The following is a 427504-nucleotide window of genomic DNA, read 5'->3' as shown; positions in this document are numbered from 1 at the left end:
TTGTTTAAGCATAATCTGAATTGAGTATAGACTGTTCTCAGATTGAGTGTTTGGCATTTTAAATAAAACTGTTTATTCACATAATATAGAACACCTATTTGGTCACAGTATTTCGTAATATGTACATCTAATCAAAGGTAGAATTTAAATAAAGCTGTGCATGTAAAACATCTGATAGATATGTCAATTGTTGAATTTGATATAATATAAAAAATTTACGTAAAATTTATTTTTATCCCGGAGATGACTTTGCCAAGACGTTTGTACAAAATATCTTTTTAACAATAAAATCTGTAAAAAGATCCTTTGGAAGCAAAGAATGCAACCAAGAAGAATAATAGCAGACTCGGTTTGGTTTGGATATGGATAATCCGTTTTTTGGTCAATTGGTGGGTACTATTTATCCTAGGGAGCTTCAGTTAATTAAAACTAACAATTCGGATACTGATGCTTCATTTTTAGATTTGCATCTCTCTATTTATGACAATATTATACATTCCAAAATTTATGACAAGAGAGATGATTTTAATATTAGTATTGTAAATTTTCCCCATTTGGATGGGGATGTACCTCAGGCTACATCTTATGGGGTATATATTTCTCAATTAATTCGGTTTGCTAGAGCGTGTAGTCATGTCAAACATTTCAATGAACGTAATCAATATATTACAAGTAAACTTCTTCAGCAAGGCTACCGTTATTACAAAATGCGTAAATATTTTGCTAAATTTTACTATCGTAATTCTGATTTAGTTTTAAAATTCAATAGTAATTTAAAGACACTTCTGCGAGAAGGTATTTCTAAACCCGTTTTTTATGGGGTGTGGTTTACAAACTTCGTAAGATCTTGGGTCATGGTAATTTTCCAAATGTATTTGGTAAAATTATAAAACGTTTTATAAAAAGATGTAACGACCCAACTGTTTTGAGACATACCGCATGTTAAGTGTTCAACCCGTTTACAGTTGGACACTACGCTTCCCTCTTTGATTGTGTCTGACGGAAGAGGGGGAGGACTCTATGATGAGCAGTTTTTAAATCCTACCAGGACTGAACTGTTTTGATATCTGTCTTCTGGCCTGTTTCGTCGGGCCCTTAAGGGTGTTTCTCTTGTTGCTCTGTCTTCTGCAAAGGCATTGAGTACATACGTTTTTGGTTCTAAAGGTTTGCTTTTTATATATTTATACACGAGCATTTTTGTGTTTTACATGCCATGCCTTTTTGTTTCCATTACGTGTGTTAGAGATTCACCTTGAGGGGATAACTTTTATTTACACTGTCCCGTGTCTTTGGAACATGGTGGGGGTAAGAGTGAGGTTGGGTGCGCACCGTAAACCGGTTTACGCTCCCCAGTGGTGTTTTTGCCACTGACCGTTCCAAGGCAGTGCCCCACTGTGTTCCTTTGTTTGTTCGTTTTGTCCTTATGTGTTGGCTTTGTGTGTGTGCGCGTGTATGTGTATGCGTGTGTGTGTGCGCGTGGTGTACGCGTTTGCGTGCTGTGGGTTTCGTTTTGGGGAGGCTGCGTTTTTGGTACGTTGCATTCCCTGTTTGATATTTGTCTTTGTTTTTTTTTTGATTGAGTCTGTTCATGAGAGGTAATGTAATGTGCAACACCTCTCACGCCCTTTAGCACACACATGTCTATAAATGTAACTGAAAAGCTATAAATCAGCCAAAAATAAATGGTGTGCTGTGTTCTTACGTCTCGGTGATGCAATCTATTCTGAGCACTTTAGTTAATATACAATAAATTGCCTTATCACCTAAAATTCATTTTAGGATCATCTTCAATAGCTCATATGGAAAGATAAACGTTTGATAAAAATGACAGAAAATGATATGGTACTTTAACATGCGTTAATCAAATATAAATTAGCTTTGTCTATCTTAGCACTGCAAAATATAATACTTCTCTTATTTTCCGATAGATTCAGACAGATATATAAAATGGATAACAGACAGTCTGGAATGAAAATAAACATCGTAATAAACACCAGTTACAACTATTCTTTGTCTTAGCTTGGTTGTACCCCATGCTTCTTAAGGGTCTTTTCACAGACTTTATTATCTATGACAACAGCAGTCTTTCAGTGCCGTGTGGCGGTAATATCTTAAATAGTTTATTGCAAAACAAACTGCTCAGTGGTCGCCTGAATTATGTAGGCACTGTAACTAAAAATACAAACTTCAAGTAGGAACTATCTATTTTAAATATATGTATAGCTAACTGCATCAAAGTATGTAGACTAAAAAAATATTTCAGATATCATTTTCGGAGAAAGAGTTATTTGAGCTGAAAAAAATGATCCCGGGTAAAATATTTGGAAAAGCTGGAGACGACTCCGCTATGACTTTACAGCTTAGGTAGCTATTGACCTAGTACTCAATACAAACTATGCACTTTTTCATGTAATGATGGTAAAACCAAATAATCGTAAAATGGCGACAATCTTTGCCACTCATTGTTTAGCAAACGCTGGCAATAATCTAGAGGAAAATTGATGTTTATGCAACAACCTTTGCATTTATTATTTTGTGTGATTATTTAGTTTTATACTCGTATCATCCAATAATATTGTTGTGGAAGTTGATACTGTAGCAGTAAAGGGAAGTATTATTGTGCCGGAGTTTACCATCTGACTAAAGCATTTGAATAGATAACTTTGTTAAGAAATATAATGACCCTGTTTGACACATTGTTTACCCAAACTGTTGACTATGACGTGCATTTCACAGTGTTTTCTGTATGTTTTCTCTTGCAGTGATGTAATGCTGCAGTAGGATGTTCAAAATTTGACCGACCACAAACGTTACATGTTCCATTGCCCGAATATGAAACTATTTTTTGACTGTGATGCAAAATCATATTGTCTGGATTTCTATTATAACCATGAATTAGCTATATTCGTGATAATGTTTCAGTTGATTTTCAAGCTATGGACAATCCAACGTCCATGGTCGATCATGATTTAAATATGCTGTTAAATTGCTAGAACATTTTCCCCGGTTGTGTTTTAATCATAGATAAACAATAGATTGAAATTTATAAAACCCATTGGAAAATGTAATAATATTGTAGAAAATTTATCAGAAAAATATGTTGTGTTGTAAAGGATAAAGTATAAAACAGAATTTTAAGTATTCATTTAAAATTTTCTAAAATGTATTCCCATGGGAAAGTAGCGTTCCCTTTTGAAGCAGTTTTGAAGGGAAGTTTGTTTTCTACAGGAAATGTCCATATCCCTGCGGTAAAATGCCGTTTTCAAAGGACAATCTGTTTTTCTTTACAATTTATAATTTGTTTTTCTTTGCCCCTGCTATTTAGGTGAAACAAAGTAAGAATTAAAAGTATGGAATAGATAACTTTATCAAGCCCTTTATTTTGATGCATCAACCCTTTGTTTTTAAGTACGGAAGTACTTATTATTTTTGCAGCTTCTCTGCGTTGCAGAAAAAAATGGCGGTTATTTCCTGTGAAAATGATTCAGATTCCAATAACAGGGGTTTATCTGAAATTAACATAAAAGGTACTTGCAAAACATTGAATTTATGTCCTACAAATATGATTAATAAAATCTTTAAAAAGATCCTTTGAAAGTAAAGAATGCAAACAAGAAGAATAATAGCAGACTCGGTTTGATTGAGTCTGTTCATGAGAGGTAATGAAATGTGCAACACCTCTCAAGCACCCTAGCACGGGCTTAAGCGGAACTCTATTACACATATGTTGAATGGACTCTATGATCCCAAAGGACCAGAAAATATTACAACACTGAATCCAAGTACGGGGAGGCTTTTTACAGCCGCCACACGGCACCTAAAGATTGCTGTTGTGATAGTTATTAAAATCTGTAAAATTTTTGAAGACCGAGCAGAAAAGATGCAGGCCCGTTTTTACTTAGTAGGTTCATAGCGAAAGGACACCTCCCACCCAAACATCCCTTGGAGGTATTCTATTACATAGATATTGATTGTACTACATGATCCCAAAGAACGGGAAAATATAAAAGATCCAAACGCGGCACTTAAGGTTAACTGTTATGATAGATAAAAAACTTTCGGAAAATTCATTGAACTGTAGGATCTGAATTTGGACATGGATATTGAAACAATGAAAATGACATTTATTGACAAGTGTTCTCAGTTTATTGGGCTGTTTTATTTTTATTTTGAAGTGTACAATGAAATGGAAAAAATATCTTACATAGTTCACGTACTTTTAACAGTGTCACTATAAAGACTATTTTTACCGAGTAATGAAATCTTGATATGTTCTATTTTTGTTCTTCTAGTATTTGCATGTAGTATAGATCAAAAGAAACTTTAATTAGATCTATCCTATGTAATTAGGATAACATACCAACCAGAAGATATCATTGCACTAATTTGTCGACATTTTACTGCAAGAGGTTAGTAAATTATCCTATTTAGGTCCTGTACAAAAATTTCTCTTACAACTTTAGTTTTACAACTGATCAACCATAAAGCATTGTACTGAGAGAGCCACGCACCGAGATTTATTTTTTCCAGTTATTTGTCGCCGGAAACAATTAGCAGATCTTAAGCCCTTCAGCCAAATAAATAGAAAAAGAAAGAAAGAAACGATAAAGACAGCCGACTTTAAGCGAATTTGAGTGAGATTATTGGGTAAGTAAATATTTTAATTCTCCTGTAATATTTCTTATGATATCTAGGACTTTGTAAAATGTTCCGGCTATTAAATGCATACAAATTGTATAAGAACAGAAATACAGAAGTAAAACGTGTACCCGTAATGACAATGTTCAGGCTTATAGTTTTGAATGAGGATGAAAAAAGTGATAAATATAATGTTGATTTGTGTTTTTTTTCTATAAATTGGGAGAATTATATCAAAGATAACGTACGTTCATTTGATATTTTGTCAGTTGCTTGATATTGTAATCATAAAAAATATACCATAAATACGAAAGTTATGACATTTTACTACAATTTCGGAAACCAAGCTCAATAATATATTTATAGTATTTACTTTGAAAGGAAACATAAAGTCGTAGTGACTGTCGCTAAAATCCTCATATCCATATTGCTTATTACGTAAAGGTTGTGTATGTTTCTTTAGAAATTAAAAGTGACTTGAAGATTATTTGTAAACAGAGTTAAGCAAACAGGTCACGCAACAAGATTTTCCTCTGTCAGATTTATGATTTTTGTTATCTACTGTTGATGGGATGTCGATCTTACCATAAACAATATACGCATTAACAAATAGAATAGAAAGCGACTCGGAGTTGTACTCTGTTGTTGGATATTACTATACCCCAAGTCTGTGGTAAGCGCAAGCGGATTATTTTATTATTCTCGATAATTTTATAATTTAACTTCAACAATTATAATTATAATTGTCTTATAGTAAAATGACAACATTAATAATTATAAACATCACTGTACGTAAAACTAAAGTTTTAATCATTTGCAGAAACGGTAGGTAATTTGTGATTTATATACTTTTCAATATTTAAAAAAATATGTTCTAGGTAATATTATATTATTTAATGTTATCTCCACTTTTTTACCTATCTACATGTTTATTATATGACCGAAAAAGTAATATTGTAGACTGAACAGGAACAGAGGATACATAAAAGAAGCAATTACACCGAAAGATGAATGTATTCATTTTTTATTATTTTCTTTGTTTATATCAGCAATTTAAAACAAATAGTGTTATTTAATATGTACACAATTTTGTATGTAATTACATTTTCTTGTACCAGAAAAGCTTAATCATTTCGTGTCAAGTCGTGTTTCTAAAATGTTGTTTGGTATCGTATTAGACCAAAATGTAGGTTTGTCTGCATTAAATCGTTTATCGTTGTTTTCGTTTTGTGAAACAATTAATCGTTCAAAAGGCAGGTCGATGACTCATAACAATTATACACCGATATTTTCACCGACGTAGTTAAAACGGGTAAGATATGATTAGATAACTGTTTAGATTTCCTCAGGAAATTAAGAAAATATTTACTATTTATTGTTTACATTCCCAGACATTTGCTTTGGCTTGAATTTAGATAGACTATTTGCTTTTAGACTTAAGATTTTCTGCATTGTACTTGCAACGCAATTATGTCTAAACTTGAGTCAGATGTATTCGTTTGAAAATGTGATTGCATAAGTATCACTTTTTTTTTTGTACTAACACTATTTATCTTCATTTCGCTGTAGAGTAGACGTTTTTGATCAAATGTGACAATGGTGTGATTTTTTTTCATGATAACCACTTAAGATTATCACCTCTTGAAAATGCAATGTTTGTATCTACAAAGTGGTTTCAAGTGAGTGAAATAAGATTTGTGTCTAGAATATACTCGCATATCGTTTAGATGATTGAGTATGTAGATTGTCAAATTGAAAATCAACTGAAGCAATTTCCCCCTACCGTTTACTTTTCTTTCATTACCAAGTTTCTTCATGGAAATTATGTATATATCTGCATCTAGATGTACCCACGTCGTAAGGCCTGTTTTCAGTAGGAATTATTGGTAATTTATATGCATCTTAGATATGATGTAAGCTACTCAGGAATTTTCATGTAAAGGTTGACATAAATTGTTGCATACTTTACATTTGTATGTTTTAATTGAACGATTAGCGTTCGACAAGCCTGGTAAAGCAAGTGAAAGAAACGTTTTCATCATTCAAACCTGGACAATTAGAACATGTTACTTATTTATTTAAATATGATTTATTACATTTAACTATAGTGCTCTCATTATGTTACAAATTGATATCCGCACTTTTAATTTCGTCCTTGATGATATTATCTTGAGCTTTTAAACTAGTAATATCCTTATTATATACATAGAAAAAAATCGGCTTCTTTTTTCACAAGTGAATATGAACAAAAATCCGTGTTGAACTATATTGAGACCAGATTACATGCTGATAATGGTTTTGTTTTATATTTTTCATCCTTGTTGCTTCTTCGGCTTATTTCCTCTGTAAATTTGATTTGATTTTATAAAAAATACAAATATTGCCATCCCAATGAAATACACAAAAAATAAAGTTGAGGACATAGTCTTATGTGGTACTTCTATCAAGTGGATTTTGTGATATTTCCCCCTATAATGTAAAACACCAAAGCCGAGTTGTTTTTCGCATGGCAGACGATACTCGTAGATTCTGTGCGCAAAAGACATTACTAGTATATGTTTTTGAAAAATATAATCTAGCGGCATCGATGTTTAGATACAGCGTATAGCATGGAATGTTCTTGCACTGGCAAAGAATCAAGAAGGTCATTTTAATATCCTGATAATAATCATCTTCTAAAGCCAGACAAGTTGTTATGCCAAAATATGTTAACTCGGTAACAAGTCACGTTCCGTATTAGTTAGCAGTTTGCATTTACTTGCCTATGCAACAGGTTCGCTAAAATGTAATGTGTGTAAATGATGTGGGTCATGCATTTTACATCGTATTCTGGTTATGCATGATTCTTTCAAATAAAAAGGATACTTTTAGATGTTTGAAAATGAACACAGTTGTGTACTGTTTTGTAGTCTTTTTGAGTATTCTGAATTTAGCGATTGTTTATAAAATGAGAATTACATTATCATAAGTACATTTATCACATGTTTGACGTCGCGAGAGTGAAATAAAGCCGTTAGAATCTATATAAATTTGATAATACACTAGACTACGTGTAATAAAGCTTTGACGTCAACGTCGTTTGTAGTATAAGAAACGTTGGTCAAACTGACTTGTTTATAATAGTTGAAGGAAGAAGATTTTTATGTGAGCAGGAAAAACTAACATGTGATAAAAAGAATATTACATTTGTGACTTTCCATACTGAATTTGTTAAACTCGTTCAATAAAATTGATAAAATGAAATGCGGAAAAGCCTCGCATTTTATTATCTTATTCAACTCGTTTAATAAGTTCAGTATGAAAAGACACTAATGTATTGCTCCTTCGCTATTTGGTATACGTCTTTGCCGATATGTACAAATTGGAGATTGATGAATAGCTAAATGAAATTACTTATGTAAGACAAAAAACATGCAATATAAATTTAAATTGATTTTAGAAAACAGTATGATATTAATTATGTTACATTATAAGACCATTAATCCTACTGTTTAGAGCATTTAATTTTATGTTCTTAAACTATTCTAAGCATACTTATTTTTGCTTTTAGGGGACTTCAGTGTAAAATGTCACGCAAAATTTGAATATTGCATAGGCGTAGGAGCAGGATGGGGGGGGGGGGGGGCAGCGGGGGCCAGGCCCCCCAAAGCTAGGATATTTTGGAAAAGAGATATAAATTGCAGTCTAATATAACATTTACTTAGCATCATATAATTCTTTTCAACCTGATTTCTGATTTGCATTTGACCTTCCCTTGTATTCTGACTAAAAATGTCTCTTTCCGTAGTGTGAATACTGAAATCTGTACACACCACGCCAAGAAACGTTTACATTTTATAAAAATAATATATCATTGAGCGCAATCACTACAGTTCCGGTTTGAGCATCTGCAAAATCAATGTAGGCCTAACTATGAAGCCTGTTTACGCATGTAAACGTTATGTATTTTTTTGTTTTTCATTGTCCATTCAAGGGAAATGATATTTCCACAACTTTATACCACAATTAGACAAATGCAGTGCTAATTGGTTGTATGTCCAGGGCTTCAACAGAAGAATGTAAAAAAATGGCACACTAAATTAGAACAATACATAATATGACTGATTATGACAGTTCAGTGCCTAGTCGTATGTGTATCATCAGAATAACTCAATGATTGCTAAAACATAAAGGTTTAAGGGGCCTATGGCCCAATTAATCCCTGTACAAGGCTTTGAGGCTTTGTCACGAATAATGCACTGAGGATACCTTGCCGCTAAACACCCCCCCCCCCCACAAACCGCCGGTCGAAAAGGTTTGCCCCCCCCCCCCCCCCAAAGTTAAACTCGCTTCTACGCCCATGTATTGAATCAAGAGAAGTGTTGTTATATGATTCTTAAACGATTGATCTAGATAAAAATGTTTGAAAAACAACTAAAAGGTCGTACATCACGAATGATGTTTATCCTTGTTAAAACTATTAACACGCCTTCTTTCTGTAGAGTATTCTCAGCATTTGATAATGTTAAAAACAGATGTGAGTGAAATAGTACTTGTTTTGAGCTAAGACGTTCTTGGTGAATAAACTTGATGTTACTAACCTTTTAAAACACACCCGTGGCTAATTTACCAGTCTGACAGTTCCAAGGCAGTGCCCAACTGTGTTTTGCTTTAATCCTTGTTATCTGTACATGTTTATGATTTACTTTGTAAATTTTATGCGTATTTTCAGCATGTACATATTCATCATGTTCATACATATACTGTTTTAGTGTGTGTGTTGGTGGTGGTGGGGTGGGGGGGGGGGGGGGGGAGGGGTATGGCTGCATTCTTTGAATGTGTCTGTTCCTACAGAAGCTTTATAGAAGTAAAGTTTCATGATTTACACGCGATAGGTGTACATTTACTTACATTTCAACTAACATTTTACGCTGACATAATTTAACAGTATCATTTCATAATCCATGTGTTCGTGTTACTACTTTATTTCCATCTTAAAACTACTTTTTGGCATTGAATGGTAAAACCTTATTTAACATATTGCATAAAAAATGCACGAGTGTATAAAAGCAGTTTCTTCGAAATTGTTATTATAAATCAACTGAAGAATACATGTCTAATTATCAAATTTTGATCTGATTCACATATAAAACTCAATTATCAGTTTTGAGACAACATGTAAACTGAGCAGCCAACAGTGCTCAGTGTGCTCTTCTGTTATTTGTCGAAGAAATGATGTAGCATTAGCTTTGTAGCAGTATTTCTAGAGAACGATTATGGGTTATTAATCATATTTTCTTTTAAGAAAAATAATACCGTCAAGAAATTACAAGGTAGGTTTAACAGGCGTTGCTATACTGGTTAAAGAATATTGCTGATTGAAATACAACATTACATGACATTGCCGTTTCTCTTGCCTAGTTTATACTCATTTGCAGGGACTTGTACTACATGTATCAAGATATAAACGTGTCATGTATTTTCATTTTACCTTGACAGCGGATGTATATTCAGTCAATAAATCATTTCGTGTAGCACCGTTTCAAGTTTAGACGACAAGCTTTTTACTATACCCCAATAACTTTTTTTTTTTTTTGCAATATGCGTTTGTCTTTTTGTAAATGCAGAATAATCTTTAATATTTTCATTTATGTACATTTTGTATCGTTATTGAACTGCCTGTCTAAAAAGACATTAAGTTAAATTTGAAATTTATACTATGTGAAAAAAAGTGCAAAGGAAAGCACTTTAGGAAAGGAGAACTTGGAAGTCCCTAAAGGAATGTAATCAGTTTCTGTCAGATTTACAACTTTTTTTATTGCGCAGTGATATGTGTTGCGAGGGGCGTAACCATTAGCCATGACAAAACATATCATTTATTGTTCCCATTAGACAAACACTAAAACAGACTATAAGCCATAGAAATAAATAACTCTCTACATTTAATAGGCTAGCTAGTTCAACATCCTTCTTAAGAGAGATCTCTATCAACAAAAGAAATAAAGACATGTCAGAACATGACATGTGCTTCTTTGATGATCTTAAGTGTTCAGTAACTTTGATGGCATGTGCCACTTATAATGTTCAATAACTGTGTAACTTTTTCTCCTTAATTTCGTAAAGACTGACCGAGAGGATCTCTGAGGATGCTTGTTACGCTGTGATTTGAATACTGATAGACAGATGAAATTATTCAAGTGAGGTACTGCCCAGTTGCCTTCCCCTGAATGGTAAAATGTGTTAATATGTCAGTGTATGCATTGTCACACACCTGTAGATAAGGTTTCTTCAAACACTAAAATTGACTCTATACATTACGTAAACTTAAGTCAACATTATTTAGACTAATCGCATTATCATAAAAATTGAATTAAGAAATAATATATCTCATCCAGTGGTTTGTCGTTCAGATGCGAAGGAATTATATCACGAGGGGGCAGCCCGAGTGTTATAATAATACGCATATGAACGACAAACAATGAATTTATTCAAGAGCAAATCATTTAATGAGATATATTACTTCGATTCTAACACGTTACCAAAGATTTTTAAGTATATCCTTGACGAAGTGCATCAAATATTTAACTGTTTATTGTTCATTTCTTTTCTAACGCACCGCTATGCCATTTGACGCTATGACGTAATAACTGTGACGTCAGAACAGTGAATTGTTGTAAAATAATACACAAATTTCAGCTTTCTTTGTTGAATAGGAAAATGAATATGGTCGTGTTAAAATTCAGTAAAATCAGTTACATTGTATTTTTTTGTCCCAATAACGAGGTTCAATTGTAGGATGTTCCTTGACTTTGGTAATGGATAGAAACCACACAATAAATGAACTTTCAACTAAATAAATCTGTGGAAATCTGTAGAATATGTTTTAGCTTAAATACTGTTGACATATCTATTGTCTTGGATAGGTTTACAAGCTATTTGACGTTTTTTTTTTTACTTCACAGATTGCAAACTATATAATAAGTAATGCATATAGTTTTGATATATGTTCTGTACTTCAGAAGACCTGTTTTTATATTTATTAATGCCAACTTTCTGGTAAACTTGCACAAATTTCGCGCAAATTATGAATCTAAGCCTGCATGCTAAAATGTTAAAATATCAAATAATAGCTTGATATTGTTTATATAAAAATAACGCGTACAAGAAGACGACAAGACAACTGCAAGAAACGGCTTAACTGCGTTTAAATGTTTGAAGAAACCAGAGATACCAAGCTAACAGAGCGTTGAAAGAGGTTGAGTTTATTCGTGTTTAAACTATTGAAATGCTTGTCATTTTTCCATTATATGATGATAGTAAAATCAGAAGTGGAGAGAAAGAAACGCAATTTCAAAAGATGAACTGTCACCTATGGATTTTTTCCAGTAAATCTAGTTTCACAAATTGCACGAAATTTGTGCAAATACGCCAAACAGTCAAATTAATTCAGTTTTTTTTTCTTTGCGAGGGTCCAGGACCCTTCAATAAATAAGTAATGAGGAAGGTCATTATTTCAAACATCAAAATATAGAAAAACGCATACAGGGAAAAAATTAAGAGATGTTAGCAAAGTATTTAGTTACGTTTTTCCATAATTATGTGTGTAATATATGCTTTCACTTTGTGCTTTACTATTTACTGAAAGTCAAACTATTCTTTAAACAAGTACAGAAACGTATGGGAAACACAAAAATATATGTCATTAAGCTTTATCAAGAGTGATGAAGATATGCTAAGCCTGAGTGCATAGAGCTTTGTAACATCGTAACTTTGAGCTTATTATCGGTGAGATCATCATAAATTCTTTTATGATTATTCATTAACTGAAAACACGCAAGACCGCTTTAAATTGCTACAAATGTCTGTGTGTAGTCGCTAGTCTGTTTTAGGCTATAGTACTATGAAAAATTGAAACAAAGCAGTCTTAAAAAGGATATTTATGTACATTTTTTACATGCATTGTTTTATAAATTTGAATGGGTTTCTTTGTTAGGTTTAGATTCACACCAATATTATCATAGTCGGCAATAATTCTACCACAATGCGTGCACGAACGCACTGAATGTACACTGTTAAACATATGTTTAAACGGAACCCTAAGTTTTTAATCCCTATATTGTACACTCAATACGTGCGTACATCCAATAGGGACAATTTAATGATGGCGATATCATCAAGGTCATATGGCGAATTTTCCAGCCTGTGGTGATGGAGCAAGACCCGAGGTTCCCCATCAGATACAATATCAGACAAAAAAACAACAACACGAGACTTATGTAGAACCACCGACCTTCCGTAAGCAAGCTGGATGGCGTCCTCACATGAAGAATTCTATACCCCAAGTAAGGTTTCGTACACTATAAGCATTGTCAATGAAATCTGTGAAAAGATCCTTTTGCATAGAACGCGACCAGGTAACATAAGACAGAGATAGAACGACATTAAATAAACTCTAGAAATTGATTTCTAAGTCCTTCAAATAACCAAAAATGATTTTACAAATGTAAAAATTTTTGAAAGTTTATGTTTATACCAATTACTGAAGTTTTAATATTTAATTTAAATTTGTAACCACAAAGAATGAAATTTCGTGCCTTAGGCAAGTACTCACAAGACGTTACTTCCCGTGCAATTACAAAACTGAGTGGAAAATGAAAAGGGTTTAACACACCATATCATATTGTTTATTTACAACAAAGACGTTAAGGATATATTCATATGTTTGTGCTTTAGATGTTTGTCAGCTTATTTATGGTAAGAAAAAGAAACAAGAACACTTTTAATAAGTCAATTATAAAATGAAATATCACTTTTTAAGTGACGATAATACAGTTTTGCTTGTATAAAATGTCTTATTTATGACATATGTAGTAAAACCAGACAGGAAGGATAAGCAATGATGCAATTAAAATTATCTTTATTTCCTATGCCTACATAATAGCATACGTTTAAGTCTGTTTATTAGATGTAATGGAATGTGCAACACCCCTAACATTTAACTTACAGTAGGAAATCTACAAAATAAAAAAAGTAATGATTAAAAGACAATAAATCAAAGATACTTGATTTAACAGATTACCCCTGGGTATTTAAAGACAGTTTTCACATACAGTGCAGACATCTCTGTCGAAAAATTGCATGCTGCAGACGAAAACATGAAAAGCGAATTAGCACACTGTAGATAATTGATTCCACTGTAAAGTAGTTTATTCTTGAATCTTTACTAAAAACTGTTGCTTGTGTACACGGTAATGAGTGATTTCACGTGACTTTTTACCGGTATGCGATTGACTTGTCGCATTTATGGAATGCCGTTATTGAAATATAGCTGGCACTATATATGATATATAGACAAATGTTTGTGATCTGAATTCCTCATTCATTATTTCATATAATTTATTCAAACTTTCAACAGTGATCAATATTGATACCTTGTTGTGCATAAAGGTTTTTGTGTTAATTGCTCTTCAATTTCCTGGATTATGGTCCTGTGTTGTCAAATAAGTCCAGGTGAAGGCATGAATCACATTTGTGAAAGCTCTAGTAAAGAATTTCAATAGTCAAGGAATGTGACCAGTTAAGCTATAAGTTATGTTATATATGAAAGGGAAATATATAGTTATTTTTGCTCAAAACAATAACTTTCAGAATTAAGAAATACATAGTTCATAGATCTACTTGTAAATCATGTTGAATGGAGTAATATTTCCTACATTAAAGCGTAATTGTATAATAATAATTATAATAAAACAAGTACGTTATTCACCCATCAGTTTCTGGTCTGTATAACTTCTGGCCGCAGGAAATCTTTCGACTTGTTTTTATTTTTGAACAGAAAGACCCACATAGGAGGGTGTCAATAGCGCATTGCTTAGCAAGTTTGAGTACAACGTCCGCGGTCCTTGTTCGATTCCCGGTCGCGGCTGATATCCCGACAAATGTTAAATGCTTGGAGATTTACTTTATTGATACTGTTTCCAGCAGTATCGGCTAACTTCTGGGGAGGTAAATACATGTGGGCTCGGCTGGAAATAAGTCGTTCCGTCCATTCCAGGTTGGGACTTTCGTCGACTATCCACGTTAAATAAGAAACTTTACCTTATTTCAATTTGATACTGTTGTATAGAAACTTAAATTAATATAGAATTAAAATAATTTCATACTGGTTTTCTCGAGACACCGCTTTTTATCGTAAGAAAGCATGTATGTTTACCTCAATGATGGTCAAGGAAAACGGGGTTTTGTACTATTCTCTGCGTAAATGTAGCATATCTGCATCCAGAAAGTTCAGGAACGAAACCGTACATTATTTTACCCGAAAATCATATACAGTCTAGTTATTTGAACTACTGTTGGCTATAAAGTAACAAGTTGTTTCTATTTTTAAAATGGAAACAAAGTTAGAATCATGAGGCCATAAGCCGGCACTGACAGAAGCCCGCAATAAATGGGACAGCCATGGCCAATGCCCAAGTAGATTCCAGACAGTGGCAGAAATCGAATGGTGAGTGGTTTGTATGTGTTTGTTGATGACGGCATGCTTCAAAATAACTGGTATCTGCAAGATGTTGGAATTTTTTAGCCTTCAAGCGCTGGTGCAAATAAAATATGTGATAGCTTAATATAAAAGTTATCACTTTTGGTGTGGCAAATATATTTTTCAATGCTAATCACAGTGGAAATGCAAGTTGCAGTTCTAATACAAGTCTTTTGAGAAATATGTATCGGAATGTACTGTTTTAATATAACACGACAAGATAGGCTAAAACTACATTAAGAAATTTTGACAGTGTGTTTATATGCATTATGTACGACTGTTGTAGCTAATACCTATTTATAAAGTTTACTTTAGTTAACTTGTCACGCTATACGTTAGGGAAGTTACGGTGAAAAAACTGTTAAAGAGGTGGCGCTCACATGATGAACAATATATACAGCCTTCCTCAAAGTAGTTCACAAGCGCCGAGGTACTAATTTATTAACAATTTGTATTACCGTAAAACATAAACTAACTCAAATAAAGTTACCTATTTCATATCTCAACTCTGTTTCAAATTTTATGAATAGAAAAATTCCGCTTCATTTTTAATAATTGTCAGTAGAAACTCGATGAATATCTCCTCTTTTGCAAATCTTTTTATTTATAAGGATACAGACAATCCCTTCTTCAGTATTCTCGTTTTCTTCCTTTCATGTTTCCTAATACTGCATACTTCCATAGCCAACATTGCTCTTGTTCTTTTCATGTAAATCAGAAAAGTCTGTTAGTATCGTCCCTTTTCTCTCTTGGTTTTAAGAACTTAAGAGTAGACTACTCCACTGTCATTAAACAACTGAAACATACCTTTGGGCCTGTATAAACAATCTGTAAAATAAACATGGTCCTTTAGATTTTTTGCACTGATCTTAGAAACATTTTATGACAATACGAAACATCTATTATATACATTTTTCGGGTAGAAGGAACTTTGCAGTTTAAAACTAAATGGCACTAACAGACTCCCAGGAACCATTGAGAACAGCAAACACAGCCAGAGCCACACACCGAAAAGTAAGCTAAGAACAAATAGGAACTGTAATGGAAAAAGTACTCGTCTTAAATTAACAATTTGGAAGGTTGCTTCTCATACCAATAAACAAGTAGATTTTAGTTATGTAAAATATATATAAAAATAAATGGAGTCAGTGGAAAGACGAAATAAAAAAGCTTGGGTATAAAATATAGTGTGGGGATGAGGGGGTACAGTATTCATAACATATAAGAATTAATAGGACAAAACGCAAGCCGAAAAAAGGACAACGCCTTGGGATTGTCAGTTACATACGTTAAGGACACTTGGGGTTTAAACGCATTGGGACATGCCATCCTCAGACTTACCATATTTTCAATTATTTAGAGAAGACAGTGTAAATAAGAATTCTCTGCTGAGATCAGCTTAAACATTAGGACAGAATTCCAGAATGTATAAAGTTAAATATGTAAATAGTGTCAGACCGAGGTATCAGTACACCGATATCTAGGATATGAGCATCACGAAATCTTATCATCTTCAAGTCAACTGTATTACCCTTGAATCAATCGTATAACGGTGTATATACTTCAATGTTGACTCAGAACAGCTGGAAACTGTTACTGATAAAATCAATATATATGAGAAAATGAATGTAATGAACAAAATCAGACAATCCATTAGACGGCTTAGAATTGAAGTTGGTGTGTTGGGTACTACCTGACAGGTTTTTTATGTACACAAAAATGATAGAACAAATGTATTGTTTCTTTTAATGAGTCGTTTCTTTGCACAGACCGCAGCAACAAAACAATATGTCTGCTTTTGTCCTTTAATTGTCGTGATCTTAATGCAGCGTGACAGAACGAGAAACTACACTTAAGCCCACGCTGATAACGACGTCCCGAACTGTCGTCTTTTCGGTCCGTAAGTGCGGCGTAGAGGAGATAGAACGAGACAAGGGGAGGAAAAAGAACAGCAAATGTGGAGAACCCATTGTCATGATTGTGGTTTGCGCAAAATAATAACAAAAATTGTTTTGTCGCTCTGGCGATAGGGATGACACAGCGATACAGCTGAAAAAAATCTGTTGCCTCCACCAAAACAAGGACTGTTTTTTATTTTTTCTCGTGTAATTTAGCTGTCGGTCCGAACAAAAAATTAGAGCGACAGAATGATAAAATACAAGATTTCGTTTTGTCGTTGTCAGAAAAAAACATACATATGGGTAACAACCAGAAAGTATTATATTATATTATTATATTAATTATTATTATATATTATTATTATTATTATTATTATTATTATAGTGATATTCATTTGTCTGCTTATTTATTTAAAGTATTGAATTTAGCAGGGAAATTCAGTTTGTACCATAGGTAACCAGCGCACGATAAAATCGTGAGTTTAACCAAGTGAGTAGCTAAGGAATGTCATTGACGAGAAATACTACTATAATCAGTAAAGGGTCACGGGGAAAGTGTTCAATGTTGGGAGTATTGAACTTTATGAACGAGTAGATATTATATATCTGTACAAACAAAAAGTAGTAAATGTATAGTACTACATGTGTTAAACTGTGATTAACTTGAACAACTGGGATTCATACACACGAAATTCTACTGAACGTGCTTCATTATATAGGAGATTTTAAGTATTTTTGAATCCTTACTGTTCATAAGTTGGTTGTATTTAATGATGTTAGGATTTCTGTAAAAATGTACTGGGATGAGCTGGATTCTTTTAACTCTGATGCGATTACAAACGAGTAAATAGTGAAATTCGTCGGCTAATTCTCTGGAGCATGAGGAACATTTCTTATCATTGTATGGAACATTTGACCAGCGACCTGTCTAAATAGGAATTTTTGATTTGCAGAACGATACTTAAAATCGGTAAGTACAGATGCTTAGGTAATAATGTTAGGTAGTCCTTACAAGCGTGTTGATCTTTAAAAAGGGGGTAAAGCTTACCCTTATTAGATGCTTGCATTTTACTATGCCAATCCGAAAGGAACTGGTCAATTAATGTTTGCTTTACTAACAGGCGAATGTTGTTGCAAGATAGACTTGCTTGATTCAAAATATACCTATTTCCAGTTATATCAAAAATATTTCTAACATAACTAAACCATTTAAAATTGCGTGTGCTATTTAACATAATATTGTAGACAATTCTGGAATACTTATTAGAGTCATCTATAACTAGTTTATTCCAATATTTGATACTTTTTGTGCGAACTAAAATGTCAATCGGATATCTGCCCAACTCGCCATATGAAATATAAGCAGGGGTACTTTTGCGTTAATTAGTGATTTTACGTAGAAATTCTAGGTGTACCTTTTATATATCACTTGAGTTTTCTATACCCCATACTTCGCAAGAAAATGTCAGTATTGGTACTATCGTGTTGTCTAATAATAATTTTAATCGAAGATCTATTGGTAAATTCAGATTATAGATACGTCTGTAAAAAAGATGCATTGCTTATCTAGCTTGTGTGATTAGATGCATTCTAGCTTTATTAAATTTACCAGTTGGGCTAAAAACAACACCCAAATATCTATACTGATCAACAATATCTATATCAGTTCCATTTAACATAAATGACATATTCCGCGTACCGCGTTTGTTAGAACAAAAAATCACGGCCTTTGTTTTATCTGTATTAATTTTGAGTTTCCACATTTGACAGTACGTATTAAAATCGTTCAGGCATTTTTGAAATTCATCTGGGCTATCAGCTATTAAGACAGTATCGTCCGCAAAAAAGGAGAACGAAGATGCCAACTTTAATGTTTCAATAAGAATATTGCTCACTATAGACGCTGTGTCTTCTTCAACGACCTCAAGACAACCGGAAAATAACAAATTAGTTTCCCTTTGACGGGCCTCTAACAACTTTAGTCTCTGATCCGCGACTTCCTGTGCCGCACTATTTAAGTATGCATACGACTCAATGTTATCTATTCTACACTGCATAAGGTTCAATCGCAACATACCCTCCAACAGCACATTTAACTTTTCGTCCGTCGGCAACTGTTTCAAAACGTCTATATCCTGGTCTAAATAATCTAGAGGCGGGTTTGACACCACCCCACCCACTGAGCCGGTAGAATGGCGGCGAGCACGCTTATTTCTCTGTATTGGCTTATAATCATCGGATAACACAGAATATTTACCCGTAAATGCTGCAAATGCCATTTTGTGCACTTGTAGCCATGATAAACTGTTACTAATAAACTTCAAATACATTTTTTACGAATTTGGTTTGCCACGTCTACGAAAACACGTCCGACATGTTGGATACCCATAAATCTAAAACGAACTTCAAACATTGTGACAGTTATAATTCCTAATAGTGTAAAAATGACAGACACTAAGAAAATACAAAGCAACAGAAGTTTGCAACAAGTTTTTTTTATAGAAAGTTTACATAGATTGTTTATAAAAAAAAAAGAAAAACGTTGAAAATAAAAGTTTGCACATACATGTACTTATATGATTATGGGAGGTTACTCATGTATCAACACACATTGTTATGTTGACTCATAAGGTTTTGTTGGGATTTTATAGGCATCTTATCATTTCAACATGGTCTTACAAAAAGTGATATGACAAAATGACATATCTGACTTGACTAAAGTTGACAAAATATTGCAATTATTTGATTTTAATTTAAATTTGTCTTAACAATCATTCGGTCTACTGTTACTGATTTCTAAAACCCCGCACAGTTAAAAGTTTCGAATTAACTGAGCAAGCGACTAAAAAGACCTTTCTTAATAAAGTCACAGGTGATTTTTGCTTTCAAAACCGTTACCTTCAAGCGTAAAAATGAATTGATCGGACGGCTAAGATGCCTATAAAATTAAAATATTTCTTGGTATAATATTATTAAAATGTATCCAAGCAACGGACACTTGCCATTTATAAGACTGAAAACAGTCAGAACATTGATGTAACGTTATCGGTAATTTGTTTTTAGAATTATTGGATATATTTCAATATATCAAGAAAGTTTGAAATATCATTTATAAATTGTATTTCAAAATTTAAAATATTACTTATCAATTGCATTTCAACTATCTATTTGCCGCAAGTTACTTGTCCTTTTTAGCTCGACTATTCGAAGAATAAGTAGAGCTATCCTACTCACCACGGCGTCGGCGTCGGTGTTGGCGTCGGCGTCGGTGTCGGCGTCACACCCTGGTTAAGTTTTTCGTACCAGTCCACATTTTGACAAAGTCTTTTGAGATAAAGCTTTGAAACTTTCAACACTTGTTTACCATCACCATGTCCAGTTATAGGCAAGAGTACATAACTCTGTCAAGCATTTTGACTGAATTATGGCCCCTTTTGACTTAGAAATCTTGGTTAAGTTTTTCGTACCAGTTCATATTTTGACAGTCTTTTGAGATAAAGCTTTGAAACTTTCAACACTTGTTTACCATCACCATGTCCAGTTGTAGGCAAGAGTACATAACTCCATCAAGCATTTTGGTAGAATTATTGCCCCTTTTTGACTTAGAATTCTTGGTTAAGTTTTTCGTACCAGTCTACATTTTGACAAAGTCTTTTGAGATAAAGCTTTGAAACTTTCAACACTTGTTTACCATCACCAGGTCCAGTTGTAGGCAAAAGTACATAACTCCATCAAGAATTTTGGCTGAATTATGGCCCCTTCTGAGTTAGAAATCTTGGTTAAGTTTTTCGTACCAGTTTATATTTTGTGTAAAGTGTTTGACAAATGGCTTTGGAACTTTTATATCTTGTTCAGTATTATAGTCTCTATCAATAGGCAAGAGTACATAACTCTGTCATCTTTTTTGGCTGAATTATGGCCCTTTTGAACTTGGAAATTGGTTCTGTTTTGGTATATGTCCATGTTTTGTCAAGACTATAAAATTATTTTGACATATGGCTTTTAAACTTTAAACATTTGTTTATCATTATGATTTCCATCTGTAGGCAAGAGTACATAACTCTGACAACTATTTTGGCTGAATTATGGCCCTTTTTCCGACTTCGAAATTTTTGTCAAAACTATTTGAACTGTGGCTTTGAAACTTTTAACACTAGTATATCAACATGATTTCCATCTGTAGGCAAGTGTACATAACTCTGTCAACTATTTTGACTGAATTATGACCCTTTTTGGACTTGGAAGTTAGATAAATTTTTCATACAAGTCCATATTTTGCCTAACATATAACTTAATAACATATTTGCCATCATGGCCACACATTGCCATTTAGTGCAAGACTAATCGAATTTCACAAATACAGGAACATTTTTTGCTGAATCCATTTTTTTCTTTTGTCTGAAAATCTATGGAAATATTTTGACCCCATTCTCCAATCAATTCTTCGAATAGTCGAGCGCGCTGTCATCCGACAGTTCTTGTTTTATGATCCTATATGCATGAACATGATAAAATCAAAGCCTTGAGATGTCTGGTGGTTGCGGGTTTTGCTAGAGTTATTTTCATTTTAAATGCCAATCTATAAATATACATGTATAAGAAACAAATACTAATGTGCCTCATATCTAAGATAAACTCTGCCTGACCTTACATGAACAGCTGGAAGTCAGTGATGTAACCATGGGCTGGAATACCTAATCATTGACAGATCTTATATAATCTAAATGGCCAGTGTGAATGGATAGAGGATGAATAAGAACTGCTTGATCATGGATAATTCATCCGCATTGTTCATGAATGGGACTACTTTGTGTAGCACATGAACAAATTCCTTTGGATGTGATTTGGAATCAAATAAAGATGCTACATGATTGTCAGAAATACACTTAACTTTGGTAGCGGGATAAACCCGCAACCAAAAACTAATAAAAGTGAATAGATATTAGATATAAAATACATTTTGTTATAAATGTTGCAAATTTAGACAGCATTTTTGATGCTAATACAAATAATTTAACAAACGCAGCAGATGAAAAAAATGCAAAACATGATAAGACTTTGAATGACTTTCTTTTAAGTTTATATACCAGATTCGTTAAACGATGTTTTTCCTCTTGATAGAAACAGTTCGTCCAAAAAAGTCATTATGACAACACATAAATACTTCAAAAAGAAACAGCTGGTAAGTTATCAAACACTACTACACGGAACAGAAAAAATAGCACATATCGTTTAATTGAACGCTCTTTAATATATTTCCCCCTTAGAATGATAATTAGCAAGCAAACATATATATTTGTCTGCTGAAACATCAATAATATGTTTATATGTGAAACAATTTTTGCATGATAATGCAAGACATCATTAGTTTTAACTGAAGAAAGCTCGGTAAACTATTGCTTCTTGTGCAATAAGTATAAAATCATAGTGTTATCAAATTTTAAAACTGAATTGCTTTCGTTCAACAGAAAATGTTAGGTACTATCAAAATTTAAATGTAACACTATGAAGAATCGGTTAGAATTTCTGATTTTATGCTTAAAAAACTTAATAATAGTGTTTTACCATAAAGACAAATATAATGGTATTTACATGTGATACGCAACGAAGTTGATACAGATGTGATTCTATGAAGTTATATTACTATATCGTCATCATAAGCAAAGTTGTATCCTTGTAATTTCTGTTCCTGCAGTGATCTCTACCATACCGGACAAAGAAGTGGAATGTTTAAAATTAATTGCAATTTCAAATACCCATCAGCGGTAATAAAGTAAAGCCAAATTCCTCCACGAACAAATTAAGGAAAATAAAAATGCAAGAGCTGTTTGATATAAAGTATACGGAAGCGTCCTCGGGGGTTGCGATAATAATATTTATAAACGGTTGTATGGAAATTCTTCATGCAATAAATATTTATATTTGTGTTAGTTAAGTCATTGTATAGGATAAAACCGAAAAAAATAAAATCATTTTGCAGAACCTTGATTCATAAATAAAAGCCTTTATCAGATATTTGTAAAATTCGGAAGTTATGAGAGAAATCGTTTGGTCAAAGATTTGAGAAAAAGTCATTCAAAAGTGGACATCAGTACGATTTAAAGGATGTTTTATTTTAACTATTTCTACGCGGCGTATTCTAGAATAAAGCGGACGGAAAAATACTGGTAAATTGTAATCGTTCACTACTTCCTCCGAAATTTTGGTCATATAAACTTCTATAAAAGGACAATAGAGTGATGTCTTAAGCGAAATTATTATAGGCAACACATGATTTACCGATGTGGTCAAAATGGAGACTTTTTCTAAACAAACCAACTTTACATGTTATGTTTTCTTAGCTAGGTGCAATCGGTTAATTGCGTTGTATCTAATCGCCCACGAAATACATCAAATGATGAGACGTAATTTGTGACGCAATGCGTGACATTGTGTTTTTTTTTTTTACGAATGGTCTTCCAATAAGTAAGAAGGACAGAAGTAAGCGATAAAAGGTTTAATCTATATTGTCTAACCATGAAACGAAAACTTTATATGACGCTATTCATGCCCATAGCAAAAAAGCTTTATAACACGTATTAGAAAATGGTACAGTAGATAGTAACCGCTACTGACTGGATGGACAAGCACTAAAGGACGTCGTCCCTGACCGCTTAAAACGTTCAATGAACTGACCGGCATGGGCCGCTGGTAAACCATTAGAAAAATAGTTTATAGTTAATCTTTCATTTGTAAATGTCATCCGGCTACTGAAAAAAATCTCAGCTTGAGAAGGTTGAACCCAGAGCACATAAACAAGGAACAGAAGAAAATCTGCGTTAATGCCACTAAACAGTTCTGAAAAAAGAGCACAAATCTGAATCAGATATTTTCAATGTATTAAAGATAATAGGTAAGGGTAGATCTCTCGGAAGCACAGAGCACCAAAAATACAGCCCCAGAGCCACTCATTTACATAGTAGGCCCAACAAAAAGAAGCTGTAATGGAAAAATATTTCAGACGGGTTGCTTCAAACATCCAAGAAGTACATATTAATATAAGCTAAATATTAATGAAGGGGATTAAGTCTGTTCTAAAGAAATATGTATCAGTTGGGTTATTTTTAAAAACACTAACAATCCTTCAATCCTTGTCTGCTAAATAAATTATGGTATTTGGTATAAGCATCTACAAAACTAACGTCATATATTAAAACCTTAAATTTACCTGATTCTGTCTAACAAGAGTTCTACAATTGGCCTTTATCTTAATGGGTGCATTTACTTCAAGTTTCCTATGGTAATGCATTTTATGTAATTACATATGCAAATAGAATTCCAAACTCCTGTCTTGAACAGACTTACATATTTTTTATCGCGTAATTTTGATTTACCCTAGCAGTTTCAGGCAATATCGTAATTTGATTTTTATAGACATAAGCAAATTTTGATAAATATGCACATTAACCAAAACATAACGTTTTGTCTTAATTTTGCATGTTGAATAATGTAAGAAAATAACCAAAAACAGACTATTTCTGTCCATTGCTTTGGTAACTTCTACAGACGCACGTAGTGAGGTATGATGCGAGATATTAGAGAGTTTGAGATTTCAACTTTCGCCTTCCCCTTCAATGTCTCTTGCGAAGTTAACGTATGAAGTTGAAGTTCGATAAAAATTCCTTGAGATTTCAAACATTAGAATGAAAAAAAAATGTGAACAATGTAAAAACTCGTTAGTGTTGCTCCAAACATTTAGGTTTTATATAAAATTATGTCAGTATAGTCAGTATACAATGCACGATTGTAAATCATACATGAGAGGAAATAAAAATGATTATTACATACCTAAAATTATTTTCCACTGGGTTTCAGTGGACCGCGATCGTGCAATATTTTTCCATATCATGACGTTGAACGCTTTCATTTCGGAATAGTCCCAATCCGTGAGTCTAGTTACCTCCCCTGACGGTCCGTCCATTGCAGATCTCGTTTCTTTAGATTTTTGTTGCTATTGTGTGTTTGTTTAATTTGTAATTTATGCAACATTTTGTTTACTTTTACACTTTGATTAATCTGACCTATTAGATATTGGCACGTAGTAATTTATCAGACTGAAATGAAATTAAAGTTATAATTACGTCATGAGTTGGACTAATATATGACGTGGAATGTTTTCTTAACTTTGTAATGGAAATAATCGCGTGACGTCCATGGCATCCACGCCCACGTTGCGACAACAAGTTGACGTCATTTTCGCGGAAAATATTAATGCGCGTCAGTTTGATTTGTTTATTGCGTTTACGGAGATTTTTTTCCGTATTTTTTCCTGTCTTTCGTGACAGAACGATAATTTAGATATAAATTAATCATTTGATAGTGGATATGTAATAAAAAAGGTTATCAATTTTGTATGTAGATATATGCACTCATTCTTTCGCGGACAATATTGCGCGACTTTAGGAGAACCGCTGCAGAACTCGTGCATATATCCACATACATATAAAGTTAATAACCTATAATGATCATATCAACGTGATAATGACACTCTGTATGACTCTGTATAATGCCAAACTCTCTGACAGCACAATATGATTTTAATATACTATTTTATAAGTAAAACATCTGCGGATCCAGGAATTTTGGCTACAGGGACACCAACATTAAAGAGGGGGTCCCCCATTTCAGGGCGGGGGAAGGGGAGGGGGGTGTGGTGTAACACCGAGTTTCAAGACCGACTTTCTATGTAAAATGTAAGAATCAAAGGGGGAATTAACCCACAATGTCCCTCTGCCAGGCTCTGGTTCCGTGCATTTAAAGAATGGAGTTATCCCATATGGCTAACAGGAAACGTCTCTCCTCATGATATCATAGATCTGAAATTGTCTGATACTTCAGAAGAATTTCCGCCTTACTAGTACCATTTTATGTTTATAATGAAAACGCAATTGTCGTATTAAGTGTCCGACAGAAACAGATTGATTTTATTTGGATGTGAAAATAAAATGTTCCACCAAATGATATTCGCGCGTAATTATATAGTTTTCAAGTAAAATGACTGTCATGCCATGTGGGTCCATCCAGATTTCAGTCTTTGATGCCGAGTATGTGGACAGAGTAGATGTAAAAGGAATGAAGTTTCGACTTTCGTGATATCACATCTTCGGACGTTCAAAACTTCACTTCATACGACAAAAAGGCCCATCTGGTATAGTCGATACCGCCTGTGGACACAAATATGCCGTGGAAGTTAAAGTTTGAACAAAATCTCAAAGTTTCTCAAAATCAGTTGATAACTTCATACTTCCAAGTTCAATTCAATCTATTTAGTTAAAATCATTAGCCATACAAAACTTTATTATTCTTATACCTATTGATAGTGTTCCGCATCAAATTTAGTCTAATTATATATATGGATAATCAAATAACTTAATAAGCAGAAATCCTGAAACTAAGCTTTTTATTTCGCATAGTAATAAAGAGAAGTCTTAGGCTTACGTGATATTACATGGACAACTTTAGTAGCAAAGTGTGATATAAATAAAATACACGCATATCGGTGACGTTTTACCCAAAATATATATGAGAGACGTTGAAGGGAAGGCGAAGTTTGAAATCTCAAACTCTCTATTAATTAGGTGGACGGATAGCTCAGTGGTTTGCACACTGGCCTTCCAATCCTGAAGTCGGGGGATTCGATCCCCGGCAGCTACTCGGGAATTTTCAGAAACGCTTTTCAGTGTTTCCCACCCAACTAGAGGTTTACTGGTCAGGAACCCAAGTAATCCTTGCGTGTATCAGTGCTATACACTGGGCACGTTGAAGAACCAGGCTGTCTATTCGCAACGAGCTAGGCTAAGTTAGCCGGACAAGCCTGTATCTGATTTCTGATCTCTCTGTCGTGGGGGCTTTGTCTCACTCTGTCCCTCTGATCAGATCGCTCTGTGTCTGTACTAGTAGAGGATGAATTATGCGCCCTGTTTGGCTGCATTTGAATTATGTAAAGCGCCTTTGAACGTGAAATTGATCATGAAAAGGGCGCTATATAAATCTTGAATAATAATAATAATAATTAATTACGAAGCTATTTTTCAGATGAAATTCAAAATTGAACAGAGTATAATGGCATTCCATTTAGCTAATATGATACACACTAGAAATATAAAACTGATTTATTGATAAAACTTTTATATTTCTCACGCTAAGTATGGATTTTGTTTTATAAAAAAGGCATATGTACTGTAGGAACATCTTGGTCGCATGATCATACTATTAACATGTATTTTCTTTTTTTAGTTTTTTATTCGGGGCGCCGATAGAATTAATCAAAGTGTACCTGGTTAGAGAGCGTAATTATTGAAATCATTAATATAAGTACCCAGGTAATGTTTCTACAGCTTGTAAATGAGACATAAATGAGGAAAAAAGTTATTATTTGCCCTAATATAGTTCATACGTGTCACAATCATTGACTAATAAGCTTTTAGATATGGTTATTATCTTAAAAGTAACATAAAGATGATCTTCAGTTCAGGAATGATAATTGGACTTGTATGCCTGGAAGGAATTTGTAGCTAAATATGGACTATTAAGACTTGTATTATAGGAAAAAAGAAACATTTTAAATATTGACTGTCATGGCTTGTATAAAAGGAGAATGAAACGTTCGAATTAAGCAGACATGTGACGTAATTAATGTATTTGATTATTGAATATTCAATATATATATTGTACTAGTTCAGTTCGCAGACGAATGATCTGTATTACTTGATGAACACTTTTAAGATGAAAGCCACGAAATGGAAAGGACCTGTATAAACATGCCTCTGTCATGTTTTAAACATCACATTAATTTTTATAAATGTCAAGTTATTAAAACTTTTTAAAAATTCATTTAGAGAACATATTGACAGATCTAGAAGTGCAGCAAACAAGATATTGCCATGGATACATGTGTGGTCTTGAATGATGACGTAAGCTATTTGCCGCTTTTATTTTTATAGTTGATATGTGTACATTCTCTTCTACAGCTTATCACTTGAGCCATTTTTGATCAAACAGTTATAAATATCATAACAACGCAACCTATCAAACTCGCAATCTTTCGCCAATGGACAAGCCGTTTTTTTTTCGGGTCAATTTGTCAATGTACAAGACCATGTATTTCAGGACATACCCAGTTAATTCCGAAATGCCACAGTGCTGTTCTAATCTGTTTTTAAAAGTAATTGATATGCAGAGACTTATCTAGCCTCGATCTGGCATATCTGATACAGAACAGAGGATGAGATCTTTTGGGAATATGAAAAATGATTTCATTGTATGCCAGCAGAAAATCAGATTAGATAATGTCAATATGTGATAAAATGTATGATTATGTTCGTAACAAGATGCCTTATTAATGTTTTAATTCTGCATAATAAACCCTAGTAACTTACACCAACTGATATTTCTTTTTTTAAAGTCAAATATGATGCAGAGAACGTTAACAGGCTAACATTTTCTAAAACAAATATGGATTGTTTCAACTACGTTTTTATGTATACTGCTAAGTAAAGGAACTATCATAAGATACATCGTATTTGTCTAATGTACTGAAAGCACTAGAAGTAATCAGTGACAAATATGTACTTGTCACGCTCAAGTATTTTCTGCAGAAAAGAAGCAATATATGAATGACTTTCGATGATTTATATAACCTTAGCTGTTTGTATTATGGTATCAATGTGTTATTACTGTTTATGATGGTCTATTGTGGATCACATGTTTATTAGCAGCAAAAGTTAGAATAACATGAACGTTTTCAAATGACAAAAAACAGATATTCATAACAAATACAACTGTATCTCAATATCTTTAATTCCAAGGGACCGAGCGTTTCACTAAGATACCCGTAATTCGAAAACGATATTTTGTGCACATGTGGAAGGGCACTTTGAGATAACCGGAATTTTGAGATCAGCAAGTTTGAGATTTGTACAATTGTTACATTGTAAATCTGATACAAAGCAAGATATAAAGAGGCAAGTATGTGAAGAAAAAGATATAGAACAATCAAGTTTAAACAATATTTAAAATTATGAATTCAGTTAAGTACATATCTCATTATAGGTGCAGGTTTAAATGCATTTTTGATGTATAAAGCGATATTTAGATAACTCCTTTACATTCTCATTACTAATCGTATAACTATGCATTTCTTATAACTATTTCATGTGTAAAGGGGAATCCATTCAGACACATTCAGCTTAACGTACGTGTTTATTTATGTAAAAATCCAAAGCAGAGTCATTCGCTCTTATGTTTTTTATACCAGACCTATCTATCAGTGGAGTTTCCTGTTACTGAAAGGTGATTAGTTTCTTTCACAGATAATACGGGGCTATCACATATAGAATTATATGATTCTATACGTACAAGCTTATTCTTTGTCACTTCGCCGTTGTTGTATGAGAAATTGCAATATAACATTTGTGTATTTATCATTCCTCATGAGTTGAATTTCTTTTTCTGGCTCGTCCCTCTTATGTAATGGAATGCTGTCGGATGAAACAAGAGATCTTAAACCATAGTCAGCTTCGCTTGAATCCTCGAGGGAAATGTGTGGCATCTCATCGTTGTTACGTAAAGGTTTCTCGATTGCATTTATGTTTCTATAATACTGGAAAAGCCACTTGAAGCTTGTTCTTGAAAAAACGAACCGTATTTATTTCTGTTTTCTGTGATGTGTTTCTTACTATAAACAGTAAGCATATAGGAAACAAATCAACATAAACAATTGATTTCCCTCTGTCGGATATAACTATACATAGAGCATTTGGTGAGTGGCTTATCTATTTTTGTCAGGCTTTAATTACCTCTAATTAATTCTCTAAATTCTTCACCACATTTTTCGTTACTTTTTGTCTATTTTACAAGACTGAGTCATCATGTGTGGCTATTTTTTCTCGGAAACATTCTGGTTAATGGAAAGTTTTAAAGATTTTATCGCCTTATAGTTTTACAAATTAAAAGTCAGTGAAACCTTATGTGTGGTTTTTTTGTTTGTTTTTTTTGTTTGTTTGTTTTTTTAAATATTGAACAAACAAAACTTAATATTCGGTTTCAGAATGATTGAACAATTTTACAAGTAAGTATTTTGTGTTTGACAAAAATAAAATCATTTTAGTACTGTTATTTGAACTAATATCTCTTGATATGTGGCAAGTGGCCCTAGCAGTATCCCAGATAAGTCAGTTGAGAGATATTATCCATCTTGGAACTGAAACTCTGCCGATGTGTTTGCATTACACCAATACTCGTTTTAATTTGCTTATGATTAATGGAATGTTTTATCTTTTCTTACACTGTTATAACCCTGACGTAGGGATATTTGTAGACACAGAGATGTAGACATAAAAATATAATGTATCGTTATATATTTCATTAAAATGATATGGTGTTTACCTATTTTGTTGAAGTAAACATCACGATCATGATTAATCTATTGGGATTACTGTAAGATGACCTTTGTAACATTTCCATACAATGCTTGCTAATTTGTTTTATTTGGTAAATAATGCAATAATATAAATAATAATATAATATGTTTATAATATTTAATTGCAGCTTTGAAGAATTTAAAATGCAGTATTGCCTATGATAATTATAATATAAAATAAAATTGTTACAAAATTACTTGGCGAAGTCGTTTCAAGATAGATATATTTAATTCGTTTATCATATGTTCGTGTATCATAGTACTGTATCAGTCTGGATCAATTAAGCAAGAAGTAATTGAGGTTATCTATCTTAATTATAAAATTTTATTCTGTATATTTAGTCAAAGACGCATCTCGTTTACATTTGTACACTATTGTTATTTTTATCGATTTGAATCAACTTAGTTTTTCAATTTCATTGAACGAAGTGCTGTTGTTTAAATTGATACAACACATTTTATTTTAATGCTACTTGAAACAGATCGGTCAGCTACCTTCAGCAACAATGTTCTATTAACTGATTTAAATGCTAAACAGAGGCTAGTTGCACCCTTAACTTGTTCTCTAATATGGATAATACATAATGCATTTGCTGTTCAGATGTTCTGTTCTTACTCATTCTTTCTAATTGTGCAAGCTGAGAATTTAAAAAAAAATCTGGTCAGCAGGTAAGCTTTATATTTACTAGATGGTTCTGCTAGTACATAATATTCGTCTGTGAATCTCATTTCATGTATGGGGAAACACTGCACCGATAAAATTAACGGTATATGTGTTAGATCAGCGTTTTCAGCAGTAATCATATCGTCGGCAATAATTCATAACATTTTCATTTGTTTCTTTTTTAGAAGTTAACACAAACTGCATTACTCTGTCTGAATTTTAAATTTGTCAGGGTTTTTAATTTTCTTTGAAACTGAAGGCACTTTCACTAATATAGTATAGTATAGTTTATTTTACTCTAAGGTTTTGATGAAACAGTTGCCTCTATTTCTTTGTCTTGTATTTTGGTAGTGTCACCTCTCCCGCCCCCATTTTTATTTTGTTTTACTTGCAATCAAATTACATTTTGTCAAACGGATATGTGAAGCGCTCCGGCTGCTACATGTTCTATTACAGTTTATTTCTGGGTGGCGGGCCTCGCGCTGTGTGGTTCTGGTTGTGTTTGTTTTAGTAAAGGTTTCAATGAACTCTCTGCTTACTGTTCAGTAATTCGCTCAACATTCATTGTTCGAGAAAATAGAAGGGAATATACAGAAGTAGAAGAACAGATGTTGGAGTAATTTTTCTTCATTTTTAATAAGTGTTGGTTGATTTTGTCATTTCATTTATTTCTCTTCTTTTTTTACGCTTTCTGTTTATCACGAACTATTTATAATAGAATACAATACTGTAAATATAATGAAAATTAAACTAAAGCCTTCAAGTTGGATGACTCGACAATTTGTATCTATCAGTTTTAACACAGTTATATATTGATCTTATATTATTGTCGTACAAAATTCATTTCACTCCGCAATACCTCATATACATTGAGCACTTCAAATAGTAGGGGTATAATATAGTTTGTACAAGATTTGTACTTTATACAACAGGACAAAAGCGGATAAACGATATACATGTATACTAAAATCAAGTCAAAACTTGAACATCTTGCTGCAACTTTCCTTTTCTAAATCTTCAATTTCAGCTGGAAATATCCAGCGATACGGTTGTTTTTGCTTAGCACTAAGTAGTAAGTACTTAAATGCCGGTTATCTTTTGCACTTGAAGGTACTAAAATGTCCGTTTAGTGTTTGTTTCTTTTTAAACAAAATTATTTAAGACAACATTATAACTTTGATTATTTGGCGAAGAAGACCATTAACCGTTTCAAAGTGCATTTTAGTCATTTCAAATATTTAAGGCATCACTCTTTCCCGTAATTTGAAATAAAATAAGGTAAAGGTATTTCAGTTATTAACCATAGATCTTTCTTATGATTTTAATAATTAGATCTAAGTATATGATGAAAATGAAATTAAAAATGAGTGAGTGTTAAAAAGTGATAAATTATCATGGTATTTGCATCAATATTTTGCAAGAAGTTAAATGAAATTAAAAAGCAATGAAATAAAGTAGTTCTGTATTTTGTAGTCATTAACAGTAGCTTGTTACAATTTGTGTACATGCACCATGCAAATTGAAATTTATTTTAACAGAGTGCATTAAATGCAAAGTGCATGAAACACTATCTAGTCGCCGTTGATTGGCCACTCATTTGTGTGTACATACTCTATTCTGTCACTTCTAAGTAAAATAATTATGTATTATTTTTGTAACTGTAATGAGAAAACCTGTTATGTAAGCTATAGAAAAATCATTTAGAAGCTAGAAACCCAGCCAAGGTAAATAATGCAATTCCAGAAGAGACACAAAAATGATTACATAACAATGTATGCATAATTTCACGTCGGTGACTTATAAATCAGTTCCCAAAATATTTGCTTTGCTGCAGTATTTCTATCTGGACATGAAAAAATGTTCACACATTTTGGCAATCACAAAGTTCTGCCAATTCATTGCATTTCTAGTAGTTTACCCACAGGATTTCTCAAGACAAGAGATCCAGTAGGAAAACGCACGTTTAAAGAAACACGGTAGGGATGTATGTGTACATTCAGCAAGAGCACGGATAAGAGGTTGATATAGAGCTAGAAGTTCAGTGAAATCGAAGAATCTGCAGTGAACTATCTGAATGAAGAAACACTATTTAATAAACAGTGGTTGCAGAGAAAAAAGCTGAGAGACAAACCAAAAGCAGTTAAAACTTCATGACAGTTAAATAGAGAATATAAGGTTACTGTCTTATAAATTTAAATTTATTAAGTGAGTCGGAGAAAATATAAAAGTCGAGGCTCTACAGTAACCTAATGTTCTATTTATCCTACCTTCTGATCTAAAATCATTTAATTAAATTCAAAATTTACACCCAACTTGATCTGAGTCTGCCTTGCATAGAAATCTAAAACTAATACGCCGAACAATTATACAAATAGGTCCTTTAAATCAAAAACATTTATAAAATAAGAGCTGAAAAACAAAGGCTAACCTTGTTTAGCTTTGTGCCCGATCTCTCTGTTCTGCTGAACATTAATGAATAATGAATGGATAATTTTAATTTGCTACCAAGTGGAATTTTGTCCGAAGTTCAGTTGCATGCCGAATTACCTATCCTCACCAAGCAAACGATAGACGTGACTTATACACACGCCATAACGCTTGACAGAACAAATAGGCAACCCGTCTCCTCGTTTATTTTATTTAATAACACTCCCTTCCTGATGCAATATATTCCTAGATTGAAGCGCAGAAAGCTAAAATCCTGAACAAACGCTATACATGATTCACTTTCCGTTTCTCCAAGCGTTTCCTTTATAAAAACTTTTTGTAGTAATTGCAAATACGGTATGCATACACTATACATTTGTACCGTGGTCTCACATACCTAATAAAAGCGCATTTATAAAAATAATTGCATAAATATTTCTTTATGCAGTTATTCTCAAAAACAAGATGGCGCCGTTTTAAGAGAAAATCCAAAAAGTAGTCCGCCAAGCTTTATCAAATCACTGACCAGATAAAGCAAAATTTATCTGACCCCTTGATGTTTGCCTTTATTTTGCATGAAGGTAGGATAAATTCAGGTCATTATCCTTGAATACCTTGTGGCCAAGTAATAACGTACATCACAAACACTCTTCAAATTCAAATAGCGGTCATTATATAATGATGTATTTAAAAGACATTCAACGTCTTGAAGCGCCAAGGAGAACTGAACTTAAGACAGGCGACAATTTAAGGGTTTTGATAGCTATACCTATCACAATTTACTTCAAAATGCAGAGTTTTATACGTCAGAATTTTAAATAGAAAATACACCAATGCTTATGTTCCGCTGAAATGAATATTTGAGCATTCACAGTATAAATGTTAATAGCAATGTAGGTATAAGATTTTTCTGTTTACTTCACATTTAACAGTCATTTTGAAAAGACACATGTAGGAATACTACAACTTCGAAAGCAGTGGCAGTTTCAGCTTTCACGAAAAATCAATTTACGATATTTATTTAGTTTTTCATACTTGAATTCATTATAGTGACTTGCAAATATAGGTGTTTGTTTTGTAATGCACATTCCTTTGGACATATGTTTGTAAAGAATAGAAGTTTGAAGGCGTTCAAAGACACACTACCTATAAAATTTTATAGAGGATAGTCAGATTATATTAGATTTCAAAATCAAGACAGAAAAATATTGAGCAAAGTATGCTTGTATGTTCTTCCATAATTATAAGTATAGAATCAACAATAAGTTTTCTTCTTTTTTGATAGAAAAGTTCAGACTTCTTATTTCAGTTACATTTGCTCATATCACACAAACACCTACTTAGTTTATAGGACAACTCAAATAACTATGTCGTTTCTGCTAGATGTGCTGAGAACAATGTAAACCACGCAGAGCCGAAACAATTCTTTTTTGCATAAACCTTTAGTGTAAACTTTGATGATATAACCATTTTGTCAAAACATTTTCTTTGCAGTTGTAAATCTGGAACATGAATCTATGATGATTAAACCTCTATTAATCACAGATACTGGATTTAACAGATTGCCCTTAGGTATTTAAAGACAGGTTTTCCATGCATTGCTAACATCTTTATTGCCAAAATGTTTGCTGCAGACGAAAGAATAAGAGCTAATTACCACTCAGTAGACAAATTATTCCAAACTGCAACGTAATTTTATAACGATTTTTAATTGGAGAAACAAATTTATGCTTACTGATTGATAATTCAAATGCAGGCATATGCGTTTTTCTTACTTTTCCCTGTTTAATAAACTGAAGCTTGAAACACTATAAAAGCATGCGGCGGTTAAACAGTTTGATTCAATAAGATAATGAAAATGAACTGATTTGCTATTGCAATGCGTATTTAGATGACTTTTATTATTCACCTAGACAATTCTAAAATAAACACCTGTGAGATAAATAACTGGCATATTATAATGTCTTTCACATAGCGTATTCTTTTATCATTAGAAATTTCTTTTGTTATGATAAGATGAAACAAAAATGTATTCCATATTTCTTTAGACCTCAGTCAGATAGTTTTGTACACCTTTCGACGACGATTTCCTCCCTATAGTATTAGTAAACATCAAAATACAGTTGAAACTCGGTGTCTCGAACTCCGAGGGATCGAGCAATTTTACTTTGAGTTAACCGGAATTCGACTTAAAATAATATTGCATGCATGTGTTTCCGGGACTTGAAAAATCTTCGAGATAGACGTAATTTTGAGTTAAACGAGTTCGAGATTCCGAGTTTCAACAGAACATGAATACAGAATAAAGGAAGCTGTGAAATTGAAGTTTAATTAAACGCATGCTGTAGTATGGTGAGGTAAATTGTATTGCAAATTTTCTTTTCCAAATTTAAATATACCACACAAAATATATTTTAACCCAGCGGAAATAGCAACTTATATAATACAGCCAAAACCAAAATTTTGACCCACTTATAATTAGAAAAATCTTCAAAATGTGAAAGTTAAATAACAGTTCTTAACTTGAATTATTTAAAAGTCCAATATCTCCTGGTTGGTTCTGAAAAATTTCTACCACAACATTGATAGCGTTTAAACAATATCGAATGTTGATACATATGTCCATTTACTCTTGTTACGGAGGGTAGATTTTAGTGAACATCTATATTTTTAGACATAAAGAAATTAAACATTACCACAGTTACTTAATGAAAAGAAACTCTCTAATGCAACATGTTTGAAAAACACATCCGATACACAATCCAATCAATATGACATTATCTACCGTCAACACCGAGAGAGAGAGAAAAGATATATGACTAACAATTTTAAGCTGTATTCTTAAAACAAAAATTTGAAATTTTATATTTGTTATATTTATAAAATTGAACGTTGTATAGAAGAAAAGGATAGCCCTCTGTCAATTTAAAATGTCCTTAACACCACACAAAAAGTTGCGATATGTTATGTATAGCACAATGCTGGAATGGCGATTCTAAATACATACAACGTCGTTACGGAAGTGATAAAATTTACAACGAAATGAAAACATAAACCTAAAGATTTTTTTTTTCATCTGACTTGGAAACAGGGCTGTTATATTTCAATCTTCTCAGATCGTTCAGCACGACTTTTATGTCATGTTATTGGTACCGTCCATGAACAGGCTCAACCAAACCGAGCCTGCAACATTTTCGTTTTTGTCGTGTTAAGCGACCTGTGAAGTTTCCACTTTTCTCTATTCTATTTGAAACTTTATCAAATGTCTTACACCGTTGATTAAAACAACAAAACAAGTAGTCGACATATTACAGTACTTCCGGGCAGAGGTAAAGTATTAGAAACCTGTCACCTAACATAAATTCAAAAACAGCACATTTCGTTTAAGAAGCTTCCCTTGAAACAGTACATTTCCAACAGTTACCTCCATAAGACTAAACAGAAACTAAACTAACTTACCAAATATGGCATTTATACAAAATCTGTGCATACAGCTTGTAACGAAAGTGATAATACGTTACGGAAACTGTGTTACACACATAGTCAGGCCTATATTAAAACTGTTGTGTGTAACAGATTACTGAGCATAATATAAAATGTCAGGGTTCTTTAGAAACAGTTCAAACGATAAAGCCCTCTCCTTATGCAGGGTTTCTATCCTTCTACGATCACCGCCAAAGAACCTCGAACACCTCGCACATTTCTTGATTTTCCTGTCTTTTCTTAATAATCAATTACTATGTACGTGTCTGATTTCCGTTATCTTTTTTAGATCTTTGACGAACGGGAGTTTGCATTTGTTACTATTTTTCCCTGATTCAGTAAGGAAATTAATCAGAACATTATCTCGAGCAATGTCATCATACAACGCAGTGATCCAGCTGTCCCTTCTCGCACACAGATTTCTGTGATTTGTCAGCAACAGTCGAATTTCTTCGAAACTTTTCTGATATCAGTGCGTTTTTCTTCCATTCTCTGAACAATTCCAACTCACTTTATAGTGTTAATAAACGTTTCCTTACTGACATTTTCTGTCATTTAGTTTGTCACATCAATGTTTCGGACGTTCAACATTCGACAGTTTCTATTGGATAATAAAATCTGTAAAGATCCTTTGAAAGCAAAGAATGCAGTCAAGCAGAAAAATAGCAGACTCGGTTTGATTGAGTCTGTTCAAATCATTTTAAGTTATGTGTGCCTCTATATCTTCTCTGCACATGGAATAAAAATAGTCAAATTTTTCAAATAAAAAGGAATTTCAGAGAAACCTAATTACAAATAAGTCTAAGAATATCTTATTTCAACTACATAAAATAACAAAATTTCTATGTAACCTCCGTAACATAATATCTTCTTCGTAACAGAATAAAACAAGTGGTCGTCAAAAGCACAAGTTTTGAAAACAAAATATATATATAAAGTTTTAAGTATTACATCATGACAAGGACATTACTGGGACCGGAAGAAGTCCTATCGGGCGCAGTAACTAAACAAGGACAACATCAATTCAGTCAGACAAACTATCTCACCTCCGTAACAGTATTGTGGGGAAAAATCAAGTTCTGTATCACTTTTCTACGGAGAAAGTAGTCAGAAAAATATATATTTCTTGAATCTGAGTCAGCTTTGTCATGCTCTTTCGCCAAACTTTCATGTATGAAATTTGAATGTCGCACTGGAATTTACGAACACGTTATCTCTTCTGTAACGGACATGTTTGAAGAGGCATATTTATTGCAGCACTGTATGTTATGCATTGTTTCACGTTCAATTCAAATTGGAAAGGCAGAGAAAACACATACTAACACCGTAAAACCTAATCACATGCACATCATGTATTAGAATTATTCTTTTATATATATTTATAAACTTACTTCATTTACTTGAAATACTATTCCGTCAATAATTTTCAAATTACACTTAAACGTCTGTGCAGATTAGCCCCTGCCTCCTTCGAGTGGCACATGTGAAAAACTTTTTTGAGTTTTACGCATTTCAGTAGGCAGTTGAAAACCGCTAAGATGTTATGTTATGGAAGGGATAAGTTACGGAAGAGATAAAATCATTTGAATATTTGATAACCCTTCGATACCTTGATGGTGTGTACTGAAAACAACCCTTCATACTGATGCATTCAAGGTATATGATACAGACATAGAGGGAAAACACCATTGTGATCACAAATATTTGAAGAAGCCCCCGTTATGGAGGAGAAATTTTAAATCGCGACAAAATATAGATGAACTGGAAACAATTATATCAGAAATATTTACTCGTCAGAAAGTAACTAGGGAGTTATTTTAATAAAGAACAATCATTTGACGACAGTTTGTATCACTTTTGTCACATCTTTGCCTGTTTAAAAACAGTTTGTAAATACATTAGTTCATGTTACGGTAGGTGAGTCTGTTTTTGGTGACAGTAATATGTATGACCGTGATGAATGCATTCTGTGCTTATACCATTTGAAATGTCCTTCCGCAATTACATTGAACCTTCTTTCAAAATACTGCATGTAGGTTTGGTGCACAGATGTACTCTTCTGCTTTTAACAGAGTTATTATTTGGTTCAGTATACTTGGCGGTATAGTAGAAATGAGCATAATGCTTATATTTTACATCCTACTGCACATAGAAAGTAGAAAAATAGATCGACTGAAGGTAAATCATATACCATTGCTAATGTAAGACACTCTTTTCAATGTAATTTATTCATCATGTGCTTGTAATAGATGAACAAGAATACAGGCGACAAGGAATTTTCTAATGTGGGTAAAATTTTTGGTTTTGACTGAATAGTTATCTGATATAACTGTTTTAAATAACAATTCAACTCACATCAGGTGATAATGACTTTTTCCAATGTCACATCATGAAATTTTACTAAACATATACATTATGTTTCGAGTTTCTGAATCATGTTTGAGAGCGACAATGATACGGGTTCAAAAATTCATAAACAGCTTTATAAGGCTCGTTTCTTGGAAATTCTAGTTTGTGTTTTGTGCAGATCATTTGAATAAATATCTGTATCAATATTTAGGTAATTCAGGCCTTCCATAGTTATGATCCGGGATATTAGAACGAAAATTTCGTGAAAGCGCTTATATATGAGGATAAATGGGCATGCATTTGAGTACGCTCGAGGAATGGTACTGCTAGAAAAACTACTAGGATTTTGTGTAGTTTTGATTAACCACTATTCCCGTATTGTGATTTTAATTGTTCCTGTTTGTAGTCTATGTTCTTGAAAACGTTGAGCTATTCAGACCAAATTGATATTTAATGAGAAAAATGTCTGATTCAAGTACAAGTTGTATAATCACAAAAAGATCAATTTATTACAAAGTTTGATATCTATCTCACAGGGTAATAATTGTATAATAACAAAATCACAAGTGAGCTTTCATACGGAGGGCAGTACGATTGCAACTCCAATTCATATGTTAACTGAGGAAAACTCAGCTTTAAAAGAAGACAGATTGAAATGAAATGTACTCAGCTTAGTAATATCAAAACCGAAGGAGGCAATGGTCGTATTTAGTCTCAGACACATTACATGTTTAGTGCTCAGCCCTTTAACACTTTTTTTCACTACGAATAACTTTTTAATGTACTATGGCGTACTCTAAATGGTATGCCTTTTGGCGCTGCGGCTTCCACAATGTCACTGATTTCAAACATGTACGGTTCTATTGGTTCTAATTGTTATACCTTTAGATGAACATATTTATGTTTTACAATTTGTGCTTGTAATTGCTACTACGGTTGTAAGGGATTCATATAGCGGGGAGTAATCTTGTTAACATTGCTTTGTTAAACAGGAACATGGTAGCAATTAAAGAGTGGTGTTTCATGCCTGGAAACTAGTTTACATTATTAAGTAGTGTTTTCCAGGCCGTGCCAATCGTGTTTTTGTCTATTTGTTATTTTTATGTATTTATTATTGCATCAGTTTGTGTTTATGTGTTTAGTTGCGCGTGTGTATATATTGTATATAAAACTATTATCGTGCAGAGCACTGTTCGTTCGGGTGTTTCTGAGTTCGTTGAATAGGCAATACCTGTTGAACTTTCATCCAGATATATTTTCAAAAGTTTAAATTCAATTTAGATAGCATGAGTATGATAAACTACTATGAATTTGTCCAAAGGCTTACAATCCTAAAATGGTTGGTACAAGTACAAATTTATGTTATATTCCTTTTGACAGCATCAATGCAAGTGCTCGGCGATATATGACCATTTTGTGTCGATTCGCCGTAAAACACAACTCACTCACTCACTCAATGCAAGTGTATGACAAAAATTATTTTCGTTCGATGATGCTGATTGAAAATATTTCTTAATGGTTTAGTGTTGTTATATTTTCTGGTCCTCTGAGATATGGTGCTAGGAGGCGTGAGATGTTTTGCACATTTCATTACCTCTAATGAACAGACTCAATCAAACCTAGTCTGCTATTTTTCTGCTTGGTTGCATTATATGCTTCCAAAAAATCTTATTACAGATTTTATTAGTTTCAAAAAATAGTCATAAAAATTATTTTGAAAGAGAAATTTTTAAAAGCCTATCTTCTAGCGTTTATAACTGTAACATTTTAATTTGACATTTGAATGCGATAATTGAAATAATACCTAGATATTATTAATTGAACTGATATGTTCAGCTTATATGTAAATAAATTTCAATGTTTTTTTTTCTGTAATAACAACGCAACTGTGAAGAACATGAAAAAGAACCAAAATCTAAATGAAATGTATTGTGATTTATCGGTCTTTTATGCTATAGTGATAATACAAGATATACAGTGACTAACAAATAGTTCAAATATGGTTTTAGTTAATATTATACGTTTTATATAAATACAACAACATATTCCCATCAGATACTTGTATCTTGTCATCGGATGGATCGCTGCTTTAAAACAATGCAGAAGTCAAACTATGAGCTGCCGCTAAATGTGACGCACCATGACATTTTGGGTCCAAATTCGGCGTTACGTCATTTGAGAAAACATCGATTAAAGTTACGTCACAAAAAAAATGGTGGACGTTACCACGTGTTCGCGGCAATTAATGCATTTCTTGTTTTCAATAATACTCTACCTTGCCACAAGAAAAAAATGAAGTGACATTTATAAACATTTCCATGTTTTGCAATTCCGTTTCTTTAAAATTTTTAAATGATTGATAATTTATCGCCCTTTGAATCGACACGCCATTTGTAAACATGGAAGGTCGCGGAGAAAATGAAACTACCAAAAACAATTATTTGATGATTTATTTCGATTGTATAAAGAATGACAGTTAGCGAATCTCAAGGTAAGTAAGTATTCATGCGATATGTAGTGTTAAAAATATTATTTGAGTTCATATCGACAGTTTTGTCCGATATATTTTCCAAAAATAGCCCGGATTTGACACTAATGACAGATTCGAGGTAGATTTAGTGCAGTTCACATTTTATTTACAAGTGTCAATATATTGTAGACTATATTTTATTTACTGAATCTGCCATGAATTCAACTTTTTTTAAATCGGTTTTGACTCTTACTCAGTAGAATCTGTATGCAAGACAATTACAAGAAGACCTTGTGACTCTGGTGCCAGACAAAATTACAACAGTCAGTCAAAATGTTTAGTTACATATTAAAGTTAAAGCCCTGATCATTTTATAAATATATCCATGCCATGAAAGTGACTGATTAAGAATAGTTGAAACATATCTATTGTCAGCTTCAACCACTAATTTCTTACATGCAATGTCAAATCAGTCCATACATAATACTTCTACAAGGCATAAATATTGTTTTTACTTGGAAAGAGACAGTTTTTTCCAAAGCTTTTCATGTTAAATTTGCATACTGTTCACTTGGCCATTATTTCTGGATTCCTCACCATTTTGTACTGTTCTTGGCAAGTGACTAAAAATCACTTAGTAAAATAAATAAACTTTAGATACATTCTGTTTTGAAAGCCTTGCCAGGAATTCAAACCTATTACTCTTTTTATAGAAGTCTTTGTGCTAAATAAGTACTGAGCTAACTGCCCAGGGCATTTTTATCTCACATTTCAGCCTTTTTCAGTATTTTTTTTCATTTTACAGATCAACCACTGAGGATTGTTTGGCTTGATGCAATGACCTTAAACAGTGAAATGATGTTCCAGGAAGGTCTATACACAACAAGCTGGATTTTATGGGGGTTTGTAAATTTCTTCATACATTTTTACACTTACTATACTGCTATTCTAAGAAAGATAAAGACATTAAAGTAGCATAAACATAAATGATCTATTTCATTCATAACATTTTAAGAGAAATGATTTTGATTATAGACCCATTCAACAAATATGTGTAATATATTAAGAAGTGAATAAGTAATGACATACAATAATTGAATATATCATGTATGTATTTTTTCATATTTTCAAAATTATTTTTACAGTATTTGTGTTTACATTAAGTTTGATTGCATGAATTGTATGTCTAGTCTGTAGGAATCTTAGCTAGTTTATGTATTCTTGAAAAGCTACAGTCTTATATTCTGTAACCTTATACTAATCTTATTAAAATGAAGTTCTAATGTTGATGAATTTTTGTTTTGCAGAGATGAAAGAACTATGAATATGTAAATGGGAATGAAACAAAAGGAATTAATATGTTCTACTGATCATCCAGCTGAAATCATGCCTGTGGAATAGAGTGCATGTCACAAATACTGATATGAGCAAATAACTCCATATTGCACAAATAATGTCATGTTTCCTGCCCTCATGACCTGAAAAAGTTAAAAATTCTAGTTCAAATTACAAATGTGTTTCAAGAAAAAGTAAAACTTAGTCAACTGTGAGAAATATTGGGTAAAAGTAGTGTTTTGATGTCATGACAGCTGTGAAGTTGTTTGAGAAGCACTATCTTAATTGTTCTAACAATACAGAATTTAACATAAATTTTCCAAAACTGCATGCATGAAATACTAAGACATGTGTGTTGAATGAATCCTAGTTGTTTCAAAACTACAACATGTGTGACATTAAAGCACAACCTTTGGAGGAAACATTTTTACAATAAAAACTGCCTTGCCAGTGTGAGTGTAGGAAGGATTTTTCCTGAAATGGCAGAAAACTACCAATATAGCAGAAAATATTTGTTACTGGCTGAATATAGTATATTTTATTTCAAGAATTAATCATGTTAATCCATGGTTATAATTGTGTTAAAAGATATTTTTACATGACATGACCTTTGCAGAAATAGCTATTTTTTTGCAAAACATTGTGAGTAGCCATGGTAACACAAATTCGACTTAAATTTAGATTTGTTTGATTATGTAGACAGCATGTGTCTTCTTTCTATTCTGCTAATCAGACTATGTTCTGCAAGAAAATATCTTTTATGTGTAACCATCAACAAAACATGTCATAACACAAATCTGTCATAAAATGGCAGAGCTGTAATGCAGGTAGGCATATCAGGAAAATATGTAGTTCTGAAAGACAAGTTATATTTCATAAAATGATGTTTGTTTTTTATAAATGATCATAATTGACCATTTGTGGTGTAAAACAAATGTATACTGAACAGATGCTAAATGAATGTTCTGATTCTTTCTGGAAAATTTACAAAAAAAACCCCTACTATTTTAAGAAAATAGTGTATTGTTGCCATGGTAACATTAATTTAACTTTTAAATTATTTTTGATATCATCATATGTAAACAACATCTTTCTTGTTTATATGTTATATATGTTAAGCTGTATTATGTTAGTGAATATATTTTCATATGTAATAATTGCATCAACAAAGCACTATGTTATTACACAAGCCTGCCTTAAAATGGCAATGGTTGTAACTGAGAGAGGTGTATCTGAAAATTATATATTTCTCAAACCATATTACATTAATTTTCACGGAATGATGTCTACTCTCTTACTTTTAAATAAGAAAACAGACAGCTTTTGATGTAAATATATGGAAAAACACTTCCAATATTCAATTTATTACAAAGAAATTGCCAAAAATGTTAGTATTTTTGTAAGAAAATACCACATTGTTGCCATGGTAATGTTAGTATTTTTGTAAGAAAATACCACATCGTTGCCATGGTAATGATTCACTGATCAGTAATCTAAGTCTTTTGAAATTTTAGCAAACTCACAGTTGATAATAACAGTCTAATAATTATATTTTCTTGCCTGATATTCTTTCTTACTGTTTAATAGATAAAGTATCTATAATAATAAGATTAATGTCCTAGTTTTTGGGATGTTGTCTAATTTGATATCAAATAAATTCTGTATCTTGTTCAAAAGAATGTCATAAAACAGTTGTCTGTAAACTGTTAGCAAACTAGAAAAAGTTAATTGTGTATTTATTTCACATTCTATGTAATTTATTGCCAGATTCATCAAAAAACTGTTAAAAAAGAGGTTAAACAACAGTGTTGCTATAGAAACGATTTTTAGAACATAAATATTTTTATACTATATGAAAGAAAGAGACAAAAAGAAATACATTCCATTAATTGCATGTTGCTTTTGTTATTTTATCATGTTTTTTATCTTGATATTATTTAAATATGGTGTCATTATTAAGATATACTGCCTCAATTTTGATACAGTTAGACAAAAACATGGTGTCCGAAAAGTGGTAATATCTCCATGACAACAACTGATTTTTGTTGTCAAATTGAAGATTTTTACTTAGAACGGGTCAGTCTGTCAGATTAGCCCAAAACCCCATTTTTGACCAAAATTGCATTTGGACCCAATATCTCATGCTCTGTCACAAATGTGAATAAAAATGAGAAGTTTCTTTAGCGACTCAAGACAGGTGTTATTTTGCGTGATAGTTCTGAGTCAATATTTTATACGTACTTGAAGAGTTTGATTAGACTGAATAAATAATACAAACTGTGATTAAAGTGCTTATTGGTAAAATCGTCTAAAGCATCCTTTTGTATTATTTTATCACATGTTTCTCCGAAAATAAAAACGTAAAGAGAGAATATTTGGAAGCATTGAGCATAGTAAACATAATTATACATAACAAAGAAAGTCAACAGCAGATGCAAACTTTTGTAGTAGACTGGTTGCATCGATTATCCATCGACAAGGACATTTCAATTATATGAAGTATATTAAAATTATGGGAACTTTCGAAATTCGAATCATAAATTGCTTATCTAGAACATTTTTATCTCCTTAAGTATGAAATATTTCAAACTGTTCAATTCAGTTTTCTTTTTATTTTAGAATGTGAAAGATATAGGAAAAATTTCAATGATATTTTTTAAGACCGTGATTAAGATTTCCATAGGGTAGTATGTAAATAAAATACTTCAAAAGTGGCGTAGCCATGACAGGAATATGGAATATTTTATGCCATAGCATAGGGAACCTGGGTAGAACCAGCCAGCTGGATGGCTTCCTCACACCATATTCTACCAATAATTGAAGATATAAGATCAATTCAAAGGCGTATTGCTTTATCTGCAACAGAAATTTATGTAGGACACAATGCACTTGTTATATAGTTTTAATCAACTGCTTTACTGTGTAATTATACTACTTCGGGAATAAAGTAAAAATGTCCACGTCGTTCGAAGCACAACGTACACTATTTAAAGCATCCATATATTGCTTATATTTACAATCAGTTAAAAGTTTCGGGTATTTCAGTCGAACAGCCCTTTCCTGTTGGATCGTTGTCAATGGTTTAACTTCCATTCCTAACTATATGGAGATTTAAACAAAGTGATTTGATAATGATGTAATCAGAAGAGGGTAAAGAGAGCAAACAGTTCAGGAGAAAAACTGTCAGATTAAAAGGGAGTCAATTTGTCTGTAAGGTAAATCTTCATGGATTTCGTGCAAATCATCAATCAAGATACAAAAGTAACGTTTGAGAGATCATATGCATGTTGTCCTAATTATTAGTCTGTAAAGGCCAAGTCAAATGGCTGTATTTATGAATTTCTTATTCAAAACACACTCAATTTCCTGATACTTTATATTTCTTCGCAGCAACCTACAGAAATTGAAAAAATCAGACATCCAATGCACGTCAGAATGTGTTACATTTGTGTTTCTTTTACAACAATATACGTTCGATAAGTCAATCCTACTTTATTTTAAGAATACATAGTTAATTCGAGCAGAGTTTCACTGTGTTAAATAATGAAATTCGTTGATCTGAGAATGCAATATATTCAATGTAGAAAAGAAAGGTTGTTATATGTCTGCTCTTTCTTCTTAAATATTGTTTCTTGTGTTCTTTACCTATTGAATGCAAGGTCAGTCCTGCCAAAATCCATACTTGAAAGCTTATCAGCGTAAAAAGTTATTTCTGTAGTGTAGTAACAACAATATGACATTACTGTCGGTCACTCACACGGCGTCAAACATGTGATACACTTTTAGTATCAATTGCAGACTTTTTTATTTACTGCACTAAATATAACCGCAAATGTCTCTATTTCATTTATTATTCCCCAACGAACAACATTGACATATTTTATATACATGACAAATAGAGGAAATGAATAAACGTAATATGAATAATAACCAATTGGGCGATCTCTGAATGTGAAGATGAAACATACAAAATGATATGTTACTTATGTTTAAAGTAGTTTTGCAAATTACGCAATTTTATTTTCCCGAGATTTATCAAATTCCGAGGAAAAAGCCTTTTTATAAACTTTCTCGGTCAAATAATTAATTTGATTTTTATCGTAAAATAAACAGTGTCCGTATGAGTCTTTGACATTTCTGTTGCAAGTAATCTGTTAGAGTAAAAGATCAAATTCGTGTATTGATCTTCTGTACCAAAATGTCAACGTTCGCTCTGTTGTTAGTTTCTAGTAAATACGTGATGATATGATTAAGAGGTGCGTCCAAAAGATTCTGTTTTTTTAAATTCTATTGGCGTCATCTACACACTGCTTAATAATTTATTTAGCAAATAGCCTTTAAAACTGACTATCTTCTATAACTTTAACGTTTAGAATTTAAAGCTTGTCAGTTCTTGTATTTTTGGTCTAAAGAATAAAGAATTAAATTTTGCCTATTAAAGGAAAAAGTTTAGTCTATTAATATTAAACTATAAATTGTATTCACCATTTTGTTTACGTTGCCACGGAAACAAAATGTCTGCCATTTTTTGATAAAATATAGAGACGTTCATAACTTTCTCATTTTTAAATAAACATTCTTTCACAGCATTAAATGGTATCAAAAGACGTAACAGACCAAATGAACACAAGAAAAAAATAAAATTAAAATGCACAGTAGCTTGATTTTTGAGCTCTCTGGTTATTGTTTCTAACGAAAAGTACATAAATGATACATTTTACCAAGGGAAAATCGTACTGATTGGACATTAAAATATAATTCCAAATAACAAATGTATGATATTTGCCTCTTAGCCATTTAAATAGAGCGTAATAGTAATCATAGTTACTATGTAATAATATTATTTCATATTTACTTACATGCGCCTCATTTCCCCTGAAAAGGTTATCAAAATAATCTCTAGTTTCAAAAATTAAAAAATGTACTTCCGTTATTTAAATTTTATTTATATGTAGATTTCCGTTTTTAAGATGCAAAATATTTATTATATCTATTATTTTTATCAAACAATACTTGAAATAACTCAGAAGTGTCAAGGTTACAATTGAAAAAGGTTTCTTTCATGTCTTTAGATACTATTTCATCTTTATTTCTCAATATTTAACCAAGAAGTATTCTAATAAATCATGTTTATATCTCGTTCCTTGATATATGAGAAATTGTTAATGCTGAGCTAAATTGCATCCTTGAAACTCTTAGCAATCTGTCTGTGTGTTGTAATAACATTAAATAATCGGTTATCACGTAAACAAAAAATCCCTCAGTGTTAGTTAGGTGAACTACAATCATGTTTATCATTTTGTTCGTTTACGTGCAAGGTTGTTTGATTCCATGATAGGCACTTCTTAAAGCCCATTACACTATGTCTTCGGTACTGTTTCCTTTTGCCCTTATAAGTGTTTTCTTCTCTGTGTGTGCGTGTGTGTTTTTTGTTGTTTCTTTTTTTGTTTTTGCCTTCTTGCAAATGCATCGAGGGTATTCGTGCAAAAGTTTATGTTTTACTTAATATATATTTTTACACTATCATAAATTAATTGAACGTGTCGCGCAATTTATCACCATAACGTGTGTAAAGGATTCATTTGGCGGGGAAAACGTTTATCCGTGCAGTGCATAACAGTGATTAAGAGTTGGGGTTTGTATGTACTATCGGTTTAAAGAGGCACCACAAAATAACTGTATTCTTTTGTATTTCCATGATGGTAATTATACATAATTTACATGAAAAATATGAGATATACAAGAATTTAGTTTCAAAATTGACAGTGACATATATTAGGCCAAGACAATATGTTTCAAGTCTTGTAACAGCTCGTAAATCCATCTTTGTTTGTTCATTGATCGAATGCAGGCCGAAATACAATTGAATTAATGATCTTTTTTAATTTACTATTAAAAGTTGTTTGCAGGGGCTCATCATTAAATCGATTTATAATTATGTTGTCAAAACATGTTTGTAAATCTGGAACATGAAAGGAATAATTAATATAAGACAATAAATCACACATACTTGATAGAACAGATACATGTAGGTATCTCAACCTCAAGGTTTTCATACAATGCCGACATCGTTATTGTTAAAAGGCGCACCGCTGAATGAAAAAGAATAACAATGTTTTTTTTCCACACTGTAGATGATTTATTCCAATTGCATCGTTGTATTAATTGAAAAAGCACATTTATTTGTACTAATATATATGACACATACATTCTTGGTAGTTCTCTTACATGTGAAACAATACAGCTTACACATTTCGTAGACATTAGTTATTATATATTTTTGAAGAAAGCTATGGTTTCAAATTTTGACAAAGTTCAGTAAGTGGATGCAATGAAACAAGTGCACTATTTAATAATGTAAGAAATAAAGAAATGAAACAGTATAGATTGGAGAGGTTTGAACGAAATGAAATAATTTAATATAAATACAAGTTTTAAGGACTTTCAAGGTAAAATAACCGTTTGTTAGTTTCATTTTGACGTTTGGGTTTGTTATAACACCACATTGACGACAGTCTTTTTGAAATCCATAGTAAAGAAAAATTGACAAGTCATTATGGCCGTTATTATTTCTGATCCTTCGGCATCATAGAGAACATGTAATGTATAACAGTTCCTCTTTAGCCAGTGAAAAATGGCATGAGGAGGATATTTCTATATCATTTTCTTTTGAATTTGTATCATGCAGAAATATCATTACCTATTGTCTGCCATAAGATTGATTTCAATAGCTGTTATAGGAATGTATTTATTTATGTCTGCATAAAGTATTTCCTTATAAAGTATTCAATTTGAACTCGCAAATGTGTTACCAGTAGTAAATGTCTATTCATATGCAACGTTTTTGTTTGGGTAAGCCAATTAAGTGACATAATCAGGCAACATTATTATGAAGAAAGGGTCTTTATAACAAATCAAATCACATTTATAGATAAGTATATAAACTGTTGACACATGTTGCATCGACAGATTGCAATAGTACAAAAACATCTCATATTCAGTTAGAAGAAAATATTATTTAAGAATGCTCTCTCCTTTATTTAGATTATATGTCTGAAACAATTTGAAATAGAATTATGGATAGCAAATTTTATATAGTACTTCAGTGTTATTTTCTTGATGACGGAAAACAAATGATAGAGTAAAAACATGCATAAAAAGACAGATATTATCACATTTTGTTAGATATGCTGTCTTCAATGTTATTACGTTGAATGTAATATTGCATGTTATATAGAGATTTGTTTTCAGTTTCACCTCTTGATATCTTATAATTTGAAACTGCTCTTTACCTATCAGAGAAAGTGTAGTTTTTTTATAATTACGATGTTGAGAGATATTTGTAGACCAATTTAACAGGTGTACTGCATTATTAACAAGTTTTATCTCAACTGAAATCCTCATGATATCTCTGAAGAAAGATAGAAACATCCCAACTGTTCCTATGATATTTTGTTAAAGATAGGTTTGCTCTTCAATCCAATGACTATTCTCTGATTTAAAGAATAATAAATTGATTGAATGTGAATAGCAGATTGATAAGTCCGTTCTTTGTTTCGTAATAGTTACAGTATTATTTAATTTTCTTTATATGTATCTACTATCGTTCCAAGGCGATATCTCTATTTATAAATTGCATTTTGTCCTTACAGTCTTATATGATTTTTTATTTATGTAGTTTAAATTTTGATGATGTTACATTCTCTCCCTCATAAATTGCTTTCATTATAAATGCAATGTGTTTTAGTATTATTGCATGGTGCTGCGCTCAGTATGATTGATAAGTATGATTTCTTATATATTAGTAAACCTTTCCTACTAAGGTATTAAGCCGTAACGTAAAACATTTTGTTAATGGTGCATGCCGCTGCTTAAAACGCTAACCGTTAGCTACTCGTATTAGACAGCAAATGTGTAGCTGTTTAAAGAGTTGTTCCCTTTACACAGATGGTTTCTAGCGGTATCCTTTGGAAAACTATGAAAAGGGTATGTATGTGCATGCGGGATTCATTCACTGCAAATACTGAAACATTTCATTTCGAAATGGGACTATTGGCTTTTAGACCATACTTGGTGGTTCTATACAGAGGTTGTCCTTAGCGCGTATCTGCCGAAAATAAAAATTGGAAGGTGAATTACTTTCGAGATGTTACTCTAAAAATTTTGCCCTACAAATATATACAATGTAGCTGTCAATCAAGTAATTCCAATAATGGTTCAACGAGAGCTTTTTTAAATGAAATTAATTACTTATTGTCTTTTTATTAAAAATACCATGTAATAAAAGGTTAAGATATAAAACTCTTATGGTATCATATATATCATGACCTTGATTCAAATTTCGGGTATTCCACAACAGATATTATTGTTTGTCACAGACTTCGAGAAATATCTCTTATGGCGCCTCAGCTAAGATATGCATGTAAATGATAATGACTCGCATGCTGCCTATTACTATTGTAACTATGTATTTAATGCGGCTGGATCTTTTAAGCAGTTTCTCTTTGTAGATTTTGTAAATTCTTTACGTTGTATGGTTGTATTTGTTCATAGGGATTCTACTCATACTTAAATTTGACTAGTATTGTAACTTAACATTTCATACACAATTGGTGGCTCGATGAATTTCTATAATGACGAGTAAAGTAATGGGAATTACGTTTTGTCACTTGTAGGTAAATAATGGATCTTCCATTACGTTACGCCAGAAATTTCGTCCTTGTACTGCATGAAGCTTATACAGAGCAATTTAAATGAATGGAAATGAATGTCTAGAGGTATTGAACAGTATTACTATGTTGTTATTACGACCTTATGTCATAAGGTTAGTATTATCAAAATCTGTAACGCAGACTGACCCAGTGTAATACTATCCAAACTAGAAACGCCATTGAAACAAAAATATGACTTGTTCTGCAATGCATTGATAGATGTTTTGAAACTTAAGTTCAATATAGTATGCATATATACACCTATACTTTTGGACATGGACCTGTTATACTTTCTGCCTGCATATATACACCTAAACTTTTGGACATAGAATTGTTATACTTTCTGCCTGCATGTATACACCTAAACTTTTGGACATGGAACTTATACTTTCTGCCTGCATATTAGAATGGCCCCCGTCCCTATGTTTGTTCTTATTTACATATTTATGTTTATTCATTAAGAGGGAAGTAACTCCAGCAGGTTGTTTCTACATTGACATTTTTTATTGCCCCTGGCTCCGAACATAGGGACTGGTGAAAGTTGGCTTACAGTTTCTCACAAATTTGTGAGACAAATTCCCATTAATTTCTTTTAGTGATAATCAGCTGCTATCTCTGTGACATGTTATCTAAGGGTTTCATGTGCTAGCCACTATTTAATGAGCCGAAGCTAATTTACCGGTTTATGGCCTGCCCTCAGCTTGTAATGGCTTATCAGGTAACAGGAAATCAATGTGCTTTCATACAAAAGGGATGCATATTTAACAGAGGATTTGTCTTCTATTTTCAAAAATTAGATCATTATAAACTACACCTTTAATAGAGAAATGGGTGAAGCTATACTTAAAGGTCTAAAAAATTAAAAATAATTATGAACAAATAAGACCAAACCAAGAGCATGTTGTAAAAGGGTATTTAAAAGGAAATGATGTTTTATTCTGGCAGTGGCAAAAGCTTAACTTTTGAAATTCCCCCATTGGCATTTCATTTTTTCCATAATGACAGCACATATTAATACCCATGTACAATTACTGTTGTGTCACCTCTTGTGGCTCTTGTGAAATTAAAAAAGGAGGTGTAAAGGCAGTGTATTTACAGGATATATACAAAGGAAAAAATGAAGTAATATATATATAACAGTTACATAAATGCAAAGCTGATATAATATTTGCTAGTCCAGAGTCACTGATCTGTCAAACAGGGCCCTTAAAGCAATGTTCAGGGATGAAGCACACTTCACAAAGAAGTTTAAATGAAATTATTTATATCATTTTGTCACAAAGTTTAGCTGAATTGAATAAGTACATACACAAAACTAACATTTATTGCTATTACTCTCTTATAAACTTAAAATTCATATAAAGACAGTTTTGTGTAAGTCCTATCTCTATTAAAAGACACAAAACGATCGCCAAATTTCTCGTATATTCTGTTTTATGTAAGCATATTTAGTGTAGTTCAACTGCCCCGGCGAAATGGAATTCATGAAATCATGAATTTTTCATCACCATTATGAATTATTCATGAACTGTTCTGGACCACTTCTTAATCTGACTTCATGAAATTTTATGCATGAAGTGTCATTTGATCTACTTCATAAAGATACATGTATCAAGCATTATTGACAGATTCATGAAATCCTTGAAATATTCATGAACTTGTTTAAGAATGAATCAAGATTTTTTCACGAATGTCAAAATACCTATAGAATTCAAGAAAAATTCTTGAAAAAAAATGATGAACATTTTATGAGCAGTTTAAGAATATTAAATTCTTAAAACATTCTTGATTAGTTCTTAAGAACAAGTCATCTATGATTCATTGAAAGTGCTAAATTTCAAAACTTTTTTCTAGTTCAGTACCAGTTCTTGAACTCAATTAGGAGTTTCTGAACTGTTCATTCATTAAACATAAAACTTACGTTTTCCTTTTACAATAAATGAATAAGTTCATGAACAGTTCATGAATGTTCATGAACATTAAATTCAAAATGTCACATGAACAGTTTTGTTGCATGCTGGGAAATATTTTGCACGTGATTCAGCAATTTTTGAGAAGTTTGTGCAGCAAATGAGAAGGAAATATTTATCATACTACAGTAAGGAATGGTTTAAAAGGAACATTAGTATACTGAATATCAAATAAGTAATTATGTTGTTGTCATAAATTGTTCATTTTAAAAAATATAAAATCCTTTTAAAATGTCACATGTTTTCACGACCCTGAAACAAAGCTAGTATCTAATCTGAATGCCAGTCTTGAGATTAAAGTAAATTATACATTTTTGTATTTTATACAGCAATAATTATTGCTTACTTCTTATTATGCTCCCAATCCCACTCTAGTTTACTGTTTGATTCAACATGTCATTTGTTGAGGGTGGAAAATGTCATTGTCTCAGTGACTCAGCAGAGACTAAAACAATCTCTAGCCACTAACTGAACAACTCTTAAACTAACCTACAGGAATTTTTCTTGTATCAAGCTATACTGATATTGTTTAAAGAATTCCATTACATGCAGATCTCTCAGGTTTCATAGTGCTACACTCCTACCAGGTTACCTTGACAAGTCCATGAAACTTGTTTTTGTTTTTTTTACAAAAATTGTTCATGAATAAATATTCATAAAAGTCAAAATTTATGTTTCATGAATTTCAATACATTATCTCGGCTCTTAATAACAAGTGCATGGACACTACTTAATTGGTACAGGTATTATTTAGTAACTGAAAATATGATTACTGTATCATTTTAGGCAAAGAAGTCCTTTTATAATGTTTTGTATTGTTCATGAAATATTCAAGAAAAGCACAAAATGTCTTCATGAAGTTATCAGAATATTTATTCTTGAAGTGGTCATGGAAAAAACATGAAGTGCAAGTGAGACATTGAAATAAAGAACAAAATAATGCATGAATTCTTCATGAAGTATTTTTTTCAGGAATATTTTCATGAATTCTTCATGAATATTAATAAATACAAACATCATGAATTCTTCATGAACACAGGCTATGTCTAATTTCATGCATTTTTAATGCTTTAACGACTTCATGAATCTGTTTTCATGAGCTGCTGATGCATTTGTATCATTTGCACTTCATGAAGTCTCCTCATGAAGAAGTCATGAATGCTTCATGAGTACTTCATGAAGTATGAATAAACATTTGACAGGGGTGGTTACAAAAGGCATCCATGAGCATAATACAGATTTTGTTCTTTTAAATTGGACTCCAATCAAATGAAAATAAAAGTCTTTTCCAAAAGAAAATCAGAAAAATGCGTTTTCTGAAAATTTGCAAGAATTAACTTCCAAGTGTTTCATAAACATGTATGTGTATCATACAATGATAATACATAATGACAAATCAGAGTGAACTCATTATAAATATTATAAATAAAGATATAAATGAATGAAAAAGTCAGAAATGTAGAGCAACATAACAAACTACATGACGGAGAATCACATAAAATGTCACCCCTATTTAACATACAAGTAATGAATTTATACACGGAGGTTGTGCCACGTGTCGAAGACAGACCCTTCCCACCAAAAAGTAGTTTTACTAAATGACATTGGACATTTTGTGCTCGACTATTCAAAGAATAGTCTAACTATTCTACTCACCCTGGCGTCGGCGTCACACCTTGGTTAAAGTTTTGCATGCAAATACGTACAGCTATCATTTAAAGGCATATAACTTTGAAACTTTTTTTCTCTTTTTCTACGTTAATCACCAACCTCACTGGGTCAAGTTCCATAACTCTGGCATGTATTTTAAGCAAATTATGTCCCCTTTTGGACTTAGAAAATCCTGGTTAAAGTTTTACAAGTTACTATCTCCAAAACTAATGCAAATATTGAATTGAAACTTTACCTGTGTCGTCGGGGTTATAAAACTAGTTGATAGTATCAAGTCTCATAACTCTGACCTGCATTTTGGCCAAATTATGCCCCCTTTTAAAAGAACCTGGTTAAAGTTTTGCGTGCAAGTACATACAGCAATTACTAAAAGGCATATAGCTTTTAAACTTTTTTTTCTTTTTCTAGATCAAATACCAACCTCACTGGGTCAAGTCCCTTAACCTGACATGTATTTTGGGCAAACTATTCCCCCTTTTGGACTGAGAAAATCCTGGTTAACGTTTTACATGCAAGCTACTATCTCAAAAACTAATGCAGATATTGAATTGAAACTTCACATGTGTCTTCGGGGTTATAAAATTAGCTGATAGCATCAAGTTCCATAGCTCTGACCTGCATTTTAGCCAAATTATGCCTCCTTTTGGACTTAGAAAATCCTGGTTAAAGTTTTGCATACAAGTACATACAGCTATTACATAAAGGCATATATGTTTAAAACTTATTTTTTATTTTTCTAGATCATTAACAAACCTCACTGGGTCAAGTCCCATAACTCAAATTATGCCCCCCTTTAGATTTAGAAAAGTCTGGTTAAAGTTTTGCGTGCAAAATACTATCTGCAGAATAAATGCAGATATTAAATTGAAACTTCACATGTGCCTTCCGGGTTATAAAAATAGTTCATTGTATCACGTCCCATAACTTTGACATGCATTTTGGTCAAATTATGTCCCTTTTGAACATAAATTTTCTGGTTAAAGTTTTGCATGCAAGTTACTATCTGCAGAATAACTGCAGATATTAAATTGAAACTTCACATGTGCCTTCCGGGTTATAAAACTAGTTCATTGTATCAATCCCATAACTTTGACATGCAGTTTGGTCATGTCCCGTTTTTGAACATAAAACGTCTGGTTAAAGTTTTGCATGCAAGTAAATATCTCCAAAACTGATGCAGATACAGGATTGAAACTCTAAATATATTTTAACATTTAGGGTAACATTTTCCTGCTTCTGGGACAATACTTTGAATAGCCGAGCATTGGCTGTCTTACGGGCAGCTCTTGCTATTTCAGTTATTTGTTTATTTAAATATTTTCACAATTTTCCAATGTATGCCCCATATAAATGTACATTTAAAAAAAAAAACTATAGGATATGCAACGTGCAAGTCATACGTAGTCGAGTCATTAGCACAATTTCTACAGCAAATTTCGCTGTACTCATCTTCCGAAATAGCAATACCCAAACTCGCTCAATTATGTACCACAAGTCTGTTTTTTCCTTGACCATGAAACAAGTGCTGTCTTTCTTTTCCGTTTTCTTTCATTTCTGCACATAGAATACATTTGAATTTGTTTTGATATAAAGGGTTAATTTTACCATAACACTTTCTTTAGGTGGAGATTCCCAAATTAACAATTAATAAAACCTTAAATTTATAAAAAAGATCCTGAGTTTATGTTAATTCCAACTAATTATCCACATATAATATTTTCACACTTACATTTACTACTAAACTGTTGAATCAGGAAGGGGCTCAATATTATACTTTTCCAGAAAATAACAACATCTTGGATGTTTTCTCAAATGACCCTTATCAAATTGGTAAGGAGAACTTGTCATTAGGTAGGATAGTTAACTGCCTTACAATTGATAGGGTTCTCAGTAGTTAACAGTTTACAGGGGTAATCAAGGCTTACATTTGCCAACTTTCACCAGGCTGTATGGTTCAGCCATCAGATAAAATGTGCTATTTTAGAGGCTTAAGATTTTCTTATTTTGCTTGCAGTATTTATATAAAAAAATAACCATGCAGCCAGGGAGCCAGGCTACCTGCATATATACACCTAAACTCATTGGACATGGAACTGTTTTACTTTCTGCCTGCATATATACACCTTTACTTTTGGACATGGAACTGATATACTTTCTGCCCGCATATATACACCTAAACGCATACGACATGGAACTGTTTTACTTTCTGCCTGCATATATACACCTAAACGTTTGGACATGGAACTGATATACTTTCTGCCTGAATATATACACCTGAACTCATTGGACATGGAACTGTTTTACTTTCTGCATGCATATATACACCTAAACGTTTGGACATGGAACTGATATACTTTCTGCCGCAATATACACCTAACCATAGACATGGAACTGTTTTACTTTCTGCCTGCATATATACACCTAAAACTTTGGACATGGAACTGATATACTTTCTGCCTGATATATACACCTGAACGTTTGGACATGGAAACTGTTTTACTTTCTGCATGCATATATACACCTATACTTTTGGACATAGGAACTTTTTACTGTCTGCCTGCATATATACACCTAACCGTTTGGACATGGAACTGTTTTACTTTCTGCCTGCATATATACACCTATACTTTTGGACATGGAACTGTTTTACTTTCTGCCTGCATATATACACCTATACTTTTGGACATGGAACTGTTAAAATTTCTGCCTGCATATATACACCTATACTTTTGGACATGGAACTGTTATACTTTCTGCCTGCATATATACACCTATACTTTTTGACATGGAACTGTTTTACTTTCTGCCTGCATATATACACCTATTCTTTTGGACATGGAACTGTTATACTTTCTGCCTGCATATATACACCTAAACTCATTGGACATGGAACTGTTATACTTTCTGCCTGCATATATACACCTAAACGTTTGGTCATGGAACTGTTACACCTTCTGCCTGCATATATACACCTAACTCATTGGACATGGAACTGTTATACTTTCTGCCTGCATATATACACCTATCTTTGGACATGGAACTGTTATACTTTCTGCCTGCATATATACACCTAAACTCATTGGACATGGAACTGTTATACTTTCTGCCTGCATATATACACCTAAACGTTTGGTCATGGAACTGTTACACCTTCTGCCTGCATATATATACACCTAAACTCATTGGACATGGAACTGTTATACTTTCTGCCTGCATATATACACCTAAACTCATTGGACATGGAACTGTTTTATTTTCTGCCTGCATATATACACCTATACTTTTGGACATGGAACTGTTATACTTTCTGCCCGCATATATACACCTATACTTTTGGACATGGAACTGTTTTATTTTCTGCATGCATGTATACACCTAAACTTTTGGACATGGAACTGTTATACTTTCTGCCTGCATATATACACTAAAACTCATTGTACATGGAATTGTTATACATTCTGCCTGCATATATACACCTAAACTCATTGGACATGAAACTGTTTTACTTTCTGCCTGCATATATACACCTATACTTTTGGACATGGAACTGTTATACTTTCTGCCTGCATATATACACCTAAACTCATTGGACATGGAACTGTTTTATTTTCTGCCTGCATATATACACCTATACTTTTGGACATGGAACTGTTATACTTTCTGCCTGCATATATACACCTAAACGTTTGGACATGGAACTGTTATACTTTCTGCCTGCATATATACACCTAAACTTTTGGACATGGAACTGTTATACTTTCTGCCTGCATATATACACTAAAACTCATTGGACATGGAACTGTTATACATTCTGCCTGCATATATACACCTAAACTCATTGGACATGAAACTGTTTTACTTTCTGCCTGCATATATACACCTATACTTTTGGACATGGAACTGTTATACTTTCTGCCTGCATATATACACCTATACTTTTGGACATGGAACTGTTATACTTTCTGCCTGCATATATACACCTATACTTTTGGACATGGAACTGTTATACTTTCTGCCTGCATATATACACCTAATACTTTTGGACATGGAACTGTTATACTTTCTGCCTGCATATATACACAAATATACATTTTGATGAAGTTCGCGCATATATACACCTAAACTTTGGACATGGAACTGTTTTACTTTCTGCCTGCATATATAACCTATACTTTTGGACATGGAACTGTTATACTTTCTGCCTGCATATATACACCTATACTTTTGGACATGGAACTGTTATACTTTCTGCCTGCATATATACACCTATACTTTTGGACATGGAACTGTTATACTTTCTGCCTGCATATATATACACCTAATCTTTTGGACATGGAACTGTTATACTTTCTGCCTGCATATATACACCTATACTTTTGGACATGGAAGTGCGCGCATATATACACCTAAACTTTTGGACATGGAACTGTTTTACTTTCTGCCTGCATATATACACCTATACCCTTGGACACGGAACTGTTTTACTTTCTGCCTGCATATATGCACCTAAACTCATTGAACATGGAACTGTTATACTTTCTGCCTGCATATATACAACTATTCTTTTGGACATGGAACTGTTATACTTTCTGACTGCATATATACACCTATACTTTTGGACATGGAACTGTTAAAATTTCTGCTCCTTTCGTATCACGGAGAACATTCAATTTTGTTATAAAAGAATTCTCTTTATAAATTATAAAAGAATTGGTCGGTGCTGGTGGGGACTGATAACCGTTACAATTTCATTACCCATCATGAACACTCAAACCAAGTCTGCTATTATTTTGCTAGGTTGCGTTCCATACTTCTGAAGTATCTCGTGGAATTTACTAAATAAAATTCAAAGCCAAGACTACTTTGCAAAAGTATATACTCTAGTCGCTTATATTTTGCGATATGATCGTGTTTGGTAAGTACTGTCGAAATACATGTAAACATATTTTAGACAGATTTCATAGTGCACTTTGAAAGTTACTTGATGGCGTTTCAAGATTTTGGAATTTAGGTGGTTAAATGATGTTTCTGATTTATCATCTTACACTTACACAAACAACAAAATACTTTATATAATTTTCAATTTGCATTTTGACAGTTTAAGACAGATTGTTTGATATAAGAGACCATTAGAGGGATGAAAAAAAAACAAACAATGAACTTAAACATGATACGTGCATCAGTGTGATCATTAAGTATGTTATAGAAATTTCTCGATAATTACTTCTTAAATTTAATGGTCACTTTAAGTTAGAATCCTAAACCATCTTGAAGACAGCTACACATTAGTAATCGGTTGAGCTAGGGCCGAAGAGTTAATAAAAATGAAGAACAATAGCAATTGGGTCACGATGGCCCTATATAGCTCATAAGCGTTTCACAGGTCAGCGATCCGCAATTCACACGGGTATCTATATATCAGTTTCGTAGCTGCACTTAACAAATATATGATAAGTATCAGTTGATATTTTTATTCGACTGGTACCTAAACATATAAACTTATTCAATCTAGAATGATTCTTAAAAGTTTCTTGTTGATGGAATTATGAAGAATTATGTCTGCCTTGTTTGTCCATTGTCAGTTTATGATGGGTTAATGAATGATATTTGGTAATTGTTACATTTGATGTCTTCAAAGGGGCCAGCGAGTCAGCGTTTATCTTTTCGACATACAACAATTGTTAGCTGACTTTAGAATTTCTAAAAAATTTGGAACTTTGAGAGTTTAGAAAAATGTATTTGATCTATGTTACAAGTATTAAGCAAAGAAATGCATTGTCAAGATTTAGATGTTCTGCTCATAGATAAGCTATTTAAGAAGGTCGATTTAGAAATGTAGGTAGAAACCTTAGACCTTTACAAAATGCAATATGAGTGTTGTTGAATCAGAGTACATTTGATATGGCTGTATTACTCCGAACTGTGAACTTTGCATTTACCTATAAACTGTTATACATGACCAAAGTAGATTACGTTTAGGAATATAATGAAATTTTCCAAGAAAACTGGTCTGATTAAATTAGCCAGATTTATATATCTTGCAACAGTTAAGAGAGATTCTGTAAATTTTAACTCTTGATAGTTTTAATATGTAAACTCGTAATTCTTGTTTTATCAGTGTATGTTTGTTCTCATACCATACCTATGTCATACTTTTCTATATGTGTGTTTGTATTTACGTTAGTCTTAAACCGCCAAATATGTGACTTGGCGATGGACATGTATATGTTTAAGTCAATTTACTTTTGACTTTGACTTGACTTGACCTTTTTGATATTGGTGTGCTTTCGAACATACTTAATCTAATATCTCTATCTTAATTCAAGACTGTTGCAATAGCTTTAAAATAGCTTTATTTTTTAATGTGTTAGTAGGCAAAACATTTCCTGATAATAGGAAAGAATGTACGTATTTTATTTAGTCTCAATCCATCTTTTTTTTTCTCAGGTTAGGTTGTATACATCAATTAAAATAGCACATACATATCTTTAAATATCTGGATTAATTGTGATTACTCTTTCATGAATGTTCTTCATTACCAAGTTAACCGATACGAAATTTGAAGAGAAATATATAATTGAAACCGTAAACAGAGAAAGTTAAAGTTCGCACATTTATTGGTGAAATAAGTCTGCCAGCCTTCTTTTCATCTCGCTCCAGAACATCAAACCATAATCTCTGACTTTAATTATTCATTGATAGCTTTGCTCGGAATTTACTGCAATTCTGTTATAAACAGAATTATACAATTCCTTACATATACACGTTGTGGACCTTCTAAACGAAGTGTTATGCACTTAACCCCGCAAATCAGACAACGTGAAATCATAGAGAAAAGACACATATCAGAGGTAAAATTTATTTGTTGCCATGAAACTGTCATGCTATTACATTTCGGTGGCATAGCATGTTTCATATGAAAAAAACAACAACAAAAACATTTGTACCCTGAAGGGAAAGTTGAAAAAATTCAATTGTTTTTCAATATCACTGTCTAATGATATTTTCAAAGTAACAGTGTTTTTTATGAGTAAATAAGAGACACATTGACCTATAGTTTCAAACCTTCAACAAACTTTTAAGGCAAAAGACGACCCACCGCTAACTCCTTAATCACTATTTTACTGAAATGAGCGGAATAATAACTGGATTCAAAAGATACACCTCCTGGTAATTCTCACAATTTTGAGATATATATAGCTAGTAAAGACATCAATATGTATCTCGTTGACAAATTACCCTGTGGATAACGCTATGAACAATTTAAGCCAGTACAACATTATTTAATGGGTTAATTTTGTCTGAATGTGTGTGGTTATATAGGTTGCATTTTGGATCATTGCAGTTGGTTGGTTAATTCGAAGCAAAAATGAAGCGCTTAGTCTGCCAACACTTGATTAATTAATATTTACAGTAATGTTTAATCAAATTTCTTCCTTGAAGACAAAAGATGAAATATACAGGGACCAGAGATATACACATAGAAAATCAATTCACACTGTAACAGAAGGCTTTTGTTAACAAGGAATTCCACATTCCGAGATAACAATATGTGCTTTGGAAGAATAACTCTCAACCATCGATATCAATCTTGGTTTGATTGATTCAGCCTGTCTGTGAGAGGTGACGAAAGTTTAACTCCCCTTATGCTCCCTAGGACTGGCTAGTAAATATTATATACCTTTATGTAATATATGTGACATATACACAAATATGCATAGCACAAAACTAAAGAAATAGACAAGTCAATGAACAATGTTAAGATGACAAGAGACTGTATAGCCACAGACACTTGGGGTTCGGACCCACACACACCCCATTCTCCTCCGCCCCTGGTTAAGTTTAGCCAATATTTTTTTAGCATTTTGAGTAAGATGACGATCATAAAACGCATTTTGTAACATTTAAGCGTGGTTTTAAAAAATGTTTTTTTACCATTAATGCTCTTAATATTACAAGATTTGAAACAAAGCACGGACAATGGGAACACTTGCTTGCGCTGAACCCGCGCTTTGTGTAGCACAGGTCATAAACCGGGCACCAAAATTAATACTCTTATGACAATGTTAAACCAGATCATCACTTCTTTATGTAAACAAACCTCGTGTAACACGTGTTGAAGCGATAATCCGGTATAATGTAGTCGAAACGATATTAATTTTGGTACCCGGCAACGATACGCGCAGTACAAAGCAGGGATCAATTCGCAAGGAAGTGTTCCATAGAATTTAGATTGATTGATTTATATTATTTATTGATTTCTCGTCGGAAAACAACAGACAGTTGTCGGGACCGGTGTCATTTGACAGAATGGTAACAGACCCGTCGGTTGATACAAGTGATTTATTGGTAGGGGTTCATTTAAAAGTTTAATTGGCTATTGTTTCCCTAGTGTCCGTGCGTTGTTTCAAATCTTGTAATATTGAGAGCATTGATGGTAAAAATACATTTTTTATAAAACACGCTGAAATGTCACAAAAAGCGTTTTATGATCGTCATCTATGCTCAATACATGGTAAAATGCTAAACAATACTGGCTAAATTTAACCAGGGGCGGAGGAGAGTGGGGTGTGTAGGGGTCCGAATCTCAAGTGTCTGTGTGTATAGCTGATTTAACTGTGTCGCTGATTACATATAATATATTTTAGAATAGATTACATTTCCATATTGTATGTTTGAATACCAAACGAATGCATTCACACTATATTTAAAAATAGTGTACATATTAAATGTATGGTTGAAGATATAGTTTAAGTTTCAATATATTTGTAACTTTTCTGCGTCTAGAAAGGGACTTATCCCGCGCACCATCTTAACCTTCATTAAAACTAATCAATATTTAGCCTATAACATTTTTTTTCCACATTACTGCTTTTTTTTTTGGAATTTCATAACAATCTGAAGACAAAGCCATTTATAAACTTAATATAACCGAATAAGTTCGGGTTATTGATTTTTTCCAGTCATTTTTTGGTAAAATCACCAAACTATATACATGAACTGCTATTTAGACACATCGAATGTTTAGTATTCAACCCTGTTGATATACAGTTATATTTCTTATAGTTTTTATTACATATTTACACCAGCATATTTGTAATTTATCTTGCTTTCCCTTTACGTCCGTAGGGGGATTCATCTGACAAGGATATCTTTTATTATACCCCCACCAAACATGTTTGAGGGGGGTATATAGGAGTCAGTTTTGTCGCGTCTGTCGCGTCCCGTCCCGTCCCGTCCCGAAATCTATTATCTCAGTTATTACCAAATGGATTTGATTCAAACTTAAAATACATGTTCCACCTTATCACCCACATCATGTAACACAAGGTGCATAACTCTTGACACCAAGTTTTCATGAATTATGTCCCCTTTTACTTAGAATTTAAGGTTAATTTTGTTGTATTTTCACTATATCTCAGTTATTACTAAATGGATTAGATTCAAACTTAAAATAGATGTTCCACCTCATCACCCACATCATGTTACATAAGGTACATAACTCTGACACCATTTTTCTATGAATTATGACCCTTTTTACTTAGAATTTAAGGTTGATTTTTATGTATTTTCACTATATCTCATTTACAACTGAATGGATTTGATTCAAACTTAAAATAGATGTTCGACCTCATCACCCACATCATGTGCCCACATCATGTGACACAAGGTGCATAACTCTGACACCAAGTTTTCATGAATTATGTCCCCTTTTACTTAGAATTTAAGGTTAATTTTGTTGTATTTTCACTATATCTCAGTTATTACTAGATGGATTTGATTCAAACTTAAAATAGTTGTTCCACCTAATGACCCAGATGATGTGACATAAGGTGCTTAACTCTGACATAAATTTTTTATGAATTATGTCCCCTTTTACTTTAAATTTAAGGTTGATTTTGATGTATTTTCACTATATCTCAATTATTACAAAAATGGATTTGATTCAAACTTAAAATAGATATTCCACCTCATCACCCACATCATGTGACACAAGGTGCATAACTCTGACACCAATTTTTCATGAATTATGCCCCTTTTTACTTAGAATTTAAGGTTAATTTTGATGTATTTTCACTATATCTCAATTACTACTGAATGGATTTGATTCAAACTTAAAATAGATGTTCCACCTCATCACCCACATCATGTGACACAAGGTGCATAACTCTGGCACTATTTTTCTTGAATTGTGTCCCCTTTTACCTAGAATTTAAGGTTAATTTTGATGTATTTTCACTATATCTCATTCTGATTGGCTTAGAGCCAAAGGGAAGTAACCTTTTTTAACCTTTGTACTGAGTTTCTTCCCCTTAAATTCCAGGAATTAGTCTATTTTTAGAAATCCTTTTTTTAGATTTTCAATATTTTAGGTATTCTTCTAACTTTTTTATTATAAGTCCTATGTAAAAAGTAAAAACATTTTTCCGTGGTAACATGGGTCGGTAAGACACCTTTTTGTATTCACTTTTAGTGTATCTCTAATATTAGAGATTTAATATATTTACTAGTATTACTATACTAGTATTATACTAGTATTACTTATATGTGGAAGCTCAGGATGAAGTACTCCAAAGTATTTTTAAGATTCCTTATGGTTGCCATTCTTCTGTGACAAGACCATATGGTGGGGGTATGAGTCACTCCTGTGACAGTTCTAGTTTACACTGTTCTGTAACATTAAGAAATCTAAAGGTTGGGGTTTCTCCGCAATTAACCAGTTGGTGTTTTGCAACTGACCATTCAAAAGCAATACATACTTGATGACATTTACATGTGAAGAAAACAGCTGGAAATGTTCTTTAAATATCAACACAGACCTGCGAGATAAATGGTGGTAAGCATTACGTTAATTGGCAGTCAGACAATATACTCTAAACGACTGCTGCTTTGATTTACACAAGGAAATCATGTTGCCAGTATTTGGTTTATTTGATTGAATGTGCTTCTTTTCAAGACAGAGTGATAGCTGATGTTGCATCAAAGAGGAATGGGAGGCTTCTTATTTGGATGTTGTATGATGTTTAAATTACATGGTTTATATTACATATATTTAAATTACATGACTTGCAATATTAAAAGATTAAATGTGAAACCAAAGATTGTGAAAACTCATATTAGTAAATAGATGTACAATATTGCATGGAAATAAGCCAGCCCGTCTAACAAAATCAAATGAACTGCTTGGATATAGGATCTCCTATAAAATTCGATAAAACATACATCTGTCCGCAGACATTCGGAACGTAAGAGCCTTAAACCACGTCCAACTTATATCTTAATAAAGGACCACTATGAGTATAGACACTACAAGCATGTGTTAGTAATTATAGAATTAATGACGGGGTAAATCAATATAAATAAAGTAAGATTATTTAAGATATTGTAAAAGCACTGACGCATGTAAGCTTATTTTAGAAAACTTTCGAGAAGTTACCCACAGCTAATGCTGATAGTGCTGCCAGGGGCATTGCACATATATATTTTAACTTTGGCATCATTGAAATATGGATTTTATTTCCCAAGATACATTTTTCCATAGCTCTCAATATTTCTTCCGGAAGTGTTTAATAAAAGATATTGATTTTTCGTTCATTTACCTGCAGCTACACATGTGAATAGTGCCTTGACATTATCAACTACCGACAACATCAAATGTTCAAGTTCAAGCAGTTTTAGAATTCAATTTATCAGAATCTAATGCGCAGATGTACTCCTTGGTAAAAATGTTGGCTGTATAACATTTAACACGATAACAAACAGCCTAAACCGTTACTTGAGAGATTGGTATTGGTATCCGCTTTGCGATATATTACAAATGGTAGCAATTAAACTACTAATAAAAATTAAACACTATTGCCTTATAACAAGTATATTTATACAATTCGAATTAGCAGGGTGTGTTGAATTAAACTCTGCCTAGGACAATGGACTTGTTTCATATGTCTGTGATACATCGTTTCAAATAATCATCGGTACATTGGTAACTATGATTTATTATTAGTGCTTCAGCTTTGTGAAGAAGAATAATAAACTAACGTTACCCAATAAAATTGCTTAAATTAGCATATTTATTCATTTGTTGAACTAACAGTTGAATAATTTACTTCGTGTATGTTTAGCCTGCGATTACTCGAACGTATTCATAAATGTTTATTTAGATTTCATGCGACGAACAGGAATATTCAATCGATTAAATTATTAAGCCATTGAGCAAGACTATAATCATGAAAGATCAGTTATCCTTACATAAACTTCTCTAAATGGAGATTCAAGCCAAACTGAAATCGTTGTTACTCAACTATAACAATTTATTTCATATTCAATAAATAACAAAAATAAAAAACTTTTTAATGGACAGAATGCTGTAAAATAGTGGTGAGTGGCTTTTGCTGTGTTTACTTTCAGGAAATCTACCCACACCTTGAAAAGTTTTACTATACCTAAATAGCTGAAATAAGAATAAAATATCTTCCAAACTTTGTTATTGAAACATTATACAATATAATATGTATTGCTACAACAAACGTATTTTGGATAAATTGTTTTCTTTTACAAAATGAAAGAACATAAAACAGATAATGTGTTTTCTTTCTTACCAAATGAATAACATAAGAACAGACATCTATTTCTTTCAAAGGAAATTAATTGTATTTGTTTGACTGAAGGGTTTACATAAAATGCAGGAGGTGATACAAAATTAGTTTGAAGTGTTCAATCACCTCTAGAAGACAGAGATAATTAGATCATAACAGCTGCGCACCTTCAGTTTTGTATTTAAACAGAAACAAGTAATAACTTTATGCAATACATCAAAAGATGCCGCATTATTTTAATGATGTCAAAGTTAATGGTACCGCTAAGGTAGCCAGCAGACATGTACTGAACCATCAGATACTCAACATTTATCGTGTCTAGATAAAATCTGGATATGTCTGCCAACATTATTAAAAATAACAAGCGGAATGTTATTTGTTTCACTAAAATGCTTGTTCTGTACATGAATTCATTAAACAGTGTTATTGAAATCGGTATTTAAGCGGTCGAGAATATTCTTGTCAGCACATCATGTCTCAGGCTATCTGATGAAATACGTTATATTTTACAATGTCTAGGTGAAAATTTAGGCCTGCTACTAACAATATTCATAAAACCACAGGAGTACTAGCTAAGCTGATACCAGGCAAACTGCAGTGCGAAAGGTAACTGAATATTTTGACGTGATTTTGTGCGAGTGCAAAACACATTAATCAACATCTATTTGAAATATCGTTGCACTATTAATACTACTTTTAAAATGTAAAATGTGACAATACAGTTACATGAACAATTGCATATTGTATGGAGAAAGTGCCCTGTTCAAAGTTGTCCAAAACATGAGCGAATATAACACAATTAGTCGGAACATTGCGTTAGGTCTGTTTAGACTGTGATTTAGACTAGAATATATGGACAGCAGATTCAGTACAATGTTACGAAACACTCTAGAATATTGCGGTGTTTGACCTAAAATCTATTGAAATACGGCTTAGACAGACCGACCCATTTTACGTATGTAATTTAGTTACACCAAAGATATATAAAGCAGGTTTTTCTTTACATTATTCAATACAACAACTACTAAGCTATTCTATGTTGCTTAGGAGTGCACATATATTTAAGAAAAATTATTCATTCCATTTATAAACAGGGTACATTAAAAAATTCAGCCGTTTTATATGCAGTATTTTTTCGTAACTACATATCATATATTTAATGCGCTTTTGATTTTATTCATTATCAAACAACGTTGCAACATGAAAGACATCTTGAACATAGTCCTCATAATTAGGCAAGCTTCAAAGGGTGTTTATAGATATGATGTTAACATGTCCGCCTTAGGGAGATTCTGTTCATAGAACGTACACGAAATATCACACTACTTACACACTGTTGGATATTCAACCTTGTTTTCTTACATTTCTACGCTGGCAGATGATCTGTGAAATGTTGGTAATGACTACCTAAACAGGTTTTTCTCTTCTTTGAAATATCACATTTGTTAATTATCATATAATTCAAACGTTCTACGGGCAACAGTGTGAAAAACATGTATTATTAAAAAGTAAAACCAATTAGAACTTGACAAGGACACACTTGTGATCTTGACATATGTCGTTATCTATCAGCCGATGCTGATGATGTAGATATATAGACTTTCTCTTATACAGTATCACCTATAATCGTGAGCCATAAAGCGAATAATATTTCAGTCCCCTCCACGACGAACTTGAGTTTAACCAGTTCCAGCTGTCAAACTCCATTGCCTTTGATGGACGGCCAATTTATGGGGGTTTTTTTCGGTAAATGTTCAAAAGTATGTTAGACCGAAAATAACATGCAAATGTTTCACAGACTAGCGACATTTTGGTTGACGTATGTGTTTTCAAGCAGTTGTTTTTTTTTTTTTATAAATTTATCTAAGATGATAAAAGCAGATGCACTGCTGACAAAACCATTTCTGGCAATGAATCTAATATGTAAACAGAAACTGAAACCAATTTGATTAAACACCTATTTCTATACAATGACTATTGACTCACCTGCTGTTATCGCATTTCAAACAATTAACAAACAGTTTAAACAAAGTCTCTAAAATACATTGTCTTAAGTGTAATATGTCTGATACTACAGTGTAATATGTCTGATACAGAATTACAGAATATAACGCAAGTGCAAAAATATATACTAAATATCTGGAGGCATGCATTTACGTTCCTATCGTCATAAGTTTGTTTATAAACAGTTATTTCAGTGTAATCATAATGTCTTATTCATGTGTTAACATTTAACATTTAAACAAACGCTGAAAAGTTTTCTTAGATGAAAATGGCGTTTTGCTTTTAATCTTGCATTCATATTGAAAAGAAACGTTATTGATTTTATTGATTCCTTGACATTGTTGGTCGGCATGGGCAAAACGAAGATAAATTAGCATACTAACGGTCGATGAAAAGCAATAGAAAGAATACACTAGAGTTACCCTTTAATTTCCATATAGCAATTCCAAATGTACTAGTCTTAGACATTTTTCTATTGTTGAAATCTTAAAATAACACTGGTTTTAGATTCCTATGCATATCAGTTATTTGTAATATTAATTGATTGCTCTTGTGGTCCATTGACAAGTATGTCCAGTTGGGAGTCAAATAGCCAATGGCAACGCAGCATTTGGAGACTGGTCTCCACGATCAGTTGCTTTACGAATACACGAATGCTACTAGCAAGTACGGATAAAATTATTAACAATGCTTCAAAAGTGTTAGTAATCAAAATATTGAGGTGAATAGTTTTACCAGTACTGAAAACTTAGCCTTTTTAAATGAACTGTATGGCTTTTATTTGTTACGTGTTGCATTTTTATAGTTTCTAAAGCTTCTATTAAATTTGCTACCGCAAATATCTAATCCATAAGTTTCTGTCATTTATCTTTGTAAATTAAGGTTTAAGCATTTCTTTCCTGACATAAATGCCAGTAGTGTTTATATTTCTCCTTACAAATGCCACGATGATGTGTAACAACCGCATTGGTAGACGTTGTTTTCCTTCAGCAAATTCGTAAATGAACATGTCTTTCATTGTTTTTCCTATATTTCTTTATCATTCATAATTTCAGAATAATATACGTTTGAATAACTACATATTTATTAAGTGGTAGCTAGCACACTGTACTCACCGGAAAACTGATGTATCATTCAAGTATTTAGGCTCCGTCCAATTCAATATACATAGATAAAGGATGCATATCTGATGCTGCTAGTAACTTTTCTTGTAAATATTTCATTCCTGTAATTATGGTTTCAGTGATTTTAAGTTTAAAGAGAAATAACTTCATAATGAGAAATTGCAAGTTAATATATTAGGAATATTACTATTTCATTTAAATAATTATGAGACAATGTGTATTGCGATGCTTGATGTGCTTTTGTTAAAAAATGGTTTTATAAAAGTAAGATAGCGTTACATTTTTTGATATAATGTTTCGATTTGTTTCTATGTTTTTTCGGACACTTCCAAAAACAAATGAGCATGACAAATCATTATCCAGCCGGAACGACGTACGCCGCAGAAGTGTCATTGCCTTTTGGCCATTTATATGGAAACCGCATATCTTTAAACTACTAAACTAGTGCAAATTTGCATAGTTTTCTTGATAGAATGGGTATTTAATAATTTGGAACTGGTAGAATGTAACTGAAATAAGATTAGACACACCAAAAACAGTAATTATTGAATGATATATCGGCGACATATTTTCGCTTTTGCGAATCTTGCATGTCAAACGAATATTGTACACACTTTCTCAGAAGTTGTTTCTCCGTATGAACCAGTTACTCTGTAAAAGGTGGAACTGCTTATTGCTAAACGAATTTTCTTTATTATCAACACACTGTTAAAGTATCGTTTGTATTGTCATTGGAACGTTTGATTACTTACATAGTCTAGATTATTTTTTAAATGACTGTAATCAAATCAGGCATGCATCTGGCGAAAAGTACTATCATTTTAGACTTCAGATTGCTAAAAATGATATTAGATGGACCTTTATATGCAATGTACATGTTTAAAGCCATGTGAGCGTTTTTACAGATATCCTTACGAGATAATCATAATACATTGTTATTTGAATTGTGCTAACATAATAATTATGTCTTTAATTGTTTTGTTTGTTACAGTAGTGGAAATTTATTCAGATTTGTTTAAATTGCCTTTCTCTTGTTTGCACAAGAAAAGTGATTATCTTTGCGGTTTCCTGCAGGCTGCTGAAATATTTATTTCTTTCATAGATAACAGAGCTATCAGATAAAACTGAAGGTGGTTCTGTCAGAACAACTGCCTTGTCCGCAATCAGTATTACGTGATACGTTGTTCTTCTCGTTACTGAATTTCAGTTTCAGTTTTTTACGTCTAATTCTTGGTAATCTGTTGTATTTAATATAGAGCTGTCAGATTAATTTCAAATGTAAATCTTCAATCTTAATCGACTTTGCTTACATTTACATATCACTATGTACGGATTTATAGTTATATCATTCACAGTGTATTTCAAAATTATTTTATTTGATAATGTGCTATATTTCTGTTATAAAGTATGTTTTTCTTTTGTAAATTTATTTTGAAAATACATTTCGTATGGCAGCTTCTTGGAATAACTTGCGACCTAGCATGAATGTCTTGCTCATTAACAAAACGAACGTTTAAATAATATAAGAACTAACACATTGTTTTTTAGACAAACATTGAAATTAACATGTTTCTTTTTTACATTTGTTAATATGGAAAGGTAATAACGCTGAAACGTCTGAATGAAATACTTATCAATCAATGATAATAAACAGTATTAATCACCAAGTTATAGCCCGCCGGCTTAGCTCAATAGGGATAGCACAGATCTACGGATTGCGGGTTCGTAAGTTCGAGCCCTGGGCGAGGCGTATGTTCTCCGTGACAATTTGATAAAAGACATTGTTCTCTGAAATAATTCATCTTCCAAATCGGATTCATATCTGGAAGTTGGCAGTTCCCTGCGGAGAACAGGTTTGTACTGGTACAGAATCCAGGAACACTGGTTAGGTTAACTGCCCGCCGTTGCATAACTGAAATACTGTTGAAAATGGCGTTAAACCCAGAACAAACAAACATCACCAAGATAACGCAATCCATATTTTAATTCTCATATAAAGCATATACGACATAGTTATATACTTTACGCATACATTAAACATTGGCAGTAGACGGAGCTCAGGAATGCAAGTGTGATAAGTGTTTTATCGTGCTTGTTTATCATTGTGGAGGTTCTATCTCGTATATGTCGAATATAAACATACACACGTAGAAACTGAATTGTTATTGTACCCCCCGACAACAAAATTGTAAGGGTGGGTGGGGGGTATACTGGTTTCAGGTTGTCTGTCTGTCCGTAGACACAATCTTGTGCGCACCATCTCTCCTCATCCCCTTGACACAATTTAATGAAACTTCACACAAGTGATCAGTAACAACAGTAGTTGTGCATGGGGCATGTAAGGTTTTTTCAGAAAAAAATTGTTACGGGACTTTGTTTTTTGTTACTATACTATATACATAGACACAATATTATGCGCACCATCTCTCCTCATCCCCTTGACACAATTTAATGAAACTTCACACAAGTGATCAGTAACAAGAGTAATTTTGCATGGGGCATGTTAGGTTCTTTCAGAAAAAAAAATGCAGAGTTACAGGACTTTGTTTTTTGTTAATATACTATATACATAGACACAATCTTGTGTGCACCATCTCTCCTCACCCCCTTGACACAATTTAATGAAACTTCACACAAGTGATCAGTAACAACAGTAGTTGTGCATGGGGCATGTTAAGTTACTATTCTATATACATAGACACAATCTTGTGTGCACCATCTCTCCTCGTCCCCTTGACACAATTTAATGAAACTTCACACAAGTGATCAGTAACAACAGTAGTTGTGCATGGGTCATATTAGGTTCTTTCAACAACAAAAATTGCAGAGTTATGGGACTTTGTTTCTTGTAAACATACTATGTTCATACAGTGTGCATATGCAATCTTGTGCGCGCTTAATCTTCCGAACCCTTGCACACAATTTAATGAAACTTCACACAAGTGATCAGTACCAACCCTAGTTGTGCATGGTGCATGTTACGTTCTTTTAGATAAATATTCTGCATAGTTATGGGACTTTGTTTTTGTTACTATACTGTATACATACAGTCTATATACATACAGTCCACACAATTATGCAATCTTGTGTGCGCCAAATTGCAATGTACTGTGTCAGTGCATGCGGGGGATACATTCATCACCTTTAGTGATAGTTCTAGTTGTATTTATTATGTTTGTCAGTTGTTAATTGAAATATGAAGGTTGGTTATATCTGAAAATGTCATTGTTTCATTTGGATCAGTGAATCCAGTAAATGGCCCTGTATAAGCCGGTGCTAATGGGAGATGAGACGGAGATAAGGAATTTTGTACGTTCCACACCTTTCCTAAACCGACTTTATTGAACCGATTGTTATTTGTTTTCTTTAATGCGTTCTTGGTTGCGTTCTGTACTTCCAAAAGAGCGCCTCAAAATTTCATGCTAGATAATTAATTTCACTGTTTCGGAACTAAATTTGAATTCAGCAGAATGTGAATACAGTTACGCTATGTCTCCTCAAAATAAGCCTTTACAAAACATACACAAAGATGTTGATATTAAATAGTTAATATAATATAAAGATATACGCATAAAATGTATATATAACTGATCTGGAAATATCCAAGAAATACTTTTCTGTTTTTATGTAGTTATGTTTTTATGACTTATGTATTGTTGCGTAATGTGCATGCCGCTACGTTGGTAAATATGTGTACCTGTGCGCTAAAAGTAGTGTAAAACACAATCTACATTATATCAAATAACATTTGTTATATTTTAATATGTTTTAGTAGATTTTTGAAACAATATTGTGAAATCCAATGTGTATTTTCAACTGGTGAAGAAAATAAAATATATTTTTCAAATAAGACCAGTAAAATATGGTAAAAATCGTTTAACTTACATGATATAAGAAAATATATGTCAATCTTTTACATGATATTAGAAAATATATGTCAATCTTACACTGAAACAAACAAATATAATCCTGATATTCCTATTCAATGATAATGTTATACTTCATACAATTCTGTTAGTTTAAAAATATTTTTCAACACACATGAGCATCGTTATTTGAAACACCTCTGCTAGCTGTTTTATATTCTAGACGGATATATTAAAACATTACTTTTTTATTTAATTAATAAGCTGAACGAGGTTGAACAGTGTATATCAACTTCATTTTTTTTTGTTCAGTGCTATGGAAAATTAATACAAAAACAGCATACAGACAGATAAAACAGCATACAAGCAACTAAAACATATGGCTTATTCACATGAATATAGTAACTGTTTCTTGTAGGATTGGTTTTAATATGACGAATTTTATAAACACAGATGTATCACAAACAGATTTGTTATGTCCATTACGATAATGTTTACTAAGTGAAAACTAGATGCCAACTCAATATCATAAAATTGACAGCTGTAGCATAGAATGCTCTTGATCTGGAAAAGAATCAAGATGGTCTTGTTAATGTGCATCTTTTAAAACCCGACAAGTTCTACAGTCAAAATATGTATACATGTAAGAAGCTGAAGAGTGCGGGTTGGCCCCAGTTTACTAATTTAAAATCCTAAGTTTGCTTTTGCCACCACTGACCGCTACGAGACGATGCCCTGTTGCGTTTCCTTTTCATTGATGTTTGTTACTTTTATGCTTTTATTATTGTATCAGTTGCGTTTATTTTAGGGGTTGCTTATACACTACGTTGATATACATTTACATGTGCCCCTGTTTCTATGTAGAGTGTAAGGTAGGTGACAGAATTCCTTGAATGTGGCTTATCCTGCTGGGCTTCTGTCCTTTTTATCAAATTTCACATGCAGTCTTTTATACAGATGGAATTATTTGTTTAAGTAACATGCACTAACCGTTATCATGTCATCGGAAATTGTAAGAAAATCTTATGAATTTAGAAATCGTTATTTGGTAAAGCAAAACATGACTCTGTCGATAAACTGGCATTGGCTACATATTTTCAAAACTTGAAAAAGGTACTCGAATAGGTTCAGCTAATATTGATTTCTTAGGGAGTCTCCCTTTACTCTTGTTCAGTACTCCTCTTTAAATATGGTTTATTATGACATATAATGCTTACTTCTTTTTGAATCTCTGAAATCACGTTAGTGTCAAGGGGGAAGCAGAACTGCCATATTCACTGTCGAAAGTTTTGATAAGAGACTAACGCGATCTGAAAATAAAAGTTCCAATGGGTGATAATTAGTCGGTTTGTTCAGACTGTTTGTCGCTAGCTGTTTATTAAAGATAAGAGAAATAGCAAGTTCAATAAATTTATATCACACAAACTCAATGCTATATAGCGTTAATGTGGCAAAACACAACTGGGCAGCTCATTCTTACGCACTAACCCTTCCTCTTGAGGTACATGTGAGAAAGTGACAAACTAAATGTTGCTTTTATTTCATTGCGCAGGCACTTCATCCTTGTACTGTTTATTCAGTACAATTTAGAATAAAACTGTTTTATCATAATAAGGCAAGTTGAAGCCGCATTAAATATAAACCCTACAATATTATATATAGTATACACACCTATGCAATACAAACTTGCATATAAAAAGACACAGAAAGGTAGAATATTTAGACAATGCCACGGAAACAAACACAGTAAAGTTTGGCATTACTTTCTCTGGCAAAACACAACTGTGGAGATAATCCAATTCTAAACAACGCACTTTTCGTTTTTAAAATGTATTATTTCAGCTGTTTACATCCTGCAAATTGACTGTTTTGCTAAGCATTAAATCAATAAATAAAAACGATTTAAGACATTTTAGATTCCACTTTGAAAAGTGTTTATTGTAGACGTAATAGTTATGGCATGTCGTCTCGATCGTTTAGGAATGTTAATAGCTGAATTAAGTTCTTGATTTATCTCATGACACTGATGGGAAATTTTGTAGGTTAAAACACTTGTATTTCATTTTAGACAACATAATGACATTAAACATCTTATCAGAACTACTATTAGCACTGTCATACAAAATATCAACATTTCAGTAAAATAATAATTCGCTCCACCAAAGCTTAACTTAATTCCATAACTTAAAATAGTTTTTTCTTGACTGGATGAAATAAAAGGCATATTATTACATTTGTATGTTAGGGCACTTTTTATACAGATTGTGATAATGATAAATCAGGGCAAGTTATGAATGTGAATAAAAATATGCTGCTTAGATGGGTGACATAATACGTGCAATGAACTTGTATCCGCTAATTTCTTCAGGTTTGTGTCGTTATATGTATGAAAACCATTTTTCTTTTGAATGGTCTCTTAAATTTCTAAACACATAAAATAAAAGTTGTAATAGAATATTGATTATACATGTAGGGAAAATAAAGGACAACAGCGTCTTCCTAACTGGTTTTTTAACATGTCTTGTCGCTACGGAAGATCTCTATTATCTGAACGTATTATCGCATCTTATATACTGTTCACCGTTATAACGAACCATATATTTGTCTCCATCGCAATTGCTTTGCTAAATGGGTAAAACCTTATTTCGCTGCACATGTATGGGCACATATGTATTTTTAAGATAGATGTCACGCACGGAAATCTTTATAAAATGCTGTCATTATTTTTAAGTTTAAAAGGACGAGAGTATGTACTGTGATTGTTGCTGTAGATACTACTCAGTATGACATTTATTGGGATAAAGTAAAAGCGGCAAGATGAAATAGAGACAATTAGTCCATCGACAAAGTATCAAATTACAAAATGCCTTGATAGTAATCATGGAATCATGATTTGTATACGATAACAGTGTTTTAATTGCCTCTTAGACAAAAGCACGCTGTAAATTCAAAGGGCATTATGTATCAAGACATCAAGTTTTATGTAGTCATTGGAAAAAGGGACATAAAGGTGGTAGTTTTTTAATTTCAATCTGAAAATCACATACTTTAGCTTTTTAAAATTCTTGCTTTCATCATCAAAGGAAAAAATCTCTTAAACGCAATGAATAGATTTATATGGAACAACAATATATCAAACAAAATGGTCATTATATACCAGCAGTGCTGGTATCTTTATTTCTCAAAATTTAATGAGACCTGTTGATAGAATACAAACTAGAACAAAACCTGAAACAACCTAAATTGCAGCGGATAGTACATCAGAAATCAAAGTTCATTCTGTTCATTATATATTTATAAATCTGAATAACACTTGAATATTGAATATTCTGAGAAAAACATCAATTTTTGTTCTCTTTCACATTCATAAATGAAAAATAGCTCGTGACTTGACAAATCTAAATTATGAAATGTAAATACTACATGTGTTTCGTTTGTTCTTAAAAATCATAAAGATACTGCTTGTTATAAATGTTCCATTAGTCGAACAACGGCTTCGACAAAACAGTTATTAATTTCGCTCTATTCTAAAAAATTATGTACAGCTTCAATTTCTAAGGCAACTATAATAGTCTTTTGATATTCTTTAAAGCAATGTGTAACATGTCAATATCATTTAATGTTGTTTTGTTTGCTTCGGAGATATTGGAAAGGCAAAAATTACAATAGTGCTGTCCATAAAGAACGAATTAAATCCGTTTCTTTCTCGTTTAAAAATTCACAAGTAATTTTTACAAGAGGTCTCAAGTAAGACTCAGAACGTTTTCTAATTAACAATAGAATGGAAAAAAAAGATGAATCTTCAGATATCTGGATTTTTTTCGACTGTTCTTTCTCAATCGTGTAAGTAATGAACGACGAACGATTTCGGGTTTAACAATACGGAAAACGTTGCGAAACATTTAATTGAAATTGTAATTAGAGGAAATTAGATTTCAATCTTTTGTTATTGTTATTTGTTTGCCTTCAACTAAAACTAGAACACGAACTGGTATTTTCCGTTATTAAAATGGCCCTAGAGTATTTTTCAGATTGCCTTTCCTCAGAATTTACTGAAATTTTATTTATAAAACATGGATGGTAAAACCTTTAGTATTTTCATGTGGTGACACTTTTCTAGAATTAGAATATTGCACTTTCCCGCGCAAATGAGAATCAACACGCCATATTTAAAGACGTCTATACAACATATTCAAGCAGATACGTGACTCATCCATGAACAAGACACACCACCATTGACGCCGCGTCCACCAAAGATGTTTACGACACCAAATGATGCGATTTCTCCGAAGTTCTGGTGTTAACATATCGCCTAATAGCTACGTAGCCCAGTTTCATGAAAGCGGCGACGTATAGCTGACTCATTGACACGTTGTCCATTGACACTTGCAGTCTATCAAGCACTGTACTGCAGTGCAAAACCTGTTACGCAATTGCGAAAGCATAATAATACCGGTCCTGTTGACGTGACATGATTCCGTGCTCTGTCACTTACAGACCCGGTTGCACTGTGCCATTCGACGAGATTTCTAATTGTTCGGTGTGTGCAATTCATTCGAAGTGCCACCTCCCCATATGACATACCACCATCGATCATGCCAACGGCTTGGTTACGTTGAACGTCATTCAAACGTGCCATTTCAGTCAGTTGTAAGCAATAACTATGGCGTTTTTCTGTAATACTCTTACACTGATTGATAACACATAAAAAACTTTGTACTGAACTCTTGTGCTACAGTTATTCACGGAAAGGCACATTTTGTGCAACATGAGCAAGCCAATATATAATCCATATATTTAACCTATATATCATCCAGTGTTGAACATAAAACCAGTTTATACCATTTAAATTTCAAGCTCGATTGCTTAGGCCAAAATAAAAGAAATTTCAGAATGGGTACTTTCTTATGACGGCGAGTATATATGCTTTTTTAATTTACAATTCAGAACGTTTCTAATGAGTAATGAGGCACTTTTGTCTCTACCAATATCTTTTAAACTTATTTATTATCACTTCTGAAGTCTAAAACACCTTTAGAAAGATAGGAGCCTAAATCAGTTACAGCAAAATCGATTTATGCAATCCCATAATTTATCACAACCCATTTTGAAAATGTTGCAAAATACGAAATAATATTTTAATTGAAAATATTTTTACGTTAACACTTTCAGTTTTACGTTAATTGGAGTATTTCACAGAGCATTTATTGAACGAGACATGCGAGATGATTTTTCCCACAAGAACTACAGCAAATTGATCCCGATAAATCAAAATATTTCTGAAGGTGAATACTAACTCATCAAAAGATGAATTAAATGAAGACTTGCGTATGTCAGAGATACCTTCTATATCGAAATATGAATTTACAAAATAAAAAAAAATATGGAGAGAATTGCCATTGTTACCCCAAGCTTTAAATGACAAACTTTTATAAAATGGATATGAAGGTGTAAATACTTACTTTTCTCAAACATATGTTCAAAACTTTAATTTCTTTCAATCTTTAAAAAAATGGCGCTACTGCACGCTTTATATTTCGATCTCTTCAGATTGTTCAGCACGACATTTGTTGTGTTTAATTTTTCAGCTTGAATATTTCGGCCTTGGTGGTTCGAATACTCCCACTTTAAAAAGCTTTGGGTATTGTTTAATCACCCCTTGGATATGGTGCCTGCTCTTTAATTTTGTCTTTTGGAAGTTTCTGTGATATGCAGGCTCCATATCCATAGATCCCGTCTCTAACTTCCAGTTTGTTTAGTTCTACCCATTGTTTTCTCGTTTAGGTCACAGCCGTTATTTTATCTGGGGACCATACGCCGCTTTTCATGGGTTTGCACTCTGAGCATCATTGAAGGTTCCATGTGCACCGCCGAATGAATACATTTGCGGATGTCGCTTGATTATATTCTGGTGCTTATAACACGTTTAAATGCCGAGTTCTACTCAACCCAGGGCTGGAGGGCGTTGACGGTGGCTTGCACTTTCACAACCGTTCATGAACAGGCTCGATCAAACCAAGGCTGCACCATTTTCGTTTATGTCAAGTTGGGCGCCCTGTGGTTTTCCACTTTTTTATTTTATGTATCACTGCGTAAAAATTCTATTAACTTATCTGCCCATGAACAGAGTCAATCAAACCGAGTCTGCAATTTTCACTGTTTGCCTTGTTCTCGGTGCTTCCGAGGGATCTACTTTCCAGATTTTATCTACAAGCTTCAGTACGTGTGGTTTGTAAGATGCGGCCGTAAAATGAATCAAATTATAAGATGGCATAAATCTATTTCATTTAAGTTTTTACAATATTAAGATTTATTTGTCTTAACGTATGCAAAATATTCAGATGACATTAAAGATATTTGCAAAGTGTTGCGTTACAAAATGTCGTAAGTGTATTTTCCTACCGGTTGTATATAACTAAGCACAACATTTTATATCTTCAGTCTCTTTCAACGCAGAGGTGCATTAGTAACTGTGAGTTTAATATTACAGTTTTTGCATTTTGAATTGGTAGTAGCTTTTACATGTTCGTAAAATGCACATTAGAAAATGTTACATACACGAAAAAAGCAGTTTACAAATGTGATATACAATTATTGTTAATAATCTATTAATATAAAAACAAGTACTGCTTAGACAGTCATCCAGGTGTGAAACATATATATGGCCCAGGAATATTAGCTTAATCATTTAATAGCCAATTAGTCAAGTTGTAATGAATACTTGTTTTCTTTTGTTTTGTTTTTAGGGAATGGGACGGAGAGGGGAACAGTTTATTTTACATTGAAAGTTAAACTACATTCGCATTGTTTACTTGATAGAATGGTTTTCAAGTATTTGGATATTGGTGTAACATTACTGATTTAAAAGAATCTCGGAAGTGCATGTCAAACTTATATTTACACAGAGGGAACATGTATACACACTTTCCCCTGAATTGTTTCTAAATTCCAGCCTGTTACTCTTTAAAAAGTTGAACAGCTTACACGAATTGCATTATCAACTTACTGTAGACGTGTCATATTTATTGACATCGGACTTTATGGCTAGTTGCATACTCTAAATTATTGTTTGAAATAAATGCATGCTGTATAATCAAAAGGACATATGGCTTCATATGATGTTTTTCTGTCCTTTCAGAATTCAGTTTTTAGTAAAACATTTTATCGTGGCGAAGCTTTAAAATGAAGATGTAATATATAAAGTAATTTGAACGCTTATACACTCATAATATAGCTGCTTTACAAATTAGGTTTATAAATATTGTGTGTCTTCAATTGTTTTGTATGCTTCAGTAGTGAAGATTTATTCAGATTAATGTTTACGTTCATCGATTTTTATAATTATCAACCTTTCTTTGGATCGCATAGGAGAAGTGTTTATCAGTCCTGTTTCCTGCTGCCTTTACATAGGTAATGAAGAAATATCAGATAAAACTTAAGATGGTTCCAATGGTGCAGAAGTCTTGCTCGCAGCCATTTATCGCATGTTATTTATGAGGAAATGATTTCTTCTTTTTTATATCGTATTTCCGTTTTATTAAATTAGTTTTTCCGCAGAAGCAGAATTTCTGTTACGCGTGTGTTCGTCATTTGCAACGGAGTAATATCAGAATTACTTAATAAGTAAATCTTTAATCTTACTTAGCTTCGCTTACGTTACCATATCTCTTTTCTCGTTGTTTGTCTATTGCGCGAAGGCATCTCGTTGTGTTTATGTATCTAAAGTAATAAAAGACGACATTAAGCTTGTTCACGACTGAATTAAATCGTATATGTCACGCAAAGAGAGACTTACTGTAGGGATTTTGTGATTTTCTTTTTCCTGTGATGTGATTCTTACCATAAGCTGTAAGCCACCTAAAAAGAAATAACTTCAAAGTGATTTTAATTAATTTATATTTTTGTCACTGGATATTACAATACCTGTAAATACTTCGGTAAGTGATTTTATTTTTGTTAAAAAGTTTATTGATAATTTTAGTCTGTGTTTGATTCTCCAAATCAATGAAAAAATTCCGCTACATTCGGCATTATTTTGCAAGATCCAGACATAGATATATACACCATTTTAAACTCAGTAGGTACTTTCTGGATTTAATAATGTCAATTTATGGATAAAATTATGGTTTCTTCACTGTGAAATTGTAATCTGTGTAAAGTTTTGGGAGTTAATTTTGAATGTTTCAAAACTTTACAGGGAAATGTGTTTATGTTAGATGTTACATAAAGTTGATCAACAAACCTAGATAAAATTGAAATTTAAAAGTGTGTGTGTTTCCAAAACATCTGATTAGTTTTAAAGTATAAGGTCAGTTGGAAAAATAAAAAGATTTTGATTTTATAATTGCTTTTAATGTAAAATTCCGCCATCTTTTAATATTTGATTCAGTCATAGCCCATATAATTACAGCATTGACATATCATTCAGCAGTGAAATATTATTTTTTTTTATGTGCTATTATGCTAAATTTCCTTTTTGTATTTTTTTAAGTTTATCATAAACGTATAATTTTAGATAGCAGCATCTCTGATTTTTTTTGCCACCTAGCAATGGGGTAATTTTGAAGAAATTAAAGTTTTATATTTTAAACATGAATGTCTTGCTAAGCAACAAAAAGAACGAGATATCCGTTCTAATAATTTAATGGCTGTTTAACACAATGCTGTCAGACAAACATGCATTAGAGTGGTACATATTTCAGATTTGGCATTTCTTTTGAAATGGCGCAAGTACCTCTTAAAATAAAATGAAAAAATATTGTCGGTTTCTAGTATATGTTCATTTATGCTTTTTACCAAAATTTTTACTTAAGGTATAATTATGTGAAAGCGGTGTCTCCGATAAAAATGAAGTGAATGTTTTATATTGTTAGTATAATAGATAGATTAAGTCCGTTTTGTATATGGAGAATACACTTTACAGCGATATGTACTTGACATTTAAGGAAATACGCATGCTTTTTCTCTGTAACATTATCTGCAGTATCAAGAAGAAACAAAACAAACTAGGGTTTCATTAAGCTTAACCTCGCGTATATTGTCCCTTTTAAAACAAATAAAAATTGGCGATAAGAAATCAAACGCAGAAATACAAACAATCAACAATTCACAATTTTTTTCCCAATCGTAACAAGACTTGTAGCTTCAAAGGCCAGCCGTTTTTTAAACTGCAAAGCTTTTACGAAGTTGGGTTATACATACACTACTTTTGACAATAGAAAATAAAAATATTTTGTGATTTTCCGACAGTGCTATATTCAGAAAGTCTGACACATTTTTTTTTAATCCCCCGCCGTGGCGGAGGGGTTATAGGAATGGTCTGCGTCCGTCCTTCCGTCCTTGACAAAATCGTGTCCGGTCCATATCTCCTAAAGCCCTTGAAGGATTTTCATGAAACTTAAGGTCAAATGACCACCTCATCAAGACGATGTGCAGAACCCATGAGTCAGTCTTGTCGGTGCAAGGTCAAGGTCACAACTCAAGGTCAAAGGTTTGAGCCTGCTATTTCGTGTCCGCTCTATATCTTCTAAACTCCTTAAAGGAATTTTATAAAACTTGGGTCAAATGATTACCTCATCAGAACGATGTGCAGATATTATGAGACAACCATGCCAGCTCAAGGTCAAGGTCACAACTAAGGGTCGAAGGTTTAAGCCTTCCATTTGGTGTCCACTCTGTATCTCCTTAACCCCTTGAAGGATTTTCATCAAACTTGGGTCAAATGATCACCTAATTAAGAACTCATGAGTCAGCCATGTCAACTCAAGGTCAAGGTCACAACTGAAGGTCAAAGGTTTCAGCTCTGTATATCCTAAACCCCTTGAAGGATTTTCATGAAACTTTGGTCAAATGATCACCTGATCAAGACGTTGTGCAGAATTCATGAGTCAGCCATGTCAGTTCAAGGTCAAGGTCACAGCTAAAATCAAAGGTTTACACTTTCACTATCCATAGCAGTGGCGGGGGATTTAGCTGTCTTTCAGACTGCCTTGTTTAAATTTACAATACGTCGAAGCAAAGTGCTCCAGTATTAATAAGTCCGTTTGTATGACGGATTATGAATACGATGCAAAATTAGCATGTAGATACTTCCTTAGTTTGGATATTAAATAAAAGAAAGGCTAATCAGATTTTGTACGGAGTGTGTTTGTATTGATTTCACGAGCACTGGTTCAAACACTTAGACTTAAAAATAATAGACACTTGCATTATTTATTGAAGGATCCTCGTATGTCTGCACCATTGTAATAGATAGCATTAATTAATATTAATCTTTAATATAATGTAAGCCATATTGTAATTCTCGTATAAAGGATAAAGGATATTGTTGTATATTATACGCATAAATAAAACATTGGCAGTAGACAAGGCCCAGGAATGCAAGTATAAAATATGATCTTTATTGTGCAAGTTCTTGATTAAATAAAGCTTCTGTCTAGTATAAATCGAATGTAAAACACATATAGAGACTGAATTGTTATCCTATTTATTTCATGTCTGTCAGGTGTTTATTGAAATTGAAAGGATTATTATTCTTGAAATTCATTGTTTCCTTGGATTAGTGAGTGAAGTCAAGATTCATGTCAATACATAGCTACAATAATATAAAGATAAACCCAGATCCTGAAATATCATAGACATATTTCCCACTTTCCGTGTTAAAACAATTGTTATTCCGTGACTGTATGTAACATTTCTTAATGTGCATTACAAAAAGTTTGTAAAGCGGTTTACATGTATGCCACACTCATTAGAAATACATTAAATAAGAATATTTCTTTATTTTTAATATTTTTGGCTGTGAATTATAAAAATAAAAAATAATATTTTTCTGAATTTCAAAATATATTTTTCACCGATACGGAATTACAAGACATATAGAATTCGGTAAAGATTATTGAAAAACAAATAGTTGAATCTTACACTGACGGAAACAAATACAGTTTTGTATCTTGTTATCTCAATATATGTGATATTACTAAACTGAACACAATTCTGTTTGTTTATACATTTCATATCATTCAAGATCGTAAAGAAATTTAAAAAATATAGATAAAATTAAAACATTATTTTTGATGTTGATCTTCATTTGAAAGACATTTACTACCCTTTCTACGTTTAAGACAGACATATAACAAAGAACTTTTCCACCGATAAATAAGGTAAACGAGGTTGAGCAATTTATATTTATTGGCTTTCCCTGTCTTGTTTTTTTTGTACCAACTTAATTGTGTGTGTGTGTATTGTCATAAAGGGAACAACATTTAATAGTCCCGATGGAAAACTAATATAAAAAAGCTTACAAAGATCTAATAGCCTACAGAAAACATATGGCGTTTTTTACATGAATCTGTACAACTTTTCCTTGTAGGTTTGGATTTAATATGATGGGTTTTATAAACACAGATGTATCACAAACATATTTGTTATTTCTATTACGGTTATGTTTACCAGATTCCAAATCCACAATTTTAGATTGTCGACACATCGTGATATATGTATGTGTAACATATAACGATAGTTATCTGGCAAAAATTCAAGATGGTCTTGCTTATCTTTTAAAGCCAAACAAGTTGTACAGTCAAAATATGAAGCATGACATTCGAAAATAATTGAATATCGTGCAAAAACGATATAATGGACATACGACATTCGAACTTTGACTTTTACAGGAAACTTTGAATGTAGTCCAGTGCACATCATTCGACATTCGACATAAAATTTATTGCCGTGCAGAAAACAACATTGGACACAAGACATTCAAACTAGTCTTTTATAGAAGACTTTGAATGTCTATCAGTGCGCGACATACTACATCCAACATTCGAAAAAATAAATGTTTGCGCGCTTGGGAATATTCTGAAGTAAGCATTATTTTCCTATTGTGTCAAAACGTTTGAACTTTGACTTTTACAAAATACTTTAAATGTCGTCAGTTTGCGACATTCGACATACGACATGAAGAAAAAACTAAATGTTGCGCAGAAAACAACAAGGAACTAACGACATTCAAACTCTGTCCTCTATAGGAAACTTTATTAATGCAATACACTGTTCACTGCCCGAGGAACAACGCCAATGGGTAAAATAATCTTCCGCTGTACAACTCAAGGCAAACTTGTTTTGACGGTGGATATCAGGATGAAAAATGTGTAGTAAAATTTAATGCAGTCAATAACTTTTAGTTCTATAAGAACGAAATAATGAATTTTGATGTGATAATGGTAAAATCGGAAATTGGTGAAATAAGACAATACATGTAGATTTGTAAAGAGTATTTGATAGTCATTTTGAATCATAATTTGTTGGCATTATGTATACCACCACATCGTGGGGGTGGGGGGGGTGGGCAAATTATACCAAAGTTTTAGATTTCTATACAGCATAACCACTCAGGAAATTCAAAGTGCATAATGCAACATCAACATCAAGACATGCTCTGTCACATAGTTAAATAAAGAAAAAAAGATTCAGTTTGTAAAAACACTTTCGTAAGATATTTGAAATAACTCCTTTTATTATAAATAATAGACTCACTCGAGCCTTTTGTAATTATCAAAATTGCGAGTGATGAATACAATTGTATAAAAAATTAATATTAATCAAAATTGTCATTATAAATCGTTTGAGTATGTATATCGAACCTTTTGTTATAATCAAAGTTTTGACTAGTTATGTATATATCTGTATGTATTTAAAATTTATTGTGACAATAATGAGAAAACATTAGATACATTACACACAAAGCATGCTTATACCTGAAGCGCACATTGTGGACTTGTGGACATTGTGATTGCTCTCATGGTTTCATTGCTGATGTATTTAAATGATTAGAGACAACGTATATATCTGTACGTCTAAACCAAATACGCTGGATATTATGCAACTTAATTAATATGTAAAGCTCAAGGAAAGCACAGTACGTCGTTAGCTACGATTTATATTCTTGAATGAATCGTGATTAATATCAGTTGTTGAGATCGTGATTATTAATTAACTATAAACTACAAACCACCAAACACATATTGATGAGAGTGCACGACTAGCTGCATTACTGTTTAATGTTCCTCAGCAATATATTCTGGAAAATAGATCTGAACAAAACATACATCTGCAGAATACATTAAACAGTGAGATTGTTTATCAACATATTATTAAAGCATGCTCTTTCCTGTCGGTGATTAAATAGCAATAAATCACAGACTTACTCTAAAATATGGTCTTTGTTGGCATCTTATTCATAGAAATACACATTGCTGACAAATTAAAAAAAAATGTCATTTGTGTCGTATGCCAAAATTATCAATCAGATCAAGATTCATCCCTTCAACGTATTCTTCTTGCACAAAGACACACTGTTTGGAGTATTGCTATCCGTTGAGACATTGCAAATTGCAGAATCAAGGGCCCTTTATGTGGCATACCATTTACAGACATTTTCAAGTTAAACAATACGGTAATTGTAGAGTAACAGAAAATTCTGATGTTTAATAGAGACATCTGAATAGCTCAATACTAGCTTTAATCTGGTAAATTTCCACAACACGGTTTGAATTTCTTCACACAACGTATACTTCTCCTCATAAAAAGCTATTTTGAAAGGAAAAAGGCACGATTAACAAAAATAATTGTACTTCATGTTTGCCCATAATTCTAGGCATTACCGATGTTTAATAAAAGGTTTGCTGAGGAAAATAACACTTTCTTTTCTTGACAAATGCGCGCACAAAATGTAAAGTAAAAGTAGCGTTGAGCAACCCCAATGCAGCGAAAGCCACACATCGCAAAATCACTTTATTACATGTTTTTTATTGTGCATTAAACGTTATTAATGAAAGCTGTTTAGACAATTCAATTAGTTTCAAGTATGAAAACAACACTAAAACTCGGAATTCATTAACTGTAAGACTAATTACATGATTGGATACGCTTTCAGTTTAATCAGCGATTCTGACAAGGCTAGATTCATTTTCCTTTTAAACAAAGAAGGCTGAAAAATTGTGTGTTATTATTCAAGAATTCATTTTCTGACGTCACAATTATTACATTATACCGTCAAACGGCGTAGCGGTGCGCTGGGGAAAAACAACAGAAAACAGGTAACAATTTAATGGATGTCGTCAAGGGTGCACTTTAAAGTCCTTGGTAACATGTTAGAATCAAAATAATGTATCTTATTTAGTGATTTGCTCTTGAGTAAAGTCATTGTTTTTCGTTCAGATGCTTATTATAATATCATTCGGGCTGCGCCCTCGTGAGATAATTACTTCGCATCTGAACTCCAAACAATGATTTTATTCAGCGACAAATTACTAAATGAGATATATTTTTAAGTAACTAGTTAATATTTGCAGGTAACAACGACATACATTGACAATATATCGTTTACTTCTAGTACAGAAAAGAAAACAAATATTCAGCTTCCCTATAATAGCCAGCAATGTTATTGCCCATATTGATGATTTCAAAAAAAAAAAAATCAAAATGTTTCTTTTGCTTTGTTTTCTTTTTTAAATAATGACAACAATGACTAAGGTGAATGGTCATGCATCATTGTTTTAGATTTTACAAAACAGTTTCGCATGCAATGCTGATATCCTTATTTCAAAAATGAATAGTGTTGATGAGAAAACAAACGACAACAAAACCTGAAAACAACATTTTCCAAATTTCAGTTGATAATAAATCAGGTTTTTAATTTCGAGACAAAGTTCATTTGTTCATTCGATTTACGAATTAGGATAACACATAAATATCGAATATTCTAAGATACCGATCAATGTGCTAATATATCTGCATGTATAAAAACACATAGCTAGACAAATTCCAGTTGTGAAATAGACTTTCAACAGGCCCGGATCCAGAAATATTTGACTGGATGTGGGTGTGGGGAAATTTAGGAAAATATTAATATGACTGTTTGTTTAATTGCATGGTAATAGAAGCTGAATAAAACGTAGATTATGTAATATAATGTTGCTGCCAAGAGTAGGTTCTTTTGTTTTGGATGCAGTAAATATAGCAAATCATTATTTACTGCTACAACTGATATCTCAAGAAACTACAGATTATTTAAACACATATCAATTTAAGCAAAAGTGAGTAAGTAACACTTCCAAAACAAACGAGGGCTAAACGCCTTCAGGTAGTAGTTTATACATCAAAATAAGTATTAAACAAGCATGTCATTTAGTACAAAAGACGGCGGCGATTAACTGGTAGACGTACACATTACGCGCGGAAGTTTAATAAATTAAGATTTTCCGCAAATTCAAAATAACTACTGATGGATGTCATTCCCAAGAAGTAGGTCAGTAAGGAAGGTCAGACACATAGCACTGAACACGCCGCGGCTCAATGACAAAAGTTTAAATCCCTTATACCTAATATCATACAAAAGCGGTATTTATAAAATTCGACACGTAGCGGATTGACGTAAATAGTTCCTTTTCTTTTTTAGTCATTATTAACAACTGCTCCTCAGTTTGTTTCTTTTTTAACCAGGTTTTCAACGAAAACCTGAGTTATTAGATTGGGGTAGATGTCGGTCGGGCGGGCGGCGGCGGCGGCGGTGGCGTCAAACTGGTGTTTCCGGTCAATAACTTTTGTTTTGGTAAAGATATTTGAATAAAACTTGGTATGTATGTAGCTTAAATCAAGACAAAGGCTGGAATTGATTTTGGGGTTTCTGGGGTCAATGTTAATGTCACTGTTACTTAAAATAGAAAAAGGGTTTCCGGTCAATAACTTTTGTTTCGGTAAAGATATTTAAATAAAACATGGTATGTATGTAGCTTATATCAAGACAAAGGCTGGGATTGATTTTGGGGTTTCTGGGGTCAAGGTCAAGGTCACTGTTACTTAAAATAGAAAAAGGGTTTCCGGTCAATAACTTAACTTAGAAATGAGCTATCATGATGAAACTTGGTGTATAGAAAACTTATATAAAGTTGTAGCTTGGGATTGATTTTTGGGTTTCTGGGATCAAGGTCAAAGTCATTGTTACTAAAAATAGGGTTAGGGTTAGGTTAGGGTTAGGGTTAACATATCTTCTACATGCATGTAGGGACTTTGATGAAAGTTGGCACAATTGTTCACCATCATGAGACGGATTGTCATGCGCAAGAACCAGGTCCCTAGGTCTAAGGTCAAGGTCACACTTAGAGGTCAAAGGATAAAAGAATGAAAACTTTGTTCGGAGCATATCTTCTTCATGCATAGAGGGATTTTGATGTAACTTGGCACAATTATACACCATCATGAGACGAAGTGTCTTGCGCAGTTCTCTTCTTTAGAATTACTTCCCTTTGTTGTTACTATAAATAGCTTATATTGTAACTTTTTCATTACTAGACGTAGGGAAAAATCGAGACCACTTTTCTGTAGTACAAAATGCATGTTACATCCAATTTTGAGGTGTATTTTGACCAATCTCTACCTGGTAAGGATTTCTGTGTGGACTTACAATTTTTTATTTTTTTTTTTTTTTTTTTTTTTTTTTTTTTTTTTTTTTTTATGTTTTAAGATTAACTTCCCTTAGTTTTTACTATAAATAACTAATATTGTAACTTTTTTATAATTGATTGACCGTAGGGAAAAACCAAGACCACTTTTCTGTGGTACAACATAGTTGTTACTTTCTAATTTTAGGTGTATTTTAAGGTATCTCTACCTGGTATGGAGTTTTTTTGTGGACTTAGAAAAACAAAAGAATTACAATGATTACTAAACAACCACAAAATTAAAATTACATCTGCAAATACAGGTGCTAGAGTAAAGAAATTTGCTGTGACGGGCGTATATTGTGACATTCTGGCACTCTTGTTTATTCTTATGAAAAGTGTTGAAAACCTGGTTTCGTGGCATTGCCGCGTTTCTTGTTTAAAATGTTTATATTTCTGTAATAACTAGTTTTTATCTGTGATAATTATCTTATAATTCTTATATTAGAATGGCTATGTACCAATTTGTAATCATATATTTATTTTATGCTTATTGGTGAAATACTGGAAAATAGCAGTGAGATATAAATCGATATCACTCACAGTGCCGAACTTCTTTTTTTTCCAGATAAATTATCTCCCTTGAAATATTTTCTTTAATTACCTCCCTTTGCTGCCTTTAAAATTACTGGATTAATTTTCAAGCCATACATGAGTCATGAACTGCTAGACAATCCTATATAGAACAGGCTAGCTATAATTAAATTTGCAAAAGAAATAATGTTACCTTTGTCAGCTTGGTTGCTAGGCCTTGCCATTCATGTAGCTACAGATATGTGTGTGTTTCCTCTACTTTTTTCCATTGGTTCACTATCGTGTGGTAGATTTTACTGGCGACAGCACATTTAGTTGGTTGTTGTCTTAGTTAATTATCACAAGACATCAACTCAACCTTACGTAATATTCCAGCATTTTCGCCGAAGTACTTTCCCACTCCAAGCCCAGCCAGTTGTGTTCCAACTTCCATCCATTTTGCTATGCTATGCAGCTCATAGATCAATATTTCCTAGCTATTTCTATTGAATCTATGATGATATTTAATTCTGCAGCTTGATTTCCAAGGACTTACGCATATTCCACAGTTGTTTAGATTTTTCGTGTTGTTGTTTTTAATCTGACCTTCAGCGTTTGTTTTGGTAAACAAAGCAAGCTTCTGGTTATTCAACGAACTGACGGATTGACCCGAAAAGTTTTAAATATGCTTCTACTTAACTACCGGCATTTGTCAATGTCTCTGTTAGCCGCGGACTGTGTATTTTTTACACAAAATATTTAAATACAGCTTTTGTTTTTAAAAACAAAATGGCGTCGTGTTGATTTAATGAACCTAATCACCAATATTCGATATTAATGTGCCTAAGTGTCCATGGTAATTTAGCGGATGTATCATATGTAACACGGTAGCTTAAATAAATCCGAATTTCGTCATGAAATATTGGATTTATATGAACATTTATGCACGTAATAAACAGAAAATTTGTTGATCTTCACAAACTAGCATAAAATAAAAAGAAAATTTGTTTGTTTGCAGTGAGATATCGAAATATATCATCACCGATAAGGGAGACAATTCTGATATTTTCACTCAGGCTCCAGCTCCGCCTTCGTGAAAATATTCAATTGTCTCCCTTATCGGTGATGATATATTTCGATATCTGTCTGCAAACAAACAAATATCCTCTTTGTTTTAATATTTTGTACATAGAAGAGACTGGAATAAAGAATAAACCTAGATAGTTCAAACGGTACAACCAAACCAATTTATCTGCTCCGAAACTGTTGCTATTTGTTTGTATTTTGATCAAATTAATTGCACAGTTAACTTTTCCTAAATGCTGTTTTGACAGGAACAAAGCTGTTAGCATTACTCTGCAGCATTTTCTTTCTAAACAGTCATTTAGAGCTTAATGTTCTTAGGGAGCAATTACACATATTTTTATATTGTTTACAGTATTTTGTATTATGTTAGCATTGTAAGATACCGTTACAACAATGTTTTGCGTAGAATTAATAGGAAAGGCAAAAATTAAAGCAGTGCTGTCTAACAAGAATGAACAAAATTCGTATAATACTGGTTTAATGTCTACAAAAAGTATTGTCTAAAACAAAATTCACTGTTTTTTTTCTCAAATCAGATTCGAAACGGCTGCTATGACAGAATAAAAAAAAGAGGTTAATCTTCAGAAATCTGGGATAGTTGTACTGTTCCTTCTTAATCAAGTTGCAAATATTTCGAGTTTTACAATACGAAAAGGGTAAGGAAACAAATATAATTGAAATTGTAAATAGAGGAAATTAGATTTTTGCTCTGTTTGCCGTCTACTCTAATTAAAACACATGAAACGTTCTTTCCTGTAATTAAAATTTTGACTCAAGTATTCAGCTTGCATTTCCTCTGAACTAACGAAAACATTTCCTGTATCATTACATGGCCACACCTTCACAGATCAGTGTAATGCACTTGCTTTGAGACATCATACGAAAACGGCGTCATTCAAAGATAAAATAGAGTTAAAGAGAGCCCGCCCGCTTAGCTCAGTAGGTAGAGCGTTGGTCTACAGATCGCGAGGTCGTGAGTTCGATCCTCGGGTGTGGCGAACGTTCTCCGTGACTATTTGATAAACGACATTGTGTCTGAAATCATTAGTCCTCCACCTCTGATTCATGTGGGGAAGTTGGCAGTTATTTGCGGAGAACAGGTTTGTACTGGTACAGAATCCAAGAACACTGGTTAGGTTAACTGTCCGCTGTTACATGACTGAAATACTGTTGAAAAACGGCGTTTTAAACCCTAAACAGTTAAAGAGAAATGATTAGAGTTTTATTTAGAATAGAGTTTATTCTATTTTAGATGAGTATTATTTCGAATAATTTAGATATACAATTTTGCATCAAAGTAAATGCACTCGGCTACCATTAAAAGTAGCGTGTCTACACGTGATCTTGCCAATTGAAATAATTACAATGAAAGTCAATCACCTTACGAGATGTTGTAAACAAATAGAGGTTTTGTTTGTTTTGGGTCGATTGACAAAGACTTCCACCTTTACCAATAGAACAACAAGTATGGCATTGAAAACAATTTATACATTTTATCATTAATTACAAAAACAGTGTGAGGTGTGATGCACATTTCATTACAATTAATGAGCAAACCGAGTCTGGCATTATTAAGCTTGGTTTTCTTCCAAAGTATAGATTTTATTTTTTGGAGCAGTCATCCTTTGATAATCATGTAAGCACGTTTGATGAAAAAGAACAGTTGAAAATTAACAGTATTCTATCATTGTTTCTAAACCACGAATTAGCTTTTTGTCTGACAACCAGTTTCGAAAGTAGAAATATTTAAGATGCTTGAATAATATACAGTATATTTTATATAAAAATATCTTGGACATTCTGGAAAAGTATACATATATATGTTTTTGAAACTACAGTCCCTTTTTCACCTGAAATTGGTAGGTATTAGCCAAGGTTTATGAGATATGTAAGAATTTAGTTTTGTCATATGAAATGTAAGCTTTGCAAAGACAAGTTTAGAAGTTGCCTGACGTATGCAAATTTTACAGTCATAAAATTTTGAATTTAATGTTACTTGTACGAAATGTTCCATTTCTAATGTGTAGATAGATAATTTATTTATTTGATAAGATTTTCAGTTTTGGTTTTAGACCCTAATAAATTGATTTAACAATTATCGTTTGTTTTAGAGCATACATATAAAATATATGTGGACAGAATCATCTACGTTTGGAATCTTATACATGATTGTAATGCATGTAAATCAAACAAGCAGTCAAACATCTAAATGCTACTCGGTCTAATTCAAGTGGTCAATACCAGATAACTTGATACATGACCAGATCGTGTTTTTTGACTAGAGTTGCAAAATGGCAAGTTGTATATATTTACGACAGTTCTGTTTCTTTAAGAATGATGCAATCATCTTGAGTACGAGACGGTATATGTTTTCAAAATTAATTTTAGATGTAACGCTTAAATATTTTATGTTTTCGTGACTTTGTAATCACGTTACGAATCTCACATCTCTCATCAGCTTATAAACAGAACGAATAAAAGCATAACGAATCCCCTACATCGGCCATATTTCTCAAGAAAATATAAGATAAACGGTATGGGGATAAAGACAGATTTCCCGGAAGCACAGCGAACATCTTAAGGTCAAAAGAAATAGAATATCACTTCAATTCTTAAGAATTCCTCTCTAATTTATGTGGTGGCAGATATCGCTTTTTTTCACGGAAAGCCATCGCATAGTGAAGCAACTAAAACTGAACTGATACTTCTAACGCTTATCAATATCAGAATTCTGTGAGAGAGCACCTTTATAAACTATCTGTATTATGGTGAAAACTTGCAGATCGAAATTTGATTAGTCACATTAAATCATAATAATTTAAACAGTTTATCTGCAAAGTCTTTTATCACCTTTCTCATGAAATGTATTTCCGTCTGTTTACTTTTTATCAGTCTATGCAATAAGATTAAAAGTCTTTTTTTAAGAACATGTTTTATATATTCTCTGATTTGTAACATTTCACACATTTCGTAGCCGATTTTGAATAACAGATTTTTCGTACCCTACATTCCGCAATATTTCATCAAGAAGTATCAAATAGAATGTGTTTACATCTATTTCATTAATACAAAGCAACTCTACTTCTGATCGGAACCCATTAAGCTAAGATTGATAATTCATTTACAAAATATAATGTAGAAATGGAATTCGTCAAAAGTTTTTGCAGGATGATGACAAGATATGAAATAAAACATAAATGTTCAATCAATTCCTCAGGAAACTAATTAATTTGCAGTATTGATAAGAGTACAACAGGTGTAACATTTATATTTTACTTATCAAAATGTAATCTCGTTCATTCACGAATGGATGCAGTACTAGTGTAGTAGTAGTGTTTCTTTTCCGTTAAAATAGAAATTTATCTCTGAAAAAGATTATGTTTATAGTATCTACATGTAGCACGATTCGTTCAAACTTGCAACGTGTACAGCAGTGGCATATTATACATGTTTGTGTGATTAAATACCACTTAAAACATGTGGCTGCCACCTTTAGCCGTAAACAAAGCTATGCCATAATGCAGGAATTTTACATTGAAGTTAGACAATACCATATGTATAAAAACTACATTTTTGTTTTCTGTTTGGATATTCGGAACAAAATATTGCCTTCTATTTAAGAAATAATTTATAGCAAAAGTGTGCTTTAGCACTACTTTATGCACGATGGGTGGTTATACATCTGGCGTAATAATTTCACGAGGGCGCATATCACCACCCGAGTGTATAAATAATGTTGAAACACGCTTGTGCTATAAACTATTTCGATTCTAATATGCCCTAATCTTGGTCGCAACAAAAACTTTGTCGTCACCGCACGTTAATGTGACGTCATTCTAGCGTAAGAGTGTTTTAACAGAGACAAGCATATTAGAATTAAAAGTTGTCTTCATTCTACTAGATTGTAATCAGCAAATGCATATGTTCCAATTAAACTTGTGTGGTGCTCCACGTTCTCTCCAATTTCGGTGATGTTTACCATAATATTGTACAAAGCTCTGAAGTAAGGTAAATATTCTTCTAGATATGAACAACATAAATAAGTTATATATTTTGTAATATTTCATCAGAAATACTTAAGATAAGTCATGTGATTCTTTTTTAACAGTTTTACGAATATTTATCAGTGTTCAAGAAATCAGTTCATTGGTAAAGATTTATGTAAAGGATATATGACGAAACTCATCCAATCTTTCCGAAACACCTCAACGCCCAGGACCGTCATTTGAGGCTTATATCTTACCTAAAACAGTGTTTCTTTATGATAAAATCAATAGAGAAGTTATTTCAAATTCATGAATTAGTTCTGTTTTGATCTGTCAGCACATTTGATAACAGTTGTTCATGATTATGAAGTACTCTGTAGTCCATCATGTCCATTTTACACTTTTCTCCTAATGCACGACTGCGCTTTTCTCGTGTTTCTCGCCTTCGTAATACTGGACTCTCGTTAGTCCGTAATTCTTGTGGTGCTAAAAGATGTGATATCTCGCGTGTACGAAGTACTGAAATAGAACATACCAGTACGAGGTCCAAAACATGGTAACAGAATTAAGGTTCATATAAGTACAGTTCGATTAATAGGTCATACGTTTCAAACTAAAATTTCTCTACTAACAAAATGACCTTTCAGCATTTTGATTATGTTTTGTTTCAGCTTGAACTCAAGTTTTTCTTATACAAGAGACACTAAAATATGGAACCCTGAGTTAAGGTTACAAAACGCAATCTTTAATGTTTACCAAAACGAACTGTACTATCTTATTTGTAGATTTTCTGTTCTTTTCAAATAGGCAGTCTGATCAAATACTCCAGACCCAATTTGATACATATTGAGTGCTAAAAAGATTATCAATAGGAACATGAAAAATTCACATTTTACGGAACGTAGGACAAGATATCAGTAAGTGTCAGTATTTATGTACCATTTTGTATCGTTTAGAAGGAATGTTATTGATAAAAGATCAAAAGATAAAAATGTAATAAAACGCATATTCAATTAGATTCCAGTTTCGCCAGGGAATGCTGGCAAAATAAGAGTACAGACAGTTTACGTTTTTTTTTTTTCGAAACATATGTCGAAAGAGTTTCGATTGAAATAATGCGGATGTTACAATGGTTATGTTTGGAAAAATGGGTAAGGAGGAACTAGGATAGTCTTTTAAATATTTAAATCATCCTTGATTGTTTTTGAAAGGTATAGTTAGAAATTGTCTGACATTCCACAGAATATATATATGTATGTTTCCATCCCTTCATCGGTATTTTGTCTCGGAATTTCTATGAAATTTTAATAATATAGAAGAAAATAGTAATCTTCTGAACTTTTTCCAGCATTCTTTCTAAACCTCCCCGGACGTATCTACTAGAATATCTGACTCATCCAACAATAATAATAAAGAGCGTTTAGTTGACTGGCTCGGCCTGTTATTTTAAATTAAACATTTAATCTGTACTTTTAAACAAACAGGATGGTATATGACTAATGCTACACATTCGCAGTACTTTAAAGTACAGTTTGCATGCGTTTACATGAACATTCCGGTTTCTGTATTAATGTCACAAAAGTAGCGTTATTCGCGTACATCTGATTTTTTCCCACCATAGGTTGATAAATTCGGAATTGTGAATTGTGACTTGACAAATATTGGAATATGTATGAAGAAGTAACTATCCATCCAGTCAATATAACTTTGTGACTGAAATACTGTTATAGGATGTTAAACATAAAACATTCTTGAATGAATGGTTCATTTGAGTTTCAGTAAACGGTAGTGCCGTTCTCCATCATTTACCTTTGATGTTAATGCAATCAGCTGTAATCGGTTCGTTCAATAAATGAGCTGCATGACCAATACGCTCCCCGCCCCCGCCCCACTCGTTGTGAAATACAGATACTTTTACCACGAGGTTAACTGCAGTGCAGCTTTTCAGGCTCTGAATTAATGTAGGGAGCGGTCGAGTACTAACATATTTTTTAAACCGAAACGAACAATATTATTCAAGTTAGGTTGTTGCTCTTAGAAGGTGTTGTTTATGGATTGAGAATACGTTGAAGCATGCAAAGAATGCCATTCTTTTATTTAAAATGTTTTCTTTTCGATTAGCTCGGTATTGATAAGGCAAACAAAACTGTTTCATGAAGTTGTTTTTTAATACTGCTCACACTTTTGTACTTCCAGTATTGTGTTGTTAATATTAGACTGCTTTCAATGGGTTACAGTAATGCATTTGTCATGTGGAAGTCAATTACTGATAAATACTGGATTACACGAGTAAAAGTGATATCGTTTACATATGCACTCATTTCTCCTACAGAACTGAGGCAGTCCAATTATATTGAAATTACAGAACTGCAAATACAACGGAATGACGTCACAATTTTTTTTATATGAAACTTTGTTTTATTATACTGTTGGTTTGACATAGAAAAGTAGCATGAGTAGGTTTTCTATAGATTTTCTACACGCATTTTCTTACGAAAATGTGTTAATTCTCGACAGAATGTATATAATAAGAGTGTTCAGAACAAATATTTAAAATGTTATCTTTAAGGTCTGTGTGGTACATCTGAAACATCAAACAGACTATTTCTTCTCATTATTTAGCAACAATCAATCTTGCTTTAAAAGATAAAATCGAATTTATTCAGTCATAGCTCCGACCATAACGGATCTAATCAATGTAGAAATAATCAACAATGAATTCCCGAAATGCCTCAAGACAGCTTAAGTATTTCCTTTCATAAAGCTGGTAATACATCTGATCCAAATAATTGCAGACCTATTTCTGTACTGTCTACTATTTCAAAGATATTTGAAAGACATGTCACTAAACACTTATTTGTTTATCTCAACAAATATAACCTGATACAGACATCGCAGTCAGGTTTCAGACAAAACCATTCCTGTCAAACTGCGTATTTAAACTCATAGATAATTGGCTCACAAACATAAATAACGGAGAGATAATTGGTGCTATATTCTTTGATTTAAGAAAGGCGTTCGATCTAGTCGATCATGAAATTTTAATTGAAAAATTGAATTATTATCATATAAGTCATAATTCATTGCTTATTTTCAAATCTTATTTAGAAGAACGGTTTCAATATGTCGTTGCTAATAACGAAATGTCAAATAAAAATTAAGTTCAATCAGGGGTTCCTCAAGGCTCTGTATTAGGACCTGTACTTTTCTTACTTTTTATAAATGACTGATTTACATCTCTGTATTTATGACAATATTATACATACCAAAATTTATGACAAGAGGGATGATTTTAACTTAAGTATTGTAAATTTCCCCCATTTGGATGGGGATGTACCTCAGGCTACATCTTATGGGGTATATATTTCTCAATTAATTCGGTTTGCCAGAGCGTGTAGTCATGTCAAGCATTTCAATGAACGTAATCTATATATTACAAGTAAACTTCTTCAGCAAGACTACCGTTATTAGGTATTTCTAAACCCGTTTTTTATGGGGATGTGGTTTACAAACTTCGTTAGATCTTGGGTCATGGTAATTTTCCAAATGTATTTGGTAAAATTATAAAACGTTTTATTAAAAGAGGTTACGACCCAACTGTTTTGAGACATACCGCATGTTTAGTGTTCAACCCGTTTACAGTTGGACACTACGCTTCCCTCTTTGATTGTGTCTGACGGAAGAGGGGGAGGACTCTATGATAAGCAGTTTTTAAATCCTACCAGGACTGAACTGTTTTGATATCTGTCTTCTGGCCTGTTTCGTAGGGCCCTTAAGGGTGTTTCTCTTGTTGCTCTGTCTTCTGAAAAGGCATTGAGTACATACGTTTTTGGTTCTAAAGGTTTGCTTTTTATATTTTTATACACGAGCATTTTTGAGTTTTACTTTCCATGCCTTTTTGTTTCCATTACGTGTGTTAGAGATTCACCTGGAGGGGATTACTTTTATTTGCACTGTCCCGTGTCTTTGGAACATGGTGGGGGTAAGAGTGAGGTTGGGTGCGCACCATAAACCGGTTTAAGCTCTGACCGTTCCAAGGCGGTGCCCCACTGTGTTCCTTTGTTTGTTCGTTTTGTCCTCTTGTGTAGGTTTTGTGTGTTTGCGCGTGTATGTGTGTGTGTTCCTTTGTTTGTTCGTTTTGTCCTCGTGTGTTGGCTTTGTGTGTGTGCACGTGTATGTGTGTTTATGGTGTGCACGTCTGCGTGCTGTAGGTTTCGTTTTGGGGAGGCTGCGATTTTGGTACGTGGCATTCCCTGTTTGATATTTGTCTTTGTTTTTTTACCACTTTTTATGAATAGTTGTGATACAGATATGTTTACTGACGACACAACGATACACACCCATAATAAAGACCATGCGATAGTCGCAACAAACTTACAAAATAGTGCTCATGAATTCAATAAATGGTGCAGTGAAAACGATATGGCGGTTAATGTAGAAAAATCTTCAGTCATGAGTTTAGGTACTGTACAAAAAAAAATCCACAATAACACCACAGATAGAAATTTTATATGATGATAAAATATTACCTCATGTAGAAACTCAAAAATTGTTAGGAATCTATATTGACAACAACTTAACTTGGAATAAACAGACAGATCAACTGTGAATCAATGTTTCACGTGAAATAAAAATACTCAAATTACTCTCTACATATGTTCCAAGAGAATCTTTAACTGTATATTATAATTCATACATTCTTCCTCTATTTGATTATGGTTGTGTTGTTTGGGGTGGTACTTCTGCCTACAACATACACAGACTGTCCAGACTTCAAAAACGTGCTGCTACGATAATCCTTAAAGCTGACATTATGACACCCTCGGCGGACATGTTCAGGGACTTGGGGTGGCTGTCAATCACTAAATGAGTGACCTATCACACATGTCTTTTAACTTATAAATCACTTAATAATATGACACCGCAATACATTAATAAAATTGATCACAAATGATTTCTTTTCTAACAATAGAACCTTAAGATCGGTCACAAATGAACATCTCAAAGTTCCTAGATCTAAAACAGCATTATATGATAGGTCATTCTCGGTTGGTAGGCCCAGGATGTGGAATGGACTCCCCTACGAAATCAGAAATCGCAAAACTCTAAGTCACTTTAAAACAAAGCACCTTAAACTGTATCTTTTAAATGAAACTATGTAAACAATCTCGCTTTTATTCAATTAATTCAAACTTAATTTACATATTTCCATACTTACTGGTACAGGCTCCATGGGTATTGTAACATCGTGGGGCAGTGTGTAGTATTGTTTCTTTAAAAAAATAAATAAAAAAATTAGTGATGGCACCATTAACCAGGGGGTTTGAACCTCTATATGCAGCCCGTCTGGGCGAACCATGTAAGGCTTTCAGCACTGGTATTGGCAATAGGGGTAAGATAGCCTCAGGGGAAGGGTGCTGTTATGGTCGTTCGTTTCCTTATTTCCTGATTTGTGCATTCCATTTCTCTGACCACCACAATCCACAATATCATTCATAGGTGTAAACTGTTCATTCTTCGCACTCGTGAGTTCTCAGACATTGTAAGTTTCACGAAAAACATTCTTACATACATTTATAAAGATATATATTCATTGTTCATAACAAATCTTCTCTTGATGTTTTTGTTTTTGTTTTTTTTTAACTTACTTTACTTGTGGCACTGATTTCATTTTATTCCCTTATTATCTAATTAGTTATGTATAATTCATATGACAATTTTGTCCAAAAAAAATTTTTCTTCTTATTTGTTTTCGTTTTTTCTTTCTTATTCATTTTTATCTCCCTTTATGTCTTATCAATAAGTGTAACAGCCTTGCAATGTTCGCATTTTTATATCAAGTGTTATTATGTTTACTGTAGTCTATATCTGTTAAATGTAATCCAACGCTTTCCCGTATTTTTCTCACAAAAGAGTTTTTGGGTTTAAGTGCGCGGATACAAATAACAATTATTCTTTCACCACTTGTTTTATCTTATCTTAATCTCTGTTCATTGTACTACATACTGTTTATGCCACTAAGAATTAATTTGTTCATAATACATTATTTTTATTCATGTCTTTCAATTCACTGTATATATTAGGATGATTTTTTACATTATTATGTTAGAGGACCATATGTGGCAATAGCCAAATATGTTATCCTCTTTAAATAAAGTTATTATTATCATTATTATTATAACAAGATGCAAATCATGCTTCGTCATACCAGATTGTCGTAATTGTGTAATAGTATTAAGTATATTAAACTTAGAACCTTTTTCAGTACGCATGTTGTTAGAGTGATCTTTGAGACATGGTGTGTGAATTGTAGGGGACTTATTTTCGCGGAATCCAGTGGTTTGTAAAGTAAAGAAACTAGATCCGAATAAAAAAATAAAACGTATCCTTACTTGACATAAAAATGTTGTAATCTTGAAATTATATTACCAAGTCATGGAAGTCTGTGCCAACACATTAAAATATCTATCCGGAAAATACCAACTGTTTTCAACCAGAGTTGAGTTATACATCAAATTGTTGTTCAATACATGTTGTACGAAAACTATTCGTATATATATTTCATCTATAAGAAGAAAGAAGATAAACACAGTGCATCTTTACGGGCTTATCAGTCATTTAAGACAGACTTGTTTGCAATATCAAAGTAAATAACTTAAAACTATGACTTAAGGCACTTAAAATGAGCATTTTAGGACACAATGACCGACAACTAGAGAATATCGGACAAAATAATCTGAAAAGACTTTATTTATGATATGAAACGTAGGAAGCAATTATCGTATTCTCTTTGACTGGGGTTAATGTACATCTTGTGAAGAGAAAAAGAGCTAATATTTCATCAAGACATGCCAGGAGAGTTTCCGATTTGGAAACAAGTGGTAGATTTTTCTATTGCCATATAATTATCTATTTCCAGTGCCTAAGATGTAATTTATAGTTTTGTTATCTTTTATCAATAACATCCTTTATGTTTTGATTTTTTATCAATAACATTCGTTCTAAACGATACAAAGTGGTACATAAATACTGACACTTACTGATATCTTGTCCTACATTATGATATCCTTTCACTACAGCTTTTGTTTTTGCTATGATCCCTATCATCTCGAGTAGTCAGTGTTTAGTGAAGAGATAATATTTGAAACATATATCAGAACGAGTACATGCCCTTCTCATATATCAAGGAAGATATAATAAGGCGGTCGCAGAAATAGTTATGAAATTATCTCTAACGTTTCAAGTGCGAATAAGATAAGGCAAGTGTTTAGTTCTTTAAAGTTGTTTTCATGATATATTTAGTTAGTTCGACACGTCTAACCCTAATCCTAACCGCAAGCTATTACGTAAACTCATTTTCAAAATTTTATTTTAGAAAAATTTCTATTGCGAAAATGCCATCAAAATTGCGATTTTGCCATAGTCTCCTTAATATTTTGAAAACTTCAGTGAGGTCCAACTCCTTCAATGTAATGTAACAAAACATCAAGCCACTACGCTATGTTTTTATTTGCCCAATTTTCTTGGTAATTTCTGAAATTTTGAAAAAATAGGGCTTAAATTTTGCGATTTGAAAAAATCGAAAGTGAGGACTACCTTGTGTCATTTAGGAATGCTTATTAAAATGAAATTAACTAAGTTGTATATATGTTATTTTATCGTATTTTTTTCTGATTTTAGTTTTATGTCTATTGAGTGTGTTAATGATAAAATGAATAGGCTGCTGAAGGAAACTGTTTGGATGCACAAATTTGGTACTGTGTATCCACAGGGCCTCAATTCAAAGACTATGTATAAGATACAACAACTCATTTGACATTGTATTATTTACTCCAAATAACTATTTCAGCTGTTTAATGCATATGTTACAAGCATTTCAGTTATTACTGGTACTTTTATATTGTTTGCTTTTAATGGCAGTCCTTATCAGTAGTATTATTGAATCTTATTGATCCTGACTTGCTGTTGTAGACATACTTTTGCGCACACTATTTAATTATTGATTTGTTTTTAAGTTTTCTTTTTCACTGTGAAATTATATTAATTTTTATTTATTTATTTTTTTTTTTGGTAAAAATACATAAAATTATATATGGTATTAATTTACATTAATACTGTTCTTAAAACTATAGGTTCTGTTGCTTTTTTCTGCATTATATATATAATTCATACGTAATATATATATATGTCATGTTAACTGACGTCATGACGTCATGCACATGTTTGTATACATTGATACATTGTATGTTTGCCTGAAGAAGTATCTTAATACGAAACGCGTTGCAACAAACTTGAGGTGTCTTCTTTCTTTAACCATAATATGTTATTTTAGTCATTTAATAATGGATAAGAGAGTAAAGCAAGCCACTGGACAGTACCTTGCTATATGGAAAAAATGTTTATTACATATGTCAATATGTCAATAAATGTAAAATCGTAATCGCGTTAAAACCATCTTTTAAATTAACAATAACAATAATGAAATCGCAAAAAAAATGTGAATAATTGTTTAATGATATATGTTGTCATTAAAATTTTATAATGTAAATGTCAGGATGATCCAGAAGCTATGATTACCGATAAGTACTATGTTCCAAAGCAATTTTAGGTTATACCGAAACATGGCAAACGTGAAAGAAATTAGCACATCAAGAAGACATACACGTACATTATCTAATAGGAGATAATATTTTGTCTTAATTGTTCGTGTTAATTTCATTTTTTATGCGTGGTGATCTTTTTAATCACAAATTAAATGAGGATGATTGTAGGGCTATACCCATACTTTTCTTTTGATATCACGTGACTAAATATCTAAAAAAAAAAGCTGGAATAAACTTGTTAAAAGAGTAGTTTAGAGGCCTTCTTTAACAGTGGGAATATTTTTACAAAACTGTGGTTAGGAACATTATGGAAAAAACTGTGGATTTTTATGATAAAAAGGTATTTAAAGTTCAAGATCTGATCTGAGCTGATGAATGGCGGACATTTTATTATGCCAAAACAAAAAGGTAAACAAAAGCATAGTGGCAGTTTAGAACACGAAATAAACATGAATCAAAACAATACGGCGTCAGGTACACAAACACAGACACAAATACAAAACAAAAATACATGTGTTGATGCTACTACAGACATTTTAGGCCAGTCTAGGGAAATTTTATATGGTCAACAAATAGTACAACAATCGCAAAATATGTATGGGAATAATCAACACCAAGTTATAGTGCATAGTGGTTTACAAAATGCTACAACTATTACTCCAAATGTTCCGTTGAATCCGTATGGTCAATTGTATAGCAATGGGCCATATAGTGCGCTCAGCACGGATGACAGTAACATGGTCCCGCCGTGGGCACAAAATATGTGTCAACAGTAAGGTCAAATTCAAGCACAATTAGACAATCAAAATAAAAGGTGGCAGACTATTGAGATGCAATTCATTGGTCAAAATGATAGAATGACCAACATTGAAAATCAGATGACCCAGTTAACTAGTATTAAGACAAATATTTCACGCAATAATGAACAGACAGAGTGTATAAAACATGAAATAAAGGCACTGAACGCAAAAGTAACAGAGTATGATAGCGCAATACATCAATATAGTGAGATATGTGATGACGTCATAAGAATGAATTCAAAAATGGATCATGGTATAAAGGGTCTACAAAAACATATAGAGTCACTCGAAACAAAAATCTCAGATATGAATTTAGAACATGAACAAACAAGAGAACGGTTAATTGATTTACAGTGGCGGAGCATGAATGAAAATTTGATATTTGGTGGAATAGCAGAAGCCAAAGATTTTCGCCAAAATGGTGAGGACTGTGAACAGGTTATTAGAGAATTTCTTCAAAAAGAAATGGATGTCGAAATGGAAATTAAATTTGATAGAGCACACCGATTAGGTAGATATAAATTTGACCAAAAGTACCCTAGAGCTATTATAGTTAAGTTTTCTAATTTCAAAGACAAAGAGTATGTTAAAATGCGCGCACCTACAAAACTGATTGGAACTAAGTTTTGGGTAAATGAGCAGTTTCCTAGAGAAATAGAAAATGCCAGGAAGCCATTGCTCGAAATACGGAAATTGGCACGACAAAATGAGTTTGTTAAAACACGCCATGAAGAGATGCGAAGATATAAAAAACAACAACATCCACGAAGACAAAACAGAGAATACGCGAATGCATCACGGCCAGACAGTTATAAATACCAACAGACACAACAAACAAATGCACACGACAGACAGTCACAATGGAAAACAGTGGATAAGGACAGGTATACACATGACAATATGGACTGTTGTGATAGACGCCAGGAGGGTCTAGCACTTAGAAACATTTTTGGCCCCTTGAGTGATAATACTTTAGCACAAGAAACACCAGATGGAAAAAATAACTTAAATTCAGGTAAAAGAAACGCACGGTCGCCGCTTGATGCTGAACTGACATTTAAAAAGCAGCGAGAAAACGGCCCAGAAAAATGACACAGTTTCTATTCCGTCAGACGATGAGTCAGCTCATTCAATAAATCAGCTATCCACTAACAATGAAACTGGTCAGTGGTCAGACAGCGCACGGGATTCTTATGCCAGCGATGTCAAAAAATTGACGATACTGACAATATTTCTGTACCCGGATTTTCTGTGTTTTTACACAATAGAAAGAAACTGTCCAGGTATAAATCTTGCGGAATCGCCTTATTTGTGAAAAATCAGTACGCACCTTTTGTAGTTGCAGGTCATGTAAGATCTAGCAATCTGGTATTGTTCTTTAAAATTTCTCATGCATGTTTTGGTGAATCAGACATCAAATGCGGAGTTATATATATTCCGCCATACGGATCAAGATATGCTAATGAAGATCCATACACTGAGTTACAAAATGAATTGTTTAGATATTGTTTAAAAGATGAAAATATATTGTTGTTTGGAGATTACAACTCTAGATGTAGCGATAGACATGATTTCGTAACAGTTGACAGTTTTTTTTTATCTAATCTTGCGGAATTTGATGAATTGTACTTTGAAGAGACAGTTATTTTTAAAATATTTGAATTATTTCATATCCCTTTAAATAGAAAATCAGCTGATACCTCATTAAATGGCTATGGGTATCAAATGTTAGATTTTTGTAAAGGTAATAATCTGTTTATTTTAAACGGCAGAATAGAGCCAGACTACACCAATCCTAAAACTACATGTAGAAATGCAAGTGTTGTTGATTATTTTTTATCAACTTCTCATGTCTTTAAGCATATTCAGGAATTGGAGGTTTTTGATTTCTCTGATTTATTTTCTGATGTCCATTGCGCAGAAGCAGTATCACTAAAATGTAAAGATGACATAGATAGTCATGTTACAAATGTAAATAACAATGCTAATGATATAAGTATGGAACCTATTACAAAACTATGGGACTTTGATAAATCTGAGTTATTTATTGAAAATTTAGATATCTTAAAAATTGCTGAAATAGAAATTCAAATAGAAAATTTGGCATATAATAGTATTATTTCTACAGATGACTTAAATGATATTGTTACAGAAATAGGGAAAGTCTTTGATAACAGTTCTAGACAGTCATTTGGAACATTGAATGTCATGAACAATAAGCCAAATAAAATGAAAAATGTAATTAATACTAACCCTTGGTTTGATGCTTCATGTAGAAATGCTAGAAATGTTTATCACAAAACTAGAAAAGCGTATAATATGTATAAAACGGAATATTGTAGAAAGCTTCTTAAAACAGTCAGTAAAAAATATAAAAAAATCGATGCATTACGCATTATACCCATGAAAGAATGGAAAATCTAAAGGCATTAAAATCTAGCAATTCGAAACTTTATTGGAAAATTATAAATCTTAAAGGTCAGGTAGCAGAAACAAGTGCAAGTCTAAATAACTTTTTTGAGTTTTATAGTAATCTGAATACAGAGGACTCAGGGGACTGATGGTCCGTTTATTACTGAACAAAATGACCTTTTAACAGAAGAGATTAATTCGGCAATTACTGAAGATGAAATATTAAAAGCTATTAAATCTCTTAAAAATAGCAAAGCTCCAGGTATTGACAATATTGTAAATGAACAGATCAAAGCATCTTCTAACATTATGCTTCCATTATATTGTAAATTGTTTAATCTTGTATTTGATACTGGAGTAATTCCAGAATCTTGGACTATTGGTATAGTTGAACCAATATATAAAAATAAAGGTGACCCTTGCTTAGCTGAAAATTATAGGCCTATATAACTTTTGAGTTGTTTTGGAAAACTATTCACATGTATCTCGAATAATAGATTAAATTCGTATGCTGAAAATGTACGACTAATAAAATCTTCACAGGCAGGTTTTAGACAATCTCACTCAACTTGTGGTAATTTATTTATACTTAAAAGCTTGATAGATATTGTACAGTCTAGTAAAAAGAAATTGTATTGTTGTTTTGTAGATTTCAAACAGGCATTTGACTCTGTTTGGAGGAATGGCTTGTGGTATAAATTGCAACGGGAAAAGATAAATGGAAAATGTTTTAATGTCATACATAACTTATATAGAAATATTTAGTCGAAGGTGGTAACCAATGAAGGCTGTACAAACTTTTTCTATTGTAATGTCGGTGTGAGACAAGGCGAAAATTTGTCACCGTTTTTATTTAGTATATTCTTAAATGACTTAAATTGTCTGTGTGAAAGAAATGTTGAGGGATTTAGCAAAACTTTAAATGCCAAAAATTTACATATATACTTGAAATTATTGATTCTTTTATATGAAGATGACACTGTGATATTTGCGGAATCTGAAAACGATTTACAAAATGCCTTAAATGTTTTTAAATCATATTGTGACCAGTGGAAACTGAAAATGAATGTTTATAAAACAAAAATACTTATTTTTGGTAAAGGTAGAACCAGACGAAATTTGAATATTTATATTGGAAACAGTCAGGTAGAAATCGTCAAGGGTTACAAGTACCTTGGCATTTATCTAAAAATTAAACCGCTTAAGGACATCGGACATTATGCTAGGGATTTTGCCCTAAGTTCAATGCTATTTCTTGACTTCAGTAGCTGATAGTTTTATATAACAGCTTCAAATACTGATAAATAAGTTATATTCCTATCAAACAGTCACAAAGAATAGTTTTATTTTATATTTGTTTTCTAAAAATTCGAACAGTTTGTAACTAAGGGTCATATTTTTGAAAAATTTAAAATGTGTATTTTTAGCTAAAATAAGCATTGGTATTTAAGGTATGTCTACTATGAAATATTTTAACACAATAAATAAACTGATACCATGCAGATTATCAGTTTTATTGACATTTTTTGGAAATAAACGAAACGGAAAAAATTAAAATGGAACAAAACATTTGGTCCCTAACTGTACTTCAGTTATTCCACCCGAGTGCCCATGATAACACTGAAGCATTGATCATATCCTATTGTTTGTTTTCTATACATCTATTGCTATACTGTATTTATACACATGTACAATACTGACCGGGCATTATGTGCAGGATTATTATTGAATACACGCAGTGGTGTAGCTGGCCAAACATTGGCGTAGTTGGCTTTTTTCAGTTGAAACGGAGGGGTGCAGGAGACTGCCTATTCCACTGCGGGTTCAGGGATGCCTTATTTTTAGCATTTTATATCAGTGGAACTTCACTAGCTAGTATCAACATTTATATAGATATTCTTGGGGTGTCTGTGTTAGTTCTTTGAGGTCCTTACTAGTATTTCGGTTGGCTTCGAAATAAGTTTCAGACGTGTGAGTGAATTAATGTTAATTCTGGGGGTGTCAGTGTTAGTTATGGGCGAGTCAGTATTAGTTCTATGGGTGTCAGTGTAAGTTCTGGAAGCAATTAGGTTAGTTAATGAGATGGTGTCTGGTGTAGTTCTGTTAGGGTATAGGATGCTGGATCGAATAAAAACAAATGTTGCTCTTAAAATGCATTCTAGGTTCGCTTCAACTGTGTCCTACAAAAGGTAAAATAATTGCACCTAAGTGGCACTATTCCCATAGAAGTTTGTCTGTATTTCTTTGTCATGTTTACGTTGAAGACACATATGTAATATGTCGAAGCCACTTGCTTGGTTCTTGACTTATGACAGATGCAGTTGTCTCAATCCTGATAACACTCAATCGACGGACTTAGACTGTCAAGAGGTAACAAATCTGATTGAAAAATTCATAAGATATACTTATAAGGATCTGTCTGCTCTCTAGCTTCACTTTCTATGTCCCCTATTTATTTAGTTCAGTGTTTTCTGTGCTTGAAATATTTACAAAAATGAATAAAGCTGTATATATGTAAGGTTTAGGAAACACATGCAATAAGTGTCAAATATTTATGTAAACATTTATTTGCTGACGCCCTGTAGATAGTTTTTTTCAATTTTAAACACTTTCCCACCTGTGACCAAGTGCCATTTTTGCAGCATACTTATATAATAATTATTTACAAAGGCATGTGAACTATTTTGTTGAGTCACTGGTGGGAAAGATGTTTAAAACGTAAAAATGATTTATGTTCATATTTTAATAGAAAAGAGTATGAGAAATGTCTACAAAGTCTTCTTTTTTGTTCATAAACTTGTAAAATGAAGTCGCATTTATCAAGAAATGGTCTTCACCTATCATAACTATGCAATTTCAGAAGTCTATCCCTATGTCACATTTTCCTTAATTGGATAGGCAATCTGAATAGGAAAATGTCCGAGGTTCTTTTGTCATATGAACTGCAAATAGATCTCTTTAATAAGATGGTAAATCCAGTATTACTGTATGGTTGTGAAATTTGGGGTTTTGGAAATGTTGATTGTATTGAAAAAGTTCAGTTGAAATTTTACAAATATATTTTTAAACTTAAGAAGTCAACACCGTCATATATGATACATGGTGAACTTGGTATCTTTCCAGTATGTATTGTATCTATAGAAGATATATGTCGTTTTGGACAAAACTTATTAAATGTTCTAATGAAAATACTGAAAAATTATCTTGTAAAGTTTACAGAATGATATATGAAATGAATGTTTCAGGTACTATAAGGTCCCAGTGGATCGACAATATTAAATATTTATTATATTCATCCGGATTTTCGGGTGTATGGTATAGTCAGAGTTTTTTAAATGACAAATGGTTGATTGAGTCAATTTGTAAAATATGTAGAGACAACTTTATACAAAAATGGAATTCTGATTTACAAATTACATCAAGCACTAATATTTACAAAGCTATTAAAACTAATTTTCATAGAAGCGCTTACATCAATCTTTTGTCATCTAGACGTAGTCTATCGATTATGCTTTTTTACTAGAAACCATAGATTACCTGTGGAAATGGGAAGATGGCAGGGAATACCATCTTTTGAAAGAAAATGTACTTTTTGTAATAATGATGTAGGAGATGAATTTCACTATCTTTTTATTTGCCGAAAATTTGTTAATGAAAGAAAAAAGTATTTGAAACGTTATTTCTAAGTTAATCCGAACTTTTTCAAATCGGAAGAATTGTTTTCTAGCACAAATATTACTGTACTGAACAAATTAAGTATATTTGTCGATGTAATTATTAAGAACTTTTTACGCTAATGTATTCATTGGAACATTGGTAGAACACATACATTATCACCATTTGATATGCTTTGTAGTATCACATACATTTATCAGACTGCTATATATATTATGTTTGTCGTTCTCCATTGAACTGCAATTTGTTAATATGATATGCCGCCATAATCCACTGTATAACTATGAAAATGATGCTTATCTTGTTTACTTGATGTAAATAGTTTGAAAGTATAGTATTTCATATGTAAATAACTGCTGCCTCTACACGTTAAGACGTCAGTGAAATAATGATGTCAGTATTTAGATTTTTTTCAGAAGATCTAAAACGCTTTAAACTCAAAATATAATAACAATACATCATAAATATGAAGATTTGATGAAGCTGATCCTCAAATACAGACCAAACTGTATAATTTAGGGAACAATATTAATAAGTGTTTCGTATATTTCATATGCTGAACAAGAAAGTTTCTTATAAAAGTAGGTTAACAAACTGAAAGAGCAATTGATAAACAACGTAAGGCGATTAGGAAATAGGGCACACAATAGTTCAATCTTTTACAAATATATTTTAAATGGACATATTTCATACGAACCCAAACCATTGAAAATATAACTGAGAGCAATTATATGAAATACTAATCATATAATAAAGCAGCATTTTGTAAGTTGATATTTTTACGTGTATTTAATAAAAGTACACTTAGTCTAAATTCCATATAAATGAAGTACGGAATTTAAATTGCGTGACTAACGCTTTTAGCTCACCTGTCACAAAGTGACAAGGTGAGCTTTTGTGATCGCGCGGTGTCCGTCGTCCGTCGTCCGTTCGTCCGTGCGTCCGTGCGTGCGTCCGTAAACTTTTGCTTGTGACCATTCTAGAGGTCACATTTTTCATAGGATCTTTTTGAAAGATGGTCAGAATGTTTATCTTGATGATATCTAGGTCAAGTTCGAAACTGGGTTACGTGCCATCAAAAACTAGGTCAGTAGGTCTAAAAATAGAAAAACCTTGTGACCTCTCTAGAGGCCATATATTTTACAAGATCTTCATGAAAATTGGTCAGAACGTTCATCTTGATGATATCTAGGTCAAGTTTGAAACTGGGTCACGTTTCATCAAAAACTAGGTCAGTAGGTCAAATAATAGAAAAACCTTGTGACCTCTATAAAGGCCACAGTTTTCATGGGATTTGTATGAAAGTTGGTCTGAATGTTCATCTTGATGATATCTAGGTCAAGTTTGAAACTGGGTCACGTGCCGTCAAAACCTAGGTCAGTAGGTCTAAAAATAGAAAAACCTTGTGACCTCTCTAGAGGTCATACATTTCATTAGATCTTCATAAAAATTGGTCAGAATGTTCACCTTGATGATATCTAGGTCAAATTCGAAAGAAGGTCACGTGCCATGAAAAACTAGGACAGTAGGTCAAATAATAGAAAAACCTTGTGACCTCTCTAGAGACCACATTTTTCATGGGATCTGTATGAAAAATTGTTTGAATGTTCATCTTGATGATATCTAGGCCAGTTTTGAAAGTGGATCTCGTGCAGTCAAAAACTAGGTCAGTAGGTCAAATAATAGAAAAACCTTGTGACCTCTCTAAAGGCCATATTTTTCATGGGATCTGTATGAAAGTTGGTCTGAATGTTCATCTTGATGATATCTAGGTCAAGTTTGAAACAGGGTCATGTGCAGTCAAAAACTAGGTCAGTAGGTCTAAAAATAGAAAAACCTTGTGACCTCTGTAGAGGCCATACTTCTGAATGGATTTCCATAAAAAATAGTCAGAATGTTTACATTGATAATATCTAGGTCAAGTTTGAAACTGGGTCACGTGCCTTAAAAAACTAGGTCAGTAGATCAAATAATATAAAAACCTTGTGATCTCTCTAGAGGCCATACTTTTCATGGGATCTGTATGAAAGTTGGTCTGAATGTTTATCTTGATGATATCTAGGTCAAGTTTGAAACTGGGTCAACTGCAGTCAAAAACTAGGTCAGTAGGTCTAAAATTATTAAAATCTTTTGACCTCTCTAGAGGCCATATTTTATTGATCTGAATGTTCACCTTGATGATATCTAGGTCAGTTTCGAAACTGGATCATGTGCGATCAAAAACTAAGCCAGTAGGTATAAAAATAGAAAAACCTTGTGACCTCTCTAGAGGCCATATTTTTCACGAGATCTTCATGAAAATTAGTGAGAATGTTCACCTTGATGATATCAAGGTAAAGTTCAAAACAGGGTCACGTACCTTTGAAAACTAGGTCAATAGGTCAAATTATAGAAAAACCTTGTGACCTCTCTAGAGACCATATTTTTCAATGGATCTTCTTGAAAATTGGTCAGAATTTTATCTTGATAACATCTAGGTCAAGTTCAAAACTGGGTCACATGAGCTCAAAAACTAGGTCACTATGTCAAATAATAGAAAAAACGACGTCATACTCAAAACTGGGTCATGTGGGAAGAGGTGAGCGATTCAGGACCATCATGGTCCTCTTGTTTGAGACTTATTGTGCCCCCATGAGTGGTGGGGGCATATAGATTTGCTCTTGTCCGTGCGTCCGTCCATGCGTGCGTGCGTGCGTGCGTCCGTCCGTCCGTCCGTCCGTCCGAAGATCGTGACGCGCCTAGCTCAAAAAGTGTTTGATATAAATTGATGAAACCTTGCATGAGTCTTTATCATGATATAAGCTTGCACACCTTTTACTTTTCGTCTGGCTCCGCCGCCTATTTTTAGAGTTATGGCCCCTGAAATAGTCAAAAATGCACATTTTTACCTTGTGACACGCCTAGCTCAAAAAGTATTTGATATAAATTGATGAAACCTTGCATTAGTCTTTATCATGATATGAACTTACGAACCTACTATTTTTCATCTGGCTCCACCCCCTATTTTTAGAGTTATGGCCCCTGAAATAGTAAAAAATGCACATTTTCACCTTGTGACACGCCTAACTCAAAAAATATTTGATATAAATTGATGAAACCTTGCATTAGTCTTTATCATAATATGAACTTGTGCACTTACTATTTTTCATCAGGCTCCGCTCCCTATTTTTAGAGTTATGGCCCCTGAAATAGTCAAAAATGCACATTTTCACCTTGTGACACGCCTAACTCAAAAAGAATTTGATATAGATCCATAAAACCTTGCATGAGGCTTAATCATGATATGAACTTGCGCACCTACTATTTTTGATATGGGTCCGCGCCCTATTTTTAGAGTTATGGCCCCTGAAATAGTCAAAAATGCAATTTTCACCTTGTGACACCCCTAGCTCAGAAAATATTTGATATAAATTGATGAAATCTTGCATGAGTCTTTATCATGATACGAACTTTCCCACCTACTATTTTTCATCTGAGTCCGCTGCGTATTTTTATACCTGATATAGTAAACAAAATGCACATTTTCACCTAATTATGTGCATCACTCAGAAAATATGTAATGTAAATTCATGAAACCTTGCTTGAGCCTTTATCATAATGTGACCTTGCACACTTGGCATTCTTCTTGAGAATTGTAGCATTTATTACAGAGTTATGGCCCATGAAATAGCCAAAATAGTGGATTTTTTGTTTCTGATGCTCATAGATCAAAAAGTATATGGTATAGAATAATGAATCCTTCTCATATTTTTTTTGAGGCTATACCCCATTAAGATTGCAAACATTTGAACTATTTCACCTTATTTGTGACACATGTACTAGTGGGGGCACACTCTGTGTCCTAAAGAGACATTCTAGTTTTTATACATGCATTAACTAAGGTAATGTCACCTGACATACAATTTCAGTTGCATTCATTTTATATATTTCGAAGAATTTAACATATAGGAAAGCGTATAGCTTAACAATTTTCACTTCTTGAAAATAACAGGAAAACAAATGATGTGCTTTTTACAGAAAATTTGTAGACAGGAGTTCGTCAAAAAATGCGATATCATGTTCCTGAAAATGCAAACTAATTGGCAGGAATGATACGATTACAACAGCTGCGCGCCTGTGGGTTATATCAAAATAGACTTAAAAATTGACATGGACCATGTCACTGATTATGGATTATTTGTCACATTATGTGGAATCTTTCAATACGTAGTCAGATGATCAGTGAATTTAATTTTAAAGTACTTACAATGGAAAAGAAAGGAGCAATGCCTGCATAAATTTGTCTATGTCTGGTTCAGAACATAATATTTGCCTACCGTCAAATAAGTTGTACGTTTAGCGAAACACTTGACAATCAAGAGGTACAGACAATAAGAACTTGACAGATTCACATCTGTGATTTTGACCAATACCATAAGCCATAAGACACAGTGTAATTTGTTAGATGTTCTACATTACTCTTCTGCAATATCTCTTACCCTTATAAAGTGATAATGCCTTCGAAGAGTGGAGACGGTTACCGGTCAATAACGATATAGTCACACGTCAGGCAGTGGATGATTCCTGATGTTTGGGGGTTACTAGTTAACATTAATGTACTGGGTCATGATGCGTTTGAGATTTATTGAACATCCCTAATACGTCCGACAGACAATCAAAAGGATAGCATTATGTGTTTTGTTTGAAATTTATCTGAAAGTTAACCAAATGCAGCGTTGAAGAGTGGACTATGTATGTTTGTTCTCAACTGTCAGATTTCTAATATATAAGTTTCCTTTTTTACCAGTGGAAGTATCTCCAACAGGTTCTTTTTATATCGAAATTGTTATTGCCCCTGGTTCCTAATATTGTATGGTTTAGCTTTCAGATAAAAATGTGCTATTTAAGAGGCTTAAAATTAACTTATAAAGTGTTTGCAGTATCTATAAAAATAGCTATGGCCAAGGAGCCAGGCTAATACTAGAGTACTATTAGACATATTATGAATAGGTCAACGAATCGAACATGTCTAATACAGAACAGAAAAACATGACTGCAACAAGATGTGAATGGGCCTCCGACTTGGAAGCACTTGTCCCCCACCGATTTCGGTTCGAGTCTCACTCGAGGCGTTGAATTTTCATGTGAGGAAGCTATCAAGCTGGCTTACGGAAGGTCGTTGGTTCTAACCAGGTGCCCGCCCGTGATGATAAACTACACGGAGGGGTACCTGGGGTTTTTCTTCACCATCAAAGCTGGAAAGTCGCCATATGACCTGTTATGTCGGTGAGACAACAAAGCAGGATGTGAAAATATCTAGAAGCAATTGCTGACGTTGTTTTTATGCCCCCGAAGGGAGGCATATAGATTTTGAACCGTCTGTCGGTCTGTCAGTCTGTCAGTCTGTCGTAATTTTCGTGTCCGGTCCATATCTTTGTCATCGATGGATGGATTTTCAAATAACTTGGCATGAATGTGTACCACAGTAAGACGACGTGTCGCGCGCAAGACCCAAGTCCGTAGCTCAAAGGTCAAGGTCACACTTAGACGTTAAATGTCATTTTTCATGATAGTGCATTCGTGTCCGGTCCATATCTTTGTCATCCATGGATGGATATTCAAATAACTTGGCATGAATGTGTACCACAGTAAGACGACGTGTCGCGCGCAAGACCCAGGTCCGTAGGTCAAAGGTCAAGGTCACACTTAGACGTTAAGGTCATTTCAGATAGTGCATTCTGTCCGTCCATACTTGTATCATGTGATTCAAACATGGATGAATGTGTACAACGTAGACATGTCCGCGCAGACCAGTCCGTATCAAAGTCAGGTCCACTTAGACGTAAGTCATTTCTGATAGTCATTATGGTTCGTCTATTTTCATCAGCATGGATTTTAAAATTATTTGGGCATGAATGTGTACCACAGTAAGACGACGTGTCGCGCGCAAGATCCAGGATCATAGGTCAAAGGTCCTAAACTCTAACATCGGCCATAACTATTCATTCAAAGTGCCATCGGGGGCATGTGTCATTCTATGGAGACAGCTCTTGTTGTCATATATTTACATTCAGATATCACATTCAGAGTAGGTTATTATGATATTATGTACTCAACAAACAATGTTTCTAACATCACACCACACCTATTACTTTAGTGTTGTTATCTCTGTAAAAAAAAAGATCGCTGGACAAATTTCAATGAACATCGGACAGAATGTTAAATAAACGTTTTAAGTCTACGTCTCATGGTTAACATTTTACATTCCCTGAACGCTTTTCATTGGAGGTAGATTTGAGGTATGGTTTTTCTGTCTTGTCAAACAGAGACAGAGTATAACTATTACGTTGTTAAACATTCTATTCAAAAGGGTTTATACGCATATATCAGAAATTTAATTAAGACGTCAAAGATTTGCATATATATCTGCATAAATTTACTAGAATTACAAATTTGTAAAGTTGTTATTACCTCTATGTCCCGTTTTGCATGCACAATCATATTAGATTATTAATGAAATAATAATGAAGCTACAAGCAATTTTCTTATCATTGTCTTTTGGTTTAATCTTGTCAAAATATCAAGATATCTATTAATGAAAATATAAATATAAGAAAAAAAAAATATGACGCCTTTTCTTACTTTCAAGTTAAAAGTTTAAAGTTTTATAAAACTGATTCTATATCAAAGATACCCTGTAGCTTTAAGCTCCTAAAACCAATGTCATTCAGACCAAAGCCTTATGGGTATTGCTTTTGCTTTTCTAAAATCTAATCTTAGAGTCAAATATGGTAGGTATCTGTTCATATATTTAGTTGCTAAAATTATAAATATTTGTGTAGTATGAATGTTTCTCAGGTAACAATAAGCTATCAAACATACTTTAAATGGTGCTATAAGTACAAATTAAAGTTTTGTTCACTGTCGTTGTGCAGTTATGATATTTAGAAAATTATTCCTCTGTGCGAAACCAAATTTTTGTATTCTTTATTCCATAGAGACTTAATTTCTACTTCTTCCTCGTCCATCGTACGTAATGGAAACCTACCAAGTAAATCTGAAACCATACTTAGCTTCAGTACGATAAGCATGACAAGTCTATTATAGCTCTAGTCCGGTTGTCATTACTCAAAGTCTAAAAGTCTACGTCTAATAGCCTGCGTTTATTGGTTTGAAAATGAGGAAAACTGATGTAAATCATGTTAATAAATGAAATTCTCTGAACATTTATATTTGCCAGTCAGTTTTACAAATGTTGCGATTTCATGCTGTGATGTGTGTCCTACCTTAAAAAGTAAGCATTTAGAAAAACGTCGAAACCAACCAAATATATAACAGCTCTGGTTTGCTTTCTGATAGTAGATAATACTATATCCGAAGTTTTTTGTTTTTAGTAAGTGACATTTTTATTTTTCGGTAAGGTACACCGATGATTGAAGTTCTGTTTAGTTTAAGTCAATGAATATATACATTCCATTAAATCTGAGAACAGATATACACATGTGTACCTAAATGCAAAATATTTAGTCATGTTTTTTATATATACATAACGGACATTTTTAATCTTATCTCAGTTTAAAATTGTTTATACAGTAAAAAAGAGGACTATTAAAGGCGTATTTTAGCATATACAATGTATTTAAAACCATATCAATACGTCATGCAGAGTGCTTCACCCAGGTCATAAGGTCCAAGGTCAAGATCACAATTTAGAGATCAAAGATCATAAAGCTTAAATTTGTACATGTGTTCGCTCCATGTATTTTAAACCACTGGAAAGATGTTCATTAACTAAGTATCAAATAATAACCAAATTAAGACCAACACATGCCCTTGTACAATACAGGTCACTACACCGAATGTCATGATGATAATATTTTACTTACACCATATCATAGCAGCGTCCGGGGTATTTATTGGATTTAGTGATGCCTCTTGTTTAGAGATTTGCGCTATGTAAAGAGATACAAAAGAGATTGCTTTTGAAAAGAAAAAATACAATCTATTTTCGACAAGCCAGCAGCTTGTTTTTACTACCCAGTATTAGGGAAGATTTAGCATTAGCTACGGTAACTAATGTCATTTATTGTTCCCCGTCGACAATCACAAATCTTTCAAATGAACAAAAAGTAATAACTCTAGGCTTAATGGGTTAGTTAACCACTGCTGTTTTCTTTTGAGGAACGATTTCTGTCATCACGTTAGATGTATTGACATGGCAGAAGATGTCATGTGCAACAATTTAGTTTGACTACTTCTTCTAATGAGTTGTCTATCACAGCCATGGTTGAAACCTCAAAATTGAACTATATAATAAAATGAGGAATTACTAAGCTAAATTTTTCAAATGTTTGTCTATGCTCGAGACAAACCTCATTGGTGCCTATATTTTTTTTCAGCCTTTAAAGCTGAGGAATCTCCATATTCCTTAGACTGTATCGGTATGAGTAAAGTCTGAAAGCCGAAATAAAAACTAGACTTATTCATTTTCAGAAATATATATAATTAAACTTGAATTACTGAAGATGTGATTACCACGAATAATTGGTACATTTACATTCACGATCGTGCTTCAGTTTGGTAACTCGTAATGAAATAATGCAGACAATGAATATAGACACTTTTGACTCAGAGAATGGAATTACGTTATACTTTGAATAAAATGTCAATTATAATATCGTTTAGCTTGGATGTGTTGTTTAAGTGAAGAAGAAAATGAATGCTGAATAAATTAAAAATAGGAAATGTCATATGAAATGTTTCCATGTAAGTCTTAATGCACAAATTGCGCGAAACATTTGAAAAGTAGGAATAACACCATAGGTGCTATAGAACCGCACTGATGAATTACCTCTATGCAGTCGTTTGGACTTTGTAAAAGTCAGTTCATATAAAAGAAATTTTGAAAGGCCATTGATAGATATTGAACAAAGTATATTTTTCCCAAATGATGATTAGGTTTATAGAATTAACTTTAATTTCGTGCTTTATTGATATATTCCTTTTCTTGTTAGTGTCTCATATCTACGGTGGCATAGAGGGGACATAGGAAATATTTTATTTATCACGTGCGCACGTGATAGCTAGGCCACCGTACATATCTGTATTAATTTACAAGAAGCAAGCACCGGTATAGTTTCTGGGGAAAGCCTGGCAAAGTATTTATTGATGTTCTTCATCGAGAAATGTGACAAAAGATAATAAAAAGTGCGTAGAATTGTAAATATACTTCAATCACAAAACTAACTATACATTTTTTTCAGCATGAAGGAAGCTAATGGATAGTAAATAGAATCTATAAGAAGATATATTTTTGAAGCTTTTAAGACCAAAAGACAAACGACTGTTTTATTGAGTCTGATAACACGATGTTATGAAATGTACACCCTCGAACCCAAATAAACATACTATCTATTAGATTGTGTGTTGCCAAAAGCATTTATGATTATTAAAGCACAATGATTCCTTCTCGTCTACCATTAGCAAAATGAATAAAATATATAAACAGCCTATTCCGTTTTTGTACAGACATATCATTTCATTACCGTATTCTCACGCCTGTAGGAAATATGCATTTATCTTTCCAGTTAAAGTTTACGGTACATATTACGTTGCGATTAGAGAGGTAATTAGTTCCTGTTTTCATTCTTTCAGTACGCGTTATAACACTAAAGGTGTCAGCGTTGCATGGGAATCCTGTTCTCAATTACCTTAGGGTTATTTGTTAAATCATATATCTGAGATTAATAGTCGTTTAATCATCATACCTTTCTTCAAATAGATTTACCACTGCAAGGAAAATGTTTTGACAAATTGCTAATATCATGAAAATTGCACTACAGATGTACGTTCTATTGGTCACATGTCTACTTGTTTTTTCCCTTTGTTTTGTAACACAGTTAATTATGAATTATTCTTCATAAAGGAATATATTCATTAACAGCTGTTTTAACGTCAAGTAACCAGTAACCTTTAGGTATACTAGTTTGAATCTTTGTTATTTGATGACAAAATGGACAGTACCGTTTCTTAGTTTACGGTTATATTCATGCGTTTTCTTCTAACATTTTTAGCTTCAAAATTTGTTAAAAGAGTACAAGAGTTTATTCTAGAGAAGCTTTACTGACACAAATAAACCGGCTTTCTTATTGTACGTTTTCGGAAATTCCTGATGGGAAATCCCTCCTGTCAGTGTGTTTGTATTGCATGATAATTAAAAAGCACATTTGTAGTAAGAGCACTTGTCATGGTTCTCAGCAACATTCATTAAAACATCATTTTAACTTGTCAAAGATGGAACTGACTGTCAATGTGTTTACTATCTTTGCTTCTTTTTCAGAAGCGATATCTGTTAAAATGCTTAAAAGAGTAAATATATAAAATATTTATTTTCTATTACTTTAAACGCTGCATTTTCTATTTTATTTTATCAAGACTGGTCAAATTACAAAACAAGCTATTACATTGCTCGGTCAAATTATTAATTTGTCTGTTACCATTAATGTCAATGTTTGACATTTCTATGGATATTAATCTATTTTAATCGAAGATCATCTTCAATAGTGTAATGGTCTTAAAACATGCAAGGCTGTTGCTTTCGTGAGACAATTTAGAGATAGAAATTTGATAATACATAAGTGCTTCTAAACGGCATTGACACAAATGTACATATCAATTATACAGAACATTACTTCTTTGATTAATATAATTTAGAATACAAATAGAATACAAGCAAATGTGCCATTGAAAATGTATGATATCCTTTTCTGACAACATGTACACTAGATTTAGACATGTAACAAATTAAATTTGCCTAATGAGAACTTGCCTGAATTATACAGATGATTGTTTTATAATTATTTGTATTGTGTAAAATGTTACCGATTATTATTATTATAAGGGGGAAAAACACACTGTAATTGTTTTTATCTATTTCTTACAAATATAATGTATTAAGATGTACCTTGTTGATGAATAAAACATGGAGTATTCCTTCTGTTATATCTTTGGACAGTCGATTTGTGGGTTGCTCGATTAACAACTTATTCCATTTTTAAAAAAAGATGAATATCAACAAATCAAAGAACGAAATAATTGTTATACATGGAAATTGAACAGCAGCTAAAGCATGCTATTCTACGAAACGAATGTTAACTTACTGAAATGAAGAGTTGAGCGCGAAACTGTTGTAACCTTGTAAATCTAAAGAACAAGATACAATAGCTTCACGCTCGTTTTGATGCATTTGCAATAATGTCCCGGTGCTAAAATTTTACATTTAATTTACCAGGTAAAATATTATTTTCAGTAATTTTAATAACCGTTTATTCTTATTTATTTACAAATGGACTGCTTCTTTGTCTGCATCTTGAAATTTTACAAATCCTGAGCTGGTGTATTTAAATTATTATTATCATAGAAAATGTTGACAAAAGACAAATGGAAATTATAGAAATAAAGCATACACTTGGCCTCTATAGTCATAAGATGAAAAATAAACTGGAGCTAGAAATAGTGTTATAACATACTCATTTAAAAACTCCATTTAGTTTCAATACAACCTGAATCGTCAATATTTTTCCACATTTACGTTCATATTTCATATCGGGTGCGTGACGTCATATGTGACGTCAGATTCATTTCAATTACACTCAGGCTTAATAACAAATTTTAATCATTTACATAACAATTTTAAATGTAGATGTTTATGTAATAAAAAGATCATTAGATTTGCATCGAAAATTATGCACTCGTTCTGTCGCGGAGTAATATTGCGCTCCTAAAGTCGCGCAATATTTCCGCTGCAAAACTCATGCATATTTCTCGATACAAATCTAATAACCTATAATTATTGCCGCTTTAGCCTCATAACTTAATTATTCTTTAAGTTAAAGAAGGTACTGCTAGACAACATATTGTAAAACACTGCTGCTGTGATAAATACGAGTCTTGTTCACTGTCGTTGCGCAATTATAATATTCAGAAGACTACTTCGTCTTTGCGAAACCAAATTTATGTATTCTTTATTCCATAGAGACTTAATTTCTACTTCTTCCTCGTCCATCATACGTAATGGAAACCTACCAAGTAAATCTGAAACCAAAGTTAGCTTCGGTACGATCAGCATGACAAGTCTATTATAGCTCTAGTCCGGTTGTCATTACTCAAAGTCTAAACGTCTACGTCTCATAGCTTGCGTTTATTGGTTTGAAAATGAGGAAAACTGATGTAAATTATAATGATAAATGAAATTCTCTGAACATTTATTTTTGCCAGTAAGTTTTACAAATGTTGTGATTTCTTGCTGTGATGTGTGTCCTACCTTAAAAAGTTACCGTTTAGAAATACTTCGAAACCAACCAAATATATAGCAGCTCTGGTTTGCTTTCTGATACTTCGAAACAAACCAAATATATAGCAGCTCTGATTTGCTTTCTGAGACCGGCGATATATGACCATTTTGTGTCGATTCGCCGTAAAACACAACTCACTTGCTTTCTGATAGTAGATAATACTATATCCGAAGTTTTACTTTTTGGTTAGTTACACCGATGTTTGAAGTTATGTTTAATTTAATATACACATTCCATTAAATTTGAGTACAGATATACACATGTGTGCCTAAGTGCAAACTATTTATAGTCATGTTTTTTTAAATATACATAACGCACATTTTTAATGTTATCTCAGTATAAATTAACTTATACAATGAAAAAGAGGACTATTAAAGGTGTATATAAGCATATATTTAAAATTTAATATTTAAGTTTGTACATGTGTCCGCCCCATGTCTTTTAAACCACTGGAAAGATGTTCATTAACTAAGTATAAAATATTAACCAAATTAAGACCACTTGCCCTTGTACAACCCAGGTCACTACGCCGAATGTCATACTTAGCCCGTATCGTAGCAACGCCCGGCGTATTTATTGGATTTAGTGATGCCTCTTTGTTTAGAGATTTGCGCTATGCGAAGAGATACGAAATAAATTCCTTTTGAAAGGTTCGACAAGTCAGTAGCTTGTTTTTACTACTCAGTGTTAGGGGAGATTTAGCATTAGCTACGGTAACTAATGTCATTTATTGTTCCCCGTCGATAATCACATATCTTCAAATGAACAAAAAGTAATAATGCTAGGCTGAATGGGTTAGTTAACCACTGCTGTTTTCTTTTGAGGGACGATTTCTGCCATCACGTTAGATGTATTGACATGGCAGAAGATGTCATGTGCCACTTCGGGTTTTTAACAATTTAATTTGACTACTTCTTCTAATGAGTTGCTTACCACAGCCATGGTATGATCCTCAAAATTGAATTATATAACAAAATGAGGATTTACTAAGCTGATTTTTTGGAAGTTTGAAAATTTCCAAATGTTTGTCTATGCTTGAGACAAACCTCATTGGTGCCTATATTCTTTTTCAGCCTTTAACACTGAGAAGTCTCCATATTCCTTTATCGGTATGGGTAAAGTCCGAAAACCAAAAAAAAACAACTAGACTTACCCAGTTTCAGGAAAAAAAAAAATTTAATTACCATTTACATCCACGATCTTGCTTCAGTTGGGTTACTCATATATATAATGCAGACAATGAATATTGACACATTCGACTCAGATAATAAAATTACGTTATACTTTGAATAAAATATCAATTATAATATCTTTTGTCTTGAATGTGTTGTTTAAGGGAAGAAGAAAATGAATGTTATAAGTAAATAAAGTTGAAATACGAAATGTCATATGAAATGTTTCCTAGTAAGTATCAATGCACAAAGTGCGCGAAACATTCCAAAAGTAGGAATAACATCATAGATGCTATAGAACCGCACTGATGAATTAACGCTATGCAGTTGTTTGAACATTGTAAAAGTCAGTTCATATAAAAGGCCATTGATAGATATTAAACAAAGTATACAAAGTATGTTTTTCCAAAATGATGATTGGGTGTATAGAATTAACTTTAATTTCGTGCTTTATTGATGGAAAAGATATATAATTTTTTGTTAGTGTCTCATATATGTAATCGTTTACAAGAAGCAAGCACCGGTATAGTTTCTGGGCAAAGCCTGGCAAAGTATTTATTGATGTTCTTCATCAAACATTTTTGAGAATATATAATATTAAGTGCATAGAATTGTATATACTTCAATCACAAAGCATCATAAATGTGAGCATTTAATATTATCTAAAATTCTTCAGTATTCAAATGCAAACTGAGCCGCTTTTAATGCATGATTTCAATTGAATTTGAATGAATGTTTATAGATGTTTTGAGGAAAAATGTAAACCCTACAGACCCAACACAATTTTTAGGGTACATCTGTAGTTCAATTTGCATGATATTAGCAATCTATCTATTCGGAGAACGATATGGTGATTAAACGACAATTAGTCTCAGATATTTGATTTAACAGGTAACCCTAAGGTATTTGTAAACAGGATTTCCATGTAACGCTGACATCTTTATTGTAAAAAATGTACTGAAAGAAGAAAAACAGGAACTAATTACCTCTCTGTTTAAATGATTCAAATTGCAACGTAGTATGTATCGTAAATTCTAACTGGAAAGACAAATGCATATTTATTACAGGCGATGAAATGATATTTCTGTAACAAAACACAATAAGCTGTATATATAGTTTGTTCATTTCGCTAAGGTCAGACGAGAAGGAATTATTGTGCTTTAATAATTATATGCTTTTTTGCTGTCTTGTAATCACAATAAATCGTGAATAACTCTTCATAAAGGAATATATTCATTAACAGCTGTTTTAACGTCAAGTAACCAGTGACCTTTAGGTATACTAGTTTGAATCTTTGTTATTTGATGACAAAATGGACAGTACCGTTTCTTAGTTTACGGTTATATTCATGCGTTTTCTTCTAACTTTGATAGCTTCGAAATCTGTTAAAAGAGTACAAGAGTTTATTCTAGAGAAGCTTTAGTGACACAAATAAACCGGCTTTCTTATTATACGTTTTCGGAAATTCCTGATGGGAAATCCCTTCTGTCAGTGTGTTTGTATCGCATGATAATTAAAAAACACATTTGTAGTAAGAAAACTTGTCATGGTTGAAATTTGTTGTTCTCGGCAACATTCATTAAAACATCATTTTAACTTGACATATATGGAACTGACTGTCAACGTGTTTGTTTACTGTCTTTGCTTCCTTTTCAGAAGCGATATCTGTTAAAATGCTTAAAAGAGTAAATAAACAAAATATTCGTTTTCTATTACTTTAAACGCTGCATTTTCCGTTTCATTTTCTCAAGACTGGTCAAATTACAAAACAAGCTATTACATTTCTCGGTCAAATTATTAATATGTCTGTTACCATTACTGTCAGTGTTTGACATTTCTATGGATATTAATCTATTTTAGTCGAAGTTCATCTTCAACAGTCTAATGGTCTTAAAACATGCAAGGCTGTTGCTTTTGTGAGACAATTAAGAGACAGAAATTGGATAATACATAAGTGCTTCTAAATGGCATTCATACAAATGCACATATCACCTCTCATTTACAAATAATACAGAGCATTACTTCTTTGATTAATATAATTTAGAATACAAAAGAAATACGTACAAACAAATGTGACATTGATAAAGTATTATATCCTTTTCTGACAACATGCACACTAGACGTTATAACGATTTAGATATGTAACAAATTGAATGTGCCTAATGAGAACTTGCCTGAATTATACGGCTGATAGCTTTATAATTATTTGCAGTGTTTTGTAAAATGTTACCGATTATTATTATTATAAGGAAATAAAACACTGTAATTGTTTTTGTCTTTGACAAATATAATGTATTAAGTTGTACCTTGTTGATGAATAAAACATGGAGCATTCCTTCTGACAGTGTTATATCTTTGGACACTCGATGTGTGGGTTACTCGATTAACAACTTATTCCATTTTTTTTTTTGTAAAAATAAATATCACCAAAGCAAAGAACGAAATAGTTGTTATACATGAAAATTGAACAGCATATGTAACCGTTATTCTACAAAACGAATGTTAACTTACTGAAATGAAGAGTTGAGCGCGAAACTAATATAAAGAGCAACATACAACAGCTTCGCACTCGTTTTGATGCATTTGCAATAATGTCCCGGTGCTAAAATTTTACATTTAATTTACCAGGTAAAATATTGTTTTGAGTAATTTTAAAAACTGTTTATTCTTATTTATTTACAAATGGACTTCTTCTTTGTCTGCATATTAAAATTTTACAAATCCTGAGCTGGTGTATTTAAATTATTATCATCACAGAAAATGTTGACAAAAGACAAATGGGAAATAAAGCATAGAAATGGCATATATAGTCATGCGATAAAAAATAAACTGGAGCCTAAATATAGTGTAATTGCCGCTTTAGCCTCATAACATATTTTTTAAGTTAAAGAATGTACTGCAAGACAACAAATTGTAAAACACTGCTGCTGTGATAAATACGAGGATTTATAATTTTCTTATATTTTCTTTCAGAAATGTCCTTCTTTTGATGACAGTACAATAGCAGATTTGATATTAAAGAGAGATATTTAGTTTCAAGATTGGAATAGTGTTAATTCGATATTAGGTAAGTAATATTTGATTGTCGAACTGTAGAAACTTGTTAGAATTTAATGGATCATGTAACGTGAATTAGAATATTCAAACAAAATGGGGAGTGTCTGTATTTCTGAATCACTCGGAAAACATTGTTGGAATTACTTTACAGCATTGGCAATATCATCCCGTGAAAGCTGTTCGAGGGTATAAAACATTCCGCACTTTCACATTTTCAGTGGTAAAATGTGAATGTGCAAAACCTGAATTAAATTTTTGTCATGATAATAATGATTGAGGAAGCAACAGTTTCTATTAAAAATGGAAAGTTTACATTTGATATTTAAAAATAAAAGATGTTTATATATGGTTCGTTTCATATTTAAATTGCTTACTTGAGGTTACAATGACATACCGACAATAAATGATAATTTGTCACGCAAAAAGACACTCAAAATTATAGTGTTGTACGGCAATACAATCAGAGCTAAAAGCGATAGACAGTTTCAAAAGTACTAGTAGCTGCAAATATGAATTAACGACTCTGTAGAGGTAACAGGCACAGTAGTCGATAAAACACAGAGGAGTCTGAGCCGGTATACATGCTATTTTCGCTGAGTTTAGACAGCACTACATCTATGATGTTCATTGTTCCAAACTTAGAAAAGAAAAGATGCAAATGTTTCACATGCTTAAATTTAAAAGTTTGTCATACAAACATTTTTACACCCGAATTAACAATGGTAATATTGCGTCTACCTCTATTCATTAAAAATACCAATACATGCACGTGTCACTTGCTCAGTGCGAGCTCTCTATCACTGTTCTGGCTGTGCTGAGTCATGGCAAAGAATTTACAGAAAATATTGCTGGCACGACGTCTGTCTGATAGCATGAACCATTCGGTTTAATACATGTTTGTTTTATCAAAGTTTGAAATTTTGCTGTCACTTTTGTGTATATTGGCTTCAAATTATAAAATTGCTTTGTTTCCATACAGCAGGAATGGGAGTGGGTACTTACAAGTGCTTCACCTTTCTGATTTTATGTTAAAATAATGAACAATTATGTTATGCAATAAATGACAAATTAAAATGTATTCCATGATAGCATTCAACGTAAGACATGTTCCCTTTAGTTATCTTATGCAAGGTGTACATTTGTACACTACATTTATGTCGTAAATGAACTTTTGCTTTACGACCTTGAGACAGTAAAAAGTTATTTCAGTACCAGCAGATGCCATTCCCAGAAATTAGCAGGGATATGGTACAGACTTTGAAGAAAAAGTTTACGATATTAAAGATAAGAAAATAGACATTAAATGTGCTAATGTATAATTTTGTGATGTTGCTTAAATGCTTTTCATTACATGATTTGGGGTTCGTTTTCGTAAATATTTTAGTTTCTTTATGTTATTTAATAAATTAGAAATAAAATACAGTCGAAACTCGGTATCTCAAACTCGCTTACCTCGAAATTCCGAAGAAATTTTCAAGTCCCGTCAAATTTCCTTCTTTGTATATGTAATTCAACTCCGGTTACGTCAAAATTTGACTTACCGAGACTTCGGATGTGTCGAAATGGTTTTTCAGTCCCGTCAATAAAATTCAAGTGCATTGTAAACTCGGTAACTCGAAGTGAGAAAAATATGCGATAAAATTTCACACATATCATTGTGAATGTGGTTGGTACACATGTCTATGTTTATTGCCTTACCAGAAAGCCATGATGCCGACATATCAAAGGTGCGGCGAATATCAAAGTGTGATGATGTCATAGTTATTTGCACGTGCCATAATGATAATTGTTTGATGTAAACATTAGATTTCTTTAATCAGAGGTCATTTGATTTTGAGACGTTATGAAAATTGCTTTTAATTTAAACTAATGAATAAAATTAGTTAGAACAGTTGGGATCTTTAATAAGGATTAATTAGAGGTAATCGCGATGAGACTGTATAAAAAATAACTTCTTTGGAGAAAGCATCATTCGTTCAAAATGTCAGATCGAAATGCTATCAATCCTTTGGGAAGAAAATATAAAATGTACTTTAAATTTATAATTATTTTGTGTTGCGTTTTAAAAGATTTATTGCAAGATATACTATATTTATAGTGTGTCTAATAGCTGGATATTAAAAAAGGTCATCATTCGTCAATATACGCCCTTCCTCATAACTCGAATTTCGGTTATCTCGAAATAAAAAGCATGGTCCCTTGGAATTCGAGATACCGAATTTCGACTGTACTATTTCGTCGGACAAAGCCTCAGTTATTTCGATTTTACTTCGATCGCAGAACACCTTACCTTGAGAGTACGATATCTTATCTTGAGCGTTCTTGATAATTTAATCTGGAAAAAAATAAGTGCGAATCCTACATGTATCACCATAAAAAAGTTTTCAGATGTTATACAAATTTAAACAGAACTATCTTAACGTTTTCATTCTATTTGATGTTGTACAGACAATCTCTCAAAACGTGGAAGATAACTTATCAGTTCTAAAAGAAAGCGGGGGATATACTTTTTATTGCGGTTATCCTATTCTATCTAGAATCATGTGTGTTTCATATATTTCATACCGTAACTACGAAAACTTCGTATAAAAAGATGCATGAGCTGTCATTAAGTGCATCTTGATGTAAAGCTTAACGTACCATTTTTCTATTATAATAAAACGTTTAATGTTTATATATTATCTAATAAAGTTCATCAAAATGTTAACATTTCTGGTTTGATAATGATGTGGCAGTATACGTAATACGGCTATTAATCCCAACCTGTACGGTAATTATGTATTTTTCATTTAAACAAACTAAAATATACAGCTATCAGACGATCCGAGAAACAACGTAAACATTTCATTACTATTGGGTTTTTGCATGTCCATTTATTACAAATCGCACATATTGCTTTATTGTCGCATTGAAGAAACACTTTTTATTAGCAAAAAATAAAATAAAAATAAAAAAAATGGGAGCCCATCGGAGGTCGGATGGTTCAAAATTATTTCCAATTTTTATCGGCATCTGTGACATTTGTTCAGATCAAGGTGTGTGTATATGAATCTCCACGCTGCAGTTTTGCAATGTTGACCGGTATTACCGGCCGGCCATCAGTCATCGACGTGAACCCATTAAAGACATTAATGAAATGTAACCACCACATTATTACTAATTTTATTTCACACTTTACATTTTGTTCTCTGCTGAGCACTTTTTCAGACTGCTGTTCACTCGGAAATGTGTAAGCTTATGGAATATTTCACCGTAGAACACTGTTTTTTAGATCTAAAAAGTTTTCCTGCTCAGACTTTGGTGCTTAGTGATTTTACTTGAGATAAAATATTTGCTCTAATATAGTACTCATTACGCATGATGTTTCAACAAGCAACCTTATTGTCATAGACATTAATACCAAAGTTATACCTACATCTAAGATATTTTTGCATTGGTATGTCGACATTTTTGTACTTTACGGCAAATTTCAATTCATTGAATGACTGGATAAGATGTTTTAATGTTTGTTGGCATTCATCATAAGCTTTTGAAAAGATAAAAGGTGACCAAGGTAACTTACTGTTGTTTTATAACCTACCTTTACCATATTTTTCTTTACAGAATGTGTTATTTAGTATTCGCGAAACACCGAAAGGCAAGCGTTGATCTTTCATATAGTGAAATGACTGTCACCTATAAAACACCATTTAAAATCTGTGGCCTTGAAATTTGATTGTTTATTAATATTAGTAATATTGGCGCCTTCTCATTCATCCATGAAAATCCTTATCTATGGATGACAATCTTCTGTTCGCAGTACAAGCGCTCCAAATCGTTCGCTCCTGTTCTAGACATATCTTTTAGTATTTTCTTACTTTTTTCTGAGAGGAAGAGTGAACTGGAAACAGCTTTTTAGGATTTTGCCAATACAAGTTTAGGGTCAATGTAATGCACTGGTATGTTTGGAGTATTCTGGTTCTGACTGGCAATTAAATGTTTTTTGTAAGCAGCAAATTGTCAGGTATCAATCTGCTCCATCAAGAAATGTCTCATTCTTTGACTTACTAGGCAATGTAGGTATATTTGCAGCGCTTCCATTTCATTTGTTAACTTTCTCCATTACAAGCTTGATTGACCTTAAGTAATTCAGCTGATTTAGACCCATCACTTCGGCGGGCGTTATGGTCTCTTTCCTCGTGTGTTCTTCCTCGCGGCTGCATTGGATTAAGTTTCTCTGTAATCTAAGGGTGTTAGGCAGAGTGATTAGATGTCAGTACGTCTGAACAGTAATAGACTGGGCTAGTTCAAACGGTGGCTACAATAACGCCTTTTTAACATTTTTCAGAAAATGTTATGAACATTCATCGCTTGTTTATGAAACTGACAACATGCGGCAATATTTAATGTCATATTGTTTTCGCGTTGGTCTACCCGCTGTTTTATCCTTTACAACCCTTTATTTCCTTATTTGTGAAACTGTCAAACTGTTAGAGACATGTGTACGATATACATCTCTCTAATTAGCTTGTATTTGAAAGTAATGAAAGTAATTTAGTGCTCTTGTATACATTAGATCCGCACAGTGGATAATTATTTATTTATTTATAGAAGTACTGACATGGTTTTCCTACACCTGTTTCCGAGGTATCTGAGTTATTGAATGATTAATAGATCGCCATTTAAACGTATTCTATATTTTTGCACGAATTTGTATTTAGATACGTTTCTTTTCTTAGAAGTATCATCATGAAAATCGATATTCATTTTCTTTTGTTAGAGATATTTGTATTTCTGAAAATAATTCGAATTTGATAGAAACTTATATATAAATCAGTGCCTGAAAATGCACACTAATTGGCAGGCATGATTAGATTGCCACAGCTTCACCGTCGGTTTTATATCAAAACATTCAAAATATGCAGGCTGAGTGACATTTATTATATAATTGATTACGGAATATTGATCACATTACTTTGAATACTGCAATGCAATGACAAATGAAGTATAATATTTGACAATTTATGTGTCATTTTAAACCTAGGAAATGTAGTTTGGATTCTTAGATAACCTCATTTCTTTCTTTCTTTTGGATGAAAGTCGAAAATATTCAGGCTGGAACGGACTGTACTAAATATACTGTCAACTATCAATATGAAGCAGAAACCACGAACAAATGCTAATCTATGCTATCTTTACAGTGATGTCCAAAGAGGCATCATTGTTTTACTGCAGTTTGTCGACATCCGATAATTCAGTATAGTGACATGGTTCTGTCAAATAGAAATTATAACGGTCAAGCGTGCTTCTTCAGTAAACACGCTTTATTCAAATTGAAAGCATGCAATCGTTGGTGTGATTTCAATGTTGCTAGTTCCCCAGGGTGGTATATTTAAGTGGCCGCAGTAATGTATGTTACATTTTATAATACCATTCGTAATGTAATACTGATTTTATATATGTTTACCTATTGTTGGGCGGACCTTTTGCAACAAGAGCGCATGCGCAGTAAAATGAAAGACATCCGGTTAAACGTCAGGTTAACGTTGTTGTACATTCGTCTGCATAAAGGGCGACCTTTTCCGTGATACAGAATGTGCAGTCTTACATCTTTCACACACACAAAAACAACATAAAATAACTGGCATCAATCAAAAACTCCTTTGAAAATCAGAAATTAAAATTTCAGCAAAACATTCGGTTATTTCTAAAACTCTTCTTTTCACATGGTAGATCTAGTAATTAAGATCGAATCAACATGACATACGATTTTTTTTAATGTTATGGATTTCTTATTTTACGGAAAGAAACCACATAATTATATTTGTGGTAAGCTACTGTGAAAAATGTAAATGTAAGAAATTTGGACATCTGGCAAATCATCTAAGTGTCGCTAGTGTATGATGCAAACTACATCGATGTAGGTATAGATTGATTTATAGTTTCTAAAAAAAAGTCCGATAAGATACGAATATATGAAATGTGTTACACCTGTTACGAATCAAATAGTGTTTATAATGTTTATGTTTAAAGGGCAACCACGTTTGATCTTCTATATTCCATTATTAAAGGGGCATTCATCCATTTCTTTCAGAATTTGGGTAGTCATTTCAGTTTCAAGTGATTTATAGTATAACAGCACCAGCGTTGTTTGAAAAGTTTTTGGAAAACTACCTTATGTCTTAGTTTGTTTAATGGTATATATTATACTCGTGAAATATGTACTCAAATAACACTTTACGAGCTCAGTTGCATTTATTGTAGGCTATGTTGTCAATATATGAATCTTACGATATAAGGATTAAATTGTATCGATTTTTTATGGTCTATTGCTGATTCTTTGATTATTTTGATTTTTTTTTTCATTTTGTAATAAATGCAGGTTGCCGGATTGTCACATAATTGAAAAAAAATATGCATTTTGAAAATGTTACCATGAAAATCAATGTTTTGTATATATAAGTAGAAAAGTAAAACATCGCCTGTAAACGCTTGTGATTGTGAATGTAACATCGCTGGTGTGATTCCTGATGTGTTAATTCCAGAAGGAATTACATAAAGCTTGCACATTCTAGATTGATTCCTTGATAAATGGCGTTTATATCTCTGTATATATTCTGTAATAGCAGATAGCAGGTAAAGTTTTTATCAAAAAAAATATCACCAGTGGCGATGTACAAAATGTCACGAACTTTATACGGAAATCCGGTCGTGTCTTCATAGTTCATACTTCACATTCCATATTTCACAGTTCGTACTTGGTGTAGCATGACTGTGAAATATAAAGGTTGTTAGAAGGTTTTAGAAGTCACGTATGGACAATACAAGTGCTGATGCTGCTAATACTAAACACACATTGTTAACGATTTCAAAACATTCAGTACCATGCTATTAATAATATATTATTCTATTTAATGTGAAAGGTCATTCCGGAAATTTTAGATACAAGATGTATATGTCTTTAGCATCTATTACAGTATACGTAATTATGTAACGTCTCTAGAAATTCCGGCAACTATTTGATATATATATATATTCCTTAGGGCATACGAACTGTCTTTTCCATACGTACTGAATCAAGTTTCCTCCTTGAATAATTGATATACGACTAACCCTACAGAAGATGTCTTATACTTAATCAGGACATGTTATATTACGCAATATTGCATGAGGGTTTAGTGATTTGCTTATAACGTCTTGTAATTAGCGGAAAGTCAAGTTAATACGTCCCGTCCCTGAATAAAGGTCTACTGAGCAGAACAAGTAAATTCCAATCACCGAAGTTCTGTTTCTTGTAAAATAATGTACGGTTGTACTTATTCAGTTTTGTTTCTTTATAGACGATCATTGAGAACAGATATTAGCAGATAATGACACATGCGAGTTTGTGTATTTACTTAAAAATAAAATCATGCATATATTGAGATATGGCCTCAGTAATGTTTATATTTTATTCAAAAATATTAGCCCCTTCTCTCCAATTCCAGGTTGGAAACACTGCTACTTGAAATTACAAGTTAAAGGCAATTATAGATTAAAGCCCAGCAAGTCATACTATAAAGTAATACCGAAGTGCAAGCCAGAAAGGGATACAACTGCTGTCAGACTTTTATCGAAATATTCACAAATGCTAACGTCCCTTTACGTTATAAATGCTGTTTTTTTTTTTAATATCTTGTAATAATTATTGCAGTTCTTTAATCTTCAACAACAATTACAACATTTTACGTTTATTTCTGTCAAGCTCATGTGACTAAGGGACATCACGAGTTCTAGTAAATACAATGATCTGGTAATGTACATGGGGGTAGTGTATACTTCCATATGGGTGCAAGATCTTACATACGTTCACAGAATCGCGCTATGTCAAAGCAAATGGTTAAAGTTATAAACGTGTTCCATAAATCCTACGTAGGAGTTAACAGTAGTCGCTTGCTTTCCTACTTCGACAGGTAACCATTTGTTTCCTTTCCTAAAACGAAATACAGAAGTTCTTGAAGTAAAGTCGGGTATTTTTCAAAATGCATTTACTTTGTAAAGTCTGTAGTTTTTGCAAATGGTATATATTTCATTATATTTTGAAGCTCTATTTCTAAAACAAAATCAGTATTGGTAATAGAATCTATTAAAACTTTTTAAGTAGTTCATCAAATCAAAACGCTTCCAAAGAAATGTGTGTACTAATATATAATCTGTGGTGGTAAATCCATACACATGTTTCGCAACTACGTATCAACACCATCACAACTGATGCTGATCAAAGAATAAACCATACCAGATTACACTGTCTCCGGCACTTCCTGTCCATAGTTACCGTTATCGTGTTCAGTATCTGTTGTGGAATTGGAATAAGCTTTAACTGAAGTCTTATTTGTCGCAATTGTTGTACCATACGTTGATTGATTTATCTTGAAGCTTCATGTTTCCTTATGATCGAATGATTGGTTTTCATTGGAAACTTCTCCCGGGATGTTGACAAGTGGAAAAGTTGTTCCTGTATGAAAGTCTGCCGTTTGACGTAGTGAATATAATTAAGATAGCCGGACAGGGACATTACCAAAACCTGAGCGACTTCCGTTGGCAAATTGGGCATCGTACGCTGACGTATGCTGTGTGATTTTGATTTAAGAGAATCCGAGATTCGTTTCAACACATTCGTTATTCGAGGTTCCTTGAGAATTTCATACCAGTCTGGGAAGAAATTAAGAGTAACACGGACATGCAGGATACAGTAGCTTTACATTGTCTTTGTCAAATTCTCCCCGTTTTCTCTTAAATTCAGGCAATAGTGCTTTTCTAGCGTCACTATTGTCTCTGCGATAATCCCTAGAAAAAAAACGATTTGGATCTTAAGACGTGGGGCACAATCAGTCTTAACGATAGTATATATTAGTAAAATTAAACACAATATCTTACTAAACTGCACATTCGATGCCTATACTGCACCACTCTAGTCACAAACTGCACAGTTCTATTTCAACATTGTACGGTTCAGGTTCTGTGCCTACACTGTACAGTTGTATGACTAAACTGAACTAATGTTTCTTTTACACTTTTAATTGCACCATTCATGCATGTACATTTGGAGAATTTCGAACTTGTTTCAACTGCCCCGTTATACATGACGTGTATTATTTGCTTTTGAAATGTTTTATGTGTGAACAATAGTGAGGTCTCAAAGACAGTCCTTTTTAACGGTCCTTCTTATGACGTTACACCTTTTATTAATAACCTGATAAAACTGAGGATGGAGCTGGATAATAAAAAGCCCAGCTTTATTTGACAGTTCAGTATATAAAATTCAGTATATGAAATGTTTCCTTCAGTTACAAGAACATAAAGCTAAGCATCATTTCATATCAAAGTATTTACAGTCCCATTCCGACTGCGTTCTTTTTCTTGTGATACTATGATAAATGTTTAAGAGAAAGGGGTTGCATTAAGGTTTAGCAGTATATCACAAAACAACAGATTTTTTTAACGAATGAAAATCATCTTGACATTCAACTTAACTGTCCAATACATGTTTTACTGTTCTGTCCCACAGAGTTGGATACTTAAAATATTCTTAATGAGTTGTCCCCTTTTAAATAAGAATGCCATTTGTAAAGAAAAAATGTAAACAATTGTCAAAAACGATGTTTACCTAGTTATGTAAAGTTTAAACACTCGTACGATGTTGTGAATGCATCAAAACGAAGACGTGAAGCAGCTTTTAAAAAAATGTGAGTTTTTAAAGGCGCTGAACTGTCCAGAAGTGTGGCTCCATCATGCAGTCCCTTTCCAGAATTCAATACATATATCAATAAATTGACAATGGTTTTGTAGAATAATATAAATGTTTTATACGCTGTTAAATTTTCAAGTAAAACAATGCTTTCTTTCTATGATTTGATGACGTTCGAACTTTTTTCTCTGCAACATGGATCTATACCTTAAAAGAAACACAATATGTATATAAAATAAAGATTCACAAGAAACAGATAGAAATCTTATTAAGAGCACTCGTGTCCACGACATCTTATTTGTGTTCGACATCGTATCTCGAGCGCAGGACATTTTTTCCCCGATCATACGATATCTTACTCAAACGCTCGACGTCTATTTTCAGTTGCATGAAATATTATCTAGATCACACGACACGTTGTCACGAGCGCAATACATCATATTTCGATCACATGACATGTTAAAGATATATCCGGCACTCGAGATATTTTAATTTAAAAAAAAAATCACTGTATACATCTAATGTCGTATTTTGCAGTTAAATGAAATATTGATCAATGTGTATTGCAGTTAAATGAAATATTGATCAATGTTTTGCAGCTGTATTCATAACAACGTGTGTATTCATCTTTCAGTTCTGCAATAACTTAAGAGCATGTTTCTATGTAGGGGTCGCATCCTTTTATTTTATTATCGGTTAGAACATAGGAAAAGTAAACTAAAAGAAGCTCATTTAGTTAAGTTCAAACTGATCAGTTTAACCCAAAATAATGGCATATTTTCAAACCTAAATCTAGTAAACAAAGTACTGTGATTTGCTTGTTTATATCATGGGTCAGACAACGTCAATTTGCAAACGTTTATGTTTGCTCATATCCGTCTGCATAAATAAAGTCGCCATCACATAATGCGCATTTAGCACGCAATTATGGACCGTTATAAGTATTTTAAAGATACGCCAACAATATCAGCAATGAGCACAGTCGACATAAAGCCTCAAAGGATTTTCAAATGTCCCGGCTTATATACCTAAATGGAAATAAGAAGGGACATTCTGTTATTCATATATAAACTCAAAATCAAATGGGACTTTGTTCTCCGTTTCTCGTTCATTTTGAGTGGGCTGTAACGACTTGGATATTGCACGCCTAATTGTTTTCCGGAGAGACATTGATGCGATGGTCTGTGTTGGATCATTTTTACATACTCTGGTAGTTAAATAAGCAGCAACTTAAATTGCAGCAGAATTTAGACTTACACTTTAATCTTTTAAAAATGCTTTAAAAAGTGAATTTTGCATTTCATATCAGTGTAATTTCTATATAGGTAGTCGTGTGATTAATATATTCAACAACAAAACACAGAAGAGGCTCATTGCTGTGTATATGTATTTTCTACTTTTTCCCGTGTATTATTTCTTGTGACAAACACCTTGTGATGGTTCAGATAAAGTCTTGTAACGGTACTGCATTTTAATTTTCTTTCAGATTGTTTTCGGAGTTACCCTTATATTATTTTGAAAAGTATATTATGTGTGTTGCTTTATCAAAACGATAGGCATGTAAGACTGTATTTTACTTTTCATGAAGTAAGTGTATAAAAGGAAACGTTTTTGTCTTCAATATACAGTTTTTATCCATTTATCCATTTGTTAAAATCTGTATTGCATTGCATTGATGTTTAGAATGCTTTAAACTGTTGTATCATTTACCTTTGTTATTATATTCTAATGATCCTGTCTTTTTGTCACTAATTAAAAACAATTATAATTATATTACTATATTCTTTTCGTTTTTGTTTTGTCGTTGGGTTCTGTTGTGACTTGCTCTAGATGTGGTCCCAGAGGTTCAACATCTGCACAAGACATTTATTATGGTGTTTTTTAAACATTTTCATTTATTACTTGTACATTTTGTCTATTAATGCATATGATGAATTAATGAATCAATTACGTAAATGTCCCTTAAAGCGAGACAATTGTGCTGTATGTAGAGGACAATATATTCCGCTTTCGCGTCAATAGATTTTATGAAGTAAGAACATTTAATTATGTAACTAAACAAGATTTAGGCATGTTGGTCCAGCATAGGTGATTTTTTATCATCAGACAGACATGATGCTAAATTACTAGACAGCAATTTTCCTGGAAAATATATTATGTGATAAGTTGTTTAACATAGCCTGAAGGGAAGTAACTCGTGCTCTTACAAAAGCAAATATATAAGGCAGTGTTTATTTCCCTGGGTGTAAATGTAAGAAAAGAATTAGTGTTAGATATGAATATTAACGGTTTGAGCCTTGAGTGTCGATGTGTTAGGATTATTACATTTTAATCCCCTACCCCTAACTTCAATATGTTTGATACAGACCAATAGTCGAGATTGAAGAACTCTTCCGGCTGCCTTGCAGTTGGTTGTTTTACTAAATGCCTTCATAGTGACACCTGAGTTTTTTTACTGTGCCAATTAGTCATATGGATGTAGATGTAGCTCTTTTTGTGATATATGTAATGTACTTGTTCACAGACTATTGTTTCATGAATGCATTTGAATACAGTTCGCAGCTCATTAATTACATGTAACTTTCAAATAGGTTCATTTTGTTTCGAAGACGAAACTGAGCTGACACATATTCTTATCTAAAGGTTTGTGCTATGTGTATGCGTATACATAATCTATTCCATTCTCGTAATTAATAGTAGCCTGGCTCCCTGGCTGCATGGTTATATGTTATATAAATACTGCAAGCAAAATAAGAAAATCTTAAGCCTCTAAAATAGCACATTTTATCTGATGGCTGAACCATACACCTATGTTCGGAGCCAGGGGCAATAAAAATGTCAGTGTAGAAACAACCTGCTGGAGTTACTTCCCTCTTAATGAATAAACTTATATATATGTGAATAAGAACAAACATAGGGACGGGAGTCAGTCTAAATTAATAGGTGCGACTGACTTTTCTCTCCAAGAGTGAGCTGTATATAGCATAGCTTAATTTACCATTGTCCATGTACATATATCAAACAATATTCAAGTCAGTATGTGACAAGCATTTTAAATGAAACAATGATTTTTCAGAATCTGTTTAATGACATGTATTTTTATCGTTGCATTTTTAGGGAGCCTTTAAATGGTGCATCAGTTAGCGTTAAGGATACAGTTTCTACTGAGTCTCAGGTTTTTTTAATATAATTTGATACTTCCTTCATTGATTGTCAAATGTATTCTATTACTTAGAGTCCACACACAACACTTATATGTCTACGCTATTGTCGTAGGAGCAGTTATTTCTATTTATGTTGTCAGTTGTTTATCTCGTTATGGCTTTCCAAAGATTCAATTGCCGAACAAGACATTTAGTACGTTATTGATGGTTGACGTGAGACAATTTTACTTAGTTGTTTGTCTGGGTATGTTATGATGCAGTCGAAATCAATTATAGCAATGTTTCTGAAAATACACGAGATCCATTTGTATTAAGAGATTTGCGTACAAATAAATGCATTTTTATGTAGAAAAATAAGTGAATGTCAACATTTAATGATTCTAATAAATATGAATTTAGAAACAGTTGTCTCGGCGAGGTCAATTTGTTTTTTGATTTTGCAGTCTAAATGTCAGTATTTTTTTTAAAATGGGATAGGTTTTGATGACAGCCTTTACTAGAAAAATAGCAATATTTCGGTCAACTATTTAAGGTTGGTTAATCCTATACAGATACAAATATAAAATGAAATGTTTATTTACCTAGTGTATAGCGCTCATCGTCATAATTTCTTTCCTAAAATAGAAAATTGTCTTGAGAAGTACTGACTTCAAAATGAAAAGACAGTTTGACGTTCCAGAAATCGCTGCGTTTTGCAATGAACCTTAGCGCCAAAGAAGGTAAGTTGTTGACATGTATTTCACTGTTAACATTTGTTAACTCCTTTATTCCACTAGCGGTCCTGCATTAACAAGATCATGTTGCCAGCATGCTTGAAGCTACAATCTTTGGTTCTACTAGATGACTGCACTGCTTGCAATAAGCTCTATGTAGTATATAGGTTTTGCCTCAATCATTAAAATAGTACAATGGTGACATAAGCAGCCAGTGTATAAAAATTTATCTAATACAGCGTTAGTTCTTGTAGCCTAGAGGGAGTTATCTGTTCCCTCTGGATCATGAAACCTATTTAATGTTAGCTCTAATGGGGCGTCAGATGTTGTGCATTTGTCTATGCAGAAATGAAAAGCCTGATTGCATTGTGTACTTCCAAAAAAAAGGTCTTGCTTACAAGATATAATATTCACGGTGTATTACATTATGCAATTGCTATAAACGAATTTATTTTATTTACAGTAGTATTGAAGCAATAGCATAATGAAATTGTGCGAAATACGCCAGTTTGTTTTGAAATCTAAAAATGCGATTCGCCGGTTTATTCCCGTACATTTTGTACATTTTTATACATAAAAGCACTGAATGAGAGGAGGTTAACCTTGAAAGAGTATTGTAATGACAGCTGGAAACAATTTACAAATCTTTATTCTATTTTTGGATTCTGCTTTTCATTTCTGCATAGACAAATCCCAGAGGTAATTTGTCAGGCGAAGCTTGCAAGTAATCAGGTGCCAATCATTTGGCCATGATTTCTGTAAACACAGATAAGTCACGATCTTTTGTTTTTTCTTAGCGTCTTTACTACTGCTCCCATTAGGCTGTCTGATTTTTTTTAAATGTCTACGTAATTTGAAATGATTGGCAAGCTGTTAACGAGATTTTCCATATTCATTGGTGTAGAAACACCCTATGCACGTGTGGGTACCTGGAAAGAACCATCGCAAGCGAGCGGGACTGGTCTTTCTGACTGGCAATTGGACTGAAACAATTGGCCATAGAAATGTTGTTTGAAGGCATCATTGTCAACATCGTTTCCATTTCAATCGTGATTGAAAAAAGTTGAAACAAATCGGTCATTTACAAATCACGAATCTAATGTGCTCTGTATTACAAAACCCTTTACTCCACGTTCAATTTCAAAATTTGTTGTCATTTTCTAATTATATTAAACAAATAATGAATACAACGTGGTTTAGCCAGTTCTAGTCTGATGAATCATAAAATTATACGTGAAAACTAGGACACTGATCCTGGACCAGTAGACCCGCGCTCCAAAAAGCAATCAACCGAACCCAGAAGTCCGATATCATTGTATGTTTATGTATTTACCCCAAATTACATGTACGCAGTAAAACAATTACACACGAAAGAAAAGAGAACATTATGGAACCATGTGGAGAACCTCCATAAATTGGTCAGGTGTATATGCCGCAAAAATGTAATTATGCACAAAACCACAGATGAATGCTTTACAAACGTTATGATAAGAAAACGCACAAATTCATTCGACTCATCTAAACTCAATATTTAGCGGATGTTAGTTAGTTCAAACACAAGAAGATAGGCCTCCGTGGTCCAGTGGTTAAGGTCGCTGACTTCTAATCACTTGCCCCTCACCCATGTGGGTTTGAGCCCCACTCGGAGCGTTGAATTCTTCATGTGAGGAAGCCATCCAGCTGGCTTACGGAGGGTCGGTGGTTCTACCTAGGTGCCTACCGTGATGAAATAATGCACGGAGGGGCACCTGGGGTCTTCCGCCACCATCAACGCTGGAAAGTCTCCATAAGACCTATAATTGTGTCGGTGCGACGTTAAAACCAACAAAAACAAATCAAAAACAAGAAACTATTTTGAATATCCATTTAAAATCATAATATATTTAACTGAGGTCTTTTCGTTAAAATTGCTTACATCGTGCAAGTTAAATAATCGGCGAAACATACACTATCCAAATAAAGCTATTTCTGGAAGGCATAGTTGGTCGCGACTATAAATAAACGTACATAGTATATTGATGCAATCACTAAAGTATAATTTATTTAACATATTTAACCAAAGAAATTATGTGAAATAGAGTTTGACACGGTTGGTTTCACTTTATAATTTTGATCTTTGAAATAAAGACCTGTAAGTAAGTATAATATTTTATATATAAAGGGCAAAATAAACAGCGCGATTAGTTTTGCATTTTAGCTTGTTATATCTAAAGCAATAAAATGTGATTATTGAATGAAAATTATGATAGATTTCATTTTGAAAATAATGTTTAGAGCTTCCTACACAATCTATTATGCTGTTATTACATGTACTTGTAATTTTATACATTTAAGATGCAAATATATGAGTAAAATATTGCTTAAGCTAATTCTAAATATGGAAATGTAAAATGATATGAAAATGAGATCCAAAATATTGTATTAAACATTAGGAATATTATAAGTTGAAAGCTGGATAATAGTTATAGAAATAATAAATAGGAAAGTTCAGAAATGGAATCAAATGTACATGTAGAAGTCAGAATTGAATGCTGTATTTTTAGCTTAGTGTTAAAGTAGGTAAATAATTTTTGTACAGAAATGTTATTATTTACTGTACAGATATTGTTAATACATTTAACAATGAATCATGTCAACTTGATAGTATCATGTCATTTTGATAACCCGTTGTTGTCAAATGGCGGACATTACTTATCACCGGGAGTTTAATTAGACCAGCAAATCGGATAACATTGGTTACATATTACCGTTGATAACACTGCTATACAGCCAAACGTATTTTTTACAAGAGCTTAGAATTGTAAAGGTTTCAAATCTGGATAGTGATGCACCCAAAGCTACTTATATATATTTCTCATTAACATTTAAATCGGTTTGCCAGAGCGTATTTTCGTGGGACATAATTAATTACTTCAGCTATAAAATACGTAAATTATCTTGCTAAATTTTACTTTTATGATTCAGATTTGGGGCGTATGTTCTGCGTGACGATTTGTTAAAAGACGTCTTGTCTGAAATCATTCGTCATCCACCTCTTATTTATGTAGGGATGTTGGCAGTTACTTGCGGAGAACAGTTTGTACTGGTACAGAATTCAGGAACGCTGGTTAGGTTAACTGCACACCGTTATTACCTGAAATGCTGTTGAAAAACGGCATTAAACACAAAACAAAGAATCAAATCAGAATTGTGTTTCAGATATTCTTTTAGTTACTTAAAGACACTTGTCAAAACAGAATATCAGATTCCGACTTTTTATTGTAAATAGATGTAGTTTACAAAGTTCGTAATATTTTGAGTCATGGCAATTTTTCAGTTATGTGTTGGTGATAGGCGTTTTATTTAAAAGAGTTATTACCGGACAGAATGAAGCGTGCCTCGGCTTGAAGCTACGCTTTGTTTCTTGTTTTTGTCTGACAGAGCAGGTAAATGACTCCCAGATAGACAGAAAAGAAATAAACTGTTTTGATATCTGTCTTTTTGTCTGTTTGGTTGCGCCGTTAGTGATGTTTCTCTTGATGCTCTGTCCGCTTAAAAGACAATTACAGGTATTAATGATTCTTTAGCATTATAAATTTTTGAGGATATTTTTATATTTATCTGTTACCGTACTGTAAACCGGTTTATTGTTTATTGGACCTTTCAAAGAAAATTTCCTTCAGTGTATTTGTTCGTTTCATCCTCATTGTTAAAATGCTCATAATGTACAATCATGTACATATTTTAAGACATATTACTAAAGGATTGGGTTTTGAGAAGGCTGCATGCTTTCTTCGGAATATTTATGCTTGATCTTTATAAGTCTGAAAGTCTAAGGTTTGGTTTTTGCTAATTTATACAGTCTGAAAACACACGGTCCTCTTTCTCGCTCATCAAAGTAATCAGTGATGAGATAACAAATCAAATCAATTGTGTAAATAGATCTTCTGTTGGGATGATAGCCCTTATCAATAGAGCTTTTTACAAAGATCTGCTTCATTTCCATATCTGTTCTTAAACGACACAATTATATTGTGGAAACATTTAAAGACTTACATATGAAAGCGAGGATTTAACAGTTGCCTCAGTAATGTACATTCGTTTTCACGTCTTTATATTTTTGTTTCATTACACCAGATACATGTACCAAATATACGTGTATTAATATAATAAAAAATTTCAAACAGTTATCAGTATAGATTCATTTCTTTGGAGTATAAAACAATAATCCTCTATTTTCATGTTTGACTTAACAAAAGGAAACTTGCTGTGACAAATTCTACGATGCTACCAATATTAAATTTTAATATTATGTAACCGTGTACTATACTCTGCAGAAAATGAGAGACAATCCAAAATCTTGTTAACTTCTTTTCGTCAGTTCTATATGTGTACTTCTTGGATATAAGTGTCCAGGCGTAATGGGAGAACTTACTGAGGTACGTGTATTTTATCTAACTGACCATGCACCCAAGTCGATACGATTAAAAGGGACCTTTTGTTAATTTTTTGATAAGAACATAAAAATGTTGTTAAGGAAGTTTGTCATTTCTACCATTAGCTTGATTTTGTTGTTGTTGTGTATTTGTTAAATTGTACAGTATTTTATGATGCAACGTACTTCTTTTAGCCCTAGGTAGCCAGTTATTTACAGGTATCAGTTATCGACAAACTAATACGTTTTTCTCCATTTACGTCTTAAGAATTAATAATAAATTTGTTTGTAGACGTACAAGTAATAGCTGTCAGAAATCCTCTGGCCTCGTTTGCAGACGAACAGTCAACAGAAAACAGGATATTTTCTTACGTCTAGCAATAGGCTAAATGGCATAACGCATTAACACATTGTCCATTGTAAGCAATATTTTCCTAAACGATTTTAATCGCAAATGAATATCGAGTGTAGCTTTTAAAAAATAAATCCACAGTTCTTTTTCCTTATTGGACATCAAATTGCTTTTCAAGGTTTGATGAGTCACATGCCCCTGAGTCATGTGCCCGATCTTAAAATCAAGACTCTTATCTATTTGATAGTACTAATTAACTTTTTTCTTTTGTGTTTTATTAACAATAGGAACTAATGTAAACTGTTCAGATATTTTTCAACTTGTTTCTCAACGTTTTAATTTACTGAACTTAGCCTTAATGTTTCATTGATCAGTTGTTTGCAACTGGTTGTAAGTGATAACTATTTTATTACAGAAGACTTAAATCATAAAGACCATATTTAATCCCTTGAGTTAATTTATTATATTGCAGACAATTGGTCCAAAACATACAATATTGTTATCATTAATGAATAGCAATTCTGCAACGGGCCTACAGTCACAATATATGGGTCATGCATTTTTGTCATCATACTGATTTACAAAGACAGCAGTAAAGACAGAACACCAAGTAACAAAACATTAATTTATTGTGCCTAAATTCTGGCATATTTTCAAACGCTAGTATGCATAACAAAATAATATCATTTTATAAAACGGGTCAGACAACATCATTCTGAAGACTGAATTTAGTCGCTATTATAGGCACGCAATTATGGACTGTTATTATATACAATATGTGATTTTGATCAAATGTGAAAGTGATCAACAAGGATTTTCAGATGTCCCAGATAATATATGAAAGTGGTAAGATATGAGGATATTTAGGTATACACAGTGGGGCACCGCCCAAGACACACATACACGCATGCAAATAGCAAACAAGCAAGAAACAAAACACAACGGGGCACTTCAATGGTGCAATGGAGGATGGGGGGGGGGGGGGGAGGGGGGTGGGAGCGAGGGAAAACGAGCGAATAAGAACGCTAAGAACAAACAATACTTACCGTATTTTCAACAAGCTAGACAAGCTAGTGTAAATAAAATAATTCCCCACTGAACAACGAGCTGCGTTCAATAAACGCTTGATGCCCCCAGTGGCATCCTTATTGCTAGATTTTGCACCTAAGTCAAAAACGAGGTCAAGGTCAAGGTCAAACTGAGGTCAGGTAATGTTTGAAGATGAGGAATGGTCACAGTTTACATCTGTATTAGTATCAATTCATTCTAGTAAGGGGTATTGATGCTAGACGAAACGGTCCCATTTGGTTAACCAAGAGATGGCCCATATAAAGCAACCTAAGTCCAAAATGATGTCAAGGTCAAGGTCAAACTGAGGTCAGGTGATGTCTGAAGATTATGAATGGTCACAGGTTACATCTGCATTAGTATCAAGTCATTCTAGTAAGGGGTAGACGAAACGGTCCCATTTGGTAAACCTCGTACGGACGGACGAACGAATGGACGGACGGACGGACAAGACAATCACTATATGCCTCCCGCATCAGTAGATGCTGGGGGCATAAAAAGGCGCAAACATTATAGTAGCAAAATTCCAGATCACATAAAGTAAAACATACAAACGTGATAACTTAAGGAATGATTACACCAATGTACTCAACAACTTGTCTAATGTCCGTCTTAGAAAACATAAGCACTATAACAGTTCAGTGTCAATGTTTTGCGTCTTAGGTGAACTCAATTTTGTTATTGTCTTGTCTTGGTTAATTTCCCATTTGCCTATTGTTCTGTTATGACTTATAGCTATAGCGGTGTATGACCTTGTATTAATTGTCTGGATGTCATCTTTTCTAATGAGCTAAAACAATGGCAGTTAACTTTACTAGGAAACGTTATAACAATAATTTATTTATCTCTTTATTGGAAAAAAACACAGCTGTATTTTCCATATGAATTGACCTGGCATTCATGAATATTCCGTATGTTTCCGTAAATTAATTGTCGGTGTTCGGACCAAAATAACGATTTAGCTATTGGAAAACCAATAATACACATTTCTAAACATCATCATGCCGCATGTGCAGATATAGCTATGCGAACAAAGAGTTCAGTTTCCATTTTCAGGGTCAAGGGTTTGAGTTCTCTGTCTGACCATACATTTTTGTCGAGCCCGCTTGCGGTGAGCTCGATATAGTCGTCACTTTTGGCGGGTCGGTGTATGTGCGTGTGTGCGTCCGTCTGTTTTTATTCGGACCATAACTTTGACATTCATGGACCAATCTTGTTTATATTTGGCATGAATGTTTACCTTAAAGAGAAAGAGTGTCATTCGCAAACCCAATGTTCCTATCTCAAAGGTCAAGGTCACAGTTGGAGGTCAAATGTCAAATTGAAGTTTGTCCGGAGCATTTCTTCTTCATGCATATTGGAATCTTGTTTATATTTTGCGTGAATGTTCACCTCAATGAGAAGGAGTGTCATGCGCAAATCCCATGTTCCTATCTCAAAGGTTAAGGTCACAGTTGGAGGTCAAAGGTCAAGTTGAAGTTTGTCCGGAGCATTTCTTCTTCATGCATGGTGGGATTTTGATGTAACTTGGCATGAATGTTCACCATTATGAGACTGAGTGTCGTGCGCAAGAACCAAATCACCGGGTCTAAGGTCAAGGTCACACCTAAAGGCCAAATGTGCTGGCCGTGGGCATGCAGAATGTATTTCTAGTTTTCTATTTCATTTGTAAACATAATAGACGGGAAAATTGTCATATTTATCATGATTTATTGTTCAATTGTTAAAAGAAATACTCTACTCTTCAAAAGTTTTCTACGTACAGTATATCGTTCTAAAAATGTCGACTAAAATCTTTAGGACCGGACAAGTGTTCGTTCATTAAACGAATAATTCGAGTGTCAATACTTACGGACAGTACTCTATTTTCTGGCCTGAATTTTACGGATTCTTATTTAGAATCTCAAGAAAATGACTTGCTTGATTTAGCACAAGTCCATGTACATTTACATATGCGACTGCATTTAAATCTATATGTGACAAGCATTTATAAGGAAAATAGTGATTTTTCAAAAATAGGACCCCTGTTGATCATTTGTGCATTCTTACTAAAGGCATTTAGGATGCCTTGAAATGGTGCATCATTTAGTTGCTTAACATCACTTCTTATCTACATTTGTCATTAAATAAACAGTATGACTTAGTGTTCACACAACATTCTAATATCTCTATGTTAACCTACTGCGTCGCAGAAACAATTATTTCTGATATAGGGTTGAGTTGTTTTTCTCGTTATGTCTTAGGCAGCGGTCATACAAGAGGTAGCAAAACAACTCAACTTCATTGATGAATGGCGTTGTTTTGACATATTTGTATTATGTAAAACTACATCTACTGATCCGATTAAGATTTTAAATATATCGGTCCAAGCTATATGAATCAAACATAAAAAGTCCAACAATGGTAATAAGTCGGAGTGTAAATAGTTTACTGTTTTGTTTATGTTTTGACACTTGGATTGTCATATATCGGTTATATGGGATTGTTTTTAAAAAGTTGAAGCAAAGGTGTAAGATAGGGGTTGAAAATTCGAACCTACATATTATGGTGGTCACCTATTTCATCCGACAGCAAATTCTTAAAATTACAAAAAAAAAAAAATAAATCTTTTGGAAATTCGAACCAGAAAATAATTATTTATTTTTTGTTATTATGTCAATCTTTAATTTGAAAATGCAGCGAATTTCCATTAAGAGCAAGGGTTGAGGCATATTTAACCTAATGTTTCTGAACATTAAGTTTTAAAATCACACTTTCTACCCAAATTTTACATAAAAATAAAACATTACCTGAAAATGTTTTTGCTGAATGAAGAATAATTAACATATTATTATAAAACCTAATTTTTCTCACATTCTACCTGTTTATAAATCACATGCCAAATGTCTAGTAATTTTTATTTCCAGATTTTCCCCTTACAATTGAGTTATTTTACGATTGCAGTGGGGACACGTATTAACAAACGGTGTAATAATCATTTATTCTAGGATGAAATTTCAAAAACAACAACATACCGATTTTTCAATCCTTTACTTATTAGAAATTTGTAAAAGTTTTCACAAAGCTTCAAATAATTAGCATCTTAGAAACATAATATAATGTTTTCAATTTTTTATAAAGATTAAAGAGATATGGAGCATACTTGGTCATGTCAGCCCTTGCTAGAGCCGTGAAGTCTCGCGCTGGGAAGCGACCGAAGGCATATTTTTAAAACTTATTTTCCTAACCTTATTGCACTGTAAACAAATATCCAGTATACCAAGGTACCCCTTTAGTACTTTAATCCGTGCACTCTTTATACCATATGTATCCAATAAACCTTATACGTTACCAGTACCATCGTATAATAACCCTGTACTATATTAAACCATAACCATATACGGTTACCAAGTACCCTATTTGTACCAGATATTAGTACACCCTTGTACCATATCAAACCGGTAAACCATATAACCCGGTACCTTATTTTTACAAATAATTGTACACCGTTGTACCATGTTAAACCGATAAGCCAAATTGCCAGGTACCCTATTTGTACCAAATATAATAGTACTCCATTGTACCATATTAAACCGGTAAATCGTATAGCCAGGTACCCTATTTGTACCAAATAATGGTACACCGTTGTACCATATTAAACCGATAAACCAAAAAGCCAGGTACCCTATTTGTACCAATAACCATTAGCGCAACAATGCTTACAGTCGAGAAAACAAACCTATGCAAAAGAGGGAGTCATTGTAAGAACGCCTAGCCCTTTTCGCTCTCTGTCAAGTTCCTACAAGCTCACAAAAAAACTGTAGTCACAACGACTGTAATTTAGACCACATGGGCTTTCAGCCTCCTAAGATAACTACTGTGGTAGGCCGAGACACCCACGGGGATGCAAAAAGATTGTTATTAAATTAGCGATAGATATAATATGCCCCCGATCGCGTCCCAGCGAAAGAATTTTCCGCTTACATAACAATAATAATAATAATAATTATGTAGCAAAATATACTTAATGAAAAATACAAATTCACTAATATATAAAACATAGTAATAAAACACAAGTTCGAACCATATTATCATGTCTTTTCCTTTCAAAGGAACTTTCAAAATAAACATTGTCATTTATGAGTTCCGGTTGTTTTATATTTACAAATTAACTCACACAGAAGATGTACAGAACCATTTTGGCTTTCAGCCTCCACAGATAACTACTGTAGTAGGCCTGCCATGGTGATATTAGAAACTGTTCTTGTAACTCAAAAGACTTTAATTAACACTGAAGATTGCTAATTACGACTTATATATATAAGCACATGCACGTCTGAGACAGTTTCGATGACGATTTCTAAAGTACAGAATTTTCAAAATAGCCATTGTTGCTTATAAAGTCTGACTGTACTTCTTTACGTACAAACTCACGAACCACGTTGGCTTTCAGCCTCCACAGATAACTAATGTAGTAAGCGTAAATATCATGATGATATGAGAAACTGTCATATAAACTTAAATGACCTATCAACACTGAAAATTGCGAATTATGAATTTTAAAAAGTTAGTAAATGCACGCCTGAGACACAGATCCGATGATGATATCAAAAGTATATAAACTCATTCTGGAGATATCGGCAGATAACAAACGTTGAACAGTTTATCTGGTTAAACTTCTTAATGGAAAAGCCATATCACTTTACGTTATACGGGTGGCTCACTCTTTCAGACAATGCTTCCGTGATTGTGTATATTTGTAGCTTGATTTCAGCATCAGCATTGCTCCAGTCTGATCGTTACCACCAGTATATACCAGCTGTGCCTCAGGTCGGTGAACAAACACATTGCAGACTGAAAATACAGAGTAAACTGGGCGGCAGACAGTGAAATTGAACAGATGTTTCATAGAATAAATGAAAGTTGCGTTAAGAAAAACAGCAGTAAGTCTTCATAAATCAGACCAGGCTTAAATCATACAAGGGAGCGGTGGGTGGGGTTTTTAAATGTTGTACGACGCTGAATTTGCGGACTGAAAGATAGAACGTGGCGGTCACGTGACTTTTATACTAGGCGAAGTTACGAACGATCTCGCGAGAATTACCATGGTTACACTACGCGGCGTCTTGCAACGCTAATTTCCGGTAGATATCTAACCCAAGATAAGCAAGAACTTTACACCATAATAAACAAGATTAATATCTAAAATTAATCTCTCTTATTCTAGGATGAAATTTCAAAAACAACAACATACCGATTTTTCAATCCTTTACTTATTATAAATTTGTAAAAGTTTTCACAAAGCTTCAAATAATTAGCATTTTAGAAACATAATATATTGTTTTCAATTTTTTATAAAGATTAAAGAGATATGGAGCATACTTGGTCATGTCAGCTTTTGCTAGAGCCGTGAAGTCTCGCGCTGGGAAGCGACCGAGGGCATATTTTTAAAACTTATTTTACTAACCTTATTGCACTGTGAACAAATATCCAGTATACCAAAGTAGCCCTTTAGTACCTTTAAACCAGTGGCACTCCTTAGTACCATAATGTATCCAAATAAACCATATACGGTTACCAGGTACCCTATTTGTACCTAATAATAGTACCCTTGTACCATATTAAACCATAAACCATATACGGTTACAAAGTACCCTATTTGTACCAAATATTAGTACACCCTTGTACCATATTAAACCGGTAAACCATATAACCCGGTACCTTATTTGTACCAAATAATTGTACACCGTTGTACCATGTTAAACCGATAAGGCAAATCGCCAGGTACCCTATTTGTACAAAATATAATAGTACACCATTGTACCATATTAAACCGGTAAATCGTATAGCCAGGTACCCTATTTGTACCAAATAATGGTACACCGTTGTACCATATTAAACCGATAAACCAAATAGCCAGGTACCCTATTTGTACCAATAGCCATTAGTGCAACAATGCTTACATTTGAGAAAACAAACCTATGCAAAAGAGGGAGTCATTGTAAGAACGCCTTGCCCTTTTCCCTCTCTGGCAAGTTCCTACAAGCTCACAAAAAACTGTAGTCACAACGACTGTAATATAGACCACATGGGCTTTCAGCCTCCTAAGATAACTACTGTGGTAGGCCGAGACACCCACGGGGATGCAAAAAGATTGTTATTAAATTAGCGACAGATATAATATGCCCCCGATCGCGTCCCAGCGAAAGAATTTTCCGCCACGAAATAAACCTTTATTTCCCCCAAAATTCTTACGCGTTGTATGTCTCAAGACATTCCTGAAGAGCCTTACCCTATGTCAGACAAATGAATACCGTCGGATCGAAAAAAGCCTTTAGTTTTCACATCTATATCGACTCTGAGATTTTTTACGGACAGTTTCCTACCTAGCTGGTTTACTCGTTTTCTTTTAGTTTCTATACTCTTAATTTCATTGTCTGGAACACCTCAATTTAATCTCTGAATTATGTCAACCCACATCGTTACTGCGTTTGAAAACGCCCTCTTTATATAATCAAAGGAGTCCTGCATAATTTTAATTTAATAATGCCCAGTGAGGTATCGAGTCCCCAATGACCCAAATGTCTGTAAAATTGCATATATAATTAATAACGTACTATGAAGTTGATGAAACTATGACGTACCTAACCTAGGTTATGTAAATTTATAACTGTAAACTTACTATCGATCTACAGTAAAATAATGTTTCAAACAGGCATCGCATCCAGTCTGATAAATAAAAGCGAGTGGCTTTACACTATTTCATTATATAGAACATCACCTGTGAGGACTTGGAAGACATCGTGTTCAATATATGTACTACGGCCTGGTTATCACAGTGAAACCGTATCTTCTTATTTCGTAGCTGCCCGCCCCAAATACAAATAGCTGTAACAATTGGGAAAAGCTCTAATACGGTTATGTCCCTTGTTAAACCATTACTGTGCCATGCAACAGGCCATCTTGCGTGACACCAATGTCCCTTAAACCAGATACCAAAACCAATGCCCCCAGAGCTGTCTGTGTACAATTGTTCGTCATCGTTGGATTACCAAAACCGATCATGAAAGACTGAAATTTCGTTACAGTTTCTGAAAAATCTAAAAAACAAAGAAAAATATCAAACAGGGAATGCCACGCACCAAAAACGTAGCCTCCTCAAAACGAAACCCCCAGCACGCAGACGCGTGCACCATACACACATACACACACACACACACGCGCGCACACACACGCGCGCACACACACACACACACACACACACACACACACCCAAAGCCAACACATAAGGACAAAACGAACAACACATACGCACACAAAGCCAACAAATAAGACGAAACGAACAAACAAAGGAACACAGTGGGGCACCACCTTGGAACGGTCAGTGGCGAAAACACCACTGGGGAGCTTAAACCGGTTAATGGTGCACCTAACCTCACTCCTACCCCCACCATGTTCCAAAGACAAAGGACAGTGTAAATAAAAGTAATCCCCTCCAGGTGAATCTCTTACACACGTAATGGAAACAAAAAGGCATGGCTTGTAAAACACAAAGATGCTCGTGTATAAAAATATAAAAAACAAACCTTAAGAACCAAAAACGTATGTACTCAATGCCTTTTCAGAAGACAGAGCAACAAGAGAAACACCCTTAAGGGCCCGACGAAACAGGCCAGAAGACAAATATCAAAACAGTTCAGTCCTGGTAGGATTTAAAAACTGCTTATCATAGAGTCCTCCCCCTCTTCCGTCAGACACAATCAAAGAGGGAAGCGTAGTGTCCAACTGTAAACGGGTTGAACACTAAACATGTGGTATGTCTCAAAACAGTTGGGTCGTAACCTCTTTTAATAAAACGTTTGATAATCTTTCCAAATACATTTGGAAAATTACCGTGACCCAAGATCTTACGAAGTTTGTAAACCACATCCCCATAAAAAACGGGTTTAGAAATACCTTCTCGCAGAAGTGTCTTTAAATTACTATTGAATTTTAAAACTAAATCAGAATTACGATTATAAAATTTAGAAAATATTTACGCAATTTGTAATAACGGTAGCCTTGCTGAAGAAGTTTACCTGTAATATATTGATTACGTTCATTGAAATGCTTGACATGACTACACGCTCTGGCAAACCGAATTAATTGAGAAATATATACCCCATAAGATGTAGCCTGAGGTACATCCCTATCCAAATGGGGAAAATTTACAATACTAAAATTAAAATCATCCCTCTTGTCATAAATTTTGGTATGTATAAAATTGTCATAAACAGAGGGATGTTAATCTAAAAATGAAGCATCAGTATCCGAATTGTTAGTTTTAATTAACTGAAGCTCCCTAGGATAAATAGTACCCACCAATTGACCAAAAAACGGATTATCCATATTAAGAATATCATCTAGATAGCGTGATGTATTATTAAATGCCGTTATAATATCTGCCTGCGTATCTGCAGAGAGGCCCAACATAAAGTCTCTTTCATAACAATATAAAAACAAATCTGCGACAAGGGGTGCACAGTTTGTTCCCGTGGGAATACCAACAACTTGTCTAAAAACTGCATTCCCAAACCTGATGTAAATGTTGTTCAATAAAAATGAAAGGGCTTTACAAACTTCGTCACAGGTCCACATTGTATAATGTTTATTAATATTGTTAGTAAAAAAAGCTTTATCAAAATTGCAAGCAATAAATGTAGCATTCTCTCTGGCAAAAGGCTTTTGAATTAGGGCAGTTAATTTGTCATTTATTAAGTTATGTGGTAAAGTGGTATACAAAGTAGAAAAATCGTATGTACCGACTGTAGATACCTTGTAATTATTAATTTTCAACTTATCCAGGATTTCACCAGAATTTTTAATCGACCAAAATAAGTGTTTACCAGAGTTCTCGTATACTTTATCGCAGTATCTTTCCACGTGGGCTTTCACAGCAGTTAGACATGATGTTAATAGTTTTGAAATATTTGTAGTTGTACAAGAGCTTGAATTAGCGATGGAGCGAGCTTTATATGGCTGTTTATGCAATTTAGGAATCCAATACATGGTCGGTAGTTTAATTTGGTGATCGTCTATACGAACTTTTAAATTTGAAACTTCAGTGATGTGATCAGTAATCAACTTATTTTCAACAGAAGGACTCAATGTATAAGTGTTATTGCTATTTAGTTCGTTTTGTAAAACATTAATATAATGTAGGCGTCAAATGATGATAATATTGTTGGCCGCCTTGTCTGCTGGAACTAAGACATACTTAGAATGAAATTCTTGGATTTCCCTTTTCAAATGTCTTAAAGTAAACTTGGGTTTTGGTGGAAGTAGGTGTTCATTAGTTTGATAAAATTTTATTCGAGAATCAACAATGTCAAAAATATTACGTTTCCAAGACGTTAATGCATTGGGATCAGCGTTCTCACGACGACACCATTTAACACAGAAGGTTTCGATGGATTCTGCAATCTGACCACGACAAGCATTAAAATCAATAGTTGAAGAAATTCTATATTTAGGTCCTTTAAAGAATAAATTACGAATACGCTTGTCCTTAACAATATCAAAATTACCAGTGATGACATGACCTGCATCTGAATAGCAAGCCACATTTCCAAATCTAATTTTATTCCCTTGTTCAGTCGGACATGATGGAATGGGCGCTTAACGTCACAAGTTGAATTAATAAGAAGTTGGCAAAATGGTCTTCCAACAACTATCGCGCGACAGCAAAAATTTAATGATCCTATAAGCGACTGCATTTCTCTAAGAGTAACGGAATTCTTTGACAAAATGAATTTAATTTTTTGAATGACGTCATCAATTTTTACGATCGGTATTCGGATCTCCATTTTATCCGAATCAGGTTCTAAGCCGAAGAAAACAATGACCTTCCGTTTTTTCGTCTGCCAATGGAACGCCTAGCTCTTTCATGATTGTTTCGAATAATAGCATTAGGCTTTTACAAGACTCGTACCCTTTCTCCCCGCCAAGGAAGTCATCAAGGTAATGTATAAGACGTCCTGAATTCAATTTTGATTTAATGCAAAATGCTAGAAAAGTAGAAAATTTCTCAAACAAACTAGGCGAAATGCTACAGCCAAATGGTAAACACTTATCAAAATAATTTTTTTCCATGCAATAAAATCCTAAAAGTTCGAAATCGTCGGGATGAATCGGAAGTAATCGAAATGCACTTTTATGTCCATTTTAAATAAATAACAGTTTCTACCCAGGTCTTGTATAATACGAATCGCTTCGTCGAATTCTGTGTATTTAACAGAGCATATTTTCGGATCTATAAATTCATTGATTGATAATCCCTCAGAATATGACAGGTGATGTATAAGCCTGTATTCGCCCGGACTTTTCTTTGGAACCAAGCCAATTGGTGAAATCTGCATGTTTTTAAATGGGCTAACGGTAAATGGACTGGCAACTCGGCCTGCGTCTACCTCTTTTTGTATTTTTGTTGTGCTAATTCAGGCTGTTGTTTTACGGACTTCAGTTTTTTGATACACGAGCTTGACGCGGGCCCGAATAGTTCAATCTGAAACTGTGCTTAAAACCGTTTAATAAAATATTTGTATCATGCGACTCGTACTTACTAAGCCAAATTTCTAAAGACTGGATATTTATAGGTGAATGTGCTACTTTAAAATGGACATCATGGCCAGGTAAGTTATTACTTTCTGTTTGAACACCTTGAGCCGCGATACTGATTGAATTCACGCCCTCGAAAAAAGTTTTTTCGATCAATTTGTTGAAAATTACCCCCTGTGTTTTCTGGCAATGAGAACGTCTCTCCATTGTTATGTTTTGTACCGGTAAAACAGTTCATCAAGCTATGTGAACGGCCACAATGATAACACGCGTGCCGAAACTTGCAGTATGACAAGTTACACGTGCCTTTATTAAAAGGAATACATATGTCTGCTGGCTTTTGATTTATCTGGCTTTGCCTTGTAGGCTCGTATATGGACGGCATTAACCGCGACCATAATTCATGATTAATGATAGCCCATGACGAAGGCATGCTAGCTTGACGCAGACGAAATTGCTCGTAATACATTTTCCAAAATTTTTCCCCATGACGAGATGTGCATTCCCGTATTACATAGAAATAATGAAGGATTTCGTGAATTTTGTTTGGGTATGCCGTTAGATAGACAAAATAAAAATGATAAAAGCATCGGACCAGCGTTCAATATTTCCGATGTCATCTTTACACTCTTTAGGCCGACAAGTAATTGTACCATCATGAGAAAACTGCAAAGTACTTCTCGAGGAAAATTCTGAAAGTTCCACCTCACCCTTAAGAAGTAATGCCATGTTGATATATTCACCCCCGCGTATTTTCTGTTTTATGCTTGAGGGAACATGAATAGCGATATCATCTTGCGCTAAGCGTGTCATGTCATAATTTTGAAAAACGAATTTGCATAATTCAATGAATTGTTAAAATGCACTAACGGTTCATTACTACCTAACATTGTATAATTGTCGGTAGCGTTAGCATAACAATTTGAGCCATCATTTTGATTTACAACGTTCGCGTTTTGCGCGGTCAATGCCCGACATTCACCTTGAGTGTTGTTTTGTTTTGAGTCAGTATTATTACTACTTGAAAATAAATTATTAGACTCAAAATCGTTATTGAAAGTTTGAGTTTCTCTACTTTGAATGCCATGTACAACCTCAGAATCTCGAATTATCTGTTCAAAATCAATAATTGGTGTATTTTGCCTACCTCTGTCCGGACATGTGCCGTCGTCAATTGCCGGCCTTGCTCGTTTAGCCTCGGCTGCCCTTGTTGTCGGGCCACGTTTATCTGTGTGCCTTCTTTTCACACCCCTTCCACGACCTGGCATGCTAAAATTGCTGACTTAATTTACTCAGATTTTTTAAATGTTGTACGACGCTGAATTTGCGGACTGAAAGATAGAACGTGGCGGTCACGTGACTTTTATACTAGGCGAAGTTACGAACGATCTCGCGAGAATTACCATGGTTACACTACGCGGCGTCTTGCAACGCTAATTTCCGGTAGATGTCTAACCCAAGATAAGCAAGAAATTTACACCATAATAAACTAGATTAATATCTAAAATTAATCTCTCTTATTATAAGTTTTCTGTTCATGAAAATGTAATTGGTGGTCAGCTAAAGATATAAACTTAACCTAACTTAAATTATAAAAAAATAGCGTATAGTGCTTTAAATGAAAATTTAAATAAGTAACTTAAAGCATTACCAACACATTGTAATCACTTTACATGCATTGCTTCATACAATGTATAAAAATGACAAAATCTCATTATTACTGGTAAAACGGAATAATACAATTCATATATACTTGTTAATGTTACGGAAAAGGTGCACAGGGGAAATCGAAGCAAACAATATATTTCTAGAATATGTTCTTATCAAGTAAAATTCTTTTAACTAAATAACATTCACTAGTGAACATTAACGCTAGTTAGTAAACTTTAGCTCATAAGAAGCATGTGTTTTATTTTTCACTTGAATACAGGCCCCTTTGGGAAAAAATGAAATAATGAATTTTAAACTGTCCAATACTTCAAGTATAATGCTAAATTACCATATAATCCCAACTTTTTGTTTACATATTGCTTGAAATATAGAACAGCCCCCAAAAAATACAGTAACGCCAAGGTAACTGATAAATGTAAAAAAAAAGTTAAAACATTAAAGGTCTTAGAAAAACATTAGAACTTTAGAAATATAATTTGTAGTTATCAAATTGCAGTGTTCAACATTTAATTTATTTACAGATAAATCCGTTGATTTTGTATTGAATATCCTGGAAATTAGTAGACTCAGTGCTACTGTTAGTTCCGTCCGTTTGGATGATTGAGTTCGTTTAATGTTTTGAATAATAAAGTTCGGCTTAGGCCAGTGCCTAGCACATTTCATTATACACGAGCCTGCTGTTGAAGTCTATATTTCCAAAGGTCCCTTTTTTATACATTTCAGTTCTAATGTAGCTTTACATGCCAATACTATAAACAACGACATTTTATTTATTGTTTAGGCAGTAATATCATGTAACTGTGTAAAACAAAACTTCTCAGACAATTCTAAATAAAAACACCAAATGACAGGAGGTTAACCTTTTAAGCATTTTGCATTGACAGTTGGAAGCGCAATTTGCATATTTTCATTCTAGTTTTAATTGTTTTGCTTTCCATTTTGTACAGACAAATCCAAGAGGCAATCTGCATGGCGGTGCTTTTAAGTAATCACTTGTCAATCATTTAGTAATGATTGTAATACATACAGATAAGTCACGTTGTTTCTGCTGATTCAAGCTTCTGTACTTCTGATTACATTGGAAAACTCTGCTTGAATTGAAATAATTTACATGCTGCGGGTGTTGTACTTCTCGTGAAAAGACTCAGTCAAACCGTGTCTACTAAACTGTTGTTGGTTTCTAAGTGATCTTTGCACAGATTTTATTTATATTCACAACAGCAGTTTTTAATTGCCAGCTACAATATTGCTGGTTGTTTTCTTTGCTGCCAAAGGATCTTTTCAAAGATCTAAAAAGATAAATAAAATGTTTTGTCACTGTATTTCGCAGGAAATAAAACTTCATAGTAATATGCCGTCAGTGTGTTCCTCTAATGGTGCTATAAAGTACTCAGCATTGGAGTAAATTTAAATTTTAAACCGTAACACATACCACAGGCAATAACATTGTAATAATTGTATCCTTTACAACATTGCGTTTGACTAAAGTTATTGCTGTTCTCTTGTTAAAAATTTGATTGATAATTTCTTGACATATATCTAAACTTCATATCAAACACGAAAGGTTTTGGGTTTTTTGTTTTGCTTGGATATATGTTTTTAAAGATTATTGTTTAATGTTTTTTCCAAATTTCAACGTTGTGATGACTCATTCTGGCTTATGTGAAACTAAACAGAACATTGTTTTATTTTTTTATCAATAAACTCTCAAGAAGAATGCAAAATATGCAGATTTACGATGACCGGCATATAATCTTTGCATGATATCTTTGTTGTAAATGAAAGTACGGATATCACAAAAAAAATGTTGGCTTCAGTGCTGAAAATGCAGTTTTTCATTTTTCTGAGTCGTTTTGCATAATCAATATCTTATCTATTTTATTATTTACTTCTTTTGTAATTTAACGTTTAACTTGGTGAATAAATGCAGTGTGTACAGTGATTATATATGCTTGTAACATATATCATTATTTTTCGTTTTTATAGGAAAATAGTAAATTGAACAAACCTTCAATATATCTATCAAGTCCTAATAAAACCTCAATCCTGAAAAATTCGACCCAGAACGAGAAACTGTGGAACCAATGTATATTAAGTATAGTTGTCGTGTGTGTATTTCTGTGGATCTATTTCTTCAAAGGCTTAAGTGTTAACCACCGAAAATGCCCGGAGATATGAACGCCCCTTATGTCATATTTTGTGCCAAAATATGATTCCTTACCTACTTTGACCGAGACTGTGTGTGATGTTGTGTTAAAACACTGAAAAATGTAGCTTTTATACCTGATGTAATAATATCTCGTACATAGGGAGAATATGTAAATTGTGTAAGTGAAAATCATAAATCGCTCTAAATGAGATAAACCTCCTTTTTTGTCGATATTGCATTAAAGTTCAAATTGGTTACTTGAAATGGTAACCACACAAATAAACTGCATGTTTTTTTTTCAACAACTTCTTCTGCATTTGTCATTGTACACAAACTAGTAGGATGAACATCCAGTAGGAAAACATGCTTCAGAAACGCTACTCCCTTCAAACCGTAACCGTACAGAAGTGTATGGGTGGATATGAATATGATTAGTACATATACTGTAACAAAAGTATAAAGACAAAGCAAAACATATATGTGTATAAACAACCACAACTCCAGAACTTTAAAAAAGAACTATTCCGCTGGTTTGCAAACAGTTTAGTGTTTTAGTTACGCATATAAGTGAAAACATCTATTCCGTATTGCCTTAACGTACTCGTAAAATACAGCTATAATGGTTTGATTTTATGGCATTACTCGTGTTAGTTAACTTGCTGTAGGAAACTTTCCCCGTTAAGGAGACACGATTAACGTTTTGTTAACAAAATGGTCTTACTATTATTGTCCTTGACACAGTTTTTTCTCTACAGCATCAACATGGTGAAAAATCTGGTATAAAATATGAATGAAATTATGGGGCATAAGCATCAGTCAATAATCGGGATAAACCAGACCCATGGCTGCAAACCAGTATTCAGTTTTGATGGTTAAACAAGAACGTGAAATCAGGAAAAGAACATAATTTAAGAAAACAAAAGAAAATAAAAAGGTACTGAAAATGAGCACGTGGTTTCTTAAATAGACATATATATTATGCTTACATATTCCATAGGATACAGATTTAAAACAAGATGTGCTTTATTACAGGAGATGGCTACAAATTTTAATCTAGTGAGTATTAAAACAAATTTATACCGATTTGAAAATAGTACGTCCATCTGTATGAGTCTGTAGTTTCCTCTAAGACGAATGCAAATGCTGAGCTGATTTTTATGAAGTATTTGTTCAATTAAACCTTGGGAAAACAATCAGGTAAAATTAATGAGAAAATCCTGGAAGGTGCAAATTGATGAAATTTCGAAAGAAGTAGTTTGGTAATGTCTTCATCGGATTTCAAAAAGAACGAAAAACTAAGCATACAGGTAAAGTCATGTTAACTAAAAACGGATAGTTATATCTAGATTTTGTATAAAGAAAATAGAAACAAATAGTCCTGTTAGGACGATTGTCCAGTACATTTTATACTTGCATATATCATGGCGATATGCCTGCGCACAAATCAATTTCGTTTACTAAATATTTGTCAGAAGGCTACTGTCATAATTACAACATATAGACCCTTGTGTCTCCTTTACTTTTTCCCCAAAATTGAAACAAACATACGTTAAGGGTTGCTCTCTTTTATCTGTGGGAGCAGTTGGATCTGCCATTTCTCAGAAATTTTCAAGATACTCTAAGACCTCTTGCAAAGGCATTGACAAGCTTGAAACAATGCATTTCGGTATTTTCTTTTCCGTTTTCGTTAATTTAAGTTTAAGTTGTCATTAAATGGTATACCTCAAGTTTTATTTTTCGAAATTTAGATTATACTTTCATTTGTAAGTACAAATAACTTTGAGAAAAACATGGGTGCGTGAATTTTGGAATGTACTAATTTGTTAAATCTCATATCAAGTCTTCGAATTAAGTGGTATTGGAACTTTCTACGGCTTCTGTGAACGTTAACGAGACCTTTCGGTCAGTCATTGTTCAAGTTTGATTACGGTCCATCCGCCCTTTCAGACCTTTCGGATAACAGGAAAAATTTTGTACTCGCCCTTCCGGCTGTGCCGGTATCTCCGTCTCGATTGGCTTTTATGTCTGCTTAAATCTCAGTATCCTCAGGGATTGATACTTACCATACACTAATTGTAGTTTTTAAACCGTCATAACGTTTTAACCCAAAGGTTTGCTCCTTATTCTTCAGTTTTTGAATGGAAGCTATTAGCTCAGTATGTACTTATGGGATAGATTGAAACTTCACTCATCTGTGCAATGCAGTGGCCTGATATGCAAGAAGTGCACGGACTATATGATTCTATTTATTGAGAAAGGATTTTCCTCTTCGGCTCACCGGGTTTCGAGTTTTCACTAGTGTACTGGAACCAAACTTTTAAATATGCAAGCGCCTCTGACCTCTGATGGCTTCTTTATTTTCATCTGCAAATGCTGCCAAAGAATGCAGAATTATAGTCAGCATAATCTTGACATGATATTATCGTAATAGATAAAAGATATGAAAAATAACGAATGTTGCTGATTGTTAAATTGTTTAAAATTTTGTTTTTCTATCAAACCATAACTGTTCATTTATCATTCACATCACTTACATTACAGTTTAACCGCCTCGGTAGCCTAGTGGTAGAGCGTCCGCTTCGAGTGCGGGAGGTCGTGGGTTCGATCCCCGGCCGCGTCATACCAAAGACGAAAAAATGGTACTAATAGCTTCCTCGCTTGCCGCTCAGCATTAAGAGGATAGTGCTAGGACTGGTCAGCCCGGTGTCAGTATAATGTGGGTGGGGTATCATGTCACGCGTCTACGGCGTGATATTCCAGTGAGGCAGCCCTATTAAGTTGGGCATTGTGCTCACTGCTACAAGTAGACACTGTCGTTTATATGACTGAAAAATTGTTGAAAAAGACGTTAAACCCGAACACACACACACATCACATTTTATTTTAATGTAATATTCTATTTAGGTTACAGTCACAGAGGGATAGAAATTGATTTTTCATATTAGCGTTGATGCAATATTTACACATATGTTTTTTCTTTTATAATGCACAGTTGTTACCGTGGATAAAGATCTGGCTGTATATAATTCAGAGTAGCGATATAGGAGTAACGAAATGATTGTTTATCTTGAGAAAGCGCCATACTAAGAATCAATAATATTTTACTTAGTTTTTCTCGTTGTAATGAATGCTTACAAATTCCAGATCTTATATGGCATTTGTTGCAAACATAAGTTGTTTACATAAAAAGCATATAGCACCGCCATAATGCTGGAGAAGTGTAAAAATACTCCCATCGATTTCCGAATTAACAAGAAATTGTAACAGATTTACCAACGTCCCCCGCCTAGGAACATTTTGTCTCAAAACATTGACAGCAAATTCAACATTCACCTGAAAGTAAGGGGCAACATACTAAAATTGTCTATCAGTCAGTGACCTTTGTTGTTTAATGAAAGGTTGCAAACTAAACTAAAAGTTTCACTTCCAGTCAAAATTATTTCATACGACCCCTTACCACCCAACCACCATTTTCTGTATTTTGATATATTTATAATGTACTTGTTGTTGGATTTTTGAAGCAACCCGTCTACAATATTCTTCCGTTTCAACTTCTTTTGTTGTGGGCCTACTTTGCGAGGCTTTGCTCTATGGTTGTGTTTTGGGTGCTCTGTTCTTCCGGGAAATCTACCCTTAACTTTTAATTTTCGTAGATGTATGGTATTTACGATCACTTCGCATTAGTATCAAACAAAAAAAGACTATATTTAAAACATATAATATTTTTTTTCTGCAAATGCAGTTAAAAGTCAGCTGTGATATAATTTTAAAAACAGTATGCACCATTGTTGCAATTTTTGCAGCAGTATTCCGTACAAAGTCTTACGAAAGTCCAGTGGTGACTACATTTTCTACTTTCTCTTCACACTTCAGAGTTCAGGCTTCGCACGTCTTAGAACACTGAAACGTGCTGTGTAGTAAAATATAATTCACAGTTCGCAGTTCATATTTCATACCTGTTACTTCACAGTGTATACAACACGGTTAACATTTCATACTCCACAGTTCCTTCTTCACACATCTCATTTCGTTTGATATAATTTACTGAAGTAATAAAAGGATTCAGTTGTAAGTATGACTTAGTAAACCAAATAGTTGTTATTTTTCTATAGTTTACTTTTCAACTGAAACAGTTAGTAATTATATGATATGATAACTACATTTAACTATATACAATATTATTTGTAACAAGCAGGGAGTGATAATTTAAAGAGGCCTCTGATTCCAACAATATCGTCTCTGACATAGTTACGAATGACACGATGTGTAAACAAAGAAAACTTAGTGTGGAAAATATGGATCGAAAATTTATTGTTCATACATCTATCAATTTAAGTAATCTATACAGCTTCTTGAAGATATAATTCTTCCTTCTAAAGAGAAGAATGTTATGGTTGACTAACACTTGACTGAGCATTTAATGGATAACTGCACAAATCTCGTACACAATACCAAGACAAAACGTCGCCGACCTGACTGATCTGTACGTCGATGGTTCGAATTGGTAGGTTGGAAAATGCCGTTTTATTGCTTTTAGTTTGTTGAAGTGTCTTATTGTCGTGTCTTCTTCCTGCCAATACGATATCACAGCAGTTTGTATATTAGGCATGTTGTCGCGTCCTCGACGTGTCAGAAATCAGCTATTATACATTATGAAAATGTTGGCATATAAGCAGACAAGTAAGGTACAAGAATACAATGATCAAATTATTAAAAGGAAATGCGTACATGTCAGTTCCTGGTTATTAAATACAAATAAGAGAACAGAGTAAAAAAACAACTCACTAATCGCAAAATAAAGCTTTAAAAAACATATAATAATATACATTTATAAAAACTACACTATTCAATCATTATTTAATACGCATGATAGAATCTATACTAACATATTAAATCAAACGTCTTTCGCCGGCAGCATGCTTTTTGAAGAAAAAAATGATAATATGTTTTGTTAGATAAAAAGGTCATTTCGTACAAAAACGGATGCAAACAGTATCACTAGAGACAGGGAAACTATCAGTTGTTTTATATAACTCTGTCGTACAGTATCACCTATTAGTTGTTTTGGCATTTGCCCGATAATTCCTAATATCTAATGGATACATAATCGTTGATAACAGACTATACCGAAGCAAACATGCACAGAGAATTCAAAATAGAAATAAATATATTTTCAAGCATGCATGCTATGGAATTACTCTATCTTGATATATAAAATGATTATATCTTATGATAAATTATTACTTTCTTGAAAGTGACAGTGCCTAAATACAAATAAAAGATGGAACAAACAGTGTTTAAAACCTGAATTGTATTTAGTGGTTAAAAGTAAACTGCTTTTGTACGTAATAAATTTCAGGAAAAATGGCAAATCATATTTATTTTTAAAACTCAGACATAGTTATTGGATTACTATTATTAAATAAGTCTGAGATATTTAATTTCCTATAAGACCGAAGACGTGTTGCAATGTGTTCGACGTTGATAGAAGATGGGGCTTTCAATCTTAGTCTGGTAAGTCTTGTTGGTTTATTAAAACCTTTTTCCATATTTCATATTGTAGGTAATTGTTTATAAACGCAGTAGATAGTTGTGTCTACTTAATTTAGTCAAATGCTAAATTCCATGAAGATCTTTCCAAGTCTTGCATCGAGAAAGGACTTAGGATTTTCTTTTGAGATGATTGGTATTTGAACATGGGATCGTGCGTGATAAGGGGCAACAACAATTTCAATGCAACTAGAAAACTATGATTTTTTTATCGCCAGATATTTTATTTTCGGATTTATACAATAGAGTTAAAGAGCTTCCATTATTTCATTATTAATATTGCCGCTCATATATCATTTGCTCATTACTGCCGTGAGTTCAAAACCACTCTTGATATGTAGAATCAGTTCAGGTGAGAAAGTTATACGATATTTTACGAGGTAAAAGTGTACAGTCTCAGTTACTGTTAGAGAGTAGATTATTAAAGTTTAGGGATTAGGGAAATTATAAATAATTAAAAATCTGTAGAAAATGGCAGTTTTTTGTTTTTCTGTTTTTGGAGGGGGGAGGGGAGATGTCATATGGCGAATTTTCAGCCGTTTTTCAGTGAGATTTCTCAGGCATGAGTCGGTCCCTAAGTAGAAACACTATCCTTGCATAAGCCAGTCGGATGGTATCCTTACATGAAAACGTCTACAACCCGAGCGAGATTTTGAACCCTTAGCGATGACGGTCAAGTATTTTTTCGTGTCCCCGACCTAATGATACATAATGACAACTTCGGAAAAGGGCATAAGATCTAACTTAAACAACAATCATCCCAAAACCACTAGCATCTTGCTGAAATAAATAATGAATCGCACTTGCAGCAAGACGCCTTCATTAAGTGGTTGTCATTATATCAACCACAACATTATCGAACTAACATCGTTAGTTTTATAACGTAGTAAAACATGAAATACTAATGTTGTAATACAACAGTAATAAAATATGGATGTATTTATGTTGCATCTGAGACGTAAAACACCAATCAATAATCAGGTAGAACTGAATAAGATACAATGTGCACATTGCAAATACGTTCGGGTCAAACGGGAAAAAATTAACAACATAAGATTAATTAAAGTTATTCAGGTAAACTGACGTTAACAAATAACGTTAATGTTGAGATGGACACTTCTGCAAGAAATTTGAACAACATTAAACCATGAAAATGAAAAGTTGTTGTACAGGAAAATTTAACAGAAAATAAAACTTGCGTATTATTTAGCAAAACAATTGACTTTTTATATGTCTGAAATTTCACCTTTATATAACTTCGTTTAAATGCATTTTCAATAATGTCTCAGTCTTTGAATGCCTTTATAACTTACACGACTTTTGCAAATTTTAAACATATTTCGTTACAAATGTCTATTTAAGTTAAAGACAACTTTTTAAAAATATCTTCGTGAAAAGTTAATTTTGCGATTTATATTCTCGTTTTATGGAAGAATCATGTCGATTTCATTATATTCATTTTCTTTACGACAGTGTTTCCATGAGATTTAATTACAAATGGAAATCTGTGAAAAATTGCGTATGCCGAACACTTAGAACTTGTATTTTTATTTTCAATATTGAGGCTGGAACATTGCAAACGCATACACATGTACATGTTTTACCTTTACTATTATATTAATTCTCTGTTCCATCCGGAAATGTGACGTTCATAAAGTCCTTTTCCAAAGTCTATGCCATATGTCAAGAGAATGACAATTCTATAGCAGCAAAATAAATATGTTTTATTTGCTGTTCAGTTTCCATCTTAAACGCAGCTTTTATAGATGTTGTTTTTTCTGAGAATTTTCTTCCATGTAAACCTGGACAGACACATTACTTGTTTACCTTGAGGATATTAAACAATACTTTGTCAAGTATAATAAACTTGACTTCAAAAACAAATTAGATATAAAACATTGAATGATCACAGTTCAGCTTTCAGTCTGCATTTTATAAGACCTGATGTTGCCAGAACTATTACTTTAAAAGTACTTGCATCATTGATATGCTGACTTTTCTTTGGATTTATCGTAACTCGTTTAACGAACAAGATAGATTATGTTTATACAGCAGTTTTTCATATATAAACAAAAACATTGATACGATCAACTCCGTCTTCCATATAAAACAAACAAAGTCAATTACTATGTTCTGTGTTTGCAACTAACGTAAAGAGAAATGTTTTGTTTGTTTGATATTGTTTTGTTGGGTTAACGTCGCACCGACACAATTACAGGTCATATGGCGACTTTCCAGCCTTGATGGTGGAGGAAGACCCCCAGCTATCACTCCGTGCATTATTTTATCACGGGCAGGCACATGGGTAGAATCACCGACCTTCCGTAAAAGAGAAATGTGGCTGCAGTCTGAGATATTACTATATGCCTCATAAGAAATGCATAGTGTAACATATTTTATAACAAAAAGTGCCATTGATGTGCAGTTTCTTGTTTATTAACTTTCTTAATGTATTATAATACGTCAAAACTATGTTAAATGTATTTTAACCAATAGCCTGTAAATTTCTAAAATGGACTGGTCCATCATTTAATCTGGTCAGTACCAAGTATTATTTGGATGGGTGTTCACCGAAAATTTACTGACTGAATAGCGAACTGTGCAGACCATGATAAGACTACACGGACGTGCAGGCTGATCTTGGTCTGCACTGGTCGCAAAGGCAAAATCACTTGCCGCTAGCAAGCTAAAAGTTAATGTTTATTTTTTCTGTCACCGGACAAAAGCATTAGCTGATTCCAAATGTACCAATCTGTCAGATTCTATTTGCAGCATTTTCGTGCTTTTTGGTATTGCATGTTAATTTTCAGCAGGAGCATCTTTTTAGACTGAAACAGTGACTTATAAAATAAATGTCATCCATTCATTATCATGGCATTACCTTTACTATCGTATCCTTAGCAAAAGGTATACTTTTCTCCTAAGTCGAATGTTTATACATTTAAACATTGCGACTACAACATATGTTAGTAGAAAACACATGCGAGATTAGAAGACGGTGTGGATATATTGACTACTGTAGGATATAATATTATGACACTTCCGGTTCATAGACATTTTGATAAAGGGTCTCATTAAAACAAGGTTAAATGTGTTACAACTGTATCGATGTCCAAAGGACTCATGCTTTCCCTTTCTCTCTCACTTTTACTCACTCCCTCTCAGTAACAATTATGGGTAACATCTGTTGACAATCTTATTAAGTAGAACAATTAACTAATTTAAGCAGACTGCTTTCCCTGTATACAATTCAATGAAATCTTATTTCAGGTAAAAGGCGCTTAAAAATCATTAATCTGTCATACAAAGTGATGCTTGCAATTTAACCAGTGGCTCTGTCAGCAGGACATCTGCCTATGATATATTACATTCTTTGTAAGTTATTGTAATTTACGGAAATTTAATTCGTTGTAAGTTAAGTTGTTCCAACGATAAACATTTTCGCATTATTTAAAGCATCATTATATGATGTTGTCTTTTCGAAGCTGGCAACTGACACGACCTTGGCACATTGTAAAGATACCTGTGGTTTAATAATAGTATTATTGTTGCCAGAGAGTATAACAAAGTGTGTATTAATGGTTCTTCAATCGGTTGAGACAATGTCGAAATTTCCCGTGGCAATTCCATTATTACGAGTTTGTTTTATAATACTTTGTCTCCACCAATTCAGCCATTGTCCCAAAATGGCGAGAGTAAAAGTGTTAAGCTATATGTTGTACTGCCGTCAAGCGACGTTCAAGCGACGTGCAATACTGCAAACCAATGTTATTCCTCTTGCAACCTGCAAACTTGCAAGCATTGAGCGTTTAAACAATATTAGATTGTATTAGTCTTGCTAAAGACGTACTTAAACATGAAACAATTAACTATTGCACAATGTGATCATTATTTTGATCAGTTAAGAATGAAACGACAGCTGTACTTCTCATAGGTGTATAGAGATGAATTATTCCTGTACTGAGAACAAAAGATAACCTATTGTCTTCTTTAAAGAACATATGATCTCAACTTGACAACAGATCATTGCAAACTGAGTGCTATCGAACCTTTCTGTGCATTACAAACTTCCATTGTCCTTTAGCTTGCAAAATAAAACTACTGAGTTTATGTTTTAGTGATATTACCAAGTATAATGCGCAAGCTAACGCGAGTAAGAGAAGTAATACTAAAAGTGTATAATGTCATTATTGAGGGTCTTTCTTTCTTCGAAAAGATTTAGTTAGTGATGAATGTTCTTCCACATGCTATGTCTTCTAGTAAATATTAAATGTTGATGCCATAATGTTTGAACTTGCATAACAAATATCCCTATACATATGGAGTACTAGTATTTAATATGATTTTCAAACTCAAAATTGTCCTTCGCTACATGGATACAATCTAATCTTTAACAATATTAATGACAACTTAAACCTCATATGGAATCCTGTATTTATAAACAATAGTTACATTGAAGTTAACTTAAGGTATATATGAAAATACGAAGTCAGGTACCAGATTCTAATTCGTTAAATGAATGACACATATGTCTTGATGATAAAAGCGTACATGTCGAACTTTTCATGGTTAGTATCTACATTTTTGTCTGTATTTTTTATTTAATATTCTGTTTAATGTGTTATTACAAAAGTAATGAACAAATAATACGCAATATGAGTAAGTTTATATTACTTCTGTGTTGCGGACTTAAAGAGATTTTCATGAACATAAATGCAGTATGCCATTATGTATAAAAGATAATATGTAAGGGTAGATTTCCCGGAAGCACAGAACACCCAAAACACCCAAAACACAGCCATAAAACCATGTATCGCAAAGTAGGCCCACAACAAAAAGAAGCTATTATGGAAAAATATTGTAGACGGGTTGCTTCAAAAATCCAACAATAAGTACATTATAAATATATGCAAAATACAGAAAAATGAGGGTAGGGTGATAAGGGGTAGATAAAAGGGTCGGATATACGGGGAAGGTGGAGCACAAACCTAAAGACATAACGCTATATCCACACCATTTAAATTTTGGGTTGGGCGCGTGAAGTGTAAACCCTGTTCATGTGTGCATGCGTCCGTCCGTGTATTAGTCGTTTCTGGCTTATAACGTTATTTTGGTCCATTGGGTTTTGCTGTAGCATGGCACAAATGACCACCATAACAAGAGGATCTGTCGCGCATAATAACCATACCCTAACCTTCAGTGACAAATGTTTTATTCATGGATGAATTTTCAAATTCAAATAACTTGGCACAGATATTCACCATTACAAGACGTGTTACGTTTAGGACCAATACCCGTATCTTAATTGTCAAGGCCGATGTCCAAGACTTTAGGTCGTCTTTCCTGTCCGCACAATAAAATTTTAATTCATGCAAGAATAATAAAATAACTTGGCACAAGCATTTACTAGAATATGACGACGTGTCACTTTCAAGACCTATAACTTTAAGGTCAGTGTCACACCTTGTGTTCAAAGATTTTACCTGATGTTTCTTATCCAGTCTATAACTTTGTATGAGTGGATGGATATTCAAATGTCTTAGCACAACATTCACAATAAAAACACAACTTGTAACGTTCAAGACCAGTACCCTACATTAAAGTACAAGGGCACACTTTGAGATAAATGTTTTTATACAATTTGTTATACAGTCGATACCTTTTATATAAAGGGTATGCAGATAAATTTTAACAAACTTTTACCATAAAAATGGGATTCAAATCGTTCAAAGATGAAATAACTATTAAAGATATTTTTTCAATCCTTAAGCTCAGTATACTTGCTCCTTTTTGTATCCTTACATTAAAATGGGGATTTGTGTGGGAAGGGGTTCGCATCCTCTTCCTATGGACATATTTCTACTGTTTTTTTTTATTTCCGTTGATATTTATGCGAGTATTTCGTTTTAAGATGTTAAAGTGCCAACAAAAACAAAAATATTAATCCTGTAGACGCTGTGCAATGGATGTATCTCGCGATTTTTGAAATTAACTATATCATGCAATATTACATAATTATACTAATTTTATCAACATGTATTTATCGGCTTTAACCACATATAAATGAATTATTTAAAGGTAAGCGTGTACTATTGCGTGTAAATCACGTATTTATTTAGAAACCAAATGTGTATTGTACTATTTATTTGAACTGTCAAAACATGTTCCCAGCTTTCATTATATTCTATCCACGGCTATATAAGATTAACACGAAAGCCAGAAACATGTTTTGACAGTTCAAATAAATAGTACAATACATATGAACTGTACAAAAGAATAACAACAAAAAAAAAATATTGTGCCAGGTTTTTCCATTGCATTGAAATCAACCAAATCAGATTGACAAATGTTGTAGCACATGAGCTGTATAGTAGTCTGTGTGCATGCGAGTATCGTTAATGCGTGTCACTACCAGGGGCGCTCGGCGGGATAGTCGGAAGGAAATTTGTCAGTGATCGTATTGGCGGAGGATAATTTAGCATGTATACTGGAATCTGACTGGTAGTGGTGGTCGTGCTAGTTGATTAGCAGGATGGTCGCCTTTCTGGACGAGCGACCATTGCATTTTAGAATAAATTATTCCGTTCTTTGAAAAATCTGTCTTATTAGCGAGATGGTCTTAATTCTGGGATGGTCATAAGTAGGAATTCCACTATAATATTATACCGCTTCGGGATAAAAGGTTTTTAAAGAAAGAAATTCATTAGAGTATTTGTAATATAAAGATAAGCTAATGTTTGCTATTGATATTGTAACAATAGTCTTTCTCCTTGTAACAGTTACGCCATCTGTTGACAAGTCTAATTAAGCGAAACTATGAAGTTATTTAAATCGATTGCATTTCTGAAAACAATTTAACGATTTCAATTAAAGGGGGATTCATAACGAATGTCGCATAAATCTACCATACAAAGTGATGCAAACTATATCAAAATAGATATTGACTATGTCAGTTTCGCATTATTATTGTATTAAGGTAGCAATTAATAGCACAACAAATACAAGCATTATTTTCAGCCGTACATAATATTGAATGGCGAAATATAAAAAACAAAACGATTATCTTTATAATGTCTATATTTCTAAAACAACTGGATGTCTTAAATGTGAAATAAGAATTTTAAGTGAGCATCGTGTTTTAGAATAATATTTAGGTCTTGGACTACGGCTCGTGTATTTATTATGAAATGTGAAACCGGATGTATTTTAACTCAAGGACGTCTAAGAAAAAGCTATTTTAGAGACACATAGTTTCTTGTAAGGCGTTAAGGTGATGACAATGTTTTCGGCGATGGACAAAGACCAGGCTTTCAATGTCAGTCTGGTAAGTCTTTTATAAGTAAACATGATACTGTTCTGTCCTGAGTACAGCAGATTTAAAGCACACATGCTAATGTATGGTTCGTTATTCTGTGGTCCTTTTCATTTACAAGTATTTTTAATAGGTATGGCTATTTCAATTCTACTTTATAAATCATTACTCTTAAACCAATATGTAGAAACAAGGAGAAGAGGACTTCTAAAGATATTTTTGTAGTTTAAAAATTAGGATTTGTCCTTTTTACTGCCCATGATCTGATACGTAGAAAACGACAAACTCATTATTTCATGAAAAATGTATTTCATAAAATAGTATGTGAAGGTAAGCTGGGCAACGAAACATTTACTCTTACTGAAAATGTAGCAGTTTGTACTTTTGAACAGTTCTTTAACTATCATATTGAAAATAAATAAATGCTACATTTTATGTAAGAGTCTCAACAATTTGTATGCCCGCAGAAATGTGTTAGACAATCAATATTACTAAATACAATGACAAAGAAATTTTACATTTCATGTTAAGTATAGAACACGTAGTTTTAATACAGGACCCAATGTATGTCCAAAACTCAAGAAGCTTTGGCAGAAAGTCTGTCCTGCTTCTTCAAATTTGAAAAGTATATAATTTACCATGTGATAGCAGTGGTCCATGTAGGAGGTAACAAACACGTTAAATGAATCTTGTTGATACTGTGATGCACATTTAGAGGTTTGCTCATTTCAAGGATTTAAATTAATAACATATTTTCTTCCTCTGATCATTAGCGTCAATAAATGACATTGCCTGTGTAGGCGCTTGCTACGTCAAGATTTTCGTAATGTTATACATTTGACATTTAAAAATGTTGTTTGCCGAAAATATAGCCAGCTTTATTTTTTCAAAATATGACAAAAGGTTTATACCTATATTAGCTTATGTGCTGACTAAGATATTCTGAATGTTCGGAGGAATTTGATAAAAGTGAAAAATATGTAAATTAGAAATATAATATATACATGTATCAACTGTATTATTTGGATTTTAACAGCAAATATAATCTAGCCCTTGGTTATTGTATCAGGTTGAAATCATCTGCGTGTGCATATCTAGCATTTGAATATATTTAGAACCAAATCTAGTTTAGTTCAGTTTTACTTTCCTTTGACTTGATTTATGTAAAAGATTCAAGTTTTATTCAGTCGACATATTACAGGCTGTAACTAATGTTATTCTATATCTATTTTATCTATCCAATCTCGAACGTTCATTTGCAACACGTGACCGCACAATATATTACGGTATTTGGACGCACGTGCGTACAAAAATCTTGTATTTTCTGTATTCGGACGCATGTGCGTGCCAAAAATTCTGTATTTTCTATATTTGGACAGTCCCATGTTAAACATACGATAAAGCCCGAAACACGTGAAAATGTTCCGAATGTAAATCGGATGTAGTAGGCGCTCTATGTACAAAGTTTGATTATGCGTTGTGTTTGTTTACAACACACAAAAACGATTCAAGTGATGGTAATGCTATCTGATTTAGAACAAGTTTCAGAAGAAGAACAGGTTTTCCCAAATAGAAATTATATAGATCTAGATCTATACAGATATAATTGGAAGAAAATCTTATTGATTGGAAAAATCTATTATTTTGTCACAGGTTGAGAACATTTTGAATGGCAGAGGCTAGGGGTCTGGCAACCGGACCTCTAGACAACCCGTACAGGAAAACTGCAAATTTAGACTTGTCCGTTCTCTAAATCCAACATTTTTCATCCGATCTTCACCAAACTTGCTGTCAATGTTTGTGGGCATAATATCTCGGCGTAATATGTGAACATCCGTGGCAGCGGGAGGGCGGTCGGCATCCAAAGCATGTCCGCTCTTTAATTCAGTTTTCATCGGATCTTCACTAAACTTATTTGTGGGCATAATATCTCAGCCAAGTATTGTAACCACCCAAATCGCCAAATAGCTGTTGTAGGGAGGTTGCACCTTATAATCCAATTAATACTGATACGCAGAAAAACAACATTCAATGAAAAACGTATATTACGTATGAAGTGAAATAAATATAGAATGAAAAAGGCTATTTAGGGCCTAACATTGTTCTGCATAATATATATTTGCACTCATACTAAGCTGGGAAAATACAGAAAAGGCAGGAATACAATGTTCAGTGAAACATTTTTAATTTAAACTAAGATAAAATAGATATAGAATAAAAAGGTTACTTAACATTGTACTGTACAATACGAGATATATTTGGACTCGTACCAAGCTGAGAAAACCATATTGGACGAGCCGCTAGGCGACATCCAATATGGTTTTCTCAGCTGGATACTCGTCCAAATATATCTCCGTATTGTACAGAACAATGTTAAATAACCTAATAGTATCTTAATTAAACATGTATGCATGATTGTGATATTTATATTTCTTATCAATTCAATACAAGTTATGTTTCATTGACATGGTACAGTGTATAAATAATGTTGTTGTTTGTTGGGGTTTTTTTGTCAATTAATTATAAAATACACTCTTTCTGGCTGTGATTGCTGTGCTTCGTACATCCGGGAAATCTTCTCAAACCTTTTGTTTTTTAGAATTCCGCAGCTTATTTTGTAGTGTTTTTGTCAGTAGATGTCAATGTCAATGGCCTGATATCTGAAACAAGGTCATAACATTAAATGATATACACATTACATTTCTTATAGTGATGCAAGTTTTCGCAGGGATTTCGAAATACAGTCAACTTTCAATCAGACAACAACAAAATGAATTTCACAACAGTCTGCAAACCTTCGATTCTGCAAATAATTTATTAAACCCCTGCTTATAAAAATGTACCAAGGACACATGGACAATGCTAGTCTGCACGAATCTGTCACTGAAAATTTACTGACTGAATAGCGAACAGGCAGACCATAATCAGTCTACACGGACTTGGTCTGCACTGGTCGCAAAGGCAGAATCATTTGCCGCCAGTAGGCTGAAGGTTAAAAGCGGGACGATGAAATCGACTTTTCCTCTTCAAATTTTTTTTTTCTATTTTATACTGGTATCGTATTATGTAACATATTAATCTAATGTGTCTCATGAGTTAGCATCACTTTTATATTACCCAGCATAGCCATTGGCACTTAAATGCTCAACAGTGGTAACAGATTAGACTCAACAGTCCTCCAAAAGGGTTGACCTTACGTCGTTTTATCCTGCGTAAGACCGGGCCTACGGTCTTTACTACCAATAATTTGCTGCACTAGCTAATATAGATATCCGTGGCTATATTTCACTAGAATATTTTATGTTAAGATATTAACTTCACATGCAGAAAATCCTCATCAAATATATTTAACTTTACTAGATTTATAAATTAATAGTGTATGTAGAGCTACATGCATAATCAAATGTCATGCTGTAACAGTCCAGTCGGATTGTTTAAACATTTCCAGTTTTTTAGTGGTGGTACACATTTATACTGTGTTCTGCCATATATGTATGAATTATGTACTACTAGTATTTGTAACCTAATGCATAGTACTGTTAATAGACATAAACTTGTTAATTCTATGTTTACATATTAAACTGTCTTAAGTATTTGCTCATTTTTTTTAAAATATGAAATTTGGAACTACATGTAGTATATCTTTAAGAAAAAAGTATTGCAACTTCCTTGATAGCACGGATGTTGTCTAGATACACTTGTTTACAGTATGTACTCGTAGCACACGTCTTGGTTAGGTATTATCATTTCTTTGAAAACCATGTTTGAAAAACCTAAACAAAATCATCAATACATTGCCTTGTTTATAACAATCTGTCAAAGAACCTCAGCAAATAGACAATGTTATCTAAGGAAATTCTATTTAAGTAGGCGCGATGGACACTATGATTTTGTTCAACTGGGTACTACTTTCTTCTCTAAAAGCTATTTAAATGTTTCATGTAACAAATGTTGTATATCAAAAACAAATCGAAAGTGCACTTGAATTTCCCCTCCACTTACTGTTTTGATCTTTGGATAAAAACTGGAAAAAACACGTCAAATGACATGTAAGAAAGTGTATTTGAGACGAGCGGATAAACCTGTGTACAAAAAGTCTAAACATTATGATGTTCTTACAAAAAGCCAACTTGTCCCGATACATTTAATAGTAGGAATTTCCACGTAAAACACCGGTTTTCAAATAGTACATGAAGAAATGGGCCTTTCACTACATAATTATTGAATACAATTCTTAACAATAGTTAATGAGATACCTATTGGTTCTTGTCAGTTAAATACCTTTTCCGTGTGTAATTGCTCATCAAATGTATTCTCACGCTGTGATCATGTACAAACAGGTCTCTAATTAACTGACTTTAGCTGTATATCAACTTCAGAACAGTAGTGAATGTGAACAGTCTCATATAATAGAACTTTGTCAAGTGAATACGTTTCTGATTTCAACATCAAATGGAATGTGCGAATAAACCACCACAAAATGTTTAGCAGTGGCTCTGTTGCATTAAGGCCGCTGGCTTCGAATCACTAACCCTGAATATGTATGTCCGAGCTCCATTTTGGTCGCCTTGTGATGAAGCCATCAAAAAGTTATTTGATTAAAAGTCGGTGTCAAAAGCTAATTATTGGTATCTTATAATAACAACAACAACTTTAAGAATGTACTATCACCAAAGTAGATTCATTTTATTTTACAGCTAGTGAAGTCACCCATTCTGAATATATATGTTAGCGCTTAGTCATTAAGAAATTTTCTGTCACAAATACCGCAACTGTTACAGCTATTCGTCTATAAAAGTGGGAGTGTTCATAACTATTAGTCTTAAATCAAACGATTCAATAGTTAATATGCTAATATGATAATTATTTTGGGAAAAACATATAAACACTTTTGTGCGAAAAGCTAACGTTAGAGTTTCACGATGAGCAAAGATCCGGATCAGCCTGCACACCATACTGTTCATTTATTAATTCAGTACTTTTTCAGATCCGACTGCACGGATGTTTACTGGTCGCTAAATCCTAACGTTGGTTTTTGCACAGCTGCGCTAAATCATTTCTATATTTTAAATGTCGCAATTGTCAATACAGAAATGATGATTTGAATTTGTTGTTAATTTGTTTTCTCTAAATAATGATTTCAACTTAAGCTTTATGCATTTAGGGTAACACATTATTTATTATATATATAACATGTCTGAAATATGAACCTGTTTACATCAGGGTTAATGAAACAAAGGACACAGCAGAAAAGAATTATTAGAACATGTAGGTATCTTGTTACGCATTGTTTATCAAAACACACCATCTCCACCGTCCGCCGTGCTAAAAGGTAATATGACATCGCTTTTATACAAACACTAACTTTCATGAGATTATTTCTTCAATTTATAACATTAAACAACAGTTGTGTTGCCATTTGGTCATTCTTTTGCTCGGCAATAGATCATTCTCGGTCAAAAGCACATTGAAGAATTCGGTTGAATATGCCCTGGCACACCCGAGGGCTACAGTTAATTCATTAAATGTTACAATCTTGGATAATTTAATAATTCTAATAACATAATGGAAAAAAAACATTGTTCAAGTACATTTAAATTTCAAAATAATCCATGTGCTTTTTAACATCAAACATATTTTTCAACATTGACTTTCTTGTAACTGATATAAATAAACGACGTAAAAGAAATAGAAGGTCATAGGTGTAACTTAAGGCTTTTATGACCTGTGTATTTCTGGAAACTGCATTCAAAGAGTAAATGCTTGAAATCAGTCATTTGTATAAGACCCTATTTATGGAACCAAAAAAAGGACATTTTGTTGTAATGAAAAGGTTTGCTACTTAGACCCATTCTAGTCACTGAGAAATATATACTGAATACAAAATTAGTATTTGCTTTTTTAAATGCATATATATGCTATTTGATATATAATGGTACCACATACGAACTTTCAATATGTACACAGGCGTACCTGCAACAGCTTAATATAGCGGCCGAGTATCAGCTTTTTAGTATTGAAATGTAATTGCAATATGGCTAGAAATCAAACGTTCGTGTTAAAGATGTGTAGCCGGATGGTAAACAATTAATAGATATAATTGATGATCTAACAAACTATCACACTGGAATTTCCCTAGACTGTCGAAAGTGACGTCACCAATGCCATTGATAATAACATAAACATGTCATGTATAAATAGCATGCATAAACTGTAGTACAAAAATCATGATAAAGTAGGATACGAGGAAAACAAAAGTTCAATATGCGAATGAAATAGTTTCTACTTTTGCAATCGCCGTTTACGTAGAACGTTATACATGTAGTATATTTGTAATAATTAAAATACTGAAAGATTTTCAATGCAGAAACGGAAATGCCCGGTAAATATTTTCCTACTGCGCTATTTTGTATGTGTATGTTGGCAGCATACAGTATTTTACATATGACAACATTAAATTAAGTAGATTTAATTGCGGGGTGGGGGTGAAATGTTGGATTGAAATACCTTGACACAAAAGATCACCATATTAATACGACGTGTAGCATGAAAAATCCGTGTCCTTATTTTAAAGGTCAAGGTCATACTTGCGTTTGCTTACCCTCCTTGGAAAGTTTTGTACAAAAATACAAAAGTTAAAGACCGGACCTAAACAATAAAGCAAAATCGTTGATCATTTGTGACCTTGCCTCTAGGTTAGAACTTTCGACCTTAAACGCAACACATCTCTAGAAATGGTAAATGTTTATTCCAAGTTGTAAAGTGGATATCCATCCATTCATAAAAATGTGATACACCAAACACGAAACATTATACTTTTAGTTCTAAATGTGACATAGACCTTAAAAGGTACAGACTTTGAATATGACACTTTATCTTGTTATGTTGAATGTTTGTACCATGATATTTAATTATTCATGCATGCATGAAAAGTTTTGGAGCAGTAAAAGGACATTGACCTTTGAGCTAGGAGTCTTGATATTGCACGCTACACGTCAACTTATGTGGTAGTCATTATGCAATGGTATTTTGATATCCAGGAATGCATTAATTTCTAGAGACGAGAAAATTAATGACTTGGCAATTTAGAACTTCCGTGACCTTTGAGCTAGGAGTATTGATATTGCACACGACAATCAATCTTGTAATGGAAAAAATGTGCCAAGTTGCCAAGTGTTTGAATAACCATGCGTGCATAAAAAGTTACAAAAAGGACAATAAACTTTAAATATTTTACAACTAAGAGTGACCTTGTCCTTCGAGCGAGCGGCACACCGTCTTGTTATTTGTTATGGCGGTTATTTCAAGTTATTTCAAAATCCATCAGTGTACAACAAAGGTAGAGCAAACGCAATATTGTGCACACACGGACTCGCGCTAAAACGCGTCCATACACGTACAGATGTTACACTATATGCGCTACACCCATTCAAACTTACTCTAGTTATTTTCTCTTCCCGTCGAATCATTAGTAGATCAAATTTACCTGCACCGGTTCGCGGGACCACATTTCAATGTGGTGGAGATTCACTTTTGAACACACATTGAATACAAAACACATTTGACAATTTACTATTTCTTTTAATTTTAAATCATTCTCAGAATACTAACAATTTTCTTTCCAAATAATGAATACAAATAATATATAATTTCAAACGCACCTTTTCCGAGATAAAATTGACTATAATACTTCCATATAATTTCTTGTGTGAATGTAAAAATACTGCCGTAAAAACCCGTGTATTTATAATAAAGTATCCCGCCAAAAATGAAAATGCACAATAAAAGTGTAGAAATCGTGAAATACGTGAATTTTTCCCGCCTTTTATGAAGTCATAATAGGAGCAAAGAAATATAATAAAACTTAAATAATATGAGGAGTAAAGAGATCGAAGATAGAAGAATTTTCTGAGGAGCAAAGAATTACTTATTAACATCTAAGTATAGCTATAATTAGTTTTATCGAAAAATCACATGTTTAGGTGATCAAAAATAACGTTTCCTTAAACAAATATTGTGATTTATAAACAATTTCATATAAATATAAACAAAATATACAAAAACATCGTGTATTCCACGACACTCCTGCCACGGAGGAAGATTCATAGTGTTCATGATTATAAACAAGAGAAATACAATCCTTTAAATCCTCATTTCAGTTTTCTGTGTAGAACCACACATCATCCTTATGATCACTATTGCTATGCTGTTGTCAACATCTCTTTTCAGTTTCGTCATCAGTCACTGTACTATCATCCTTAACATTTTCATTCTTTTTATCTTCAATCATTTTACCATCATCGTCATCTTTTATCCGATATTTTTTTTTTATTTTCATCTCTAACTGAATTATTTTCGTCTTCAACAATGACCACTTTTATCATCACTTTTAATACTATCATTGAATATGTAGCACAGAACTTCAAAACTCAACTGCCTTTATACAAACTCACAAAGAATAACACTTTCTTTGAATATATAAAACACAACTGTCAAATTAAACTGTCTTTATACAAGCTCACAAAGAATAACACTATTTTTGAATATATACACACAAAACAAATAGGTCATCAACTCATATTTAGTTCCTTTAATTCCTTCTGAAAAACAAAACTCAACAACCTTTACACAAAGCACAAGGAATAAAATTATCATTAAATATATAATACACACAGCATGAACCATTCAGTCATGCTTAGTTCTTTTAATTTTAATAAAATCCAGACATGAATGTAATCATAAATCTAAAACTGCCATCGAATCTAACACCACAAATATTTCATTTTACTGAATAAATTCCTCTTACAGGAATTTACTTTAATCACTATTTAACAGGTCCTTGATCCTTCGTTTTGCAAGATCTGCAGCTTTACGTACCACACGTCTACTTTGATCTTTTGTCGGTTGAATATGAATGTTTCCTCTTTGATCCTCTGTCGATGTCTTCACTTCAGATTCTCTCTGGCTGTAACACTCAATTCGGTAAAGTAAATTCAAAGGTCTACCAAGAACTTTCCCGGAAGTTATTTTCACTTTTGCAGATCTGATCTGCTCATCCCGACTTTGAAGAAACTCACATATGCGTCCCATTCTCCAAACACCGCGAGGCAAGTCATCTTTTATCAGAACCACATCTCCAACTTGAGCACTATAATGTGACTGTTTGTTCGTTGACTAATTCTGACTGCATACATTCACGAAGGTTTGTCAGATACTCTTCTCTCCAGATCCTCCAGAATTCGTTTAAGACACGTTGCCCCTTTTTTCCATATTGTCAGAAGTTTAACACTTGTGTTTTTATACGGTGAATAGTCAGAATCAGTGTCTTCTTTGGTTGTTTCTGGAATACCAATTTTCGGGTTCAAACTCAGAAAATGATTTGGTGTAAGTGTAATGTTTAAGTTAATGGCATCGTTGACATACACCAATGGTCTTGAATTTGCTGTTGCTTCAACTTCCTTCAACAGTGTTTGTAACTGAATTAAAGTGAGCAGTTTATGACCTAAAGATTTACGAAGCGATCTTTTTACAACTTCTACCAATCTTTCATATGCTCCTCCCATCCAAGGAGCCAATCTACAATGAATTTCCATTTGATTCTGGAATTGGCAACATAGGACTGCACTTCATCATTTTGGCAAACACGTCTCCAAATAGTTTTTATTGTTTCACTTGCAGCCTTGAATTGAGAGGCATTATCACTAAGAATTTCTGTCGGTGTACCTCTTTGAGATACAAATGGTTTGAAACAAAATAGGAATTCCTCTGCAGACATGTCTTGTAAGAGTTCCATATGAATAGCTCTAGTTACCAGGCAAGTGACTAGGCACACCCATGTCTTCCTTGGTCCATCCTTTGTTTTTATTTGGAGTGGTCCGAAATAATCAAGTCCAATTTTCGAAGAAAGAAGTGACTCCTGTACTCTAGAAGATGGCAAAGGCGCAAACGCCGGCATCTTGTATGGTCCGCCTTCAAAGTAACGACAAGTTCTACACTTTCGTAACACAGATTTCACCATGGAACGTCCTTGAGGAATTCAGAATCTGAATCGCACCTGAGAAAGTGTCTGCGAAAAACCACTATGAAAGTTTTATTTATGAATCTTTTCAATAATCAAGAGCGTAAACCATTAACATTTTGGGAGTAAGATCGGTTGTCTTGCTCCTTCCGTCAATCCTGAATTTTTTAATCTGCCTCTACTCCTAAGAATTCCTTCATCATCGATGAAAAGTCCTAGCTGTCTCTAGAGAGTTGCCATTTTCTTATTATATATTCCAGTCAAAGTTTCATTGAAATTTTTCTTCTGTAAATACACGATCTACATTTTCTCCGAAACTTCCAATTCTTTAGACGTCAATGAACCACTTTCACATTGTTGTATCTTGATTTTCTTTATGAATCGTAAAGCGAAGGCAGTTGTACGAATCAATTTATCAAGAGAAGAGAACTTTGTACTTTCTATCCCAAAAGGAGCACATATATTGTCACGGATACGGTCTTTATCTATTGTATTTGAAATTAACACATTTTCCTCGTCATGAAAAACGGTCTCTATATTTCCAGAATTACTTTTCACAACCCTTGTACTTTCCATCTCTGTATCCGAATCTTCAGTATCATTATTCACTATTTCAGAGGACATCTCGAGGCTTTCTGTTAGCCATTCTGGACCATTCAACCAAAGTTTGTTGTCGTACAAATCAGTTATAGTCGCTCCTCTCGTTGCAATGTCCGCTGGGTTTTCCTTTGAATTCACATAGCTAATCCTAGTTGCGTCATATGACTTGATCTCTTTGATTCGGTTATTAACGGACATAGGTAATGATTTATTTGTTTTCAACCATCCTATCACACATTGTGAATCCGTCCAAATATATGATCCATTAATTTCCAGTTAGTTTCAATTGCTCATGTACACATTTCAAACACCTCACACCTATTAAGACACCCATTAATTCTAGCCGTGGTACTGACATCGTTTTAACGGGTGCTACACGTGATTTGGCAAACACAAGATCAACTTTCACATCGCTACTACTCTTCTGATAAAGGTAGACAGTAGTTGCATACGACTTCAGAGATGCGTCACAAAAACACAGTAAAGTGTATGTAATATGCTCCTCATGTTTCATGGACAAGCATCTTTGGAATGAAAACTTTGAGATCTTACTCACGTCTGACCTTATTTCTGACCATGTTTCTTTTATTTCTTCATCTTCTATCACATCATCCCATGAAAGCTTTTGTTTCCAAAGATCTTGTAACAATAGTGTTACTTTGAGCAGTGTAGGAGAAATCATTCCTAATGGATCAAACACTGATGCAATCACCTTGAGAATCAATCTCTTTGTCAAGCCATTGTTTTCATTTACTATGTTAGGTTGTTTTATTGAAAATGTATCCAACTGATGATTCCAAGTATGACCAAGAACACTGGTTTCTTTCATTTCAGCCCGATCTTGCAAGGCTATTGAATTATTCACTTTATCATTGTTTGATAGCCATGCCCTTAGATTCATGGAAGCATCATTGAATATTTCCTTTGACTTCAAATAGAGGTCAATAGCGTCAGTTTCTGTTTTTCTCCAGTCACAGCGTTGTCAACATAGATGTCATTTGGCTAGCTATTTCTGTGTCATATTTTTCCAAATGGCTTTCTACTGTGGCACCCAGTAGGAAGAGGCTTCAAATCACGCCGAATGGTACACGACAGAATCTATATTCTTGTATATTTTCCGTCTCAGTAGTTGGATTTTCACATGATTTCAACCAGAGAAATCTAGTCACATTACGTTCACTTTCTTGTAAGCCTATGTGAAGGAATGCCTTTTCTATGTCTGCTATGATAGCTATATTATGTAGGCGAAATCTCATCAAAAGTCCACATAAATCATGGAGCAGTACTGGTCCTCGATACAAGCATTCATTTAAACTGTTGTATTCTGGTTTACATTTAGAAGAAGTATCGTAAACTATGCGTACTTTTGTTGACTTTTGAGGATTCATCACTGCATGATGTGGTATATAGTGTATCCTATCACCTTTGGTATCATTTACTTCCTCTATAATTCCTTTCCTTAGTTGCTCCTGAATAACAGAATCATACTTTTCCAACAGTTCTGGTTTATTTCTTGACCTTTTAACACACGATTTGAATCGCCCATACGACAGTTCTTTATTCACTGGCAACACTTCTTTCCCTTCCTTCCAAGGCCTAGTAACGTAATATCTTCCGTTTTCAATTGTAAATTCTTTCATGATCTCTTTATCCTCAGATGTAACTTTGTTATCCACAACAGCTATAGCTTCAATGTTCCAAAGGTCTTCGAATTCCGGTTTCGTAGGAATCGAACTATCAATACTTTGAAAACCTTGTGTTTTAGTTCCACTGTTCCCGTATGTTAAAATCAACATATTTTTTTCGCTTCCTGTTTCATCACAATTTTCGTCTGTTCTTCCTGTAAGTAACCAACCTAACTTAGATCCAAGCAGGTATAATCCAGGCTGAATTTCTATTCTTTGTGACAATACAATATCAAGATAGAAGTCGTTGCCTATCAGTAACTCAATACTTGAATATTCACTCCCTTTTGGAATAGTATCTGCTAAATCTACACTGTGAATTATGTCTTTGACGCCATCTTTTCTCAACACGCTTATTTGTCTCCTTTGTATAGTTCCACTTATGACAGGAACAATACTTGCAGTTATGTTCATATGTTCTCCATTTTTCAATTTGAGACGTAACGTTGTTCATTGTGTGCGAACTCTTTTTATGTCTTTGCTCCCAAATGTCACCAACTTTATTTCTTCTTCCTTTTCTTTCTTTAAGTTTATTTTCTCTGCTAGTTTTTCCGTAATATATGTCCTTTGTGAGCCACAATCTAATAGGATTCTCACATCAGCACATTTGTTGTTATGAGGACTCACGATCTCCGCCTTAGCAGTTTGCATCAGAACCATTTCTCCCGAGGATATCATTACATTTTCTTCTGATATATTAGCTGCCTCGGTAGAGTCGATTCCTTCAGCTTCTTCAATTTTGTTTTGTGTTGTTTCTCCTGATACATTTGCTGTTTCTCTCCTCACTGGACCTTTAAACATTTTTGGACAGAGACTCCGATGATGTACATTTGATTTGTCACAGTAAACACAGATTCTACTACTTTTACAGTCAGAAGACGTGTGCCCTTCCCTTAAACATCTAAAACAACATCCATTTAGTTTTGATTTTCTTTCATCAATGGTTTTGTATTTAACACATTCATCACTCAAGTGATTCTTGTTGCAATATCTACATGTCCTAGCAGACTGAAACGAAGAACCATCTTTTTCATTTTCAACTTATACTCCTCCTGAATGGTTTGACGTGGACGGTCCTTTATAACCACTGAAATTACTCAAAGGTTTACTTTTTGGAGGTCTTGATTTATTTACATATTGAACTGAGTCACCTTGAGGTTTTGGTTTGTCAGATTTTTCCCTTGAAACTATGTACTGACGGAGCAGATCGCGCAAATTTTGAATAGATCACTTATTGTCAGCATCTTTCTGTAGTTCAAGTTGAAGAAGAACTTCATTGGGAAGCTTGCTCCTTATCATAGACACGGAAACGTGTTGTTCTAAATTTTCATGCATCACTTCTAAACTTCTTAAATGACGTTCAATCTTGTCAAAAAAGAATCTCAATCCTTCTGTAGTATTCTTCGGTGGTATGACATTCATGATACCCTTGTAGTGTAAATCAATTATATCTTGTTGGTCGCCAAATCTTTCGCGAAGAATCTGAATTGCTACACTATAATTCTCGTTTGATAATGTCAAACCAATAATAGCACTTCTGGCTTCACCCACTAACTTTCCCTTTAAATAATTGAACTTATCTACAGGTGAAAGTATATCATTTTTGTGTATGGCACTTTCAAAGGAATCCCAGAATTCAGTCCATTGAAGTCGATTTCCATTTTTGGTGATTTCACCGTGTTTGCACTTTTAATCTTCAAATTATATTGTTTTTCGAAAAACTGTTGTTGCACCTCCATTTGCTCCTCATTCCTCTTTTGTTGTTTTTCAAAAAAATCTTGTTGCATCTTCATTTGAAGTTCACACATTTTTTGTATTACAGTATCTGCTCCTTTTTTTACCTCTGGTTTCGATTCTTCATTTTGTTTCGTAATGTCCCTTTGAACGCTTTCAATTTTATACACAACACTCATTGCTTTATCCTGCAAGACTGAATCATTGTCTATCACTGTTTGTAAGAATTCACTATCACTATCTCCGATGGCTAGTGCAATTTTTTCAGACTGAATAGCCGGCTTTTCCATGTAAGCATTGATCTTTAACTTGCATTCCTGTAATTTGTGTTCTAATTCAGTATGTTCCTCGCTTACCATGAATTCTGATCTAGATACCATTAGGTACTCTCCATTTTCTATCTCTTTATTCACAAAATTATAAAAACGTATCCGTACACCTTTTAAATATGACAAATTAGTATCTCCCATAATGAATTATTCACACCTGTATTCCACTTAATGAAATAGAATTGATATAAACTATATCATAATAAAAATGTACTCACATTTCCTTATTATTTCTCACTAAACAGTTTTCAAATTTCGTATCCGTTCTCCCTGTTTCCTTCTCACAACTAGAGGTCATCATTCTTTCCGCTTCCAGAATTTTACATCACTTGCATTTTTTCAATACACTGAGTGACTTTACACAAACACAATTCCAAATTTATAACACGTGACTGTTTTCCATATTGCACACGACATTTCCGTATCTTCACAATAGACAGGACTTTCAATTTTTCACTTTCAGACTTTCACAAAACGAGATTAAAATCCAAACAGAATATGATGTTCCATGTTACAGAATTGCACAAAGTTTCCAACATCATCTTCGACACAGATTTATCCCTTTGAATCACGTTTAAAATTTTCCCTTTTGAAACACTTTTTATCCGGTTCGCGGGACCATTTCAATGTGGTGGAGATTCACTTTTGAACACACATTGAATACAAAACACATTTGACAATTTACTATTTCTTTTAATTTTAAATCATTCTCAGAATACTAACAATTTTCTTTCCAAATAATGAATACAAATAATATATAATTTCAAACGCACCTTTTCCGAGATAAAATTGACTATAATACTTCCATATAATTTCTTGTGTGAATCTAAAAATACTGCCGTAAAAACCCGTGTACTTATAATAAAGTATCTCACCAAAAATGAAAATGCACAATAAAAGTGTAGAAATCGTGAAATACGTGAATTTTTCCCGCCTTTTATGAAGTCATAAGAGGAGCAAAGAAATATAATAAAACTTAAATAATATGAGGAGTAAAGAGATCGAAGATAGAAGAATTTTCTGAGGAGCAAAGAATTACTTGTTAACATCTAAGTATAGCTATAATTAGTTTAGGTGATCAAAAATAACGTTTTCTTAAACAAATATTGTGATTTATAAACAATTTCATATAAATGAAAACAAAATATAGAAAAACATCGTGTATTCCACGACACCTGTCTTCATTTCATTTTTCAAGGATTAGTCTTTTTCGACAGGATTGACTGGGAAAGACACATTTACACAAATATGCTATTTACACAACAAGAACGGTAGGAGATTTCCCGAAAAGAATCTGTAAAATCTTTACAGATCAGACAAACAAACCGGGTGTTTAGTTGCGCTCTACACTGTTTTTAGGATTATATTAGTACTATAGACGGCTACTTTGTGACATAAAGTACATTGGAATTAGTATTTGGTATCATCCATGAACTTCTTCGGACATAAGCTATGTAATGCAATATGTGATAGATATAATAGACAAATTTTGTTCAATGACTTGTCTTCATTTTTCTTGAAGTCATTCTTCAAATGCAATGTAATGAACATGATTATTGTTCACAGTGCCGTGTTGACTATTGAGTCATCAGTTATAGAATGAACTTGTTTTTCAAATAACCTTACCACATCCGTGAATTGCTGTTGCACAAAATTAATTACTCGAGGCAATTGAGCCAAACAAAACTAAGATAAATATGTTCTAAAATTGACTGTTTAACAAAATAAGCAGATTATATACATGTAGCCCATTATGTTTTACGTGAATTCCGTTGATAACATTACCAGAAAAGTCTTACAGTAAAGAGTGATTTTGTTAAACGGAATATATACTAGTAGCACTAACAAGCTTTAATCTGAAGCAGAATACATAAATTCTCAGACAATTCGCTATCTTACGTGACATGCTGCAACACAGATGCTGATAAACAAGTCATTGCGATAGGTAGCTAATTAACGAGTTTGCTTTACAACTAGACAATAATCAAGAATTGTCAAGATTTCCTGATCGTTGACAGGCGATGTTGATTGATTACTATCATAACAATGGACATACGTGTGTAGGCAGATGCCACTTTATTAGCAATGAAATACAATTAGAAAAAAATCAAAATAATTCTGGAATACTTTGATTCAGTGTGAAAGTGTTTCGAAATCGATTTTAGTTTATACTAATTTGTTTTAGCTCGATTGAAATGAAAGCTTTGAGCTTATTGGAACCACTCTGGGTCCGCTTCTCGGAAAATCCAGTACTGGTGTCATATGAGAAGCATCGCCGTGACCCCAGTCGGGCCCGTACCCACGACCCCTGGACTGAGCGGCCGACACCTTATCCACTAGACCACTGCTCCCCATTGAACGTAGTATAATCATTTTGAATAATATAGGTAACTGATTATGTCGTTACACACTGCCAAACTTCTGAACTCATATTTACTTTAAAACTGTCAACATTAGATTGACAGTTCACATACTAGTCTTGTGTAGGAAGCGCAATTTATACAGGAATAAGTGAACCAGAAATCAAAATGCACACAAAGAGCAGAATAACAAATAGTGTTTTGTTATATATAATTATGCAAAACATACATGTTTTAACAACATGTGAACAAACATTATCTTTTAGGCAAAAGCTTCACATAAATTATTCTCTTGAAAACAAATGTTCATCTGAAATGTGTAGAACACATTCGATTCCCTTTTCTTAGTTACAGATCAGCTCATGCGGAAAACTCACTTTCCGTTTTTCGTCGAAGGAAAAGTCTTGTATAGCGAGGAATTCCTCCGAGTACTGCCTTATTCGACTCAGAGTACCGATTGTTATAGTTTTATTACTTTAGCGGAATTTCGTCGAGTCACTCTGAGAAATTACTTGAGGGAACTCCGAGTCGAAATTATACAGGTAACACTATAATGATTTCAGGTATTTTATGGCCATTGCACGCGACTCCGAGTCTGTAATAAACAACTAATCTGTCATTTCGAGTGACGCGAGATGATTTCACGAAACTCCAAGGCAGTATTCCCTTACCTTGATGGATCATTTTTATATAATTAGCTTGTTCTTTTTACTGTTTAAAATTTGTGAATTTTGATATTGATATAGTTTCTGAACATACAAATTTGATTAACCAGCATATTTATGTAAAATGGATTCATTTGTTAATCATGTAAAATTAAATAAACTTTCAAATGACCGCCGTTAAAGAAAAAGCCATTTGTTAAAATTTGATTTTGAAATAATTTCTAACAGCACTTTAAATATGTAAAATGCACTAAATTAAGCATAATCTGTAACTACATAAACTTTAAAATAACACCCGCTAAAAAGTTAATTGTTAAGTATGATATTGAAATACTTTCTGACTATGCTATCCAGATAAGAAATAAATCATGTAAAATGGACTAAATCTAAGAATTATATAAAACTAAACAAACTTCAAATAACTGGCGTTAAAGATTATTGATCTGTTAAATATCATATCGAAATAGTTTCTGACAGTGCAAATTAAATTCAGAAACAGATTAATGTTAAACTGAACTAAATTAAGAACTATATAAAGCTATATAAACTTGAAGATGATAGAAGAATAGGGATATTTTTATTGAAAAATATGGGGAAATGATTAATTTTCATTATGAAATATGAATCTTCTTTCATTTATTCATTTGGAAGGAATTATAAAAAAGGATAATAGTTCCTGCCGTATCCACTAAAACGTCATAAAATGTTATAATTGAACAGAAAAATCTGGTTTATTTTAATCTTGAATAGAAAGATACTATTATAACTATTCATGAATTACTTTGTTGTGTTTTTTATGTGTGTGTGTGTGTGTGTGTGTGTGTGTGTGTGTGTGTGTTTGATTTTTCTTCGCGTATCACTACGTAAAACATAATTATCTTGCTGCATGAGTTCTGAAGTGGAAATGTGACGGTGAAAAGAATTACAAATGTCCTGTTTAAATGTTTATAACGAAATTACGGATCACTTTGTATCCCTTTTGATTCTCTTTTGATACATTTTGTCATTTTTGTTCTTAAGAATAATTCGTTCAGTATAATAGTACAAATGTAGATGATCGATTACCTTACTTGTGACACTTGTCAGATTGAGAGGCCAAATAAGCCAGTCCTATATTGAGAATTAAGTTTATCAATTTTCTTCCTGACACTCCTACATAATCTTGTCATTCTTTCAGAATCTAAATGATACAAACAGCGTTCAAATATTGGTGCAATGTATGACCAGGAACAAAATATATGTGAAGTGTTTGATATATTTAAGGTTTTAAAGAAACTACAAAATTAAACAATGATGGTGGATAGAAGCTGCCGAAATCAAATGAGAGTGACCATCTAGTAAATCTTTGTATAGATATTATATTCTGGACTACACTTATTACTGAACTGAACTGGAATCCGCTAACGTAACTACAAGATAAAGTGTGAACGATGTTGAATACATGTATATTGGATGCGTTCGTGACAAGGCTAAATGTAGCATTTGCATGGGAATGTTATTATTTTAAAGCAATAATTTATTTAAAAACCTGCAATATTGCAATATAGTTTCAAGTTTTATAAACAATAATATAATATCTCTAACGTTCTAGTACTTCCAGGATGCTAAATTGCTTTAAATATAGTAAAATGCTGTAATTGTGAACATCGTGCATGCATTTTGACTCACCAGTAGTATAATACAGGGGATACATCATGTTTCCAACATTCATCCATTGACAGATAATTTGCTGAGCTTTGAGTAAGATATCTTTCTTGAATATCGAAAATCTTTGTATATTGTTTTGTTGAACCGTAAATTTCACAAAAACACGAATTCTTCACACGTGTTTTCACACGTGTTAAGAATTCGTGTGAATTCTTCACACACTTGTTTCAAATATGCTCGAAAATATCACAAATGAGAAATGTGACATATACGTTTTTACTTTAAAAGAGGTATAGATCCGAAACGTAAATTTCATAAGTTTGTGACATAATCTTATGAATTTTTGTGAAATATTTGCAAAATGTGTGAAGAATTCGTTTCTATGAAAATTACCGTTCAATGACGCTTCAGTCGATTTATGAAAGTCTTCGACTGAAATAACAAATCCGACAAATCGCAATTTCCAGACACAAAAATAAATTGTTTCCATTTATCAAATGAGATAAGTTTTGTTCTTGAACGTTTTACTTTTAAGTTTTATGTTTTATTTCTCGTAAGTATTGTGGGAATGCTATTTTTTGTTACAGTCGGGCTATTAAAAGTTGTTTATGACTATGATATATTAATAAACCCTGAATTGTTAGAAGAAATGTGTTTTTGTCTGTGTTTGAGACCAAGTATCATGTCAAAAGTCTTGAGTTGTAATTATTAGAATGATATTTGTATATATCTTTTGTATCTAACTAAAATATAAAGTATTAGTTTGATATTGCAATGGCTACTGAATGATAAATATACAAATCATTTTCATAGTTACTACATTAATAGAAATGTAAATTATATGTATTAGACAATTTTCATCTCAATCACAGTTGGTTTACCAAACATAATTAGCCCAATACATTACCTTAGCTGAGTATATGATGTTTGACAGACTGACGCTAGATATCATTTTATCAAAATGGACGTCCATCTTTTTTTTTAGTTTTATTCCATCCTAAGAAAGATTTCTATGGTGGTTTGATGTTAATCGTGTAGGTAAGGAATCTATTTGGGAAGAAATATTCTCTCGCTTGGTGGTGTTTAAGCTAAGCATAAATCAGTACACGATCTATTAAACAAGCAATAAATATAATTCAAGTTTGAGAAGACTTCTAATTGGATCCATGATAAATAGAACAAGAATATTTCTCTATTATCAGTTTATCAGACAGTGTGCTGGCACGATTTTATTTCGTGATTAAATGTTTGCAGTTGTCAAGTCAGTGTAAGTCATTTATTTCCGATATTTTATTGTTTTTAGATTTTTTCTCCGAGAAGAATATGTTAATTTTGCTTTATGCTCATATTGTGTGTCATCTCCATTTCATTTAATTCATCTTTGAAAGCAGAATAGCTGATTTGATGCTTAAAAAAATTGGCGTTTTCAGCAATATAGTTATGCGGATATAACAGAATAATTTTATCCGGCTCGTCTCGACGTCCGCTGCAGTGCATTTCCTTTTAAGTTCGTATCTCTGCATATGTCTAATAACATCTAATATATAAATCTGAAACGAAACCTGTATCAAAAGGTCAGCGTAAGAGAATCGCAAATTGCTATGTTGTTCTGTAAAAAGGAGGGCTATGACTTTTTATGCTTCCAAATGATTTTAGTCTAGATCTAGCCCGCCCGCTTATCTCAGTAGGGAGAGCGCAGATCTACTAATCGAGGGGTCTCGAGTTCGATCCCGGGCTTAATGCTGCAGACAGGTACTAACTATTATTGGCAATAAAAGTGTGATTCGATGGGAAATCAAGACAGTTTGTAAATAAATTATAACGTGTGTAAATCGCTTTTTCTAAATAACTAGCAAAATAAGCATTCGACAAGTGTTTCATTTTTTGTGATATATTTTTCAATTGCAGTTTTTTATAATTGAAATTTGAACTTGAAGCTTTATTCAGGCCGCTAATAATTGCAATATAATACCTAAGCGCTTAATCAGTTCTTTATCTGTCATGACATGCTGTAATAGAGATGTTTATAAACAAATCACTGTGATACGTATCTAATTAACTTGTTTACTTTACAACTAGAAAATAATCTGGAATTGTCAAGATTTCCTTATCAATGACAAGCGTTGTTAATTGATCACTACCTTACAGGAGATGCAGACAGGACTAACATTATTGGCAATAAAGTGTGATTCGAAGAAACAAGACAATTCTGGAAACAGAGGATTACGTTAGCACAATTTGAATGTTTACTTTTGATTTCGTGCTGCCTTTAGGTTGCAATGAAAGACTACATCATAATAAACAATCATGGTATTTTAGGGATGATTAACAGTTAGAATTTATAAGCATAAACTCCTAAAATAAATATATATTTTAGTCTGCCAACGGTTTAAATGAAAGCTCAGTCAAAATCTACAAAAATGGTAGCAATTGACACTTTATCATAACACGATAAACAAAGTTTTATATTTGTATAACATGTATGATTGGAGATACGTTACTTCGGCAAATAAATATGAAATGCTATAACTGCATTATTATTTTATAGATCCATTTTACTATTTTAATACAATTTCTATACTCACTTTGCTTGTTCCTGTCAGATCTTTGTTCTTGTTTCTAAGATTGTTCTATGTCTATAAACTGGATGCGCTGCCGTGAAGTAAAACCATATTTTAGACTAATCATATGGAAACTGCCAAGACATATCTTTGTAATAAGGGTAAAAACCCTTTCTTAACAACACACCAGCAAAAGTTATCAATACATCAGCGAATGAATTATTATCACCTCTTTCTTGTGTAGCAAAATCGCTTAGGCCCATAGGTTCAACTCAGAAGAAGTAGCAAAGTTTTTAATGCAATTATATTTGTTTTATACAGCCTCCAGGAGCACGCCTTTCTTTTGATGATTGCTGCAGTATTATGCAAATGAACTTTCCATAATTTCTGTAATATTGCTCCTAAAACTAAGAAACAATACTTTGTCATTTGTCATTAATTCCACCATATCTTGATTTTGATGATTCATATTTTTGAGTGTTTACTAGACGTTGTTATCTGGTTGATATAATTACTATTACGATATTACTGTCATACTATTGCCTTTAAATATGTTTTTGGCAATTGAATATTTAAACAAAAAATGCAGTAAATGTTTATCACAGTTAAATAGGATGGCTAAATATAACTTTTTGAAATTGCTTACAGCTGTCTTAACTTCTTGAATTGTCTACCAAACTTCCTGTGGAGTTTAATCGAAAAAAAAGATAAATTATCCCATAATGACTTAACAGGAATAGATATATAATTCCCAAATGACTTTCTGTTTGCAATATAGTTAACTTAAACGTTATCATCGGAACAGCAAGCGTAAATCATCCACCAATGAGATACTTAATTACCTGTCGTCCTGTCTGATGTGAAGTCCTCCCAAATACACATACTTACTGAGAAACGAAGCGGAACATTGTTCTAAAATTGAAAATTCTTTTTTATATTGTTTAACTGTATTTATAATAATATTCATATTGAAGATCTACGCGTATAAATGTTTTGAGATTCATATTTTTGTCAATTCTTTTTTAAGCTCGAGTTTAAAGCAAAAAAAAAAAACTGTAATACCTAAAAACAATCAATTAATTTTATAGACTTTGAGATGTTACCGCAACATACTTTTACATAAATCATTTTTGTGTATGTGAGCTTGGTTAATATGAAAACTAAAATTTGTTCACTGGCTTGAATGCTCTGGACAAGTTGCTTAGGCGAGAATTCATTATCACGCGGTGGCCTGACATTATACTTGTCAAACGTTTTAATGAGGTCATATTCATTAACTGATATTATTTGCATAATGCTTACATTTCGCTTAAATATTAACCAGACTTAGTCTAGAGAATGCATAATAAGAACAGACAAAATTACTTCGGATGACGTCATGTGACTTAGACATTGGGACTAGCGTTTACTTTGTCCAAAGAAAAATGATTCTATATATCAATTTGAAAACCTAGAGGTGCTAATCAAATTTTGATGATATGTGAAGAAATTAGAGAATTTTTTTATTGTTATTGAACACTCCTCGTACATGCGAGTTCTTTTATCTCTTATAGCTAGATTTTGCGTTTTCTTTAAGTAAATGAGCCTATATTTTGAAACGAAATGAAAAAAAAAATCGAGGATGGATAGATGCTGTGCTGTTCATGTCAATATCTTGTCAGGTAGTAATTAACGGAGAGAATGAAAAGATATTTAACCTGATGGTATTTATCAGGATTGCTGAATACGAAGTTTCAGGATATAACTAGAACAGTTAATATTGCTGTTTTATGAAATCCAAGAAAAATATCTAAGGAGACCGATTTACCCATAAACTTTGCCTTTGATAATATCTTATAGACGTTGTTATATATTTCGCAAAATTTAATTATACGATGTGCATCTTGAGGCATGTATCTTCAATCATATTTCAAAAACTTCTAATTGCTAACATGTGGTTAGTTTTAAACTTTGTTTGCATCAGCTTATCTCCAGTTTTTTACAGAATGTTTCATCCAAGTGTTTTTGTTTCATAATTTATGTACAAAGCAAATCAACAAAGACTGTTTAATAGTTTGCATTTTTTTCCAGTTATAATAATCTGCTTACATGAACATGTTTTCTTTTTGCTAACTAAGATAAACTTAACCCCTAACCCCTCTACAGTTAATCGCTACGCTTTCCTATTTGATGGAGCGTTGACTAATAAAGTGTAAGACTCCTTGACCTTTTCTCCTAAATCCTACATAAAACGTACGGTGTGGAGCGGAATTTTGCTTTGCAGCTTTCTTAGTTCGTGCCCTTAAAAGTTAGGCTCTTGGTGCTCTGACTTCGGACAAATTGTTGAGTACATTGGTGTAATTATACTTACGATTTACCATAATTTTATACTTTACTAAATATGATCTGGTTTTTTTCACTAACGTTAGAGCCTTTCTCAGCGGGGAATGATTTTATTTACATTGTGATTTCTAACTTGTTGAAAATAGGGTAAGTGCGAGGTTAGCATGCCTTAAACGCGTTTAAACCCTAAGTTTCCTTTATATATATTACTGACCGTTCCAAGGCCAACTTGTTTTCTGTCCGTCTTGTATTTTGTGTTGCGTATGTTGTCCTGTTTGTTGTTAGCGTTTCTTTTCTCTCTCCTCATTCCCCCTATCGCCCCCTCCCATCCGTTTCCCTTTCATTTGCGCTCCCTTGCTTTCGCATCCCCTCTCCTGTTACTAAGAGTAAATTGTAAGATTTCGTCTCCTTCTTAATTTTGGCTGCCGGAATCCTTAGGCGGTGCCCGATTGTTGTTCTTTTTGCTGCTTATGTGTGTGCGTGTGTGTGCTTGTGCGTCTGTGTGTCTTGGACGGTGCCCTACCGTGTTATTATATCTTACTTGTTTATCAATGTAAGTTCGTTTTGTGTGTGTTTGTCTTTTGTACGTAAGTGTCAGCGCTGCTGTGGTTTACGTTGTAGGGTAACTGTGATTAAGGAACGTAGCATTCCCTTTTGAACATTCATCCTTGTTCCCCTTTCCCCTTCAACCCCCATCCCCCTTTTCTACCCACTACCCATTTTCTATATTTTGCATAAAATTAAAATGTACATGTTGGATTCTTGAAGCAACCCGTCTATAATATTTTCCGTTCCAGCTTCTTTTTGTTGTGGGCCTACTTTGCAAAGTTTTGGCTCTGGGGCTGTGTTTGTGGTGCTCTGTGCTTTCGAGAAATCTACCCTTACCTATTATCTTTTTTCCAAGAGTTTTAAGAATACATGAGCACAAATGCAATCTGTTTTTTCTTTTTTGTGTCTTTAAATGATTTCGAAAATGGATAAATTTGCATGAGAACGTATATCAAAAATGTCTTGATAAATAAAAATCATAACTAACTGACATCTATTGAAAACATGAACAGTTTCTAAATATCACCCACGCTATGGGGTATTTTGGGTGGTGTGTAATTAAATGATGTTAGCATTTTCGTCAAGTGTTCAAAAGTAAATTAACTTAAACTAAACCGTTTTTAATAACAAGTAAATAAATATATCAATGAATATATATATGAATAAAATGACAATTTTGATTGAACGTTCTGATTTGCAGGTAAAATAAACTGCTTGGATATTACAAGAGGACCAAATATGTCGGTACTGTAGGAACAGTGTTTAGCCATTTCAATGTATAATGTGATTGGCTAAGATGAAACGTTATTGTAAAATGTGGTTTTGTGAAACAGTCTTGATTCATTTTACAAAAGACATTAAGGTTATTATTATGTGTTCTGAACGACTTTGATAGAGATGTAGTAAATCAACTTGAAGCTTAAAAAGCATTTGATAATTAAAAATCCAACCATAATTTGAACGTACAGCTAAATCAATGCTTGTCATTTCGTGCAATACCCTGATACCTCTACCAATCGCTTTACATTTCCGGCAGAGAATACATTAAGAATTATTCTTGATAACAAAACATCAAACAAAAAGTAGGAGGTATATAATAAAAGGGTCATTATAACAGTGGTTAGAGTTGGGATTTTGTATTTGGCTCTCGTGGATTTGCAAGGTTCGATCACACTTGGATCTTTCCATATTGTCAGACGGATTGATGCATTGAAACATGCACAAATTCAAGGATACAACAGGGAAAATCACGTTCCAAAACTGTAGCCTCCGAAAATCGCAACCCATTTACAAGACCAACGTACACGCTAACACACAAATCAAATACAAGATGATATTCGAAACGGCCAGTGGCAGAAACACCACTGGGGAGCTTAAACCGAGTTATGATGCACCTTTCCTCCCTCTTATTCCTCCATGTTCCGATGTCACAGGACAGTTTAAATAAAACGTATCATCACTAGGTGAATCCATAACATACGCATGGGTAACATATACATGTTATATAACTTGTGTTTTTATATATAAAGCGATCCTTAAGAACCAAAAACGCATGTACTCAAAGTATTTGCAGATCGAAACACCCTTAAGGGCCAGAAAACAGAAATCAAAATACTTCAGTCCCGGTGGGATTTAAAAACTACCTATTATATAGTCACCCGCCTACTCAATCAGACACAATCAACGGGGAAAGCGTAGCGTCCAACTAAAAAGAATTGAGCAATAAAACATGCGGTGTGTCTCAAACCAGTTGGGTCATAACCTCTTTTAATAAAACGTTTTTAACTTTACTTAATACAATTTGAAAGTTGCTAAGTCGTCAGAAGGGCTGTTCATAACCCTCCCAAAATTTTAAATTGAATATATATAATTATAAGGAATTATGTGTAACGTGTCTATAAGATATCAGTATAGTTGTTGGCAATGTGCATATCACACATATTATATTCTTTCCAATAAGATGATATAAACAAAGGCTGCCAAGAGGCGTAGAGCATTTATTAAACTACCAATTCCCCTAATGTAAAAAGTATATATCGAAGAAATACAGAAGATATTTGTTGAGTTAAGTAAAAGATTGAACTTTCTTTCACTGAATTACACCAGCTGCAATTCTAATAGCTCAACAGTCGAAAATTTACAATCATGTGTTAACGAGAGAAAGTTAAATTAATCTTACGTAAGCAGCAAACACGTTTACTTAAAACATAATGTCATTCAGTGATGTTAAATAGAATTTAAGTAAACCTCAGTATTTATCAGTGACACATTTTTTTAAAAAAGAATGTTGCGGATAATCTTAATAAACTCTCTGAAAAACAAGGTTTAATACGATAAAATTATTCATTAGTATGCCACAATAAACCACAGCAATGTTCAAAATGAATTGGCAAATGTATAACAAGATCCTCTTAAAGGATAGAACAAAACCAAACAATATGATTGCAGACACAGTTTGATCAAAAATTTTTCATGAGAGATAGTGAAACGTATGGTCCGTGGGCCAAGGCCAAAAAAATTGAAAGTCGTAACCCAGAAATTAGGCAAAGGTTGAGCTATACCATGATGTTATACTATCATTCAAGAAACATTTAAGGGTGGATGTCGGTCTGAGCGACATGTCAGTAAAATTTAATGACGATTTTAAAAACGTTGGTGTCTAATAAATATAATTTAGCATTGCATAGGGATATCGCTGATTTGGATGGTAAAAAGAGACATTTATGCGACATTTCTTATAACAAATCTTATCTTTAAATGCCTGAAATAATCAATAATTTCTTTTGGTTGTCAAAGAATGCTTACGCTATGTATTATATACTGAATAAAATGTAAAAAGTAAGGGTTGATGTACCCCACCCACCACATTAGTACATATACTTATGTGGGAAATCTTTAGGACTTTTAATCCTTTATAAAGGAACAGAATCCTAAACAGTAAAGAAAACAAAATGAATGAATAATTAACTAAAAATTCAGACACCTTTGCACCTTTGCACTTTAATGTCAGTGGCTAAACCTATGGTTTGTGTTTCATTTCTGGGCGAATTGCATACTGACAGACCTATTCTTTGTTAGTGCAGTAGAAATGATGAAAGCATTGCAAAAAGTAATACGACCGCAAAAGTTTTATGGAAGTTCCGTATGGGGAACATCAAAATGGAAGCAGATCCAGCAATATAAGTCTTTATTCAAGATGACAGCTATTTCAAATTAACCAAAATTATTATACATATGAGTTAATGCCACCAAGTTTTTATATTTTGATGACTTTAATTCTCTTCTATGCTAGCTTAGGTCTTCGTAGTTGTCATTATGTACGTAGAAATTAACCCAAATTTAAGTTTGTTAAACTACCAACAAAACAGGTTATTTAGTTACACAGACTATTCAAATTAAGACGGCCACCACTTTCCAAATTTCAAATAACTGCATTAAATTTGATCAAACATGCACATATGAAAGAGGCGTAGCTCTTTAAAAGTCAAAACTATAACCTGAATCACCTGATATTGATTGAAACATGTTACAGAGGATTTTACCGCTCACAAAATGACCACCTGAAATCGGTTACATGTCAAATATTGATGAGCTACTACTGCTTAAATATTCAGTATTATAAAACAAACCAAATAAGTTTTCAAGGATTGAAGTTTGGTTATCCAGATCAATCTAATAAAAATACTGGCTTGTCATTTTCAGACTGGCCGCCAGAAATAAGTTTGCAAACATACATATGGATAAGATCTAAGTAATCATTGCTGTAATAGAAATTAAAATAATTTCAATTGGAAACTACGTTACCAATACGATCTACTTCTCTTGTTTTAATCAAGATGGCGCCATTTTCAAAATGCATACCGTAAAAGACATTGCAATAATATGATTTAAATACTGTTTTTATTCTAAACATGTTACTCTCAATTTTCATTCAAAGGATTTTGAATGTAGCTAAAATGTAATATAATTTGTATCAGAATGGCTGCCTGATAGATGTTACATGTACAGCGTATCCTAGTAGAATAACGAGAAAACATTTAAACATTTTTTTAAAAATATTTAAAAGGATTTATAAAGTTTATGTTTCAATGCAAATTGCATTTTTCTGTTAAAATTCAGCTAAATATGTACGACCTCTTTTTGAAGAACAAAGCCCTATCTGATCACACAAACGGAAATTAGCATATACAGTTCTAAACCTATCAAAGCAATTTAAGATACATATATACTGATGTACCTTTTGGTTGTGCTTGAACGTTTTATCTGTTTTATTTGAAATAGAAATTGTCAGATATATCATAATGCCAAATCCCGTTAATATCATTCAACAAAATCCTTCCAATGCGTATTCCTCTGAATTAGTGCCAAAGTATTATGAATACATCTGTAGTAATGCATTTGCTTGACATAATGAACAGGTAGTCAAGAGCTTCGCAGCTATAAATTGAGCAAGTCCTGGAGTCAAGAAGTCGTGTATCGTATCTGGTTTTTTTTTGGTTGTATGAGTAATAATTATTGGTATTGTTGTAATTAATATTTAACATAACGTATACTTCAATTCCTTTTAGGATGTAGCTTAATGATTTTACTACGGAATAATTCACTTAACATACAAGAGTTTTTACAGATACATGTATGTCATAAAGATATCAATACGTTTTCCAAACAAATAGTGCAGACTCTGTAAGTATGTACATATGCATCTATGCGTGTATGATGAACTTATTCTGATACTGATACCGAAAAGGGACTTCTCGCAACCTCTCATATAAAAAATTAGAGTATATTTCTGTCATATGGTGTACATAGGTGTTATATATAATGTGTCCTCTTGTGTAGTTCTGAAACATACGTTACCGAAATTAGATTAAGTAGTTACTAGACTTAATGGTTGAAACACAGTTTCATACCGAGGTAATCTATATGTAACAGTTGAAATACACCAATTTTTGAACGAACTAGTTTGTTTGTATTTGTTAATAGTTTTGAAAGTAGAATATTGAATTTTAGTAAGAACTTAGAACTGACAATAATGATATCACAACCACGATATGAACAAGGAGTCTTATCTATGTTTTCGTTAAGAGAATGTAATATGAATTCGTAGTTCAGTAATTCCGCCTCTCAGTATAAGTGATATTTGAAAATCACCATTATCAAAGAAACAGAACTATTTTAAAAAGCATGTTTTACCAAAAGTGTCATTTGTTTCACTACATGTACCCATGTTGTACTGTATATGTATGATGCTCCATAAGTTCAAAATGTACCGTGTTTATTTACATCAGGAATTACATCAGCAACTTTGAACACATAATGCATATAAACCGATAATTTCAGTAATGAATACAATCTTACCTTCCATAAATATCAAAACAACGCATTAAAAATATAAAATCCTCTGTCTTGAAACCACCTAAGTCCATCGAAACCCCAAAACTATATCCTAGCTTTAATGTTACTTAATGTTCTGTGTAATCTTGGTAACGTATGTTTCATAATATATGATTCATTTCATCTTTGTAATGCTGTAAAAACTGACTGAGTAGGTGCTTTGCAATGCCAGTAAGCATGATTTATGTATTAGCCTGGAATAATAACATACGACAAATAAAATTGAATAGGTGACCTTTAAAACCTAGGTAGAGAGGAGTGGATAAGGTGCCGGCTGCTCAATCCAGGGGTTGTGGGTTCGAGCCCCACTGGGTTCACGACCATGACCTCTCATATGGCACCAGTATTGGTTTTTCCAGGAAGCGGACTCAATAGTGGTTTCAAACAGCTTGACGTTTTTATTTCAATCGAGCTAAAACAAATTAGTATAAACTAAAACCTAGGTAACGTATATTTGATTCTTAGATACCCTCACGTTCTGTATTTATTTTGAATGAAAGTCAAAATATTCAGACTGCGTACATACTGTAACCAAGTCTACTGTTAATTATCAATATGCTATCTTTTGAAGCAGAAGCCATAAAAATTGCTATTAAATCTATGAAATCTTTACAGTGATACTGAAAGAGGCACCGTTGTTTTACTGTAGTTTGTCGACATCCTATAATTGAGAATAGTAACAGGGTTAAGTCCAACAAAATTATATGTTATTATATGTTCAGTAAACATAGTTTATTTCAACTAAAAGCATAAAAAAGCAATTGTTGGAGTATTTTCAATGTTGCTAATTCTTCAAGGTGGAAAATTTGAGTGGCGACTGTTACGTATGTTACATTTTAAAGTATCTTTATCAAATAAAGGTCAACATTATACATGTAAGCTTACTTTGACATCTAAAATAGGAGAAAACTATTGTTACCCAAAATCTTTCTGAATAAAACACAAATAGGCTTGATTTATTGAGTAACAGCATGTGATTTATATGTATTACATTTGCATGCATGTTGTCTATAACCTAAACTGACTGCAATATTTTATATTTTCTCATGAAAATATATAAAATTGTTAATCTCAACACAATTATTTGATGATGTCTTATTAAAAAATACAGTAATTTTGATACTTTAAAGAGTTATTTAAAATGGCAAAAATGTAGCTCGGGTGGGTGGGGTATTTTAACCCCTAAATTTCGGTAGAAATCGTCAAAATTTGGAAAAAATTGTTACAGTGAATCTTTAATTGATTTAGAACAGTTACATAAGCAAAACTCTATTATCTGAAAGTCAGTATTGAAACAATCTATTAAGAATTCGTGTGTAGCCAACAATACTTTCAAAGAGAGAGAATTCCGCATTTTTCATACACAACGTTTACTAAAATGAGTATAATTTTCATTTGACATACGGTAGAAAGCGACATCCGGTCTTAAACTATCCCGGAATGAATGTATTAATGGCTGAAGTGGATGAACCTTTGCCTAATTTCTGGGTTACGAAATCGAAAAATTAGAGGACTTACAGAAACTGGCCCACAGACCAGTACAACACCTCACAAGCCCCCTAGCAATTGTTTATATGAAACTCTAAAATATTGAGTGGTCCTCTCACATTATGAGATACATCATTTTTGTGACAGGATTACCTTACTTATTTCTTATAAGATATCAATCAGGTAATAAAAAATCATTTTCACTTTTATTATGATTGCTTTAGTTCTCCGAAATAACAAAAATATAGAAAGTGTAAAAAAAAATAAAATCTGGAAAGTAGATCCCTCGGAAGCACCGAAAACAATGCAAACAGTGAAAATTGCAGACTCGGTTTGATTGAGTCTGTTCATGAGCAAGCCAATTGTCCAATAATTACGTGAACCCTAGTTCACGGTCGAAATACTAGGATTAACGATCGATAAACTAGGATTTTCGAACGTAAAACTCGGTTTTTCGAATACTAACCCATATTTTCGAGCGAAAACTTAGGATAACGCTGTGAACTATAGTTCACGCTCGTAAATGTAGATTCACGATTGTAAACCCCAGTTCACGGTCGTAAACATAGGTTCAAGTTCGTAAACTATGTTTTACGAGCGTGAACCGGGGTTTACGAGCGTAAACATAGGATAACAATCGTAAACATAGGATAACGACCGAAACTCATAGTTCAATCGAGAAACCTAGTGTATCAACCATGGTTTACGGTCGATATATTAGGATTATAGAATCAACAATGAATTTCGGGCGTGAACATGGGTTTACGGACATGAACCTATGTTTACGGACGCGAACCTATGTTTACGACCGTGAACCGTAGTTTACGGACCTGAACCTATATTTTCGGGCGTGAACCTATGTTTACGAACGTGAACTTGGGTTTACGAGCGTGAACTTAGGTTTACGTTCGATAAACCAGGTTTTTCAAACGTAAAACCAGGTTTTTCAAATACTAACCTATTTTTTCGAGCGAAAACATAGGATAACATCGTAAACCATAGTTCACGCTCGTAAACATAGGTTCACGTTCGTAAACCCAAGTTTACGGTCTTAAACATAGAATAACGACCGAAATTCATAGTTCAATCGAGAAACCAAGTTTATCTACGTAAACCATGGTTTACGACTGATATACTAGGATTATGAAATCAGCTCTAAATTTCGGCCGTAAAACTTTGTTTACTGTCGTGAACCTATATTTACGAGCGTGAACCTAGGTTTACGGCCGTGAACTACAGTTTTACCTTCGTAAAACTGTGTTTATCGATTTGCAATTATATGGCAAGCCAATTGTCCAATAATTACGTGAACCCTAGTTCACGGTAAAAAACTAGGATAAACGATCGATAAACTAGGTTTTTCGAACGTAAAACTAGGTTTTTCGAATACTAACCTATATTTACGAGCGAAAACATAGGATAACGCCGTGAACCATAGTTCACGCTCGTAAATGTAGGTTCACGATTGTAAACCCCAGTTCACGGTCGTAAACATAGGTTCACGTTCGTAAACTATGGTTTACGGGCGTGAACCGGGGTTTACGAGCGTAAACATAGGATAACGACCGGAATTCATAGTTCAATCGAGAAACCTAGTTTATCAAACGTAAACCATGGTTTACGGTCGATATATTAGGATTATAGAATCAACAATGAATTTCGGGCGTGAACATGCGTTTACGGACATGAACCTATGTTTACGACCGTGAACCATAGTATACGGACCTGAACCTATATTTTCGAGCGTGAACCTATGTTTACGAACGTGAACTTGGGTTTACGAGCGTGAACTTAGGTTTACGTTCGATAAACCAGGTTTTTCAAATACTAGCCTTTTTTAAGAGCGAAAACATAGGATAACATCGTAAACGATAGTTTACGCTCGTAAACGTAGGTTCACGTTCGTAAACCCAATTTTACGGTCGTAAACATAGGATAACGACCGAAATTCATAGTTCAATCGAGAAACCTAGTTTATCGAACGTAAATCTGGGTTCACGAGCGTAAACTATGGTTTACGCCCGGTACCTGATGTTTTCATTCGAAAATATAGGTTAGTATTTGAAAAACCTAGTTTTACGTTCGAAAAACATAGTTTATCGATCGTTAATCCTAGTTTTTCGACCGTGAACTGGGGTTCACGTAATTATTGGACAACTGGCTTGCCATAAACGTTAGAAAATGATATTATGTAAACACAGTTAGTTAAAAAGCTGTATAAATATTGTCAGGATTCTCTTGTCAATTTAGGGTGAATGTCATACTCCATGCTAGAGAACCAGACGTTACTGAGACATTTAATTGACAAAACAATAATTAAGCCCGGTGCTTTCTTGTCTGAAAACAACGTATTTACAGCTTCTTATTCTAGGAATTATTGATCTAAGTGTGGATGGATAATTATTTAGTAACACAGTTAGACAATAAACACTTGTTCAATATTTGGCAGATGCTGTAAACATTTCATAATTGATAGAAAACGATATCTGAAATAAAAAGGAACATTATGTCATGTGCGAATGCGTTTTCATTGCGTAACCATTCTGTACAGTTGAATGATTTAAAATTTTCTCAGTTTGAACAAAATAGAAATATATTCTTACAGTCATACAGAATTTACCGTAAGCAAGTTTTAGGAACACGTTTCTTATTTTAAAATGTTTATACGATTTTATCACGCGATTTAGTGATGAAAATGGAATTGTTTCTAACGATACTACTTAAACTTTAACACAAGTTATCACTGTAATAGTTTGAAATCGTTTGATGCAAAAATGTGATTGTGTCATATATTCTTTCCAGTTGGAATAGGAAACAATTTAACAGATCTACTAGTATGTCTGAAAAGGATACATATTGACTATATTATATTACCATCAAAAAGGTTTTTAAATGTTTATTCTTGCATCAGTATATTTGAACGAACAGTTAATAAATAGTGACATGCTTTAAAAAGATACACACACCAATGAAAACAGGACATATATTAATTCATGTTATAAGCTATTGCTGGATGTAACCTGTTGAGAAGTTACAATGACGAAGAATAGAGCTTTCCTGATAGACTTGGTAGGTTTATTTCTTTAAATTTAACAAACTATTTTGTACCGACTGCAGCAAGTTCTTGTTTTATTTCAGCTTGAGTATCATTATATCACCTTGGCATTGCATCATCGTCTTACAGCGTAAATTCGATTTGTTTTAGTTATGTGCGTTATATTAGAAAAAAATTTAAACGCAGGACAAAATTTAAGGTTCAAGTCTTCAATGCCAGTTCTTTTTAACATAGCTTTATTCCATGACAATTGACAATTAGATCATATATATGAATTTACGTTTGATTTAAAGTCAGTGTATGGTACTTTTGAACTAAACTGTAGTAAAGAAAATGATTATTTTAGTTTAATATCAGCATCCTCAAAACAGCTGGATATCAAAGCTTTTATAAAAACAGAATTGTAAGAATGTTTCTGTCATGGTCTAAAATATACTTCGGTGACTTCTGATACTTTTACATGAAATGGCTGAATGATTGTTCCTTAAGTACAAAAGACAACCAATAGATGAATGTAAAGATATTCACAATGGACCACCAAAAGAATAGTTTAAATACAATTTGTATTATAAAACAATTAAGGGTTCATAATGAAAACGACTTTTAAGGTAATGTTTATTCGTTTTGTTAAAGAATACATATAGACCAGCTGCTGTAATAAAAGTAAAGCCTTCAGTCTGAAGTTTAGAAATATGTATATAGCCTGTGATACGGGGACATCTCAGTGACGTTTATTTGAATTAACATGAAATTAATTGCATATTAAAAAGTGCAGTGATGAAAGAAATATCGAAATTTAATGGTTGTGATGTTATGGAAACAAATAAATTATTTGATTAGCATGGGAATGTAAAAAATACAAAATTCTTGCGCAGAGCGATATGAAATATCAAAAAATTTACAGCCTCGTTCATGTTCTTGTAACCCCAGATTAATGCTATATCAGACAGATGCATTTTATATGTATAATGGATATTTGTAATCGAGCATATCTATACACGTATTGAAATTGTACCTGTAATTTAAAAGAAACTCACGCAATTTTGAGAAAAAATGATTATGATATACCTTTACCTGAAACAAAACTAAAAGTAGATCGACATTTTCGAATATAAAAGATGAATGATTGGTTTGCTATGCTTATATTTCTGTGAATAGCTTGTCTAGTCCACGAACGTACCAAGTCCTACAAAAATTGTATTTAAGTCAGATGATCATCACCCCGATTGCTGAATGATCCTGATGTATAACTTAAATAGAGTATGATTAAAAAAAAGACAGGAATGTTATTGAACTTTAAGGAGATAATTATATAGAGGATTATTTGTTTGTTTTAGTCAAATTTTGACGATATCTGGCATAGTTTAGTAGTTATTTGGAGTCAGCAGCCTTATAAGCATTTCGTCAAAAATGAATCGTTTTACTAGCAATACATTATATTTTAACGAATAAATTTCAGGTAGCACAAAGTTGAAAGAGCGCGAACCTTTAGTTCGAGACTCAGCAGTACATGTATGCATGCGAACCTTACTAGGATACATAGATACATGAATACACCAAAAGATAAGTAGAGAAAACTTTGAGGAAATAAACAGACATAGGAACATAGTTGAGCACTGGCTTGAACGGTCAGTGGTGTGCACCCGGTTATGCTCTTTACAAAGATGCAGTGAATATTATTTTCAATGGAATCACTTAGTGTAAAACAAATCAAGATCTGACTTTTGTGCAATAAACTACATTTGCAAAGCGCTCTTGTTTGAATAAAAATTGAGGAAACTTTGCTAATATGTAGAAATGTTTTATTTTTTTTCATATAAAGCTTTCTGTACGATGGAACAATTTTTATAGTCCAGAGTTAATGTTTCTAGGTTCAGATTGAGTACACCCTAAGTATTTGATGCGCTGGCTTTCAGACAAAACGGCAAAATTAAATCATTATTTTCTCATGTCAATGTTCGGCGCTATGTATGTTTTGTTTGGAGAGAAAATTTAATTGAGACATTTAATTAACAAAACAGTGATAAAACATTATTCTGAACTTTCTTGACTGACAACATAGTATTTACAACTTCGTACTTGAGTAAATGTTGATCCAAGTGTTAATGTATTTTGTAGTAAACACTTGTCACTCATTGCTATTGGTTCGAAACTTCGCTTCGGGTGTAGAATTCTTCCGGTTGGTGATTCAATCCAGGTGCCAGTAGGTGCCTGAAAAAAATGCACGGAAGGACACTTGGGGTCTTTTTCCAGCGTTAGAGCTAGTAAGTCGCTATATGACATTCAATGTATCAAGATGAGGGCAAGCTAATTGAAGTTAAAGCCATCTTAAATTTTTTATTATTTTTTTCCTTTCATATACATCATACAGACCATAATAATAACGTTTACATAATACATATACAATGTTACCAACATGTATGTGTATATTGCTATTATTTCATTTTTATAAGTTGATGTTCATGTTCTATCATTTGTTTAATGTACATAAAGAAATTTCATTTGAAATCTCGCATCAATCTCACATCAACCTCTCAAAGACACTTACTCATACAAACAACCTCCCACCCAATCATACACGCACTCACACATATCCATGTATACATATGTGCTATCAGCATAGTGTTTCATATCTACGTTTTGTATCCATCTGTCATTGTCTAATCTACAAGTTTTAGGAGGAGTTTTACATTATGCAGTTGTTTGTAGAGGGAATCCATGCAATTTATTGTAATATTCATTTAATTTGTCATGTTGTAACGTTATTAACTTTTCCGTTCCCAATCTTATCTTTAAATAGTTTAATAATGTTCTAAATTTGTGACAGTTTTATTTATTTTATTTTGTAAATAAAATACTTTGCTGTTAAATTGAATAAAATCTGGAAAGTAGATCCCTCGGAAGCACAGAGAACAAGGCAAGCCATCTTAGTTATTGCCAGAAAAAATAGCACTAATATCACCATTCTCATATCATTGTAAGGCGTTATGTTTGATTTAGTGGAGAAAACGCAAGAAGCCAGTGAGACACTTACTTAACAATAAGTTGATAAAGCACGATTGAGAACTTTCTTGACTGACAATAACATATTTACAGCTTCTTATTCATAAACATTGATCTTAGTGGTTATATATCAATATTCAGTTATAACTTCTTGTTAAATATTGATGTTATAACTATGAATTAGTGAACAATAGGGTCAATTCGTTTCATATTTGCGGCGTATATTTTGAGTTTCATGTAATTTATAGGAATCAAAAACCAAACACTGTGTAAAGTTTCAGTCAAAGTACATTGTGTGTAACTGTAGATATTTTCTAGATATTAAAAATGCTTTGAAGCGTAGAAGGCATCCAACCAAACTTTCCGAAGACTCGTATTGACTGAGGTAATGAAAACTACAACATTTCTCACGAACCCAATGTCTGTATTAACAGTATATGAAATACACTACCAGTCATAGTAAGGCATAGTACAAACACTGTATCCAAGTACATCCTGATATGAGTTTAAGACTTAGAGTACTTTGTTTTGTTTGGTTTAACGTCGCACCGACGCAATAATAGGTCATATGGCGACTTTCCAGCTTTGATGGATGGAGGAAGATACCAGGTGCCCCTCCGTGCATTTTTTTTATCATGGGCGGACACCTTTTGTTTGTTTGTTTGTTTTGGGTTTAACGCCGTTTTTCAACAGTATTTCAGTCATGTAACGGCGGGCAGTTAACCTAACCAGTGTTCCTGGATTCTGTACCAGTACAAACCTGTTCTCCGCAAGTAACTGCCAACTTCCCCACATTAATCAGAGGTGGAGGACTAATGATTTCAGACACAATGTCGTTTAACAAATAGTCACGGAGAATATACGCCCCGCCCGAGAATCGAACTCACGGTCACGCGATCCGTAGACCAACGCTCTTACCTACTGAGCTAAGCGGGCGGGGCGGACACCTGGGTAGAACCACCGACCTTCCGTAAGCGCGCTGGATGGCTTCCTCACATGACGAATTCAACGCCCAAGTGAGGCTCAAGCCCATATTGATGTGGAGCAAGTGATTTAAAGTCAGGGACTTTAACCACTGGGCCACGGAGGCCCCTAGAGTACTTTGTGGGTAATCTACTGGTAAGAAAAGTGCAGTGTTTCCATGGAGTGGCTCAAATTATGTGTTGATCCATTTGTTGACTTTGATAGATACATAAATACTTCGCTCTTACCGTCAAGAAAGTCTGTAATTTCTCTTAATGTGCAAGAATTAGTTTATGCACTCACTTATATTTTCCCCATATTGAACCAATGGCATATTGATTCCGGATACGACTAAATGTAGATTTTGAGAAAAAAGTACCCCTAATTATTTAGTCATTGAAAACTAGCGTCAGGAGTTGTAATTTCTCACCTTGGGTAGTGCAACCAAACATATGTATTAAACACATTAATATACGCCAGAGCCGGGCCGGGAAGTGATTATCGAATTCATAATGGCCATTATTCATTCCGGGCCGGCTCTGGCGTGCATTAACCTCTTAATATTGTAGATGCAGTTTGTTTATAGATTTATCAGGATAATAATAAATTTCAGTGTCAGTGTATGCAGTAGAATCAATTTGCTGAAATAGTAATCTATTACATGTTGACAGAACTAATTAATTTGTTCTCATTGTTCAAACAGAAACAATAAAAAGACAATAAGACAATTAGATACCGTTTATTTGATTCTTACGTTTGGCCTTAAACGAGGGGATTGTTTGGTTACTGAAACCAGACACTCGAATCTTGTGACCGTCTCTGGTGTAGCTGAAATTAAACCAAAGCAAGAGATGAATGCCAGTGTTTTTCTGTAACAATTAATACAAACATTTCGTACCATTTTTAAGAACCCACCTCAGGATTCAGAGACCTTGTTTATTGTTAAATCAACATTACTCCTGGTCCTAGTATATAAATTCTAAAACTGAAATCATGTCCAGAATTGCTAATCTTCATCAACTTTACCAAGGCAGGGGCACCTACAGAAATTTTGATAAAATATTAAAACAATTCAATTTATTTTGAAACAAAGTCAAACTTTCTAAATACCACACGATTAACTTTTTAGAATATCATATAGTATATTATTACATGTAGCATTCTCAACAATTATCTAAAGATATAAATAAAGCTATGTTACCAAAGCGCCGAATCTAACAGAAATGTCTGTTTATGCATGACGATGGATTCGTCGTTTGAATGTCTGAAGATTATATATGAATATGATAAGATTATTGTTTATTTACAAATACCAGACGTATGATATTTGGTTACCGTGCATTAAACAATTTAACATTTGAATTTATGTCTATTTTAAGAGATTGTTTACGTTCCAATTTCCTGCTAAAATAATAGACAAGAGGGCCATGATGGCCCTATATCGCTCACCTGTTATCATTGCACTTGAGGACAAGACGGTCATTAGAAAAAAAATCTAAGTGCATAGTACAGTAACAAGAAAGGGAAGAAATTTAACCAAAAAGAAAAAAAAATCTTACAAGGTACAGATATGTCAAAATACACATAAAAATTGGAGGTACCATCAATGTTGTACCACAGAAAAGTGGTCTCAGTTTTTCCCTACGGCCAATAATAAAAAAGTTACTAAAAATAAGCTATTTATTGTAACGTTAAAGGGAAGTAATTTAAAAAAAAAATTATTGTAAGTGAACAAAAGAAGGATCTGCCAAATAAACCTGTTGACATAAATGAAATTTCAGATCAGTATCTTCATTAGTTACGGATATATACCCATTTTAATTTGAAATAAAGGGGAGGTAATGAAATTTCAAATAAGTCTTATAAGTACTTACTGATATAAATCCATTTTGATTACAATCAGGGGAGGTAATCAGATATAAAATAACTCTGAACCTACGCTTGGATCTGATTTGTCATGGAGTCCAAGAATTATTGTTGTTGAAGTTATTTTGGAAGTTTGTATCAAATAAAACCATAAATGAAGTCTCTACATGGCTGCAAAAGCCAAAATAGCCAATTTTGGACCTTTAAGGGGCCATAACTCTGGAATCAATGATTAAATCTGGCCAGTTCAAGAAAGGAACCAAGATCTTGTGGTGATACAAGTTGTGTGCAAGGTTGGTTAAAATCGAATCATAAATGAAGCTGCTATTGTGCAGACAAGGTCAAAATAGGTAATTTTGGCCCTTTCAGGGGCCATAACTCTGGAACCCATTATTGGATCTGGCCAGTTCAACTAAGAAATCAAGATCTTATGGTGACACAAGTTTTGTGCAAGTTTGATTAAATTCAAATCATAAATGAAGCTGCTATTGTGCAGACAAGGCCAAAATAGCTAATTCTGGCCCTTTCAGGGGCCATAACTCTGGAACCCATAAAGGAATCTGGCCAGTTCAAGAAAGGAAATAAGATCTTATGGTGATACAAGTTGTGTGCAAGTTTGGTTAAAATCAAATCATAAATGAAGCTGCTATTGTGCAGACAAGGTCAAAATAGCTAATTCTGGCCCTTCCAGGGGCCATAACTCTGGAACCCTTAAGGGAATCTGGCCAGTTCAAGAAAGGAAGTAAGACCTTATGGTGATACAAGTTGTGTGCGAGGTTGGTAAAAATCAAATCCTAAATAAAGCTGCTATTGTGCAGACAATGTCAAAATAGCTAATTTTGGCCATTTCAGGGGCCATAACTCTGGAACCCATAATGGGATCTGGTCAGTTCAAGAAAGGAACCGAGATCTTATTGTGATACAAGTTGTGTGCAAGTTTGGTTAAAATAAAGTCATAAACGAAACCACTATCGTGCAGACACGAAATTGTTGACGCACGGACGCACAGACGACGGACGAAGAGTGATCACAAAAGCCCACCTTGTCACTATGTGACAGGTGAGCTAAAAATGTGGATGCATCACGAGAGGATCGGCACTACAGTCACAGCAATAATTTTAAGGTTGATTTCTGTCGGCATTTGAAAGAGAACCAAGAAAATTTCGATGTTGACATGACTTATCGGTTAGTGTTGCTAGTGTGTTGGTCTTCTGGTGCCCATTTCATAAATGTACATAAATTCCATCCTAAGTTTTGTCCTAAGTATAAACTTTTATAACACATTCATTTTAAAGGATATAACTACTATCCTTTTATAAAAAAAAGGTGTCGTTAATTCGATTTTAGGACACATCTATCTTATTTTGTTCGTCTCAAATTCTGAGAATAGCCAAAGAATTTTAAATGTATCTTTTCAAATTGATGTTCGTGAAACACTAGACTTCGAACTAATAACTATTGTATCTGCATACATTTTCTAATCTAAGTCATTCGTCACTGTAACAGCAAAACGTTTACACTATAAATTCAAATTGATACTAAGAAAATGTTTATCACTTACTCTAAACATTCTGATTCTGTTCATTTCATTATATGAATTAAAATCCAGCCAAGAGATGATGAAACACCCTAGCAATTCTGATAAATATCAATGATATAACTTCAGATGGAATCTGATTTTTCTTAGTTTGGTTTACTACTTTAATGCAGCCATACTGTCAAAATAAGTTAATATAGTGACAATGATATGACGGAAATAAATTGTTTAATTATAAAAACCAGACACCAGAATCTTGTTACATTTTCTGGTGTAGTGAAAACGAATCTGATAACAAATGAAGCCAGTTTCAGACATTCGTAATTGTATCGTGCTTCCCTTAGGAACATTTTTATTTGTATTCTGTCAGACTTGATTGACATGGATGCACCAGTCGTCTGGTTTGGTTAGTGTTTGTCTGCCTGCTCGTAGTGTTGTTCAAGATCCGCTATTAATATGTTAATAAATGTCAATTGTTAAGCAAGTTTTGCAGTGAAAGTTGTTTTCTGTTTTTACGTCTCTTAAAATTGTTAATTTTAGATCATAGCAAGGGTAAAACAACTTACCTTTATTCATTCTATACCATCAATCGTCGTTGAGATGAATGATATGCACGCAGTCTTTCATGTTCTATGTTGTAAGTCAATTTTAAGACCAGCATGAAATGATAACAGGCATATTATTGTAATTGGATGCAACAGAGCTGCGCATGTGACGAGTAACAGAACACTTTAAGAATATCTAATTTCTTTGTTTGATTTCTTTCTGCGAAAAGGAAACCAAAAAGATACTGTTTCTGTGATGTTTTGAAAACTGCACTGTTATGTGTATTTCACTGAAACTGGAAGATTTACTTCAGGCACTGCAATGCAGGATTTTATATAACCATGACTTTTCAATATAAGAAGATATTCTATAATAATTGTCTTAAAAAAAGGATCATTTGCTTGATTTTTGGCTACACTTAATTGAGAAACACAGATTACAATTTAGTTTTCTGAACATGGGGACATCCCAATGTTTGTGACATTTCTGTGTACAGATTTTTCCTTAATGTGTATTTCAACTTCTCAAAGTTGTGTTTTACATATTATTTTTCATTTGTTATACAGGTCCATGTTCTTTAAGATTATGAGATATTCGTCAAAAAGTAAAGAGATCCGCAAACTTAAAGTAAATCTTACAACAATTTTTAGATTTATGCATTGTGTCGACATCTTAAATCATATTTGATCTGTAAAAAGGATATTTTACCAATTAAAACAACAATTGCCACTTATTTCTGATCCATATGCCAGATCCGGTCTTTATTCTATATTTTATGGATATATGATGTAACGCCATCACTTCTGGGTTTTTCATACGTGCAGAACTACTTAAAGTCAAGCAAGAAATTTTTTTTATGTAATTATCTATAACAATCACAATAACGTAAGCTTATTTCAAATTGTTTCATGTTTAACCATTATGATATACGAATATATAGATGGAATGTTGTGCACATAGGATAAGGTGATGCATTATATTAAAATATTATTCAAGGGTGTTTACTAACATCTATCGTTACATACTTGTTTCTATATAGCTATTCCCGTTAAGTTACGAGGTACCGGAAACGTCATTTTTGTTTCCATATGCTGACGCCTGAATTTCATATCGGGCGTAATTTTATGTGTGTCGTTGCATTAATGCTTTTATTTAGTTCTGTATTGTCAATCTTATTCAGACTATTGAACAAATTTATAATATTTACATTAAAGTTATACGTGTGTAAATATGTAATAAGAAAGTTATTATCTTTGCTTCGGGAAATATGCACTTGTAATATTTCAGCTGCAGAACTCGCACAAAGCTTATAACCTATAATTACCGACAGATCGGTATTGGTTTTGTTAGGTTATGTATCAGTGTTATATATAATTTAAGCTCGTGCACTGTGAAACATTGAGCGAATTGCTTATCGGTCCATTCATAGAATATAATTGTCATTTTACTCTCCCGATTCCTTCAGCTGAGCTAAAGAACAGTTACGGACAGAATGATGACCAATAGAGGGTACAAGTACGAAAATTGCTGCAAGATGCAGCAAAAGGAAACTCTGTGCCAAACAAAGCAGTGTACGTAGTACTGATAGAACAGGAGATGATATAACGATACTTGTGACTTTGTTGTAGAGCCTAGGGAAACAGACAGTCTGATGGGGTTTCATGAATGTTGGAGAAAAAAATATTGCCTTTGTAGTTTGAGCAGGATTTTTATTGTTGTATTTAGTGACCTAACTATTGACTAATCATGACCCATATGCGAAACTGACCTCTAGGTTTCGGTATATGGAATGAAATGTATTGTATACACAAGGTTGTTCTTAAATTCAGACTTACGTAGCTTTGCAGCCGAAATGACCGAGTTTCAAACTTAGCTCACATTATTCTGATAAATGTCTAATCTGGAATAAATGATGAGGAAAGACTAAGATGTACAATAAATGAAACGCAACAAACATCATTTTATTCCACCTAGGAGCGCGGAACTCACAGTTTAAAAGGAACAAGAAAATTATAACCCAAGTATATGTTGACGATTACGTTGGTGTATTTACGTAGAGGGTATTGCCGTTGTTGTTGTTGTTTTCACATCCTCCTCTGAATATGCAGCAATGAATACTGACTAAACAGTTCACTACTACAAACATCTTTACCAGTTTATACAGTCAAATACTGATCAACTGGCATTTTTGACAAACGGTCAATGTTGAATTTCGGTTGGAATAAAAGGTCTATAACCCCTATCATATGAAATAAATGCGGCAAATAACAATGACTACTATACAATCTTTAAAAAAGCTGACCTTCTTTCTGGCGCATTGATCAGACTGAAAACGACAAGTAATGGCTGACACAAATTGCTTTCATTTCTCCTCTTGGATTCCTTTCCTATTTCTTTTCTTCTAGTGAAACTTATTTTTCGCGTTTGTGGTATTTAATCTGATGCAATTATGGGTGAGATCAGACATTAAAAACGAAATTTTGCAAATCGAAACGAAAAAACTCGTCATTTATGACATGGATTGCACACTGCACTCACAAAAAGCCATACTAAATACTTCGCGCCTGTGTGCGCGGAGACTAAAACGGCTTCTGGCAGCTGCTTCGTTTCTGTCAGTTTACGTTATTGTTTTATCTCACTAATATCGCTTTCACGTTACACATTTTAATCAGCTGATACTACACAATATTGCAGACTTTTAATTAGACAGCATTTTTTCAGAATACTTGATAGGACATTAGCCAGTTGCAACTAATAGATACATCAGGCATATGCTTAAATCATTTTTTTACGAAAATGCCAACTTCATACATGGGAAATGTTATTTCTTTATTATTTCTGTTTCGTATATGTAATTGAAGCCCCGCAACTCCAAATAGACAATACATAAATTGTAAGTCATTTGTCGATGTCTTTAACAATATATACAAAAGATATTTTTGCACATGTCATAGTAAATTACAGTATCATTTAAGATTTTTTTCTGTCATAATAGCATGGATAACATGGACTCTTAGAAGCCTCTTTACGAACTTTAAACACGGCCAATGTTTTTATAACAAAATAACAATCACTATTACGCAGTTTATAACCTTAGTTTACCGTTAATCCTATGTATCGACTTATTGAAAAACGAACGCACTTCGGAAGAATGTAAAAAGAAAACCTAATTGTAGAATCGGTTTTATTTAGTCATGAGATATGGAAAATATAAGAAGTATAATAACAACACATGGTGAATAAATGCAGCCGCTACACTGATACTGTAAATTGTATATAGAAACATTTATTTGTATAGAACACCATGCACTCAGAAATATAAAAAGACAATTATAGTATAGTACTAGTATTCTAGTAGTTTATTTACGATTTGTTTCAATGTAAACGAGACAATTAGTCTAAAACCAGAATCTTATAGTAACTGCTTCTGCTTCTGTTGACTTTAATCTGATAATTAGAGGTAATGCTAGAGACAGACTGGAATCCTACAATCAATTGTTTGGTCATCACGTTTTATTTATAGTTGATTTACACCAGCCATAAAATGCACAATGACCTGTGTTTAGGTTAAACCACAAAAACTCATTTACACAGATTATGAACTTGTTTAGATCAGAAACACTAAAAAACTTCTTGTTCCATCCCTTCGAAAGTTACCGGATTTCACTATGTCATAAATGTCTAGATACTTCGTCTTTCATCATGTTTCCTGTTAAATCATTTATCTTGCACGTAGATTAATTGATCCTACAACAAACAGCTGGCTGAGTAACAAATATGTCAATTCCTTTATTTTACGATGATTTAACTGTTTAACTTCCAAATCAAGATTTAAACGTCCGTGTATCCCATACAGAGTTACTCCGCTTTTACGGCTAACTTTTGTCAAACTTCATGAGCCTCAACTTAAGTAGAATGAAATCGGCAAGAAAACACTAAATTTACTCTCGGAAACGATACTATCGCTTGAGCTAATATTATAAATAATCTGACTTGATTCAATTACGCTAGAAGTGTGGCAGCCATTTTGTTTTAATCAAAATTCATATCTGAAATATACTAGCAGGATATGGAATATATCCTGTCTCCACGTGACATCTATTGACCAATAGAAATGCAAGAAACTTGTAGGAGGCAAGATAAAATAATAATATCTGTCATGTGTTTACGAATCGGATAGAAATATCCGTCCCGAGGGCACCTGCGCATTGGGCGGTAATGAGGCTTGCAGAATTACCGCCCATGCGCAGGTGGCCAAGGGACGGATATTTCCATCCAATTCGTAAACACATGACTGATATTTTTTCTTGCATATCGTATACATTTTAGCATTTCATTTTGGCAGATTATTTTTCTTGCATACTGTATTTTTACAAAAGGTAGAAATACTTTCTTCTAAGCACTCTTTCTTATAGGAGAGAATGAACACAAAGCGCAGGAAATTAACGTCCGTAAGCAGAAGTGACGTCATGATGTTTTGCGTTACGCACAATAACAAAGTTCCACATTAGTTTGATCGTTTATAGCGTAACGTTATGTTTTATCGATAAACTAACGTATTTTGAATGGGAAATATACTATAACGAAATAAGGAATTAAGAGAAACTATCAAGGTACCTGCTTTTTTCGTATTTTACATAAACAATATATTATCAGTGCATGAACCACTAGTTGTCATTAACAGCACGAGAGTCAATTGGCATGGGAGCGGGGGTGGGGGGGTGGGACGGGGGGGGGGGGGCAGATGGGTTTTGCCGGCATGGGTAAAATCACCGGAAACGCCAGTCCGGTGTGCAAGAATTTTTCATCCACCTGTGGAACTCAAACTGATTTAATCTTTAATCTCAATCAAAATAGATATTAAATGATTAATTTAAATGAATCGATACATATTGAAAAGGCAAAAATATTTTTTTCTTGAAAATGTTCACCATAATTAATAAACAACCACCACTGGTACTGTAACCGAAAATGCAAATCGTATTTTGTTGGAAGGTTCAACCGTTGTTTGATTTCCTGTAGATTATTATATGAATATAATGAAAGAATTATTGGATTTTATCAAGACCACACGATATGTTTGATTTACGTATCCGGAACTTATCCGACTTATTAATTACCCTCAAGAGATTTTTCACATTACAGCTTGAAACTAAAATAACAGACAGTCTTAGTGCATTTCGGAATGATCAATACCCTATTCCATGCAATAAATTTGGTGTACCATGTGCTTTTCCAGGAATGATTTTCGATGTGGTCATTAAATATCAGTTTTATTGCGTATGGGACTCCAGGATTGTTTTACATCTGAGAAAGTATTTTAAGATTCCTTATTGTTCTTTGTCCCGTTATGATAACTTCTACGTTGTACATTTATCGTGTTACCTACAAACGTTATTAATATATAGTAAAAATCAAATGAATGTATAAAATGAAATCACTTTGAAATTATTGGTTTTATAATGAATGCGATTTGACTGTTAACATCGAATAGCTTTTGTGCTCTTCCAAACTTTAATAAAAGATGTATTTCAATGTTATGTTTGATTCATGCTCATGTAATAGTGTCCTGCTAGATTCAAGATTCATATGTTAACAAATCACTTGTAGGCAGTAGAAATAAAGATAAAAACTCTTACTTAGATCAAATTGACAAATGCTCTGGGGAAATTTTGTCATTTTCTGAGATAAAATTTATCAACAAATAGACATTTTTAGGTTAAAACCCCTACAATTTCGCAAGGTGAAATATGTTGCCAAGAGAATCAACTTAAATCCCAACGGACTGACCAATTGTGGTAATAATCTATTTCTGTCTTAGCGGTTCGTCTACAAGAAGAATATATCTAATCATATTTTTGCGTAACAGGAAATTATTTTCATATTGCAAATATGCAATTACAGAAAAATCGAGCCTTTACTTTTAGATATGCAAGGGTTTAAGGTTGTATTTTAGTGACTGCCTGACATGTCATAAAAAGGATCAGGATCATCGCTTTATTTAGCAATTGTTAGATATGCACGGTGACAAAGCGGTAGTAAGACATGTTTCTTTAAGGCACCGCTGTTATATCAGCATCGAAAAATGCTGTCTTACACGTATTAACATGCAGAGCGAGACATTTTGCTAAAACACGTGACTTGTAATGAAGGTAAGCAGATGAACATCTTCAATCATTTCTACAGTGTTGCCAAATTTTCAATTATATATATTGTATATTGCATGGTATGCTTCCGAACGTTAAAATGTTTGAAATGAAATGTTTCGGTACTTTAGCTTTAATACAACTGTAATTAATATTATACGAAGTGAAAGCAATTAACCACCATTCGTCCTTTAGCATAAATTATCATTAAGTATGGTGGAATTCACGCAGGTTTTTATGTTTCATTTCATAATTCCAAGTCAAAGGTAATCAGCTAAAAAGTTAACAGAAATACCAAATTTAGTTACAGAATTTTTCTGCCAGATGTAAAGACATATTCGTGTCGTCTACATTGTACAATACGATGACATTTAAGTGTTATGAATTGTAATTTTATATTGAAATCTTTACCTCTCATTAATAGACTTAATCAAACCGAGTATGTTCTGCTTGGTTGCATTGTTTGCTCTCAAAGGATCTTTTTACATTTTTTTATTTGCTAAAATAGAAAAAGTCGTTGACTTAAATCACTTGTTCATCACCAATTTGGTCCCAGTTTCACTCGGGTCGTTGAGTTCTTCATGTGAGGAAACAATACAGCTGGCTTACGGAAGGTCGGTGGTTTTACCTAGGCACCCGTCCTGATGAAATGATGTACGGAAGGGCACCTGGGGTCAAAGCTGGAAAGTCACCAAATGACCTTTAATTGCGTCGATGCGAAGATAAACCAAACAAAAGCAAAAAAAAAAAAAAACAAAAAAAAAAAACAACAGAAAAGTTAAGTTTTTTTTTTGCGTTAATACATGTTATTATAAATTTCGATGAGTTTCTGGTATGTCATACGAGTAATCAGGACTGTTTAACCAAATATACACGAACACTATGACAAAGCAGAAGCAAGACATACCTGAAGGGTTTACAAAATCCACATCAACTAAAGTATCCCTCAAATATCGATAGTCCCTTTTACAAGTTTGACATTTATCCAAGAGGAGCTTCTTAAAGATAATGTTTCTTTTGACATAAAAGTGGAAGATGCGATATGTACATACTTATAGTTCCAAAGCATGTTTTATCAAATACGCAATTATTTGGCTTAAAAAGAAGATTGTTTACAGTCCAATATCTTTATTAAATGTATGAGCGGCATGTACTTTATGTGGGGCAAGTTTTGTCCGCGACAAATCAGACCTGTATGAAAAAAATAACAAATTTAGTGTTTACTCTAAACCCTTGAAACTGTTATTAGAATAAAAAAAAACAGAAGTGATATCAAAAATAGTTGCACTTAAAAACGTGAGTAGATCTGCTGGATGTATTTATACTAAACATATACAATGTATAAGTAAATACATTTTGAAGCAAAGGCTATAAAACTGCTGAATCAGTTATTTGTAATGATGCATAATATATATCAGCATTCTTTACAAATACTTAAAACAAAGACAAGCTTTGTAACGAAAACGGTGAATAGAACACTATTGTCAGTTATTGTCTGAAGATGCTACCGTAGTTTGATTGCCTGAAGATAATAATTAGAACAAATTACAGTATTGTAAATTTAGAAATACCAGACGTATGATATTTGGTTTAAATGCACGAAACAGTTAAACAATTTATTTACTCTGAGAGAGTGTTTACGTTTCATTTTGCTGCTAAAGTAATAGACAATTTGGATGCATTGCTAAGGGACCAAAACCATAGTTACCTCGATATTTCCAAAGAACCATTTGTCTGACATGTTCTTCAGATGCACTCATTACAAATCAAATATTGTTTTCTGTCTGGACGTCCTGGCATGCATTAAAGTAGTAGCATGCTGGGAGTATAAACAACCATGTCATATACATGCTGAAATGTATGTTGTAATTTAAGCTGATGGTAATTGTTATTTTCCATGCTGTATTTTAAGAATGAAATGAAGGAATTTTTGATACTATACATACATTGATAAGCAAAGTGCATGTATCCAGTGACGGTATTGATACACATACTACTTTAAACTTAGATAAGCAAGTGCCCAACGGTAGTCATTCTACCGAGTTGGCGTTCATTTCACTCGTTGACAATTCTATATCTTGGCATTATTTATCTTTGCATTCTCAGTATGCTTCCGAAGGTTGACAAAAGTCATTATTTATTTTCCTCATCTTTGCAACAAAAAGTTTTTGTTTTATCATTCTTAGATTTGATTGTAAATTTCATATACAGATATTCATTATAAATTATAAGTATAAAACCTCTGACAATAATTTGTATTATATCATCATTCGTCATGAAGATAACTTTCACGCAGGACTGAATATTTCCTTTTACATGTATAAGCCCATGACAAAGGAAACCATCATAAAAATTAAAAGATTGACCATACCAATTGTTGTAACTGTATTCGTTTTCCTCTCAAATGTAAAAATATATGCGTGTTGTCTAGAATACGATACAATTATAGATTGCATTAATTTCATTGAATTACATTAAATTATTAACTTATTAAAACCATGCTGAAACAGAAATCTCTTACTTTTGCTTTCTGCGTTCATGGCTTTCATTATACATTTTGCTTAGAGTCTTGCTTGTCATGCATGATATCTTACCTTATCTTTTAGAACTGTGCGTATGTCGAGAAACCAAACTAATTTGATGAATACAAATTTTTTTGTGTGTTTGCTTCATTTCTAAGCTCTTAAGGAAGTTGTTTTTATAACTTTTGAACTAAGCACTAATTTAAACTGAACCTAAAAGGTTAAGAAAACCAAATATTTTATAATAAGGAATAGCAACTGCAAGAACATCGTTGATGCGACTGACTTTTTCAAATTATATGGGTTATTTAATGCTTCATTTTTCAGAACATAAAAAGAAGTAACTTAACTCAAGACAGAAAATATAATGGATGTGCATACGGTATACAATATACTGTAATATATGACATTCAAAACAAAAATTCCAGAAAATAGACATTCTTCAAGGATGCTTCTCTATATCTAAAATCCATTCTCACTGCTTTTGTTACTTTTCAATACCAGATACATATTTGTTTCGATGTAACGGAAACGTTTTCCAAAAGTTTTGCAATATCGGAATGTATTTCAACTTATGACAATTGCTTCAACGCTGTCGACTCCGGCAACTTTTGATGTGGATATTTCAACATTTGCTTTTACGTTGCAGTTGGAAATCAGTCAATACAACACCATATTGCATACATTTAACTTAACTTTGTCTGAAGGTTTTATTAGGCATTAACCAGTGACAACTAATAGCTTTTATGATATATTTCTATGCAACTAAAGTGATTTCTGATATAAATTATATTCAATGCAAGTCAGCTGATGTCCTTAACATTGGCATGTCAGGTATCTGTTTTAGTATTTAGCATTGCATATTTAGATAATTTAAGAATGAATTGCATGTCGTAATCGCATGAAAAGCCTTTTAACGTACAACAGCACGGCTCATAATTGTATACCTATATAAATTACCCACACCATATACCTTACTTTACCATGGATCCAGTGAAGATACTAATCCCTTTTATGTTTTAAGACTTTAAAACGTATAAATCTTCAGATAAAGGCGGTTGTTTCTAACGTCGCGTCATACTGTTTCCACAAAATATTTTTAAATCCTGTATCCTATGACGATTTAATTTATGTAACCAAGGGCTGTCGGACAAACATTGTGACTATGGAAATCGTTTTATCGTTATATTTGCGGATGAATATATGAAACAGAATCCTTTTGATGTGCACAGTTCAGCCAAGCAAAATGATATCGGTCTGATTTGACTTCATCTATACCTTATTTAAGCTCAGCATCAGCCTTTTCAGTGTAAATTACTCCCAACAATGGTAACTAATACTTGTTACAAATTGACTTTTTTACAACAGCGAGCTTCCAGAAATAATTGAAAGACAATCAAATTGTTGATTGTATTTTTTGTTTATTTCTGTTTGTTTTGGCAGTAAACAAGGCAATTAATGTATTGAAGAAACCAGTCACCGGAACCTTGTTACTGTTTCTGGTGCTTATAATTACAAGTTAAGTTAATTTCAGAAATGCCTCAGTGTATTGTTCTAATGCTGGCACTGTGTTTCGTTTCATTCACAGTTACAGAGAACAAAAGATACACTCAGCAAAACTTCTAACCAGCCACATTGGTTTGCATATCTTTAGAGAAAACAAATGTACACAGCGTTGCAGTATCTTTACATCTTTTAAAACATTCTTCGTTAAATTATTCGAAAACATTCATTAGAAACAAACGGGTACTTACTTCAATAAAATAACCCAAACAACAAAGTCATAAATTTGGTAGCACAACAGTTAAGTTATTAAAAACGTCTAAGGATTTTGCGCCTACTACAAGAAGAAACAGCTACGCATTGCGAGACTTAAGGTAGTTGTGCGCGGGAAAACGTAGAATAAAGCCTGGATTAGGAAAAAGAAAATGAAAATCAGTTTACGAATTAATGATAATAAAATTTTATAAAAATGGCATTGTTACTATCTTTCTTAAGTTAAAATATCAAACCCGATATTAAAACATCAAACCCGTTAAATAATTCAAACTAATGTCTCAAAATTAGCTTGAAATAGGCGGCTCACTTAAAGACACATCTGACAGTTTCCTATATGTATATAGGTAAAAATTTTCCTACGGACAGAATTTCTTTAATCTTTAAAATCATAGGTACCGGTGCTTGATCTTGAATTATCTGCCCTTGAAAATAGAATTTTTAATTATTTTCATACTTTCAAGGGCAGACAATTCATGACCAAGGCTGGGTACCTATGATTTGCTTTATTTTATATATCTGTTTTGATTTGATTCTCTGTCAGTAAACACAGTTTAAAAAAGAAATTCTATCCGTAAGAAAATCTTGCCCAATGTCAATATAGACACAGTGGTAATTTTCCATGACTATGAACATGACAAAATGATACCTCAAACTCCTGGTCTTTTCCATGGACCGAATTTCTTTAGATTTTGTGTACTGAATGCAAATGATGACTTAAACAGAAATATAAATTAAATTGCACAGTTTCCTAGCCTTAATTTTCAATTATCTGTCTTTGAAAATTGGATTTTTTAGTATTTTCTGATTTTCAAGGGCAGATAATTCAAGATCAAGCACCCGTACCTTTGATTTTAAATACATATTTCCGTTTTAAACTTGATTCTCAGTCAGTACACAAAGCCTAAAGAAAATCTGTCCATAGGATAATTTTTGCCTATATATAATATATATAGGAACTGTCAGATGTGTCTTTAAATCATGGAGGAATATCTCAAAATTCAGCTAACTGACTATACATTTTGTTTTACCATATTATAGGTCATACGTTTATTTACAATTGTGAAAAGTTTCATTAAAATCTACACTGTAGAACAAATTCTTACGAAGATTTTTCCATAGCCTCCCATTATGAAAAATTGCGTGAGGTCTAAATTTTTCAAATTAGTTTAGCAAAAATTCAAGCACACGACCCTATCTTTTTTATTTGCTGAATTTACTTAGTATAGTGTGGAGTTTTGAAAAATCGACTTTCTGTAGATAATTATAAGAATATAAGAATCTAATTATGATGAAAATAATGCTTGCGACATTAAATATTTGACCTACGAATACGGAACGATTCAAGTTCTAATTACACATAATTACCCTCAGCTAAAATAAGAGACAAGCTGTTGCATGACAAGGGAGGACTAATACTGTAGTCGAGGCTATAAATCCAGATAAATTTTGTTTCTGTGGTGTGAATGAATTTCCGATGCAAATATTACTTATCAGGTTTTATTTGCTTGTCTTGGTAATTATTTGTGTTTCTGTATACTGGCACGAGTCGCTTCAAAAAGTGGCAAATGAAACGAAACTATGTTCTGTAAAATTTCAGTCTGAATAAGTACCACCAAGTACCTCTCAAGATTTACTAGGTGCATCGCCAGAGATCTAACTTTAATTTGATAATAAGTTATATTTTCGTCACCAGAAAATTAGTTTTGTAAAATATTTACGATGACAAAATAATCATAGGATCAAGGTCAAGGTCAAATATGGATTTGTTGATACTTTGACTTTTATTTCGACTACTGGAAAAGTAATCGGGACTTTTTTTCACCCAACCTTAGCGTGGCCGTTGAATTTAGTTTAAAGGTTAATGGCAAGTTTTTTTCAAATTTGTGGTCACGTTTTGAGATAATATTAGTTTAAGTGTTATGGCACACGCCTCAGTTCCATTATAGTTTAAATTTTTATCTCATAATGTTCATGCAACTCTCGATTTCCTAGTATTTTTCTATTTCTTTGCTTTGTTTCTTTTCAGACTTTTCCTGTCGTTTGCCCGCTCTTCCTCTGTATTCTGCTGGTTTTCTTTTTCAGGATACAGCCTCATTATCCAAGCTCATGACTGTTTGTGTTTTCCCATGTCCATTATTATTTTCAAAGTTCTGTGGACTACTTCCTGTAATTTTCTTCTAATTTTCATTGCAATTGATTAGCTGTAAATAGAAGGGAATTCATGCCATAGAACTTCTATTACATTATATTATTTCGTGTCCGTAGACTTTCTCAAGCAAAAATTTAAAAAAAGCAACCTTCTTGATATGAATAAAATCTGAAAAGTAGATCCCTCGGAAGCATCGAAAACAAGGCAAACAGTGAAAATTGCAGACTCGGTTTGATTGAGTCTGTTGATGAGCAGTAATGGAAAATGCAACACTGCCCACGCCTCCTAGCACCTGCTTAAGCCATCAAATGTTGTCATACAAAATGGCTTTAGACCAACTGGGAACCATACGCCGCTTTTTTAAATTGCTCTCTGTATATCATCGAATGTTCCATGTGCACTGCCGTGTGAACAAATCTGCGGATGTCTCTAAACTATGTCTTTGTACTTGAAACAAATGAAAATGTTCAGTTGTAATCAACCTGGGTATAGGCGAGTAGCTTGCATTTTTCTCTATCGTCAATAAACAGGCTCCGTCAAACATCGTCTGTTGTTGTGCGACCTGTGGATTTCCACTTTTTAAAACGCCTGACCAAAACTGTTTGAAGGGATTTTGTAAACCTGTAATTTTGTCTGCGACACGTTTGTAGCATCAGAAATGTTGTATTTTGGACGTCCTCAAATAATTTATTTGAATAAACCCCCGACCGTACCTAAATAACTGAAATAACTGAAGTTATCTTATGTACTGTAAGTTACAAATGATAGCAATTAAAATTTTAACATTAAAAAGTATGTGTACGGATTAGACTGTCAAGGAACAATTTTTGATGGGCAATATTTAGAATTATGTAATTCTTCACTGATCTAGTGTTCTTACACTTTTTGCCAATACTAGTATTTTATCTAAAAGAGAAAACAAAAACATAAAAGAAGTTTGCGTGTAAATAAAAACTTTAAAGAACACCTTTCTTTCAGAGGAATGTATATTCTGCCTTAATTTGGAAACATCCACATACGGTGGTATACATAGAACTATCAATAATACACCGAGTACAGTTCTCTAAAAAGAGACGTATCGTCCTCAGTAAAAATAATGGAATAGCCTTAAATGAGAAAACAACGGGCAGATGTAAACTAAGGCTGTGCAGCCGGCATATCATGGAAACTGTCTTAGGACAAGTTTAAAAGTGCACCACATCCGTATCCAGAGAGTGGTCTTCCACTACCGTCCATGAACAGGTTCAATTAAACCGAGCCTGCAACACTTTCGTTTATGTCGTGTTGGGCGACCTGTGGTTTTCTATTTTTTCATTTTGTCAATATGCAGAACTATGAAAGCGTGTGTATTAGAACCACCCGAGGTGAAATATTCAAGATGTAAAACTAAACGGTACAAGTAACGCAACATCAAGATCGTGCTGAACGATCTGAGAAGACTGGAATGTAACAAATCCGATCGAATGTACGTGAAATCATTTTTACTACCGCCACATGGCACAATGTTGCTGTGTGTGAGCCTTTCCAAGGCCGGTAGTGGAAATGCATGCTATCGTCCACGCCCTCTAGTAAAACGCAATATTTACACATGTTATAAGTACTACAAAACAAACGTAGATGTGTTCATACGGCGGTGTACATTGAACCTTAAATAATGCACTAATGTGCATTTCCATGAAAATCGGCGTATGGTCCCGAGTAGCCCTGAAGGAGAAAGCAATGGGCAGAACTAAATAAACTGAAGGATTCGAGTTGCAGTCTGCATATCATATCGCAGAAAAAAAACAAACTATAAAGGAGGTGTCATATCCAAATGGTGATTAAACAATACCAAAACTTAAAGCGGGTGTATCTGAACCAACCAAGCGGAAATTTTGAAGCTGAAAAAACTACACAGTTCCATTAAAACGATATAAATGTCATGCTGAGTGACCTGAAAATATCGAAATACAACTGTTGCAACACTAATTGAATGTATGGGGAGGTGTTTTACGACTGTCACACGACATAAACAGCGTTTTGTTTTTGTTTAAAAGAAATGAAATGAAAAAGGAACAGTGGAAACGCCACGGGTCGCCACATACGACAATAAAGAAAATGTTGCATGCCCGATTGAGACAACCTACAGAATATCGGAGTTCTAACTTCTTTTATCATCTTTATATCTTAGTTTTGGTTATTACTTTTCTGCAAAATAAAATGAATAAAGTGACATCACAATAAACAAAAGGTAAAGCCGTTAACGTGATTGTGTTAAATTTGTAAACATGAAATATCTATCTAACAATTCTTTTTTCATTCTCTCAGACTTTATTGTAATAAATGCTTCAATTTCTTGTTCTTGATTGCATGTCTGCTTATAAGTTGTTGCAGACAAACGATCAAATTGGAAACAGATAATTAATTTTGTTCTGCATGTTTGACTTGAAAGGCAAATGTTTTGTAGAATTATTGCATGCAATTAGAAATTTCATATTAATGCCAAATGATAAATATCTAATTACCTTCCATCTTTGTTAAGATGAATTCAGAGACCAACGGACCGAGCTTCTAAATAGCATTAAACATTTCGATGGTAAAAATATTACTTGAATCCATTTGTTATGGCAAAATCAATGAAGGAAATCACTAAAGCTTCCTTTTGACAGTAATTGCTACTTCGTGCATGGCATAGAAATTGTGCAAAAGCTTTCCAAGCATAGACAGTTTAGGATCAGTATGCAGCTTAAACAAACCATTCATATAAGTCCTATATGTAGACGATTCACATGTTTTATCGACATTTTTAGTTATCATATATCGCTCAGTTCCTACAGTAATAGTGCAAGTACTAAATCGTTATATTCTTGTCTTGTAAGGCTGTGTCTTTGTCGAGAAATAAAACTAATTTTGCAGGTAAAACGTGTTCGCTTGTTTTTGCTGTATGTAGTTGCTATTTTTGTTTTGTTTTTTATTTTGTTTGTTCTTTTCTTTTGTAAACAAAAATGCAAAAAGAAGTTGTTTCTTTATTTGTTCAGAAAGTACATTGTTGCATGTAATAGAACTGCATACAAAGGACAAAGAAACTAAATATTCCATATTTATGGGCATTGAATGGCAGTAGCTTTCTTATTCTTGCATACCGGAAAGGGGGTTTCTTGTGATTTAACCGGTAATGGAAAACTTCATCTAATAACCTGGGGTTTAAGATGATTTTACTGCATTAAATGACGTATAAATCTACATCTATGTAAAAGATTTATACAGCAATTTATATTTTATTGCTTAAAACGAAAAACACCAAGTACATTGATAGTTCCTCTTTATTCTTTATAGTATATTTCTCAATTCAAAAACGTTGTGAAAATACATAACGTTACGCTGCAAATGGTGAAACAAAAACCTAGTCATCGTTATTTGTCTTTGAAACTTCGTGATGTCTTTCCCGTTTGCGGACATTGATTTCCCCCGATTTGAATATGCTACTGCAAGAAAAAAGTGCTATAAAGTAAGTCATTTGTTTGAGCTTATTGTGCCCTCAATGAGTGGTTGGGAGCATATAGATTTGGTCTTGTCCGTGCGTCCGTTCGTCCGTCCGAAGTTCGTGACGCACCTACCTTAAAAAGTATTTGATATAAATTAATGAAACCTTGCATGAGTCTTTATCATGATATGAACTTGTGCACCTCCTATTTTTCGTCTGGCTCCGCCCCCTACTTTTAGAGTTATGGCCCCTGAAATAGTCAAAAATGCATATTTTCACCTTGTGACACGACTAGCTCAAAAATAATTTGATATAGATTCATGACACCTTGCATGAGTCTTAATCATGCTATGAACTTGCGCACCTTTTCATTTTCGTCTGCCCCTTATTTTCAGAGTTATGGCCCCTGAAATAGGCAAAAATGCCCATTTTCACCTTGTGACGTGCCTAGCTCAAATAGTATTTCATATAAATTGATTAAACCTTGCATGAGTCTTTATCATGATATGAACATGTGCACCTCCTACTGTTTTGTTTGGCTCCGCCCCTATTTTCAGAGTTATGGTAAAACATAGTGTTGAAACTGGAGATTTTGGCGGTATAAAAGAAAGTGTAATCATATCCGGATATAATAGTTTGGGTAAATATCGAGCTGTGTTATGAAATTTAAACATTAAAGTAACAGACATGATAGATATTATTGTAACAGAAATGATTCTAGAATTTATTTTTTTAATACATACATAGAATCAATATCAGACTTATATTCTAGTGCTGAGGCATGACCTGAAAGTAAAAATATGAAGTGACAGTCATTCATACTTTGAATATTGTAATACTAAAAAGAATCTAGAGGTAATATTTAGAAATTGAAACATAAAATTTTCAGTTAGAAATCGCAAAAAGGCTGTATCAAGGGTCTGCATTTTCAAAATTTCCTTGTGGTGATACCCCAAACCCTAATTGCAGGAGGGGGTATTCTCCCACACCCTCCCCCCATATTGCCACTTTACAGTTTGATACATTTGCCCTTTTACCACCTGCCACAATGCCAATTTCAAAATCTGACTGCAGTTCAAAGCGGGAAGGAACACCGCTCCCCAAACCCACCCTGCTACCGACCACGTAAAAATGGCTCAAACATTTTTTCAGCCCAGTCTGGGCCTGTCTGTCTACATGAATCAAAACGGATAATTGAAAGTACATAGACTTGGGGACTACTGACATGGTTTTGAAGGGGTTAACAGGTCTGAACTGCATTTATTAATATTGGTTATCTTTTCCGAAATTGGTAGCTAGTCCGAGTAACTTCTCTTAGTTTCGAATGCGCAATTTTCCTGTCAGTGTAAACATTCATGACACTATATATTGACACTCAGCAACATTTACATATCTTTAAACGCAGAAGTAAGTGTACTTTAAATTCACATCCCTTATAATATGATTGAACAATACCTAGCGTGTGACACGGTTATTGCCAGGCCCCTTATCTGTAAAATATCTGAACAGTTCTTTCGTCCATCCGTTACAAATTGTATGTGGCAATCCGCGCTATAAAATTTCAATATATAAATTTTCATATTCAAATTTTATCATGTGTGAATATATACCAGCCGATAATTGCCTGTTTTGGTAATGCCGGAGGCAAATGTTTACTGGAAAAATATTTATAGTCATGGGCAGTATTTTAGTGTCACCTGTCAAATTGTAGTTTGTACTTTCAACATTTTTATTTTTGCGAACCACTCTTCAATTTTAGAGAAATATATTGGGTTTAAATACTTGTATAATGTCAATCAAAGTTTTACTAGGCATCGATTGAATGTCCATTTCATCTATTGTAACAAAATCTCTGTTCAGTTGGGGAAAAAAAACTAAAACCAAACTGAAACTGGTAGACTATACTACCAGTACATCAATCATTAGCCGACTCTCAGGCCCTTCAGGCCTTTGATTTGTCTGTCTCTGCCCCTTATTTTCAGAGTTAAGGCCCCTGAAATAGTCAAAAATGCACATTTTCACCTTGTGATGTGCCTAGCTCAAAACGTATTTCATATAAATTGATTAAACCTTGCATGAGTCTTTATCATGATATGAACCTGTGCACCTCCTACTGTTTTGTTTGGATCCGCCCCTATTTTCAGAGTTATGGCCCCTAAAATAGTCAAAAATGCACATTTTCACCTTTTGACGCACCTAGCTCAGAAAGTATTTAATATAAATGATTGAAAACTAGCACAAGTCTTTATCATGATATAAACTTGTACACCTCTTATATTTTGCCCGGCTCCACCCCCTATTTTAAAAGTTACGGCCCCTGAAATAGTAAAAATATGCACATTTTTACCTACGTATGTGCCTAGCTCAAAAAGTATTTAATGTAAATTGATGAAACCTTGCTTGAGTATTTATCATGATGTGACCTTTCACACTTGGCATCCTTCTTGAGAATCTTTGCGCTTATTACAGAGTAATGGTCCTAAAAATAGCCAAAATAGTGGATTTTTGGTTTGTGATGCTCATAGCTCCAAAATATTTGGCCTAGAATAATGAATCCTTTTCACAAAATGTTTGCTTAGGCTAAACCCCATTAACACTGCAAACAGTTGAATTATTGCCCCTTATTTGTGACAAATGTACCAATGGCGGACACACCCTGTGTCCTACAGACACATTCTAGTTTTTACTATTATCTTTATTGTTGAATATGGCATGCAAGAAAAAGATCACTGGTTGTAGATGTGAATGGGAATATCCGGCACTCGGGTAACTGTTTATGCGGTAACTCGACAGAGCCTCGTTACAGCCTAAACTGTTACACTCCAACCAGTAAAAGAATCTTATATTATACTGGAGCGTAAAGATAAATAAGATATTAAATTTCTTTTGCATTAAGACATCGTATTCTTGATTTATCTTTTTATTAAATCGGATACATACATGTGTGTTACTATTAAAAAGAACGATTTTAGTTTCTTTATTTACATTCTTATATTACTAAAAATATACAACCGAGGAACAGTAAAGACGTAATACCATATCGACTTACGTGTTTATGCTTATTTCGGTCACAAACGCCCGTAAATAGTCTGCTGATGACAGTATTATCTGTAACTTATTATAACGAAACTAATAATAGAATATTTGGAACATTCGTTAATCTTACTATAGGTAAATCGTACTTCATACCTCTACTACTACACCAATAAGCAGACACCAAGCAAAACAGTGACAAGCTTGAATTAACTTAGTATGTGCAACAGACTCAGAGATAATGAAATGCGCAACACCCCTCTTGTCTCCAGCGACTGCTTAAGCGGATTTCGATTATGAGGAAATGTTGTGTGGATTCTATGATTCTATGCAGACAATATTGACAATATTGCAACACTAAGTCTAAGTTCACGGATACTGTTGAGGGCCACCTCGCGGCCTGTAAAGACGACTGTTATGACAGTTAATAAAGTCTGTAAGAATATCGTTTGTAAGCAAGAAACGATATCAAGCAGTAGTAAAAGACTCGGTTTAATTGAATCTTATTAGCATTTAAGTGAAAATGAAGTCGCTACTTATCTTATCATTCAGTTCTGCTATACTTGTGATTGGATGTGTTCTGTACTAGCAAAAGATCTGCTGGTCTATTTGAATATTGGCAATCATAAAGACACGGCACGTTTTATTAATTCAAGTTTTAATAAGTTTTTCTTCAACAACATTTTATGCTCATGTTCATGTGATAGGTCTGTCAGTTCATATGTTTAGAAAACAACAAACTTGATATCCTTATCACTGCCATTTCAATCTTGCTCACAAAACTATTGGAATATAAGAATATATCCGCTGCAAGGCGAGATAACTACATCATTCTAAACTCATAATACCTTAATAGCCGCTGAAGAGTAATCTACTTTGGATTTTGTTTAAATACAAATACCAGTATAAAACTATTAATTGCATGAATTGTTTAAGACAACACACAGTTGTTTTCTAATATGAGAAAATGTTACCTGTAATATGATAAAGATATATTCCATGTAATTTTGTATATTATTTTTCCGTGAAAAAATGAACATGCCAATAATTTCTATTTCCAAAGTGACGAGTTAGTGAATGACGGGTAGACAGAGGAATTATGTGTAATGAAAAATGCGGTGTACCAACTTAAATACATATGTATATATTAAAATGAAACGTTTTAATTACCACAAGAGTGTGCGTTAAGGTTCAGGAGAAAATTCCAAATAGACTTATTTACCAGTGAAGGTAGTATTTCGTGAGATGTGTCTGTAATTTTTCTTGTATGGGTGACATCAAAACCTTTAAAATATCTGCATCACAAACGGTAATGGTATGAGATGCTTCGAATACCTTTTATTTAAACGAAAGATATAAAAGGTCAAAAGTATGTAAAAGCAGGAAAGGAATGAATAAGTTAAGCGAGTGCAGTGGAGTATCAATAAGAGGAAATATAAAGCGGGTTAAAAGGAAGTAACGACCCCGACATTGAAATATTTATGACATATATAACGAAACGGACAAAAGTAAGTTAAAAATAGTGGAATCGCCTTTGAATGGTCAGTAACCTACATAAAGAAAATTAGGTGTTTAAACGCGTTTGTAGCATGCCGCCACAAGCTTAATCTACTTTAGAACAGTTACACAAGACAATGTGGATGAATAATTCCCACTGCGATAAGTTTTAGCATAAGTAACTACGTACCAGATTGTATATATGCAGATCGTATTAATCGGTATTACATTCAAAGACTTAAAAAAAGTCTCATCCATGTATGGGAATTATTACATATTCACTTATTATAATTCATTAAATCTGATCCGATATGATGGATTCTTTTGTGATATTTGAAGCGTGACCGTTGTCACCTGTACAAATTGCACAGTGCGTATATGCGAAAAAGAATAATGTTATTACATGCTGAAGTTAAGATAACAAATTCATAAACATTATTTGTGTGTACATTTCCCGACTTTTATTAATTTAGAGATCTATTTACTTAACTCAGTATTGACTCTTTTTCTTCTCGAAAGTGGTCATTTATTTTATTTTACATTGAAACGCTATAAAGAGAAAATATCAATCACCAATCAATTATATCTCTATGGATAAATCATCGAAATTATACTGGACATGCTGCACGTTTGATACCATCACTTGAACATTTTAAATTACGTCAACGTCACCAACGTTAGCGTACTGTAACGTAGAAATCAAGCTATCCTTTTATAACTGAACAAACTTGGGTTAAGTCTAAAACGGATATGCGGCGACTACAACCGAATCTCTTTATATCTAAATAAAACGAATATGAGCCTCATAAGTGGTAGTCACGCTTAGGTTAGCACAGAAAGATATCACCTTAATGCCCTCGTTTATCATACATATTTCATAAGTATATGCATTGTGAAAATCTTCACATATCAAATTTTGTTCCGTTATATTTTTTTTTTTTGGCTACGTTAATGATATAGTTTGGCATGACTTCTAAAAAGGCCATTTAAATGTAGTTCTAGGGTTGTTTGAACTAGGCGTGATATATCTTGGATTAAATCAAGTATTCGCGCATGTCTGCACTTTAGAATGTCAGTTGGATCGTGAAATTAGCATTGCAGGCATGTTGCATGTGAGAGGCGTGAAATATGGCACAGGCAGTAGATGAATTGTTTGATTCAGTTACATTCTTTTCCTGAAGGAATCAATAATCTATTTTTGAATTTTATTAAGCTTAATATCTAAAATAAAGATAGAAAAAGCGTTATCTAACTTAAAACAACAATATGAATTCAAAATGGCATACAAGCCGATTTTGAGAAGCTGAGGAAAATGCAAAAGACTGCTTAATATGCTACTTAAGAAACACCTGCAAAGAATAATTGACAGGTTGTTATTTATGTTTCTACCAGTATGCATTTTACCCTGTATCTCTCTTATTTATATTCCTTGCATACTTTCATCCGACGTCATTTAGACTGATGTGATTCTTTCGCGCTTTAAATCATTTTAACTGATAAATATTAAACGCCCCATGCACTGTCTGTTTGTTTATATTTCAAGGTTTTGGTATCACATCTAAGTTTCTGCGAGCTTGCTTGTCTGCTCCTCCTATGTGGTTAATTTCATATTAGTGAAATAATCTCAGTTAACATGCACTACATGAGCATCTGTGCATTTTTCCTTTCCATCAGATATAAGATTTCTGGAAGATTTAGAGTTGAAATTTCAACAAACCATCAAATCTATCGTTGTTTTGGTTTGAAAGACATCTGAAGAACTATCATTCCTCCACAGGGAAAGTTTTTCATCTGAATAAATCAAGGTTTGTTTTACGTGCAAAGATTCACGTCATTCAAAAAAATCATGTAAGAAAAAGTGGTTAAGTAGAACAACAGTAGTTTTCGCACCAAGACAAGTTTTTTAATCATTAATATAAGGAAAATGTAATCACAACATTTAATAGTCACGTAATGCAACAATTAGATTAATTTGTTTTTCAGTTTCGTATGGAAATAAATGTGTTTTTGAGAAATAGATAAGCACAGCAAGACATCTCCAATAGTAGTACTAAAATGTTAAGACTTTAGACACTTGCTCGGTCATTATGGCATGCCAAACCTTGTTAAAATGTTAACTTTATGATAGTATTATTTTATATTCGTTACTGTTATTAAATGTTTTGTACTGCAATCTATGTCATTGTTGGTCATTATATTTTGATATTCTTACTGTATGTGTGTTATTTATATTAAGTGTTACGTTGTTCTTATCATTCATATTGTTTATCTTGTATGTGTTTATTGTATATTCTGTTTTGTTTTTTTTGTTGTCTTTTGTATGTTCAATACATTTGTATTTCATTATTGCTACTGTATGTTTGTTATTGCTATTCAGTATTTGTTATTCACATTGTGAATTTCTCGTTCATATTCTATAATTTTGTGATTGTTATTTTCTATTTTGTCATTTTTATTAGATATTTTGATCTTGTTTTTGTATGTTTACATGCAGATAATGGTCAATGGCTAAATGTATGCAGCAGGCTAGGAAAAATGGCTTTTTACCCACTTCAGAAAACTATTGACCGAAATGAAACTGAGACTATATTATACCGACCACTTTAAAGGCCATCCACAAGCCAGTGACACACATTGCACCACATAAACTTCTTAAAGTGATAAACATTTGCAATACTTTTAAGACCAATGAAATTTACGGAAACACATATTGTTTTTATAATAAGTTCAGTGATAAAAAAGCAAGAGTTTATTCTTATCATAAAATAAATGCTGAGTAAATTCATAAAACGAAGACAAGACGAATGACGATAGTAATTTCTTTATTTTAGTGCGTAGCTCATATTTATTTCTTCAGCTGTCGAATTAGTCATCTTTTCATTTACCGTCTAGTAATCAGCTTCTTATAAAGAAAAACTTATTTGCATATAAGATATTAAGGCAATTTAAAGCATCGGCGCTTTTTAATTTTATCTCTCATTTACATTTCTAAAAACTGACTCTCTTTTTTCATACATCACTAAAACGGCAACTGCTTTCATAAAAAGACTTTGCATGACTTAAAAATATAATCAAAATTTGCTTTTCATTTTGGCTTATTATGTATCTGTTTATCTCAAGTGTGCATGCATTTTAGTGCTGTGAAACATTTAGCAGCGCAGCTATGTTGTCATAAGGGAGACTTGTTCATTCATGATATTCAGACGAAAAGGAACAAAAACTGCCTGGGAAGTTTCCAGACAAAGGCTGGTACGTGCCGTTTTTCGTGCCTGCGAGATGCGAACATTGACCCTAAAAATGCATAAGCAGTCATAGTAAGACTATTAGGTCAGCAGTAGCGTGCAGACCTTTCGAAGATATACCAAGAATTAAAGTTTTGGCCCTGTAATGACATTCGGCAATTTCCATGTGTTTACTCAGAAGAAGAAAAAAGAGCTAAGCATGCACATAACTTTCCGTAAAAACCGGAACATGCCGATATGCCGTTTGTCCTCAGGGGTCAATTACCTTAAGATTAATCAATTATTTGAAAGAATATGCAACTAAATTTTCGCGAAGCCCTGAAGTGTATGAGTTTGACCCTCGGCCATTAGTATATGTATACTGTAACATTTATAACAATAAATGTTTCCGCACTTATGTAACTACTACACCAGTAGTGTTATTCATTTTCCATGTCTGAAAGTTTCATTTTTATTTTTCCATTTCTGAATATTTTTGTTCTCTTAAGGTTTTTATGTCTATATTGTATATAATTTACAATTATATGTCAGAATATTGAATATTACTTTTAGATTTATATATTTTTATTATTTCTATAGGGGCGTCCGTGGCCGAGTGGTTAAGGTCGCTGACTTCAAATCACTTGCCCCTCATCGATGTGGGTTCAAGCCTCACTCGGCGCGTTGAATTCTTCATGTGAGGAAGCCATCCAGCTGGCTTACGGAAGGTCGTAGGTTCTACCCGGGTGCCCGCCCGTGATGAAATAATGCACGGAGGGGCACCCGGTCTCTTCCTCCACCACTAAAGCTGGAAAGTCGCCATATGACCTTTTAAGTGTCGGTGCGACGTTAAATCCAACAACAAAAATTTATATCTATAACAAAACACAATAGAAGTGTACAAAAATATGCTTACGTATAGTACATTAGTAATATTTTAATGAATCTATATGCTGTCTTGTTATCAGAAATAAATAATAGAAAAAAATCACTGATATACATGTGTATATTTTTAGTAAAAAAATGAATGTTAATGTTTTGTCGGGAGAATGAATTCAAGGAAATTTGGGAGATTTAGATTCTATATCCGTCATTTTTTTTTGTCTTATATTTGACAGGTAAGGTCGAGAGAAACTAGGAGAATTAAAAACCACATGCAAACTGATTGCTAGATTATTTGAAGTTTAATGAATTATGTCTATCCCACATAGTAATTGATATGTATAAGAAAATTCTTTTGGCTACAGGTGTGAAAACAATTCAAACTATAACATATATACAGAGTATAAAAGAACATAAATGTTCAAATGGATAGGCTAATAATCTGTAGGTGTTGAGACTGATTCCATATCAATAACAGTAATGCACGAGAAAATCATTATTACGTACACAAGTATTTGTTTGTTTGTTTTGGGTTTAACGCCGTTTTTCAACAGTATTTCAGTCATGTAACGGCGGGCAGTTAACCTAACCAGTGTTCCTGGATTCTGTACCAGTACAAACCTGTTCTCCGCAAGTAACTGCCAACTTCCCCACATGAACCAGAGGTGGAGGACTAATGATTTCAGACACAATGTCGTTTATCAAATAGTCCCGGAGAACATACGCCCCGCCCGAGGATCGAACTCACGACCCCGCGATCCGTAGACCAACGCTTTTACCTTCTGAGCTAAGCGGGCGGGCTACCAAAAATATTTGTAGTAACTTATACGTTCAACGTTCTCGAACAAACATATCATTTCTATAAGAAGGAACGAGCTATGTGATTCTTTTGCACTTAGTATTTGTTTTGTTTGATACATTTACAGATAAAACTCCAAAACGCCTCTCTCTGTGCATTTGTTTTTATTTCAAATGTTTAGGTATCAAAGCTAAGTTCTTACAGATATTCTTGACTGCTCCTCCTATATGATTCAATTCAGATTAGTGAACTTTATCTAAGCAAGCTTGCACTTAAAGAGAATCTGTGTAGTTTTTGTTTCCATTTGATATAAAGTAATGATAGAATTCAACAGATCATCAAAACTAGCGTTGTTTCAGTTTGAAAGACCAGGACTCAGAAATGTTTCAATTTGTCCACTAATGTGCCAGTTACTACCGTAGGTGAAAAATCTGTGCACTACAGGGCGCTGGGTACTAGAGTAAAACAAAATCTTCAATGTCATTATATCATGGCAGTGTCTTTCATAACTTTGATAGACATTTAAACCAAGAATCCGTTCAGTCATTCAAAGTGTGAATGGTTTCTTTAACATTTGCCATAGTTAGAGATACAGATTTCCGTATTAGCGATGATATCTGTAAAATGAAAATGAAATTGAAAAATCTTTTTCATTGGTTATTGTTTGCTTTAACTGGATTGATTTAAAGCTGTGTTTCAAGACTGTTTATGTTACTGTAGACTGAGTTATTTTCCGCGCACTTTTATTTTGCTATTTACTACAGTTGGAGACAATGAATCGAAGTATTCACGCGCGGATGCACTGATCGCAAATATGAGTGTATATAAAAACATTCGTCTGTTCGTTAGCACGTTAGAACTGTCAGTTCGTTAGTACGTGATTCCACTAGTGTACTAATTTGTTCTCCGCGTGTATTTGAAATTATGTGTGGTTCTGTGGTGTCACATGCAATATGTATAATAGTTACGGCGGAATTAGCATGTAGTTTGTACACAATGTCAGTATCAGATGCGATGTTTTGAATACAGAAATATTAAAATTATAGGTACGTTAATGCACCAAAGAGCTCATTGTTTTGCACTTCCGTTTACAATTTGTTACTCTGTCTTGTTAGTAAATGATATAAAGTACCGAATAGTCTTAATATTTGCACCGTCTTCTCAGTAAATGATTAAATTATAGTGCTGAGAATTGTCAGTAAATGGCTTACAGCATAGTTCAATGGTAAATCTACTAAAGCCTCGTCAATAAATGATATAATTCAAAATGTTAAGAATTGTCAATAAATGACTTCCAGTGCTGTGCAGTGGTAAATCCGTAACAAGCTTTTAAGTAAATGATTTGCAATCTCTTGTACTACTGACTTATCAGTTTATGTCTCCCAGTGCTTGGTAGTGGATCAGTTTCTGAATTTTAATGTAACTGCTAAATATGTTGCATTATCTGCAGGCAGAGTACTTGGTGGTATGCCTGTATATGTTTTAAACATTATTTGACTCGATGGTGTGGTCCGTCATTGGATATGGAGCTGCTTAGGGTACCAATCATTTTCTTGTATTGATTCAGTACTAAATAGGGCAATATGTTTGTTTCTTTGTGTATCGAAATTAGACCCATTAACTGCTGTAGCTGGCGGTATGTGATGGCGACCCACACCAGTATGAGACAACTAAATACTGGTATAGAGTTTGTAATATGTCGATAACACGAATAAACCGTTGAACCTTCGATTACCGAAACTGGAATATATGAAAGACCAGAGATCAATGAAAGGCTTTGGTCATTTTGTAAGGAAAATGTCATCATGAAATGTCAATTAATATTATATACTGGCCTTAGACAAGAATTATTCAGAAATGTATCTTCTATGGGAGCAGAATTTAGGTATTACTCTGAAAATGAAAAGTTTTTATTTATTTTTACAAATATAACTCTTGTTCGTTTTACAGCCAAAATCAGTTTTCTTATTTTAAGGAGAAGATACGAAAATATATATAAAAAATATAAAGTAGTTAATAAATGTACAAACAATACTCGTATTTTAAATAAAATATTTGTTTTATTTTAATGCAGAATGTCAGTGTTAACCACTCAAATTCATGCAAAATAAGACTGTTTCAAACTTTTAAATGACACTTTTTAAAGGGGAATATTCAACATCTGACAATGTTTATATTTATAAAGCGTTTAATATAAAATATAAACTGAAAAAAATGAAACTCCGACTATAAACAAAAAAGATATGGCAATTTAGATATTGTCAATTTAATGAAACGGCAGCCATTTTTTGGGCACAGTGACATCATCGTTCTTCCCTTATATAGGCATTACCAAATATGGTATTTATTGCAAAATTATGTAAAATACAATTAAACATGGAGCTTAAATTTAAAATATACACTTATACACACACACAAGGGTTCATAATTATATTATGGTCCACAAAATATGATTCTGTAAGTTGTTATTCACTGATTTTCCATATATGGTAATGCCAATAGAAGGAAAGAATGATGCCCGAAATGGCTGCCATTTCATTAGATAGGTAGTACTCAAATGCCTATTACTTTGTTTTGTTTGTTGTCCAATTTTGAGTGTTAATGTTTCAACTATTTCGTCTCAATAAGAAAAGCTGCGAAATGTTGCATATTCCCCTTTAATTTCTAGATTTTAGATAATTTTGATAGAATTTTAAGTAATAATAATAATAGTAAAACTGATTAAATTTTAAAGTTATGTCTGGTCATTTATAATAGAAGTTAATTTTGTTTGTAGCAGTCTCTTATAAATCATATTATATATGAATGACATTGTACATTGTATATGATGTTTATGATTTATGTTGTATATTAACGTATAGTGAAGAGACCATAATAAAGAATAAAGAGTGGTAAATCTACCATGGAATTTTTCGTACCCGGGTTACAGTGGTTGGATTAAGATTTACATACAAGCCATTTTGCTTGGGACTGACTTCAAATGCAGAGTATTTTAAGTACTTTACCGTCTTACCAGTAAATGACGAAAAGGCAGGTATGCCGTATATTCTTCCCGCCCTTACTAATAAATGCCTGTATGTATGGCAGATTAGTAAATCTTTATTGCAAATGTCAATAAAGGGGCCTAAATATCAATCTCCTACTTCCGGTTTCCTTTTATTCAATTTCAATATATGCAATTTTAATGGACACTCCGACTCAGTTTTTTTAATTTTTTTGTACGACCGTCTGATATGTTGTGTGTCGTTTTTCACGTCTTTTCACGTGCCTGCTTCAATCATGTAGCATTTTAATGAAATTTATATTTTAGCGGCGTTACGTCTGTTTTACTTTTCTATTACAGTCATTTTACGGTATCTGTATGCAATTGAAACAATTTGTAATGTGTAGTTGTTTTTCTTTAATAGGCCCAATGCCTCCAGATATTCTTTTATATTTGACTTTGACTACTAAAACGACTTGAAATCAGAAACTTATTTCTGACATGTAAGTCCCGGTCAAATAATAGAGGACATAGCAGGCACATCTACTAAGACATTTCGGATATGTTATTGAAACCATTGGCATAATATATTCCATCGAAATATTAATCTCAATTTTATATATCAAACGTATGAAAAATAGGAATGGTATATGAAAAACCAAGTTGCCATATGACTTGACTGAGTTGGTGTTAAACAGCCTAAGACGTCAAAAATTGAAAATGTTGCAGGCTTAGTTTGAGTCTGTTAACGGAAGGTTGTCAAAATGCTTGTTAGCTCTGCCCGCAGATTGAGCAGAACTCAAAATTTGGACATGATACAAGTACCAAGAAATAGTTTAGAGACATTCAGAGATGTGTATATATGGCGGTATACACTTAATCCGATCAGCAAACAAATAAACATTAAGAAGGTTAATGTTGCAATATAGAATGTCTCTTCCTTAAACTTTTAAACTTTCTGTACTTCTATTAAAGAAAATAATGCACATGTCAGTTTGGCTCCATCTGGCTTTCGCTGTTGATATAGTAGTCCGTTATGTGACATTTAAAAGTTAGATGCATTATTGTCTTTTTTATTTGGATCAGAAAAACAACAATTCCAATAACTGGTTGACCTGACTGTCGTTGTGTAGTATGTAAGAAAATATTCTCAATTTCTCTACGTCTTTTTGTGATTCTTTTCTCCTTTTATTTTTATATAATTCCATAATATGTCTTAGTATCCTTAAACATATTTCCCTCCTCACCCGCTCCCAGTTATCGCACCTCACCAGCTCTAACCCCCGAAAATACAATTTGGTTACATTGCTTTGCCATTTTCATGACTCTTCCTCTTTCAGTTTTAATTTACCCTACTCCCACCTACATTACACACAACCAGTTTACTGCATCTATTGTTTTCTTCATTTGACATTCCAGCTCTCCGTCCGTCCGACAGCATATGCAATATTATTAATAGATTAAGCAATATTATTAATAGATTAAACCGTATTCACTTAGTTTTGTTATGCTCATATGGTACTCTGTTTAGATAAGGCATATGTACATCTGTTTCACACACCACTGCGGTCACCACTATTACTCAAGTGAAAAACGCTTATAGTGTTTTTTATGTTTTTACCTTATATTTTAAGGCAAATAGTAATACAAATTGCCTTTACTAATATGAATGATGTTAGTCATAGATATATACAACTGTACTAATAAACGTTTGATCAAATTAGTTCTGCAAAATTAGGCTATCTCTAAGACGAATAATTTATTAAAGTTTATATCATATTTATATTTTATGACATATGTAAGTATCTAGAGTCTGATCAACACAATCAGTACTAGTAGTTAATACGAGGGTTTTTTTTATCATCTAAGCCCATGGGTAGCACAGACTTTAACCAATTATATGCGGAGGAATTTGCGTTGTGATCAGAATGTTATTATCTATTTTAATTGTGCCATCCCCTTCTAAAATGGGTTGCACATGTTGGTCCGTCTGTCGTTCGATAGGCACTTTGTTCTCTGATGATCAAAACAACAATGTTTTAGTCGTCAGAAGTAGTCAGCTGTAAAGTTCATTGGACGTGCACATGAAATGACTCCTATTATTTTGAGAGTCAAGGTCAAGACAGTGTTTAAAATGTTTCCGATCAATGTCTGGAGAGCACTTGGTCCTACCGTAACAAACATTCGTACGATTACTCTTATGTTTTGTGGTCAGTAAGTCAAAGGTCAAAGACACAGTGACTTTGATAGTGAAAATGATTTCTGAGAAATAATTGGACAAACATTAGCATTAGTTCTGAAATTTATTTGGATGATTTTCTGTGATCAGAGAGAGATTATCCTATTAAAAATGTAATATAAAGGTAATTCAAAGGTCAACTTTGAAACCCTAGACAGTTTCTAGTGAATAAGTAGTGAATAATTTTGCCTATGATGAATGCGTATGGTCATTAAATGATTCCTACAGATTTTGAAATATTTGGTTGAGGAACCAGGTCACAGCTAACGTTCGAATAAAAATGTTTTGATCAATGCTTATACCTAAATCCATAAAAATCATTTGGTTATCGTTTGTTGTCAGAAAATGGCTCGCACAGTACTCGGGCCCGCTGTCTCTATGTCATGATCGTCTGTGGGCAAGATTCATTAGATAAGAGTTCAAGGTCATAACATACGTGAGACTGCAATAAGTAACCTCCTACAGCACATCATATGCTGTGGGGCTTATGTGTATAGGTCCTGTTTCCTTCAATCTTATAGTTTTAAGAATCTTTTGGAAATAAAAGTCATTCCCAGTTATCCGACACAGTAGTAGGTTAATTCAGTTAACGGTCGTTAAACGTAGAATTCCTAGTCTTATAATGCATAAGCACTGTTTTACAGTTAGTATTACCATATCAACACGGCAATTTTATGTTTTGGAAGTGTCATAAATGCATCTTTATCACATTTTTATGCATTTTACTGAGTTTTAACAATTGACATTATTTTCTAATTTCATGCAGTCTTCGTAAAATACACCATTTTGGTTTAGATTAGATAATCACAAAGATATTGGTGTTACCGTGTTACGTTATTGTTGGTGTTATCGTTTTTATGCTTTTCCTGATCGTAATTAGAGATAATACCTTGAAAGTTGCAACATTTTATCGTCATTTGGAATCAGAAAGTAGAAGAAGAACAATAACCGTAATATTATACTGCATTTTTCCCTAACTAATATCCATAACTCTGTATATTGATTAATTCAAGGGTTTTGGGGCTTTTTTCTTTTAACTTATCTTGCGACAAATACCTTATAATTAAGAGCAATAACCTAAGGCTAGGGATAGGTTAGTGTTGCAAAATGGATGGACTATATCAGAAAATGTTTATTTATTATTTGTCCTCAGATCTGCTTCTCTCTAATGGTGTTTAAGTAGCAGCCACTCGCCGGTACACGTTAGAATTTTGTTTTGATTTGTTTTAGATTTTCGAAAACTAGAGTAGTTTTGTCCCCGTGGTTTTGGGTGATACAGAGTCAAAAGTTAGTCATCGTAGCAAAATGCGTGTATTGTTATTTATCTTATGATAGAATGCGGTTTATTGCACTCATATTAATAAATTACATTCTTCTTTTGTTGCAGCTATATCATACTAAACACATATTCTTAGTTATAAACAAGCTTTAGCCTAAGTTTTGTAAATTATACAAGCTTATGGTACCATGATGTGTATTGTAGAAGCAGAGATAATGTGTTAATTTAAAAATTAAAAGGCAATTCAAATATACATTTATATGACTAATACAAAATACTCAAATTACTTACGGCTGAGTGTACGGTTTTAAGGTTGCAAACGATTTTTGTGTTTCTATCCTTGCTGATAGCTCGAAATCGGAAAGTATAAAAACGAAGTAGTTACGGTAATGAAAAAAGATTTCGATAAAGATTACAGCATAAAAGAGGAGTGGAAAACGATTTTTGATTGTGGTTTTTAAAAAAGTGGAAGCAATGAGTAAACAGAAGGTACTTATACACTTTTCTATTACAATTCATAAAATATTTGTCTAATAATCATTAAGCTTTAAAGTAAAAGGAAGTGAAATTGTCAATATCAGTGATGTTATTCGACTAATGGTTTAAAAAATTTAAAAACAGTTTGAAAGCTCTGGATATTTTCTTGAGTTTAAATTTAATGTTTTCCATTTGTTTAAACATTACGTATAATAAAGGATGTAACAAAGGCCATTTGGAAATTATCTCCAATTCTTATATCAGTCATATGGGAAGTCAGTATGATATACCTTGTACAGATTCTTTTACTCTACAACGCACCGGTCGAAAATTACAATAATTCTATATCTAACGGAAGTGTATTCTCAAAGCTGTTAAAGGAGTGTAGCGCATCTTTCAAATGGGTTGAACCTGTGTTTTTCCTTATAAGTTTTTGATTTTATCACGCATTTGAGGCTGACTTGAAAGTTTGCATGAAGTCAAATATATAATTTCAGAAACTACATACCTCAATTAAAAAGTATCTTTTAACATGTACGACAAACTTGTATCATAGCTATTCGATCAAGAATGAAATGATATGTTGCACTTCAGACTGTGCTTCAGGCATTTTTTAAACTTTGAATATTTAAACCCTTCCACATCGGTTTTGTTATTTTCGGTTGATAGGAGTAATGTTTTAAATATGTCATATCTTTCACCATTAGAAATACCTTAATACATCAAAAATATTTCATACGATTATATAATATGATATCGTAAGTTTTTTATCCTACTCTATTGTTGAAATACAATACAGGTTTTAAATCCATTATGACATTTTTACATCAAATGATGTCTGCTATTAATATGAATATAAAATATGACATATAAAGCGGATATCCTTTGGATGCATAGGATTGTACTTTTTTTACTTAAGAATATTTAGTAGAATATATTAACATGATATATTAGATATTATAGCGACTATGATATGAAATTTGTGGTAAGATAAAATACTGTGTTGATAGCGTTTGTTTATACCTTCGACAATTTTTAATATAGGTAGAGAGTGTAGGGATTGTTTGGTAATTCTGACAAATACATTTCCAAGGCAGTGCTCTACAGTGTTCCTTTACTTGTTTTGTCAATCTATGTATATTTGTAAAATACACCATACATTCACTGCTACAGGGTTATGTTTTAAGGGGACTGCGTGCGAGGAATGTTATTTTTCTGTTTGATTTGTAGCCTTGTTTTATATTGTTCTTAATGAAGGTGGACAGTGAAACTGATTGTATAGCAAGGCCCATCAATGTGGTTTTGTCAGCTACTTAGCCATATTATATAAGTTTTGTTTGATTCAATTTATGTTGTGTATTTTTACTATTAGATTAGAATAACGGATTGTTTGATTATACTAGGTTCAAATTGATATATGTTGACATTTTAATAATGGTCTCGCTAAAGCTCGGTGTCGCACTTGGGTTTGGAAAATGATAAATTACAATATTTATCAAATCTGTGGATCAGCGCTAAAAATAAAGAAACCGATAACGGTCACCATGGACACTAGCAAATTTATATGGCCGCAATGGAGCAAAATTAAGCTAGAGTGATAAACTGATAACGAAACGCAAACTCTTTGATAATACTGGACTGTTATGGCTCAGATGGTCATAAATTAAAAAACATCCGTTTGATAATCGCAACTGTTCTATATCTTTAATAGCTCTTTTTCACAGTCTGTTTATTCCAGAACAGATGTGTAGTAAAGATATATAATAGATTCTCAGATACAACGTCAGTCTTACAGACATACAACAGATTGTTAGACACCACTATTAATATTTAGTTGGTGAAGAAAATATTTTGATACTGTAAGTTTGTAAGTAATTTTATTTCAGTCCGAAATATAATATTATGTATTCATACTTTATACATTACAAACAACTTTTACTTTATGATAGAAATATTATAATATTTGACTACGAAGTTGTTATTGACTTTAAAAGATACTGATATTTCCTTGAGAAATTTATGAATCATGTAATCATTTGTATGACCGATATATATAACACTTGAATATTTTACCATTGGCCACTCCGATATAGAAAATCTAAAATGACAGTACAGTTATGAACATTTTGACTCTTCTAAACACCAGTACTTTATTATAACTTGTTTTTCTTCATTTTATTATTACGTTTAGTAGTAGTAATATCAACATTATTTTTTCACTGGACGAAACCATTGTATTATCGATATTTATTTTTTAAATCGTATTGAAAAATGGGTTTGGTTAAACAGTTCTTTATAATTAAGAAACCTCTAATACCGCTTACTGGGCTATTGGATACCCTCAAGAATAAAATAATATGTTGAACTTGAGACTGTGCTTCAAACATTTTTTAAACTTTGATAACAGCTGTGCTAATTACTTTACAATCAACAGCTATTATATAATCACTAATAAGCTACACTAAGAACATACTTGAAGAATGACATTTAGTGACGCTTGTAGAGCAGTAGATTTTAGTCTAAACGATATTTATTTTTAGACAAAATACACATAACATGTCACTACAACAAAGTTTTACAGTTCCAAATACATGGATTGAAAAACACTCTAGTGACACAACTGATGAGAGTTAAAAGGTTAAAAGGGTATCATTTGGGCCTCGTTTCAAGAAGCAATTGGCATTTGACTGCAACATGAAAAAACTACACATACTGTATTTATTATTATTATTATTATCATTATTATTATTATTATTATCATTATTTTATTAAAGCATATATTTAATTCTCTTTTCATGCCCAAATACACTTTTAAATGTTCTTAACAGAACACAATTTAAAAATGTGCTTTTTAAATTATTAGATTATCAAGACATGAATATAATACCACAACAAGACATGAATATAATTCCACAAAATGTTTAAATACATTACCAAACAAGAAAATTGTCAGAATTATATAAGTATAAAGAATAAATAAATTTTATGATATAATACTGTTCTACGATTATTGAGAAATGAATTATTCCGTTTGTGAAATGTTTAACAAAACAGTTGGTTTTAATAGTATTTTAAAAGCAGCCAGCGTATCAGCTGCCCTGATTTTGGCGGGAAATGAGGTCCAAAATTTTAGGACAATTGCGACAGAGTATGTGCTTCGGACGGCGTCTACAATGGTTGTTTGCTCTCAAACTAATTCACATCCTATTCAACAGAACTTGATTAAACCAAGTTACAAGGACATGAAATCACATAAATTATTCTTGGAGTAAAATTGAAATAATTGTTCATCAGTTAACTCTGTTTGTCTGAACCCCTTAATGGTGTTTCAATACTTTTTGTAACTATACAGAACGTGTTAAAATGTGTCTATTAGTGTCGGCTGTGTACCTTGAATTTAGGCGGCATAGAAATGTATTGTTATTTTAGCTTTTAGAGGATACTGCAACAGTTTAAATAATTTTCCAAACGGAAGAACCTGACAAAAATTCCGGCCGTATTTGATTCTTTATAAAAATCTGTTTTCAATGTAATAAGCTATATATTTGTCAAGGCCATTGGTCCTCCTGACATAAATCCTACAACGAATGGTAGAAATTATGAGCACAATTTGTCAAAATAAGTTGCGTTTCTTGCTTATTAAGATCTTCTAGACTTAACTGAAAACAATAACTTACGTTTTTCAATAATATAGACATAATATGTTTAACTGAATCTGTTCAGTTCGAGGTCATGTGCAACACATATTACCTTCTTATCCACTCCCTCACTCTTTGGGCAGATTTAAGTGTCACATAATGATATCAGATTGACTCCATGTTTCAATAACTTATAATAGTATAAACACTAATTAATCGCAAATATTTTGATGCTAAATAATCAACATTAACATTAACAGTTTTTCTTTAGCTAGACAAATTCAGTGTGTGGGTGTGGGGGATTACAAACATTTCCAAATCTTTACAAATATTTTCTACTTCCATAACGAAATGACATTTCCCCAAATTTCAACTAATTATCTTGATATCATTTTATAGACCCTATAAAAATACACAGTAAGTGCATTCTTGGTGAAGAAAAGTGTGGAAAACAACTAAGCAAAAATAAATTGGCCAATATACATTGAAAAATTCTAACTGGGAGTAAAGAATAACTTACTATGGCTCATATATCCTCACTAAACTTCAGTTCTTTAATTGCATTCATAGCAAAAACTATACGGACATTCTTTCAGACGGATGGAAGCACAGTGTTCTCATAATCACAAAAATTGTTATTTCGTGTTTTATCTCGGATACGCTTAAGTTTGCGGGGATGTCTGCACTCTATGTCGGTAGTTTTTGTTCGCGAGGCTAGCACTGCAGACATGCTGTCATGAGTAAGGGAAATTCACATTGATTCTTAGATTATCAGACGTTCTGATTAAAATTTGGCACGAGCAAAATTACGATAGAACGATTGATACGTGCATACGGTCATGACCCCAAAATGCTGAGAATATTGTCGATAAAATACACGGAATACGTATGCGTTTTGCATTATAGTTTGCTGTACTGCATTATAGAATGGGATAAGTCCAGCTTCGTTGAATGGTGAATTTGGACTAGATTTTGTTTTCTTCTTAAATTCTATTACTATATTCCTTGTGACAGTGACTAGATTGAGTTCTGAATTAAGCAAATTAGGTTTTCTCATTGAAAACAAAACCTTTATCTATTTGAAAAAATCTGTGTTCATAGGTAATGACCTTTGTCCACGTTTTCTGTTGTTCTATCTTGTCTATGTAGTTCTTACTTTCATGCCTGTTACGTACACAAACAGACAAACACACTACTTTCAGGTTATGCTTGAAGGATGAAACATGTTTGCGATATAAGAGGGAAATAGAGCTAAACTGACACAATTTAGATATGTATACCGGTACCGTATGCAGTTATTAGCTGCATTCATAAAAAAAGATTTTTCCATAATGTCTCTAAATGTCATTCAAGAGTCATTTTATGATTTAAACACTAGTCGTGTTGTATCTCGAATACGCTTAAGTCTGCGTGCATGTCTGCACTCTACGACGGTAGTAGTTTTTGTTCTCGAGTTTAGTACTGCAGACATGCTGTCATGAGTAAGGGAAATTCGTTCACATTGATTCTTAGATTACCGACGTTCTGATTAATTTGGCACGGGCGATAGAACGATTGATACGTGCATACGGTCATGACTCCAAAATGCTGAGAACATTGTCGATAAAATACACGGAATACGCATGCGTTTTTGTATAATAGTTTGTTGTACTATATGGCTAGCTTTGTGGATAGGTGAATTTGTATTAATTTTGTATGCTTCTTAAATTGTCTTTCTATTTTTCTTGTGACAATGACTAGATTGAGTTCTGAATTAAGCAACTTAGGTTTCTGCGCTCTTTTACTTTCAAATTACTGAGTAATCTGATCTAGCACAGATAAAATCACTTTGTCTTTTACACGTCAACAAAGTTACTATATTTTGTCTTAGGACTAAAACCATATAAACTATCCGGAGGCATTATATGTTTTAGCATTGATTTTCGTTGTTCTTCTCTCCAGTCTGCTTCTATGGTCAATCTAAACTTCAATTTAAGATTGTAATACTATGTTAGGTTTGTGTTAGGAACCAGTGTTCTGTTCACAGGAAGTAACTAATGAAGCTATTCAAATTTTGTATAATTATGTCCCTTTCCTTCTTAAAACATAGATAATCAGAGCCAAGAAAAATTGGTCAGTGTATAAGTGAAATAAAAAAATCAATAAAAACACCGTCTGGTTGGTAGCCAGACTGTATCACATTGCAATAATATACTAACTCTTTATTACCTCTGTTTGCATGCAAGTCGTCTGTGTAATCAAATATATATCAAATATAAATCATTTCCTTAGAATGTCAGTCCAAGAATGGAGTAAAAAGGCATTTAGACTGAAAAAATATGTTTTATTATTTATATGGTGAATAATCTAGGAAATGCGTATATCTAGTTTAAAAACAGAAATTATGATCTGAAAAAGTTTTGACTCTCAACAACTATTAACATTTTATTTTATGCTAACTAATGGAATACTGTATTCTATCACTTAAATATTTTTATATCTCGTCACACTGTGAAAATATGAAATCTTTATTTTCACATTGTGAGAGATGTAGCTCCGCCTCCTCATACATTGTGTATGAATTTTAAATTATTTGCTTTAAAAATGATGAGAATTGTAGTCGCACTTTGTTCTTTATAGTATATTTCTCGATTCAAATTAGTTTACTTAATGAGAATTTCATAACGTTATGCAGCGAAGAATAAAATAAAATGGAACTGTATGTTGTGTGCGTCTTTCTAACGTCACAACACGTCTGACGTCTTGCCTGTTTACGTGCGTCTGTTTCCCGCGCTGAGATTAAAAATTGTTGCAAAATGCACATCTCAACGTAATTGAGCAAAAAAAAAAAAGAAAATTTGTTTGTTTTTCGTGAATATTGAATATATCTCACCTCGAAGTGAGAAAATGTTTACATTTTCACTCGCGCTACGCGCTCGTGAAAATATTTAAAATTTTCTCACTTCTCAGTGAGATATATTCCATATTCACTCTAAACAAACAAATATCCTCTATATATTTATGTTGTGACAGATTTAATAAAAAAAAAACTAATTAAAATCTTATAAATTTTCAAACTGATTGCAAGATCATTTGAGGTTATCTGTGTATGCCCATCAAATCCTTTGTTTGGTAAAAGTAAGATAGTTATATATTCTCTCTTAAAATACTAGAGATTTTGGTTGAGCAGAAGTAAGAATAAAAATAGTGTGTACTGTTAATTCTAGAAGACACAAATACAAAAAATATTGTTGGAAATGTTGTCTTGGTCTCAATGATTGATTTGGTTTGCGTGCAGTTTTATTATTACTATTTAATCTAGAATATCTCGACTTTAAATATCTCATCCTTGGTTGGTTTCTTCAAAATTTTACATACATTTTACATATGTATCAAACATGGAAGTTAATATTTAAACAATCAAGTGATAATGTATACAATTTCAAAAGCCTCTAAGATCATGGTTTACTTAAGTTTATACTTCACATTGATAATTTTGCAAACAAATTATTTTGTCCAAAGGAGCATACTTTTACGGTTAAGATCTTACGCAGTTCTAATAGGACCTTATTTTAAGTGAACCAGTTATTGTGATTTAGTCCCTTTCTTTATCGGAAATATTTGAACAAGTGAATTAGCCCCTATACCATAAGAATGTTAACTGGTTATTTTACCTAGAAGTGTGTACAAGCTCCTTGATTAAACATGTATGAATGAGTTTCTTTAAGAAAATGTGTTAACGAGCACCTTAGAATCATAAGAGAAAATCACCTTTACCATGTAAGTGTGAACGAGGTACTTTACAAAAATAGTATAAATGAGTTTCTTTACTAAGCAAGTGTTAACGAGTCCATTTATGTGAGTGATTCACTTGACCAAACATGTGTTAACGCGTGCCTTAACTATAACAGTCTGAACGAGTCCCAATTCAAAACAAAAGTGAAACAATCCTTTTACCAAGTAAGTGTGACCGAGTCCTTCATATTAAGAAGTGTAAATGAGTCCGTTTATTTTCTTTAAACAAATATGAATAAGGATCTTTGCCAAACACGTGTACACAAGTCCTTTTACAAGTCAGTTGGAAACATAAAAGTGTGAACTAGTTGCATTTTCAAACAAATCTAAATAAGTAATTTTACCATATAAGTATGAACCAGACTTTTTACAAAAGAATGTGTACCCAATTCTCATTCTTAAACAAGTACCTTAACAAGTCCCTTTTCAAAAAATATAAATAATCATTATAACCAAACAAGTTATGACAAATCCCCTTACCAAAAACATAATAAATTTATCCTTTAACAAACTATGTGCGAATGTGTCCTTCAACAAAATAAGTGAGAGAGAGTCCCTTTTCCAAACAAGTGTAAACAAGTCAATTTTCAAAACACGTGTAAGGAGAACCTTTATAAAACAAGGTTAAACATGTCTCTTTACCAAACATGTATAAAACTGACCTTTTACAAACAAGTTGAAGTTAAGTATTTGTTTACTAAACAAGTGTTAGAGTGATTCCTTATCCAAGATAAATGTATGAAGGAGTCACCAAATTAAACAAGTGTGAAAAATTCCCTTGGACAGAATGATACACCGAGGATGTATTCTGCCAAAGAATAATGTTCAGGAACGTGACGGTGCAGCTTCTACAAAAGAGGTGATAGATGGTTATGTTAATTTGTATGATTGCATAAAGTAAGCATTTTACGCTCTACGATGCTTATTTCAATATTTTGCATAAGAAAGTAATTTATTTTCAGTAATTTGTTTTCACCAGACGGAATTTAGACTGTAAAAATCATCGAAGTAATCTTTTTTCTAGGTAGGAACGGGCGATATGATTCCATCGTGCCTTTGCGTGTTTGTGTAAGATCTATCTTACTGATAAACATTAAAAGACCCACTGTGCGTTTGATTATATTTCGAAGTTTTTTGGTATCACATCTTAACTATTGCAAGTTTCCTTGTCTACCCCTCCTATGTGCTTAATTTCAAATAAGTGTATTTATCTGAGCTAACACATTAAATGAGCATTTATGCAGTTTTTCTTTCTATTAAATAAAGTATTTCTAAAAGATTTATAGTTTAATTTTTAACAAACTATAACAACATTCATTGTTTAATTTTAAAGTCGCCTTTTCTCTTGGGAAATGCATTTATAAGCATGTTTTAAGTTTCGAATTACGTGCATTTGTCATGTAATTCACAAAAATATAATTTGCTTGTAGAGAAATTATACGTACTGCCTTTCATAGAGTGCTTGAGTGCAGCATTGATTTTCGAACCAAGTCAACTTTGTTTTGTCATGAATATAAGGAAATCTGTAACCAAACCTTTTGGCTAAGTAATTTCAAATAACAATCAAACAGTTCATTTGCTGAAATGTACAGTTTCATTTTTTACAAATAAATGTGTTTCGAAATAATAATCAAATGAAGAAATTTTTATTTTAAGAATTTAGAAATGTTAACATTCTTACTTAAGCATCTAGAGTTTCAGTGAAACATCTGCTCGTCTCCAGCTGAACTAATGCCTGGGTGGGTATGAGGCGTCTTTTTTCAAACATATTTTCAAACATATTACAAGTTGACTTAAATTGAGTTGTCATGACATAAAACCTCATCCTTCTTTTACAAAATGATAAACCTACAGTGGAAATTCCAATGAAAATGTAACATTCTATCATATTTTGCTAACACTGTCGTAAAAAATCAAGTAAAGTGTTTTCTTTTACGGGTCTCTTTTACGTTACACATACTATAAAACGGCTTGTTATTCAGATTGATGAAATTATTATGAAAAGTGCTCACATTATTATGATAATTTTGGGGAAATGTTTAATCAAGCTATTTTGTTGTTGTATGCTGCAATAAACATGTTGGTCCGAGAGCTCACGGACTTTTATTGCAACAAATGAGGCCAAAAGAAGTTTATACTTTTTTGGAAACAGTATTTCACATCCTCCATGAAAACCCATTTCTTAAGTGTCAAGGCCGTGTCTATCTATATTTTGTTCAGTTATGTTTGTGATAGAGGAGGTAAAACTCACTTGTAAAAATATTAGGGGGTAGGGTAAAGTTTACGTCTACAAGTTGCTTCACTGTTTAATTACAGTAACTATCTTATTGTCAATAAATGTATAATTGCCAAATTATGACAGCAATAAGAAATTCATCAAAAAGGACTGAATGGCAAACTGGATATTCAAGGTCAAAGGTCAGATTTTTGTTAAAATCACAAAAATTGGCATATTTGAAATTTACTTTTATTCTTAAAAAATAGTTCGTTATCATAAGTCACTCATCTTTATTTATGTAATGTGTATATATCAGCCAAAAACAGAAATGCAAATTTTATTACAAAAAGTCAAGGTCAACCATGATAATTAAAGGTCAAAGTTCATTTTCATGCAAAAATGTGAAAATTATTACCTTAACCTTTTGTAATCTGTTTAATATGTCTTCACATTATTAGTCACTGAAGTTAATTCGTTTTAATGTTTGTATGTCAGGCAAAGTCAGCAGTGCAGGTGTAACCCAAAAACTGCCAAGAGTAAAGCCATTATCAAAGGTCAGAGGTCAAATTTGTGTGGAAACATTGCACGAATAGCTTCCTGTTTGAAATATAACAGATATGCTTTAATCATTATAAGAAATTGCTCGTGGTTTATTTTAATGTATGTATGTCTCACAATGTCAGTAATAAAGATAACGTCTAAAGTCAGACAAGTTCAAATGTACTATTAAGGGTCAAAGGTCACTTTCAAGTAAAAGAATGAAAATATAGCTCTACAACTTTTCTCTTTGTTGACAATATCCTGTCGATCTAGTCAATGATATCTGTTCATTTTAATATAATTATAAATATTAGGCGCTGTCTGGTATGCACATATAATTTCAAAACATTCAAGTTCAACCATAATATCAAAGGTCAAAAAGAGAGTAAAATGTTGCAATAATATCACCTGTTTGTAATAATTTTTATTGTTTAAATGTATTTGTTTTGTCATTTCAGTAACTGATTGTTGTTGATTTTACTGTATATATGTCAGACGATGTCATGGAAGAGAAAATAAGTCAAAGTCAAACCTGGTATTAAAGGTCAGGGGTCGTTTTTGTGTAAAAGATCAAAATGTAGCATACTTACTCATTACTTTGTTAAATATAGTTTTTTGTTATAATTCACTGTTAGAAATTTATTTTAATGTATACATGCCAAGCAAGGTCAGCAATGTAGGTTTTGTCCTAATAAGTCAAAGCCAGTCCTTTTTATCAAAGGTCAAAGGTCAAATTTGTGTGAAAATTCAGAAAAACAGCACTTCTGCAATGATTTTTCTTTATTGTTTTAGGGTATTTTTGTCAATACTAGTAACTGATCATTATTCATTTTAAAGTATATATAACAGGTGATAACATTTTTCCTTTATTATGAAAAATTAGTCAATGTCAAACCTGACATTAAAAGTCAAAGGAGAGGGTCTTCTAGAAACTTGCCATTATGAAAAAATGGCTTGAACAAGTTGGGGAGCAAATGAAAATATCATACGGCAAGCCTACACAGACACAGAACGGCACATAGCAGAGTACGCATCCACCTCTTGGGTAACTGCTTCCATAACCGGTAAAGATAAACTAGACAACGTTCAAAATTCAGGCCTGAGGATAAATCTTTGAGCAATGTAAACAACTCCAATAAAAGAAATGAAAAAGACATTCAACCTTGAACCATTACAGACAAGACGAGAGTACAAAGCCCTTGTACAGGCAGAAAGGCAAAGAGACTACCATCACACCCACACCATTCAAAACTCGAGAGGAGAACCAAGAACAGACTGAAACGACAGAGTCTCAACCATATCGTCAAAGGACTGCAGAAAGGAAAAACAGAAGCACTGGACACAGAGGCAGAGCCGCTTGTGCCCGATGAATGGGTTCCTAGACAATATGCTCCAAAGGTCAGATTGGAGGTGCCAGGAGTAGAAGAAAAGGGAAAACAACATCAGGCTCGCCAACAATCTTTTACGCTAGAAATGATCAATGACCGCTATCCAGCATACTCTTGGATCCAAGCATATACCGATAGATCAGTGGAAAAAGCAGTCCAGAATGCTGGGAGAGGTGCTTACATCAAATTATCTCACACAATCTCATCCAGTCGGCAAGAGATTCTCGAACTTTAGAGCCGAGACGCAAGCTCCATTTCGGCCACACTCCAACTGTATGAGCGAGGAGAAAAGGGACAAAATATTGTTTTCCTAACAGACTCCAAGTGAGCTCTTCAGGCTCTCTCAGCAGTACCATCAGACATCTTAACGAGACAGCTGCTGGAAATGTAGGCATAGCCGAAAATGAAGCCGCGGACGAACTTTGCAAAGGAAGCAACCAATAAATACAGTCCCGAACCTCCATCTTCATACACAGAATCTCAGATTCTGCTGAAAGATAGATTTGCGTCAGACTAGAAGAACATAAGTGATGGAGGCTACCTGCCCAGTAATGACAGTCTGCACAAGCTAATCAGAGACAGCCAAACAATTATCCTCCGTCAGCGCACTGGACACTGTGGCCTGAGAAAACATATGAAAAAGCAAGGAGTTGCAAAGACACCAAAATCCCAGTGCGGATCAGAGGAACAAATACCATTCCACATCCTGCAGAGCGGTTTCTATCTGGAAGAAGTACACCAGAAGGTTTGGCCAACAGACATCTCATATGAGACCAAGCTGTGGGGAGATGCCAGCGACCTGAAGAACCGGTGCAGTTCACTGCCGCATCTAGTGTCAAAGCCATGCCTTTCTATATTTTGTTCTGGAAATTTGATGTAGGCACCACTCCCAGCATTCTGAACTGCTTTTTCTACTGATCCATCTGTATATGCTTGGATCCAAGAGTGTGCTGGATAGCGGTCATTGATCATTTCTAGCGCAAGAGATTGTTGGTGAGTCTGATGTTGTTTTCCCTTTTTTTCTACTCCTGGCACCACCTATCTGATCTTTGGAGCACATTGTCTAGGAACCCATTCATCTGGCACAAGCGGCTCTGCCTCTCTGTCTAGTGCTTCTGTTTTTCCTTTCTGCAGTCCTTTGACGATATGGTTGATACTCTGTCGTTTCAGTCTGTTCTTGGTTCTGCTCTCGAGTTTTGAGTGGAGTGGGTGTGATGGTAGTCTCTTTGCCTTCTCTGCCTGCACAAGGGCTTTCTACTCTCATCTTATCTCTAATGGCTCAAGGTTGGCTGTCTTTGTCATTTCTTTTATTGGAGTTCTTTATCCTCAGGCCTAAATTTCGAACCTTGTCCAGTTTTTCTTTACTGGGTCTAGAAGCAGTTACCCATGAGGTGGATGCGTGCTATGCTATGGGCCGTACGGTGCCTGTGTAGACTTACCGTAGGATCTTTTCATTAGCTCCCCAACTTGTTCAAGCCTTTTTTTGATAATGGCGAGTTTTTTGAAGACCCTCTCCTTTGACTTTTTATGTCAGGTTTGACCTTGACTAATTTTTCATAATCAAGGAAGAATGATATCTTCTGTTATATATACATAAATGTACTTTAAAATGAATAATGATCAGTTATTAGTGTTGACAAAAATACCTGAAACAATAAAGAAAAATCATTGCAAAAATGCTGTTTTGGCGAATTTTCACACAAATTTGACCTTTAACCTTTGATAAAAGGGTTGGCTTTGACGTTTTAGGAAAAACCTACATAGCTGACCTTGTTTGACATATATACATTAAAATAACTTGCTAAAAGTGAATTACAAGAAAAAGCTATTTTTAAACAAAAAAATGAGTAAGTATGCTACATTTTGATCTTTTACACAAAAATGACACCTGACCTTTAATACCAGGTTTGACCTTGACATACTTTCTCTTCCATGACATCGTCTGACATATAAACAGTAAAATAAATAACGACCAGTTACTGAAATGACAAAACAAATACTTTTAAACAATAAAAATATTACAAATAGGTGATATTATTGCAACATTTACTCACTTTTTGACCTTTGACCTTTCATATTATGGTTGAACTTGAATGTTTTGAAATTATATGTGCATACCAGACATCGCCTTACATTTACATATTAAAATGAACTGATATCATTGACTAATATCGACAAGATCTTGTTAACAAGGAGAAAAGTTAAAGAGCTATTTTTTTTTCATTTTTTTACTCGAAAATGACCTTTGACCCTTAATAGTACATTTAAACTTGTCTGACTTTAGACGACTGACATTGTGAGACATATGTATATTAAAATAAATCACGAGCAGTTACTTATAATGATTAAAACATATCTGTTATATTTAAAACAGGAGTCTTTTCATGCGATTTTACACAAAAAAAATGACCTTTGACCTTTGATATAAGCTGTACTCTTGGCATTTTTGGGGTTAAATCTGCACTGCTGACTTTGCCTGACATATAAACATTAAAACGAATTAACTTCAGTGTCTAATAATGTGAAAACATTAAACTGATTAGGAAAAAATAAGGTAATAATTTTCACATTTTTGCATGAAAATGAACTTTGACCTTCAATTATCATGGTTGACCTTGACTTTTTGCAATAAAATTTGCATTTCTGAGTTTGGCTGATATATACGCATTACATAAATAAAGATGAGTGACTTATGATAACGAACTATTTTTTAAGAATAAAAATAAATTTCAAATGTGCCAAATTTTGTGATTTTTACATAAATCTGACCTTTGACCTTGAATATCCAGTTTGACCTTCAGTCCTTTTTGATGAATTTCTTATTGCTGTCATTGTTGGACATATATACATTTACTGACAATCAGATAGTTACTGTAATTAATCAGTGAAAAAAATGGTAGACGTAAACTTTACCCTACACCCTAATAATTTTACAAGTGAGTTTACCTCCCCTATCACAAACGTAAGGGAACAAAATATAGATAGGCACGGCTTTGACACTTAAGAAATGGGTTTTCATGGAGGATATGAAATACTATTTCCAAAAATGTATAAACTTCTTTTGGTCTCAATTGTTGCAATAAAAGTCCGTGAGCTCTCGGACCATGTATGGCATTTTCTTATACACCCGAAGTTATTTTAATCTAAAATACTGACAGTTTCACCATTAAAAAGTAAATTTGCACTGATACTCTCCATTGAGTGTCTACTGTGCAGTTCATTCAGAGTGAATTTTGGTATCGTTGTTGTTATTATGTCTCCCACCACACATTTGTGTGGGAGACATATTGATTTACTCCAGTCTGTGTGTGTGTCTGTCACAAAGCTTGTCCGCACTCTAAGTCAAACATTTCTCATCCGATTTTCACCAAACTTAAACAAAATGTTCTTGAACATAAGACATCGGCCAAGTTCGCTATGTAACCAAATCGGTCTAGGCGTCTTGGAGTTATGGCCCTTGAATTACCAAACATCGGCCGTTTTACTCTTGCCCGCACTCTAATTCAAACACTTCTCATCCAATCTTCACCAAACTTGAACAAAATGTGTTTGACCATAAGACCTCGGCCAAGTTCGATAACTAGCTAAATGGGACTAGGCACTTTGGAGTTACGGCCCTTGAATTATCGAAAAATCTGCCTTTTTACTCTTGTCCGCACTCTAAGTCGAACATTTCTCATCCGATCATCACCAAACTTGAAAAAAATGTGTTTGACTATGAGACCTCGGCCAAGTTGAATAACTAGCCAAATCGGTCCAGGCATTTTGGAGTTATGGCCCTTGAATTACTGAAACATCCACCTTTTTACTCTTGTCCGCTCTTTAAATCGAACATTTCTCATCCGATCTTCACTAAACTTGAACAAAATGTGTTTGGCCATAAGGCCTTAGCCAGGTTCTATAACTAGCAAAATCCGCTAAGGCACTTTTGATTTATGGCCCTTGAAATACTGATTGGATCCACTCATCCAGACCATCTAATTGGATCCACTCGTCTAAACCATCTAGAAAAACTAAACATTTTTCATAGGGGCAGATGTGGGAGACATGCGCTTTCCTTAAAAGCATCTCTAGTTTGGATATGAAATACATAACGTATTTAAAACACTATCATTTGACATCATTCAATCGTTATATATAACATAGTTCCGCTTACGCTTGGTGAAGAGTGTAGTTAGTTATATCATTACCTCAATCAAACCGAATCAGTTATTGTTCCTTGACGGTGAGGATCCTCTTATAGACGACGGTCACCAACTTTTTCATGCTGAAAGTCTTCCAATGTCCATCGTCTTACGTATACTAGAGGTCCGATTAAGCCATAAGTAAGTTAAAATGTGGGAGATGTGTGGCTCATTCTAGTTTGTTATTTTATTGTTATTTTTTTTTTGTTTGCAAACATGCTTGCAAATAACTTTCTAATAGATTTCAGTTATTACTTTTGAAATTCTAAATCATTAAAGCGACATTATTTCAACGAAAGGGTTTTGCATGATCTTACCAACATGTAATCCAAATGTTATGTAACATTTTAGCCTGTTATATCTCAATTTATCTCAAGTATGCATGCACTTCAATCCTGTCAGGAATTTAACAGCGCAGTCACGCTATCATAAGGGATGCTTGTTCATTCACAGGGATTTTTAAATCAGGCGAAAAAAGCACAAAAATATCCCAGACAGTTTCAGTCAACAACTGATACGTGCAGATGCTCAGTCCTTCATTGACGCTGCAAATCTTGGCAGTATCGGTGCATATTATTATTATATCATATCATATTATATTTAACTCTATAAGAACATTCAGTTCCGTGCAGTTACTAAGAAGACATGCCGAGTCATCGCAAGGCACGTAATATGGTACTAGGTGATTGAATATAGATAAAAATCCACTGTGTAGAGAGTATGATATTTATTTTTCACCAAATCCTGAGGAAAATCAGTTCGGCCATCAATACGTAATTTTATATCTTTAAAAGCAGAAATGCAATATGCAAATACTTCATTTTTTGAACAACTACTCTGATTGCTTGTGTCCGTTTCATCTTAAGTTCACTCCCAAGTTATATCTTAAAACAAAACTGTTTCACAAAAGCTAACTTATATATGTCTTTATTAGCGGTTATTTATGACGGAATTTAAAACTTGTTCTTAACAAATGTAAGATACAACCGAGTGTAGAAACCCCTTTTATTTTTGAATGTTCGATGATTAAATTTCGGGGAACTTTAAGTGCTTCATCAATTAAATGGTATTTACTTTTATCTAGAAGTAACGAACACAAGAGTATTTCTGTGAATACATCGAGAACTTCCATACCTACTCAAAGTGACTGAAATCTGAATATTACTTATGATTATCTAGACTTTGAAGTTTCAAATCTAGTTGTATATGTATATGTGCAGTGCTTGCTACAAAATAGCATTGTGAGCAACACTGTGTTAATACAACCCATGCAGTTAGCACTGCTTTCCTCCGTCCATTCTAACACGACCAGCAAAATAACCTACATACATGTAGAGCAAAATCTATCTCAGATTATTCTGCAATTAGCCTCTCGCGTGCAATGACGTCATCCGATCCAGGTGCGTAGTACGGTCGTAAAAAGTAGTTACTATATTTTCTTACACTTTGATACCAGTATGTCGTATTAGAATCGAAATAATAAGTTCCCAAGTGTGATTTATCGTAGAATAACCCGACTTTTTCGTTCTTATACGAAACAATATATCACTCAGGCCTACGACCTTCGTGATATTTTCTTAAGCATAAGAACGAAAAACTCGGGTTATTCTACGATAAACCACGTTTAGGAACTTATCATTTCTTAATTAATCGAAAACACTGTTATTAATTAGATAAGCAAACGTCAAGATTGCTGGTTAAAAAAAAACTCGAAACAGAACTAAATAATTTATATGGGCCATGTTTAGATGTTTTTTAATATAGCTTTATATTACAAATTTCAATGAGATAATGTAGAGACTTACCCTAAATCCTCTTTACCAACGGGAAACAACCTGTTAGAATGTAAATTGATGAGCTGACCATGTTAACCTTAATCCTGTTGACGGTATCTAGAAAAATATTCTATCTATGTAACCTGCAAAAGCATGCATCTTACTCTCCTCAAAATGTTTTACTTGTTTCTTTCATATTTCTAGTCATTTGTTGCATATATAGGCAACAGAGAGCTTTTTATCTAAACATATTTCACCTAGTAAAATTCAATGGGTTTTAGCTATTGCCGGACATTCTTTTTCCAAGGTTGAACCTAGTTAAAATAGATTTTGTGAAACCGCTTTCTTGCGGAATTTACTCCTAAGTTATATCGCAAGTTCGAACTTCTCATTAGAAGGCTTCATGAAACGGACTCCAACAAACGGCATGTAAGATAGATGAAATATCACTTTTAAACTCGACTTCTGTTTTATTCAGTTGATAAATATCAAATATTTCTTGATGCATATGCAGTAAAAAGGCGCTCTACTCATAGTTATTATTTTGAGAATACAACTTTATGTTTTTTTGTTTAAAAATATTCTAGTCAATGAATTCTGTGAAAAGATCCTTTGGAAGCATAGAACGCATCAAAGTTACATAACTGCAGACTCGGTTTGATTAAGTCTGTTCATGAGAGATAATGAAATGTTTCCTCACGCCCCTAGCACCGGCTTAAGCGGAATTATATTATTGTAAAAAATGAACGTACTCTATGACCCCAAAGGACAAGAAACAGAGAACAACGATGATAATGTTATGTCGGGTGAATGAATTTAAGTATATCTGGTTGATTCACATGTGCAGCTTTTTCTCTAGAGAATTATCAACTTTTTTTTCGACAGTTGTTTGTTTTAGATTATGTCGAGAAAAAATTCAACGTGAATGTAAAAAGTAAAATAGTTTGAAAGTATCCAACATTTATCAATGTTTATTAATGTTTTATATACATTTTTTCCATCATGTTGGGATGTAAGTTTATTGCGAATATTATAAGAAACTAATTTACAAATTGAAATAAAAGCAAAATGAAATACATTTTAGCAAAAATAGAATTTAAATACATTGATCATTAAGCACATTAGGTACGATTTCTTAACTGTTGATCACGCTCAATTTGTTTACTGTTCATTTAGTGTCGAGTAAAACATCTTTTGACGTAATTTCTCAAATTACCGTCTCATTTCTGTTAGAAGGAATGGGCGATGTAATGATTTTTATGATAGATTTTACAGTGATAAAACTGTAAACGTTCTACTGTATATCTATCATCTGTATTTCAAGGTTTTAGTACCGAATAAAACTGCTCCTGAGTTTTATCTAAACTAACACCCACTAAAGAAGCGCGTCTGTGAAGTTTGTCTTTTTACCTGATACCCGATTCCTGAATAATTCCCTGAAATTGCAATTCTAGAAATAATTCAAGCTGCGACTTACTTGCCAATGTTCATGTCTTTGCCCATTTTGTCAAATAAATTGAATGTATTAAAGTTTACAAATTAATTTAATGTAACATCATTTGTTTTTATACCATGCTATTTTTTATTCTATGTTTAATATATTTATTACAATTGAGATGTGAAACCACACATTGCAGTCCTTTTTAGCGCTGTATAACTTTTACTGTGTTGGTGTGACGTAACAGCAGAATCTACAGATCAACTTACAAACTAAAAGCAATTGAAATTATGACCCAAGCCAGTCATTCAAAATGACAATTGAATTGATTTATAACATTTACTATTGTTCTGTTTTAACAATACAGTATAAATCATTTATTCTGTTTTATCTATCCTTTGCAAACATTATGGTGTATTTTCAAACGTGTGCTAATACCTTCCATTACATTTTATATTTTCTATACAAAAATTCAGAAAACATATTCAGCTCTGGAATATACGCGCTGCGCATTTCTCTGTTTGCAAATCTTATGAAATGTTCTCGAACATTTTGAATTTTTAATTGAATTTGATTATTGATAAGGCACCATTATGTTACTTTGTTCAAATAGGGACTGTGTCCATCTGCCCCACATGCCACCCTCCCAGTTAGTCCAGTTAACATTTTAAGTATAGGTTAGAAGTTGAATACTATAGTTTGAAGATATCAATTACGAGCGAGCGTTAGCGAAGCGAGAATTTGTTATCTTAAAACTGCTTTATTCAACTTATAACCGTCTTACAGTTAGCCATTAAATGTAATACATACAGCTGATGTAACAACTGTATGTGAAATAGAATGGCCAGATTTGAAGAAATGAAGCAATTACATTGGTAGAGCAATTTAGGCAAACTGTGTATATAGTGTAGTCGTGTAACTAATACTAGATACAAAAATAGCATATATTAAATTGTAATTTGATACAATTACAAAAAATGTATTGTCAAACGTTCCATCAAGTTACTACTGGTAGTTAAACAGTATTGTTGCATTTAAAAATGGAAAATATGTTAATGTTACTACAAGTGCATTCATTTGATGCATGACTGATAGAAACTTACTGAAAAGCGGGTAAGCATATTTATATTATTTGTAATCAAGCAGAATCTGATAAACACAATCAATTGTGTGTATGCATTGTAACGTTTTCGGTTCAATTAATAGGCGCGTTGACTTGCAACGAATCATGTCTTTGTTTTTAAAATATTTCATGCATACATATTATTAAATAAAACACATCAGTTGACCAATTTGATGTAAAAACGTATATTATCTAAGAACATGAATTAGTTACTTTTCAAAAAAAATGTAAACATTTTGTTTCCTGACAGATGAGGAACGATTGATTTGCTCCATATCAGTTTATAAATAATAATGGCAAACCGTTTACCTTTCTGCTAAATTGCCATGTTTTCCTGAATGATTAGTACTAATGTTATTGATTTTATCTTTATTTACTTCAATTAGTCTTGCAATATTTCATTGCAATCATGATATTCGCAACGAGAACAATGCAATTATAGATAATTGACTGGCACATAGCGTAAGTACTTCTGTACTTACCATCCCGCAACACTTTGCACTGTATAATGCTGATAATGCGATGGCAAACATATATGTAACTAAACATAAAATGATTCTATTGACACGGTGTTCAATTATAAAAGGCAGGTTTTATGTTTATCGTACCATTTTTAAATTTCCACATTTGATCGTCAGCATCGTCTTTGCACTGATTTCATTTCTTGATATAATCTAAGAATTTGTAACGCTTGTTTATAATTACTAATCGTATTGCAGTTTGTCAGAAATATTACATGATTAATTTGAAAATTTTAATTTTATTGCTGAAGTTTTTGTCAAGGTATTGCTTCACAATTGTCCGAGCTATGAGACTGAATTTTACCGTAATAATATTTTTAAAAATAGTCGAAGTTCCATTTAAAAAATAATTTTAAGACTGAATTAGAAAAAATAATGTCAAAAGTAAATGAATATCGCTCAAATATCATCTTTCACTTTGAACATCGCTTCGCGTTTTCTAGTGGCGAGTGTCGTATCGCATTGTCATGCGTTGTTCTGAAGACATTAGCACGACGCACGTCAATGCGACATGACATTAAGAAAATGTCACTTCACATGATCGATTATCGCTTTGCGTTGTCGCCCGCCGTATGATATTGTCGTGCATCGTATCACGTTATTGTGGGTAGGAGTCATCAAAATGCACAACACAAGACACGACAATGCGAAATGACTCAGTGACATCGAAGCAATGCGAAGTGGCATGGCGATGATGCGATACGATGCACTACAGCGTGGAGCAAAAATTCTATATGACATCACGACTTGTCGTCTATCGAACTGCATTGTCGCATTGGCATGAACAGGGTTCCGTATAAATCTGTTAGTTATAAACACAAGATTTAGAATTCACAAGTACATGTATATTTCAAACATGTACGGCTAAAGTGTGTGTTTGGAATTCTGATATTTAATACGCTTATTGAAATGAAATTAAAAAAGAGATATAATCATAGCTACAGAAACAAGAATACAGTGATCTACTGAATTTTGCACAATGTTTATGACTATAATTTATATTTGAAGAGGTCTTCATTGTTTTGTGGTTATGTCTATAAATATGTTCTATCTGACACATGTGTAAATAACTCATAATATACACCGTTTAAAAGGTAATAACACATTGGAACAAATACTTCAAAAGTTTATGATGTCGCAAGTCTTTTTATCCTCCTATATCTAATGTGTTCATGATACAGGTTTCAGAAGTTCAGTGACATATAGAATAAATGTTTAAGAGTGTTTTCTATCTTTATTGTAAAGATAAAATATGTCACTAATGTGCCGGATATCCTTAGGATAGGTTTTCACAGGACTGTAATATTTATAAAAGGGTATTTATCGGAATATATTTACACGTAATTAAATAAAAATACTAAAGTATATGTCATTCAGATACTGTAGATAGAGGTAAGATAGATCATTATACTTGAATAGAGTTAAATCTTTACCCCAACTGGTTGGGATTATTTACATTTGCACCGTTATATAATCTTATGAACACAGGCGGAGTGTAAGGTCATGTTAAAAATTATCCCGGTGTTTTTGTTTTGGCCAGAAAGCTTTTTTTTGTCTTTTTTCTTCGTTATATGTATGCATTGTCGCAGTTGACTACTTTCACATGGGTTAAGAAAGCGGTAAATAGCTAAGTCAGACACCAGCGACTTGAGCACGCAAAGAAAATCATGAATGTCCAGCTGAATAGAAGAAATCAATTCTCCTGCGTCAAAACGTCTTATATTCTCAAAAACAACGCATCATTGAGTACTTAAACCAAAACTGATATACATTGTATGTATTAAATTTGAATAACTATGAAAATGAAACTGAAGACTGTTGACACTTAATATTTCTTTTTATATGTTAAATATGCAACAATTCATCCTAAAACGAATTTTGATCTTCAGCAATTTAAACATAAATTTGTCACCTCCTCCCCCCACCACCCACTGAGGGAGACATATTGTTTTTGCCCTGTCCGTCCGTCCGACCGTCACACTTTATTTCCAATCAAATCAATAACTTGAGAACTTTTTGACCTAGAACCTTCAAACTTCATAGAATGGTAGGGCTTATGGAGTAGAAGACCCCTATTGTTTTTGGGGTCACTCCATCAAAGGTCAATGTCACAGGTGCCTGAACATAGAAAATAATTTCCGATCAATAACTTGAAAACCACTTGACCCAGAATGTTGAAACGTCATAGGATAGGACATGCAGCGTAAATGACCCCTATTGATTTTGGAGTTACTCTTTCAAAGTTCAAGGTCACATGTGCCAGAATATAGAAAGCCATTTCCGATCAATAACTTAAGAACCGTATGACCAAGAACCTTTAAAATTTATAGGGTGATGGGACGTACAAAGTAAATGACCCGTATAGATTTTGTGGTCACTGTGTCAAAGGTCAAGGTCACAGGGGCCATTCGTCCGTGTCACTTCATTTTCGACCAATAACTGGAGAACCATTTGACCTAGGGCCTTTAAACTTCATGGGATGATAGGACTTTTGAAGGATATAACCACTATTTATTTTGGGATTACCCGATTAAAGGTCAAGGTCACAGGGGCCTTAACATTGAAAACAGTTTCTGATCAATACCTTGAGAACCACTTGATTAGAATGTTGAAACTTCATAGGATGACAGAATATGCAGAGTAGATAATCCCTATTGATTTTGGGGTCACTGGATTAAAGGTCAAGGTCACAGGAGCGAGGAATGGAAAACCTTTTTAATCCATGCATTGAGAACCACTAGACCCAGAATGTTGAAACTTCATGGGACGATTGCACATGCCGAGCAGACGGGCACTGTTGCAGCTAACCATCAGTGTCTCTTTGACATTCGCTCCTGTCCATTATTGACTTTCTGCCGGTTACTACTATGCTTTGGGGAGACATGCGCTTTTCTACAAAAGCATCTTCTAGTTTTGTTATACCTTCGTTTTCTTTTGCGACCGTAGAAATTTAGAAAAACAAAGTGCACTTCTAGTGACACTGCATTTACCGAGCATTTTTAGTAAGGGAAATGGGACATAGGTCAATAAGGTTGGTGGTCAAGCCGAATAACCTTTCCATGTGACTCTTTCGGGCGGACGCATTGTCATGAGCTATAAGCCATTCAAACCTTTACGTGGCCATTTATCTTGATGGATTTTTTTGACAGCTGTAAGTACTTAATCTTTTTAAGAAATTGCCTTTGATGGTTTAACACTCTTTACGAGGAATCGGGGCCTCTAGAATAGAAAACTGGCACATAAAACCTTCCCCTCAGATTTGTTCTTTCTTGCAAAGACCGGCCTTCCATGGCTTTTACTCAGGCAGTGTTCATTACTCATGTGTCGCTTGGGTTCAGACTAATAAACCGAAGTTTCATCTCTATTGAATAACTTGGCAATTTTCTATGGATTACATTTTTTATACATTTTCGGCAGTATAAGCTCGGTCTAAACGATTCGACATTTGGATGCTGGCCCATCTGGTACAAACCTTTCCTAATTTCAAATTATCAGTCAGAATATGATGGAATGTCCTTTCTGAAGTGCCGATAGTGTGAGCGTTTTTGAAAAAATATATATCGAACTTCTTTTTCTACCGCTGCCCTATTGCCAAGGGTAATTTTTGTTGCTGCAACAATAGGCCTGGCTGGACGGTTACTGTCTTCAAGACTATTTTGCCCCCTTTAAAATGTTTCAATCAAAGAAAAACTGTTTTCAATGTCACTACAGCACTTCATTGAATACGACACAATTCAGAAAATATCTCTTTTGAATATACGCGCAAAGGAACCCGAATTTAATGTTAGCATCTTATTCTATTTTTCTTAATGTCTCATATTAGCATTGATATATAGTCGGTATATACGAGTATATGTAACTCAGCAATAGATGCTTGCATAGATATTTCACATATATGTTGAGTAAGTACATGAAACTCCAATCTGTAACGGTTTCTATGGAAGTCCATTAGTGCCCACATCCATCGAACCACCTTCGTTGAGTAAAAACTCGATTCGAGTGCCGCGAATTTAGCCAATCAGTCAGTTTAGCAGGTTTTATAATTTTGTTGATTACTTTCCTTTGTTCTTTGTCATATTATTTGTACGTAGATGTTTAACTTTACATATGCAGATAAAGTACATAACTTTTTGTGAGCTTATCTATTCCTGGTATTCTTAAATGTTTACTTTACTGTCCATCGATTAACTTGAATCAGATTTAAACGGTGTGCATTTAAAAGAAGAGATAACACATGAACACCAGAAAAGAAAAACTAAAATCAAATTCAATCAGATTTTAAGTTGAAAGCATGGTAATCGTTTAGGAAATGTTCTAATGAAAGATATAAATGTCAAACTTATAGGTTTCATTCAGAAATAAGAATGTAATCGCCGTTCATCTAATATTTCTGCTGTCTGTTTCGGATTTGAAGAAGCAGCTCTGTAATCAGCGGATGAATATAAAAATGATTAACAAGGTGTTTGTCATTAATGAACATCTCAGCAAAATGACAAAATTGCTTGGTTGATAGATATTGACATCATATTCCTTCGATCATTTGGCAGTTTCTCAGATTTGTACAATAACTGACAGTGTCCTTCGTTCTTACTCAAGTAATAGGCATGATGTGAATTTTCACATAACTCCAATAAACATGTCTATACTAGGTCAGATGTCTATACTATACCGACAGTTCGGCTAAGTACAAACGAGTGATTCGATTACCATACTGAACATTTGTCATTATGACTTGCATTTAACCTAAACTAAAAGGATGACAAACATCTAAATTACTTATCTTTTTTTCAAACCAGGAAACATGACTCAGTGTAAGTTAAGCTGAAAAGGAACGCTCAACACCTCAAGTTCATTTAGATCGATTAGGTCTATTATACGGCCTTCATGTTTCCTTAAATTAATACGATTGAACATGAAATTATATAATTTTCGGGACAGAATTCAGTTTTCCAACTATATAGATGGTAACCGTTACCTGAAGCATAGGTTAAACTGAAAGGTATATCACAATAATTGTCGTTCAAAACAAATACATTGAAATTTTACTTTAGCTTTGTTTCTTAAATTTTTGACTAAAAGTGAATTTAGATGAACGTTCAATAATGGGTTCAGTTCTAAAAGTAAAATTTCGATACTATGCATTGAAGCTGCTAGAAACAAATTGATTTCGAATTAAGGGATTTCTCTCGTTAGTTTAACCAAATCCGTAACAGAGTTTTCCGTGAATATATTAGTCTTAACTTACATAGATATATAAATTATCCCGCTGGTAGTAGCAATAACTTGAATAATAAATATATGGAGTTCTATATTCTTAAACAATAGGTCCAGTTTTGAAACTTCCCTTATTTATTCTTTAATTATATTTTTCGCATATTTAAGTTTAATTACTGTTTATAAGTATCGAAAAGAGTTATACTTAACAGTACAACAATGCAAAATGTTTTCCTGCAGAGTTTTGCTTCATTCTTGGTCTAAAGCAATAGCTCCGGATGTCAGCTAACAATCTTCGCAACACACACAAAGTCGCATGTTGACCAAAGAGCTATTTAAAATGTTAAGTTAATTTACTGCTGGAAGCTTTAAATTGACGCGAAGTGTATTTATGTCCTCCATTACCTCGACAGTAGAGAACATTATTGCTTCAAAGCAAGCAATCACAGAATAATGAGTATGTTGCATGTTTATGCAGTGTTAAATTATAGACGACTGTAATGGGAAACTTTTGTCTATGCAGTCTATATAAAAGACGCAAAGGAAATGATCCTAATCTACAAATTAATAAAAAAGTTAGATATTTTTTCGTTTCGGTAGGTAGGTCACTCACAGTGCATTTACACCAACATTATTCATGTAAAGAGGGATCAGAGAAATGATTAGCGCCTGAGTGTGTGCCGAAATATTTCTGAAATAACATGTAACTATTAAGATAACATTTTCATGGTAAATAGCAGTGTGTAGGTCAGGTACTGCTAGGCATCTGTTATAAGAAATGACGCTGTCACATATCCAAGAATTGAAAGATGACCATTGAAATGTGCTTATTTCAATAAGATAACATGTTGGACACCAAAAACGTAGTAAATCTATATAGGTTTATCCAATCCATTCTACAGTTTTTCTTCCATCTCACCTATCCCTCTGTTGAATGACATTTAGGGGCAGTTTTGTTCCTTTGGTAAACCTCTACTAAACTTACTAAAAGCTATTATGGACAAGATAAGATAACAAACACGGTGGCCGAGGGTGGGCAAAACACCATTAATGTTGCTTAAAGCCATCTTTATTAAATAAAATATGGTGACAGGGATGTTTATAGTTTATTCTATCATATCTTTATGGAAACATTCTCGTCTGATTCGGCAGGGCAAGTTTAAAATGTTTCTTGTTAGAACCGGTTTGTATCATTAATCTCTGATAAGCGACTTAGGGCCATTATAACCCTCTTGTTATAGTTTTGCGTCATATGAGAAGAGCATTCAATGACTTTCATTAACGTCTTCTCAATATTGGTGTCCCTTTCGTATTTCTTAATGTCATTGTATGTACTCGTTTTGTGAGAAGGGTTAACTTTGCTCTTACACGCAGCTATTGTTAGATTATATCTCATATCAAATGGAACACCGTGTATTTCGAGCACTTTGGTGACAAAATGTATCGTGTCACACATTCGGTCATCTGTTGTGTACAATACGTATAAAATAATAGTAGTATGACAGGACAACAATTAACAAGGATGATGACTGGTCTTGCTCAATGAAAATAAGGATGTTTTGTATAGATCAAATTATCAGTGCATCCCTCCCGCAAATGTTCATGCTTTCTACTAGTAGCATAAATATTCTAGTTGTTAACTGATCACTATACATCCTCTCTCTATGGAGACGATATTTCACATGTTTTGAATAGAACATGCTATATGTAGCATATAAGGTCCAGACAGTAGATAGACTTTAGTGTTGAAATTATCTGAATGAACGTGTATCTTTGTGATCAGAGCGTGGAGTGATATCACTGCTTGGGAAGAGTTGAATGCAGTCAGAGCTGAAGTAATAACTCATAATCTAATGGGTAATAGTCTGAAATCTTAAAATACTTTTATGCAAAAGAAAATATATTGAAGGAAGGAAAAGGTCTGATTACGGATGGTTATCATGGATAATAATATTTTAATGAAACCACTGGTGAGTTTGTCTGCTCTCTTTTTCGATAGGTCGAGAAAATTACGTTTATTAACAACAAAACATCTCTGGGATGTAATAATAACTGCTCAGAGTATTTTTCACTTGTTGTTGCTTTATTGTTCGTTTTCTATTTCATTTGTTGTTTCCTTGCTTTTTTTCGTTGCTAAAGTTATTATCGACTTCTTGCACTTCTTGAAGTGTTCCTAGCATTTAACTTTAAGGGGTTTCTGGTTAGGCTGAGTTTTCCATTTCAAAAAAGTCATAGCTGACGACGAAAATATACAAGTATCTGATTTTGCTTTTTACAAACAAATGCCGCTTTTCCGGCTTAGAAATTTTTGGTTAAGGTTTTGTATGTAAGCTGGTATCTCAGTACCCACTAACGAGAATGAATTGAAACTTCACACACTTGTTAACTGTCATGATCTAATATGCAATGCACATATTCCATAACTCTACTCTACATTTTTACAAAATTGTGCCCCTTTTTGGTATCTCAGTACCCACTAACTGGAATGGATTGAAATTTCACACACTTGTCCGCTGTCAAGAGCTGATATGCATCTGTTTTGCATTTTTACAAAATTATGCCTCTTTCACGACATATATATATTCATTCAGTTGACAAGGCTGATAGCTATTGAATAATTCATACATGTTTATCCTTTGTTGTATGTATTAATATCATACTTGTCATGTAATTGTACATTTTATGTTGAAGTCTGTCTATACTAACCCTAACCCTACTATATTTCTATACTATACTGTACTGTACTGTACTGTACTGTACAGTACTATTTAGCTACCTATCTATCTAGCTAGCTCTGACAGTTCTTTGCAGCTAGCTAGCTCTGATAGCTCTTGTTGTTGATGATATCTTTTGAGCATTTTGTTTCTCGAAATGTAACGGCTATGGCATGGTAGGATATTTTAACATAGTGTCATCCACATTATATCGCCGAACCAGGACGTCATGAAATAATAGACAAGTCTATTAATTAGTATATTTCCTTATTGGTTCGTTCTTAGAAACACTAGATCTTTATAAACGTTCGATAGAAAATATAACAAAATATGACAACCATATCAAAATAAATCTGCTTGCACAGCCATTCCTTGATAACGTTAGGTTTGGTAATCTGGATCAGTTTTTCTAGGCTTGATTACTTGGATCAGATGTTCCATGTTTAGTTTAAACATATTTATTCCCAAATAGTAAACATATACATTGATACATAGTCATACATTAAATATAACAACTCAGGAAAGGATAAGAATGGAAGACAAGTCTTACATAATTCTCCTCCTTCCATGTTTTATATAGACAATTGTTCTGTATTTTAGTACTTTGTTTTCACATTCAGCAAAAGACGAAACTCGGGAAGAATACTCTGTTCCTGTAAATAATCTTGTCATGTCGTTTTCTCCCAAAATAGGATACGATGTGTATGTAGGTGTAAGAACTCGGCTTATCAGTCAGTACAATTAGTAATACCTAAAAATAAAGTTTGCTTCATTCCTAATAACTTAAGATATTTTACATGGAATTATATATCAGTTTGCCAGATCTGAGGAAAATATTTTCATTGTTCATACAGCTTTTTAAACAGTCTGATTATAACCTGGTACACCCCTATATATCTGCAATACACAATTATTTACTGCGTGGCTCTATTATCATAAAAGATAATAGGTAAGGGTAGATTTCTCGGAAGCACAAAGCATCAAAATCTCAGCCCCAGAGCCACGCATTTGCAAACAACAAAAAGAAGCTGTAATGGAAAAATATTTCAGACGGGTTGCTTTTTACATATTAATTCATGCTAAATATTGATGGAGGGGAAGGAAACCAAACAAAAAATTCTCAAAATGATCAGTAATATTTGCACACAATACTGTTGTTATTATTATTTTGACATTTTCAGCTTACATTTAATACATCTGATAAGACAGTCATACATTTCAACCAACCTGCTATCAAAGTAAATCATACTAATAATGACATATAGCACGTACATTATTATTACAGATTTGTTGAAATGATTAAACAGCTGAAAGCAATTAGTGGTCAGTTTCTCTAACATTCAATCTGAGAAAACATAATTGCATTGCGAATTGTCTTCAATACAGCTGATATTGCTGTTATGTCACATTTTTCTAATATACTGGTAATTATGCCACAATGTATAATACACCGCTAACTGGGTATTTTCCCTAATTGATACATGTGTATTCAGACGACTAATTTGACCAAACAGATGTCAGTCCATTAGTATAACAATCCATAAGATACCATTATATCGTTAAAACGATGTTTTCAGCTATGGTATGTAAGTATGTGAACCTGTTACGGTCTTTATCAGATTTTACGAAATATTTTACACTTGCATCTGTTTTTACAATACTGCTAATGAATATTATGCTATGCTACACAATTATAAGACTTTAATAAATACAATTAAAGTTTTTGAATATTTTAAGGAAAACGCAATTCAAACGGAAAATACATTCTACATAGGTGTTCCGAATCAGTCTTAAATTCGGATCACTCTGACGTTTCACAGCTGATGACAACACATACTCTGACAATTTGTTGAAAACAGTTAATTTTATAAACTTTAACTATCTGTGGGATGACAAAACAACAGCTTATAACATTTTACCTATTTTAAGCAAACAACACGCCATTTAAGAAAGTCATAGTCGACTCGTAGTGCTATTTTGCCCTCTTCTCATAAAGACGGTTACTTTATTGTGCAATAAAACAAGCAAATAAATAATACATGGCCATGAAGTACATTATACAGCTATAACACTATATGTAAATCTTAAGTAGGTAACAACAGTCACTGAAAACCAAGTATTTCGAATAATCAAACTTCCTTTAGCTCTGTTCTAAACCACATAGCTATTTATTCATAACTTCTCATAGAAATCTCTTTTATTACAATTAAATTTTATCAATTTTACCCAGTCATTTGAAACGTTTAAAACTCCTATAAGTAGCTAGCATGCAACTTTTTGTTACAATCAATACTGGTCTTATGATGCATTGCTGAAAATATGAGTAAAATGTTATTTATGGTCTTATTCTTTATTTAAACTTATCATGTTTATATCTGATTTAAACAAGTAGCATTCCGAAGCCTATTTTACTTAACTAATATGAATAACAGCAAAAGTGATTCGGAACACCGTGGAAATTAGTTCATGGATTTCAGAAAAAATTAAATATTTTGCAAAGTGAGTGATTTTTTTTATAAATTAGGTAAATTTCTTTTCATTGCAATTGTCTACTCGTAAATACATTGTATATAAAAACAAAGTTCATGTTAAAGTCAAATCTTTTATTTTCTAAAAATCGGTTTAGAATACCGGAGTACATTGTATGTTTTAACAAACGTTGTAACATCCTTTTGTTTGTAAGGAAATACTTATATCTCTGAATTTGTAACATGACTTCGAATACAATCTTTCCTATTATGAATCTCAATATAAACAATGAATTCTAATGGTAGATGAACGAAATAATTGGCAATTGATTTTTAAGATATTTATATAAAAATTATAAGTCTGAAACACATAAACTGTTACATTATGTTCCATACATCACTGCACAGCAGTGTTTCAGCATGCTATCATACAGAGCAATTGATCCGTTTTGAGGTCCGATTAATAGCAAAAAAAACCTGACTACATAGCTGATACCCGGTATACAACTTTTACTTCTCTTTTTAATAACATTTTTCGAGAAATGCCATGCCATCCAATAATTCCTTTTGATAGTTCACGCTTATTAGTATTGTAATTAGTTTCCGATTTGATATAGTAACATTTAATAGATTTAAGGATACCTGTCATCACCTTCAGTAAGTCAAATTTATTTTCTGTAACTGTCGTAACAATTATAATAACAGGAAATCGGACTATGAAGATATGACGATTACTGCTATCTATCATTATGTCTCCCACCACATAGTGGGGTGGGAGACATATTGATTTACTCCAGTCTCTGTCTGTGTCTGTGTGTGTGTGTGTGTGTGTGTGTGTGTGTGTGTTTCTGTCTGTCACAAAGCTTGTCCGCACTCTAAGTCGAACATTTCTCATCCGATTTTCACCAAACTTGAACAAAATGTGTTTGACCATATGACCTCGGCCAAGTTTGATAATTAGCCAAATCGGTCCAGGCGTCTTGGAGTTATGACCCTTGAATAACCAAAAATTGGTCTTTTTACTCTTGTCCGCACTCTAATTCGAATACTTCTCATCCAATCTTCACCAAACTTAAACAAAATGTGTTTAACCATGAGACCTCGGCCAAGTTTGATAACTAGCCAAATCGGTCCAGGCATTTTGGAGTTACGGCGCTTGAATTATCGAAAAAATGGCCTTTTTACTCGTGTCCGCACTCTTAATCAAACATTTCTCATCCGATCTTCACCAAACTTTAACAAAATATGTTTGACCATGAGACCTTGGCCAAGTTCGATAAATAGCCAAATCGGTCCAGGCATTTTTGAGTTACGGCCCTTGAATTATCGAAAAATCGGCCTCTTTACTCTTGTCCGCACTCTAAGTCGAACATTTCTCGTCCGATCTTCACCAAACTTGAACAAAATGTGTTTGACCATAAGACATCGGCCAAGTTAGATAACAAGCCAAATCAGTCCAGGCATTTTAGAGTTACGGCCCTTGAATTATCGAAAAATTGGCCTTTTTACTTATGTCCGCACTCTTAATCAAACATTTCTCATCCGATCTTCACCAAACTTGAACAAAATGTGTTTGACCATGACGATAAATAGCCAAATTGGACCATGCATTTTGGAGTTACGGCCCTTGAATTATCGAAAAATCGTCCTTTTTACTCTTGTCCGCACAATAAGTCGAACATTTCTCATCCGATCTTCACCAAACTTGAACAAAATGTGTTTGACCATGAGACCTCGGCCAAGTTCGATAACTAGCCAAATCGGTCCAGGCATTTTAGAGTTACGGCCCTTGAATTACCGAAAAAACTCCGTCTGTTTACTCTTATCCGCTTTCTAAGTCGAACATTTCTCAGGCGATCTTCACCAAACTTGAACAAAATGTGTTTGGCCATAAGACCTTACCCAAGTTCGATAACTAGCCAAATCCGCCCAGGCACTTTTGATTTATGGCCCTTGAATTACTGATTGGATCCACTCATCCAGACCATCTAATTGGATCCACTCATCTAAAACATCTAGAGAAACTAACATTTTTCATAGGGGCAGTTGTGGGAGACATGCGATTTTCTCAAAAGCATCTCTAGTATTCTAATTATGTTTCATAAAACATATCTATGACCAATATGCCATAGAGATACATTGATTAAGACATACATTAACAAATATGTTTAAGATTTTATAAGTGCGTGATAAATACTGTATTTAACGCCAGTGTTAAAAGCTGTATGTCAATGGATCATTATAGATTTTAATTTTGGATTTAATGCATTTAAATTTTGCAGAAGCAATATGAATATTGTCTGTTGATACATGATGTAAATACCGAAAAGAAGAAAAGCCGTTAACAATGAAACTGATACAGAAATCGATATTAAATCTTCTGTCCGTTATAGGAAAACATCTGCCCTACTACACTGACACTGTCCGGTAAAGACGCACATGGGCATAACCTTATCATGGGAACTAAGTCGTAGAGTTGTTGTTGTAGGTTCATGTTTTATGAAGATCCATCAGACCTTTCGACAATAGGATTGCGGAAATATCACCTCGCATGTCCGAAAACAAGTCTGTTCAACTTCTGTAAAGTATAAGCCAAAAGTCTAAAAGGGACACTGTTCTTGGTCAGTGCACATAAACGATAGTGAAACGGAGCCAGTTGATGCAGACAATATCAAGGAGGCAAGCAATACTCCATTACAAAGCCAGTTGTAGCCGCTGGGTGGCGTGGAAGTGATATTGCCCCTCCCCTCCCACACCACAAGTCAGGACACTGACGGTGGAATTTCTGTACGACTTCTGTCGTCAGACGCACCAGGGGGCTAAGGAAGGGATGATAATCTACTCCAGTCATTCTTTTATATCGTGCTTTGATGTCCACACCGTTCGACATTTGTATATTTAAACTTTGATAAACTGTAAATTCGGCGGTTCCATTTCTTGCAATACTTACAAAATCACAGTAAAACTACAATAACAACATTGAACAAAGGTGGGGACTGGTCTTGTAAAAGGAAAATAAGGACATGTACTTCATCGATCAAATTATCACGTCACTCCTGAGCAGGGAACGTTCTTGAAAATTGAACGAAATGTCTCTCCATAATACAGTAGTATTTGGTTTAACGGTTTTATAAATGTCATAAAGTTGTTAAAGCGGTTCCTCTATTAACTTTTATTGATCATGTCTAATCACTATTTATTAATTTTGCATTGGTACCTATTTCTGATCTTATGTTATTCCGCCAAATGCAATAGTTGATGGTATTCTTCGATTTGCGTACAAGAATGACCAGATTCACTGTAGTAAATGATAACAGATTAACAGTCCACTCTGTAAAGACGTGCACATATTAATTATGACTATAAATATTTTATAACCTATTTGATACGGAATAAAATGTTTATTGCGTGTAAGGGGCAGAAAATTGATACACTGTAGTGACAAACTTGCCTGTTGCATATAATATCAAGGAATGGAATGGCTGAGAGCTGAGTTATAACTCATAATTACGTGTACCGGATACTATTTAAAGAAACCTGCATGGGATAAAAAATTAATAGTCTTCTGTTTTTGGAATGACGGATAATAAGAACAAAATGAAGCCGTCAGTAAGTTAATTATTGATTTAATTTATATTATTATCAAATAGGCATTAAGTGTTAATTAGCGTTTAGTAATTACGTTATATCTGACATACAAAATCTAAAATGTATCTGCTAAGTACTACTTTGGGATGTGTGTTTGTGTGTGTGCGCGCGCGCGAATGTGTGTGTTTGTTTTGTTTTTATAATACCATTCTATTTCATTTTCTGTTTTATTTACTGTTGTTTGTATGGGTTTATTATGCTTCATGCACATTGTTGCATTGTTTTTACGGGTTTTGTTTTTGTTCGTTCGTATTTATTTTGGTTTTTGTTGGAAGGAACAATAAGGGATATTTTTTTCAAGGAAAAGCAAAATGGATGTCTAAAATGCTTTTATTTGTTTAGTATCGGCATAAACGCAATATGTGATTGACCGCATCTATAATAAATGTCGTATTCGTACTTTTTCTTTGGGCTCTTTATATAAATAAGAAAATGTATACTAGCGGAAAAAAGAAACTGTGCATGTGTAAAATGTTCATGTTTCGCTCAATTTTATAAATTAAAGCTTGAAACTTTACACAGGTAAGCTGTGTACCCTCTCGGTCATTTACACTGGTCAGTGCATGAGATGCATGGGTAGTTTGTCTGTCTGGCCAATGTCTTCGTTTTCACGGTTTGTTCGGGCAGCAGTCAATCGCAAACACGTTTGTCGCCTAAACCTGTGTAAAAGCATAGTCTTGATACCTGTAAGACACAAAACCAGGATAACTTTGAAAAACGTCTTTGATACGCCATGCCAAGGTTGAATAAAACTGACAGATGCCGCACCGTAGGCATGATAGAAGCTGGTGTACGTCATACCGACGTTGCCAGACAATTTGGTGTGCACCGAAATACTGCAGACGCCTTGTGGAGACGGTACCAACAGTTTGGGACCACCAGAGACCGGCCTCGATCAGGACGTCCACGCATAACGTCTAATCGCCAGGATACGTACATCCGGGTGGTTCATCTCCGTGAACGACTCAGAACTGCTACTTTGACGGCTAGAAGTCTTCCTGGCCTTAAAAGAATTAGTCTCCGAACGGTACGTAATCGATTGCATGAACGAGGCATACGTCCACGACGTCCAGCCATACGTCCTGTTCTCCAGCAACGTCATCGTGTAGAACGTTTTGCATGGTGTAGACGACACATACACTTCACGCAACAGGACTGGGCACATGTTTTATTCACGGATGAGTTCAGGTTTCATCTCGACAGCAGCGATGGTCGTTCTAGAGTGTACCGTCGTGTAGGTGAACGTTTCCATGACAGTTGTGTGATTCAACGACGTCCATTCGGCGGAGGTAGTGTCATGGTGTGGGTGGCATCTCATCCCGTGGCAGAACAGCTCTTGTGGTTGTGGACGGCACACTTACAGGCATCAGATACCGTGACGAAATCATACGACCTCACGTCCTTCCATTTGTGCAGCAACGTAACGCCACGCTGCAACAGGATAACGCTCGCCGGCACGTCGCGCCGGTCGTCACCGACTTCTTGATCCAGAACAATATGAATGTGCTGCCCTGGCCTGCAATGTCACCGGATTTGTCGCCTATAGAACACGTGTGGGATGAGATGCAGCGTCGCTTACGTGGCCTCCAAAATCAGCCGTTGACGTTACCTGACCTGTCACGTGCGCTTGTGAGAATCTGGAATGGTATTCCCCAGGCATTTTTCAGCACACTTGTTGCATCAATGAGGCGTCGTTGCCAAGCATGCATCGATTCCAATGGTGGACATACAATGCATTGATGAGCTGAACTTTGTTTAGAGAACGTCTCTGAAAACTGATCTCTATCCAAGACGCTGCTGATGCAATAGCCTTATCAACTGAGCTGGTGTTAAATAAAGGTCAGATAAAACCCTGTTGAATTTTTTTTTGCGATTTCTTATATACCTCCTAAGTTATAGCATAAATTATTATACCCATGCACAGTTTCTTTTTTCTGCTAGTATATATTAACGTGACGTGTGTAGGCATAGAATCATAATTACATTCATTATTTTTCTATCAAGCACACCCGGTGCAATTGGCAGAGAAATTGTCGTTAAAGTACACGATGAACATTTCGTTAATATAATTCTTGTATATTGATAAACTTTCAAAAATGTGACTGACATTCAACTTTACTATTATCTAGAAATACTACTTGTTATATATATAGAATTGTTAAAAAGCTGATGTGAAACATTACTCCTTACATATACATGTGTCTTCTACTCCTTATATATACTCCTACAATTTCCTGTTCTTTCTCCTTTTGTGTCAATACAATTGTGTAAATGTCTTTTTATCATTGTTAACAAAAAGCTCATGTTTTGCGGGACATTAGACTATGAATACTGAAAAATCTGTAAGAAAGAAACAGTTAGGTAGCATACTGTATGAAATAATGGAGGATAAATATGAAAAGAGTGGAAATAAAAGCTATGGATTATATAAAAGTTTAATGTTTCTTTTCTGTGTTGTAGAAAAAAGGTAAAATTAAAAGATTGTAAAAACACTCTACAACGGAAGTCTGTAGGAAGTAAAATATAGGAAATATGCATAATGCCTTATGAAAAAAAGCGTAGTTGTTCAAAAACTGTTCACAATAAACAATATCAATACTCTAAGTATCATATAATATATATAAGGTTACGGAAACATGCATAATATATCTTGAAAAGCACATTTTCCTAGCTTTTTACAGGAGTAATTAACTCCTGAAAGCCATCGATGTTTAAAGACATACAAATATACTGAAAATAGTAAAATGTCATATGATTTGTAATTATCTTACTTTACATGATGTTTATCTCCACCTCAAATAACTTTCAACAATAAATTTTGCAACTTTACGAGGATATTTATTTATATAAAAAAAACATTTTCACTCAATACAGTAAAGCTACCATGCATTAATTGATCACTGAGCATTTCAATTCTTTTATCCATTTAGAATGCACATTCAATCAGAAAAAGACTGACAAGATTTACTAAGTCTCCTATGAAGTTCTTAAGTCTATGAACGTTCTCAAGTGTACCGCCGAAATTCGATTCTAAGGTGCAAACTGAGAGGGCAAGAACGTTCAAATTTTCTCAAATTAAGAAGTATGAAATCCTCAGTCTTAAAAGTGTTCTTAAATTTAGAACATATCTTTTTATTTAGATGCATTCGGTAAACTGTCCCTTCTTGTTTTCCTAAAGGGATAGCTCAGCTTTTCTTAAATGTGGGTTGAACGTTTATATCAAATTTAATGAAAATGTCTTAAAGCTCACTACATCACTACATTAATTATTAAGACTTTTAGTCATTTAGCTACACGGTGGTCATTAAAGTTCATAGATCCTTTCCAGTAAAGAATCCACTGACGAGAATTGCTGGGAAGCCGTCCAGTATCACCATTGACAAATATCAGGGACGCAAATCTATGTACGCATAGAAGACACCGCATTGCTCTGAGCTGAATGTTATCGGTAGCCTGAAATTTGCGGCATAACTCCTGGCCAGTAGTCCAGAATGGGAGTAACAATTTTTCAATGGTGTTCAAACAAATATCCGTTAAATTATGAACATAGGAAATGATCTTTCCCAGTGCTCGACCAATGCCTTTGTCTAGAATCTCTACTTTTACAGGAGAAATCAGATTAATGATGAAACTATCATCCAAGTAATTTTATGTTTTAACAATTTCTGAAATTATTACACCAAGGGTAAATATTTGTTCGAATTCTGAAATGATAACTTTTCTGAGGTACATACATTTGGATTTGTCATCATTTAAGGACACAATATTTATTATAGTCATGTAGAGTATTTAACATGTTTTTGCATATGGAAACTTATGGAAACTTTCGTCCATTCTCGGTCAAACCCGATGCCAAAGTAATTTCTTTCTTTACAAGATCATTGATAAAGATGGAGAAAATTTTCGACGATGACCGAAACGCTGTCCACATGTAATAGAATCACATCAGTTTATTGTTAGTTTTTATACATGAAGCTTGCCTTAAGAGCATGGTACATTTTTCTGTCGACACTAGAAGCTTGTAGTCAAACCTGTATTAAGCAGTCGGACAAGGGAGCGATTCGGGCAGGCTGATTAAGACGGGTGGTTTCTTAACAACAAGTAGAAATTAGAACAATAAGTTGAATTGGGAAGTTAGCTAAACGACTGCTTAGAACAAGTGGCTGCTTAAAACAGTGGCCACTGAAGCATGTTCAATTGTATACCTGATGTTTGTATTTGTATTTGAAAAATCATGTACATTTAAATGTCAAATTATTTTTTTATGCGATACAATATTAATTTCACTTTTGACCAAACAAAAATACCTATGATGATTAATGAATATCAATATTTTGAATTAACATTTAGATTTTGTGAAGTGGTGGTCGTTTATTCCAACTATTTATGCAAGCCATCCTCATTTGTCAGTGACATAAATACATTTACAAATGTCATAAACAACATAATCTATAATAATATCCTGTGTTTGTTTATGAGTTGGTTTATATGCTTTGATTAGACCAGTGTCACAGTTTTGAGACACAACACAGTTTTGAGACACAACACTAATCGATTTTTGTTTTTACTTATTATCCCACACGTAAACAATAATGGATATGTACCAGAACTTATCAGTTTGTAATGTGTATATGCATAAAATGTGTTAACTAGATTTGGTTGTATTATTTCTTTATCTTTGTATTACAGCAATAATGGCTTTAAAATTGATATATTTTATATAAACTGAAGGTAGTGATATCTAATGTAATATTTTCATTGACTACATGTTTCTGGTTTGTATCATATATATAACTTTATTTACACTTTCTTGCACAGTTGGAACACGATATATAGTTGTAGACCTTTCGAAGACGGTGCCCCACTTTGTGCCTTTTCTTGTTGCCGTTTCCTGGTTTTCTTATAAACATATCCAGATCACACTCTGCTGTAGAATTTAAACGTAGCTGTTCTGCTCAGATAGTCCTACTCATCTAAGGTCACATGCTGATCAAAGACCCATTTAAATATGATGTCAGCGTTGAATTGATGCGAAGTGTATTTATATCTTCCTTATCGCGATAATAAAGAAAACTAATGTTTAGAAGCAAACAGTCACAGAATAATGAGTACTTTGCATGTTTTATGCAATGTTAAATTATAGACTTCTATAATGGGTAACGTGTTTCTATGCAGTCTTTGTAAATGATCTACAAATTAATTAAAACGTTGTATATTTACCATCACTCACAGTGCATTCACACCAGTATTATTCGCATAAAGGGTAACAAGGAAAATTATTAGCAGCTTATCATCATGTGCCTTCATATCTCAAAATAACATGTTATAACTAACATCCCCTAAACAGAGCGTCTGTGAAGGATTTCTTTTCATCTGACACCCGATTCCTGAATAATTCCCTGAAAAAAAATGCATTTCTAGAAATACTTCAAAATGCAACTTACTTTTCAATGCTCATTACTTGTTCAGTTTATTAAATAAATTGAATGTATTAAAGTTTACAGACTAATTTAATGTTTGTTAATGTATTTGGTTTTATACCATGATATTTTTTTAATCTTTGTTTCATATATTTTTTATAATTGAGATGTGACTGACTTACACACTGCTATTACACAAAATAATTATGAAAATGTTAGAGGAACAATCACAAAGTTGACATAGCATTCAGAAGCCTATTTGATTAAATTAATCTCTGTAGGCAGACTGAATAACAGCAATAGTGATTAGGAACACCCTGAAACTGACTCGCAATTGATTGTAGGTCGGGAAAATTTAAAGTAAGCAGCATTTCATAAATCAGACAATGTCTTTTCATTACAAATGTAATGGTCTACCCATAAATATATAAAACCAAAATAGTACATGTTAAAGCATTAGTCCCATTTCTGTTTGCTGAAAATTGGTTCAGAATACCCAAGTATGTATTTGCACTTCCGTTTTCAAGGGACTATTTATATTGGTGTTTGGTAACATCACTGTATCGAAATCAGCTATTATGAAATTTACGTTTCTAAAACTTAATACAAATGCACCTCAAATACAGTCTTCCTTATTATGATTCTTAATGTCTAGTACAACCAATGAATTCTAATAAATGACGGAATTAAATGTCAGTTATGTTTTTAGATATATGTATCGAATTTATTGGTCCGAAATGATCATACATTTGTTCCACACATCAGATAAAGTTTTACTGCTCAGCAGTATTTTAGCATGTTATTATGCTCAGCAATTTATGAGGTCCGAACTACTCAAACCCTAGCTCACTGTGATGCTGTTTTGAACCTCAGTTAAACAAAATACAGATATATCGTTAAATCAATCATCAAACCAATATCTTATGCATGATAATATTCTTTTCACCATTTGACCAGTTCTACATATTTGTGCGATAATTGACAGTGTCCTTCTTTCTGACTCAAGTAATTAGCTTGATAAACGACTTGTCACATAATGGCAAACACATAAAATGTCTGCTCTCACAGTACACTAATGTGATACATCAAGATGGTCGATAAGGACAGTTCGCGTAAATGAAACCGAACGATTCGATTAGAGTGATACGTTTCTTTCTCATCTGGTTTGCGACAAATCTATGACAATACATCAGAAAAATATAATCACAGCCTAATTCAAATATATTTTAGTACAACTGGAACGGTCAACGTCCAATCAATAACGTCTTGTTACCTGGCCTCTTATTCTCGTAAGTGAAAAGAATTCTAGGTTTCGCAGTTTTTGAAAACTTGTGATCACTTATTAGCAGGTTTATTTACTGCCATTAAATACTTGCAAATGTTAAATGTTACAGGTACCTTCATCATTTGAATGTTGTTTCGAGCTAGCTGAAATTAAACCATGCCTTTTTTTCCTTTTTTTTTTCATTCTCTGAAACTGATTCAAAAAGCGATTCTATGACAATACAAGTTATAACCTGTCGTAAAAATATAGTCGCAGAAACAATATTGTAAGAAAACTGATTTTACCAGCAGATATTTATGAAACCCATCTGCTGTTTTGTAATGTATAAGCTTTAACGTCAGCTTTTTATAAGCGTAAAAATGCATTACTGCAGTAATGAAAAAGTGTACTCAAGTACGGATGGTATTTACATTATAATTGTGTGCAGGGAAACTAAGTACACCTGTGCTATCTTATACTCAGTCATCAAATGTCTACATCAGTTCCCATGTATTTTCTAATAATTTTAAATATTTTTCACTTATATATTTGTACCTTGTATACATCTTATTTCCATTTGTTTCCATTTGAATAATGTTGTTTTTTTTCGGATATATAGGACTATCTACAGGAGGAATTAAAAATGTTTCATTTTTCTTTGCTTGCTTTTCTTACTTTATAAAATAAGAATATCTGTCGATACATAGAGTTGTCCCATTTGAGTTACTGCACATGTGTGTTGAGTATGTGATTACCTTAGTGAGAAACCAAATGTTGTTGATGAATTCAAATTTGCCTCTCTTATTGAGCAGCTAGCTTTTGCTTCATATAAGGATTGAGACATCCGTGGCCGAGTGGTTAAGTTGGCTGACTTCGGTAAGTCAAGTTTATTTTCTGTGATTAAATAACAGTTATCCGAAAATGGACGATTTTCTTTTAATTTATTATGATATATTCGTTTAAACATGACGGATTTGAATACTGTATCATATTTTAATCACGATCTTTTACCGAAATGCAATAGAGATACATTGATTAAGGCATGCATAATCGATTATACTTAATGTTTAATAATTTCATAATACCTTTTAAGCCTATTAAACAAGGGTTCAGTTTTTTTTTTTTTTTTTTTTGATTAAATGCAACTAAAATTTGCAGAAGTACTATAAAAAAGTAAGTCGGAAAAAGGAAAGGCATATAACAATGAGATAGATACTGAAAGCGATATTAAATCTGAAACGAAGGTGACAAGGAACCAATGGTTTCAGACAATACAATAAAGGCAGACAAATTACCCTTCCAAAGCAGTTGTATCTATTCGCTGGCGTGGAGGGAATGTTGCCTCCCACACTCTGTTAAGCGTAGGGATATGGAAGCATGGTGGCTTCAGTTTCGAAATTTACTTGTAAACAGTCCTTTTTTCTAACTAAACGGTCACTCTTTGAACCTCTCCCTCTTGTTTCTATCAGCACACCGATGGCAGACCTTCGGTGTATTCATGACGTGCACGCACCTCATGGATGGAGAAGAAATGATACAATACTCCAATCATTCATTTATATCTGCATCGAAGGCTGCACTGTTCAATATTTATTGTCGACATTTACACGTTGATATGTTACATGTCACGGTATAGATCTTGAATATTAAAGCGGGGAGAAAATATGTAGGCGGCTGGGTAGCATATCGGAACGGTATTCCACGGCCCCAGGCTTGAGTTCCGGTCTGGTCGCACATTTTTCTATCCCTGTGACATACAGATTAGGCGGATACATCTGTTTCGCAAAACTTACAACATCACATTTTTTTGCTATACAACTGTAGCAACATTGAACAAAGATGAGGAATGTTGCATTTCATCGATCAAATTATCACTTCACCACTCCAGCGAACGGTCTTGAAAATTGAACGAAATGTCTCTTCATATTACAGCAGGACTGGTGTTTTATAAGTTGTTGAAGGGGTTCCTGGATTAACTTTTATTGGTCTTGCCTAATAACTATTCATTAATTTTGCATGTGTACCTATTTCTGACGTTGTGTTTTTCCAATAAATACATTGGCTAGTGTGATTATTCTTCACATGACAACATTTACAGCAATAAGTGATAAAAATTAACAGTCCACTCTGTAAAAACGATATTTCACATATTGGTTTCTAATAATTGTGACTTCTATAAATATTTCATAACCTGTTTAATACGGAATAAAATGTTTATTGCATGTAAGGTGCAGAAAATAGATACACTGCAGTAATGAACTTGCCTGTTACATAATCAGAGCGCGGAATGACACTGCAACTGAAGTTAAGAGCGAGTTAAGTTATAACAAATAGTTGTGTGTAACACATATAATGTCTTAACTGAATGAGATAAAAAATAATAGTATTTTTTGGAATGACGGATAATAAACACACAATGAGGACACCGGTAAGTTAACTGTTGATTTAATTTATTCCGTTTATAGGCATTGAAGTGTTTACATGTACTAGATTTTAGTAGTACGTTATATATGATATACAATGGTATCTGCAGTTTTATCCTTGCGTGACCTTTTTGTGTGTGTGAGGGGTTTTTTCTTGTTGTTGTTTGTATGGGCTTATAATTGTGCTTCTTCTTAATATATTTTTTTCGTTCTTTCATTCTTTTTTCAAGGTAAGGAAAAATGGATGTCTAAAATACTATTATTTTATCAGTATCAGCATAAATGCAATATGTGATTGACCGCATCTAAATTAACTGTAGTATTTGTGTGTTTTTCGTTTGTGTTCACAATATAAGAAAATGTACATCAACGTGATCACTTTGAGCATAAAGATAATATGCATTATGCCACATGACGAGAGCTTTTGAATTACTGTTCGAAAACTATTTACAATAAACGCAATCATTACTCTCAGAATCATCAGAAGCATACATAATACATAAGACTACCGAAACATGCATGACGTTCGTCTTAAACGGAAAGTGATTGACAAACTTTACAAAGTTTCTCCCATGGGCGCTTTCAAATGTACCGTCCAATTTCGATTCTAAGGAGCCAAATCCCACATTAAATTGAGAAAGTATAGAATGTTCATATTTTCTTAAATTAAGGAACATGATTGTAATCCTCAGCCTTAAACTTAAGAATATGTCCTCAGTTTGTAAACATTCGTACACTGTCACTCTGTGTATTCCTAAAGTAAACGTTCAGCTTTTCATTAAATATTGGTCTTGTTTTCGTTGTGAACATTTATATCAAATTTGATAAAAACGTCTTTTAGCTCACTACATCAATTATTAAGACCGTTTTAATAGGCTAAGTTGAAGTCGCATTTGGCTATATGGTGGTCATTTAAATTTATAGAATCTGTCCAGTAAAAATTAATGTTACTTCACTGACAGGAGTTGCTGGGAAGCCATCCAGTATCGCCATTAACAGCCACCAAGAGCACAAGCCAATTTACGCCAAAAAGATACCAATTTGCTCTTAGTTGACTGTTATTGATAGTCTGGTATTTGCGGCATTCAAACCCCTGGTCAGTTGTCCAGAATTTTGGAAACAATTTTCAATTGTTTTCAAACCAGTATCCGTTAGTTTATTCTAATTTATTCTAGGTCGATCGTGAAGCAAATTCTGCAACTTTTATCAATCACTTTCGCCACAACTTTCCTGACAGAATGCATCTCTACGAGGGTATGAGAGAAGAAAAGCCAGGTTCTCTTTAAATGTTGAGAGTCAAGGGAGCTACTGGTACCATGTTTACGTCAATGGCATGACCGGGGAACCCATGACCTCCCGCACTTGAAGCGGACGCTCTACCAAAGGGCTATCAGTGCGGTTACTATATTTGTAAAATTATGAACCTTGGAAATGAACAATCCAGGTGCTCGACCCTTGCCGTTGTCTAAAAACCCTGCTTTAGAGGAGAAATTAGATTTATGATGAATATTAGCACACAAGTAATTGTTTGTATGTCTTAACAATTTCTGAAAATACTATGCCCCAACGATAACTTGATATTTACAAACATGACTATAAATAGATTTAAATGGAACAAAGGGAATTCAGCATTTTTTCTAGCATGTTACAATCTAAATATTTCTAGATTTTGTTCCAATTACAAATTAGCTCAGTGGTAAAGCATACTGTCCATGTTCAGCAGATCTTTTGCCGTGTGGGTTCGAAACTCAGCATTGAGAATTAATTTTTATTTCACTTTTGCATAAAAATTAAGTTTCCTTCTTGAGCTCTGTGACAATACGACAGAGAGGTATCTAAAGCCGATATGGCAGATCAAAGTAGTTTATTATATATCAAAGATGATATTTATTAAATGCATGCACTCAAACCATGCAAATAATGAAAATACTATTGTGTTATATAAAAACATATATACAAATTCAAACCATCAAAAAAAGACACAAAAATAATGAAACAAAAATGAAAACGAATAGAAAAAAAAACAAATCTGAAAAAAAAACTAATGAAGATTCGAACCCACAAAACGAGTTGCTTATATCCAATTGTTGTTGCAGTTTATCCAACTGAGCTATGTTGCCACATGCATAGTGACTATTTAAAATGAAAGAAATACTAATATTTAATTGTCTAGTAATGGGTAAACATTATGAATTATTATTTCATCAGTTATCATGAAATAGACTCGTCCTCGCGTTTCGGCAGGAATCATGTTATCATTGGGGATTAGTACATGTATTACACAAAGTGTAAATATATATTCGGTTTTTGAAATGATATATTTTCTGAGGTATATACTCTTGGGTTTGTTAGCATTTAAGGACACAACAACATTTACAATAGTCGTTTAGAGCAATTTACATTCCTTTGTAAATCGTCTTCGATTTTGGCAAACATCAGAATGTCATCCGCATAAAACAATATAGACACTTTTCTTCCTTCTGTGTAAAACCCGAGGCCAAGGTCATTATTTTCTTTTACAAGATCATTGAGACGGAGAAAATTGTCTGCGATTGCCTAAACGCTGTTCACATGTAATGAAATCACATTAGGTTAGTTTTTATACAAGGACACGAGTGCTAATGGATGCTCATAAGAGTTAGGTATATTTTCCTGTCGACACTATTCAATAGAAGCTTGTAGTCAAACCTGTATAAGAAGCCAGACAAGGAGTAAAACAAGTCAAAAGTTTTTCCGCCGCCAGAAATGTATATTCGGATCACTCATAATGAATGTCAATTTTTATTTTGCACGAGCAATGTTTTGTGGGCTAATGATCTCAAAAACAATTGGGGTCATTACAGGTCATGGCAATCTAAATATATTAAATTATATCCTAAAAAAATCTTATATCTATAGTTTATGCAAACTAACCACACTTTCCTAACCAGAATCCTAACAGATGTAATGTAAACACATTTCCATTTACTCAACAAACTTTACATATCTTAATCAAAGGTTATCATCTCACTGAACAGCTGATTATTTGTTTACATGTTATGTACGCAGATATTGATGACGTCATATCCATCAATCCGTTGTTACAATTTAATATAAACAAAACGCATTATTCTACAAATCTCCGAAAATCGTGGTAATCCTACATTACAACCAATTATAAAGTTCTTGTATCTAAGCTAAATGTACCACATGAAAGGCGAAAATTGTAAAAATAAAAATGTAAACAAAAGGATTGTGTGAACTAGATCACAGCCACTGAAAGCGAAAGTTGAAGATGGTCGTAACTTACGGTGTGTAACGAAGATGGGCGAAACGTGTCACGTGACCCAAGTTTATTTCTTATTTTTTTAAAAAAGATAAAATATATATACATAAATATAATATTTTATCATTTAAATAAAGTATTAACGTATCACACATGTACGAATAAAACAATCTGTACAGTATCGAAAACCTGTCACGTGACTTGCTTCATGTCCCACACGCGAAAAAATTTTAGCATACCAATAAATCCACCGCCTCCTGGCGGCGGGTAATAAGCTGGCTGATTACGGTAAGATTGCTTCATACAGTCACTGTGGTTACTGAGGCATGTTCAACTAGCATACCTGACAACTAAATCAAAACACTTCCGAATGTTAAAATACGTTCTGAGCACAGAAGATTTGTTAAGGACTCTACTGCTTGAAGCAATATGTTGATACATAACCTTCACAGGACCTGTTTGTACATGTATTTGAAAAATAAAATAAATGTCAAATGATTATTTTATGAAATGCACTGTTATTTTCATATTTTACGAGAAGAAAATGCCTATCGTCTTTAACGAATACCAGTACTTAAACTTTACAGTCATTTTGATTATGTTTATTGGAACTAAATTATATTTCGAAAAGCCTTCCTCATCTGTCAGTGACATTAATGCATTAACAACATAATCTATCATAATATCCTGTGTTTGTTTAAGAATTAGTTCATATTTTTCGATTAGACCAATTTTCACGTAAAGTGTCACAGTTTTGAAAAAAACACTCATTATCCCACACGTAAACAATAACGGTTCTTTTCTCGTTTAATGTATAAACATAATGCAGAATCAGGAGAAAGAAATAGCCTCAAAACTGATACGAGTATACATCCTGACTCTTTAAAACGAAATATGAAGTAGTAAGATCTTGTCTTATATTTTCATTACTAATTTGCTACTGTTTAGTAACATATGTATAAACAACATTTTTTAAACTTCCCTGCACGCTTGGGAAACGATAGGGTTTTTGCACAATATAGTGTTAAAAACCTTACCAGTCGACCCGTCCAAGGTTGTGCCCCACTGTGTACCTTTACTTGTTGTCGTTTAAACATCCAGATATTGCGTAGCTGTTCTACTCTATCTTTGTCCTTGCTTTTGTAGAGCAATGATTTAAGAATTGCGACTACCATCTCTGAAAAAAAAAACTGATCTCCATGTGTGATCGTTGGATAAATAGGTACAGATACTTACATCCAATTGTGTATACCTTACTACCCGAAATTATACTCTCCAAAAGATACAGAACGTTTAAGTGATTATTTTCAAACTATGAAAACTTTAATAACAGTTAGTTACCATGAGAAAACGTTTTGCGTAAGCAATAGTCACCCATTTGGTTTTTATGGATATATGAAATTTTCTTCCAACGTGTTCTCGAAATAGCGCCTAGAAAAACATATAAATTTAAACTACTTCGGAGCCGCTTTGGAAATGGACCTGCAGTTTCCATGTGATTTTGTATCCGTACATATAGCTTAACACGTATAAAGATTTCTGTGAAAACGGAAAATATGGAGAAGTTGTCGATTGTCTTACTTAAGAGATAACATAACTGAAACAATTACATTTATAGAAACATGTATTAGTAAACTAGATTATCCTTATTTAGAGTTATTATTTCATAGGACTGACCTGACACAAATATATAAATAAGAATATGGGACGGAGTTCAAGAAGTAGTACAATAATGTTGCTGAATAAGTATATTTTAGTGTTTGTTGAACGTTTTATAGTTATGGTAGTGTTCATCTACTGGCTTTGGTGAAATAGTAAGCCTGTGGTGTTTGGCTAAAGATAGGTGGTGAAATTCACACTTCACAGTTCACACTTAACGTTCCTAATTTTCAGTTACTGATGGAAACAGCGAAGTTTGAATTATGAACTGTGAAATTCTGTTATTTTGTTTCTGAAAATAACCAAATTTCATATTTCTCACTTACTTCGTACTTTGGGTACGCTTAAAAGGTTATATTAGCGCTTCGTAGTTCATTCTTCGTACTTCATATCTCAATGTTCATACTTTAAAATAAACATTTCTTCATACTATAGTACTTCAGCTTTATTCTTAACACAAGCTAAAAACAGAAACAGATATACAGTCTCTATTCTTATTTTGATGACGCCATTATTCTCCCACGTGTTATGAATTTCGATATGTGTAAATATTGTTACTAGATATTGCTAATTTTCTTCAAAAGCGCCCTTTATAATTTCAGCTGAAAGACTTGTAAAATACCTGTTTATAGGATATACAGGTTGTATGATGAGTATTTCTAAAAAGCGCGATGAAGGTGCCTCAAATTGTAAATTCTGATTTCAACTAATCTACAAATGACTTTACTGATTTATTTTTTTTATATTTAATCTATTTCGCGTGAATGATATATAATAAATGTATAATAAATATGAAAGATTCAAAATCCTCTTGTACCTCAGAAAAAATCTGAAGCTGTTATACCAACTGATATATTTTTAATCGCATAAAGAGCTTGTGTAGGGATATAAAGCAAGACTTTCCATCCATATGTGGGCCGGTGGTCTAGTGGTAACACGCTTGACTGTCAATCCAGAGGTCCGGGGTTCGAATCCCGGTCCAGGTACTGGAAATTCCTGAGATGCTCTTGAGTGTCTCCCACCTAACTGGAGGCCTGTACTGATTCTTCCCAGGAAAGACGGCTTCGCGTGCATCGGTGCTATACACCGGATACGTTAAAGAACCAGACTGTCTATTCGCAAAGAGCCAGGCTAAGTTAGCCGGACAGGCCTGTTTCTAAAATAGGATTTCTCTCTATCTGTTCTGGGGGCTTTGTCACACTCTGTCCCTCTGGTCAGATCGCTCTGTGTCTGTACCTTTAGAGGATGAATTTCGCGCCCTGTGCGGCTGCGTTTGCTATATGTAAAGCGCCTTTGAACGTGTTTATCATGAAAGTGGAAACTGTGAAGTATAAAGTATCCTGAAGAAAACAGGATCTGTTTTACAGCTGTAAAACGTCTGTAAAAGACCTGTATTTTGAAATTACAGCTGTAAAAGACTTGTAAGTAAAACTTATGACCAGAAATGCAGTTGAGATTTACAGGTGTAAAACATACAGATATCAAAAATACAGCTGTAAAAAACTGCAGTTGAAAGTTACAGCTGTAAAATGGTCACGTCTCAAAATTACAGATGTAACTTTTTGGAGGGAAACATCAGTATTGTCAGCCATCTTTAATGCAATTTGATGGGATTTAACTGCAATTCACATATACAACATATCGTCTAAAATATTAAACTTTAACCATTTTGGAGTAAATGCAAATGTTTGATTATCTAATATAGTTGTAAAAGAACATGTAAAAGTACATATATTAACTATTTACACTATATTTGAAGCTAATAAATTTAAAAGAAATAATGACAAGATTGTCATATGTTTTTATGACAAAGGAAGTTTATGAATAAGATCTGATGCATAGATCCTACTTTTGATCCCATTCTAGCACTTTGCAGTTGCTATACTATAAACATATTTCATATTGTTCTTTACTTACTATATCATTTATTTTGCCACTTTTGATGTAATTGCTACCCTTTCTGGAGAATTATAATTCATCCTAAAACTTTTTTGTACCTCTGCTTTCGTCCCTTAAAATAATGCCCTCTTTTTCAAAACCTGTAATATTTCTACAGCTGTAACTTCTAAGCTTATTACAGCTGTAACTTTTTCATTTTTACAGCTGTAAAAAAATTACAGCTGTATCTCATTTGCATAATTCGACTTGTATAACAGTCGTTTTATAGCTGTAAATTGAAATCTGCAGTTGTAAAAATCTACAGGTGTAAATTTGAAGTAATTATGACTATAATTTTGAACAAAAATACAGCTCTTTTACAGCTGTAAAATGTCTTACAGGTGGGAACATCCAGTGTTATGCTTTAAGTGTGAACAACGAAGTATGATGTGAGAATTATGAAATGCGAAGTCACCGCAGGGCTTTCGTAGTTTTTTCCAAATATCTGTACAACATTTTTCAGCTAAATATAGTATCTAGGTTAGTGATCTAAATGTAGTTGCAATGATGAGAACAAGGAAAGAAATTCGGTGTAATACCAAGTAAGTGCAAGTTACTCTTAGTTGAATACATCACTGGTAAGTAGATAATATTGATACATCTAGTTTAGATATAATGTAATAGAGAATACAAAATATTAGTAAGATTAATAAGTTGGATTCAATTTACCACAAGAAAAACATTATTATTTATATAATACAAATACGTGTCGCTTATTTTTTGGTATGTTGGTATTTTGAAAGTTATGTTTATTGTTCTGTCTGTAAAATCATTTACTGCTACAATGAATGTGTTCTTTACTGAAATGTACACTCAGTCGAAAACATTTTATTTAATTTCTGTTTTTCACTTTGAAATTGCAGTTATATGTTATACTGTTTCACTTTTAATACTGATTATAATAATTGATCCTTCGACATACAGGTTTTGGCTTTTGCTTTTCACAAGGAGTCACCTGTTTATCTCTGTTATTGGAAAATGATAAACAACCAGACTGGATTATATTCTGACACTTATTTTTACTTTTAAATCAATTTCTTCAACTTCAGCACGCAGATGTCAGACCCACTTGTTATCAATGGTTTCTCTGTTTGAAAAGTTGATCTTATCTGATATCTTCTTGAAATAAATAGCGAGGTGGAAACAGATTAAATAATTTGTTTTCTATAACGTACAGTTCTATAACGTACACAGTTTTGATATTGACTTTAAATATCTTAGGTATATCAAAATTAGTATAAAGCTGAGTTATATAGGTTTACTATATAAAGTAATAAGAGCTAATCTTTTCTTTGTCACGGTATATATCTGAATATGAAATTACCTTACTCTTTCGGTGTAGCTAACAACATTAAAATTTATGAATTCAGCGATCTACCTACTATTTAAGAAATGAAATCTTTTTTTTCGGTGTTCATGCGACATGAACGACACAATAGGATCGCGCTAGTGATTCATGTTTAATGCCGATCCTATTCTGTCGTTCAATTAGCATGGACACCGGGAAAAAAAGTTTCATTTCTTATATTTACGTATAATGCCCATCCGTTTGTACACAAGATTATATTATAAATTGCACATATTTTGTTGCATTTGGCATTAAAATCAGCTTCCCGGCCATTCTGTTTACAAGACGGAACACCTGCGATGTTATCTCCTGACTATACGCGGACATCGTTAAACACTTTAAGCAGCTTAACTTTCGCGCCTTTCCTTTTGCTGTTCAGATCAAATTCAGCACCTTGTGATTGATTATGTCAGATCTATTTATTAAAGTGGGGTTTTATATTTGGACAGTAAATCTTTCCATTATATTTGTTTTAGATTGATAGCGAAGAAAATTAGAATTTTTGTTTCTGTTTTATATTATACAACCTTTATATTTGTTCCACGTTACAATTAGTACTTAGCAAAATGGGTACAAACGCATTTAGTTATATATATTTTTCTCGTTGGTTTGACAAAAACGTTTTTCAGGCTTTGAGTTTTTTAAATACCAATTTTTCCTTGAGACACTTAAATTGATACTTGCGGGCGTGCCTGGGTGTTGCGTGATATATGAACGTATCAAACTTTATCAAAGTTTAGGAGCTAATCAAATACGACTGATATCAACGGATGTGATATATCACCGAATATTCGAAAACTGTCACCAGTTTAATGTAATAAATATGATATTTATCGGTAAAGAGCAGAATATTTCAATGGTTTTGTAACATGATATCTAACTATTTTGACACGGTGTACGGCTGAATATGCTTATATCACCGTGAAATCGTTAACAATAAAATAATGAAATAATTGATATCGTGTTTCTTTAAAATAAAAATGTGATACGGTATTAATAGACCACAACCTATAAACTTTCTCATATCTTAATGTCTTTTTTTAACTCTATCATGCGTCTTCAAATCAAAATTATGCCTAAATGACCATGAAAGTGTCAGCGTTTTATAAACAAATGCCTTTGACAAGACAACTTTAAGACAAACATTATATAGTTTGTTCCGTTTGAAAAAAGCCACAATTTACCTCTATTCAAAATAAACTCGTTTGATAAAGAATTCTAACATAGATTAGATCTGTTTTGATTATGCAAACCATGGACACCGGGAATCTTTTTCTGTCTTTACAAAATGAAGTATGTAGCGGCAGAAGTATAATACAAGAAGGATATAATAATTGGACGCATCTCAGAATAATGTCATGAATAAGATAAAGGTATGTACTAGAACACTTTTTTTGTCTGTCGGTCGTCCGTGCGTATAAATGGAAATACAAGTATCTGTTATTCAAAAACGTATATTTAAAGAATAACTTGTCACACATTTTAACAGTATAGCGCGGAGCTAAACATATCAACTAAATTACCAGTTGTAAGTATAAATTTCACCATGTATTTACGATTATGTACGACTCAAGTGTTTTCTTCCATGCATACATCCAATCAAAGTAGTAAGAATTTTCTAAACACATTCATGTAAAATTGGTTTGAAAAAAATATAAAACTAACGCAGTAGTAGTAGCTTCATTAAGTAATATTTAATAGGCGATGTCTAAAAGAAAAAAAAAACGATCACTCGGTAATTTCAAATTATTCGTTTTCTACTCTTGTTGCCTCCTGTACGGAAACAAAACCTATTACGTGTGATATCCTTTAAACGGTAATGTAACTAGACGATTTTATGATATTAGTTTCTTGAAATCTAGGCTATGGAAAACAGTACAATGCATCGGTTATATAAGTTAAGTAATGTGTCCTACCATACCAACTACATCTAGCTATTTTCGAAACGTTAATATACTAACTTAGTATTTTATTGCATTAGGATGTCATTCTCATATAGTGTGACATCAGCTTTTTAGTCGTCATGTTCAGCATCTTCATATATTTTTCTGTTTGATTAGCAACATTTTTCTGGCTTTTTCATGCAGATAGTTGAAACACGGATATTGTATTTTTTATTTATTTTCTTATGGAATATCAAAACACATTGTGTTATATAGATCTTATAATGTAATTTGTTTGTAAAACGTATATGTATCTGACAATAGACCTACTTAGTCACAATATTTACCAGTTACAGCTCATATTTCAGCTAATTAGACAAACTTTTAAAGTTATTTCTTTTTACTTTACAATTGTATAAACTTTGTGTTTAACCGTGGTGTAATGATATCAAATGATACCTGTGTTGCCTCAGATTAGATCTGAACGTATTTTGAAGTCTAAATATCCTACACCTGATAGGGATGACATTGTTGTTTTTGCCGATAATTACCAACGAGAAAGACAAATAAACTACATTAGCGATAATAATCAGTGTTTTAAAATGCAATTTCTATATCAACATTTTATTTTGGTATTTTGTTTTTATTGAAGATTATAGACGAAGCTGAAATTCAGTAGGCCATTTTTACATACGATCACAAATTTTGTTTTAATATACCTCACTTTTGTCTACAATGGTAAAATCCCATTACCCGAAAAAGAGATATTTTGACTATCAGAAACATTTTCAACCTTTTTGACACGTGATCAAGCGAAAGTGATTGTCAGGTCGTGACCGCGCTGGTATTTTGAATATCATATAAGGGCAAATAACTGCTTCAATCTTTAAGCCAAATAATTGCCTCCCTTGTAAACAATGCCATATTGTAATGACGTCACTATCCAATGTGTACACAAATGATGACCGCACTAAAGATGAAACTGTTGACTTAAATGAATTAAAAACATTTTAAAAACTTTTTTATGTGCTCAGTTTTGTTCGGTATAATAAAATAAATATCATATGACAGCGTGAGTGACATTGATATAGTCAACCCTCGAAACAAAATGTCACCACTCGGCTTGCGCCTCGGGTGACATTCTGCCCTCGGGTTAACAATATCAATGTCACACACGCTGCCATATGATATTTATATAATGTCACATCAGAATGACGTCAGCATAAAATAAAAGACTCTAACAAGGGCACTACCATTAAATGTAATAACCAGGTCACCTAGTGTTTTAATGCTTTAAGATCAATTTACTGACTTGTCGTAAATTGCATTTATATCCGCCATAACTGAAACAATAATGAAAAAAAAATGATTGTTTTAAAAGCAAACAATTACACAGTAACGATACAGTTGCATGTTTATGCGATATAACTTACAGGTATACTGTAGTTTTTAAGTGAAAGACGCAATACAAAATTTTATTCTCTCACAACTATAATTCACAGCTATTGGCCCATTATTGTCTTCGTAAGAGAACATGCTAAACTTTTCCAAAGCCATTTTTGGATAGTATTACAGAACTTTCTGCAAGTTTCTGTTGGCTGATCTGTACAAAACAGTAAGATTTTTACTTTAATAAAAGGCGATTTTAAGGAAAGAAAAAACTTAACTAAATTTATGTCTGCGAAATGGCGCATATGCAAATTGTGATTATACACATTAAGATCCATTAAAGTAATCATGATTAGGGCGATGATTAATTTTAAGTTAACACTCTGTTAAAATGAAAATCACTTCTTTCAGCTGCCAATTAATTTTCAGTGTTTAAAGTAGCAGTATATATCTAGCTACAAGGCACCCGTTTATGAGATTGGGAATACTCGTATTCAAGTAATGCAGTTCAAATTTGACAACTTTAACAGCAACAGTTTTAGCTGTTAAAAGATGTAGTTTTAATTTGATCTTGATGACGATATTCCCACTGGTTACGTCCCAAACGCAGAAACACTGTGAAGCAGTTACTTAACAACTGCATTCGAGTGAATGAAGGTTCAAGGTGTCGTTCTGTGGGAGGAAGATATTGTTCAATAGGAAACAAAATATCTAAAGAAATGGTGTGAAAATTGAAAGTCCTCAAAACTCTTCAGGTTGTTAAAGGGTAATCAGTTCGAATTTTAATGGAAATGGCGGATAATAAAATTACGAAGACACTGGTGAATTGATTTATTATTGTGACGTATGTCTAGTGTACTATTTTGGTTGGCTGTTTTAAGGGGTAGCACACTCGCGGTGGGGGACATTTTTCCAGTGACACTGTTGTTTGTTCAATTTAACTTGGTCAAATTTTATTTTGACCGTGCCGCATTATTTCAATCAATCAATCAATCAATCAATCAATCAATCCATCAAACAGATATTTTGAAAATGATATAAAGTTTGAATTGAGTTTGTGAATAAAACCGTTTGGTAAAATAATTCGATTTTTGAAGCGAAACAGAAAATATCATGTAATTCTGAAATTCGTTTAGTGATATAACTCAATCTTGTTTCTGACGTCATAATAACATAATGAGCAAATAGTGCCTATCAATAAAAAGAAATATGCTTTACCGAAGAAACCGTCACCAAAGCCATTCGAAGAAGATACAAGATTAATGTATTTGTCATGAAACAAAACCAATGTTGCTTGTTTATCATCATATTCTGTTTGTTTATGAATGTTTCGAAATATTTTCTAAACAAACCCATTCTTTGTTTTAAACTGCCACAATTTTAAGACGCCGCACACATTACTTATATTGTGCTAAAACTCAGTTACGGGAATGAAAAACAGCAGTTTCTACACGTAAGTAATCAGGATACAGATCAAACAATTCATCTACGTTTTTTATTTGTATTTATGTATTATGGGCGGTAATGTGTCAACACTACTTGTGTTGATTGTAATGGTTCATTTAGATTTGTCTGGAAACAAGTTTTTTGCCTTTTGGATTATAAAAAAGCTGTTTTGTTCATGCCTCGAACGAACGCTGTAGAAAGTTATGTTTTCATAGTAAGTACTGTAAGACGAAACGTTTAATTAGTATTTTGCCTTGTGAACCTTCCAGAAGTTTTGAGGCTTACCAATAGACTGGCATCGGTCATTAGAGTCCTTTAAAATAAATATATCTGCCATAAAATCCTCTCAAATAGTACTTTATTAAAAAAAGAACAATATTTCTGAGAAAATATCAGTGTCATTATGCCGAAAGAAATAACCTTTATTACAGATTACTTGATCTCAACAGACTTTTTAAGTCTAGCTTAACTACAGGAATGAATTTGTTAGAAACAATATGGGTTCCTTTCGGTAAAAAAAGTACATTTTTGAATATTTTTTTTTGAGCACAGAAATGCTGCTATAGGCGATTAACGTTTATGTCTGAAAGTTTTATCTTATCTCCACACAATGTTTGATCTATATTGAAGACTGAATTGATGAAAGCTTCCGTCTCTAGTGATATTATAAACAGTTAGAACGGCAGCAAATCAGTTAAATGTATACATTTAATAGCTTGAAATGATATGCAGTTTTAATAGTGTTTATGTTTTCAGCACATTGAAAAGGTTCATTCCGAGAAAACTCTAGGTTATGTAATGGTGCTTACATAATAGAAGCACGTGACACCTAGAACAAGTTACCATCAAAACGTGTTGAATTGCTTCCAATGGTATTTAACCCTTTACCCTGCCTATTTTCTATATTGAACTTGTCCATCTTTTAATTTCGATAGTACCATTAACTGTATAAAGGGGTGTTTACCAAAAAGATACTGACTGAATAGCGAACAGTGCAGATCTTGATCAGACTGTACAGATGTGCAGGCTGATCAAGATCTACACTGGTCGCAAAGGCAGAATTGATCCTGTCCAGCATGGTAAGGGTTAAATTATATAACAATTTGTTGACTATTGTATTGTTTGACGTAAGTGAATATTGGTCTCACCGTTGTCTTTACAAAGAAAAAGAATATGATTCTGAGTTTATATATTACGTTTAAACTACTCATTAATAAAAAAAAGAGCATTTCATCCCATTTCACCAACCTGAAAGAAATATGGAGTGAGTAGCACTGGTCAAAGATGGATCATAATTACTGTTCTCTAATATTACATTTGAACTTGCACCGACGATGAAAATTTAAAACCGCGGTATGAAATATGGGTAACTTTCATTTAAAGATTAAAAAGTTCTACTGAATATATATGTAAACAAAAAATGTTAATGTGCTTAACAAGGTTTATTTCTATTTCATCATTTAATTGCAACGACATTGGTTTTTAAAGTACTTCTTTACAATGTTGCCCCTCGTATGCCAATAATCAATAAATTATAGAAAACCTTTATTTCTGAAGGTAGAAAAACTCGAATATTACGAGGAATAATTACTGTAATATTGATTGATAATGTTGCTAAGGTTATTCCGTATGTTATTACTAAAACAAGTGAAGTAAAATACGCCTGCGTAAACAGCTGTTCTTGAAACTGTCAGAAAATGGAACTTTTAAGTGCGAGTTTCGTTTAAAAATAATAAAATGGTGTAATCGTTTAGGGAAGATTTTTTAAATTTTAATTTACTTACGCATTCTTTCATTTCAAATGAAAGATATGTCAAATATTTTTGCTCACATGTCTATTCAGAAATAACGCAATGTTTTGAGAGACAGTATGTCTACCCTTAGCTGTTTTTTCACATCTTGCAGACAGAATGACATGAGCTCATTTTAAAGATGTCCGTTCACATGTGTATTAAAGCGTTCAGAGACGCTGCGTCTACACTAGGAAGTTTTCATATCTTTTTGAATGGCATAATCTCATTTAAATGTTGTAGATTTTCTCTGATAAGAGTTGCTTTACTGCTTAGCAGAATAATTATGTTGAAATATAGTATTTCTGTTTTATGTGTTTGAAGAAATTTTTATTGCCACAGTCATTTCGGTTAAGATTTTACCGGCCTTCAATACCGATTGCAGTTTTGCCTTATAATACCCTTTTTTATATTTTATATATATTTTATATTATCATTACTATGAATATGGTCTCACGTTGTCTTTACAAAATCGTTAAGAATATGATTTGAGTTTCAATGTTTTAAATACTCGTATAAAAAAAAGAGCAATTTAATCAATTTGCACAACCTGAAAAATATGAGTGAGTGCATGGATCAAAGAGGATTCATAATACGTTCTCTAATATTACATTTTGAACTGCAACGACTATGAAAATTTTTAAAACCGCGGTATGAAATTGGGTAACTAAATTAAGATTAAAGTTCTACTGTATATATGTAAAACAAAAATCAATTTCAATGTCCTTGTAACAAGGTTGTTTATTTCATCATTAGCTTGCAATCGACATTGGTTTATTAGTACTTCTTATAATTTGCCTTATCACGTATGCAAAATCAATAAATTATAGAAACCTTTATTCTGAGGTAAAAAAACTACGAATAATTAACGAGGTAATAATTACTGTAAATATTGAATGATAATGTTCTAAGCTTAATTCCGTATGTTATTACTAAATACAATGAATGTTAATTACGCCTCGTAAAGTGTTCTTGAAATGTCAGAAAATTGAACTTTTAATGTGCGAGTTTCGTTTCAAAATAAATAAATGTTTAATCGTTTAGGGAAGATATTTAAAAAATTTTATTTACTTACCATTCTTTCATTAAAATGAAGAAATATGTCACAATCTATTTCTCACTGTTGATCAGAAATAACGCAATGTTTTTAGAGAACAGTTATGTCTACCCTTAACTGTTATTTCATATCATCTGCAACAGAAATGACATGAGCTCATTTAAAAGAAGTCCGTCAATGTTATTAAAGCGTTCAGAGACGCTGCGTCTTACACTAGAAGTTTTCATATCTTTTTGAATGGCATAATATCATTTAAATGCATTAAGTAAAAGATTCTCTGAATAAGAGTTGCTTTAATGCATGCAGAATTTATGTTGTAAATAAGGATATTCTGTTTTAAGTGTTTGAAGAAAAGTTTTATTGCCACGGCATTTCGGTTAAATTTTCCGCCTTCAATACGATTGCAGTTTTTGCCTATAATACCCTTTTTTATCATTTTTAGTATTCTTAATTATCTTCTTTTAACATCCGAAGTCTTAACATTTTCTTTCTTTAAACATTCGTGCCGTTGAACTTTAGTGATTTCAATGTGCCTCTAAAATCCGGTGGGAAAAAACCTGCTTGAACTTTCCGAATGGAAATCAAAGTTTGCAGATCGCAATGATATGAAGGAAGACTAGGTATGTTGCATCAGTTCGTGTATATAGAAACAAAAGAAGCATGAGTTATGACAAAATATACACATAAATATACATTGACGCAACGACATATTTGGCAAATATTGTTATCTTTTTTTACCTATATATCTTCCATTCGAGTAATAAATCTAGGATGAGCAAAGATGGCCATTGTGCATTGATCTCACGTGTTTTAGGTTTATAAAATCCAATCATACTGCATCGAACTTTCTGCAAATTGTCCATTCGTACTGAAACAGCATTGTTTATTTCAACAATAGTGGCTTGCTATCGAAGTAAAGTGCGTTAATTATGCTCAGCTATTAATGGTAGGAATACTCCATTTATTCAAACGTTTAAGCATCTGTTCCAAGACGTAAGAAGGACCACTTCCTGGTATATAAAGTATAACTAAAATCATAAATGATAGGGTCATAGATTCACTAAAATGATTAGTCACTACTATCATAATAGATAAATGTAATATAAAGCCTTCAAGTGAACAGATTTCCCCTTACTAAAGAGCAAAGTATGGTTTCATCCATCAGTATTAAGATATCAGCCTTCAGTGAAAGATGTAATGTTATACCCACTGATCGTAGGTTGGTACCCATTCAAAACGTGAAAGCATGTTTTCATCTGTAGCTGTGCAGAGCTTAGGCAGCTATCAGAAAAAAACTGTTGATTTACTTCACTGTTCATGAGAAAACTGAGTGACAACATCATAGGGAGGGAGCGCAAGCTTTCGTCGTTGAAGATACTGTAGTCCAATGCTTCCTCTTAAATTATAGGAACATGCCAAATGAATATTTAGGGATCACTAACTTTGAGCATTCAGATGAAGGGCACACTCAGAGAAATGAAATCACTGCCATTGGCCAATGAAAGATGTTAAACAGGACGTACTGAAAATGTGGCATCTATAAATAAATGCTTCCAGTTAAAATGTTTTGCTGCATGAAAGGATAGTCATTCAAGCAAAAAGTTAAAATGCTCCACATAAAGAGGAATATATGTTATAGCATGCCAGTTAATTGTAAAATAGGTCATGCTTAAATTTAGGTAAAATCATAGTGACAGGTATTGTAAAAAAAGTTAGCTGAGACTGTATAACGGCATTCTTTGGGAAAAGTAGGCCTGTTTTCAAGGGAGATGGTAACCTTGCTTTCACATAATGGTAGGACCTTGATTTATTATTTGCATGAATGTTAGGTTCTTAGATGATCGTTTATATCAAGTTAAAGAAATTTATATGGGCAAAATTTCCGCTGAATTTAGGTACGCCTTCATAAAGGTTAAGTACTCTTATTTCGTAATCATAGGATATCAAAGGTTAGTCATCAAAGGTATCATGAAGAAACAGGTATGTTCAGTACAGTTCAGTTAGCATCAAGATAATATTTATAAATGTCTGACCGCTATATGGTATCAGAAAATAGTGAATACAAATCCTTTAAAGTCATGAACATTTATCGTCAGTCAAAGGAAAAAATATACATTTTTTTTGTCAGTGATTTCTTTACTTGAATCGCGTATGCATGAAAGAGTGGTTAGGGTCACTGCCTTCCAATGACTTGCCCCTTACCAATATGACTCGAGCCTTTTAACTTCTTCCTGTTAGGAAACCATCCAACTGGCTTACGGAAGGTCTTTGGTTTTACTCATGTGCATGTTCATCATGAAATAATGCATGTATGAGCGTCTTCGGCCAAAAGCTGGGAAAACGCCATATGACCTATATTTTTGCTGGTGTGATGTTAAGCCCCCACCAAAAAACGTTTACGAGTATTTTATGATTCATAACTAGATGGTTGACCTATTTGACCTCGATAACATGTGCATCTTATATTTGATCAAGTTATGAGTCTTAGCCTTGGATTGGAAATGTTATTGCTGTCACAAAGTCATGTTGGAAAGTATTTGTATTTTCAATCTTATTCTGTTTATAGGATTTTTTAAAACTGTTTGCATTGCAGTGCATACATGTACCCTTTGAACAATGTTAGTGTAGCCGTCTACATACAACAGTTTTATAACTGATTTTGACATAGAACCTTTCATATTTTCATTAAAAAACAAAATCATAGGAACGTTTTTATAACTAAACAGTTATAGCGTGGGATATATGGAATCACAAAAATGCATTCTCTATTCACTTTAGAATTTCAAAAACTGGAATGCATGCCTCACTGTGACAATAATAATACTATCTTAATTGAACTTATATATAAACTAATTCGAAAATCTTATACTTTTACTGTAAATACCATTTCGCAATAAAGTAAGTGTTAAAATACGGTAACAGATTGTATGACGTAAAATGATTTTTTGAAAAACATAAAAGCAAATGTTTTTGAATGCATGTTTTCAGATGGACCGATTATCACACACGTTAACCGGTTGCGAGCAAAACAGTTCACCTTTTTAGAAAATGAAAATGAATCATATTCGAAAACAAGTGCTTTTGAGGAGGATAAAAATGTTATTGTGTAGGAAGAACTGTTTTTGTGTTGCGCTGATGCGTTAAAGGCGGTTATTTGTCAACATCTGTTAGGCTTTTGTAGTTTTAATGTTTCAATGATTATTTAAGGCAGTATTTTCTTTGGTTTGATTATTTGTTGTTTTTTGTCATTTCTTGTTCTTGTTGAAGACTGAACTTTCATGTCAATAGCAAGAATTACAGGCACACAAATGAATTTCGAACCTGTTATTTGATTTTACAGCCTTTTTGGTAGAATAGGAATTGCCACAAGTAAAAAGTTTGTTGAAGTGAATAGTATTCATGGCATGGCCAGGCTTTACAAACATATGGAAATAAGAGTATCACACCCTATAAACGACTGTAGCCCCCTCTTCCTTTGCGAGTGATCAAAACAATAAACTGACAGTTAGAAGTTAAAAAATAACAGTTTAAAGTGACTGATTTGCTTCGAATGTATGTATATTTACATTTTATTGGAAGCTGAACATGATTTGTTTCTGTATATAATGTGTTAGTCTGATGACAGGTAGAATTATAGCAAAAAACTCGATTGATCACAGATTTTGTCTAGAATTGTACATTGTCGGCGTCAAAAGTACTTATTTTCTTGCTTGAAGAATGACCTACATGTAAATTTCACTGTTTCATGAATAAAAAAAAACAATACTAGTTTGGTAAAGTAAAATAAAATCATTGATAAATTCTCCAATTTGTTTATAACCGTCAATGAAAGAAAATTTGGTGTTATTTCCTGATTGTATGCATGCTTGCTTAAATACTGTACAAGTCCTTGCGAGTTTCGTAAAAAGACTGTATGCCTGTTTGTGAGTGACTTCTTTATAAAATATCGTCGTTTCCTATGCTCCTGTAGTACTTCTTCATAATTATAACCCGCAAACAAAGTATGAAGGAGGGTGGAATATAGCAGGCAACATGCGGTTTGTCTGTTTGGTCTGTTTATATATGTGTCCTCATATATTTGATTGTGCAATTACTTCAATGCTATTTCACCTACCTCTCTCAAAGATTACGTACAAACATCGGCAATATATACTTAATGTGTATCTTATTATTTTCCTTTTTATACGCCCGTTTGAAAAACGGGACGTATTATGGGAACGCCCCTGGCGGGCGGATGGGCGGTTGGGCGGGCGGGCGGGCGGGCGGGCGGGCGGCGTCCACAGACCTTGTCCGGAGCATATCTTCTACATGCATGGAGGGATTTTGATGAAACTTGGCACAGTTGTTCACCATCATGAGACGGAGTGTCATGCGCAAGAACCAGGTCCCTAGGTCTAAGGTCAAGGTCACACTTAGAGGTCAAAGGTCAAATTCAAGAATGACTTTGTCCGGAGCATATCTTCTTCATGTATGGAGGGATTTTGATGAAAGTTGGCACAATTGTTCATCATCATGAGACGGAGTGTCATGCGCAAAAACCAGTCCCTAAAGTTAAGGTCAAGGTACATCTTAGATGGCTCAAAGAAACAAAGAATGAAAATGTCAAGTATGATTTTGTCGAGGCATAACTTCTTCATGCATGGAAGGATTTTGAAGTAAGCTTGGCACAGTTGCTCACCATAAGATAGAGGAGTGTATGCGCATAAATCAGGTTCCTAGGTCAAAGGTCATGGTCACACATATAGAGGTCAAAGGATACAATGGATATGAACGAACTTTTCCTGGGATAGCTTCTTCAGTGTGACAGGAACTTTGTTGTGCTTGGCAAAAATGTCACAACTTCATGAGACGGTATGTCTATGACGCAAGAACAGGTCCTAGGGTAAGGATCAAGTCACATTTAAAGGTCAGAAGGATACATAGAATGAAAACTTTGTCCGGAGTTTCTTCTTCAGCATTGAGGATTTGATACAATTGGCATAAATGTTCACAACATGAGACGGATGTCGTGCAAGACAGGTCCCTTGGTCTAGTCAAGGTCAACTGTTAACAGGTCAATTGGTCCAATCGAATGAACTTGTCCGGAGATATTTCTCATCAATGAATTGGGATTTTGATGTAACTTGGCCAAAATTGGTACACCATCTATCGAAGGACAGTGTCTGCACTGTCCTTCTTAAATGAATTATTCCCTTTGCGTTGACTATAACATACGCTTATATGATATTTTTACATTACAAGATGTTAGGGAAGAATCGTAGTCAACATTTCTGTTAGTACAAAATAGTGACATGTTACATCCATTTGAGTGTTTTTGTAGCTATCTCTACCTGGTAAGGATTTATGGACTTGTAATTTTTTTTTTTTTCTATTTTTTTTTTTTTTTTTTTTTTCTCTTTAAGGATTAACTTCTTGTTGGTACATAAAGTAACTCATTGTACTTTTTTTATATTGACCGTATGGAGTAAAACCTAAAGACCAACTTTTTGTGTAAACATGATGTTACTTTCAAATTTTTGGGTGTATTTGTAAGGATCTTACCTGGGTACAGGATTTTATTTATGTGGAACTTAACCAAAAATAAAAAGAATTACAATAATTTCTTAAAAAAAAAAAACAAATCATTGATAAAAAACTAAAAATTAAAATTCCATTTGCTAAAAGGTGTAGTCTAACAAATTTGCTGTGACGGGCCGTATATTGTGAATTTGTACACCAATTGATCTTTTCAAGTAAACACTTTAAAGGTGAAACGTGGTCTGCTTTTCTTTGTGTGTCAGTGCCCCTAACTATTCTTTATGCATTAAGGGATTCAGAAACTCCTGGGATAAATTTCGCATCAGTGAGACCAAATAGACGATTTGTCGCTACAATCACATAATTCGTAGAATTCAAAACCATTGATAATACTGTAAATGCAACAACAATTAATAAGGTGATGAAAACTGAACAGTGTTGGGCTGATATTGGATGAATATACGGCGCCACTGAATCCAACTAATCTTTGTGGATAGCATACTTGACAGCGTCGCATCAGTAAAACACTTATTTCTAGTTTCTTTGTATTTGCAAATTAAAACACAACTATTAAAATGAAATTGTCTTAATTTTACTGAAAAATTCTGGAATGAAATATAAGTCCCATTTTACAAGCAAAAGTTATCATTAGAGGAAAAAGAGGGTTAATACAATCGCCCGAAGAAGTGTCAATGTGATGCTTTTTGTGATCACTGGTTCTCGTCCGTCGTGTATGTCCGTCGCCAAACATTTAACATTTAACACTGGAGGTCACATTCTTGGTCCAATCTTAATGAAATTGGTCATATTACGAATCATCGATATCTGGAAAGTTGATATTGGGGTCATTGGATCAAAATCTAGGTCCCAGTTCAAATTCGCGCAGTTCCTTGGACGGTTATCACTAAAATAAATGTAGATTATTTAACCTGAAATACAGTAATCTTGACAGGAGTAATCATTGACTGAACTTACATCGCGCACGGTATTTGATAACGAAAACATGTAATGTATTATAGGATATGGGGAAATCTACATTTAGCTTCAAACTCATTAACATATTAGACAAAAATGATTTTACTACTATTGATGGAGTCATTTGGCTGTATGTACACATGAGTAAACGCCTGAAATTACTAATTAAGGTAGATACGATACGAATTATCCCGGTCAATGATTATCGTTCGCATCTTTCTATTATAATACTTATAACATCGCGGATAACTTGTGGGTGAATATTTGTTTTAAATTTTTTTTAAATCGGAGGAAATCTATGTTGCAAGACGGAAACAGACAGCCGCATGGTCAATCTATATCCCATTGCAGTCGCACTCATATTAAATTTTAAAGTAATAACCGTGAATTCCGATAGGAAATCGAACGGATTAATTTATTGCGTATGCAAATATAGGACCTGCATGATACTTTCGTTTCAATCATTTTTATGATAGTAAATGTTGTGACAGGATAGACTGCAATCCGGGGATCAATCAACTATAGAAACAAATCACATCCCAATACAACTATTTAAATATTTATTTACAGTAAAATGATTATTAACTGTAATAAACTGAAAGTGAAAAAGAAAATCTTATTTAGAAAAAACGAAATTAACTTCTGAGTCAGTACTTTTTAAGAGTTTAAAGGTTAACACTACATGTCGTTGAACGTGTTTCGTGTAACTTTGACTTAGACACAAAAAATGCAAATACTTCAAGTAAAGTCCTTATATACCGTGAATACGTTGACTCCGATTTGAGCTCCCTATCAATGGAGGTCGTGATTGCAACCTTGGCCGACGTTCAAAAGTTTTTGACAAACCATGGGACAATAGCTCTCGCTGGGAATACAGCCAGGGTAGTGAAGACAATTGAACCTCGGCTTTGTAACTCCGCGGTCGTGACAGCATTCACAGGTAAAGTGTCTGGTCGAAGAAGCTAAAATAATGTTTAACTTGGTAAGCACCAATGACAAAACAATATTAGTAAGGTGCATTGAAATGCTCTTTGGGAAAATCCATTTACTTCATTGCTCATAAATGATACGTTACTATAAAAATATATGTGTAACTACATAAGAATGTCAATAGTAACTTGATTAAATAACGTATATACTTCCATTATTTCTGAAAATTATAAAAGTCTAAAGTTAAAGTATGGACGTAATCCATGCGGTGTTATGATTGCAAAATTATAGATACGAATTGATAAAATGTCAGCCCATTTTTCAATCAAAATTAAATACGATGCAATGCGAAATAAACGTAATACAAAATTAGCATGGAATATAATATCAATTTGACGTAAATTCGTCTAATGTCGAAAGTGGTGTGCACTGGGCATATCTAGTCCAGTCTATTTGTAGGGTAATGTCCCGCCAAACACTAAATTTCATGGGACTCACGGCTAATGCGTGTACTCTGACTATTTGCATTTTCACGGGAATCACGATATAGCCGGGAAATCTGACTACTTTGGCGCGGATTGAAATTTACAATTTAAGGCCCGTTATAGCGGTTTTGGAGATAAAAATATGAATTATTAAAGTTTATAAAATACCAACTTTCTTGTTACTGAACCGAATTTAATGAAATTTACATGGACATTTAACTTATGAAATACAGAAAAACATTAAAGGTATTTATAATATGCGTAAAATCTGACATTTACCTCAATAACTCAAAAATTTACGAAAAAATGATGCAATACCTATATTTACACTACAGATACATTGAGGCCCGTATGTCAGTTTGTGACATATGTATGTAAAACCAACACTGAGTCCTTGCATGTAAACGACGCTGAAGCATTCAAATAATTATTTAATTAAGTAGGATAGCGAGTCACAGACACTCCATCCCCGCCTCCAATGGATTAGTACAAGCATCGCACGAGGGGTTTGACATTAAATGACATTATGAACATGACGACTGATTAAAAGAGACAATTTTGTATGCATTTTTTTAAATTTCATTTACGCCTTTAAAGGACATAAATCGCCTACTGTACTCGCAAGATGGAATACAGTATCACTCGCAAATACGCGTTCAGATCAAATATCAAAATTGGCAAGTCGGCATACAGTAAATGTTTTTACACAGACTAGATAAAAATCAATTTCATTCAAAAAGGCAATAAATACGAAACATTTTATTTACATATATTTATGGAGTATGCATACATATTACAGACAGCATCATGGATACTTTGATTACAAATCAATTTGGCGTGATATTCATCAGTTTCGTGACTTGGTCGAGTGAATTTTCATGCAATGAGTGTGATCAGTCAACATTTTGTAAACATTACCTGTCAGTTTCATCTATTATATCACCATATACACATATTTATGTTAGACTTATCGTTAAACTTTAATACACATACAGTGTAAAGCAAAATAATGAATTTGAAAACGATTCTTACCTTTCGCGTGTCTGTTTATTGTTTTGATCACTCGCAAGAGGAAGAGGGGGGCTACAGTCGTTTATAGGGTGTGAGTATGCAGTGATATATTAAATGACTCTAGCAAACATAATGAAAATATTATTACATTATATTATATATTACCGAGCTATCACTTAGAACAGCCTCGATAGCCTAGTGGTAGAGCGTCCGCTTCCAATGCGGGAGGTCGTGGGTTCGATCCTTGGCCGCGTCATACCAAAGACGTGAAAATGGTACCAGTAGCTCCCATGCTTGGCGATCAGCATTAAAAGGGAAATTGGCCCCTTCTCTCAGACCGTCAAGGCGATGGATTCCATCAGGAATGAGGTGTCGAGAGCTATTAATATAAGTTGTAGAACTTGCTTCACAATCGACAAAAAATAAATTAGTATAATCACTTGCATATACTTTGTGACAAAAGTATTTTATGTATTGATAATCATATATAAATAACATCAAGAATATATGGTTGATATAATATACATAAAGAAATGATACAATGTAAGAAAATAAGTTCTATTAATGTTTGATAAATTTATGAATAAATCAGTTGATAGTAAATGATGCGTTTCCTGGCCGCGTGGTTAATGTCATTGGCTTTGAATTGCTTGCCCCTTACTACTTTCGATACAAATTACCTGTTTTTGGTAACTCTTTGGTGAAAAACTTAAGATACGAATTTACCTAGTAGAGCTGTAACCCTAACCCTAACCCATAGTGTAGGAATATTTTTAACTAGACTTATTAAAAAAAGCACATACATTTTATGTTTTCGGATTTTGGGAAGAACACAGGTGTACTTTAAGCATGAATAAAAAATTCTGTCATCATCGATTCCTTTTGGATCTTTGTTTTTTATGCTTAAAGCTTTCAGTTTCCTGAACATTATTCTAAAACACTGCAGTATATAATTATTTTATTCAGCATATTGACATCATGTTTTATATTTTTTTTACCACGGTATAAGAATTGTAGAAACTTTACATTGGCCTGAAAAGGACGAGATTTTTATGAGACACAACTATTTGTAAAATACAGACAAGCGAATGACATTGGATTTTTATTTCGGAGAATTAATGTCGTTGCTTAAAAAGACTCAGATATTGTTTCGTAACTTACCATAACAGTGCTAATTAGTGATCTAAATATAGATACCAGGTTAGAAATTTTCCAAGCAGCCTATTTGTCCCAATCACTTTATGTTATTTGTACCTTGAGATCTGTGTGAGAAACAGAGTTTGTGAATTCAAGTTAAAATGTTGTCAGCTAAATATATAGTTTCAAAGTGGTTCCGATTAAACGTCATAAGCTTGATAAGCCCGGTCATATTAATCATATGACCCTGTAGGGATACCCGATGGATACACCAGGTACCTAATCTTGGCCAGGACCTATACATCAACGTAAACTATTGTAGTTAGTGACTCGAAATTCCGAGATTCGTAACTCGAAATTTCGAGCTTTTAACTCGACATTTCGACTTAGTAACTCGACATTTCGACTTATTAACGCGACATTTCGAGTTTGTAACTCGACATTTCGAGTAAACAAATAACATACACTTGGCACTAATGCTCTTCCGTATATTTCAACTTACCACGTTAATTTTATTAAATACTAAAAATTTGAATGTTTGTCTTGGAGCATATGTAATGCAAAGTCAATAACCGATTTCGCGTCTCTGTAGCAAATATAGTTTTCATACACTGTATAGTGAGTACTTGTCGAACTAACTGACTGGAATATTTAGACAGCTTTATTGGCATTCTAATAAAATTCTGCGTCTCTTGCGTGCAGATGTTAGACTGACTTCTATAATCAATGGTTTCTCTGTTTAAAAAGTTAATCTTATCATTATATCTGTTTGATATTTATTTTGAGAAGGAAGCAGATTGAATAATTTGTCTCACTTTTTTACTGGTTCCGAATAGTTTTGACGTGAATCAAAATTTGTGATATTGCAAAATACATAGTTACTTTCAATATGTTATGGAATCAATTTGAATAGGGTAGCTTCTTGACTTGACGTGTAATGATTTGTAATTTGGTTTCTTTAAGACATTCATACTTATTTGTAAGACACCTGTATACCGGGAATACCTGTATATACCTTAAATACTTTCAGTTTGCACTTTAGATGTTATGATGTATTTTATTCTGTCAGTTTGTATTTTTAAATTTATGGAATAAACTGGGTTTATTTGGCATCTAATTCTGCATAATTACTGTAATTATATTGCGTAAAGAGAGAAAAGTGTAACATCTTAAATTGAAATAAATCTATGACATACCTTTATAACATGTCACATTTTATTTAAGGCCTATTTATCGACCAAATACCACGTACTGTAAGATTCATCAGACATAATAAGAAAGAAGTTTTAAGTTATAAAGCGCCTAATCAAAACTCTGGCCATCAAAATGTGTTTATTTTATTAGAACGGTAGCAAATATTAGGCATTCTAACACGATCCGCAGCAATTGCTTTATAAACATATAGCGGAATCGCCTATACATGAATCTACGATAAAATATAGCTGTTCCATTTCACCTAGACTGGTCACAGTCCTTACATTTGCCAGTCAGAGTCTCTTCTCATATTTTATGTTAAATTACTTCCCTTCATAGTTATAACATGGTTATCTTTTCCTGCTGCCGAATGATAATACAGCCAGATATTCAACAGGGAGCAATCTATAAACAGGGAGCTATCTATGAATGAAAGATATCTGACTAGGTATACATTAGTTTATAAAACAACTTATTATCAGACTAGTAGCTAGTCTACATTTCACCCTAGATTGTAATGCACCTGTCAATATTTTGCCCGCCCGGGGGAGCGGCGGGCATACACGGGACTTTAGACAGAAGACCATTCCCGACAGGCGGGAATTTGACAAACATTTGATGTACCAACCAGGCTCTAGGGTGGGATTTAGACAAAAAAGGTTGTCCCTAGGGTGGGGATTTAGACAACAAAATTTTTGAAATGTCAAATTCCCCCGGGTCGGCCCGCCGCCCCCCTGGGCGGGCATAATATTGACAGGTGCATAACATGACTGTGAGATTCTAATCTGCTTCCGTTATATGCCGACTAAATACTCGACTTTTTCAGTGCTAAGTAGATCTATGTAGTTATAAAAAGTACATTAAAATTTCTGAAACAACCAATTTCTTAGTGATAAATCTGTTTGTTTGTATTTTTACCGTAAGAAAATGTTTCAGCCGGTCTAGACAGTACCGATACGTCACTGTGCATCTATACCTATCTGGTCGTATATTTTACAATTTCTCCGTTGTAGGCATTACCAAAATGTCAACTAGATTCTACTATAACAGTAAATAACTTATAATCCATATTCCAATCTTCCAGACTCCAGTGTTTACGAACAGAACAGTACACTTCACTTATTATAACACTGCAACATTGCGGCATATAGTGTTTACGTAATTTATGAAATGCCGCAATGTTACTGTGTCATCATAAGTGACGTGTACTGTTTTTAGAACATAAATTTTTAATCAAATATTTACTTCTGATTTTTTTATATATATGCTGACCTTAGATGTTATTGAGAATAACATTTTCACAGCAGCAACTACTTAATACTTTAATTAAAATTTACTGAATATCGGACAATTCCGTTATGAAATGCTACCCAAGCGTGGGGTGGTGTTTATAACAGCATATGGCCCGCCGAATGACATATCTAGCTAAAATGTAGTGCTGAAAAATGCGAAGAATTTGCATGGATAGAATCGAAATAATAAATATGTTCGAATAATTTTATCAGTTGATAAAATATGGGCAGTCGTTCGGATGCGAATGATTAAATCACTCGTGAGGACATATTTATTATTTCTTAAGAATCATAACCACCTGAACCTGAACAAGCTGCTTAAAACATTATCAGTAGGATAAAACTGTCCATTTGTTAAATTTTGAAGACTTTATGGGAATAACACTTTAATTGCTGAGGTATAGTCCTTCCACTACATACTCGGTCAGGATGTACGTTAGCCAAACTAAAAAGTGATGCACGTCATTTACTTGCTTGTCAATTAAAAGTGAGAGTTGATAATTACATGTAATTTCATGTAGTGATTTAATGTGCATGAACGGTTGGAGATTGTTTAGCGTTCGGCTAATCTTGATGGCATATGTCAACTATTTATAATCCGAAAACCGGCGTAATTGATTGTCAATATTCATTGTTTGTATAATATTGTGTGGTCAATCTCATTAGTGAGATAAATCTGAGGTTAAAAGGGTACATGTCCTTATCAAAATTGTCTTACTGCGGTCGCAGTTATCGGGTGATAACACTGTCAGAATACGAACCCCCGCTCCGCCATCTCTTGTATGTGTCACGGTATAGGACTTGAATATTAAAAAACGGGGAGAAAGTGTGTAGGCGGCCGGGTAGCTCAGTCGGTAGAGCATTGGAACGGTATTCCGAGGCCCCGGGTTTGAGTCCAGGTCTGGCTGCACATTTTTCTCACCCTGTGACATTTGGCGTCCAAAATGGCACCGTGACGGCATTACACTGGTTAATCTCCGACGCCTGTAATTGGTTATAATATAAAGTACCCGCTAAAAGTCGAGAACGAATTTCAAAATGGCGGGGAAATATGTCACGGTATAGAACTTGAATATTAAAACGGGGTGAAAATGTGTAGGCGGTCGGGTTGCTCAGTTTGTAGGGCATTGGAACGGTATTCAGAGGTCCCGGGTTCGAGTCCCGTTCTGGCTGCACATTTTTCTCACCCTGTGACATTTGGCGCCCAACATAGGGCCGTGGCGGTATTACGCAGGTTAGTCTCCGACGCCTGTAATTGCGTATGTATATTAAGTACCCGTTAAAATTCGAGGACGAATTTCAAAAATGGTGGGGAAATGTTTCATTAGACCGTGACATATGGGTGCTTTACAACCGGCACGCTAAATTTAGAACTAGGGAAACTTCTGGAATTGGAGCGTATAATACATATTGTACTATCCTCCCATAAGAATTACAACAATGTAGATAAGTTTACTCAATTGTCAGTGACGTTAACTGTTGTCACTCACATCATATTTTAACGTATTTTTTCCGATTGATTCATATTATTAATCATTTAATTAATAAGGTTAGTATTTATTTTCCTTGTGTTATTTACCCTGCTAAATTTCTATAACGAACTTGTCCATCGTTCAATTTGGACAGTACCATTAACTGTTAAAAGGGGTGTTTACAAAAAAGATACTGACTGAATGGCGAACATTGAAGATCATGATCAAACTGCACGGCTGATCATGATCTACACTGGTCGCATATACAGAATAAATCGTATCCAGTATGATTATGTTTAAATTCTAGACTATGCATTCTTGTTATATGATTGTATATAGTGCATTTATATCGCTTAGCTGTAGTCTGTTTTTTTTTCTGAAAGGATTCTTACTGAAACTCCTTGCTATATGTTTTCTGTTGCTTTTGTCTTGTTTGTTTCATATACTCATTTGTATGAAGCTGGATGATTAGATGACATCTGTACAATTAATTATTTAAGGGAGGTGGCAGTTGTAAAGAGGGGACAAGTTTTAATGGTGTTACGGTATTTTGACATTAATTACAATTCTTTATCCACATAAGGCAGGATAAAGTAATATCCTTTAGATATATGGCAAATTTAATCGAATGATTGCAGTATAACATTATCTGCATCCGTTTCGTATTGTTAAAAGTTTACCTGCTTAGCATAATTACATTTTACATCCGTATCATGTTGTGGTAGTTTACGCTTGCTTATCATTTCCCGAACAAAGCTGCTGCAAAAAATGCCACGCGTCAAAGTACCTATGAAAGAGAGGGATTAATTGGCATAGGGAAGATAATTATATTTGTAAGTAATAGTTACATATAGTAATGATGATTGGATATGATAAAAATAGAAAGTACTCCCTTACGTAATTCAGAAGAAAGAACTCACCGTCATTAAATGCACCGATTCGCATTGCTTAGCATGAAATGAACTTTGATTGCTTTTGCGATGTTTTTGTAAATAGATTCGCACACGCTAATGTTGGTGTTCGTTCTCCCTTAACGTGAGTTAGATTAAACCGTTTACCAATACTAAGCATCTGTCAAAATATTTTAAGATAGGGCCTACACCGCAGTAAGTCAACCAAATGCAGACTTTTTGATAAAATCATAAATGTCAAAATTTTAAATTTTTGTATTTCTGAAATTTTTATATGTTGATATAAAGCTTGCGTGTCAGATTCGTCTATTAATTTGAATAGCTTCATAAGTCCCCTGTGCATTCCCATACCACACCCAACTCCCGATCCCACCCGCACTTCCCTCATTCATTTATTTTGTTTGTCTGTAGTTACTGCACTTATATAAACGAAACATAAATATAATTATCAAGGTTAGGAATAGGAGCTACCCGGCCTTTTAACTGTGTGAAATATATACTTTAGATTACAATCTGTACTGAATGGTTAAAATTTCACAAGTTCATAAGTTGTTCATTAACATAATGTAGAGATCTCATGTGCAATATGTACACTAGTAGAGAGGATATTTGTGTGTAACAAAAGTTTATGATAATACGTCTTCGTTTATAATAAATAGTTGATCCTTGTTTCATGACAATATGAAAATGATGAAAGATGATAATGCTTTTCTATTAAACCATCTTGCGGAAATCGAGGTGTAGACAGTTAGAGTCTAGCCCGATGCGGTAAAATATAACTGCGAGATAAAAATAAAACGATTTTCTATGTTCTAAAGATTCTTTCATCAGAGTACTATAAAAAATCTGAGAGATTCGATATATATTCATATAGAGGTGCTGGTGCCAATGTAGATAAAAAGATGGATTAAACTTGCAACAGTTTTAGTGTATGATCTGGAATATGACGGCTACATCAAAGGTAATTTACCTTATTTTACTGAATTAACTATATTCAAGCATGGGTTTCCTTTTTCTGTGCACTGTCTTATTTTGATTAAGCTGTTCCAAATGCAAGAAATTCACACTGCAATTTTAATAAATACGTTGATGTTGCTTTTTAAATGAAAATTCGTTTCAGACGAATTTAGGCTCATATTCAGAATACTTTAAAGTGTAATTAAAATGCAACAAATGTTTGTAGTGTATAAATATTAACACACCTTCGCCTGTCTGTTATTTTATGTTGAAAAAGCCTTATTTGATTAATTTAGTGTCTGTACAACATATATTATAGATCAAATATGTTAATACCGTGGTAAGAAATCGGAGCCACCTGGCCTTTCGCTGTATAACAATCAGTCACTGAATGGATTGAATTTCACAAGGTCATAAGTTAGTTAAGGCTTTATAACTTCATATTTATATTTACACAGTAAATACATGCGTAAAAATTTATACATGAGTAGAGAGAGAACATTTCTGTTATCATATTAAACACTATAATGAAATATACGTTAATTTCACCTCAGTTTCAATAAAGTAGGATAAATTATGATAAACTGTAGTATAGATATATAAGCCAATCAAGTGAAATAAAACGGGTTTTGATGTTTCTACTTGATAATTATAGAGACTTTCTTTAGAGCACTATTTCCTACGTAATTAAACGTATAAACATGATAAAGGTATGTAAATGTAAATAAAGGATTAAACTTGCATCAATGCTGTATGAATACGCATCATGGCTAAACTAAAGGTACTGTGTAGAGTACTTCAGGATTAATATATTTAGGTGATCGGCTAAAAGTGGATATTTTACCTTTTTGTTTCTTCCTTTTCTGAAGCAAAGACTGGTTGTGTTTGAGAAGAGTTGATGATGCGGTACCTCATATCGAATCCAAGCACTGAAGTACCGATGGGGCGATTGTCTGGTCAGTCTGAGGGAAATTTTGGGTTCGAATCCGGTTACCAACCGGGTTGTTAATGATTGTGGTGTAGTCCTGTTCCTTCCCTATTACGATGGTTAGGAAAATTGACCATCGCAAGGACAATTGACTGCTTTAATATAACCTAAAATACTGTTAAAAACGTGTGTTTAAACAAAAATTGCTTACATATTCCCCCGAAGCAAATTGGAGACAAAGCACTTAAACAATATTACTTTCAGCATTCGTCAAAATGTTTCTAAAACGAACTTGTTAATATAAAATTTTTCCTACTGTTCAAATTTCTCATCCAATAAGCCTTAAAAAGGTGCTTTAATTTTTTACTCTACAAAAGACAGGATACTTATTCCTACAAGGCAACAATTTAGTTTAATTTAATTTAGCTTGCCATTTGTTGGTAATATATTAACGTAGATATTGTTTATTAATTTTAACTGTTAAATAGTTTTATCTAATTTTTACACATAGAATTGTGTATAATCTTAAAGTGTTCATAAATCATTACAGGGTATGAAACATTCTTTTTCAGCAATTAATAGTTTGCTCATAATATTTGAGGCTGTCTGATGATAGCAGTGTTACAACCACATTTGTAATAAAAACCAGATTTGTAATAATTATAAAATTCTCGTTTTTATTACAAAATGTTGCAAAGGTTCAACCAATTTGTAATAACCATTTGTGTAAAAATCGCAAATTTTTTTTTTTCGGTAAATAGTTTTTCTAATTTACCACTGATTATTAAGCTTATGTGTTCTATATTAAGCGTTGCAGTTTTCGAATTGAACTGTTTGTCTTTATTGAGGCTGCCATGTTACCCGAAATCCTATTTGTAATAATTAAACTTTAAAATTATAACAATTCTCGTTTTTATTACAAAAATGGTTGCAAAGGTTCAACCACATTTGTAATAACCAGATTTGTAATAAAAATCGCAAACTTTTTTTTTCGGGAGATGTGTTTTCCCACGTGATATTCAAGCTTATGCATGCTTTATTAAGCACGTGCAGGTCGAATTGAACTGTCCTTGGTCATTTAAGACTCCAAATGTTTTACCGAAATCCTAGTTCATGGACTATTTTACTTTAAAAAGTTATTACATTTCTCGTTTTTATTACAAAAGTGGTTGCAAAGGTTCAACCACATTTGTAATAACCAGATTTGAAACTAAAAATCGCCAACACTTTTTTCGGGAGATGTGTTTCCCCACGTGATATTCAAGCTAGGCATGCGTTATTAAGCACGTGCAGGTCGAATTAAACTGTCCTTGGTCTTTAAGACTCCAAATGTTTTACCCGAAATCCTAGTTCATGGAATATTTTTACTTTAAAAATTATTACATTTCTCGTTTTAATTACAAAAGTGGTTGCAAAGGTTCAACCACATTTGTAATAACCAGATTTGTAATAAAAATCTCAAACACATTTTTTCGGGAGATGTGTTTTCCCACGTGATATTCAAGCTTAGCATGCGTTATTAAGAACGTGCAGGTCGAATTGAACTGTCCTGGGTCGTTTAAACTCCAAATGATTTACCTGAAATCTGTTCATGGAATATTTTACTTTAGAAAATTATTACATTTCTCGTTTTTATACAAAAGTGGTTGCAAAGGTTCAACCACATTTGTAATAACCAGATTGTAATAAAAATCGCAAACTCTTTTTTCGTGAGATGTGTTTTCCCACGTGATATTCAAGCTTAGCATACGTTATTAGGCACGTGCAGGTCGAATTGAAACTGTCCTGGGTCATTTAAACTCCAATTATTTACCGAAATCCTTGTTCATGGATATTTTACTTTAAAAAGTTATTACATTTCTGTTTTTAAATGCAAAAGTGTTGCAAAGGTTTAACCACATTTGTATAACCAGATTGTAATAAAAAACGCAAACTTTTTTTCGGAGATGTGTTTTCCCACGCTGATATTCAAACTTAGGCATCGTTATTAGGCACGTGCAGGTCGAATTAAACTGTCCTCGTTATTTAAGACTCCAATTGTTTTACCCGAAATCCTTGTTCATGAATATTTTACTTTAAAAAGTTATTACATTTCTGTTTTTATTCAAAAGTGTTGCAAAGTTCAACCACATTTGTATAACCAGATTTGTAATAAAAATCGCAAACACTTTTTTTCGGGAGATTGTGTTTCCCACGGATATTCAAGCTAGGAATGCGTTATTAGGCACGTGCAGGTCGAATTAAACTGTCCTGTTATTTAAGACTCAATTGTTTTACCCGAAATCCTTGTTCATGATATATTTTACTTTAAAAGTTATTACATTTCTCGCTTTTATTACAAAAGTGGTTGCAAAAGGGTTCAACCACATTTGTAATAACCAGATTTTAATAAAATCGCAAACACTTGTTTTCGGGAGTGTGTGCTTTCCCACGTGATATTCAAGCTAGGACATGCGTTATTGGCACGTGCAGGTCGAATTAAACTGTCCTTGGTCGTTTAAGACTTCAATTGTTTTACCCGAAATCCTTGTTCATGGATATATTTTACTTTAAAAGTTATTACATTTCTCGTTTTTATTACAAAAGTGGTTGCAAAGGTTCACCACATTGGTAATAACCAGATTTGTAATGAAAATCGCAAACCTTTTTTCGGGAGGTGTGCTTTCCACGTGATATTCAAGCTTAGCATGCGTTATTGGACGTGCAGGTCGAATTAAACTGTCCTGGTCGTTTAAGGACTCCAATTGTTTTACCACAATCCTTGTCATGGAATATTTTACCTTTAAAAAATTATTACATTTCTCGTTTTTATTACAAAAGTGGTTGCAAAGGTTCAACCACATTGTATAACCAAAATTGTAATAAAAATCGCAAACTTTTTTTTCGGAGATGTGTTTTCCCACGTGATATTCAAGCTTAGCATGCGTTATTAAGCACGTGCAGGTCGAATTAAACTGTCCTGGGTCATTTAAGACTCCAAATTTTTACCAAATCCTTGTCAGGAATATTTTACTTAAAAAAGTTATTCATTTCTCGTTTTTATTACAAAAGAGGTTGCAAAGGTTCAACCACATTTGTAGTAACCAGAATTGTAATAAAAAACGCAAACTTTTTTTTTCGGGAGATGTGCTTTCCCACGTGATATTCAAGCTTAGGCATGCGTTATTAAGCACGTGCAGGTCGAATTAGACTGTCCCGGGTCATTTAAGACTCCAATTGTTTTACCTGAAATCCTTGTTCATGGACATATTTTACTTTAAAAAATTATTACATTTCTCGTTTTTATTACAAAGGTGGTTGCAAGGGTTCAGCCACATTTGTAATAACCAGATTTGTAATAAAAATCGCAAACACTTTTCTTCGGAAGATGTGTTTTCCCACGTGATATTCAAGCTTAGGCATGCTTTATTAAGCACGTGCAGGTCGAATTAAACTGTCATGGGTCATTTAAGACTCCAATTGTTTTACCCGAAATCCTTGTTCATGGATATATTTTACTTTAGAAAATTATTACATTTCTCGTTTTTATTACAAAAGTGGTTGCAAAGGTTCAACCACATTTGTAATAACCAGATTTGTAATAAAAATCGCAAATTGTTTTTTTTTTTGAGAGATGTGTTTTCCTACGTGATTTTCAAGCTAATGCATGCGTTATTAAGCACGTGCAGGTCGAATTAAACTGTCCTGTGTCATTTGTGTCATTTAAGACTCCAAATGTTTTACCTGAAATCTTTGTTCATGGACATATTGTATTTTAAAAAAAGTATTACATTTCTCGTCGGTTACTAGCATAAAGATACTGTTGTACTGATTTTAATATCATTGACATTTTTATCATCATTATAAACATTATCATAATAATAATAGTAATAATAATAATCCTCATCATCTGGGGCTGGTCCGTTCTAGGATCAATGGTAAGATTAATTGCCCTAAACTGTATTACCTAAATAATGTTGAAAGCAGGCTCTCTGAATCCAACAAACAAATATAAAATTCATCAAAAACATTATACAGATTGCCAAAATTCGAGACGTTTGCAGTAGTAGGTGTAATATGACCACTACAGATTGTCAATAAATGGTGGTTATTTGTACCAAAGTATTTGGAAATCTGACTAAAGCGAGTTATGATTCGGGCACAAACATTATATATTACACAAAATAACAAAACAAATCTAAGTTCAAAGCTGTGACCTTGATCTTGGAGATAGCAACAAGGATCATGATCGCAACACACCTTCTATCCATGCTGGTTATTTGTACCAAATAATTTGAAATTTCTGACTATGCATGGGCAAGTTATACCAAGGACAAAAACGTATATACATGTATATCTAACTGCACGAACACACAAACTCCGCTGTTTCACGGCGGGATTATAATAAAAGAAGGCCTGTAAACTCATAGGCGGGCTCGATGAGGTGAGGGTAATTAGAAAATAAGGTGTATTTTCTTAGAATCTCATAGACATTATTTCGCAGCACAAGATCGGGCCCTCCTAGACTTAAGGTTGACAATAAAATCTGTAAAAAGATCCTTTGGGAGCAAGGAATGCAACCAAGAAGAATAATAGCAGACTCGGTTTGATTGAGTCTGTTCAAGAGAGGTAATGAAATGTGCAACACCTCTCACGCCCCCTAGCACCGGCTTAAGCGGAAATCTATTACACATATGTTGAATGGACTCCATGATCCCAAAGGACCAGAAAATATAACAACGAGCTGTTTCAAGTTGGTTGACAGACAGGAAGTTGCTATGTCATGGTACAAATTATGTACAACTTGTCAACCTTAAGTCTAGGAGGGCCCGATCTTGTGCTGCGAAATAATGTCTATGAGATTCTAAGAAAATACACCTTATTTTCTAATTACCCTCACCTCATCGAGCCCGCCTATGAGTTAACAGGCCTTCTTTTATCATAATCCCGCCGTGAAACAGCGGAGTTTGTGTGTTCGTGCAGTTATATATACATGTATAAGTTTTTGTCCTTGGTATAACTTGCCCATGCATAGTCAGAAATTTCAAATTATTTGGTACAAATAACCAGCATGGATAGAAGGTGTGTTGCGATCATGATCCTTGTTGCTATCTCCAAGATCAAGGTCAAAGCTTTGAACTTAGATTTGTTTTGTTATTTTGTGTAATATATAATGTTTGTGCCCGAATCATAACTCGCTTTAGTCAGATTTCCAAATACTTTGGTACAAATAACCACCATTTATTGACAATCTGTAGTGGTCATATTACACCTACTACTGCAAACGTCTCGAATTTTGGCAATCTGTATAATGGTTTTGATGAATATTATATTTATTTGTTGGATTCAGAGAGCCTGCTTTCAACAGTATTTAGGTAATACAGTTTAGGGCAATTAATCTTACCATTGATCCTAGAACGGACCAGCCCAAGATGATGAGGATTATTATTATTACCATTATTATTATGATAATGTTTATAATGATGATAAAAATGTCAATGATATTAAAATCAGTACAACAGTATCTTTATGCTAGTAACCGACGAGAAATGTAATACTTTTTTAAAGTAAAATATATTCATGAACAAGGATTTCGGGTAATACAATTGGAGTCTTAAATGACCCGGGACAGTCTAATTCGACCTGCACGTGCTTAATAACGCATGCATTAGCTTGAAAATCATGTGGGAAAACACATCTCTCAAAAAAAACAATCTGCGATTTTTATTACAAATCTGGTTATTACAAATGTGGTTGAACCTTTGCAACCACTTTTGTAATAAAAACGAGAAATGTAATAATTTTCTAAAGTAAAATATGTCTATGAACAAGGATTTCGGGTAAAACATTTGGAGTCTTAAATGACCCATGACAGTTTTATTCGACCTGCACGTGCTTAATAACGCATGCCTAAGCTTGAATATCACGTGGGAAAACACATCTCCCGAAAAAAAGTGTTGGCGATTTTTATTACAAATCTGGTTATTACAAATGTGGTTGAACCTTTGCAACCACTTTTGTAATTAAAACGAGAAATGTAATAATTTTTTAAAGTAAAATATGTCCATGAACAAGGATTTCGGGTAAAACAATTGGAGTCTTAAATGACACAGGACAGTCTAATTCGACCTGCACGTGCTTAATAACGCATGCATAAGCTTGAATATCACGTGGGAAAACACATCTCCCGAAAAAAAGTGTTGGCGATTTATATTACAAATCTGCTTATTACAAATGTGGATAAACCTTTGCAACAACTTTTGTAATAAAAACGAGAAATGTAATAACTTTTTAAAGTAAAATATATCCATGAACAAGGATTTCGGGTAAAACAATTGGAGTCTTAAATGACCAAGGACAGTTTAATTCGACCTGCACGTGCCTAATAACGCATTCCTAAGCTTGAATATCACGTGGGAAAGCACATCTCCCGAAAAAAATGTTTGCGTTTTTTATTACAATTCTGGTTGTTACAAATGTGGTTGAACCTTTGCAACCACTTTTGTAATAAAAACGAGAAATGTAATAATTTTCTAAAGTAAAATATGTCCATGAACAAGGACTTCTGGTAAAACAATTGGAGTCTTAAATGACCAAGGACAGTTTAATTTGACCTGCATGTGCTTAATAACGTATGCCTAAGCTTGAATATCACGTGGGAAAACACATCTCCCGAAAACAAGTGTTTGCGATTTTTATTACAAATCTGGTTATTACAAATGTGGTTGAACCTTTGCAACAACTTTTGTAATAAAAACGAGAAATGTAATAACTTTTTAAAGTAGAATATATCCATGAACAAGGATTTCGGGTTAAACTATTGGGAGTCTTAAATGACCCAGGACAGTTCAATTCGACCTGCACGTGCTTAATAACGCATGCATAAGCTTGAATAGCACGTGGAAAAACACATCTCTCAAAAAAAAGTTTGCGATTTTTATTAGAAATCTGGTTATTACAAATGTGGTTGAACCTTTGCAACAACTTTTGTAATAAAAACGAGAAATGTAATAACTTTTTAAAGTAAAATATATCCATGAACAAAGATTTCGGGTAAAACAATTGGAGCCTTAAATGACCAAGGACAGTTTAATTCGACCTGCACGTGCCTAATAACGCATTCCTAAGCTTGAATATCACGTGGGAAGACACATCTCCCGAAAATAAGTGTTTGCGATTTTTATTACAAATCTGGTTATTACAAATGTAGTTGAACCTTTGCAACCACTATTGTAATAAAAACGAGAAATGTAATTATTTTTTAAAGTAAAATATGTCCATGAACAAGGATTTCAGGTAAAACATTTGGAGTCCTAAATGACCCGCCACAGTCTAATTCGACCTGCACGTGCTTAATAACGCAAACATAAGCTTGAATATCGCATTGGAAAACAGATCTCCCGAAAAAAAGTGTTTGCGATATTTATTACAAATCTGGTTATTACAAATCTGGTTGAACCTTTGCAACCACTTTTGTAATAAAAACGAGAAATGTAATAATTTTTTAAAGTAAAATATGTCCATGAACAAGAATTTCAGGTAAAACAATTGGAGTCTTAAATGACCCGGGACAGTTTAATTCGACCTGCACGTGCTTAATAACGCATGCATAAGCTTGAATATCACGTGGGAAAACACTTCTCCCAAAAAAAAGTGTTGCGATTTTTATTACAAATCTGGTTATTACAAATGTGGTTGAACCTTTGCAACTCTTTGTAATAAAACGAGAATGTAATAACTTTTTAAAGTAAATATATCCATGAACAAGGATTCGGGTAAAACATGGATCTTAAATGACCAGGACAGTTCAATTGACTGCCGTGCTTAATAACGCATGCATAAGCTTGATATCACGTGGGAAAAACATCTTCAAAAAAAAGTTTGCGATTTTTATTACAATCTGTTATTACAAATGTGGTTGAACCTTTGCAACCACTTTTGTAATAAAAAAGAGAATTGTTATAATTATTACAAATCTGGTTTTTATTACAAGTGTGGTTGTAACATAGCAGACTCCAAGCGTTTTATTTTGATGTATAAAAGAATCCATTCTATCCGATCGTTGTATGAAAAGAATACTTGAAGATATAAGTTAGTTGCCAAATGGTTAAAACACATGTTTTGTATGGGTTAAAAGAATAGAATGTAGTAATTATTGCAATCATGTCTGTGTCATAAAAACTGATTAAGAAAATTAGGAACGCTTTGGCCTACAGTTGTCAAACTTCATAAGAAGAGCTTCTAGAATAACTGTGTGTGGTCAACAGGTGACCCCTGTAGCTTTGGGGATCATTAGGTCCACGGTCAATATCATATCGCGGGACTGACGTGTGGAGGGGGGGGGGGGGGGCGCACTTAAGTTTTACAAAAAAAAAACTTTTTTAACGATGATAATGGTTTGTATTTAAACTAAAATCTTGTGGAAATCGGAAACAGTTGTTTTAGTGCTAAACCCGACGTTGTAATTCAAAACAGTGAGATAAAAACATAAAACGTTTTTTAATGCTCTGATGTGATAATTGCAAAGCAGCTATCATCAGTGTTCAATTATCTCTAAAGTTAAAAGTTTGTAGTGTAGATGTGTTACCAGACAGATGTTATAATTCCGTAGACATTTGATTGATTAAACACTGTGTTTTTTTTTTCAAATAAAAGATGGCTTAGGCTAAATCTTATTCAATTACATCACGAACCAATGCCTGTCTTAGCACTAATAGGTTAAACATGTTAATGCTTCTGATAAACCACATCATCATACTACTGAAGAAAAGCTTAGCCTTGATTAAGATAACAAAAATGCAAAGGATATATGTTTAGAAATAAAACGTTAGTTTTCTACCATGAAAAAAAAAGAAGCGTACGCATAGATGTTTAACCTGACTGGAATAAGAAGGATCTGAATAACCTAGACTAGCTCCTAGACTATAATATATATTTTTACATTTTTATGATCGAATGTAGTGAACTTAACCAGTCTATATCATATGTCCAATATCTAATTTTACATCATTCCTCTTCGAAAATCTCTAAAATAGACTGGCTTTTGTTTCTATGAAATGGTGGGAAATGTAGAAATATATTTATTATCAGTCTAGTGGCTAATCTATGAATAGCCCTGTTAAAGTTTCTCAAAAAACAACTGACATGCTTGTGGTTTTTGCGTAAAATAGTCTCACGTGAACCATTGCTGATAACTGCGCAAAATTATTGTGTAAATAGAATGCACGAAAATTGCAACTTTATTAACGCAACAACTTGTTACAGTGTGTTTGAAATGATTTAATTATTAGATATATGTTAACAGTAAGCTTGATTATAGAATATTCACGCGTCAAAATACATATTTAGAGTATTGTAATAATTTTCATCATTGATAATTACTTTATCATGAAGTATCATAAATATTTCAGTATTTTCATTAAAGCTATTGTCTCAAAGATTAATTTGTTTGTTTTGGGTTTAACGCCGTTTTCAACAGTATTTCAGTCATGTAACGGCGGACAGTTAACCTAACCAGTGTTCCTGGATTCTGTACCAGTACAAACCTGTTCTCCGCAAGTAACTGCCAACTTCCCCACATGAATTATCAGAGGTGGAGGACGAATGATTTCAGACACAATGTATTTCATCAAATCGTCACGGAGAACATACGCCCCGCCCGAGGATCGAACTCGCGACCCCGCGATCCGTAGACCAAAGCTCTCCATACTGAGCTAAGCGGGCGGGTATTAAATCAAAGATTAAAGAACTTTATTGATATTTGTGAGATCTCTTTAAACGTTATATATATTTACATATTCTTGTTACATAGCTCCCTGCCACTTTGATACGGAGTGATCTCCCTTAAATGATTCACAGACAACTCGTCCCCTAGTCAACCCGTCGCCATTTTGGTCATTTCGTATGATCCATTGACGATTTCAAATTGGTCATTTCGTCCCCCACTTTTCTGCCCCGTTCTTTTAGTCTTATTTTTGTCAAAGTTTCCTAGATTATGACTAATATAATTATGATGTAAAATATGTGTTCTTTAAAATATGTTCTGCATAAAACACCATGAAAATTTTACTTTAAAAACTACATTTTGTTTTGCTAACTACCCAGTCGTATATAGAAGTGCAGAGTGCATGCACGTTTCGCAGCTTAAAATGTGCATGCCGTGTATCTTTCTTAAAGATACTTCTTGTTTAGCCTGGCTGATTCAAACAGGTGCAGGATTTAGTGAATTATATATAATACCTTTATATAGAATAAGACTTTATCAATATGTTTAAAGTGTTATTACATTATACGACTATCATCATAGTATTTCATCATAGTACGTAACTTATACCCTGTTATAAATGTCATACTTTTCTCATTTTCACATTTTTTAAAACTTCCTTTTGTAACGTCATATTACCACGTAATATTCAATGTAAGGCAATGAACATATTGTATGTTTTTTGCTTAATGAAAAGAATATCTTGCAAAAATGTTTCAATAAGATATAATAGGATCAACGTTGCACTGACGCGATCTATCTGACTAGTCTATCAGTGCTATTATTTTGCTTGACATTTTGATACTTTGTCCAACATTTGGTTCATTGGTGGGTCATTAAAATGTAATTAAAATTATGCAGAACAAAACATGAAAAATGATTGATTGGGATAACCACACAAAATCGTAATTAGTAAATATTTGTTGTAAAATCATTACTATTCACTAAAGACTAGATTTTATGGCTCTTGTGACTCTACCAATCCAAAAAATTAAAGAACATATAATATCACCATTCATTTTATGTTCAAAACCTGAAATCCACGAATTCCTATCCCGACGAGATGGCCTTTTTTTGGCTAAAACCACGAAATTTTATACTCTCGAAATTAAATGATTTCATAGTGTTTTAACGCCTGCATTTTTCTAACGAGACAGTTGTTGTGTGGAGTTTATTGAGAGTTCAAACAACTGGCCGTAGTCGCCGCAAATGCATATATTTAACAAGTGAATATTAATGGATAAGCTGATAAATTGAATTTTAAATGGATGTGTTTAAATTGGTGCAAATGGCGGCTACGCCTGGAATTTGTAACGTATGATTATTTTCTATTTGTATCTATGTAATATAAACAGAACAGAATAGAACAAATGTTTATTCATACACAGTATTGCATCGTCATAGCAAAAAAAAATATTACAAATACATGCATGTAAAACGGCGGGAGTGAGCACAATGATTAAAGGTATTTACATATCAATTACAATATTATATATATACACAAAAGTATTTGAAAGACGTAGGTAAATATGCAATAATATGGTTAATACGATATATTGAAGCATCAGCTCACCCGTGATTAATTCATGCTTGTATTTTCATAAAAATATGATGTCATCAAAATCAAAAAATGTTATCTTAAACCTAGCGAAGTATTTCTTAGTCCCTATTCAAATTCAGTCTGAAGAATATACGTAATATGATGTACAAGACATTGTTAATTTGACAATTCTACAATTGTAAGTTATAAAAATTATAACGTTCTTTTTATATTTTTCACTGTAAATCTATGTCTTTTATTGAATTTGTACCCCCTTCCAATTATATTTCTAAAACATGTTTATCATTGAACATGTATTCTGTATTGGCTATAAGCATATGTGTTTTATGCTGAATAAACTTTTGTATAGTATTTTAATAAAGCTCATTTTAATTCCTTGCTAAACTATTTAATTACTAGTGTACCTGCTTGACAGTACTAATATCTTCTGACAAATCTGCATTTTTTTGTTGAAAACGGGAATCCTGGTATCTAAGATGAAATATTTGTAGAAAGTCATCTTCATGCTATGATTCACCCATAAATTGAAGATCTTGACAGTATGGGTTTTATAGAATAGATTTAATTGGTAGAGTCTTATTGTTCAAAGTAGCTACCACGACGGATATTTAGTCATTACTTTACAAACTACTGACGAGCAATAGTAGTTTCATTTAGTTTATTTCAATTCGTCACGTGTTGTTAACACTTAAACGTATTTAGCTGTTCAATGAGATTTGTCAAATCTTAATAACGTAAACTTCTTCATCCCGTGTGGGACATGAGACATGAATGATGTGTCTCAGTTTGGGTATGCGAAGGACAATATGCGCAGATTTGCCTCATAATAAGCACAGCATTGTTATTGTTTTCTGTAAAGTGTTCCTGCCGACACCCTCGCTTTCTTTTCCCTACTTGATAATCTTTTTTAATTTTTTTTTATCATTTCTTTTATATATTCTGATCCTGATCTTTCTTGGCTCTGATATATCAGCTTTTCTGAGAAGAAAAAGGACACAACATTTGAATAGCCACAGGAGTTACTTCCTGTGAACAAAACACAGGGTCTGTGCACTGACTATCTTTTCCCGATTGGTGTTCATCGGCAATTCTGGGAGGCAGCTTTGGTACATACATAGTCTGTTGCCACGACATCGAAATTGCATCAGCTTGGGTTTCGTGGTCATGCTGCATTTATTTTTATTTTTTTACATTTTTTTCCAAGACAGCTGTTTTATCAAGTTTCTCTTGTCACTTTTGATTACACTACAACACTCTAACCCGTACAGCAGGACCGAATTAAAATGCCATCCAAATACGCAAAACAGAGCAAATTCGTATACCCTTTGAATGGATGTTTGTTGCATTTTAAGTTCCTAATGCATTTTTATTTATTTTAGGAGGTTCATTTCAACTGCCTCGGGAGGTGTTTTCGTATACAGTGTGTCATGAAATAGACCAGTCTTTGGGTGGTAAAGTTTGATTGCTATGGAAGTTGTGCGCCTCGTTAATTCGTTCGCACAGTTTTATTTAACCATGAATACATTCGTCTATATTTACCCATTTATTGCCCTACAATATTTTCAGTGTCCGGTTTGGTCAAGGGTTGAGAACAAGGGTGAGGGGAAGATGTACGGGTTGCTCCTGGAGAGTGTACAGTATTACGTCATACAGGATGTGGGGGAGGAGACGTGGAAGAAAATACTCGCGCATGCAGGTATATTCTTTTAAAGATAATTCCTTTATCTAGCCACTGTTACCATGTAAAACCTACTATCTCCGTATAATGTATATGACATAAATTAGTTTGACTTTAATGTTGGTTGTTGTGATCATATCTCGTCTATGTTCCATAAGCCCGTACTTACTCTCGTGGTTTGACAATTTCAACATCAGACGTCTAAAGGTGTCTTGCTTTAGACAACGGGCAGTCTCCGAAAACCATGTATGTCTACTTTGCTGCCCGATAGTTCACCCAGAGACAATTTGCTGGTAAACGAAGCTAACGAATTGTAACATTCAAATTGATTGCTTGAGATCTAAATGTATCAAACTCATTTTCAGTAAAATGTTATGTTCCAATACCATTTGTCTTACGTTTTTTGTTTTTAGGCATCAAAAACATCGTTTTTACAACTCACAATACATATCGAGATGAGCTTATGACGTTACTAGCCCAGAGTTGTTGTCACGTGACAAAAACAAAGGATTACAACCAGTGGATGACATTCTTTGGTACGTGTTTTGTAGAATTCTGCGCCACTTACGGTTACGACAAACTTCTACGTGTAACAGGAAGGAATTACAGAGATTTTTTACATGGAATAGATAATATTCATGAAGTGATACGGTTTAGTTATCCAAGATTACAAAGTCCTGCCTTTTTAGTTTTGACAGAAGACAAAGAGGGTTGTGTGATGCTTTATCAAACAAAACGTAGAGGATTTAAGCATTATGTGATTGGGCAATTGCAACAGGTTGCTAAACGGTTTTATAAAATTTCTGTGACAATAACTGTGATAGAAGAGGAAATTATTGACAGAAAAACTCACGTGAAATTCAGGCTGGATTTTGATAATTCAGCTTACGTGCCGAAGTTTACGCCAAAACAGCACTCAGGGAACCAAACCTTCTCAAGTATTACGGGTGATACATTCCTAAAAGTAAGTACACACAGTAAAGTCGAATCTTGCCTTAATTTCACCTGTGAAAAGGCATCAACTATCTCTAAGACCAATAGCCTTCTATTTACGCTTCAACGATTCTTAGCGTATATAGACTTCTGAATAAAAGCGCCAACAAATAAATCAAAGATATCATTATGGCTGTCCCAGGCATGGTCTTTATAAATATATTTGACTGTAAATTGAAAATTAAAATATATGCACCATGCACAAGACTTAACAAGAGACCTTCGTGATTGAACGTACTAAACGTTAATTGAATCACCGTCTCCATTTGGCTCGAGCCCCGCTGGGTGATTAGTGGAAGGTCTTTGGTCCAACTGGTTCTACCTAGGTGTCCAGCCGTGTCAGAAATGATAATAGTGTTTTACTTCGCTTTATGAAAGATAAGCGCAATTTAACCTTTCCAAAACAGAACAATTTTTTACTTCAGATTTACGTAAAATAAGAAGTTTTTATGACCTGAAATACAGAAAAAATCTAGCTTATCTATGGGAGAAATAATCTACAGCTGCACAGCGGTCGTAATTCTGAAAGAGATAGATAATTTTTTACCAGATTCCAATTGATCTTAAATATAGATCCTGTCAGTCAAAGTTTAGAACAAGAGGTTAACTGTAAGGCAAATGCTTATTTAAGCGCCAAAATGTTTTATTACCATGATAAATGAATATTTGCAATTGATTGCTTATCAGTTTGTGTTCTAGGTATATCGAACTTAGTTCCGGTCTGGTAAAAGAAATGAAAAGTATCGCCCGGGCGAGACTTCTTGACAGATAAATATTTTTCTCTGTGTGCGATGGGATCAGATATCAAAGCAAACATTTCAAATCGCACTATTTTTGTCACGTGACTGCAATTTTTCAGGGAAACCTGCTGTAATCAGTTGATATGCCTTACAAAAGTATATTGCAGTATGAATAATTAAAGATCTAAAGAATAGGTTCAAAACGTTATTGAATCCGGATCTACATAAATCAAGGTTTTAAGTCCGAAATGTGAGACCCAGACTTTAAAAAGCTAAATTTTAATTTATTTCTGGCATTGATTCTACTACTACTTCGCACAAATGCACCTTCTTCAGCTTTATAAACAGTTCAACAAAATTTCAGATTTGAAAGTGCCAGTTATTTCACACTTAAAATGTTTTGAATATGGACGGGGATCAAGTGACTCGAGTGCATTTATTTCTACAATGTAGATTTCCCATAGTCGTAAATAAACACATGATGTATGATATAGTGAAATAAAATGTATAGGTCCGTGTGCTTGTTTTTGAGATATTTGTCCATGATTAAATAGGTCTGCGCATTCGCCGAATCCAGGCTTTATTCCACGTTATCCGGATAAATAACGTTAACACTTTAGTACCAAAATTTTAATGTCGGAGATGTACGTAACGTCGTAAGATGTGATTGCGTCACGTAGTATGTATTAACGATAGTGTGATTTTTCGATGAAAACGAATCGGACAATGAAAATTATAGTCTTACAATTATCATTACACAAAACAACACACATCCAGGTATAAGATACATCATAGGGTTGAATATATATACAAACATAAGGAAAGAAAATGTCATTAAATAGTTTTACAACGACGTAGATAAAATATAGTTGCTCCAGTTCTTTAATGAAGAGGACTGAGCTAGAAATACTTGGAAAATGCCTTAAAACTAAGCGATTGAATAGTTCTTATTTTCATTCGTTTTATAGTTGTTTAACTTCCTAAAGAATCCTGTTTAGCTCAGATATTTGTTATACTGTTAAGTAGAGACTTCTTTCATACCAGAGAGAATCAGTTACTTGTTAATATATTTGCGGGAAGTATAATGAAATGATGGATAGGTCAGATCAACATACCAGCTGGTAGGTTTATTTCTTGTCACTCATAAAACATTCAATAAATGATGTTAAGCTGTAAACCCGTTTGTAGTCAGACAGATATGTTAATTTTCTCAGATTTTTCGATAGTTTTATTTTGGTTTTATGTCAGTTTTGACGTTGGAGAAAAACAAAAGAGTAACGGGGTTCGTCAAATGTTTTCTGTTATTCTGGCCCAATTCGAATCGAAGGAATTTTTCAACAATTAGATATGGAATAACAAAGATTCTAACACGATCCGCAGCAGTTGCTATATAAACATATAGCGAAATCGCCTCTTCCATTCCGCCCTACGATTGTAACACGACTGAGATTCTACTCTGCTTCCGTTATATACCGACTAAATACTCGACTTTTTCAGTGTTATGTAGTAGTAATAAAAAGTACATCAAATTTTCTGAAACAAACAATATCTAACTGATGAATTTATTTGTTTATATTTTATCGTAAGAATATGTTTCAGCCCGGTAAGTTTCAACTTCAACACCAGTGCATCTATGTCTGGTCGTGTGTGAAGTTTACAATTTCTGCGTTGTAGGCACCACAAATGTCAACTACATTCTACTTTGACAGTAAATAAATTATAATTAATTTTCCAATCTTCCAGACTCAAGTTTTTACGTGTTTATATGCCGCCGCAATGTTCTGGCGTGTATGTTTCAGTGCCATCATGTAGGTGACGTGTACTATTTTTAGAAACTGCATATATAAACCTTGAATTAAGTATTTACCTCTGATTTCTATATCCGACCTTTGATGTTATTGAAAATAACATTTTCACGGTAATAACTACTTAATACTTTAATTAAAATTTACTGAATATCGGAAAATTCCGTTTGATGCAACGCTTTCCATTCGTGGGGAGGTTTTTATAATAGGATATGGCCAGCCGAATGACAATCGCGCTAAAATGTAGTGCTGTAAAATGCGAAGAATTTACGTGGTTAGAATCGAAATAATAAATATGTTCAAATAATTTTATCAGTTAATAAAATATGGGCAGTCGTTCGGATGCGAATATTAAATCACTCGTGCTACGCACTCGTGATTTAATTATTACGCATCCGAACTCCTGCCCATATTTTATTAACTGATAAAATATAGGCACATATTTATTATTTCTTAAGTAAAATCTCGATAAATGAATATGTTTCAAGTTTTTCATAGAATAAGGCGTAAGAAAGAACAAATTAAAAGCGTTTTGGTAGGTTAAATCGTATTTTTGTTACATGTAGTGATCATTGAAGAAATAGATCGGGCCCTGATAGACATCAGTCGTTAGAGTCATAAAATCAATCCTCTCTGATACCACTTTATGAAAACATTTACAATATCTCTTGCCTCTGTCTCCAGATGAGCCTAGAGAGACAATGTTTTCGGAGAAAATATCATTGGCTTTATGAAGAAATTAATATTAGTACAGATTATTTGATATCAACAGACTGTGTAAGTCTAGGGCCTTAATTGACGATAGTATACTTAACTCAAATGTAGGCTATGTAAACGTGAAGTGTTAACCGTGTTTTCATAACTTGTCAGCGCTATTGAATGTTTGACTTGAGAAAAAATGAGTGCTTTACTAAAACATATTACGAACATGAGTGAAATCTGAATGTTTTAATAAAACTATGCCCAGGACTCTCGCCCAGGACTCCCGTCGATTTAATCTGCTCTGACTTACATTTACTTCAGTTTTATGCGGGTTGTAAAGAGTGCAGAATTTTATGGTAATCTCTGCGGATTATTTCGACTTATATTTGAAGAGATGCATATCAAATTTAAGTAAAGGTAAAAAGGTAAAGGCGGGGCGTGTCCCATTAACCTCCTTTATTTACATTCACTGTAATATTATGGTTTGTATAGAAAAAGAAATAGATTCGTATAAATAACAATATCTTCGACGTCATTCACAACAGCTGACAAAATTGAGTCATTTAAAAAAACATTTTTGCACTCCAAAATTTTAAATAAATATAAGGATAATTTTTATAGCTAAAACTGACTTTTTTCTGATGATAGAGATAAAACTTTAATCGATACGACAATGACTTTTTCAAGGATTTAAGGGTATTTAAATAAAATCAGGAACTGTATTTTTATCTAAAGGCAAATCACTATACCACGTGGACAGGTCTTTCTGGCTGTTCCGTTTTGCTGTTGAAAAGATGGAATATCCTGACATCTATTTTCTGATACTCACGAAGAGAATATAACTTCCGTTTGTTAGCATGCTGCTGTAAAAAAAGAATTGAAGATTTTTGTTGTGTGCATTTAGACAGGCTAAAACACTACATCGGGACATTCTACAAAACATTCAAGAAATTGTAGTGCGATTCGTGGATTTGCAAGAGGTCACACTGTAGTTATACCCGTCTATACGCACAAATATCATCCGAAAATAAATTCGGCACAGATCGATTGAAATGCTTATAAATAGTAACTATCAATCTAACAGATTTTAACCGTTTTCGAAATAATAAACAAAATCAACGCAGTACAAGGAAATTTGCACATTCTCTATACATCACATCTTTTGTTTAATTGTCCTTAACTGTGGCTACATCGGGGTAATTAAAATGTGCTTTGTTAAAAGTATCTTTAGTATATTGTGGGTTAGACGATTTTCCTGTCACTTTTAATTCGCACCTTGTTAAACATTGTCAAATGATTTTGCTTTTTAGCTCACCTGTCACAAAGTGACAAGGTGAGCTTTTGTGATCGCGCAGCGTCCGTCGTCCGTCGTCCGTGCGTACGTCCGTCAGTCCGTCCGTCCGTCCGTAAACTTTTGCTTGTGACCACTCTAGAGGTCACATTTTTCATGGGGTCTTTATGAAAATTGGTCAGAATGTTCACCTTGATGATATCTAGGTCAAGTTCGAAACTGGATCACGTGTGGTCAAAAACTAGGTCAGTAGGTCTAAAAATAGAAAAACCTTGTGACCTCTCTAGAGGCCATATTTTTCACAAGATCTTCATGAAAATTTGTCAGAATGTTCAACTTGATGATATCTAGGTCAAGTTCCAAACTGGGTCACGTGCCGTCAAAAACTAGATCAGTAGGTCAAATAAAAGAAAAACCTTGTGACCTCTCTAGAGGCCATATTTTTCATGGTATCTGTATAAAAGTTGGTCTGGATGTTCATCTTGATGATATCTAGGTCGAATTTGAAAGTGGGTTACGTGCGGTCAAAAACTAGGTCAGTAGGTCTAAAAATAGAAAAACATTGTGACCTCCCTAGAGACCATACTTTTAAATGGATCTTCATGAAAATTGGTCAGAATGTTCATCTTGATGATATCTAGGTCAGGTTCGAAACTGGGACATGTGCAGTCAATAACTAGGTCAGTAGGTCAAATAATAAAAAAACCTTGAGACCTCTCTAGAGGCTGTATTTTTCATGGGATCTGTATGAAAGTTGGTTTGAATGTTCATCTTGATGAAATCTAGATCAAGTTTGAAACTGGGTCAACTGTGGTCAAAATCTAGGTCAGTAGTTCTAAAAATAGAAAAACCTTGTGACCTCTCTAGAGGCCATACTTTTAAATGGATCTTCATAAAAATTGGTCAGAATGTTCATCTTGATGATATCTAGGTCAGATTTGAAACTGGGTCATGTGCAGTCAATAACTAGGTCAGTAGGTCAAATAATAAAAAAACCTTGTGACCTCTCTAGAGGCCATATTTTTCAATGGATCTTCATGAAAATTGGTCAGAATTTTTATCTTGGTGATATCTAGGTCAGGTTTAAAACTGGGTCACATGAGCTCAAAACTAGGTCACTATGTCAAATAATAGAAAAAAACAACGTCATACTCAGTTAAAAACTGGGTCATGTGGGAACAGGTGAGCGATTCAGGACCATCATGGTCCTCTTGTTTAGATAAAGCTGCCATGTGAATCACACTGCTGTATCACACTGTTGTATCATACTGTTGTATCACACTGCTGTATCACACAGCTGTATCACATGCCATGTGAAACACACTGCTGTATCACACTGCCATGCTGAATCACACTGTTGTATCACACTTCTGTATTACCATGCCATGCTGAATCACACTGCTGTATCACACTGCCATGCTGAATCACACTGCTGTATCACACTGCTGAATCACACTGTTGTATCACACTGTTATATCAGACTGATATAGTACACTGTTGTATCACACTGTTGTATCACACTGATGTATCACACTGCTGTATCATACTGCTGTAGTCGCACTGTTGTAACACACTGTTGTAACACACTGCTGTATCACACTGCCATGTGAAACACACTGCTGTATCACACTGCCATGCTGAATCACACTGTTGTACCTCACTTCTGTATTACACTGCCATGCTGAATCACACTGCTGTATCACACTGCCATGCTGAATCACACTGCTGTATCACACTGTTGTATCACACTGTCATATGAATCAAACTGCAGTATCACACTGTCATGTGAAACACACTGCTGTATCACACTGCCATGCTGAATCACACTGTTTTATCACACTTCTCTATCACACTCATGTTTCACACTGCTGTATCTCACTTCCATGCTGAATCACACTGTTATATCACACAGCAGTACCACACTGCCATGCTCACACTGCTGTATCACACTGTTGTTTCACACGCATGTATCACACTGCTGTATCACACTTCCCTGCTGAATCACACTGTTGTATCACACAGCAGTATCACACAGCTGTATCACACTGCTGTATCACACTGCCATGTGAAACACACTGCTGTATCACACTGCCATGCTGAATCAAATTGCTGTATCATACCGCAGTGTGAATCACACTGCTGTAACACACTGCTGTATCACACTGTTGTATCACACTGATGTATCACACTGCTGTATCAAACTGCTATGCGAAACACACTGATGTATCACACTGCTGTATCGCTCTGCCATGCTGAATCACCCTTCTGTATCACACTGTTGTATCACACTGCCATGCTGAATCACACTGCTGTATCACACTGCCATGCTGAATCACACTGCTGTATCACACTGCCATGTGAATCATACTGCTGTATCATACTGCTATATCACACTGCCATGCTGAATCACACTGCTGTATCACACTGCTGTATCACACTGCAATGTGAATCACACTGCTGTATCACACTGCTATATCACACTGCCCTGCTGAATCACACTGCTGTATCACACTGCAATCCTGAATCACACTGCAATCCTGAATCACACTGCTGTATCACACTGCTGTATCATACTGCCATGTGAATCACATTGCTGTATCAAACTGCTGTATCACACTGCAATGTAAATCACACTGCTGTATCACACTTCTGTATCACACTGTTGTATCACACTGCTTTATCACATTGTTGTACTGCTGTATCACACTGCCATGCTGTATCACACTGCCATGTGACACGTCGTTCGCGAATATCAGTAAAAGTAAAAACACCACAAATATTATAATGTTGACATCATAATTACCGATACAGGTTTCGCGCCACTTCTATTCCTCTTTATGACAGATTCTAAATGTCCGCGTGGTTAAGAATTTGCAAGTTGACAGCCACTAGAAATATTCGCGAAGTTGATATTTCGCGAGTTAAGACGCTCAAATTTCGCCTGGTGTAAAATTCCCGCTTTTTGACGAATAGTTATAACGATTTTTTTAATGTGCGTATCTGCCCGTCCACAAATAGTGGCTCCCATTTATTCGTTCTCACATTGAACGGTTGAAAAATAGATGTTAATATCGAGGCATCCTCAATCAGCTGAGAAAAGGTTGAAATGGCAACGAAGTTGGGGCTAGCTTTGTCATCAACTTGAAATAATGGCAAGTGTAGAGGTGGCAGGGAGTTCAAGCTCGTTTTGACTTGTAAATGAACGGTTTTCACGTTTTGGGAAGGCAACGATTTTTTTTTTTTTTATTTAACGTCGCACCGACGAAATTCGATACAGTTCTGATATTGATATAAACTTCAAATGGCAAAGTTGGAGTTGGCTTCGACTTCCAGCACAGCTGTGCCTGAAAAGAATGCACTACAGCTCCGTATGGAACAGCAACGAGGAAAAAATGCATTTTGCTTAGTGGCGACCAGTATCTTTATCATGATTTTGACATTCAAAAAAATCATATTGTATATTTAGGTGTCAAGGTCTTTATTTCCATTCAGTTTGGTTTCGTTTTTCTGAGATATTGATCTTCCTTTTGGACACGCTGAAATGTCTTGGGCATCTTATCATTAAATGGGTGAATGCATCGAGTTTTGGTGCTTACTTGTAAAACGGTCATTTACATAACTGAATTTATTTTGTTTCAAATATACCCCTTATATTGAAATACGGAAACGAACAAACTCTGTCAAAAGCCGGATCACTTTAAAATAGGTAGCGCTCTTTTCATTTTCTTTTTTAAGTCACTAAATTAATAACTTTGCAACTTTCTGAAATGTTGTACTGCAGATATACATAAGTAATATCATTCAGTGGAAAGAAGAAAATCATGGTCTTGTTTAATAAAAAATAATAAAATGGCATTTTCATGCAAATAGCGCAATTGATTATGATTTAGCCACACTTAGTACACAACGCGGATCAGCATACACGTAATCATCGCGTTTTTCTTTTGGAAAATGTTCTCAGATTAACAACATAGATAAATGTAATTACCTATTTTATTACCAAGTATTATAGCTTAATGTTCGTTGCTTTTTCCGGAAAAATGGTAACATTTGATAAGTTTATGAGCCAGCTTTTTAATTCGCAAACCCTTATGGTAGTAATTAACTCAATAAACCGAACGATGATTGGGTTGATCCTGTAACGGATATGCCCAGACCTGTAACAAATTTTCGTAACATCCTGCAGTGTTTTCTAGACTTAACCTACGTTACTGTAATTAAATTGCTGCAAGCAATATGAGGGGAATTAAAAACATTACGCCAGGGAGTAATGATTTCAAGTGTCTGAAATACTTAGAGATCTTCAGATTCTGAATAATTCGTTTCATTCTAAAAATGTTTTTTCGTTTCATGAAAAATATTGAAGTGGAAATTTGAGACATTCAGACTGAAGTCAGATACTGCAATAGAACTAAATTTTAAAAGCGAATCGTTATTGGGTATGAAACTTTGTCTGGAGCAAGATCATTTTACGGAGACTTAGAAAAGACTGTAGATAATCTACTAGATTGCATTCGCTATACACGCTATGCAGTCAAACCTGTACTTAAGACCATCTCATTATCAAACAGGCCACTAATATTACCTGCTTATCAAGGCCGCTAATATAACTTGCTTATAAAAGCCGCTCTTATTACCTGCTTTTAAAGGCCACTATAATTACATGCTTATAAAGGTCGCTATTATTACCTACTTATAAAGACCGCTTTTGTTACCTGCTTAGGCGAAAAAAAAATTGTTTCCGGTATCCCAATCTACCCTAAGTTTTTGGCCCGACCCTAAATGTTTTTATGGCCTTGGAGAATATTTTTTTCAACATTTTAGCAAAAAGTTGCAAAACTGCACTTTTTATGCTTTAAACATGGCCAGTGATGTTAGGAATCAACTTACTGATGTTCTAAAGGCATAACCCCCTTATTTTAAATACTTTTTTGACACCAAAATAATTTCTGAAAAGTCTCCCATAATAAAAAAAAAATCCAAAAAAAAAAAATAAATAAATAAATAAAATAAAAAAATCAGACCTACCTACTCTAATTTTTTTGAGCATGTTACTGGAAACAAAGATTTTTTTAGGCCATATAAAACTTATAAAAGCCGCTATTATTATCTGCTTATAAAGGCCACTTACATTACCCGATTATAAAGGTCGCTATTTTGACCTGCTTATAAAGGCCACTAATATTACCTGCTTATAAAGGTCACCATTATTATCTGCTTATAAAGGCCGCTTTTATGGCCTGCTTATAAAGGCCATCATTATGATTTGCTTATTAAGGCCGCTATTTTAACCTGCTTATAAAGGTCACTAATATTACCTGCTTATAAAGGTCAAAAATATTACCTGCTTATAAAGGCCGCTATTATGTCCTGCTTATAAAGGCTGTTTTTATGACCTTCTTATAAAAAAAGCCGGTGTTATGACCTACTTATAAAGACCACAATTATGATATGCTAATAAAGGCCGGTATTATTACCTGCTTATAAAGGCCACTATTATGATCTGCTTATAAAGGCCACTTATATTACCTGCTTATAAAGGCTGCTATTATTACCTGCTTATAAAGGCCGCTATTATTACCTGCTATAAAAGCCGCGATCATGACCTGCTTATAAGGGCTACTTATATTACCTGCTTATAAAGGAAACTAAAATACCTGCTTATTAAGGCTGCTATTATTACCAGCTTATAAAAGCCGCTTTTATTACCTGTTTGTAAAAGCCACTATTACTACCTGCTTATAAAGGCCAATATTACAACCTGCTTATAAAGGCAACTTTTATGACCTGCTTATAAAGGCCACTAATATTACCTGCTTACAAAGGCCACTCATATTACCTGTTTATAAAGGCCGCTTTTATTACCTGGTTAGCTTTGCTGCTATTATTACCTATTTGATTACATTTTCAGAGATAAAGCAAACAAAATATGATCAAATTTATTTCAGATTTATGTATAACACGTATTTATACACTTTAATTTTTGTGTGTGAAATTTTAGTTCTCCGTGCATTATTACAAAACTTACATTAAACTGTCAGTTAATCAAAAAGCAGTGGCACATGCATTTTCTGAAACACGCCGGAGTATAACGTAATGAAATATAGATATTAATAATTTCTTTCAATTATATTTCGATTCTCTCTTGTAGGTAGAATAAGATATGCTAAGAAAGTAATGAAGGCCTGTAGGACCACATTCGTATCAGATCGCATTTGTAACAGGTGTTACAAATGCGGTCGCATAGGTAACAGGTGTTACAAATGAGATCGCATATGTAACAGAAATCAAACACATATGTAACAATGTTTGAGACGAATGTGATCGATGCCGATTTTTGATGTGACATTGATCACATTTGTCACATGTCATTTTCGATCGAAAAAATTAACAGAAAAAGTGCATTTAAACATCTGAAACACATTTGTAACATGTTTTAGCTCACTTGAACGAAGTGACAAAGTAAGCTATTGTGATCACCTTTTGTACGCCGTCCGTCGTCCGACCGTCCGGTCGTCCGTTTTCTTGTAATTACGATAGAGACAACATTTATTATTTGATTTTGACAAAACTTGCACAGAACTTATTATACGCCTGAAGGGACGTATTATGTTATACCCCCGGTGTCCGTCTGTCCGTCCGTCCGTCCGTTAGCAATTTTGTGTCCGCTCTGTACCCTTGAACCCCTTGAAGGATTTCAAAGAAACTTGACACAAATGTTCACCACACCGAGACGACGTGCAGAGCGCATGTTTTGGATGTCTGGCTTCAAGGTCAAGGTCACACTTAGGGATCAAATGTCATATCAGTTTGTTTTGTGTCCGCTCTGTAACTCTTAAACTGCTTGAAGGATTTCAAAGAAACTTGGCACAAATGTTTACCACACCAAGACGACGTGCAGAGCGCATGTTTTGGTTGACTCGCTTCAAGGTCAAGGTCACACTTAGGGATCAAATGTCATATATGACTTTGCTTTGTGTATATTGCCCTGCATTGCAGTGCTCTTGTTTTTATCTGGCAGATCACTTTTTTGGTCACTTACAATAAACTTTTTTTTAAACACTCACCATTTATGTTACTATAAATAGCTTATTTTGAAACTTTTTTTATTATTGGCTTTAGGAAAAACCGAGACCACTTTTGCGTGGTACAACACGGATAGTAACTCCAATTTAAGGTGTATTTTGACATACCTGTACCTGGTAAGGATTTTTTGTGAACTTAGAATCTTTTTTGTGGACTTGGATTTTTTTTTAAATTTCTTCCCTTTGTTGTTCCTGTCCCTTGGGCTTCAACAGTCAAGTTCTTGAAATTTTGCTTCCATCCTCTGATGTAACCCTTCTGGCGTATATTGCTCCGCTTGGTGGAACTCTTGTATACCTATGATATCTCGGTTCCTTTCGAAAACCAGCCATATCGCCTTATTCGTCTTCCTGTTTGTCACCCAACTTGAAACAGCTCTGGATGACGAAAGATGGCTACAACTGTATGTCGCCACCGGGTTCGAACCGGTGACCTGAGCATGTGGGTCTACATTTCAGCTAGTCGAGGTAACAGTAGAAGTAGCTGAAGTTGTAATCATATTATAATGGTAGTGGCAGTGGATGCAGATATGATAATAAAAATTTAGCCACGTCACGTGAAAATTGGCATTCGGACATTTTCATGAATTTCCGGAAAGTGTATATTTAGGCTGACCTGTGCATTTATGCATCTGAATTAGGGTCAGAAAATTTCATATTCAGGTAGAATAAACCTTCTTTGAAATAACAGCGAACGGTGTTCCGGCCCGTCTACACATTTTTGTAACACCCTATATACTTTTCTTTGTAATACAATTATGATACAGTCCTACAAATAGAAAAAAACCTCACAGCAGACGGCTAAATTTCGGGAACGTTGCGCTCAAATGTTTTGTAATTACTAGACGTCTGTAGGTTCCACTCATTACGACATCTTTTCAACAATAGTTTTTGTATCAAAGGTCTATGAAAAGTAAGGCAGCTACTGGCAGTAAATGTATAAATCCCAGGCTTAAACTCACCATAATTCATTGAATTGATATATTCGTTTGAAAGTAATATTTACATTACTGATCTTCACAGCTAATCATAAACTAGTTTATATTGCCGACAGTTTGAACGTTGTTATTACCTGCTTATATATTATTATTATTATTATTATTATTATTATTATACCAGATTTATGTATCTTTATCTTTCCCTTGCAATTTAAAGGCTTTGTATCACATATTCCATACGAAATCTGTAACAAACTCTACGAAATGAATAACACAAAACAATGACAAAATATAGAAATATCTAGTGGCAAGTCCATCGGTTGATAATATTTTCTGGATATCGGGAGAATATAAAGTATATATAATTTCTATTATGCCGTCTGCTACTTCCTATATTCCTGTAAATTATTCCTTAACTGGATTCTTTAAACACCAGTCAAACTGAACTTTTTTCGCAGTTATATACAAATGTATATATCGTGGGCTGAGCGCGAAACTATTGTAACTGTATATAAATAAAGAACAAGATACAATAGTTTCGCGCTCAGCCCTCGATATAAAGAAGAGGATTAAAAAATCAAATCCTTGAGACGTCTGGTGGGGTGGGGGGGGTGCTTGTTTTGGTAGATTTATTTCTGTTTTATAGCAGCTATTGTGCAACTGTTGTGCAGCTCAATGCCGTTCGATAACAGAGAATACCTGAATTTACTTTTTTTTCTATTAAAAATTCCATGCCACCAGTACAAAATGTAACTTTATAAAACAAAATAAAAAGCATACAGTTTGCATGCCAATAAAAAAATAAACATTCTATGTTAACCTTTACTTCATAAATATCTCACTTACATATTGCGTTATTAATAGTATACCGCTGATCTATTTGTGACTCTCTGTAACAAAACAAATGCCAAACTTTTAAATACATGTATGGGAAACAAACACAAATGTGCATCGAATCTGTGATGAACTATAAAACAGGAATTAACCTTGTCGAAATGGCCAAATGGAATGCAGTGATATGTCATGGATAGATCTTATATAATCCAAATGGGTAGTGTGAATGGAGGCATGTTAAATTAGGACTGCTTGATCATTGATATTTCATCCGCAACATTCATGAATATCATGCTGCAAGTATGGCCAAATAAGTAGCTTAAAACTGGTAGTAGGTGGTCTATGAATGTGCACATCAACTTCTGCATACCAAAATGTTCGTCAGAATATGTAGTTTTCAGAACTGCCTGATGCCAGTTTCTAGTCACTGGGCAAAGTCCTTAGATTCAAGATGGCCGCCAACATTGCCGCTGATACATGTAAATGATACCCAATGCATAAAATTGCAAAATAAAAGCATTTAACTGTTGTAAATTAATTTGAAGTTATTATAAAAATGTTAAAGTTATAAATCTGCAAAATTATATGCATTTATCGATATGAAATACAACTTTTTGACACATTTTATACCAATTTTATGTGGACTTAAATGTTATGAATACTATTTTCTTGAACATACGGTCAATATACTTTGTTTGTATTCCTCTATTTACTGTTGTTCCGTACACAATGCAATCCCGAGTTGAACAAGTGATAATAAATTGTAATAACATTATTATTTTGTTTAAGGATACATTCAAATTATTGATAATATATATATTTATAAGTGGGTGGGGTAATTCAATATAGAATACAATGTATATCTAATAACAGGTAAAATAAAAAATAAACTGATAATCATCTTCAGTTTTGTATACATCCTACTATAGTTTCATTATCAAAACAATGTATAAAGTACGAAATATATATTTAGACGAAACGTACCAAGTTTATTTAAAAAATGGCCGCCAAGATGGCTGCCGCAATGTTTTTGCTATGACTTATATTTTATACCGGCAGCAACACCTTTGAAGAATGTGCTATAGCTTGTTGATTTCTTTGCGTTATAACAGTCGTACATATGTTGATTATTTAATTGTATTGTGATTTATAGAGTAAACTGTAATATTTTTTTTGGACATTTATCAAATAAACGAAACAGAACATAGGTATATACATCCATACCAGATCTTGGTTATAAATGCAAATATTCATCTACAAATATCTTATAAATGAATCCTTCCTCTACACCAAATACATAGTGAATAAACACTGCTTAATTAAATAACTAAGATCAAGGGAAACTTTCTCTTACACCAAAGTTACAGGAAATAACGAAACTGTCCGCTCTTCCAATGGAAATAAAGGGCCCGAGTTGTTTTGGCTGTGAGGGTCAAAACACCCGTTGTGCACGTTCCAATAATTTCTGCCACTGTCTGGGCAGTCATGCCCAACAAATGTGGGCTGCCAAATCTGGAAACACCATGGGACAAACTGTCCAACAAATGTGGGCCGCCAAATCTGAAAACCCCATAGGACAAAATGCCCAACAAATGTGGGCTGCCAAATCGGAAAACCCCATGGACAAAATGCCCAACAAATGTGGGCCGTCAAATGTGAAGACCCCATGGGACAAAATGCCCAACAAATGTGGGCTGCCAAATCTGAAAACACCACAGGACAAAATGCCCAGCAAATGTGGGCCGCCAAATCTGAAAACCCCATAGGACAAAATGCCCAACAAATGTGGGCTGCCAAATCTGAAAACCCCATGGACAAAATGACCAACAAATGTGGGCTGCCAAATCGAAAAACCCCATGGGACAAAATGCCCAACAAATGTGGGCTGCCAAATCTGAAAACCCCCATAGGACAAAATACTGAGCATTTGACTCCAGCATTAACACACTATCGGGAATTAATTATTTCCAGTAGGTGACCTGGTGAATACTCAAAATGGCCTGGACATTCCCTGCCAACCATGTGGTAAATGCAGGGAGAAATAGATCCTTGAGAACATACACTACACAAAATGGTAACCTCCCTGGTTTAATATCTTACATCATATCACTCTGTTCCTTTGGTTCAGGGCAATCTCTTCTCAGGTGATCTCCCTGACAATTAAAGCATCTCCCTGAAGATCTAGGCAAAATACGATTCTTCAGCCAATGACTTCTCCCACAATTAAAGCAGCCTCCCCTATTCCGACTAGGACTACCTGATTAACCCGGACAGTTTTCCCGAGACTTATTTCTTCCGGGACTATACGGAGAGGGAGACAATGATTGATCAACTTTGGCGGTAAGCTCAGACATAGCTTTCAACAAATCTGTCTGTTGCTTAGTAGCGTTTTCTTGGTATTTAAGTTGGCTTTTGCTAGCGGTCTCATGGACTTTAATCATACTGTTTAGTAACTCTGAGAGGGCATGTTGCGTTGGGGTTGGAGCGACTTTAGAACTAATAGTCGGACTTGAACTATCTGAGTCTGTACTGGAGGCAAGCCTCTCTGAACGTCTGGGAAATGACTCCCTAGTAGCCCTAATATTTGGACATTCCTCATGCGGAGACAGATTGCCCTGTAATGCATTATGGCACTGTTGAAATTCCTTAGCACGTTCTAAGCACGAGCGTACCGAATTTAGTTTGAGATGGATCACATGTTCAGCTGCACTTACGTCCCGCATTCCATAACCAAAACTGATTAAAGCCTGTGATTCTATCAATGGCTGGTCAACGGATGGAAATGCCTCAGTGGCCAATTCTAACATCCTATCTGACCAATCGTCAAGGCTCTCATCCGGGCGTTGTGTGAAGTTGGACTAGATATATTTCAGTGTGTGTGTGTGTGTGTGTGTGTGTGTGTGTGTGGGCGCGGGGGGAGGGGGGTTAAATCCCCAAAATTCAGTTCCAATTTTATAATTAGTTTTTCATAGGAGATGTTAGGCCTACGTGTGATTGAGTTTGAGAAGAACTCCCCTGCCTTTCCGGAAAGGTTCAGTTCTATATGAAATTTGCTCTGTTCTTCCCCCACTTATTATAACGTGCATATGTTTCAAACTTATGACGGCAGGTTCGCCAACTTGAGGTGCCATCATATGGTGGTAGTTTTGGCAGCTTAGAGTCTCTTTTAGAATTTTCTTTTGGTCTTGCGGAAGGTTGTGCGAGGGCAACCACAGTTTGGTTCATAAACCGCATACCCGAGCTATTATAGTCTTGCAAACAAGATTTACTTGGGAGCACATAAGGCGCCTGCTGTTGAGTCCCCAATAGCCCCTGGGGGCCCAGGTTTCATGGTTCAAGATGGAATCATTGGTTGGTAAATTGGCTTGAGCCACAGCACTCACTTGATGTTCATAAGGGGTTGTATCTCTTGAATCCGAATATAACAGACCAGAACCTCCCAAAGGGTACATGATCTTAGCCGCAATCGACTCATTTACCCTAGGTAAGATCTGTGCGCTTGTGGCAGGCACTTGGAACGGTGCCCTAGCATGCATATTTGCATAAACTGGGGTGTGGATCATTGGATTAGCCACGGTATCAGGTGGCATTGAAGCAGCCATAGTGTATGGTGTCGAGGCCACTAAAGATACATTAGCGGGCATTTGTGAAAAGGACGCAGTCGTATAGTATGATGGCAGTGCAGCAACTGTAGTATTTGAGATTGAGGCCAGACCGGACCCAGCTATACTGGTTGGAATGGATTGAACCCCAACGATACCCATTCCGGGTGCCAGGGGTTGACACAAATGACTACCCCTGGGTTGCGCTACCCGAGAGGGAGCTTGTATATTTGTACTAAGTGTGCCACTCATACAACAGTAGGGTGTTTGTGCAACAACATGGTCACCAGCTCCAAAGGTGGAAAGGATCGAACCACCGTTTGTTCCACCGGTGAGATGTGGTACAGGAGCCATAAGCGGTACATTTGTACTAATTCTAGGGGCCTGAACCCCGGTGTCAGCCATAGGGTAGGCTGGTCGAACCAGAGTTTTGTGATCAGGTGGACGGATATTATTCCAAACGCAACTTGTGGGTTTTGGTGCAGAAACTGTTGCGGGTACATTTGTGTCAAGAGGAGGGGGGTGATAGCATGTACTATCCATATGGTAGGGTGGTCTAGCAATAGCATTCTGGCCCCGTCAAGTGGACGGGATTGATCCCAAGTGCCACCTGTAGGATGTAGTGCGGGCACAGTTCCTGGCACATTTGAACCAGTTGTAGGGCCCTGCAGCCCTGCTCCTCCCCTATAATTGGGTGGTTATACCAATGTGGACTGTTTTATGTCGGGCGGACACAGCCTATTCCATATTTCAGCCTTAGATTGTTGTACCGTACCCAAAACTGGTACAGCTGTACCCTGATGAGGGTCAAGTACCCCACTCCCACTCATAGGACAAAGCGGCATATACTTGGATGCTGGTGCAATTGTACCCTGCTGCGGGGCACATTCCCCGGAACCACCCAAAAGATAATTTGACACAAAAGCTGATGAGGGCGTATTCGTACCAGGCGGAGGTACTTGCCTCCCAGTACCACTACTAAGACACGGATGCGGGCGTATTTGTACCATGTGGAGGTATTTGTCCTCCGGTGCCACTACTAATAATACTTGGCACGGAAACCGAGGTGGGCCCATTTGTACCAGCAGAGGTACTTGTCCCCCAGTACCTCTTGATGCCATAGTCAGAACTGGTTTATATGCAGCAGGAGTCTGGCACACTTTGCCAGCATAGAGGTTCAATGCTGCTTGACCCGTCGGTTCAGACATACGGGAGCCCCTTTGAATATTCGTATGATGCGATCCCAAAGATGAACTAATTTCATTTTTATTCCGGTAAGGGGTAGGATCCCTCGTGCCACCCGTAAGGTTCGAAGATGTATGCATTGCTGGATCAGACATACGGGAGGCGGGGGCTTGGCCCCTCTGAATATTCGCGTGATGCGATCCCAAAGATGAACTCATTTCTATAGATATAAGTAAGCATTTTATTTTTACAGAAGCTACTTACGTCTTACAAGTAAACTTTAAATCGCAGATACAGTTTATGTATGAGTTGTGCGTATTTGACGTATACAAAGAACCCCATTAAAAAGTGCCTAGATATCTTCCTGCATATGTTCTCAAAGACCTTCTTCAATTTAAGGCTTTTTTACATTTTGTTCTTTAAAATTACCTCATACTACAAAGTATGAGATAACATATGCTTTCTTAAATGACAAATAAATAAAATTAACATGTTGCTGTTTCAAAACCATGACTTACATGTAGATTACTTAAATCATATTGTGTCAGTTTGTATCAAACAATATGTGTTCAATGTATGTTGGTGTTTGTTTTTTTTTAGAATTTAATAACATTCTAAAGGTTATTTATTCAAATCTTAAATAGATGTCATTGCAGAGCAGTATTCCATATTTTACTGATATTATCATATCTCACAAGCTTACAACTGAACATAAAATGTGAAGACATTATTACGTATGTTGTATATTAATCATTTTTACATTCTCTTTTTACAAGAAAACGACTAGCAAACACTGAATTAGTTTAAATCAGTATTTATGTAATTGCTAAAGAAATATTCTATTAAATGCTGTTTTAATCTTCGAATTTACATTTCAGCCTGTTTTAGTTACTTTTAGCAAACATATGTTTACTTAAAGATCGTGATTTTCATCATTTACTGATTACCCACAACAATTATGTAATTTAGTTTTACTAATGTCGGTATATATGACACATTTTATACATGTAATAGTTCTTTTTCACGTATTTGTTCCGTCAAGAAAAGAAAAACAATTTGCACATTAAACAAGGAGCTGCGTTCAATAAACGCTTTATGCCCCCGGTGGCACCTTGTCGAAACAAAGCAACCTAAGTCCAAAACGAGGTCAAGTTCAAGGTCAAGATCAAACTGAGGTCAGGTGATGTCTGAAGATGAGGAATGGTCACAGGTAACATCTGCATTAGTTTCAAGTCATTCTAGTTAGGGTACTGGTGCTAGACGAAACGGTCCAATCTGGTTAACCTCGTACGGACGGATGGACGAACGAACGAACGGACGGACGGACAGGACAATCACTATATGTCTCCCGCATCAGTAGATGCCGGGGGCATAAAAACCTGCACCTTTACTTAATATGAATTTTAAAGTATCACACATATTTTATGTAAGTGTACATAGATTTACCCCACCCACTAAGCTGTTTACTTAGCCCTTGATTGCTGGATTAACAGATAATAATTTAATTAAAAGTTGTCATGTCAAATACTTATGATATAGTTTATGAAATTCTTAACATTATAAAGCATAAAACTTGTAAACTATAATCAAGTAATTAAAAGTGGTAGAATTATTAAAAGAATGTATGTAAAACAACATTTTATTCCTGATCATTTTGCATGCAAAATCCATCATATTTTGTAAACATTTATCTCAATTTAGTTAAAGATGAAATATACTGTGTTTTAATCTATTCTGCAACAGAAACTAGTATAAGACTAGGACGATGCCTTTAAACTTGAAATATATTGTCCAGTCAATATGTATAGTATGAATTTTGATTTTCGGCGGCTATATTGGCGGCCATCTTGAATTTGAGCACTTTGCCCACCACTTGCATTCTGGCATCAACTGGTTTTGGAAACTTAAGACTCTTACAAACATTTTGATATATAGTTTGCGATGTGCACATTCGTAGACCACCTACCCCCCCATGTAAGTGAACTCGTTTGCGACAGTAATAGAACTACTGTGTGTAGCGCATGGACATCCTTTTGAAATTTAGAAATAAAATAACGAAGAAATATGTTTAGGTAGGTTGCCAAGTACAAGGCAAACGCAAATCATTGTTTTAGCAAAGTTTCAGTAATGCACCAGTAAAATGTATATTACATTTTACAGCAGCGATTAGCATCGTTTCGTAATAGATCGTTCACTTTATTAAGGAATTTTAAAACTTGAACCGATAATAAAACTGCGCTGATTTTGCAAATGTTACGCCTGTTAAATGACGTCACAAAGGTTAGAGGTTCCAATTTAATTCTTACATGTTTCCTTTTAATTTGAAGTCTGAAAAAAATCAGTAAGTATTCCAGTGAAAGTTTGAGACGAATTTTACCGCACCAGTGACAAAACTTGTTCAATAAACTGAATTTTTAGCCTCGCATATAAAATTTGACAGCCTTAGTCTTGGTGCAAATTATGTAACTGTAGAAACCGTACAGAAACAAGTATATGAATGTATGCAAATCGTTCAAGATACAGTAAAGTATCATTACTGCAGTCTTGATTTCTTACTTGAATATTAGGTATTTCTATTACTCAAAATAACGCCGCAAATTTATGAACGAAAACTCACAATACTTTTCCTTTCACAAATAACCTTCATACCTACATACTCTTAAGTTTTGGTGTTACATTTTCACTTGTCACATATGACATATGTGTGCGTTATTTTGTTGACTTTTAAGACCATAACAGCAAATTTTAAAAGCTAGAAGAAGAGCTATACCATTATCGTTATTTCACCCACGTATCTAATCTACAGCAAGATGATTAAACATGATACAATTACATTAAAATATATACAAAATTATAATATATACAGCTTCAGAGAGTCAATTTATACTGATTTGGTGGAGAAAACCAATTAACCATTTATTTAGTTAAATGAGAGTGAAAATGCTTTAACAAAATTTGTTAGGCATAGAGAGAAAGGAAATATATGTCAGCCTGAGCATATTTTACTTTTACCTATATATCGTAATACAAATGTATACCGCTGTATGCATGTGAACTTTAATACAGGTGAAATATAAAGTTTAAGATATTGATTTAATGTTTTGCCCTATAAATGTTGCTAACACAAATCAGCGGTTTGAAGTTGACTGGAGGAATGATTGACTTTATTGCCGGGGATTGTATACACGTGCTCAAATAGTTCCATGCAGTGCACTTGGAGATATAATGTTCTAAATTCTCATGCAGTATTAGAGAGGTTAACCTAGGTTTCTGTTTCTGAAACTGATGAAAGATAAAGAGAGGATTAACATTACTACTAACAGATTGCTGATAATCATTACTTTTAAGTCATTAAGCTGAACCCAACCATGACTGTGTAGCTTTGATACGTCTTACAGAAGTTTCTGTACAACATTCAAGTCAATGATACCGTCTTTCTCCAAATACGGTAATCCGATCGCTGCGCTATCATTTTAAGTGAAAGCTAATTGGGATTGTACGTTTCACCCAAAATATGAAATATAATGTTTTAATACATGTACATGTATTTATTTGACGTGAATAAATGTTTGACTTATTAACTGCACGTACATTGCGAACTGGATTATTCTGGAGTATTCTAATTGGTTTTAAGTCTGAATAGTCTAGAAGTAACCATGCTACTAAAAATGAAATTGACATGAAAACTTTAATAGAGATAAGATCTTACTTTACTTGCTCCTTCAATGATCCGGTACAAAATAAGAAAGTTCAATCTTAATACAAGAATACAAGATGGTTGATAAAACCTGATAAAATAATGAGCTAAATTTACCTTCAATTAAGATAAATGTGATACAGTCAGGAGAATGTTGATAAAGCTTATTGTCAGCTTTTAACAGGTTGAATATATTACATTTGAATCGTCTGATTTTGTACAATGATAAATTTTATTGTCTGATTTCTAGCTCTTTGGGAGCAGAAAATTCATTCCCTTTAACTGTATTTACTGAGTAGCATAATATCAGAATTATATCAAACTGTCTGCGTTCACAAATGCATAGATATAAAATAAAAAAGACATAATTAACATTTTAAGTGTTCATTTAAGGATCAGCATGTGTGATGTTTCAAATTAAACAATATGAGGATAATAATAGAATAATGCTAACAATACAATATTGAGATAAGGCTGGCTATAACCGTCCCATAAGTTACTTGTGATATGGATTTTATATAGGTATATGGAATCAGCTATTTAGTGGCACATGTTGATATACCAACGATGAACAAGAAAAGCAGTTTGCGGCTGATAAATTTTAAAACCAAAATAATAGTCTTTTGTCGAACTTTTAAGACTTTAAGAGGTATTGTTATAGTTGCTAATATATACATGTCGGAATACCTATATATTATATCATTAAATGTGGTGTTATTTTCCTAAAATGAACATGTGTTTTTTTTTTTTGTTAACCTTTTATGTGTCAATAGTTCTTTAAACAGTGTCTGATTAGAAGACAACGGAAGAATAAATGTACTTATCGGAATGTTTTATAGCTGTTGACACTTGTACATTGTATACTTTTTTATCCAAAAATGATGCATTGCCAAATGTAATTACTTTCTCTGTTTTACAGGTCTTTCCATTTTGTATAGTATTCAACAGCCAACTTGTGATTCGAATGGTAGGGAGTAGCATGGTGGCTCTTCTCAAGGACAATGGCTTGGTAGGGGCTACTTTTAGAGAAAAGTTTCATATCCGTAGGCCTTTGATACCGTGTATATGGTCCAAAGTGAGTATGTTTATTCATTGTTTATATATATTTGTTGTTGGTTATTTGCTCTTGTGTTAACCAATCCGCCCCTGTAGTTGAATCTGTTTGCCTTTGCCTAAACAGGAGAAGAGTTGCCTTTTTTAGCTTGACGATTATTAATCACCCGCCACGAGTGGTGGGGGTTATAGGAATGGTCTCCGTCCGTCCGTACTTGGTCTTCCCGTCTCCCGTCCTTCCATTCGTCCGTAACATTTTATGTCCGCCTTGTATCTCCTAAACCCCTTGAAGGATTTTCATGAAACGTGGGACAATTGATCACCTCATCAAGACGATGTGCAGAACGTATCGGTCAGCCATGTCAAGGTCATGGTCACAACTTAAGATCAAAGGTTTAAGCCTTTCATTTTGCGTCCGCTCTATATCTCCCAAATTCCTTGAAGGATTTTCATTAAACTTTGGTCAAATATTCACCTTATCAAGATAATGTGTAGAACTTATTGGTCAGCCATGTTGGCTCAAGGTCACGGTCACAACTCAAGGTCAAATGTTTGAGCTCTGTATCTCCTAAACATCTTGAAGGATTTTTATGAAATTTAAGTCAAATAATCACTTCATCAAGACGATGTGCAGAACTTATGAGTCAGCCATGTTGGCTAAATGTCAAGGTCACAACTCAAGGTCAACGGTATGAGCCTTCCATTGTGTGTCAGCTCTGTACCGCCTAAATCCCTTGAAGGATTTTCAAATTCATTGATGTCGCCATACGTGGATTATAAAAATATATTTAACAACGTCAATGCTTCAACCCAATACCATCAACCCTTTCACTATCCATAACAGCGGCGGGTTATAGCTGTCTTTCCGACTGTCTTGTTAGGAAATTATATGACAGCCTAGGTAAAATACGGTTTTCTTTAACCCGAGGCATGGAATACCGAGCGCAAATGAGATTGTATATCCACGCTGTCCCGAGTTAATACCTTCTGTACTTGGACAGTCATTTTAGATCATTTATTTTCCTAATCTTAATATAGCTGCAACATTTTTAAAGATATTGCTCATACGCTATATAATGTCATAATAGCTACCTTTAATGTGTAGCCCGCCCGCCTAGCTCAGTAGGTAGGGCGTTGGTCTACGAATCGCGGGGTCGTGAGTTCGATCCTCGGGCGGGGCGTTTGTTCTCCGTTACTATTTGATAAACGACATTGTGTCTGAAATCATTAGTCCTCCACCTCTGATTCATGTGGGGAAGTTGGCAGTTACTTGCGGAGAACAGGTTTGTACTGATACAGAATCCATGAGTAAACGGCGTTAAAACCCAAAACAAAAACAAAACCTTTAATGTGGGCACAACTAAGCGTCTTAATATCGTAGAAAATACAATTACAATGTATTTACAATATATAAATGAAAGCATATACATAGTGCCTGATTTACCGCTATGTCATTTTACAGCCCCCTGCGTAATATAAAAAAAAAAATTCGTACTGATTAGAACGCGGGGAATCCGTATAAGGTATATAAGTGTGCAAAAAAGTACACAAAGTGAAATGTGGCCTTTCATATTAAGCCGAGGTTTGTCAGATCTGATACAAGATGGAAACTCACGTGCAATTTCTTAGCATACACCTTTCATCCAGGATGACAAGATAAAGAGGTAGACAGACAACGGATAGCCAGCGAGTCTAGCAGAAAGAATTAAGCATCTTTTATGCCGAATACATGTAATTGTGTCAAAAGAAATATCATTATCATACCAAATTGTCTAATTCATTGAACTAATCCTTTACTTGTGCTGATTAATATATACAAGAACTGTGCTCACTACATGTTACTTGACAAATCGTATGCACCTTTTCAACGCTCATTGGTACGACTTGAACTGGTACAGTGCGTTATTACCACTTTGCTGTTAAACACAACATGATAATAATGTTAAACTGGAAAACTATTCTGATTCGGTATTGAACATTCTCTTTCAGATATTGCAGTTCAGACGAGTTATATTTGAAGTGGAATACCTCTTTGATAACGATCCTGTTGAACTAGATGCGCAACTTATTGAACATGATAATTCTGAGCCGGAGAGAGGACCTGATCACAGGATATTACTCCGCGGACAAATGAAATATTTGCAAGAGTGGAACATGACAGCTTTCCTATGCACCCCATTGTACGTAGTTTAAGGTATAGGCAGTCCTCAGTGAATTTTAACAGTAGGTTTTATTTAAGGAATACTGAAGTAGTAGTTGTCAAGCACTGTGAATGTAGGAACTTCATAAAAATACGTTAACTTAAAAGAGCGCTTAAAGAAAAAAAGAGACGAATGATACTTGTTTGCTTTGTTTTAAGATCAAAACATCTGTTACAGAGTGTACACCGGATGCAATATTTTCACAAGAGTCATAGCCGCACATGAAAATATAAAATATATTGCTCACCATTGAAAGATGTTTCGAACTTCCATGTAAAATAACTAATTGCTGTTTCATTCCCTGTCTTTTTAAATATTTATGCTGGATACACAATTTTACCAAGTTCGTGACCACAGACGAATATTGAGAACTGTGTCTAATGATCGAACAATTACCTATTTATTATACTACAAGATACAAAGTATACGGGGGCTATCATGTATCCAAGCATGTGCGCAAACCGTATTTCTCGTCAGCAAATATTTTGCTGTATTAGTGACCTCTAAGTTAGTAATTATGCTCCTCGAAGGGTGAGCATATAGTTGCCGCTTTGTCCGTCCTTCCGTCCGTCCGTCCGCCTGCCCGTCACACTTTTGTCCGGAGTATAAACTGAAAAGTATTAATGGCATTTATTGAAACATAACATAATGATAGAGGCCATTGAGACAAAGTGCATTGTTAAAGAATCATAAATCTACCTTACCAAGTTTTCGAATTATCTCCCTTTATTATACAAAATAAGGCTTGTCCGGAGCATTACATTAAAAGTACTAATGGCATTTCATTGACAATCCCAAAATAATAGCGGCCATTGACGGAATGTGCAGTGTCAAAGAACCATAACTCTTCTTTACCTAGTTTTTTTTTAATTATCTCCATTTATTATGCAAAATAAGGCTTGTCTGGAGTATAACTTGAAAAGTATTGATGGCATTTGATTGAAACTTCACATAATCATAGAGGTCATTTAGACAAAGCGCAGTGTTTAAGAATCATAACTTTACTTTACCTAGGTTTTGAATTATCTCCCTTTATTATACAAAGTAAGGCTTGTCCGGAGAAATACTTGAAATGTATTAATGGCATTTGATTGAAACTTCACAAAATGATAGAGGCCATCGATGGGAAGTGCGGTGTCAACAAGCACATGCCTCGGGGAGCATCATTCAGTTTTACCGATTTCTTATTTTGCTTTTGCTATGAAAACAAAAATAGCAAAAACTGATGTTTTAGAACCTTTTAATTAGGAAATTTGACCCGACTTGGACATTATGAACGACTTCTGTCTTTCTAAAGTGAATGAACATGTGAAAGTTACGTGTGACTATGAATAAATATATTATATTTTCTGGTCTTTTTTGGAAAGACACTCAATGTTAGCCGAACGTCTAAGCAGCTGAACAGTTTATCCAAGATGTGTATACGTTTCTGTAAGGCAAATTTCAATAAAGAGATAAGCTTATATTGTAGAGCGACCAACTTAAAATCCTCTATAGTTGATATTTAGATCAGAATTGATTGTTTGGAGCAGCTTTAATTGTTCTTAAGCAGCATCGATTGTTTTCTAGCAGAGATCTGATGGTTAGTATTATCTTCACTTTAAAATGATATCGCTAAGGATTGTAAATTGCAAATTCAATATCTGAGTGCATCAGTCTCTGTCAGAAGTGTGTTAAAATTAAGTCTAAAAATGAATAATTCTTCAACTGCCTGAATCGCGTAAGAAACTTGGTGCCAAACTTCCTGTTTATATGCAATACATAGTAGTGAAACTGAAATAAATTGACAGTAAATCGTAACAAAATCTTCATTTTTATTGACTATACGGTCGTATATGTTTATAATCGTAAGATTATGTCAGACTTTACAAAACTGATATAATTTATAGCACACTCGGAGACATTTCAGAAGCATATAGGAATACTTTATAATGTCTTGACTGATGCTTTAGACGTGACGGCACAAGCACGGTAATTCAAAATCGAAGAAGTTAAACGTCATCAAAGTATCAAAAAAGAACGTTGTCAACATTAATGGAACATAAACCACGCCTCTCTGACAAAGCTTGAAGGAATAACAAAAAGTGCAAAAAAGGGGAGTGTATAACTTTACAAAATGCAGACAGGAAATTCCAGACAAACTAGATGTTGATGATGTTTAACAAGTTCCTGGGGAATTGGAGAACAACAGTAGGAGGAGTTGAGTACATGATGAAAATTGTAATAATTATAATTGGTCCAAAATGGGCAAAGACTAAAGATGGCCATGTCTTGATAATGTCCATTTCATGCTGATGACGTATGTCAATTTGTTTTAGTTAGATGTAAGAAAAGTACACAATTTCCTGATGTAAATATCATATTTCAAGTCCGCAAAAAACAACAACTCCAGAAAGTCTCGACAATATGAGCATGTCCATTTCATGTCTGGAATGAATATAAAGTTTTCTATATAAAGTCTAGGTCAAACTATAAAAAGGGTATCCAGAGGTCAAGAACTAGGTCACAAAGTCATATGAAAGAATACCCTTATTAAAAGAACTACAGGCCAATTATCTGCTTTATCATCAAAAAAAAAATTGTCAGAATGTCTGCAATATGAAAGTTAGACACCTGAGATCTTAATCAATGTCACTAGGACAACAAGAAATATTTGAAGGCCAAATTGAATACTAGCTAGGTTATCTGGGTTGAGAATTAGGTCAGGTGAGCGATACACTGCCTTCCGGGCTTTTTTAAGAAAACTTCCGTATATCGAGGCCAACTACTTGCATAAATTGTTTTGTTTGTTTATTTTGATGGGTTTAACCTCATACCCACACAATTTTGCGGTCATATGGATAATGTAATGACTTTACAATTTAAATATTGTGCGTCTTGAAACAATTCTATTAAGTTTTATATTTATATTATATTTTATTCATCGCAAAGCGCAAACAATATCATAATCAATAAATAACCATATTTTAATGTATTCTATATATGGTGCCTACGTTCTTGATACAATTTCATTTTAGTTTAAGGTATAGGCTCCCATTCAAACTATAAGGGAAAATAAATGATGTTGTTTTTGTAATGTAATGCTTATTACGACCTCTGTCACTCTTCAACTTCCATTTCTATATGGCAGATGACAGTAATATATTGTTTACCCTCTATCAGAGGAGCTTTCATGAAAAAACATCCCTGTATTTGATATTGCGATTTGTCACGCAATTGAATAATAGACCCTTCAGTAGAAAGCCGGATTGCACTTAGCTGCATGATGCTTTACAACATTTTGAGAGAAATTACACAACAGCTTCTCTCCAGTTTCACAACTGCATGATTGCAATCTAATTGTGCATTAATAGGATCTTAGCAAATGAGAAATGTGTATCAGATATTATCTGTCTCCACACTGTTTTTTGAAGGATGGTTTTTCATGAAAAAAGCAAATGTGGCGTCACTGTTAATATATCTGCCATATAGAAATGAATGAATAAAACGTAGATTTCACGTCACAAGTTCAAGTACGCCGTGGTAATACAAATCTTAGAGATAACGAAGGTGGATACACTAGGGGTAGCATTTACTTTTAGAGATAACCGATACTAGCTAGTTCAGCTTTTTGGGTTCCTTTTCATAATTATAATTATGACATGTTCTAAACGATTGCTTGATTAATGTAATTAGCTTTATCAGGATGATATAAGTCAGATATGAAAAGGCATTTCATTGTAGTCTTTTGCTGTCTGGCATTAGTATACACTTATTGAAAGGCTTGCTAGTGAACAGACCTTTTCAAGCAAACATGTCTTGGGTATAGACCAGTATAGCATACCTTTGCTGGCTTATATAGGAAGTCATGAAAAGTCAGACTAAAGACATTTATAGTTACAATGACTTTAAGTTACTTTTTCGTTTTATCATTTTATTGTAATGACCAAACGTTTAAGGTGTGAAGAATGGAGGGAAGAATGGAGGGCTACTAGTTTTGACTATTGATCAATACGTCATTTAATAAGTGATTCGTTACATGTCATCAGAAATAGATTTTGAAGTGTTTTCTCAATTTTCAATTTCAGCCAACCTGTATTAGGCTTTAGAACTGTCATCGTATACAAATATGAAATTGCTCCGAGTTGAACAGTAGATATTTTCAGCATCAGGAGGATACTGTCAAATGAAACACTTAGTGAAAATTAAATGACTGTAAGTAGTCAAAATTGTTTGCCCCTGGTCCGTATCAGGTTTTATGCAAGCAGTCAAGTAATAATTCCCAACTGTTTTACAGATTATGTGATCTTAAAGACCTGCAGAAAGCCGGTCTATTCATCAATGATCTCAATTTGTTCGACATGAGTCGAGATATGGTAATGGCCGGATGGCAACATGCGTCACAGTTGGAAAGGTCAATAGAAGAGGTATGTTATATAAAAATATCAGACAACAGTTAAACCTGAAGCTTATATAAGATTCTTAAATGTAGGTAATCTTGTGACCCTTCTAATGGGAGAAAATATAGAATTTTTCATTCTCACTCGTCCGAATAATTTATGTTTTGAACTCTCATTCATTAATGGATGCAACCTTTAGGGTGGCTGATTCTGACATTTCGTGTTTTCGTATTGTGAAAACACGACAACACGAAAACACGACGTTTAGAGGGAGCCGACACGACACCTTTATTTGTCGAGTTTTCGTGTTGGCGGGTATGAATATGACGTATTGGCGTCCTTTATTTGTCGGGCTGTCGAGTTTTCGTGTTGTCGTGTTTTCGCATCGCCGACACGAAAACATGTCATATACCTTGTTTGTCGAATTTTCATGTTTTCGTGTTTTCGCCTGTCGGCACGAAAAACACGACAACTCGAAAACACGACAAATATCTTACTTGTCGAATTTTCGTGTTTTTACTTTGGCATCTTTCGTTAGACATGCGCACAACAATTACTGAACTGAACACAACATAACTGCTGCATGCTAGAAAATATAAGTTTTAGAATAAAATTGACACATGTTCTATGTATATTTCTGCTGAATACCAATCTATTACATAAAAAGATATCAAAAGATGAAGGTCGAATATCAAAGTAATATTTTCTTACAATTTAGACCCAAAAAATGCACCAGAGGTCACCATTGCATTCCTATATTTCAAAAATGTCCATAGGAATAAGGGAATGGCCCCCTCACGCACCTCAAAGTTTGGACAAAAATTCTGCATGGACCACCAAATCATACCTATATTTCAAAAATAACCAGGAAGAGACCCCGTGATTCCACAGTCAGGAGGGGTTTAACCACCATACCTCGAAATTTGGACACAAAAATGCACCAGGGGCTACCATTTTATTCATATATTGCAAATATTTCCAGGCAGACACACCCTGATCTACCTAACATAAGGGGTTATCCCCTTCCGTACCTAACCGCACTCGGCTAGCTGATGCCGCCTTCATTTTGTTGTCGCTCACCGCACCCAATGAAATATTTCTGGAACCGGGTCTGTTATTCATACACTTTATATTCTTAAAACGATAACTGACATCTGACATATTGTTATATTGTTTTATTATCTCAAATCTCAGAATAACTGTAAGTTGTATCAGAGATGTCTGAAAAGTATTTGTCGTGCTTTCGTGTTGGCGTGTCGACGGGGTGAAAACACGACAACACCATAACGACACGTTTTCAACGCGCCGACACGAAAACACGAAACTCCACAAATGAGGTTTTTGTCGAGTTTTCTTGTTGTCGTGTTATCGCCACACCAAAAATGTGTCTTGGATCTTGATCCAACGTTATTTTTGATGCAAAGATGTACCTAAGGCCATTATTAATAGGTAGATGATTTTCAGTGAGCAATTGATTTTTTTAAATTATTGTCCGTTAAGGGCGTTTTCTGTTCAGGTATTCCGTGTAACAACAGTCATGCATATTTAAGAAACATAATATTATTATGGCTGGAACTTGATACATTCCTTTCGCTCCGTCAGACTTTTTGATTTGCACTTTATGTAAAAGCTTTGCTTTCTTAAGACTTTTACAGTTGTATCTCTGTGAATATTGATCATAGCGTTCCCTGACTCCTATAACGGCTGAACATAAACGCAAATTTTCAGCCGATCACATACATTTCAGATATAAATACTGAATGTTTGTCTGGGAGTAATAAAAGCAAGATAAATCTTTAAATACATTTTATGCCATTAGGTGTCTAGATGGACGTCGAGTAATGGATATGAAACTATGCCAGTTTTGCTTTCATTTTACTTCTTAATTTTTCATATCTTTTTAAGCAAAGAGAGAATACAGAGAAGATAACAGAAAATATGTCTACACTAGAAGTATTGAAAACAAAGAGTGACAGTTTGCTTTACAACATGATACCAAAATCTGTTGCTGGCAAATTGAAATCTGGACATGACCCAGTATCGACTTGCGAGGTGAGTTACAATTATTTTGACAAATCCGAATCAGTTACTCACGTGCTGAAGCCGATTAAATAAATTTTAACTGGAACGTTGTGCAGGTCCAACAATATGCAAAGTTAATCAATGGGGCATTGAATACTAGACAAGACCTATCGACATTGTCGGGGGAAATTTCGTTAACATTGAATGTAACTAAAAGTGAAATATATACAGGATATCGTATCTGACAAGGTGGTGTCCATCAACCAAGATGGTGTTTGTCCTCAATCTAACATCATCATTTCTTTGAAGGTTTCAGTAGCTTAATAGCATCTCTGCATTTAATAATAGTATTTGAGATTACTTTTTATTGTTTATCTCTATTTAAATTTCAGGCTGAATTCTTTAACAGGTTTAAGAATTCTGTACTAAACTGTGAATATTGATATGCCTTAATGCTAGTACATGACCTTGTATTACGTTTCTTTACGTTTCTAGTGTTCGTAAAATTGTTCATAAATAATGTGCCTTGTGTCGAACATGTTCGTGTTTTGCTTCAGATATTTGACAACGTGACGATCATGTTCAATTACATGGTTGGTTTTGGTGATGTGTGCTCCTCTGCTACACCGATGGAAATTGTCGAGATTATAAACAGCGTATTCAGTTTGTTTGATCAGATTATAGACAGCTATGACGTATTTAAGGTATCATTTTGTCTAATATATCCACGTAAATAAACTTTGCATCTGTACACCGGTATGTTATTTAAGAAAAAGTATATACCAAACAGTGATTTTGTCGTTTGAACGTATCGTATCATAAGGCCATCGCCCATATCATATTAGAATACGCATCTGAACGGCAAACGACAAGTTTTATTTAATAAAGATCACTGAAATGTCTTACTTTGATTTTAACACAACATTCATGAATCTTTGCATGCCGAGATGTTTGACGTTGTAGTTACTATTACTTACAAACATTGATTTTATCACAAAATAACGCCACATTTTCGACCTAAATAGGAACATAAGTCGAGTCAACAAAAAAGTCGTTCACTTAAATATTTATACGTTATTATAAAACTTGTACTGTAACTGCGATTAATCATATATAGAATGTGAGACAAACGCTGCTAGAGTTCAGAATAGAAAAAAATAACGACTTCCTCTCATAAACCGGATGATGAACTTGGTTTGTACCATCCTGTTTATTTCTCTCTTAAATTTATTGACGATTAATTTATAGATGATGAACTGGTATATGTAAATAAATGTCTGTTCTGGTCAGTTCTCTGAAATTTATTGAAATATCTGCTTGTCTCAGATTAGGGGCCCTAGAGCTAAACCTGGAAAAAACATTCAAAAGGGCTTGTTCTCATGAACCACTCGCTAAATTTGTCGGTAGCATTACTTCTTCTCATAAACCACATAATGGATATTCATGAAATTTTGTTCGTAGCATCCCGGCATAGTCCTTTCTCATTTTTTAAAAAAGAAGTCTGCTCGTTCTGTTTAAAATATCGCCCGAGAAAATTGAAAAAAAAAAACTTTCAACTGCTTCTTCTCACGAACCATTTGATAGATATTCACCACTTTATTAGGTCTTTAGCACTCTTGTGTAAGTTCCCCTTTTGCAATTTATTCAAATGGGTCAGTTCATCCCCTTCTAGAGTCTTCCGAAGCTAAAAAGAGAGAATTCAACGACTTCTTCTTATGAACACTTGATGGATCTTAACCAAAGTTGGTCTATAGCATCTTTGCATAGATATTTTTTGAAATTGATGAAAGGTTCTGCTAGATGCAATTTAGGGTCTGACAGTACTAAAAGTAGTAGACCCTTGAAAATAGCTGCTTCTCATGAACTGCTCGATGGACCTTCACCAAACGTGGTCTTTGGCATGCTTTCATGGGCCTTTTTATAATTTGTTCAAATGTTATTCTTTGCCTTTTTAAGGGCCACACGAGCTTACACAGAAGAACATTTAAACAACTTCTTGTAAACTACTTGATGGAATTTCACCAAACATGTCCTGTAGCAGCTTCGTATGCCTCAGGTTTTTATCCCCTTTAAGGGACCGATTGAATTAAAATAAAACGAAAAAAAAAACGTGACAACTTATTGTCATGAACCTCTTGATTGCCCTTTACCAAATGTGTTCTATCCCACTTTTGCCTGTAACTCTCTTGGGTTCTTTTTGTGCAGATGGGTTCGCGTTCTTAAGCTAAAAATAGAAAAAAACATTGCAACAAATATTTAGGTTGATGGTTTTATCTGTACGGTGCCTGGAGCTGTACATACCATTATTTGTACAGTGGTTAGTAGGCGTTTTACAGTTTTAAAAAATCTGAATAGGTTGAAACCCTTGGTGATGCCGTGTATATGGTAGCTGGAGGAGTGCCAGACAGGAATCCGAACCATGCTATAAATGTAGCTGGACTGGCATTAGAACTGCAAGAAAAAGCGAAAACATTAACCGAGCCCTGGAGCAAACAATACAAGCTCAATACACGGATAGGTATGTTTGAGAACTGTGTATATTTTCTTCGGTTATTGTATCTAGAAACTTATGTTCTTTTTACCTTTTTTAAGTTTTGTATTTAACATGTTCAAGGGCATCAAGATGGTTTCCATAGTCCCCTCTGTATGATTGTTCAAATTAGTCAAGCATTCGTTGGCCAACTGCACACAGTTATTAGCTTAAAAATATATATAATATTATTAAAGTTCAATTTGTAAAGGTATAAAATATATAAAAGTTCAATTTGTAAAGGTATAAAATATATAAAAGTTCAATTTGTATATATAATATTATTATATACTTTTCCATAACTAGTATTAACAAATTTATCATAAAATTAAACAAACGTAATTTAACTTCCTCAAGTGATATTGTGACATGTTCCAGGTACATGTTGTTGGCCTATTCCGATCCCTGGGAGAACGTAAGCGCATTCTGACGTCGAAATTATATAGCAATGTAAATAATAAAAATGTCCATTGACGGCAAAGGTGTGCCTTTTGATCACAATGGCACACCTAGTTTCTTAATGGCCTTTGGGCTAAAGCCCTGAGCCCATTATTGCACTAGATATGCCATTATGCCTAGATTTACATTGACCTCTTTGAGTTTCTGTTAAGCGAATTTAACTGTAAACTGTCAACTTTGTAGAGAGAAAGAGTTCTTTACATAGGCTCGTGCTACCTTGATTTAGTTCTTTCGTATTGCTGAATAGCCATTTTATTGTTACAATGGCAATTGTGAAAATGTTGGATGCTTGTGTTTTACATGGACATCAGTTTTACAATTTAACAAAGTCCAAAACCATATGTCTTCATTGATCGGATCGGGTCTACTCATGTAAGAATGAATGAGACAACTTCTGTGTGTATGTTTGTGTCATTACTTGTGTGTATGAAATGAATGATGTTCATTTTTCTTAGGAATGCATACGGGTAGTGTTGTGGGTGGAGTAGTCGGACGTAGGATGCCACAGTATTGTCTTTTTGGAGATACTGTTAACACAGCTTCCAGAATGCAGACATATAGTTTGGTATGATTTAAAGTGAATCTTCTACATAAATTGTTGATAAGGGAATACCATCTTAAACCGAAGACGGGATTAACTTACCGCTACATGCCATTTAGTGTGTCAGATTTATTTTCTATAAGTTGCCATCATTTACTTAAATATTAAAGCTTAGAATATCGGTAAATAATTGATAAAGTTACATTGCACTTGTTTCATACTAGTAAGTGATTTGAATAAAGGCATAAAATGGGAAATAACAGCAAAGTTATCTAATCTTTGCCAAATAATCTGTAAAGGATAATTGAACTGGTACATTACGACCTCTTTATATTTTTGAAACAATGCCTCAGAATCCGATAAATACATTTCAATATATTGATTAAGACCACACTTGGGTAAGGAAATAAAATGGTCTCTTTTAAGAGTGTTTTCTTAGTAACAGTTTAAACAATATTGTTGGTAGGTACACGGGATAACACAATGTTGAGATTTCTAGGCGGGTTTCGTATAGGGAGATTTTGTCATACATGATATGGGAACTGATGTAAACCTAGTGCTTAGATAACTTGCCATGTTACACAACCACAAATTTATCATTTACGCAAACAAACTTATCAAGTCATCTTATATATCTTATTAAAGCCTGGAAGAATCCATATCAGTGAACCGTGCCAGGAGTGCCTCAAGCAGTCTTCTTTTGTTACCATCGTGCGAGGGACAGTGAATATCAAGGTCAGTTTATGCTTCGGAGTAAATTGTACTTAGGTTGGTCAATGGTCAATTGTTTTGGTTTTTTGTGTAAATATTTACAATGCATAGTTGCATAATATTTGTTATCCTGCAACTTTTGATAACACAAAGAGAGAATAAACGGATGGATGGATAAACAGTTTCAGATTTAATTGATTTTGAACAAATTTAGGAATTATCGAAACACATGTTCACCTCTGTTAATGAGACAAGTCTCAGTCTGATCTAATACTTGGATAAAACATGTACTAGTTTCTGAACCAGTGCCTTAGTTGTAAAGTACAATTTTTACGACGAGAGAAGACTGATGCTAACAAACTAATGGATGAGGACACACTAATGACTTCCTGTCTGCATAAAGCAAATAATGAAATAGTGTTGTCATTACGAGAATGTGATAACAATTTCCAGTACACTGTATACTTTTATTGACAGATTCACTTGGCGAAAGTAGGTTTTTTTCAGAAACGCTTCTATTATATTGGATAATTAACAACATTTTGTTTCAAATATCCGTCTTCAATTTTTATACATAACTATTATAGATGTTAAATAATGATGCATGTCAATTTTTCCATAACCCCCCTGTGGGTACAACAGAAATACCCTCTGACGATAAAAATTACAGTATTGTTGAAAGAATCGAATATTATATTTTCGTATAGGATTTATTTTCTTTTGCATGTTGCCGGTTGCACTTACTTTAATACACTGGAAAATGCCAAAATCAATGTAACTTAATAATATATAATTATAAAAGAAATATATATAATTCATATTTATTGAAATTCTGCTGAATGGTTATTGGTCGCAGATTTCTTTCAAGTATGAGGGGAAACCACTGTGTTAAATGTTGTATTTTGCATACTTTCCATGGGGACAACTCAAATTTGTAAGGATGACAGATTGGCTTAATCTTTGCGCACTAATTTCAGGTATCAGAAAAAAAAACACGGTATACGAGATTCCTTTTAATTCTTAAAGCAAGCACATTTTTTGTGTTATTCATTTTGTGTATTCAGTAATCTTTATGTAGAATTTTGCATACTTTCTGCAGCAAGTGTTATCGTTAGGATCTGAATGTTGGGGCTGTTTGGCTTCATATTATACACTTTGTTGGCATATATTTCCATACACTTGTGTTGTGTATTGACTTTTAAATACTGCATGTGAATTTCATTATGATAAAAAAATTTGACTAAAATGATGGAAATAGTCTATAAACAAACAAAGAGAAACTGAGTAGCATGACAAGCTAGCTCTGATAATGACTATGGTTAAGTAAGCTCCATCACTTTTGTGTGTTCGGAAGCCTGTCTTGGAGTTTTCTTGTAACCTTGAAATCGTCATATACCCCAAATTAAATCAGTAGAAAAAGGTAATTATTACATGTCTCTTTGTTTATAGGTCAAACATGATTGTGGCAGTAAAAATGGTTTCTGCAAGTATAACAGCCACGCTGAATAAAAACATGTTTAATATATGTTAAAAATGACCAAAACTATACATGATAGAGTTACAAAAATTTACATTTACAAAGTATAATCGAAACAACACAGAGATAAACTATGAAATAGAACACATGTTTATCAGTAATTGTTCCTATATTTCTGTTAATAAGCACGTGCTAATAACCCCTTTGCCGGTGTGTAAAACAGCAACACTGAATAAGAATGTGAAAGATGCGTTGAAACATTATGTAAACAGAAGTACATAAAATAATGCAACTAGACAATACGCATTTCAACTACAAGCAGAACGCTTGTACTTATCAGCACACGTCCAAAGTTTGTCAAAAGGTATTACTCTGTCATTTACATGATATCAGCAACTCTAAATAAGGACGAATAAATTTTGCTCAAATGACATACAAATATTAGAAGCACACAAAATATACCATCAAACATTTATGCAAATCAAACTATTCTACAAATATTACAATCAGAAAAAAGTCATGTAAACAAAACGCATTCAATTTCAAACAGACCGCACGTTTATCGGCAACTCATCTTCTTTGATATTCATTTCTGTTTGTTACAAATATTAAACTCATTGACACGAGCTTTGAACGGGTTAGTCAGCAACTTTGCATAAAAACGAGTACGATCTCTTGAAAATATTTCAATATTTGAAGCACACATATCTGTGATGTTACATTCAAACAAAATCTAAGCAACATGTATGTTCATAACAAAAAAAAAACATGTGCTAGTATATCAGTATATAGCGACATTTTAAAAGATAAAGTATTAAATACTAATAATAGTCATAATCGTATTCATCTGGATAATAGTCTGTTGTTGTATCAGGTGTTGCAGATGTAGTTACTACATCTTTTTCAGTTACATCACTATCAGTTACATCACTTTTGTTCTCTATCCCACCAGTTGTCATTTCTCCACTTTCTCGACTGTCATTTTCAGTCACTGTACTTTCGGTACTAGAACCTTCTTGTCTATTACTGGCTTTATCGATTTGCACTTGCGCTCGAGGTTTTATCTTTATTTCTGTCTTTTTCATCGAATAACCGTACTTTTTTTTCCACTTAGACCAAAGAATTCCTTTAACGACACCATCTGGGGATATACCACCGATCCCATTTTCAATGTAGATGCCATTAAGTGAGGCATACCCGCAAGCTTTAAACCACCAACCTGACTGGTCTTTTTTGGCACAACTTGAATGCCATTCATCATTGTCTCTGTCAATTGTACTGAACTTCATGTCATTGTGATAAGGAAACATTGCATCTCCCGCTGTTCCTGAATATCCCTGAATTCTTAGCTGATAGCCCATCTGTTCATTTTCAACCCGGAAATAATCATACAATGCGTACGCATGATTGCCTTCCCAGTCCCAAAGTTCAAACCTTATACTGTAGTTCTTGTAATGCGATAGCCAGTATAAATTTTCATTTCCTAACCAGTATTCTGAGTTTACGTTGCCAAATCCAAATGCATAATTGTCCCATTTTCTGGTAAAGTTCACCGAGCCGTCTATTCGTTTCTGAATGGTCATCCAACCCCCACCTTGCATGTCACACCATACATTCACGATTTTCCTGTTAGGGAGGCGGACTGGGTAGATTCCACTCAGAGTAATACCGTGCAAATGAAGCTCACTGCAGTCTGAAAACATGACTTCTGTACTAATTGAAAATTATCGAATTACTTTGTTAGAATAGATATTTGGGTAAAACGTCAAGCCTGAATTCCAATTTGACCCATTTTATATACATTGTATATTAAATAATAGTGAAATATCAACCTTTGCAGTTAACTTTGTGGGTAGTCCTGTTGTTTTAGAAAGATAATTAATAAACAAACTATATCAACATGTCGATTTTTAGCAGAAGGAAAACCCTTCATTAAGGTGGTTCTGTCCGTCTGATTAATCGAAAGTCATATACTGAAAACCTTGAATAATACCAGGTTGCCGGAATACAGGTAGCATAGTTTTGCTGGAATATTTTATATCCCGTATACTAAGTATTAAATTAAAGAAACAGTCAGCCTTATTTCGTTGTAGAAGTAATTTTAGTAACCACATCAGTAGTATTTTCAGGACTCAGAATCATACGGACCTATACACCAAAATTTCGACAATATTATCAATAGGTAAGCCTACGATAATCCCGCAGTAAAGACTGATTGGAGGCTCAGTCTAACTAAAATCAAAGAGTCGATTCTGTATTATTGGCTGCATTTCCTTCAGGTGCAATGATGCTTTGAATAAAGTATGGTTTAATAAAATTCTACATTGTAGGAAAATATTTCTTTCAAACGTTCACACATACCTTAAGCTTTAAGTGAATAATCCTACATTTAACATTATGGATGTTTTAGAAAGAGCTTAGTTATTGTCATATTGGATTACTTCTGCAATCAACATTTTGGGTATCGTTTTGAAAAAAAAATCTACATTATTTGCTCATTTTTATACCCATCACCAATCGCACAGAGAGTGTGAGAATGATATTGAAATGCCGCCACTGTGTCCGTCATTTTTTATAATGATAGTTGCTATGTTAATAATTTTGGAATTATCTTCTTTCTGTAGTTAATATTCATTTGCCCGGACTGTAACTTAAAAACCTACGCAGATAATGCAACGACAGTTGCTAATAATGATCGCAAAAAAAGGAAAAGCAACACTCAAGAATCATAACCAACTACTTTTAGAATTATTTCACATTTTAAACTTAATTTTGTTTTCTTCTTACTGGACGATAACTTGAAATCCACTGAAGATACAGTGGCAAATGACAGTGAGAGGAAGTTCTGAGAATAAGAACCGCAACTCTCTTTTGAACAATGCTCGAAATAACACACCTATTATAATGCTGATTTTCTTCTTTTTTTTTTTGAGAATTGCTCAAAAGCGTTGAACGAATGTAATGAAACTTAATATAATGTAAGTCGAAGAGGAAATGCAGTGTGTAAATATACAATGACCCTACCATGAATTATTTTAGATAATCTCCTTCATACTTCTATACGCCCAAAGGGACGTATTATGTTATGACGCGGGTGTCTGTTTGTCCGTCACTCTGTCCGTCCGTACGCCCGTCCGTTAGCAATTTTGTGTCCGCTCTGTAACTCTTGATCCCCTTGAGGGATTTCAAAGAAACTTGACACATATGTTCACCACATCGAGACGACGTACAGAGCGCATGTTTTGGATGTATCGCTTCAAAGTCAAGATCACACTTAGGGGTAAAATGTAATCTGACTTTGTTTCGTGTCTGATGTGAAACTCTTGAACTGCTTGAAGGATTTACAGAAACCTGACACAGATGTTGACCACATCGAGACGACGTGCAGAGTGCATGTTTTGGATGGCTCGCTTCAAGGTCAAGGTCACACTTAGGAGGTCAAAGGTCATTCCTTCTGGCGTATATTGCTTTGCATTGCTCTTGTTTCCTATTTTGTCCATTGAATGGAGTCTCAAGATAATTGTCAATATGATAGCTAGCAATGAGAAACAGGTAACCATTACTCCGTCTTGTATGATTCTCGAATTACATGTATATCCCATCTTGAACTTAAATACTTAAAGGGTTTTAATGGTATGCTGGTCTAATATTGATAGGTGGAAATGGGAGGAAGTGCAAAACCAAATTTTAGATTCCTTGGTTACTTATTTCTCTGCCATTCCATTATAAAACACAGTAAGGCGATAAAGCAGCCTCAAACGACAAGTTACACGAGCACAACCACGTTTTATACAGTGTTGGTAAAGCATAAATCCATCAATTACCTCTTACTAATGGAATATCATGGAGGTTTGGTATAGACTTAAGGCTGTCCCTACTAGGTGCCTTTAAAGCAGCAACATTTCTGTACATACTCGTCTGAAATTTACTGATCATACTGAAAAGAAGAAGCAAAAGTATTAATATATTTTTATTATATTGTAATGCATTTAAATTTAGATATTACATACTGGCAATTTATTCTATAACTTTTTTTTCTGTTCTAATCAGCGATTTACCTTTGTATCATTTGTCACGTTTATAAGATGATGACTAATCAAAAATGTGAATAAATTAGTTTCAATAAGGGCGACAGCATCCTTACTGTCGGTTTTGGTAATATGGTAAAATACGAACCTGTGTATATGTTGCTTTTCAAAAGTAAATTTAATTACAGCCAAGTATTTGGGCAACCTTTTCAAATAAAAGTGTTTCAAAGAGCGTAGGTTTGCTTCTCGATTAATGGTATTTGTGTAATTGCAATATATTGCATGATTATAAAGTAACAGTGTACAATGGTATCAGTTCCGTTCCTTCTGAGAACTGGACGACATACGGTGCAGCTTTGTTGAAATACCTGCGTGTATAAATCCTTGAATCATGCATTTATATCCTAGTCAAAGTTTTGATGGATTTTTTTCTAGAAACGTTATATTCGAAAAAGACTAAACACATTAAAACCAAACAATATATAGTACAGCATATATCTGTTTAACTTAAAGTAATTGAGCTTGTAACAAATTTGTTGAAATACATACGTGTATAAATCTTGATACTGAGATCTAAGCATGCTCTTTTCCTGGTCAAAATCATCATGAAGTTTTTCTAGAATCATACACTGGTGCTCATTCTGCTGTTGTAAACTCAGTGCCCTATATTGCAACGTCTGACAAATGCTTTTCTTCTGCTGTTCCTGGCCACATGTCAAAGTTGTACAGGAAAGTAAAATCGCTGCAACAATGATAGTTATTCTTGAACGTCTCATCCTGTTGAAAATGAAAATACTAGGAAAAAAGTTTCGTAACATTCATTATGAATATCATCAGCTTTTTTTTCTTTACATAGGTCATACTTGTACCTCACCAAATTGGACTGTTTTATCCTTCTAACTGCTCGTCTTTTATATGTAGATCAGCCACATGCCTCATTTTTAGCCCACCATCTGATGATGGTGGTGGGCTGTTCAAATCACTCTGCGTCCGTGGTCCGTCGTCCTTCCGTCCGTCCGTCCGTTAACAATTTCTCGTTATCGCATCTCCTCAGAAACTACTGGGGGATTTTGACCAATCTTTGTCAGAAGGATGTATTGGTACCCTAGTTGTGTCCCCCTGAAAATCAGACTGGTTCAACAATTTTTGAGTCAGTTATAGCCCTTTGTTTGTTTTTATTATTTACATAGATTTATATAGGGAAAACTTTGAAAATCTTCTTGTCCAAAACCACACAGCCTAGGGCTTTGATATTTGGTATGTAGCATCATCTAGTGGTTCTCTACCAAGATGATTCAAATTATTTCCCTGGGGTCAAATATGGCCCCGCCCCGGGGGTCAAATGGTTTATATAGACTTATATAGGGAAAAACTTTGAAAAACATCTTGTCCAAAACCACAGGGCCTAGGGCTTTGATATTTTGTATATGACATCATGTAGTGGTCTTCTAATAAGATTGTTCAAATTATTCCCCTAGGGACACATGGTTCATATAGACTTATATAGGGAAAAGCTTTTAAAATGTCAATAACCTGCAGCATTCAAATTTGGACCATATGTGTAGTTTTGAGTGGCAAGATGAACCTTGACATGACTTGACCTTGATTTCGATCTAGAGACCTACTTTCACATTTCTGTAGCTACAACCTTCAAATTTGGATCACATGCATAGTTTAGTGCACCGAAAAAAAAATTTGACCTTGACATTGACCTAGTGACTTACATTCACATTTTTGAAGGTACAGTCTTCAAATCTGGACCACATGCATAGTTTTGTGTTCAGAAATGAAATTTGACCTTGATTTTGACCTAGTGACCTATTTTCACATTTCTCAAGCTACAGCCTTCAAATTTGGACCACACGCATATTTTTGTGTTCTGAATTGAAATTTGACATTGATTTTTACCTAGTACCTACCTTAACATTTCTCAAGCTACAGCCTCCAAATTTGAAGCACATGCATAGTTTTGTATACCAAAATAAACTTTGACCTTGAAATTGATCTAGTGACCTACTTTCACATTTCTCAAGCTACAGCTTTCAACTTTGGACCACATGCATGGACCACATGCACAGTATTGTGTACCGAAATGAAATTTGACCTTGATTTTGACCTTGAGGTAGTCTTGAAATTTGGAACATTAAACAATGGCTCAATGGTGGGCGCCAAGATCACTCTGCGATCTCTTGTTAGAATTGTTTTGAAAATGTTCCAGTAACTTTATGTAAGAACATCATTCACAATAACATTTTTTGCTGCATTATCTAACGGTTACTTAAAATGTTCGAGATTGAATATAGACAAAGTATAGGAAACATACCGATTATGCGAGCTCTATGAATGTTGTTAATAACGCTGTAGTCTCTAAAATATATTGCAAGCCTATTGAACGGGGTAAGTTTATCAGTTACACTACTTCGTATATTCAAATATCATATGAAATAACTGTTTAGATTATGTTAATACAGCTCACTCCAAAACCACTGACATAAGTTACAAAAATAAATGTTGTAAAACATATCATGAAGCGTTCATTTTAGTATTGCAAATTGAGTGTAACTGGCTGAAGCTTACAAAAAGCTAGTATGAACACAACTTATAAACAGTATTAACGTGTTCTGTCGGATTCGTGGTATTGTAAATGCCAAAACGTCTCAGAACGGACTCATTCCAACCGAGACTTCTATTAATTTACTTGGTTTATGTTGTATGTTTCCAAAGTTTCTACTCTGTATTTCATTAAATGCCGTGCGACAGCCGTTAAAAATCTCAACGTACTCGGTGTTTTATATTTTCTTATTTCTTTATTCTTATCCAGTATATCGGTAGTAAAGTGTTCCACTTATGCAGGTGCCAGGGTATGTAAGGGACAGTGTACATTCCGCTACCTCTCATGAACAAACTCAATCAAACCAAGTCTGCTGTTACTTTTCTTGAATATTTTTTATGCTTCCAAAGGATCTTTTATTACGAGGTTAGGAAAACAAGGATTTTAAATTGCAAATTCCGATCAAAAGGTATTAATTGCCAGTCAGATAAACAATTAGTTTTAATAATTCTATTCCACACGATAACAATACACATCTTTACATTTTAGGAATTAGACTGGCTCCTGACCCTATGTATGTCCTGTCATATTTTTCATTTAATAAGTTTTCGCTATCAACAGTGGTAGTACCTCCAGCAAGTTGTTTTTATTTTAACATTTTTATTACCCCTGGCTCCGGTTTAGCCATCAGATGAAAATATGCTACTTATAAAATGTTTGCAGCATTAAAAAAATAAACATGCAGCCAGGGAACCAGGCTAATTTAGGAAGAAATGAAATCTTAATCAACGGAGATTTTTTTTTTTTTGAAAACAGACCAGGAAGCAATGTTAACCACCATAATAGCTTGAAATCATTTCTGTAAACAGAGCTTGATACCAGATGTTATCCTTGAAACTTTAGTCTTATTAAGTTAGAGAGTTCTTGGAACTTTTCTTACATGAGATGTAAAAAAAAAGCCCTCAGCTACTTCTATCACGGGATTAAAAAGAGAAATTCAGCTATGCTGTCAGAACATTTCAACATCATTAATCTGATTAAAGAATATTTGATTTTTACAAACGGTGCTAAATATATGTCTTAAAATGTTAATTTGAGGATGTCCCATTTATCATTTTATACATATTATACAATGTATCGCTTACCTTGTAACTATGTTCAAATGTAAGCCAATATATTTATATATTCATGCGTTATCAGCAGTAAAAACATTAAAGTTTTTCTCCATTATTATCCTTCATTTTTATCTTGCGAACTGTAAATTTTTCTTACATAAGAAATGTACGTGGATAGATTTGAATGAGATGCCACATGGCTCTGTTAAAATCAAGGTTAACCACATAAACTGTAATAAAAATGAACGCAGCGGGTGAAGCTGTTTTCATTTTATTTAGTGCAGTATAAATGGGTGTTTAAATCAAAATAGTTTAATGTAATACAATGTGAAATTTCAGGAAAGGCGGCAAATGTTTAACAATTTAAATGTGTGTACAAAAGGGATGTTCATGTATTTTGAAAAATATGTCTATGAAATATTTTACTATTACAATATTTCATTTTAAAGGAGACATTCTTGCTACAAACCATACTTTTTCTCGCAGAAGAATATGATAAAACATCTGGTCAAAAATAAGACCTCAAAAATATTTATATTTTACTTAATCAGTGGCAAAACATCGAGAAGATAAGTTAAATTTGATATTCAATTCAAAGTTTATGGCAAAAAAGGCGCAGATCAGATAAGTAAGAGCAAATGAAGCTTTTTCTGTTCCTGTCATCACAATGTCTCAAAATTTTCTTCTTATGTTCGATCTACACCTCCCTGCGAGACCATATCACTTATATTTGTCGGTGCTACTTTATAGTGAAAAGACAAATTGTAGAGTTGTTAGATATAATGCATGTTCTGCTAAACTGTTCGCCTTTGAAAAAATGCTTGAATGGGACCTCAGATCCTCGAACTCCCCCCTCCCCACCCCACCCCCACAAACACAAAATAAAAAGAAATGAATCGTGGAGTTGATTGGTACTAACATTGCTAACCTAAAACGAAATATAACCTTATATTTACTTTTTTAAACCTACCATAATTATAAAAAAATAAGTTTAGGTAGGATAGTTAGTTAGATTTAGACATATTAAGAAATTCTAATGAACTGTAAGACAATTTTGTAACAGCTCTATGAGAGCAAAGACACTGAATTCACATTTTATAAAAGGGACATGAACGTTTATTTATCAGCCCTCATTACACCGTGTATTTTTTCCCACATGCACCCAATTATACTAGATTTTAGTGGGAGTGATCAAAGTGTATTCGCGCTGATATATTTTTGCACATATTTTGTTTTTTTTACGTTTTTCCCAACATTTGTTCGTATATTAAGTAACACTTTAATTACATGTGTTATTACGTACATTTTTTTTCTTGACTGCTTCATATTTGCGGGTTTCAAGGAGGGAAACAAACCGTAGCACAGTTGTTCTTTTGATATTTATATTGTGGTCGCCCATATCTTCATAAATTCGATCAAATTGGTTTGAACTAAGTCGCTGTTACTGTTACTGTTTTAGCTTACATGAACCAAAGGTTCAAGCTGAGCTTTTGTGACCGCTTGATGTCCGCTGTGCGTCGTGCGTCAGTCAACAGTTTTTAACAAAGTCTATGTCTTCAAAAAAAAAACAAAGACATGTATCAAACAGGGAATGTCACGCACCAAAAACGCAGCCTTCCCAAAACGAAACCCACAGCACGCAAACGTGCACACCACAAACACACACACACACACACACGCGCGCGCGCACTACAGGGCAGATTAACACCAAATTTCACAGAAATGATCTTTGGGGAGACTCCTTTCAAAATTGCCCAAATAATAAAAATCCCTTGAGAACTGTGGTTGCCATGGCAACCGAAAGGAAAACATTTAAAAATCTTCTCAGAAACTTTTAGCCGGATTTAAAAAATATTTTGTTGAAATGATCTCTAGGTGACCTTCTATCAAAATTGTTTAAGCCATGTCTGTTTCGGTAAAAAAAACATGGCCGCCTGGGGGTGGGGCTTATTTTCCCTATATGGCAATATTGTAAATTTCAAAAATCTTCAAAACTACTGGGCAGATTTACACCAAACTTTACAGAAATGTTCCTTGAATTGCCCGTTTTCAAAATTGCCAAAAGAAATAACATCCTTCCAGAACTGTGATTGCCATGGCAATCGAAAGGAAAATCTTTAAAAATCTTTTTCTTAGAAACTGTTAGCCGGATTTCAAAAATATTTGTAGAAATCATCTCTAGGTGACTATCTAACAAAATTGCTTAAGCCATTCTATTTCGTTAAAAAAGATGGCCACCAGGGGCGGGGCTTATTAGTCCCCTACTGGTTGGAAACCAGTTTCGGGGACGATAGGAATACGCTTTTCCGTCCGTCCGTCCGTCCGTCATTCCGTCCGTCCGTCCTTCCGTCCGTCCGCAATTTCGTGTCCGGTCCATAACTTCGTCATCCATAAAGGGATTTTAATATTACTTTGCACAAATGTTCCCCATGATGAAACGACGTGTCATGCGCAAAACCCGGACCCTTAGCTTAAAGGTCAAGGTCATAATTAGAGGTCAAAGGTCAACAGGGCTTTTTTTTCTGTCCGATCCATCCATGGAGGGATTTTAATATTACTTCAAGTACCTCATAATGACGATGTGTTATGCACAACCTTCAGACCCCTAGCTCAAAGGTCAATGTCACACTTGGAAGCCAAATGTTAACATGGCATGAACAGGGTCTGTTTCGTGTCCGGTCCATAACTCAGCCATCCATGGAGGTATTTTAATATTACTTGGCACAAATGTTCCCCATGATGCGACGACGTGTCCTATGCAAAGCCCGGACCCTATCTCAAAGGTCAAGGTCACAATTGGAGGTCAAAGGTAAATAGTGTTTTTTTCCTGTCCGGTCCAGAACTCTGTCATCCATCAAGGGATTTTAATATTACTTGGCATAAATATTTCCCATGATGAGACAACGTGTCATGCGCAAAACCCAGAACCCTAGCTTAAAGGTCAAGGTCACACTTGGAGATGAAAGGCCAGTGGGACATTTTTCCTGTCCGGTGTATAACTTTGTCAGGCAAAACAGGATTTGAATATTGCTTGGCACAAATGTTCACCACTATGAGATGGAGGGTCATGCGCAAGAACCTGGTCCCTAGGTCGAAGGTCAAGGTCACACATCAGACACCAAAGGTCAGATACAAGAATGACTTTGTCTAGAACACTTCTTCTTCATGCATGGAGGGATTTTGATATAACTTGGCATAAATGTTCACTACCATGAGACAGATTGTTATGTGCAAGAATCAGGTCCCTAGGACTAAGGTAAAGGTCACACTTGGAGGTCAAATGCCAAATTTAAGAATGACTTTGTCTGGAGCATTTCTTCTTTATGCATGGAGCGATTTTGATGTAACTTGGCACAAATGTTCACCACCATGAGACACTCTTGCTTTTTAGAATAATATCCCTTTATTTTTCCTATAAATAGCTTATCTTGTAACTTACTTATTTCTGGCCGTAGGGAAACATCGAGACCAGTTTTCTGTGGTACAACATGCATGTTACATCCAATTCTTAGGTGTATTTTGACCTCTACCTGGTAAAGTGTTTTGTATATATGTTTACATAGATTTTTGTTAACTATACATGTAAATAACTTATATGATACCTTTTTGATAATAGGCCAAAAAAGGCTATATTATGAAAACAACTATAGGGTTTTATATATACAAATTTTAATCCAAGTGTTTTGTTTACAACATATTTTATATATAGTACAATATTATCTATACATTATTGACAGATATCAGTTCATTAAGTTTTACTGCAGTAGAGAAAATTAGGTGCCTTCCAGTAGGGGACTTTGTATTGCATGGCAATACTTCTTTCACTTGTTTTCTATATTTGATTATATTGTAAATTTCAAAAATCTTCTTCTCTGAAACCTGAAGACTTAGAGCTTAGATATTTGGTATGTGACATTGTCTAGTGAACTTTTACCAATACTGTTCAAGTTATGATCCCGCGGTCAATATTGGTCACGCTCCGCGGTTTCTTGAATTTACATAGAGTTCCACAGGCTAACTTAAAAAGTGTTCTTCTCTGAAACCGAGAGGTACAGGGCTTAGATATTTAACATGTGGCATTGTCTAGTAGTCCTTTTCAAAGACTGTTCAAATCATGACCCAGGGTCCATTTAAAGCCCCGCCCCAGGGTCACTTATTTTTTATATGAGTTATATAGAGAAAAGACTTCAAAAATTATCCGGTCATATTTCCTAGACTGTTTACTTATAATTACCTGATGACCACAAGTAATAAGGGGTCACTTGACTGTGCTGTGACCTTGACCTATTGACCTAGATTCTTGCTTTTAAAGATACAGCCTTAAAACTTGGATGAATATTAATTAAGAAGAAATATGGACTGCGAGATATAAAATTAGAAAATATCTTTAAATTCAATCGCATGTCTTCTCGTACATTTTAATCAAAGAAACATAATTTTGTTTAACGTAAACATGTTTATGACTGGAAGTGCATGATTTGATATTGTCCTGCTTCGCTGAGCCCTTGCTTGACGGTGTTACTGTTAGTTCTCTGACTTCTGAAAAGACATTGCGTACACATGTTTGCATGTCAGTTCTGTTGGTTTTGAGCTTTGAGTTTTACAGTGTGTTTCTCTTGCTACAGTTATGTTATTACGTACGTAAGAGACTCATTTGACGGGAAGTAATTTTATTTATAAAAGACCCTCAAAGGAAAAACTGTATTCTTTTGTGTTTCCATGATGGTATTTATACATGACTGGCATGAACAGGCTAAGAAATACTAGTATCTAGCTACAAATGGTAAGTGGCATATATTCTGCAAAGACAATCTGTTAAATGTCTACAGATTTTATTGAACTGTTGTAACAGTATGCACAATACTTGATGTATTTAGTTATCTTTAGACTTCACTTTGTTTCTACCGTGTTAGACAGGTATTTGTTTATGTTCTTAAAACTCTTTTGAAAAGAGTTTGACTGAGTAAGTTGACAGATGAAGTTACGAAAAGAAATTAATTTAAGATTAGCCTGAATTGTTGACCGGTATAACTGTATTATAACTGTATCATTAGAATGATTTTCAAAAAGTTCATGCGGGGAGAAAAAATAGGTTATTACGTTGTAGTGGGTCTTTAATGAACAGTGAGTGGGAAGGATAAAAGTGAAGCAATGCTCGGTGGTTTGACGCGTTGCCTGTTTTAATGATACGTTGTTTTGTATCATAACGTCGCTCAAAATACCGTACTACCGCTCATCTCGTTGTCCTTATGCTCCCGCCATAAAGGGGGGGGGGGGGGGGGCATATAGTGTTACCCCTGTCCGTATTTGTGTTTATTTGTTTGTTCTTGTGTGTGTTTGTTTGTGTGTTCGGGAAGGGTTGGTGTTCGTGTCCGGGTCATAACTTTGACATGCATGGTTCGATTTCAGAATAATTTCACAAAAATGATAAACATGGATAGATGATGTGCCTTGCGCAAAAATCGGGTCCCTAGGTCTAAGGTCAAGGTCACAGTCCTTGGTAGAACTAAGCCAATTTTCACTACATATATACTGATAATGTGGTTTTCGTGTCCGGTCCATATCTTTGACATGCATGGTTCGATTTCAAAATAATTTGACGCAAATAATAAGCATGGATAGACAATGTTTAATGCGGAAAAACCAGGTCCCTAGGTCTAAGGTCAAGGTCACACTTAGAGGCCAAATGTCACATACAAGAATGACTTTGTCCTGAGCATTTCTTCTCCATGCATGGAGGGATTTTGATGTTAGTTGGCACAATTGTACGCCATCATATGACAGAATGTCATGCGCAAGAACCAGGTCCTTAGTTTAGAATTACTTCCCTTTGCTGTTGCTATAAATAGCTTATATTGTAACTTATTTTTACTGGTCGTAGGGAAAAATCATGACCACTTTTCTGTAGTACAACATGCATATTACATCCAATTTTGAGATGTTTTTTACCTATCTCTACCTGGTAAGGATTTTTGTGTGAACTTAGAATTTATTTTTTTTTAAGATTAACTTCCCTTGGCCAAGGGTCCTTCTTTTGTTTGTGAGTAGTACCATTCCTGTGACCTTTCTCATGTTGCGGGAGCATCCGTGTCTGTGACACATTTCTAGTTTCAATTACATACTCAACGTACCGTACTGCCCCTCAATTCGTTTTGTTTTCAATTTCATACAATACAAATTTAAGATTAGCAAGTACGTTATGAACGCTTGTCGATCACCTTAAATTATCCCAACTCATCTTAACAGGCAGTAAGGTGACTCCTACACAAATTAGAGTTCGACTGATCAGAACTTAGAGAGAATTTCACTAACCTACCTTACAAGAATGTGACCTGGTTCAAACCTCTTCGACTTGGGCATATAACTATACTATGTATTTAAGTGTAGGTACAGAAGATGAAGAAGTAGAAGATGATGCTGATTGAAATTATTATCATAATTATTAAAATAATGATAATTATTGTTATTATTATTATTATTATTATTATTATCATCATCATTATCATCACCAACATTATTGTAGCCTTTTATTTCAAGTCTGGAGCTTTAGGTAGATTAAACAAGAGCTGTCACTAATGGTGACAAATGCCCCCACAGCGCCATGACCTTTGGCCTGGTGACCTTGACCTTTGACCTGGTGACCCCAAAGTCAGTAGGGGTTGTGTACTCAATAAGTACTAACTTCATCAGCATGTGAAGTTTGAAGGTCCTAGGTGCAGTGGTTCGCGAGTAAAGTGCCTTCATGCAAAAAGTTAGCATTGGCCCCTGTGACCTTGACCTTTGACCTGGTGACCCCATAGTAGGTGGGGGTCGTGTACTCAATAAGTACTATCAGCATGTGAAGTTTGAAGGTCCTGGGTGCAGTGGTTCGCGAGTATAGTGCCTTCATGCAAACAGATAACATTGGCCCCTGTGACCTTGACCTTTGATCTGGTGACTCAAAAGTCAGTAGGGGTCGTGCACTCAATAAGTACTATCAGTATGTGAAGTTTGAAGGTCCTTGGAGCAGTGGTTCACGAGTAAAGAGCCTTTATGCAAAAAGTTGACATTGGCCCCTGTGACCTTGACCTTTGACCTGGTGACCCCAAAGTCAGTAGGGTCGTGCACTTAATAAGTACAATCAGCATGTGAAGTTTCAAGGTCCTGAGTGCAGTGGTTCGCGAGTAAAAAGCCTTCATTCAAAAAGTTAACATTGGCCCCAGTGACCTTGACCTTTGACCTTTGACCTGGTGACCCCAAGGTCAGTAGAGTTCGTGTACTCAATAAGTACTATCAGCATGTGAAGTTTTAAGGTCCTGGGTGCAGTGGTTCGCGAGTGAAGTGCCTTCATGCAAAAAGTTAACGTTGTGACTAACGAACGAACAAACTAACGAACTAACGAACGGACGGACAGTTGAAAACTAATATGCCTCCATGCCTCCCTTCGGTGGCATAAAAAGGAATGAAAAAATAATCTTTTTGGGGGGTTGGGGTTGGTGGTGGGGAGGGGGTGTTACCAAGGCAAACTTCACATGTTTATAATAAATGTTTTTGGAAAAGAATGAAAGACGTTTAATGAAATTCTACCAATTGGTTGGTTTGTTTTGTACAAATCTGTAGATTTTTAAACAATTAAAGGGCAATAACTCTAAGGAAAATTGACCAATTAAAAAAGAATGACAGGCATCATTGAAGTATGTTGGTTCATATTTATTTCAAGTTTCATGACATTCTACCAGCTTGTTACTGAGAAATTGCTGCAGACGTGGATTTTACATTAAATCAAGGGCAGTAACTCTAAGGGAAATTGACCAATCAAAAAAAACCTTAATGGGCATCATCGCAGTATGTTGGTTCATGTTTATTTCAAGTTTCATGAAATTCTACTGGCTAGTTACTGAGATAGGGCTGCGGACGGACCGACGCACACACACACGCACGGACGTGACGGACGGACAACGCCATTTCAATACCCCCTCCCGATTTCATCGGCGGTGGATAAAAACCCTAGGACAAGCATTAAATAGAGGAGCATTATAGGAACAGGGTACTAGCTCATGTTACCTCGGTGTTGATCTAGATTACAAAGCCAACACTTCTTGCTCCAAAGTTTCGTACACAGAGAATGTTTAATTACTTACTGATCAACGAATTATCCGTTGCCGAGTGTTTAAAGGTCGCGTAGTATTGAATCACTTTCTACATAGGTTTGAACGCAGTAATGTTGTTTCATACAGGTGGCTTGCAGAAATTGAGTGATTCTATTCTGGTGTTCTAATGTGCCTGAAATAAAGCTGAGAGAGTCATTAGGGCTTTAGCGTTGAAAGCTTGAATAAGTTATATGGCCTGTTATTGTTTGTTGTTGTGTTTAGAGTCACAACGGCGCAGCTTTTGTCATATAGCACTTTTCACAGCTTTTGTTTCCCGGCCTTTGTTTCATGTATGAACGGGTGCCTAATAAGAACAATCTATCTAGATGGTTTTATCACATGAAGAATTCACATGAAGCGAGGTCTGGAACACGCATTTATCAAACGAACGAACAAATTTAATTATCATGTAGATATGCTAATTGCAAGACCTGTATGGTCGCTAAAGAGTTATTACAGTATTATAGTTTTAACAATATTATTGCAGGGTAAAGGTGATATGCGGACATTCTGGTTGGCGGGAAAGGAGGGCGAGGAAAGTACTAGACAATTCTGTGAAGACATAAAACAAGAGAGAAACCAGTCCGTCCGAAAATACAGGTAAAAACTCTTCATACATGCAACGACATTTGAGTAGCCAAGTATTTCCTGGGTTTCATGTACAAAAAAAACGAGGTTCTTTTCTTGAGTTTTCTGTCATTTCACTCTATCGGCAGACATTTTCAAAAAATTAAATGCGCTGTCTTCCGACTACACAATATTCAATGTCATTACTATATTTATCCCCCCACCAAAGGTGAAGGGGATATTAGAAATGCTCTCCGTCCGTGCGTCCGTCCGTCCGTCCGTCCGTGCGTCCGCAACGATCTTTGTCCGGACCATAACTCCAAAAGTACTTGAGGGATTTTCTTCAAACTTCATACACTGATAGAACACATTGGGAGGAAGTGCAGTGTGCAAGAACAATAACTCTACCTTGCCTATTTTTTGAGTTATTCCCCTTTATCTTATTTTCTTAAAAAATTTTGTCCGGAGCATAACTCCGAAAGTACTGGAGGGATTTTCTTCAAACTTCATACACTGATAGAACACATTGGGAGGAAGTGCAGTGTGCAAGAACAATAACTCTACCTTGCCTATTTTTTGAGTTATTCCCCTTTATCATATTTTCTTAAAACATTTTGTCCGGAGCATAACCCCAAAAGTACTGGAGGGATTTTCTTCAAACTTCATACACTGATAGAACACATTGGGATGAAGTGCAGTGTGCAAGAACAATAACTCTACCTTGCCTATTTTTTGAGTTATTCCCCTTTATCATATTTTCTTAAAAAAATTTGTCCGGAGCATATCTTCTTCATGCATGGAGGGATTTTGATATATCTTGGCACAAATGTTTACCACCACGAGGCGGAGTGACATGCGCAAGAACCAGGTCCCTGGGTCTAAGGTCAAGGTCACACTTAGAGGTCAAAGGATACAAGAATAAAAACCTTGTCCGGAGCATTTCTTCTTCATGCATTGAGGGATTTTGATATAACTTGGCACAAATGTTCACCACCACGAGACGGAGTGTCATGCGCAAGATCCAGGTCACTAGGCCTAAGGTCAAGGTCACACTTAGAGGCCAAAGGTCAGATACAAGAATGACTTTGTCCGAAGCATTTCTTCTTCATGCATAGAGGGATTTTGATGTAACTTGGCACAATTATACACCATCATGAGACGAAGTGTCATGCGCAGTTCCCTTCTTTAGAATTACTTCCCTTTGTTGTTACTTTAAATAGCTTTTATTGTAACTTTTTCATTACTAGTCGTAGGGAAAAATCGAGACCACTTTTCTGTAGTACAACAAACATGCTAAATCCAATTTTGAGGTGTATTTTGACCAGTCTCTTCCTGATAAAGATTTTTGTGTGGACTTGCAATTTTTTTTTCACTTATATTGTAACATTTTTATAATTGACCCTAGGGAAAAAACAAGACCACTTTTCTGTGGTACAGCATAGATGTTACTCTCCAGTTTTAGGTGTATTTTATTAATTTTATTATATATAAGGTATCTCTACCTAGTAAGGAGTTTTTTTTGGACTTTAAAAAACAAAAGACTTACAATGATTACTAAACAACCACAAAATTAACATTCCATTTGCAAATACAGCTGCCCGGTGGGGGGATTAGCCATGTCTGACATGGCTCTTGTTTTAGATGTCGGAATGGTGTATAAAATAAACAACTATTTCAAAAAAAAATCCACCAGGTGTCTTTCATCGTGATGGGTTTATTTTTTTGTATCATTATAATTGGGTTTTTTAGCTCAACAGAGCACGAAGTGCTCAAGGTGAGCTATTGTGACCAGTCATTGCCCGGCGTCCGTCGCCGTGCGTCGTCCGTCCACATTTGCATCGCTTACACTATATAGGCAACATTTGTGACCCAGTCTTTATGAAACTTTGTCAGATTGTTTGTCTTGGTGAACTTTAGGCCAAGTTTGAAACTGGGTCATGGGAGTCAAAAACTAGGTCAGTATGCCAGACCAAAGAAATCTTGTGAACACTAGAGTCTACAGTTTAAGTTTGAAACTCATGAGAATTGGTCAGAATGTTTGTCTTGATGACCTCTATGTTAATTTGGAATCTAGGTCATGTGGGGTCAGCAACTAGGTCACCCGGTCAAATCAAAGAAAACGCATGTTAAAATTCTAGAGTCCAAAGTTTAAGTTTGCAACTCATGAAAATTAGTTAAAGTGTTTGTCTTGATGACCTAGAGGCCACACTTTTAACCCGATCTTTATGAAACTAAGTCAGAGTCTTTGTCTTGATGATCTCTAGGCCAAGCTTGAAACTAGGTCATGTGGGGGTCAAACACTAGGTCAGTAGGCTAGATCAAATGAAAATCTTGTTAACACTAGACTCCACAGTTTTAGTTTGAAACTCATGAGAATTTATCAGAATGTTTGTCTTGATGACCTCTCGGTCAAGTTTAAATCTGGACCATGTGGGGTCAAAAACTAGGGTGACCTAGTCAGATCAAAGGAGAAACTTCCTAACACTCTAGAGACCTTAGTTGTAACCCAAACTTTATGAAACTTGGTCAGAATATTTGTCTTAATGATCTCTAGGTCAAGTTTGAAACTGGATTATGTGGGGTCAAAAACTAGGTCAGTAGTCCAGATCAAATGAAAATCTTGTTTACACTCTAGAGTCCGCGGTTTAAGTTTGAAACTCGTTAGAATTGGCAGAATGTTTGTTTTGATGACTTCTAGGTCAAGTTCGAATCTGGGTCATGTGGGATCAAAAATTAGGTCACCTGGTCAAATCAAAGGAAAAGCTTTTTAACACTCTAGGGTTTAGGGTTATGTCTAACCCTAACACTAACCCTAAACCCTATGGGTCATGTGGGGTCAAAAACTAGGTCAGTAGGCCAGATCAACTCTGGGGGCGAAATAGGGCCATCATGGCCCTCTGGTTTAAGTTTACTAATTCATCCTCGTTTATTTTGCTCACTAATCTGATCTGTGGTAAATCTAAAAGGAATTCAGTCAGTGTCACAATTTTAGACCAGCAAGTATTTCTTACAACTATTTCAGCTTTTTAATGTGCAAGTGTTACAAAATGGTTCAAGTAAATGCAAGGTACGGAGTCAAACAACTGTATTATCATTATTCGTTGTTTTAAACATTTATTTACAGCTTAGCAAGAGAGATGCGAATTAAGTTCCGGACCAGATCTCCGACGAGGCGGTACAATTAGTTGCATATTATGCGGACGATGCTGTAGTCTGCAGCACCTTAATTTAATCAAGAAACTTAAAGTTAAAGCAGTTTACAAAAATCAGAAAACTATATCGTGATATAAGAGTTAAAAAAAGAAAAAAGATGGAAGTGCATATAGTATTAACATAACTGACAAGTTATAGGAAGAAAACACGATGGTGTATATAATTGGCGTAGTAGCGATCTCAATGTGTGTATGTAGGTGGGGGGGGGGGGGGGGGGGGGGGGGGGGGGGAGGGTAATGGGGAACCGGTCAGCTAAACATACATCTATATTTTCCTTAAATTTTTGATAGCAAAAATTAAACGAAACAAAAAATATTCATCTACTTGACAATACATATTACATCAAATCCTTATCAGTACATCTAAATGCTGTCTCAAATTGGATTTATTCCTTTATCTACTGTTATTTCTGACTAAAATCAGTTTTTGGGGTCAAAGGTTTAGGCGGGGGTGCTTTTTTGGACGGGGGCAAAGCCAGCCTCTGCGTTAGGCCCCTTGCTCCTACACCTATGTATTTACCAGGAAATTTAGGTTTAAATGTAAGAATTGAACCAGAGTAGAAAAGGGATAAACCTGGTATTTCTTTCTTCTTTATACAAATATTTCAACAAAATTGGTTATTTTTGTTTCATAGAAACTTTCTTTATCAAACCTAATCTTGAATCTTATATCACATATATTGCTTGTTTTCTTTTAAACTCTGCTATAACTTATATATTGCATGTGGTAATTTTATTATTATTATACCAGATTTATATAGCGCCCTTTTCATGATCAGTTTCACGTTCAAAGGCGCTTTACATAAATCAGATGCAGCCACACAGGGCGCATAATTCATCCTCTACTAGTACAGACACAGAGCGATCTGGCCAGAGGGACAGAGTGAGACAAAGACCCACGACAGAGAGATCAGAAATCAGATACAGGCTTGTCCGGCTAACTTAGCCTAGCTCGTTGCGAATAGACAGCCAGATTCTTTAACGTGCCCAGTGTATAGCACTGATACACGCAAGGATTGCCTGGGTTCCTGACCAGTACACCTCTAGTAGCATTTCTGAAAATTCCCGAGTAACTGCCGGGGATCGAACCCCCGACCTCAGGATTGGAAGGCCAGTGTGCAAACCACTGAGCTATCCGTCCACCTATAGGGAAGAAGTCTTTATTTTTCTGTTTGATTCAAATAATTCGTAGCAGAACTTTTCGAAATCGAGACTGCTGTTCACATAAAAACTTCCTTGGAAATGGATTTATGACAAATACAAATATGGCAAGAGACAAGAGACCTGAACAAAATGATGATTAAACGAACATAGTAAAAAGACATGACTAAAACTTTAAACAGATCATGGTTGGCATTCAGAGAAGTGGTGCGAAAGGTTATTTCGGAAAGAGCTGCTACGATACGATGAAAAGTAGGGTCAGTTAGTACATTTTGTACCGTAAAATAAGTAATTTTCGGGAGGGATGTATTTGCGTTATATTTGATCACAAAGTGGATGCTCCCGAAATTGTTTTATATATCACGGATAGCTATAAGGCTACATTGCGAATCTATTCAAATTTTAAATAGCGCGACAATTTTGCCTCGCGAGAATGTCTGCTATGACAGTTATTGTTCCTTAAGTTACTGTGAAATCATTATTTTTCGTTGGAGACCACTGTAAGTTGATACTTCATGGTTGCGACAAACAACTTATTAAAATTACTTAGAAAAAAATGAAATTGTATCTTTTAAAGGTCAACGAATTGAAGTCAACGAAATTAACGTACGAAAGTGCACACCAACGAAATCAAATAGTTTCACAGTATGAATTACTTCTTTACTACATTTCAGCACACCCAAAGCAGCAAGGATGACTTTTTCAAACATAAAATTAGAACAATCTGATTATCATTACACATTGATTTTTTATTTAAAAATAAGCAAGTCTACAAAACATTGTCGAATTTTAAGTGGCCGTTCCTTTAGATAAGCATGGCATAATACTTTTTTTGCACAGTTTGCATTTTATTAGTTTAGGTTAAACTAACAAATACATTACGTGCATTATAGTGATTATTGTGGAAATAACTGGGACATATCATCTAATACTGTTTTCATCTTTTGTGTTCACTATTTAGACTTAAAGATTTAACTGCATACTCGTTAGGTTTTCATCGTTCTTTTCCCCTCTTCTAAAATATTGAATTTATTGTACGAAAGATCAGCTTACGCATCAAGATGACTGGAAATCAATTTGCCATATTACCAGTGAGATTTAAGAACGGCTAATGTCCCTACACTTTGAACCAGCATTTCTCACCAGAAATGCTAAAGTTATGTGCTAAATTGAAATGCACAAAAAATAAAGCCCACACTTTACATGCATTCCCAGTTTTGATAAAATAAGTAGGAAACAAATAAATAGCAGATTCAAATAGGTATTAAGTGTTGTTTCATGTCTAGAAAGTTTTGTTATTAGGAACATTCATCTAAGGGTTATGATATGTATAAAAAGCAGAGCAGCTGTGAGCACTACTTAAGGTATTAGGCCGTAATAGAGTACCCCTTTTGAATATTATTCAATTCCTACCATAAACCTAGTTTGACTGAAAATTTTCGGGAGGGCGGGGGTGAGGGGTTGGGGGTGGGGGAGTGCGCGTAGGCTCAACTCCCGCTGGGACCAATTCCCACCCCACCCCCTTATTTTCTTTTTTTCTAGTAAGTCTATTTTTTTCTAAAATTACTATTGATAAATTGTACAAATGTAGATGTTTTTCATTTGATAAGTGATTTCTTGCTGTTCAAAGTGAATGAACCTCTGAAACAGAAGGGGGAAGAGTTAAACATCTTAAAAAATACTGAGTTACATGCGGTAAACGTTTTCTATTTCACCTTTACTCTTTAGATTACATATTTTGAAGGAAATGTATGTAGGTTTCACTTCTGCACCAAGGTTATTTTTGAGTGAAGTGGGCAAAATTTAAAACAGTCCCACAGGACTCGACCTTAATTTTTCAGTGTTGGAGATTTCTGTCTCATGAATTCCGTTTACTTGAGGCACCCTAGAAAAAATGAGAATGACAGTTTTATTTTGTGTTTTATAATTGTTTACCAATAGTTTGATGTTTCTTTAATCAAAACTAATGGTATAATGAATTATCTGCAAACGTTTTGGACAGCGGCTATCACTTTGAAATTTGTCTCTACTTGAGCTTGGGGAAATATATTATACAACATTTATAAAAAAAACGGCACGGTAAAAGTTGTTTAAAAATTGCAACACAGTGCGAAACACGGTCAACTTGAAGACTATTCCAAGCAAATGCCATTTTTTAAACAGAACTATTAGGGGTCCAATACCTTAAATGAAATACGAATTCATGCATTTTGTATAAGCAGTTTATTCATCTGATATGTGACATAGAGTATGTACTTCTCAAACTGTTTTTTTTTTGGAACTTTATATCAGATCTTATTGTCTCTAATCTTTTAAAGATATATGTTGGAAGTAACACAATACTCTACAAAGTGACAGCTTAAGATAGCAATGCAGGTCATATGACATAGGTTAATTTGTAGATATGGAGAGCATTATTTATTCAAACAGATTTATCAGTATCTGACCCATTGATTAAGCATTATTTCACAGCAGTAGTATAAACAACCATTTCTCCATGTTTCAATTGAAGAATATGAAATAATTCTGTCTTATTGGTTTCAGCTCCTATGAGAATGCAATGGACCTACACGCAATGCACGCCTCTACAAGTTATGCTCAGATGCCAGCATATTTTGGAGGTATGAAGTCAAACAGATCGGCAAGCAGCGTTTCATTAGCAACATTACAACAATCGGATGACGAAGATGGAAGTGAAATAAAGACAGGAGATAGACCTGGTATTAAAGGTAGCCCAAGAAGTTATAGCAGACTTAGTGAATACACAAACACAGTCAAGGAGAAAACAGATCAGTTGTTATCCTGTGATACGAAAAATTTGAAAACTGAAAAGATAGATATACATTTTGCATTGGATGAGGGCGAACTTGAAAATTTTGTGGCAGGCTCTGAAGTGGAAGCGGATAAGAAGGAACAAAGATCTCGAATACGCTCTGATAATAGTTTACAAACTATGTTCAACATTCCTGAAATTGTTGAGCATGATGTTATATCATCCACAGAGAGCAGCAGTCATGTAAATAGCATAGAGAACGAGACGGAGAAACCGTTGGCTCTGGGAAGATTCAAACTTAGTCTTCCCAAAATGTCAGGCCTTTTCCACCTCTTAACTGCTAAAGACGATGCAAAAGCTAGGGACATACGTGACAGTAGAAATAATAACGATGCAAAGGCGACAAAGGAAGAAAAAGACGGTTTAAGGAAGGATGCTTCTGTCGAAACTGGTAAATTCACAGTTTTCCTCGGGAGCGATGACGGTCTTAGTATATATGACACGGAAAACACCGAACATGTTGGTACCTCAGATAATCCAGAACTTGTTCATTCTGGAAAATGCAATGAATACATCACATTTTGCATATCTAAGATAGGTTCTAGTCATGACGATTCAGAAGAAGAGACTTTGCTTAATGATGTACCTGATGAAAATGCAAAAGATAAATTTCAAATGGTAAGAGAATGGTCTTTCAGCTGTACTGAAACGGATTCAGTAGATCAAAATTCTCATAGGAAAGGCGATGATATAGACCCCACTTCTCACTATGCAAAGGACGTACTAAGTCAAAATTCTTATCATGCTTGTAACTATTCTGCGGTATCAAAGTCAATAAAAGATTTATCGCTAGCAACAACCTTTCCTGCAAAAAATGAAAAGTCTGAAGGTTCAAAAGTTGTTTCTTTAGGAAATGCTTTCACTAATGTATACACTGACCACTCTTGCACCGACAGTGAAACATATTCTCATGGCTTGTCTGCTGATATCACAGAAAGAGCAAATACAGTAGACAAAAAAATACCTTTAGAAATATTAAGCTGCCCGTTTTTCTCGTGCATTGCAAATGGTGGTACAAGAGAGAGCAGTGATGTAAATGCTCAAAATCTAACCAAATGCAAAACCGATCAGGGAATTGTAAATGGCAATCACACAAATAGCGGAAACGAATTTGATAAGTTAGACAACCTTATCCCGAATACGAAGGCTTGTAATAATTCAAAGGAGATAATCATTGAACATGGGTCTACGCCAAAGAAATCAGAAAGCACAAGTCAAGAAGAGAAATTGAAATTGTTAGAAAAAGGTATCAAATTTGCTTGGGGTTTACATAATGACACAGTCCCGCCAGTGCGAAGTGATAGAATAGTCGGAGAAACGTTCGGTAATAATAAAAACAGTGACTGTTGCATGAACGGACAGATGGACGCAAAAGGTCAAAATAATAATATTTTAAATGGACAGTCTGGTGTTAAATTCAAGAAGAACACAGACATTTACGACCATTTTAGTAAAGTCGTTTTCCATCTCTCCGACGAGGACTCGCAAGAAAGTAGTTGATCATTCCTTTTATTTAGTTCTATCTATTTAAGAAATTAGGACTTAAGTTTTGTTTGAATTGTGTATAAATGGCTTCAATGAGCACTTTTGTAAACATTTAAAAGACAGGTGTGTATTTCCACCGTTTTAACTTAAGACGGATACTTGTTGTTTTTTCAAAATGTATCAGTAAATTACAGTACGGGTTTTCATTGTATATAGTGCATTTTTATATGAAAAAAAACTTGCAATGCAGGTATTTCCATCTTAAAATTTGTCTGTTAGTTTTCTTTAGCCGTCCATATAATTATAATTCTAGAGTTCTTATTATGTATCGTTTTATGTTTAAATATATGCATTCTATGTGGGACCAACGCTAAGACCCTGATGCATGCTTTGATTTATGTTCAATGATGGTTTTGTTAACTTTCCTGGAGGACATTTATTTTGCTTTTTATACTTTATAAACCATTGTCAATAAATATTCAGAACAAGTTGAGAATGCTTCCGGCAGATATTGTACTGTTAGGAAAAATACACAGAAATATTTTTAAAATTATGATGTTGAATCATTGTTGTTCATATTGAACTAAATGAGAAAATATCGTCTTCTGCAGGAATGTGTGGATTCCAGCAAATAAGATATATGCAGAATGGGAAACTCACGTACTTTTAAGACATATACCGCGCGTGTAATTGCAAGTCATCTGACGCGAGATATGGGTCAAATTTTGTTGATGCACGTACATGGACGGATCATGCTGAGATACATAATATATTAAAATGACACACTCAATACACTTTTCAAATAGAGTTATATATTGTGTTGTGCTGATACACTAATGAGATTGATCAAACTGGGTTACATATTTATTGTGTTGATACTCTAATGAGATTGATCAAACTGGGTTACATATTTATTGTGTTGATACTCTAATGAGATTGATCAAACTGGGTTACATATAATTTGTGTTGATACTCCAATGAAATTGATCAAACTGGGTTACATATTTATTATGTTGATACCTGAAAGATGTTGGTTAAATTGGGTTATATGTTATATCGAGGACAGAAAGGAAAACGGTCGTGACTCTTTTATTTACTGTGAGTTTCAACAGTTTTCCGTTGAACCGCTGTATTTGTACTCTCACGGCATTGATCAAATTTGTTTACATACTTTTATTGTGTTGATACACTCAAATATTGATGATGTTACATGCTGTAATGTCTTGATACACTCAAGATATCGTTCAAGTTTGGTTACATATAGTGTTGCGTTGATGAATTTACATATTGTATTGGATTGATACACTCAAGTGTGCAAGTGAGGTTACTTTTGTACAGCGTTGAAACACTCACGAATTTGGTAAAGTTACATATTGTATTTTGTTGGTATACTCAATATATTGTTGAGTTTAGGTTCCGCATTTTATCAAGATTTGATAATGTTACAAATTGTGGTACGTTGATACACTCAACTTATTGTTCAATTTAGGTTGTACTAGTACAATGTGGAAACACTGTAAGTTTATGAAATATATTATGTTGGCTTGATACACTCGAAATACTGTTTAAATTAGGTTATATATTTTATATGGCGTTGCTACATGAAATAGAGATTGATCAAACTGGGTGTAATGTGTAACTCAGTGATTGGGTTACTTCATGCGATTTTCGTGTCCGCCGAACAGTGAGAATCACCGTTATGCTAAAGGTTTACAGACTTTGAATGTAACTGTGACTGATCGCAAGATAATGAATGTGGCAATACCATTTTCGGTACCTATTTAACATTAACTCACATGACACTGATTGTTCTCTTCAAACGCATTGTGAATGATATTAATCTGTTAAATTAATGAATTAGACATCTCCTATGTAGATATTAATGGTATAAATCTCAGGATAATTTAATTTGAATGCGAACAAAAAGAATTGAACGCGGCATTCGTATCAAACATTCTTGTTTATAACATAAATCTTTAAAACAAATAGAGTGCGACATTTCCTCTGTAGATATTTAACACATTCTGACATTATAAGACACTGAATGTGGTATTTTCCTAGTGAACTATAAACATTTTATAAATGACACAGGAATTATACGTGCTTGGTATATACTTTAAAATAAGCGGACCAATTTTGTATTACATTATCATAATTTGTATACTGTCAGTTTTATTCAGTTTTGTTGGAACTTCTTTGTTTTGTTTTGGTCACTGTTTATTGGTTATTCATTAGGTATATGTGTATGTTCAGTTTATTGTTTGTTAACACAGTATTATTAAAACCTAACAAGCGAGAATTTTATTTACATTTTGTTAATATTTCAGTCAGTTTTATATAAACACTGATTTGTTTTGTCAATCAGAATTAATTGTTTGGTCAATAAACTGAACTTCGAAGTAAAGTTTCTTTTTCTGGAAAAAGGAAAATTGACAGAGATACACTATTGGAATAGCTTAGACTTAATATAACAATCTAATGTAAACAATATAGATGTTTAGAATGTTCAGAATACAGCTTTATTTTAATACAAATCTTTTTGTTGGGTTTATTGTCACACGGACACTAATAGGTCATATGGCGACTTTCCAGCTTTTGATTGTGGAGGAAGACCCATGGTGCCCTTCCATGCATTATTTTACCTCGAGCGAGCACATGGGTATTGACCTTCCGTAAGCCATCTGGATGATTTCCTCACATGAGGAATTCAACGCTTCGATCGAAGCTGGAACCCAAACCAATGAGGGCCAAGTGATTTGAAGTCAGCCATCTTAACCACTCGGCCACCGAGGCCCCTAATACAAACCTTTGTTATCGTTTAGCTTTATTTTTATTTAGGGGTTATTGTTTAAGTAAGTGTTACAGTATACGTTCATTTTCACATTTAAAGCGGCTAGTATTGGATGCATTTGGTATTTTCCATGCAGAAATATCAAATGGTTTATAATAAAGACACTGAAATTGTAGGATGGATAAAAAAAAATGTATCCTGTAGTAGCCTTCTCCGATTTCTAGCCAATACTACGATAGTAAAATAGTGCGCTCTGGCAAAAGAAACAAATTTAGCCATTCCATCTCATTTTGCACTTTCTGTTTAGGAAGTGATCGATACACAGCATATAATATATAAATATGTGTACATTGTTACTTAAAGAGTTAAATTTTAGTAGGGAAATTAATTTGTTTTCAAAGCAATGTTCATTTGCGTACAGATCAGCAAGTGTTTCTGTTATTAGCAAAATAGTCCGTATACAGAGACTTGATCAGGCCCTTTACACATGATCGCGGCATGTAAATATTGTATCTACGGAAGCTTGAACTTCAAATACATAAGTCATGTTTGCGCTTGAATACATAATACTAGACTACTCGTTAGTTCTGTTAGAATGTTAAAGGCTGATAATCTCGTGCAGTTCGTCCTATTAATTTCTTCTTAATGAACTGAAATGTTATTCATCTAATTTAATGAACTGTTTTTGTTCTTTTTGGTTATCTAAAGAAGCACACATACAGACTGTTTGCCTTTTTAGCTCACCTGAGCCAAATGCTCATGGTGAGCTTTTGTGACCGGTCAATGACCGTCGTCCGTCGTGCGTCGTGCGGTGTCAGTCGTCCGTCCGTCAACATTTCCTAAAGAAATATTCTTCTTGAAAACCACTTGGCAGAATTGCACCAAACTTCACAGGAATGATCCTTGGGTGTCCCCTGTTCAAAATTGTTAAAAGAATTTCATTCCATGCAGAACTCTGGTTGCCATGGCAACCGAAAGGAAAAACTTTAAAAATCTTCTTGTCAAAAACTGCAAGGCGTGAACCTTGATATTAGGCATGTGACATCATCTAATGGTCCTCTATAAAGATTGTTGAAATTGTGCCCCTGGGATGAAAAGAGGCCCCGCCCCGGGGTTAATAGTTTTACATAGACTTATATAGGAAAAAACTTTAAAAATCGTCTTGTCTGAAACTACAAGACCTAGGCCTTTGATATTTTGTTTGTAGCATTGCCTTGTGGTCCTCTACCGTAATTGTTCAAATTGTGCCCCAGAGGTGAAAAGAGGCACCACCCAGGGGGTCCCAAGTTTTACATAGACTTATAGGAGAAAACTTTAAAAATCTTCTTGTCTTAAACTGAAAGGCCTAGGCTTTTGATGTAGGACCTCTAACAGAATTGTTCAAATTATGCCCCTCGGGTAAAAAGAGGCCCCACCCTCGGGGTCACTTGTTATATGAGTTACATAGGAAAAAATACTTCAAAAATTATCAGAACATATTTCCTAGACTGTTTAATTATATTTACCTGATGTACCCAAGTGATTACGGGTCACCTTACAGTGACCTTGACCTACTGACCTACTTTCTTGTTTTTTTAAGTTACAGCCTTGAAATTCGGATGACATGTACAGTTTTGCATACCGATCTTAAAACTGACTTTCAGTGACCATGAATTTGACCTACTGACCTACTTACTTTAGTATCAGTTTGCCATTTGAAACATACGGCTCAAATTAGGTGAGCGATTCAGGGTCATTATGACCCTCTTGTTTTAGATAAGAAAGCGTTTTCGTTTTTTGGTAATTGTAGAAAGGTTTAATAAGTTGTGCGAACTAAATATTCGAAATTAACTGTTTTTAATGATTGAAGCAGAACAAATATCCTATAAAAATATTCATTTAATAACATATAGCAACTGTTTTTAACGGGAAATTTATTTTAGATATGAGCATTTCTCCGTTCATCAATATAACGTGCATAGTAAAGTTTTTATGAATGATATTTTGTATCTGAATGCAAAATGTTTGTTACAATATATTCGCGAAAGACAATCGCTGCTGTCATTGTTTTTGTTGTTGTTTTAAAATAATTGTTACTAATCATTCGTAATAAAATCATCTTCAAAGATCATTATTTTTTCTAGAATATGCTTAGTTATTGAGTTGCATAAGGTTTGCCCTATCGCTTAGGATGCCGACACATACTTTCTATGTGCGCTACATGCCGTAAAAGAGTATGTATTGCATCCAAATATGGCAGATTTTAATAGTTTACAAAAAGCAACTAAAAATGTTATACTATAAGGAAATTTGTTATTGTCTTTGTGCTTCGAGTTTATAATCACCTGTAATTATTTGTCATTTCCACACTTCCGTTTTAAATGGCTATCAAGAACGACAACTCTGTGTACGATGTTCGGACATTTCGTAGCACGATTTTGAAACTCGTTACATGTTTCATTATTTTCTCTGTTACATATCTGAAACTGTTTTGTTTCAGAATGAGTTACAGTGCCCTTATTGCTGTGCAATAATGTTAAAATTATTATCTCGTTGTTTATGGTATAATTGTAAAAAATAAATCAAATAATATAGCAGATCGTTTTGTTCTTTTTATTACTGAATATAAAAATTGTGGGTCCTTGTGTTTGTATGTGCGCCCATTCACACCTGTGTGTATGTGTTTGTACTTATCTATTGTCACCACCGGCATCAGGTTGACGCCTCCAGAAGACTATTAGAAGTTATGATGGGAAAAAAGAAACCACTTGTTCTTGGCGTGCCTCATGTAACGCACCTAATGCAGGGACTTTTATCCCAATGTTATTTATTTTAATTGGAAGAGCGTTGGCTCGATGCCATGACCTCTTGTTTCGTAGTCATACTGGTACCATTACACAGAATCATCTGTTCAATGTGACTTTCTCTATAGCTATTTATACCTAGCGGAACGGAACGTAACTAACATTGGAACACTTTTTACGGAATTCAGGTATATACTATGGAATTTGATACATGATATTATTTTTGCAGAAACATATACCACTGCAAAGTTATTATCACCATGCATAAATCTATACAATCGTGTACATGTTGCATGGTACAATAAGCAAATAAATATTTTGTCTGTCAAATATCTGCACAACGGGGAGTTCATTCAGTTATGGAGACCTATTTGATTTGCATGCTAGTTTTACACACCATGACTATATCTGACGCGTTTTCCTTCTCCATTATGAACAGAATAACAGTAAAATAAAAAAAAATCCCGTTCCTTTCCACAAAATACCATTATACTTATACTTTGCGGAACAGAATTGAACAACTTATAAATTCATCTTTAAACTTTTGTATAATTTTTGCAATTAAATAATTGAGATTGTTTGACCATATTTACAGTGAAAACCAACATTTTAAACACGAAAAAACAAAGATATTGTCATTTATATCAATGACGGAAATGATTATTCCTTTCGGAAATTGAAATGTTTATTAAATAGATCTGTCTACGACCATTTCAGAAAGGATCGCCTGTTAATTTCCGTGTCATTGACATACAAAGCCATATATTTGCTTTTACAGTACGTTCATCTCCTATAAAAGTTGTCAGAAATCTAATTTTGTACATGCAAACACTGTAAATAATACATACTACACTAAACAGATATAGTTTGATTTTGTAGGGATAACGCATGTTTCTTCGTGTTATAACGTCTGCAGAATCCCGAGGGATTGGTTGGTGCTCGAGCCCGTAGGGCGAGGGTACCAACGTTATCCGAAGGATTCTGAAGATGTTATAACACGAAATGAACATGCGCTAACGCTATTCTAGCAAAAAGCGCGAAAAAAGCTAATAAATTAGTACGTCATTAGATTCCCGTGAAATGCTCGGGAACATCTGAGTTGTTTTTCACGTTGACGTCATTTCCTTTTGAATTGTCCGTTTTGGGGCCGTAATACGTTTACACTTTGCCACAGAACGCGCATATATAAAAAGGTGTTATAACAGCACGTGAGCGCGAGAATCTCTCTGTTAACACATGTTTTCTCTCCTGTTAAAACACCCCCGAAAAGTGACAAGAACAGCAGTTTTATGCTAGAACGACGTTTGAGAGTTCAGTTTATAAACTCGTCTCACTGTCAATTAGGGAAATCAGCATGATCAGTATGTAGGTGAGAACCACTATCATACTGAATAACATTACCTATATAACGGACCGTTCAATTATTAAAAGTACAAAAAAATGCTGACCTCAAAACGGAACTATAACCCACCGTTTGCTATTTTGCCTGTACTATAAAAATTAATAAATGTTTTTCCTGCCACAGGCCGGTATTGAATTCACCTTTACTTCCTGTAAATAACTGGGCTGAAGGTCATTTAACAGCTGATTAAAATTGTAAATTTTGATTGATGGATGAAAATTTCCACATGTTTTCGAATGGAATAGATAATAATTTCTTAAAGGGTGTGCAGGTGCCCTGAGCTGTATTGTTAGACAGTATAATCCGTTGCAAGTCTTCTGTGGAAATAGCTTACGTCATAAACCCGAATCCCTCGGTATTGAATTCGACTACAAACCTGCCAACTCTGCCACTCTGGTACGAGTGATCTCTCGTAAACGATTTAAAGTCAACTCGTCCGCGTTCTGGTCATTTCGTATCCTTTCACGATTTCAAATTGGTAATTTCCTCCCTCACTTTTCGGCCATTCCTTTTAAGTCTTATTGTTTTTGTCAAAGTTTTCTAGATTATGGTTAAAATACCCAAACAGAAAAGCCTAATAGACACTATCAAATGTCTTATAAACACTGTCGAAACCACTTTTATGGTGTTTGTTAGCGAGTCAGTTAGCGATCCAATGAAACAATCCAGAAATGGTTGCAATGTTTCGCTAACGAAACGTGTTCCATTAAATGGGCGAGTTATTAACTTTAAAAGGCTTTTACCTCTTATATCAGGAAACTTATGGTTTTAACCCCTCTCAATTTACCATTCATAGCATATCTTCTAGTTGCCATGGGTATGTGATGTAATTTCATCTCGGGAATAATATAGAGGACATACATTAGTGCATTTTGTATGTAATAAGAATAGAGAATGAACAGGATGGATTAATTGAAGAGGAAATGGTAGTTGTTATTTCATTTATTTTCTATGATCATTTATAATTAAAGGTGTATGTTTCTCTTTGTCTATCAATATTTCACATAATTTGGATTTATATTAGCTGCATGATTTATCAAAGGATTTGTGTAAAACTGAATCCCAGTGATCATGAAAATATTGAATGATTGCTAAATTTTTATCATGTCATGCATGATTTATATATAGTTAACACTATTGTAACAATGCTTGAATAGTTTAATTAACAGAACATGCCTTTTCAACAGTTACTGTACATCTCTGCAAATTCAGGCTACACCTGAGTCACATAAACAATTTGCCAAAACTAAAAGGATTCAGATGAATACAGCCTGTTGTTAGGAATGTATCTGTTTGATGAAACGCATTCCATTGAGCGATCTATTAAGCGATCTACTATGCGTTCCATTAAACGATCTAATATGCGATCCATTAAGCGATCTGTTATGCGATCCATTAAGCAATCTATTATGCGTTCCATAAGCTTGTTGTTAAATGACACATTTGTGTTAAGTAGCGATCCATTAGCTCATTTGCCTGTGAAATTGGAACATGGTTTTGCTGGTGTTTATTAGACTAACAACTCGCTTGTGGAACATGGTTTTATGGTATTTATTGACAGTGCGTATTGGGTCTTTTTGTTTTGTTTGAGTAATTATGATGTAAAATATGTTCTACATAAAAACCATGAAAATTTTATTTTAAAATCTACATTTTGTTTTGCTTTATAAATACCCGATCGTAAGTAAAAGTGCAGAGTGCATGCATGTTTCATTTAAGTGCAGAGTGCATGCGCGTTTCAATTAAAGCGTGCATTGGCTAATGCGGCCCTGTATCTTTTTTAGAGATACCTCTTGTTTTGGTTTTTTAATTAATTAAGCATACATTTAGATCTACATGTTGTTTACTGCCACTCTAAAATAAATAAAAATGTTGAATCACGCAAGATAAAATTGTATTCATTTTACTTCCACACCAAGTTTTCTAAGACATAAAAAGACACAAAAAGTTACGTTTAAATCAAACGAGTGCATACCATTACTGTGACATTATTTCTTTATAATGAGTAAATAGAAAACCTGTATTAGTGACAAAATAATCAAAATTCAGATAACAAAAGATTCATGAAGAACATTCTTTTACCTTTCAAACCTGAAAATTTGAAGTAATTATCTTCACTATTTCAAGAGTTACAACGCTTTTAAGTAAATTACCGAGGGCATTTTGAGACATGACGTTAAGAACGTCATGGATGCAGTATGACGTTGTCGTGCATGGTGTGCGTTTTTCCAGTCATTATTGCAACAAATTTTGCATATCACTTACTAAATATTATACATTTGAATATTTAGACACAGTTTAAAATGATTTTACTGAAAAACAACTTAACAGTATATTTTTGGTTTCACCATGGGCCTTTTATCAATACACCTCTATATTTTCACGATGCATGGGTGCTTTGGAATTTCTGTTACCATGACAACACAAACAACATTTATTAGTAAAATATGGTAGAATTTGATTTGCCTTAGATAGCCGTATAACAATATGCTTGTTTCTAGTTACTGCATGGACGTAAGAAAAACGACGATTTTCCGATATTTTAAACTATTTATTACACAATTTTATCAGGTCACTAATACTAGGTTTTCTCACGGAACGGCCCTTTTTATATTAACAATATTTTTATTTTATAAGTTTGTCCTATATTTTGGTGAAACTAAATGCAAAGTTTTAAACTGAATCTGAATTAATAAGTATACAATTGGGCGTACACGTAGGTACATGAAGGAGGACAGTCAGACGTACAAGGTGGTACATAAATTGGCATATTCACGTACAGGGTGGAATTTCATGTATGTATGCAATATATAAAAACACTGCCACCAATGGTTACAAATAGCTGATACGGGGTTGACCCATGGGCTGTTACGAATGGGTTACCTTTCCCTAGTGTCCCAGGGTTACCTGTCCTGAGTCTGTCCCGGGGATGACCCATGGGCAGTTACGCTTTTGTCACTTATCCCTAGTGTCTCTGGATTACCTGTCCCGAGTCTGTCCCGGGGATAACTTATGGGTTTACATGTCCCTAGTGTCCAGGGGTTACCTTTTCTGAGTCTGTCCTGGGGTGGACCAATGGGTGGTTACACATGGGTTACCTGTCTGTCCCAAGTGTCCCGAGGTTATATGTCCCGAGTTTGTCCCTTGGCTGAACAATGAGCGGTTACGCATGGGTTACCTGCCCCTAGTGTCCCTGGGTTTCATGTTCCGGGGGGACGACCCATGGGTTACCGTGGGATAACCTCTCCCTAGTGTTCCGGGGTTACCATTCCCAAGTCTGGCCCGGGGGGACCCATGGGTTACCTGTCCCTACTGTCCCGGGGCTACCAGTCCCCGGGATGACCCATGTATTATCTGTCCTTAATGACCCGGAGTTACCTGTCCCTACTGACCCGGGGACGATCCACGGGTTACCTGTCCCTAGTGCGCCGGGGTTACCTGACCTTGATGTCCCGGGGTTATCTGTCCCGGGGATGACCCGTTGTTTACCAGTCCCTAGTGTCTAGGGGTTACCTGTCCTCGAGGGTGACCCATGGGTTACCGTGGAGTTACCTTTTCCTACTGTCCCGGCGTTACCTGTCCCGAGTCATTCCCGGGGATAACGTATGGGTTACATGTCCCTAGTGTCCAGGGCTTACCTGTCCTGTGTGTCCGGGGCGACCCATGGGTTATATATCCCTAGAGTCCCGGGGGTTACATGTTCTTAGTGTCCCATGGTTAACTGTCCCGAGTCTGTCCCGGGGATGACCCATGGTTTACCTGTCCCTAGTATGCTGGGATTATCTGTCTCAAGTCTGGCCCGGGTGACCCAGGGTTTGAGCTGGACGATACGTTCGAACGAAGTCTTAAGATTTTTATCGAGTGGCCAATGGTTTTGGACCCTAACCCTAACCCTTTGGACCCCTGGCCTAGCCATTATATAAATATTGCATTCCTGAGAGGGTGATATGAAAAATGTTCACCGCGAGATATATGAATATTGACCGAGGCGCCAGCCGAGGTCTATATTCATATTTTGAGGGGTGAACATTTTTCATATCACCCTCTCAGGAATGCAATATTTTTTTTATTATACCGAAAGATTATAAGGGTCAAAGCATTTACTGGAAAATCAACATAATGATTTATCTAACATTAAAAAGTAATTACTAACCAAATAATGAAGACAGAATTAAAGACTCTTTACTTGTCAGCACTCATAATTTTAGGCGACTTTGCTCTGTAATAAGACTTTTTTTATAGATTTAGTCGGGACGTTTACATATCGCTGACCTCTATATTTATTCTAATATCTCAACATAGTGTCAATCAGTAGCATTCGTATTTCAACATTGTGTCAATCAGTAGCATTCGAAAAACAGCGATAACTTTCTTTTTTCTAAACGAAACATATAAGTGTGAGCACTTATTTTCTTAGTCAGATCATTTCCAAACCTATTGTGGTAGTTTCGATTCGATATTTGATGAAAATTTGTTTTCGAAATATTTTGCACGTAGCATAAAAAAGAAAATTCGGCCGTGTTCTCACATGCCAGAAAAGGGTATTAATCCTAAAGTATAATTATGTAAGCGCCTTGTCTGAAAATTTATCGACTCAGTCTTTTAATCAATGCGGAAGTATCAATCTCTCAACGGGTGATATGAAAAAATAATATCACATGCGCAGAAAAAAACAAAATAACACTGTTGCGCATGTGATATGAAATTATGGATCATATCACCTGCGCAGAAATTGAAAATAACGATTTTGCGCATGTGATATAAAATCACTGGGGAATATGATATATTATTCAAGTTAAACTAATGGGAAATTTGCATTAGACATTTATGTGAGGTATAATAAATATTAATATTACATATATATATGTAGCGCTATAAAATACCTACACTTTAATACCTCAAGCGTTATATTAAGACGTGTCACAGGTAATAATATGAGCAAAGGGGAACAATTGCTGTAACAAATCACTTAAGAACTCTCAAGATTTATTTCGCCTTAAACTTTAATTTCCATATATATGGTGCCTTTATATTGGCCGTTAGGTATTGAAAGCAGCAACAAATTGGAACCACTAAATACACAAGGAAACATTCCCTCTGTCCGCACGAGACAACAGATGTTATAGTACTGCGATAAAAGCGTGTTTTTTTACCAGTAAGCCTAAGTTATTTTGCCGTCTAAAAACACATGACTTATATAAGGTTTATACATGTACATATAAGGCTGTGCCCGACCTACATTTTGAGACACTAACCTTGAGTATAAAATGACGTTTGAGGTCACAGTAGACGGAAAACTTTTGCGTGGGAGTAATATAGCCTAGACATATATAAGTGTTACACATATACTTATAGAGGAATAAAATACCTACATTTTCAGATATTAACCGTAATTATACCATGAGAATGAGGTCACAGGAGTCGAAAAACCTTGGAGTTTGACGATAATTTCGAACGAATTCTTAAGAATTTTATTAGGTGGCCTATGCTTCTTGGCTGTATTAAGAACCGTTACCTAGCTATATATAGGTTTTATACATGTACATATAGAGATATGATATACCTACATTTTAAGACATTTATCATGAATATAGGATTGTAACTGAGGTCACAAGAGTTGTAAGAGCTTTATACTTGTATAATAAATTTATTTAATTAGGTAGGTCCCTCGCATTTTGCATGACTTACTTTAAGCGTCCGTTTGTATATCGTACGACAAAGGTATTGCCACAGGAAGGGTGTCATTTGATAGCTATGTTACATAGAAATATCCGTATTACTATATATATTTGTTCGGCTGTCTGTACGGCCTTGTAAACCTTTGGTCATTGTCATAAAAGGACCTCGAAATAGCTGCAACATTTACTTTAAGTGTCTGTTTAAGAGTCGTACGCCATGGAGGTATTTAAAACACCTACAAATTCTTACCCCATTATGTACATTGGTTTTTCAGTCTGTCTGTACTCGGTTATTGATAAGTTCGACGGTCAATATTCCATGAATTGTCCCTTAACCTTTTGCACATGTAATCAGTTATGTAAGGTCAAATATCAAATGTATGTACTCAAATACATCTACAATGTTTATATCAGTCTGTGTGGACTTAGAAAAAGACGGATTTTATCATGTTACTAGTCATTTACTACGTACGCGTACGGACAGACGGACTCAGTATGAGGTACGTGATATATATATTGACTGAAAGCACATCAATAGTATTAGCTAACCGTATATGTTTTATAATAAATCCTGATAGCTTTAAATGCAGCATGGGTGGTCTTTTTTTCTGAAAAAATAAAGGTATGTTACATTTAACGTCCAGAACAGACAGACGGACGAACATATGAAACGAAGTAGGCTAATGACATGCATTTTCCATTAATAGTAAATTTATACTTTATATTTTGGTGTCTTTTATTTGCCTCAAATTCTCGGATAGACAGATATACATTCATGGAACATACACGGACGTGTAGATAAATGAATTACCTATACAACCATGTATTATTAATGCTCATATTTAAAAAAAAAATAACAAAATCTTCGGTTGAAGTCACATATCCCCGGCTATTTGGCCGGAAATATACCACCGAGGTCAAATGTTCCAGCCCAGACGAACGGACGAACGTATTTGTACTATTAAATGTGGTATATACATGTGGATGATTTAAATACCTATACAACAAAGTATAAAACACGTTTAAGGAATATGTAGCAAGCTGAATGTATACAGGCGGTAAATTTTCTTCAATTTTGGCTGTTTTGATGTACGTTTAAATGCTCGTATAGACGGAATAACATGTTCTTATTGCTATATATGGGGCATTTCCTTGTAGATAATTTTGATACCTACACATAGGTGTCTTATGCCGAGACAATATGTTCGAGTCTGGACAGACGGACGAAGGCATTTGTTTTAGAAACTGTGGTAGGCACTTGTAGATACTAATAAGACCTATACAACAATGTCTAAAACACATCTTAAACATGCCACTTAAGGAAGATATTGCAATTTAAAGTGTCCAGGCGGTAATTTTTCTTCAACTTTGGCCGTTTTGCGTACATATTCAAGCTCATACAGAGGGATGAACGGGTGCATATTGCTATTTGTGGCATTTCCCTTTAGATGTTTTCAATACCTATTCAGACATGTATAAAGCATGTTTCTGGCATGTCATACAGTGAAGTTACCGCATTTTAAAGTAGTCCATGTGGTCATATTTCACATAGATGTTGCACGGACGGACGAACAGGCACCAGAAATTTGCTGAAAGTTCGCAAAATCTGTAGAACTATTTTTCGGCTACAATTTTATGCAAAATGCCCGTTTTTAGTACTGTAATATTTTTCAAGCGCCGCAAAAATGAATTAAAATTAATATATTCGGCCTTTAGGATGTGGTGCCTAAGTTCGAGCCGTAACGAACATCGAGTCCGAGCTGGGAACCTGCATAATACCTGGAGAAGATAGTTCTTGAATATAACTTTATGTTCATGTCTATTTTGATTGATTGAATCGGTGACATGTTTGTTTCATCGGAATCTATCGCGTCATTATTTTGTATTATTAATTGTCAAAAATGCCCAGAGACTTTTGGGCCAAAACAAACCCAAAGAATAATTAGGGTTATGTTTAATAGCCCGGTTCTGAGTGTCGTCGGGGCTCAAGTATGTGTGCCATGTCTGACCTCAAAAATACTTAATTACAATATATTTCTCGAATGCAATTGTATCTTACATCAACACAGGCTCGGAAGAAAAACTCTTTGGTGTATAAACTGAAACTGAAACTGAATAATTTGACTAAACGCCTATTTCTATACAATGGCATATTCAGTAGCGTTGTACATAGTAATAATCATAATAATAATAATAACAGTAATAATAACGACAATAGTAATCATAACAGCCTTATTTAAACTAAAAGTCATGACCGCACCCTTCCCCCTGAGGTTATGTTATCTCTAGTGATGGGCAAATCGGTTAGATTTGCCAACCGATTAATCGGCATAATCGGACAAGCCAACCGATTCGATTAATCGGATATAATCGGATAATCGGTTATTCTAGTTGCATATCTATAAGTTCACCTCACAATGTATGTTTTATGTCATTACTTAAGAAATGGACCTCACAGACATCAAATATCCTATTTCTATTGTATCCCTTCATAAATCTGAGTAAGTTAACAGCATAAAAGTAAGATATTTGTGAAGATAGTAACCTTCAAATCAGGTACTGTCTTAATTTCACCAGGGACTTATCCAGTGAAATTATGTTATTAAATTAAAATTATTTGGAGCAAAAAAAAGTAGTAACGATTTATTAATTCTTAGTTAACGAATGGAATGATTTCAATCCCACAAAATCAAAAACTGAAAATACTTTTGCTAATATGCTTGCGTAAGTCTTACGTTATGCTATGCATACTGCCATACTAATGTCAAGAGTTTAGGCTGATGGTTTTCCCGGCTTAATTTTGTAAAAGCCATATATCTTCCAAAAACTGGGTGATCACAGATAACTTCAATTTCTTTTGACACTTTGGAGGAAGCCATTTTTACGTAGAGTAGTTTCCCTTGGCGTAATTGCCCCAAAGAACCGTAAATACCAGAAAGAAAAAGGTCAGAAACAACTAAATTATCCGTTAGGGTGACAAGTAATTAATCAGTCAGGGAAAAGTGAAGTCGGCGATCGCGCTCATGAATGCAACGCCGACGATTATTCGATTGTCGCCGATTGTCGGCCCATCACTAGTTACCTCTATTGCGAATAGCAGTGCTTAAAGCCTTACATGGTACGCCTAGACGGGCTGAATATATAGGTTCAAACCCCCTGGTTAATGATGCCATCACAGATTATTTGAAAAAAAAAGAAATACTACACACTACCCTACCCATAGAGCGTGTACCAACAATTACATTTAGTTAAACAAACCTTGAAAAAATAAAAGTTGAAATGTTAAACCTTTTGCAAGATTTTAAAAACTATCACCTGCTACAATTGCATATAAAATAGTTGTTAAAAGATTTAAAACAATGACACGAAGTCTCTGAAATACAGTTTTAAGACTTTTTTAATGTGTCAAGTGATTTACTTTTGCATAGTTCTAACGGCAGTTCATTCCACATTTCTGGACCAGTTTTTGGACCAACAGTACAGAAACTTCTATCATTGAATGTTTTGCACTTGTTGTATGGAACAACATAACGACATTTATAATTTTCCGACGATCTCAAACCTTGTCTACTAGGAATATACTTTGTAAGCAATTCTGTTAATGACATTAGTGCTCTGCCAATGTGACAGCTATACATGAAAGAAAGTATGTTGAACTCAATCCTTGCTTTCACCGGCAACCAATGTAGGCCATACAATGCTTTGACGTCTTCTGGTAAGATGGCGACAAGGTAGCAAAAAAAAAAAAAAAAAAAAACAACAGTTGGGAAAAAAATTATATCTTTGTTTTGAAGCAAAACACACATAAAATTGTGTATACGATCGAATATAAACATTATATCTAACGGCTGATAGCAACATGTATAACATATATCTGATTGAGCTGATTTGTTCTCACCACCGTGTGTTCCTTTGTGTGTAGAACTGATTTTGTTTTCGAAGAGCGGCTGGCGGATTATTGACATTATTGACATTGTGTATTTTGTGTATCAAATTTATATCAACAAGTTTTCAATATGTCGGACAATAACCCTGTAAGTACGCCTTCCTTGAAGCGTTCAATTGATTCAACGGTTAGTCCATCCCAGGCTGATCAAGATCATGTTGGAGCCCCTGATCCAACGCGCTCTAGAATACTATCACCGGGTAGTAAGACTCAAACAGTATCTCCAACAATATAAGTTGAGTCCTCAAATTCACAACAAGTCGGAGAAACAGTAGATTTAATTGATCTTGTGAAGACTGCAATTGCCAGCCAGTGAATCAGTAACAGAGGCCCTTACTGCAGCCATGGTGCCTGCTCTTTCACGTATAGTTGAAAGGATAATTCAACCAGTTACGGATTCGCTGAATTCACGAATAAATTCCCTTCAACTAGCAAATATTAACCAAAGAGAAACAATTGAACAACAAAAATCCAAACTAAAGTCTTTAGAAACTGAAAATAGAAAGCTCAGGCAAAATTTGAACTCTGTAAAAGATGATATAGAGGACCTATACATTAAAAATGATTATCTAGAGCAATATGGAAGAAGATCTACCTTCAGATTCCATAATGTACCAATAAACTCTAAACCTGATGGCTCAACACCTACCACTGATGAAATAATAGTTGATATTTGTAATCAAATGAATATAAATCCTGCCATTTCTGAAACTTATATAGAGAGAAGCCATACTATTGGCAAGAAAAATAATAAAGGCAACTTCCAAATAATATGTAAATTTAAAAGCTGGAAGCAAAAAGATCTTGTGTATAGGAACAATCAAATCTCAAAAAGTGCAAGTCTGATACCTTTTCTGTCTTCATCACTGAAGATCTCACCAGGAAAAGGCAGCAAAAGACTGGGTGAGCTGAGAAATGAAAAAAAGAGTAAATTCCTACTGGACCATGGATGGCAGGATTTTTTAACAAAATGACTGAGAAGGGTTCTGTCAGCTTAATAAGTTCCATTGAAGAACTAGACCATCTGTTACAGGACCCAACTGATGAAATGAGCCAGAATCCTTGGTTACCAGAAAGTAATGGTCTATAAGGCCATGTATCAGGAGACCAGACAGTGATCTGTGATAGTTAATGAATGATAATACTACTAGTGACATAAGTTAGAAAGATATCTAAATAGATAAATCTGTAATCAATAAGATAGTGTATTAATACAAAGCTGAAGTGTAATATTATTGCACAAAGTGTAACTAATAGAACTAAAGAGCACTTGTTTGTTGACAAAATATAATTTCATCATATAAACATATAACAAAACATGTTTTAATACCATTTTAAGTAATATAAAATTACTTTATGTATATATGTATGTGTACATATGTGTATATATGTATTTGTACATATGTGTATAATTGTGTATGTATGTATGTATTTATGTATGTGTGAGTGTGGGTGGGTGTTATGTGTATATGCATGTGTATATAATCTGTTTATATTTAAAATATATAATAAAGGATGTACTTTCTTTGTATTTGTTAGCATAAGAATACGTCTGGCCATTAAATCACTGTTAAAGAATATGAAAAGATGTACTACAATTAAACTTTTAGATTTTTGTATCTATTTCATACATTAGTACACATGCACTCATTATTAAAGGATTGTACACAGGCACGCACACATACAAAGGCACTTGTGCGCGCATGCACACACACTTGCACGTGCGCCGACCATATGTGTAAACAACCGGCTCACACGCACGTCTGCACGAACCCACGCTCAAACACGCTAGTTTTAGTAAACACGTGTCAGCGCCCGCACATGTACATATATGCGCGCTCAATCACGTACGCTCACACAAATATTTTGAATTGTTTTAGTTTAACACTATGCCTGAAATACATACCTGTATTTAAGTGTATCACTATATTATCACTTTCATTAAACTGAGTTCAGCTTTATTGTTTGAAAGTTAACAAAAAATATTTTTCTTATTTTTAAGATGTAACAGATATTCTTTACTTTTCATCGGATTAAAAAGAAACTATTTTAAAAAAACTTACTTTTGAACAATCAAAAGAGTCGTTACGTAATTCTGTTCCAAATATGTATATATATAATTATTACAATATAGATTAGTTGTAAATAGTATTTAAATCTCGTTCTATTCGATAACCTGTTACAGGATTCAAATTAGTATTAATTAACTTTTTTTGCGGTTTTTCAAATGTTACTAGTCATGATGCAGTTGCAATTGTATGAAAGTGAGCGAGAGTGGTATTTATATTTTTTAACGTGTACGTGTACGTGTTGGTATTACACGTACTAAAATGTTAATATAATGTATATCGTAGCTGATGATTGTATATGATAGCCTTCATCGTGTTTAATGTATCACTGTTTTTTATTTATTCTTTCCTTTTGTTGAGACTTTAGTTTAGATCCCTGTTTTGGTTATCTAGAATTCTTACACTTTGAAAAACTGTTGAACGACAAATAATTCATATTGATAAAGCTCTTACCTTTAGAATTGTATGTAAATTGGTAACGTTAATCCGCTATTCATACTTCACGGCCGGAATATCCCATACAATGTACACAATCCTAGTACATATAACCAATTATAACAAGGTAATCTCGTGATATCCATGCTGAAGTGTACTTCATATTGTTTACAATAGTTCGGTCAAGGGGAAATAACCTTACTATTATTTGATTAGTTGTTGAATGATTAATTTCCCTTTTTGATTAGCTTAAACTGGTGGTGCTTATTGTGTTTTTCGATTGTTTGTTTGTTTGTTTTTTTCCTTATATTTTTTCTCTAAAGATATGCAGATCGTAGAAATTGATATGAGAAATCTGATGTAACACGTCGATTGTTTTCCAACTGTTGCTGTTAAAGCCCAACATGTTAGCAGCATTAGACTTAGACCTATTTTTCCCTTTTCTGTTTTCTTTTAGATTTTACTGTTTTCTATTTCTATCTGTCTATTATGATGCCGGTTTACACTTGGACAGAACAAGTCTAGTTGTTCTTCTGTTGCTGTTCTGTGTTTGCATTATTGTCCATGTATATTAACATGGGTAATGATGTAAGTGCGTACAGAGCAGCAATAGGGTCCTTTTATAACTGTATTCAGAGGGAACAAAAACATAAACGTCTATATATGAGACTACCAATACATACATTTATTAAAGTATTGAAAGTGTTTATTAACTTGATTATTGGTTTATTAGAATGTTTCTTACTTTTTCTTATAGTCTCAAGAACTAATTGCAGCTTCATCCCAAGTCTAGATATGTCTGAACATAAAAGTTATTGTTTCTTATGTCATGTATTAATTTCCGAAGCTATCTTTGTTAACAAACTATACCTGTTGATTGTTATCTATCTCCTTCTACTTTCTGGAGATGTTGAATTAAACCCAGGGCCTGATAACAACCAAAATCAATGTCTATCTATTTTCCATCAAAATATAAAAAGTATTAGGCATAAATTAGACTTGGTTAAAGACTTTTTACTAGATTTTGATGTCTTATGTTTCACCGAGACTCATTTAAGTAATATTATTACAGATGAATCGTTAACTATTCAAGGATATGAAATATACAGAAAAGATAATACTGCACATTCAGGTGGTTATATTGCTTATTATGTTTCATCAAAATTAATATCTGTTAGGTTAAATTTACTTGGAAATTATCTACCCGGGCGTGCAGATTTCAATAAACTAAATGAACTTATATCCAATACTGACTGGTCCTTTCTATCATTAGGTTCCTTACACAATGCCAGTTCAATGTTAACTTCGACTTTTTAAGAGTTTGCTTAACAATGTATGCCTACAACTTCTGTAACAATTCGACCAAAAGATCGGCCCTGATATGACAGTGAAATTCGTCGTTATTCGCGAAAGAGAGACCGCCAAAAAATCAAAATCTATTCGTACTAAAAAGGAATCTGATTGGAACATTTTTAAAAACTTCGCAACAAAGTAAATAACCTAAAGAACATGCAAAGGAATTAATTTTCAACAATTTAGAAACAAATATTTGTTATCTCAATACAAATAATCCGAGGCAATATTGGAAAATGGTAAAAATGTTGATAAAAAATAATAGTGATAAATGTGAAAGCATACCGCCGTTAAAATGTGAAAATGATAATTATGCCTTTTCAGATTTAGAAATAGCAAATTGTTGAAATGATTACTTTGTTTCTATATCAAATATTGATGATTCAGAATCAACCCTTCCTCCTAATGTAAGGAAAACAGATAATTTGATAGAAAATATGATTATAATCGAAGTAGAAATATCGGATATTTTACAGTCTCTAAACACAAATAAAGCCAACGGTCCAGATGAAATAAGTCATAAAATGTTAAAGGAAACAGCAAAATCAGTGTGTAATCCTTTATGTTTATTATTTAGCAGATCCCTAAATGAAGGTATATATCCAGACATATGGAAATCTGCTAATGTAATGCCACTTTTTAAAAAAGGAGATAGAAATTTACCCTCGAATTACAGACCTATTTCTAGTAAAGTGATGGAACGTGTAGTATATAAACATATATATATATAATTACTTACACTTTAACAACCTAATTTATAATAATCAGTCAGGATTCTTAGCGGGCAGATCAACAGTTTATCAGCTTATAGACATGTACAACCAAGTAACATATGGTCTAGATAATAAAATCCCAAATTGCATGATCTTCTGTGATATATCAAAAGCGTTCGATAGGGTGTGTCACAAAGGTCTTTTATTTAAAAGTAAACAATATGGCATTGAAGGAAACTTACGGTCTTGGTTATCTGATTATTTAACTTTAAGAAATCAAAAAGTTTTATCAATTCTAGTTTCTCACAATCAAAGTCTATAAATGCTGGCTCAGTGTTAGGCCCTTTACTTTTCTTAATCTGTGTAAATGATATCGCAAAAAATCTTTTATGTGTTACGCGACTTTTTGCTGACAATAGCTCACTTGCTGTTACCTCAAGCAACATTGAATATATTGAAACTACGTTAAATAACGATCTAAGGCAGATAAATGAGTGGGCAAAACAGTGGTTAGTTCAGTACAATCCCCAAAAAACTGAAGTTCTTTTCCTTAGGGTCCTTTAGAAAACCAGAATTATATTTTAATGACATAAAATTAGATTACATCCAACATCATAAACACCTTGGGTTAACATTAAGGCAGGATTGCAAATGGCACGAACATATAAATAATATTTCTGCATCAGCTTCTAAGGTACTTGGTTCAATGAGGGCACTTAAATTTAGGTTAAAAAGAGTTTCATATTAAACCAAATCTATTTATCTTACATGAGACCTATTTTAGAATATGCATCTGTCGTTTGGGATGGCTGCACTGAATATGAAAAACTTTCACTAGAAAGACTTCAGTATGAAGCTGCAAGAATAGTTACAGGTTTAACCAAATCAGTTTCTATCAATAAACTTCTTGTTGAAATAGGATGGGTGTCGCTTTCTGATAGGAGAAAAATTCAAAAACTAATTACAATTTTTAAAGGACACAATGATTTATTACCAGATTACTTAAATAGAATTTTTCCAAACATTGTTACAGAAAATGTACCGTACAATCTACGTAATAGTGAAGATTATATAACCATTGCTAGGAGAACCCAGATATACTCAAATTCATTTATCCCATCTTCAATTTCCTTGTGGAACAATCTTGAACTTGAAATTCGGAATTCACCATCACTAAGTATTTTCAAAAGTAGATTAAAGAAAAAGTTTCAACCACCGCCGGTTCCTTTTTATTATCTTGTGAGTAAAAGACGTTATTCAGTATATCATGCAAGAATAAGAAACAATTGCAGTAACTTAAATAATGACCTTTTCTTAAATCACCTTCGTGAAAATTCAACATGTCACTGTGGAGCCATATGCGAAGATGCTGAGCATTACTTTTTTCAATGTCCAACTTTTAGCGAACAACGCATAAATCTATTTAGGTTGACACGACGTTTTCATCCTTTGAACTTGGACTGTTTGTTATTGGGAAAACATGTGCTGTTACCTGCGGAAAATGAAGAACTATTCATCGAAGTTCAAAATTATATAAAACAAACTAATCGTTTTGAATAGTGATTGGATGTGTATCATTAATAGTCCTTAATTACATCCCTCGTGACTCTAAAACTCGTTTTAATCCTTATGGAGACTGGCATCAACTTCTTCAATCTGTCCGAGCTATTTTCGTCTTTCTTATAAGGTCTTTAAAAAATGTTTCTCATTTACATTGTATTTTGCTCCTTTAGGCTATGACTGTCAGCCGATCAACTTTTATATGTTTTTTGTTAGGGGAGGGCATTCATTAATGTTGCAAGAACTTGTTGCCCAACCCTTTTTGCTTTACTTCTTTATGCTGTGTATATGTTCTGTTATTGTAAATATGTATAGAGCAAATAAAATATGATTAAACTAATACAATGCTTGTTTAGAACTTTCAACTTCCCTTATGTTAAGGACAAGTTTTGCGCACATGCTTTGAATACGTTGCATCTTACGCACCTCACTGTTAGCTACACCATACAGTATGACATTGCAGTAATCCAGATGTGAATTAACTAGAGATAAAATCAAAATTTCAGTGGCTGTTTTGTTGAATATTTACGGATGTTCTTAATTCGTAGGTAATTCAACATGGCTGTACGACATTTGGGATTTATATGATCTTTAAAGTTCAAGGTTTCGTCAAGAAATGCATCGAATAGTGCTTTTACGTTTGATATCATTTTGTAAAACATTTGTTCAATTGAGGTCATGATAAATTCAGTTTTCGAAGTGTTCATTTTCAGTCCAGTCATTGATTATAAGTGCGCACCGTTCAAGATCTCCGATCGCTTGTGATTCTACGGAAACAGATGTGGGCCAAAGTAACCACATTAGGCGTTTTTCCAATATTGCATATTTTGCACGTGCAGGGCATGAGCGCCAACATGCACATATTCGTTACATTTTTGGCATTACTGAAGAAAGTCCTACTGGAAAATAACATATCATGGTGAAAATGACAAGAGCAACGCGATCGAGCTGTCGGAATGTTGTTAGCCGGGACACGTTTACGACATGTGGGTAAATTGTTTTGCAATTTCAAAAGAATTTTGATATAATTTGTTTGTAGCTGTTACTTTGATGGTTATTTCCATTTACAACCTTATTTCCGTTTACAAGAACCTTCAGTCGTTGACTATCTACCATCCGAGCTTTTTTGGCGAAATTGAACCACAGTAATTGAAGTAACTGATTTGGAATTTTGTTGTAAAATACCGACAGCTCGGGTGCGTTGCTCTTTTGTCAATTTCACCATGATATGTATTTTTGTAGCAGGACATTCGTCAGTAATACCAAAAGTGTTTATTAACACGTGCATATTGGTGCATATGCCCTGCACGTGTAAAATATTTTATATTGATCAAAACGCCTAATGCGGTTAC

At 33.8% G+C, this 427504-nt stretch overlaps 5 protein-coding genes and 1 long non-coding RNA gene across 10 annotated transcripts; 2 read left to right on the top strand and 4 right to left on the bottom strand.

Moving 5' to 3' along the window:
• The first annotated feature begins 41599 nt into the window (after positions 1-41599).
• LOC128550180 (uncharacterized) lies at positions 41600-45133 on the top strand. The gene is made up of 3 exons (XR_008368161.1): positions 41600-41925; positions 42710-42806; positions 43212-45133. It is a non-coding gene; the product is annotated as an uncharacterized LOC128550180 (long non-coding RNA).
• An 84101-nt stretch (positions 45134-129234) lies between these two features.
• LOC123537544 (uncharacterized) lies at positions 129235-405721 on the top strand. 5 transcript variants are annotated; one of them, XM_053528640.1, is made up of 14 exons: positions 129235-129329; positions 339988-340117; positions 340513-341063; positions 363888-364043; positions 366011-366201; positions 370499-370628; positions 372507-372653; positions 373181-373327; positions 374979-375141; positions 376068-376177; positions 376799-376888; positions 394652-394764; positions 397856-397906; positions 401649-405721. In XM_053528640.1, exons 2-14 carry the CDS (start codon positions 340030-340032, stop codon positions 403435-403437), a joined length of 3726 nt encoding a protein of 1241 aa, XP_053384615.1. In that variant the 5' UTR covers positions 129235-129329; positions 339988-340029; the 3' UTR covers positions 403438-405721. The 5 variants fall into 5 exon arrangements, with proteins under 5 accessions (XP_053384615.1, XP_045177278.2, XP_053384614.1 ...); XM_045321343.2 differs by lacking the exon at positions 129235-129329 and adding an exon at positions 294373-294539; XM_053528638.1 differs by lacking the exon at positions 129235-129329 and adding an exon at positions 303924-304117.
• LOC128550178 (uncharacterized) lies at positions 185188-185948 on the bottom strand. The gene is made up of 2 exons (XM_053528643.1): positions 185805-185948; positions 185188-185592 (listed from the first exon to the last, which is right to left on the bottom strand). Exons 1-2 carry the CDS (start codon positions 185946-185948, stop codon positions 185188-185190), a joined length of 549 nt encoding a protein of 182 aa, XP_053384618.1.
• Positions 186877-187512, bottom strand: LOC123536020 (uncharacterized). The gene has a single exon (XM_045318787.2). It carries the CDS (start codon positions 187510-187512, stop codon positions 186877-186879), a length of 636 nt encoding a protein of 211 aa, XP_045174722.2.
• On the bottom strand, positions 187679-188710 carry LOC123536021 (uncharacterized). Its single transcript, XM_045318788.2, has one exon. It carries the CDS (start codon positions 188708-188710, stop codon positions 187679-187681), a length of 1032 nt encoding a protein of 343 aa, XP_045174723.2.
• On the bottom strand, positions 377865-386298 carry LOC123537545 (fibrinogen-like protein 1). The gene is made up of 4 exons (XM_045321344.2): positions 386066-386298; positions 382919-383146; positions 382166-382278; positions 377865-380034 (listed from the first exon to the last, which is right to left on the bottom strand). Exons 2-4 carry the CDS (start codon positions 383143-383145, stop codon positions 379163-379165), a joined length of 1212 nt encoding a protein of 403 aa, XP_045177279.2. The 5' UTR covers position 383146; positions 386066-386298; the 3' UTR covers positions 377865-379162.
• Positions 405722-427504: the final 21783 nt, after the last annotated feature.

This window comes from Mercenaria mercenaria, chromosome 17, assembly GCF_021730395.1.
Source record: "Mercenaria mercenaria strain notata chromosome 17, MADL_Memer_1, whole genome shotgun sequence".
NCBI classification, from domain to species: Eukaryota; Metazoa; Mollusca; class Bivalvia; order Venerida; family Veneridae; genus Mercenaria; species Mercenaria mercenaria.
Note: the sequence above shows the minus strand (reverse complement) of the source record. Positions and strands in the feature narration are given on the sequence as shown.

Coding starts and splice junctions, on each gene's coding strand:
- LOC123537545 (XM_045321344.2), bottom strand. CDS start 383,145: ATGAGACGTTCAAGAATAACTATCATTGTTGCAGCGATTTTACTTTCC. Junction 382,279..382,918: donor CAGTATCAAGATTTATACAC/GTATGTATTTCA, acceptor TCTTCTTTTCAG/TATGATCAGTAAATTTCAGA. Junction 380,035..382,165: donor TGATATTCCATTAGTAAGAG/GTAATTGATGGA, acceptor TCATGTTTTCAG/ACTGCAGTGAGCTTCATTTG.
- LOC128550178 (XM_053528643.1), bottom strand. CDS start 185,948: ATGCCGGCGTTTGCGCCTTTGCCATCTTCTAGAGTACAGGAGTCACTT. Junction 185,593..185,804: donor TGTGCCTAGTCACTTGCCTG/GTAACTAGAGCT, acceptor TGCCAATTCCAG/AATCAAATGGAAATTCATTG.
- LOC123536021 (XM_045318788.2), bottom strand. CDS start 188,710: ATGAACATAACTGCAAGTATTGTTCCTGTCATAAGTGGAACTATACAA.
- LOC123536020 (XM_045318787.2), bottom strand. CDS start 187,512: ATGAATCTAAGGGCATGGCTATCAAACAATGATAAAGTGAATAATTCA.
- LOC123537544 (XM_045321343.2), top strand. CDS start 294,507: ATGACGGATAATAAACACACAATGAGGACACCG. Junction 376,178..376,798: donor GAATGCAGACATATAGTTTG/GTATGATTTAAA, acceptor ATCTTATTAAAG/CCTGGAAGAATCCATATCAG. Junction 394,765..397,855: donor CAGTCCGTCCGAAAATACAG/GTAAAAACTCTT, acceptor ATTTATTTACAG/CTTAGCAAGAGAGATGCGAA.